This window comes from Purpureocillium lilacinum, assembly GCF_023168085.1.
Source record: "Purpureocillium lilacinum CBS 284.36 DNA, scaffold_7, whole genome shotgun sequence".
NCBI classification, from domain to species: domain Eukaryota; kingdom Fungi; phylum Ascomycota; class Sordariomycetes; order Hypocreales; family Ophiocordycipitaceae; genus Purpureocillium; species Purpureocillium lilacinum.
Genome location: NW_027072117.1, coordinates 968328 through 1502040, shown reverse-complemented (window position 1 = coordinate 1502040; position 533713 = coordinate 968328). Strand labels below are relative to the sequence as shown.

At 58.8% G+C, this 533713-nt stretch overlaps 155 protein-coding genes and 2 non-coding genes across 157 annotated transcripts in view; 82 read left to right on the top strand and 75 right to left on the bottom strand.

Moving 5' to 3' along the window:
• PLICBS_009352 (60S ribosomal protein uL4) overlaps positions 1 to 613 on the bottom strand; it is a gene marked incomplete at both ends in the record, with an annotated part of 1282 nt that extends 669 nt beyond the window's left edge. Inside the window, 3 exons of the mRNA XM_018324965.1 lie at positions 1 to 34; positions 99 to 249; positions 409 to 613. The exon at positions 1 to 34 is cut by the window's left edge and continues 669 nt beyond it. Of these exons, the coding sequence (XP_018176359.1) occupies positions 1 to 34; positions 99 to 249; positions 409 to 613 (390 nt within the window). The remainder of the gene's footprint in view (positions 35 to 98; positions 250 to 408) is intronic.
• Positions 614 to 1216: 603 nt separating this feature from the next.
• Positions 1217 to 3934, bottom strand: PLICBS_009351 (uncharacterized protein; the record flags this gene model as incomplete). Its single annotated transcript, XM_018324964.2, has 2 exons — positions 1217 to 3791; positions 3858 to 3934. 2 exons carry the CDS (start codon positions 3932 to 3934, stop codon positions 1217 to 1219), a joined length of 2652 nt encoding a protein of 883 aa, XP_018176358.2.
• A 1443-nt stretch (positions 3935 to 5377) lies between these two features.
• Positions 5378 to 5851, bottom strand: PLICBS_009350 (uncharacterized protein; the record flags this gene model as incomplete). Its single annotated transcript, XM_018324963.2, has 1 exon — positions 5378 to 5851. One exon carries the CDS (start codon positions 5849 to 5851, stop codon positions 5378 to 5380), a length of 474 nt encoding a protein of 157 aa, XP_018176357.2.
• A 1019-nt stretch (positions 5852 to 6870) lies between these two features.
• On the top strand, positions 6871 to 8310 carry PLICBS_009349 (translation elongation factor Tu; the record flags this gene model as incomplete). The annotated part of the gene is made up of 3 exons (XM_018324962.2): positions 6871 to 7039; positions 7096 to 7124; positions 7183 to 8310. The coding sequence occupies 3 exons, from the start codon at positions 6871 to 6873 to the stop codon at positions 8308 to 8310; spliced, it is 1326 nt and encodes a 441-aa protein (XP_018176356.1).
• A 785-nt stretch (positions 8311 to 9095) lies between these two features.
• PLICBS_009348 (40S ribosomal protein S29) lies at positions 9096 to 9525 on the bottom strand (the record flags this gene model as incomplete). The annotated part of the gene is made up of 2 exons (XM_065601613.1): positions 9096 to 9285; positions 9464 to 9525. 2 exons carry the CDS (start codon positions 9523 to 9525, stop codon positions 9096 to 9098), a joined length of 252 nt encoding a protein of 83 aa, XP_065457685.1.
• Positions 9526 to 10100: 575 nt separating this feature from the next.
• On the top strand, positions 10101 to 11273 carry PLICBS_009347 (protein disulfide-isomerase erp38; the record flags this gene model as incomplete). The annotated part of the gene is made up of 2 exons (XM_018324961.2): positions 10101 to 10614; positions 10669 to 11273. 2 exons carry the CDS (start codon positions 10101 to 10103, stop codon positions 11271 to 11273), a joined length of 1119 nt encoding a protein of 372 aa, XP_018176355.1.
• A 195-nt stretch (positions 11274 to 11468) lies between these two features.
• On the bottom strand, positions 11469 to 11838 carry PLICBS_009346 (uncharacterized protein; the record flags this gene model as incomplete). Its single annotated transcript, XM_018324960.1, has 3 exons — positions 11469 to 11557; positions 11625 to 11727; positions 11794 to 11838. The coding sequence occupies 3 exons, from the start codon at positions 11836 to 11838 to the stop codon at positions 11469 to 11471; spliced, it is 237 nt and encodes a 78-aa protein (XP_018176354.1).
• Positions 11839 to 12424: 586 nt separating this feature from the next.
• PLICBS_009345 (uncharacterized protein) lies at positions 12425 to 14992 on the top strand (the record flags this gene model as incomplete). Its single annotated transcript, XM_018324959.2, has 1 exon — positions 12425 to 14992. One exon carries the CDS (start codon positions 12425 to 12427, stop codon positions 14990 to 14992), a length of 2568 nt encoding a protein of 855 aa, XP_018176353.2.
• Positions 14993 to 15341: 349 nt separating this feature from the next.
• PLICBS_009344 (uncharacterized protein) lies at positions 15342 to 17337 on the bottom strand (the record flags this gene model as incomplete). The annotated part of the gene is made up of 2 exons (XM_018324958.2): positions 15342 to 17163; positions 17225 to 17337. 2 exons carry the CDS (start codon positions 17335 to 17337, stop codon positions 15342 to 15344), a joined length of 1935 nt encoding a protein of 644 aa, XP_018176352.2.
• A 2579-nt stretch (positions 17338 to 19916) lies between these two features.
• On the top strand, positions 19917 to 20492 carry PLICBS_009343 (uncharacterized protein; the record flags this gene model as incomplete). Its single annotated transcript, XM_018324957.2, has 1 exon — positions 19917 to 20492. One exon carries the CDS (start codon positions 19917 to 19919, stop codon positions 20490 to 20492), a length of 576 nt encoding a protein of 191 aa, XP_018176351.1.
• A 1554-nt stretch (positions 20493 to 22046) lies between these two features.
• PLICBS_009342 (uncharacterized protein) lies at positions 22047 to 23717 on the top strand (the record flags this gene model as incomplete). The annotated part of the gene is made up of 3 exons (XM_065601612.1): positions 22047 to 22623; positions 22678 to 23612; positions 23667 to 23717. The coding sequence occupies 3 exons, from the start codon at positions 22047 to 22049 to the stop codon at positions 23715 to 23717; spliced, it is 1563 nt and encodes a 520-aa protein (XP_065457684.1).
• Positions 23718 to 24550: 833 nt separating this feature from the next.
• On the top strand, positions 24551 to 27975 carry PLICBS_009341 (DNA-directed DNA polymerase delta; the record flags this gene model as incomplete). Its single annotated transcript, XM_018324955.2, has 3 exons — positions 24551 to 25312; positions 25363 to 27176; positions 27234 to 27975. 3 exons carry the CDS (start codon positions 24551 to 24553, stop codon positions 27973 to 27975), a joined length of 3318 nt encoding a protein of 1105 aa, XP_018176349.2.
• Positions 27976 to 30803: 2828 nt separating this feature from the next.
• On the top strand, positions 30804 to 32428 carry PLICBS_009340 (NAD-dependent glutamate dehydrogenase; the record flags this gene model as incomplete). Its single annotated transcript, XM_018324954.1, has 5 exons — positions 30804 to 30879; positions 30939 to 31164; positions 31227 to 31276; positions 31334 to 31594; positions 31656 to 32428. 5 exons carry the CDS (start codon positions 30804 to 30806, stop codon positions 32426 to 32428), a joined length of 1386 nt encoding a protein of 461 aa, XP_018176348.1.
• Positions 32429 to 34360: 1932 nt separating this feature from the next.
• Positions 34361 to 35763, top strand: PLICBS_009339 (subtilisin-like serine protease; the record flags this gene model as incomplete). The annotated part of the gene is made up of 4 exons (XM_018324953.2): positions 34361 to 34648; positions 34720 to 34905; positions 34967 to 35479; positions 35569 to 35763. The coding sequence occupies 4 exons, from the start codon at positions 34361 to 34363 to the stop codon at positions 35761 to 35763; spliced, it is 1182 nt and encodes a 393-aa protein (XP_018176347.2).
• A 494-nt stretch (positions 35764 to 36257) lies between these two features.
• On the top strand, positions 36258 to 37576 carry PLICBS_009338 (uncharacterized protein; the record flags this gene model as incomplete). The annotated part of the gene is made up of 2 exons (XM_018324952.1): positions 36258 to 36327; positions 36411 to 37576. The coding sequence occupies 2 exons, from the start codon at positions 36258 to 36260 to the stop codon at positions 37574 to 37576; spliced, it is 1236 nt and encodes a 411-aa protein (XP_018176346.1).
• Positions 37577 to 38031: 455 nt separating this feature from the next.
• On the bottom strand, positions 38032 to 40396 carry PLICBS_009337 (vacuolar protein sorting-associated protein 1; the record flags this gene model as incomplete). Its single annotated transcript, XM_018324951.1, has 6 exons — positions 38032 to 38200; positions 38253 to 38337; positions 38389 to 38659; positions 38710 to 40096; positions 40154 to 40288; positions 40344 to 40396. The coding sequence occupies 6 exons, from the start codon at positions 40394 to 40396 to the stop codon at positions 38032 to 38034; spliced, it is 2100 nt and encodes a 699-aa protein (XP_018176345.1).
• Positions 40397 to 43070: 2674 nt separating this feature from the next.
• On the top strand, positions 43071 to 45648 carry PLICBS_009336 (uncharacterized protein; the record flags this gene model as incomplete). The annotated part of the gene is made up of 5 exons (XM_065601611.1): positions 43071 to 43077; positions 43244 to 44338; positions 44401 to 44801; positions 44871 to 45496; positions 45558 to 45648. The coding sequence occupies 5 exons, from the start codon at positions 43071 to 43073 to the stop codon at positions 45646 to 45648; spliced, it is 2220 nt and encodes a 739-aa protein (XP_065457683.1).
• Positions 45649 to 52374: 6726 nt separating this feature from the next.
• On the top strand, positions 52375 to 54283 carry PLICBS_009335 (uncharacterized protein; the record flags this gene model as incomplete). The annotated part of the gene is made up of 4 exons (XM_018324949.2): positions 52375 to 52446; positions 52536 to 52703; positions 52767 to 54191; positions 54278 to 54283. 4 exons carry the CDS (start codon positions 52375 to 52377, stop codon positions 54281 to 54283), a joined length of 1671 nt encoding a protein of 556 aa, XP_018176343.2.
• A 1111-nt stretch (positions 54284 to 55394) lies between these two features.
• On the bottom strand, positions 55395 to 58647 carry PLICBS_009334 (importin-alpha export receptor; the record flags this gene model as incomplete). The annotated part of the gene is made up of 7 exons (XM_018324948.1): positions 55395 to 56022; positions 56082 to 56385; positions 56436 to 57831; positions 57894 to 58064; positions 58126 to 58293; positions 58347 to 58489; positions 58578 to 58647. 7 exons carry the CDS (start codon positions 58645 to 58647, stop codon positions 55395 to 55397), a joined length of 2880 nt encoding a protein of 959 aa, XP_018176342.1.
• A 2435-nt stretch (positions 58648 to 61082) lies between these two features.
• Positions 61083 to 65867, top strand: PLICBS_009333 (tuberous sclerosis 2-like protein; the record flags this gene model as incomplete). The annotated part of the gene is made up of 1 exon (XM_018324946.1): positions 61083 to 65867. One exon carries the CDS (start codon positions 61083 to 61085, stop codon positions 65865 to 65867), a length of 4785 nt encoding a protein of 1594 aa, XP_018176340.1.
• A 732-nt stretch (positions 65868 to 66599) lies between these two features.
• Positions 66600 to 69467, top strand: PLICBS_009332 (uncharacterized protein; the record flags this gene model as incomplete). Its single annotated transcript, XM_018324945.1, has 7 exons — positions 66600 to 66657; positions 66746 to 67142; positions 67247 to 67318; positions 67384 to 67480; positions 67582 to 67755; positions 67825 to 68206; positions 68302 to 69467. The coding sequence occupies 7 exons, from the start codon at positions 66600 to 66602 to the stop codon at positions 69465 to 69467; spliced, it is 2346 nt and encodes a 781-aa protein (XP_018176339.1).
• A 586-nt stretch (positions 69468 to 70053) lies between these two features.
• On the bottom strand, positions 70054 to 70929 carry PLICBS_009331 (CCR4-NOT regulatory complex component; the record flags this gene model as incomplete). Its single annotated transcript, XM_018324944.1, has 1 exon — positions 70054 to 70929. One exon carries the CDS (start codon positions 70927 to 70929, stop codon positions 70054 to 70056), a length of 876 nt encoding a protein of 291 aa, XP_018176338.1.
• A 795-nt stretch (positions 70930 to 71724) lies between these two features.
• Positions 71725 to 73408, top strand: PLICBS_009330 (uncharacterized protein; the record flags this gene model as incomplete). The annotated part of the gene is made up of 4 exons (XM_018324943.1): positions 71725 to 71771; positions 71825 to 72134; positions 72198 to 73131; positions 73185 to 73408. 4 exons carry the CDS (start codon positions 71725 to 71727, stop codon positions 73406 to 73408), a joined length of 1515 nt encoding a protein of 504 aa, XP_018176337.1.
• A 353-nt stretch (positions 73409 to 73761) lies between these two features.
• PLICBS_009329 (uncharacterized protein) lies at positions 73762 to 76191 on the bottom strand (the record flags this gene model as incomplete). The annotated part of the gene is made up of 1 exon (XM_018324942.2): positions 73762 to 76191. The coding sequence occupies one exon, from the start codon at positions 76189 to 76191 to the stop codon at positions 73762 to 73764; it is 2430 nt and encodes an 809-aa protein (XP_018176336.2).
• Positions 76192 to 82120: 5929 nt separating this feature from the next.
• Positions 82121 to 83194, top strand: PLICBS_009328 (uncharacterized protein; the record flags this gene model as incomplete). Its single annotated transcript, XM_018324941.2, has 2 exons — positions 82121 to 82206; positions 82261 to 83194. 2 exons carry the CDS (start codon positions 82121 to 82123, stop codon positions 83192 to 83194), a joined length of 1020 nt encoding a protein of 339 aa, XP_018176335.1.
• A 1353-nt stretch (positions 83195 to 84547) lies between these two features.
• On the bottom strand, positions 84548 to 85325 carry PLICBS_009327 (uncharacterized protein; the record flags this gene model as incomplete). Its single annotated transcript, XM_018324940.1, has 3 exons — positions 84548 to 84822; positions 85060 to 85183; positions 85293 to 85325. The coding sequence occupies 3 exons, from the start codon at positions 85323 to 85325 to the stop codon at positions 84548 to 84550; spliced, it is 432 nt and encodes a 143-aa protein (XP_018176334.1).
• Positions 85326 to 86264: 939 nt separating this feature from the next.
• PLICBS_009326 (uncharacterized protein) lies at positions 86265 to 88809 on the bottom strand (the record flags this gene model as incomplete). The annotated part of the gene is made up of 2 exons (XM_018324939.2): positions 86265 to 86851; positions 86907 to 88809. 2 exons carry the CDS (start codon positions 88807 to 88809, stop codon positions 86265 to 86267), a joined length of 2490 nt encoding a protein of 829 aa, XP_018176333.2.
• Positions 88810 to 92406: 3597 nt separating this feature from the next.
• On the top strand, positions 92407 to 93487 carry PLICBS_009325 (uncharacterized protein; the record flags this gene model as incomplete). The annotated part of the gene is made up of 2 exons (XM_018324938.1): positions 92407 to 92873; positions 92950 to 93487. The coding sequence occupies 2 exons, from the start codon at positions 92407 to 92409 to the stop codon at positions 93485 to 93487; spliced, it is 1005 nt and encodes a 334-aa protein (XP_018176332.1).
• A 432-nt stretch (positions 93488 to 93919) lies between these two features.
• PLICBS_009324 (uncharacterized protein) lies at positions 93920 to 97491 on the bottom strand (the record flags this gene model as incomplete). Its single annotated transcript, XM_018324937.1, has 7 exons — positions 93920 to 94766; positions 94819 to 94948; positions 95000 to 95309; positions 95362 to 96216; positions 96269 to 96357; positions 96430 to 96566; positions 96626 to 97491. 7 exons carry the CDS (start codon positions 97489 to 97491, stop codon positions 93920 to 93922), a joined length of 3234 nt encoding a protein of 1077 aa, XP_018176331.1.
• Positions 97492 to 98082: 591 nt separating this feature from the next.
• On the bottom strand, positions 98083 to 99024 carry PLICBS_009323 (uncharacterized protein; the record flags this gene model as incomplete). The annotated part of the gene is made up of 2 exons (XM_018324936.1): positions 98083 to 98935; positions 98999 to 99024. 2 exons carry the CDS (start codon positions 99022 to 99024, stop codon positions 98083 to 98085), a joined length of 879 nt encoding a protein of 292 aa, XP_018176330.1.
• A 1691-nt stretch (positions 99025 to 100715) lies between these two features.
• On the bottom strand, positions 100716 to 102635 carry PLICBS_009322 (uncharacterized protein; the record flags this gene model as incomplete). The annotated part of the gene is made up of 3 exons (XM_018324935.1): positions 100716 to 101436; positions 101492 to 101851; positions 101908 to 102635. 3 exons carry the CDS (start codon positions 102633 to 102635, stop codon positions 100716 to 100718), a joined length of 1809 nt encoding a protein of 602 aa, XP_018176329.1.
• A 13061-nt stretch (positions 102636 to 115696) lies between these two features.
• PLICBS_009321 (translation termination inhibitor protein itt1) lies at positions 115697 to 118067 on the bottom strand (the record flags this gene model as incomplete). Its single annotated transcript, XM_018324933.2, has 2 exons — positions 115697 to 117372; positions 117434 to 118067. The coding sequence occupies 2 exons, from the start codon at positions 118065 to 118067 to the stop codon at positions 115697 to 115699; spliced, it is 2310 nt and encodes a 769-aa protein (XP_018176327.2).
• Positions 118068 to 126225: 8158 nt separating this feature from the next.
• PLICBS_009320 (uncharacterized protein) lies at positions 126226 to 128783 on the top strand (the record flags this gene model as incomplete). The annotated part of the gene is made up of 4 exons (XM_065601610.1): positions 126226 to 126743; positions 126801 to 127213; positions 127322 to 127977; positions 128040 to 128783. The coding sequence occupies 4 exons, from the start codon at positions 126226 to 126228 to the stop codon at positions 128781 to 128783; spliced, it is 2331 nt and encodes a 776-aa protein (XP_065457682.1).
• A 687-nt stretch (positions 128784 to 129470) lies between these two features.
• On the top strand, positions 129471 to 130407 carry PLICBS_009319 (uncharacterized protein; the record flags this gene model as incomplete). Its single annotated transcript, XM_018324930.2, has 2 exons — positions 129471 to 129521; positions 129637 to 130407. 2 exons carry the CDS (start codon positions 129471 to 129473, stop codon positions 130405 to 130407), a joined length of 822 nt encoding a protein of 273 aa, XP_018176324.2.
• Positions 130408 to 131262: 855 nt separating this feature from the next.
• Positions 131263 to 133531, bottom strand: PLICBS_009318 (uncharacterized protein; the record flags this gene model as incomplete). Its single annotated transcript, XM_018324929.2, has 4 exons — positions 131263 to 132564; positions 132612 to 132988; positions 133047 to 133207; positions 133266 to 133531. 4 exons carry the CDS (start codon positions 133529 to 133531, stop codon positions 131263 to 131265), a joined length of 2106 nt encoding a protein of 701 aa, XP_018176323.2.
• A 4410-nt stretch (positions 133532 to 137941) lies between these two features.
• PLICBS_009317 (glucose-repressible protein) lies at positions 137942 to 138205 on the top strand (the record flags this gene model as incomplete). Its single annotated transcript, XM_018324928.1, has 2 exons — positions 137942 to 138063; positions 138118 to 138205. The coding sequence occupies 2 exons, from the start codon at positions 137942 to 137944 to the stop codon at positions 138203 to 138205; spliced, it is 210 nt and encodes a 69-aa protein (XP_018176322.1).
• A 270-nt stretch (positions 138206 to 138475) lies between these two features.
• Positions 138476 to 139324, bottom strand: PLICBS_009316 (uncharacterized protein; the record flags this gene model as incomplete). Its single annotated transcript, XM_018324927.2, has 2 exons — positions 138476 to 138802; positions 138911 to 139324. The coding sequence occupies 2 exons, from the start codon at positions 139322 to 139324 to the stop codon at positions 138476 to 138478; spliced, it is 741 nt and encodes a 246-aa protein (XP_018176321.1).
• Positions 139325 to 139708: 384 nt separating this feature from the next.
• On the bottom strand, positions 139709 to 139789 carry PLICBS_009315. The gene has a single exon. It is a non-coding gene; the product is annotated as a tRNA-Ser (tRNA).
• A 451-nt stretch (positions 139790 to 140240) lies between these two features.
• On the bottom strand, positions 140241 to 142149 carry PLICBS_009314 (uncharacterized protein; the record flags this gene model as incomplete). The annotated part of the gene is made up of 4 exons (XM_018324926.2): positions 140241 to 141489; positions 141568 to 141689; positions 141756 to 141803; positions 141991 to 142149. 4 exons carry the CDS (start codon positions 142147 to 142149, stop codon positions 140241 to 140243), a joined length of 1578 nt encoding a protein of 525 aa, XP_018176320.2.
• A 639-nt stretch (positions 142150 to 142788) lies between these two features.
• On the bottom strand, positions 142789 to 144623 carry PLICBS_009313 (uncharacterized protein; the record flags this gene model as incomplete). The annotated part of the gene is made up of 2 exons (XM_018324925.1): positions 142789 to 143234; positions 143291 to 144623. 2 exons carry the CDS (start codon positions 144621 to 144623, stop codon positions 142789 to 142791), a joined length of 1779 nt encoding a protein of 592 aa, XP_018176319.1.
• A 4796-nt stretch (positions 144624 to 149419) lies between these two features.
• On the bottom strand, positions 149420 to 150928 carry PLICBS_009312 (uncharacterized protein; the record flags this gene model as incomplete). Its single annotated transcript, XM_018324924.1, has 1 exon — positions 149420 to 150928. The coding sequence occupies one exon, from the start codon at positions 150926 to 150928 to the stop codon at positions 149420 to 149422; it is 1509 nt and encodes a 502-aa protein (XP_018176318.1).
• Positions 150929 to 151578: 650 nt separating this feature from the next.
• Positions 151579 to 151986, top strand: PLICBS_009311 (uncharacterized protein; the record flags this gene model as incomplete). Its single annotated transcript, XM_065601609.1, has 1 exon — positions 151579 to 151986. The coding sequence occupies one exon, from the start codon at positions 151579 to 151581 to the stop codon at positions 151984 to 151986; it is 408 nt and encodes a 135-aa protein (XP_065457681.1).
• Positions 151987 to 152069: 83 nt separating this feature from the next.
• PLICBS_009310 (uncharacterized protein) lies at positions 152070 to 153174 on the top strand (the record flags this gene model as incomplete). Its single annotated transcript, XM_065601608.1, has 2 exons — positions 152070 to 152382; positions 152474 to 153174. The coding sequence occupies 2 exons, from the start codon at positions 152070 to 152072 to the stop codon at positions 153172 to 153174; spliced, it is 1014 nt and encodes a 337-aa protein (XP_065457680.1).
• Positions 153175 to 153599: 425 nt separating this feature from the next.
• PLICBS_009309 (uncharacterized protein) lies at positions 153600 to 154371 on the top strand (the record flags this gene model as incomplete). The annotated part of the gene is made up of 3 exons (XM_065601607.1): positions 153600 to 153649; positions 153735 to 154131; positions 154201 to 154371. 3 exons carry the CDS (start codon positions 153600 to 153602, stop codon positions 154369 to 154371), a joined length of 618 nt encoding a protein of 205 aa, XP_065457679.1.
• A 12404-nt stretch (positions 154372 to 166775) lies between these two features.
• PLICBS_009308 (uncharacterized protein) lies at positions 166776 to 167879 on the top strand (the record flags this gene model as incomplete). Its single annotated transcript, XM_018324922.2, has 1 exon — positions 166776 to 167879. The coding sequence occupies one exon, from the start codon at positions 166776 to 166778 to the stop codon at positions 167877 to 167879; it is 1104 nt and encodes a 367-aa protein (XP_018176316.2).
• Positions 167880 to 169412: 1533 nt separating this feature from the next.
• Positions 169413 to 170508, top strand: PLICBS_009307 (rRNA-processing protein las1; the record flags this gene model as incomplete). The annotated part of the gene is made up of 2 exons (XM_018324921.2): positions 169413 to 169798; positions 169905 to 170508. The coding sequence occupies 2 exons, from the start codon at positions 169413 to 169415 to the stop codon at positions 170506 to 170508; spliced, it is 990 nt and encodes a 329-aa protein (XP_018176315.1).
• Positions 170509 to 170903: 395 nt separating this feature from the next.
• On the top strand, positions 170904 to 172318 carry PLICBS_009306 (cytoplasmic glyoxalase II; the record flags this gene model as incomplete). The annotated part of the gene is made up of 8 exons (XM_065601606.1): positions 170904 to 171100; positions 171162 to 171233; positions 171305 to 171338; positions 171408 to 171621; positions 171690 to 171781; positions 171861 to 172019; positions 172132 to 172158; positions 172232 to 172318. The coding sequence occupies 8 exons, from the start codon at positions 170904 to 170906 to the stop codon at positions 172316 to 172318; spliced, it is 882 nt and encodes a 293-aa protein (XP_065457678.1).
• A 1645-nt stretch (positions 172319 to 173963) lies between these two features.
• On the bottom strand, positions 173964 to 175325 carry PLICBS_009305 (uncharacterized protein; the record flags this gene model as incomplete). Its single annotated transcript, XM_018324919.2, has 1 exon — positions 173964 to 175325. The coding sequence occupies one exon, from the start codon at positions 175323 to 175325 to the stop codon at positions 173964 to 173966; it is 1362 nt and encodes a 453-aa protein (XP_018176313.2).
• Positions 175326 to 175845: 520 nt separating this feature from the next.
• On the top strand, positions 175846 to 176729 carry PLICBS_009304 (uncharacterized protein; the record flags this gene model as incomplete). The annotated part of the gene is made up of 3 exons (XM_018324917.2): positions 175846 to 175848; positions 175947 to 176152; positions 176348 to 176729. 3 exons carry the CDS (start codon positions 175846 to 175848, stop codon positions 176727 to 176729), a joined length of 591 nt encoding a protein of 196 aa, XP_018176311.2.
• Positions 176730 to 177129: 400 nt separating this feature from the next.
• On the bottom strand, positions 177130 to 178083 carry PLICBS_009303 (uncharacterized protein; the record flags this gene model as incomplete). The annotated part of the gene is made up of 2 exons (XM_018324916.2): positions 177130 to 177413; positions 177573 to 178083. The coding sequence occupies 2 exons, from the start codon at positions 178081 to 178083 to the stop codon at positions 177130 to 177132; spliced, it is 795 nt and encodes a 264-aa protein (XP_018176310.2).
• A 1193-nt stretch (positions 178084 to 179276) lies between these two features.
• Positions 179277 to 184312, top strand: PLICBS_009302 (uncharacterized protein; the record flags this gene model as incomplete). The annotated part of the gene is made up of 4 exons (XM_018323831.2): positions 179277 to 179688; positions 179741 to 179867; positions 179922 to 180233; positions 180322 to 184312. 4 exons carry the CDS (start codon positions 179277 to 179279, stop codon positions 184310 to 184312), a joined length of 4842 nt encoding a protein of 1613 aa, XP_018177010.2.
• A 1692-nt stretch (positions 184313 to 186004) lies between these two features.
• On the top strand, positions 186005 to 186703 carry PLICBS_009301 (uncharacterized protein; the record flags this gene model as incomplete). Its single annotated transcript, XM_065601605.1, has 1 exon — positions 186005 to 186703. One exon carries the CDS (start codon positions 186005 to 186007, stop codon positions 186701 to 186703), a length of 699 nt encoding a protein of 232 aa, XP_065457677.1.
• A 247-nt stretch (positions 186704 to 186950) lies between these two features.
• PLICBS_009300 (uncharacterized protein) lies at positions 186951 to 188669 on the bottom strand (the record flags this gene model as incomplete). Its single annotated transcript, XM_018323830.1, has 1 exon — positions 186951 to 188669. One exon carries the CDS (start codon positions 188667 to 188669, stop codon positions 186951 to 186953), a length of 1719 nt encoding a protein of 572 aa, XP_018177009.1.
• A 410-nt stretch (positions 188670 to 189079) lies between these two features.
• Positions 189080 to 189773, top strand: PLICBS_009299 (uncharacterized protein; the record flags this gene model as incomplete). The annotated part of the gene is made up of 3 exons (XM_018323829.1): positions 189080 to 189147; positions 189213 to 189426; positions 189492 to 189773. The coding sequence occupies 3 exons, from the start codon at positions 189080 to 189082 to the stop codon at positions 189771 to 189773; spliced, it is 564 nt and encodes a 187-aa protein (XP_018177008.1).
• Positions 189774 to 189814: 41 nt separating this feature from the next.
• On the bottom strand, positions 189815 to 190351 carry PLICBS_009298 (uncharacterized protein; the record flags this gene model as incomplete). The annotated part of the gene is made up of 1 exon (XM_065601604.1): positions 189815 to 190351. The coding sequence occupies one exon, from the start codon at positions 190349 to 190351 to the stop codon at positions 189815 to 189817; it is 537 nt and encodes a 178-aa protein (XP_065457676.1).
• Positions 190352 to 192609: 2258 nt separating this feature from the next.
• On the top strand, positions 192610 to 193982 carry PLICBS_009297 (ribose-phosphate pyrophosphokinase; the record flags this gene model as incomplete). The annotated part of the gene is made up of 2 exons (XM_018323827.2): positions 192610 to 193551; positions 193602 to 193982. 2 exons carry the CDS (start codon positions 192610 to 192612, stop codon positions 193980 to 193982), a joined length of 1323 nt encoding a protein of 440 aa, XP_018177006.1.
• A 1319-nt stretch (positions 193983 to 195301) lies between these two features.
• On the bottom strand, positions 195302 to 199036 carry PLICBS_009296 (uncharacterized protein; the record flags this gene model as incomplete). Its single annotated transcript, XM_018323826.2, has 3 exons — positions 195302 to 196450; positions 197508 to 198820; positions 198877 to 199036. The coding sequence occupies 3 exons, from the start codon at positions 199034 to 199036 to the stop codon at positions 195302 to 195304; spliced, it is 2622 nt and encodes an 873-aa protein (XP_018177005.2).
• A 1824-nt stretch (positions 199037 to 200860) lies between these two features.
• On the top strand, positions 200861 to 202762 carry PLICBS_009295 (uncharacterized protein; the record flags this gene model as incomplete). The annotated part of the gene is made up of 1 exon (XM_065601603.1): positions 200861 to 202762. The coding sequence occupies one exon, from the start codon at positions 200861 to 200863 to the stop codon at positions 202760 to 202762; it is 1902 nt and encodes a 633-aa protein (XP_065457675.1).
• A 349-nt stretch (positions 202763 to 203111) lies between these two features.
• On the bottom strand, positions 203112 to 204229 carry PLICBS_009294 (uncharacterized protein; the record flags this gene model as incomplete). Its single annotated transcript, XM_018323824.1, has 3 exons — positions 203112 to 203570; positions 203651 to 203719; positions 203972 to 204229. The coding sequence occupies 3 exons, from the start codon at positions 204227 to 204229 to the stop codon at positions 203112 to 203114; spliced, it is 786 nt and encodes a 261-aa protein (XP_018177003.1).
• A 3813-nt stretch (positions 204230 to 208042) lies between these two features.
• PLICBS_009293 (uncharacterized protein) lies at positions 208043 to 211172 on the top strand (the record flags this gene model as incomplete). Its single annotated transcript, XM_018323823.2, has 2 exons — positions 208043 to 208559; positions 208630 to 211172. The coding sequence occupies 2 exons, from the start codon at positions 208043 to 208045 to the stop codon at positions 211170 to 211172; spliced, it is 3060 nt and encodes a 1019-aa protein (XP_018177002.2).
• Positions 211173 to 212536: 1364 nt separating this feature from the next.
• On the bottom strand, positions 212537 to 213108 carry PLICBS_009292 (60S ribosomal protein uL24; the record flags this gene model as incomplete). Its single annotated transcript, XM_018323821.2, has 3 exons — positions 212537 to 212815; positions 212897 to 213009; positions 213090 to 213108. The coding sequence occupies 3 exons, from the start codon at positions 213106 to 213108 to the stop codon at positions 212537 to 212539; spliced, it is 411 nt and encodes a 136-aa protein (XP_018177000.1).
• A 596-nt stretch (positions 213109 to 213704) lies between these two features.
• Positions 213705 to 214719, bottom strand: PLICBS_009291 (cytochrome c oxidase assembly protein cox11, mitochondrial; the record flags this gene model as incomplete). Its single annotated transcript, XM_018323820.1, has 4 exons — positions 213705 to 213754; positions 213820 to 214264; positions 214340 to 214391; positions 214451 to 214719. The coding sequence occupies 4 exons, from the start codon at positions 214717 to 214719 to the stop codon at positions 213705 to 213707; spliced, it is 816 nt and encodes a 271-aa protein (XP_018176999.1).
• Positions 214720 to 215441: 722 nt separating this feature from the next.
• Positions 215442 to 217117, bottom strand: PLICBS_009290 (uncharacterized protein; the record flags this gene model as incomplete). The annotated part of the gene is made up of 3 exons (XM_018323819.1): positions 215442 to 216357; positions 216413 to 216830; positions 216892 to 217117. 3 exons carry the CDS (start codon positions 217115 to 217117, stop codon positions 215442 to 215444), a joined length of 1560 nt encoding a protein of 519 aa, XP_018176998.1.
• A 1443-nt stretch (positions 217118 to 218560) lies between these two features.
• PLICBS_009289 (uncharacterized protein) lies at positions 218561 to 219363 on the top strand (the record flags this gene model as incomplete). Its single annotated transcript, XM_065601602.1, has 3 exons — positions 218561 to 218740; positions 218799 to 219214; positions 219276 to 219363. 3 exons carry the CDS (start codon positions 218561 to 218563, stop codon positions 219361 to 219363), a joined length of 684 nt encoding a protein of 227 aa, XP_065457674.1.
• Positions 219364 to 220070: 707 nt separating this feature from the next.
• Positions 220071 to 222014, top strand: PLICBS_009288 (uncharacterized protein; the record flags this gene model as incomplete). The annotated part of the gene is made up of 4 exons (XM_018323818.2): positions 220071 to 220087; positions 220146 to 220181; positions 220242 to 220485; positions 220692 to 222014. The coding sequence occupies 4 exons, from the start codon at positions 220071 to 220073 to the stop codon at positions 222012 to 222014; spliced, it is 1620 nt and encodes a 539-aa protein (XP_018176997.2).
• A 1116-nt stretch (positions 222015 to 223130) lies between these two features.
• PLICBS_009287 (uncharacterized protein) lies at positions 223131 to 225479 on the top strand (the record flags this gene model as incomplete). Its single annotated transcript, XM_018323817.2, has 2 exons — positions 223131 to 224025; positions 224128 to 225479. 2 exons carry the CDS (start codon positions 223131 to 223133, stop codon positions 225477 to 225479), a joined length of 2247 nt encoding a protein of 748 aa, XP_018176996.2.
• Positions 225480 to 231131: 5652 nt separating this feature from the next.
• Positions 231132 to 233693, top strand: PLICBS_009286 (uncharacterized protein; the record flags this gene model as incomplete). Its single annotated transcript, XM_018323815.1, has 3 exons — positions 231132 to 231426; positions 231532 to 231875; positions 231936 to 233693. The coding sequence occupies 3 exons, from the start codon at positions 231132 to 231134 to the stop codon at positions 233691 to 233693; spliced, it is 2397 nt and encodes a 798-aa protein (XP_018176994.1).
• A 472-nt stretch (positions 233694 to 234165) lies between these two features.
• PLICBS_009285 (uncharacterized protein) lies at positions 234166 to 234885 on the bottom strand (the record flags this gene model as incomplete). The annotated part of the gene is made up of 1 exon (XM_018323814.1): positions 234166 to 234885. One exon carries the CDS (start codon positions 234883 to 234885, stop codon positions 234166 to 234168), a length of 720 nt encoding a protein of 239 aa, XP_018176993.1.
• A 1105-nt stretch (positions 234886 to 235990) lies between these two features.
• Positions 235991 to 237760, top strand: PLICBS_009284 (uncharacterized protein; the record flags this gene model as incomplete). The annotated part of the gene is made up of 1 exon (XM_018323813.1): positions 235991 to 237760. The coding sequence occupies one exon, from the start codon at positions 235991 to 235993 to the stop codon at positions 237758 to 237760; it is 1770 nt and encodes a 589-aa protein (XP_018176992.1).
• A 126-nt stretch (positions 237761 to 237886) lies between these two features.
• Positions 237887 to 241990, bottom strand: PLICBS_009283 (GTPase-activating protein; the record flags this gene model as incomplete). The annotated part of the gene is made up of 6 exons (XM_018323812.1): positions 237887 to 238136; positions 238206 to 238321; positions 238384 to 240336; positions 240396 to 241534; positions 241592 to 241700; positions 241763 to 241990. The coding sequence occupies 6 exons, from the start codon at positions 241988 to 241990 to the stop codon at positions 237887 to 237889; spliced, it is 3795 nt and encodes a 1264-aa protein (XP_018176991.1).
• Positions 241991 to 242550: 560 nt separating this feature from the next.
• PLICBS_009282 (uncharacterized protein) lies at positions 242551 to 244123 on the top strand (the record flags this gene model as incomplete). The annotated part of the gene is made up of 4 exons (XM_065601601.1): positions 242551 to 242707; positions 242871 to 243040; positions 243091 to 243796; positions 244086 to 244123. 4 exons carry the CDS (start codon positions 242551 to 242553, stop codon positions 244121 to 244123), a joined length of 1071 nt encoding a protein of 356 aa, XP_065457673.1.
• Positions 244124 to 244362: 239 nt separating this feature from the next.
• On the bottom strand, positions 244363 to 244482 carry PLICBS_r0022. Its single transcript, XR_010602353.1, has one exon. It is a non-coding gene; the product is annotated as a 5S ribosomal RNA (ribosomal RNA).
• A 432-nt stretch (positions 244483 to 244914) lies between these two features.
• Positions 244915 to 246453, bottom strand: PLICBS_009281 (uncharacterized protein; the record flags this gene model as incomplete). Its single annotated transcript, XM_018323810.1, has 1 exon — positions 244915 to 246453. One exon carries the CDS (start codon positions 246451 to 246453, stop codon positions 244915 to 244917), a length of 1539 nt encoding a protein of 512 aa, XP_018176989.1.
• Positions 246454 to 247426: 973 nt separating this feature from the next.
• On the top strand, positions 247427 to 247744 carry PLICBS_009280 (uncharacterized protein; the record flags this gene model as incomplete). The annotated part of the gene is made up of 1 exon (XM_018323809.1): positions 247427 to 247744. The coding sequence occupies one exon, from the start codon at positions 247427 to 247429 to the stop codon at positions 247742 to 247744; it is 318 nt and encodes a 105-aa protein (XP_018176988.1).
• A 39-nt stretch (positions 247745 to 247783) lies between these two features.
• On the bottom strand, positions 247784 to 249358 carry PLICBS_009279 (uncharacterized protein; the record flags this gene model as incomplete). Its single annotated transcript, XM_018323808.1, has 2 exons — positions 247784 to 248852; positions 248904 to 249358. 2 exons carry the CDS (start codon positions 249356 to 249358, stop codon positions 247784 to 247786), a joined length of 1524 nt encoding a protein of 507 aa, XP_018176987.1.
• A 1139-nt stretch (positions 249359 to 250497) lies between these two features.
• Positions 250498 to 251874, top strand: PLICBS_009278 (uncharacterized protein; the record flags this gene model as incomplete). Its single annotated transcript, XM_018323807.1, has 1 exon — positions 250498 to 251874. The coding sequence occupies one exon, from the start codon at positions 250498 to 250500 to the stop codon at positions 251872 to 251874; it is 1377 nt and encodes a 458-aa protein (XP_018176986.1).
• Positions 251875 to 252380: 506 nt separating this feature from the next.
• Positions 252381 to 253343, top strand: PLICBS_009277 (uncharacterized protein; the record flags this gene model as incomplete). The annotated part of the gene is made up of 1 exon (XM_018323806.1): positions 252381 to 253343. One exon carries the CDS (start codon positions 252381 to 252383, stop codon positions 253341 to 253343), a length of 963 nt encoding a protein of 320 aa, XP_018176985.1.
• Positions 253344 to 254477: 1134 nt separating this feature from the next.
• PLICBS_009276 (cytosolic copper metallochaperone) lies at positions 254478 to 254828 on the top strand (the record flags this gene model as incomplete). Its single annotated transcript, XM_018323805.1, has 2 exons — positions 254478 to 254568; positions 254665 to 254828. The coding sequence occupies 2 exons, from the start codon at positions 254478 to 254480 to the stop codon at positions 254826 to 254828; spliced, it is 255 nt and encodes an 84-aa protein (XP_018176984.1).
• Positions 254829 to 256734: 1906 nt separating this feature from the next.
• Positions 256735 to 257846, top strand: PLICBS_009275 (alcohol dehydrogenase; the record flags this gene model as incomplete). Its single annotated transcript, XM_018323804.1, has 2 exons — positions 256735 to 256795; positions 256846 to 257846. 2 exons carry the CDS (start codon positions 256735 to 256737, stop codon positions 257844 to 257846), a joined length of 1062 nt encoding a protein of 353 aa, XP_018176983.1.
• A 529-nt stretch (positions 257847 to 258375) lies between these two features.
• On the bottom strand, positions 258376 to 260076 carry PLICBS_009274 (Arp2/3 complex subunit, actin nucleation center; the record flags this gene model as incomplete). The annotated part of the gene is made up of 7 exons (XM_065601600.1): positions 258376 to 258441; positions 258500 to 259333; positions 259395 to 259481; positions 259534 to 259580; positions 259632 to 259862; positions 259921 to 259943; positions 260042 to 260076. 7 exons carry the CDS (start codon positions 260074 to 260076, stop codon positions 258376 to 258378), a joined length of 1323 nt encoding a protein of 440 aa, XP_065457672.1.
• Positions 260077 to 261348: 1272 nt separating this feature from the next.
• Positions 261349 to 263247, top strand: PLICBS_009273 (uncharacterized protein; the record flags this gene model as incomplete). Its single annotated transcript, XM_018323802.2, has 3 exons — positions 261349 to 261500; positions 261560 to 261759; positions 261821 to 263247. The coding sequence occupies 3 exons, from the start codon at positions 261349 to 261351 to the stop codon at positions 263245 to 263247; spliced, it is 1779 nt and encodes a 592-aa protein (XP_018176981.1).
• Positions 263248 to 263738: 491 nt separating this feature from the next.
• On the bottom strand, positions 263739 to 264821 carry PLICBS_009272 (RNA polymerase II transcription factor B subunit 4; the record flags this gene model as incomplete). The annotated part of the gene is made up of 1 exon (XM_018323801.1): positions 263739 to 264821. One exon carries the CDS (start codon positions 264819 to 264821, stop codon positions 263739 to 263741), a length of 1083 nt encoding a protein of 360 aa, XP_018176980.1.
• Positions 264822 to 265781: 960 nt separating this feature from the next.
• Positions 265782 to 267969, top strand: PLICBS_009271 (uncharacterized protein; the record flags this gene model as incomplete). The annotated part of the gene is made up of 2 exons (XM_018323800.1): positions 265782 to 266534; positions 266614 to 267969. 2 exons carry the CDS (start codon positions 265782 to 265784, stop codon positions 267967 to 267969), a joined length of 2109 nt encoding a protein of 702 aa, XP_018176979.1.
• Positions 267970 to 268156: 187 nt separating this feature from the next.
• Positions 268157 to 269926, bottom strand: PLICBS_009270 (tRNA(m5U54)methyltransferase; the record flags this gene model as incomplete). The annotated part of the gene is made up of 1 exon (XM_018323799.1): positions 268157 to 269926. The coding sequence occupies one exon, from the start codon at positions 269924 to 269926 to the stop codon at positions 268157 to 268159; it is 1770 nt and encodes a 589-aa protein (XP_018176978.1).
• A 1307-nt stretch (positions 269927 to 271233) lies between these two features.
• Positions 271234 to 273433, top strand: PLICBS_009269 (uncharacterized protein; the record flags this gene model as incomplete). The annotated part of the gene is made up of 9 exons (XM_065601599.1): positions 271234 to 271237; positions 271355 to 271473; positions 271542 to 271805; positions 271859 to 271919; positions 271988 to 272089; positions 272145 to 272193; positions 272246 to 272301; positions 272361 to 272898; positions 272962 to 273433. The coding sequence occupies 9 exons, from the start codon at positions 271234 to 271236 to the stop codon at positions 273431 to 273433; spliced, it is 1665 nt and encodes a 554-aa protein (XP_065457671.1).
• Positions 273434 to 273684: 251 nt separating this feature from the next.
• On the bottom strand, positions 273685 to 275524 carry PLICBS_009268 (asparagine-linked glycosylation protein; the record flags this gene model as incomplete). The annotated part of the gene is made up of 4 exons (XM_018323797.1): positions 273685 to 273866; positions 273920 to 274907; positions 274969 to 275104; positions 275163 to 275524. 4 exons carry the CDS (start codon positions 275522 to 275524, stop codon positions 273685 to 273687), a joined length of 1668 nt encoding a protein of 555 aa, XP_018176976.1.
• An 831-nt stretch (positions 275525 to 276355) lies between these two features.
• Positions 276356 to 277513, bottom strand: PLICBS_009267 (uncharacterized protein; the record flags this gene model as incomplete). The annotated part of the gene is made up of 1 exon (XM_018323796.1): positions 276356 to 277513. The coding sequence occupies one exon, from the start codon at positions 277511 to 277513 to the stop codon at positions 276356 to 276358; it is 1158 nt and encodes a 385-aa protein (XP_018176975.1).
• A 527-nt stretch (positions 277514 to 278040) lies between these two features.
• On the top strand, positions 278041 to 280352 carry PLICBS_009266 (uncharacterized protein; the record flags this gene model as incomplete). Its single annotated transcript, XM_018323795.2, has 2 exons — positions 278041 to 278526; positions 278586 to 280352. 2 exons carry the CDS (start codon positions 278041 to 278043, stop codon positions 280350 to 280352), a joined length of 2253 nt encoding a protein of 750 aa, XP_018176974.2.
• A 391-nt stretch (positions 280353 to 280743) lies between these two features.
• Positions 280744 to 281331, bottom strand: PLICBS_009265 (uncharacterized protein; the record flags this gene model as incomplete). The annotated part of the gene is made up of 1 exon (XM_065601598.1): positions 280744 to 281331. One exon carries the CDS (start codon positions 281329 to 281331, stop codon positions 280744 to 280746), a length of 588 nt encoding a protein of 195 aa, XP_065457670.1.
• Positions 281332 to 281951: 620 nt separating this feature from the next.
• On the bottom strand, positions 281952 to 283370 carry PLICBS_009264 (uncharacterized protein; the record flags this gene model as incomplete). The annotated part of the gene is made up of 2 exons (XM_065601597.1): positions 281952 to 283099; positions 283364 to 283370. 2 exons carry the CDS (start codon positions 283368 to 283370, stop codon positions 281952 to 281954), a joined length of 1155 nt encoding a protein of 384 aa, XP_065457669.1.
• Positions 283371 to 284006: 636 nt separating this feature from the next.
• Positions 284007 to 286978, top strand: PLICBS_009263 (uncharacterized protein; the record flags this gene model as incomplete). Its single annotated transcript, XM_018323794.2, has 3 exons — positions 284007 to 284704; positions 284817 to 285176; positions 286048 to 286978. The coding sequence occupies 3 exons, from the start codon at positions 284007 to 284009 to the stop codon at positions 286976 to 286978; spliced, it is 1989 nt and encodes a 662-aa protein (XP_018176973.2).
• A 163-nt stretch (positions 286979 to 287141) lies between these two features.
• On the bottom strand, positions 287142 to 288034 carry PLICBS_009262 (uncharacterized protein; the record flags this gene model as incomplete). Its single annotated transcript, XM_018323792.1, has 2 exons — positions 287142 to 287663; positions 287756 to 288034. 2 exons carry the CDS (start codon positions 288032 to 288034, stop codon positions 287142 to 287144), a joined length of 801 nt encoding a protein of 266 aa, XP_018176971.1.
• Positions 288035 to 288613: 579 nt separating this feature from the next.
• PLICBS_009261 (uncharacterized protein) lies at positions 288614 to 290731 on the top strand (the record flags this gene model as incomplete). Its single annotated transcript, XM_018323791.1, has 3 exons — positions 288614 to 288752; positions 288826 to 289679; positions 289721 to 290731. The coding sequence occupies 3 exons, from the start codon at positions 288614 to 288616 to the stop codon at positions 290729 to 290731; spliced, it is 2004 nt and encodes a 667-aa protein (XP_018176970.1).
• Positions 290732 to 291198: 467 nt separating this feature from the next.
• PLICBS_009260 (uncharacterized protein) lies at positions 291199 to 292566 on the top strand (the record flags this gene model as incomplete). Its single annotated transcript, XM_018323790.2, has 1 exon — positions 291199 to 292566. The coding sequence occupies one exon, from the start codon at positions 291199 to 291201 to the stop codon at positions 292564 to 292566; it is 1368 nt and encodes a 455-aa protein (XP_018176969.1).
• A 978-nt stretch (positions 292567 to 293544) lies between these two features.
• On the top strand, positions 293545 to 294264 carry PLICBS_009259 (uncharacterized protein; the record flags this gene model as incomplete). Its single annotated transcript, XM_018323789.1, has 1 exon — positions 293545 to 294264. The coding sequence occupies one exon, from the start codon at positions 293545 to 293547 to the stop codon at positions 294262 to 294264; it is 720 nt and encodes a 239-aa protein (XP_018176968.1).
• A 580-nt stretch (positions 294265 to 294844) lies between these two features.
• On the bottom strand, positions 294845 to 296700 carry PLICBS_009258 (uncharacterized protein; the record flags this gene model as incomplete). The annotated part of the gene is made up of 5 exons (XM_018323788.1): positions 294845 to 295656; positions 295707 to 296123; positions 296178 to 296245; positions 296302 to 296400; positions 296465 to 296700. The coding sequence occupies 5 exons, from the start codon at positions 296698 to 296700 to the stop codon at positions 294845 to 294847; spliced, it is 1632 nt and encodes a 543-aa protein (XP_018176967.1).
• A 4672-nt stretch (positions 296701 to 301372) lies between these two features.
• PLICBS_009257 (uncharacterized protein) lies at positions 301373 to 304002 on the bottom strand (the record flags this gene model as incomplete). Its single annotated transcript, XM_018323786.2, has 2 exons — positions 301373 to 302083; positions 302143 to 304002. 2 exons carry the CDS (start codon positions 304000 to 304002, stop codon positions 301373 to 301375), a joined length of 2571 nt encoding a protein of 856 aa, XP_018176965.2.
• Positions 304003 to 304419: 417 nt separating this feature from the next.
• On the top strand, positions 304420 to 305748 carry PLICBS_009256 (uncharacterized protein; the record flags this gene model as incomplete). The annotated part of the gene is made up of 3 exons (XM_018323785.1): positions 304420 to 304457; positions 304519 to 304687; positions 304753 to 305748. The coding sequence occupies 3 exons, from the start codon at positions 304420 to 304422 to the stop codon at positions 305746 to 305748; spliced, it is 1203 nt and encodes a 400-aa protein (XP_018176964.1).
• Positions 305749 to 311210: 5462 nt separating this feature from the next.
• Positions 311211 to 314207, top strand: PLICBS_009255 (uncharacterized protein; the record flags this gene model as incomplete). Its single annotated transcript, XM_018323782.1, has 2 exons — positions 311211 to 313252; positions 313325 to 314207. 2 exons carry the CDS (start codon positions 311211 to 311213, stop codon positions 314205 to 314207), a joined length of 2925 nt encoding a protein of 974 aa, XP_018176961.1.
• Positions 314208 to 315664: 1457 nt separating this feature from the next.
• PLICBS_009254 (GTP-binding protein of the rab) lies at positions 315665 to 316534 on the bottom strand (the record flags this gene model as incomplete). Its single annotated transcript, XM_018323781.1, has 4 exons — positions 315665 to 315862; positions 315962 to 316189; positions 316260 to 316307; positions 316364 to 316534. 4 exons carry the CDS (start codon positions 316532 to 316534, stop codon positions 315665 to 315667), a joined length of 645 nt encoding a protein of 214 aa, XP_018176960.1.
• Positions 316535 to 317915: 1381 nt separating this feature from the next.
• PLICBS_009253 (uncharacterized protein) lies at positions 317916 to 318991 on the top strand (the record flags this gene model as incomplete). Its single annotated transcript, XM_065601596.1, has 2 exons — positions 317916 to 318038; positions 318422 to 318991. 2 exons carry the CDS (start codon positions 317916 to 317918, stop codon positions 318989 to 318991), a joined length of 693 nt encoding a protein of 230 aa, XP_065457668.1.
• A 680-nt stretch (positions 318992 to 319671) lies between these two features.
• PLICBS_009252 (SM-like, degradation of cytoplasmic mRNAs and positively regulates transcription initiation) lies at positions 319672 to 320389 on the bottom strand (the record flags this gene model as incomplete). The annotated part of the gene is made up of 3 exons (XM_065601595.1): positions 319672 to 320000; positions 320101 to 320142; positions 320245 to 320389. 3 exons carry the CDS (start codon positions 320387 to 320389, stop codon positions 319672 to 319674), a joined length of 516 nt encoding a protein of 171 aa, XP_065457667.1.
• Positions 320390 to 321707: 1318 nt separating this feature from the next.
• Positions 321708 to 322340, bottom strand: PLICBS_009251 (uncharacterized protein; the record flags this gene model as incomplete). Its single annotated transcript, XM_018323778.2, has 2 exons — positions 321708 to 322126; positions 322310 to 322340. 2 exons carry the CDS (start codon positions 322338 to 322340, stop codon positions 321708 to 321710), a joined length of 450 nt encoding a protein of 149 aa, XP_018176957.2.
• Positions 322341 to 327484: 5144 nt separating this feature from the next.
• Positions 327485 to 328498, top strand: PLICBS_009250 (arginyl-tRNA--protein transferase 1; the record flags this gene model as incomplete). The annotated part of the gene is made up of 1 exon (XM_018323775.2): positions 327485 to 328498. The coding sequence occupies one exon, from the start codon at positions 327485 to 327487 to the stop codon at positions 328496 to 328498; it is 1014 nt and encodes a 337-aa protein (XP_018176954.2).
• A 386-nt stretch (positions 328499 to 328884) lies between these two features.
• PLICBS_009249 (uncharacterized protein) lies at positions 328885 to 330023 on the top strand (the record flags this gene model as incomplete). The annotated part of the gene is made up of 2 exons (XM_065601594.1): positions 328885 to 329355; positions 329412 to 330023. The coding sequence occupies 2 exons, from the start codon at positions 328885 to 328887 to the stop codon at positions 330021 to 330023; spliced, it is 1083 nt and encodes a 360-aa protein (XP_065457666.1).
• A 144-nt stretch (positions 330024 to 330167) lies between these two features.
• Positions 330168 to 330992, bottom strand: PLICBS_009248 (uncharacterized protein; the record flags this gene model as incomplete). The annotated part of the gene is made up of 1 exon (XM_018323774.1): positions 330168 to 330992. One exon carries the CDS (start codon positions 330990 to 330992, stop codon positions 330168 to 330170), a length of 825 nt encoding a protein of 274 aa, XP_018176953.1.
• Positions 330993 to 331645: 653 nt separating this feature from the next.
• Positions 331646 to 332534, top strand: PLICBS_009247 (iso-1-cytochrome c; the record flags this gene model as incomplete). Its single annotated transcript, XM_018323773.1, has 3 exons — positions 331646 to 331655; positions 332115 to 332400; positions 332510 to 332534. The coding sequence occupies 3 exons, from the start codon at positions 331646 to 331648 to the stop codon at positions 332532 to 332534; spliced, it is 321 nt and encodes a 106-aa protein (XP_018176952.1).
• A 710-nt stretch (positions 332535 to 333244) lies between these two features.
• PLICBS_009246 (uncharacterized protein) lies at positions 333245 to 335455 on the bottom strand (the record flags this gene model as incomplete). Its single annotated transcript, XM_018323772.1, has 1 exon — positions 333245 to 335455. The coding sequence occupies one exon, from the start codon at positions 335453 to 335455 to the stop codon at positions 333245 to 333247; it is 2211 nt and encodes a 736-aa protein (XP_018176951.1).
• Positions 335456 to 336216: 761 nt separating this feature from the next.
• On the top strand, positions 336217 to 337060 carry PLICBS_009245 (vacuolar protein sorting-associated protein 20; the record flags this gene model as incomplete). Its single annotated transcript, XM_018323771.2, has 3 exons — positions 336217 to 336254; positions 336382 to 336745; positions 336842 to 337060. The coding sequence occupies 3 exons, from the start codon at positions 336217 to 336219 to the stop codon at positions 337058 to 337060; spliced, it is 621 nt and encodes a 206-aa protein (XP_018176950.2).
• Positions 337061 to 337301: 241 nt separating this feature from the next.
• On the bottom strand, positions 337302 to 338486 carry PLICBS_009244 (uncharacterized protein; the record flags this gene model as incomplete). Its single annotated transcript, XM_018323770.1, has 3 exons — positions 337302 to 337401; positions 337501 to 338209; positions 338297 to 338486. 3 exons carry the CDS (start codon positions 338484 to 338486, stop codon positions 337302 to 337304), a joined length of 999 nt encoding a protein of 332 aa, XP_018176949.1.
• A 3989-nt stretch (positions 338487 to 342475) lies between these two features.
• On the bottom strand, positions 342476 to 344041 carry PLICBS_009243 (succinate--CoA ligase [ADP-forming] subunit beta, mitochondrial; the record flags this gene model as incomplete). The annotated part of the gene is made up of 4 exons (XM_065601593.1): positions 342476 to 342519; positions 342576 to 343725; positions 343811 to 343900; positions 343988 to 344041. 4 exons carry the CDS (start codon positions 344039 to 344041, stop codon positions 342476 to 342478), a joined length of 1338 nt encoding a protein of 445 aa, XP_065457665.1.
• Positions 344042 to 345328: 1287 nt separating this feature from the next.
• Positions 345329 to 346989, top strand: PLICBS_009242 (uncharacterized protein; the record flags this gene model as incomplete). Its single annotated transcript, XM_065601592.1, has 4 exons — positions 345329 to 345473; positions 345629 to 346103; positions 346160 to 346228; positions 346284 to 346989. 4 exons carry the CDS (start codon positions 345329 to 345331, stop codon positions 346987 to 346989), a joined length of 1395 nt encoding a protein of 464 aa, XP_065457664.1.
• Positions 346990 to 349361: 2372 nt separating this feature from the next.
• On the bottom strand, positions 349362 to 351200 carry PLICBS_009241 (amino-acid permease inda1; the record flags this gene model as incomplete). Its single annotated transcript, XM_018323766.1, has 3 exons — positions 349362 to 350743; positions 350805 to 350862; positions 350922 to 351200. The coding sequence occupies 3 exons, from the start codon at positions 351198 to 351200 to the stop codon at positions 349362 to 349364; spliced, it is 1719 nt and encodes a 572-aa protein (XP_018176945.1).
• An 8434-nt stretch (positions 351201 to 359634) lies between these two features.
• Positions 359635 to 360366, top strand: PLICBS_009240 (uncharacterized protein; the record flags this gene model as incomplete). The annotated part of the gene is made up of 1 exon (XM_018323765.1): positions 359635 to 360366. One exon carries the CDS (start codon positions 359635 to 359637, stop codon positions 360364 to 360366), a length of 732 nt encoding a protein of 243 aa, XP_018176944.1.
• Positions 360367 to 360768: 402 nt separating this feature from the next.
• PLICBS_009239 (uncharacterized protein) lies at positions 360769 to 361404 on the bottom strand (the record flags this gene model as incomplete). The annotated part of the gene is made up of 1 exon (XM_018323764.1): positions 360769 to 361404. The coding sequence occupies one exon, from the start codon at positions 361402 to 361404 to the stop codon at positions 360769 to 360771; it is 636 nt and encodes a 211-aa protein (XP_018176943.1).
• Positions 361405 to 362384: 980 nt separating this feature from the next.
• Positions 362385 to 363432, bottom strand: PLICBS_009238 (uncharacterized protein; the record flags this gene model as incomplete). Its single annotated transcript, XM_065601591.1, has 2 exons — positions 362385 to 362467; positions 362649 to 363432. 2 exons carry the CDS (start codon positions 363430 to 363432, stop codon positions 362385 to 362387), a joined length of 867 nt encoding a protein of 288 aa, XP_065457663.1.
• Positions 363433 to 364607: 1175 nt separating this feature from the next.
• Positions 364608 to 366887, top strand: PLICBS_009237 (uncharacterized protein; the record flags this gene model as incomplete). The annotated part of the gene is made up of 6 exons (XM_018323762.1): positions 364608 to 364691; positions 364836 to 365039; positions 365101 to 365254; positions 365322 to 365434; positions 365495 to 365832; positions 365882 to 366887. 6 exons carry the CDS (start codon positions 364608 to 364610, stop codon positions 366885 to 366887), a joined length of 1899 nt encoding a protein of 632 aa, XP_018176941.1.
• Positions 366888 to 380862: 13975 nt separating this feature from the next.
• On the top strand, positions 380863 to 384565 carry PLICBS_009236 (uncharacterized protein; the record flags this gene model as incomplete). The annotated part of the gene is made up of 2 exons (XM_018323760.2): positions 380863 to 381393; positions 381458 to 384565. 2 exons carry the CDS (start codon positions 380863 to 380865, stop codon positions 384563 to 384565), a joined length of 3639 nt encoding a protein of 1212 aa, XP_018176939.2.
• A 6018-nt stretch (positions 384566 to 390583) lies between these two features.
• Positions 390584 to 392181, top strand: PLICBS_009235 (uncharacterized protein; the record flags this gene model as incomplete). Its single annotated transcript, XM_018323759.1, has 2 exons — positions 390584 to 391797; positions 391887 to 392181. The coding sequence occupies 2 exons, from the start codon at positions 390584 to 390586 to the stop codon at positions 392179 to 392181; spliced, it is 1509 nt and encodes a 502-aa protein (XP_018176938.1).
• Positions 392182 to 393098: 917 nt separating this feature from the next.
• PLICBS_009234 (uncharacterized protein) lies at positions 393099 to 393731 on the bottom strand (the record flags this gene model as incomplete). Its single annotated transcript, XM_018323758.1, has 1 exon — positions 393099 to 393731. The coding sequence occupies one exon, from the start codon at positions 393729 to 393731 to the stop codon at positions 393099 to 393101; it is 633 nt and encodes a 210-aa protein (XP_018176937.1).
• A 521-nt stretch (positions 393732 to 394252) lies between these two features.
• PLICBS_009233 (uncharacterized protein) lies at positions 394253 to 394783 on the bottom strand (the record flags this gene model as incomplete). Its single annotated transcript, XM_018323757.1, has 1 exon — positions 394253 to 394783. One exon carries the CDS (start codon positions 394781 to 394783, stop codon positions 394253 to 394255), a length of 531 nt encoding a protein of 176 aa, XP_018176936.1.
• A 741-nt stretch (positions 394784 to 395524) lies between these two features.
• PLICBS_009232 (type I Iterative Polyketide synthase (PKS)) lies at positions 395525 to 404092 on the top strand (the record flags this gene model as incomplete). Its single annotated transcript, XM_065601590.1, has 12 exons — positions 395525 to 396036; positions 396089 to 396362; positions 396652 to 396775; positions 396836 to 396948; positions 397011 to 398133; positions 398176 to 400367; positions 400716 to 401576; positions 401703 to 401987; positions 402050 to 402124; positions 402198 to 402538; positions 402611 to 403088; positions 403148 to 404092. 12 exons carry the CDS (start codon positions 395525 to 395527, stop codon positions 404090 to 404092), a joined length of 7323 nt encoding a protein of 2440 aa, XP_065457662.1.
• Positions 404093 to 406814: 2722 nt separating this feature from the next.
• On the top strand, positions 406815 to 407301 carry PLICBS_009231 (uncharacterized protein; the record flags this gene model as incomplete). The annotated part of the gene is made up of 2 exons (XM_018323755.1): positions 406815 to 406902; positions 406967 to 407301. The coding sequence occupies 2 exons, from the start codon at positions 406815 to 406817 to the stop codon at positions 407299 to 407301; spliced, it is 423 nt and encodes a 140-aa protein (XP_018176934.1).
• A 1052-nt stretch (positions 407302 to 408353) lies between these two features.
• On the bottom strand, positions 408354 to 409749 carry PLICBS_009230 (uncharacterized protein; the record flags this gene model as incomplete). Its single annotated transcript, XM_018323754.2, has 3 exons — positions 408354 to 408552; positions 408626 to 409025; positions 409119 to 409749. The coding sequence occupies 3 exons, from the start codon at positions 409747 to 409749 to the stop codon at positions 408354 to 408356; spliced, it is 1230 nt and encodes a 409-aa protein (XP_018176933.1).
• Positions 409750 to 411432: 1683 nt separating this feature from the next.
• Positions 411433 to 413020, bottom strand: PLICBS_009229 (uncharacterized protein; the record flags this gene model as incomplete). The annotated part of the gene is made up of 2 exons (XM_065601589.1): positions 411433 to 412658; positions 412696 to 413020. 2 exons carry the CDS (start codon positions 413018 to 413020, stop codon positions 411433 to 411435), a joined length of 1551 nt encoding a protein of 516 aa, XP_065457661.1.
• A 2471-nt stretch (positions 413021 to 415491) lies between these two features.
• On the top strand, positions 415492 to 418899 carry PLICBS_009228 (uncharacterized protein; the record flags this gene model as incomplete). Its single annotated transcript, XM_018323751.1, has 1 exon — positions 415492 to 418899. One exon carries the CDS (start codon positions 415492 to 415494, stop codon positions 418897 to 418899), a length of 3408 nt encoding a protein of 1135 aa, XP_018176930.1.
• Positions 418900 to 420740: 1841 nt separating this feature from the next.
• Positions 420741 to 424674, top strand: PLICBS_009227 (uncharacterized protein; the record flags this gene model as incomplete). The annotated part of the gene is made up of 5 exons (XM_065601588.1): positions 420741 to 420965; positions 421058 to 421134; positions 421263 to 422105; positions 422175 to 422662; positions 423188 to 424674. 5 exons carry the CDS (start codon positions 420741 to 420743, stop codon positions 424672 to 424674), a joined length of 3120 nt encoding a protein of 1039 aa, XP_065457660.1.
• Positions 424675 to 426710: 2036 nt separating this feature from the next.
• Positions 426711 to 428655, top strand: PLICBS_009226 (uncharacterized protein; the record flags this gene model as incomplete). The annotated part of the gene is made up of 5 exons (XM_018323748.1): positions 426711 to 426978; positions 427038 to 427129; positions 427187 to 428223; positions 428289 to 428379; positions 428434 to 428655. The coding sequence occupies 5 exons, from the start codon at positions 426711 to 426713 to the stop codon at positions 428653 to 428655; spliced, it is 1710 nt and encodes a 569-aa protein (XP_018176927.1).
• An 868-nt stretch (positions 428656 to 429523) lies between these two features.
• On the top strand, positions 429524 to 431252 carry PLICBS_009225 (aspartate transaminase aat1; the record flags this gene model as incomplete). Its single annotated transcript, XM_018323747.1, has 6 exons — positions 429524 to 429643; positions 429714 to 429743; positions 429804 to 429813; positions 429915 to 429965; positions 430079 to 430728; positions 430803 to 431252. The coding sequence occupies 6 exons, from the start codon at positions 429524 to 429526 to the stop codon at positions 431250 to 431252; spliced, it is 1311 nt and encodes a 436-aa protein (XP_018176926.1).
• A 328-nt stretch (positions 431253 to 431580) lies between these two features.
• On the bottom strand, positions 431581 to 432698 carry PLICBS_009224 (uncharacterized protein; the record flags this gene model as incomplete). The annotated part of the gene is made up of 2 exons (XM_018323746.1): positions 431581 to 432474; positions 432555 to 432698. 2 exons carry the CDS (start codon positions 432696 to 432698, stop codon positions 431581 to 431583), a joined length of 1038 nt encoding a protein of 345 aa, XP_018176925.1.
• Positions 432699 to 433398: 700 nt separating this feature from the next.
• Positions 433399 to 434298, top strand: PLICBS_009223 (mitochondrial 54S ribosomal protein bL28m; the record flags this gene model as incomplete). The annotated part of the gene is made up of 1 exon (XM_018323745.1): positions 433399 to 434298. One exon carries the CDS (start codon positions 433399 to 433401, stop codon positions 434296 to 434298), a length of 900 nt encoding a protein of 299 aa, XP_018176924.1.
• A 398-nt stretch (positions 434299 to 434696) lies between these two features.
• Positions 434697 to 437285, bottom strand: PLICBS_009222 (tryptophan synthetase; the record flags this gene model as incomplete). Its single annotated transcript, XM_018323744.1, has 6 exons — positions 434697 to 435500; positions 435562 to 436483; positions 436545 to 436777; positions 436842 to 436912; positions 436987 to 437074; positions 437238 to 437285. The coding sequence occupies 6 exons, from the start codon at positions 437283 to 437285 to the stop codon at positions 434697 to 434699; spliced, it is 2166 nt and encodes a 721-aa protein (XP_018176923.1).
• An 853-nt stretch (positions 437286 to 438138) lies between these two features.
• PLICBS_009221 (plasma membrane fusion protein prm1) lies at positions 438139 to 440295 on the bottom strand (the record flags this gene model as incomplete). Its single annotated transcript, XM_018323743.1, has 1 exon — positions 438139 to 440295. The coding sequence occupies one exon, from the start codon at positions 440293 to 440295 to the stop codon at positions 438139 to 438141; it is 2157 nt and encodes a 718-aa protein (XP_018176922.1).
• Positions 440296 to 443083: 2788 nt separating this feature from the next.
• On the bottom strand, positions 443084 to 443570 carry PLICBS_009220 (ubiquitin-like protein atg8; the record flags this gene model as incomplete). The annotated part of the gene is made up of 3 exons (XM_018323742.1): positions 443084 to 443132; positions 443197 to 443414; positions 443481 to 443570. The coding sequence occupies 3 exons, from the start codon at positions 443568 to 443570 to the stop codon at positions 443084 to 443086; spliced, it is 357 nt and encodes a 118-aa protein (XP_018176921.1).
• A 1629-nt stretch (positions 443571 to 445199) lies between these two features.
• On the top strand, positions 445200 to 446512 carry PLICBS_009219 (coproporphyrinogen-III oxidase; the record flags this gene model as incomplete). Its single annotated transcript, XM_018323741.1, has 2 exons — positions 445200 to 445415; positions 445493 to 446512. 2 exons carry the CDS (start codon positions 445200 to 445202, stop codon positions 446510 to 446512), a joined length of 1236 nt encoding a protein of 411 aa, XP_018176920.1.
• A 1637-nt stretch (positions 446513 to 448149) lies between these two features.
• PLICBS_009218 (proteasome regulatory particle subunit) lies at positions 448150 to 449311 on the bottom strand (the record flags this gene model as incomplete). Its single annotated transcript, XM_018323739.1, has 3 exons — positions 448150 to 448725; positions 448788 to 449059; positions 449125 to 449311. The coding sequence occupies 3 exons, from the start codon at positions 449309 to 449311 to the stop codon at positions 448150 to 448152; spliced, it is 1035 nt and encodes a 344-aa protein (XP_018176918.1).
• Positions 449312 to 451065: 1754 nt separating this feature from the next.
• On the top strand, positions 451066 to 452111 carry PLICBS_009217 (adenylate kinase; the record flags this gene model as incomplete). Its single annotated transcript, XM_018323737.1, has 4 exons — positions 451066 to 451213; positions 451299 to 451351; positions 451431 to 451585; positions 451655 to 452111. The coding sequence occupies 4 exons, from the start codon at positions 451066 to 451068 to the stop codon at positions 452109 to 452111; spliced, it is 813 nt and encodes a 270-aa protein (XP_018176916.1).
• Positions 452112 to 452871: 760 nt separating this feature from the next.
• On the bottom strand, positions 452872 to 455621 carry PLICBS_009216 (uncharacterized protein; the record flags this gene model as incomplete). Its single annotated transcript, XM_018323736.1, has 7 exons — positions 452872 to 452888; positions 452942 to 453104; positions 453184 to 453270; positions 453364 to 453826; positions 453895 to 455138; positions 455221 to 455508; positions 455577 to 455621. 7 exons carry the CDS (start codon positions 455619 to 455621, stop codon positions 452872 to 452874), a joined length of 2307 nt encoding a protein of 768 aa, XP_018176915.1.
• A 1291-nt stretch (positions 455622 to 456912) lies between these two features.
• Positions 456913 to 457272, bottom strand: PLICBS_009215 (uncharacterized protein; the record flags this gene model as incomplete). Its single annotated transcript, XM_018323734.1, has 2 exons — positions 456913 to 457027; positions 457088 to 457272. 2 exons carry the CDS (start codon positions 457270 to 457272, stop codon positions 456913 to 456915), a joined length of 300 nt encoding a protein of 99 aa, XP_018176913.1.
• A 1403-nt stretch (positions 457273 to 458675) lies between these two features.
• PLICBS_009214 (uncharacterized protein) lies at positions 458676 to 459197 on the bottom strand (the record flags this gene model as incomplete). The annotated part of the gene is made up of 1 exon (XM_018323733.1): positions 458676 to 459197. The coding sequence occupies one exon, from the start codon at positions 459195 to 459197 to the stop codon at positions 458676 to 458678; it is 522 nt and encodes a 173-aa protein (XP_018176912.1).
• Positions 459198 to 460022: 825 nt separating this feature from the next.
• PLICBS_009213 (40S ribosomal protein uS12) lies at positions 460023 to 460519 on the top strand (the record flags this gene model as incomplete). Its single annotated transcript, XM_018323732.1, has 2 exons — positions 460023 to 460281; positions 460341 to 460519. 2 exons carry the CDS (start codon positions 460023 to 460025, stop codon positions 460517 to 460519), a joined length of 438 nt encoding a protein of 145 aa, XP_018176911.1.
• Positions 460520 to 460778: 259 nt separating this feature from the next.
• PLICBS_009212 (para-hydroxybenzoate--polyprenyltransferase, mitochondrial precursor (PHB:polyprenyltransferase)) lies at positions 460779 to 461870 on the bottom strand (the record flags this gene model as incomplete). The annotated part of the gene is made up of 1 exon (XM_018323731.1): positions 460779 to 461870. The coding sequence occupies one exon, from the start codon at positions 461868 to 461870 to the stop codon at positions 460779 to 460781; it is 1092 nt and encodes a 363-aa protein (XP_018176910.1).
• Positions 461871 to 462930: 1060 nt separating this feature from the next.
• On the top strand, positions 462931 to 467128 carry PLICBS_009211 (uncharacterized protein; the record flags this gene model as incomplete). The annotated part of the gene is made up of 2 exons (XM_065601587.1): positions 462931 to 463201; positions 463269 to 467128. The coding sequence occupies 2 exons, from the start codon at positions 462931 to 462933 to the stop codon at positions 467126 to 467128; spliced, it is 4131 nt and encodes a 1376-aa protein (XP_065457659.1).
• Positions 467129 to 468241: 1113 nt separating this feature from the next.
• Positions 468242 to 470135, top strand: PLICBS_009210 (uncharacterized protein; the record flags this gene model as incomplete). Its single annotated transcript, XM_065601586.1, has 3 exons — positions 468242 to 468592; positions 468653 to 469072; positions 469140 to 470135. The coding sequence occupies 3 exons, from the start codon at positions 468242 to 468244 to the stop codon at positions 470133 to 470135; spliced, it is 1767 nt and encodes a 588-aa protein (XP_065457658.1).
• A 107-nt stretch (positions 470136 to 470242) lies between these two features.
• Positions 470243 to 471584, bottom strand: PLICBS_009209 (Rab geranylgeranyltransferase; the record flags this gene model as incomplete). Its single annotated transcript, XM_018323729.2, has 4 exons — positions 470243 to 470628; positions 470681 to 471338; positions 471400 to 471507; positions 471576 to 471584. The coding sequence occupies 4 exons, from the start codon at positions 471582 to 471584 to the stop codon at positions 470243 to 470245; spliced, it is 1161 nt and encodes a 386-aa protein (XP_018176908.2).
• Positions 471585 to 473670: 2086 nt separating this feature from the next.
• PLICBS_009208 (chitinase 1) lies at positions 473671 to 475131 on the top strand (the record flags this gene model as incomplete). The annotated part of the gene is made up of 4 exons (XM_018323727.1): positions 473671 to 473813; positions 473879 to 473977; positions 474034 to 474083; positions 474152 to 475131. 4 exons carry the CDS (start codon positions 473671 to 473673, stop codon positions 475129 to 475131), a joined length of 1272 nt encoding a protein of 423 aa, XP_018176906.1.
• Positions 475132 to 479160: 4029 nt separating this feature from the next.
• PLICBS_009207 (uncharacterized protein) lies at positions 479161 to 480058 on the bottom strand (the record flags this gene model as incomplete). Its single annotated transcript, XM_018323725.1, has 2 exons — positions 479161 to 479770; positions 479862 to 480058. The coding sequence occupies 2 exons, from the start codon at positions 480056 to 480058 to the stop codon at positions 479161 to 479163; spliced, it is 807 nt and encodes a 268-aa protein (XP_018176904.1).
• A 1388-nt stretch (positions 480059 to 481446) lies between these two features.
• Positions 481447 to 482352, bottom strand: PLICBS_009206 (uncharacterized protein; the record flags this gene model as incomplete). Its single annotated transcript, XM_018323724.1, has 1 exon — positions 481447 to 482352. One exon carries the CDS (start codon positions 482350 to 482352, stop codon positions 481447 to 481449), a length of 906 nt encoding a protein of 301 aa, XP_018176903.1.
• Positions 482353 to 486498: 4146 nt separating this feature from the next.
• Positions 486499 to 488885, top strand: PLICBS_009205 (pkb-activating kinase-like protein; the record flags this gene model as incomplete). The annotated part of the gene is made up of 2 exons (XM_018323723.1): positions 486499 to 488472; positions 488535 to 488885. The coding sequence occupies 2 exons, from the start codon at positions 486499 to 486501 to the stop codon at positions 488883 to 488885; spliced, it is 2325 nt and encodes a 774-aa protein (XP_018176902.1).
• Positions 488886 to 490171: 1286 nt separating this feature from the next.
• Positions 490172 to 491726, top strand: PLICBS_009204 (SWI/SNF complex component snf12; the record flags this gene model as incomplete). The annotated part of the gene is made up of 3 exons (XM_065601585.1): positions 490172 to 490396; positions 490484 to 491140; positions 491214 to 491726. 3 exons carry the CDS (start codon positions 490172 to 490174, stop codon positions 491724 to 491726), a joined length of 1395 nt encoding a protein of 464 aa, XP_065457657.1.
• A 476-nt stretch (positions 491727 to 492202) lies between these two features.
• Positions 492203 to 493516, bottom strand: PLICBS_009203 (uncharacterized protein; the record flags this gene model as incomplete). Its single annotated transcript, XM_018323721.1, has 4 exons — positions 492203 to 492667; positions 492728 to 493209; positions 493284 to 493341; positions 493412 to 493516. 4 exons carry the CDS (start codon positions 493514 to 493516, stop codon positions 492203 to 492205), a joined length of 1110 nt encoding a protein of 369 aa, XP_018176900.1.
• A 1483-nt stretch (positions 493517 to 494999) lies between these two features.
• On the top strand, positions 495000 to 500970 carry PLICBS_009202 (isoleucine--tRNA ligase; the record flags this gene model as incomplete). Its single annotated transcript, XM_065601584.1, has 5 exons — positions 495000 to 495074; positions 495165 to 497277; positions 497336 to 498416; positions 500015 to 500305; positions 500886 to 500970. The coding sequence occupies 5 exons, from the start codon at positions 495000 to 495002 to the stop codon at positions 500968 to 500970; spliced, it is 3645 nt and encodes a 1214-aa protein (XP_065457656.1).
• Positions 500971 to 504149: 3179 nt separating this feature from the next.
• On the top strand, positions 504150 to 508540 carry PLICBS_009201 (regulator of (H+)-ATPase in vacuolar membrane; the record flags this gene model as incomplete). Its single annotated transcript, XM_065601583.1, has 7 exons — positions 504150 to 504230; positions 504306 to 504500; positions 504561 to 506852; positions 506910 to 507359; positions 507432 to 507929; positions 507994 to 508222; positions 508302 to 508540. 7 exons carry the CDS (start codon positions 504150 to 504152, stop codon positions 508538 to 508540), a joined length of 3984 nt encoding a protein of 1327 aa, XP_065457655.1.
• Positions 508541 to 509109: 569 nt separating this feature from the next.
• On the top strand, positions 509110 to 511750 carry PLICBS_009200 (uncharacterized protein; the record flags this gene model as incomplete). The annotated part of the gene is made up of 8 exons (XM_065601582.1): positions 509110 to 509463; positions 509526 to 509647; positions 509708 to 510845; positions 510914 to 510922; positions 510999 to 511144; positions 511225 to 511439; positions 511503 to 511615; positions 511676 to 511750. The coding sequence occupies 8 exons, from the start codon at positions 509110 to 509112 to the stop codon at positions 511748 to 511750; spliced, it is 2172 nt and encodes a 723-aa protein (XP_065457654.1).
• Positions 511751 to 511868: 118 nt separating this feature from the next.
• PLICBS_009199 (uncharacterized protein) lies at positions 511869 to 513637 on the bottom strand (the record flags this gene model as incomplete). Its single annotated transcript, XM_018323718.1, has 3 exons — positions 511869 to 512746; positions 512822 to 512938; positions 513007 to 513637. 3 exons carry the CDS (start codon positions 513635 to 513637, stop codon positions 511869 to 511871), a joined length of 1626 nt encoding a protein of 541 aa, XP_018176897.1.
• Positions 513638 to 514666: 1029 nt separating this feature from the next.
• On the bottom strand, positions 514667 to 517842 carry PLICBS_009198 (uncharacterized protein; the record flags this gene model as incomplete). Its single annotated transcript, XM_018323717.1, has 6 exons — positions 514667 to 514753; positions 514842 to 514952; positions 515004 to 515174; positions 515250 to 515469; positions 515549 to 516783; positions 516853 to 517842. The coding sequence occupies 6 exons, from the start codon at positions 517840 to 517842 to the stop codon at positions 514667 to 514669; spliced, it is 2814 nt and encodes a 937-aa protein (XP_018176896.1).
• A 729-nt stretch (positions 517843 to 518571) lies between these two features.
• PLICBS_009197 (5'-3' exoribonuclease 2) lies at positions 518572 to 521550 on the top strand (the record flags this gene model as incomplete). The annotated part of the gene is made up of 2 exons (XM_065601581.1): positions 518572 to 518881; positions 518942 to 521550. The coding sequence occupies 2 exons, from the start codon at positions 518572 to 518574 to the stop codon at positions 521548 to 521550; spliced, it is 2919 nt and encodes a 972-aa protein (XP_065457653.1).
• Positions 521551 to 533713: the final 12163 nt, after the last annotated feature.

Here is a 533713-nt window from a genome sequence, read left to right as displayed (position 1 = left end):
GGAGGCAGCCAGGGCGGAGCAGGTAGCGTAGCGCCTGGAAAGATATCGTTAGCATTTCTGTTCTGTGGCTGTGAGCCGGTCTTTGGGTTGCCGCTTACTTCTGGCCCTGGTTGACCTTGACGTGCCACTTGCGCCAGATCTTGGTAGGGGCGAACATGCGGCCGGAACGGCACATGTTACCGAAGGCAGCCTGACCGGCACGGTGAGTACCACCACCAGAGACACGGGGGATACGGGCGACAGCGCGACCTGTGTTTCCAAATGTCAGCCCCAAGCCCAATCGACTTATACCCAGAGGCGGCGGTGCAGAGAGAAATGCTTGAAAATGCTCTTCGAGGCAGTCGCCCAAGTAGCATTTTTGCAATCCTCCCTGCCCGCCCCTCCTTCTCAGATCCGGGTTTCACTAACCAGTTCCCCAGGACTCAGCAGAGGTCTGGTGACCGGCCTTCTCGCTCACGGAGTACGGCTGGCGCTTGTTCTTGGCCATGCCCTTGTGAACCTCCTGGACGATGTCCGGTCGGATAGGGCTGGTGAAGACGGCGGGGATGGCGTGGGTAGCCCCCGTGGGAGCACCATCTTTGCCGATGATGGAGACGGTAGGTCGCGAAGCCATTGTGAAGATGAGACTTGGACCTGCAAGTGGGAAGAGATGTTAGTATCGGTTCGAATTGGGTCGGGCAGTCTACGCTGCGGCGGGCGTGGGATGCTCACCTCGGTCGTCGGGCGGCGTCGAAATTTGGTGATGCAGATGGAGGTTGCAATCCGCGCGGCGATAAATTTCACCTGGGAATTTTTCCTTGCGAAAGGATTTGGTGGGCGGAGACCCTAAGCCTGAGGTACGTACCTTAAGCGAGGTGGGTCATGCACACGTGATTGAAGATGGGATCTTGGGGGCTGTTCGAACGGTGCGCCGACACAGTGCTCACGAAGCGTGACTGTGCTCAAGCAAGTTAGGAAAAGACCCCACCTTGCCAAACGGCTCACTCCACAACGAACCGCCCTACCATTTGAGGATGCGCTCTCGCCATGATACTGAGACGACCAGTGGTTTCGTAAGGTCAACAGGCGGCAGCTTGATTGTGCATAGAAACGATATCAAGATGGACTCTATCAATTCGTTTATCCCGTCATGTCGTTACGTCATTATGTAATATGCTACATGTCATCTCATGTCATGTCCGCAGCGTGGATGCGACTCGGCCGTTGAGGCCTGTCTCTACTCCCATCGCCGCCATTCCTTCACCAACTTTTCCACCTGCTCTTCCGTCCAGGCGTCGTTCCTCCTGGACCTATCAAGCTTGAGAAGCTTCTCATATATCTCCGTCTCGATGTCCCGCCTTTCTAGAACTCGATCTTTCAGGTATGCCGGGTCCTTTCGTCGACAAGCTTTAAAAAAGACTTCCCTCATCCGCGTCGAGTACAGCTGGCAGGTCGCAGAAGGCAGTTTCTGCGGCTTCATGTAAAAGTTTTGCGCGAGGCTGCTCCCTTCCTCGATCTTGGGCTGGACTGTATCGTTGAAGCAAGCGGTGCAGACTGTGAATTGCGGCAGGAACTGCATGATGTGCCAGTATCCGTCAACCACGGGGCTGTCTTCGCGGCAGTCTCCGCCAATGCTCAGCTGCTGCAGCTCCTTGGCCAGTCTGGCAACATCTGGAGCCTTGTCGTCCACGAATGCCTTGTCAGACGTTGTTTCGAGTGCGTCAAAATACAGCACAAATTGCTCCCTCTTTGGCATGAAGTGCAATGCGCAAAGGTCTCTCGAGGGCTCCGATCTGGGTTCCAAGGGAACAAACAAGCCAGTGAGGTTCGGTAAAAGGACCTCGACCGTTCTCGCGCACTCGTAACAGACTGCAAATTCAGGCACCGGATGCTTTGTGCTTGGGTCTATGACAGTGAGCCAGGTACGCGTCGCCTTGCGGTTGCCGGGGCAGGTCTCGTTGCGAATTGAAGTCGCGACATTTGCCACTTGATGCAGGAGTCGCAAGTCCGCAGTCTTGTGCTTCAAAGTCAGAAGCCAGGCGATTCTATACCAAGCAGACGACCCGAAATCGCAGGCGATCGCTTCGCTTGTAGGTCGGAGCATAGGCTGGAACTGAGTTCGGAACTCAGACCTGGCAAATACCGTCTCGTAGCATGTCGGACAAATGTTGAAGTTGGTCCGCGGTAAGGTGAGCCAATCCACTAGCCCAGCTATAGGCTTTGTCCGTGGGCACTCTGGCAGCCCTCCCGACTCAGCATGCTCCTTGCTCTCGGAAAACCTGCGATACGAACCCATTCGTCTGCCATTATCGACACGCAGGCCATCTTTGGCGGGGTCGAACGCGGGCGGCTGCCACGTCGGCTCCTTGGGGGTCGCCGCAGGTCCTACCGTCTTCGAAGGATCCATGGGTCGATCTGAAATGACTGAAGACGGCTCGGGCATCGATACAACGGGTATTGAGACCGGTGCAGCCATATGGTCCGGCGCGATCTCCCCGTCGTCAATGCCAAGGCCGTGATACGCTATATCATCGTCGGGATAGGGCAATGGCATCTTTGCCTCGGATGGGCGACTTCTCTCAGCTCCTGGCAGCGGAAAAGTGGCAGAACCGCGCGGTGTCATTGCGGCAGCGGTCGCGCCGGCGGCTGCTGTGGCGATTGCTGCTTGGCTCGGCGATGGGAACGGAAAAGTACCAGTCCGAGACGGTGGTCTGGCCCTGTCGCCCTCATCACCATTCCTTTCTGGTCGAGTGCCGACGGGCGGACGATCCTGCTGGACAATGACGGGCTTCTTTGGCGTGTACGGTGCCTGCGCATCTTTGCCGTTTACATCACTAGAACGGCTCTGTTCCCGTGACAGGATTGGCGACTTTGGTGGTCTGTCAATATCACCGCGGCTGTAAGACTGTGAGGTTTCCCTCCTGTCACCGCGGCTGGACGAGGTCTCCTTGCGATATCGCGAGTCGCTCACCCAGTCGTTCGATTGCCTCCTCGATGGCTTCCTATTCTCGAAGCTCGTCTCCGACCGCCTCGCCGATGGCGCGTCGCGACCGTTGTAGTAATAATACTTGTCGTCTCTCCTTCGCGCACTGCCCTCGTGGTAGCTTTGGCGACTGGTCGATCTGCCACCAGAGTTCGATGACTGCCCTAATCCTCGGTAGGTCTTTTCTCGCCCACCGGCCCCGCTTGATATGATATCCGGAGACAGCAGTTGGTCGCCGTATGGACGGGTCTGGCGGGGGAAAAAGTAGTCGGGACGACTGGCACTTGCAGAGGACTTGCTCCGATGATGCTCTGGTGCTCGGTCCGCACGAAGTTCCGTCTCGATGGGCGGCAGGTCCTGCCTGCTTCGGCGCCGCTCAAAGCCGGGTCTCTCACTGTTGGTGCGAAGGTGCTCCTTGGGGGCACCGGAGCCGTGCTGTCGATCAGGCTGCGGTTTGGTGGAACCATTCACCTCGGGGCTAGGTGACTTGGGGGCTCGGCCTTGGGGGGTCTTGGCTTCGGGGCTCGCCTCCGAAGCTTTGGGAGGATCGTTGAGAATCACAAAGCGCCGTTCAGGGTTGTACTCGTGCACTTCCATGATGATGGGGTTTTGGTCAATGTCACCCCGTGACTGGGGCTCCTCATCGGAGGACTCTCTGGCACCCGAGACGCCATACTCTCGGGCCAATGAGTCGGCCTCATCTTCTACGCTCGGGGCCGGTGGGTAGGAATGTCTCGAGCGAGGAGCAGAGCTGATTGACCGAGGAATGCGGTCCTCTCTGGCCGGGCCAGGTGAGGGGAAACGTACTGCCTCTGGTCTTGGCGAGGACCTGTCGGGCTGTCAGCAAGGGGCGCCGGATCCACGTTGAGGAGAGGAGCGCGGAGGGGTGACTGACGGGGCTGTGTTCTTGGCCCGCGAAGAGGTGAAGTACCCCGTCTGCAAGAGGTTTTGAATGTCGAGCGAGTCGCTCATACTGCTGTCTGCTTGTCTGCCCGGGTGCTATGCATCGCAGTATCGGAGAGGAGAAGGCAAGACGGGCGACGATGTTCGTGCGGTGGAGACCGAACGCTGGCGCTGCGGCGTATCTCGCTGTATGGCAGCTGGGCCAAGTCGTGGATGAAGTCGAAGACGTGTCGGCAACAGACCGGCAGGAGCTAGTGCGAGTGCAAGTCCAGGTGAGCCAGCGCCGTGAGACAGGTGACGATGTGGCGTCAAACGAGCTATGACTGGCGGTGGCCGCGAACAGGTTGCTGCTGATCGACGACGAGTCCCGGCAGACAAGAGGGAAAGCAAAGGTAAAAGGATAAAAGGACGGCCGGCGCGACGGAATGGACGAAACTCCGCGGGAGCAAGACGGGGCCAGACGGGAGACGGGACGAAGCGAGATGGTTGTTCAGTCGAAGATGCAGCCAACCGTGGGAGGCAATGACGATGCGGGTGGGCCGTGGCCCAGTTAAAGGGCCGCAAGCCACTCAAGCATAGGCTGACTGCACGGGCGGACATGCGATTCCTCACGGCGACCCCTCCATAGCCTCCAGGGCTCCGACGCTGAGCGGTGCCCGCTGCGGGCGGACGGCTGTCCCCGCTCCTGGGCGTTGACAGCGCCACGTTTGCCGGAGCTAGGCGGTGGTGCAGTGCCATCCTCTTGCCAGGTGGTCCACAATCTGGGCATTACCCTGCACAGTAGCTGAAGTGAATCAAGTGATGGCCTCTGTCAACCCTGCCGAGCATACCTATGTACATGATGGATGCCCACCGGCAACAACACCTGCAGTCGCCATGCGGCCAGCTTGCAGTCGGGACGGTTGGTTACACTGCATGCAGTCATCAGTCTGCGCAGAGAGGCGACGCGGCACGTGGCATCTTGGCTCCATAAGCTCTCAGGCGCGGCTCTTCGAACTGTTCTCGCACGACAGGTCTGTCTGAACTGGACATGTCAGGCAGAGAGGCTGGGCATGCGTTGTGGATGGTGATTGCTCGACCGTAGCCACGCGACATCACGCAACACCATGCAATTGAGCCTCAAGAGCCGGCACAAAATATTGATCGCGTTCCATCACGCGCTGGTGACGCTGTCGTCACACCGAGCCTTCACCCAAACACCTCGGGGAATAAATGCGCAGTGAGACGGCGCACTCGGGCAAAACCTTCTCTTACTCACCGTAGGCACCAGGTTGCTGACCAAGACGCATATTGCCTGTCAAGAAGCCGATAAAGGCGTCCATGTAGTGACGATTAAAACTGCTGCACGTACCCAAATCGCATGACACAAAGTCATGGCTCTCCCTGATGCCCAACATGGTTAATCGACTCCTCCAACCGATGTAAGCCTTGTCCTATCTCACATCACAGCGCAACCTTGCCTTAGCAGTACACGGATGATACACAAGTGAAGCCCTCAGAAATCAAGGCGCCTCAGTCCTCCAAAAACTCCTGAATGTCGGCGTCCTCGTTCTCCGCAGCCCGCCGCCTCTCCTCCTCCTCGAGCAGGTCCTTGAGCATCTGCCTTTGCCTCACGCGCGCCTTCTGGCCCCAGTCAGCGCCGGTGCCATCTCCCTCGTCCTCCTCGTCGTGGACCATGAGCTTCTCCTTGATGCCGCGGAATTCGTTGGGCGAAATCTCCGCCTGAGCCGCGTCCTTCTCACGCGACTTGGCGTCCTCCTCCTCCATCTTCTTGACGGCGCCCTTGGTGGCGAACTTCATGAGGTGCGGCCGCAGGAGCATGTACCCGCCGACGATGACGATGAGCCGGATCCATCCTTGCGTCGTCATGCTGGAGAAGCTGCTGGAGAGGTTGTTGGTGGCATTGTGCCCGTACTCGGCGAAGCGAGCCACGAGCTTGCCAAGAGCGTTGAGCTCCGGCTTGCCTGAGTCTGTTTGCTGGGACATGGCGGCAGTCTGTGGTAGGGAGGTATCGAGACAGTAGAGAGGTGACGATCTGGCGACCAAGGGTCCGACTGCAACTCTCAGGCGGTTATCGCGGTGACGCAAAAATGTTCGCGTCGAGTGGATCCCAGCCGGTGCCCTTGGGCGGCAGCAAGGGAGAGAGTAAGGAATTGAACTGTACAGCGCAACGGAGGAAGGCAGATAGGGCGGTGGCACAAGGAATGCGAGGCGCGAGGTGGACCGACTTTGTCGTGCCGTCAGTTGAGGTGCAAGATGAAGAGCGGTTGTGTCTCACAGAAAGCCTGTCCATGAGCGACGCCACGAGGACGGTTATATGTCGCAGGCGGACCCTTGAGGCGACTGTGGTGCCAGCTGGTTGTGCCCGCTAAAGCGCCACTCTGGCAATCTCTGAGCGGCTGCGCAGAACGCTCCCGACTGTCCCGGCAGTGCGCTAAACGCCCCGTCCAGCAGAGCCGTGGCAGCCGACGCAGCACAGGGGAGGACCACCCAGATTTCTAGAACGCTGCAGGGGTCCGCAGGCGCTCAATCGGTCCATGGACAGACAACCTGCAATTGCAGGCGCTCTGAGTGGCCCGGCCGGTGCGCGCTGGCCGCCTCGCGCTCCCAATCGTCTGGATGCCCGCATGCACTCGTGCGCCGTTTCCGTCGCTGGACTGTCGGACAGATAAAATAACGACGAGTATATACATTGAAAGCGAAAACCACACGAATCCCTTCTCGTTACTGAAAATGCCGTGCATGACGCGCAGAGTGGCTGCTGGCGCATCAACGGCTTACACCAAAGGCTTGCCCACGCGTGATCACGTGACGACCCTGCCAATTGAGTCGCCCCCCTGGCCTACCGTCGGCGCCGCCAGGCACGGGCAGCTCAAAAATTTTGGAGTTGGTGATTTCGCTCGGCCATCTCCAAGCTCAACCCCCCGAATACCTCCAACGTCTCCTCTCCGCTCCGTCCCGTTCTCTTCTTCCCGGTTCTCTTCGTTTAATACCTTCGGCTCAAAATGTCGGCCGCTTTCAGATCCGTCGCGCCGTTCCTGCGGACTGCGCGACACGGCCTCGGCCGAGTCAACCCCCTTCAGTCCGCCATCAAGAAGCAGAACGCCTCGGGCATCCTCAACATCTACCGCACATACGCCGTTTTCGAGCGATCAAAACCCCATGTCAACATTGGTACGGAGGCGCTGCGATTTGACCGTCATTTGACTGTGCGCTGACGATTTTGATAGGCACAATTGGCCATGTCGACCACGGCAAGGTGAGCTCGCGCGAATTGCCTCGCGACGGTGCGCCTCGGGCTAACTCAGTATATTCAGACCACTCTCTCCGCTGCCATCACCAAGCGCCAGGCCGAGAAGGGCTTCGCCAACTTCCTCGAGTATGGTGCCATCGACAAGGCCCCCGAGGAGCGCAAGCGTGGTATCACCATCTCGACCGCTCACATCGAGTACTCGACCGAGAACCGCCACTACTCCCACGTCGACTGCCCTGGCCACGCCGATTACATCAAGAACATGATTACCGGTGCCGCCAACATGGACGGCGCCATCATCGTGGTCGCCGCTTCCGATGGCCAGATGCCCCAGACCCGTGAGCACTTGCTGCTCGCCCGCCAGGTCGGCGTCCAGAAGATTGTGGTCTTCGTCAACAAGGTCGACGCCATTGATGACCCGGAAATGCTTGAGCTCGTCGAGATGGAGATGCGCGAGCTCCTCACCACCTACGGCTTTGAGGGCGACGAGACCCCCGTCATTATGGGCTCTGCCCTCATGGCTCTGAACAACCAGAAGCCCGAGATTGGCCAGCAGAAGATTGACGAGCTGCTCGAGGCTGTCGACTCTTGGATCCCTACCCCCGAGCGTGACCTCGACAAGCCCTTCCTCATGTCCGTCGAGGATGTCTTCTCCATCTCTGGTCGTGGCACCGTCGTCTCTGGCCGTGTCGAGCGTGGTGTGCTTAAGCGCGACGAGGAAGTTGAGCTGGTCGGCAAGGGCAAGGAGGTCATCAAGACCAAGGTTACCGACATTGAGACCTTCAAGAAGTCGTGCGAGCAGTCCCAGGCTGGTGACAACTCTGGTCTCCTCATCCGTGGTATTCGCCGCGAGGACGTCCGCCGCGGCATGGTCGTCTGCAAGCCCAACACCGTCAAGTCCCACACTCAGTTCATGGCCTCGCTCTACGTCCTCACCAAGGAGGAGGGTGGCCGCCACACCGGTTTCCACGAGCACTACCGCCCCCAGCTCTACCTCCGCACCTCGGATGAGTCGGTTGACCTGACCTTCCCTGAGGGCACTGAGCCCGGCAAGATGGTCATGCCCGGCGACAACGTCGAGATGATTGTCAGCATGACGCACCCCAACGCCATCGAGACCGGCCAGCGCTTCAACATCCGCGAGGGTGGCAAGACTGTGGCCACTGGCCTGGTCACTCGCATCCTGAAGTAAGAGGACAGGCGAGTTGACGTGCAGGAGGGGGTACCTTTAGGAAGTGTAAGAGGGCGGAAAACGAGAACCCATCGCGTGTTGACCTCGGATGGTCCGCGGCGCAACGGACGTCTACGACGGACCGAGTCCCATGTTTCGAGTCAGGCTTGGCTCTTGTATATCACCCCGAGATGGGACCTGAGGATCTCCACTCTGCTTCTTCCCATTGTCTTGATATGTGTACTTTAGACGGACAAGGGGGAAGGCAGTAATAGATGATGCAAATCTACACGCTCACCAATATTTCATCACGGGGTTGGCTGTGATTTCAAAATTCAAGTGTCCGAGACTGCAATCATGAGGTCACAGCGAAGAGCCAGGTTGAAGGTGGTGCGATATGGTCGTCAGCCTCGCATCAGCGGCAACCCGGCTCTCTCTCAGGCCTTGCGTGATCAAGAGGGCGCATTCGTCACGGCTTCGCATCAAAATGTCCGACAAGTGGTAGGTCCAATGTAATTGGTATTCGTCTATCCTCGGAGGACGTTCGTCAGACGCACGATCTTCCTCGAAAACCAAGCAAGCCATTAAACTCCGGTTCCAAGCGGCCGCCGCTCTCTGAGAGATGTTCGCGAGGCCATCATGACTGCTGTGCCGTCAAGCATGCATCATCCTCCACCCGTTCAATGCTTTCGATTCGCCCCTCCCCAAGCCGTTTTCGTTCCTCTCGGAATCGGGATGCGCTTATCGGTACTGCAAAAGGAGACGGACGCGGGTCAGTCCAGCCGTTCTCATTAAAGCGGGAAGATTCAAGGGGCTCGTAGATCGGTCGGCGTGTCGCGGCGTTGGTTGTCGACGTTCGGTGAGTGCGATCCAGAGGCAGGCATCTTTTTGCTCACCTTGTTGAAGCCAATGTCCTTGGACTTCTCGCGGAAGCACTGACGGCACAGGTTGAGGTCGTACTTTCGGATCAGACCGGCCTTGTGCTTGCAGACGCGGCTGTAGAAAAAAACAGCATGTTAGCACTTTATTCCTTCGACGCATGGTTCGTTTCTCGTGGTCGGCGCGCCGTGTCACCCATGCCGTCGGTGCGGCGACGGGCGACGGGCCAGCGTGGGGGATTGACGATGATGTTCGCTCGATGCGGGAGGGACGGGACGGATGTCAAATTTCGTACCAGCTGCGAGAGCCCTTGCCGTAGGTTCGCGGGCGCGAGTTCCAGACGCTTTCGTGAGACATGATTGTGGTGCTTTGGGTTGTGAGTTGGCCGAAAGCTGGGTGTCGTCGTGCTGGAGGGTTGGGAGGATTTCGCGGAGGGATGCGAGAATTGGCGGGCGGTAAATTTTGTGTGAATTTCTCGCGCCGCCCGGCCAGGCGATTGGAGGGTTGGCAGCCCCAGCCCGTGTGCCCGGCCAGGGCTCCACCGTGCTGGTCTCAGGTCACGTGCGAGGACAATCCCTGGCCTAGCGCCTGGCCAGGGCAGGGCGGCTGTTTGAGCGGCATGCGGCTGTGTCGGTGGCGCTTATCGTCACGTGCGGCACGCTTTGTTCTCGCCTTATCATGCAGGAGTCGAGACGGCAGGGCGAAGCTTGCGTGGGGCTGGTTTGGTCCCTGACAGCTAGTAACTCCGCTGAGCTCATCATTGCCAACTGGCATCTTGACGTCTATTTCAAAGCACCCGCGGGAGCCTGTACCTTCCGCACATTGCTTCTTTGAAAGACGCCGCCCAGGTACAACATTGCATCTGTATTTGTTCTCGAAAATCACCTCTGACATTGCCATCTCCAGCCAATTCATTACTGAACCTCGCCGTCATGGTTCTCATCAAGAGCTTCGTGCTCGCCGCCGTGGCCGGCCTGGCGGCCGCCAAGTCCGCCGTCATTGACCTGACGCCCTCCAACTTTGACAAGGTTGTCCTTAAGTCGGGCAAGCCCACTCTTGTCGAGTTCTTCGCGCCCTGGTGTGGCCATTGCAAGAAGCTCGCTCCCGTCTACGAGGAGCTCGCCCTCGCCTTTGAGCACGCAAAGGACAAGGTGCAGATCGCCAAGGTCGACGCCGACGCCGAGAGGTCTCTGGGCAAGCGGTTCAACATCCAGGGCTTCCCCACCCTGAAGTGGTTCGACGGAAAGTCGGACAAGCCTGAGGAGTACAACGAGGGCCGTGACCTGGAGAGCCTGTCTGCCTTCATCAGCGGCAAGGTCGGCGTCAAGAACAAGAAGAAGCTCGAGCTGCCCAGCAGCGTCGAGATGCTCACGGATGAGTCGTTTGCCAAGACGATTGGCGGGGACAAGAACGTGCTGGTCGCTTTCACTGCCCCGTGGTGCGGACGTGAGTGATTGTGATGTTTAATGCCCCAGAAAGGACGCTAACTGTGAGATCAAGACTGCAAGAACCTCGCCCCCACGTGGGAGACTCTTGCTCACGACTTTGACAACGATGAGAATGTCGTCATCGCCAAGGTTGATGCCGAGGCGCCCAACAGCAAGGCCGTCACCGAGAAGCAGGGCGTCAGCTCGTACCCGACCATCAAGTTCTTCGCGGCCGGCAGCAAGGACGGCGTTGCGTACGAGGGTGGCCGTTCCGAGGACGCCTTCATCGAGTACATCAACGAGAAGGCCGGCACCCACCGTGTCCCTGGCGGCGAGCTCGACACCGTCGCCGGCACGGTTGCTTCCCTCGACACTCTTGTCGCCAAGGTGCTCGGCGGTGATAAGATCGCCGACGTCGCTGCCGAGGTCAAGAAGGAGGCCGAGAAGCTCAAGAAGGATGCTCAGTACAAGTACGCCGAGTACTACGTGCGCGTCTTCGACAAGCTCAACAAGAGCGAGGGCTATGCCGCCAAGGAGCTTGCGCGCCTGGACGGTATCCTCTCCAAGGGCGGCCTTGCTCCCACTAAGCGTGACGAGATCAAGCGCAAGACCAATGTCCTGCGCAAGTTTGTCGAGAAGGTTGCTGAGAAGGCTGAGGATGCCAAGGAGGAGCTCTAAGCTTTCATAAAACTTTTCCGACAACTGTAACAGTACCTTGGCAATAGGGAGCTCAAGGATAGACACCTGTCTACGAGTATGCTGTGAAAACGATGAATGAGAATTCAAGCCTTGCAACAATATGGTTATGCTGGCTGTGCCAAATGGACCGTCTCCCTTGCGCTTCCGCCGTGACATTCTCTACGTGACAACACCTTACTGGGGCTTTGACGTGCCTCCTTCCTGGTTCTTGCTTTCTAATAATGCCGACTCAAGGTTGTCCAATCTGCGCGACATTTCGTCCACTTGTGGCGGTCGCACCGCTGTTAGCAAGGACTTCTTGGAGCGGTAGCCGGACGTGGCGATGCGTACTCTTGGCAAAGATCTCTGAGGAGACGCTGGCAAACTTGTTCGACAACGTGTTGAGCAGGTCCTCGACGGCAGCGGAAACATCTGCGTTGGCACCCTCGGGCGACTGGGGTTCCGTCGTCAGGGCTGTCTGCATCAAGGGTGAGAGGCTTCAGCGCGATGGGACACGTACAGTGGCCTTGTCGGCTGTCTTGGACTCGGTGTCGCTGGAGGACATGCTGGCGGCGCAGTGAGGAGATCTGGCCGTTGAGAAAGGTCGCTGATGAGTGGGAGCAGCCGTGACTCTGAAAATGAAGCCTGGCTGAACGCGATGCGGATGCAAACGAGAGAGAATGCTGAGCAGATTGAGGGTGATGGCACTATGTGTTGATGATAGTGAGGCATGAGCTGAGGTGGTGACGGGCGTTTGCTACAGGGCCTATAGCGCACTCCACCGACACACCAGGCCCCCTGTGTCTCAGTGGCAGCTGAGTGACATTGGCACTGGTGAGGGGCTCGTTCAAGGTCCCGTCCCGTCTGGTGGGGGAAGACACGGACGCTACTCCAACTCCGTCTCGTGGAGCTCCAGCCACTGCACTGGCCTTCGTCATCGTACCAGCCCGAGACACACCACCACCACCTCACACGAGCATCTCTACATCCATCTATCAACCCGGACACGTGCGACGCGAACCACGATCGGATGCCACAAATGGCGTCGTAGCAGCCGAAAGCCCCGACAGACAAGACATGACGCGATAAAGTCGCCGCGGTCCAGCCATATCGAATTGTATACGAGGAAGAACAGCGACGCCAACGGCGACATGCCGCAACAGCAGCCGCAGCACCAGGCTGCGGGACTGCTCCTGCTGCTCTTCCTCCTCTGGAACCTCTTCCCGGAGGGCGAGTACCAGAACCAGTCGCTGGCGCTCTCCGAGCTCGCATCGAAGCGTCTCGAGCGGTACCAGGATGCGCTCGAGGTGCTCAACCAGACTCGCTGGGGCGACTTCCGCCCGCGCCCCGACGGCGTCGAGGCCAACGCCGCTGCCGACGACGGCTCCTCCTACAGCTACGTCAATCTGACGGGCTTCCGCGAGCAAGACGGCTTCGCGTGGGATGACCTCGAGCTGTTCCGCGAAAAGGGCCTGCGGCTGAGCCGCCACGCGATCCCGCCCGTCGGCGGCAAGCAGCTCTGGGACGCGGCGCAGGGAGAGCCCGTATGGGCCAACGCCTCGGGCACGCTGCACGGCGACTGGGTGCGCCGTCCGGGCTCCTCGCCGCGCACCTACGACAGCTACAACCTCAGCCGGAGCGTTCCCGGTATGGACTGGGTCGGCGACAGGGCCGACTGGGCGCGCAACATCACAGGCGAGAGCGGGCGCATGATGCTCCGCCTCGAGGGCAACAGGACGGTGCAAAAGTACGACGAGGTCGCCGAGGGCAGCAACCCGCTCTCGGGCGGCATGATCCGCCACGTCAGGGGGTATGCTACCATCGAGGACACGATGGGCTCCGGGCTCAACTGGGAGATGCGCCTCTGGGGCCTGCAGTGGCCGCGGCAGGGCGTGGTCCTCATGACGACAACGAGCGAGAAGTTTGAGGGCATATTCGGCCTGCCGCACCTCGCGCCGAGTGCCGACTTCTTCCAGTCGGCGCAGATGATGCTGAAGCGCAAGCTGGCCCGCGTCGTCAGGCGCAAGAGGCGCAACCTATACGTCGACCAGAACATGCCGTGGAACTCGGACGTCGACAATGCCATGTACACGGCCTTTCCCTCGCCGCACTGCGAGTTTGTGCTGTACGGGCAGGTCCACCCGCCGCTTCAGCAGGACGCGGGCGTCGACGCCGAGCACGCCGAGGACGTGATCCGGGCCATCGAGTCGGAGCTGCAGAAGCCGCTGGGCGCGCCGATCCACTCCGTCTCCAAGCTCCAGATGTCGACCGTCATATACTCGCCCGACTGCGGCTTCTTCCTCGAGTCCAAGGGCCCGCCCGACTTCCCGCCCGGCGACTCGGACCACCTCGTCGGGATGAAGACGGAGGTGCACACCCACCAGGTCAAGACGTGGATGCTCGTGTACGCGCTCGTCGTGTTCGCCCAGGTCGGCTTGCTCAAGGACCAGATGCAGGAGTCGTTCACGCCGTCGACCATGGGCCGCGTGAGCTTCTGGACCGTCAGCGCCATGGTCATCGTCGACGGCATGACCTTTACCGCCGCCGCCACCTGGGTGTCGTCAGCCATGGCGACGTTTCTGCCCACGCTGGCGCTCATGTTCGCGTCCTTCCTGTCCATGACCATAGGTGGCAGCTTCTTGGCCAAGATCCATGAGGTGCAGCTGCCTGAGAGGAACCGGCGCCGCGACCAGCAGAGACAGACATCGAGCGGCACCTCGACGGAGACTACGAGCTCTGCCCCGTCGGCGCCCCTGACGCCAAACCCGACAGGCGCTCTCCTCCCCGCGCCAGTGACCGCACCGCGATCTACCCGCTTGCCCCCAGATCAGGGCCCCATCATCATCCCGTCCGATCAGGACATATCTGCCGAGATAGCCGCGGCAGCATCTGCCGTGCCCCGGCCCAACATGGTCAGCAACACCACCACGACTCCCCCGCCCGCCCCTCACCGCCCGGCGCAGACCTTCCAGGCCATCATCGGGCGCTTCATCCTCTTCAGCCTCTTCGTCTCCTTCCTCGCCATCTCGTCGGTGACGTGGTACTCGCGCCCGCGCGCCCTCCTCCTCAACGCCTGCGCCCTCGCCTACTTCTCCCTGTGGCTGCCCCAGATCTGCCGCAACACGCTGCGCAACTGCCGCCGCGCCCTCAGCTGGCGCTTCGTCCTCGGCCAGTCCGCCCTGCGCCTCCTCCCCTTCGCCTACTTCTGGGTCAAGCACGACAACTTCCTCTACGCCCGCACCGACCGCCGCGCCTTCGCCCTCCTCTGCGCCTGGGTCTGGCTCCAGATCTGCCTCCTCGCCGCGCAGGACGTCCTCGGCCCCCGCTTCGGCATCCCCGCCGGCTGGGCCCCCGACGCGTGGGACTACCACCCCGTCCTGCGCGAGGACAACGTCGAGGCCGGGGGCCTGCCCATAGGCCTCGTCGCCGACGACGCTGCTGTTGCTCGGAGCCCCACGACCGAGAAGCGTGGCAGCGTTAGCGGCGGTGCTGGTCCTGCTGGCGGTACCAGGGCCATCGACTGCGCCATCTGCAGGGAGGTCCTGGAGGTGCCCGTCCTCAGCGCCGGCGAGGAGGAGGGACGTGTGGCAAACGTCTTCGCGCGTAGGCTGTACATGGTGACGCCCTGTCGGCACATTTTCCACACGGCGTGCCTGGAGGGCTGGATGCGTTTCCGCCTTCAGTGCCCGATATGTAGGGAAGAGCTGCCGCCTATATGAGCAATCAGTGGCTTGTACAAGATTGAGAGGAAACAGTGGTATATGGTATTAGCAGGCGCAGGTTTTTGCATTCGAATTGAAGCGATCCTCATTTACGTGATGGCATTGCACTTGGAACATCAAGTTCTTAAATTGTTGGCTACTGACAGCCAAAGTCTTGGCCCGTAATCGCCACAAACGCTTTCCTGTAGCGTGGGCGGCGCTGCTAAATGCCCGTTTGATCTCCCCAGATCATGTCCAGATCCAAAGCATATATCGTGATTTGAAATGACCCCGGAATGGGCATTCCCAACGCCGGGTATCAAAGTCCCGCTTCTTGATCATCCACAGCGGGAGATCAGTACTGCCATTACCAAGTGATGCGCGTCTTCCTGAAGCGATCATCTGGGCATCCGTCATACAAGGCTCGCGTACCGACGCGCAGATCGGCAAATCGGGCTCTGAGGTCGAAGTCGACCGTCTTAACCATGACACGCTTTTCCTCAGGGATCGGCCGCGTGGGCATTGTACCCGGAGGCGTCGTCTCATCAAACTCCTCAACCTCCATGATCCACTGGCCGATGTTGGCGGCCAGTTCGCTGTCCCACATTCCCTCCCGTCTGGCACTGCTCCTCAGAAGCAGGATGGCTTGTCGACGAAGGCGCGGCTCGCGACATTTTGTAGCCACAACAAAGAGTGGCGGTACGATGCCCATGTCGGCCGAGAAGCTGGGCTTAATGTGATGCGTGGGCAATTTGCCAGCCCTGAATGCGCCCTTGGATAGGTTATGCTGATGGTGGCAGAGGTCAGGGTTGGGGCAACGTTTGGCGGCGGCTCGCTTCTCGTCCGCCCCAACAACCTCCCAACCAAGATCGACAATGGCCTTGAAGTGTGGCATAAAGCCATCAAACTGCACCTCGGTGTCACAAAACATCATCATGAACAAGATGTTCGTGTTGATCTGGAACATTTTCAAGGCAGAGATAGCCGAGCGCTCTAGGTGATCGAGGCCAGGGTCGTGGCGGATTCGAAAGATCGGCTCAAAGGCTTCGGACCAGGCATCCAGCTGATCCTTGAAGCTTAAGCCGTACTGTTTCCACGACGCCGGCAGCACGTTGCTAGGATTGTTTTTGGCAATTTGCAAGCGCTCAATGAAGCGGACGAGCTTCTCACAGAGCTTGTCGGACGCTAGTTTTGCCTCCAAGACCGAGTCAAATCGATATGGTAGGCATGCCTCTGGGGAAGAGCCCGGAGAGCTTGTTTCGGACGACCCCGTCGATCCCGCAGTAGATTGACCCTGCGGGGCAAGACGAATGACATAGGGCTGTGGGAAATGGAAGGCCATGTCGTAGGATTTGGCCTGGATTGCCATCCGGGTGAAGATGACGACGAGATCCTCCTCGATGCGGCCGTTGAGATTTGAAGATTGATGGTGAGGATGACAGCGCAATTGCTCCAACAAGCTGAGGCCGGTTTGGATCTGAACGATTGCTTGCTTGTGATCGCCGATGAAGGAGTCGAAACAGGCGAGCAAGACGCTCGCCATGAGCCGGGTTCTGTAGGACCGTAGATTGTCGCCGGTGAGTAAGAGCATGGCATTGCAAGACTCGGAATACTGTTTGACGGCAACCTGCCAGTGGGCCACGACAGACTCCATCCGGTTCATCTTGCCCGCATGTGTAGCAGGCGCGGGCTGAGACGATTGCTCAAGGGTCTTGTAAAGAGCGCCGAGTGCCACCACCGCGTGCCGGATGGCATTTTCTGCGTGGCATTCTTGCAAGACACGCTGCGCCCAAAACGTTGAGTTGAAGTAGCCCGACAGCTCTGCAGCAGTTTGGACGCGGAACAACTCGAAATAGAGAGCTTCGGCGTTGACGAACTGTAGACCTGAAGAGGGTTGGTAGACGCTGGGCGAGGCTCCTATGGCACCTGGGTGAAGAACCGGGACCACAGGTCGTTTCCGCCTGTTGGCACGACGCGGCGGCAGGACTGTCGGCGCCCGAAACACGATGCCAGGAGTGTGACCCTGCACCGCTAGGGGCTGCGCCGTGGCGAGTGGCTTGGGCGCAATGCGTACGTCGGTCAACGGCCGATCGCTGCGACTAGGAGGCGGATAGCCAGTGCAGAGCTTGTTGCTCCTTTCACATTGGGTACAGGAAGGCCGCCTCTCGTCGCATTTGATGCGCCGCTTCCTGGGTTGGGTGTCAGCGGGGTAAACGGAGCATGTGTAGGGGACCACGACGGATGGCATACTTGCAGTTGGCGCAACCCGTCTTTACCTTGGGATTGCTCCTCCGGTTTCGCTTCACGGGTGCTTGTGTCGAAGGACCATCGGCAGATTGGTTCGCGGCTGAAGGCGCCGACATGGACGTCGAGGGTGCCGCGGATGTTGAAGCATCGGGTGGAGGGGGATGAGATGCCATCGTTGGCGACGTCGCAAATGGCACCTGCGGCAGGTCCGCTTTGAATTTGCGAGAGAGGGAGAAAGGAGGCTGTAATGCATGCAAGCGAGAACGGTTTCTTCAAGTTAAACGAGGGCGGAAGCGCTGGGGAGTCGAGTGTCGTGGCGGCCAATTGCCGCAATGACAGATATGATGCCTTGAGGCACGAGCAGGCGGGGGCGGTTGTGCTACATCAAGCGGCGGAGGTTGAGGAAGCGGAGGCTGCAGCGGCGCCGGGAAGAAGAAAGGACAGGCGCATGAGAACGGCAGCCAAGACGACGAGGTTGAAACCCGGGTGAGGAGTGCGAGGCGAGAACAGACGCACAAGATTTGACTTTTGTCAGTGTGAGCCTGTCCGGGGGAGCTGCACGGTTCCCTTTCGGGATGCCACTTGGGCTCGAGGCAGGGCAGGGCAGGGCAGGTACTCCGTGAGGTACTCCGTCGTCCGCCGTCCGTCGTCTGTACTAGGGCGATCGTGCCTGCCGTGTTTGCTGCCGGCCCGGTTGAACCGCTTGCGCCTGGCGCTCGCTCGAGTGACCTCACTTACGTTCCTTCCGTCGCAACGGCGGTTGGCACTTGGAAGCGGGCAGGCTGGATCAACGGAACGGGTGGGGGAAGGGAGGCCCGACGGAAGAGCGGAAGGAAGCAACGGCAGGAGGAAGAGCGGCAGGAAGCGTCGTCCAACGATCCAGTCTCCAAGAGCAAGGCGGTTGCCTTTTTTGTAGTGGACGGAGTGCTGAGGTGGGCAGTGGGAAGCGCCCCATCACGATGAGATGACGGGTGGCCTTGGGGTCCAGGGTCTCTGGAAGTAACCCCTCGCCGACCGGGAGCGCGGAGCTACATGGGCAAGATGGGATCGGTCGGGGGGTGCTTGGACGTTGAATGCGTCCAGCGCTAGTGGCGTCGCCGAGGGTTGGGTGCTGCCATCCGCGGATGCCTGCAGCATGCCCTCAAGGTTTCTCAAGTGCCGGGGGACCGGACTGCCTGAGTGTGCAGCAAGCAGCTCTGAGGTTGGTGGACACCTTCGCAAAGGTACAAGGCGAGGTGGGAATTGCGGCACGGAACCCTGGCCGACACTAGGCGTGCCTGGGGCGACCAACTCGGACATCTGAACGACGCCACAGCGCCCCTCCGAGCGTTCACGCGCCCGCTGCACGTCCCAAGATGCCCTCGCGCAGAGGCACCACCTTGCCTCAACGGCCGGACCAACAGGCCCGGACGGGCTAGCTGGCGATGCGACCGCATACTGGCATGTCCCGATCAGGCCATCGAGGATGACGAGGCAATAGTGAGGATTGGCGCTGCCGGGCGCGTCTCGGGGCAGCTAGCATGGATAAATGCCCAGGCTGAATTGAATGGCGCGATGGGCAGCAGCGATAAGTAATTTAGATGCTTCGCATCGCAAAACTAGCAGCGAGTACTACGTCTGCGATTAAATCCTACCGTGCTTGGCTGGCCGATGCGCGTGGTCATGCTTGTAGCCGTTGCGATCGAGCCGTCCCAAGCCAAGACCCGATGGAGAGACGACTAGGACGGGGCATCGAACCTTGACCACCAGGCGCCCTTAGCCCAACGGCCGATTAGAGGTACGTTTTACGAAATGTGGACAGAGGTAAAATGGTATGGAAATAGCAACGTGCAGCAGCGTGCAAGTCTGTCTGCGAGGCCTAACCAGGCGCGTGCTGCTGCATCGCGCACGCCGTCCAACCACGGCGGCAATCGGAGCAGTCCCTGAGATGCCGCCTGACCCATGCTGGCGATCTGGGGTGGCATCTCCTCCCGCGTTCCTAGCCGTCCCGACGTGCGGTTATATCTCCACTCCTCCATCTGGCGTGCCAGAGTAGTGGCAGCTACTGAAGCCACTGGGAAGCGTTTACCCGAGGTGCTGGCCGGCCGGACGGTTACGTACGTGCTATCGCGATGCGTTCCGTCTCTGGCTCTGAATGGCAACGGTTGTCTTGAGCTTGCGCGGGGTTGCGTCGCCCTAATGCTCCAGTAGTAAATGGGGCAAGGCAGCGTTCGCAGCTTGTTGCCCTGTGTCCATCGTGTGCATGTGAAGTGCTGCTGTGAGCATTGAGGATTCACCCATGGGTCGTCGGCGAAGCTCCCCATGAGAGTGAGTAGAAGATTCCATCAACAACCCAAGAACGGACAGCAATGCGCATGTGTGCTTGCAAGGATAGGTCAAATAGTCCGATGTCAACGTGCATACCGCAGCTCAAGCTGCCACGCCAAGGGCAGTCGAGGCCTTCTGGAAGGCGGCGCGGAAGTTTGCCGGACCACCGACCGGGCAGGACCCACAATAAAAGTTGCGCTCCAGAGTCCAGAGTCTCGGCGGCGCCGCGTTTGACGGCGCGACTCTCCGACGACACGACCACGACGACAAACGATCCTGCGACTACTCACCGGCGGCCCGTCTCGGTACTCAATCGCCGAACCCCTCGCGACCCTCGCAACACCCCTCGCGTCGCTCCGAGAACGCGCACAGCGCTGCCGCCGTCGCCATGGCGCAGGCGCAGCCCGAGACACAACCGCCTCTGCCCCCGCGGAACCCCTTCATCCACAATGTCTGCATCGCGGGCGCCGTCATCACGCCGCTGGTGATGATCCTGCCGCCGCGGAAGATGGACGTCCGATTCTTCGTCCTCTTCGGAACCTTCTCCCTCTGCACGAACCAGCTCGCGTACGAGTACACGGGACAGTCCATCTACGGGCGGTTCGGCAACCGCGTCGGCTCCGTCTTCGACTCGGGCCTGCCCGAGGGCGCGAGGCGGACGCAGCAGCTTCTGCGCGAGCAGAGAGAGCGCGAGGCGGCTGAGAAGAAGCGACAAGCCGAACTGCAAGACAAGAAGGACGGGCTGATGAAGGACATTTGGATGGGTGGCGAGGACGAGGACTGGTCCAAGAAGCGCGCCGAGGAGCATCGCAAGAGCTTCGAGGAGGGCAAGGGGCTGAGTGACATCATCATGGAACAGGTCATGGATGTCTGGCACGGGAACTGGAGGGCGGGAGCAAAGAAGGGCGGCGAGGAGGGCGACAAGTCGACGGGGAGCAGCACGGACGAGGCCCAGAAGAAGTGAGAGGAGCCGGGCGCAAGCGGGTGCATTCACGACTCGATGACTGGCGGCAATGTACAAACTGTATCACTACTTGTATGCATACTGGGGATGGGACGAATATCGACATGTGCATCTCCTACTGTTTGTTCAGAGTCGAGTTTGGCGTAGATACCTCGATAACAAGTCACGGTTGAGCGCAACAGGCATGCCTTGTGACTGACGCACTCATCATGTGACGCCGGGCTGTAACGGCATGGGATGCCTCTGTCTGGTGATTCTTGGAACATCATGTCATTACTAGGACGCTGTCCTGGGCTGTGTTGCCATTGTGTAACGCTGCGCGGACGATGCAACAGGCCGGACGCACGGTCTGACGGTGCCCCTGCTCGACGGGAGGCTGCTATCGGGATAAGTCGCTGCATCCTCGGCTGTTGCTGGACGGGACAGGCCGTGCCTCGAATGCCCAAATGCCGTGGTAGTGGTGGATGCCCGTGCGTGGCTCGACTGCCGCATGCCATCCCATCCACCGGCGCATTGACGCTGCCTCAATGCTCTCTGACGACATCCTAGCGGCCGAGTCAGAGGGCTCCACCAGTCGACCTGGGGGGCCCGGTCGACGTTGCGTCGTCTGCATGAACAGAGCTTGCGACGAACTAACTAACGGCTGCTGCGCGGGCGGCGGGAGGGAAAACGCGCCTGGCTGGTGGGTTGGATGCCCCCAGGCGGAGAGCCATCACTGCAAAACCACGAAGTACAGCAGGCTGAACAAATCACGAGAATCGCCGTGCCATTCCCCTCGTAAAATGTACCAAAGTGCCTGTTCCAAAGTTAGAAGCACCCGCAGATGGCGAAACCTTGCTGACGCACACCCGTCAAGCCACAGGCCAAGGCCGTGTCCCGCCCCTCAGTTCACTGTGTCCGCCGCCCCAGCTTCGCCTCGCGATGGATCTGATCAACGCCCAGCACTGCCCTCCCCAGCCCGAACAGCTCCACCACCACTGTTGATCCCTGTAGTCAGCTGCGGCGGGCGGCGTCGTGTCGTCGTGTCGCCTGTGCTGCGCTGCGCTGAGCCAACACATTTTGGGACCTTTTCCTCGTTTCTTCTCCTTCCTCTCTTTTTTTTCCTAACCTTTGATCATCATTCACCGTCGCCGCAACATCGCCATCCTCATCGCGCGTCGCCGCCGCTGCCTTGCACGCTTCCGACACGCGCACACCCACCCGGCGACTGAAACGTCTTCCCGCGCCCTGGGGACCCTGGGCTTGTAATTTACAGCGGGCTTCCTCGAATCACCGTCTCCAGCGGGCCGCGGCACAGCCTGGACTCAGACGCCACTACGTAATTCACAGCCAGCGCAGCGTGCCATCCGACCCCTTTGCGCCCGTCCCTCCACCAGCGCCTCCGCAGACCAACCACCAACATCCTCCTCAGGCACCACCCCTGGCCCTGTGCGCTCACAACGGGCACCACCTCAGACCACCCGCTCCTCGGGCACCTTCGTTCTTCAATCTTTCTTTTTCCCCTGCCGCATCTGGTCACACCGCGCCGCATCTCGCAGACGTCGCGGCCCCGTCATGGCGTCCAACGAATACTACTACGGCACAGGCCAACAGCGTCCCCACGGCGGCACGGCTTCGCCAGCTCCCTACAACAACGCTCACTTTGCTCCCTCGCCGCAGTCGACGCCCGCGCCCTCGTATCACTCTGGCAATCCTGGCCACGCGCCCTTCGCTGCGCCGCAAGACCACCCGCCTCGCACCGGGCCCTCACCCTTCGACACCGTCTTCGACGACCATGCCTACCCGATGAACTCCCACTCGAGACCCTATGCCGCCGGCAGCAACAGCAGCATGTCGCAGCAGGGCCAATATCAGGATACCGGCTACTATGGCCAGGCCGGAGGGGCATCATCAACGCCGCATGGCCCCAACGACATCCCTTTGCAAGATCAGGCGGGTAAGGGGCCCGACTTCAACGATCACATTTACGACGCACCCGAAGGCGCGCAGAGACGTCCGCGCAGCAAAAAGGGCAAGGTCCGGATCGGAGAACTTGGCATGTTTGGCGCCGATAGGAAGAGGATACCGTGGATCACGTACATCTTCACGATCGCCCAGGTTGGCGTCTTCATTGGCGAGGTCATCAAGAACGGTACGTCTTCGTCCTCTCCGTGAGGTTTTCACTGTGGCTAACGACGGACTGCAGGCATCTTGACCGGCTCGCCCATCATGATCAAGCCTCAGTTCAACCCCATGATCGGACCCTCGACGCAAGTCATGATCAACATGGGCGCCCGATACACGCCTTGCATGCACAACATCAAGGAGATCCAGGGGTCGACCATCCCTGTTCTCTTCCTCTGCCCGAATGCGACGCAGAATGACCAGTTCTGCCCACTGTCCGAGGTCTGCGGCTTCGGTGGCGTCCCGAATCCCACCTTCAACAACGCCGACCAGTCTCCCCAGCCGAACCAGTGGTATCGCTTCATCATTCCCATCTTCATGCACGCCGGCCTCATCCACGTCGGTTTCAACATGCTTATGCAGCTCACCATTGGAAAGGAGATGGAGATGGCGATTGGGCCCATCCGCTACTTTCTCGTTTACATGAGCGCCGGAATCTTTGGTTTTGTTATGGGCGGAAACTTTGCGGCTCCCGGTATAGCTTCCACTGGAGCCTCTGGATCTCTGTTCGGCATCATCGCGCTCACGCTTCTGGATCTCCTGTATTCTTGGAAGGAACGCCGCAACCCGGTCAAGGACTTGATGTTCGTTATTCTCGACATGGTCATTTCCTTTGTGCTGGGGCTACTGCCGGGTCTGGACAACTTTTCCCATATCGGAGGGTTTCTCATGGGCTTGGGACTAGGTGTGTCTGTCCTTCACTCGCCCAACTCGCTCAGGCGAAGGATGGACAACGACATTCCCTACTCGGCCGTCAACGGAGAGGGCACGGCGACGTCTCCGTCATTTTTCAAGAGCCCGCTGGGCTTCTTTAAGGGCCGAAAGCCGCTGTGGTGGATTTGGTGGATCGTGCGCGCCGCCGCCCTCATCCTCGTCATTGTCGTCTTCATCGTCCTGCTGAACAACTTTTATACCGTCGGACACACCTGCAGCTGGTGCAAGTACTTGAGTTGTCTGGTAAGTAATACGGTGCTCTTGACGGCTGTAAGGATGATGCTAACTCGCATAAAGCCTGTCAGCAACTGGTGCGAGCTTGGAACGATTCAGGAGCAGAAATCATGAAAAATCTCATGACCTAGGCCTCGGAGACTTGCAGTCACGGACTGATTTGATTACCTTTATTAGAGACTGGCTTTAGTCTTGCATCGCACAGCGACGGCGTTCACGAGAGGACCATTCTGGTTGAGGGGCATACTGGAAAACATGGCCATCGACGACGCACTGATGAACGGGGAGCATCACGCAGTTATGTGGAAGATTCAAGAATGGTACCGTACAGCGAGAAATACATTGTATTCTGCTATCAACATGTGAAGGGATCATGGATGTTTGCAAGCCAGTGTGCGTCGGGTCTTGTGACTGATGCTTCCCATCAAGGACTCTGTGTGCAAGGCGGGCATATTTCCACAGCTTTTGTAGCTTTGAAGAGCGAAACTCGGCGCGCGAAGTCTCTGAGTATTGCAAAAGCACGAGCGAGACACCTCCTGTACAGAGTATAGGGCTCCCGGTCTCCTTCAAACGCGGGCAGCGTCCTGGAGTTGCCGGAGTCCGCCCGGGCTGATACGGGATTTGTACAGCGTCGTTAGCGGCCAGTTTCAGGGGGCCGTCCACTGAAGCGCTTGGCGCCTGCAATCCCAGGCAGCAAATCGCCAACTCACGTGCAGACCTGGGGGGCCATTAAACACCAGGTGGGTCCGTCACGTCACGCTCGAAAGGCGCGTTTCTCGCGGCGGGACACCCGTCTAGGTCGTGTCAGTTGCATCCGCACACTAACATCGTCCACACAACCCGTCCACCGTGGGGAGACTGACAAGCCGACTCCTAAATGACACCGCGCTCCTAGATCGTCGTCCCCCCACGCCCACGAGAGCAACACCCCCGGCACACAGCTCGCCATGGCCACTGCATTCCTGCCCCAGAAGCGGGTGCTGGGCGAGGCGGGCACCCGTCAGAACATACCCTCGACGCCGGCCTCGGCCAAGAAGCGCAAGACGGATGTCTTCTCGTCGTCGCCCGCGGCGGGCCGCTTCCTGGGCTCGCAGATGGACCCGCGCGCGAAGCTGGGCTCCAGCCAGCCCAAGACCGCCTTCGAGTCCGAGGTGCTGGAGAAGCTGAGCCAGGACATCTCGGACATGAAGCGCAACAACACGGAACGAGACCAGGTCTGGGAGCGGCCGCCCGTTGTTGACTTCGACCCCCGGCGCGATAATCTCTGCTTTCAGTCCATCGACGCCGAGGAGGGCACGCTGCATGGCGGCCGGGCTACGGTCAAGCTGTTCGGCGTGTCGGAGCAGGGCCACTCCATCATGCTGCACGTCACAGACTTCAAGCACTACCTCTACGTACCTGCGCCACCCATGTTCAAAGCGCAGGATGCAGCCGCATACAAGGCGTATCTTGAGACACAAATCGCCCAGCACCAACCTGTTATCCACTCCGTCACCATGTGCCCGAGAGAGAGTATATACGGCTTCCAGGGTAACAAGCAGAGCTACTTTCTCAAGGTCACCGTCACAGACCCCAAGTTCATCCCCAAGGTGCGCTTCACCATCGAAAAGGGCATGGCGGACTGGAAAGGCATGTGGGGGGCGAGAGAGAACGGCATCATGACGTACGACAACATCCAATACGTCTTGCGGTTCATGGTGGACTGTCATGTAAGTGTCCTGTGCCTCCTAATTGATGCGCGTGTGCTGACAAGATGCAGATCCAAGGCATGTCCTGGGTAGAAGCGCCCGCAACCAAGTATAAGCTCATCCCCGAGCAGAGCAAGCAGTCCAACTGCCAGATCGAGGCCGAAATATGCTATCTCGACCTCGTCGCCCACAAGCCGGACGGAGAATGGGCCAAGATGGCTCCCCTGCGAATAATGTCGTTTGATATCGAATGCGCTGGTCGGAAAGGAATCTTCCCCGAGGCAAACCATGACCCTGTCATTCAAATTGCCAACGTCGTTACCCGATACGGAGAGAAGAAGCCCTTTATCCGAAATGTATTCTGCCTCGACACAACGAGCTCAATCGTGGCCACGCATATCCTGGAGTTTGAGAAGGAGGAAAAGATGCTCAAATCTTGGCAGGAGTTTATGTTGAGCGTCGATCCCGACATCATCATCGGATACAATATTGCCAACTTTGACTTTCCGTACCTTCTGGACCGCGCGAAGCACCTCAAGGTCAACGGGTTCGAGTACTGGAGTCGTATCCCCAGCGAGCCTTCAAGGGTCAGGGAAACCAACTTTTCCAGCAAACAGATTGGCAACCGCGACACCAAGGAGACCAACACGAACGGACGACTGCAACTCGACCTGTTGCAACTGATTCAACGCGATCACCACCTCCGAAGCTACACGCTGAACTCGGTGTGCGCCCATTTCTTGGGTGAACAAAAAGAGGACGTGCACCACACCATGATCACAGAATTGTTCAACGGAACGCCAGAGTCGCGCCGTCGTCTGGCACTGTACTGTCTCAAGGACGCATACCTCCCGCAACGACTAATGGACAAGCTCTCCTGCCTCGAAAACTACACTGAGATGGCCAGAGTCACAGGCGTGCCGTTCAACTTTCTGCTGTCCCGCGGCCAGCAGATCAAGTTCATCAGCCAGCTGTTTCGAAAAGCGCTCGAACAGAAGCTCGTTATTCCGAATCTCAAGTCGCAGCAGTCGGACGAACAGTATGAAGGTGCCACCGTCATTGAGCCAACTCGCGGCTACTATGACGTGCCCATCGCCACACTCGATTTCGCCTCTCTGTATCCCAGTATCATTCAAGCGCACAATCTGTGTTACACAACCCTGTTGGACAAGAAGATGATTGAGCAGTTCAAGCTGGTGAAGGACGAAGACTACATCGTCACGCCGAATGGCGACATGTTTGTCACGACCAAGCAAAGAAAGGGGCTGCTGGCGCAGATTCTGGAGGAACTCCTCACTGCACGAAAGCAGGCCAAGCGCGAGCTGGCCAAGGAGACGGACCCCTTCAGGAAAGCCGTGCTCAACGGTCGACAGCTGGCTTTGAAAATCAGCGCCAACAGTGTGTACGGCTTGACGGGTGCGACCACCGGAAAGCTGCCGTGTCTGCAAATTGCCAGTAGCACGACTAGTTTTGGCCGTCAGATGATTGAGAAGACCAAAGAGGAGGTGGAGAAGAAGTACAACATTGCCAACGGCTACAGTCATGACGCCCAGGTCATCTACGGTGACACGGACTCGGTCATGGTCAAGTTTGGTACCAAGGACCTAGCAGAGGCGATGAAGCTGGGCGAGGAGGCGGCCAACTACGTGTCGTCCAAGTTCGTCAAGCCAATCAAGCTCGAGTTCGAGAAGGTGTACTTCCCGTACCTGCTCATCAACAAGAAGCGGTACGCCGGCCTGTACTGGACCAAGACGGAAAAGTACGACAAGATGGACACGAAGGGTATCGAGACTGTGCGGCGAGACAACTGCTTGCTGGTGCAGACGGTCATCGAGAAGGTGCTCAGGATGATTCTGATCGACCGTGACGTGCAAGGGGCACAAGAGTGAGTTTGTTTGTCGTGTAAAGATGGCGAGTGTAAGTTGCTAACGCGGGTGAACAGCTACGTCAAAGACACGATTGCCGACCTGCTGCAAAACAAGGTAGACATGTCGAAGCTAGTCATCACAAAGGCACTGACCAAGGACGACTACGCCGCCAAGCAAGCGCACGTGGAGCTGGCGCAGCGGATGAAGAAGCGCGACGCCGGATCGGCACCCGGGCTGGGCGACCGCGTCGCGTACGTCATGGTGAGAGGCGCGGCGGGGGCCAAGAACTTCGAGAAGTCGGAGGACCCGCTGTACGTGCTGGAGAACAACGTGCCCATCGACACCAAGTACTACCTGGACAACCAGCTGGCGAAGCCGCTGGGGCGCATCTTCGAGCCGATCCTGGGCGAGACCAAGGCGCGGCAGCTGCTCACGGGCGACCACACGCGGACCATCTCGGTGGCGGCGCCGACGGTGGGGGGGCTCATGAAGTTCGCCAAGAAGACGCAGACGTGCATGGGCTGCAAGAAGCCGCTGACGGGCAAGCAGGAGAGCCAGGGGGCCGTGTGCGCCGACTGCGCGCCGCGCGTGGGCGAGCTGTACAAGCGCACGCTGGACAAGGTGTCGGACCTCGAGGTGCGGTTCGGGCGCCTGTGGACGCAGTGCCAGCGCTGCCAGGGCAGCATGCACTGCGAGGTGATTTGCAGCAGCAAGGACTGCCCCATCTTCTACATGCGCATGAAGGCGAGGAAGGACCTCGAGGACGCGGGCAAGGAGCTGTCGCGGTTCGACGCGGACCAGGCGGCCATTTGGTGATGTTGTTTTGTTTACTTGCTGCTGTTGGAAGAGACGATGAAAAGCAGGCAGGCAGGCAAACAGGCAGGCAGAGAAGCAGGCAGGCGGGCGTACGACTTATTATTAGCATGTCGGATGTGGCGTTTTGGGCGTGGGCAAGTTTCTTGGCGGGTGGAACGGGCAGGCTGACGTATCGCGGTTATGTGTACGGCCGCCGTCTATTACATGGCATCTGCAGGGCCTATGTACCAAATTATGTGTGTGTACAGACATGTGCTGTGCTGAAGTGGATGTTGTAAACTCTACGAGATGTGATGTTGATGTTCCTGTGCGCCTGCTTCATGCACAATGACGAACGATGTATGAGAGCAAGCCAAGCAGGAAATTGGCAAGCGGCTATCCATGGCACCGAGCCGACAATAGCCACGTCAGTTGGAGAGCAAACAACAGGTCGGTGTCCGACGGCGCGGGCGCGGACGACAACGGAGGCAGACACGGAGTCGGAGACGACCAGGGCAAGGCTGCCAGCGAGCCTCGCGCGCCGCATTCCGCAACTGCACCGCAGCGGTCCCCCATCCAGGCACGAAAATGAACCGGCACGCCCGATATCGCAGGGGGGCACAGAGGCGGCGCAGGAGTGGTATTGCCTCACTCGGCCGGTACGGCGATACGAAGGAGGGCCATTGCTCCGAGTCCCGCCGCGCGCGCGGGAGGGGCGGAGGTGGGCAGTCCAAATCTCGGTGTGCAGTAGTCCGGACGAGGACGAGTAGTTGGCGCAGGAGAGGGGGAAGGGGAGCGGGAAAGAAATGTCGCGTATACCAGTTTTCGCGGGCTTGCCTTGGCACTGCGTGGCCGCCTGGGCGAGCGAGATGGCCCGATTTCCAATCTCGGCGCGGCAGTCCCGACGGATGGGGATCCGCACGTCGACTCGCACGCACTGGACACGCCTCATATGTGGGGGGCAGTGCGGGACGCTGCAGACAGACCAGTCTTTAGCGGTGATTTGCATCTCGAGTCGACGTGCGCATAGAGCGGGCTCTCAGCTGTGTGTAAGCGTCGGTGGCGGTCGAGGTGTGCAAGGAGCGGTTCCGGGGGGCCGGTAACGGCGCGCGGTGGGGGGCAACCCTCTCGGCGGGCGTGCGTCCACGAGCAGCGAGCGAGACAGACAAAAGTTGCAGCATGGCAGGAACTGTGTGTGCAGCAAGTACGCACGTAGGAGGACCCTAGATGCCTAGGCAAGGTAAGAAACGGGGCCGCCCACGCCGTCGAAACCCACCATCCGCCAAAACCCTCGGCCGGCGCATCGCAGGCTAAGACGGATGCGTGAGCGAGGGCCGGCGCTGATTCGCCGGGGCGAGATCTGGCGACGCAATCGAATCTGTCAACGGCAATGGGCAAGGCGGCCAATCTGGAGTGCAGGACGGGGGTTTGCAACGGTGCTGATAGGGGGCGGGCGGACGGGCGTCATCGTCATCGCCATGTCGTCTCGTCTTGTCGTCTCACATCTGGGAAGTGCGGTGCTCGCGACCGGCCGAAGGGAGATGGGCGGCTCGTTGGCGTGCGACGTTCCGTCTGATGATGGATGGATGGACGGACGGGTGGCGGTGGTGGCCGTCGAGACAGAGAGGGCAATGGAGGGAAGAAATGTCACCAAGCATTCTCCTTATGTGTTGTTTGTTCGTTTTGGAGGATTTGGGCCACGGTAACAGCGCTGGGGGTTGCGGTTGCCATTTGCAGCAAGCACGTGAAGAATACGTACCCGAATTGCCTCGCCGCCTCAGGTTCTGCGACAACAGCATCAGGAAGGCACGCGAGCGAACACTTTGCCCATCGAATTGATCTCTGATCCATCAATCCACCCACCCATCCATCTTTGCCCGGCGACGCCACTCGAACTCGCGCCCACACCCATCCTGGACGCCGTGCCGTGGCCTGCTGCCATCCCGTCTCCAACACGTCCGTGTCCAACTCCAACTCGATGGCGGGCGGCGGCGTCCGCAGCCACCGCGACGGCGCCCGGCGATGATGGCACTGCGTTCGCTCCCTACACTTCCCGCACCAGCGCGGCGCAGCTCAGCACCGCACAGCGCAGTAGCACCACTTCGACCCGATGCTTCATCTCGTTTCGCGCGACTGCCGGCCGGCGACTGGCTGCCCTGAATGGCTGTTACCCTTTTCTATTTGCTTTGCCCTTCGGTTCCGCCCCCGGCTGCCCGCCCCCCATGGCCCCAAGTCGCCAACTGATAAGGCTCCCGAGCGCTTGCCACCAATTAATGCCCTAGCTGCGGCTACCTATCTGCGCTCCCCACCGCGCCCACGCGACTTTTCCGCCCACGGCTGGCGGACCCCTGCCCGAGCGACTTTCGGAGCCGCCTCTCACACCTCGACTCGCCTGTCCACGGACAGTCGAGACACCAGGCGCCGGGAGATGAAGGAGGACGTAACGTCACGCCTCCCGCGCTGCCGCGTCCGCTGCCGCAACCGCCGAAGTACGGTCGGCGACGCTGCCAGTATGCGCTCATCCGTGGCCCAGCCACGACTCGGATGCCCGAGTCGCGGAGACGGAGACTCCCTCCCCCCCCTTCTCCAGAGCGCCGCTCTCGTCCCTAGGCCGTTTATATAAACTCTCGTCCGCGTCTCCCATGGGCAAACCTTATCTTTGCTCATCTATCGTCCACTCGCCTGCCCTGTCTCTTGCTGCAGTGCCACCTGTTTCCTTGCTTTGCTAGCCTGTGCCACCCCCCGCCAGCATCGACGTCTTTGACTCTGTCCCTGAATAAAACAGGAGCCTCTCCCGCCTGCCACAAAGCCACCCTTTCCCTCCGCTCTCACCGCCGCCCACCATCCCAATGCACATCAAGCTCCAGGTCGCCGACAACATGTCGCAACTCCCCGCCGAGCCTGAGTTCCAGCAGGCGTACAAAGGTTGGTCCCTGTTCTCGCGAACACCACTGACTGAACTTTGCTGACTCGCCCGCTTCCAGAGCTCGCCAGCACTCTCGAGGACAGCACCCTCTTCAAGGAGCACCCCGAGTACCGCACCGCTCTCGAGGTCTGCTCCATCCCGGAGCGCGTCATCCAGTTCCGCGTCGTCTGGGAGGACGACAAGGGCCACCTGCGCGTCAACCGCGGCTACCGCGTTCAGTTCAACTCGGCCCTGGGCCCTTACAAGGGCGGCCTGCGCCTTCACCCCACGGTCAACCTTTCCATGTACGTGTTTGCCGATCCTTCGAATGGTTATCACGGGACATGAATCTGACAACCGGAATTAGCCTCAAGTTCCTCGGCTTCGAGCAAATCTTCAAGAATGCCCTCACTGGCCGTAAGTCGGAATCTTCGGTTCACATGACCAAGGGTGTGTAAGCTGACTTGATCGCAGTGAACATGGGCGGTGGCAAGGGTGGTGCCGACTTCGACCCCAAGGGCAAGAGTGACGCCGAGATCCGTCGTTTCTGCCAGGCTTTCATGCGCGAGCTTTCCAAGCACATCGGTGCCGATACCGATGTTCCCGCTGGTGACATTGGCGTCTCCGGCCGCGAGATCGGCTACATGTTTGGTGCCTACCGCCAGGCCCGCAACCGCTGGGAGGGTGTCCTGACCGGCAAGGGCCTCACCTGGGGCGGCAGCCTGATCCGACCTGGTAAGTCCCGATGAGACAAAATGAAAAACCTGTTGGAGATTGCCGCTGACATCCCCCGCAGAGGCCACTGGCTACGGTGTCGTCTACTACGTTGAGCACATGCTCAAGCACGCTGGCCGCGGCAGCTTCGCCGGCAAGCGCGTCGCCATCTCGGGTTCCGGCAACGTCGCCCAGTACGCCGCCCTCAAGATCATCGAGCTCGGTGGCACCGTCGTCTCCCTGTCCGACTCCAAGGGCTCGCTCGTCGCCGAGAAGGACGCCTTCACCGCCGAGCACGTCGAGAAGATTGCCGCTCTCAAGGCCGACCGCCGCGCCCTGACCGACTTTGAGCACGTCGGCCAGTACAAGTACATCGAGGGTGCCCGCCCCTGGACCCACGTCGGCAAGGTCGATGTTGCGCTGCCCTGCGCCACCCAGAACGAGGTCAGCCGCGAGGAGGCCGTGGCGCTCGTCGAGGCGGGCGTCCTCGTCGTCGCCGAGGGCTCCAACATGGGCTGCACCCAGGACGCCATCGACATCTTCGAGGAGCAGCGCCGCCAGAAGGGCAACCAGTCCATCTGGTACGCCCCCGGAAAGGCCGCCAACTGCGGTGGCGTCGCCGTCTCGGGTCTCGAGATGGGCCAGAACAGCCAGCGCATCAACTGGACCGCCGAGGAGGTCGACGAGAGGCTCAAGGGCATCATGAAGAACGCCTTCACCGCGGGTCTCGAGACGGCACAGAAGTACGTCGAGGCCAAGGACGGCGAGCTTCCCAGCCTCGTCGCCGGCAGCAACATTGCTGGCTTCGTCAAGGTCGCGCAGGCCATGCACGACCAGGGCGACTGGTGGGCTTAGACGAAACTTGATGTCTCCTTTTGATCATGACGGATTCGGTTCACGGAGTTTTTGGAGTCGACTCGGCAACGGGCCTTGATATGCATTGCGACGATTTGTTTTTGATGCTGGGAGAGACACATAGAGGCGTTGTGGCATGCCAGGACGACGGAGATTCCCCCGCAGCGTGTGGATTGAAGGAGCCTGCTGGAACGGCCGCATTTCGTTTTGACACGATTTGGTACTGGGTTTTGGCTGGCAGGTAGTTGGACTAGATTGTCCCGCCGATGAGCAACACCAATTGACGAACATGATGATAATCAATGGCCTCTCAAAGTGCTCGCGTGAACAGAAGACTTCGAAGACGGATGAGGCCGCGGGGCCGACGAGCCTGATCGGATCGTCGGACAACTTTTGACAGGGACCAAGCGGCTCCACTTCCGGCCCCGGCCAGACCCCTGTCGGGTTGCCGAATCGAGACACTTTGTGGGTGGGCTTCGTGACTTCGTTGTAACACAGCGATGCGTGGCACATGAACTGCCTGCCTGCTGCCTGCCTGCCCGCCTCTGCGGCCAACAACAAACACTCAGCTCGCCCGACCCAACGGCGCGCCCACGCCAAGCCAAGCCCAACAAGCTTCCCGTTTCGCTCACCACCACCCCCCTTCTTCGCGCCGAGGTCCCAACGCGGGTAGAAGGCCAGCTGAAGGTGCGTTGGGAGGCGTTGGGGGTCACGTAACGCAGTATTGCACACGGCGTTCCTGAACCCTCGGGGGGGGGGATCTTGGCAGCAAAGGAACCCCCAAGGGCTAAGAGGTTGGAATCGGGAAGGAAGAAGTAACACCCCAAGGAGGATGGGGATAAAGCTTAACCAACGGGCTGGAATGATTGACGTTTTGTTTTTCTTCAGGAAGGATGAGCCTGCTGCGAAGTGGCCTTGAACAGAATCAGACGAGTGCGAGACGCGAGCTTACAGTGCTGAGGTGTGCCTGTACTGTATCGACTGTCGACCGTTGAGCGGGCACACCGAGGACGTCAAGAGAGAGGCGTGGGGACGGACGATCAGCTGGCCGCAGTGCCGACCCCTCTCTGCCCGGGAGTCGGGAGCCCAGGGGGTGGTGATTACTGAGGACGGTGCATGGCAAAGGTTCTCGTCGCCCTCGCCCGGCTGCAGGTACGGCACTACTGTACTATACTTTGTTCTGCACTTCGTTCTGCACTTCGTTCTGCATACAGTACTGTACAGTAACTGCCACAAGAAGCTTGGTTGTCGCGGGTGTATGTATGGAGAGAGCATGGAATCTGGGCGCGTCAAAGCTGTCTGCAGCATCTCGGCCAGACTGCACAGCGCCGGATCTGCAATGCCACGCACATGTCCTGCGCGGTGCTCCGAGCTCACAGATCTCACAACGTACGTACGCCTGCTTTTCCTTCGGTGGAACATTCCGTGCGTGCAGTACACGCTCCTTTGCGCGGGCAGTGCGCTCGGGAAAACGGGCCGTGACATCTCTCCATCTTCTACATCTACAAGGCCAAAAGTGATACATCACCGGGGCCGCACGCGGCACGGCCAACAACACTCCTCTTCTTCCTGCACCTCCTCCACCTTCGGCCTGCGTGCGGCGAGGCTTGGCGGCAATGCAGAGTCAGCCCGGCCACTCACCTCTAACAGGAAGGTCTGGCGACTTTTCTCCCGCGTCGCCGAACGCCTCGGGTTGTATCCTGGGCTTGGACGCCGTGGTAGTCCCAGGAGTGGATATAGAGCGAGAGAGAGAGAGAGAGAGGCCTTGCAGGGACAAAGTCGTATACAAGCGACCGTGATAAATAACGGGCCCCCCAAGCCGTACAGCTTCATTCCTTAAGTGAAGCCTGTCGAATCTCTTTCAAGCCGAAGAGGTGAAGCCATTGTCCAGTCCAGAGTCTCCGCGTGATATTCGTTGAGCCACAGGTGAAGATGAAGCTGTCTATTCTGCTCTCAGTACTGCCGCTGCAGGCGGCCGGGTTGGTCATGCCCTTCGCGAAGCGCGCCGAGCCTGCGCCTCTGCTCCTTGCGCGCGGCGACACAGCGCTCCCCAATAAGTACATCATCAAGCTGAAGAGCAGCGAAGGCGGCGCCTCCAACGCGGCCGACGTGCCGGCGTCTGTGGGCGTCGAGCCCAAGCACCTATACGACAGGTTGATCAAGGGCTTCAGCGCGACGCTCAACGCCGAGGAGTTGGCCGCACTGCGCGACCACCCAGAGGTTTGTCTGCACAAACAAGCTCCAGTGTCATTTTGCGCGCGTCTCTGACTTTGGTCTTCGTGGTACGTCAGGTCGAGTTCATCGAGCAGGACAGCGAGGTCAAGATTTCCGAGTTTGTGACGCAACCCAACGCCACCTGGGGCATATCGCGCATGTCGCACCGCAAGCCTCATGCCACCGATTACGTCTATGATTCGAGCGCAGGTGAGGGCACCTGCGCCTTCATTCTCGATACTGGCATCAACCCGGATCTTGCGGTACGCTCAAGGCCCCGTGAATATGCGTTTGAGGCTTCGCGGCAGCTAACACGCCGACAAGGAATTCGAGGGCCGCGCCAAGATGCTCAAGTCCTATGTAGACGGTGAGCCCACCGACGGCCACGGCCACGGGACGCACGTCGCCGGAACCATCGGCAGCAAGACGTTTGGCCTTGCCAAGAAGACCAAGCTCTACGGAGTCAAGGTCCTCAACAACGCGGGCACGGGGCCCTGGTCCGACGTCATCGCCGGTCTGGAGCTCGTCGGGCGGTATATAAACTGCACCAAGTGCCCCAAGGGCGTCGTCGTCAACATGAGCCTCGCCGGGAAGAAGATCGATACCGTGAACCAGGCCGCCAAGTCGCTGGTCGAGGCGGGTGCCTTCCTCGGGGTCGCTGCCGGCAACTTCGGCGACGACGCCGCCAACTGGTCTCCCGCGTCGGAGCCGAGCGTGTGCACCGTGGCTGCGTCGACGGCGGACGACACGATGCCATACTGGAGCAATTTCGGCGAGCTCGTCGATGTCTTTGCTCCTGGTGCGAGCATCAACTCGACGTGGTTCGATGGAACGACTGTAAGTGATAGACTTGCCTCAAATCCCAAGTCCCAAGCCACTTGATGAGGAACCGGGTCGGCTGATCAAAGGCTTGTTCGTTTGCGCAGCACCTCTCGTCCGGCACCTCCATGGCCAGCCCGCACGTCGTGGGCCTGGCTGCCTATTTCGGCGCGCTCGAGGGCATCAAGGGCGGCGCCATCTGCGACCGCATCAAGGAGCTCGCCACCAAGGATGTCATCACCGAGCTGTTGAGCCCGAACACGCCGAACCTACTGGCGTTTAACGGCAACCCGTCTGGCTAGAGCGGAGACATAAATGCTGGTTTGGACTTTGCACTGATCTGTTGTCGGAGCATGAAAGGATGTAGACGGAAGCTGATGTGAGAAGAGCGGCGTTAAAGAAGGAACAGGTGTACTGTACATTGGGGAGCGCTCACGTGAGGTAACCCTGGTGTTGAGGAAGGAGGCACGGAGTCGGGCGGCCGCTGTTTCCTCCGCACTCCGCACCCCGCGGTTCCCCCCACAGCGGGGCCGGCTCAGTGACAGGCTGCCCTGGAGCCGCGAAAGCTGCCAGGGACAGGGACCGGAGCCGAGGCCCGACGAAGTCGTACATAGCCTATTAGAGGTATTACTGTTACTTAGCTTGCTTGTATACACCAAATCACCACGCTTCTTCATGACCAGCTGCTCTCCTAACGAGCTCTTGTGCCGATGGCATGTAAACACTGAACGGCATTCAATTTCCATCGTCTTTCTCGAATAAAGCCAAAAGTGGTTCGTCAAGTCGCCGCAGCATCATGGCCACCGCTGCCGGACCGCCGCCTCTCACGGGCATCAAGGTCCTCGAGTTTGCCGGCCTCGCTCCAGGTAAATGCGCCACGTCCCTTGCGATCCTGTGGTGTCATATCCGCTCGAGGCCAGATGGCAGCTAACAGATAATCAAACCAAAGGGCCCTTCTGCGGCATGCTCCTCGCCGACGCCGGCGCCTCCGTCCTGCGCATCGACCGTGCACCCCGGGGCGGCCCCGGCGGCGGCTCCACGCCCGTCTCGCAGGACACGCTCACGCGGCACAAGGCCTCTCTGGCCGTGGACCTCAAGTCGCCGCGCGGGATCCGGCTCGTGCGCTCGCTCGTCGCGCGCGGCGCCGACGTGCTCATCGACCCGTTCCGCCCGGGCGTGCTGGAGCGCCTCGGCCTCGGGCCCGACGACCTGCTGCCGCTCAACCCGCGCCTCGTCTACGGCCGCCTGACCGGCTACCGCCGCGACGGCCGCTACCGCGACATGGCCGGCCACGACATCAACTACCTCGCCGTGTCGGGCGCCCTGGGCCTGCTCGGCCGCGACGGCGACACCCCGCACCCGCCCGTCAACCTGCTGGCCGACTTTGCCGGCGGCGGCGCCACCCTCTTCCAGGGCATCCTCCTCGCGCTGCTGTCGCGCGCCTCCACGGGCCGCGGCCAGGTCGTCGAGGCCAACATGGTCGACGGCGCGTCCTACCTGGCCACCTTTCCGCGCTTCATGCTCAAGAGCCCGCTCGGCGGGAGGGGTCGCGGCCGCAACCTCCTCGACGGCGGGTGCCCGTACTACGACACCTACGCCACCAAGGACGGGCGCTACGTCTCCGTCGGCGCCCTCGAGCCGCAGTTCTTCGACGCCCTGCTGCGCGGGCTGGGTCTCGAGGGCCAGGGCTGGGAGTCGCGCCGCTACGACCCGGATGAGTGGCCCGCCCTGCGCCGCGTCCTGACTGACGTCTTCGGCAGCAAGACGCGCACCGAGTGGGAGCGGGTCTTTGACGGCACAGACGCCTGCGTCGCCCCCGTCCTCGAGTACGCGGAGCTCGAGACGGATCCCGCGCGTGAGGGCGACCAGCGGCCCGCCGTCACCCTGCGCGCCACGCCCTGCCTTGCCGTCAAGCAGCAGGGTGACGCGCCCGGCGACCCTGCCACCTACGGCCAGGGACGCGGCGTTCCAGGCGACGGCTACGAGGGCGCCGCTCTGGCGCCTGGGGAGGGCGCTGAGGAGGTGCTCGGGGGCTGGTTTGGGTGGACCAAGGGCAAAGATTACGATGTCACGGATGGGGCATATGAGTTGGCCAGCTCAGACTCCAAGTTATAATTCGATGCCCATGTGGAGGGTTTAAAGCCCCTATTTTTGTATATAACCCCCTGGCAGGTCTGGGACATCACGCAACGTACAGAGAGCCGACAGCGCCTCGTGTCATTATCAAGGTCAAATAAAATAAATGCCTCTTCGTCTAGGTGATCTGCAGCACGACAAACACACAAGAGCCCTCCGCCGAGGCGCACCTCCTACACCGGCCTCGCCTTTCCGCGTCCCGCCCCGCCCACCCACTCGCTCGTGGCATCTCCCCTGCCCTGCTATCCACTGGCTCTCCCCGTGGGACTCATTACTCGTATGTCTACTCTAAGCCTGTGACCGCCCGTGGTATCGAAAAAGAAATGGGGAGAGTCCTCGCGTTCGTCAGGAGTGCGCTGGCGGCCCTCGACAGGACCCCATCATGCGTCGTGCCGAGCCGTCGCCGACGACGAGCCGGGAACGGTGTGATTCGATTACTGGACTTGGCTGACAATTTCACTGGCCTTGCCCAGCGACTCCACCATCTGCTGGCACTCTTTCCTCCGGCGGATGGTAAAGTCGCTCTCCTTGAGCAGATCGTCGAGCGTGTCGGTCCGATACATGTTCTCCAGCAACTCGCGCTGCATCTCGTCCTTGGTGAACCTAAGCCCTGTCAGCAAACCTGTCCTTCCTACAATGGCAGGATTGTACGTACTGAACCAGGGTGAGCATAATGGCCTTGGGGACCATGTCAATCATGGTGCGCTTAACAATGTTGTAGTACGACGAAATGAGAAGCTCTGCGCTCGTTATTAGTAAAAGCCACGCAGCTGCTTTGTCGATCAACGTACTGATGACTTCAACCTCAATGTTCTCACGCTCGGAGAGAGTGCCCGAGGCCTTGAGGGTTGGCGGGGGCGCCTCCATCGCAGCGGCCTTCTTCTTGTTCTTGGCGGCAAAGAAACTGCCAAAGAAGCCCGAGTTCGCGTTGCCGTCCACCTCGGGCACCGTCGGGCTGGCTGCTCTGTTCGGGGTGGAAGACTGTGGCAGCGGCTTGCCGGTCTTGGGGTCGACCTGGACGGGCTTGGTGGGGTTGTAGCGCTCGTTGACAATCGCCATGGCCTGGCAGTTGCATTAGCGTCAGCTCCTCAGCGCGAGATGACAATACCTACTCGGTGACCGTTCAAGAAGTCGGGATGGCCTGTGTTGATGTAGCACGCCTCCATGGAGACCAAATCCCGGACGAGCTTGTTCGTGGGCTCCATGGCCTTCTTGAAGAAGGCGATGACCACGCCGTGCATCTTCTCCTTCAGCCCTGGGTATCGCCGGTACAGCTGCTTCCCGAGAAGCTGTGACAATATCCGAACTAGTTCGTCGTACACCAGTGACACGCATTTCAGACTGGGGTCCTCCATTCGCTTGATCTGCTGCTTGACGATGAGCTCAAAGGCAGTCGTGCCGACGAAAAGTGCCGGCGAGGATCCGGAGGAGTTGTAGAGTATGGTGCGGATGTCGACATCCTTGACAACGTCGAAGGGATCGATGGCCTTGACGCCGTTGGAGTAAAGCTCGTGGAAGACAAAGCTGATACGGGCACCACCTGAGAGTTCCGTACTCGACAGCTCCGTGTTGTTGCCGTCGAGGACCGTGCGCCACTCATTGGTGAACTCGGTGATAATGTTGAGGACAATGTTGGCACTGTTGCCAAGCATGGAGGGCCCCAGGCTTTCCAACTCGCTCGTGTACTTTTGCAGGGAGCTTGAAATGCGCGCCTTGATGTCGGGAAGGGTCTGCTTGATGTGCATCATGAGAATCAGGTTCAGCTTGCGGGCCAGGTATGGAGTGCCGCAGTATGAGCTTTTGTTGCGGTAGGCCTTGTGGTTCTCGAAAAAGTTCTTCTCGGCTTCCAACGCCTGGTTGATAGCCTTCTTGTTGTCGATATCCCGCTGGCCGCGGTTGACCACGGGCACGTATCCTAGCCGCAGGGGGATGACGCGGTTGGACAGGATGTCAATGACGTCGGTTCCCTCGTCCATAAGGTCGACCTTGGTCAGGACACCGATGGTCCTCTGGCCCTCCGGGTCGACCTCGCGGGCGAGCTTCAAGCCGTCCGAGTTGGCCAAGTCAATGTTGGCAGCCGTCACGGCCAGGATGATGGCGTTGGACTTGCCAATGTACTTGAGCACCATCTCGCGGATCTGTCGCTCGATATCGCGGGGCTGATCGCCGACCGGGACCTTGGTCAGGCCGGGCAAGTCGACCAAGGTCAGGGTGAGAACGTTGGGAGAGTAGATGCGCAGGTTGATCGGGGCGGCCGAGATGCCGGCGTTCTTGCCGACCTTGGCCTCAGTCTCCCGAGCAATCTCTTCTCGGATCTTGGTGAAGTCGTAGTATTTTTGACCCGGGATATGGAGGAACTCTCCCCACTCGTCAGGGTTGGCGGCCTTATCGGTGGCGGTGGAGATGTCATCTTGCTTTACGCCGTTGGACTGCGCGGGGCGGTTGATGAGCTGAAGGACGAGGGGCCGCCGTGTCACGATACCGGAGCCTCGGGGAAGGCTAAAAACATTGGTATTAAAACTCGCCACGCGCGAGATGGGCTGCGGAGATACTCACAAGTCGCGGCCGACAATATTCTCGAGCACGGAACTCTTGCCGCTTGACTGACTGCCGACGACGGCGATTTGGGGGAGGTCGATGGGGTTGTTGACACCCACTGTCGCGAACACATCCTGGAGCTTATTTACGAGCCTAGGGGAGGCCACAGTCAGTTCACGTCGATGGCGCGGCGTGGGCGAGGACTCACTGGATGAGGGCGGGATCCGAGATGCCCCCCGGCGTGACGAGGCTGCCGCTCATGATCGCTTGTACGATGACTATTGTCTCGGTGGTGTTCGATCGGCGTCGGTTATCCCGTCAGGGTGAACGTGGCCAGTGTCGCGGCGCAGTTCGTCGGTCGCTGAGCGGGCGAATGTCGAAGGAGGGAGAGCGGTTCTCCTTAAAACGGTCGCGGGAGGGGCTAAACGTCGACGGTGGCGCGCCGTACTCGAGCAGCTGGGGTGCGCTGTCTCGCTGGTGGTGGAGCAACAGCAGCGCAGTGTGAGCCAAGACGGTGAGGCGAGGTGAGTCGAGGAAGAGCGAGGGCGGAGTGGTGATGATGTTTACAGTCCGTACGGGGTTGCTGGGATGGAGAGGACTCGCAACGCAACGCGGGACGACGACACATGTGGTTTGTAGAGCCCAATAGTGGAGCGCTGGGGAGGGCACTAAAGTTGCGTCGCGGCCCTGGCGGGCTGGCGCCTGCGATTTGTTGGCGACGCCACAGGTGGCGGAGTCGATGGATCCATCCCTGTGCTGCCAGCAGTCAGGCATTGGCAGTTGAGGACTCAGGCAGCGTTCAGCAGCAGCCCAGCAAGCTCGGCAATCAGCAGCAGCATCATCAGTCCTCAGGAGGGGCACGTGACCTTCCCCAAAACCTCCGAGTCTGACGGACCCCTGGCAACGACTCATGCGAGCACGCTGAGCTCTCCAGTGAAGGGGACTTTAATTTGGGAGCCTGGCAGGGGCAGACGTCACCATTTGATGATGCGGCCCGCTTGCTGTTGCCCTTCGTCTCGCTTCAGTGTGCTGGCTGCTGCTCATCAGTCCATCTCGCCGGACATGCGGGAGGCAAAGGAGGAAGCTTTGTCGTGGCTGGGGGGCCAGATGACGCGGATTATCAGCACGAATCCCGCATCGCCCGTCACATGGCGCTCAAGTCGCCTCACTAGCAGGTACCAACGGTGATCGCACACATAGAGCATCGAGCCGAGCCCGACCGTCTATGAGACATGGCAGGAAAATGCCAGACGGGCATGTTCGACGCCACGGAGCAAAGATGCAGACATATCCCAGCAGAAGATGCCAGTACTTCGTAGATAAGCAGCGGCACCGGCCTTTAAGGGCCCGGTCGCGGAGGAGCTGTCCGGCTAACACGCGAGTCGTCTCCCGCCAAGGCTTAGAGATCGTCGTGCATGCGGGTGTTGGGACATGCCTCTTTTATCCGATCCAAGTCACTTGACGAGCCCTTTTGGGGGTTGGTGCGGCGTCGGCACCAACGAAAGGCGAGCCTTTGCTCCTGTCCTGGGTATCTCGTGTCCTGGCGCCTTCGGGGTGCCCTGGAGTCGCTCCTTGGGCCGGGTTCTCTCTGCCAGGTCCATGCAGGCGGGGTCGAGCGACCATCTATCTCGTCCTTGCATAGCTCGCATTTCCTGGAGGGCGATCCGTCGGAGAGATGCGGGCACCCGAGTGGAGGGTTGGCTGCCATGCCCATGAACTGCTGGAGCGATGCCCATCGCCCGGGTTTACCCATCAGATTTGGGACTGCCCAGTCTCAGCCAGCAAGGCGCCATATGTCCCGAGGTTTGCGTGTCGGCCCCCCAGCCGGACTGGCCGGTTCTTTCGCGAAGCAGCGAGTGTCAGCGCCGCGGTGGGCGATAAGAGCGAGGGCGAGGGCGTCGGGCGGCGGCATGGAGACGTCATCGACGGCTGCCAGTGTGCTGTAGCTACAGGCGGACATCAACTGCTGCCGTGGACACTGCTGTAGTCATTAGGCTCCTCGTGTCGGTCAGAGCTCTGCCCAAGAAAGCACACCGGCGGCATCTGCTAATTAACGTCGCAGGTGTTCGAAACTTGGGGCCAAGTTACACTCGTGGACAACTGCCATCCATGGATGTCGCAATATTTCCGCCGCTGCCAAATGCAGCACATGAGGCGACGGTCTGGAGCTTCATCAGAAGACACCTTACAGTGGGGACTGGAATGGATGGTGAGGTGGATGCGCGGGGAGGCCCGCCAGCGCTGCATCAGTGCCCCCTCTCCCTCCATTCAGCGGGCTGCGACGCTGCCCAGGTGCACAGGTGGTGACGGGAGCTGCAGCTCGGGTGGCCATCCAGTGCCACAGGGCCCACCTGCACCACCTTGCACCAGACAGCAGGGCCTGCCACAGGCGGCCGTGCTATCGTCCATCCCCAGGGCAGCCCGAACAGGTTGCCCCCGCTGCAGCCGCTCCAGTGCGTGCGAGGCCTGCCCGTCCAGTGCCCGCCCTGCCTGCGCCCGCCCAGCCCAGCCCAGCCCAGCCCAGGCGCCTCCACCCAACCCGCGGCCATCCATCCCTTCCTCCACCTGGCCCAAGGAAGGCAACCTGGAGCACAGCTCCCGTGCCAGCTGCCAGCCGGTGCTAACCTTGCCTTACTCGTACGCACCTGGAGGCTAGCAGTGACCTGGGCCTAAGGCCGGCTTCGTCCCCCATCCGTCCTAGGTACCCTCGCCTCGCTCGACGACACCTCAACCCCTTCCACAACTCTGAACAAACCACTCCGCCGCTTCCACCTATGCCTCCTCAACGCACCGCCTAGTCACACCGTTCCTCCCACGACCGCCCGGCCGTCCACAGCTGCCGACACCGAGCTGCAGCAAGCAAGCCGACGCCCGGCGCCGCCCTGGGGCACCCAGCCGCCGCTGACAAAACGTCCGTCCGCTTCGTGGGCTTCACATGTGCCGTCCGCCTCTGGCTTCCTGGCACAGTCGACAAGGCCCGTGCCGGCTGCCCGCTGCTCGCTCACCTCACGACACAGATCTGACGGGCCAGGCCTCTACCTCTCCGACCTGCTACCGACACAGGCCCGAGTCCTCGCCGGCCTCCGTCGACCCTTGGCTGCTGGCCAGCTCCCTCCACCGGTCCCTCTGATCCCACCGCGGTTTCCATCCGCGGAGAGGTCGTCGTGGACCACATTCGCGACCCTCGTTCCCCCATCGACGCCTCCGACAACCCAGCCACCCCGCAACCCGCCCAGTCTTCCTCCAACACCGCCCTCTCAGCACCCATCCCCCCGAACCCGCCGCCTGACCACGATCGAGGCGCCTCTTCCCGGGCCACGGCTGCCGCGAATATAGAATCTTCGACGGCCAGAGACCCCGAGGACCTCAGCGCCCCGCCACAGATCCTGGGCCGACGACGGCGGTCCTCAACTCCGCAGACGCAGGGACACTCGGCCGTCCCATCAGCTGGGCTTGCCGCCGCTCCCGCCGCACCTGCTGGAGCCGCTGTCGAGCACCCCCCGAAGCGGAGACGACGTGATAGTATACATATGTTGGCCGACGGTACCCCGCAAGGCCAGTCCAACGGCGATGCCGCGACTCGGTCCAACGGCGATGCCGCTGCCGCGGACCTGCCGGGCGTCATGAACGGCAACCGCAAGGCGGCCCGCGCCACCAACGGCTCGTCGTCGAACGGGGCCGCCAAGTCCGCGGCAGAACCCCCCTCGACCTACTTTGGCCACAACCGCGAAGAGGTCACAAGGATATTGATACAGGCATTGTCAGACATGGGCTACCAGGCCGCCGCCGAGAGCGTCAGTCGGGATAGCGGCTACGACTTGGAGAGCAGTACAGTGGCGGCCTTTCGCTCGGCCGTGCTCGGCGGATACTGGGCCGAGGCAGAGAAGCTCCTGACTGGCGCCACCGTTGCGGACTCCGGTGGTGGACAAGGTAATGGATTGGTCCTCTCCGCCGGATCGGATCGAAACCTCATGAAATGCTGGCTTCGGCAGCAAAAGTTCCTGGAGCTCCTGGAGCAGCGAGACACCGGTCGCGCCCTCACGGTTCTGCGTGGGGAGCTGACACCGCTGTATCAAGACACCAGCAAGCTTCACTTCCTCTCCAGCCTGCTGATGTGCCGCTCAACAGAGGATCTCAAGGCCAAAGCCAGCTGGGACGGGGCCCAGGGACAGTCACGGAGACAGTTGCTCTCAGAGCTTTCGCGTAAGTACTCACCTCTGGTTAGGGCTGGGCTGTGACGATGTACTGACCGTATTCGCCATTAGGGTGCATCTCCCCGTCAGTCATGTTGCCCGAGAACCGCTTGGCCGTTCTCCTGGAGCAGGTGAAGCAGAAGCAGATTGATACCTGTTTGTATCATACAGCAGCGTCATCTCCCTCCCTCTATTCCGATCACTTCTGCGATAGACGCAATTTCCCCAGCGAAGTCGCCCTGGAGTTGAGTGACCTCGGCGAGATCTGGCAAGTACAGTTCTCTCATGACGGGACAAGATTGGCCACGGGTGGGAGCCGGGAGGGAGTCACGATCTGGGACACCAAGACTTTCGTCCAGGTTTTTGCTTTGTCTGACCACGAAAAGGGGGTGGGCAACGTATCGTGGAGCCCCAATGATGCTTTCATCGTGACTTGCTCGCAAGACAAACATGCGAGACTTTGGGACGCCAAGGTAAGTAATGCCACCACATCGTGAGGCACTCTCAGACAAATACAGTTTAACTGACTTCCTCCCGCTCAGACTGGTTCCCTTCTCAAGAAGATTAGGAAGTTTGATGAGCCGGTCAGCGGCTGCGTGTGGGCAGCGGACAGCGCCTCGTTCGTTCTGGGTACCCTCGACAAGAGCCACAGCATCTGCAGTTTCAACGTCCACGACGAGCAGATGCTTGACTGGGGCAAAAAGCATCGCGTCCAGGACATATGCGGCTCACCCGACGGTCGTTGGCTGGTGGCCGTGGACGATAACAACAGCATCCACGTTTACAACGCCGTGACGCGCGAGCTAGAGTATGACTTGGACCTCGGAGCGAGACCGACGTCGGTGAGTGTCAGCCAGGACTCTCGACACCTGCTCGTCAACAAGCAGGACAGCGAGGCACAGCTCATCGACCTGGTATCGAGGAACTCTGTCCAGAAGTTCCTGGGCCACACAGGAGGCGACTATCTGATTAGAAGTGCGTTCGGCGGCGCCAACGAGAGCTTTGTCGTCAGCGGCAGCGAGGATGGCAACATTCTGATATGGCACAAGATCATTGGTGCAGCTGTTGAGAGGCTGCCCGGGCATCTGCCGCGCTGCAACGCGGTGGCATGGAACCCGGCAGACCCGTGCATGCTGGCATCGTGCGGAGACGACGGCACAGTCAAGATGTGAGTGCTTGCGGCTCTTTGATCACACTGCGAGATTATTATACTGACTCGGCGACTGCAGCTGGACCAACAAGGTTAGGGCATTTGAGCTCCGATCACGGCATCCCAAGTCGTCGAACGGATGGCGGGGCTCGGTGGACGACATCTTCTAGAAGAACGGGGCTGTGAATTCCGTTCATCCTTAGCACTGTAGAGCACGGCTTCACAGCATCTAGCCTGGTCTCTACAGCACTGGCACCGGGGGCCGCGGAGGAGGGCCAGACAGCGCGGTGCACCCGAGTACGGCCGCTCGGGGGCTTGACCAAGCCTTTCCTCCCCAGCAGGGTTCTTCTGCCTGTCCGCTGTGCAGCTGTCCATGGTTTTACCAAGCATTTCGATTTAGGGTTATCCAGCTCTGGTCCCTTTCTGGCGTTACAGCGTTGGTACGGTCTAGGTCATGTTATTGGGTCTCGATGGGGGTAGAGCACGGGCTCACAGGGGTGAGAGGGTATTAGTATTGTATTGCGTGTGTAAGTAGAGGTTGGCTGGCCCTCTTTCCCTGGCCCGGGCAACAACAACACCCATTCGCAACGACGAAGACGCCAGCGAGCGCCTGTTTGACTGGCAACCAACTGGCCCCCGCAGGCACACTTGGGAGCTACTAGTATGTGCAATCGATGATGGTCGCGTGAGGTCCAGCCCAAAATGTGTGTACGTACGCCTGGTACGCGAGAGCCCAGGGGTATGCCGGTTGCCAAGCCTATTCCCCAGAAGCGGGGATGCCCAACTGTGGCTCCAGAGGATCGTGGGGATGGGACACTAACGTTAAGACGGCGGAAGGAAATCGCAAAGGTATCCGATCCGGTGAAAGCGCACGCGCCATTGACTCTGGACAGTGTGTCCCAAACAGGGTCGGTAGCACGTTGGGTCTGGCGCCGTTCAGCCTCGCCACCAGCCTGCTCACCGAGGGCTCAAAAGGGGAAGTCTTTGGGGCCCTCTTGGTACGCGCGCGCATGGATACTCGCGACAAGGACAGGGGGCCACGCGGGGGGGCAAAAAGGCATTGGGCGGTAGGATGCAATGGACGCAGTAGCTCCGAAAGTCAAATCAAGGGTGCGGCGTCGCTGGGCGCAGACAAGATGCCGCAGAACACACACACGAGCACCTGGCTTGGTGGTGAAAGGGGGCTTCCCCAGATCGACGATGGGGCCGGGGCACCAGGAGGAGTTCCAAAAGTCAAAATGGCGGGTGTGATTGCTGTTTGAAGTTTGGCTCGCTTTAGTCGGCATGTCATCTGGGCGGCGTGCAAGTTCAGATCTGACACAAACACGGACTTAGTACACAGCCATATCGAGCAGTAGTGCGTCGCAAGCACGACGATGGGGGCAAAAGATTCTCGACGTCCCGATGCTAGGGGCCGACCAGGATCGATGGAGGGAACCGCATATGGACGAGGCTTAGGGACGTTTGAACGAGGCGTCCATCTTTCGCGGCGTCGTCTTTGCCGCTCCTCGTCCGGAGGCGGCCGCATCAGCGCGAGATACCTGGCCACAAGCGGCGCATCCTCAGCGCAGTCGGCCCTGCTCATGACGCCGCGCGGAGGAACTTGTGCCTTGGTGGCCGGCAGACTATTTTGACGTCGGGCCACGGCTCACGAAGCCTGGCTAAAAGGCACGCGGGCCAGACCCACCGCCGTACCTTGCATCGCGGCGTCAGCGCCATGTTCAGACGATGAGACGTTCCTGCATTGGGCGGGCTCGAGCGCCTTGGCCTCTTGTCGTCGATATGTCTCTGCGTGCGAGGGACGGCCGTCGAGCTCGGCGCTTCCCCAAACCCAAATGCGGGCGGACCCAGGGCCAAAAGATCCATGTCGCGCCTGAGTCGTAGCAGGTGCCAAGCCAAGATCCGCCGCATGGACTGGCATTGTGCGTGAGAGAGTGCCATGGCCAGTGAGCACTGTCTGACGAGAGCAAGGACATGGTCGAAACGCTCGCTCGGGCAGTTCGTATCTCGGTCCAATGCATCTGCATGCACGTCGGCATTGGCGAGCAGCTGCGTTGCAGGGGCTTTTTGCCCGACCGAGCGGCTGCCCATGGTCGCTTCGGTGTGCCAGCAGTGACATCGTCCACGTACTGTACTGTATGCGAAGACAGCGTCTCATCCAGCTTGACGAGCCATCCATCTTCGAAGGGCAACACCCCAACACGGCTGCAAGGGCTAGACCTCGAGGAATTAGCACCGGAGCCTGCTTGCGACAGAATACCACCGACATGTACGACGTGTCGTGGCCAGCCGCGAGAGGCATGGTTGCAACGAAGCTTATCGTTTCATCGAGTTCTGGCGGACAGGTTTCCCGTGGCTCTCGTGCCATCTTGATGCCCAGCAGCATCACCAATGAGCGTCCCTCGACTGGCGATGATGGATAACGGAGGGTGAGTACCTGCCTCGAGCCGCGGGCCATGATGGCTGCACTCCCCAATGCCAACGCAACATGGCGGGCGACTGGCCAATCCTTGCAAGCGCAGCGTACCACTCGGATCCGACACCATGGCACAAGTCGCACCCCTTTTCCAGGATGACCACACCTCTGGGACCGGCTGTGGATTCGAGGCTTCTGCCAGCGCGACCCGACGCAGGCCGTTCCTGGCGCCGTCACATTTCAGCGTGAGCAGACAGACACCACCAAAGTACTAGCCTCACGGGCACCACGAGGAGGACATGCAAGCCTCATCCACGCGCCACACGGCGGGCGACCATGAATGGCGCGCCATCAAGCAAACCTCTTGTCGGGCACCACCTCCTTGGGGATAGCGGCGGAATTGCTTCGGACGACGCTTGCACACCATGCACTCGTCTCCTTTTTTTCCTTCACCGATCATCATGGTCCTCGACTTGTCAGTGATGCAGCACTTCCGCTAGTTTGCTTAACCATTGGGCGAGCTAGAGCCATCTTCAATGCCGCACCCGCGAAGGGTGGCATGAACGACTCATGGCCCAAGCCACGGCTGCTGCGCAGGATGCTGGGGTCGAAGACGTCAAGGCCTCGGACAGGTCTTCAGGCTGAAAGGAAGATGGCGGCCGTCGCAGGGTCTTGCGGTGGCGAAACAGCGTGCTGCAGCTGCAAGCATGTCTGGCGAGTGGTGGCTGCCGGCCAAGGAAAAACAAACGTCTTGCATTTCTCCAGGCACGCTGATGGCAGAAGTGGCCCAAGCGGGTGCTGATCCAGTTGGCGTCAGATGCAAACTTGCTTCTTATGCCCATCATTGGGCACGGCCCGGCGACAACGGCTTCCGGCGCTGGTCCGTTGAGCAACGGCAGTGGGCGTTGGTCGAGCCGGTCGGCAGACGCAATCCGAAGACGCTTGCGAGAGCATGTCTCTGGGGAGGCACAGTTGGCATCTGGTCCCCGCCATGCCTGCCATGGTTCGAGTTCGCGGCGTCAATAGAGCTGTCGAGACGAGAAATTGCCAGGCCCAATGCTGCCCCGTGCTCCAAGCACACTCTTGGGCTGGACTCAATGGGGTGCTGCCGCTGGAGTGGGCCCGTTCGAAGTGGCTTTGAGTGGTTGCTCTCAGGGCCTCGGCCACGCTGGGTCTGTGGCCGCCATTGCCTGCGTTGGCTATCCATTCTCAGTCTTGCTGCTCAGTGTCGACAATCCGTGGCTTGTCTTCGGATCCCGGCCTGTGGTCCTACCCAATGAGCTTGACCGTGCACGTGCAAATACAAGTACGCAGAGGCCAACAATGGTTGAGCGAGACCGCCTTGACCAAACGGTACTGTAGCCAAGCTGGGACAACTCGTCCGCCGTGGTGTCCGTCTCGGCCCGCAGATCTGCGATGTCCGCAATCACGACGCCGGGTGCGCATGCGGTTGTTGTGGACCTCGTCGTCGGCCACATGGACCCCCTTGCCTTGACCTGCCGTGCGGCCTTGGCACGCTGGAGGTCTGAATGGTTGACTGTCAGGAGCTCACTCCGCAATCCAAACGGCGCCAGCGGCGTGGTCATTGCTGCTCAAACTGTTGTTCCAGACCAAACGGATGTCGACTAGGCCTGGTGTGGAGCGGTGGGCCATGGTCTTCAGCGAGCCCGTCCGTCCGCGCTGGGGGAGGGAGTCTGGAAGGCTTCTTTTTACCCTTCCATGTGCCGCCACCACACGGCATCCGATGAGACCGGTCAGCGGCAACCCAAGGCCATGTCTCCTTCACGGAGAGACCGACCCAGGCCCATACCAGCACAAATCGTGCAGGTCGTGCAGTTGAAGAGCCCAGCAGCCGGGCTCGCACCCCTTCGCCAGCCCCCGAACTGAAGGCTTCAGCTCGACGCCCTGGACGCCGTCGCCGACTGGGTCTCTTGATCTGGAGGGTGTGCTGGCATGGCCTTTGTGTGGTCGCCGACACACTTGGTTGCCCGCCTGGTCCCTGGTCCCTGGCCCTTGGCCGGCCCGCCGGCCGTGGTCAGTGCGGACGGTAACAGAGTCTGCTATGTGCCGCTGCTTTTCGATGAAACCGCACTCTTTCCCGAGAGTGCGAGGTCGGGCCTGGCCGCAGCGTCGATGCGCGTGGTTCAAACCAACGACAAGCCTGGTCGGACAAAGAGGCCTGCCCCGAGTACGTAGCACCAGGGTATCAGTTGACCACTGGCGACACTGCGAGGCACCACTGCCGGGTGACCGTAACCGAACGAAAAACAGAAGCAAAAAAGTTCCTTGCAAAACGCGAAGCCATTCATTGACGTCGGCGTCGGCGCTGGAACGTTGTCTGAGGGGTGACGGGCAAGGCTCCCTCGCTGAGCCGAAGGCAGGTTGGGGAGGGATGTTTGGAGCTCCAAGATGGCGGCATTACAGAGCTTTGAAGGTGAGTGAGTACGGGGGTCCACTTGTGCGTGCACTCTATGTGCCGTCTGGGGGAGTTGCATGCAAGGTTGCTGTTGGATCGAGAGGCTCGCACGGGTTGTAGCACGTCGACGGTCCTTACTCATGATACCTGCTCAAGACAGGGTGCGCAGTGAAGACACCTGACGGGAGGTATCGAGGGACAACCGAAGCTGATCGATCCGCCCAGCAGGCGCTGCAGCAGGCGCAGCACGACCCTGCAGAGAAACGTATCTCGTCTTGCCATGTACATTTACCTTTCTGGCATAGGTGCGTCTCGCCGTCCTGGCGCCTGCAGCTGCCGCTGTCCTTCCGGGTCGGGTCCCGGCTGGAAAGGTGCATGTAGGCAGTCTGCGCTCCTGAGGTGTCGACAAACTGAAGAGGGGGAAGGAGGCAACGGCACTCGACCTACCTGCCTTTGATTGATGTAACGTGCGACGGCCACGGCAGGTGCAGCTACGCTTTGCCGCCATCGGGGACGGGTCGAATCCAGGCCAGGAAGGAGCGACGCGCTTGGCCGCCAAAGCGGCACCTTAAGCCTCTCACAATCCGGCACGGCTGTGAACATGACGATGCCCTGCCCGCAGCGTCAAAATGTCTTCAGCCCCTTAACTAGGTTTCTTGGACAGTATGGCCTGGCGCGACAACCGGCGAACAAGCTCTGCATACGCGTCGAGAAGAGCCGCCGCTGACGAAGGGGGTGCCTTCTGGTGATCGGACGGCAGGCACGATAGACTGGTGTAAGTGGACTGCAACCAACCTTTCCTTGCCGCGCAAGGTACCGAAGTAAAAGAAGGGGCAGGAACAACCTGCTAGGTAGGTACCGAGCACCTTGAATAGGCAAGGCACGCAAAGCAGCACCTTCCCCTCCATCAAGTACCACGGTACGAAGGCGAGGTAGCAATACACGCCTCACTCCTGGCAGTCCGTGGCAGCGGCAGGTCGCCGGATGCAGCGCCAAACGCTGTGCCGCCGGATGGAGCAAGATGCTGTACGGCAGAACTCAACGGGACTCCCTCTCCCCTTCTCTCATCAACACGCCGTTCCCCACCCGAATCGCTCAGCACGATACGAAGTGCTACTCGCACTCGTACCATGCCGTGGCCGCGCCGCGAGCGTGTCTGCGGCCCCGGTCGTGTCGTTCGTTGTCCGGCTGTTTTGTAATCTTGCAGCGATCCGTCATTTTTTGGAGCCCCCCTCGGTTGTGTGGTGGTCCATGTTTGATGTTAATTTCGCCTGCGGCCAAGCCTGGGTCGCCCGCCGGGGCCCTGGGCCTGGCTCGCTGCAGCGCACGCACAACAGCGAGCGCAAACGCGCCAAATGCCCCCCAAGTGCACCACGAATGCACCACGCCACAGCGGCGGCGCCCCTCCTCCACTCCACCCGCGCACCCACCATCCAGCTGTGCAAGTGTGAAGTGGTGCCCGCTAACCTTGCCATGCCACGCCTCCGTCTCTGGCTGCCCCCCATCCGGGCATCTTTGCCCATGCCACCCTCTCCCTCTCAAGCCCCCCCCGTTCTAATCGAACGCCTCCCGAGGGGCCTAATGCGGGATCGTCGCTGAGTTAGTTCAACATTATGCCGGGCCCGTCCATGGCACCCGTGCCCTCCGTTCTGCCCGCTGCTCTTCGCTCTGCTCCCTCTTCATTATCTTGCTGAAATCTCCCGTCTCGTTGCTCGTCGGTCCCGCGACTCCCGCACCTGGTGCCTCGACCCTCGACGCCGCTCATTGCCTCTGTTGTTGCGCGCGGCTGCCTGCTCGTCTGCCGCTTCGCCCGTTGGTCCACGGCCCTCCCGAGTCGCAGCACCAGCTACCAAGCACCCAGTAGGCAGCGAGACGGGGTGCCAGGCCGACGACCGCGCATTGCGACGCTTGAGACACGACGCAACGAGCACAACGCCCTCGCAAACCACCTCCACTCATAATGCGCCTATAACACAAGGCTACTTTCTCCTTCTTCCTTGGCCGCTCTTCTTCCTTTGCTTGTTTGGTCTTTGCCCCGGATCCCGCTCTTAGGGCGCCTCGGCCATGGACAATCTCGACGGCATCCTCCTGGTCCCCCCGGACCGGAGCCAGATCCTTGGCCGAGCTTCTTGGAAGGTTGGTCCCTGCCAGTGCCACCACCTCTGCAGACCCCCCTCGTGTTTCTTCCAGCCCGCTCGCCATTTCCTGACATGAATTCTATACAGTCTCGCTATGTCGTCGTCGGCAAACGGAACCGCAACGCCAGGGAGCGGCAGGGCAGCTCGACCTACGTCCAAGGCGTTACCACAGGGAGGATGCCGACGTCGATGCCCAAGCCCCTCCCCCAGATCCCGATAACAGACGAGTACTGTATACTGGTCTATAAAGCCAAGGTAATTCGTCCCAATTTCCTGCCGCCATGGGGCTAGGGACGCTGGTCTAACACGACGTGCCAGGACGACTCGGAGCCGATCCAACAATGGCCCACCAGCTGCGTCACCGACTGCCAAGTGCAGCTTGTTACCAACCGAAAGCAGAGCCCCGTTCAGCCGACCCTCGTCATCACCATCTCCGACAAGGAGCGCCGACGCAGATCGAGCCGGGCAGCTGGCTTCATAGCGAACAACAAGGAGACTGGCACCACGACGCTCTGGTTCCGTGTCCCGTCAGACGATCATCGCCCGAGTCTTCACGAGTGGGCGCGCTTTATCCAGGCCAAGAAGGACGCTCACGGCTCTGAAAGCCCTGCGTCACCCATCTTCACCAGCCCCTTTTCAACCAGGTCCCGCGACAACTCGGACCGCGGGCTTCAGCACAAAAGCTCGACAGCAACGTACTCAACAGGCCCTCGTGACTGTCCTCCCACTTTCAGTTCCGAGTCCCCGAGTTTGCGATCCAAGCGCAGCGACATTTCTTCCCCGTCAAGCAATGCCTACGGGCCGCAAAAGATTCCGTATGCCATTCCTGAGCAGCATTACACCACCGTCCTCCCTACAGACATTGGCCCGTCAACCCCGTTGGGTGATTATCGCGGCGAGTTAATCGAGGGTTGGACATCAGCCCAGGGAAGGACTTCGACCATGAGCTCACCGACACGAACTCGAGACAGCATGAGCTCGCAAGTTCACCACCCTCAGCTTTGTGATGCTTCAATGCCGCCTGCCCCGGGCGAGACTATTCTCGACCGGGCGTTCCAGCTGGGGCACATACCGGGCGCCGAGACGTATATCCCCGGTCAAGAAAAGCTCAGCTCCATCGCCAGATTCGACGCTCTCATGCGCGAAGCCGAACAGCGTCGAAAGCAAAAAGAGGCAGCTGCCAAGGCCGAGCAGACGGCAATGCGCAGCACATTTGAAGAGGACGACAGCGACGACGAGGTGGACCCGCACGAATCATCCGACTCGGACTCTGAGATCGACGGACCTTCCCACGACCTGGACCATTTCAACCAGGCACCTCTGATGTCACCTGGGGCGCAGCGAGCACTCGCTTACATCGCCGGTCGGCATGACCCGGTCCGCAACTCGACCTCGCACCGCCCAAGCATGTCGCGGGCCCATGTCAGCTTTCACGCTGACTCGGTGCGGTCATCCGCGGCCACCCCAGTTCCGCCCTCACGCCCTCACACCGCGCACGCCAAGTCGCGACCAAATGCCGGGCGCACCCAGAGCACGCCTCATCTAACCGCCCCTTCAACGGCGACAGGCAATGTCCCCCCGACAGCCACCAAAAGCCTGCCGACAGCAACCCCCGACCCGCACCAGGCCACCGGTGGAGACAGCCGTCTTTCCAGCTCCAGCACGAAAAGGTTGAGTTTCACCGAGTTCACAAAACGGCTCTCCAGCACCAGCAGCTTACTGCTCGTCCAGACGAACGCCAGCGTAGGAAGCAGCCGTGGCAGCAGCGAGATCGAGCCTCAGGCGTCCTCGGCAGGACGCACGAGTTTGACGATTCGCGGCGCGTCTAGCTCTAAACCGCTGCCACCGAGGCCGGACGGCCAGGATAGACGATGTGGCTGGCGAAGCAGCGTCGGCGTTGTAGCACCAGAGGGCGGGTTTTTATGAGGCCCTGTGCGTCGAGACTCATTTTGGATAACAGCGGTGGGGAAAGATTTGGCCATGCCGATACATTCTATGATACCACACGATTGACGAGGCGCATTATACACCGTTAAAACACCTTTACGGCATTTTTCATAGTACAGCCACATCATTCAAACGCCCACAATCGGCCACGCAGGCGGCCTGGGCTTATTTACGACGATTCGAACCAGCGGCCGGTGGCGAGCGACGGAGTGTTCCGACACCCAAGGACACAGAGTTGTGGTCGTCTCAGCCCTTTTTTTTGTCTGTTCAATGACGATACCTATCTACTTCTTTTGGTTCTGCGCGCTCTGCAAAGGCATTTTTCTTGTATATATACATAGACGCATACAGCTCTCAACTACTAGAGCCTCGAATACAGACGGTCCGGTCTGCCGGAGACTCGTTAGATTTGAAGATACGAAGGAGCAGAGGAGCAGGTCGATTGTCAACGTGTAACGTGACGTGCCGTGCGGCTTAATTCCCCTCTTAGGAGCAGGGTTGTTGGTGTGAAGTGAAGAGCAGGGTCTGACTATCATGGACACTGTGCACGGCTCCGATGCGTTCGTTCCAGGATCATCTGCCGGGCGCCGATATCAGTCTTCCTCCAAGGTGTTATATCAACTACGCGGATGTCAAAACTAATAGTGTGTTGCTCGGTCCCAGGCTGGCACAGCCACACAAGCAAGGTATGGTTGATCGTAATTTGACATTGTGTGGGCGTGCGTCGACGACTTGTCGAGGCGCAACGCGCGCTGCTTCTACCCCAACCAGGAAGCTAGCTTTTATAGACATGCCCTGCAATTCTGTCCCGGGGCCGCATACTCTCAAGTGGTATCTTCCATCATTCACCCTCCCATGTCCCTGCCTATATCCCAGGGACCCTGCCGCGCGGGAACCCTTGCTATAGTCCCACACGTTTTCCCCCCTGCCTGCACCGCCTAATGCGCTCGCCCCGTTTTGTATATCTGCAGCCGCCCGATTGCAGGTTCTCCCCTTTAATCAGCGAATGAACTGCGCAATGGCCGCCTGCTGATCGGCCGGCAACCGCTGGCCGATGAAACTCTCAATGGCTCCGCTGTGCCGTGCGTTGGCCGCCACCATGTAGTTCTTAACCCACTTGGTGACATCGACAACCTCTGGGAAGTCGTCCTGCGCCACGGGTCGGCACGTGTTCAACGCGGTGAAGGTCATGCCAAAGCCAATGTCGTCGACCGACGCTTCGGTGATGACCTCGTCGCCGAGGCCGCCCGAGACAGCCGGCGGGTTCGCCAGCAGGGAGAGCAGGATGCGGCAGCTGTTGGCCCAGCCCTTCATGAACTTCTGAGCAAACACTTGCGAGTCGCACAGCGTCTTTGTCAAGGACACGACAGCTGTCTTGCGATCCACGGGCTTGGCAAGCTTCTCCGTCTCCGCCAAGACGAAGGGCGGGTAGACTTGCGAAAAGGCTCTCTCGTCGAGCTGGTCCGACTTCTTGATGAAGTAATCCGCCCCATATCCTGCCTCAAGCTTGGCGCCGACAAGGTGGTAGAACCGCGCGAAGCGGATCTTGAACGTCTCCGAAGGTGATCCCTGCAGCTTGGTGTAGAGCAGCTGCACAATGGTTCCAAAGTACTGGTCAATTGTTGCCCTGTCAAGGTCATGTTAGCTCAGAGCTCGCAGATTGTGACACAGGTGGGAGGTACTCACGGCTCGAAAGAGTGGATGATCGCATCCAGGACATCAAACGCCATGAGCTCGGATTTTTTGCTGCTCAGCAGCTTCTGGAAAATTCCCAGCACGGGCTCCAGCTGATTCTCTGCAACGATAACCTTGGCGGCCTTGGGGATGACTGCCGACAACAGGCGGGTGCAGGCCGGGACGTTGCCGCGGACCTCCCACAGCGGCGCCGCAAGAAGAGGGCCGATGAGCATCTTGTACTCGTCGGACACATCCTGCGACGGGCAGGATTCGAGGAACTGAGCCAAAATTTGGAAAATGTAGGGCAGGAACTCTGGGCAGCGTGTTAGCAAACGAGCGATTCGGGTGAAAAATAGTACTGACCAGACACATCTTCCGCTAGAATCTTGTTGAACGGCTCCCACAGTTTTTGGTTGAACAAGGCGGCGCTGGTGCCCGAGCAGTACCGCACGAGAGCACCCATCGCTTCAAAATGGTAGTAGTAAAATCTCGGGTTGCTCGGGTTCTGCTTCATCACATTGGTAATGAGGATGAGGTGGGTCAAGACATTCTCCAGTACGTGCGTGGCGCCGTCCTTGATGACGATGAGGATACGCATCACGCATCGCATCAAGAACTCGTTCTCCTGCAGCTTAGCCGGACTCGTCTCCTTCTCGATCAGCTTGAAGAGATGCGTGAGGAGGTCCTTGGCGAAGGGCTCAATATCGACTCGGGGGAACATCTGGTTGCCGGCATCGTCGGCCAAGAAGAGCACCCGTTCCACTGCAATCGCAGCGTACGTGTACACGACGTAGTTGGACGAATTGAGGTTCTGGACCAGCGGTCCAAGCGCGAGCTTCCACTGCTCCTTGGAGAGCTGGCTTCGGAATGTGTAGAGGTACTTGATCGCATCGACCCTGGCGATGGGCGAGATACTCTCGCCACCCATCAGGTCGGCAGCGATGTTCTGCTCAAAGAACTCGACAACATTGACGAGCGGGTTGACAGTCTTGACACCCTGCGCGGCCGTTACGGCGCCCTTTGCCGCGATGGACAGATACAGATATACTGCTGTGTCCTTGGCCTTCCAGTCCGACTTGCCCAGCGTCAAGTAGTGGGTGATGTATCTTGTGACAGTGGTGGTCACCAGCGACTCAAAGTTTTCTTGGAGCTTGCGGAGGAAGTCGGTGGCTGATCTTCTCCGCGAGTCTGTGTCTGAGCCTTCCAGGTCACGACGGATGAATTCGATCGGCTCATCCTCAAACATCTCCAAGTCGGACTCTCTAAGGGCGACATTGGGCAGGATGACCTTCTCCACGATCTGTGTAAGAACGTTCTGGTCGTTGAACATGCCAGAGTGCTTCGGGTTCGAGGCAACGGCAGTGAGGAAGTGGAGAGCCTTGCTGACAACCGTGTCGTACTTGGTCTCCTGGCCAATCGTGGACAGCAAGTTCCAGGCGCTCGTGATGAACGGCTCGCAGTACTTGCCCCAGTCCTCGTCATACTTGGTCGTAAACAGCTCGAGCAGTTCGCAAATATCGGCCTTGACGGTGTCGGCTATGCTCGTCTCGATATCGTCGTCTGTTTGCAGGACAGGGTTCGTGTAGTCGAGATACTTGTGCAGGAGCGTGGCGATGCTCTTAAGATTCTCGTCGAAGATGGGCGGGATGTCGTGGCACGACATGTCGTACATGATCTTGATCTGGAGATCGAGAACCTCGAACCAGCCCTGCAGCACATCCTTGTTGTTTGAGTTTCGGTCGATTATGTCGTTTGTCGTCTGGAAAAGCGTTAGTCTGATTGCTCGAGTCACGAACGTTGGCAAACGCGGCATGTACGCACCACAAGGAGCTGGACAAAGGGCTCGCCAAACGTGTTGATGACGTGATTGATCTCGGTGTACAGTTCGTCGGTTCGGAGGAGCGGCCGCCATCGAGCGAAGATGGAATGCGCCACCTCGAGCACGCCAATGTTGATTTTGGGATCGGTGTTGGAGAAGCGGCTGACGAGTTCCTGGAAGTGTTGCAGTCAGTACGTGGAAAACCCTGGTGGCTGTGGCAAAGCTCGGGCATACCTGTGTGAGTGTGTCCCACCTCCGCCAAAAGTCCGAGTCGGCAATGATGCTGATAGCCTCGCCGAGCTGGCTCTGGACGGTAGGCGGCGACGAGATCATGAGGCCGATGAGGCGCTCCTTGATGGTGCCGACCTCATCTTGCGGCAGCTTGTAGTTGCCTTCTTCGTCCTGCAGGGGAAGTAATTAGCTCTGGGCCGGTCAAGGCGGGCTTGGTGACGTACCACGTAGTTGAATCGGATGAAGTTTTTGAAGGCGAGCGCGGCGGCGAGGCGGGTGTTGAGGGGTAGGGATTCGGAGTTGACGATGTTGAGCAGGCTGAGGGAGTAGTGAGGCTTGACTGCTTCTTGCTTGAGGGCGGACTCGGCTAAAGGGCGACAATCGTTGTCAGTAACGGATCACGACGAGGCTGCACGCGGCGGGGCAGAAGCGCAACGGCCAGCGGGAGAGCTCACCTTTGCGGTGCTGCGCGGGGTCGAGGGTCGCGTTGAGCAGCTGAGCAATGTGACCAATGTCGGCCGCCATCGTGAAGTCTCGCAGGGGGGCGTCGGTGAGAGAGCTGCGACACGAGGTGGAGGTGGTGATGCGGGAAGAAGTTTGGGGGTGAGGGTGTGGGAGGAGCTGGCTGAAGATGGCCGTGGTTTGGTTCGGTTCGGTTTGCTTTGCTTTGTTTGGGTACTTCGCCAAGTTTGTCAGGTCGGCTGTCCGGCCTTCACCAACAGCAACCAGGTGGCCCGCCAAGTGCCTGGAAATTTACCCACCCAGTGCGGCTTTCCGGGGCCAAACGGGCCGGGAGCGTTGGAGTGGCAGTGGGGACCTGAAGACACTGGAGAGCTCCATCGAAGCTTCCGTCTGGAGCATCCAATTGGGGAGCTCAGAGCTGTGGGACAAGCTCGTCCTGCCTACCCTGGAGCTGTGAGCTCCTTTCGTTGACTCTGTGAAGTGTGTTGACGAGATTGTGAATCCTTTTTTGCAGCGATGATGACGTCTACATGGCTTTTGGCGATTTTCCAAGAGTGTGGAGTTTGGTCCAGGCAGCTGTTCATTCCGCCGACTCGCGCGGACTTTGCGAAGCCTATCTAGGCGATTCCTGAGTGCACACTCCCGCACGTAGACATATGAATTAGTTCACAGGACTACTATCAAAGTGCCCAAGAGTCCAGCCACTTCAGCTTGGTGCATAATTTTCATACGTATGTGCATGGCCCCGGACGAGGCCAGCCTTTGGCCTCAGACAGAAGCAAGCAACCTCTTGAATGCCCTGACCGTTGCGGTGCACCTTGACTTCCCCCGGTGGGTAGGGGGCACCACACCTGGTGCGAGACAACGCCTCGCGTTTGCAGCATGCCCAAAAAAGCAAAAATGTGTAGCGAAAAAGGAAGCAGGAGGGATCGCCTGGAGCTTATGCCGGTGATTCTGCCCAGCATGTGCATGCAGACCAGGATAGTCCACGTATGTATACACAGAGCACCTCTGGCAGACCTGGAATCCACAGCACCTTGCCATCGGACGGCGTGGAAAAAATTGCACGCTCCAGCAGATCATACCCAGACGGGAGCCGTGCGACAGGAGGAAAGCTTGCAAGGTGACTTTTGACTTTTGTCCTTGCATCCCGTGCTTGGCGGGCATCGCGGGGAGGCTTGCGCTCGCGCTCGCGGGCGACGGGATGCAAGGCTTTCTCGCAGGTCGTGGCTCTCCGCGCCAGCAGCTTCCAGGTTTCCTCCCCATGATCGCATCAAGCGCATCCACCTCGATAGCCTCGGGCCAGGGAGGGTCAGCTGCAGCTCACTCATCGCATGGAGCTCCCCCTAGCGCTTGATGATGGACGCCACGGTTGCTGCCAGTGGGCGACACAGCGCAGGCAGGGGCTTCCCGAACCCCCCGGTCCCCACCTCCTTCCATGGGCGTTGACCATCCAAGCCATCCATGCTGGCCTGGCATGTGGGTGCAGAAAAACACCGCCGGTCTGATCAGCGAAACTTGAGTGTGTCGAGCGGCGGTGTTTTTCTGCACCCACATGCCTGGGCTGACGCGCGAGACGGACGGGGAGCTGTCTGCTAGCCCGTCCACCACTGCAGCCAGCGACAGGGTGGACATCCGACCCTGATGAGGTGCCCCGGGCCGTCCTCCATCCTGAGGCTCCCAAGGCCCCTCTAGTGCCCACCCGCCCGCTAACACCCACGGATCATCCACTATCAAGCCCCCTGCCAAACTGTGGCCAACCTTACCTTACAAGGCCCTTGCCCACTAAACCAAAGCCGTTCGCATCCAGCACGCCTTGGCAACCACCAAACCAAGCCAACCCAAATCTAACCTGAGCCCGGGTCGGGTCGCTTCGCTTCGCTCTACTTGTACCTCACCTTGCCTTCCTCAACTCTCTGCGCCCCTCGTCGATCCGCCTCGCCTCCTCTTGACCTCGACCCTCAAACCCGACCGATATCCTCTGCATGCCAAGCATCGAAATCCTGCAGCAGCGACGGCGTACCACGATCCTTCATCCTCGCGACCTGTCACATCAGGCCATCGCTGCCCCGGACCAACAGACTCGACTCCCGGCCAGAGCCATCGCGAAGCGCCCGCCCTCCCGGTCGCCGCGGTCCCAGAACAGCGCAGGCACCCTCCTGCTGTGCACATAAACGACGCCCCGCCTTCAGCCACAATATCCGCAAGATAGCCTCGCCGTTATCTCGTTGCGCGCAACGAATTCTGCCCCCCTTTGGCGACTCGCGGCCCCTGGCCGTGTCTTGACCCCACGGGACATATATGGTCTTGACGCTGCGTTAGCAACGTCGCTGCTTATATCGTGAGTCTCCCGGTCCGCCTCGTCGCCCCACCCGCAGCAGTGGTGCAAAGGTTTCCATGTTGGTGGGAGCTTAGGCCCGAGGCGAGCTGCTGACTCGACGAAAAAGGCAGCGCAGACACCAGCGAATGTTGCAACGAGAACGACGCCAGACGAGCACATGTCCCCTCGGCCTGACGATGACCCCTCCTCACACGACACCACACGCCCGAGTGGCCTCGCCCACGTCTTCCGCAACCTGACAAGCTCCAAGGCATCCCACAAGTCTCCGCCTCCGCTGTCCCTGCCCGTCACCGTCCTGCCCCGGGCCGACCTCGTCAATGCCACCTCGACCAGCTCCCGGGAGCTCTCATCCAACCACATGGACGCGTTCGAGCTCCTCAAGAGCGGCTCCACGAGCGAACGCATATCTGCCGCCAACACTCTAAAGTACGCCATCGCCGAGTACCCCGTCAACCCCGTCCTGGACATTTGGTACGCCGGCAAGGATCTCATTGATGCCGGCAATCCTTCGCCGATGCGCCTGGCGGGGTGGGAGCTACTGACCGAGTGCGCGAAGCACCCCTCGTCGACGGACTTGGAGCGCAAAGAGTATTTCCAAACGCTGTCTGCCCCGGCGCATCCCGAGGATTTCCATTTACAGCTCGCCGCTCTCGTCGATCTGACGAACCATGGCCGCCTGATCACGGGATTTGACTACGATCTGATCCCTCTCCTCACGAACTGGCTACACGAGGCATACAAGTCTGCCAGGAGAGCCCGGAAGAACGCACAGTCGACCAGGGGTCAGCGGAGCTCTTCTCGGGGCAGGGTGGCGGCTTCGGGTGAGGAGAAGAACCTGGCCCAGATCTTCCAATTCCTCCTCGATGTCATCAAATTCAGCTTCAACAACGCCAACGAGGCCTCGGTCTCCGGGCTCATCGACCGTCTCCTAGTCATTTGCATGAACACAAGTGTCGAGGATGACCTGAGATCTTGCATTGGCGTCATCGACGCGATCGTGACCTTTGGGTCCATTCCCCAAGAGAAGCTCAAGGAGTGTGTTCAGGTCCTCTCTTCCATTTTCTGCCTCGTGCCGACGCTGCAGAAGACATCGTGGCACACCCTTGCCAATCTCTGCAAGTCTCACAACGGTCAGGCCACCGTACGCATCCTGCTCGACATACTTCGCAACCTCCCGTCGGAAGGGGCCAAGGACAGGGACACAAGCAGCAGGGAAGTCAGAGGTGCCCTTGCGGTGCTTCAGAAGCTGCTCTCCAAAACGACAGAGAAGGGCTACCCCACCGTGCCGTACGCTCTCCTCGTGGATGGCCTGTCCAACGCCTTGCGGGCAACATCGTCCGTGCGGGTGTACTGCTCTCTACTGCAGCTCATCAATTCGCTGTTTGACGACGGGCACGGGCAGACGCACCGTCTAATTGTGGACGAGGACTGGTCAATTTGCTTGGACGTTGCTGCTGAATGCTGCCGCAGAGTTCACACGGACTTTGACCGGAGGCGCAGCAGTCAATCCAGAGACGAGCAGCCGGAGGTGGGAGTGGACCGTGAGCTGCTGGCGTTGGTCAGTCGGCTCGATGCCATCGCCAAGCAGAAGACGGGGGAGTTTGTCCCCCGAGATTCCATCATTAAGTTCTTCACCGAGGTCCACGCGATCCTTCCGGACTCAACGGCAAGGACAGTTTTGGACTACTTCCAGGAGTTCAGATGCTGCTCGCCGTCCGACCTACGCTGGGAAGAGAATTTGAGCTTGGTCCTGGATGCATTCTTCAGCGACCGAACGCGGAGCTCCGAGACGCGACTTAGGGCTCTGCAGACTACCATGGATGCGTACGAAATCGTCGATCTTGTCGGAGACGGGGCCGAGCAGAATCTGATTCCCCGTCTGGCCAAGAGCATTCTACAAAACGTTGTCGAGGAGACAGACGTACCGGTGCTCGAGGCCATCATGTCGCTGATGGTATCGGTTGTCACCTCATGTGATATGGAGCTCTTTGACTACATTATCGACACTCTCCGCGGCATCGTCGTCAACGACCGACTGAAATCCCCTATTACATCGCCAAACACGCCCGGGACCTTGTCGCCGACCAGCCCTGAGGCGCCAGGGTCTTCAATTGAGCAGTCTCCGTCCAACGTCGTTACGAGAGGCTATGTCAACATGTTCCTCCGTGTCATGAACTCGCATGGGGACAAGAGCGTTCGCCTATTCAACGCGCTCGTCGCAATAGCCAAGCTGAATCACTGCGAGGTTGATGCACGCCTCACCGCCATGAAGCTGCTGTTTCGCCTGCGCGCGGACTGGGCCAACCGGATCTTCGTCACCGACGACCTTGAGAACAGCTTCCTCGCCACAGCAATGTGCCGGACTGATGCCTCGTATGCTAAGAAGCAGGCGGAGGAGGCAGCCCAGTCGCTGCGCTTGTCGAGGAGCGACCACGGGGCGCAGTCACGCTCTTCGAGAGGCGTTTCCTTTGGACAAGGGACAGCCGAAAGGGGCATCCCGGTTCGAACCCCAAGCGGCACAAAGAGTGTCCGCCAGAGATACCGCCAGCTGTGGAGCTATCCGGACCCGGACGCACTGCCGGACGCGATACCGAAGCTGATCAGCCCTGTCCTCGTTTCGGAAGAGGTCGGCGAGGAACCGGCAGCCGACGGCGATGGGTCCACCAGCGGCAGTGAGGAATTGCACACAGTCGCCCTCAACATGTCGGCATGGCTCGAGGCCGTCTTAGGCATTCTGCAAGGAAGCGAGTGGGAGGTGTACAGCTTTGTCCTCGTCCACCTTCCTTCGCAGCTGAGCAATCATGCCGTCTTTAGGAACGCAATACCACAGATCCAGGAGCTTCGCCGCCTCATCTGCGAGCAGATCCGCACTAACGGCTTCTCGGAGGCGCCGCCCGCGTCGGGATTGCGTCGTGCTGACATTGCAATCTGCCTTTTTCACAGTCTGACAATGATATTGAGCTATCACGAGCATTTCCCGAAGACGGACGAGGACGAGATTGTCAGGACGTTTGTGCTCGGCATTGCCACCTGGGAACGCACGGCGAAATACTGCATCCACGCCCTGTCGATATGCTGCCATGAGCTCCCGTTGTCCACGAGCAAGTCCCTGATCCAGATGCTGAATCAGATGGCGGCAATCATCACACAGCCACACGTATCGGTGCACATTCTGGAGTTTCTCGCCTCCCTTAGCCGCCTGCACGACGTCTATGTCAACTTTAGGGAGGATGACTACAGGATTGTGTTTGGCATCTGCTTCCGCTACCTCGAGTATACCAGGGACAAGAGGCAATCGAATCGCGGCAGCCATGCCAGTGAAGCGTCGACGCCGCTGACTCCGAGCTCGAACCCTGCGGAGCTCATCCCGTCGAATCCGTCGGATGACCTGCCGCAATACGTACACGCACTGGCCTATCATGTCATTCTGTTCTGGTTCCTCGCTCTGAAGATTCAAGATCGCGCTCGCCACGTCGGCTGGATAGTCAAGAAGCTTTTTGCGGACGGCGACGGCACCGGACAGACGGCGGACGAACAGACACTCACGTCCATCGACTTTATGCAGAGAGTGGCGTATGCCGACGTGGACGAGTCTGCCGAGGACCCCTACTTTACCGAGGACCGCTTTGGGCCGATCGTCAAGAAGCAGTGGCTCGTCGGTAACAGTATCATCACCATCAAGCAGGCCACGCTGTCCGGGTGGGCTCAAATCATCAAAAGGCAGCCGTCGGGGACGTCGGCGTACGTCGTTCGTGAGACGTTCACCCCTCCACCAGCGCATCAGGCAGAAGCCTACGTCGACATCAGCAGGGAAGGGCAGGCGACGAGCAACACCGTCCTGCCCAGCCACTTGCTCATCCAGCTCATGTCTCCCGTGCCTCAGACGTACGAGTCGGCGCGACCCATCCCTCTCCCGGAAGACGAGGCCACGGACAGAGCCATTCGTGTGTTTGACAGGAGCTCCAGTCTGGACGGACACAAGGTCGGCGTCGTATACATTGGCGAGGGGCAAACTGACGAAGCGGACATACTGGCCAATGTATCGGGCAGTGGCGACTACATCGAATTCCTCAATAACCTGGGCACCCTTACGAAGCTAAAGGGAGCGACTTTCAACACCCAGGGCCTGGACCGCGAGTACGACACGGACGGCCAGTACACGTTCTGCTGGCGAGACAGGGTGACGGAAATCGTCTTCCATGTGACGACACAGATGCCGACGGACCTAGAGCGGGACGCCAACTGCACGCTGAAGAAGAGGCACATCGGAAACGACTTTGTCAACATCATCTTCAATGACTCGGGGCTGCCCTTCAAGTTCGACACCTTCCCAAGCCAGTTCAATTTTGTCAATATCGTCATCACGCCGGCATCGCGAGCGTCGTTCATCGCGGCACGCGAGGCCGAGTCGGAGAGGGCGCAGAGCCACAGGCAGCCTTTTTACAGGGTGCAGGTGATGAGCAAGCCGGGCTTCCCCGAGGTGTCGCCGGCGTCGGAGACGAAGATGATTTCGCTGAAGGCACTTCCAGGCTTTGTGCGGTTGCTGGCGCTCAACGCATCGATGTTTTCGGTGGTGTGGCACAACCGAGAGGGCGGAGAGCACATCAGCTCGTGGAGCGGTCGGCTCCGTGAGATTCGGCGCCTGCGCGAGAAGCACGGGCCGAAGCCCGCGGGTACGACGACGTCTCCGCCGTCGACGGCTTTTGGAGCGCAATCGCAGACGGCGCAAGCGGACTCTTCGAGGCCTAGCAGTAGCGTCAGGGACAGCTTCAACAGCCTTCGGCGGACGAGCGTGGCGACTTTCTTCACCAGCGCAAGTGAGCAGACGTCGCACAGGTCGTCGACGCTGTCTACGGTGGCAACGTCCAACGACACGGAGCTGCCCCCGACAAACGGCACCAGCTCGTTGGTAGAGTCGGTGGACTTTTCCAAGTGGGCTTGAGCTGAGGTATGGCGCGATGGCGGGCGTTTGCATGGAGTGTGAGACGAGAGTGGTGAAGCGGATGCATGCCGACGGCGTCAGGAGAAGCAGGGTGGACAACATGTGATGACGCGAACACACAAAAGTTTGGCGCATGCACTGCCGGGTACATTATTGTGGGCTTTGCAAGCCAGTCATTGCGATTTAGTTGGAAAGGGCATCCGCGTTGTGGCGGGTGAAGATACCCAGGGAGTCATCGAGACGGCAGGCATTCAGACAGCCTCTCAGACGGGGGCTGTATCGGGAAAAACGGCGCAGATTTTCATGTGTATGGAACGGATCGACGGACAGATGTAGTAAATACCAACAGACCTACCTACCCACTCGCAAGAGGTGGGAGGAGGGGCAAATACCTTGTTAATGCTTGTATTGCGCGGATCGATGAGCAGCACAGCCCGGGCCCGAATGCCGGGATGGAATTCCGTGTTGTCGGAGCGCCGGCGACCCCACTCCTCCCCGACGGTCCAGCGCCGCCCTAGAGCCACAGCCAGTCAGTCACTCACTCACTGTGGTCGACGCGCTCGCTAAACTCAACATGAACGCGTCTCATCTCACTGCCGTGTAATTCATCACCACCACCTCCAAGCTTGTTCATTCATCCACCGCATACAAACCGCGTATTTGCGACGGCACTGCAGCGTCAAGACCACTGACATTGCAGCGGTCGGACCCGTATCCGGCATACCATGCGTCATGGCCGCCGCCGCGGCAGACGAGGACATTGACCTCCTCATCCAGGACGTCCTCGACGGTGAGGCACCCATCGCATCCCCCCATCCAGGAACGACGACGACGACGGCAACGAGCCAGCGTGCTAACCCTCCATGGCCACCACCCAGCCTCCAGGATCCCGCCCAAGGCCCGCCCGACGAGCATCAAGCCCACGGTCGCGCGCCTCTGCTCCCTCGCCTACGAGCACGGCCTCGCACCCGCCTCGCTAACCCGGCTGGCGGGCGAGCTGCTCGCGGCGCCGCAGTCGCGCCAGCACCTCGACCAGGCGAGCCTGCAGGCACTCGCGCGCAACCTGTATCCGCGCGCGGGCGGCGTGTCGGCGGACGCGGCGCTGCAGGTGGTGGGCGCGCTGGGGCACGGCGCGGGGAGGGCGGCGCTGGGGGTGCAGGCCGCGCTGCTGCGCTGGCTGGTGCTTGTGTGGCATGTGCTCGAGGATGAGGGGAGGAGCGCGCTGAGTAGGGCGTATGGCGTGCTGTTTGGCGTGCTGGACACGGCGGCGATACGGTCGGTGATGCGTTGCCTCCCTCTCGCTCTGTCGTCCATGAGGGACTGACTTGCTTTCTGGTTGTTCTTCTGAGTGCTGACTGACAGTGCTGCTGCTGTTGCAGGCCGCAGGTTGCGCATGTGCTGGCGCTGCTGACGAGGAGGAAACACGTCCGTCCGTTTCGGATCCAGGCCCTGTGAGCAGCTCTCCGTGGGATACCCCGCGAGCAAGACGATCGTGTGCTAACTCGGGGTTCACCAGGCTCAACCTCTCGAGGCAGACGGGCAACGACCCGTGTCTCGTCGGCCTGCTGCGCGTCTACAAGGACTACTACCCGGAGATTATCGTCGGCGAGGCAGTGCGTGGCAAGGCGGCGGCGTTCAAGGCGAGTACCTCACGGAGGCGGCTGTGCCTTTGTGTTTGGAGCTGTTGTCTCCCTCAGCTGACACCTTGTATTAGCATCCGGATCCGATATGGCGCGCGAAGCTGGACGAGATTCGCGAGGCGCACGCCCAGCGGCATGCCGAGGCGCCGTCAGCGACCGCAAAAAGCGGCTTCAGGGTGAACCGGCCCGTCCAGCGGACGGCGCGTGGCAAGCTTGTGCCCATCGTCCACACATCCCACGCGACAGAGGTTCGTTTTCGCTCATCCGCGGTGCGCCCACACACCAGTCGCCATACTAACTGCTAACACGTCGCGCAGGACTCCGTCACGCTGGAAGAGGTCGAGGGCGTCGACGCCTTCGTCCGCAGCCTCGACCGGCTCGAGCTGCCCAACCAGCTCGTCGCGGTGCTCGCCGACCCCTTACTGCAGAAGCTGCTCGTGCTGCGGCCCAGCGCCGAGGCGGACCGCCGCGTGGCCAACTGGCTGGCCGGCGTGCTGCGCGAGGTGGCCGACGGGGACGCCGACGAGGAGACGCTGTGGGAGGTGCTCGAGGTGGTGAGGGAGTATGTCGCGCAGACGAAGGCGCTGCCGCCGGTGCTGCTGAGCTTCTTTGCGCGCTTCTTGGAGCTCTGGGGCGGCGAGGGGCGGCGCGACCTCGTCTTGGACATACTCGCCTACACGCCGCTTCTCGACTTTCAAGGTATACGGACGCCCCTGCTGATCGCTTCTCCTTGATGCCTACACGGTCGGGTGATGCTGCTGGACCCTGTATCGCTGACCTGTCAACTTACGCAGAGCTCTACCCGCACATCTTCCAGCCCCTCGAGGCCGCCGTGCAGGACAACTCGCCCGACACGCTCCTCGCGTTGCTACGCCTCTACACGAACCTCCTCCATCACTGGGTTACCATCCTGCACTCGGCGTCGCCCGTCCCCGCGCACGCCGACGCGGCCATCACGGCCCTCGTGCGGCACGTCAACACGCTCGCCCTCACGCTCCTCCAGACCGCTGGCACCAGCGGTGGAAACCACAACGACGATACCAACGATCAGAGCAGCAGAACCAACAGTGTCGCAATCGAGTCCGCCATCCTCACCTTCTACGAGCAGACGACGCCGCTCGTCACACACCCGACCCTCCGGCAGTACGTGCGCATCCAGCTGCCCCCCTCGACGCTCGTCTACGACCTCTTCTTCAGCGCCTCCCTCGCCTCCGTGTCGCGCCTCTGCCGCATCCTCGCCGCCTACAAGCGCGGCTTCGAGACGGCCATGACGACGCGCCCCGCGGGACGGCGCGACAGTTCCGCTCGCGACAGCCTTGGCGGCCCTGGTGGTGGTGCCGCCCGGCTCATCGACGCCTCCACGTACCCCAAGACCTACGTCAACGGCTACAACGGCTTCCTCATGGACATGTGCAACTGCCTGTGGCGCGCCCGCGCCTTCGGCCTCGCCGACGCCAACTCGCGCGGGTGCCTCGTCGCGCCCGCCGTGGTCGCCGCGCTGACGGCGTACGTCCCCGCCGTGGACCGCGCGTTTTCCCTCGCGTCGCTGCTGTCGCTGTCGCACGCGCCGCTGCTGGCGCGGCAGAGCATCCTGCGGGTGCGCGAGCTCGAGGACGAGGCGCTCGACCGTGGTGGTGGTGGTGGGAGGGGTGGTGACGACGACGAAGGGAGCATCCGCGCGCGCCACGCCGGGCCCGTCACGCAGGACAGCCTCGCCAAGCTGGCGGCCGCGGGCGGGCTGCGGCTCAGCTGGCAGGAGTACAGGATCGAGGTGCTCGAGGCGCTGAGCGCGCGGGGGCTGCCCGGCGTGACGGAGCTGCTCAAGAATACCATGACGGTGCTTAAGAATTCCATGGAGGGGCGGTCTGCGGTGTCGCAGGGCACCAGCTCGCAAGCTACGGCGGCGTCGCAGAGGACGGCGTCGCAAAGAACGGGAATGATGGGGACACCGTCGCAATAGCACTGGTAGTGAAGACACGATGGGAAAGCCGTTACCATGAAGTCAACCGGGCAGACACGATGAGAACGCAAAACGTAACAGCGTCAACAGGGCAGCAGCCGTGGCTGCCGCTGATTTGAAACTGTCATCTAGATCCGGCCCCGTCGAGTTGAAGACGGGGCCAACCCCTTGCACGCCTCCCAATGGTTGAATACAGGGTATCATGAGAATATAACCCGAGCGAGCCGCCGCCGCCGCCGCCGCCCTTTCTACCGTGTGCCCACATGTGCAGGGTTGAGGCCTGCCGCTTCCTCGTAAAATTCCAACAACGCCGCGCACCGTTGAATGATGTGCCCAGCCGTGTTAAACAAACCAAAAGATAACACCCATCTTTCGCGCCATGTATGCAGTTGAGTGCCGCCGTTATGCCCGCTTTCCCGATTTTTGTGACCCGCCGACCGCCGGCTGTGTTAAACAGACGCCAAGAAAGATGTAGTTGAGAGTGCCGACAGCCTACTAAGTCAGGCCGTCTAGCCGAGATGCAAAAGATGAAAGAGACAAAGAAGAAGAAAGAGAGGCCCGTCAGGACGTCAAAGGAGAAGGGGGTCTACACCTCGGACTGCTTCGACTCGTCGCCGTAGCCGCCAATCTTGATGCCGCCAAAGCCGTACGTCTTGCCCTCGGAGCCGAGGCCGGCCTGGCTGCGGGGCCCGCGCTCCTTGAGGTCGCGCTTGAGCCAGCCAAAGACGAGCTCGCCGAGACGGCTGTTGCCGGTGTGGCCGACGGTGCCGTCGATGGAGGAGAGCATCGTCTCGGCCTCGTCCCACTCCTTGACGGTGCCGAGGTGCATGTGGACGAGGTGGGTGGGCCAGCCGGCGAGGTTGTCGAGGATGTGCGTGGCGTAGACGATGGTGCACTCGCGGGACTCGGTCTCGCGCTTGAGCCACTCGAGGAAGCTGGCGCGGCTGAGGACGTCGAGGTCGACGGTGATCTCGTCGAGGAAGAGCACCGTCCAGGGGCGGAGCAGGCCCATGGCGAGCTGGACCCTGCGGCGCTCGCCGTCGGACACGGCGTGCATGCGCCAGTTGGTGTCGATGTCGAGCATCTCGACGAGCTCGTCGCGGCGCTGGGGGTAGGCGTCGCCGCCGACGGAGCGCAGCAGCTCGACGACGCCAATGTCGTTGCGGACGATGGGGTTGAGCACCCACTCGAGCCCCAGGTAGGTGACGCCCTCGAGGCTCTCCTTGAAGGGGTCGACGCCGCAGATGGAGATGGTGTTGCTGGGCGCGAGGCGCTTGCCCGCGAGGAGGCGCAGCAGCGTCGTCTTGCCCGCGCCGTTGGCGCCGATGAGCAGCGTGCGCGAGCGCGGCGGCAGGTCGAGCGTGATGTTGCGGACGCCCGTCGAGTAGTCGGGGAAGGTGTACGAGAGGTTGTTGACCTGCACGCGGGGGGGCTTTTGGGACGATGACGAGGAGGAAGCCATGGCGGGCGACGATACTGGAGGGGAGTCTGGCTCTTCGGGCGGGCGTGGGAAGGAGGAGTAGTTGGCGGAGGCGAGGAGGAGAGGCGGCAGCAGTGGAGTGGAAGTTGGGGTGGATGGGCCGAGAGTATCGAGACCGGCGGGAGGAGACAGCTCGCTATATATATATGAACACCGGCGGCAGCAATGGATCGTCTCGGTCCGGCGACCGGTTGACTGTCCAGGCTCAGAAACGGCGGGTAATTGACCTATTGCGGAGTCGCTGCTGAGCCAAAAGGACGACAAATTCTGGCGGTGGTGGTGGTGCTCGGGGTGGCCCCATGCCGTGTATGGATGGACTCGGGGTTCGGCATTGGGTCCTTTTTTCTTCTCCCAGAATCGACGGTTGCCTCAATTGGCTTTGGTCAAGAAAATGATTGACGCATCCATCGATTCCGTCCATTGATGAAGCACGCCCTCCGTGCAGCCGTGGGTAATGGCGGGGTAATTGATGGCCTGTCTGCAGTGCCCGCCTACCCAAGCAAGACACCTAGGTCAGCGTGCACACCGCCTGAGGACTCCCATCAAGCGCCCGTTGCCCGACGTCTAATACCAGCGGGGCCAGCGGCGGCCGACCCCTACAGTTAGTTCCAGGTCGCCCGCGGCCCCGCCACGCAACACCCGACCCGCAGTCGCGTTACGCGGGCTTGCGAGCCACCTCTTTACGCGTCTCACAACCTCAACCTCACCCTCGACCGGTGCCGCTGCCAGCTTCAACGACCCCAGCTCGGTACGGCCGCCACCGCACAGTCGCGCGCCATGGTCACCCTCGAAGATGTCTCTGGGAGGTTGCTTCAGAAGCCCGGGTATGCTTGGTCTCCCCCCTCTGCGCAGTCACCGTAACTGACCATGTCCGCAGCGACGTGCCGCACCAGGTCCCGCTGCGGGCGCCCTCGTCGTACAAGCCGCTCGACTCCTTTGCACTGAACAAGCAGCGCACCTACCAGCAGCAGTATGGCGACATGTACTTTCTACGCCTCACAAAGATCAAGCCCGCCGTCGATGAGGTCGCGGCGGCCACCTGGGATGGCACCGTCATTGGCGGCGAGGAGGCCAAGAAGGTGGACCGCGTCCTCGACGTGCGCCAGGGCGAGCTCTGCTGGGTCGCCGGCACCGTCTACATGGAGATGGCGCTCAAGCCCGACATTCTCGAGGACGTGTCCAAGGACGTAAGTAGCTTGCCTCTGCTGGACTCGGAAGACTGACTGACGGCTGTGCTGACACTCCGTTAGCGCTGGATATCGGCGCCCGTCTCGACGCAGCGCTACTACACCGACGAGGAATCCACGCAAATCATGTTGGAGGACGATTCGGGCCGCGTCAAGCTGGTCGGCGACATGCTCAAGACTGTGCCCCTCGTCACCGGCTGTATTGTGGCCGTCATGGGCACCGAGAACACCAGCGGCGAATTCGAAGTCATCGACATCAAGTTCCCCGACCTGCCTCCCCAGCCGGAGCGCTGGGCCGAAACGAAACCACCTGCCACGAACGGCCACTCCAAAGTCAAGGACGAGGATGAGGAAATGACGGAGGCGTCGCAAAAGCCCGGCAACAAAATCGCCATCGTGTCAGGGCTGTCCTTCTCAGGCGCGGACTCTTCCTACGCACTGGAACTGAACCTGCTGCTCGAGTACCTGCTGGGCGAGGCCCTTGGTCCTCCGGTGCAAGACCAGGTCTCCCAGATTAGCCGTCTCATCATCGCCGGCAACTCCATATCCACCGCCGCAGAGCCGAAGCTCGGCGACACGGCCCAGGAGAAGCGGGTCAACAAAAAGTACGGCTACGACGCCAGCTCGTACAACGCCCTGCCATCACAGCTCTTTGACGAATTCGTCTCTGAGATACTCCCCTCCATGCCCGTGACGCTGTTGCCGGGCTTGCACGATCCCGCCAACGCCAGCTACCCGCAACAGCCCATCCACATGGCCATGCTCTCCTCGGCAAAGGAGTACAGCCGGGATCCGTCAAAGCCCGGGGCCGAGCCGGGGTGGTTCGACTCCGTGACGAACCCCTTTGAGGCGGAGATTGACGGCTGGAGAGTCCTGGGCACCGGCGGACAAAACGTGGACGACGTGTTCAAGTACATTGACAGCGAGGACCGGTTAGGCATGATGGAGGCAATGTGCAGGTGGCGGTGCTGCGCCCCAACCGCACCAGACACGCTATGTGAGACTCACTCGTAGTCAACGTCTTTCATCTGGTTGCTGACAACGTTGCAGGGAGCTACCCATTCCAGGAAGACGACCCCTTCGTCATGAAGACGTGCCCGCACGTCTACTTTGTCGGCTGCCAGCCCGAGTTTGCGACCAAGGTGATCCACGGCCCCGACGGACAGACGGTCCGGCTCGTCACGGTGCCGTCGTTTTCGGAGACTAAGGAGATTGCGCTGCTGGACACGGAGACGCTGGAGGTGACCAAGGTCAAGATTGAGGCGGATATATGATGCAGATACATGCCGGGGAGGGGTGTATGCACTGCTGCGGCGTTAGGGCGGCATCTCGGCCAAAATACCCCATTTGGCTGAGAGGGAAAAAGTAAGAAAGGAAGCAAATTAGTGAGCTCGTTGTTAGTGAAAGATAGCAAAGCTATGATAAGGTATCGAGGCAAGGCCCCTCTTCTCACCGAATAGTCTCTCTGCCGTGCTTCGTTGCTTTGAAGCGCCCAAAATATGCATACTCCGTAGCCTTCCCCCCCCCCCCCCCCCCCCCCCTTTTCCCTTTCTGAGCTCCATAACGCGATAATCAGCATCGCATATCCCTCCCAAAGTCGCCTTCCTTACCTAACCCCCTCAAAAAGCTAGAATCCCGTTGCATCCACGTCCTCCGGCAGCTCCGTCCACTCCTCGCCAAAGCCCCAATCCCCGCCTGCCGTCGTGCGCCTGACGTGCCTCCTGCAGAACCGCGCGACGTGCAGCCACACCTCGTCCATCATGCGCCAGACGTGCCGGGTGCGCTCCCGGCGCGTCAGCAGCATGCATCGGTCGCGCGCCCAGGGGTCGCGGCGGCGCGGGTCCTCGCGCAGCCCCCGCAGGACCATCTCCACGGAGCGGTCGATGGTGAAGCTGCGGCCGGGCTGCCACGCTCTTACCCCGTGGGCGGCGGTTGCGGCGGAGGCGGCGGCGCGGTGGGGACACATGAGGTCGATGCGGAGGACGTTGCAGCGCAGGTTGTGGACGGCTTCCATGACGGGCGAGGCGGGCTTGAAGAAGGATACAAAGGTGTAGTGGCGCTCGTTGTCGAAGCTGGTGCCGCCGTTGTCGCCGTCGTCGGCGTCGCTGTCGTCGCTGTCGTTACTGCCGTCTTCATTATCACTGCCCTCATCGCCCTGGCCGTTGTCGTCGTCCAAGTCCGCGTCGTTACCGTCGTCGTTGCCGTCTCCGTCCTCGTCGGGCGGCATCTCCCGCAGGGGCGTGACGCGCAGCACCAGCCTGTTGATATTCGGCCGCGGACGGCCGTCACGCGGCGCAAACACGTTGATGGCCTCCGCCATGGCCGCCATGGTGCTGTCCGAGTACCGGTTCGGCTCCGCCTCGATCGCCAGGCTGCGGAAGAAGTAGTAGTACTTCTCGACGTTGATGTGTGCCTCTTCCCCTCGCGCGGCCGCGGCCGCCGCCCCCCTCCCGCCGTGGTAGATGAACTCTGCGTCGCCATCGTCGCTGTTCTCGTCGTCGACGTCCATGTGCATGGGAAAGGCGTCGTCGTCCATATCGAGGTCGTCGACGGCGTTGGGCAGCAAGAGGCGGTCGAGGTCGACGAGGGACGGGCGCGAGTCGCGCAGGCGGTAGCAGAATGTGTTTTCGCCGTAGAGCACTGCGACGCCTTCGACGAACAGGGCGCTGCAGGTGCGCAGGATGGCGATGCCGTAGAGGTCGGGGGTCTGGTCTGGCGCGGTTCTGCCGTTGCCGGCGCCGTTGCCTCGTTCCGTGATGCGATTGCTGCGGCGCTCGGGCTTGCGCCGGTATGTCATGGTCCAGTTGCGGTAGACGAGGATGGGCTTCGCGGACACGAAGAGGAGCCGCCAGATGCGGAGGCGTATTTCGGGGGGCAGCCTCATCAAGCTGCGGTTGTATGCCGCTTCTCTGGCCAGCCTCGCGACCTCTTCTTCGCGCTGCCGTTGCGCTTCGGCCGCGCGTGCCGCCTCCTCCTCCGCCCGCCGCCGACGGAGAGACCTCAAAGTTGCGTCTGTGGCTCGCTCTTCTGCATCATAGGCCTTCCACTCCATCCAAAGCTGAAGCTCCGCTCGGTCATTGGTGTCGTCAACGCCCTCGATGGCTGTATCGCACAGCGGATCGGGTATCCATGGATAAGGCGCGTGAAGCCTTGAAGTACTCACACCGTCGGTAGAGGGTGCATCCCAGTCGGGGTCGGAGGGTGTGGTAGGCGTCGGGAGGCCGTTGACGATGGCGGTGGCTTCGTGAGGATGAGCCGACGCGCTGGTGCTGGAACCGCTCTGGGCCGACGTTGTCGATATCTGCAGGCCAAGCAGGATGTTGCGCCGCGTAGCCCTTTCGCGCTTCTTCTGGCGCTTCTTCTCACGCCTCTTCTCACGCTTTTCCTTCTTCTTCTGCCGCTTCCTCTCCTTCTTGTCACGCTTCTCGTCGCGCTTCTTGGCTCGCTTGCGCTCCTCAGAGTCTTCGCTTTCGTTGCTCGTATCCCTGCGCCTCTTTCGCGACCGGCTGCTGCTTGAGGCCTCGCTGAGGATGTCAGGCGAAGGGGACTGTTCCTGCTTGATTCGCGGGCTGCTTGCAAAATCGAGGGTGCCTGCAGAAATGCTGCCTTCAGAGCTGCCGTCTCCAGAATCGCCGTCTTCAGGAACGCCATCGTCAGGGCCTTCATCTTCAGGGACATCCATGTCGCCTTCCGGAGCGCCCTCTGAAGGGAGCGGCTGCGCAGCTTCTTCGTTTGGGGTGCCATCCGCCGCATCGTTGCCGCTGCCGGCATTGCTGGCTGCACTGCTTTCGCCACTGGTGTCTGATCCGCCGCGAAGCCACTGAAACGCTTGCGTGCGTTGCGCTTCGGAAGCCCCATGAGGCTCGCCACCATCATCGCCGGCAGGAGTGGCCCGTTGAGTGTTTGATGCGCCCGAATCCGAAGAGCTAGGTTGCTCGCCTGACATGTGGGCTTGCAGATTCAAGAGATTCAACGCAGCGGCCTCTATTTCGGGCGTGATATTGCTGTTCTCCGGGTCATCGCCATTTCCCGTGCCGCCAGGGGGGGTAGTCGCCATGTTGAGGATGTGGCTATTGGGCGATTCGTATGCGAGCGTGAGAATTGAACCGTTGAGTTGTGAGACTGTTAGTTACTGATGAAGAGGTAAGAGGTATTGAGGAGGGCAAGTGACTCTTCACCGCGCCGCAGAGTTCGAGCAGGATAGTTGAATGATGCTTGAATGATGCCTCTGAGGAGCTGCTGCAAAGAGGCAGCTTGATTGAAGTAGGTTTGGAGCCGCCTGGAGCCCTTACGCTCCTCCCGGGAAAGGGATGATGAAGGTGGAATGAATGCTGGGCGAAAGGTATGAGAGGAGTCAAACGGCGCTCCTTTCTCACAACGAGAGCGTGTGATGTGTAGGTGTAGAGATTCAGCGCCCGGCTCTTTCTCAAGGCGCCAGGCGGCGACCCAAGGCAGAGAACCAGGCGAGCTGAGTAACTTGAGAGAGGGGAAATGAAGCCACGAGTGAGGCGAGAGAGATGTCAGAGGCAAGTGTGCGAGTCTCTGAAGAGGCGAGGAAACGTGCAACGAAAAGCGCAACCTTTACGCCGTGCGCAGCAGCAGGCCAGAGGCAGTCAATTGCATTGCCTTTGTTGAAGAGAGAGAATATGAGAAGGTTGCAGCAAACGGAGACACTGGTCTAAAGCGGATGTGGGAAGAAGAATGAAAACCGACACGGTCAATTGTGTGACTGTTTGCGGGCGCCCGGGCGAGTGTTGGGAGAGAGGTGGTTGCCATGCACCCAAGGGACTACGAGTCAATGTGCATGAGAGAACCGCCAAAACCTACTGCAATTCCTTCTCTTTGGGATGTTGATGTCATAACCGGAAGATGCCTCGATTTGGCGTGGAAATGCAGTGGCAGGTGTGAAGTTTTGAGGCTGTGGTGATGCAGCGTGTTAGTCCGAGTGGTGGTGCTGCATTGCGGTGTTGCCGCACCGTCTCTGCGACTCTGTGCGTCGCGCAACACCATGAGAGTAGTGTTGCTCGCACACATAGAAAAGCCTTAGCCGCGCAGATGTTCCGCATCCAACTTTTGTTCCAGTGCCGCCCAGCTCGCGACACACAAATAAGGTGCGAAGGCCTGGGCCGGCGGGGGAGCCCCCGCAATGGAACATATCAGATGGCAGCGACGACAGCAACGACAGCAACGACAGCAACGACAGCAACGACAGCACTTCATCAGGACATCACGATTGTCGTAAAAAGCTTCACATTGGGCAAGAGACGGCAGCCGCGCCGACACCACTACTTTATTGCTTAACGCAAAGCTACAAGTAGCTTTGCTTACTTATAGCGCAAGATATTACGATCAGGGCAACGCAGGTACGGGGAAAGCAGTAGGCCTTGTCGGCTATAGACTGTACATACTAGAGGCGTGGCGAACCATCTAGTCCGCGGGGGAGAGGGCAGCACCCTTTATACATGCCTCACGTATCTAACTCTTGAAGCTTTTACCCCGGCGGTTTTCTCGCCTTGGGCCTTGGCTCCAAATTCAGTCCCTCACCCCCCCGACAAAGCAGCCATAGTAGTAGCAGCAGCAGCAGCAGCAATAACAGCTGTCAGTTGGCCCATAGCCGGTCACATAGAGGCAGATACTGCTCAGATTAGCCTAGCCTAGCCATCGTCAATAACATCACACCAAGGACTGCGTGACTTCGTCCACTTCGTGCTATGAGCCCTATGCCATTTCCCCCCTCTTTCTTCGTTGCTCGCAAGACCTCACACCGGCAATACCAGAGGCACCAGCTATTAGGAGGTGACCATCAGCCGGTCAAGTAGAGGGAGGCATATAGAGGCGCCTCCTAGCACTGTCATATTAAGTTAGCCTAGCCACCATTAACGTCATATTAAGGACTGCTTGATTGCATCTATTCTATGCTATGAGCCCTGTGTCATTCTGCTCTCTGTTTCTCTCGTTGCTCGCAAGACCTCACTCCAGCAACACCAGTAACACCAGCGGCAGCAACACCAGCAGCAACAGCAACACCGGCAGCAGCAACAGCAACACCGGCAGTAACAGCAACATCGGCAGCAACACCAGCAACAGGCGACGCGCCGCTGCCGTCCCATGCCTGCACACCAAAATTGGCTGGCGCGGCCCTAGATAATTGACGAACATCTATGCAATCAGTCATTCTGCCTGTGCCAATAGCACTACGCCACCTCCATGCGCCATCCAACCGCCACGCCAGGAGTGCAAGTCGGACAAAAGTCGGTGGTGGCTCGGGGTGAATGAAGCGCGCGCCCGCGTCACGAGGACGGCGCGGCACATGTTTTCGTCCCTCCTCAATTCAAAGTTCTGGCACATGCATCCCGTGGCGCCTCGACCATTGGATCAGCCCGTGGGTTCCCGACTTGCATGCTGACGGACTTGGGATGACAGAGAGCCTGGGGTGAGCGACGGCCTCGGCAGTTGTCTGGCTCGTGGCCTTGCAACCACGGGGACTGCAACATGGACGCGGAGAGGGATGTTTACAGGGCAACTGGTGGTGTCGGAGCGGGCGCCGATGGCCCTCAAGAGTGCTAGACAGGAGCCGCTATATCGAATATAAACGCACCATAATCGCATTGTGTGTATGTGGAACGAAGCGCGGCGGCTGATTGTGCCTGGCACAAGAGCCACGAGAGCCACGAGAGGAGAGGAACGAGAGCCACGGACGGGACCAGAGGAGTGAGAGGTACGAAAACCATGAGAGGCATGAAAGGCACGAGAGGCACTTGCCACGGGTGACACAAACGTGGCCGCCGTCTATTGAAACAGGCTCTCTTGGCAAGCCTCCCCAACATGGAGCGCTGGGGAGAAAGACGGCGGGCTGCACGTCATGCTGAGGCCTTCCCCGGACCAGCCCGCGGTTCGAGGTGCGCCTCGTGGTGGCCGGCGGCGGCGCGGAAACGCGGAGCCGGGGGGCCTGCGTTTGTTGGGGTTGCAGCAGCGCCGCCATGACCGCTTGCTCCATGCCGGCGGCTGCCCGTGTCCCTGTGCTTGCGTGCATCGCGAGCGCGGTTGCGAGCAGCTCACCCGTGCGAGCGCGGGTTTCGGATTGTCTTGTGGCTTGCTGGCTTTTGTTTGCTTCCGCGATCGTCACAACGGAACGCAGGCTTATCAATGCCTCGAGTCCTGACCGCTGCTGCGTGGACGATTGCGGCAGTGCAGTAAAACTATCCTTGTGCGACGAGGCTAGATAGCGACGAGGCATGTTGGGCCAGGGTGTGACTCAAGACGTGGCGGCGCTCATGCCTTGTCAAGCTGCTGCATGCTCACCGACGGCTTACCGTGCGTTTCGGAGGGAGCTCTGGTCGGTATCAAACCACGGGCACGGATGGCGAGTGATAGCACGCCCATGGCTGCTGACCGGAAGCGGCTGTGTTGGAACACGGGGGAGAGATAAGGGCGAGACACGACACGGGGAGGCCGTAGATAAGCCGGCGACATGGCTGTGCTGTAGAAGGACAAAAATAAAACCAGATACCGTTGTCGAGACGGCAATGCCACAGGCGTCAACACGAGCGCGGCAGGGCGGTGGCCGTTCTCAGGATGGATGGATGGATGGATCGAGGGCTGGAAGGCTGGAGGAACGGAGGTGAGATTGGGAAAGGGAGGGTGGTGGTTGTAGCGCGGACCGCGGTGGACGACGACGATATGGGGGTACTTTGCAATGAGGGGAGCTTGGCTGCGGGCGGAAGGTACCTTCCCCCGTGCCTGGCATCCGTCAGTGGTGGACTGGTGGTCCGCGCAGCGCCAGGACCCGTGCCATGTGACCTGGCGGGCTGCCCAATGGCGCGGCCAGCAAACAAGCAGAGCCCAAGATTGCGAGATGCCGAGCCAGAGTCGCACAAGACAACAAGGTACCCGGTACCAGCCGGGGGAATGGTGCGGCAGCCGTGGCAGCAGAGAGACAGAGGCAGAGGCAGAGGCAGAGGCGGAGGAAGAAAAAAAAAAAACCTTTGTTGGCGTAGAGATACTCTTACCCTATAAGTTGGTCGGTGTTACCCCATAGGAAGCCATCTTTTACCCTATAGCAACGTAATCTGGCACAACAAGCTTCCCAACGCGGCAATCGAGGCAGGGTCGGGCCTGCCGCGCCTGCAGGGGTACGTACCGGTACCGCCCCGATGTACTCCGTGCTCCGTGCGCGCCGTGCTGCAAGAGACCCGATGGCATGTCTCCAAGACTTGTTGCCGCCAGTGATTTGATGGTTGGAGTCGGTACTGTGGACTTTTCGACCGCCTGCCCTGCCCCAGGCCCAAGGGCTGGGGGGCGTGCCTGCCTTGGCCTGCGAGAGCGCGCGCCTCCCCTTGCCATTGCCTTGCCTTGCCTTGCCTCGCATCGCATCGCGGCGCATCGCCGCTCCGCGCAGCCGGATCTGACCTCCAGCCTGGGAAGGCGCCATGATTGGCTTTGTCCTTGCCTCCGGCGTCGCCTCCAGCGCCGGGCTGGATGCCGGTTTGCTTTCGCGCCTCGTCCTCGTGTTGGCGACTCGTCGCCGCCTGCCATCCGTCATCTGCCTCGCCCCCCCCATCCGCTGTTTCTGCATGCCATGCCATGGCCACCATCCCCGTCTCCGGCTGAGCAGCCCTACCAATGCGCAAAGTACACACGCAGCCCCGTATCTCCCTGTCTCTCCCGCCCCTCCACTCGACGACAACGGCTTCTGGACGCTTGCTGGTGGGCGAGGCTGCCCGGGATCCACGGCGCCATGGCCGTGAATTTATCGTCATTGTCTCCATCCTTATCATCATCGCCAAACGCCTCCCTCCATCCGGCATGTACGATGGGCAATGTACTGTACCTCTCGTACCCTCGCTCTCTCCACACCACACTGACCGACCCCAGACCAACCCTCCCCCCGGATCCCAGGCCGGTGTCACAGCTGCCCGGCGATTTCGGAGCCGCCTGCTGTTGGCCGCTCGCCCGCCGTGACCGCCGTTCGTCTCGAGTGACACGCCACGATACGACGGGTCAAGAGGCAAGACAAGAGCCGAGCACTGCACAGTACTGTACAGCGCCGCTCCCTGCTCCCGTCTCCATTCTCGTAGCGACCGTGGACGCGCCGTTCCCACAAGAACCATTTCCGGGGCATACGGGAATCATCATACTTGCCCAACGCAGTCTAGCGGCTGCCGTGGCATCGCCGCTGGGGGGGCGTGGCCAAAATCTGGACACTGACTTGGAGCTTTGTTTGGCGTGCCAAAATAAGCAACCCCCAGGAACGGTCCAGAAGGGATGACCACCGCCTCTCACAGCACTCGACGGAATGGGCGACGAAGGATTTTTTTTCAACGGCGTTTGGCGATCCGTCCTTGGTTGCCGCCTTGCCACGCCCCGATAGTGCAGGCATCTGGCGACAGAGGCGAGTTGGCAAAGACTATGAGGAGCCAGGGCAAAGAGGACATGCTCGCGGCGTCAGAAGCAGACCATGAACCGCGCGTACGCGCAATGGGCGTCTTCCACGGCCCCGACGAGTACCTCTACTTGGGACCTCGACTGACTTTCGACGGCTGCGGGTCCACCGCCGACCCAGCGGGCGCTGGCGGCGCCGCAATTCTCGATCCATCTCCCCCATCCCCACACACCGTGAGCACCTTTGAGTCCTCACTTTCAAACGCCCCCCCTCCCGCGCCGCCAGGCCTGGAGGTCGGCTTGCGGCGGGCAGGTATCCAGGTACCCTCCCACGGCTGCCATCGCCGCTCTCCATCGTGTCCAGGTACCGGCGCCATGGCCCGCCCCGAAGGGGGCCGCAACATATATCAGTCCCTATCCGCCCGCTCCCGTTGCCCTCCCGTCTCCTTCCCGCCTTGAGTCCTGCCATATACCGTATCTTGCATCTGTCAGCGTGTGATTCAACAACACGAGTGACTTGCCTTCTCCAGTCTGTCGTCTTTAACAACAACTACACTCTTCTCCGCTGCCTGCCGTCCCCCTCGTTCGTCTCATTCAACGACAACATGGGCTCCCTCGGCTCCGACGCAAAGCTCCCCTGGAGCAAGACGCCCTGCGTCCAGAGCCCTCAGCTGTCCCGGATCGCGGGCTGGTAAGTGCAGGCACGAGATCTGAGCCAAGCCCGTCACGCTGACGGCTTCGACAGCAACATTTACATGAAGCTGGACAACCTCCAGCCCAGCGGCTCCTTCAAGTCGCGAGGAATCGGCAACCTCATGACCCGAGCCGCGGCCACAGCAACTGGAGATGTTCACTTTTACTGCTCCTCGGGCGGCAACGCTGGCCTTGCCTGCGCCACCTCGGCTGTCGCCCTCAACAAGCCCGCCACCATTGTCATCCCCATGACCACGTCCGATCTCATGAAGAACAAGCTCCTGGACCTTGGAGTCGAAGTGCACCAGACGGGAAAGAACCTGGCTGCCGCCGACGAGTACCTGCGAACCGAGCTGCTCAGCAAGGACCCCCAGGGCGTCTACGTCCCGCCCTTTGACCACCCCCACGTCTGGGACGGAGCGTCGACCATCATCCCTGAGCTGCGGGATCAGATGGACGTCCCCATGGACGCCATCGTGTGCAGCGTCGGCGGAGGTGGCCTCTTCAACGGCTTGATGCAGGGCATCGAGAGCTACCCCTGGTCCGGCTGCAAGCCCGACGTCGTCTGTGTCGAGACGGACGGCGCCGACAGCCTCAACGCCTCCCTTCGCGCCCAGTCCCACATCACCCTCCCAGAGATTACGTCCATCGCCACGTCCCTGGGTTGCTCCCGCGTCTCTGCCGAGACGTGGAAGTGGGCTCAGTACCCCAACACGCACAGCCTCGTCGTCTCGGACGCGGACGCCGCCATCAGCTGCGTCCGCTTCGCCGACGACGCCCGCCACCTCGTCGAGGTTTCGTGCGGTGCCGCGCTGGCCACGGTGTACCGCGGTGACCTGCGCGAGCGGCTGGGCCGGGGCATGAGCGACGACGAGTGGGCGCAGAAGAACATTGTTCTGATTGTCTGCGGCGGGTCTGGCGTCACCCTGGGCATCCTCGACCAGTACGTCAAGGAGTACGCACACCAGACGGCCATCAAGGTATAAGCGGAGCCCGGAGGCCCTGCCGATTTTTGATTTATCTACGAGCGTTGCGTTTTATGCATGGCACTTTCACAATTTCCCGGGATTTCTTGGATAAGAGATTAATAAGAAAGATTCACGACATGGAGCCCTTGGAAGTGTTCTCTGATGCCCAAGCCTGCCGAGGCTAGATGCTCCCACATGATGCTGCCACGCGGCGGCAAAGGCTGGGACGACGCAGATGACACTGCTGCAGATGCGTCCTCCGGCCCTGGCCGCGGGCTGAAGCATCATGCAGGTCCCCTACAGCTGCATCCAGTTGACCTCGTGACACGGGGGCGTCTACGGGAGGATCGGATCTGAAGGACCCCATGTCGGGCAGGAACGGAACTCGATGCAGAGGGGGAGGCATGCGACGAATCATGACAGGAGCGACATTCGACTTGCAGCGATATCATTATTGTTACGGCGCATATGGGGTTAATGGCGACTGGTAAAAGCGCCACGGATGGCACGACAACGTGCCCGGTCGATTTCGGAGAGATTTCCCGGCGGCCGCAGCAGATGCAAGGCTGCAGGCTTATACACGAGAGGGCAAAGACAACTGCTAGACACGAACTAGAATAGAATAGAATCATGCATCTATTGCCTCTTGGAGTCTACGTTCCCCGGATTATCAGCCGCTGGCGCCTCCGCATGGATCTGCCACGCCATCGGGGCCAACAGCCGTGGCGGGCAACTCCACGTCCGACGTCGGCAAGGCCGGGCACTCATACATGCGTAGTGCCAGACCGGGTCGGGAACATGGCATGGGCTGGAACCTGTCTGGGGGAGGGGGGAGGCTGTGACGGCATGTACTTTGTACCTCTGTGCCGTACCCGCGCGGCGCGATGCCTGGGCGACGATGAGGTGAGCTGGAGGGGCGAGGGCGAGGGCGAAGCGCGCCGCGGTCCGGGGCGGGGGGAGGAGGCGGCCCCACGGGGGGCTCCGAGGGGAGGGGGTGCGGTGCGGCGCCGGGGGCAGCGCGGCGGGGGCCGGGCATTTTGCATTTTTGATGGACAAGTGTTGATGAATTGATGGAATTGTTCGTTTGCTTTTTGGATAGTGGGATTATGTGGAAATGATCTGATGACAGGGATGAAAAGATGGGTTTGAATGTGGTGATTTCATTACTTCATTACTTTGGTGTCTCCGTTACCAGTGAGAGGATGAGGGAAGAGACAGACTTGTTGCCAGCATCACGCCAGGGCGGCGACTGCGCGCCTCTCCTTCTTCTCCGTTTCTCTCTCCCTCCCTTCCCTCTCCCCTCTTCCGCTTCCCCAGCATCCGTTCTCATCATCATCCCCTTGAGCCACCCACGCGACGCCCACGCCCGCGTCACCCGGCCCTCCCCTTCCCCCTGCCCCTTCCTCTCGCCGCGCCGCCGCCTCCGCCGCCTCCTCGTCCTCGTCCTCGTCCTCCTGCTGCAGCAGAGGCTCTGCCCGTTCGAGCGCCAGCGCCGCTGCCGCTGTCGGCCTTGAGCTGGTCGACGTACTCGCCCATGAGCTGCTGCAGGTCCGGGTTCTTGCGCGCGAGGAGCAGCACGTCGTCGGTGGTGACGGTGGAGCGGCCGGCGTGGCGGGAGAAGCTCTCGAGGTCGACGGCGACGTTTTCTGCCGTGATTCCCAGGGTCAGCGAGTGCTCCCCTCCCCTCTTGTCTCTCACTCAGTCTCTCTCTGCATCTATCCCACTCCCTCTCTCCCCCCCTTTTCTCTTTTCTCGTCACACATCTCGTTCTCCGCTACATGTATGTATGCACGTAGCCGCCGAGGATAAGTACCGTAGTAAAAGACATGACGATAATGATGATGGTGATGATGGCGGTGGTGGTGCCGACAAGGGAAACATACCGATCTGCGTCCAGACGAGTTCCGTCAGCGCGCCGATGAACTGCGGCGTGGCGTTGAGGTTGCGCCGCATGCTCTCCTCGTCGACCATTTGCCCGACGGCGAACCAGAGGGCCGACTTGAGGCGCTGCATTTTTTTTTTTTGTTTCTCAGCATCGAAGCACACAGCCAGTTGCTGTTTCTCCCGCGGGGAGCAGACCCGAGGGGGAGAGAGAGAAGGGGCCGCGCAAACATACCTCGCGGTCGTCCTCGGCCGTCGTGTCGGCCATGCTGGTCTGCGGCGTGCGCGGGGGCACTGGCGCTCGTGTGTGTGTGTGTGTGTGTGTGCGTGTGCTCGTGCGTGTGCGTTCGTGTGCTCGTATGGGTGTTTGTGATGATGAGGCTAGAGGGTGAGTGTGGCTGTGAGAGCAGTGAGGCGTGAAGTGTCGGATATGTGAGGTGAGGTGAGGTGAGGTGAGGTGCAGGTGAGTGACGGGCGAGACGCGTCTGCAGTGTGCCACTTTACGCGACGCGGGGCTCTAATGCTGTGGCGGTTGTGGTGTTGCGGTGGGGTGCCAACTTTCTCAGCAACCAAGCAACTCTCACTCATCACTCCTCGAGTCCTCACTCATGCACAAGCACGCACACATACCCCTCTCACGACTCCTCAACAGGCCTTCACAGTGGTATATGCCATGCAATGCCATGATGGTTTATTTACGTTGCTGTATAGTACGTTCTGCTCCTTCTGTGTAGACGCGAACACACCCCCGTCCCCAGAATTACCATCATCAACAACAACGTCCTTTCGTCAATCGTGAGAACACCCCCTTTCTCTCCCCCTGGCTATTCCGCGCAACCGGCTTTAAGTTTGATCACAAGAGGCCAGGGGATGGGGGTAATTATATATATATGCAGGAGAAGAAATGGCCCCTATGAAGTGAGGGTCGTCATCGTCCATCACCACCTATGCCTCCGTCGCCCTGCCGGCTGCGAAGGCGTTGGTGACGGCGACGCAGGCGGCGGCGGCACCTCCTTCTTGGTATACACGCTCAGGCGGTTCGCCGCGCCGCAAAACTGCTGCGCGCTCCCGCCGCACAGCATCCCGCACTCCTTCTGCGGCGCCTCCTTGCTCGACACGTCGAGCTTGTTCCCGCAGTAGCACTCGCGCCCGTACTCGGTCCCGAAGAACTTGTACGCCTTGCAAAAGTCGGCGCACTTGGCGTTGGTCATGTCGTCGGCGGCCGTCGCGGCGTCGGCCAGCGCGCGCGTGCCGTTGCCCTCGGTCTGGCACCCGACGAGCACGAAGTCGCCCACCGCGGCGGGCTGCTCGGGGGACCCCCGCCCGTCGCGTTGGGGTTCATGTACAGCTCGAGGCGGCTGCTGCCGCCGCAGTACTGGTACTTGTCGCCGGCGCAGGGCATGGCGCAGTCGGCGAGGGGTGCCGTCTGGCTCGTCTCGTCGAGGTAGCTGCCGCAGTAGCACTCGCTGCCGTACTCGGTGCCGAAGTACTTGAAGTCCTTGCAGAAGGTGCCGCATGCGTCGTTGGTCATGTCGTTGGCGGCCGTGGCCTTTTGCTCGAGCGCCCGCTTGCCATTGCCTTCGGTCCAGCAGCCGACGAGCGTGTAGGGCGAGACGGTGGGCTTGTGGATGAGCGTCGCCGTGGGGGTGGGCGTTACGGGCGCGCTCGTCGTTGAGTAGAGCTCCAGACGGCTGCCCGCGCCGCAGTACTGGCTGGCGTCGCCGCCGCATGGCATGTTGCAGTCTGCCAGAGGGGCCGCCTTGCTGGAACCGTCGAGAGAGTTGCCGCAGTAGCCTGTGCCGCGATCTGTCAGTCAATGTCAAGGGGGCCATGTCCTCTGTGTACTCACACTCGCGTCCGTACTCGGTACCCCAGTACACGTAGGCGCTGCAGTAGTTCATGCACTTTTCGAGAGTCATCGAGTCGTTGGCAAACGAGTTGCCCGTGAGAGCCCGCGCCCCCGTGCCTTCGGTCCAGCAAGACACCATCTTGTACCCGCCGACGGCGTCGCGGTGATGCAACGTCTCAGTCGGAGCCGCCGTGGTGCTCGTCGTGGTGGTCGAGCCGCCATCCGAGGTAGTGGTAGTCGTGGTTGTGGTATCAGTAGTCGTGGTAGTGGTGGTCGAGCTGACAGGCGGCTCCCCCCCGTCGCAGGGCGCCGGGTTGTCAAACGGTCGGCACGTCCCGCCGATGTCAGTGAGGCTCTTGAAGCCGTCGGTCTGCGTGCCGGCCGTGACGTCGACGTGCGACTGGTACGGCAGGCCGCCCTGGATGGTGTAGTCGGACGTGAACAGCGTGTACTTGCCGACGCAGTTTCCCTTCTTGAGCTGCACGGCGGCGCTCTTCTGCAGCGGCACGGGGCTGCCCGTCTGCGGCTCCTTGTAGTACACTGTCGCCTGCGCGCCGTTGCTGGCGGCAACGTCGTTGCGCACGGCGGCGACCAGGGTGACGGCGCCCGCGTTGCCCGTCACGCAGCTTTGAGGCGCCTGGAAGATGATGTCGTCCTGGAGCGGGTACCCCTTGCCGTTGTTGTCGTACGTCTTATCGTTGACCGTGACGGTAAAGGAAGAAATGCCTGACGCAGCGGGGATGGTGGCTGAGATGGGGAAGAAGGCAAACGTGTCGTCGAAGCCCTGTCCCACGCCCTGCAGGCTGCTGGTGATGGCGCAGGAGCTGGAGCCGCAGTCGGCCGAGCCCTTGCGGTCCTTGTAAGTGATGGTGATGCTCTTGACGCTCCCGTCGGGCAGGCCGGTGGTCTTGACGCGGATGTAGCCTGTCAGGGAGAGCATGGTGCCGCCCTGGGCGAGGGTGAGCTGCAGATTGACGGGCTTGACGGTGTAGGGCACGATGGGATCCGTGAGCGTGACACCCGGCGGCACAACATCAATCATCTTCTGGAGGACCACCTTGCAAATGTCCTTGAACTTGTCGTTGTCCGTCATGGTGGTCATGGTCTTGTTGCTGTCAGCGTTGAAGACCTTGAAGTCGGAGTTCTTGTTGATGGCGACCGAGGGGCCGACGACGAGCGGGTTGGTCGTGTTGCCCGACAGATACTCGGTGACGACCTTGTTGTCGAACACGGCGACGGTCGAGTCCAGGGGCACCTCGCCGTTGGCGGGCGCGTTGGGGGGCATCAGGTCGGGGAACTCGTCCTTGTGGACGCCGCCGATGGTGTGGCCGCAGGCCGTGACCTGGATCATCTCCTCGGTGGTGAAGCCCATGCGCTCAAACTGCTGCTGGAAGGTGACGACCGAGTTCTGCGGCTGCGGCACGCCCGTCGCGCCCTTCTCGGTGGCGTCCTTGCGGCCGGCGCGGAACGGCACGGCTGGCCCGCCGCAGGAGCGCACCGACGTGTAGACGCCGAGCGCGATGAGGTCCGACAAGCTCGACCGAGGCGAGACAAAGGGGGCCATGAACTGCAGCGTCGTCTTGTGGCCGGGCCCCGTGTTCTCGCCGTTGTCCAGCTCGTACTGCAGCGAGCCGTCCAGGCCGCCCGTCTTGAAGAAGGTGTTGGCCGTCGACATGTCGTGGAAGGCGGTCCGGAGCCACTCGGCCGCGTTCTGCCGGCCCGGGCCCGAGGCCTCGTTGGTACACGGGCTGACCGTGTCGGCGAACTTGCGCGCGCGGAACGACGTGAGCTGGAACATGATTTCCTCGAGCTCGTCGATGGGCGACGGCCAGGTCGGGTCGGCGAGCGCCCGGCCGGCGAGGCCGAGGGCCAGCACCAGCGACGCGGGCGATGACGACCGCATGATGGCTGAGAGAGAGAGAGAGAGAGATAGCGACTGTGACGACGATGACCAGAGACGCAGACTATCGAGCAAAAGCGACCGTGGTGAGCGCACTCTCCGTCGAGATGCCAACGGTCCGCCTCGTGTAAGTCACGACGCGCAAAGACGATACCGCGCTACGGACAAACAGAAAACGAGCGACGAGGGCGTGGACGACGACAGGACTTTAAGGAGGAACAAGCCAAGTCGACAACGCGGATAACTACAACACAACACCATGGTGGTCGCATGGGACTAGACTGGCGTGCAGCGCCCGGCCCGGTGAGGCGCATCGTCGGACGCTCGCCGGTTCGCTTACGGGCGGCCAAGATGCCGCCGTCCGCCACGGCTGCAGGGCATGGTGGAGCGCCCGAGTGGCCGATGACACGGCCCCTTGTGGTTGCGGGTTGCAACGTGCATGCATGCATGGAGCAGCGGCAGCCCAAGTCGGAGGGGAGGGCAAAGCAATTCTGCTGGCCCGGGTGCTGGCGCCATGTTGGGCTGGGGCCGCCGGTCTGGGCAGCTGATGAGGGAGCGGCGGATGGCGCATCTCTCCAATCTCTGACCTCTCTCCGCCAGTCTCTGGTGGCCTCGTATTTTTTTTTCTTTCCTTCGCTGGCAGTCGAGCGAGGCGTGCGTTAGCTTCCTTTCAGGGGTCAGGCTCGAAGTGCCTGGTTCCTCGCATCGCGCTCAGCCGCAGTCCCGAGGCGGGACCCCTGTCGAGCCGCCTTTGCCATGTCCGCCGCCTGGCGAGCTCGCTTCTGCGGGTTGCTGCATCGTCCTCGGCGTCGTCGTCGTCTGCATGCAACTGCGACGCGTCCGGTCCCGTGGGCGGATGGAACGACAGATTGGATGGCTCTCTCGTCGTCCTCTTCCACCCGGTCCTCCGTCTGCTTCCGCAGCGCGCATCAATAGTCCCGCCGAGACTCTGCACGCCAATTGCGGCCGAGATATTTGCAGCTTCTCGTTGCATCTCAGCGTTGTAACCGCCTGTCGGTCTACCGGGGGGCGATCTGGGCGCGCTGCCCTCTCCAGGTTGTCCTTGGTATTGGGACCGGGGCCCCGGGCCGTTCGAACTTCGCAGTCAAGAGAGTGATTGCCTGGTGTCTGTGCCCTTGGTGTTGTTGACTCGCGCTTCATTAATCAATTCGTGGCGCCCACCCATCTTGTCCCCAAGTTGTCTCCCCAACGTCTGGGCCCGATAAGCTTTCTCGTTGCAGACGGGCCACAAGCCGCCAGGACAACCACACCGTTGTCGTCGCCAAGCAGCTGACCTGAGGTCCCTGATGAAGGGGCTGCCGTCCACCACCCAGAGACGCCGCATTTGCAAACCCTTGCGGTCGCCCAATCATCAAGGGTCCTCGATAATGACCTGCAGGTCAGCCGCCGATACGAACCCCAAGACGGCAAGGATGGAGGCGCGAACGTCCAGGGCCTCGTCAGCCCGCTCATGCCACTTGCCAGAACCCATCAAAACCCATGTCACGCCCGGGCGCTTCGGCCGGGTGGCGGGTAAAGAAGAACCGGCCGGCTCATGCTTCCGAAGTCAACCACCCTCGACCTTTTGGATTCTGGCTGTCGTCGAGGAACGGCTGCCGTGCGATGTAACACCGACGCCGTTCTCGACTGGGCCGCGACATGGCAGAAGAGGCGATAGTTTGGCTTCCGGATGCATCGTGCCGCTCCCACCATGCAGGTGCCTGACCATGTTGCCCCTGTTGAAGCCATAGCCGAGGACTCGCAGAGAGGCATCAGCCTTGGCGCAGAGGTCGAGACGTGGCAGCACGGCTTCTCGGTCCTGCAATTGACCTGGTCATGCTGCCCTCGACGTAGCATCAAGCGTGCCATGGGTAGCGGAAATATTGAGGAACTTTTTAACGTTCCTATTCCGATGCGCACATACTCGCCTCCCCGCGTTCAGGGCCTGCGGCCTGCAAAAGCGAGTTTGTCGGCCGAGGGCCATCCCTCGCGTCGGCGATTTAACGATTCGCCCGCCGCCCGCAACGGGATGTCGGCTCCCGTTGATAGCCTTGCCTCAGGGACAGGTCCATCTGCGTCTCGCCACTTACACCTCTCCCGCAGGCGTTGTTGGCTCTCAGCGCTGCCTGCATTGCACGAGCCGCGGCGCCCGCCTGCGGGTTGGGCGAGTCGCACGAGCGAGCCACGTGTACCACGCGAACGGCTCTCCTGTCTTGTGCTGCCCTTGTGTGTCTGCAGAATGCCGCCGCCGCCGCCGCTGCAAGCCACTGGGGAAGGGGGAGCTTTGACCAACTCTCCTTTCTGCATCAACCCGGCCGGGCAACTGGGGCCTGGATGACGGACGACCACCTTCGAGGTGGCAGCTCCACCAACATTGACTCGCTGTGGAGCGGGCAGCGGAGCGAGGAAAGTCAATCGTGGAGCCGTGGCCCGCCGAGTGGACAGCATCGAAGACTGACTGTAGACTTGAACTGACATCATGCGGGTCGAGCTTCGTTTCGAAGTTGGTCGCCGGACCGTGACGCGACCTCCCTCGTCAAGCTCGGAGACGGAAAATCGTACTCGAATTGGTGGATTGGGCCGCCTCCGCCTGGTCCTGGTCCTGGCCGGGGCTCCAGAAAGAAACTCTGATCAGCAGATCAACGATCGGCATTGTGTTACGCTGCTGTGCGGCGTCGGTCAGGTCAGGGCAGGCCAAATCTGTCTGCAGGAGGAGGGGAGTGGCTGTCCAGCGAGCCGTGCAGTGCAGCAAGTGCCATAAATTCGAATCCGGGCCTTCTTTCCGTCCTCCTACTAAGCCCGCCCGCGCCACAATCCAGGCCCGCCCGACGGGAGCAACTGAGCCACTCACTGCTTCCAGGTTTCTCACATCAGCTGGCCTGGCCCGCGTCAAGCCACTCTGCGGACCGGCTTCTGGGGGCGCCGTGTGGCTGTGTCTCACTTGACAGGGTGGAGGTGGACCGCCGACTGCCCCCCTTTTGCCCAATCACGTGCGCCGTCGTGGGGTTGACGGACGAGTGACCTCATCGCCAACCCCACCAGCCACACACACACGCACCCACAGCGTGACCCTTCCTCGTCATCAACGCGCAAACTCTCTTTCTCGCTGCCCCGACGATGAAACGCCATGATTCCCACCTCTTGGCTGCGCTGCGCTGTCGACTGGCAAGCTGCCGTTGGCTGGGGGCGCCCCAGCTGAAGCGGGCATTTCTCGATTCGCACACCCGGAATAGGCGAACGTGAGGGGCCTCCCGAGCCCACGGGTCCCATCCGCCGCCCACCCACCCATGGACGACGTAATGCTTCCTGTCGGTAGTTGAATAGACTGACTGCAGGCAGGTGCACATCTGCCCTTGATCTTTTCTTCTTCTTGAAATCCCGGGACTGGCCCCTGACTTTGAACCTCTACATTCCTTGACCCTATAATCTCGAACTCGATTCGAGCCCCATCTCCGTCCCCAGTGACTGCTCCTCCGCCTTCATTGATATCGCACCCCCGCCGACTCGTCGTCACCTACTCTTTCGTACGCGGCGAAGTCAGGATCGCAAAAGGAAAGAACAAGAACAACAAAGGCAGTAGCAAAACAAATCCTCACCACCATGGGCGCCGGATCGGGCCTCGCCCTCAAGGGCATCCAGTGGTTCCTCCGCGGCGTGCAGTTCTGCTGCGCCGCCCTCGTCCTCGGCGTCTTCTCCTACTTCCTCGCCACCCTCTCCAACCACGACCTGCCCATCGCCACGTCGGTCAAGGCCGTCGAGGGCATCTCGGGCGCCGCCGTCCTCTACACCATCGCCGCCCTGCTGCTGCTCTGCTGCCTCGCCGGCTTCTTCCTCACCTCGCTCATCGCCATAATCCTCGACATCTGCTTCATCGGCGCTTTCATCTACGTTGCCGTCGCGAACCGCAATGGCGCCACCTCGTGCAATGGGTACCTCGACACGCCGTTTGGGCGTGGCGAGGCCGGTGCTATTGCGGAGGGCCGGACGGGTGGGTTCACTGCGCTGCCGAGTTTCCGCACCGCGTGTCGCCTGCAGACGGCGTGTCTAGCCGTCTCCATCATCATCATGTAAGTCGGACTCTCCTTCACTCCTCCAAGCCTCTTCCTCCGTGGAGATTTGCGTACTAATGCCCTCCCGCCCCAGCTTCTTCTTCGTCTTCTCCATCCTCATGGAAATCGCCCTCGTCCGTCACCACCGCAAGGAGAAGCGCTTCGGCCCCGGCCCGACCAACAACTACACCTCCGGCTACGGCACCAAGCGGACCGCCAGCACCGCCGGCGCGGGCGGCGGCTTCTTCGGCCGCTTCCGCCGCAACAAGAACGCGCCCGCCGCCGCCGACGACGCCAACGCCCTGCCCGAGCACACGCACCCGGGTCAGCTCGACCCCGCCGCGGCGCGCCAGAGCTACGGCACCGAGAACACGGCCTACTACGGGCACGACGGCCGCGGCGCGAGCGCCGACTACGCCAAGCAGGAGACGGGCTACGGGTACCCGAGCACCACGCCTTCCGCTGGCGGTTATGCTTCTGTCCCGCAGACGACGAGCTACTCGCCTGCCCCCCCGGCGCAGACGGGTGGCTACCAGCAGCAGCCCACGACGGGCGGTGCCTGGCACGCGCAGCCGCAGATCAACGAGCTGCCTGCCAACTATCGCTACGGAGATGGCGTGTATGACCGCTAGTAGACGCCGCCGCCGCTCCCCTCCCTGCGAGGCAGTCAGTCAGTTGTACGATAACGGTGCTGCGAGAAATGGAATGGCCCTGTGATACCCCTCGTCTTATACGGCGAGACGTGGCTGGCGATGAAGTCGCCCTGATGCCATCCGGGGTTGCTTTGGGGAACCCTGACCTGCGATTAGTGGACGACGTAAAAAAGCGGCGTTGCAGAGGCGCCCGTAATGCTAATAGTATATGTATGTATCATGCTCAAAGACTCTGAATAGCAATATCAAGAATTGGTCCCGGAAGAAGTTGGAAAACACGGTGCACCACTGTCATAGCCAGCTTTGTACTATTGGGAGCAGTTCTCATTGTTTCACTCATTCCACTCTATGCGCGCTTGTCTATTCGTAAGGATATATGCCATGCCCCCTCCCGGTTCACCCTCCACCCTCCTACGACGGCCACCCCTCGACGTGGTCCATCTCGCTCATGCCGTCGTTGCTGCCCATGTCGGGCCAGTTGACGTCGAGCCTCTCGAGCTCGCGCGTGAAAAAGTCCTGCTCCTCGCGCATGGCGACGCGTATCTCGGGCGCAATCTTGTCCGGGTAGCGGCGGACGTTGCGCCAGTGCGTGAGGCTGCGCAGGGCCTGCTCCTGCGGCAGCGCGCCCTCGACCTCGGCGTCGACGTCGCTGCCCGCGAGCCACTCGTCGCGCAGCTCCGGCCGGCAGTGCAGGTACACGGCCGTGATGACGCGCATGTTGCTCTGCCGCCACTTGCGCCCGCAGTACGGCACCTGGTTCTTGAAGAGCTTGAGCGTGTACAGCCGCAGCTCCTCCTGCGGCACGCGCAGCGACTTGCGCAGGATCGTCGACGACTTGTACTGCACCAGCAGCAGGTTGCGGTGCGCCTTGTTCTTGCACATCTTTTGCATCACCCGCAGGTAGTTGATGAGCGAGAAGAAGTTGCGCCGCGAAAAGTCGGTGATGGGCTCTGCCGGCAGCGGGTTGACGGGGTAGCCGAGCTCGTCCACCTCCGGCCTGGTCGAGGCTTGGTCATCGCTGCCGGCGCCTTCATCCTCCTCCTCCTCTTCTCCCGGCGCCTCTTTGTTCCCCTCTTCGGGGGATCGCCTCCGCTTGATAGGGGGCGGCGCTGCGCTATCATCGCTTTCCTCTCCGGGGCGCGGCTCGTTGCCCTCATGCTCTGCCTCTGCCTCTGCCTCTTCCTCATCTTCCTCGCCCTCGATGTCGCTCTCGACCTTATCCTTGAACTTGGATCGCAGGTTGCAGAATTGAAAGAAGCTATCAAAGTCAGCCACCGGCCACGGTCACGGAACAAATGTTGGACACCAACCTGTTTTCGACGCGGTCCATCTTGCTGTCGACAACCTGCTGAATGTCCTGGTGCGCAAATAACTTGAGCACTAGCGGGACATAGTTAGAGTCCAGCAGAAGCTGCGTTAGGTATTCGAACTTGAGTACATCTAGTTATCGTTAGCTCACGCACCGCCACTGCGGCACGATAGAACACTTACGAGACACCCTCAGCCACTTGAGCAACAACAAGAGAATTGCGGTCATCGCCTTGGACGTAATCTCTCTTGTCCTCGCCGCGTCAATCTCCTCGGGAGACGGCTCGGGCTCCTCGGCATGCGGGATCTGGCCAGCCGCCTCGGGAGACCTCTGCGCGGCGTGACCGCCGTTTAAGCCGGGGTTGGCTCCCCGACCAGCCATGCCGTTGGGTACTTGCGCCGACTGCTGCTGCGTCACAATGGCCGTGACGTTGACGAGGATTGGCCGCAAAAGTACAATCACGAGTGACTGAAGATGGGGGAGCGCTTCTTTCTGCAGCGGGCTGTCAGCCACCAGAAAGACGAACCACCAACGAGGAACTTACGTAGAACTTTTCGACGGCGACAAGTCTTTGCCTGTCCCTCTCACTCAGCCGATCCGGATGGGGGCCAAAGTCCACTTCCTCGTCTGGGGGATGCGCCCTCTCCTTCCTCTCCTCTTCCTTGAGTCCCTTGAGAACCTCCCTCTCTTCCAGCGACAGCTCGTCGAGGCTGAGGCCCTCGATCTCGTCATCATCGTCCTCAACCTCCCATCCGCGCTCGAATTTGAGGAATCGCTCGCGCTCGTCCCATAGCTGGCGGGTCGCACGGGTCATCCGAACGCGGGACGAAAAGAGCTCCCCAGCTTCCAGAATCGATGCTGGGATGTCGCTACCCTCCCAGCGTCGGCTCACGAGAGCCTCGTGAATGCCAATCATGCCCTTTCCGCCGGCACTATTACTAGTAGCGTCGAGCGGCGGGTACATGAATGGGAAGTTTTGGTTGGTTTGGTAGTTTTGCTTCTTGCCTCCCTTTCCGCCTACGCCAGGAGATGGCGGCGGCGAGGGCGCGGGCGTGGCAATGTGGACGGGCTGATGCAGGATGGAGGCCCCGCCACCTTGGGCGTGGGCTGGCGCTGGAAGTATGCCGTTCGAGGCGTTATTCCTGGCTGATTGGTGCGGCAGGGGTGGGAGGAGGGAGTTGTTATCTGCCTCGAGGGGTATCAACGGCTGTGGAGGGACGTAGGCTGGATACTTTGACGTAATTTCCTGGCGAAAGGCGTGGTAGTCTATGGGCGACGCTGTGATGGTCTCCTTGTCGCTGTTTTCGCTCGTCATCTCGCTGGTGGCCATCTTGACCTGCTCAAGCTCCTTGGTCCCGCCGAAGACGAGCAGGATGGATTTCCAAAACAGCAGGAAAATCTGTCTCCGTCAGCGGCGAAGTATAGATGGCTGTGAATGGGATGGTCATTACCTGCATGTGAGGCATCGTACTTTGCTCGTCCCATCGGAGCTTCGAGGTTGCGGTGAGCATGAAATCCACCAACGATGGGTTCAACTCGACTTTGTGACAGTTAGTGCAGTCCGCGCAAACCTGTCGAGAGGAGAGGGGGGGGGGGGGGATCCGAGACATACGGAGCTTGTTGTATGACGAAGACATGTCCTCTGGGTCGCTGAGAGCCTCCTGAATGGCAATGTACATGATGGTCATGAGGTTCATCAGCTCATCCTGCGCCTCCTGGGGGCTGGCCTGCTGCTGAATGTCCCCAGACCTGCACTAGTTAGCGAAAACTCCGTACACATCGAAGTTTGACGATTTCTTGATACTTACCAATGCATCTCGAAGCAGTTGCGAAGCGCCCCCCAAACGACGGGGAGCCCCTCAAGCGAGGCCAGGCACTCGACGCCCGCCTTGATGGCCTGCAGCTGCGATATGCTCGCAATAGAACGCCCCTCTCCCGCCGTCGCGTTTGGCGTCGCCGTGTCTCCCCACCGACCCAGCACGAGGTACACCAGCTTGCCGATGGACGCAGACCGGAGTGCCGCGTCGTTGGACTGCACGCCCGCAATGGCCGCCTGCACGAAGCGCGCGCGCGTCCCGTGGTCCGCGTCGTCCCACGCCAGCGTCTCCCTCGCGGCGCCTTCGCCGTCTCCGCCAGAGCCGCCGCCCCCATTGCTGTTGCCGTTCCCGCCGTCGCCCGCCTCGGTGCTGTTCCAGTGCCACTCAAACGCCTTTTGCGCGGCGTTGAGTCGTACCCACTGCCAGAACTGGTACACGAACCACTCGTCAATCTCCTCGGCGTGCGGGCCCATGTCCGAGTAGACAAAGTCGTACGCCACGGGCTCGGCGCGGTTCACCTCGGCGACGATGCGGCGCAGCTGCAGCAGGGACAGGGAGTCGGTCGGCTCGGGGCCTTGTTGCTGGCCTTGCTGTAGCTGCTGCTGTTGTTGCTGAGAGAGCTGGCCTCTGCCTCGCCCGGCGCCCTGCTGCGGCGGCAGGCTGGGCTGCATGGCATTCCGTGGCAGGCCGGGCCGTGTCGGCGGCGCGGGGACGGGCGGCTTGTCGACCTGCTGCTGCGGCTGCTGCTGCTGCTCGGCCACCACCTGGCCCGTATCGGCGACATCGCCGGTCGGCTTAGCGGGGTCCGCCGCACCGTCCTGGCCAGCTGCTGCCCTCGAGGGCCACAGGCTGTTCATCGTGCCGGTCGTTGTCGTTCCGTCGTCGTGGTGAAGGAGGAGGGGGAGGTGAGGCTGCGATGGTGGTGGTGGTGAGAGTAGCTTCGTCCCCCGTGGCACATCATGAGCGCGCCAGCTGGGACGATGGGTGCCGTCGATGTCGCTCTACTCCATTGACGGCCGCGCGTCTCGAGAATGTAGACGGAGTTCGGGGGTTCGTCGTGGTCGGTCCAACGCGGCGCGGCAGTTGTCGCGTGTCGTCGTCGCCTGGGTGTGGTGGAGGGGTCCGCGTTTCGGCGTCTGTGAGGTGCAGAGCTGGATGGACAGCCCTGGAGAGCTCCCAGGCCCGTTGGCGGTGGAGGTGGTAACGGCCGCCGCTAATTGGCTGGCGGTCCACCGCCAGCTGCTTGAGTGAACCTCAAACCCCCACTCGCAGCAATAGCCGCGCCATCCGTCAGGGGTCCAGGAGCCAGAGCTCGATCTACGAGAGCACGAGCAGGAAGGCGTTCGCGGCAAGAATGATAATCGTCATTGCAAATTCAAGTCCAATTGCTTCTAGAAACGCCCGCTTGCGTGAGAGAAAAGGAGCTCCGAAACCCTCTCATTACCATCTCACTCAGATCCATCATCCGAGTCCGACCCGTCGCCGCCGTCGGCCCCGCCAGCACCCTGCTTCTTCTCCTTCTCCTTGGCCCTCCTCCTCAGCTTCTTGAGCCTGTTGAGCCTCTTCTTCTTGTCCTTGAGGTGCTCCTCCTTGTCCGCCAGCTGCTTCTTCGCCGCCTCCTGCTTCTCCTTCTTCGCCCTCTCCTTCATCCTGTGGATGATGCGCGCCTTCTTTCCCGGTCGTTTCCTCCGCCTCTGCTCCTCGTCGTTGCCGTCGCCATCGTCGCCTATTTTGCGTGACTTGCCGGCTCCCGCCTTCGCGCTTTTGATGTCGCCAGCTTTGCGTGTCGTGACGATCCTGGTCACTTTCCAGGGCATCTCGAGACCCCACGATCTCTGTTGGGAGCGCGCAAGCACGTCCTCGCCACTCACAGCGGCGTACTCGTACTCTTTCCTGAGCTCTGGCGGGATGTCCGTGACGAGGTAGTACTGCGCTGTTCTCTTGCGGATGATGTCGCCGTCGCCCTGGTTGGCGGCCTGGTCCTCCAGCACGACCTTGGGCGCCGCGGCCGTCGATGTGCTGAAAAGCTTGAACTCGAACTCGCCCAGGTCGGCGTCCTCGTCCCCATCAACCTCATCGTGGGTCTCGGTTTGGCGGCCTTTCTCCTCTTTTTTTGAACCAGAGGATGGCGGTTTAGGGTCTGCGGCGGGCCGGTCTGCTGCGCTGGGTGCACCCACGTCGAGCCCGAGTGACCGCGCAATCTGGGCGTTCAGACGAGCCTGCAACTCGGCGTCAACCTCATCGCCGTCGCTGCCGCTCCAGTCCGAGTCTCCTGAGCCGTTGAGATCCTCCCGTCGGACTCTGTAGTCATGTCAGCGGCGAGTCGACGGATGGGTTGGCAGCACTCTCCGCTGGGTGTCGAACCTCTTGGCCTGAGGCACCTCGAACATGACTGCCTCACCGCCGCGAGGCAAGCTTCAAGAAACAATGCAATGCGTTTTGGCGCCCCGCGAAGTCAATGTGTCGGCCCGTGGAATCGTTTCACAGCCACGTTTGATATCGAAATGTGATGCGAGAAGAATGAGGCGATGAAGGCTCTCATCCAAGCGCTGTCCTTGTCCAAAGAATTTGGCTCCGCAACTGGCCTTATCTTATCGGGCGTGGACTTATGCGCGTGCGTGGGGAGGTACCTACCTCGACGCCAGACTTTGCGGGCCGTCCAGGTACCGAGCTCAGGCCCACCGGCTGTGGCCGCCAGCGAGCACGCTACCAGCCAACGAACCCCCTCCGGCAGCGGTACTGAGTGCGGGCTGTGACGGGAATGGACTCGATGCCACCGACGAACGTCACGGGCTTCACTTGCATGTGAATTCAAAAATCAAACATCACAGCAGTATGCACACCCGCCATTTAGGAAACAACTACAGTCAAATCAAAAGTGTATCCCAGAGCTAGAGAAAACAACCGGTATAACATGGATATCGCGTAACATAAACCACCCGCCCAAATGAAGGAGTACTAAGACAACAGGAGAAGAAACCGCCCAAGTCGACTCGCCTCGCCTACACTCCTAGTGGTCACCGTACAGGACAAATGCCCGCCCTCGAAAAGAAATCCTTCTTATCCAGGAAAAGAGGTTCGCGTCTCGCCCAAAGTGCCTGCGCCTGGAGGCCCGCTTTGGTCTGGCCGTCCATGTCATGCCAACGCCGAGTCCTGTCGACAGAAACTCAAAAACAAATCCCACCCCCCGGACCGTCGCTCGTTCGGGCCTGTCACAGGTCCGCCGGCAGCTCGCCTGCTCGAGACCATTCGTCTCAGCTAGAGAGACCGCGTTGACGTTGCGGGTCGTCCGGCTGCAGCACCTGCCAGAGCCCCATCTCATAATGCTGCCCTTTCGTCATCCATGCTCGTCCACATGTTACAGAGAGGCCACCCTCATACTTGTAACGACTGCTTGCATGCGCGTCATGCCAAGATGAAGGACTCACGTCCCCACGGCCCGCTCAATGCCGGGTATCGATGCTCGGCTTCCCCGGTCAGTCCAAGCTCGGGCACTTCGCTCGGCCTGGCCGTGACTCGTCACACGGCACACGACTGGCTGATTGCCGGCCATGGGCCATGCGGATGCGCGGACGACCAAGAAAGTGGGAAAGGTGGTCTCGGAGCCTGAAGCCTGCAGCAACCGGTTGCATCGTCCCACCCGTCTGCTCCAATCGACTCCGCCCCGTCCCGTCCATGACCAGGATGCCACACATTCATACGTTCCGCTGCTATTGGCCCTCCCGCCACATGCCGGGGCCCGGAGAGGAGCCTGGCATGCGGAATGCCTCGATACTGATCTGCTCCTTTGCCGGGACGTAAACGCTGCTGAGACCCATCGCCATCGTATGATTTGTCGCGCTCTCTTCCGCAAAAAGACGACGGGGTCCCGCCCGGGTGATTCCCAGACGCTCTTCTGCGTGGTCAAGAAAATCTCGTACGGGCTTATTTATCCCGCTGCAGAAGGGCAACCGAGCGAAGATGCGAGAAATGTTGTACAAGGATCGCACGGCCGCGATGGGAAATTCTAGGCCCGGGACATCCCGCGGCGCCCGGGCCGGCCTTGAGCGGCGAATGAACCCGCGGGGCCTAGAATCTCCCTCTACGCCGCACTCCACGAGTAGTTGCTCATGGAGTCAAAAGCGGCGCGAGGACCGCTGCCGTAAACGGCCGACGAGCCCACCTCATGCTTGAGAGGCGGGATAGTGGACGCTCCGCTCTTGTAAGGCTCGTGAGAAAAAGAGTACGATGACCGTGCGTCTGCGCCTGCGTATGCTAGGCTGGAACTGGGCTCCGCCGCTGTCGTTGTCCAGCTGTTCGACGAGGGATAATAATCTCTAGACGAAGGGTTGGTAGAGTTTGACGACTCGGATGTATAGCTAGGCGCATGTGAGGCGTCGCTTGTACTGGCCGCCGAGGTCCGGTAAGGGCCATAGCGGTAGTCGGACGAAGCGTCCGTGTTTGCGATGGAGCCAGAGCTGTGCACTGACTGATGACCCGCCTGGCGGGGGCTCTTAGACGGTCTGGGGTTTCCGTCTAGATATCGGGGCATGTTGAAGGCGCCGTCTGTCGCGCCCATGGTGACGCTGGGCGCTGAGCTGGTATAGGCGTACTGCGACCGGAGCGAGGACTGCGGCTGCTCTCCCGTCGTGAGGGACAACGAGGGTGCCAAGGAAGTCTGCAGCGGCAACTCCTGAGGCTCGCTGGCGAAGCTGGACGCGCCTGCGAGTGGCAGCTTCGGGTACGGTTCGCCTCCGATACTTGTTGACGGGTAGGCGCCTGGCCCTGACGTAGGAACCTGCTGGCTCCATGACGGATAGGAGCTGCGAGGCCAGTTCATTAGCAAAGGACGACAAGCGAGTCTGCAAATGGACCTACTTAGACCGCATCGAGCTCAGAGAGCTGGCTTGCGACTTAGGGGGGCTGAACGTAAACGAGGAACGCGGAACCTGCATATCGATGCTCCTTGCCTTGTCCTGCTTCAAGCTCATGGCGCTGGCTACAACACCAAGCCCGGTCTCGACCAAAGCTTGGCCCCGTGAGCCGGCGCTGGAACCTAGTAGAGGAATTTCCTTGCGTGCCTGGAAGTTGCGTGGGCTTCGTCCTCGCACGACGATAGGGGCGGTAGTCGATTCCGTGAGCACAACCTTGCTGCCGTCAGAAAGTGTCCCGTGGACCTTCAGGTGCAGTACAAAGTGTTGTTGAAGTTCCTTTCTGCGTCCGTTGTTCGCCGTGGCACTATACATTCGAGGGTCAGCGGCCGTCACTCACGGGCGAAGAGAAGCCTCGCCTACATTCTGAACTGGAGCCGACGCCACCCAACGGGATAGACGGCCAATTCTCCGTCGGCGTCCGCGCCGTCATCCTGGAATGGTATCAAAGGCACAGCAGGGGGTTCCTGATCCGGCGTTTGCGCGATCTCAGGGGTGTTTGGTGGCGGCGTCTTCCAAGGGATTACGATGAGGCGAACGCTGTTGCCGTCGACTGACTCGATGGCGGAAATGGAAACCTCCATGCTGGTAATGGGAAGCGTCTCGTTCGACTCGCTGAGCACGGAAAGCTGTCCTCGCGGCATCACCAGGGAGCCGCTGATCTGGAAGAGGTTGCGACGGTAGCAGGTCAGTTCGGGCTGCATCGTCGAGCCGTCGGTGGCGTTGGCGGGCATCTCCGACAGAAAGAACATGCCGTGCAGCTGTGCGGACAGATCCATCTGCTGCACGCGGCCGTGATGGTCAACCACGGTCGACTTGTCCTGGGCTCGTCTAAATGCCAACAGCTTGTGGTCCTGGTTGACAGTCAGGCGTGAGCCGTCGTCCCGGAGATCCTGGACGATCTCCTGGTAAGCGGGGGGCTCGGCTTGCGAAAAGGAACGCTTCAGGTTCGAGTAGCTCGGGTGTCGCTCGTAGGTGCTTGGCTCGTCCTGGGAGTAGCCCCCGTAGCGGTAGGCCTGATGATCCATGGGCGCGTGGCCGCTTCGAGGACGAGCGGCCGCCGACGACGAACTGTGGAAGGGGGAGTCCATGGCGCCTCCCAGCCGGCTCGGCAGATGGGACGAGCCGCCATAGTTGGGCCAAATGCTGGAGTGAGCGGGCTCTCCTCTCAACTCCGTCATCGTAGCCGGGTATGCTGCGGTGGTCATCATGAGATCATATCCTCGCGCCGAGGGTTTGGGCTTCTGTGCCAAGTTGGATCAAGGGGACGTCTGAGGCCCGCGCTGCTTCTTATGGGCACGAGAAAGGGGATGAGGACGTGCGTGGGTTGCTATATGTCGTCCCTGGACGGTGACACTGGTGGCTTTTAGCTTTCCACGGACCGAGTCGATGGAGCAGATGGCCTGAGCGGATGGCGATGCGAGTGATCCAGGTCCTGTACGGCGAGCGAGGCAAAAGCGGACGAGGTTGCGGGCGGGCGTATACTTGTATCCCGATGGAGCCCCAAGACGGCAGATGGTGGAGGGGCGTGTGTGGTAAAAGGCCCGGCACTGCTCCGGGGGCGGATACATCTGACTTTGGGACACGGCCGGTGTTAACATCCAGGAACGGGAACTAGGCTGGAGCAACGGGTCCCTTGGACAAGGGACAGTGGACAGGTCGCATCCTGGGCCCAGATGGCTAACACCGATTCACGACGACTAATCCTCGTGGTGAACCTCCGTTTGAGGCGCGAGCCGGCCCAGCCTGGGCGCACGCCGCTCGTCTTGGAAGGAGACAAGCGGACCCAGACCGAGCGAACGTCTCCGAGAGATCAACGTTAAACAGACAATCCACCCAGGTCCGCGTGGAGAGACTAGTCGCGGAAGAGCCCAGGACATTGCTTCGTACGTCGCAATGCCGGGCTCGAAACCCCAAGCCTGAACGTAACAGAGGCCCGCTGCCACACGCTGACGACGTCTCACTGATCTATGCATCGTGGCGCTGCGCATGTCTCTTCGTCTGCAGAAGAAGCGCCAGGGAAAACAAGCAGAATAGGCCCAGCCCTGCTGGATGGCAGGCAGGCCGGGGGGCAGTCTCGAGGTTGCGTTGGGGGCGAGATCAGCTCTGACGACACGGGAGAGACTGCCGTGGGATGGGTGATGTGCGAGACAATCGCAGGTGGCATACGAGATCGTTGGAGAGGCAAAAGGAAACAGGTGACTGACAAGGCAGGGCTCCTGGCGAGACATGCCTCCATGTCGCCCGTGTACACACACCCCTCCCCTCATCATCCATCCAGGCCGCCGTCTGCCGAGGACCTGATTTGACGTCTGCTGCTGGCCGCTGGGCTGCTAGCAGGCTGGCGGCCCTGGTGCTTCTGCATCAAGGTCCTTTGCGCGCCGAGTACCAGTGACGGGCCAGGGAGGGCCGGTCGGTTCTGCCGAGGCGGTGGCTTGGGCGGATGGCTGGAGGAAGCCAAAATAGACCCCAGGTAGCGTCTACCTGGGCTCGGCAAGGGCCACGGCCCACGGTCCCCATCGCTGTCGATTGGAGGACGGACGGGGACAAGAAGCAGGGGTCAGGCGTGAAGGTTGGCGAAGGCAGTGGAGCAGCGTGGGGATCCATCCTTCGTGGTGGGCCAGTTCACAAGCCGTCCCAAGGGCACATTCCGAACCCTGGCCACTGACGAACCCGGGACCCGCAGGGCAGCTGCTGCAGCGTCGAGGACGTGTGTGTGCTCCGTTCTTGCGACAGGCAGATTGCTCCGAGGCCAGCGGAGGGCCAAGATGAGGCGCGCGTGTTCTAGAAGATGGCACCGTTGGAGACGGCGGGCGTCAGGTTCAGCTGCGGGTGTGCGGCCGGCGCTGTCGCGGCGCCGAAGCAGCGCAAATGGCAGATCCCAGCCGATTGACGGAGAAGGGAAGCTCGAATTCCTGCACGAACGACGCGCCTCCCCACGGGACGCCTTCTTCGCTTGTCCGCGACGGCGGAAGCCGAGGCAGCGGACCACATCACGAGAGGGCGAGGCGGCATGTACGGCCCGCAAAATGCGGCGATGTGTGTGTGGGAGCGTCAGTGGCCGGTGGTGTGTGCGCGCGTCTTGCGTCCGTGTCCTGGTCTGTGAGTGCGAAGAGCGTTGTGTGAGCGTGCGTGCGTCCGGGTGTGTGTGAGTGTGCGCGTATGCAATGGCCCCAAGGCGCGATCGAGCGTGTTGTACTTCGTACGACCGAACCGTCGTCAATCAGGAAAGGACCCAAGCAGAGGCCAGCAAGAGGCCAGTGTCAAAGACCCAAGCCGAACCAGTCGGCCGAATTGTCGACACCGGGCAGCGCGCATGGAGGAGCATGAGGAGCTAGTTCTGTCCACGCGGACAATGACCGAGGGCTCTGGCGCACTCTGCTCGCCAGTGTCTCCGCGAGCGAGCCTTTGCGTCGGCGTCAGTGCACTCGGAGAGCGGCAACGCGCGAATGTGTCAGATGCGAATGAGAGACAGGCACTGGATGACGACGGGGGACGGCGGCGACTGACGACGGGGATTGGAACTCGAACTGGGCTCGGGCGGGCCCTCTCAGTCCTGGGCAGGGTGCGGGTGCGGGTGCGAGAGAGCCAAAAGAGCCCGGCCCAGCCCAGCCCAGCCCAGTCAGTCGCCCAGCGCAAGGCAGCAGCAATCAGAGATGGTCGAGATGGAGCCTCCCACTAGCGGCGGCACTGACTGGGCTGACGGGTGCGCCTCCATCGCCCCCATCTCCCCTATCGCCGACACGGAGCCAGAGATGGGTGGACGGAGCGGGCTGCCGTGGTTGGTCTGGCAGGGGGGGCATGGGGCGGCCGTCAGTGGGGGGGAGGGTGGTGGCGCCCCTCTTCTTCAGGGTTGGGGTGCGCTTCGTTGCGCTTGGGGCCATGCCCGGGGCTCGAGGGCCCATTTGCCGTTGTCGTCGTCGTTGCCCAGGCCCTGTCGACGACCTTTTTGAGTCGGGCCCACGATGTGATGCGATGCGATGCGATGGGTCCGCAGGGGACGGACGGATGGACGGGCGGACGGCGGGAGAGGCATCGCCGTCAGTGTTTGTGCTGTGCTGTGCTGTACTGTACTGTTCTGTTCTGTTCTGTGCACCGATTGTGCAGTGCTCTACCCCGTTGTGCCGTGCGTGCTCTGCACCGCGATGTGCTCCTGCGGTGGCTTGGTGCCTGTTCGTCGCCCGATCTGCCCGCGCTGGCGCCCGTCGTCGTCGTCGGTCTGGGCGCTCCTGGTCCTGGCGGGGAGTGGACTCTTGTCGCCGCTCGCCTCCCTCGTCTCGACGCTGGCCTGGCCGCAAGGCGATCCCGTCACCGTGACCGGCACCGGGGATCACCTCGCCTCTCGATCAAGGCTTGCCCCGTGCGCCGCCCCGTTTGACCCGAGAATTCGTGATTCGTGGCTGCGGCCCAGCCATGTCTTACCTTGCTCAGCGAAACGAGCAAAGGTCCTGTGGCGTCGTCGACCGTGGTCGGTCGAATGTGAGGTGCGGCGTTTGGGCTCGTTGGTGCGGTGCACTGCACTGCAGTCCAGTCCAGGCGGCGGGACGCGAGGGACCTCGCGCAATGTCCCGCCCGAGAGCTGGTGACAAATGCGGAGGGGGGACTGGCCACGCACTGCCGAAAGGGGAAGCTAGGCTGGGGGCGTGGGCTCGAATGGCTCGGCAGGATGAAGGTTGAGGACGGCAGGTCGCGAATGGGAGGCACGAGACGGGTACACACGCGGACAGAGAGGTGGTGGAGGTGGTGGAGGAGGTGGTGGTGGTGGCCTCGCGCCTCGCAGCCTTCACCTCGTTTCGCAGTGGCAGATGTAGACAAACAGGGGGAGGAAGGCGCCGGCGAGGGGAGGGGTGTTCCTGCTGCAGGGGTGTGAGGCACCACCTCATGGCACCTTAATGACTGCCCTGTGCCATGCGCTGACGAGGAAGCACGCACTGGAACCTGGAAGGGAAAGGGGGTGACGGGGCAAGCCGCCACCAGCCACCTCCACCATCTTTCTGTGAGGTACTCCGTGTGAAAGGCACTAATAGCATAAGGTATAAGCCATCTTGCCCGACTCGATACGTAGCAGTGGCATATGAGTTCTTAGCACAGCGAGTGATTCCCACGCGCCGAGATGGCGGCCGAAGGTGGTGGCCGATGGACGACGAGGGGGAGTGAGCGGTTGATGGTGATAGGTAGGTCCAGGCGGTAGGGGTATGGGACGATGTCCATGATGGGTGCTGGTATGGTGCCAGGCTTCTTGGCCTCGTCGTCTTTCGCAATCCCGGATTAAGCTTGCAGCGCCAAGGGTCGTCGGCCGATGCCTGGACCTGGACCTGGCGGCGGCCGCGACCTGCTACGACCGGTGCGCGGGGGCCAGCCAGGCACCGTACGATTCTGCGATATGGCGGCAGTTCCAGGATTCCTTGGTTCTGCTGCCGCTTCCAAGGCGAGCACCCCGTCTGATACTGGACGGAGCGAGGATCGATAAGGGAGCAGGGAGCAGGGAGCAGGGGAATGCGCCTCGCCTCAACGGCCAACGATGGATGGAGTGCAGATGTTGGCCACCTATCCAACGGCTTACAGCCCTGGGGAGAGGGCATGGGGCCTGTCGATGACGGACGTCGTTGCTTCTTCGTTACCGCCATTCTGGCACGCCGCGTTGGGCCTGCATGAGACGGGTTTCAAGCTTCGTCCTCCCGGGCTGCGCTGCGCTGCCGTTGTTGGGCGCACAGCTGAGGTGCCGGGAGGCGGGCAGTGACGGTAAGTCCGTTGTCCATGGATGGCCGATGGGCGGGGCCGGAGCCATGACGGCTGTGGTGCGCTCCAGCTGCACCAGGAGAGGACAGCGAAGGTAGGTTGGCGTCGGCGCCGGCGCTGGTGCTGGCGCTGGCGCTGAAGATGGCAATTGGAATGGAATGTATGCCCGCAGAAACGCAGCGGGTAGTGGCCGGCTGGATGTCGATGGAGCCTGGCGGGCACCGACAAAGGGGACAGACAGGCGGCGGCCGTGCCTTAGCCGCAGAGTTAGCGGTGCAGCGACGGGCGCTAGGGGGTTCCTGGCCTGCGCTGGCCTTCCATCGGGTATCTCGCAGCCGGGGGGTGCAACCTTGTGTTGGTGCCCTGGGCTTTACGGCGACCTGAACATGGTGGTGACCTGAGTTCGGCGTTGCCAACTGCCAGTTGGTTGGATCCTGGCTGCCGAATACCACCGCAAGAACCCGGTCGTCTGGTATCAGAGGCACAGGGCATGACGAGGGACTTGGATTAAGGTGTCGTCCGTACCTGAAGGAGCATGGAAACCATGGAAAGTCCCTCCAGTACTCCGTTCAAGGACAGCTGTGCGCGCGTCGTATTACTCGGAACTCCGTCATCCGTAGCCTGGACATCGTACGTTCCAACTTCTGAGCCAACGATAGTACGCCATGCCTGCTCGCACTTTTGTGGAAACGACTCGTCGCGGGCGCAACCAGGCGGGTTGACTCCCACGACGACTAATACACGCGGAGCTTCCAACGCGGCCAGGGCGGACGCGAATCAATGATGCTATATGCGGACGTCACATTCCGTCTCGGACCTTCACGCCTCATCTCGCCATCTACCTGCCCATTGAGCGGCGCTTCGCCGGAAAACGCCATTCATACTAACGTACTACTTGGTAGGTATTTCGTGCATGTGTTATTTCTTCTCGGAGGCGCCTGGTGGTGGGGGATCAAAGTACCCAAGCCAGCCAAGGTACCTCCTGCCCGTGGCGTTCACAGGGTGTCTCGCCCGGGGCAGAAACAGCGGGTCCGCATGGTATTCAGAGGACGACGACGGGAGGCGCCCAAAATAGACGCTCGAACTGGTCTCTCTCTGCGCACGCGGCCGACACATGCAAGCACTTTCCTTCAATGGATTTAGCACCGCACCTCACCGCAGCCGCCGCTCTGTGCTGTGAGGTCCTCTGGAGTGTGTACATAGTGTACAGCGGCCGCCTTCTCCCGTCGCCATCTACCGTCGACATCTGGCTGCGCCGGCTCGCCGGACCTCCGGCCCCCTCGAGCACTTTCAGGTAGGCGCGGCCGAATGCGAGCGCTTGGCCTTTTCCTGGAGCCATCGCGAGGGAAACGGACCGAGGAAGCCGGCGCCTCTGTGTCACTCCACGTTGGGCGGAGGCTGCAGAAAATCTCTGCGAGGCAGAAGCAGGCGAGCACTCACGGGGAAGCAAGCTGGTTACACGTACACAGGATTTTTCGGTCCCCGCCAATTGGTGATGCATCGCGCACGCCCCTGTGCTGTGCGTACCTACACTGGGTACTCCCGCCGCTCTTGGAGCTGGCGTGTTGGTGTGCTGCCCGTCTGCCCTGGCCCCTCGGCCCCGTAAGGTAGGCACGAGTAAGAGGTACAACACACTCCGCACTTGCTCAAACCAGAATGCCGTGTACTGAGTACCTTGCCGTGCGGAAGGCAGAGTTGGAGTACGTACCTTGTAGTACTGTAACTCAGGCGCTGCCCTGCGGCAAGGGGCAGCAGCAACCCCACGGGAAGTCGAGCATCAATCCCAGGCCGCACCTCGACCACCTTCGCGACGCTTTCCCTTGCCGCTCTCTTCATTCCATGCCTGCTCAGCCCACTCCGGCACTCTCCGGGTCTCGCCGCATTGTCCTTTTGTCTTTGTCTCCTTGATCTCGGCTGCCGCGAGTGCTGGGCGTCCGAGTCGACTCTCAAGGCTGCCTCTGCCCGACCCCTCCAACACTCGTCGTCATGGAACTCGCTGCTTGGCCAGAGCACATCGTCGAGACAGCCCGTCGACCGAACCAGGGGGGTCCCCGGACCTCACCTGATGTCACCGTCAAGCTAGCGACATTCTCGGCATGGAGCCTGGCCCGGCACGGCGATCCTGTTCCAGATTGGAAGTACCTGCTCGAACATGTGCCAACGTGCTCGCCCCGAACTCCTGTGCTTCCACCCAGCGTCTGCTCTTGCATGCGCCTAGCATGTACGAGCGTGCATGTATTGCATGGTACATGGTCAAGCGCAGTACTCGTACAGTATGCCCTGTCGACGGGATCACGTTGGCACTGCTTGGCTTCTGACTTTCCCCCAGGGTCCCAGGGGTGTGCGCCTCCCATCTGCCGTACCCTGGCCGTCATCGCGACCCCCAAACTTTATCGACTGCACAGCACAGTAGCATCCGGAAGCCTCGCCGTCCAGAGATCCACTGTAACCTCCAGTCGACGGCCTGAAGCCTGAAGCCACCGTCTCGAGGGCCGCGGCATGTACCATTGCTTGGCCATCTCCGACCACAAAGTGCGTCTGGACTAGGCACATCAGCACGCGGCAGGGTCCATTGAGAGATTGGACGGGCAGCTTTTGGCAAGTCCTCACGGGCCAGGCGCCGTCCGTCATTCTCGGCGGTACTTCGCACCCGTCTTATGAGTACCTGCGCCTGGGAGAGGGTACTCGTGTCTCTCGTTAGCTGCTCAGACCAGTGGCTCGTGCTTGACGCGGCTACTGGCGCGCACATGCACGGGCTCTTCCTGCTCGGTGGCAACGTCAACTTTCTTACACAGGGTTGGAGCCCGGACCAATCGCCGAGGCCACTTCTTCAACGGCAACGGGCACACGTCCCCTCCGTCGAAATCTGGGGGACCCTCATTTGGGAGCCCGAGGGAAATGGCGCGCACCACCTCGCTGGGCCCGAATTCACTGATCGCTCGCAAGGGCCCTGATGACAGTCGCTTCCATCCGGCCGCCATCTCTCTCTCGGCCGGGTGCTGGCATAACGGTTGCGCGCAACCACCGGCAGCTTGGGGGCGTCCATGCCACCAACCTTTGCGGTAGTTGCATTGCGCTCTCCAGCGTTCCCACACCGGGATATTTTTCCTTGGTCTACCTCGCGATGTAACCATCAGGGGCTAGGCAGGTAGCTAGCGCACTTGCGAGATCTCGCTGCAGGATGCCACCCAAGCTGCTCTCCGTCGTGGTCTGTCGCTCGACTGATGCTCCAAACAGATGGGTTACTTCCCGCCCGCCCCCGCACGTTTGGAAATGGCCATGATTATTCTTGGGGCTACCTTGCAAAGGTTCGCGTCGGGGGGGCAACGGGCGATGGGACGTCCCGTCGAGATGCTACTCCGAGGGTGGCTGGCTGGCTGGCTGGCAAGAGCCGCCGAGTCGAATCGCACCCGCCGCGTCGATCTGGCAGTCGAGCTTCCTCATTCCGTCAACACGGCGGCGAGCGGCCACGAAGGGGCCGCTCTGGTGCAAGCATCCCAGCTGCCGCAATGCAGGACGGGGCGCGCCCCGCAGCATCTAGTCGAGCCGACTAATAAACCTGCGTGCCGAGAGGGACTTTTTGACGGTTGAGGGGTTTGGGGCCGAGATTGCGTTTGTTGAGAGTACGAAGCCAGTACCAGTACCTGGCCAGGCACTCGTCGCCATCCGCCAGCCCGGCTTAGAAGGTCTCGAAGCAGACAATTATAGCAACCATGTCGATATACGGGCATTTTGCGCCGTTTGGTTTGTCCTTTGCACCAAGCACCCGCACCGCGGGCCGTCCTTCATCTCGCAGCGCAGCCAATCGTGCGACGCCCGACCAAGTCGATTCGCTCGGTCAGTCGCGGATCAGGAGGCTGGCATGGAGTCTGGAGATGGGCCCTGACGATGGCCAGGGGAGCCCGCCCGCCCGCTGCGCGCAGTGCCGGAGATGGCAGCCCGCCACCGAAACGCCCGTCTGGGGATGACGGCGCCGTCCCGTTGGTGGCCCCGAGCCAGCGGATGCCCACGCAGCCATCAACCGGCTCTCTGCCATGTCGCGCGTGTCCAGCTGCCCGCCATGTCGCCCTGCAGTGCCACAGTTCGTCTCGCGCGTCACTCCCTCCTCCGTCCCGACCACATGGCCGCCGACAAGGGCTCCTTCCCGTGGCCGAGCCGACGCATGCGCGCGGGTGGCGGGTGGCAGCGTGGCAGCATGGCATCATCTGGATATGGGGCCCCCTCCGCTTGGACGTTGTGCGCGAAACGTCAAGACGAGAGAGAAGCGAGAGCTGCTGGCCCTTTCGGGCGGCGAGGCATTTGGACGAACGCCAACGCTACACAGCCGTCGACAGAGTTCTGCGAGCGCGCCCAGCAACACAAAGGTACCCGAGGCACCCTTCAGATGCCCACGGATCAAGCCCACAATTCTCGTCGAACTGGTGGATTGGCGCCACCCGCGCCCAAGAGCCCTAGGCCGGATCCAGGGTCGTGCCTCCGGGCGGCCCACCCACGCTGGGCGATCATCTCCGCCCGGAGGCGCTTCTCGCCGAAGAGACTGGCTCCGTCAGTGAAGTCATACATACATGCGATACACGGGCGGGCGTTAGTTAGCCCTTTGGCGCTCGCGGTTCCTGGCTTCGCGCAGCCGGCGGCCGAAATCCTTAGAGCCGGCGTTAGACCACCAGACGTCGCGTGCCGCAGTTGGAGCCCGTTGTGTATACTGCATCTTTACTATTGTCGGGCCCGGAGGGAATGGTAATCCGTGCGCCTGACACGGGACCGCGTGGAGCCCTATGGTCGATGCGCCGCGAGCCACGCACAGGATCGCGGAGTCGCGGGACTGCGGGCAGCGCTAGCTGGTACGGCAACGACTTCAGAGGAAGCAACTCGTCTTCAAACGCGGCCAGCCAACAGCCGGCAGAACCAGCCTGTCGGGGACTCGATCTGCCTACAACGGCCAGAGGCATACATGCTTGTACACAGGTCCGTATGTGCGCAGCCACAGGTCGAGCCATGCTGGCTGGATTACTCTCATGTCTTTCACGCACACGCGCCCGGGGGGCTTGCTCGCACCCTTCGAGTGCAGCCAGTTGTGTAACAACTTGGCGCCCGCCGGCATGCACGCGCGACAGGAGGCAGCAGTTTCTCCTGCAAGGCTATGGAACCTGGCCTGCGCCACCCGCTCGGCTGCGGTCGCTGGCAGGGGACGGCGCAACTGGGTCGAGTCATTAGTCGACTTCAAGAAGTCGCAGACCACCTACATAATACGGCGCGCCTATGGACTGTGCACAGTCGAGGCGCAGGTTTATGCGTGCGGGAAATTCTCCCCTTTCACATTCTCGAGCGGGAGGATGCAGACGCAGACGTGCAATCATGCAAGGCCCCGGAAGCGTCCTCTTGCCGACACAGTCGATACTCCAACCAGGTTTGGGCAAACCTCCTGACCCTCGAGATTGCCTGCTTGGCAATTGATCCGCAGGCCATCCGTCGTCGCTAAGCACCCGAGAATAGTCGCCCCCAGGCGCTTGCGACCGAAACTGCATCGCGGAGAGCTCGCTCACGCCATGTCGTCCCCGCAGCACAAGGACGTCATCGTCGACGGTCCCTGCCGCGACAGCAGCGTTGCACTGTCACGTCGTCAGGCAAGCCCCGGGGTTCGGGAGAGGTCAGCATAGCGCCGGCACGCTGAGCAGGTTCGAGGAACAATGCGGACCGAGGAACGGACTCGCGCCACTGCGACACGGCCGTCACCATCGACAGGCTTGGGCCTGGGCTTGGAGGAGGGGACCGATCCTTGGTCCCACCCCGCCGACCGCGATCCGGCCCACCAACCCAGTGGCGGACAGGGAGTGTTTCGAGGTGGGGGTAATGCTATCGTCGGATGCGAAGCGCTATGAGTCGTCGGCATTGCCCAGCGTCTCCTTGGCGGAAGGAATGGGGGGGCGTCGAAGCGCGAGTGGTACGCCACAAGCGGGAGACTTTCCGGACGGTGTCGCGTCCCGTCTCGGGGTCGGTATCGGCTCCCTCGCGGCGGGAGTTCAGGGTCGAGCCCGTGGCTAGCCCACGAGCATGACAGGTTCGCCAGGCACTGACGTCTGGGGCCAAAGCGGCACTGGAGCGAATGCTGATGCCACTGGCGCCGTCCGTGTGTGTTCACGAGCACGCGGGCGAGACGCACTTCCACGCCCCCTTGCAAAGACGGGGCCCGGAACTCCCCCGACGACATCCATCACTGCTCGCCACCACCAGCAATCATGGCCTCCGGGTACGGTGGCCCCCAAACACGGCCAGCGTCTTGTGACCGAGGTCGTGAGTGCCCCAGGACACCACCAAGGGTCCATGGGAGAAATCTCGCGAAGGGGGTCTGGTTGCAGAGTCCCCCCGCAGCATGCGACTCCGGTGCGGGCCACGGTTCCACGGCCTCGACACCTGCGGCCGATTTCCCTTGCACGAAGCTGTGGTGGCAAGGAGTCAGGAGCTTGGTGCGTCTCGTTGAAAGCAGGATTCTGTGCCGGTGTCGTTCAGAGTCTGCGTGTGCGTGCTCGTCGACCCGCCCCGTCCGTAGTCATCAGACGCCCGTCGTCGGTCGACCCGTTTCCAAGCATGGCACACACTGCCGGCATGTGGTGGTGATGTCTGTGGCCACCCGGATCCGCACCAGACGGGCATCTTTCCTTGCTTCGGCAGAACGATGGGTCGCCGCAGATGTACACGTGATGGCCAACAAGCATCGATCGCGATAATTCGCATGGCTCGCGAGTCGTCCCTCGTGTGCACCAGTGCTAATGTATACAGTGTTCGACGGCAAGTAAGGGTCATGTACAGTCGGGGTCATGCCACCAGCGCTCTGCAGTCTCTGGTCTATGGGGGAACGCAACATCATCATTCCCGCAGGCTGCGGGTAGGACAGACGCCCCTGGGCCCGCAGGCGTTTTGACATCGAGGGCCAAAGCCGCAGCAATCCGCTTCGAACCTCCCGGATCCATACTGCCCCTTGGCCCCCCGTTACTGCTGCCTGACAAATTTCCTCCCAGGGTCTGCTTCGAGCAGTGGAACGCAAGCCCACGAAGCGCGTCGTCGGGACGTGCGAGCAAAGGGCTTTTGCTGACGACAACGGCCAGAACGAGCGTCTCGCATGGACGAGTCCAAGCAAGCACGAGATAGGTCGCCGGCGCTCGGTTGCGGCGCCAGTAGGGCCGTTATTGTTGGAGTTGTCGTGCGTGACTGGGTGCCGTTGCCCTCCATCTCGGTTGGTTGGGATGTGATGGGAGGGGCAGCTGTTCGAGCTGAGTCTTTTGGTGCATCACCGGGCGTCGGGCCTTCCACCCTGATGCAGGGCAATGTTGACGACTGCAATCAAGGGGCTGGTGCCGGACTGGGCACAGCCGCCCACCAGCGACTTGTCCACGACGTGGCTTCGCGGACGATGGGGGCCGCCAGCGGGCAGGGGCGTATATTATGCCGCCGCGACGTTGACGTCTTGTACGACCGTCTGATGCTGTCGACACCCTGCCTACGGTTTAGTCGACCCGTTCTTGGGTGCATGTGTGCGTGCTGCCTGTGGACTGGGCAAGGATCCTGTGACTGACGGATGGGCCTCTGTCGTCTCTTTCTTGTGATACGCGTTGCGTGATGCGCAGCCGGGTCCGCATGAGAGGAAGAGCCTGGGGCCAAGGGTGGTCGTTCGGCTGGCGGCCGTGGCGCCTAGGCGTTCGTGACCCCTTGGGGCCTGGGGCCTGGAGGGGGGGAAGGGGGGGCGTCCGCGTCAAAGGGCAACACTGCCGTCGTATCTACCGTCCCCGGTGGATGCCCGGGGTTGACTGCCTGACTGACTGCCTGACTGATGGCATCAGTCGACCACGGCGGCCGTGCGGCGGCAAGCTCGGGGGACGGGTGGATGGGTGGATGGATGGATGGATGCGAGCGGACGGCCGCGGCCCCTGGATATGGGGGCCGGCCTTTGGCGGCGGCGGTTGAGACGCGCATCAGGTAACTGGATGTGGATACGGATAGACGCACATACAGATTGGCATCGAGCATTCCTTGCAGGACGGCCTGGTATCGTGGCCGGTCGAAAGTATCATGCCATTATGACTTTACTTTACTTTCTTCTTTCTTGGTTCTATCTGTGTTGGGTGTTGGGAGGCCGTTGACGCGCCTCCGCCTACTGTCGGGTATCGGCGCCCCATCCATCAACAACTACTTCGTAAATGCTCGCTAATGCAAATGGGGCGTGCGAGGCAGATGGAGATATCCAGGGTAGCGTAGCAAAACCCCAAAGTGCCATGTCCTGTCTTCCTCTCCTGTCGCGGCCGCTTCTGTCTATCCTCAGCCGTAGTTGGTTATGTTTGCCCGCTACCGGTGTTCTCATTCTCCTCTCTGTCTGCCTGCCTGCCTGCCTGCCTGCTTGCCCGCGCGCAACCGCCCGTCATCACCGCAAAAACCAGTTCTCGTCGTCCGAGTCCGAGTCTCCGCCCTCGACCTGGTCCTCCTCGTCCAGGAGCGCCATCTGGACGAAGCGCCGGACCCATGCCTCCTGGGCGGGGTCGAGACCAGCGGCGATGTTGTTGCCTCCAGGTGGCGGCGGCTGTTGTTGCCCCTGTTGCTGTTGCTGCTGCTGTTGGTGATGATGCTGTTGCTGCGGCTGCTGTTGTTGTTGGTGACGACGATGCTCTGGCGCGGCGACGGCGGCGGCAGCGGCACCGCCCCCACGAGCTACTGCTGCCCGGCCGCCCGCGTTGGCGCCCCGGGCGGGTCGGCCTCCGCCCCTGACAGCACCGCCGCCGGCACGGCCACCGCGCTGGAGTGGCGCGCCTCGGCCGCCGGCGCGGGGGTCTGCGCCCCTGGCGGCTCCGCGATGGGGGCCATGGTGGTGCTGGTGCTGTTGGTGATGTTGGCCGCGGCCGCCTCGGCCCCTGGCGGCTGGAGGCGGAGGCTGCTGGGGCGCAGGCTGGGCGGCGCGTCGGGGTTGATTGTCCACGAGGCGCAGTACGAGAGGCGCCTCCCTGGCGACTGCGACGGCTGGCTGGCCGTTGGGCGCCTGGCCGGCCGGGGGCTCGTTGCCATCCTCGGTCTCGGTATCGCTCTCGTCGGCCGCCCCGAATTGCCAGGGAGCTCCTCCATCGATGTCGGCATCAAAATCGTCCTCAAGGTGATGGATCGCCCCGGCGGCGGCTGGTGCTGGTGCGGGCGCCGCGGCGGCGCCTCTCCCGCCGACGAAGCCGATGCCGACGTCGTTGCCGTCGCCGCCCTCGAGCTCCCATAGGCGCATGTAGCACGAGGTGACCTTACCGTCGCCCTGCTGGTTGTAGTGTTTGTAGGGGTTCCCGGGGTCGAGCCACGAGGAGCACAGGTAGCAGAAGTGCGTATCGCAGCGCGAGCAGATCATATGATTGCAGCCGTGTGTCTTCTGAGCGGGCGCGGCGCACGTCGGGCAGGGGCTCGTGTGTAGCTGGAGGTACTCGAGCGAGGCCTTCTCCTCCTCTGTGAGCTCGTCGGTAGTGCGTTTGGGCACACAGTGGACGAACTCGCCGTGCCAGGTCTGCAGGCAGCGGCTGCAGAAGGCGAAACCGCAGTCCTCGCATACGGAGAGGAGGTCGGCGGCGTTGAACTTGGCGGCGGCCTTGGCCTTGGCTTTCTTCTTCCTGTCGCGATGCTCCTCGGCGGCCTTTTCGTCGGTAGGGTCTTCTCCGCTGTCGTCGCTGTCATCGGCGTCAGAGTCAGGGGCCTCGCTGAACTGCAGGCCCTCGGGCTTCTTGTGCTTCTTGGAGCGCGCGGCGCCATTGCACCACTGGCGCGGGCAGTAGATGGTGTCCTTGTCCGACTCGAGCTCCGTCTTGTACTTGAGCGTGACGTAGCGCTTGACTGCATCCTCGGACAGTCCGATCTGGAGCAACTCGCTGGGACTGATGAAGGTCTTGGGCTTCCGGCGCGAGGCGTCTCCAGCTGTGGCGGCGGCCCGGTCCTTGGCGCAGTTGGGGGTGAGGCAGCGCACGGTGGACAGGTTGCCCTCGGTGATGGCGTCGTTGTAGAAATCCTGGAGGCACTGCAAGCAAAAGATGTGGCCGCAGTCGAGCATCTTGTGACACTTGGATCCCTTTTTGGGGTCTGCCGGGCGTCAGTATTACATGTGAAACGCAACTTTCGCACAGGAATATTTCAGACGTACCTAAGCAGATGCCGCATTCAAACGTCTCCTTCTCAAAAGCTGCCCGCTTTGCCTTGATGTCGTAGTCCAGGACGGCGAGCTTATGTTCTGGAGGGACCGCAAGGGTGCCTTCGGCGGTCACGGCTCCGAAGACGTCCTCGGCGGCGCGATGGACATGGTCAATGTAGGAATAGGCAACCATGTCACGGCCGGCCTCTTCCCACAGGCGTGGCCCATCGCCTTCAAGGCTGGCGAGGGTCTCGCGGGAGAGCCATTGCGGCGTGGTGGAGATGGAGACCTGAGGCGGCTTGTCGGCCGGGTAGCCGTCGGGGAGGACGATGCGCAGGGAGACTGGTGGGAGGTGGGAGACTAGAAGAGAGTCGACGGGCTCTGCGGCTGGCCCAGCCGGGGCCGGCGAGGTTGAGGAAGATGGCACGGCTGCTGATGATGCCGACGGCGCGGCAGGCTGCTTGCCGTCCGGGGCGGCCCCTTCGGCGGCGGGAAACAGAACCGTCACCGGCTCGGCAGGTCGCACAGGAAGCTCGAGTTCAAAGACAAAGCCGGGCACATCACTCGGTCGGCGTATCTCGGGAAAGATGGCCTCGAGGGTCTCGAGCTCCATAAAGCGGGCATCGTCGTCATCTGGGGTGGCCATGATCCGTCACTCGGTTGCTCAGCACGCGACGAAAGTGTCTCATTATTCGTCCGGGCCGCGCGCGGGATGATGGGCAGCCAAAGCGTGCGATGGGGGATATGAGATGGAGGGCGCTGGAAGAGAAAAGACGATGGAAAAACACACAAAGACGCGATGAGTTTAGTAGGCGACGCTGTGGCGAGGTTGACAATTGAGGTCGGGCCCGACGGCGGGGAGAGAGGATGGCGTCGTTGAATTTTAGTGGGGTTGGCTCGCACTTCGGGGATAAAATGGCCGGGTAGTTGACGAGCTTCGGGGTTCCTTCAGTTGCGCGCAGGTGCTTGGGGTCGCCCGCTAGGGATGGGATTTCACCGAGAGGAAATTCCTATTAAAAAAACACATGTGGCCCAAAGGGAGAAAAATTGCACAATAAATTGAAGATGCGTGGTGCTTCGAAGGCGGATTCCGGGTTTTGGAACGTGCCAGAACAGAGATGACTGGCCGGCATGACTCTTCTCTCTTTTTTTCTTTGGCCCAATGCTCACGCCGTCCTTCATTTGGCCACAATAGCCGCCCCCACCGCCTCGGACGACAACGATGCATTTGAGCGAGCACTCGCCGCCACGCGACGTCGCCAGAGCAAGCCTGCAAGGGCAGTCGAATATGGCCTAATGTCGAAGTTTATCAATCTTTGGCAGCTTTGCACACCAGGTCATGGCTGTTTGCTTGGTGGGCCTCTATGGAGGCATCATGGATCCGTGGCGATGGCGTTTGTTGGAACTGAGTCGATGCCGTGACTGACGGCGGTCAATGGGCATTCGGATTGCACTGACCAGAGCGGATTGGCTTGAGTCGAGTCCTCGGCGTATCTCCAACTCAAAACCGTGACTGCCATTCACACAATGGTGCCGACAAAGAGGCCAACCGGGTTGAAGCCCTCGCGGAGAACAATGTCAACGCCATTGTCGCGGCCAAACGTGACTGGCCCTACAAACACCCACACGTGTCTTCACTCGCTCGAAAGTCAAGCAAGCATAGTGATTCACCGCTCCGGATGGGCCGAGACATGCAGTGAACCGCGCGGGTCCGTGTACATACATCCGCATCCCTCAGCCGATGACGGAAACGGGACGAGGACGAGCAAACGCCCGGTGATTCACTCACACTCATTTCTCGCTATATATATATGCCAGCTCCACGCCACATCCTCAACTTGCCTTTCCTTCTTCCTTTCCTCAGGGCATCAACTTCCCCTCGTACCGGAGCTTCATTCTACACCCGGACCACGTAGTCCGCATTCTCCCTCACAACACATTCTACTTCCGCGTGGTCCCCATCATCACGACGGGGACACCTTCTCCCGCAGGAGACCAGCAACATTGGCGTTAATGCTCCCCACGCGAGCATTGCATCTGCCGACAGCTCCCGTCCGGTACGATCTCGCGAACCTCATCGCGACCAATCGGTCTGTCCCCTTGCTGACTCTGAACAGGACGTAACACGGCACTTGTATGCCAGTCCGGGGCCGTTCATTCTAAGAAGTGCCAGAGGCGGGAGGACATCGCACTGCCCTCTCTACACGGGCGTGCGCAATAACCGCAAAATAACTCAACCGGTGTCACGGACTCAACATCGCCGCCACATGCATGCCGGGAGAGCAATGGCATCTTTGCGGGTCCGACTTTCCCTTGTTCGATCTGGCGAGGCCATACCGGGCCCGAACCCCGGGATCTCGCACGAGCAAGGCCGCCTCCTCGTTCACGACCTCTGCATGAACCTTGTGGCAGAGATAATGCTGGCTGTCCAACCTGATTCACCCGAATCACATCCTGTTGCTGCTCCTGTGGACTGCGATGACGCACGATGCCAGCCTGCGCATCGCAGAGTCGTTGCACCGGTGGCTGGCAGACGCGCACACACCCACACGCACACGCATACTCGGAGGGTCGCAGGACGACTCGAACTTCGAGATGGCGACGTCAGCTGGCCGCGTTACCTTTCCTCCAAGCCTCTTCCTCAGCCGAGAGGCGCTCTTGTTCCTCATTAAGGAACTGCCAGCAAGAGCATCGCCGTCCTCGCCCTCTTCTATTTTCTGGCGCAGTTACGCCGGCAAAGGGGCTGACAACGGCCTTACCCAGAGCAGCAACACATCCGGGGCGCCAATGCCATGGACAACGAAAGGACAGGGCCATGATCGAGTGACGATAAGTCCTTGTCGAGCTGGCCCCCTTACGGGAGCGGCCGCCATCCAGGAGGCATCCCTGGTGACAACAACGTCTCTTCATACCTCTACGATGATCGTTCACTGTCCCTGGCATTTATTTCCTTTTCGAGCACACTCTCCTCCTCTTCGATGTCCACGCCAGCGCTCTGCTACTCTTCGACAGCCAGGGCGGCGGTGGAGGTGAGGAGGCACCAGGCGAAGGGGAAGAGCCAGCCTGCCTTCTCTATCTCCTACATCATTGCACGACTGCCCTCGGCTGCACCCCAGCATTATCACCACCAACATCCGTGGCCTGGTATACATCAACAATTTGTCGCACCTCACCTCCGTGCAGCGTACCGGCGTTCGCCACGAGTGCGGCAAAAACTCCAAGCCGCTGCTTCCCGACGTCGTCCCTGCCCACATCAATCAGAAGCTGGCGACGTTCAAGGGTCTCTGCATCCTCTGCTTCGACCAGAAGGTCCCGGACGTGGCAGACACACTGGGAGGCAGGGCTTCGGCGAGATTACATGTAGGGGCTCTGCAACAACACCCGACAGCGTCGTGGTCCGAGAGCCGTACGAAGACCTCGGCGCATACACATACGTGCGGGACCGACGGCCTCGACACTATGCACAGCGGTGCGCGAAGTAGTCCACGGCAACCACACTTCCAAGCCGACGTCGACTCAATACTATGCCCAGGTGGCGTCAATGGCCAGGCACACGGCATCTGTTCTCTGCAACTCTGCTTGAAGGTGCCATCATACACAGAACGCTTCCTGTGCTCGGCAGCAGGACTCTCTACGGAACGCAAGAGAGGCGGGGGCTAAATTAGCAGGCGGGACACGTCCAACTAGGCGCCGTGCCTGGCCTGTCCCCCTGACAAAGTCCTCCTCTGATTGCCTTCTCCCCTCGGCCGCCAGTGGTTTCAAGTTGTAGCAGGGATAGGCGGGGGGTCTGCCCAGCGACACAGACTAGATCCGCCACTCACGTTCTTCACGCGGCGAGGAAGGCGAAGACACTGGAGAGGCCAAGGAGAAGATGAACAAAGCATGGCCATCGGTATACCAACGCCATTCGTCCATGCCTTTTCCCTTTCCTACGTTGACGGCCCTGTCAAGTCGGCTCGGATAGGTGCACTACGTCTACTCGCCCTCGCTGCCTGCCCTCGGCGGGTTTTTCTCTCACAGACCAGGACCTCCACATCATGGTGGCTGCTGCGGCCGCACACGCGTCCTTGCTGGTCTAGTCGCGAGGCCGCGTGATTGAAGTGAGCCGAGGAGAAGTTCCTCTGGGAGCTACACGCACGCGCGACTCCTGCATCGAGAGCGGGAGACGACCCTTGTGTGGCTCCTATCGTCGGCATTGGGGCCTGGAGACGACGGCGACGCCAGTGATCATGGGATTGGCGAGATTGAGCTCCCAGATAGCCAGGACGAAAGCTCGGCGAGTGGCGCCCTCCTAGCCAGCGGTGTCGCTTGCCCAGTGTCAATATTCGGCGCCATGGACATCGGCTTCGCGCGATTGGTGACAATGACAATCACGATGAGCTGATATCCTGAGCCTCGACGAAGGATGCATGTGCCTGCGCCGGATGGTATTGGCGGAGGCGGAAATGGCAGTGCAGTCTGGGCCTCTACTCGCCATTGGAACGCTGTGCAAGATAGTGCACTGCACCGTCGACGCTGGCAGGTACCCAGGCAGCGGAAAGAAGCTGCTTGAGGCGGCCAAGGGCGAATCTGGCAAGCTATGCTCCTCCTTCCCGCCCTGTCCTACACCTTGAACTTTCAGTCGGAGCCGGGTCGTCGACCACCCCGGAGCGCTCGGCATCTTGTCCGGCAAGACCTTTACCCGTCACTCGTTAGCGCCTCAGAGAACAAGCAAGGCGAAGGGCGGCCAACGGGGACAGGCTGCCGCCTGACGCCGGCAGGCTTTGCTAGATAAGGGGAGCCACGCAGGCAGTCGCTAGTAACGACACCATGTACGGCCACGACAAGAACCTCGAGCATTGTGTTGAGCACGGCGGAAGTCCTGAACAATGTGTGGCTGCTCATATTCCCCGAACCCACGACAAGGAGGTCGATTAAAGTCCTCTTCTTCCTTCGCAGTCCGATGCCGACTTATGGGCGGCCTGGATGCTGGTTCTACATCCGATGGCACGGATACGGCTACCGAGAGAGCCGCTCAAAGAGGCGCTCAATGAGTTTCAGAAAATGGGCGTTGCCAGTTGGAGCCTTCGGCTAAGCGAATGGCAGACCGAAAGTGAGGAAGAGACGAGTATGAAAGGCGAGGGCCATACGGAGACACCTAGACACGGCAGACTTGAAGCCTGAAAACCTCGCGAGGCTGAAGTACGCTGATTAGGCAGACACGTCGGTTTGAGCTTCTGGGCGGGACTGTTACCACCGGCAACGACTTCCCGCAAGAGTAAGACAGGCTTGAGAAGGGAAACATGCACTGCAAGGCGCTACCGCCCCGTCAAGCCATGTCACACGGCCGCCGAGCGGAACTACTGTCCTGCCATCCACAAACACATGCTAGCCACCTCTTCCGGCATCTTCGACAGCCCCGAGGCAAGGACTCATCAATCTCCTGCCTGGGGAGGATCAGCGACTGCAGCGAAAAGTATGGCGCGACGTTCATCGTGGCCGCGCTGGCATGGTTGCTGGACAGGTCCATGAGGCCCAGCGGCGTGCCACCTTTCGGAGCACCAAACGGTGGTTCGGCGAACCGCCTGCCTAGCAGTGTCGACACTGCAGACATCGATAACGGGGTCCTTGAGGGCTGGCCCGAAGCTCACCTACTCGGCTCGCTTGACCATCCAAGCTTGGAAGCCATGATATGCTCTGGAAGCGGCCCAGGAGAGCGGTCCAGGAAGCTCTCAAGACGCTCTCGAGATCTGGGGCCTGTATTGACATCTTTCGGCACTTTGTCAAGATTGCAAGACGATCTGTCAACGCCGGACTCCGTTGGTACCACTTTCGCTGTGGTGATGGCTTTGAAGGTGTTGCTCTGAGCTGGCAATCAGAGCAGCGAGATCCTTGATCAACTTGAAGTCGATCCAGTATCATATAAAGAGTGAGGCAAGTGATGCGCGGAGCGGTTGTTATTTGCCTGGGCTTTTGCAGCCGGCGGGCTCCCTTGGATGCCCTCGTCGGCCATCCAAATGCCACCCAGAGTCCTGGAGACTTAGGGGCGCGGGAGTGGTCAATGTACACGCCCACGCTACTCGACGCACTGCATGAGGGCAGGCCGACGCTGCGATAGTTTGTCGGCCTGCACCTACGTCGAACTGACCGTCGCGGTCAGGAACGCGGTTGAGAACACCGCGCAGGCAGCTACCCAAGATGCCAACCTGCGCATCCTGGAGTGGCTGCACCAGGGCCACGCGAGATCGCTAGTACGCACTTTGACGTGAGACTGCTGAGCTGGCTGGCCCATTGAGTGAGGTGCATATCTGAAAGACCGCGACCCTCGCGCGTTCTGAGGAGGGGAGCAGCACTCCGGACGGGGCAGACGACGAACTCCGGCGCCATCGCCAGCCGAGTTTTCCACGCGGAACACACCTCAGTCCATCCAACAGGCCCGCAAGGTCCCTTCTCAGCTATGCTCGGTGCCTGTCAGCGAGCGAAAGAGTCTAGGCCAGAGACAAAAAACACATCACAACGGCGACGGCGGCGACACATGCCCACAAAGGCAACTGGCCCTGGCGGCGAAGGTGAACATCGCACCACATTGGGAGCAAGCACGCTGCTCTCCATCGACGACGAGCTACCAGGGATCCAGAGAATGGCCCGCTGTCAGGCCTGCCGCCCACTGACGGCCCAGCCGGGGTATAATCGGGTCGTCCAGCCCGCCCGCCCGCCAACAGCACGTCTCGACACACGATCTCACGTCGTGGAATTACCCGGGGCCGATATCCCCAGCCAAGAAGATGCAGTGCATCTGCAAGAGGGCGAGGAGGTGAACACGCCCCACGCCCCTGCCTCTCCGTTCATACGAGAGAGTATATATGACGGTTCCGGCATCGATCAACCATCCAACCAAAGGGGCAAGTCGCCGCAGTGCTCACTCATTGCTCAATAGATTTGTCAACACGGGTATCAACCTCCCATACTAGCGATGACAGGGCCCCATTCACGCCTCTTCCACATGGCGCTCCAGTCATTCATGCGTATTGAGCTATGAGTGAACACTGCAGCGATTTTCCTTTTGGTTCTGGTACTGCCCCGCGCGTCCCCATCGCAGAGTGATGCATGATGCGGGCTGGGGTTTGAGGCGTGCGCGAACTTGTGTCCCGGATCCGAACTCACGTGGTATCCCACCCGGCCTGCCGCCCGCCGCTGTCGACGCAACCCCGATATCACGTACAATACCTTTGTCAACACAAGCATCAACCTCACATACTAGCGGCATTAGACCCCATTCAGTTCGGAACTGCGGAACCCGGTGTACGGCCTCGCTATAAGCCCTGTTACAGTATAGCGGGGCCGTGTCACGGAGTGCAAGAGTGGGCGGGAAGTCATCAGAAACGGCCTCACAGGCAGCGTTGCATCGCAGGATACAGATACCGCGACCGACACCATGACCAGCATCACCAGCTGCCTCATGCACAGTCCCAAACCCAGAGCAGCAAGAAGGGGGCCCTACACCATTGCGCCCACATGTCCGGGAGGACCGCTGCCCTGGGGCCAAGAATGGCGCCGGCTGGCTATACATCCATGAGCCAATACTCTAGGCGGCCGATGCACCCAAACCATTCACACCATCACAAATGGAACGAAAGTCCTCAGTCCTCCCCTGTGGGCCCTCTGAGCCCGACTTCGTAGTCTGTGGTCTAGCTTTCCTTCACCCATCGCATCGGTTTTGGAGCCTCGTTCTCACACCTACAATATCGTCCTCCCTGGTAGGGGGGCTTTGACGGTCTCGAATTTGGGAGTGTATGTGACTGCTTATTGGAGTAACGGCACAGTCAAACTCCATACGGCGACATTGAGTCGCTCCAGGGTGGACCGACTTGCGCCAAGATATCTCCTGTCAATGAGTGAGGAAGGCCGATCATCAAACATATGGGAAAACATGTCATTAGAACTTTTGAAGAACGTCAAAAGATTCTTTCCTCATGAACCATCTCGCATAGTGTGAAATGAATATGGCAATTGCCTCTTGCCTGAGAGGCACGCCAGGCAAAGTCGATCTTGCAAGCAGACAGAACGCAACATAACTGCCCAACGCAGCCTCTGCGATCCCCTAAGTATTCCTCCGTCGATCATCCATTGTCGTGTATCTTTGAACAATGCAAGCCGAAAGTAAGCGAGGCCAACGCGGGCACCGCTGCGTGGTTATCTAGTATGTAGTGGTGATTGCAAAGCGAGCAGTGGGTACTCCCGAGCTCAGAAGGCTCGAGGATGCGATCGGCAGAGATGTAGAATATGTTTCATATTCCTAGCTGCGAGAACGGGCAATGTGGCCCAATCATGGTGGCCATGGCAGCTGGCGGCGGTCCGGCCACGCTCTAGTCGGGCTGGCACGTCTGTTGGACTAAATTAGTAAAGGCGTTAGGGCCGGAGGGAGTCACTTTCGGCGAAGGAGATGCGAAGCTTTTGGATATCTGATTGCTACGTATTTTGGGGCTGCAAGAGGTGTAGTCAGCTGAAGGTATTGTGGTGATAGAAAGTGGCCTGGTTGAGGCCTAAGAAGCTGAGGCACCACCGCTCCTCCTGAGTCCTCCAGCAGCACGACCGCCCATCGTCCCCAACTCACCCCCCTGTCCTGCATCCCATCCAGCCGCAGCTTGGACCAGACCCCAGGCCACCATCAATGCAGCAGCGTCCTCAGCGCCCTCTCGCCATGGCCTTGTCTTCGGGATCTGCATCCGCCCGACAGAGCGTGGGCGGGGTTTCCAGCCTCGACATCGCGGCCAGACGATGCAGGCGGAACCCTCAATTCACCTCGGTTCGCAGCCCGGAATGCCATGGCCGAAACTCTCGGGGCCGTCGTCGGCGTCGTCGCCTTTGGCCTGAACCTCGCGACCACGCTGCAGACATACACGGAGCTGACGCGCGAGGCAAACGACGCCCTGCACGATGTCGTGTTCGAGGTCAACGCCACTGCCTCCGCGCTCAGGCAGCTGCAGGCCATCGTGGACGCAGATAAAGCCGTTTCACACCTAGACGACAGTCCCGCAAGAGTCCTCAAGGACAGCGGCGTGCGCGAGATTGAGAGCCTGGCCGCAAAGTGCGAGGCCGTCTACAAGACCATCGTCAAGCTCGTCCAAAAGGCAAGCGGCTCCGAGTCTGACCCTCCGAATGCCACCGCTGCCTCGCAGCACGCACTGGACCCGGCCTCTTTGAAGCCGATGACCGTGCTCCAGCGGCTTAGGTGGCCATGGCTCACCCCTCGCATAGAGAGGTGCCAGCAGCAGCTGCGGTGGCTCAAGATCAGCCTCTTGGTCACGCTGCAGGTCGCAAACCTGGCTCTGCAGCAGATGAGGTGAATTCAGTTATAGGAGTCTCTAGGTTTTACGAGCTCGCTGACAACTGATCAAAGGCGTGACAACGATCCAATCTCAACGCAGGCTAACTCCTTGACTGATGTGGTCCAGACGCTTCAGGAACGCCAAGTTGAGTTGGCGAAGAAGTTGGCCGGCTTCTCGCAGACTTCTCTGGAGGATGCTGCGAATTTGCGGGCATGGAAAGCTGCATACGGAACAGAGACTGGTTTCAGCGAAGCATCGTCTATCCCAGGGAGGAAATCTCATCTGACAGCCGTGGGACATGTCACCGGCAAACCCAAGGATATCAACGGTGTCGAGCAGGCTGTCAAAACTGAGGCCAATCCCAAACCTGGGACCATCTCAGGGGTCGGAACAGCCCCCGTCCAGGCTACTGACGACCGCGATGCCCCCGTCGACGAATTGAAGAAGCCAGCCTCAACGCGTGACATGGGCATTGGCACCGGGAGTAAGACACTGGAGCCGATAAGAAATCCCTCGGTCTCAGAACAGGTCGGTGTTCATTCATCATACGCTCACGCTTTTCATGCGCCCGGGGTTGCCCTCACGAATGCAGTCGAACCAGAGAAAAGGGGCCTGCCGGAAGCTGGGGCTGCGGTCGCGACGAATCCGGAACCTCCCAGGGCAACCATGGCAACTACTTCTCAAGTCGCACATGAACCTGCGAGCCTGGGGATCCAGCGCATGGCCCCTGAGCCTCTTCCGAAGGCCGCTCACGTCAAGATGCACTCGAAAGCTTCGGAGCCTAGCAAGAAGAGACGCACGATCCCGCTCTTCCCTCGCTTTCGGAAAGTCCCCGATCTCCAGTCGCAGCTCTTTGGCGAGGACGACAAGTTCTCTCACGACTCGCCGAGCCGCACTTTGGGAGCCTTTGTCGCGGAGCTGGGCATGATCAGGACGGTCCCGTTTGGGCATGACAGGCTCGTGTACGGTCTCAATCAGGTGCACAAACATAGGTTAATAGCCACGTGGGCCAAGTACCTCAACTCGACCGCGGAGAAGCAAGCCCTGATCGGCAAAACCACAGACATGGCGAAGCGCATGAGCCACCGAGCCATGTCGCTTCTTACTTTCCACGAGATCGAGCGGCCGAACGGTTCGGAAGCCATTCTGGCCTTTTTTGCCCTGAACCAGTTGCAAGAGCCGGTGACGTTCATCGACTTCGCACAGCGCAGACATTCTATTCCCTTCGGGGCCTGTCAGAGTCATGATGTATGGACGAACGTCGCTCCATGTCTGCAACACCAACGTGCTAACGCTTGCCTGTCCCATAGAGCTTTCATGAATTCGTCTTGGAGATGCACAAGGACAAGGCTGACTTGCCAGAGTCATTGTCCAAAGGTGAATTTGAACGGCAAGCTCGTTACGGGTCTTTTGAGGCAGTACACCCTATGCTGTGGAGTGCTTCGGTGAACCCCGGGACTGTCCTTCGGATGGCCGGCCACGTCCCTGTTCCCCCCTACCCATATCAGTGGCCTCTGCATCCGCAAACAATTGCGCCAATTCCAGCCAACCCGAACTACGCCGGAGCATACAACCCTTCATCTTACGCAAACCCCTATTCAAGGGCACCGGGCCCGAATTCCTCGTCCCCTGGGCTTGTGCGGCATCCGGCCAACGCACCTCTACCGAGTAGGCCGTTGAGCACCATGCGACATGAAACAAAAGAAGGCGTCGATGTCAGTCTCTCAGAGATGACATCAGACGACGCCATCATTCAGGAGATAGAAACGGAGCTTGCCCCGCCAATGCGCTCTGAGGGGGCAGGACCAGGAAGGAGACGTGCCCCAATTGCGGAATTGCTCTCGCATTCGAGCCGCGTCGAGGGCGTCGCCAATTCCATCGCCATGGAGTTTTCGAGCGACGACGCCAGGTCAGCATCTTTGCTTGGCGACGAAGTCGACTCAGCCTCGGACGACGGAGTGGTCGTTGATTTCAGTGCCGAGGCCGCCAAGGGGGTCGTTTCTGTGACGGAGCTCCTCAGCCGGCTTACCAACGCACCGGGCCCAATTGGCTAGACAATATTCCTCATCAATAACTACTGTGAAACGTTTTGACTCGTTTTTGCTTGAACTTGACCGAGCCATCTTGACTCGCGAGCCGGATCCTGCCGTTCGCGGGGCCCAATTTCCATGCCGCCCGCGTGTCAAGGCGTTTTTTCACCAAACCCTGTGAAAATTGCCGAAACATGTTTCCGCCGAGATATTAATTCTGAATCCATGAACATGTTTGGGACCCGAAACGAGGTGCTGGGCATTTCATCTCTGTGAGACTTGTGTGTGGACGGGTCCGTGTAAGTCGACAAGGTGAATGAATAAGTGGCTGCCCCAAAACGGCAGGCGGTGGGCCTTCCCGCCGCCACCCACCAATCTGCCGCCTCTTCCCCTGGCACATGTGACGACGACTCACGACAGTTGCATCATCAGTTTCGAGAGTCACGGTTCAGCAGGACTCGCACGCTCGCACACACACGCCGAGAGCACGAATTCCGCGACAGCGCCGCCTGCGTCTTGTCCTTTTGCGGTCCTTCTTTCTCGGCGACAGCGTTCCGCGGGCCAGACCAGACAAGACCAGACCAGGGGCGCGGCAGCTGGAGGGCGCTCTGTGTCCCTGAAGCGACGTCACCTCCAGGGCCGGCATCACCACCACGGCGTATCACCACCACCAAGCACGATCGGGGGACACATCCCACCGCGCCGCCAGCCATGGCCGACTCCGCGCCGCTCGCCTCCCTCTCCCTCACGCACGTCTACTACGTACGCGCACCCACCCACCCACCTATCCATCCCCCCTCTCCACCAATGTAGCCATGCACGGCAACCATCTCCGCAAGACGTCTAACACTTTCTCGATCTCCTCCCCCCCTTTTAGGACCCCGACGACCTCCTCTCCCTCGTATGCGCCTACCTCGCGCTCGTCCCGCAGTCCCTCTGCATCGTCTACGCCACCCTCGTGCTCGCCACGCGCGAGGCCGAAATCGCCCTCGCCCTCGCAGGGCAGCTCGCCTGCGAGGCCCTCAACTTTGCCCTCAAGCGCCTCATCAAGGAGGAGCGCCCGCGCCGCATCCACGGCAAGGGCTACGGCATGCCCTCGTCGCACGCGCAGTTTGTCGCCTTTTGGAGCGTTTCGCTCGCGCTGTTCCTGCTCCTGCGGCATCGGCCTAGTGGCGTGGCGGCGACTACTCGCGCTCGTGCGAATGGCTCTGCGGCAAAGGGAGCGATGCGCAGACTGGGCGCGAGCGTGAGCGTCGACGGCCTGCACCGCCCCTGGTCCCTCCCCGAGCGCCTCGCCGTCAGCCTCGCCGCCGCGGGCGTCGCCGCCGCCGTCGCCTGCAGCCGCGTCTACCTCGACTACCACACCCCGCGGCAGGTCCTCGCGGGGGCCGCCGCGGGCGTCGCCTCCGCGCTGGGCTGGTTCGCCGCCACGGCCGTCCTGCGCCGCTCCGGCTGGCTCGCCTGGGCGCTCGACACGCCCCTCGCCCGCGCCCTGCGCGTCCGCGACCTCGCCGTCGAGGAGGACATGTGCCAGGCCGGCTGGGAGAAGTGGGAGGCCAAGCGCGCCGCCGCCGCCGCTGGTGCTGCTGCTGCTGATGGCGATGACGCTGCTCTTGCCAAGGTCGACGGCAAGACCAAGACGGGGTGAGGCAGCACGGCGGGCATTTCTGATTTAGAACCATTATTACGACGTATGATGAGGGGTCCTACTTGTAGCGTAGCATGGTGGTGGGCGATATACTCATATACACACACATACACACACATTCACATACGCAAACACAGGCTGGACTGGCCGACCACTGAAGTCTTGAGAAATAGTTCATGCGTGCTGGTACTGGTAGCCTCCCACCGGCCCACAAGACCGTAAATTCCTACGAAACGACATACAGCTATGGGAGCACAAACACATATACATACACACACTCAGGCACGCAGTCCAAGAACCAAGTCGTTCGATCATTCGCGCCCGTCCGCGCACAATTCATTGTTGAAATGGATGCAAGTCCATCTATAGTAGAAGAAGAAAATGTAGTCATACACGCACACACGCAGCTGCGCACGCCCGCTCGCCCGCCACCAATCAAGGGGGCTTACAAACATGAGAATCGTCAAAGAAAAGGCCGTGTGTAAGGCGCGCGGCGGCGAGGGGAAAGGGGAGGACTTTCGCAAAGAATCCAGCCCGCCTTCTCATGACTCCAATGTCAACAAGCTCGAAGAAAAGAAAATACTAGCGCGGCGTGACAGTCGCGAGGGCCGACAAGGCCCGAGTTTCTCAAGCATCCTTCCACAACGTCTTCAAGCCAGACCGATGCCAGCTGGTCTGTGGCTCTGTATGGTCCAAAACGCCGCAAGCAACAATCACCAACAAAATGGCAGAGGCGGGACCTTCCTCTCGGCCCTTTGGACGCCTCCGGCGGGACTGCTGGACCCTCGTTTCATGCAAAACAGAGACGGCCGTGCGGCGAAACGACGGCGGAAACAACCCGTGTTTAATGCCCGCTCAAATCCATTCCACCGACTTGACTCTCGTGCCGTCCACCGGGCTCCATTCCGGGACGGGCGGCGCGGGCGGCGGACGAGCGGGCGCACCCCGGGCAATTGCCTTCCCCTTGCCCTTGGCCACACCTCTTGGCGATCCCCTTGGTGAGCTTTTGGGCGAGCTGTTGGGCGAGCTTCTTGGTGAAGACTCGCCGGGAGTGTAAACAGACGGGCTTAGTGTAATCTCAGCCTCTTCCTTCGTCGGTGCGTCATTTATTGCGGCTCTTGTTGCGCTACTCTTCGCGTCCTTCTTTGCGATGCTCAGAGGCACGGGAGGTAATAACTTCTCCGGTCCCTCCTCACGCGTCGACTCAGCCCCGTCTACGGGGCCGGCAAGTGTGCTCATGTCTGTCTGAAGCCGAGGCAGGGCTGGCACCGGTGCAGGATTCGCGCCAACGTCTGTGGAGATGGCGAGCCCGAAGTTGCCATTGTATGCCGAGTCTCCTCGGTACGGCGAATGGTAGTAGGATGTGACGGGGGGAATGTCGTTGATGTTTGATACGCGCAGACCGATCTGCACCATTGCCGAGGAGCCGGCCGAAAGGTCTCGCAAGTGGCGTGAGGTACGAACACCGGGAGGCGGCAGCAGCACGTCGTCGGTGGAGGGGCCTCCCAGGCCGGTCATGGCCATAGGAGCCGTAGTTACCGGGCTCGCGGGGGCAGCGGGCGGCGTAGCCGGATCGTACGCCGCGGCCGGGAGGATATATGTAGACTTTAGGTCGGGGCCATCTTGTCTGCTGGAAGGGAATAAGGTGTATGTGTCTCTGGCCGCACTCGGCCGCCGCGGTCGAGCAACTGCCGGTTCTGGTTCTTTCACGGAAAAGGATGCAGGGGCCGCTGTGTCGGGGCCGCTGCCCACCCCCTCAGTATTGGCAGCCGTCGGCCGCGTCGGCGTCGAAGGGCGGCTCTCGGTCCTCTTTTCTTCCACATTCGCCTCGTCCACGCGGTCTCCCATCAGCGGCTTGCCGACCTTGCCCAGCCGGACTGGCGATACTGGAAGCTCTATTTGCTTGGTGTACGTGGCGCCGCCAGGGGTTGAGGGTCGTTTGGCTCCTGTCAGCGGCCTTTGTCGATCGAATTCGAAGTAGCCCTTGGGGCCAAATCTACCCAGCCTCGTCGATCGGAGGGCAATGTAAAGCCCGCCCGACGTCAGGCCAGAAAGATTGGCGGCGACAGTGGCCGCCATCCCCAGCTGCGCTCGATACCTCTGGACGTTGCTCGAGGTGTCAACGTGAAGGCTCCAGAAGAAAGGCGCCATTATGGCCTGTCCATGGTCAGCTTGTACATCCCACGCAGGCTCGGAGGACTTACTAAGGTGGCCGTAGCCAACAGCATGTAGCAGGCCATCCACGATGCCGCTATCCGCTGGGTCTCGTTGATGCCCGCGGTCCGATACAATCTGGCAAGCGTTATCACGCTGCCTATGAGCAGTATCGACGCGATTGTCGTCGTCAGAACGAAGCAGCCCAACGCCCATCGTCTGACAAACCAAAAAAGGCTCGCGAAGCAAAAGTCGGGCGGCAATACGAATCGCGTAAGAACGTAGGTTCCAATGAGCCCAACAACAACGATTGCCAGACACGCCGGGACGGTGTACTTCAATCTTTGGGGAAATGGGTAGCGCCGGAAAGCCCGCTGGATGGTCTCGACTCCAAATACGAGCTGTATGTAGGGAACGATGAATATCGCTAAACGCAAACTCGGTAAGCAGCCATGCATTTGAGCGGGATTAGGAAGCCTGCGCACCTGGGAGCAGCGTTTGAGAAATTGGCCGGCAGCCAAGGATCAAAAGCCCCTGAAGTCCGTTGGACTGGGAAACGGCGAAGATGATGCCCTGCACGACGATGCCGCATGCCAGCACAAATGGAAACGTCTCGGCCGGACCTATGATGCCGAGAAGCGATGGCCTGCATTCCGTCGTCAAAAGTCTATCCCCTCACGCTAGCAACCCGAAGGAAAGCTCACCTCAGCTTGAACCGCGGGTCGGCCCTCTTCGCTGCGCTGTAGCAGTCCCAAAATATCCCAAACGCCAGGGCCGCGCCGACGAGGGCGTTGAAGCTCGCGAGAATGATAAAGGACGTCCGAACCGACTTGGACGCGGCAAATCGGAGCTCGTTGATGACCGACGATGTCGTGTTGCCGCTAAACTCCCAACCGCCCGTCGCATTCCCCCGGGCTGGCCCAAGGCCGGCCTCTCGTATCAGCACGCCGTGAAGCGCGCGGACAAGCATTCGATCCCAGCCGTCTCCAGCCATCACCTCACTTGATCCGTGGCTGCTCCCGTCAGTGGTTTGTCGTAGCTGGTCCTCCGGGAGGTGTCGGCCGCAGTCTATGCAGGCATCAAGCCCCACGGCCAAGCCAGGTGGTTATATTCCGGCGTGGACCATCTATGCGATGCGACGTCAACGCCGGGTAGGGTTCACTCGGCGGTTCGATAGTATATGAAGGCGTTCCAGGGGAGGTAAACGGTTCTGAGGCTTGCAACGGATAGATTTCGTCTAGATGAAGGCGCAAAGTAAAAGAGAGCAGGGTTGCCACTTTCTGGGGAAGTTCAAGGTGGCGGGGGGGAGTAGGCATTGACTCAATGTCATGATCCCCGCCTCCATCAGCAGCTCCGGACGAAACAGGGTCTCTGCGCTCGGCCTTGATACCGCAACGGTGGCGACAGAGAGAGCCAGGAAGGCGCACTTGGACAAGAGCGAGACCAAGGAATTCAGAAACAACGCCGTCCAGGGGGCGATGATGGCAGGCGAGCTGGCAGCGAGCTTTGCTCGGTGCGGGCAAGCGGCGAGCGCCCACGGGGGCAGCGGTGATTGGCACGCAAGGACGGCGGCGCATAAGATTCAGAGGCAAAGGGCAACCTTGGCGATATGGAGAACGGGCGCGGGAGACGGAGCAGCCGGGCCATGGCCAAACGAGTCGAGCATCTGGGAGAGCCCGTGGCAAGGGTGTGGAGCGTCAGCGTCGTGCTCTGCCTCCTCCTTGCCCATCCGTGTGTCCCGGGAGAAACGAGCCAGCAAGGTTTCTCCGTCGACCTGAAGAGGCGTCTGACCGGCGATGGTGAGGTTTCCGCCAGGGGAGGCCGACGTGCAGGTGCGCGCCTCAGGGCAGCCTAGGGAGGGAGACTCGGGCGTTTCCACCGCAGCGCTACCACTGGGTAACCGCCTGAGGAGGACAAGCCGTTGTTAGCTACGTCCTATGTACGTCGATAAGAGAGCACACGAGCAGGTCTACTTCGTCGGCTGCCACGAGCCCTCGAATTGCCGTCGTTGGCACGCGGGCATCGACCATCGCGGCCGTCTTTCGTGGCCCGTGGACGCTGCCCGCTGTCGCGGCGACACCGATGAGGCCTCGCGGACTCAGCATCGCCTCCAGGAAACCCAAAGCGGCTGGCACGGGCCCTGAAGCGTGGCGTCGCGAGTTGAAGCAGTCATGCAACACGTTCGGGTTTCGAAATGCAGGAGGTGCAAGTCGAGAGACGGGCCGCGCTAGCCCAAAGGGGGGCGGCGCAACGCTATCGTGGGCGACTGGCGCCATCTTGAAACCGCAGTTTCCAGCGAACGTCTTGGGTTACCGTCGACGGTCGGCAGCGGCAAAAGCCGAAACGTCGTCGTCGAAATCTGGCAGAAGATGTCATCATCTCGCAGCCGCCTCAGCTTGCGCTTCTGTTTCGCACGGGCTGAAATGGTTGACGGTCCAGCCGCACCGCGTTTCTGGTCCAGTTGCGCTTTGATTGCGCGGAGTTAACGTCGAGGCTACTCTGCCGTGTTAGTTGCTCTTCGACGGAGATGTGCATGGACGTTCGCCGGCACGTTTCCGCTTTCGTCTACCTGCTACCCGCCTGTCACGACCTTTGTCGGTCGCATCGTTTCTTTGTATAGCGTTCTGAGCTGTACAGTGGTCGTAGTCGCACTCTGTGGCCGTTTTGGCATCGCGACCGCGCAGTGGCAAACATGCTCTTCCACTCGATTCAGATCTTGGTACGGGTCGCATCGTCTGTCAGTGCCGCTGCCACACGGACCTCTCGTGTCATGCACTGGCACGGCTCGATGCCCCTCAGACTCGGAGCATCGCCACCGGAATGGCAGGTATCACAAAGGGACGAATGCTGCATGCCACTGGGCAACACTGCAAGCGACAACACCAGTCGCAACCGACCCTCAGCCAGGGCGTTTCCCACTACGCCCAAGGCGACGCAACTCGGCCGATATTACGGGCTGTGGTCGGATGAACCTCATTCTAGTCGCAAGGGCCGCCGAGGCTTCCAGTGCAGGCCGGTCTAGGCCCCGTGTCAGTGTGTCACCATCCTTGGCCGGTCCACCGGGCCCGTCCCGGCTGTGTGGGTCTCTTCATGCGGCACCGAAACGGTCTCGGGGGGGCGCAGGTTCAGGATGGTTCAGGATGCTATACTAGCACAACCTTCGGGGTTGGCCCGTGAGCTGTCACAATACCGTGGGGAGCGTTCCGTGCAACGAGGCTACCGGCTCGCCTTCCGGACCAGACATGAGCCAAGGCAGTGTCCACGGAACCGCCACGGCAAAGGGAAATAAGTAACAACGCCTGCCGTGCATCCGAGTTGTCGTCATCCAAGGGTCGCCCGGGTTCCCGTCAGCCGCGGGCCAGTGAGAGCTTGCAAGCGAGGCCCCGAGGTCGCAGTGGCGGCGAGGACGCATTGCATCCCCCAGCCCATCAGCCCCTTGACGGAATTACGTGCTGCCTCTCCTGTCCGACCACAGGTCGCAGCCGAGGGTCACTATGGGCCACGGCTCCCGGCAAGCGCAACGGCTGCCACGAGCGATGCCGCGCAGATGGCGAGAGCTGATGGTCAACGGGGGCCGACGGCCCACGTGGCGGTCTTCAACGGTTGCCGGGTCTGCGTCTGCCGGTGGGCGAGACGCGGTTTGGACGGTTGAGGGACAACGGGAGCTAGTTTCCAAATCCAGCCCATAGCTCGGCCAGCGGAGGGAGCTCAAGAAACCTCGGGGCAAGGCATCGATCGCCAAGGACACATCTCTCAACTGTGCGTAGTCATCGTCAGCTCACGGCCAAACCCCCCAACACAGTCATCATCTCGCACCATCCCGAGGAGAGATGACAACGAGCCGATGAGAGGAGACCATCATCCAGCTGATGCCACGAGCCGCATCGACGTCATCCGCCCGCCGGGAACACGCGCGGAGCGGGCGTGTCCAACGTTCGACCGCGAACCCGCGTTTCCCCCCTCAGTGTAGTGTCCCGTCCGACGCGCAAGCCCCGCTACGTCACGATTGCAACGCGTCGGAGCGATGCGGGCGGGCAAAAGACGCAGCAGCAAAGAAAGGCGCAGGTAACCTCGGGAAAGTCGTGCTTTGCCCGTCTGCCATTCATCATGATTGATTTGATCGTGGGGGTGATGGCAGAACCGCATGTTGCCGGAGGCAAAGGTCCGCCCTGGCGTGCCGACGATCTCGATGGTGGAAGCACGGCGATGAGGCTGCGGCGTCGCTACTGGCTGGGCTGGGCTGGAGAGCGGGCACGGGTGACAGGCAAGCGGCAGAGGCGAGGCAAGGCAAGCAAGGCACCTTGCGCGGGCGGCGACTTCCTTCCTTCCTGCTCTCCCCCCCCCGCGCGAACCGGTGCGTCATCATTACTTGCCCGCAAATCCAGCAGCGTCCCTCCAGTAACCTGTGACAGCGCCCGAAGTGCCCCGCGCGTGCCCCGCGCCTGTGGCTGCAGCGCTGCCTGTGGCTGTGGCGACGATTTTCCCCTTTGGGCCTGGCGGACCAATGGCCATCGGCTTTTCGCCCGCCATCTGCGAATCGCTGGCTCCAACCTTTGGGGCCTCGAACGCCCGCGCGAGATTGGGGGGCCAAGGAAGCGTCCACGGGCACAGCGTGACATCTTCTTCTGCGTGGGCAAGGAAAGGGCCCGGCGCTCGTTGGGACTACCTATTGCGTGTCCGTCGGCCCTATCAATCCTCGTGTTGGGAAGCCTCGTGGAGATGTGTCCCTGACGTCAGAAGGTGTAAACTCGTTATCGATAGGCGGGGTGCTGGTGGAACCGGCAGACGGTACAAGTGCCATGGCGGGCGTTCGCTGCGATCGCACAGGTACCCCTGGGATATCCACCTCCATCCGCCGCCATCCGCCTCGATGCTGCTCTGCCCCCCCATGCCACCCAAGCCCACCTCCCGCCATCTCGGAAGACCCAGACATCCAGAGAGCCGCGTGAGCTTGTTTCTCGCCCCTGCCGACGAAGCAGCAGTAGCGTAGTTGGGACTTCTGCGGTGCGGCTCCACTACCTGCTGGCGAGTCACCCTGCCCACCCCCCGCCCGCGACGGAGCGATGCCCCTGGTACGCGACGCCTGCTAGTAGTACGTAGCAACTTAGTTGTCCAAGCTCCTCCGCAGCATGCGCAACTCGCGTCACGTCCAGGTCATTCCGTTCGATGACGACATGGCTTCTCGATCCAAGCAAGTTCACATGCCGTTTCGACTGGCAAACGCCGTGACGAGGCCCGCCCTTGGTGCCTGAGCCAGCGCTATATAAGACTCGAGCGCCATCTCCGTCACCGTCTCTTCTCCTCTCCTCCATCCCACATCAACTCATCCAACAACTTTACTTCACAACCAATCCAAACAACCCCCCAAACAACCATCATAATGGACTCCATCAAGCAGGGCGCCAACTACGTCTCCGAGACGGTCCAGAAGGCCACTCAGGGCACCTCCAAGGAGGCCAACAAGGAGGTCGCCAAGGACTCCAACGCCCCCATCGGCACTCGGTCCGTTCACCTCATGCCCTTCTAGATGAAATACTCTGTACTAACATGCACCAGTGCCTCTGCCGCCAAGGACGCCCTCGGCGACAAGGCCAGCGAGTCCAAGCACGACGCCAAGGCTGAGGCCCACAAGCAGCAGATCTAAGCAGCTCATGTCGACTCAATACGACAGAATGAGGTGACGGACATATCGTGTTGGCGTTGGACGGGAGGACGAAAGAGCAGTTGTAATGATTGCACCAAATACCCCTAAATAGCTCCCAATCCATTGGTATCGACAACTTGCACTCTACCTGTGCTCCGCTTCTGTTCTTCCGAGAATGTGTCGTGCTCTTGCATTTGTGACAGCTTATCATGTCACATGTTATGTCTGTAAAATTTATGCCCGCCCGGTTTGGCAAACCCGACGCTGGCTTTAAATGTTCTTCTTGGCCGCCCGCACGGCAAACGCGTTCGAGATGTCGCGGAAGCCATACCACGCGGCGTAGAGCGGGATAAACACCCACAGCATGTTGAAGAAGACGAGGTACACCCACATGTACATGAAGTTGCTGCCGTCGAGGTTGATGTTGCCGGTGAGCCACTCGGGGCAAAACGTCATGAAGCCGCCGTACAGCTCACAGGTGGCCAGCACAATCATCCAGACGCTCGCCTTGGGGTCGCGGCGCGCAATGAGGTAGCACACGTACACGGCGAGCGGCCCATCGAAGAAGACGGTCAGCAACTCGAGACTGATGACGCCCTACAAATGCAAACACCACAGTCAGCCACGCAAAAAGATCCTTGAGCCATGCGATCTGCCGCCAACGGCCGATCAAACACGGAGAGGGAAGGGGTTCATCCAACGCACAAGGTCTGCGCCGGCCCAGCGGCGGTCGGCTCGCGCATACACCATCCACAGCTGCGCAAAGGGGTTGGCCCCGCCGGCCTGGGGCCCGTAGATGCGGCGGTCCTCATGGCCGAGGAAGTTGTACGGCGTGGGGACGAGCGACGCGAGGTCGGGGATGGGGGAGGACGAGGAGGCGCCGGTCTCGAGGTAGGAGAAGAAGCAGTGGTAGAGGAAGCTGCCCTCGAGGATGAAGTGGCACAGCGCGTCGGCGAGGTGCCAGATGAAGAGGAAGCGCAGGGTGCCCGAGGTGGCGGGCGCGAGGACGGCGCGCGACGTCGCGTAGGCGGCGACGACGATGGCGACGGTGGAGAGGAGGGAGATGATGGTGGTGGTGTCGAACAGGTCGGGCGGGAGGGAGGACGTGTCGAAGGCCATGGCGGCGGTTGGTGGCGGCTATGGCCTGGCCGTCGTCGTGCGTAGGGTGTCGAGGTTGAAGCTCTCGAGAGTCGTCCTCAATTGCCCATTCCAGATGGACGGAGCGGAGGTAGGGGTGAGACTGGAATCCAGGAGCTCAATGGCTGTTGGCGACACCTCTGCGGCCAGGCGGCAGGGGTCGGTACCTGTCCAGCCCGTCAAGCCCTGCGCCGCAGTGGGGCGGCCTCATCTCTCTCTCTTCCTCAACACAGGCTCACCCTTCGTTCCTCAATTTTCCACCGAACCTGGCAGAGAATTATTCCGCCGCTGGCGCAGAAAAAAAAAGGAAAACCGAGAGAGTATCCAACCAAAAAGGAAGATTGCCCGACAAGGCAAAAAAAGAATCGACAGAGACAGGATTCGAACCTGTGAGGCCGAAGCCATATGATTTCTAGTCATACCCATTAACCACTCTGGCACTCTGCCTGAGAGAAGATGAGATCGCCTGTTGGCTGCTCGTCTTGTTGATGGAAAGAGGGGGCGCAATTTGTGACTATCAAGGTTTTCCCAACCGTCTAGTCCGGTTTTGGCGGTTCGGCCGGGCGGGACGGTGTGGGGCCGGTGGTCCGGGTGTCCAACATCGCGGAGCGGCGGCGGCGGCGGGACGGCTGTCCTTGGATAGCAGAGGCGTGGCACGCATTGAAAACTCGCGAACATCTTCGTCTTTCGGGGCCGTTCTTGGCTCGACTGTCTTTGACGTTTTCTTGCCATACCTCGTCAGGGCGCAACACTGACTATAGCGAACTACCCCCTTCGTAGGTACAGTTAGCATGTCCCCGACTTACACATCGCCAGAGCTCCAGTCGTCACCTCGCAGGCAACCGAAACCGCACCGCTCATCCCCGTCCACGCCACGCCCTCTAACACTCCCCTTTCCTCACCGCGACACGACCGCGTACCACAGCAGCCCCAAGACCGCGCCCGCCACAATCGCCACCGGCGGCCGCACGCCGAACCACGCGCCGCCGACATAGCTCCCCGCCGCGACGGCCACCCACCACGGCTCGTCCCCCAGCGCCGCCCCGGCCTGCGCCCCGGCATCTACCCTCCCCATCTGCCACAGCCGGTACACCGCCGTGAACACCAGCCCCACGGCCCCGGCGTTGACCCCGCGCAGCAGCGACCGCACCCACCGCCGCCCGCGCGCCGCGCCCCAGACCCCCGTCATGGCGTGCACCAGCACCAGCCCCGGGATGAAGATGCCCGCGAACCCAATCGCCGCGCCTGCCAGCCCGCTACCGCTTCCGCTACCACTGCCACCATTACCACTACCATCGCCGGCATGGTGGTGGTGCTGGTGCCGAGCCGCCAGCCCGCCCAGGTACACCGCAAAGTTAAAGTTGGGCCCCGGGAACGCCTGGATGAGCGCCAGGCCGATGAGGAAGTCGCGCGGGCTGACCCAGCCCTCGGCGACGATGTACTCGCGCAGCAGGGGCACCACGACGGGTCCGCCGCCGAAGATGATGGTTCCCGCGAGGTACATGTTGGCGAAGAGGCGGAAGAGGAGCGGCTGCGCAGATGCCGGCTTGAGGGCGCCGCGTGCAGCCATGACGGCCGCAAAGGATACGAAGAAACCCGCTGCGAGAGCCAGGCCTGTCTTCCAGCTCATGTTGAGGCGCCGGCCCGGGGGCACGACGCGGCGTGAGTCGTCTTCGTCTGGATGCCCCTCTCCTTCTCGACCTTGCTGCTGCTGCTGCTGCTCTTCGTCTACCGGTGGTTGTTGCTGCTGCTGTTGCCCCAGCTCGTTCTCCACGCTCCTCACGTCCACCTCCGTCCTCCGCACCGCACAGCCCCTCGCTCTCCTCCACACGCCCACCACCCACCTCACCGGCCGATGCACCCACCGATAATCATGCACCACCGCCGCCGCGCCCGCCACCGCCATCAGCAGCGGGAAATACCACAGCGCGTTGTATAGCATGCCCGCCGCGGCGGCGAGGTAGACGAGCGCGCGGCTGAGGCGGTCCGTGATGGCCTGCCCCGCGAGCTGCGTCGCCGCCAGCGCGATGATGCCCACCGTCGCAGCGTTGAGGCCAGATAGCAGCGCGTAGGCCGGCCCGGGGAGCGTCTCGCCGACGCTGGACACGCCCACGGATAGGGCGTACATGCCTGCCGCGCCGGGGAGGCTGTCGTTCTGCTGTCAGCTACGGACAAGACAATCGGCTTGGTATAGGGAGGTGAAGGCGCGCGGGAGCAGCACGTACCTCCAGATGAAGAAGCCGGCCACGGCGGGGATGAATCCCAGATGCAGCAGCAGCACGCAGTAGAGCATTTTAGTGCTCGCCGGCCCGGACAGGGCCTGGCACACGCTGAACAGCTCCTGGTACTGCGTACGACATCAGCCGCCGCATGTCAAACACTCCCCACTCACGCTCGTCAAGGTAGCACTCACCACCTGTTCGTCTACCCACCCAAGCCTGGTCACAAACTTGTCGTAAAACTGCACGTCCATCGTCAGCCCACGCCAAGTATTTCGCGTCCCTCTGCCGCTCCGTTCGTTTCGGCAGCAAGCGCCGGCTCCGGTCACTCGGCCCCACTCCGCGCTCCGTAAAGCCGGACCGGCATCGCTCCGGCCGGGAGTGTGCGCAGGGCCGGGCCGAGCAGAGCAGGAAAGCAGGGGAACTCACAAGCTTGAAATGCACGGGCGGTCCGCCAAATGCCGTGAAGCCCAGATGCCATGTCTCGCGCACCGTCGTCCACAGCCGCGGCCCCAGGTCCGCCCCCGGCCGCAGGTGCAAATCCAGGCGCAGCCACCGCGGCGCGCGGAACCGCTGTCCGACAGCCATATCTCCTTAGATGTCTCTCCCTCCCTTCCTCTATATCCTTGATTACGCACGATCTTATTTCGTCACTGTGAATCCAGCCTAGATCTCTATTGCTTTGCGTCGACAGTGTTGCGCGTACCTCAGTGGCGGCCCGACCGCGGGGATTGATTGCCAGTCTCGACCACCGGCGCGCGCCTTTGACCTGAGCGAGCGACGCAGAGCCGGGTTGCGAAAAGATGTCACGCCTTTATACTTCGAGATGCGCGCTCCCGGCGCCTTTTCTGGGCCGTCGCTTCGGCTCGTCGGGGCAAGCCATTTCAGGGCCCAATTGCGCCATCAGCAGTCCACACGGAGCCGGCGCTTGAACCTCTTGTGGCTTGGTGCCAAGTGCGCTACCTTGTCAGCGCCATGGGAGGGCAACAAACATCAACAGTTCTGATGTCGATATCACCGTCAGCTCGGTATAGGACTCAGCGATATCCACACACCTGCCTCCGGCTTGATAGTCTGAGAGTTACCGTGGCCGAATCTAGATAGATCTAGATATCATGGTCCCCATATATCAAAAACGCCTGGAACAGCAACCCCGGTACCAACGCCTCGAGTTATATGACATGCCTCTTCCATGTACAGCCTCCCGCGCGCGTCGGCACGCCGCGTCTACTTGTCCCACTCTTTGAACCCCTTTTGCTTCTGCCTCGTGTTCCAGCCCAGCTTGCCGCTGATGCTGTTAACCCAGTCCTCGCTCCTCCGGCCCTCGGCCTGCACCGACGCAAACGGGTATCTGCTGGCGCTGATGGTCACGTAATCGCCGCGCTGCAGTTCGACGCGCTCCCGGCCGTCGAAGCTCGCCCAGGATGCCGTCCGCGCGTCGTAGGGCACACCTACGCGCAGCACGATCGTGTCCGGCAGCACAATGGGTCGGAACGACAAGGTGTGCGGGCAAATCGACGTGACCAACATCACGGGATTCTCCGGATGGCATAGCGACCCGCCTGCCGCCAGGTTGTAGGCCGTTGAGCCCGTCGGCGTCGACACGCAAATGCCGTCGGCGAGCACCGAGGTGAAATGCTCGTCATCGCCAAAGATTTCCGTGTATGACATGGCTAGGCAGTCTCGTCAGTGTCGCCTCTCCCATCGCGCAGACGGCATCGTCACTTACTCGGATTGGGTCCCCGGTCCACCACAATCTCGTTGAGAATTTCAAACGTCCCGTCTGGCCGGTGCGTGTGCGCGTCTTCCCTCTCTTCTCCGATCAGCTCCTCCACGAGGTCCCTCCGACTATGGTGCTCCTCCTCGTCCTCATCGGAGCTCTCAGGTGATGGTTTCCTCTTTACGCTCCTCATCACGGTGCCCTCGAAGCGCAGCCGCAGGCTGACCGTCACGCCCTTGGTGAAGGCCGACGTCAGGATCGGCTTGTACTCGGCAAAGTCAAACTTGGTCAGGAAGCCGAGGCTGCCGAGCGAAAAGCTCAAAACGGGGGGGACAATGCGCTGGAACAGCCAGCTTGCGTAGAGCACGGTGCCGTCGCCACCGAGCGTGATGACAAAGTCAAAGGTGTGCGGCCTTGTCTTGCATATGTTCTCGTCCCAATAGCGCAGCCGGCGCGAAAGCGATGCGCGCGCAGCAGCAAGGTCATAGTCGCCGCCGCCGCCGCGACGCTCTGCGTGCTGGCGGGCAACGTCGTCGAGGAGGCCGGCGACGTCAAACTTTTTGTTGGTGCGGAGCTTGTCTTCGACGTAGACGACGTACTCGACGTCTCTGTCGGCGTCGAGGAGCCAGCGGGTCAGCTCGCGGGTCTTGGGGACGAGGTCCTGGTCGTAGATTTTGGTGATGAGGAAGATGGTCTTGACGTTGATTCGGATGCGCATGGTGCTCAGGCGTCTGCTCAGCTCGCGGACGCCCCACGCCATGTCGCTAAGCTGCTTCTTGGTGAGCATCCGGCTATGAACCTCGTCGCGGGACTGTGTAAGGTCGAGCTCGGACATGGTCTTGGTCATCTCGCGGGTCCAGGCCTGCTGATCGGGCTGGCCGGTGACGTCCTTCTCGAGGCTGGTTGGGTCGACCATGGCGCGGGACTGCCGGCGCTGGTGCTTGGGCTCCACGAGGGTGTTGAGGCCCCTCTCCTGGGCGAGCTTCGCGCTACCATTCTCCGTGGCATGGTCCTCGGCATTGGCAACTTTGGGGTGGGCGAGGAAGTGCTTCGCGTCAGCATCGCCGTCCTTGTCCTTTGCGCGGCGCTGCGAGGCGAGGAACTGGTGCACAATGCACTGGTCGCGGCGGTTGTTCGGGCGAACGGCGACGGGCACGGTGGCCTCGGAGGACACGAGGGAGCTCTTCCGGCGGTATGGGTTGCCCGGATCAAAGGTCACCTCAAGGGCGTTGGAATCCTCCTCGCCGCCGCAGTCGTCCGACGGCCCGTCGGGGTCGAGGACGAAAGTGGCGTGCTTTTCATGGCCGCGCGCCTTGGAGGGCTCGGCGTCTCGCCCATCCATTGCAGCGGGGCAATGGTATCTGTTCGTGTCGTTAATGTCGAGCTTTGCGCGGTCGCGGAATCTCGACGCAGAGATGTATCGTCGTGGCCCGCCTATGCGCGTCAAGGGCTGGTCACTCTGTGCGCAGGCAGGCACCTCTATGTCGAGTCGTCGTATCTCGCGCGGACCAACGCATTCGCAGAAGTAGGCGACAATTGTTTGATGACGGAGGTGGAAGTGGAGGTGCGGAACCCACGGCACAGGCGTCTGTCAACTTGTCGAGACAGCGGCTAGTACGAAGTTGTCAGTGCGCTGGATCACCCTACGGTGGGTGGCTTCTGAAGGTTAAATAAATCAGGACGCGGGGTGATGAGAAAGTGAGGAGCCTGGGGAGCTTGGAGGGGCAACAATAGGACACCACTGGCCGCATTGGGTCACTGGGATGATGTTGGCCGTCAGCGCCATCACCGACCACAGGCCCCTCCGTCAGCACACTCGCCGTGCTGCGCTTTAATGTCCACCACGGGTGCATCCTGTCGTCTGTACGTAGTCCCTTTCCAGGAAAAGGCTCGTGATGAGTTGGAAAGCTGGAACCTGTGCTCGAGTCCCATCGCGAGCAAGCACAGGTACCTGGCCGTACTCGATTGACGTCATGGGTCTTGCCCTACAAATTCTCAAGTACCGTGGCGGAGCTCGAAGTACCTTCCGCGGGGCGAGTTCATGCACCGCACCTTCCCATGGAAGACCACCACACTCCCTCCGTAAGGCCTCTACGGACTGCGGAGTATCATCTCTTCGTAGGGGTACGAAATTGATTTCTCTCACCCCTGAACTTGACCATTCTTTTCTTCCGTCAAATAAACACCCTAAATCGCCAGCCCGTCATGGCAACCCTCGCCGCGAGCACGCCCGTTGTGCCCGCGAGTAGAAACGCCCCCGCAAATGCCTTCAGCCCTACCAAACCATTAGGACCCTCTAGGATGGCCCCAGCAATCGGCGCGGCCGCGAGCCCGCCAACAGACTGTCCGAGGCTCGTGATTCCGTTCCGATACCCTATCTCGTCAAGAGGACACATATGACCCACGAGCGCCGGCGAGAGAGCAATATAGGCCCCGGAAAACAAGCCGAGCAGTACCGAAAAGGCAATCGTACTGCGCTCGCCTACACCCGGGATCCACATGGCAAGGACGAGGACACCACCCACGTACGACGCCGCGATGAAGACGTTGAACCGGCCCAGCCTGTCTGCAGCGAAACCAGACACGAGGCGACCGACGAGACTACGCCGACGGTCAGAGACAAAGAGTGTACTCCGCAGACAGGCAGCCCACCCACCTGGAGCCGTTAAAGAAAGCCACCAAATTGTTCGCCAGCGGGTTAGCGATGCCTGCTCTAATTGCTGCCGTGGGGAGAAAGTTGATGGGCGTGTAGTGGCCAAACGGTACCAGAGACAGACCCCCAAGCAGAAGCACGAACGGTGGCTCGTGAAAGGGCTTCACCATGAGTTTCTGACTGAGTTGACCTCTCCTCGGGATGCCTTGCCTACGCCGAATAAACACGTTCGCCACGGAAAGCAACGCCGCTATGAGGAACGCCCCGGCGCGCATCGCCCACGCATAACCAGCGCTGTCAATCAACTTGCTGAGCATGATGGGCAAGACAACGCCGCCGACACTGGAACCCGTCGCCAACCCGCCGAATGCGAGGCCTCGGCGACGGTCAAACCAACCGCTAACACATCCAATCGTGGAGAGAAAGACGGCGGCAACACCAAGTGCGCTGCAGACGCCCTGCGACAACATGAACTGGTAGTACTGGGACGAGATCGAAGCCATCATCAGCCCAAAAACGTGGAGAAACGAGCCCACCATCAGAAGCGGCTGTGGCCCGTGACGGTCAAAAAGAACACCGATGACGGGACCGAGGGCCGACATAAGAAAGATTTGCAACGCGGGAATCCATGCAATCTGACTCGGCGTGTAGTCGCTCAACGGTCCCGTCGCGTAATACTCTTGGAATACGCCGACACCTGCTCGCCATGCTGAGAAAAGCCCCCATCACGCAGCACCCGAGCCAAGGTACAGACTCACTATTGATCCAGCCGTAGCTGCAAAACGAGACGCACCAGGCACCCAGGACGACTAGCCAGGCACGCGTGCCCCCGTCGACCTGGGCAGTGGCCGAATGCTCCGCAGAGTCCTGGTCCGCACCCGTACATGAGCTCTCCTTAAGGTGTTGGACTGCCTTTTCATCACATTCGGCACCTGGCTCCCATTTTGCCTCAACATGACGGATATGTTGATGGACATGATCCGTGGAATTCTGCTCGGTGATGTCGCGGCAAACCGATGACGAATCGCCTTGGCCGGTGACCTGGTCGTCTCTCTCGTGAAGCTGCCGCTGGCGCGTCCCCATGGCTTCCGAGGCTGTATACTGGAAAGTCAAATACCCTTTTGGGTGGGAGTGGCGAGGCGATCAAGATTCGCATGGCCTGATGAACAAAGTCCAAAAGAATCATCTAGCCGCCTCCCCCTCTTCTTGAACTGATCACGTCTCGCTCTACCCTTCAACTCTCCCCTCTCGAAGCTTGACGCTCATATCTGATTGGTGCTCCCCGCTGTGTTGGGCTGTCGCACAAAAGCTGGCGGGAGAAACCGGCCAGCATGTCCTCCATTTGCAGCCAACGCAGCAGGCCAGGCCAGCACAACGCATCTCCCTCGCTTGCCGAGGCGGCGATAGCTACAGCTCACTCACACTGGCGGGTGATTGCCGGCACAGCCAGTGGGACTTCAGGCCATGGCTCGGGCACCAAACGGAAGTAACCCGAATACCACTCGACGTTGGGCGATGAACCTGATGGCACGTCGGCTACGCTTCATTCTGGAGCACAAAGCAAGCCCGTCGCTATCCGTGAGGATCTGCAGCTCACGGGGCCTAGGGATTGGATACCAACTCAGCGGTTCGGCCACCTCCTAAGCTTAAACAGCTGATATGCTATTGGTACCCCAAGCTGCGGTGTCACAGAGCAACCAACGGTGATGCAAGTCAGCGTCTCTATCTGCTTACAGATCGCGACATCGCATCCATCTGATGGAGGCTTCTCCATCTCCTGGAATCAGCTATGTTGAACCTCTGAACATAAATACCGTGGTCCTCTATCCTTCAAGATCCCCCATGCATTGTTTACCAAGTCACATACTCTCTGTGAAATCTCTTTAGTTTCCCGTCGTCTGCCTCGCTCAGGCTGTTCGAGCTGCGATGCCTCCTTCATCAGAAGACAAGGAGGACGACTGGACATGCATATCGGATCGCGTGTCGAGAAAAAGGGTCCAGAACCGCATTGCCCAACGAAACCGACGTGAGTACCAACTGAACAATGACCCAGAATCGTGTAAGCTGAACTCTTGCCGTGACCTGAAGGGAAGAACCTCAAGAAAAGGCTCGAGGAACTTGAGCAGACGGCGGGACAGGGACTAAGACCTTGCACCCCACGCGAGGAGGACCAGGAATCCAATGTGGCCATCTTACTCAAGCTTCTGGCGTGGTCTTTGGAAGTGAATGGCGGCAGTCCCACGGGCCCCGCGATTCGGCAAGTCGTTGCCAGTTCACCGCCGATGTCTCAGTCCACGGCGGCTCCGATATCGTCTTCGACATCCAGCGACGGACTCCTTTCCAAATTGTCAGCGAATTACGTTGGAGACACTACCTCGCCAGATGGGATCATGTCAAGCAGTCCACAGCCTACAACACCCACTGATCTGGAATTCTTGAGTCTTCTGGGACGGTCATGTGGCAGCGATGTATTGCAAGTCTCGCCGGCATGGAACCACGATCCTTCGACTGCCTTGAGCAAGGAAGCCTGGAGCAACTCGGTGCTTATTGAGCCGGTTGCCTTAGAAGAAGGGGAGATGCCGACGCTGGAAGTCAGTAATCTTGTAAGTCCGGCTTCCATCGCTGCTGGACCTGCGACCTTCCCAACAGGTCGACTTCGTCAACCAGAAACCCCCGAGCAATGCAGGCTGGACGTCTTGGAGAGAACCATGAGAGCTGTACGCGACTCGGAATTTGGCAGCCTCGACTGTCTTGTTGCCGAATATTATACTGCCAACATGGATGGCCGTCCTGAAATGGCCCTTATGCGGAGACTCGACCGCAATCGACGATTGCCGCACCTACTGGCAAGTCTTCAGAGAGACTTGCCCACGTGGACGCAATGGGAGGCACAAGCATATAAAGATGAGATACTCAGATCGACAGAGAGCATTATCGCAGCCGAGCGTGCCAGCCTGGGCAATGACACAGAGCTGGAGGCCATGTTGCGTTCCACCTTGACCACTGGCGCAAGTCTCCCAGCATTGACGCTGCTTAGCGATACTGTTCAAACCCTGGTGAGTGCAAGTCCAGGCCAAGGCGGGATTTCAAGCCGGTGGCTGACTTATGATGGACTCGACTAGGCACCAAACACGTGCAACCTGCTCTTAGCTCTCGTCGGGACTCATGCCTCCGATAGGGACAACCTCGCCGGGCTTGCCATGACGATTACATGTCTTGGTGTGTCCAGACGTATTACCGAAGCAGGTCTGACTGGCGTGTGCAAGCTCATGCTGCAGGGCCTTTGTTCTTGATAGGACTCTGCAGAATATGGGTTGGAGCGGTGCTTCCCATGTGCGCTGCGTCCCCTTCCGGCTGGTCTTCCGCAGCGTTTGGCGTCCGCAAGGGTAGCACTACGACGCAGGTCATTTCGGCAGCTTCAGGCAAGCTTTTACCGAGCCTTTATGAATCGCATGAGTCATTCTGCTTCTGCGCCGTTTCATTATTCACGTACCATTCAGCTCATTTGAGAGGCCGACCGTGACTATGGGGTTATCACCCCTGGTTCTTAGAATATGCGATGCGTATGCGGCACTCATGAGGTGGGTTGGCACACTGTGATCCTCCAGGTTGGAAACGAGCTGCTCTAACTTCTTTTCTCCCTGGAGGTAGTCAATGGCTTCCTGAATGATTCCCTTTTTAACGTTTTCGGTATATACTCCGGGCAACTTTGCGGTGCCCCGGCGATCCAACTCTTCCATTGAGTAGGACTTCAGGGGCTGGCTCTCGCCTAAAACACGGCAGTTGCGAAAGACGTAGACCTGAAAGTGGTTGTCAGTGCCGATTTCAGCCGTGCTGGGCTTCGACCGGTCATGTTTGTCGTTTGCCTGCCGCGACTCGAGGACAATCGTCTGGAACGGGCCGCTCCGGATCTCATGCGCTTCATGCTTGACTCGGCCAGAGCCCTTGTACCAGTCCGCACTGTTACCCATTGTCACCCAGCTCCGACGGCTAAACCCATTGTGCAGGAGATTCAACTGCACCAGGGTGACGGGCTCGTCGTCCTGGAGAAAGGTCATCTGTATGTTGGCGTCGTACTCTCCAAAGTCTGCCACGAGGCTCTCGACCTGTTGCGGGGTGTACTTGCAGGACCGCACGTACTCGTCCCCAAACAGGGCGACGTAGTCCCCGTGCGTCAAGGTCTTGAGCACCCCAGACGGGCTGATGAAGCTGCTTACGACCTGCACCTTGTCTGGTCGCTTCAGCTCGCTCCAACCTGCCTTGACAAACTGGTACGCCGTGTCCAGGAAATGGTACCCGCTGTGCGAGACCTTGCCGTGGCCGGCGTTGAAACCGTGGTATGCCTCGTCGACGAGTTCGTGTGGCAACCTCCACTGCCCGTCGCAGTGCGTGGACACAATGTTCGTCACGGGCGAACCTGTCTTTCTCGCAATATCTCTGAGCATCCTGGAGGTGCTCGTGTATGCGGGGTGATAGCGGCGATGGCTAGCGATAAGGAATATCGTCTGCCGGTGTCGCTGCAGCCGAGAATACGCCTCCATCAAGTCTTGGTAGTCTTGGGCAATGCCGAGGGCTTGCGTCATGTCTGTGGCAGCTCCCTTGCGTGTAGTCACGGGCTTGTCCATGATGACGTGCAAGCCTCGATCGAGAGCCCACAGGCCGTAGACTTTATGTGCCTGTGGTTCAGTGCTGATAATGACGCAGTCGACCCCGTGCACACTCAGTATTGTGTTCAGCTTGCGGGTCACATTGTGTGGCATTTCTGTCGTGAAAGTCGGGACGAATGCGAGCTCAACTCCTGGGAGATGGGCATCGCAGTAGGCCGTGAGCTCGCCCCTCTTCGATTCGACGTCGACGGCGCAAACTAGCTCCGCTGAGCAGTCTGTCTTTAGAGAGAGGAGATGTTTGGCATAAGTCCTTTTGGCGTGTGGCCCGAGGCCGACGATGAGGAAGCGCGCTGGCTTCTTCTGCGTGGTACTGGCGACCTTGGTCATGTTGATGATCACGCACTTGAAGGCACGACTGGATATGTCTCTTTGTTGTATATGCGCTTAGCATACGTATGACAGAGCTTTTTCTGTTTCAAGTGAAAAGGCAAGCAGGTCGACTAGAGCACGTAGCAATACACTGGTGCTCTCAGAATTTGTGCTCATACCCAGATCTTCGATTCGTGAAGACCAGGAAGGGCATTTGTACTCGAGAATGCCCAAGCGAGAGATTGTTAGCTGGGCATGCATACGGTCAACCAGGCTATCAGACTGCCGAAAGAATTGTCAGAAACGTCAGAAAAGGGTCACCCTCTGACTGTACCCGGGAGGCATATCGACTGACCGCAATCGCTCCGTTGCATCCTCTGTGTTACACTGACACTGGTTCTGACACTGACACTAGTTCTGACACTGACACTGGTTCTAAACAGCGTGACGACACTGACACTGGTTCTAAACAGCGTGACGACACTGACACTGGTTCTAAACAGCGTGACGACACTGACACTGGTTCTGACACTGACACTGGTCAGCCCCTGAACAGCGTGACGACGTTCCTCACTAGGCGGCTTAAATATGCCTTCAACAGGCGATAGATTGGCTTTCAGGCGATCGATACCAGAGAGAATATCTCTTCAACGAAAGGAAACGTGAAAATGACACCGCATCATACGAACGGAACAGAGGACGATCCCCTAGAGATCGATGGCACTCTTCTGCCTCCCAAGGCGTCGAGCGACAGCCACAGCAGCAAGGTCCTGCACTCATCCCGATACCAGATCCCTCCTCCGCGCGTCATCGCCGCTCAGGGAAGCTACCTGACCCTCGCCGACGGGCGCACCATCATCGAAGCCTGCGGCGGCCCGGGCGTCACCTGCATCGGCCACGGAAACGCAGAAGTCGCAGAGGCGGTGCGGGCGCAGATGGCCCGGCTCTCGTATTGCTTCGGTTTGTACTTTTCCAACGAGCCCGCGGAGGAGCTGGCGCGGGCTGTCGTCGCGACGACGGGCGGGGCGCTCGCCAAGGCGGCGACCATGAGCTCAGGCAAGTCTTCACATCACTGAACGCCTTTGACGACTACTAGGTGGGAGCTGACGCTGAGTGACGCCCCCTTCAAGGCTCGGAAGCGGTCGAGGCGGCCATGAAAATGGCAGTCAAGTACTTCGCCGAGACGGGCCAGCCCAGCAGGACGCACTTCATCGCCAGAAGGGGCGGCTTCCACGGGACCACGGCCGGAGCGCTGGCACTGACCGGCAAGGCGGCCTTTCGGCACCCCTTTGAGCCTCTGCTCAAGAGCGACACGGTCTCGCTCGTCAGCATGCCAAACACGTACCGCGGGATGCTCCCCGGGGAGACGGAACCTCAGTACGTAGCTCGTCTCGCGAAAGAGCTCGACGACGAGTTTCGGCGCGTGGGTCCGCGCAGGGTCTGCGCCTTTGTGGCCGAAACCATCACCGGAAGTGCAGGCCATCTCCCCATTTCCCCCCTCGATTCCATACTGAGTCTGTTCTTGTTTGGAGCTCTTTGTCTCTGACTGTCTCCCCCTTCCAGGCAACGGGAGTCCTCGTCCCCCCGCGGGGTACCTCCGCGCCGTGCGCCGCATCTGCGACGACCACGGCGCGCTGCTCATCTTGGACGAAGTCATGTGCGGCATGGGCCGGACAGGGACAAACTACTACCACGCCTGGCAGGCTGAAGGCGCAGACGCTCCGCCCGACATACAGACGGTAGCGAAGGGCGTTTCGGGGGGGTACGCGCCCGTGGCGATGGTGCTGGCGAGTCAGGCCGTGGTAGACGGCATCAACCACGCCTCAGGCATCTGGAACCACGGCCATACATTCACGTCGCACCCCGTGTCCTGCGCGGCCGCGCTCGCGGTGCAGACCGTAATCAAGCGGGAGAACCTGGTACGCTATGCCGCGGAGATGGGCAGCCTGCTTGGGGCGCAACTCAGGGGGGCACTGGGGCATCATCCGCACGTTGGAGATATTCGAGGGCGGGGATTGCTCTGGGCCGTCGAGTTCGTGGCAGACAGGACGACCAAGAGGCCGTTCGAGCCTGAGGATGGGATTGCCGCGCGTATCCACGCCGTGGGGATGTCGGACCCGTGGAATATATTCCTTTATCCTGGCACCGGCACGGCCGACGGCTTCAAGGGGATCACATCCTCATCGCGCCGGCGTATATCATCACGACGGAGGAGGTCGGCGATATTGTCAGACAGACCACAGGCGTCGTCTGCCAAGTCCTAGGATCAATTCCACTCCTCTGATGCTCTGAGCCCGAAAACCGCGGTGGCAGTGGAACCCCTGAACCCCTGCTCTTGTGATGGACAATGTCTGAACAGGTTCAAGACTATCGTTCGGAGGGACAGGGCTACCCACGACTCTGCCTGCGGTATTAAAATTGCTCAAATAGTTCTCCCGTCATTATTCTGGCATTGAATTCTCGAAGCAGCCGAGAAGAACGTCAGACATGCGTCCTCAACGCTTGTTCGCAGTCCCATCAACTGTATAGGGTAGCCTGGCCGCTCCACCGATGCCCGACTCCAACCCCATCCTCAATCCCGAGACCCGGGGCTCCGGAGCCGACCAACCCACATCAGACGTCACGACTCACTCACCACGTCCTGTCGCGCATCCTGACAGCTCGTCATTCGCCTGACGCGACAGACACAATGAAGCACCTCATCCTCGTCGGAGCGTGCTACCTCGATACCATTCTCAGGTAAGCCAGCACCTCAGGCTATGGGAATCGCTTGCTGCCATCAACATCATCTTCATCATGACCCAGCCGCTGACCACACTCCCAGCGTCCCTCACTACCCAGAGGAAGACTCCAAGCTTCGGGCAACCCGCATCAAGGTTCGCCGCGGCGGCAACTGCCCCAACTCGCTCGAGGTTCTCCAGCAGCTCCTTGAAGGTCGCGAGGACCTGCGCCTCTACCTCGTCTCCTGTCTGCCCGACCGCGCCTCTGCGGCCGCCGAGCGCGTCGCGGCGTCGTTTGGGGCCGACTCCAAGGTCGACTTCCGCCACTGTATATACCGTTCAGGTCATGCCGAGGCCGCAAGCAGCTACATTATCCGCAGCGATCAGTCTGGCAGCCGCACAGTTGTCAACTACAATGACCTTCCAGAGATGACGACGACCGAGTTCGCGCGCATCGTCGCCCAGTTCGCTCCAGAAGACGACACGTGGTGGCACTTCGAGGTGAGGTCGGCGACGCATGGATGGCCCTGAGCGCGCCTCCGCTGACAACGGCTCGTTCCTCGCCACCAGGGTCGCATCCCCGACACCGCCATCGAATGTGTACGCCTGTTGCGACGCTCCATGCCCTCAGCCACCGTCAGTGTCGAGGTCGAGAAGCCTGGCCGCCCTGGTCTGCCCGAACTAGCCGCCGAGGCCGACGTCGTCTTCTACTCCCGCACTTGGGCCGAGGTACGCGACTGAGGCCGTTGGCTCTCTTCCCCGGAAAGCGTCTGCTGAAAGCTCAATACTCGCAGAGCCGTGGCCACCACTCTGCAGAAGCATGTCTCACCAACGAGCGACGACGCCCAGGGTACGCTGCACGACTCCTTGACCCGACCCTGCGTCGGCGTTGCTTCTTCGCTGACTGGGACTGGACGCCCGCGCAGATCTCTGGGCTTATGCACCTGGGGTGCACAAGGCGCCGCCGCCTTGTCTGAATCATCCGGGGGATGCCTCCGATGCCCCGTCGATGCACAGCCGGGAGGGATTCAGGTCGTTGAGTGAGTTTCGGTTTCCCCATCCCGAGTTGAACATCCAGCCCCCCACCCACCCCAAATCGCCGTCCGTGGCACGAGCGGCGTCGCGGAAACGTCATTGACGGCGCGAATTCGTAGCTCAGAGCTGACGTATCTGCTTACTTCGGTGTAACAGCACAATCGGTGCTGGCGACACCTTCATTGCGGGGATACTGTATGCCTTGGTGTGTCGGACGACCTCACAGCACCTCTCGGAGAGCCTGACTTTTGCTGTAAGACTTGCCACGCTCAAGGTCCAGCGTGAAGGCTTCGACAGGCTAGCCGCAGACCTTGACGCAGACCATCGTGTTTTGTGAACCCCGCCCCGGCGAGGTAGGTCTTCCTCTTTCGCTCGTGCGGCGGCCTGCGAAACAATAGGCCTCGGCCGCCCGTGTTGCTCCTGCGGTGTCGCCTGGTTGTATCGAGAGGAGAGGGTTACATGGGGCCTGAGCCAAGGTCTTCTCGAACATCGGGTGCCTTGCTCTCCACGGGATTACTCCTCGTGCGGTCTCGGTGCTGGTGATGGGGCGGCGCCCGACTTCTGCGTTAATCGGAAACCATCACGAGCCATCGGGCGTCACAGTCACCAGGAACATCCCGTAGGTCGGGGATCAGACATGCGCCGAACCGTATCATTTGCTTCGCCCTGGAGCCGGTCCCCTCTGTCAGCCGCGCTGCGAAGCCTCCGGGACGGCCAACTTGGCGAGTAGGGTTGCAACTGGCGAGGGGGCCTTTTAGTGACTACACGCACTGTCCTGCAGTCACGGTGCAGGGCATGTTGAGTGGCCATGCACCTCTCCGTGCAGGCATTGCTGCATACGCACAGCACTTTAGCCGGGTGTTTTGCGACTTCGACGACTTGGACCACTTGCCGGAGGGGCTGTCACAGGCTCTCGGATCCCCGTGGGCGTAGCACTTGCGTGTGCCAGAGAAGCTGCACAGCAGTCACTTGAAGTCCTGCAGGACCGGCACGGACGGGCTTCCTCGGCCGCCAGTCTGTCTCGCTGCCAAGATATCCAGCGCTTGGGCTCTCGACCATCCTTCACCTCGGACTCGACGGCCTTGCTCTGGTGCTAGATAGCGAGTCAAGCTGATTCCTCTCTTCCGCCGACCCCCTTGACGGCAAGTGGGCACGGGGCTTGATGCTCGAAAGGCAGGGCGAGGAATCGCAAGTGTGGACAAGGACAAGTCAGGCGGTACAGACGGAGTCATGGTTCTTTGTCTGGGCTCTCTTTCCGGCCCGCGTCCGACATGCAGCATCGGCAATGGTTCGTGAGCGCTTGTCGCCGCGCCACTGTGCCGCAAATATCTTTCGGTTTCGGCCGCCCGGACTTTGCTGGACGGGCCTCTTTCGCCGCCCAATCGCAATGGAGGGGGTGTCGTTGTATGGACCGCCACAGCTCCGTGTGCCGTCCTCCTTCTATCAGAGAATCGTCAACCAGGGGCGGCGGGTCGTGACTCCTTTGGGGCGCCTGCGAACCTCCCGGTGTCCGGTCATGCCTGCTTGGCTGGACCCAGGTGATCAAGGCAGCGTTGCGCCTGGCACGAAGGACGAGAAACGGGCGGCTGGCGTTACTGGGGTTCCAGAGGTCGACACGACTTCCCACCCCCCAGCTGGGCCCGAGGTTGGGGCTTCATCTATCTCTCCCCACGCCTGAACGGACGAGGGCCACCTATTGCACGCGCGTCGACATGTGGGCGACCCGTAGCTTTCAGTTACGCCACTCGGGGGCGCCGTACAAGCAGAACTTGAGTTGAGCAAATGTAGAAAGTACAGTCCAGTACTCACAATAGTACTGTACAGTCCACAAGTAATTGCAGCAAGGAACGCTTCCATCGGGGGTGCCACGACACGACGACCCCGTAGAGAGGCTCGACGCATAGGTCCCCACACCCCAGACCATCATCCTGGTTGGACAGGATTCTGTCGAGCGCACCGTGACCGAGATGGCTCCTTGTCCGGTTGGGTTCAGCTCAGGTCAGCAGAAAGTGCAGCGACGCCCATGCCCATCAACATGAGCCCGGGTTTTGGCCGTGCGTGCCTCCTCTCCCTCAACGCGGAGAATCAGGTCCCAGCTCACGAAGCCCTGCGAGCGCTCTCCGCCAGGAACTTGGGCCCTGTTCAGCCAATGACAGTGAGAATCGTGCTGTCCGCGGCAGCAAGGAGGGGTGATGGAGGGAGGCGTGTGTCAAACGGGACCGCAGGGGCATGGGCGCCAAAGACGGCGCCCTACGAGAGCGGCCAGCCAGGTCCAGCTGCGTTTTGCAGCATTGCCGTCGTTGGCACAGCACAGCCTTGATGCCTGTTGGGCTTCGGCCGAGCCAAGGGCGACGACGCGGTTGCTCGTGCGCAATGCTGGACTGGACATTCGTACATGCAGCAGTGAAATGCCAGCTCTCGTCAAATCAAACCGCGCGTCTCAGACGCTGGCAGCCGAGAATTGATCTGATCCATGGCGCACATGTGAAGTTGCATGGACATTTGCCAAAGCTGGAGGGAGCAGTGGTTCCTGCCCGCCCACTCCATCACAGCATGTTGGTCCCAACGAGGGCGTGTTGATAGCGGGCGTCCCTCCGCACTTTGTCATGGCCAATGCTGTGTCATCCTTGCATCCGAGGAACGCAGACTTTGTTGCGGACCTCACTCACGTTTGACGCTTTGGGAACCCTCAGGGGGCGTGTGCCTGCGAAAACGGGGCAGCCCTTGGTGGTGGCACCCGTGGTGACCGCGTGCCCGGCCCAATCCCCTGGCGTCTGCTGGGGCGATGCAGATAATCAAATCGTTGCGTCAGAGTGTATGGCTGGCGGCGTGTGAGACTGCAACCACCACTGACTTGCGAAGCGATCAATTTTGAGGCGCCGCCCTGTGATATGGGTTTTGCTTTCTTCACCCTTGGCTCCCGTCGATCCAAAGTTCGCCTTGAGTACTTGCACTATCGTGTTGCGTCAGCAAGGGGCCACAGCTTGTGCCGCTGGGCACCGGGGGGGACCTCTTTCGCGCTGGCTCTGGTTCATCCTTGCATGTTTCACAGTCATCTCACAGATCAGCCTCCGCAACGGAAGCATGCTTGGCCAAGTCGCGCAGCAAACGTCGCGTTCCAAATAGCCCTCTGCCGCAAGACACAGCAGGAATCAACGGCAACGGAGCAGCCTCGGCGACAGCGCGAAATTTCGAATGCAGATTGTTTCTCGGCGCCTGGGCCATGCTGCGACATTGCGTCCGGCCCTGGCCTGCTTGTCGGCGGCATTGCACCGGGAACAAATGTCGCGCTCTATTTTTGCGAGAGGCAACAGCCGGAGCGGTACAAGCACGGTGGCTTGGGCCTTCACGGGTCACCCAGAATCACCCCCGCGTCGGCGGGTCTGTCTGCCATCGACTAACCGACTGCCTGAACTCGCAGCCCGAGTATTGACCTCCTGACTCGAGGCATGGGGCAAGCTGACGCCGGGTGCAAGGCAGGGAGGGGAGGCACGAAAGGCGCCGCCCGATGAGCCCAGAATGCAAAAGGAAGCCTGACTGGGATGTGAATGGCCTTGCATTCGTCCAGAGACGGCGACTGGGCCGGATGTGGACGTTGGGGGTTGTCATCGTTGGCCCGGGAGCTGCAGGATTGCTGACTGGAGGTCAGGACGACGACGCCGAGAAATGGGCTCGCGGGCACCTCGCGGGCACGTCTGGTCCGGGCAGCCGTGGGCGATCCAAGCCGAAAGTGAGGGCGGCAGGGAGAGACTGGCCGGGACTCCCGCAAGGGCTCCAGCCGTCGGTCCTACCGTTCCGCGCCGCTGGCTGTGACCCGCCGACATGACATGGCACGGCGGACCCGCCTTTCCCGGTAGCAGGCCAGGCTGATCTCTCGCGTCGTCCGGTGACCTGTGTTGGTTGGTGCGCCCCTTGGCTGCGGCACCGCAAAAGGTGCATGCGTGGCAGACGGGTTTGGGTGGTGGGGTGGTCGACGGGTTTCAGCACCGACAAGCCGCCACCCACGTACCTGACGAGGCGCGGGAGGAAGTGACACGGCGGTGGCCAAATGGGCAGGCTGTTTGCGACGATCACATGGCCAGAAGCCTCCTCGTCTCCCTCACCCAGCGTCAGTGATTTCTTGTGTGGCACACGGAGCGTCGTGCCCACAAGCCGCCAATTCCGCTGCATCCAGAGCTGGCGGCTGGCGTTGCGGCCGCGGCGAGCCCCGCCACGAGTTGGATGGGCGCCTATTTGTGGACGCGGAGGTGACATCAACGGCTCACCTCCCTCTGGCCGTGACGCGCCCTGCGGATGTTGTTGCTCTGCGGGCAGCTGGCGCCACCATCTGCCTGGTGGAGAGCATTCTTCCCAGACCAGAGGGCGTAACGGACCAGAGAATTCGGGAGCAGTCGAGCGCAGAACGCGGGGCGCCAGACCTCTTGGGTATACCTGTACAGGGCTGCGCGAAAGACGGGAATCGGCATCAATGCAGGTGTAAATGTGTCTCGCAGTGTCTGCTTGATCAGGACATTCCGTTGGAGGTTTAGGCGGTATCGAACCGACATCCCCACCCGGATTCCGGTACGGAGTCTCGACGGACGCCCCTCTGCCAGTGTCTGCTTGACTGTCGCGACACGGGGCAGTTGAAGACTCCAGATGCATGAGAGGCAGGTGGTGGGGACGTGTGCTACCGACCCTGGCATCCTAGGACCTTGCTGCTGGGCATGCGACATCGGGACAGAGGGTCGGTCAAGCAGTCGATGACGAGACAGGGTGAGCGGACGCGACACTTGCGCAGTGGCGCCTGGTGGAAGGCTGATGAGTTGCATGGCGCTCGCAGTGGAGCATCGAGTGTGGTCCAGACGGCAGCCGCTGGGCCTGCCGGAATGCCATGCCGGCACTGCTTTGATATTTTTACCCTCCGGCGAGGACGTGGGCTGCGGGTGCACAGCCATCCAGGCCAGCCCGGGGCCGAGCAGGGACGGGCGCCGCACCACGGAGTGCCTTCGCCCTTGAACGTTGCTGCGGGTGCGGTGCGGTGCTGTGCCCCATCGACACCGTCCGTACTGGGCTCAAGGCGGTAGGGACACGAAGTGAAAGACGCCGCCAGTGGCGCGCCAGCACTGGGGCCCAGGTTTGCGTCCGTGTGTGGTGGGTTCGGGGCGGGCGGCTGGGTGGGTGCTGCTGGGTGGGAACACCACCTGGTCTGTTGGCAAACCTGGTATGGTTCACGGAGCGCTTGGTGCGAGCGGCGCTGGAATGGCGGTTTGAGCTTGCTCGACGTGAGCGGACGGATCAGCGGATGGCTCGTCGGCGCGGCCATGGTGAGACCAGCTGTGAGAGGCGACGGAGGGGGTGAGCGGGCGCTGCGCTGAACCCAGGCTGCATCAGCGTGGCTCGTGGAGAGCTTGGAGGCGGCGGCCTGGGATGCCTGGACGCCTGGACGCCTTGACGTCTGGGCGCCGGCAGGATGGCTTGGACAGCGGCCGACGAGAGGGCCGCACCTGCCGGGTCTGTCCAGCGGTTTGAAAGGCTGCTCTGCCGCCCTGCGCCTGCCCTCTGCCCTCTGCCCTTGCTCGTGAGCGAGGCAGGTGTGGTCCGTCGCTTACAGCTTGGCCTCTCCGACAGGCCACGACGCAGCATTGCCCAGCGGCGTCCCGCGTCCTCCTGTCTCGCCTAACCACTGGCGCCGGAACCCATGCCTCCTCCTGCCAGGTCCACGTCCCTGACCAGTGGCCCAGAAGGTAGGTACCTAGGTAGTAGTCAGACGCGCAGAGGCATTGCATCCTCCATCCACCCAATCTCCCGTCGTCGACGAGCTGCTGCGAGTACGAGTACACGAGTACTACAGCTCGTACCCCCCGTGAGCCGCCTCATCCTCCACCGCCAATGCAAGTTGGGGCCGCAGCCGACAAGGGCCGGGCAGTCGCTCCTCAAAAAGCTCGACCCGTCATCAAAGCGACCGGGCCAGGTCACCGGCCAGGATGGGAGGGGGGGCTGGGCTTGCTGGGGCTCCAACCTTGCCTGGCACCTGGCCCTGGGCACCACGACACCAGCACCAGGTCGCAGTCCAGGCAGTGTGGATGGTTGGCAGGCTGCTGGATCCTCAGCGCCTCCTCCGACGGGGTGCCCAGCACACTCTGATAAGTTGGGCGGGGTGCAGTGGCCCGGTGCGGTCATTTCTGGCGAGACGACGAGAGTGCGCGCGTGTGAGCCCGCACGGCACGCACAGCCTGGAACGGGGTTGGTGCCAGTGGTGCGGTCGATCATGTCTGCTAGCTCAGGCAGGGCCTCGCCTGGCACACACCTGCTAACTTGGTGCATGTACTGTACAGGTCGGAGCAAATGTGCGGATACTTGGTGCGCGCTGCTGCGAGTCCCTCCTCCGTGCGCCAGCCAGGGTACCAAGCAGAGGCCGAGACGGGCAGTCCGCCGCCAGCGTGTGGCGCCCGGATGCATCGTGGCAGGGATGACACAACTTGTGGTGCCAAGAGACAGTTCGAGTACGTACAGTACGGCGTCCGTGACCGTGCTGTGCGGACGACATTGCCGTGGAGGGCCTTGCAGGGGGGCTTGGACGAGCAGGTTAACTTCGTTGGCGGCGCATTTTAGGCTGGCGGTGACTCTTTGACTCCATCCAGTTCGAACCAAGCACGTCGTCGGAGCCTAATAATGAGCGTTGGTTTTCCGCGACTCCCTCACCTCACCACCCTCCTTGGTGGAGCAGCACGCGTCGTCAGCCAAGGGTCGCCGTCGCGCGCTTTGCCCGTTGCTGCAACAATCATCCGGGGCCGCAGTCACAAAACGTCAAGGCACAGCAAAGAAGTCCTTTCCCTCCGTGCCCGCGCGCCTGCTTTGTGGTTCGAGAAGTGGAGGCGACTCATCGTATATCCGCCGGCCGCGTTGGGGCTCCGAGGCTGAGGCAGGACGACAATCAGTTCTGGATACGTCGTTTTGACCCCGTTGGAGACATGGAGCTCGAGTCCCGAGTCCACGGGCGATCTGCTTGGCGGTCACCATATCTTACGACACCAATCTTGCCCCTCAGCCATGGACTCGTGCACCTACGTGTCTGATCCAACCGTGGTGCCTCTCACAAGAGCCGGTACCTGGTTTCCCAGAGTGAACCAGGGGCTCAGTTGACTGGCAATGCGGTGGGGGTGCGAGTGCATACATGCGAGTACATGTCGTTTGCTCGTACCACCCTCGCCCCGGACTTGTCGTCTTGCCAGGCACGAGGCAGTCGGGCCAAAGTCGGACCCAGTCGACGTCGCAGCATACGCAGACATCCTGCTGGAACTTGCCCGGCAGGATCGCAGGCCTCCGCCAGCCGGGGTCAGCGGCTGACGGCTGCCAACCCGCCCACCCCTTCTTGGCCTTCGCCAAACTCCTCTGTGTTGGCCGTTTCGTCGGCCCTGCACCGCTAGGAGCATGCAAGCGTAACGTGTGTGAAGACTGAGGCAGGCAAGTGGGTGGCGGCAAGCGCCTCCTTGGGACAAGCCCATTTCGAGTCGCCGCGCATGCATTGCCGTCGTGGACGCAGGTAGCCATGGCTGCGACACATCAGACTTGGCCGATGCTTGGTCAGGTTGGACGCCGTCGGCTTTCAATGTTACTGGTACAGTAGTGTTGGGGCCGAACCGACAGCGCGACCGGACCTCGCCAGAAACCACAATTGTACGAGAACGGGCCTGCGGAGTGCACGAGTAAGAAACGCCGGTGGCGCGGTGGAGGACAGCCCTGGACACGCTCCACGTCGATGGTGATCTCGCGATCTGCTGTCTTGTGGCGAGCCAATGCCTCACGGAGGAGTAAGTGCTCCATCGTGAGCGAGCGCGAGAATTCTGTCTCGACGGTCTCATGACTGGGTCGCTCGTCCCTTGCTCCAGCCAGGCCTCAGCGGGGTGCCGTCCTTGTGCGGTTGGCTTCCCACCACGGGAGATACGTGAAGTAGTTTGTTGCGGGCATGGACAGGGGGGGGGGCATGCAGTCTGGCGGCACGCTGACGGGGGACGCAGACGTGTAAACGGCTAATCCGGGCAACCAACGTGCTGGATCGATACGGAGTCGAATTTGCGCTCGAGAACAAGCCCAGCCAGCGCCAGTCATGGGGCGGCGGCCGCGGCGGAGGGATGCCCGATGGATGGCTGCGACCAGGCGCGGACCAGGCCTTGTCGCACCGCAGACGGGAAGTGGATGGATGGAGGCATGGAGCGAGATGGGAGTTGGGGGCGCGGTGGGTGCCACTGTGTGGTGACTACGAGGCAGCCACCGAACCTGGAAGGACCGCCCAACCTGGAGCATCCAAGCCCCCAAGCCCCCAAAGCCCCAAGGAAGCCTCCTAAGCCCCTCTGGCGCAGTGGCCCAGGGCCCTCCCTGCGCTACCGCACGGCAATGAGGAGCGGACAGACGGATCGGCTTCCTCCAGTGCCCCGGTCTGAGCGGCGTGTGCCAACAGCGCCAGTGTGACCACGCCTTGCACACCTGGACGCCTGGACGCCTGCGCCTGGCAGGCAGGCGAGCCCGCAGATGGGTCGCGCCTCCGCTTTGTGGCGACTCATGCGACAGCGCAGGCAGGTGCGTGCGTGCCCACTAGCGGCAGGCGCAGGCGCAGGCAAAGCAGATGGCAGGGTAGGCACGACCAGGAGAAGCTACTGACGAGAGCAGCACAATGGGTTTGGCGGCCCTGTTGCAGATGAAGTGGGTGCCTGCCCGTCCGCACTAACGGGGAGCGAGCGAGCGAGGGCTTGAAGCGATGTACTCTATACCTCCTTGGACTATGTGTTCGCCGTGCGTCATCCGTACCCCATACTCCATGCCAGCCGCGAGAACTCCCGTCCGTACCGTAATATGGCCCTGCACTTTGCGCATCCGTGAACGACGGCTGGTCTGCGCCAGAGACGTACTGGCGCGTTTTGAGTTCCAAGTTCCCCGTTGTTCTCGCCGGTCTGGTGCAGCAGTCCCTCCCGAGCAGGGCTCCCTTCCATTGAAGCGGCTCCTGCTCTGCTCGCTCCTTGGCCATCCAGCCAGCCCGGCGTCATTCGACCCCCGCCAGCACTTCAAACGTGCATCCTCTGTCGCCGGTTGTTGCCATTCATCACGCGGTGGTACCGAATACTTGTTCCCGGGCCTGACGGATCCTCTGGCTCAACGCATCGGTAGCGGATATTCCATGTTCTTGGTTCCACCTGCCTTGCCTGCACAGTACTCGTGGTACCCGCAACGCGCCAACTGTGACGGGGTCGCAGACGCACCTGCATCTGTGACTTTTTTCGACCGAGCCTGATTTCCCGCCAGCCTCGCACCCACTTCCGCCTCCCATGCAACACCAATGCGGTGCGGTGCGTTCTGTGAACAGCCGTCTCCGCCAACAGCGAGGGCGAAAAAAAGCAATGCGCCGCCCTCTGCCCGTTGCCTCTGGCGCTCAACGCGACGGGTACAGAGGATGCGAGGTACTGTACAATACTCCATCAACACAGCTCCATGCTCCAGTAACGTGCCAGCCGCACGCCCTGTTTCACCTGCTTGAGAGCAGAGCCCTCCGTCGGGGAGAAACAAGGCGGAAACTCATCGAGCCAGCAGATTCTAAGACGAGACAGTATTCGCATCGGGTCGAGGGGCTTGTTCGTCAACCACCACAGCCAAAACCTTGGTTCGTGCAAGCTGGGTGGAGCCGTCCGCGCCGGTGCCCGCCGCCCCCGGCTCATGGAGACAGAGAGGGAGAAAATGCAAATTCTGACGCCAGGTCCCAAGTTGGACAGCGGAAACGATATTGATCGTCCGTTGCGAGACCAAAGGGCCCATGACGACGACGAGGACGATGAAGGGGTTGCCGTTTGGTGGGGTGTGGGCTTGGGCTGCGCAGCTGCAAATCCCGACCGCGCCAATCTCGAAGGCCCCTTTGCCCTTGCTGACGGGTGCTTGTTGGCTGGCCCGAGACCGCCTCAGCAACAACGAGCGAATGTGGATATGGGGACGCCAGGCGTGGCCGTCTCCTCCCGCCGGACCAGGGGCGGTGGAGATCAGATCACAGAGACGCCGGGGTCTTTGTAAGAGCCATGTCGAGGCTGCGGCACGACTCTGCGGACGAGTTAGCCTCTCCCGGCGCCATCACGTCCATCTCGCCGAGCCTGACGAGTGGCATCTCTGGGTGACGCACGCCTCGTCGGTGCGGCTAGACCAGCCAGGACGAGCAACAGGCTCGCAGCCATGCAGCCGGGTCCAAACTCTCGAGTCGACCTTTCTTCCCCCGCCGCCGCCGCCACCGCCGCCGCCTCGTCCTCCGTGTCTCGTGTGGGGCCATCCTCGAGCCGACAAGCCCCAAGCCCAAAGGACGGGCCCCGAGGGAAGGGACCCCGGCCGCTCACGACCTGTACTTGCAGCTTCCCGACCGACGTCCGCCCACGCCCCGTCAGGCGCACCACCCTCCAAATGGGTCCCTGTCGTCGGCATGCTCGGCCAAAGACTGGCTGGCCTTCTCGCCGGCCGTGATACAGAGACGCCAGCGTGTGCCCGATTCTTCTTCATCCCTTCCATCTTCCAACAGGGTTGCCTCATGGATGGGCTGATGGGGACCGACGCGCCAGGGTTGCTCTGCTGTGGACCCTATGCTTTTTCTTCTCCCCCTTCCTCCCCCCCACTATCACTGACGAGCAGCAGCAGCTGCTGCCCTTCCAAGCCTTCATGCCCTTGTCCCAGCCCGCGCTGGCGGAAGCGCCTTGGTCCCAGCGGTTCAGGCCGGGCCGGGATCGAGGCCCCTACCCCTTGTGCTGCTCCAGGTCCTCCCTGGGGCTTCCGCCGCTCGCTCGGCCTTGACTGCGGCCAGCCAACAGCGAGCATCCAAATTCGGGAACGGTGCATGACCAGCAAGACGCATGGCCTTGACCTCGGTACTCTGGGCCATCACATCCGGTCACCTGCAGCGCCTTTTCGACAGGCATGGGCAGGCATACACGGAGTACCGAGGCCGAATATCGCCAGGGAGATAGAAAAATTTGACTCCGGACTGTGCGCGGGTGCGAAGCAACGCGTGAATGATGATCGCAGAAATGACCGGGAACAGCGTCGGCCGGCAATGACCGCCACGAACTGTTGCGCCAGCGAGGCGTTTTGGGGAGCTCCACCGCGACCTTACCGCCGGCCACAGGAAACTAGACCGACGAGCAAGCAAGGCAAGCCGCCCTGGCGTCGAGCGGCGAGAATGCATGCGCGGCGACCATGTACATGCGTACTAAAACTGGAGGTACTCGTCAAGCATCTTTCTCCGAACCGCCTGCACGAAACGTGGTGCTGGCACTTTCTCGATCCCCAACGATGACACCCACCAACTTTTCCTGGCCCGCGCTATTGTCTCTCGGCACGGGGCCCCCTTGGAGGATGGGAGCCCACTGCTCCTTTCCAGGCTGGAATCCGTCCGATGAGACACCCCTGCCGTGACCCCGTACGGGCGTTTGTGCGTGGGGAACATGGTGCAGTCCGTATGCACGGAGGAGGATGACGCACCGCGTTCCGCGCCCACACCCCTTCTCCAGGCCCGGGATGCCACACGACACACTAAACACCGCACACCCTCCGCTGTCGCCAGCGGACGCTCAGTGTGCCACTCACCACCCTAGCCCGGTGGGCAGCTATGGGTCGCAGACGACAAACGCGATGCGGACGCTGGGCTCAGTACGGCACTGTACGTACCCCTTGATGCTTTGGGCTTACAGTAATGCAACCCGCACGTTTGGTCCAGCGCCAAAACCAAGTCTACCATGTCGCTTATTGCCCTGTGTCTTGCCGGCCCACACTCGAGTCCTGGGTGTGAAGCTCGACCTGGGACTACTGACACCACTGGCTCGACTTATCCTTCCATCTAAAGCCGTCCTTTGATGGATGGGGCTTGCGGCGTGTCCATCCTTCGAAGCCCACCTCTCTCCCTTGGTCGGGACCACGCAGCGCCTTAGTTTACATACCGCGATCTTCCTACATAACCCACGGCCATCCTCACCCATCCGCCCACTCACAACAACATGCTCGCCCAAGTGACATGATAACAAGACGAAGAGCACGGCCTTTGCTTTGATTCAGGGCATCGACGTCTGATCAACCATTTCTCTCGATAACACCTCGACTGGTACATCGCCATGATGTACCCGGCGTATGGGGTGCACACCCCGGAGATGCTGCCGCCATCCTACGGCCAGGCAGGCTTCCTCGACCACATATCAACACAGATGGCCATCTCCCAGGCGGCACGAAGATTCTCAAGGGGCTCGGGCGGCCAACGGCCGGGACCTGCCATGCGGGTCGTGAAGCCCAAAAGCGCCAGCAACAGCCCGGGATCTTCATCTGTGCAGAGCCGGAGGCGGACTATGATGGGAGACGGCTTTGCTCCGCGGCGGCAGCAGCAGCAACACCACAACAACGTCGACTATATCTCGATGCCCACGGACACCGAGATGGACTCGGCTCACCGGACGACAAGCCGCCCGCTCAGCTGGCACCCTTCGACATATATCCATCAGCGGCAGCAGCCGTATCAACAACCGACCAGCTATCCTTTCCCTGGTTCGAGCATCTATGCAGACAGCCACGACCTGTACTCGACGCATGCTCAGTTCTCGCCCACGATGGCCTCCTACTCCAACAACACATCACCCTCTTCGAGCTTCTCTCCCCTGCCGCTTTTCCCCGCCGCGGAGAATGGTGCCCAGTACCCTCGCAGCGACGGTTGGGAGCTGTCACAGCGGACGACGCCGTTCTATGGCCCGCCAACCGGCAATGCCGGCATGCCAGAGTCCCTCCCGGCCTTGGAACATGTGTCAACCCACCCAAAGACGACAGTCAACGGTGGGCTGGACTGGAACTCTTTCGTCTTGCAGGGTTTCAACAACACGTCTCCCCCCACGCCGGAGACCTTTCCTCAAGCCACACTGTCGCAGCCAGCGGTCTCTGAACGCCCGGAGACGTGCCAGGGCCTCGACGAGGACGAGGACGAAGGCGAGATACTGGTCGGCATGGGACTTTATGACACGCCAGAAAAGTTTGACGAGGACCCCCAGCTCAACAATTACCGGTCAACCGTCTCTTCGTTGCTGGGATCGACGTATCGACCTCAAGAGCCGCGAGGCAAGGGTTTGAAGCTGGAAGAGACGTGGGAGCCTCCCAAGTCTGACGACGGCGAGGACGAGGACGACGAGGACGAGGACGACGATGGCGAAGGGCAGAACCGCAAGGTCGCTGCCTGATGCAAGCCATCTGTACCCATATCTGGGGACCAGGGCCCTTTGCCCTTTGACAGCGTGGGACTGAGCAATCAGGGATGCATTGGGAGCGGGTTGTTTTTCCGTCATATTTACTACGAGACGAGTACCGGCCACAAGCTGGGAAAATCGGGGCGTTTGGACTTGTATCAAGGGTTTTGGAAGGGTACAGGCGTATCTCCCCGAGGACGACCACGAGGCAAAAGAGGAATACCCCGGCGAGCACGCTTTGTTGTATCATAGAGATGGTAGAGGTAGGCGAAGGACAGGGCTCTCAGCCCGCGATACACCGCATACCTGCTGCACACGGGAACTCGTACGTATGATGCCATCTTGAATTGCGGACAACGACGAGTGAAGATGCTCGGCTGCACCCCCCCTTTGGGAGTGTTGATGGTGGATGCACAAAGCGAGGGAGCAGAGCCTCCATCGGGGACCCCTGTCCGACATGTGTCGCCGGTGGGCCCGTGCAGGTCTTGGGGAGCGATGGAGAGTTTTGATTGGCCAGCGCCGGCGGCCCCTCCCCGCCCGTTCCTCCAGCGCTTCCAGCGAGGTTGGGCGGCTTGCAGGGCCCGGCGCCGCCCAAGGCCGCCCCACCAGGCGAGGTCGGGTGGGTGAGTTCCAGGCCTGGCTCAGCAGCAGCTCACGCTCACACGCCCACCTTACACTCCCGTCATGGCGGGCGGGCGGACGCACGGACCACCCTGCGCTTTTGAAGGGGAGGGCCCCCAAGCCGATGACTTGACTTTGCCGGCCAGACGTGGGGCGGCGCGGGTGCTCACCAGCCACCCGGTCGGTGGCTCAGCGCACAACCTACCGCGTACGCTCTCCACGGGAAAATGTTGTTCGCGCGGGTTGACGGGCCCTGCTGCGCCACAGGTCTCCTCGCCCCCACCACCGCTGCCCGCCGCCGCACGTCGCAATTATTCTTCCTCGACTGTTCCCAGCACCCACCTCCACCGCCGCGGCTGCCCGTCGTCCGAGGGAGGTACTTGATAGAGGCAAGAAAAAAGTTGCCTGGACCCTCCCAGCGCGTGGGCGGTGGACCGTGGCCCCGTGGCACCCGTGGGCCGGAGCATCACCGCCATCATCTTTTCATCTCCACCACAAGAGCTAAAAACGTGCTTGCACGTAATACTTGCACGCATCCGCCGTGCTGCTACGATTGTCCAGTACTGCCGCGGACGTTCGTTCTTACGACGGGGTCCCATGCCCGGGGTGTCGGCTCTTGACCAAGACCCCGAACCTGCCTGCGGACCTCGTTCATTTTTCTTCTTTTCCATCTTTCCTGCGCCGCCTTCCTTGCCCCCTCTCCACTTCGTTGGACGATCGTGCGGGCCTCGCAAAGTTTCTGCCGCCGTTCCGGAAGCCCGCTGGTCTTCCCTCCCCTGAGGGCATTGTGCCTGTTTTTTCGACGCCTTCTTCCACCCACACCCCACCTCGCAACCGCCGCCGCCCCCTGGGCCATTCTATTCCCAGGGACCAGCGGGGACCTGACCGACCTGGCGTGCCGCGCGGATGGTGCGGTACGTGTTCAACCCGTGGCGGGACCGCGAGGAGCTGTTGCTGGTGCGGCGTCAGTTTTACGGCGAGGAGGCGCAGTCAGGGGCAGCAGCACCAGCAGCACCGGCGACCAGCAGCGTCGAGGAGTCGGCGACGACGGAGGCCGGGACGACGAGCGACCAGCCGAGCCCGACGGCCGCGGCTCTCCGGCGAGATGAGCAGCAAAAGGCAGTGGCGCGCGTGTCCATGTGGATGGCGCGCCAGCACTGCCCGCACATGGTCGAGTCGACGGCGCTGCTCACAGCCGCCATGCTGAGTGACGAGGAGGTTGCCGGAGCCGAGGGCGCCAGCGGGTGGTCGACGTACGCCGTGCGGGCGACGTACGCGGCGGCGTTTAGCAGGTGAGTCGGAGGGCGAAGCAAAGCCTACATCCGGAGGGCCGTCCGTTACTCCGCGGCCCGAAGTGTGACGACCGAATTTCTGACCGCAGCGTGTTCGCGTTCGCAGATTCGTCACGGGGCTGCTTGACGGCCACCAGGACAAGCAGCGCAAGCAGAGCATGTATGCCATCGCCAAGAAGATTGGCCTGCCGGCGACATTCGTCGAGCTGCGGCACCAGTCTACGCACGAGCAGCTGCCGTCGCTGGCTAAGCTGCGGTCCATGGCCCGGAAGGCGCTGGCGTGGATATGGGACTACTTTTGGAAGAACCTGGCGGCCGAGGACGCCGCCGCTGGGAACGGCGCCCGCCGTGCTGATCCGTGTCGCGATGCTGTCATGGGGTACCTGCGCGGCGTCGGAGGGAACGACGGAGACGAGGAGGCTCGCACGGCGAGGGCAGTCAGGGAGCTGGGGAGATGGGACGCAGAGCGCGTGCTGGCGGCCATTGCTGACTTGCAACGGACGCTTCCAGGCAATCAGGTCTACTTGAGGTGCTTGAAGCTGTCCAAGGAGGTCAAGCGGGCACAAGAAGACAAGGCCGCTGCGGAGGAGAACACGGCCACCCCCGAGCCGGACACGGCGGGGGATGTGGAAGAGAATGCGGCTGAGATGGCGCTGGGGTGGTCCTTATACGAGGGCCCATGGAAGCCAAAGCCCATTGGCGTGGTGTAACGGCTTATCGGCCATGGTTTTGCTTATAGTCGCTCTCAAAGATACCCCTATTGTTGACGTTGCGACCTGTCGTTCGGTCTGCCTCTGGTTCCGATGACGTTGGGCGGCTTCTGCGAATCGGAGCGCCCTTGTTTACTGTTAGTAAGGCATCACGTGCGGGGCTCACTCGCCATAACGTCACGCCCTGGGGAAAGCTATTGGAGCTCTCGGTTTCCAATGCGACCGGAACCCCTCCCATCACGCACCACATGAACCGCCTCATACCCCGCCGGCCGCTTCTCAAGCAGATCCTCGGTATTCCACCAGCCGCGGTGAGCGTCCCTGAGCTGACGGCGTTGCCGACGGGTCCTTGCCGGTGCTGATGCTTTCAGTCACAGCTTATCACAGCTCGCGCCATGCATATCCAGTCGATCCCCATGTGTAAGCGCCAATTTTTGCAACTCTTCAAAGCGAAGCTCCCCTTCAAGTTCTTGGAGCGCTCTTCTGATACTGGGACCGTCACAGGGGTGGGGAGTAGCAACAACTACGCCTACCTGGTTGTTGATGACAAATCCAAGGATGCCGTGATCATTGATCCTGCGAATCCGCCAGAGTGCGTATCCCGGTGTGTGATGTTGAGCCATACGGGCAGTACTGACGAAGGGGCTGTGTAGGGTTGCGCCGGTTCTCAAGGATGCCATTCAGGCGGGCAAGATCAACCTGACTGCCATTGTCAACACCCACCAGTCAGTACTCGGCGCCGGTGGCGCGCGCGGGGATGAGCCAGGTGGCCGTGCTCTCTAACGACATGAGACAGTCATTGGGACCATGCAGGCGGAAACAAGAAGCTGGTAAGAATCATTTCGGGCAACATTGTCCGCTCGGACGAGGCGAGGGGCTGACGAGATGGGGCCAAACAGCTGGCTGAGCTGGGCACGCCCAAGCTCGACATCATCGGCGGCAAGGACTGCGAGGGCGTGACCAAGACGCCCAAGCACGGCGAGACGTTCAAGCTGGGCGGCATCTCGGTGAAGCCGGTGCACACGCCGTGCCACACGCAGGACAGCATCTGCTTCTTCATGGAGGACGAGACGGGCAAGGCTGTCTTTACCGGCGACACGCTCTTCATCAGCGGTATGCTTCCGACCGGGCGAGCTCACGGATATCTGTGCTGGTGCTAACAAAAGCCCCCCCTGGCACAGGCTGCGGCAAGTTCTTTGAAGGGTCGGCCGCGGAGATGCACGAGGCGCTGAACAAGCGTCTCGGCGCACTGCCGGATGACACGGTCGTATATGTGAGTCGGCCACCACGGCGGCGTTGACGGTCCCGTGTCTAGCACGTACTATGCGAGAGATGACAGCGACTGACGATAGCACGGTGGTGCCGCACACACGCAGCCGGGCCACGAGTACACAAAGTCCAACGTCAAGTTTGCGCTCTCGGTCGACCAGGGCGAGGCGGTGAAGAAGCTGCACGACTTTGCCGAGAGCAACAAGGAGACGACGGGCAAATTTACCATTGGCGACGAAAAGGTTCGGGTTACCACCCTGCACCCCTCATCCCTCTCATCTCATCTCTCATCACGGCACACGAGTGAGGTTACGCAGACAAAGACTGACAGGAGATGGCTACTGCCTTGCACAGAAACACAACTTGTTTATGCGCGTCGAGGTGAGTCGCCGCCACCCCCTGTGCTGCGTTGCTACTGCGGCCGTGCTATGGTGACTGACAGACAGTGCTGTAGGACCCTCATATCCAGAAGGCGACGGGCGCGACGGACCCGGTGGACGTCATGGGCAAGCTGCGGGAGATGAAGAACAACTTCAAGTGAGGCACCGGCCCTCGCGCGCACCCCCTCACTCGCGGCCGTTGACCGTGCTGTCTGCCGCAGGCCGCCGCTCGGGGCGCGAATGTAACGAGCCGAGGCGAGGCCGGGTGGCTGCGTCGGTGCAGAACAGGGAGGGACTTTGTACTCTGTCCTTTGTACTGTTAAGCACCCCTACGAAGTAGGAGTACGCTTCTTTGTACGAAGTTCAGCTCAACGAAGCACGGGTACAGCATCCCTCGGAGTGCAGCACAGCACGCCATCACAAATCGAAGAGAAGCAGGGCAAAGCTACGAAAAGCTATGTATCTACGGTGTAACGAATAGTGTGTGTGTGTGTGATATGTCTCCATGGGCCGCTAGGCACCCCGTCAGGTGTGACGAAGGCACCGCAAGCGTCCGCGCTGGAACAGACCAGAGCGCCTGGCGTTTTTTGAGCCGAGTGCGGGTAGCCTGCTGTGTGTTTTGCTATCGCTTCACTGTCCACACTTGCGCGCTGTGGGGGAAATTTTGAGGCGGCAAGCTCTAGCAAATTTTGAAGCGGGTTTGGGTGGTTTCCCCTGCGTGTCCCTCCTCCTCTTCCTCCATTCTTCTTTCCCCTCGTTTCACGCCATTGCGCGGCGATCCCATGGACCCGGCTCCCAGGCGTTGGACACTTGGCGTTGGAGGCCGGGGGGGAGGAGGGGGCGCGACGAGACGACAGGCGGTAGGTGACGGGCGGCTTGGGGGTGCTGATAGCAGCAGCAGCAGCAGCAGCGGCGGCGGCGGCGGCGACGGCGGCGGCGGCCGGGTAATGAAAACCTGGTACGCGAAGCGAACGCTCACATGCTGCGTGCGTGCGTGCGTGCGCCCTGACTTCAGGGGGCAGGCACACACAATACGTGCGCAGCTTGCGAGCGGGCGCGCGTGCGAACACACACAGACAGCCAACTGCGTGCTGAACTGCCGTAGCCGTAGCCGTCGCCGGCCGCCGTCCTCTAGATCAAAATCATGATCGTCGCCATTGCCCGAGCGCCCGTCATAGTGCACATGGTGGTGCACTGCAGGAGTCGTCGCCGTCGTCGTCGCCGCCCAATTTCAGGTACGTAGTCGTCCGTTGCAATCGCGCAGGCGAGGTTTGGAAGGGAAGATGGAACGGGGGTTGGAAGGGAGGGAATTGGGGAAATTTTGTGCGAGATGGGCTTGTCTTATGGGGGCCTGGGAATGAGCTACTGTGGGTCGAGTTTCTGGCTTGGGCCCGGGGACACTGTTTGTCCGGCCGCTTGGTGGGGGCTTCGGCACAGTGTGACTTGGGCTATGAGATCCAGGGACCGCCGTTGCAGGACAAGGAAGCTTGACCGGAGTGTACAGGAGCTTTCGTGGGCTTGAGTAGATGTCTTCTGGACAACTATCTCGTGGGCGGCAGAGCTGTGTGTTTATAAGAGCACAGCTTCCTCTTTTGTGCAGTCATGACTATACCAGCACCTGGGTCGAGGAATCGAATGCCAAAGTCTTGACACACACTGTCGTTTGACAGTCGTCTAACACGAGCAACTGTACCAGGACAGCTTCGTCATGTCGTGTATACACTCGCTCTAGACGCTGATATTGCTGTACATTTACATCGTGTCTTCATGCCCTCATGTCCTAGCCATCCGTCCGGTCCCCTCCCCTCATGACGACACCTCCCGCAGCAGCCACTCCCTCCACCCCTCGTCCGCGAGAATCGACCGCACCCGCGCCTGCAGCCACTCGGTGTTGCCCCAGAACCCCCACGACGCCTGGAACCGGCACCAGTCCACCAGCGCCGCCTCCCAGTGCCGCACAAACGTCTCCCACGGGTACTCGGGCGGCGAGAACGACGGCGACGAGCGCCGCGCCAGGAGCGTCCCGCGGTACTCCTCCAGCAGACGCCTCTCGCCCGCGCCCATGGCCAGCGGACCCCGCCGCGGTACTTTTATCCTCGCTGCGCGACCTTCCTCGTCGCCGGCCAGCAGCATGTCGAGCGGAACCGAGCACGTAAACAGCTTGGCCAGGTCGCAGACGCCGAGCCCGACGCCCGCGTACTGGAAGTCGAAAAAGGCGACGCGGTCGCCCGCGTCGGTGGCGAAGAGGTTCTCCGACTTGACGTCGCCGTGGATGTACGTCTCGAAGGGGCGGCCCCGCGGCGTGAGGAACTCGGCCACGAGCTCCGCGACGGACGACGGCGAGGATGAAGGCCACGAGGGGTCGCGGTTCAGGGGCTTGCATAGTGCCGCGCACCACTCGGAGCTGCCGTCGCGGGCGAGCGCGGCGTACTCGCTCCTCCGCGTGGCGAGGTACGTGTACCCGCCGTTGAGCCAGAGCTGCCCCTTGCTCGCGCGCCCGGGGTTCTGCTTCCGCCGTGACTCCTCCTCTAGCGGCGGGAGGAGGAGCGCGTCGTCGAGGCGGCGAGGCCCCGCCCCGAGCAGCTTCCACGAGCCGCCGTGGAACCGGGCGAGCCACTCCAGCGCGGCGTGAACCTGACGCGCATCAAGCGCAGCGCGCTTTTCGCCGGCGACGGGGTACTCGCCCCTCAGGTCCGTCATGACGGTGGCGATGAGGTCGTCGCCGAGGGGCTGCTCTGCCTCCGTCCCCGCCGCCGTCATCCGCCTCCTCGTCGACGCCAGGCACACCGCAACGGCCGGCCCGCCATCCTTCTCGCCCGCGGCCAGGGCCGGCGCAACCTCGTCGTAAAAGTACTGCTCCACCTGGTAGCTAAGCATCTTGCGCAGGTGGCCCTCGTCGCCGTGGCGCGTCGGCGGCGCGATGAGCTTGAGGACGAGGTGCAGCGTGCCGTCGCCGTCGGCCTCGCTGTCGATGCTGTCCCGCGGCTCGGAGGGGTTCCTCTCGTGGGTAGCGGCGCGCGGTGATGTAGGCGAGGGCCGCGCCTCGACGGCGCAGATGTGGCCGTAGCCGGCCCAAAGCGACTGCAGCTCCGTGCACGACACGACGTCGAGGCCGAGCTCCGAGAGCAGCACCTGCGCGACGTGCCGCGGATGTGTCGAGGACCCCATGCTGTGTGGTCGGTCGGGTATGCCTAGGTGAAGGGTTCGCGGGGAGGCATGTCGCGGGTCCCTGGGAGACTCGAGAGCGCAACGCTTTTTTTGAAGGGTCCAGGTTTGGGGGGATCGTGCGATTCGGAGGGTGGTGGGTCGTCCGTTCACGACGTCATGATGGCCGACGGGCGCTGCTTTCAAAACGACACCGCATAATGTTCATTTTTAGACGTTTCGGATGAGGAAGTCTCATGAATACCTAACAGCGATGGGTCTGACGAGTGTTTGATCTGAAAGGTCCTGTAGTCTAGGTGAACGTGTAGCATTCCGGATCGCTTCCTCGCACCCAACGAAGATGCATCGTCGAGTGAGAACATACAGTGCGAGGGAGTCCAGCTATGGCGAAGTAGGCACTGTACATCACCACCACCACCGGCTCAACGCGACAACCTCACTCACGTTCCGACCTCACGACCCGGTGACATCAACGCGCGCCCTCACCACTCCCCGACATCACCAGCCCGCTCACTCATCTCACATGGTGCGTTTATCCCCCGGGCGCGCAGCTCACCGTCGCATCACTCCTTTCCGATACGTTAAAATGAGAAAAGCATCAAAGTAGCTGACGCGTGAGAGCAGCCCCCCAAGCGCAAACCCGCCGCCGCCTCCGCCTCGGCGAGCGGCAGCGCCTCCAAGGCGCCGCGGCAGAGCAAGCTCGCCAAGGAGCACAACGTCTCGGCGCAGGAGGAGGGCGAGATTAAAGAGGCGTGGGGCCTGTTCGCGGAGCCCATGGACGGCGAGAAGAACGGCGTGCTGCCCATCGACGACGTCAAGTCGGCCCTCATGTGCGTTTTCCTCGATCGCCTTCCCCCCCTCTGCCCTTTTTATCCCATGGCCATGCCCGCTCCGTCCGCGTCGCCGCAGCTACGTATGTGCTACGCGACAAGACAAGAACCGCAAACCGGCTAAGCGACCAAGTGTCTGAGTGAGTGAGCTTGTGAGCGAGGAATTCGCTGACCGATACCGCCCCCCTCCCGCAGCGCCCTCGGCATCCCCCCCTCGTCGCGCGCCGAGCTCGCCGAGTTCCGCTCCATCCTCGACCCCTCGTCCGACGGCTACGCCACGTACGAGCCCTTCTTCGCCATCTGCGCGCTCAAGCTGCACGCGCGCAGCGACGCCGAGGACGACGACGCGCACCGCGCCGCCGTCGACGAGGCCTTCCGGCTCTTCACCAACGGCGACGCCGACGGCCTCATCACGCTCGCGCACCTGCGCCGCGTCGCCGCCGTGCTCAAGGAGGACGTCGACGAGGAGCTCCTCAAGGATATGATTCTCGAGGCCAACGGCGGGACCGGCGTCGCGCGCGGCGTCCGCGTCGACGAGTTTGACGAGGTGATGCGCAACGCCGGCGTGTGGAGGTGACGTGACACACTGGCACTGGTACTATGTGTGAGTGTGTGGGCGTTTAGGATTCTTTATTCGCTTCGGTTTAGCATGGCGTTGGGTGAGGGCTCAGTGACAGGTTATTCGAGTTTTCAGGCGTTATGGCACACCCTTTTGCATCTAGCTAAGCCGAGATACACGAGTTCTTCGACTCTCTGTCACAGTTATAAAGCAACGCGATCTCGGCGCGACACACGACCACCAGGCCGTTGCCGCCGCCGCCCAAGTAACAAATACTTCGTCTGTCTCCAACGCCGTAATCCCATGCAAAGGCCCAATAATCTTCAGGGGCCAAGTCGCAAAACCAAGAATGGGTCGAGAAGAAAGGACCCCAAACGCACACCCGTCATGACCGTCATTCATCGTCCTGCTGTCCCTTCTAGCGCGCCGACGGCGGCTCGACCGTCACTTCGGGCGCGGCCGTCGTCCCTGGTGCTGCGGGCGCGGGGGGTTGCGCGTCCGGAGGCGCCTTGAAGCCCGCGTGGTCGCGGTGGCGCTTGTAAAAGTAGTTGTCCGACTTGGGGCGCAGCTCGGCAGGCAGTTCTTCCATGACGCAGGCGAGCATGCCGTCGATGGAGGCCTGCTTGGACGAGTCGCGGTGCCAAATGGTGATGAGGTGCGAGTTGAAGCGGACCGAGAGGCCCACGCCGCAGAGCTGGTCGCCTGTGCGATATACGTGCTGGTTAGCGACCTCACTTACCTCCCGGAGAAGCATCCACGCCACGCCACTCTTTAGCAAGGACGTCCGTCCTGCGGCTAGAGGACGCACGTCGGGGATGAATGGGCCAGGGGGGGGCTAAGAGAGGGAGAGTAAATACGCACCGTCGGCGAGGGCGCTCTGCAGCTTCTCGCCTATGGCCAGCAGCTGGACCCGCGTCCAGAAGTCCGGGCCAATCGTCTTGGGCACGCGAAACGTCCAGCTCCCGCCGTCGCGGTTCCGGCGGTCCTCCCAGACGGGGCGGAACCCCGACTTGAAGAGGTAGATGCTCTCGCGCATCTTGATCTGCTCGACGGGGGTGTTGTTGTTGTAGCGCCAAAAGTCCTGCACCGACTCGATCTGCCCGCCGAGCTGCTCGAGCTGCACCTTGTACTCGCCGTCGTCGGGCTTCTGCTGCTGCTGCTGGTGGTCCCTGGACTGCGTCTGCGGCTGCGGCTGCTGCTGCTGCTGCTGCCTGTCAAAGTAGACGTTCCAGTAGTGCTGCGTCGGCAGGGGCCGCATCGTCTTGAGAAAGTTGCGCTTGGCGTCGTCGCGCTGCTCGGCGGGCGAGTTGGCCTCTGTGCTCTGCGACAGGCCCGAGAGGCCCCGCGTGAAGAGCTGCGGTCGCGCCGACATGGTCTTTTTGGTTTTATTGGAGATGTGAGTTCCTGCCTGGGCGTTGTATCTGGTGACGGCGACCGTTGCGGGCGGGAACAGGAGCGGGTGGGCGGTTGTTAGACGTTTAGAACGGGCCGTTATGTATTCGTCGACCGGGGGGGGTAGAGGGGAGGACCCTTGGGAGGTGTTATGTACAACAGGTCGGTCGGCGCGGCTGATCGAGAAGGGGCGGTGATGCGCAGCACACCGTTGTTGTGTCTCTCCGCCTGTGAGTCTGTGACCCCGTTGCCTCGTGTCCGTCTTGGTCCTTCTCACCCGCCTCGGCGCGCCTCGACTACCTCCTCTCCTGCCGTCCTCATTCTCATCCTCATTCTCATCCCCTTCCTCCGTTGTACTTCGTACCCATCCTCACCTCTCCCTCACCTTTTTGTGCCACCCGACGTCGCCCGCGGCTCCCAGGACGTCCTGTGGCATATACCTGGCTCCAGTCGACGGGCCTCGCATATTCCCTTTCCGCCTGCATCTGCATCTCGTCCGTGCAACCCCCAACCACGAGAAAGCCCCCAAGCGGCACGAAACAAGCGCCGACCCCGGCCCACTGCTCCTCCTCGTCGGGCCATCACAGTCAGGGCTCGTACTCCTCTTTCTGCGCCCCTTGGAATATTCCTGCAAAAAGCGCCAGGGCTCCCACCCGTGAGCCGTATTCCATCGACCCGTCTCCTCACCGCAATACGCATCGCAACCGAGACATACCTCGCCGGCGTCCGCCAGCCCTCGTCCTGCCCGCGTCTGTCACACCCGAGCCTCCATACAGCCCGACCAGCGTACGCCCGGCTTCCCTCCCCCACCGCCCAGTGTCCGCTCCGATACGAGCCGTTCTTGCGGTGTCCGAGGGGTCCCCAGCCTGTGCGAGGGTAGCCCAGTCCGCGCGCGGACAGTACCTGGCCTTCATGTGATGGTATAGAGCTGACGACAAAACCGCCACTTGCCGCTCGTTTTCCCGGTGCCTCTGCGCGATAACACGCAACCCGGACGGAGAGGCTCGGCTTCATCGACGCCGCCGTGGCACGGTGCGACTGCCGTTCCACGGGGACTGTCATCCCTAGCCTTTCAGGAGACCAACTCCTGCGGGGGTCTACCCGACGCATTGTTCAGGTAGCAACGTGGAGGCTGGGAGCGCATCCGCCATCCGATCTACTATTAAGCCGGCCATGTCCGCTTCGTCGTGGAACCGCACGGCCATGAGTTCCGGACGGTCGTCAACGGCGAGGGGCGCTCATCCTCAAGACGTGACGACCATGCCGTCAGTCAAAGATTTGAGGCTGTTGGATCCGTGTGCCGCCACGGCGTCCATGCTTCTATACGCACAGGGTCCCTCGATTGTATGCTGCCACCACGACTCACTCACCATTGAGAGGAGATTCTCGAGGCACGCCGAAGAAGTCCAGCTGCTCGCGGTAGACAACCAGAGCGATGTTGGCGGGGGCAGACTGGTTGTGAGCTACGACGCTGGCCAGACTGCCATTGTATGGGACTTGATGACGGGGGATGAGGTTGCGCGATTCGCCTCGTATGAGAACCTGACGGTGGCAGCATGGATGCGAAATGGAAATGTCGCTTTTGGTAGGTCCTCTCTCCTTTCTCTACTGCATGGTTACGGGCTAACGGTGAGTAGGTAATGCGCAAGGAAGCATCATTTTGTTTGAGCCAACGACTTCAGAGCACATTTCGTCTCGCACAATCGATCAGATCGCCGTCACCGCATTGGCGCCGTCATCTGATTGTCGCACCTTTGCGATCGGGTAAGCCTGGGAGCAACTCGGCACTTGGGACCTGGCTAACGTGTGTCATTTCAGATATCAAAATGGATCACTTCTGATTGCCACCCTTCAACCTCGTTTCACTATTCTGCACAACTTGACAACCTCGAGGGGCCCCTCGCCAATAGTCACGCTGGCATGGCATGCGTCTTCGTCGAAGCAAAAGTCTGACATGCTGGCGGTTCAGACACATGACGGCGACTTGCGGGTCTGGAGTGTGGCCAAGTCGTACAGCGCCGACGACCCAGCCAAGGTAGTCCGGATACTCCGACGGAGGGAGAGCTTCCTCGCGGGGCCAAATTGGATGGGCTGGTCAAAGAACGGGCGCATCATTCAATTCTCGGACTCGTACGTCACATATTTGCCACCCCTTATCCCCCAACCCTACGCGCGCGCTTAGGGCGAGGTGTGGCCAACCGCTAACGCACATGCACAGCGAGACACTCTCATGGGACGTAAGGACAAAGCACGTCACCTTTGATTCGATACCGACGCTGGAGCATGTCAAAGGCCTGGCGGTCTACGGTCCAGGCGCCACCTTGTTCACGATTGGGCCCAACTGTACCGTCCAGCAGTTTGACCTCAACTCGCCTTCCATCATGGTGGCCAACGTCCAACACCCTGCAAACCTCCTGCCGCCCTCACCACCCAACTCGATCGAGGGACCGGGGAGCAAGTCTGCTCACTCAGCCACCACCATCCACACTTCCGACTCTGATGCCACTTCTGCACCCGTGGAGATGAACATCTCGGAGAGCGACGAGGACCACTCATCGCCCTTTGCGCGGCTCGCGGCCAGGGGCGCTGACTCTGGCAATGACCGGTCTTACGACTCAGCAAGCCCGGTATCGAGCCGTAGTGGCTTGTCATCACTTTCCAAGTCGTCGGCCGGCTCACGCACGCCCGGTCGTAACAATGGCTCTCTGAGGTCGCGGGGCATGACCGAGAACACTTACATCTCGGCGGGGTCATCTCTGAAGTCGTCTACAAGTGGCAGACGAGAGGCGGACACATATTCCATGGGCTACTCTCTACCGACGACAAGTGTGCCGTCTATGGCGTCTTCACGATCCAGGCACCGGCCGTCCAGGTTAAGGCACGAGGTTCCGCGGAGCCCTGATGACAACAAGGTGCACGATCTGTTCAAGTTTACGCGCACGCGGCTTAGCGACATCCCTTATAAGCACCCTAGAGGCGCTGACAACTCACGGCTCACCAACGACGATCTTCGGCGCCAAATGCTTAGCACTATTTTCGGATGGAACAAGGACGTCGAGGATCTCGTCTTTGATGAGATGAGCCGCCACCAGCCTGGATCTGCCAGCCGCATCTTGCTGGCCAAGTGGCTCGGTGACATGGACTCTGACATCATGGCTGGCAGCTCTGCCAACATGTCTTCATCGGATTGGATGTTGTTGGCGCTGAGTGGTATCGGTGGTCAGCAGTCCCAGCACAAGCTTGGTCGAGCCTTTGTTCAGAGGTTGCTCGAGAGTGGTGACGTCCATGTCGCCGTGACCATTATGCTGGGCATGGGCGACGACAACGACGCCATCGAAGTCTACATCTCGCACAAGCGCTACATGGAAGCACTGATCTTAGCCAGTCTCACCTACCCCAGCGTCTGGGAGCGTCAAGCTGCCATCATCAGGAAATGGGGTGAGTGGGCTGTACAGCACGGGCAGCAGCAGCTTGCCATCCGGTGCTTCGCTTGCACCGACCAAGAATCCACAGAACCCTGGACCTCGCCCTCGGCAGCGCAACTCAACTTTCAGAGCATCACCCCCAGTATCCCAGAGGTGTTGAGCCCTCCTCTCTCGCCTCCAGGCCTCCAGCGCGGGCCGCAACGGAGCATCGCCAAGACTTCGGCACTGAAACTCATTACCTCGTTTGGAGACCAAAGCCAGAAGTCAAAATTCTACTCCCAAGGCGATGGGGGCCAGACACCAATTGCCGCTGGCGTGACGCCCATCGCAGAGTCGGCAATCTCTCCAGGTGGCTCCTACGAAGCTGCAACGGCCTTTCTCCGGCCCTCCAACAATAGCAGGTTCAACACACCTACCTCAGCACGCGCTGCAAGCTCTACCTTGAGTCGGGGCAGGCTTCCGTCAATCGGCGAAGTTCCTGCCGACCTCAACCGTGGCATGCTCTCAGCAGCTGCAGCTTCTCCTGCAGAGAAGAAAGAGGTACGCCCTGGACACAGCCGCATGTCCTCGTCGGAACAAGAGAACCTTGCTGCCGGGATTGCATTGCAGCGAGCTGCGACTGCCAGCCCCATGATGATGCGTGATCGGTTCAAGCGCGTCGTGGTGGGCAACGCGGCCATCACTGGTGAAAGGCCACCGTCCCCCAGCCAGGACGTCTTCGCTAAGATGCGGGAGGCAACTTCAACTCGCCGCAACGGTTCCCGGGATAGAATCCCGCAGGGTGTCAACCTCCAGGTACATACCGAGCAGCCCAGCACCGCGGAGGTGACATCGCCGGAGCAATCCGTCTCATCCTCGACCCGGTTCCACTGGCCCACGAGGCGCCGCGGACCTGGCTCGGTTGCGAGCTCCATTACTTCCAACTCAAGCGCCGGCCGTAGCCTACGAACCAACCCGCGTCACCGTGACGACTATATCCACAGCCTGGAGACCGCTCAGCATTACTCAAAGAGGAACCGGAGCCAGCATGGAAGCAAGGAACGGACGCGTGACTCATCGCGTGGACGCCATGGCAGCAGGGAAAGACGTGGCAAGTCGAGGGAAGCATCCGAGGAGCGAGGTCGCGCCTCTGCTCGAAGCTGGACGAAGCCCAAGAGATCTCCCACGTCGCCCGTCCCCATGTCGCCGGAGGATCTAGCCAACTTGACGACAAGCAAGCACCTCGACGATGCAGCGGAACCAAGCACAGTCAGGAAAGCGAGCGGGACAAAGTTCAAGACCGGCAGCCGGACTTCTAGCCGTGGCAGTGGCCGCCGAAGCCCCGATGGGCGACCTCGTCCTGCAGCCCTGGACATCCGAGGCAGGACGAACGATCGAGAAGGAGCCCATCAACGCTCGCCTTCTTCGCCTCTGCCGCTGTCTGCGAACGCCTTGCACTACCAAGGGTCCGAGGATGAGGAAGACTTGACCAAAGCCATGCTGGCTCGGGAGACGTTTCGCGCCAAGCACAGCCGCAGCGGAAGTCGTACCGTTAGCTCCCCGCTGGTGTCCAAGAGGGAGAGGTCAGAGAGCCGGCGCAAAGAAGCCGCTGAAGCCGTCGACACGCTCCCGGCCCTCGTCTCCCACGGCCGAGCAACCTCCACAGAGCACGCGGGCGACCTACGGCAGATGAAGGATGAGCGCCAGCGCAAGAAGGAGCAGGCGGCGCGGGAGCTCGAGGAGCGTCGAAAGTCGCTCGCCAAGAGACCGCAGGCACCACAGATTCCGCACCCGAATGACTTCAATCCGCCGATGGCGAGGATCGGGGTCGAGATGTCGGAGCCGAACGATGCAGCTCAAGATTTGCCGCCGCGAAGCGCGACGGAGCCGCCCAAGAGCATGTACGCGCGAAGCGGGCCTGCCATTGGCCTGCCAGCAACGCCCAAGGCAATGAGGCTCATAATCGAGGCCGAAAACAGCAAGAAAGTGGCCAATGACGCCCCCAAGATGCCTCCAGTGCCCGTCACGTTTGCTCAGAGCCTTTCTCCAAACACCTCGCCCAAGAAGGAGGCCACGCTGGAGCCGTTGACGCTCCTGCCGTCGACAGTGTACCAGCCGCCCCAGCGCCCGATGATTCCTCGAAGCATGTCGGCCCCGATCCCCGACGAGCCCGACCAGGGACGGTATTCCCGAAAGGCCAGCGTTGGAGAAGTTCGAGGCATTGACGAAGTGGTCGGGAACAGCAGACGCCGGTCAGGGGATGACTCGGTTCCGCCACCACCTCCGCCTCTGCCAGTGGCGCCCCCCATGCTGAAGGAGCTCCAGCATCTGGCTGTTCCTCCACCTCCTCCTCCGGCGCCGCTGCCGCATTCTCGGCGTACTCCGAGCCAGGGACCCATCGGTTCTGGGATGATCGAGATCGTCATGGACGAAGACGATAACGCACCGGTGGCGGCGGCGCCGAACGATGGCATGGTGCCCGTCATTCCACCACCTGCGCCTCCATCGCGGGGCCACAACCGGGGCCGCAGCATCGGTGATGGAGGAAGCATCTCGGGACGACTGTCCAAGGCCACGGAGCGACTCAGGTCGGCGAGCCGCGGGCGCAAAGACGCGGCGAGGCATGTGAGGTCGCCGTCGGTCGACCTCCCCAAGGATGCAGGTCTGATCCACGCCAGCCAGGTGAGATCGCCGGTGGCCGGAGTACCGCCTCCAGTCATGTATGACACGGATGTGGTCCGATCCCCCATTGACGGCAAGAGCAAGCACCTCTCCACCGGTCTGCACCGGAGCGAGATGATCTAAAGCACGCACACTTTCGTCGTCCCGCCATTGCTCAGCTCTACACTCTTTCGATATTTTTGTTTAAACTTCAATTCGTTCGGCCAGAGCATAGTTGGCCAGGCCCCTCGCCGTCGCGAACTGTTGTCAGCCGGCGAGAAGACACTCCAGGCCCAGAAAAGCAGACACAGCACCTAGACGCTACAGCACGATTCTTGGATTGATTTCTCTACTGCTCCTTTTGAACAAGCCTTCATGTTGCATCTTTGGGTTTTTGGGTACTTTGCCACACGCGTTGGCTGCATTACGACGGGTGTGGTTCTGCAGGCGAAGCACATTTGTAATGGGGGCCCTGCTGCATATGTACCAGTTTTTCTCTTCTCTATATCTCACGATTGATGACGCTTGGGCTCACGGGCGGGAAAAAAGGCCACGCGGGACGGCAGCAGAGGTGGAGGTGTATTCGTCTACACAGACGGCCGAGGAGCGGGCGAGGAGGCTTGCTTATACAATGCTGCCTCGCGGCACCATGTTGCGGGAAGGAGAGGGGTGTGTCGAGCAGATGAATGGAAAGGTGGCGGTTAATGCGCCAGTTCTGTGTGGCATTCACAATGCGACGCAAGAAGCGATTATTTTTTGGGTAGCAACGAGATGGTGCGCGGCACGTTTGGCGTGTGTTGTGTTTTGCGTGTCGTGATGCGTGTGTACGGTGCAAGTGTCTACTGTCATGGGTCGGCTCGCGAGTGGGAGTCTACAGCGAGACGGGACGGGAGGGGGGTTCGAATCCGGGAGCGGACGAGGAACACACGACCAGGAATACGTATTCAAGAGTCGGTAGCAAAAGCAACAAGACGCAAATGATGGAACAGGCCAATTGATCGAGACATCCGATGTTTGGAAAAAAAAAAATGAAGAGGTCCAAAAAAAAGAAGGCGTTGCATTCTCCATCTCGCCCCTCCAACCCAAACCCCCCGCGGTCGTGATCCAGCCCGCCACGCGACGGGGGAGAGGTCTCTGCAGAGTGAATCCTCCCTCAAGGGTCATCTCCAAGTGCTTAGGGCACGCACCGACGTCGCGAGTTGCCTGCGCGAGCGGGCGGCCACCGCGGCGTTCGGGCTGGGCGCCGACGGGGGGGATCTTACGGGGTCGGGTGGTGGAGGGCAAATGAATTGCGAAATAAGTGCGAGGTGCTTCGCCGTTGAGCCATTACAGCCGATAAATTTCCGCGCTTTTTTGACCTATATACCCTACTCGGCGAGAAGGCCCCACATGCTCCTCTGTCGGGGCGGCCACAGCGCCCCGGTGGGTGTTCCGGCAGTGGGTAGCCCGCCTGTAGCTGGACGGGACGGGAGCTCTGGAAGCTTGCCACAGGGGACGGTGCCTGTGCCTGGCAGCCTCCGCCATCCACTGCAATGGATCGAGCTCACAGACCTTCGTCTATCATCCCGTCCAGGGCCAACATCATTGACCAACCCACCACTCGTCTTCTTGAGCCTCGTACAATTCGGTACGACACACTACTCCACGCGAGCATCCAAGACTCTACTCCTGAGCCTGCGTCATCCGCAAGAGCATTGCCGTTGCGACATTCATCCCTCCCCCAGCGGGACCAGGCAATGGCTTGTCGCTAAGCATCCCATCACTCGCCTCGCCTCAACTTCCAGTCCACGATCAGCGAGCGAAGCCGACCGAACCCAACACCGCACGTCGCCCGCCATGATCACCACGGCGCCGCGCCTGCGCATCCGCCGGCCCTCCCCCACGGCCGCCGAATTCACCGTCACGACCCTACCCCCGCCGACGCTCCCCCTGCGGCTCCTCGGCGCGCTCCTCCTCGCGCTGCGCCTCGCCCTCGCCCTCGCGACGCTGCTCCTCCTGCGCGCCCGCTGGACGACGTGCCCCATCGCCGCGCCACGGGCCGAAACGCCGCCCTCCCGCCCCGCGTCCCTCCTCTCCGCCGAGGGGCTCTGGTACGCGCTCGACGCGTGGGACCGCGCGCCCGCGGGCGGCGTGGCCCTCGCGCGGCTCGCCTCCCGGGCCCCCCTCCCGTTGCTGCTGGCGGGCGCGGCGGCCGCGCTGTACCTGGTCGGGCTGCGCGCGCACCGGCACGAGTCGCTGCTGGTGCTGCGGGGGCTGGGCGTGCAGACGACCGAGTCGGCGGGGACGTGGTTCTCGGGCGCGGCGACGCGCTTCATCCCCACGGAGAAGATCCAGGACATTCTCGTCAACGAGGCGTTTCGCCGCTTCGAGGTCCGATATTACCTTATTGTGGTCGTCGAGGGCGAGGAGGACGTCGTTGTCGTGTTTCCGGGCCTGCTGCCGAAGCGGAGCATCGTCGAGGCCGTGTGGAGGGGCGCGAGGGAGTGCTTGTACGAGGGGCGCGCTGAAGATAGCAGCAAGGGGCCGTCGATATGAGGGGATTAGTATTAGGGCGTGGTGCGCTTTTGCGCGGGTAGACGTTGCGGATGGAGGACGGATACACATGTGATACCCCCTTTTTATGAGCGATCATGGGCTCTGCTTCGGTTCGTGAAGCCATCCTATTTACAAATAGATATTCAATGACGAATACAAAAGACGGCACCATTTTGGCTCTCAAGTAGCACGGAGTGGTATCAAGTTTGATTCTTTGCGTTCGTTGTATTGGTCTCTGCACGGCTGGCTACTCGTCAGATGCCGCCTCGTCTCGTGCCCTGCCCAAGGCCTTTTGCTCCCGCATGTCCTCGGCGCTGGCGTAGCCCTTGCGCTTGGCATACTTGTCGTTTTGCTCTTCAGGCGACTGCATCAGCTCCTTCTTCATGACGGGCACGTACTTGCCCGCCAGCCGGCCCGCGTTGGCCCCCTCGTAGACCCTCGCGCTGGCGGCGGCCTTTCCGCCGTGGCCTCCGGGCGCCGAGCCGGCCGGCACGCCCTGCTGGGAGAGGAGCTGCAGCAGCTGGCCGGCGAGGAGCTCGTCCATCTTGCGCTCGCGCCACAGCTCCCACAGGCCGTCGACGACGCCAAACTGCCCGTGCTTGTTGGGCGCGTACTCGTCGCCAACGAAGATCCACTGCAGCGCGTCGGTCCGCTCCGTCAGCACCCCGTCGGGCGCGGCGGCCACCCGACTCGCCTCGTCGTCGAGGTCCGGGAAGAGGCAGTCCCACAGCACGAGCGGCACCTCGTCAGCCATGACGTAGCTCGGCTTGCGCGGGTTGGCCGCCACGTCGAGCAGCTCCGAGATGAGCGACGGCTTCTCGAGGCCCTGGCCGACGAGGAAGAGCAGCGCCACCATGTGCCGGATCTGGTGCCACAAGAAGGCCGACCCGCGGACGTGGAAGTAGTAGACCTTGGGGTACGGCTCGCCGGTGGCCATGCCCGGCGCCGCGAAGCCCGCCTGCCGGAGGTACGGCAGCGCCGAGGCCACGTCCTTGACCTCGACCACGTCCGACTCGAAGATGCGCCGCCGGAAGTTGGTGATTTGCTTGGCCGGGTCGACCTTGCAGACGTTGCGGAAGTCGTGCTCGCCCTCGTAGCGCTTGGCCGCGTCGCGCATCGCCTCGATGTCCAGCCACCCGGTCTTTACGCCGCCGGTGGTGGTGCTGGCGGCGCCAGGTGATGACGGCTCCGGGGTGAAGGCGGGTTGGGTGAAGAAGTAGCGGTACTGCCGCTCGCGGCACGAGAAGCGGGCCGAGAAGTCGGCCGGCGGGGAGGGACACCAGGCGAGGATGCGAATGTCCTTGGGCAGCAGCCGGTTAAGTATCCGCGGATAGCAGAGCTCGTCCTTGGCGTCGTCAAACGGCTTCTCCTGTGCTTCCTCGGCCTCATCAACCTCGACCTCCATCTCGTCTGGCCTCTGCTCAACCGCCGCCGTAGCGTCCGCCGCGCCATCCCCTTCTAACCTTGCCCTCTTCTTCGGCAGCGGTCTGTTGCTCCTCACCCGCAGCCCGATGACTTGGCCAAAGGCGCTCACGCCGCGGTCCGTCCGCCCGCACTTGGAGTACTCGCAGCAGTCGAACTGGACGACCCTCTCATCCTCCGGGAAGATGAGACAAGCCTTGGTGAGGGCGTTCCACAGCTCCTCCTCGATGGACGGCTGGTTGCCCATGGCCTGGAACTCGAATCCGCCGTAGTTCTTTCCCAGGTACGCGAGCTTCAGGGCGATGAACCGCGTGGAATACCGCGACGGGTCCATCTTGCGCTTCCCCTTGGGCGGCTTGGCTTTCCGTTTGTCCGTAGGCGTGCCATTTTCGGCGCCGGCGGTGCTCGTAGCCTGCAATTCTGTTGACGCCGGCTCCGCTGGTACTGGAGCTGCCGGCCGGGCCTTGAGCTCAGCCTCGAGCTCCTTGACTCTCTGGATGAGGCCCGTCTTGGTCCAGGCGTTGTAGTTGCTCTCGCCGGCCATCTTCGCGTGGGGGCCCGCGCTGCGCGGGAGCCTCAAGCCTTTGGCGTCGGCGGGAGAAGATGACGCCTGGCGAGCCTGAGCGTACGACAACCTGCTGCCGGCTCTGTGAAGTGTGCCTGCAGAAACGCCGCGGCCAAGGTGTCCGCAAAAGGGACGCATGTAAGTTGGTGCAGATTTTACTGCATCACTGGCCGTCAGTGCTTGCGACCACGGGCTTGTAGTTGTGAGTGAAAAGCGGGTTACAGAGAGGTGTGGCTGGTGCTCTAAAGGAGTGTGGCGGGTCGGTCTTGCGCCACGGGCCGAGTGCGATTTACAGCATAGAATCGCTCATGCTATCACGCTCACTCAGTCACTACTCAACCTCATTCACAAGCCTCACTGATAAGCCTCACCACGAGGCGTTTCGCATCATGGACGCCGAGGTGGTCAAGCTGCTGCTTGTAGGGGACGAGAAGTGCGGCAAGACGACTTTTCTATCGTATGTATCTGTTTAATCGAGCCACGGACCCATCTCATCCACCCACGCTGACGTTCATGCGGCAGGCGGCTCAGCGCCGGCGAGCAGACGAATCCGATCCCGCTGCTTCGCGACATCGACCAGCCGTACATCTTCAACATCAACCTCGGCAGTAAGAAATACTGCCTAGAGTTTTACGACACATCATGTCCCGACAACTGGCGACTCCTGGACCCGGACGTCATTGTCATCTGCTATGACATTAGCCAGCGGCTGAGCCTCATCAACATGAGGCGATACGTGAGTCTCCGGCAAACCCCTTATCCGCGACATGGTTTGTCCTCAGCGCTGATTGAGGCGCGCAGTGGCTCGACGAGGTCAAGAGATCCTTCAAGCGGATAGACAGCTTGCCTGTGGTGATACTCGGGCTGAAACGAGACCTGAGGTCGGAGACGGATCCCAACGGCATCATCTATCCCCAAGAGGCGTACCAAGTCGCGCAGACGATGCGGGCGGATCGGTACGTCGAGTGTTCTGCCGTGACTGGTGAGCTGCTTAAGCCGGCGTTCGAGGATATTTGTAAAACGGCGACCAGTGCATCGTCGGAGGCGAGTGGTAAGAGCGAGGCTGGTTGCACGGTACTGTAAGGAGTCGAGCTCTGCATGGTAGAAAAGCAAGCGAACAAGTCTCATGCGGCGGCGTCGTCCATGTTCACATCTCCGCCCTCGGCGGCTTCATCGTGTCCCTCGTCGGGCTCGGCGGTCTCAAACTTGCCAAGGACATCGGCAATGATGTAGACCATCTCCAGCTGCTGTTCGTCGGTGAAGCGCTCGCTCATCTCCTCCACGACGGTGTTGAGGCCAATAACCGATGCCGGACGCACGTTGAGGATCATGACGACTTCGCCCTTGGAGAGGTCGAAAGGGCGCAGGCGCTCAAGGAGCTGCGCGATGGACTCGGGGGTGTATGTGGTGGGCTCCTGGCTCAGGGGTCCCGGCGCGGCCTGCAGGTATTGCAGCAGCTGCACGGATGGGTAGAAGCTGCGGTCAGCAAAGTCTACCAAATGAACAGTAAGTAATGAGAAGCCACCCACCTCCTGGACGACGTTTTCCAGGTTCGGCGGGCCGCGTCGCTTCTTGCTCTTGTAGCGCTGGCGCTGGTCCACGAGGTGCTGGTAGACCTCGTAATTGGACAGGACGGCGGTCTGGGACTCGATGACCTTCATGGCTGCTGACCGTGTCCCCTGTCTCCCTGTATGTGTATATGTATGATATGAGAAGGCTCGAGGTGCAGCAGCAGCAAGAGTATGGATGAGGCGTGTGTCTCGGGCTGCGACGCGTTTGGCGGGTGGGTGACGGCGGAGCCAGAAAAAAAAAAAGAGTCGGTCCACCGCCTGCCGTGCGGCGGCGTGCTCGCGGCGGTTGGACGGGAGAACCGGGGAAAAGCAAAGCTGACGCGGGATCGGAGGCTCTGCAGCTGGTGCGGGATCACAAACGGGAGGGCGAGTTTGTGACAGCGGACGTGCGTCTGCAACGGGCTGCAGTCAGACGGCCACGGGGTGCTCGATCGATGCGCCAATGATGATGGCGGCCGATTTTTCGTTGTCGCAGCTGGGTTGGAGCGGGAGGGGCCAATGGGCTCCATGGGACGGCACTGTGGATTGGGTTCAATGGGTGCCGTCAATTCCAGGTTGGACCCTGTACGACGCCTGGAGTGCTTGCCCGTAAGTTTGTGGCGGGTGCCGCTGGGCCAGCACGCTTACAACCTAGCGGTGGGACGCCTGGGTTGGGGACGGACACGACCTGCCTGCAGTGCAATGGAACGGATGGAATCCGACCCAGGCATGAGGTGCTGGCAAGCCAGGGCAGCCCCGCCAGCCCAGGTGAGGTGGGCGGGCCCCAGCTGCAACTGCAGCTGATGCTGCAGGGCTGGTCAAACCGCTGGAGCGGCGTCACCTGCGGGTCGTCGTGTCGGGGCGTGAGACAGCGTCGGGTCGCAGGGTGTTCGTGGGTTGGTAGAGGCACGTAATTACAGTACAGGCGGCGCTTGACGCTGGATGTCGGGCTGCCTTCCCAGGCGGTTCATGTCTCTCGTCGCAGCCGTCTCCCGTGCGCCACCGTGCTGCAGGCTGCCCGGTATTATGTATTTTCGGCGCCAACACCGCCTGCGCAACCTGATCGATGAGCTCCCCGGTCGGCATGTGAGGTGCGTCTGTAGGTGCTGGCTCCATGCCCGGGCCCTGGACTTCCAAGGTTCCAGTGTGGGCGAGTACCGGCGTGGTGGGGCCGAATCGTGTTCTCGCACTGTGTTGCGGCCACGGGCCGAGGGCATACGACCTCCAGGCTGGCAGTCGACGACTGCAGCTCGCTGCCAGAGCAGGTACTTCTACATTCTGAGAGTGAACGCCTGCATGACAAGCCAGTTCGCTTTTTTGTCTGTCTCGACATGCGCAAACATGGGGTATATCGTGGACGCCTACACACGTCAATTGGCTTCGCGCTTGCGCCATCCGTTTGGCCAGGTCTCGCCGCACAGGCTCACGGGCCATTGATGGCACATACCGAGGCCCGCCCGTGCCCTCTGCTTGCCCCCGGGCCTCTGGCTAAAGGCGCCCACACGGCGGCAAGCTTCGGGCGCTCCCAGCTGGTGTTGGCCGACGGGAGACGCCATAAGACACAGTACGAACATGGTTCCGCGCATACTGGCTGGCGCCATCGATACCCTCCCGTGCCAGGCGCAACAACCCCGCCATGCAGCCTGCGCCGGCGCCCTGCATGCTTTCGTCCCGGTTTATTTTGTCCGCCTCGCCGACGCGGTTCCTTGAGTCAGAGCGAGAAAAAAAAAAGTCTCGCCCCGGCCTGCGCCAGCTTCGGCTCCATCCATCCCTCCACCTCTGCTCTCCTCTCTCACCCACATTTTCCTCACAGCTTTCGCTCCGTCCTCCCTCCGGTATCCTCTTTCTTGCCTGTCCGTCACGATGCTGCTCTAACATCAATCCCCGGCATTTCGTTCGCTTCCGCCTCGCGCTGTTGTCGTTGCCGCCCGCACCCGTCACTGTCGCTCACCACCCTCCCCTCGTCTCGCACCGCCGCCGCCGCCTTTTTTTGCTCGCCGCAATCGGCCAACCGACGAGAATTCTCGGCTAGAGCCTCTGACGTCGGCCCCAAACTCCCCACTCTTCTCCGGCTCGACGGGTCTGGTCTGGCGGGGGACGAAAAAAAACCTGCGACGAACGCCTGCGCACGCCCAATCCTCTCCCATCCCCCAAGGGACCCAAAGGGAGCCAAACAGGTGACCCTCATTCGTAAGGCTTGCTCACGAGACCACGACTCCCTTCCTCGCGTCGGACGGGCGTTGCGATTTCGCTGAACTCGCCTCGGGCACCCATCACTCCCTCGGCGGCCGACTCCGATTCCTCCGCCAACCTCGCGGGCGCTCCGACTGCCTCAACGACCGAAGACGCACCGCACCTCACCTTCCGCCATGGTCCGCAACATCGTCCTCCTCGGCGGCAACTCGCACCCGCAGCTGACGGAAAATGTCTGCAACTTCCTCTGCATCCCGCCCTGCGACCGCATCCTCACAAAATTCTCGGGCGGCGAGAGCCGCTGCGAGATCAAGGACTCCGTCCGCGGCAAGGATGTCTACATCATCCAGTCCGGCTCCGGCAGCGTCAACGACAACCTCATCGACCTCTGCATTATGATCTCGGCCTGCAAGACGGGATCTGCGAAGCGAGTTACCGCCGTCATCCCGCTCTTCCCCTACTCCAGGCAACCCGATTGGCCCTACAACAAGGCTGGCGCGCCCCTGTCGCGCGCTGCCGAGTCGTCTGCCAAGCACGATTATACCTTTGAGAGCGTGCCGGCCACGCCTCGCCCCGGCGGCCCTCGCAGCAGCGGCCTCACCAATGGCGTGAACAGCCTCGCCGAGAAGCTCACCAAGAGCACCATTGCCGAGAGAGTTCCCCTCGAAGCCAATGGCAACGGGGACTACTTTCCTAAGCGGTCAGACACCCTCACCAGCCAAGGCTCCAACGGCCGCGGTCATCACCACGAGGGCTCCTTCTCATCCCAGCGCAGCTTCACCACCCACGATTATGAGAACCAGAGCGCCATCACCAACTTCCAGCCCAAGCCTGGATACAAGCAGTGGGTCGCCCAAGCCGGCACCCTCGTCGCCGACCTTCTCACTTGCGCTGGTGCCGACCACATCATCACCATGGACCTTCACGACCCGCAATACCAGGGCTTTTTCGACATCCCCGTAGACAACCTCTACGGCAAGCCCCTCATCCAGAACTACATCCAGAAGCACATCCCCGACTACAAAGAGGCCGTCATCGTCTCGCCCGATGCCGGCGGCGCCAAGCGAGCTACCGCTATTGCCGACAGCCTCAAGATGGACTTTGCTCTCATCCACAAGGTAAGAACCCCCGTTGTTCAGCTGGCTTGACGTCTCTCACAAGGTCACAGGAGCGCCGTCCTATCAAGTTCACCGAATCGCGCAACGCCAGCATGATGCTCGTCGGCGACATTTCCAACCGCGTCTGCATCCTTGTCGACGACCTTGGCGACACGGCCAACACCATCACCCGGGCCGCCAAGTTGCTTAAGCGCGAAGGCGCTCTCAAGGTCTACGCTCTCCTCACCCACGGCGTCTTCAGCGGTGATGCCATTCCGCGCCTCAATGCCTCTGCTATTGACAGGATCGTCGTCACCAATTCGGTCCCTCAAGAAGAGCATTGCCGTCTCTGCCCCAAGTTGGAGGTGCTGGACGTCTCGCCCATCTTTGCCGAGGCCATTCGCCGTGTTCACCATGGTGAATCTATCAGCAGGCTCTTTGAGCACGACTGAGGTAATCGGCAGTCTTGACCTCAAGGCGCCCCGCGCCAGGAATTGGACCGCAAGGGCGTGATGCCTCTTGTCGCGGACAAGCGCCCCGCATGACTCGGTTCTGGATCGACTAGTTTTCCTTTCCGTCGTTCACTGCTTTTGCGCGCGCATCTCGAGCGGTTCAACCCATCACGGCCAGAGGCCGACCAACCGTTTTTCACACTGGGACATTTTCTGGAGTTACATTAAGGAGCTTTCTCGCACAACTTTTTGCTGCTTGCTCCCGGGTTTGAAGCTTTTCAACTACCCCGTCGGGGCTTCCGCTCTACAGCGGCCCGACACAGGCGAAACTTACAAAAAAAGGGGGGAAGACCTGCACGGCTAGGTGGCTGCTGGTCCGGTGAGCGCGTGGCACGCAGGCCCAGCACTCTGCAGTTTGTCGTGGTGTTGGCGGTGGCTGCTGGTGCCGTCGTGGATGAGTTTCTTCTCTTTTTATTTTCCCATTGCTCTTTCCAACCCGTACGCGCCTCTTCGCTCCTTGGAGACGGCGACGAAAACAAAGGCACACGTGCGAACAGCGAGTGAGGCGTATAGTCCTCCCCATCTATAGAAAAACCAATGGACCGTAGAAAACTTGGACACTAGATCGAGCGCGCGCCCTCGTGCTGGCTTGTGTACCACCACCACCACCACCACCGCTATCATTACTTACTATATCATCATATTAGACTCACATGTCCCTCTGGTCCCTCACGAGGACCCGGGAAAGGGAGGGACGGGGAAATTGCATAGACTCTTGTCGTTGTGCCGGCTACGGCGGATGGGGACGTGGATGGCGTTTGTGCGAGGGCAACGCCGCGTGTGGCGAGCGAGGCTTCTGTTAACGTTATCAATGACATACACATGCATGAACACACATTTCCATTCCGTGCCTGTCTGTCTCGTGGGTGTATGTCAGTCAGTCAGCGGGTCAATCAGTCAGTCACCCACAGTCAGTCAGTCATACTCCCACACTGTCACACCACTTGACTCAGCCCTCAACGGTCATGAGAGTTCAAAGCATATTCATCGTTAACGGCCAACATATCCCGGTACACAGACGCTCGGCAAGCCTTGCCCCTCGGCACTGCCCTCCGTCTTCTAGTTTCTACAGGTATTGATGAATTGCCGTGAAAGCATCTCGCCTGCGTCATTGCCTGCAGGCATGAGTCTTTGCCAATGTCCACAGTGCCTGTCGCCCACTCGAGGGCATGCGGCCAGTCACTTCTTCTTCTCGACAGCAGCTACCTCATCCCTTTTGCATGCTCGCTTCCATACAACTCGCCCGAGCCATCGCCGTTTCAGTTGTGAGCAGGTGCCTCAAGCCAAGCCAGTGTCATCGCCTGGATCTCGGCCGGAACCCGCCACCCGTGCGCGGCGGCAGCCCGTTTGTACGCCTCGACAGCCTCAAAGATGTTATAGTCCCTGCCCTGCATCGTCGTGTCCAGCCTGGCCGCGGGGTCCAACTCACATAGTCCCAATCGGACTTGCAAAAGGACCTTCTCCATGCTCAAAGCTGGCGACCAGCCAGAGTTGGTTAGCAGCTCTGAACAGATGGCGCCGCCCATTGTGACGTGACCGCCACCGCCCTTGGAGAATGGCAAGAACCGAGGCCGAACAACTCGCACAAAAGGCGGCGACATGGGGAAGCCGGCGCCGAAGCGAATCTCCAAGACGATGCTGGAAACGCCCATGCGCATCATGTCTTGGCCCAGGGGCAGCGAAGTGTCGAAACTGTGCAGCTCAACAATCCAGTGGAAGATATTGTCAATCGCCTCCGTGTTTACACTCCAGCCCAGCTCGTCGAATGCGGTCTTTGACTGAATCCGATGTATGTCCTTGACCTCTCGATTCAAGACCTGGAGGGCTTGACGGGAGGAAGTAGCCCACGACGGCTCGGGCAGTTTGGGGATCGAGCTTAGATCGAGTGTGCCAGGGAAGTATGGCGTTACCTTTGTTTCTCTCGACGGAGTTCGGACCGGGCTTTGGGGTTCCGTCTCCCCTTTTCTCGGGCACTCGGTCGCAGAGTCGCAGCCCACCAGTAGCTCCAGGTCGTCGCCGCCCCATTCATTGCGGCCGTCATCTCCATAGCTGACCTCTTCCGCGTGCTCGGCGCCGCCGAATTTTCTGCGCAACTGGGAACGCCTCTCGGGCGGTATCGCTTGCCACGGCACCAGGACCGGCCTGGAAAGCATGTCGAACAATTGTGCTTCGGGCGCTTGTGGAACGGAATCGTCCAACTCCTGCTTCTTCAGGGCTGCCATCCACTCGCTGACGGCCGTGGATACAGCCTGGGTAAATGGAAAGAACAGATAGCGGCATTGGACCCAGTCGATTCGATTGATAACATAATGCGGCGTCGAGGAAACGAAGTCGCGTGGCCGGTTGATGACTTCGCAAAGGCTGATGGCTGACGTGAGCGGCAGCTCCGCGTTCGACCAATTCGGGGGCTAAATCGGGAAAAATCAAGGTTAGCGAATGGTTGCTCATGCTTTGGGGAAAAGATTGTTGACATACCACGGTATATAGTTGCGGCATGACCGCGTTAGCGACTCCGCAAGTATAGGCGTTGCTTGTGGCCAAGTGGCGGCTCAGGTAGATCCCGTGACCATGCGCTCGACCGTGCGTTACCGTCTTGAAATCAAGCCCGGTGCGGATTATGCTGTGCCAGTTACCCATTGGGCTCCCATGCCATGCAAATATCGTGGGAAATTTCACGTCGGCGGAAGTACCGACCTTCTCTACCTCTTGAGCAAACTGTCTCTCCTTGCCCGGCGCTCCTTGCAAGAAGCGAAATCGAAGGTAGCTAGGAAGTTGAACTCCCTTGTTGCCCTGCGTAGCGGTTGGTGTAGCTGATGTTTTTAGTTCCGTCCCAGAGAATTGAGACAGTTGGTCTGGGACGAGATGCGATCTGTTGGAGGCTATGATCCAGGTCAGGATGATGATGAGTGACCGATCAACACAATGCCATTCCGACAGTGCTCGCCCGGGATGTTCCACCAACCAGTCTCTCATCCCCCAGACAGACGGTATGCATGTCATCAGCAGGGCGAGAGACGCTCTTTGATCCTCCTTCGGAAGGCTCGGCAGGGCATCATCAAAAAGCAATGCCAGGCCTGAGTTCCAGCCGGGTTCTTTTGATAGGCCAGCCCCATTCACTCGGTTCTTGATGTTCGTTGTGGCAGCAAGGGCTGCTGTGAATGTCCCGGACAAGCGCGTCAATCTGATGACCCCCGTCGCCGTGTCGCTATCGGCGCGACAAACGGCGAGCTCAACAACTGCTTCAGCGTTAACGTCCCTCGTAGTCCAAACGCTCCGGTGTGTGTCGAACTCACGAGGGTGCTGCTGGAGCGAGGCGGGAGCGGACAACTGACTCTCACTCTTCTGAAAATTCGCGACCAAGAACCATTGTCCTGGTCTCACACTGGCACTCCAGACTTCGTTTCCTGGAGGTGCCTTCATGGAGGTGAACCCCTCATCAACCCTCACCACAGCGCCTTGAGATACCTTGTTGAGGTTCGGGACTGTTACAGAAAGCGCGAGAGGAAAGTCTCGGATTCTCCCAGATATGACCGCCGAGTAGGCTAGGGATACCAAAACGTCAACGACAAGAGGGTTGTTGATGATTTCGTGCTCAATGCTCGGACCGAAGCCAAGGGACAGGTACTGGTACAAGCAGAGAGGCTTCTCGCAAACGTATGGTTTCAGTGATCCCGACCCAAGGCCCTCGCCCATGGCCTCGTGGCACGCCATGCAAAGCTCAGTGCAACGAACAAGCTGCCGAAGTGCAAACTGCATTGCCACCAACGGGAGGCTCACCTGATCCTCATCGTCGAGCGCGTAGTCGACCTGCAGCGCCTCAGGAACCCGGTTGCTAATAATGGCCTCTTCGTCCAAGTCCATAGGCTGAAACTCAGCGCAGGAGTCATTTTGCGAGTGGGATAGCAACTTTTGAACCGCGCTCCACGACATGCGATGTCGTCTCCTTAGGCGCAGGAGCCCATGCAGGTCCTGATTCAGTTGCCTATTGATGGGTGCTGACATGTGGTTTACGAGGAAAGCGGACACCTGCGTGCTTTCATCTTCGTTGGGTTTAGGATCATTTGACGTAGTGGAACGACGCTGCGTCCCATCCGCGGTTCCGAAAAAGGCCTGAGTAGCAGCTTGTTGGGACGGCTTGGGGATGGCGCATTTGCCGAACCGAAACTGCACATCCAGTTGCTTTTCAGGGAGAGCCTCGTATTTGGCAAGCTCGGGATACCCGTTGGCAAAGTGAATCAAGAGGACCAAGTACTCGGTCGACTTAAGGCCCCAGGCTTCAAGGACATCTGAGGGTAGTCCGAGGGCCGAGACTCGAACAGCAAGTGATATGAACCGGGGAAACTGCCGGTGCTCGGCCGGCAGAAGTCCGACTATGAGCTTCGCTGTTTTTGCCTTGGAAAGCGCACGTTTGAGCTCTTGCCCGCCCACAGCCTTGATGCTTCCCAGCTTGGCGTTGTCAGGGATCTCAGCAAGATGAGTATTGGGCTTGCCAAATCCGTCCGTGGCCGCGTGCGGGTCGTCCCACTCATCGTGGTAGTCCTGATCCATGACAGAGGAATCGTCGAAGTCGGACGCTTGGCTGACGTCCATTTCGTCAAGTCGTGTCGTCAGTGCCGCCAAAAGAGAGTCGGACAGGAAAGCCAGAATTTCGCTAACGGTTCCATTGGCAGGAATATCGTTCGAGAGCGCCTGAAGATTCTTGGAGACGTCGGCCTCGCCGGGATTTTCGTAGGATGTGATGAGCATAAATGAGGCGCTCTTCGTGTACTCGGTGATGTCTGCCATCTAGTTAGCTCGACGAGTCGGCATGCTAGAGTGTGGATCGGCGGCGTACCTCGAATAACCAATTCCATGTTGACGGCAAGTTCCAGAGCCTCAACAGAAAACAAGAAAGATATTCCATCTTCCAGTTCGCCTCGACGGATGTTGGATACATGGCCGAAGGAGGCAGCCTTGGCCAAGGCCAAGTCGCTGTAGAATTTCTTCGATGACATTTGCGTGGCTCGGCGCCAGCGAGTGCTGGCCAACGCCTGCGGCGGTTGAGACTGGCCAGGCGGCGGGCAAACAGAAATGTGGACAGGCAGAGAGAGTAGGTATATGAGAGGCCCCGAACGAAATGCGCTTGGTCACCTCGTTCAGGCGATGGGAAGGGTGGTGGTTGGCTTGCTTGTCGGTGGGTGAGGTCGAATATCGCAGCAAAGAATCGAAGACGGGCGTTTGCAGGTTGCAAGAAGTGAGGTTGGGGCACGGGAGCCAGGTCAGGTGCCGTTCAGTTGACGCGGAAAGCAGAAGGAAACAGCCCGCTCGCCCCTGCAGCTGTTTATAACTGCTAGGCAGCTGGCGGGCAGTGAATGCACCGCCGGGAGTGAACAGGGCGCTGGAGCTTTGCCTTGTTCGGCGACGATTTACTGGGACAGCTTTCCTCGGTTGGGGCCTCGTCCGCACAATTGGATGCAGCCAGCCTTAGCCAGGTCACAAGCCCAGAATCTCAATGTCATTTGGGCGTGCTATTGACCTGAAGGACGATGATGACACAGGCGCAGCGGACAACTGCGAAAAATGTCGCTGCGCAAAGGCAGCACGCTCGGCTCCGAGGGCTTTGCGCGCTTCAAGATAGAGATCAGCAAAGCCCCGGAACGAAGTTAAATCTCCATGAAGAGTGCGTTAGAGGCGCGCTACTACCAACCCAGTAGTCAGGTAGATATGGGCCGAGTTGGGGAGAGTCGCAGCCGCCGCCTCGTCGCCGCCCAACGGCCAAACCTAGAAGAGCCGCGAGCAGTTCTTACTGAGGTGGGGTGAAGCTCCCTTGGGCTGATACAAACCGCCGACCGACCAAACGGCACAGTGAGTTCATCGCCAATTGTACTGCACGCATGCTATCACGGCGATTGTCCTTGTCTGCGGGAGTGTCTGTCACTGGGGTCTGGCGCCCAGGCCTTGAGACGCAGGGAAGCGTGACCGCGACAGGTGCAAGACGCATGGTGGAAGACTTCTGGCTTGCCCAGACACCTGCACAGCTGGGCTGTTTCGCGATGAGTCAACGTCGACTGTGCGCCTCGGCGTGTGGCGACGCGTTGGGCGCCCGTTTACCCTTGACATCATGCATCATGAGGGTGCACCGGGCGGCTGCACACCCTCCACAGTTCCTTTTCAAACGTCAAGATCCCAAGTCACGCGGCGACTGAAGCCGGCAAGCCACCAAGGCGGACGTCCACCTCGCAATTGTCGTCACTGGCTTCATGAACAACTTGGTGCACAGCGCACCCGTGCCTGAGTTGTAAGTTGGTCGTACGTATCTTGTGCGACGGGAAGTGCTCGTGTCCCTGCGCCCCACCCGAGTGCCGGCCGACATCCCCCCTGTGGCGATCACGGCTTTGGCTGTATCAGGCAAGGTCCGGGGCGCGCCATAGCCCCGTGCAGTGCGCCGGTGCCCCTGAGGCTCTGCCACCTGCTGCCGTCCAACAGGATTGGATGGGGCCGCTTTTTACCTCGAGCTCCACGCGTCTCCAACGTCGTGCGTGGTTCGACGATGGCATCTCTGCTTCTCGGGCGCACAGCCGTATCTCGCGCTTCACCCATTTTTCGTCGACACCGCGGCGTCGCAGACGCTCCCTTTCCTGCTTCGGGCCGCTTAATAATATGAAAGCTGCGCCCCCCCGCCAAGCGACGCCCCCATCAGTTGGCCACGCAGCTACAGGTAGCCTCGGCCCCTGCTCCTTGCCGCACCGGCTGCCGTGCACCCACACCATCGCACGTCTCGACAAGTACGAGTAGACGACGCATTCGCCAGCATCGCCCGCCATTGCGGCATTGCCGAGATGCCCAAGCAACACATGATTTTCGGTCGGCCGATACCCCGATTCACCGCCCGCCGACTGACCCTGCTGCTCCTCGGCCTCTCCATCCTCGCCATCACCCTCATCACCACGCTCATCTCGGCCGTCCCATCCTCCCCAAGCCTGTCCGCCTACGACACCAAGATCTCCGTTCCCCGAATTGGCGACCTCAGTGTCCCCCGCATCGGCGATTCCCTGTCCAAGAGCGCCCTGAACCCGTTCCGACAGCCCGCCCATCCCCCGCCGAGCCAGCAAAATGACAAGTACGCCGGATCGTGGTGGTGGGCCGACTGGAAGTGGCTGTCGGTTCCCTTTTCCAGCTCCGTCACGCTGAACGAGGATCGTGCGCTGCTTCCTCACCTTAAGCCGCGCCAGCCGATTTACTGTTACTACGACGCCACCGTCAAGAAGACGCGCGACGAAAAGGACGCCGAGAGCGAGCTGCTCCTGACTTGGCGGCGTGCCTGGTGGGCGCAGGGCTTTCAGCCTGTCATTCTGAGCGCCGCCGAGGCCATGATCAACCCCGCCTACGACAGCCTACAAAGGCTAGAGATTGAAGCCGAGGTCAAGGTGGATCTCATGCGCTGGCTGGCGTGGGAGACGATGGGCGGTGGGATACTCGCGCACTACACCCTGCTGCCGACGCTTGCCCGGGAGGACCCGATGCTTTCGTACCTGCGCCGTGGCGAGTACCCGCAGCTGACTCGCTGGAAGGACATGGACGACGCGCTCTTTGTAGGCCACAAGGACGCCGTCAGCAAGGCGATACAGAGCATGACGGAGCCCTCTGCGCTCAAGGTCCTAAAGAGCGGTCTGGTCGGCGCACCAGACGGTGTCTTCCAGCTGGACGAATCGCCCATGCCGCTGGCTGCCTACACCCAAGGAGTCATCGACAGAAAGTACAACAAGGTGGCTGACAAGTTTAAGCAGGACCGGGCTCACGGTCTCCGCAGCCTAAACAGCCTCATCAACACCCACCTGCATGTCGCCTGGCAGAACAGGTTTCCCGACGGCATCGACGTCCTCAAACCTCATCCGGAGCATACCACGACCATGGTAAATGCCGCCCTGAAGCTTGCCCGTGAGTTGGCGCTCTGCGCCGACGGCCCAATGCCGGCTTCCTGCCCACCGAACCTGCCTGACTGCACACCCTGCGTGGCCAGAGCACCGATGCGTGTCGGAACTCCAGCGAGATTCCACAACTCATCCCACATTTTCAGCATCGGCATAGTGCCTCATCCTTGGACATTGGCGCTTGTCTCGAACCTGCGCGAATCGTTGGACGTTTCATGGATCCGACGAGAGTCTCCACGCGACCCTTGGATCACTGACGTGACTCGGAACTTGCTAGGCACTGGGGTGTCTGGGCCGCGTCGCGTCATGACCCTGAAAGAGATTATTGCAAGCGAGCATGCAGTTGCGCACTCGCTCTGGCTCATCGCGGAGAACGACATGCCAACCGACATGAGCTGGTACTTTGGGTTTGCCATTCCTGAAAAGGCCCTCGACGACGGCAAAGCGCAGAGTCCGGTCCCTGCAGACCGATTGCCAAAGAAGGACGACAAGATGCCCGACCGCAGCAACGGGCCCGTGGCCACGGAAGAGGACCTTGCTCTCGAACCACCCCTGCTGGAAAAGGCGAGGAATGTCGTGGCACAGACCAAGTCGAGCAGCGAGACGAGGCTGCGTGCCTCGCTCGAGGCTTGGAATATGGGCGACACGGAAGTGTGGAAGTTTGTGCGAGCATTCCAGTCACGCAGGCTCATGGTGAGGTTGGCGTGGGAGAAGGAAGAGGCAAAGTACAGCAGTGGCTCTGGCACGGAAAAGGGCCGCAGCGCGTGGAACCGGTGGCAGGATCGCAAAGGCGATGGAAAGCAGGCTTAAGAGGACTCGTGCCAAAATTCCTTGCATTTGCACCGGCGTTGGAGGCAGTAGTAGTTTTCCGGGTGGTCGTGGCTTTCTGAGACGTCCCCCGTTGTGATTTCGCTTTATAGATGGAGGCAGCGATCGCCATATGTTGGCTAGATATGTGTATATTTATTTCTAACGTGGCCGTGGATCGGCCACTTATTCCCTCATGATAAAATGTAGGCGGCTCCTCGACAGGATGGAGCAATGTTGAATGCTCGACCGCAACGAACAATACTTCTCCATTGGGGTGTTCCCCGACATCCCACACAAGAGCAGTTGAAGTCCCTCGCGCAGAACCCGCACCCCCATTTGATGATTTCCCTTAGGCGACGACGGTATCGCCGCTCATCTCGCCGCTGAGCTCCCTCGACGTCGGGCCACGGCGGTTCAGCCCCGGAGCCTTGGACACGCCGCCGTTGAGCGCGGCGCCGTGATAGCCGTTGGAACCCCCGTTGGTAGCCGCACCGCCGGCCTCGACGTAGGTGCGCAGGGCGAGGCGCGCGGCCTCGACCACCTTCTCGGCCTGCGTGAGGGCGTCGCGCAGGGCGCGGGCCGTGGGGTCCGAGGCGTCACCGCCGACGACGACGCTCTGGTGCTCGCGGCCGTTCTGCTGCTGCTGCTGCTCGTCGAGGAGCTCGCGGATGTGGCCGTTGAGCCAGATGCCCTCAAGCTGCTTGGCAGACATGTCGCGGGCGCCGCTGATGGTGCCGCGGCAGGTGGGCGTGCCGCAGAGGCAGTCGAAGGGCTGGGCCATGCTCCATTCCGTGGAGGGGTAGAAGAACTATGGGCACGAAGACTTGGTTACACGACGGGTCTTTAAAGAAGTGGGAGGAGCTGGGAGGGAGACGGAGGACGACTGACTGTGAGCTCGTCGCCGGGGGCGAGGCCCTTGGGTCCGACCAAGACGTTCATGTTACCCGTGTCAAAGATCTAAGCGGGTGTTGCGCGTGTCAACAAATGAACCGTTTCGCAGAGCTGTCGTTATCTCATGACATCAAGGCAGGGCACTTCTACGCGCATCCGTCACGCATTTCTCGCACAACCTTGCACTAACTCTGACTTGCTTCTTCACATCACTACTGCCACTGCCACCACCGAGGGGAGAGGATGATAAGGGGGAAGAGGGAGAACATCGGCCAAAGGAGGGAGGGAGAAGGAGGCCTTCGCAGAGGTCAGACTGACGAGAGAGGGCTCGCAGGAGTGATTGATGTACAGCAGGTCGCTGTTGAGGTTGAGGTGGGTGTCGCGACCCGTCTGGACGGTGGCGTAGGTGGGCTCCTGGGCGGCGGTGCAGGGCGGCCAGGCGAGGCGGGCGAAGACGGCAAAGGGCGGGAGCGAGACGCGGGAGATGCTCTTGGTGGTGAACTCGGCCTCGTTGATGAGCACCTCTTGGATGGCCGGGTGGGAGGGCTGCTGCCAGGTGGGGGTGAGCGGCGCCATGGTATCTAGGTGAGAAGCGGTAGAGATGGAGGTCGTAGTAGAGGTCGAGGGAGACGACGTAGGATATCGGAGGGTGAGGTTGCTTCGGTAGTTAAAGTCGAGGAAGAGGTCAATTGGGTTTCTCGTGGTCAATTGGGGGGTCGTCGTGATTTCGTGATGAGGTGCGAATAGGAGCACTCGTGTGGCAGGTATCCGCGGGCAATTGGATAGGTAGGGTAAGGCAGTTGGTTAACTAATTAGAAGAAAGACCAGGAGAGAAAGAAACAGGATTTACTTGAGTTTAAAGGGCCCCAGAAATTAATTCCCGCTCCAGCGCAGACTCCAGACCATCCGCAGCGAACCCTTGCCAAGCGAGTCTGTCGAGCAGCGCGCCACTGGAACCTAACAAACAACCGCAAGTCCCGACTGCCGAGGAAGCAGGCGTCGGCGCCCACCCTGGGATCTGGAGGTTTCGCGTGCTGGCGGGACCCGCGAATTGCCTGTTGGAGACAGGCGGCCGTTGCCCTAAGGACCTAGGGGATGGGAGGGGCACGCGCGTCTGGCCTGTGATTGCGCGCGGCTCACTGCTGACAGGCCATTGATCCATCCAATCCATCCGTTCGTCCATGGACAGGGCCTGTTGCGGGCAGTGGCGTCGACGCCCCTACAGCGGCTACTTTGCAAGTTCGGGTGCAATCGTGTCCACTGACGACGCGTTCCAATCCAGGGCAGGGGCAAGGGCAAGGCAGGCCTGGCTCGTCCACGGCTGGCAGGTAACACCAGCAGCAAGGCGGCTTTGGCTGGCACTGGCACTGGCAGGGAGGGCTGCGTGGAGGGGCATGGCACCGACGCAGCCGCATGGAGCCCAAGCCAGGTGACGTAGTGGGCGCGCGCCAGGGCGCGGCCGCTCGCGCATCGCCGCCGAGCGACCCCTCTGCCATGGCGGGGTATGGCGGGAACGCGGAACCTTCAGCGCCAGAGGCCACCCCGCTGGAGATGGCGGGCGCCGCCTGGATGCGGGGCAGCCCTCCATGCGCGACTCACAGGCTGTCAGTGCCCCCCATCACCGAAGCGCAAGGATTCAGAATTCCAGACTCGTCCGGTTCAGGGGCAGGCCGGCTGTCCACTCCCACTAATTGCAATAGACTCCCGTAGTTTTGTAGGTGCGGCACGGGGTTGGGAACGTTGCGACCAACTTCAGAACCCCGGGCTCCTGCGAAGCGCCATGCGAGACGGCACCACCAAGCGTGCTGTGGTAAGCTTCCACTCGCCCGACAGCATGTACCTAGGTAATAAGGCCCACCATCCCTGAAACAGCTATCTATGCAGTGATGGCGGACAATGATGGGTTGCTGTGATGTGACCTTGAGTAGTGCGAGCCGCGGCAGGCAGATACGCACGACAGCCTGGGGTGGGAAAATAACATGATGGGTGCATCGCGGGGGGGAGCCGTGTCTCGGCACCTGTCGGTAATCGGTTCCACGTGCTGCAAGAACAAGACAGGGGACCCGTACTCGTATGTTCTCAAAGCACGACCGCCTCCGGTGCCTGGCGAGGTCGGCATCATCGCGGCATCAGCGACATGTGCAAGTCATTTCCGCATGGCTTCCGAGAAAAGAAGCCGTATCCGCAGGCCGCGTCCCTCCCGCAGCACAGGCACATGAGCTACCGCACCAATGCACGTCCGTGGTATTTGGTTACATACTGCACCCGACACGGCGGCAATGGCGGCTCGCTAATCTCTGCGACCTGAAAGCAGCATGGCTCTGGCGTCGTGTCACGGTGGCGGTGTGCGGCCCGGCCGGGGGCTAGATCCCGCGGCCGCAGTGGCAGTCCCGCACGTGCGAAGCACGCGCGAGGTGGTGCCCACCAACATCAAACGGTCCGGCCACCGCGCACACCATGCCGAGGGCTGTACTGCTTCGAGATTTAAATGGTCTTATCCATCGGTAATACATCTTCCCGCCGTTCAAAATCGGCCCCGGAAGCCTGGCCGGGCTCCATCTAGCATCTCAGATCCGATGCCAGACAAATATGCGTCTCGGGAGTTTCCGAAGGATTCCCAGATGGCCTGGCCACTGCACGCCAGTCGTCGTCTACTCGAGCAATGAATCACTCCGAATTACCACGTAAACCTCTCATGCTTCTGTCAGGGCATGGTTCATCACACTGGTGGACCATCCCAGCCAGCTGATGAGATTGGTCCAAGTACATCCATGGAGGCGGAGACAGAGGGTCGTGGAGGGAAAGTCATGTGGCGAAAGGGCTCCAGCGAGTCTTCATGGATGTTGAGGCCCATGCCTTTCTGGGTTGTTGTGGTCATTGCTGTCCCTCATCCAGGTCTTGTAGTGTGGTACCCAGTACCAAACCACATCGATAGATCGTGTTTGGCCATGGTGATCCTTGACTGGAAGCCCTCTTTCACAAATATGTAAAGCACATCAAAGCTTGTGCCTGAGGCAGTCCGGTCCACTCATTCGATCCTCGTCGTTGATAGCCCACTGGAGCATGAGAGAATTGGAAGGAGGTGCGCACCCTGTGGCTCCTGCCGCGAGTGCCATAGCCCGCCTGCTGCCAGCTGGCAGGTGGGACTGACGGCCCGGCAGACCGCCACGCACACCTAACAACTGCCCTGAACACTACCTACTTAGGTACCTGGCAACTGCCCGGCAGTGTGTCACGGTAGTGTTCAGTGCAGTCAGCCCAGTGTTCACGTTGCCCCAGGCCATGCTCTTTCGTGGCGTAGCTTACCTTGTGGCGTGTGGCCGCCGCCCCCGGACCTTCCTCGAAACGAAGCTCTTTGTTGTCGGTGCGCCGCTTCGTCCCTTATCCTTCCTCACCTTCCTCCCGCGCCGCGCTCCTCTGCTCTGCGCTCCCTCCCCCTTCGTTCGGCAACACTCGAGATCCTGCTTCGCGTCAGGCTTTCGCCATCATCGCTGCCAATCTCCGAGAAAGTGCGCCTTCTCTTCGCAAGGCTGACCCCTGCCGTCGCAACATCTCTCGCCAGGGAGTTGCACCTCTTGCTTCGCCGAGGGGATCGCTTGGGCCTGCTCTGCAGCAGCCGCGGACGAGGCCCTCTTCCCACGAGACAGCTTCGGCCGCCGAGTGCGACTGGGACACTTGCTGACCAGAGGCAGTGCGCTCCCGACGAAGACTTGCAGAGCGCTACTTTTCTTCTCGACGGTTTGCCGCTCTTCCTCTTGGGCATCGCGCGTCTTCGGTTCATCGTCGCTCACGCTACCTGACCTCTTCAGAGCTCGCGGCCGTCTTCGACCAGAAAAACAAGACTCGCCAGAGCTGCCCTACCGTCTCTCCCTCGTCCTCCGCCGTTTTCCTCGCCGAACTTCGAAATTGGAAGCCTTCTCAAGGCTGTTTATGCATACAGGTCGCTGATTGCTTGCCCTGGGAGCCCGCTTGGTAAGTTGCTCATCTGATGTTTCTCCATTTGCTCTCGATTCTCCTGCCCTTCCCCCCAATCGCCCCCCACCCGCAGCAGCCCAGCTTCCTCCACCACCCGAAAGCCATCTCCATCTCGATCTGCCACGCCCGCAAGGCCATGGGCACCCTGGTCTGCTGCATCTGATTCTTCTCTTCGCCGTTTGTCTTCAAGGCTGGTTCTGCACTCGGCCCGCTGTGCCACAGCGTCGGCGGCTAAGACCACCCCGTGGTCGACAAGAGGCGTGCCTCTTGCAGCCATCACTCGGCAAAACAAGCACATCTGGCTCTATCGCATCCAGCAGAATCTTTCCTCGCGTCCATTTGGAGTCCTGAGGACTCCGTCCGGGTCTCTGCCGATTTCCCCCTTACCCGTGTCGGTCATTCTTGCGTACCAGCATGGTCATGACTAGGTCGAAGCGGGCGAAACAAATCGTCCGCTCTCTGTCCCTGGCCCAGCACGAGGACCACGTTCTCAGTGCCTTCACTCCTCTTCTCATCAGATATAATTTGCTGCACAACTACCATCGCTGTATCCAGGTCTCCGTCGACCTCGGCCGGCCGTCGGATCGGTTCACAATCACATCACCCTATGACGCTCTGCCCAACTTTCTGAGATCGCAGCTGGACGCGCAAAAAATCACTGACGGCACCAGGCTTTGGTCACAGGTCGTTCCCATCTTGACATTCATTCAGTCAAACATTCGACGACTGGGAAAATCTCGCGGCTATCCTACCCTGTTTGTCTGGCACTCGAGAGAGAACCATCGTTCCTACTTCTTTTTTGCCTTTGTCGAGATCAAGATGGTCTCCAAAACATACTCGATTCGCGAACTTGTTCGCATGAAGAATTTCTCTGCCAGCAAGGAGTTCTACGATCGTCTGTACGACAAGCTTCAAAGAGACCCAAGCTTCGGTGAGTCCCGCCCGATACGTCAACCCCCTTGCAGTCCTTTCATGGCCGGCAGACTAATTTTGACTCACAGGTGACATCTTCAGAATGTCTTCGGATCGCTCTCTTCCCCTGATCCGAGAAGAGGATTTGGAAACTGTTGGCATCTCGGTTCGTTCTTCCACGAATCGCAACCCAGCAAAGGCTATTGCTGCCCGTCAGCTTGACGGCACCGATTACGAGTGGAAGTATCGCGGTCGAAGCGAGTCCGAAGAGGCCGTGCCGCGCCCAATTTGCAGCCCTGTTGGCTTCTCTGCTCAGAAGGATGAAGGCTTTCAGCGATTCTACAAGGCCGTTGTCTCGCCAACTCACGTGCGCGTTACAGCCGGCGGCCGCATTGTCCCGAACACTCGAGGCGTGCCGTCGCCCACAGCCAAACTGGCCAAAGAAAGGCTGAATGGCGATTCTCGGGCTTCCTCTCGGCCTGAAAGCCACGGCAACATGGAGAACACTCCCTACGCCATTCCGCAGCTCCCGTACGGTGCGTTCCCGCCGATGATGCATGGGATTCCCGCCCCCATGGCACCGGCCCTAGCTCCCGGAATGATGGCTGGGCACCCGCCGTATCCGATGATTCCGTGGCCTATGGCCCATGGCTACGGCATGATGGCTCATCCTCACATGGTCCCCGCTTCAGGTCAGCTATCCGGTGCTAACAATGCTGCCACTCCGCTTCAGAACGACAGGCAGAGCGATGCTGGCAAAACAGAGAACCCAAGCACCGTGCATCTCTCGCCCCCCGAGCAATTTGACCGCAGTCGCCCATTCTATTACAACGGCCAGTGGATGATGCCCCCCGGCGCTGTCTACTCCCCCGGTGCCATGCCACATGTCGCTGGCTTCCCCGTTGCAGTGCCTGGACAGCCTGCCATGGGCCACAAACCGCCAGTGTATCCTTGGATGCAATTTCATGGCATGCGAGCGGATCCTTCCATGGGCTCCCAAGCCCCGCCTCTGTCCGCCGCCCCTAGCTATGGCGGTGCGCTGCACATGCCACCATCGTCAATCCTCCAGAGCGAGATCACGAAGAAGCAGCTTGCTCACCTTCATCAGCACCTCAAGAATGCCGAAGACCAGCTTTTGTACAACAAGCACCAGATTGACGAAAGAGCCACGGAACAGTCGATCGAAAATCTCCGGCATCAGATCAAGCTGTTTGAACTCCACCTTGAGAATGCATTGGCCAAGGAGGAAAGCCTCAAGCCAAAAAGTGACGGCCCGACGGCACCAGCTGCCAATGCGCCCTCTCGTGATGACCATGGATCGAAATGGTCGACTTCTGGCGGTCCACGAGTGGGAATGGAGCCTCACAGTGAGTCGGTGTCGCACGATGACGTGCCTCATGCCCACAGCACCAAGAACCACAAAGGAAAGGAGCGCGTGTCGTCGCCGCTTCCATTGAGTTCAAGTGCGGTCCAGCCCGCCCCGCTCAAGAGCGCTCTTAGGAAGCCTCGTTCCACGGAGCCTGTCAGAAAAGGTTCGTCTCTTCCTGTAAACGCGGCTCTGGCTCCCCTCTTCCAGCCTCGCACAGATGGCACGACGTCAGCCGCAGCAACGGACACTTCGGTGGCGTCTGGAGAGAACTTGATGTTCGCGGATCCTGCATATCCGTCAATTAATGCACAAGGAATGACGTCCAAGCCCTATCTTGTTGGGGCCCTTCGGGCTGGCTGCGATCCCACTTTAGCCAGCGACGCAGACTATATCTACGAGCGCGAGCTGACTGAAGACGAGCTGAGAGCGCGTCATTTGTTTTGGGGAAACACTCCCCGCAGTCTGCAGAAAGGTTTGCCCAAGTTTGATGGTAAAGATTTCTACCCGCCATCTCCTGTCAGAGCAAATATGCCGGAGCCCAAATTGAGACGCCCGGTTCCGATCGACCATATTCAATATGGCCACGATCTGTCCAAGACCAAGGCAGACAGCGATCCTTTCGGATCAGTTGGTCGATACAGCCTCCGGCCTTCCCGCAATCTCACCCAGTCTGAGCAACTCACGGGCTTCCAGTCGCCTATGGTCGCATCTCCTGCTTCGAGCAATGTCAGCCCGGTTAAGGGGTACATGCAGCCTGGCCGCTACGATGACTTCCGCAAAGCACTGGGCGACGCGTTCCCAAGTTCTGCGAATGAGTTCAAGGAGAAGTCGTCTCCTGATTCTGGCGATGACTCCAGCATCTTGTTCAAGGGACGCAGGAACGCACCGACAAACAGGTTGGCGTCCCCCAACGCTTCGAGCTCCGATCTCAATTTGGAGACTGACCTTGCCTTCAGGGCCAAAAATTCCCACGAGATCTTAACGACTATGTTCAAGAAGGGCAAGTCGAGCGGCACCGCAGTGCCAGGCACGGTTTCCTCGACGACGGCACGCGGCGTTCTTCCGCACTACGCCGGGCACGCCACGGCATCGCTGACTCCGGCGATCGCCAACACTCCCACTGGGCGCAAGGAACCTGGTCGCAAGGCCATAGAGTCCGGTGACCTCGGCCATCGCGGGCCTGAAGAGTTGAACAAAGTGGAGAATCTGCCTCCGAACAGCAGCTCTCACCACAAGGGCCAAATCCCTCGCGGCAGTGGTTGAACGCGGATCATCACGCTCTCCTCCTGTGTCGGCCATCCAAGACCTACGGCTTGCACAAGGGGATGATACAAAAGCTCTAGCGAGAGCATGAATTATTGCTGTCATACTTACGACTTGTATGAGTATCACGACGGTCTCGCAACGGTATGAGCTTACGTCGGCCTTGTTTCGACGGTGTCGACGAGCATTTACGGACTCGGCCCCGCGAGGCCCATCATTTCGTGCATGTCTCGATTCGGCTTGGCCGTGCGAGATTGTTTGCCGTCATTCTCACAGCTACCATTGTTAAAGTATGGAATGTGTTACCAGTACAAGGTGAGAGGTTGTTCGCTTTCAGATCGTCGGCGTTGGCATTTCGAGGAGCATCAGGCCGGCGAGGGACTCGATTGTTCAGGAGGACCAGCTCAGTCCAGCAGAGACTGTCGGCTCATGGCATCATGACAAGCCTGTTTTCACTTCAATGTGCAATTAGTCATTTTGACACGAGACGTTGTAGGGCGAATACAATTGTGTATTATTAAAGTGCCGCTTTCAACGTGCAGATGTGTCTGGCGGACTGCGAACCACACCAAGTACACAACGTAGAAAGGGCGCCGGCGCTGGCGCGGCAATTACAGTATCCTCGAGGCAGGCCGAGGAGCATGTACCTCACCATCAAATTTCCATCGTCATGGGGCCTCGGTGAAAATCTTCGGGCGAGAGCAGAGAACTGGTGATAACTATTTGTCCCCCGCTGGTTCGCTCTTCGCCAGTCGTATACCTCGAAAACCATGGATCTAAGTGATCGACGAGGAGATATCCTAGCGGATTGGAAGACTACGTGGGGGGGAGGAGGGCTACGAGGCGCGCTGGACCAGCGCTGCCACATCGGCTTCGTTGCCAGAGACTTGAGCATTTACGAGGGAGACAAGGAGATAAGCCGAGACAGCGCATTGCCGACGAGACCAGTCGGGAGCGCACATCGGGTCACGACGAGCCTTTTTGTGTGTCTCGGCAAAGAGCAGAGAAGATGACTTCGGGAAACGCCTCCCATGGAGCATTTCACAAGTGAAGTGAAATGGCCATTGAGAACCATGGAAATTCTCAATTTCATCTACCTGCCGTAGAGTCCCGACCCGCCCGGGGGTGTTGGCGCGGGTGTCGCAAAAACGCCGGAGTATAAATGCCCATTCCGTTGTGTCCGAAAAAAAGAGGGATGCCTTTCTTTTCGTAATCCCTTGATCAATGCCTCCATTGGATTGATTGGAGGAGTGCGTGTGTGTATGTGTGTGGTTGTGTTGTCGTCATCTCGTCTCCCGTCTGGTCTGCCGTGTCGTCGCCGCACTCAAGAAGAGGGTCTTCAAGCCCTCGGCGTGAGGGCACGCTTAGGCGGTGACCTTGTTCTTGGCGCGCAGCTCGCGGCCGACCTTGGAGCGGGCCAGGATATCCTCGCGGTCCTTGTCGAGCTTGAGCTTGGTGATGACGACGTTGGAGGGGTGGAGGCCCAGAGGGACGCTCTGGCCGGAGGCCTTGTCGCGGGTGATGCGCTCAACGTGGATGACGTATTTGAGGCGGTAGACAGAGGTGACCTTGCCCTCACGGCCCTTGTTGGAGCCACGGACAATGGTGACCTCGTCGTCCTTGCGGATGGGGATGCTGCGGACCTGTTCGCGGCGCAAGTTAGTCAAGAGTTCTGAACTGAGAGGATGCGCCCATTATATACTGTGAGCGGGTTGCAAACGTACGTTGTACTTCTCGCGCAGCTCCTTGCTGAGGGGAGCGCTCATGATGACACGGCGCTGGCTGGAGGGAGCCTTGAAGTGGGCGGCGCGGCTCTTGCGGCGAGAAGCCGAGACGGCTGCGATTCCACAAGTCAGTCCGTTTGTTCGGTCATATTTCAGAAGCATGGAGCTTCAAGGGCGTCGGGCATGTACTCACTGTTGCTGACCTTGACCATTGTGACGGTGGGGGGGGGGGGAGGTTGACGACGAAAAAGGGTGTTGTCGGGGTGTCGGCGTTGGGTGATGAAGAGAAAAAAGTCGAGATCAGGCACGGCGGAGAGGGAATTTGGTGGTGTGCTTGGACGTTGTGGGCGAAATTTAGGCGAATTGGTGGGGTGCACGTGACCTCGTTACCCTACCTGTGGTTCCTCCCTCTCCAGGCTTGCTTGGATCTGGGTGGTCCTCAGACCAGTGCTGAAGGAATGACTAAGCATCCGTCAGGAGCAACCGATTTCCTATTTAGGAAACGCTCTAATTAGAATATGCCCTGTGTCGTCGATGAAAGCTTCAAGCAGGCCTACGGTGGTGGACAGCCTTTTGAGTTGCGTGGCAGAGGAGCAGGTCCCCTAGTTTCGTCAGGTGGCATCCGGGATGTATGCATCTTGAATAGTCGTACATGCACCTGAGCACAACGGCAGCGTGACGAAACGAATTATGCCCATAGTTGGATAATGTACATGGGTCTTGTCTAATGGCTCTCTTTTGATCTTACACGCCATGCTGTAATCAGGTATAGGTGGGATTGTTATACATAATACGCCTGTTGTGTGGTTTATATCATGGCTGGGGCCTTGAATCTGCCGTTGTTGTCGTATCGCGCCTCTGTAATTCGGGTCAGCACAGTCGTTCGTCGGCCTTGCAGAGGCAGCAAGCATGGGGGAACGTACTGAAAAATGTGTAATTCAACGTCACCGTCTCCACGCCCTTCATGTTCAAGTCGTTGAGCAGGTCTGGGTCAAGGTAGAAGAAGACGGGCATGTCGACCGTCTCGCCGGCGTTGAGGCGTTGCTCTTCGAAGCAAAAACACTGGATCTTGCTAAAGTATGGCGCGCACTGCGCGGGCGTGACGCTGTATGTGGCGACTCCGATGATGTCCTTGTCGCCGCGGTTCTCGGCCTTGTAGAAGGCGAGGGCCGTCTCGCCGGGGAGGACGCGCACCTCGCGCTGCTGCGGGACAAACTTCCACGGCAGCTCATCCGAGACGGAGGCGTTGAAAGTGACGCGGATTCGGTTCGCGGAGGTTACGGGCACGAGGCGGCTCGAGATTTCGCCCTCGTAGGAGCCGCCGTGGGCGCGGACGGGCTGGCCGCCCCAGCCGGTGGTTTGGCAGATCTGAGAGCCAAGTTAGCAACGGAAGTCTTGCAGCTTTCACAGAGCAGGGGGACGTGCCATCTTGTACAAGGGAACCGAGCCGTAAGACAGCGCCACCGTGCCGAGGATCAGGCTCATCGTGTAGTACCTAGAGATGTCGGGATCAGCAGAGCTCGACCCTGACAGCATCTGGGGGCGTGTGCATACGCCACCGTGCGGTTCTTCCGGCTATAATGCGCCCGGATCTGTTCCATCGATGGGGGCTGCGCGGCCTGCCCCTGCGTCTGCGGTCGCGGAGGAGGCGCCGCCGCCCTCCGCGGCGTCGAGCCGGAGATGTGTCTGCGGACGCTGGCTGCGAGCGGGAACCGGGGTCGCGACGGCTGCGCCTGCGGCCGCACGTGCTGGCAGAGGAAGCACGCCCATTGCGACGCGCCTGTGCGGGTCGCGCGCCGCGCGGCTCGCTCTGCGCTGTTCATGGCGTCGGTGGTTTCGGGCGGCGACGGGGTCGTTGCATTCGGGGAGGAAGATGGAGGCTGTCGTCCGACGCAAATGTGGATTCGAGGTGAGCTGACTGACCGGGATCGATGGTGGGGCGCAACGCACCCACTCACTGTTAGATGTGTGTTGGCGACATGGTCGCTCGGTCAGTCTCTACAGCTACCTACTCCGTAGACACGTAATTTTTGAAATTATAGTGCCTGTGATGATTCTGAGATACTGATTCAAATATGGGAAGTTGTTTTGCCCTTTCTTTCCCTTGGCGGATAGCCGCGAACGCGTCCCAAGGACACGGAAGTTCATAAGTCGCAGCCGCTCCGCGTCGTCACGAGTCACGAGTCCCAAGTTGCCAGCGTCAGGCGATTGAGCAATATGCGCAAGTAATGACATGGATTGCCTCATGTTCCCTATGCCTTCCATGCTACTTATACACCTTTCTGGGTGCCTCGATATTATCAACGAGATATTATCAACGCGATAAAAAAACCATACCGACAGCTCAGGTAAACAGCAGCATATGGATTGATACGCAGAACGCTAACGTTGGTGCAACGGATGAGACCTTCTATTCCACAACGCTTACCCCTCAGGGCTCAATGCCAAAGACGAGCTATGACAGAAATTCCATAATCATGCAATGTCGTATGCAAATCCACATGCCAAAACCTCACGCCTCTCGCCCGAAACACAGACAACCCGTTCACGCTTGCTTACCCTGCATCCGCTTCGGCTTGACCCCGTTGATGATCGGCGTAGTCCTTGACCTCCGGGATCCCGATAGCCTCTCCACAACCTGGACAACGAAAACTTGGATAATAAGGATAACGAGCCTGAGAAATAGGTCCGCGAGCCCCAACTTCGGTCTCTTGCCTCGGCTGTACGTCGAGTCTTTGAACTCAAACGGCAGCTTTGCCCCGAGGTGCTCCTGCGCAACCAATAGGCCACTGCTGAATCCATCCTCGTGAAAGCCATACTTGGTCCACGCGCCGGCGTAGCTTATGCCCCTCTTATTCTGAATGCTGCGCAAGAGCTTCTGGGCACGAATCGCAGTGGGAGTATATAGAGGGTGAGAGTAGAAATATCGACCCTGTGTCTGAGCTGGTCGTGGCCGATGCAACGGATTGAGTGTCACCAAGACATCGCCGAACGGCTCTTGCGGAATGTGTTGCAGTATGTTCATGTTATAAGTGAGGGACACTTGGTCGATGTTCGCGCGTGACGGTGAAGAGAGGGTCAGATAGTTCCAGCTGGACCAGGCCTTGCGTCTCTGGGGCATAAGCGTCAGGTCAGAATGCAGAAAGACTTCATTCTGGGACGTCTGGAAGCACGACAAAATTGAACGCTCCTGTTCCGTTGCTGAGGGCGCGATTATGGAAAGTGCCTGGTCGCCGTGAGTAGCGAGGATGACGTGGTCGAATACTTCCGTCTTGCCGCTCTCGAGATGAAGCAAGACGTGGCCACTCGCATCGTTGGACACGTGTCGTACAGGGGTGTTGAGGAAGAGGTGGTTCGGTGGGAAGCCCTTCATCACGGCGTCAATGTAGGACTGAGAACCGTTCTTAAGGGTGAGCCAGTCGGGGCGAGCGGCAACGGTAGACAGAAGGTGATGGTTCCATCTGCCAGTTAGGTCAGCTCCGGGCCATCAGAACGACATACGGTTTATGCGCATACAAGAACCGGACCAGCGTCACAGCTGGAAACTGCAGAGAGCACTTGTCGGGACTTGTGCTCCAGACGGCAGCCGTCATCGGAATCAGGTAATCATCTCGGAAAGCTTCAGAGTAGCCTTCCCGATCCAAGTACTCTCCAATCGTCTCCGTTGGAGAGACAGAGTTGAGCATGGTGTCGTCGGGCCGGGGTTGGTCCTCGTCATCGTGCATGAGCAGGTCTAGGGCGAATTGGTTGAAGCGCACGATGTCAAACACCATCCTCCACATGCGCGGGGAGAAGAAGTTTCGCCTCTGGCAAAAGACGGCGCCCAGGCTGGTGCCCGCCCATTCGAAAAGTCCCTGGTCCCGGGAGACACCGAATGTCATCTCCGTCCTCTCTGTGGGGACATTGATCTTGTTGAGGAAGTTGAGGAAGTTGGCTGCAACGGTTAGCAATCGGGCCGAGCCACGATGAGGGCGCGGTGCCGCGGATGGACTCACGATATGTCGCCGTGTTCAAGACTATGAAGCCCGTGTCGACAGCAGTCGTGTACTTGCCCGACTTCCACTGGACCGTGTTGGTGTGACCGCCCAGGCGGTCGGCAGCCTCGTAGAGGTAGACATCATGGTACGTCCTATTGAGAGCCCAAAGCGCTGCGATACCAGTGCACCCGCTGCCGACAATGGCGACCTTCTTCCTGGTAAAACGGTCAACCGGTCGGCTCATTGTGAATGGTGCTGGAGCGCACGCGAAGTCGGCACGAGGCCAGGGTACGAGAGCTGGGGGAACGATGTAGCACGAGTCTGGCGCCGACTCGAGGGCGGCAGGGAAGGTGAGGGTGTTGACGAGGGGAACGTCTCAGATGCATAGTTGGAGAGACTCATTAGAGTGAACACTGAGACAGGACGTCACGGCCACGGGCAAAGTCAATCGACGGATCCCGCCAGGAGGGGACGGATGCGTGGCGTTATCGACGGCCGCTGCAATGCAAGGCCGCTGTCTGATCTGATTCGATGGCGACCGGAACGGGACATGCACAACGGGACACGGCTGGCGCAACTTACACATGCTTTCGCTCGGCCATGGTTGGGGTCGGGCAATTCGACACGAGGCAGCGAGCGACTGGATCCTCGGTGGACGTACGGGCGCGGTGGGCTTGAAGAAGGCACACCGGTCTCCGCCGTTGAGGACGGTGATGATTTGCGTTGGGGGAGGTGCCGTCCGTCAGGAAGGAGTTGCCCGGTTTCAAGCGGTCCCGAGTCCCCGCGGTGCCTGGGAACACCACCACTCCACCACCACCAGCGGGAAGAAGGAGCGGCTCAAGCGGCTACGTAGTGTCGCTTCGTAAGACTATGATGACGCCAAGATCGGAAGCGGGAGGCTGCCGCGCCACCTGTGGCTGAGGCGCCAACGGCCTGTTCCCCCAACAAACTCGAGGGAGTCATCGAGTCTCAAGGTCCAGACGGAGCGATTTCAAACTGCCGCATGTCGCCAGACGAGCCTTCTCTCGTATGTCTACAAAGGTCGGCGCCGGAACCCGACGCATCACATAGATGCCTGCAAGTACCGCGACGGACACTGCCAACCAGACGTGCCAGGCGTCTGCAGCATGGCATCTGCGCGTGGTGGCATGTCGAGCACTCAACGGGATCGGTCGACGTGAGTACGAGTCGCCAATTCTTAGAAGCGCCGTGCAGGATAAACCCGCGTTGCTCTACCCGGTCAATTTCAACTATACGCCACGGACCGAGGTCGAGACGTCGAGCCGGTTTTCTTCACCATCCGGGGGTCAAATTTCAACTTTGAGGAGAAAAAAAAGGAAGAGAGCTTTGCTCGTCACGGCGCGGCGCCGATAATATTTGCGGCCGTGGGTCGTGCACGGACCAGCCGAGAGTTCGTCACGTGCGGGCTGCTGTGGCTGGGGTCGGCGTGTCCGCAGTCATCCTGTGACATAACGGTGCCGCATCACCCAGTCTGCGCTTACGAGGATCTCGCAGGCAGCAAGACAATCAACGGCTTCTCATTACGCACAGGCGCAACCGTTTGCCGGTCGGTGCATCTATCGTGGATTGTTTCCGGTCTTTTGTCTGTTGATAAAGCGGCCTTTTCTCCTTGCGACCGTCTTTGCTTCGCGCTCACGCCACCACAATCACCACCATAACCGCAGCCATGGCCAACCCGCTCGACACCGATGCTGGCTCCGAGCTGTTCGGCTCCTACGAGGCCGAGCTCAAGCTCGTCCAGGCAGACCTGGCACAGAAGCTGGATCAGATCCCCGAACTCTCGGGCGAGCCTCGCAAGGGTGCCATCAGCCAGGCTGAGCGCGCGCTCGAGGAGGCCGATGAGCTGGTACGATTCCCCGCCATGTTGGCAACAAACCACTTGCTGATCCTCTGCGTTGCTGTAGCTCGGACAAATGCGGCTCGAGAAACAAAACATTCCGACGTCCTCCCGCGCCAAGGTCAACCAGCGATTCCGTAATTACGAGGCAGATGTCGACGCTAGCCGTCGGAAACTGACCTCTCTCTCCTCCGATCGTTCCGCACTGTTCGGGTCGCGATACACGGACGAACCAGCTGGGGCTTCAGACATCCACCTTGAGCAGCGCCAGCAACTCCTCTCCGGCACGGACCGTCTGGACCGTAGCACCCAACGCCTTAAGGCCAGTCAGGCTCTCGCTAACGAGACCGAGGCCATCGGGGCGGACACCCTGGCGAATCTACACGGACAGCGGGAGATGATTCAGCACACGCACGACACGCTTCTCAATAGCGAGGGATACGTGGACAGGAGCGTCAAGACGCTGCGGGGGATGGCACGTAGGTAATGCGGATCCTGGATCAACCGGTGCTCCGACCGACATGGGCGACTGACATGACTGCAGGATGGCTACAAATCGGGTGATTACCATTTCCATCATCACAGTTTTGGTCCTGCTCATCGTGGCGGTCATTATCAGCAAGTTTCGATGAAGCGTATCTATAAGTTCGGAGTTCCGGCAGTGTATTGGGTTCTCTTATTTCTCTGATGCAAGGTCAGCAGACAGACGTACGCCGCTCCAGCTACTGCAACTGGAAGCTGGGTGGTGTCATTAATTTCGAGACGACGGTGGCATTATGAGCTGTATCATAGAAGCATTGGCGAGTAACTGGCATTTATCTCAACGGCCGCTGCGGCTTTGATGCATTCATGATAACCTCACCACACGATATTTACATTATCGTTATGGCTGCATTGAATTTCAGTTTGACGAAAGGCTGGATCAATTTTGTAGAGGCCGATGCAACCCGCAGCACTCATTTTGACCATGTACGCTCAAGCAGCATCGAGGTCGAAACTGCTCCGAGATATAGGGTAGACAAGTTTCTCGCCTCAGCCCGGGCCGGCTAGCCGAGGTTAGTCCGACAAACAGCCGCCGCCGCACACGATGGCTGGGCGAAGGGCTTCAGAAATGAGCTCCAGCCTCTTCGCACCAGGTCTCGCAAACCTTTCCCTCACACCACCACTTATCCCTCCCAACCCGCCACCACCCCCCGCCCTTCTGCCGCCGCAGTCGACAACATTCGACTTCTAGCCCATCACTGTGTGATTGTGGCATATTCATCCCAACTCCCCCTCGCGGCTTCTCCTATCCTTCCCCAACAGCTTGCTACGTGCTTGACGTGGCATCACGACCCAGATGTCAGAGTTTCTTGGGTACGGACAACAATTCCCCCAACGCATAGTTGGGCCAATTTAACACGATTTGCCGCAGGTCGCGCATCTCGCTCATCTCCAAGAGCGATATCCGGTACGTTGTCGCTATCTGCTCCGGCGCCGAGATCGATACTTATTCTAACACTTTCCACAGCTACGTAGGCACACTCCACGAGATCAATTCGGACGAATCCACAGTTTCTCTTGAAAATGTCCGATCGTTCGGAACGGAGGGTCGTCGAGGCCGGCCCGAAGAAGAGATCTCTCCGTCGGATCAGGTCTACGAGTACATCGTGTTCCGCGGCAGCGACGTGAAAGATCTTCGCATCGAGGAGCACCCCGGCATCAAGGAGAACAAGGCGCCTCCGGCCATGCCCGACGACCCTGCCATTGTTGGAGTAAGTCTACCTGCCGTATGGTCCCGTGCCCCTGCCCTTCACAATGATGAATTATTTCGGATGTAAAACATAATGTTGTCGGAATGCGCAAACATACCATGTCGAGATTTCCGTTGCCTTCCTTCTGATACCGAAGGGCATCGTATCGTCAAACAACCTGGTTTGAAGAGACTCCTGTGAGCCTTGTGCTAACGGATGCTCCAAAGGCACGCACTCGCGATGGCGGTCCGCCAAACCAAAACGCGCCTCCCGCTGGCTTTCAGCAGCCTTACCCGCCGAACAACTTCTACGGAGGCCCACCTCCCCCGGGCCCTCCGGGCTCCTGGGGTCGTGGAGGCGGGCCGGGTCCAATGCCTGGCCCTGCGTTCGGCAACATGCCGTATCCGCCACCGCCAGGCTGGTTCCCACCTGGCCAAGCCTTCCCCCCGGGCGGCCCTGGACCGTGGAACAACCATCACTTCCCGCCCGGCCCTGGAGGACCTCCAGGTCCCGAAGCCCTGAACCAGCGCCAAGGACCTCCTCCTGGCCCGGCTCAGGAACAGAAGGGCGGTCCTCAGGGTCCTGGGGCGGACCGATCTAAGCCAGCGGGTCAGCAGGGCCCGGCCATGCCTGCGACCGAGCCGAAGTCGCTGGCTCAGGCAGCTCGTCAGCCTGCCAACGCGCCGAGTCCACCCGTCGAGTCGAAACCGTCGGTTGCGGAAGTCAAGGCTGCTGCCAACTCGTTGAACGCGAACGGATCCACTGCCGGCGCAGAGGTGACCAAGCCTGTTCCTGCTGGCCCACGGAACAACCGCGTGAACCCGGTTCTACCCCTCTCGGGTACGGCTGTGAAGCCTTTCCAGCTTCCCACAGCTGGCAAACCAGCACCTACCACAGTGAAGACTACCGTGACGGGTGGACAGAATAGTGTCGAGGACGCTACCAGCGCGGCCCGAGCCGCCGTCGCTGTGGCGATGGCGCAGCTTGGCAACACCGGCGGAAACGCCATGGACAACTTGACGAACAAGGTCAACGAGATGAGGGTGAACGCTGGACGAGGAGCAGCGGCCCCGCATCCGCGACCCCGAGGCCGTGGAGGCCGTCAAGGCGCCCAAAAGGTCGATGTTCCTGACTCGGATTTCGACTTCGCGCAAGCCAACGCAAAGTTCAACAAGCAAGACGTTGCCAAGGAAGCAATCGCTGGATCTCCTCTGACGGAGCACCCCTCTGAGCCCGTGGTTGAGGCCCCCGAAGCCGAGCTCGCCGACGGTAGCGTCCCAGTGGCTTACAACAAGTCAAGGTCTTTCTTCGACAACATCTCGAGCGAAGCCAAGGATAGAGCCGAGAATGGCGGCCAGAAACCTGGCGGCCGGGAGTGGCGCGGCGAGGAGCAGCGGAAGAACATGGAGACTTTCGGCCAAGGCAGTGTTGACGGCGGCTATCGCAACTATCGCGGACGCGGTCGCGGGCGTGGTCGTGGCCGAGGATTTGGACGTGGCGGTCGTGGAGGAGGCCGACCGCAGTACCAATCCGCGGCGCCCGATCAGTAAATCTCATCGACTTATCGGCGTTGTGGGAGGCGATTCGGGCGGGGTAGGCTGGGCGACTACCGCCGCGAGCCGCAGTCGAGACTCACCATTGTCCCTCGGCGGCAGACATGCATTTTTTTGATCCCTTTACGACAATGTACCAACACTCCTTCTTTCGGGACGATTTGATTACTTCAAAATCTGCTCGCGGGAGCAGGGAACGGAGCTGCGTATACTCCTGCGATTTCAGCGGACTCAGCGGAACATCGGAGCGAAGGTTTTACCGGTTATGGAACGAAACCAAGGCTCAGGAGTTTGGATTACGAAGCAACCTGGAAGTGGAAGCTGGCTTTACGTGAAATATGATTACTCGGATGGCGGGCTCGCATCGGTGGCGGGCAGGTTCTCATGATTACCGGCGAATAGCGTGGGCAACGCGGGACGAGGCCTTAAAGGCCGAGCGAGGACTGAAAACCCAAAGGCCCTGCGGTTTTGGAAGGCCTAAAGTTTTGCTTGATGCCGGCGGCTACATGACTGCTCGGGCAAGAATACAAGTTTCATCAAGCGGTTAATCTCGGCTGATGCTGCGCCTGATGTGAACTTGTAAATCGTGATTCCGCACTGGAGCGCCAGCGCTTGTGGTCGTCGTTTGTTCGCTGGTGATTGAAAAGAGGCGTGAAAGAGAATTGACGCGGTGCCAAGATGCTACGTCGGTGACAGCCTACTTTCTAAATTTGTACGCTTGATTGCGAATAAAGGGCGATGATAGCTGGAGGCCATGAAAGGTGGCTGATGGTTGACGACAGCGGAGAAAAAGGATATTTTTTGGAAGCGGCGCCCCACTATACGTAGTGGCCGGATCGCCCCCCGGCGTGACGCAGAGCCTCAGTGCCTCAGCAACTTGGAAGCTCGGATTTACTACCACCTCCACAAACTCTCATCTCATATCATCACATATACATATCTCATCCCCGACCACAGTGCAGCTCTAGAGCGCGCATTCCCTCTTTACATCTTCGACGTGTACCACATTGTCATCAATCTCGCGGCGCTCAAAGGCCCGCACACTGAAGGCAGGCGCACCGTCCATCAATCATCGACCCAGATTTTGGGAGGCATATCCAGCACTGGGTCACCATGTCGAGCAGACAGCTGCGCAAGCTCCAGCAGCAGCGCGAGCTCGAGAAGGCGAGGGCGCTCGACATCCAGGAGGAGAGCTCAGACGAGGGCGAGGACATCGGACCCCCAGGGACCGCGGCGAAGCCCCGGCCAAACTTGTTCGCGGCGCTTGGTGGTGAGGACGAGGACCAGGATGATGAGGCAGCCGCAGAGGACGATGGCGGCGACGATGCGGATGAGAATCACGAAGCGCAGCAGGAGGAGGTGATTCAAACGCAGCCTCAGGCAAGCTCGAAGAAGAGCAAGAAGAAGAAAAAGAAGAAGAGCAAGGCCGCCGAAACAGTCCCTGCGGAGACCCCCGAAAACGACGAGGACGAGATCGACAAGGCCATGAAGGACCTGGGGCTTGCCACGGGCGACCCTTCCCAGGCGGCAACGCAGTCAGACGCTGTCGGGGGCCGTGGACCCGCGACGCGCCTCAATGAGCTGCTGGGCATCAATCTCTACCACCTGCGCCCCGTGAACGAGATGCGGAACCTCTTTGGCCGCGACGTCATCGAGTCAGCCAACGCTGAGGAGCAGCGACAGCAGCAGGAGAACCTTCGACGGAACAGGACGCGCGGGCCAGTGATTCGGGACGTTGACCTCGAAACGTACCTGCGGGGGCCGCCGGGCGCTCCCAAACTGCCCGAGGTTTCCCTGCGTCGCAACATCTTCGTCCAGGGGCGAGAGCACTGGCCGCGCCAGACCGCTGGCGGTTTGACCATGAAGCAGGTCGGCAGCGGTGACGCCGACGGGTCCACGGAGTATGCCTACGTCCACGAGAAGCAGTACGACGACATGCAGGCTCTCTTCTTCGCCTGCGTCCAGATTGGCGACCCGAATCGCATGATCCAGCTGCTCATGCAAGCGCGTGAGTCGGGCCCTGCCCCCCCATGTCTTCCTCAAACCTCCCCTTGAGAAGGCACGAGATTTCTCATGAGCATCATGCTGACTTGCCTTCTCCGCGAGCTAGCTTACCATGTGTCGACATTGCTGCAAGTAAGCAGCGTAGCCAAGCAGGACCAGAACATGGCCCTGGCAGGGGAGCTGTGCGAGCGCGCCCTCTTCACGTTCGGGAGGGTGACGACGTCGACGTTCCGGCAGGACGTCGAGCACGGCCGGGCTCGTCTCGACTTTCGCCGCCCCGAGAACCGGCAGTTCTGGCTCGCGGGCTACCACTTCCTCAAGAGCCTGATCCGCAAGGGCACGTACCGAACGGCGCTGGAATGGGCAAAGCTCCTCCACGCCATAGATCCGCAGGGCGATCCCTACGCCATGAAGCACTTTATACATTTTCTGGCCATACGCGCGTACGAATCTCGTTGGCTCATAGACTTCCTCGAGTCGCAATCCGGCAATGATGCCGACGGAGGCGCCGAGTATCTCCGCCAGACGCTGGTGTTGGCCAAGCTTCAGGCGGGTGATGTGGACGGCGCACGTCAGGATCTTGCACAAGGGATTCAGCGGCTGCCGTGGCTGTACTGCGCGCTGTTCCAGGACCTTAACCTGGACGCGCCGCCCTCCATCTGGGGCATCAGCGCAGACTCGAACGCGCGGTCGTTCTGGACAAAGCTGTACATATACCAGACGAAGGACCTGTGGAACAACACCCAGGCGACCTCGCTGCTCCAGGACGTTGCAAAGAGCCTCAACAAGGTCGACACGTCGAATCTACCGCAAGACGATGCTCCGCCGGGCCTCGGGCCGACCAGGCTGGCATACCTCGAAGGCCAGACATCCCTGCTCGCCGTCGCGCCGCGAGCGCTCCTGGAGAGCCAGCCAAACTACGAATTCGACCCCCTGCCACCGCCAGAGAAGGACAACATCTTCACCAGCGAAGGCACGCAGCTGCCGTGGCGCGATGACCAGCAGCGACGGCAGACCCACGGCCGGGACGCCGCGCTGCTCGCGCGGGTGCAGGACATGCTGGCGGCCCACGAAGCGCAGATCGGGGCCGGGGGCAACCAGGCAGGAAATGCATTCCTCGGCCAAGATGAGGACGAGGATGATGACGAGATACGAGCCCTGCGGGAAGCCGACGACGAAGAGCTACGGCATGACATTGAGGCTCACATGGGCCGTGGCGGTGAGCCGGGGATCCTGGCCACGCTGATGCAGATGCTCGGTGTAGGGCGGAGCGCGGGACACAGCGGCGACGAGACGGCCGTCAACGACGACGACAGGGGCGATGGCGAATCTGCCCCGAGACAGCCGCCGCGAAGTCAACAAAGCACTGAAAGCACTGAGGACCTCCCCGGGGCCTGGCCAACGGACGACGACGGCGACGCTGGCCCGACGGGCCAGGCCCGCGACGGGTCGACATGATCTCCCGCTGCGCCGTCGGCGTACAGGCGCAGGGAGGCGAAAGGCAGCAAGCGCAGCGCGCAAGGATGGAAGGGGTACCGGGTCGTCCGAGTGGCGGAGGAGCATGCGTGCGAATGTGATGGCTCAGCGAAGGGCTCAACGAGTTTGGCAGGTCTTTAAGTCCCTCTGGAGTCAAAACCTCTCCCTGCGCAGACTTGACGCCACGGATGGGCGGGCCGGAGGAGGTTACCTCTTGCAGGCACGTGGGACGCAAGACGCATGTAGGACCGACGAGGATGAGAGGCAGTGTGGAAACTCGACTGGCCAACGCTTCACCTGCAATACAAGACCGTACTGCATTTTACACTGTACTGTACTCTCGTGACCCGTCGAGATATCCGTCTGTGCAAAGGCACTTCTGGTGCGAAATTACGCCCCGTAGTGCTCGCGCCCAAGACCGTGAATGGCTTCAGGCAGGTGCGCGCCACGCCGCCGTTCTTAATCAATGCATCATCAAATGCAGTGGCCGTGGCTGGCCATGATCCATTGAGCGCACAGAGACCGACTGACATGTGCGGCGTAGTTAAACTCAATGCATGGATGCCCCTGTATAACAAGACCCTGACGTGCATCGGGCGACCTGGCAGCCCAGCTGTCCGTCCACGTCGGCCTCGCATATTGATGAGATGCTGCGGTGACCCCAGGCAGGGGGCATCGGTCAGGATCAAGAGGCTTGGCGTTCTCGTCCTTTTTGCCCTGCCTGCCTCCAGCCTTCCCTTGGTCATCGCCCCTTGGCTCGAAACGGTTCGTCGGCCACAACAGCCGGGAGCTCGGGACAAGGATGTCTACACTGACGAGATGAGGCGCCGGCACAGAGCCTCCACTGGCGCGGCAGATGGAGCAGCGAAGGGAAAGCAAGGCCTTCTGCTGCGATCCGCATGCCCCGATGTGGAATGTCGCACAGGCGGGCCGGTGCAACCTCTGGCCCCAGGGGAATGTCTGGCCTCCCGTCCCGCCGTTGACACACGGCATGCTACCTGTGCGCATGTGGATTTCGATCGATATTACGCACGTCCGTCGCAACTAGGCCGATGGCCCACGAGGGCTGTGACGTACGATACGTGCGTATAAGTCAACCTGCACGGCTGATCCGACCCAATGCCCGACGGCGAGGCGCAGGTTCCGTCGCGATTCGATGCCCTGTCGGTGCTAGCCAGCAGCGGCACGGTTAGACAAGGCAGGCCGTTGGCCCTGCAAGGCTGCCGCGGGCCATTGACCTACCTAGTCGGTACAAGCTGGGGATCCAGATTGGCGTGGTGCAGCATGGCTTGCGGCTGGACGTGGCTTTGCGACCGACTTCGGATCCGGCGTCGCTTTGGCGGCATCAACTACCCCCGGTCCAGCTGTGCAGATTGACCTCCCCCAATGCGCATCTGTCTGGCCTTGCCCGTCCAACAACAGCCGCGACGAAGCGTCGCTGCGCTGCCGTTGTGTGTCATGGATCCGGCGGCACATCCCTGTGCGGATCCTTTCTGGAGTTCTCCTCGGCCCCGATGCATGGGCCCCAAAGATCCAGGGACCATTGGATCTGCGAGGGAGTGACGGCTTGCAACTTGTCCACGACTCATGGGAGGGCGAGCCTGGGGCTGTTTCAGACCCGGCACCGCTTCCGCGGCGGCGGCGAGTAAGCCAGTACTAAGCAGACGTCTGGGGTTGTGAGTGACCGTCCTTTGGTCACTGTCCAATGACGCATGGTTGTGTCGGGCATAGCAATTCAACATTCGCGCTCAGTCCGGGGGAGAAGAAGCAGAGCAAACGCCCCTCGACACCATAGCAACGCTTAGGCTCGTGTGTAGAGGCGCAAGCTGGTGCCTCCGTCTTCCTGTCGAAGTTATGTCACTCAGCCGTCCTCGAATTGCCTGGTCGGGCGCATCCAACAGACAGTGGGGTTCCGCGTATGTCCGTCTGCGAGGGAATGTTGGCATCTCATTTTGCTCGGCAACCGAGCCCACCTGCACGGTGAAATCGCAGATCGACTGCGGGCGAGTTGTACAAGATGCAACGGGCCAACCGCCAGCCCATCTTCCAGGGAGCTGGAACATCTCTGTGCTCCTTGGACTTTGCTCATGTGGGACCGTAGAGGCTTGGATAGGCCCGTGTTCCCCATCTGCCCATTTTGCGCCGGGACCGGACCCAACCAACCGCCCTGACTCGTGGAGACGGCCATCGTCCACCCGTCGATTGCTCGACACGCGCGGCTTGACCATTGCTAGTCTGAGGCCACCGGGCGAAGCCGTCGCCTACTAGCAGTCGGTACCGAATGCTACGTCAGATTGGACGGGCCAGATGCGCGCTGCGCCTATCCGCTGCGACTCGATGCCCAGGAGTCGCAGAAAAGTCGTGGGTATCGGGTGTTGGTGCCAACAGAGGCTGAACGGCTGAGCAGGCGGCGGGCGGGCACACCTGAAATTCACAGCTGCTTGCACTGCACGAAGCGGACCCCGACCCCAATGCGACGCAACAAGTCGACGAGGACAACGACAGGTGTGGGTGTGACGAGATGACGGGGAGCGCTGGCTGGTCCATTGGCGGTTTCCTGTCCGCTTCGTGCGAACTTTGACCTGCGGGTCCGTCGATTCGAGGGTCGCGCACTCCGGACGGGGGTCGAACTTAGCGGCGCGACCAGAGAGAGTGGAGAGGAGAGGCACTCGCGGCACCGGACCTGCTGCTCTTGAATCAGGCATTCAGGGCAAGGTCGAGACGTGTGTGTCCCCATCTTGCCCGTGTGTCGTTCTTCAACCCTGCTCCGCCCGGTGCAGTGGATGCGTGGCTGGAGATGGACGAGACAAGGAAGCATGCCGACTGGGACGCCTCTGGTGTGCTGCGGCTCCTGGGCCGCTGGGCTGCTGGGCTGGGCAAGCCAGAAGCCAGGGCCAGGGCCCAGGATCATCATGGCGTGCGCAAGACTAGCAACGGAGCCCACATGGCTTGCCCTTCGCAGCGTGCTTGGGCCTAGCCCAGGATCGAAGGTGGCAAAGGTCGGCGGGCACGATACGTGCGTGTACGAGGCATGTCGCGATCAGATTGACAAGACGTCGAAGACGACGCGAGGGCGACGGGCGACTGCGGAGACAAGCCGAGTCCATTTCTTGCGAGGGCAGGCACATGCGAAGCGCATTGAAATGTACAATTTAGGACCTTCCCGAGACGACTCGGAGCAATTACTCTACGCAGCAGGCAGCTACGACGACGGCTCAAAGTAAATTATGAGTTAGGTAAGTAAGGGCACGGCGTGTGGAAGGCGGAGGACTTCGTGAGGATTTGCTCCTTCTCTTTCTCCTTCTCGCTGCTCGCGAGGGAAAGTGCGCCCGTCCCGGGCCACTGCATTTCGACGACTGACGAATTGGCACATGAAAGCGAAGGTAAGGAAGGTTAGTACGAAGTACGTACTTGACACGGTGTATGTGCTCCGTACTCGCCGGAACTCGTACGAGAACTGCGGAGCTTCGCAACTTGTGAATTTAGCATATTAAATCGGGGAGCCGAGGTTTCGGGGGATGGGATGATTGGCAAATTCTCTCAGCAAGTGTACCTGGGCTGTACCGGACTTGCGGGCATGTGCGGTGTCTGTGCTGCTGGGACGAGGCCGAGCACTCACCTCGCCTGATGCACATCATCCGCTGTGACATAAGTTGACATTTTGATGCCCCCATGCCCCCCATGCCGCTGGGCGTGGGCGTGGGCGTGGGTGCCATCGTTGATGAGTCGAACCCGGCCCAGGCTGCCCGCCTGTCCACTGCCCGGGCAGCTGCCACTGCCGGCTGTCGCCCGCCCTGCGAGGTACTCGTCCGGGTAGAGGTTCTCGTCCCGCCCCAGGTACCACCTCAAGCGCTGGTGGCATCCAAGCAGGGTGGGTGCCTCGCGCCAAAGTTTACTGAGCACCCGGGCATAGGCACCTTAGTCCTCTTTACGCAGGGCACCCGGCCGTCTCGTTTCATCTGCCAACGTGGGTTAGGTACCTTCCTGGGCGCGCGGGAGGTGCGTCCCGCCAGCTAAGGAACGTACCTACCAAGTACGAGTACAAGTATTATGTAGTTGCAGTACCTTGCCTTGCGCGGGACCGGGTACCTTTGCAAGTCCCCCTGTGCAGGTCACGGCACCCCGAGAGGCTCTTCACCATACCTTCCATAGAAATCTCACCACCACCTGGCTACCTCAAGCTCGTCAGGCTCGCGGCCGGCATGGACTCGTTCCAGCCGCGTCCAAGCTCCCGGGTCCGATGACACCAGACGACGACGGGTGGCCCTGCATCGACTCGAGACGCTTCTCCGGCCGCCCCCCTCCCCCTCCCTGCCTCCGCTCCGCTGTTGGCGACGATCGAGCCCGGGCCATCGGCAAGCAGTTGACTTTGCGAGCACAGAGCTGGCCCGTCGCGTTGCGCACACGCCAGCCCCAGCGGCACCGCCACCAACAGTCCGAGACCAACCCCGGGGCTCACCTCGCTCGAGGTGGGCTGGATGGATTGGATGGCGCCAGCACCGGCGCCAACACAAACACCAGCAAGAGCCGGCACCGCACCAGCACCACCACCGGCTCCTCTCCCAAGGAGGGAGGACCTGGGCCCGGGGACCAGCACCAGCACCACCACCCGCACCAGCACCAGCACCAGCACAAGCGCCAGCGCCGCTGCCGCCGCCGCCGCCATTTTCCCACCTCGAGCGCCGCCCTCGCCGATCGTCGACCACGACAACGTCTCCATCACTCTCCGCTCCAGCTTATGCCCCCTGTCGCACGTCCAGAGGGCACTCCTGCACCGTCCGCAGTCGACGTCTCAACTCTCGAGGCTCCCAAGGCCCAGTCCCACAAGTGACCGGGGTGCAAGGCTTGTCCGTCATTTTATCCACCGTCTTGACTAGCAGCTGCCAGTCGTGACCTCTTACCCGCACACCACTTGCGCTCTTCTCCTGCACCTCATACTGGCCCCGTCCCTCCCCTCGAGAACAGGACTCGGTATCCACGCAGACATACAAGTACTGGCCAGCCGTCTAGCATCCATCGGGCCCTCGTGCTGCTGCGCTCCTCAACCAACGCGGAACCGACCCTTCTTCCTACTCCGCCGCCCCGGCTCCACAGGTTCGCTCCGCCCAGCCGTCGAGTTCCAACCGGGCCATCACCATCCCAGTAAGGAAGAGTCAAAGACTCGAGCGCAACGGCAGACTCGAGAGCGCAAACTGAGCCTCCCCTGGCCCTGTCGCTCTAGCATCGGCGCCTGACCTCTTCATCTTGCCCCACGCCTCGTGGCCTTGAAGTTGTCGAGCATGCCTGACTTCATCGGCAGCGGACGGCTCGAGAGGTAGTGTCTCCCAAGGACACACGCGCGCGCTCTGGTTCACGCTTCACGGGACCTCGCTTGCGCGCGGCTTTGCCACGGCTACAACTTTACCCAACTGTTGTGACGCTCGTCGGTCACGTCGCAGTGCTTGCTGGCGGTGCCCGGTCCTGGCGTCATCATCGGCCGTGTCTGCTCCCCGAGAACGCCTGTGTGACGATGACATGCGAACCACCTACGGGCCTCTGATAATCGACCTTCTCCTGCCGCCTCCGCTGCTCAGCTTTCCCACCAACCCCCCCACTGCCGCATGAGGAGCATCGACTGAATCAGTACGGGTTACCATGAGCGCATTCACGCCCACCAACGAGACGGGGCCTGCTCCCGCGACCCTGTCCAACACGGATGGCCCCGGCGGCCCCTTTGACAATACGCCCACGTCACAACACTCGCCACCTCCACCGACACTTTCGGGCGCGAAACATCAGCATAATCACCATCACAACAACCACCAGCAACAACCACAACTTCCGCAGCAGCTGCAGCACGAGCCGCTCCCGTCGCATGCCCAGATCGTGCAGCATCAACCGCAATCACAGCAGTCCCGCAGCGTCAAGCGGCCCAGACCGGTCAAGTCTTGTACAGAGTGCCGGAAACGCAAGCTGCGATGCGATCGGCTGCTGCCTTGCTCGCAATGCCAGAAATCGAGTCGCATCTGCAGGTACGCTGCTGACCAAGACGCAGCAAACCTCTCGGACGGTTCAGACGTGGAGTCAACAGAAATGATCCGCCCCATGAAGCGAACCTGCCCGCCTGGCTCGTCAGGAGCGCCTGGCGCGACCTCCACGGATGTCGCTCACACCCCGGGCAAGGGCGCGGATTCACCAAGTCTGCCACTTCTCGAGGAACTATCCCTGCGTATGGAGCGCCTAGAGAAGCAGGTCCGGGTGCGCAGCCCGGGGACCGAGTTTAGCGGTGGGAGACTCATTGCTGCCTCCCAAAACACCATCAGAGGGGTTTCGGTCAAGCGCGGGGCCCAACGGACACGCTATTTTGGCCAGAATAGCCCTCGCGTTTTGGTGAACCTGGTAAGCTACTGCCACCCAGGTGGGATCTCTGTCCGCCAGGCATGGCTAATTGTGTCTCAGTTCGCCGACGCAAAATCCTACATGTCGAATCAACAGCACTCGTCAAACCATGCCGAGCTGTTCACCAGCTTCGGGGCGCTGCACAAGACGCTTCAAGATAACTTCCACAAGGCCATGATGCCAATCACCGTCTTTGTCGACTCCATGATGCCCGTCCAAAAGCGAATGACGGATATACTACCCAAGAAGACGGTCTGCGACCGCCTCGTCGCCTCTTATATTGATACATCGGAGACGATTTACAGGATCCTCCACCTACCTACCTTTTCGGAGCAATACGAGCTCTACTGGGAGGGCAAACTACAATCAGAATCGTTTCTCCCTAAGCTGCTGTCGGTGCTGTCAGTGGCATCACGGTTCGAGACAAAGTCCAAAGGCATGGGCCATGAGCGCGTGGAAGGCGTGCACATCCCCACCGCCTGTGCTCTTGTACGAACGTGGCTTGATAACCTCAAAGGCAAACAACTGGTCGATCTGTCGACCCTGCAAGTGGAGGTGCTGCTTTTGCACGCTCAAAGAATGATAACGCCGCGCGCACAAGATTCTTGGACGCAGCTGGGCTTCGTGGTCCGCCTCGCCATGACGATGGGGCTGCACCGAGACCCGTCAGAATGGGAACCCCGCATGCCGGTATTTCTGGGAGAGCTCAGAAGGAGGCTGTGGTTTACCATTGTCGACATGGACTTGCACATGTCCTTGGCGTGCAACCTGCCCTGCCTCGTGCGCGACGGGGACTTTTCATGCCGCCCGCCCCGCAATCTCAACGACTCGGAGTTGTTTCTGGATATGAAAGAACTCCCTCCGACCAAACCGATCGACCAGGTCACGGACAATCAAATGCAGGTGTATGCCGCAATGACGCTTGGGGTTCGCATGCGCGTAGCGCCGTTGATCAACCGGATCGATTCCATGCGCGACTATCAAGAAGTCATGGAGGTTGGAGCCAAGCTGGAGAGATTCTTGGACGATATCAACTACATATTTCCGCGCCACGGGATACTGAACGATACGCAAAGGAGTAAGCAGTGGCGGTGCCGCGTCATCCTGGACATGCACGTCAGGCGCCCCTTGCTAGCGCTCTACCGGCCCCTGGCCATGGGCGTACCAGAAGTGCCACCGCAAATATCAAGGGCGTATCTGAGGTCGTCTATGGTTATTCTGAAGTACCTGGACGAGTTGGACCCGCTCCTAGCACACTTCCAGGACATTGCCGAGATGTACCATCAGATCTTGAAAAGGGACATCATCCAGGCCGCCCTCAGCGTGTGCTTCTATATCCAGTCTGCCGTGCGACCCAATTCCGAAGGCCTCGTTCTAGGTCAACAGGCGCTACGAATGTCACCGGACTCTTCGGATGACTTTCCGTCGTACACAGCCGAGAACCTTGTCTTGTGGTCGCCCGCAAGGCTCGTCAACACTGTTCAGAAGACGCTCGCGCTGCTCATGAACAACATTAGCGGCAGTGACACCAAGGATATCCTTTGCGTGGCTATAGTGTTGGAGACTGTCAAGACTGCGGATCCGAAGGCCCACGACATCGCGCGGGAGCTGTATGGGGTTCTCGACACCTGTTTGAGGGCATCGAACCTAACGCGCGAGAAACTCCGCATGTCGTTGGACCATTTCCACCAGCCCAACGACTACATGCGCAGCCGAGCATCATACGGGTACCCAGGGAGCTCCGGCAGTGCAAACCCGGCAGTCTCGGGGCCCATGGGCGACATTGGCGGCTGGATACTGTGGGAAGGATGGGACTGATAGTTTGGAGATGGAGAGTGGAATTTGCGTTGCAATCAGCGAGTGCTTGGACAATCTATTTTGTCGCGTTTTGCCCAACTGATGGTGGATATGTCGCGGTTTAGGAAGGTGGTAATATGCGGCGCTTAGGGTGACGGCTTGAACGCGGAGGCGCATGGAAGCACGGCGTGATGGGTTTGCACGGCGCTTGGGGCTTGATGAGGGGGGCGATATACTGTGACGCAACGTGGCATGGCGAAGGCGGAAGTGACGGTAATGATTATGCGGAAAAGTTACCAGGTCTGGCACAGATGCAGAAGACTCGATACCCGCCAGGATGGAGCGAGACGTATTGGATTTTGAAGGCTATGCTATTCATCTATGGTGTGACTGTGGGCTTACAAGCGCGTCGGGCAAACACGACTAAGTGGATGGTTCGGACAGGGCTGAGAGTTTGAAATTCCAGGCCAGGGAAGGGGTAAGGCGGGCCGCCCTAATTGACAATGACAGGCGATGTGCCATCCCATGTGTCGGATTCTGCTGCTTGGACGAGCCACCTTGCCGCACTGTGACGTGTGATGACGGGGTTCCAGCCACAGCCGGCGCCGTCATCGGGAAGGGCCGTGACGCTCGACGGCGCGCCTTCGATCAGCCTCGCTGGGCGAGCCAGCACAAAAGGCAGGCCGCTACCTCGAACCAGCGCGTCCATGTCATTGTGTCCCCGCAGAGTGACGCTCATGGCGCCGTGGCTAAAGATGAGCTTCATGGGCCAAGTCATGGCCCGCCAGGAGGACCCGACGCCAAAGGACGAGTTGACGACGAGCTTCGGGGGTGGCGAGGCGGTAGCAGCACGTGCTGAGGAAGAGGGGAAGACACGGGCGATGGCGGCGAGGAGGATGCGCGCGGTTTCGGGGAGGAGGTCGGGCGGGGAATCGCCCCCGGGGCGCAGCGGCGAGAAGGGGCTGTCGGAGGTGCGGCGCGGGTTGAGGGCGGTGATGACGGCGTCGGGGCGGCGCGGGGTGGCGAGGGCGCGCTCGACGTCGGATTGCGACGTGGGGGTGCCGGCGACGACGGTGAGGCGCGGGTGCGAAAGTGGTAGCGAAGAGGATGAGGGGCTGCGGGCGAGGGCGGTGACGGTGTGGCCTCGCTCCAGGGCGTCGGCGAGGACGAGGCTGCCGTTGCGGCCGGTGGCGCCGGCGATGTAGATGTGCATTTTGGTAAAGCGTAGGTAGGGAATTGAAGGCGAAAACGGAATGCTTTTGGTGGTGGTGCTGGGGTGATGAGATGGTAGTCGGCGTGTGTAAGTGAAGTCGCTGAGACGGATCTGCTGAGCGCTGGTTGAGGCGGTACGACCACTGGCTCCGTGAGGCAAACAAGGAAAGGTATGATGCGTGAAATGTCTGTAGAATTATGCCACGCCATCAGTTTCGAAGCGCAGACTCGTCCTTTTAATACCTTTCGCCGACCGAGTTGTGCATTTGTCACGGTCGCGGAGCTGGAGTCGTCAATTGCTCCACTCGGCCGAGACGACCATCGGGCCCGCGCCCCGGCCAACCCCGCACCGCACCACTCGGCCGGGTGGTCGGACTCGGAGGAGTCGGTGTGTGTGTGGCCCGGCGGGCGACGCGACGGACCCGGCGGCCCAGCGCGGTTGTGGAACCCCTTGTCTAGGCGGGAAAAGGGAACCCTCCCGAACCACACAACTCAGACTCCAAAACATGCGCCAAGACTGCGGGAGGATCCGTGGGACGGGGTTGGCCGAGTCGTGCTGTCTCACGCACGCGCGGGTCGGGCGCTGACAAACCAAAGCCAAATTCTTTCTTCGACCTTGGGGAGGTCGTCAATCACATAGTTGAGGGAGGGTGTCGTCAGCTTAACAGAGTTGAGGAGGGCGTCTGACGCGGGCGAGAGGGATGAGACGCTTGTTTTTGCTGAGAGCGCGATCGGGCGATGCCGGGTCATCAGTTGCCCCGATTGGGACTCAGCTGGCTTTTTTTCCCAAGCCAGATACAGAGCATATAGGTATGTAAGGTTATTGAGGAGCCTTGCGCTGGCGTCTGAGTCTGTTGTGAAGTGTGGCATCGCGCAATGACCATCGCTCAATTCGACTCTTCAACACACGTGCCCGCCAACGAGAAGGATTCACTCAACCGACACCTCTCAGCCGCAAATATTGGAACACGTATTAAGAAGACCCAAGTGCTATGTTGCCCTTGTCGGCCTGCCGTTCAACTCGATAACCGCCTGCATTGGGACTCCGCGTAATCGCGGCACCCACTTACAGGTTGCAGCCTAGCCGGGCACTTGCGCAGCGTGTCATGGATTTGCCCTCCGACATTTGGTGCCAAATATGCGGCACGAGCACCAACATTAGTCGCATCCGTCAGTCCGACGAACCATTCGAAGCGTCCTGGTGTGCCGCCGACCTGGAATGGAGCGATGACCTCCTGCACGCGACCTATGCCCCAGCAATTGCGGATGAGGCAGAGGAGTGTCGTAATTGTTTGGCGGCGACTGTTGAAGACGGTTTCTACAGTGACTCAGGGTCTTACTATAGCGACGATGGCAGCTGTGAAGTTGAACCGTTTGAGTACGCGAAGCCACCAGACTCTGAGATCGATAGCCTAGATGGCGAGGATGAAGATTCCGGCCAGAACATCCCAGCAGGTGAACCCAGGTACACGACGGACAGGCCCGACAATGACCCTGTGAGGAGCCAGGACACATATCATCGCGTTCTGTCGTCTTTGCTTGGTCCCACCGCTCGCAGGTCGGAAGCCTTGCGCCCGCTTACGAGTCCTGAACAACAAAGCCACGGGGAACACGAGCACATCGCCGGTAAGGATTGCCGTTCCAACAGGGGGTACAATGGCCACCGAATCTCTGCAGAAGAAATGAAAGGATGCACAACCGTTCAGTTCCTGGTCCCTAAGACCGCTTCTTGGCGACCCGAAGCAGACGACGAGGGCTTTGAGCGCCGCGGCGACTTCCACCTAAGCGGGCTCACGGACCACTTGCGGCGAAGAGACGCCCGTCTTGGTAGTGTGTTCCCACCGCGGCACGGGTGTCGAGCCCCAGAGGCGGAGAACTGCCTCTGGTGGCCCGGTCAGGCGGGCGCCGCCGCGATGCCGTTTCACCCGTACTGCTTGGAGGTGTACAAGCGAGCGAGCTTGCTGCGCTGGGGTGCGGTAGACATCCAGGCGCTGATGGCGTGGTTTCGCCTCGACGGCAACCCCCTGCACTTTATGGAGCAGTTTCCGCGCCATGAGGCTGTTCATCGGGGTAGGCAGAAGCAATGGCGACATATTGCTGGGGACGAGTGGCTCGCGGCGAACCCTTGCTTTGTCCCGGATCTGGAGCCCATTCTATCTTCCGTTCAGACCAGGTGCAGCGCTAGACTCGGCATGCAGAGTGTTGAGAATGATGAGCCTCGGGTCGCCGATTGCTTCGCTCCACTTCCTACGGAACTCCGAATGGGAATACTGTCACATCTCAGTGGCAGAGACGTCGCGAGCACTTGCCTCGCTAGCAGAGCGTTCCGGCGGCTGCCGCAGACCTTCTTCCGCAAGCTGTTGCTGCGGGACATGCCGTGGCTATGGGAAGCCTGGTGTCCGCTGCCACTATCTTTTTGGGCCACCACGACTCGCTCGGAGCTCGAGACCAGACACGAGAGTTGGGACAGGCAGCAGCGTGATATAGAAGAGTGGCAAATCCCGGTCCTAGAGGAAGAAGGAGATCAAAATGGAGGAAACAAAGCGGCAATAGCGGCGCTGCGAACGAGACTTGCTGCCATCGAGGAAGAAAAGGCCGAGTTCCACCGCAGCAAGGGTACTTGTCTTTTGCCGATGGACGAAACGGACTGGCTTCGACTTTACGTGGAGATGGCCAGGCGATGTGACTCGCTGAAGGGTATTCGAAACAGGGCGAGGGTATGGGCCGATTGTGAGCACATCCTGGCGAGGATCGAGATCCATCGAGCGGAGGGGCGAACTGGTAGCGAAGGCGTCGTTGACCCGGACGAGATTTGTCGTGCGTTCTTTCGCGCTTACCCGGAGCTGGCCAGGCCAATTGTGCCTCGGATTGGGTGAGCTAAGGACGGAATTCTGTGCTGTCTTGTCTACCATAGCCGCGCCGCACTTGGGTTGTAAACGTTGATCAAGCATATGAGCCAAGTATACAAAGAGTGAAGACTATTACACCCGTGGCCGATTCCCTTACGTCGTATCAAGCGTCTGCATCCCCACGTAATCCCAATACCGCCCCTTCCTCGCGATGAGCTGAGCGTGAGTGCCTTGCTCAACGACGGTGCCCTGGTCAAACACGTAGATGCAGTCGGCGTTGGCGATGGAGCTAATTCGGTGAGCGACGGCGATTGTTGTCCTGCCCATGGCCGCTGCCGCGAGCGCCTCCTGGACGACCGCCTCGGAGTGGGCGTCGAGCGCTGATGTCGCTTCGTCAAGCAGGCTGTGCAAGTTAGAGTTGGGTACTGATGATTTTGGATGATGATGGCGGCTTGGCTCTCTGTGCACTCACAGTATCTTGGGTTTGCGGAGTAGCGCTCGGGCGAGAGCGAGGCGTTGCTTTTGCCCTCCGGATGCTTGAGTGCCTCGGGGGCCGATGGCGGTGTCGAGCCCATTTGGCAGGGAAGACTGGGTGGCAAGACATGTGAGCTGGATGAAGAGCCGTGCCGTAGGTACTGGTGAGCACTTACCACAAAGTCCCAGATATTCGCATCGCGACAGGCCTTCTCAATGTCTCCGTCGTCAAAGTCTCCATCGCTGATGATATTGTCGCGAATAGTTCCACTGTAAAGCACAGAGTCCTGCTCCACGATGGCCATCTGCTTGCGGAAGCTCTGCAAGCGGTATTGGCGTATGTCTTTCGCGTCCGCGACGATCTGGCCGGAGCAGGGGTCGTAAAGCCGCTCGACGAGGTTGAGGACAGAGCTCTTCCCGCTGCCACTTGCGCCGACGAGCGCGACGAAGCTCCCCGTTTTTGCCTTTAGCGAAACGTCACGCAATACAAGATGTCCTGGCCCTTCAGGTGATGGATACGCAAAGTCGACGTTGCAAGCGGCAACATCTCCGACCAGTGCCTCTGCATTGTCGCCGTCTTCGCTATCGACGTCGATTTGGGGGACGGTCTCGGTCAGCGTCTTCAGCCTGATGGCTGCGTCCTGCGCGCCCGCCACGTCTGGCGCGTGAGAGAAGATGCCACCTGCAGACTGGGCGCTGTACGTCGTGGCGACGAAGCATATCAGAAAGCTCTGGACAGTGTACTCGCCGGTCGGCAGCAGCTTGGAGCCGCCGTACCAGAAGATAAGGGCCGTGCAAAAGATGATGACCGACTGGCTCGTGCCGTAAAGAACCGAGAGCAACGCATTCTGTCCCGCGCTGCTGCGGATGTCGTCGCCCAGCTGGAGGCGGTAACGCTCCGCGATAGTGTCTTCGAGCCCCAGGGCGGCAATGGTGCGGATACCGCGAACTGCCTCGGAGACGACGGCCGCGGCCTTTGAGTCGCGCAGACTCTTCTTTTCGAGGTCCGCAAGCACCCTAAACCGTGCATAACCGGTCGTGAAGATCAGCGGCATGGTGGCCGTGGCAACGAGTCCGAGTTTCCACCCAAAAGACGTGGCAACGATGAAGCCGCCCACCACGGCAACGATGCTGTTGAGCAAGGCCCCGAGAATTGTCCCGCTGAGCCCGTTGAGCTGGCTCGCCTGCTGACTGAGGAACGCGGTCAGCGCGCCGGGGTCGTTGCCCGGCCTGGTGAAGAAGGCGGCGTCCTGCCTCAAGATGGCGGCGAAGGCGACGGCGCGGGCTCGAGCTATCAGGCGAGACGATGCGTGTGCAAAGGCCGTGCCTTGGCCGACATAGCCGAAGAGCACGACCCATGCCGTGAGCCACTGCATCCCGGCCCAGAAGCCGATACCATGACCGCCTAGGGTCATGCGGGGATCCCGGAGAGCAAGCACCATGTTTCCGAAGAAGATTGCCGTCAGCGGGTAGCCAAGGCCGGCGAAGGCACTTCCAATCATGCCGGCAAGGAGGTGCATCCTTTCGGCATGGTTCAGATGAAGGAGAAACTTGACGAGCGCGAGAGTAGTGGCCCGAGTCGACTCCTGCCGTTGCTCTCGACCCCAAGCAGCAACGCGACTCTTCTCCAGGGCTTTCCCAGAGCTACTGTGTTGTTCGTCGTCAGAGCCGTAACCCATCTCGCGAGGGCTATCGGTACCCTCTCGTAGCGCTTGAGCTTCAACCAACGACGAATACGCTCCTTGGCTCACCAGAAGCTGCTCGTGGGTTCCCTGCTCGATTACACGACCATGGTCCATCACCACAATGTTGTCGGCGCCGCGTACCGTTGACAGACGGTGCGAAATGACGATGGTTGTTCGGCCTGGTCCGCGAGTGCTGAGAGATGTCTGCACCAATGACTCTGATTTGGCATCGAGAGCGGCCGTTGCTTCGTCTAGGAGGAGTATTCTCGGGTCGGAGATGAGCGCCCGCGCGATCGCGACTCGTTGCCTCTGGCCGCCACTCAAGCGGCCTCCATTCTCGCCGACAACTGTCTGATAGCCGTGAGGAAGCTGGGAGATGAAATCGTGAGCGTTGGCTGCCCTAGCTGCTTGTTCAGCCATTGTTTGTTTCGTGTTCGAATCGGCCTTGGTGGTCAGCGTTAACATGAGATGCGGCGAAAAGACGGAGCAGACCGGGCGCAAACCTTTTCGAGTCTCGTCCCAACGAGGCCAAACGCAATATTTTCGAGTATCGTAGTGTTGAAGACGAATGGCTCTTGGTTCACAACTCGCATGTTGGAACGGATCCACTGCACGTCGATGTCCTCGATGTCGTGGCCGTCGATGCATACTCGCCCGCGGAGGGGAAGATAGAACCGCTGGAGGAGGTAAAGCAGGCTGGACTTTCCGGTCCCCGACGGGCCAACGATGGCGGTAGTCTTGCCGGCCGGTACGTCAAGCGTGAAGCCATCCATGACGAGCTGGTCAGGCCGAGAGGGGTATACCAGCTTTACATCGCAGAATTGGATATGGCCAAGTAACTTGTCTGGTCTCAAGCCTGTCGCTTTGTCTGAAGCTACTCCAGCAGGTGGACGGCGCTCAATGGCACCAAAAATGCGGTTCGCCGCGGCTCCAGCAGCTCCAAAGGCTTGCAGATGAGGCGCGACCTGTCCAAACGAGACGCCTGCAATCATGGACGCGAACAGGACGGTGACGACTTGCGACGTATCAACGTCGCCCGCGTCCATGAATCGGGAGCCTGCCCAGCACGCGAGTGCAAAGGCGCTGAGCATCGCGCCCATCAAGCCGCCGATGAACAGGCCCATCATGGCCTTTGCTCGCGCATCCGCTCTCGCGGCCGGCGCCAGAGACGCCTCGTACATTTCCACGAACCGCTTCTGCAGCCCGTACGCCGCGACGTTTCGCAGCGACGATATCGCCTCCTCGGCGAACGTGGCCGTTGAAGAGTAAAGGTCCGTGGACGTCAGCTGGGCTTTCTTCATGGACGTGCCGACGACGATCATCCAGGCCGTGACGGCGACGGGCAGACTGGTCATGACGAGGGCGAGGCGCCACGAGCGGACGTAGGCGACGACCATGCCTGCTGCAAAGGCAGCGAGCCCGCTAACGGCCAGGCCGACTTTTTGCGAGACGCCATCCTGGATGACGTTTAGGTCGGCCGTGATTCTCGACGCTGCTTCTCCGGCGCCGAGGGCGTCGAGAAAGGCCATGTTCTGCCTGAGGAGGGCCTCGAAGTACGCGGACCGGAGGCGCTTCGTGATGCGTTCGCCGGTCCACGTGAATCCAAAGACGAAGAGGCTGGTGAGCACGAGCGTGCCCACGGCTGTTTCGTTGCTTAGCGATATAAGTCAGTTTGTGGTATGGCTGCGGCTAGGCTCACCGATGTAGACAAAGTAGAGGACGAGGCGGTTGACGTTGTGGGCAAATGCACCCGAGTTTGTCGTGCTGGTCAAATCGGAAAAGTTTCCGACGAGCGAGCCCAGTATGACCTGTTGCCTTCTCGTCAATTCCTCAAAGCAAGGTTTTCAAGTGCCTTTGCAATTGTTCCTACCGTCATCAGAGGCATTGTGGCGCCCGCACCAACTGCCGCAACCGCACTGAGGCCCATGACAAGGCCATCGACGGTGTTAGCATAGCGAAAGATTTGCAGGTACCCCGAGTCGCTCTTTGGCATATCCAATTGCCGTGACAGGCAGTCGAGTTCGTCCTCATCGAGACCAAGGAGGTTCGCCTTGGGCGCATCCGACTTTTCACTCTCCATACCAGTTGCTGGTTTCATCGTAACGGCAGGGATGGCCTTGTTCGCATGTCCGCTCTCTGAGAAGAGAGGCAGAGCATGCCCAAAGACATGGAGAGTGCTTGCAACTTATACATTGACGCAGAGAATCGTGGAGTAATTGCGCCGCCTCCCCACGGGTAGGCAATGCCCGTGTGTACGTGGCCATGAGCGGTCATCTGCGACACTTCGCATCTATATCCATCCGGAATTCGGCTCATTACACGCAGGAGGTCGTTTCTAAACGAGACCCCAAAAGACGTTTCAATGCCCTATGAGGTGCGTCCGGGGGCCAGAACCGCCCGACCAGACGCGCTGCTGACGGACAAGCGGGCTTATGTAAATTGGGAAGCCTGCTCGCATTCCGCATTTGGGGAACGAGGGTGATGACGACTGACGAGGCCCGCTGAGCCACGGCCCAATGATCGAGCACATCGCCGCAAGCCACACCATCTTCTCAGCCGACACGCGCGGTGTGATTTATCAGTCGAAAGCCCGGACTTGTCTCGTCCCCCATGCATGACGACTTTCTCATCCTCGTTCCTGAACGAGAGGGGGCAAAAATGACCAGCGACTCGGACGTCGATGCAACCTTTGCCAACACGTTTGTCGTGCACGGGGATGCGGAGGGCAGCGCCGTCACACTGCAGACGCTGAGTGCGGCAGATCATCCGCGAAAGAAGCGGGCGCATCGCAAGAGCCGCCGTGGCTGTATGGCCTGTAAGAGGCGCCGAGTCAAGGTAAAGGTTCATTCCAGCCTATGGGCGTGAGTAAGAACACATCGACAAGGCCGTTGCTGACACCAGAAACAATAAGTGCGATGAGCGGGTTCCCTGTTCCCGATGTGTCAAGCGCAAGGAGAGGTGCTTGCGATCGCCTCCAGGCGAAGAAATCGCCCCAAGCCTCTCTCAACCCAGGGCCCATTTCGGGGCCTCTAATGACGAGCAAATCACCCTGCTTCATCTCGAGTTGTTCTACCACTGGCAGAAGGAAACGCGGCCGACGCTGGCGTTTCCCGAGGTGTGGCCCGCGGTGCTTCAGCGGGCCTTTGATGTAAGTCCAGCAAAGCATCAGTTCTGCAGGATTGGACTAACTGCCCGCAGGAGGAATTCGTCATGTCGACAGTGTTGTGCCTGGCGGCAACACATCTGACTGCCCTGCGACCACAGGATGTCAAGTACGCAAATGCCTCGACGCGGCTGTTGTCCAAGTCCTTGCGCCTCCTCAGGCAGAACCTGTCACGGCCCTTTACCAAGGACACGTGCGACTCCATAGTCGGAACCGCGATACTCGTCAACTACATCTCGTGGTGCCATCTCGACTTCCTAGACGGACAGCGTGATAACGACGCCGCGCTCGACCTGTCGCGGGACCAGCTCATCCTTCTCAGCCCGGGCGTCCTGCAAGTCTTTTTCCAGGCCCTGCCGATCTTCATGGCAGAGAAGAGCGACTTCCTAGCGATAGTCCACCAACACCCACGACTCAACATCGAAGAGGCTCTGCGGAAAAGAGGCGTGGACCCGGCTCGCTTCGTGCAGCCGTTCATGGCCATATACGACGATCCACAGTACCAGACTCGCGGAGTGACTCGACCAGACAAGGCCTCCGGAAATGAGCCGTCGCTTCATTCATGGCGATTTCTGTTGAGCCTGGAGACAGAGCTCTCGTCGAACGACTCGACGCCATCAACGCGGCACACTAACGCAGAACGGGTCGCTAAAAGTCTTAGAGTGGCCGCCGAGAATTTCGGATCCAAGAATGACCCAGTACTCGATGGCAAGGACCAAGATGTCGTTGCCAACGTAACCTGTCATGCGCGGACGTCAATCTTGCCTCCAGACGACTCTCTGCGAACAGCATACGAGCTAGTCTCGCGCCGACTCTCTACTCTGCTTTCATGTATACTACTCGAACCTGTAAGCGACAGCGATGTCCACCCAGCTGCCATGCCGTCACGGGCAGACGTACAGAGGTTCTTCTTTGCATTCCCCATTCTTTGCTCTGGCACTTTTGCTCAGATGGCCGTGGACGGCGACTCGCGGGCTTTGGTGCTGCTTTTTCACTTCTACCGCGCAGCCCGGAGACTGCTCACTGACAGTCATGGCTGGTGGGCTGCAGAACGCGCTCGCGTTCTAGAGGCCTTGCTGCTCAGGGAATTAAAGTCACGAGGCTTGAGTGCGTGCTTGAGGCAAGGCCGTGATGGGGAGCTCGGGAAGACATGTACTGCGAGCCACGGCCGGAACTAACATTGAAGACATCCAGGCGGGTCAGGATAAATACACCACTCTTAAGCCACACTAATGAAACCATTGCCAGCTCTTTCTTGCAAAAGGGACAGGCCAGAGAAGATTCAAAAGGAAGAGCAAAAAAGAATCAACATACAACAGCCGGTGTTCGCTGGTCGTCACCGACCCAACTACTAATCTGCCGGTCAGTGGCTTGACGCACGGAGAGCAAACGGGATCCAGTATTCTACACTGCCTGTGGTCGTATGTGCTAGACGAGCGACGATATTTGGCTCATATTGGTTCGTGCTTGTAGTTTCTGTTGTTGAAGCTGCGTCCCGCAACATGCAACTGGACCACAGACAAACGCCTGGAGACGGAAACCTCAGTCTAGGTAATATTGGACTTGGCAATAATTTTCAAGCACATATTGACCGTAATAGTAACGTGGTACCTACTTGAATTTTTTTGGCTACGAGTTCGTAGTCAAACATTCATCTTTCTCACTTGCGTACATGGCGATAGTGCCAGGTGGGGCTCGGGATGCGCGATGTCGCCGTTTGTCAAGGACGAGCGTGCTCTGTGCAAGCCTAAACAAACAAAAGCCACAGCAGCAAGAAAGGCAGAAGCGGACCAAAGCATGTATTTCAGATCAAACCAAAAAAAAAAAAAAAAAAAAAAGAAGTAGTGAATGAATGACCTCTATGCTGCACCTCTGCCCTGCCAGAGCACACGTGAGTATCTCAAGATGTCAGAGAACCCAGAAGTGTAGATGACCATGCGCACATGCCGAGGAGCTATGATGCATGCCTCGCCCCTTCTCTCTTCGGAGCTCCCCCTCCCAAATGACATCTGATCTGCTTGTCTTATCAGGTCCATCACGACGAACGCCACGAATCGCGCTATTCTCGTCAGGCACTCTCCGCTGAACGCTACAGTGTCTCCATCGGCTTGCCGTCTGATGAATGCCTCGACTCGGGCTGAGATGTCTTCGATATTCAGGGCTGGTGAGAGTGTCGGAGTGTCCATGAAGCTCTGGAGCAGATAATGATCAGGGTGGTGACGGCGGAAGCTACTGACTTGAGAAGAGTTGGGGAATAGAGCCGACCCGAGAGTGGATGAGCTGCTGTGAGAGCGTAGTGGGACAACGAAGCGCTTTAGGAAGCTCAGCATGAGCTCATTCATGAGGTCGTAGATTTCCTCCCGTAGACTCGCCGCGAAGACGCCCGTTGCGTTTTCTCTGCTCTGCCGGTTTATCGTCGCATCGTCAAAGCCTCGCGCGCGGAGCAATTCTTCTACCTGTGCTGAGATCGGTGGGATACTGTCTCGGAGGGTTTCGATGTCTCCAGGCGTGAGAATTTGATCGTCTCCAGTGTATGGCCCAAGAAGATCCGCCTCGCCGGGCGGGTGATTGCAGGCAGATCCTTCGAAGGGCGGGGGCGGCGAGTACATTTCTCGCAAATCCGCGATACCCGAGTAGTCTCTCCCCTCTCGCAGGCCTCGACGAACCCGCTCTAGTTCCGTTTCGTAAATCCTCAGGGGCCCTAACTCAGTCGGGAATCTAGCCTCGAAGAACGACGTGCGCTGAGTGAAGGAGAGAAAGGAGCGCGCATGTGTAAAGCCGTCGTTGAACCCCAAGCGCACCCACATGTATTCCGAGTCGGGAATATGCATCCAGACTCCATGCTTTGAGGCACGCCTCTGGCTCGACGATCTGCCTGCCCAGTTGCGGACCTGGGCCGCGGAGTAGGCGTAGTCCACGAGTCCGACGGTGTTGCGGTTGGGCATGAAGTCGCCGCCTTCATGCTCGATAATCTCAGATATGCCTCGCGTGGCAAACTCATCCTCCTTGTAAGGATCCCAGTCATAGCGATTAACGAGCAAGACTCCCTCTCTCCGTGAGGCATCACAGTTGAACTTATGACCGCAGTCGTATTCATATGGCGAGCCGGCTACGCGCACGAGCTTTCGCAGTTCCAATAGCGGATCAACAAGCTCATGGGCTGCAAACCAGGCGTCGACCCTCTCGGGCGTTTTCGTGCTGTGTAGCCGATACGCGTGCCATTTGCCATTTTGAGCCTGCACGTTATGCTCAAGAGCATGGTGTGCAACGGTGCCGCTTTTATGAGGGCGTGGACTTGGTGGCGGCTGGACAGGTAAGCCGGACGCGCGCTCAATGTCTTGCATCGGGCCAAAGCAGATGGCGTCGGATGAGACGGTGAACTCAATGAATTGCCCCATGATAAAGTGAATGAGCAAACGAACTTCGTCGCGGTATTGCATGAAGCAAGTCCGAGAAGAATTTCAAGCCCAAAAGTGGGCGACTTATATATCATTTGTCGCGGAAAGGCACCGATAACTAGATTGAGGCTAATGGTGCTGCTGCCTGTGGCCCCCTGCCCGTTTCTGCGCTGCCGAGCCTGGCCCAGTTGACTATTGACAGTCGACTAATACGGAGCCACGAAAGCCGAGGGATACGAGTACCGGTAAAAAGGGACGTCCATCCGAAGCCAAAGCTATTAATTGAAGTGCTTTTAAATGCAGCAATTTTCCCTGCCTGGTGCACAATAAGAGCGAACGCTGGGGGAGGGTTGAGTGAAGTTCAGGTCGCAAGACGCTTCAAGTAGAACATTATGGGCAGAAAAGGCTTCAAGTCTAGCCCCATATGCTAATGGAATGGCCATGCTGAACCGCCTCAGTTCATCAATCCCGGTGAGCTCGAGAAAATCGTTACACAGCAGCTACCAGGACATGCACATGCAAGGAATGATTAGAAACACCCGGGAGTGGACTCGATTGGATTGACGATGGCAACGGAGTGGCTCGGCACAAGGCTGCCGACCGCGACGTGGCTAGGCACACTGATATGGTGGGAGGTGGTGCAACGCAACGTCAACTTATGTTGCCAAACGCTGCCATTAGGTGGTGTTGGTTCCTTCCAACACCCGGTCGTCATAATGGGCCGCGGCTGCCTACCTCGACGCAAGGCGCATTAATCAAATACGTCCGGGCGCCCACCTCTCCGCTCCTTTGACTCTTCTTCCATACATACAAGGCTCAAAAAACATTAAAGGAAAGGCTCTGGCCGAAAGCGATCTTCGCTCTTACATTCAGCTCTATTCAGTCGTCATATCACCGCACCAAAAAGCCTTCACGCGACCATTCGGGTCTCGACTACACTGTGAACGGCAGCAGCCAAAAATACATCATCAGAATGGACTACACTGCTGAGGAGTTGGCAAACATCAAGAAGAGAATCAGCGAAAACATGGCGAGCCTGGCAGAAAAGCAACGAGAGCTTGACGACATCTTGGCATTCATCGCCAGGCTTGAGAGCGCGAGCCTTCGTCAGTTGGCTGAGAGCGCCTCTGGTTCAAGGAAGAAAAGGCACTTGGCAGAGCCAAAATCCGTGCTAGAACAGAAGGAGGAATATGAGCAGAAGCGGGTGGCAATGGAACAGAACATTGGGCGCATGTGGGAGAAGATTCATGATTTGCAGGAGCAGGAGCGGATGTTGGATGGGAGACAGTAAGGCTAGAAGGTCCTGGCTGTACTTCAGTCAACGGAGGTTCTAGCTCCAATTCCATTTTTCCTTCAACGCCTTTGACTCGGCAAGCAGCCTGTCCAACCTGGACCCGAAAAGATTGTGGTCCTTCAAGTACTGAGTGTAGCGCTCAGAGTGTCTGGCCCTGCGTTGCACCTCCAATGCAAGGGCATCATGCTCGTTGTAAAATTCCGATATCACCTCATCAAAGGGCTTGTTCGAGAGCTTTGGAGCAAAGGAATCCCAGAACACGTCAGTGACGTCGGTGGGACGGCGTATGACATGGGCAACATAGAAGGCCAAGTCCGCCCCGCTCATGCCCAGCTGGCCGACATCAGTTTGGCTATACCATTCCTCTTTGAGGTGGGCGCATGCTGTGCTGACTTTGCTCTTTTCGTCCAGAACGTTGCGAAATTCGGCATGCATCTGCTTGTTCGTCTTGATCGAGTCATGGCCCGTAATCCACGATGGAGGGGTGAACAGTTGTCGCGGGGTCGTGCCGGAGAATTCCCAGTCTATAACGCCATGGATATTCAGATCTTTATCCACGATGATGTTGGGCGCCCTTAGGTCTAAGTGATGTAGAACGAAAGGGCCTTTGTCTAGCCGGGGATCGATGACCTGTCGGAAAGGGCCTTCCATCCCATGCAGAGCACACAGCTCCTTCTGAATCTCGTGAACGGTGTGATCGGACACTGGCGGCACGAAAAAGTCCGATACTAGATTGAATTGGCGCTTCATATAATCTTTGGCGGAAGTGAACAGTGGCAGAGGCGGCTGTCGAAGTTGGGCAACCGACATGGAGATGACAGGGCCCAAAACAGGCTGGGTGCTGCCGTCAGGATTTGGCATCAGGGATCCAATTGACGGGAACTCGAGCTTTCTAAGCTCTGCTTGAATGTCGATTAGTTGGGAGTAGAAGTTTTTGCGGTGCTCCTCTTCGCCGTCGATCAAGAGCTTCTTGTCGAGTGGCTCGCCTAGGATGAGATCCGTGACGAGGAACATCTGCATCCCCGCGCCGGACTTGGTCAACTTGGCATCGCGCCCATAACCACGAATGTGAGGGACAGGAATCCGGGTGTTTTGCTTGAGATATCTGGACCTCAATGAGCGATAGCCAAGACATGGGAATCCAAGGAATGCTTACTGTATTGTGGTGACCTCACTGATCAATTTGTCCCAGGCATCGTCAAAAGCGGGCTCGATGGGGATCCTGACAACAAACTGCGATCCACCTTGGCCAAATTCGACGAAGAAACAAACGTTGAAGCTACCGCAACTCTTCTTCAACAGTTGACAGGGTTTGCCGTCGTTGTATTGTGAGGCAAGGGCACAGACCGAGTCCGTATCAATAGACGCAATAAATCCAAGGATGGCATCCTCGTACTGGTCCTCAGTGAGGACTGGAAAACCCTGGCTATCGAGTCCTGGGGTGACAGCCGGCGGTGCATTGGTTTTTGGGTCGCTGATCGCCAGAACGTCTGGCTCGGTGGGTGCGATCCATGTGGCGCCGAAGTGAAGCAGCCTTCCCCACAGCTTGGACAGAAACAGAACCACCGACGCCCATCGCGTGCGCACTAGACGGATGAGAGCGAGCAGCATGGCTGACCGGCCACCGGCGCGGGCATTGTCGATGACTTTCTATCGTTGGCTTCACGTTCGCGACGCTGTTCTTCCTCTGCTTCCAGGCAACAAAGGACGGAAAGGGGTCGGATGGCGGCCAATGGTAGTTCCGGCGTTTGCCCCTGAGCCACCCGCTGGGAAAAGGAATATAAGTGGGCCCTTTCACCAGATCTCAGATGTTGGGGGCAAAACAGCTTACCCTACAGAGCTGCGTCCCTGGGCGACGATGCAGCGATGTTGACGGAGGCATCGGAAGGTCAACAAGAATCAGGACGAGTTGAAGGTAGGCTGAGGGAAAGATTCAAGGATACGAACGAAGCTTGGCGGGAATTGTTCGCAGAGTTGCCCGTTTTTGATCGTGCATGTGCCAACAAGACACCCGGCCCGTACCGTCATGCTCGGCCGGGGTTCGATTCGTGAAATTGCGGGCAGAGCTGTCGACTTTTGGAGAGCTCCCGTGTTCCATCAAGCTCGTAGTCCATTACTTCGTAGCACGAGCAGTTGAGAAACTGGCACGCGCCCTTTCGTCAAACTTGATAAACTCCACGGCATCAGCTTACCTGCTCACTCCAGCCCTGAACCGATCACTAAACTCACGAACTCTCAGAATGTACAGGCGGTGCCTCGGCCTAACAAGACGACGCCCTTCCGACCAGCCTCCCCCACACCGCGCCGGTGCCAATCGCCACCCGCTGCAGGGCTCCCTCCAACACCTCAACCACCCCGCAGCTCCAGCGGACGGATACCGCCAGACAGCGGGGACGGAGCCGGGGCCGAGAGTCAGCCACCAACCCCGACCGCCCGTCACGCCCGTCTCTCCTTGTGACTGACCTCGGCATTTTAGACAGCTGGACAGCTGGTTCCCCGCATGCCCCGGATAGCCGCCGTCGGGGAAATAAATGCGTTGACTGACGTCTGGTCCGCCAGGCTTCGGTCCATGTTCCATTTTCTGACAGCAGACCCGTCGCACAAGCGTTCGATATCAGATTGACCATTGTGCCACCGCAGCGTCGTTGACTGCCCCCTTGATCCCCGTTCTCCCACATCACAATCGCGACTCCCCCTCCAACTTCTTTCACCTCGTCAACCACGCCCACATCCCGCATCCAGCAGCAACCATGGCTCGCAAGCAAAAGTCGCCCGTCTACGTCCTGGGCGTGGGCATGACCAAATTCATCAAGCCCCGCGGCAAGGTCGACTACACGGAGCTCGGCTTCGAGGCCGGCGTCAAGGCGCTGCTCGACGCGCAAATCACCTACGACGATGTCGACCAGGGCGTCGCGTGCTACTGCTACGGCGACAGCACCTGCGGGCAGCGCGTCTTCTACCAGTTCGGCATGACCAAGATCCCCATCTACAACGTCAACAACAACTGCTCCACCGGCAGCACGGGTCTGGCCATGGCCCGCACCTTCATCGCCAGCGGCGCCGCTGACTGCGTCATGGTCGTCGGCTTCGAGAAGATGATGCCCGGCAGCCTGCAGAGCTTCTTCAACGACCGCGAGAACCCCACCGGCACCACCGTCGCCATGATGATCGAGACCCGCGGCATCGAGCAGGCCCCCGGCGCCGCCCAGATGTTCGGCAACGCCGGCCGCGAGTACATCGAGAAGTACGGCGCGAAGCCCGAGGACTTTGCCGAGATCGCCCGCGTCAACCACGCTCACTCGCCCAAGAACCCGTACTCGCAGTTCCAGCAGGTCTACACCCGCGACGAGATCATGGCCGCCCCCAAGATCTTCGAGCCCCTCACCAAGTTGCAGTGCTGCCCGACCTCGGACGGCGGCGCGGCTGCCATCCTCGTCTCCCAGGAGTTCCTCGACGCGCGCCCGCACCTGAAGGAGCAGGCCGTCGAGATCGCCGGCCAGTGCCTCGCCACCGACGCCCCCAGCCTCTTCTCCCGCAGCTCCATCGACCTCATGGGCTATGAGATGACCCAGCACGCCGTCAAGACTGCCCTGGGCGAGGCCGGCATCACCACCAACGACGTCCAGGTCGTCGAGCTGCACGACTGCTTCAGCGCCAACGAGATGGTCGTCATCGACGCCCTCGGCCTCAGCGAAAAGGGCAAGGCCCACGAGCTCGTCCGACGCGGCGACATCACCTATGGCGGCAAGTACGTCATTAACCCTTCGGGCGGCCTCATATCCAAGGGCCACCCACTCGGCGCGACCGGCATCGCCCAGTGCGCCGAGCTCGTCTGGCACCTGCGCGGCTGGGCCAACAACCGCGCGACCCCCAACACCAAGCACTGCCTGCAGCACAACCTGGGCTTGGGCGGCGCCGTCGTCGTGACCGTCTACCGCCGCGCCGACGGTAAGGAGGCGCCCAGCCTCGACTCCGCCACCGTCGGCAAGAAGAACGGCCTGGGATACAACCCGGCCGTTGAGGCCAAGGGCTTCACGGCGAAGCAGGCCGCCGCCGCCCGCAGCCAGGTCGCAACGAGCGACTGGGCGCTGCAGGACACGCTGGAGAAGGTCGAGGCGCGGTTCTAGTTGGCTCTGTGCGTCGGGGACGGGAGATTTAGGATGTACTTATACCACTGTGCATGAGGCACGTCTTCTGTGTATTTACGTGTACGTAGCGATGAACATGACGCGAAAAAGTTGGGATTTGCTTTTCTGAGGCCAAGGTTTACGCGCTCGCCTATCATGGTTGGTTGTGGTTGTGTCAGGTACGAGGTGAATGTGGCAGCCCAGTTAGTGCGCCCCCTGCACAGGGCCACAGGCCTTGTCGTTTGGAGGCATCCACTAACACGGCGCATGTATATGCTGGGGGGTCGTTAGAATGTCCCCGGATTTCAATACAAAGTCCCCAGGCTTTCACGGCTTTCGTGACACGCGTCGCGGCCAACAACCCCTGAGACTCTTTCTCTCCTCTCCCTGCATACTGTGCTTTGATCTGTGAGAGACCTGTTCTTCACGCGACAGAGACATCGGATCATCTTGGCAGCGCAGTTACACGCCGCCCTGCCAATCGTCACCAACACGGGCGATTCACCATGACGAAAACAACCTCGGCGATGGGATTTGCCCTCTTTCAACGGCTGCCACCTGAGCTTCGGCGCGAAATATGGGCCGAAGGCCTTCGCGCTGCAGACCAGCCGACCATATACCTTTACAGCTGGCGGTGGGCATTGCCAGCTTTGGTGCCGGAGACGATGGATGAGGAAGCGGTGACGACGCGCTACGCGGCCATTGAGCAGCGGGAACGGCTTGTCGAGGCAGGCAGCGTGCCGCCCATCGCCTACGTGAACACCGAGGCGCGGGCCGTGGCCAAGGCGTGGATGAAGTCGAACCACATGGAGATACGGTCCAGCGGCGGCGCAAAGAAGGGCAAGCCAACGCTCGTCCGGCCGTGGGACCCGAGCCGCGACCACCTCTACGTCGGGCGCGACCAGTGGGAGGACTTTTGCTTGCTGCCCTTCGAGGACACGGAAGCCGGGGAGGCGCTGGCGGCGTCAATCCGGCACCTCGCGCTCCCGGCGTGGACGGCCTACTACAGCTACGAGCAGATCGGGATGTTGCTGGATTTCCTGCCGCGGTTGGAATCGCTGTCGGTCATCTGGGACAAGGTGCCGCAACTCCGGGCGGCCGAGGGACCCGCACCGCCGGGGTTCCGGGCGGGCGACGCGAACTGGGCCGACGAGGACGAGGACGAGGAAATGGCCTTCGCGGGCGACGACACGTATGGGCGCAATCGGGGTGACTTTTGGGCCGAAGTGCAACCCCGGTGGCGGCTGCTGCCAGTATCGGACACAGGATGGAAGCAGGGGGCACGCATGGCCATCGTTGATCCCATGGACGGGAAGGTCAGCATTGTCAGAGAGTCGGAGACGGTGGAGGACATGATGGACGAGGTGCTGGCTGCGCTGGGCTCGGTGGAGCTGCCAGAGTACCTGTGGGACCCGGAGACGGGGGACTTGACGTTGGCGGTGCGACCCGTGACGGCGGTGCGGTGCTGAGTTCTGACTGCTGTGCGTTGGCCATTGAGGCTTTCTTTCTGGGACTGCTGTTACTATTGTCGACGCGGCTGGTGCTGATATAGGCTTATGCTGACTACTAATTAATGACGCTTGTGCCAAAAGCTGATGCTGTGTCATGCGGGTGCCGAAGAAGGCCCCGGCGTCGAGCTGATGCGGTGCCGACGCCCTCGCCGCCGGGCGGGTCACACAACGCGCGTATCCGGCGGTTGCAGGAGCGTTTGAGACCCCAGGCGGCCCGTGCCGAGAGAACCGCGTCCGGATCGCAATCGGCATCACGCATGCAGGTACGGTTACGGGATGTGGACTGCACGTTGCGGGCGGCTTGACGTTGATCGTGGGGGGAAAACACGCGACTGGAGTTGTCCGGGGAGCATATGCAACCTTGATGGCTGGGCGAGGCGTGGCGTGGCTGGCCGTTCTCCGCGTGAGCAAGTTGCAACGTCGCGGGCGCCGATGACGCCATGCGCGCCTTGGAGTACGGAGTAAAATGTACCCAGACCCTTTGTGAGTACAACGCAGGAGGCGAACACGGGGAAGGGACTAACTGTACATAATGTACTCCGTATTTACGGTACCTTTACAACCGGCAGTGCCAGGTTCACAAACGAGCGGCGTACGTGTCACCTTTGCGCTCGTTGTTGCTCGAGGTCGGGCGCGGATTCCAGGGGCTGACCCTTTAGTCTGGCGAGGTGACAAAGCGGAGCGCGAGAGTGGTGAGTGACTATCTCTGTAACGACGTGGGTGAATGGGTGGTGGTGGCCATGACTTGAGCATGTTTCACACGGTCATCTCGGCTCCGGGTTGCGTGCTGGCTGGTGCCGCCGCCGCCGCCGCTTGCTTGCCTCTTTGGGGCGGCGCGCGAGCGACTTGTGCGGCCGTAGGTGCGTGCGTCTTTTTGGCGGGGTCCCCCGTTGTTCCTGCATCCTCCACGGCGCACTCTGACCATTATTAATATCGCCAACGGCCTCCTCGACCTGCTCGACCGCTTCCCTCGACATTATTCTACTCTCGACAGACTCATAAATAACCCCCTTCCAAGAACCCTTCGCATTTGCGCCCATAGCCTGCCACTCTTCCCGCCGCTCGAAGCAAAGCACGCATCCTACCCCCACCATGGCCGAAGTCCACACCTACGAGTTCAACGTCAGCATGAGCTGCGGCGGCTGCTCCGGCGCCATCGACCGCGTCCTCAAGAAGCTCGACGGTATGTTGCCCGCCCTTTGTCGTGCATGTCGCGGCATCCCCCCCGGTCCCCTCCTCCCAGGAACCATGCGCTGACAACGGAACCCCCCCGGCGCAGGAGTTGAGAGCTACGAAGTCTCCCTCGAGAACCAGAGCGCCAAGGTCGTCACCGGCCTACCCTACGAGACGGTCCTCGAGAAGATTGCCAAGACGGGCAAGAAGATCAACTCGGCCAAGGCCGACGGCGTCGACAAGCCGGTGGCCGTGCCCGCTGCTGCGTGAGGTTCCGGCCGAGGGTCGGGCGCGCCACGGTTGACTTGTTGATGGATGCATGATGCATGGATGGGCGAACGGTTGGAACTTCGGATCGTGTCTCGGGAGAGATGCTGTTCTTTCTGCGGACTGTGACTGAGCGTAAAAGCCTTTGAAATACCACCACTACCTTTGTTCTTACGCCTGTGCCTCGTTGCGCCGAGCTTCCCCTGCTGCCACTAGTGCGATGAAATCGGATTCCATGTGAAAGCCGGGCAAGTGCGTCTCAGACTGGCCACGTTCTTTCCGATCGGCTCTCGAATCTCGACTCTGCGACCACCCGCTCTTCTCATTATTGGTTGCCATTGCGACAGGGAAGGAGCATCCGGTTGGTGTTGCCACATACCGAATGGACACGGTGTACACACGTCGAGTCGCTTGGGGCTTGCTCCATGTTTGCGCCAAGTTCTCCTGCTCTGGAGTCCTCCGCCTCTAGGGCGATTGGAGCTATTGTTTCGCCCAGACCCCAGGATCTGGCGGCCACCGCCATCGATTCATACCGCTTCACTTCAACATACCCCGCGCATGATCGGGTACGTGGATGATTTCTCATCCCCGCAGAGGCGTTCACATGGCCAAGGGTGCAATGGCAGAGCGGCTAATATTTACGCACGCAGGGCACAGAAAGCCAGTTCGCTGCCCACATGCCGGTGTCGACGTTATACCCCAGATCGCGCTAGCGGTGACACCATCTATCGCCCCCTGTCGTACACAGTACTCGGAGCTTGAGCTCCCTTCGAGCGAGATGTATGCCTGCCGCCCGGCGAAAGGGGACCGTGGTGGGATACGAGTACATAGGCACGCGCGCGTGCAAGCATGACGCCGCAGAGAGTGGCCAGGGAGCGGGAGGGGTAGGGGTTGGTGGGTAGGGGCTTGGGACTGCACCGTCTGCTTCCGTCGACAGAGCAGATGGCACGATCGTACCAGTCGTGCCAGTCTTCCTTGGCATTTGGAGCAGGCCCGTGGCGCACCCTCGCCGATTGACCAGGTTGACCCTTCGTTCGAGGCTCTGCCCCGCACGAGTTGCAGGTTGCGTTCCTCCGCGTCGACTATCCGTACGAGCGAACGTACATTGCGTCCTCGCCGTGGCGCCGAATTCGACAGGGAACCGCTGTCAAAAGACGAGCGTCTCGCATTTCGGACGCACGGCGACGACATTTGAGGGCCCTCACTCGTTCGAGCTAGGCTGCCGGTTGATTCGCGCCGATGATCATCTGTCGGCGCTAGCGCAGCGGGATCTTCCCTTGCACCTAGCGTCACCACCTTTCGACAGACCACACCACGCGGCGCCGCCATGTTGCCTTTCTGAGTTCAGGTCTACACTGCGCTGGCATGGACCGGCGGAAGCTTATACCCGCCATGACGAGGAGGGGGCTCGGTGTGGGCTGTCGAACCGGGACGTGGCTGGCAAGATAGCGAGACTCTCGCCCCGAGGCTCCGAAGGCCCGGCGGAGCTCAGTGGCCCCACAGTATGCATCCGGCCGGGTGGTGTGACAATGAGAAGCACCCGATCAGTCAAGTTGCCCGTCCACCTTTTCGCCTTCGGTCTTCCGGCGTCGCACGCTTCTCGGCGTCACGATTGGGCTGGCAGGGCGTTCCCCCCTCCCTCGAGTCCCCTCCATCGGGTTACGAGTCCCATTGATCGGGTAACGAGTCCCATCCGTCGGGGCGCCACTTTTGGCAGCTCAGGCGACAAGCGGGCATGGCGTTTGACTCTCAACATTGGGGATGATGAGTATAAATCCGGCGCTCTCGCCTGCGTCTATGATGCGTCGCGTTCCTGGAGTTTTTGTTCATCAACATTCTGTTTAGACGTCCTTCGGGAAGACCCAACGAGTACACCCAGAAGCATTGACCGACGCATCACATCGCAATCATGGCTTCCGCTCAGATTCCCACGGAGCAATGGGCGCAGGTGGTGGAGAAGACTGGCGGCCGTACGTATACCTCCCTCTCACCCTTGAAACAGCAAGTCTGACTGTCGCAGCCGTCGTGTACAAGAAGATCCCCGTCCAGAAGCCCGGACCTGATGAGGTTCTCGTCAACGTCAAGTACTCTGGCGTCTGCCACACCGATCTCCACGCTATGATGGGCGACTGGCCCCTCGACACTAAGCTGCCCCTTGTTGGTGGCCACGAGGGTGCCGGTATTGTGGTGGCCCGCGGTGAGCTTGTCAGTGAGGTCCAGCTCGGCGAGCCTGTCGGCATCAAGTGGCTCAACGGCTCGTGCCTCAACTGCACTTACTGCAACCAATCGGACGAGCCTCTCTGCAACAAGCCCCTGCTCTCTGGATACACCGTCGATGGCTCGTTCCAGCAGTACGCCATCGCCAAGGCGGCGCACGTCGCTCACATCCCCAAGGAGTGCAGCCTCGAGGCCATTGCACCCATTCTGTGCGCCGGTATTACGGTGTACAAGGGCCTGAAGGAGTCCGGCGCCAAGCCTGGCCAGTCTGTGGCCATCGTCGGCGCTGGTGGCGGCCTGGGCAGCATTGCCATCCAGTATGCCAAGGCCATGGGTCTCGATCCCATCGCCATCGACGGAGGCAATGAGAAGCGCGATCTCTGCATGAGCCTCGGTGCCAGTGCCTACGTCGACTTCCAAACCACCAAGGACCTCGTCGCCGACGTCAGGGCCGCGACTGCCGACGGTCTGGGCCCCCATGCTGCTCTCCTCGTTGCCGTTCAGGAGAAACCCTTCCAGCAGGCCACCGAGTACGTCCGGTCACGCGGCGTCGTCGTCTGCATCGGCCTGCCGGCCAATGCCATGTTCCGCGCCCCAGTCTTCGACACCGTCATCCGTATGATCAACATCAAGGGCAGCTACGTCGGCAACCGCATCGACACGGCTGAGGCCATTGAGTTCTACCGCAAGGGCCTCATCAAGGTGCCCTACAAGACCATCGGCTTGAGCAAGCTGCAGGACATCTATAAGCTCATGGCCGAGGGCAAGGTCGTCGGCCGCTACGTCGTCGACACCAGCAAATAGACTTTCTATTGATGAAGCAAGGCGCTTTTTGATAAAGCAAGGGGGTTTTAAATAAAGCAAGAGGACTTTTTGATAACTTCTGTATACGCACGTTAAGTTTGGCGCAGTTTGCTTGGGAGATCGGAGGTTGTCTACGTGGTGTGAGTGAGACATGGCGGTGGCGTGAGGTGTCGAGAAGGGGTGGTTTATAGCCTGCCCTATCATGGGAAAATAAACATGAAACTCGGCTTTCCAATCAGTTGTCCAATCCATTGACCTCCGACAGAATGTTGCCATCTCGCGAACGACTTGCTGCGATGGCATGCAAATCTTCAAATCTTGATTGTAGTTGCATTGGCTATTCTTCGTCTCTAACTTATCAAAGGCGCCCCTGCCCCTGTCCCTACTCGGCCACTTTTCCACCTGCACGTCAACACCATCCGGGCCGAAAAAAGGCCTCATCGCCTGCCAGTTAACTGCCGCCGTCTGTCAAGGTTTCGTTCGATATTGCCGCGTGGCTCGACGAGCGCGTCATTTTCCTGTCAATCATTTACGAGCCGCCGGGCCCGCCCAGGAGAGCAAATCTCCGCACGATACTGGGTCCGTACTCTTGGTACTGCAGAAGGGTTAGCTCGCTATCGTCGGCCTCCAAAAGATAAAACACATTGACTCACCTCGGCCTTGGTGTGGCAGTACGAGCGGAACTCGGGCGTCTGGCCGAGCAGACTTCCGCCGAACCATGGACCGTGCCGTTGCCGCTTGTGCGTGATGACCTGGACCTCGAGACCGCCGCTGCGGGCGCCCCCACTGCGGACCTCGCTTGCCTTGATGCGGGCGTCCACCAGCTGCTTGATGTCGCGCTGTAACCGTCGGCCAAAGTCCTTATACAGCGTGCTTCCACCCGAGAGGACAATGTTCTTGTACAGGCCGCGGCGCACGTCGATGGGAGACTGCTGAATGACGCCGTCGACGACGGTCGGGAGGGGCGTCAGGAAGTCGGAGCTGTAGATCTCGGGGTTGAAGAAGATCTCGGGGGCGAGGAAGCGCTCGTAGCCGACGTCGACGGTGACCTGGCGGCCGCCCGGGTGCGTAACGACATGCTTGGCGAAACGCTCGCGGTCGCGGTCGTACTTGCTGAACTCCTTGACGATGTCTGGGCAGACATAGCAGTACTCCTCCTTGATCTCCTGCGCCGTCTTGAGCGACGAGTCGGGCTCGCCTCGGTCTCGCAGCAGAGACTGGACAAAGTACGTGATGTCGCGGCCTGCGATGGGGATCGACTTGATCGAGGAGCCGATGACGTATCCCTCCGCGACGGGGATGACGTGGGTGACACCGTCACCGGAGTCGATGACCGTTCCCGTCAACGACCGGTCCGTCACTTTGGAGGAAGTCCAGGACGCGGCAAGGGCGAGCACAGCCTGAACGGCAATGTACATGCCCGCGCAGTTGAAGGACTCGAAGAAGATTTCGGCCGTGTTTTCGCGGTTCTCGGGCGGGTTCAGGGGCTGTTTTGTGTCAGCGGGTGTCCGACGCGCCCACTCAAACGATCAAAGGGGGGACACTTGCCGGCTCAGTCAAGAGAAAGTAGTGGTCTTCAGGTTCTACTCGGAGGTACTTGAAGATGGAATTAGACCAGAACCGTTCCATGTGGTCCTAGAAATGGTTAGCACAAACCCGGCGCATAGTATAAGGATCGAGCGCATACCCAGTTCTCTATTTGGCCGTGGCGGATAGGATAATGAAGGCCATATCCTGTGAGGGGTCAGCTGGAGCTTCGTCGGGGAGGTTGGCAGGGCCACAGACCAGGTCCCGACGCGGCGCTCAGGGCAGCATCGCCAATGTAAAAGTCGAGGTCCTCTGTGCCTCGCTTGGAGCTCAGGTGGCTGCTGCTAGGCCCAGCGCCGCCGGTGAGGAAGGACGGCTTGTTGGCGACGGACGGGCGGCCGGAGCCGGAGCCGCCGCCTCCGCCAGCGCCGCTCTTGGTCGCGATGGCGGTCGGGAAGACGAAGGACGGGGAGTCATTTCCAGCGAAACCTGCGGGGATCGGGTCAATGGGGGCGCTCGGGGAAGGTCCAGTCGACTTTTAGCATACCGAGCTTGGAGAAACCCGTGCCGCTGCGTTGCGTCTCATCATTAGCAATCTGTCCACGGCTGTTGTCGTCGTCGCGTGCGTGCGTGTCCTTGTGCGGGGAGGGGGAGGCGAGCGAGCTTACTTGTCCATGACAACGGCGGGCGTTTGGTTCGCCATGGCGGGGAAGAGAGCTGCGTCTGGCGGCGCGCGCGCAAGCTGTTTGGGGTGACGGGCGGGCGAGTCGCGAGACAGAGGGAGCCGTTGCGTCGAGGCTGGCGGATGTCGTGGATGAGGCAGATGGACCGGGCCTGTCGTCACCTTGGGGGGTGAGGTGAGAAGTGGGGTGGTGCCTGGTGAGGCAAGGCGCGTGTACGAGGACGATTCCAGGCTGCTCAATTGTCAGTTCCGAGCTGCAGTGGGGACCTGACCCATCAGCAGGCTGAGGGACGCCGCGGATACACAGTGACAGTGGCTGTTTGCGCCTCGTAGCGGGGGGCTTCGTCAGCGCCCCTCGCCCCGGCCGCCGCAGGTAACGGCCAAGACAGGCTCCACAGCCGCGACAGCTGGAGAGCACCCCTCGCTGCTTGAGCTCTGCTCTCGGCGCCCAAGATGTTCCTGCCGACCTCATTCCAAAACTTGCCTACCCTAAAGCCAGCTGGGACTCTCCGAAGCACGACCTGACGCGACCTCCGTCGTTTCGCATCATTTCGGTATCGACCTACTGTTACCTCATGGTTCCAAACGCTTTCGCGTTTAGCTGAGTGGGACGGGGCGAGCTCTGCACTTGGCGCCTTAGCATGATGCGTTGTGCGCGGCGCCACAAGCGTAAAGGCAGCATGCTTGAGAAATCGATTCATCGCATACAGCATCACCAGTTCACAACCCATACAGCCTTATTGTCTCAAAAGCCCAAAGCGTGCGTGTCCCTGACCAACTAACCACACCGCTACCAACAAACAACCCCACCACAGGCTTCGGACAGCGTCCTGGGGCTAAAACACGCGCCTTCCGCGAAGGAAGACAGGAAGATCCTGGGGGCTCATTCACATTGGGAAGCTCCTGCCCTTCACGCCACTGCTGCGCCTGCACAAAGCCAGGCAATCGCCTCCCCTCTGCCCGCTCCGTTGGGACTTCTCTCCGACGTCCAAACGCACTTCAGGGCGGTGTCTCCAACGCAGCGGCAGAAAAGGCCTTAGCGAACACCAGCCTCCGAGGTTTGCCGTGCGTGACCTCATCCTAAACCTCGTTTCTCCTACCCGCCGCTCGGGTCTTGGGACACACGTCCCCTACCGCATCACTCCACAGCATTGTTCTCGGCCGCCAGTATTGTTTTCTATTATCGCTCTCTTGAAATCGTTAGCGCTTTTCATCACCTTCCCACCCCAGCCCATGACTTCCAGCTAAAGAAGCATGAGCACTCGCCGCAAACATGAGACCGCCTCCTCCATAATGGGCTCCAGCAAATACGGCACTGACGGTGCTATCGACCGCGTGCTTCGCCTTGGCCAGAAGCAAAAGCACGTTCCCGCTATCTTTATTCACGCCGGAGCAGGCTTCCACAGTCACCAAAACGAGCATGTCCATCTCGAAGCCTGTGTTTCGTATGCCGTCCCCATGGTAGTAGCTACCATCCCATCATGAGCTGACGCGGGTCCCCTAGCGCCGTTAAGATGGGCATGAAATTTCTCAAAGCCGGATGCAGTGCCACGGAAGCCGTTGAAGCCGCCTTGCGAATACTCGAGGACAAGGAGATCACAAACGCAGGTTACGGTTCCAACCTTTCCATCGACGGCACTGTCGAGTGCGATGCCACCATTGTCGACCATCTCGGACGCAGTGGCGCTTGTGGAGCGGTCCCGAGTACGTCGCATCCCAGCATCGATAGCAAGAATGGGACAAGCTAACGAGCCTCGATCTGCAGATATTCGAAATCCGATTTCGCTAGCCAAGCTCATCCTGGACACGAGCAACAGGCCCTTGAGCCTCCGCCGAGTGCCTCCTAATGCTCTCGTTGGAGAAGGGGCGAGGGTCTTTGCCGAAGAGCACGGCATGCTGACCTTTGCAAACGAGTATCTGGTGTCCAAAAACTCACGCGACCGCTTCTTCCGCTGGCAAGATGACTTGATGCGAGCCGAAGGCCCAACCGAGGAACAACCACAGCTGGCCTCACCTCCCGACTCTGGTACGACGGCATGTGTTCCCTGCCAGTACGACACGGCGGCGCCGGCAGAACCCCAACAAGCCTTTCCCAGGGAGCACACGGCGGCCATCATGGCCGGAACGTGGAACGAAGGTCAAATTGACTCACCATACGCTGGCACGCCCCTTGTAGAATCACCGAGTGCGCAGGCTCCTGAAATGCTCTCACCACCTGCCCACACCACGGGACTGTCGTTTGCCGCTGTCGCTCGCTCTCCGCCTCGCGCCAGTGGCCCTCGACTGACTCCCACCTCGGCTACTGCTCAGCTGTCTCCACGCGACGACAACAAAACGATCCGGCCTGCGCGAGCGGAAGCAAAGGGACCGCGGCCAGATATTGCCATGTCAGGCCGGAAAGATGGGCCGACCGATGGTTGTATGCCCGAGGATTCAACATTTAGGGCGTCTCAGAGAGACACCCGAGAATCGCCACTGCTCTCTGATTCAGAAGTGGCAGGCCAGCCCTGGACAGATGACAACACCGACGCTTATGATCTTAAGAGACCTTTCAAAGCGATAACGCCGGCCGTAGACCACAAGGCCCAGTCCCCGAAACGTGCCCGACACTCGATTGCTGAGCCAGAGGACCGCGTTACTGACACTATTGGTGCTATTGCAATCGACGAGCGTGGTCATATTGCCGCGGGATCATCGTCCGGTGGAATTGGCATGAAACACCGGGGGCGCCTGGGACCAGCCGCCCTGGTAGGCATTGGTACAGCTGTTGTGCCTTACGCTGAAGACGACGCTGAGGGACGTACTGTCGCAGCCGTGACAAGCGGCACTGGAGAGCACATGGCGACGACCATGGCTTCTCAGAGGTGCGCCGAGAGGATCTATCAAGGTACCCGCCGCGGCCCTCAAGGATACGACGTGAATGTGGACGATGACGACGAGATCATGGAATCATTCATTGCGGACGACTTTATGGACCACCCCGGCGTAAAGAACTGCCACTCGGCCGGCGCCATCGGAGTCATGGTTGTCAAGAAGTGCGCCACGGGTTACTACCTATACTTTGCGCACAATACCGACTCATTCGCATTGGCATCCATGGGCGGCGTTGAGAAGGAACCTCGCTGCACCATGTCTCGGCTTTCAGAGGGTGCTAAGATTGCCAAGGGTGGTCGCAAGATTCGAATCGGGTGACTGCTCGTTGCAGGCAGCTCCATGCATAGACGAGGAATGGCCGTAGGTTGTTGGTTCCGGACGTACCGTTGGCCCTTGCCCTATCAGAGGTTGGATGGAGAGCGGCCTGTTTTCTTCTACATTTTGAGCTCAGGAGGTGGGAGACCACGATACCTGCAAATCCTACGATGATTCTCTCATTGATCGTACGTGCTCCATCGTCGACTGAAAGGGGTGGATGGATTTGTAGTAATGGCGATGGTGATAGCTGCCAGGGCCGCAACACTCCCATCTCTTCGGTGCATCGGCAGACGTGGTATCGTTATAGTATACATGGCTTAATGCCGCTCATAACCGAGACGTGATCTATGTCTCGTTCAAAAGATGCTTCACCCAGGGGCTGCCTCCCTCTGTATCCTGAACGCCAGCCACCCAGTTGTGGCACACGGAGGATGCTATGCAGCTGATTCCTCAACGCAGGGAGGAAAACATCGCGCGACCGCCGGCCGCGCCTAGGGCCGTGGCGTACCTGTAGCGCTGCCCGTCTCCTCGCGGCCACCGCCGTTGACGATTCGCTTCTTCTTCTTCTTCTTTCGCGGCACCACCGCCGGCTTCGATCCATACTTACCGAGGGCGAGCTTGGTCCCGCACGTCAGGCATTCGGCATTCTCGGGCAGCTCGCAGAATATGCTGAGGCAGATGGAACAGACGAAGCCAATGTCGACCACTTTGCCGTGGCAGAAGCACGCAGCACGGAAGTCGATCTTATCATGTGTAGGCGTGATGAGAGACTTGCGAGCCTCGGTATCGGCAACGAGGCCGAACATGAGATAGGTGAGGAGACCTTGCGGGTTTGACGCAGCGAGAAACGTGCCGTCTGTATTAAAGCAGGCCTGCTGGAGAAACGTCGGGTCGCCGGCAAGGGCGAGTGTGTCGATGGCGACCTGGGCGTGTGCGGCCGCGAAGACGGCATTCATCGTGGGGATGTACTGGGCGGGTTCGGAATCGGAGACGGATATGACGACTATGCGGCCCTTCATGGGCGGAGCGGCGTTCGTGGCGGCCTGGGCATCGCCGCCAATACCACCAGTTGCTGTGCTGAGTGCTTGGGCCGCCTTGTTGATATGACAGAGTGCGAGCGTGAGGGCGCCGGAGAGCTGCGTGGTTGTCTCGGCGAGGTCCGCCTCGGTGGTCTCGCTCATGAGCTTCTGCACCGAGGACATGACCGTCGACTCGATCTGCGCGAACTGAGGGTACTTGTTGGCGGACGATGGGGGCACGGCAGCCAGTGGCGCGTCGTCCATGGAAACATCGCCGGATGCATCCTTCACGGGGGCAGCGCGCGGCGGAGGCGCAGGGTAGAGCCACACGGCGCGGTTGACGTGGGCGGCGATGACGGCGATCTGGTTGACGTTGCTGAAGGCGAGGTGTGCGTTGACAAAGACGAGGACGTTGGCGATGGCGCGGGCGAGGGGGAGGCGGTCCTCGAGGGCGGCCCAGGCGCGCGGGTTGGTGTCGAGGACGATGGAGAGGAGCGAGGGGGTGTCGTCGGTGGTTGTGACCTCGTAGTGCTCGGAGACGTCGACGGCATCCATGGCGGGCGTCGGGTGGGAGGGGAACGACGACGACGACGACGGATGCAGGAGCAGGCGGGAGCCGACGAGCGGCAGCTACGAGGTCGGGAAGAGCGTGGTCGCGATGCTTTTTATATCAACTTTGTAACGATTTGTGGTGGAGGGCCGATGCTATGAATGCTCGTGGCTGGCCCTGTCTGGGGGGACGGTGCAGGGAGCTGCGTGGTGGAGGATGTCGTTGCGGCCGGGCATGGGATCGTGAAGTTGAGACTTCACGAGTGTTGTAGTTTATGCTCGTGCTGCATCAAGAAGCTCGCCGATCGGCAGTGTTCCATTCCGTCACTGCGATTTGAGCCATGGCGCGCTGGTCGAGACGCCTGTACACGTGACCAGTGCCGTGCTACAGCAGCCTCTGGGGCAGAGTCCGGGCATGGCACCGCTGGAGATAGGTACCTCGCCGGCGGCGCCGTGCCGTGGCACCTGCTAAAAAGCCGTCGCGCTACGCGCAAGGGATTTGGAACTCTAAAAGTGGCGTCCGACCCGACCAGACGGCAGTCACTTCAGCGGGGCCCTTGCTCGCTAAACGGAAGGAACCCAGTGGAGGGGCAGCTGCATCTCCAGTGACGGAAGGAGGGGCAAGCCGGAAAGCCTCTTTGCTCCGCGCTGGCAGCATGAATCCGAGTCCAATCCATCCCCCGAACCCGTGTGTTACGCCCCAAGCAGCTGTTGGAGAAGCTGCATCGAATGCCTCCGCATAGCGTACCGCCAGCCGCCTGCCTTATCTCAGTGTGAAACCACCAATCGCTGATACTCATCGTCGCTCCTTCAACCACCAAGTTGCGTCATCTGCCGTGCGACTGCTACGGACACATGCATCCACGCACGCGGCAGCATCAACAACGTCAGCAGAAGCACGCACAGCAGCCCACCGCCTCAGCCCGTCCATAATTCACGTCCGTCCCTAAAGCCTCCATCCTCGCAATGGCGGCGTCAGTGGACGAGACGTCGCAGAGCGCGGGCCCGCCGGCGTCCGTCGAAGACCAGACGCTGCTCGTCTTTGCGCGCCTTATGGAAGGCGGCCAGGAGGACGAGGAGACGTGCAGGGAGCTCGACCAACTTACCAAGCTGCTCAACGACGACGCCATCGCACAGCAAAAGGACAAGAGTCACAAGTCCATATGCAGCGTCATCGACGGCGACTGCGTCGACACCGTGCTCTGTTATCTTGACATGAGGCAGCCGGACATTGTGCGCGGTCACGCCACCTTAACCACGTCGGCATATCTCAAGGCTGCTGGCGACGACGGCTCCAAGAAGCTTTCGGCCTTTTTCTTTGACCGCATCAAACGGGGCACATACGACGACTACATTGTGGCTTTCTGCGTCGCCTCAGCTTCCTTTCCCATAGTCCCCGATCTCACAGCTCAGCTGTTTCTAAGCGAGGGATTCCTCAGCTCCCTTGGTCCGCTCATGCGGCGCGAGTGGAAGAGCCGCAAGGTCGAGACGGCGTGTTTGGAGATGCTCAACGCCGCTTGCATGAACCCTCTCTGCCGCGAGGCCGTCGAAAAGTACTGTGTTGAGTGGCTGGAGGAGGTGGTCGACCAAGACCCGACGGGGGCAACCAAGGCCTCCAAGGGCGAACCAAAGGTCCAAGGTGAAGGTGGCTCCATATCGATGCGGAGACACTCGGAGCAGGTACAGCATTTGGCTGCAGTTATCCTCGCCAAGCTGCGAGTAGGTTATCCTCTTTCACCCCAGCATTGCTTGTGGAGCTGTACCGTCTTCTTATTGCGGCTGCTAACGCACACTCAAGGCAGTGCCGTCCAAGGCGGCCAATGACCCCAACAAGCCACGCATAGAGCCTGCAGTCACAAGCATCGAGGACCTGGCCTGCTTGTTCACTAAGATGATCCTGCGGGATGAGGACCACGGCAGACAGCACTCCATCGAGGGACTCGCGTACGCCTCTCTCCAACCCAAGGTAAAGGAGCACATCATCGGAGACCAGCCTCTTCTCAAGAAGCTCGTAAAGACTCTGACGGAGGCACCGCCTCGTTCGCCGACGACGTACGGGGCTCTGAGCATCTTTGTCAACCTGACGCGCTACCGTCCGGCACTCTCAGAGGAGGAGAAGAAAATGAGCCAACTGAAGGCCTACGCCAACGCGGCGGGCAAGTTGGCTGGACCAGACCCCCTGGATGATGAGGAGCACGTGGGAAAGCGATGTCAAGCAGTGTTCGACGTCGGACTCGTGCCTGTCCTGGTCACTCACAGCAAGAATGGCTCGCCGGCCTCGATGGGGCTCATCGTGTCCATCATCCATTCCATGGCGGTAACGAGAACTTTACGGGGTCCCCTGGCTCAGCAGGGCGCGGTGAAGCTGCTCCTGGTTGCATGGGTCACCATACGAGACACCGAGGACGCCGCCCGTCGCATGGCCGCGCAGGCTTTGGCGCGGATCCTCATCAGCACCAATCCTGCTTTGGTTTTCGGCGGTAATCGATCGAATCCCATCAATGCCGCGATCCGGCCGCTGGTGTCCATCGTTCCTCCGGACCCTGCCGCAGAAACCAGAGACCTGCTGCCCACGTTTGAAGCGCTCATGGCATTGACGAACCTTGCGTCTTTGGAGGATGATGACACGCGCCGCACAATTATTCGGACGGCATGGTCTCATGTCGAAGAGCAACTTTTGGCATCAAACCATCTCGTGTCCAAAGCAGCCGTCGAGCTGGTTTGCAACCTGGTGCAAGACCCTGAAGGCGCCGCCATGTATGCCGACGATAGCGCCAAAGCTCGGAACCGCCTGCATGTCCTGTTGGCTCTCGCGGACGCCGACGATGACGGCACCCGTAGCGCAGCTGGGGGAGCGCTGGCGTCTCTGACAGGCTATGAGACCGTCGTCCGTGGCATCGTGCATCGGGAGCGCGGCATCAAGGTGATCCTCACCATGTGCAACGACCAAGACGAGGGGCTGCGGCACCGCGGGATCGTCACCATTCACAACATGGCCCTGGCACCCGACGAAACGGGCAAGTTGGCCCGGGCGAAGATCAGGGAGGAGGGCGGCGTGGAGGCGCTCAAGGAGTGCCTCAAGCAGAGCAGGCGACCGGAAGTGGTACAAGCGACCGTGGAGGCTTTGAAGGCCGTGCTGGAGCACGAGGCCTAAGGCAGCGGAAAGCAACATACGTTTTGGGGGCTGTCAAAGAGGCGCAAGAGATGTCGCAGAGAGGCGGCTCAACGGCGGCGTCACTGAAGAGCTTGAGGGTCGGGGAACACGCATATGCACGGTCCGTGCGGCTGGGTATCTGTATTTAACTTGCGTTGATATCCTGATGTGGTATGTACTACATGAATCATGAATCTGTTTGCTCCACGGCCTCTTCTTGCGCCGGCTCTGCGTCGCCGTCGTGCCTATTCAGGATGGCGACGCCCTCGACGTGGCCCGTCTGCGGGAAAAAGTCAAAGCCGACGAGGCTTTCAATATCGTACCTCGCGCCGTCGCCCTCGCCGCGGACGAGGACTCCCACGTCCCTGGCCTGGGTGTGGACGTTGCAGCTCACGTACAGGACGCGCTTGGGGCCGAACCTGCGCAGCTGAGCGAGGAAGTCGGCGTCGCAGCCCTTGCGCGGTGGGTCGAGGACGACGACGGTCTCGTCGCGCGGGTAGGCGACATTCTTGAAGAGCTGGCCGGCGTCGGCAGCGATGAACTTGCAGCGGTCCTCGCCGAGGCCGTTGAGGGAGGCGTTGTTGCGGGCCGAGGCGATGGAGTCGGCGGCGATGTCGATGCCGGTCGAGTGCTGGAAGACGGAGGCGAGGGTGATGGTGAAGAGCCCGGAGCCGGAGTATGCGTCGATGAGGTACTTGATGGGCGAGGCGGCAGCGGCGGTGGAAGATGATGATGAGGAAGCGGGGGGCAGGATGCGCTCCTTGATATATGAGGTGAACTTGGGGAGGATAGAGTTGTTGTTCTGGAAGAAAGAGCCAGCGGGGTTGGTGAAGATGTGGTCGCCAATATACTCTGTTGTGGTGGCCTTGGAGTCTGTCTCGCAGGATTTGACGTCGACGAAACCCTCGCCTTCCGTGCGGACCGTGTAGGGAGGGAGCTGGCCCTGCTCGGGCGCCACCTCGTCGCCGCCGCTCGGATACCGGCGGGTGTTTTCGCGGAGCAGGATGGTTGCGCCGCGCTCGTACTTTTTGAATTCTTGCTGCATGCGCTCGCGCTCACGGGTCATGCCCTGGCGCACGGCGTCGGTGCCGATAGGGCAGTCTTCGATGTCCAGGACCTTTCGCTTGCCCTTTTGCATGAAGCCAATGTCCGGGCAAGACTCGAAGGGAATCTTGGGGTTCTTGGCGCGCTTGCTGGGGCGGAAGCCGGGCGGGCCGTCAAAGTGCGGCGTCAGCTTGGTGCGGTAGCCGTACTGCAGGGGGCTGCCGATGGTGTGCTGGATGGTGGGCACGAGCTCGGCGGGGAGGTTGGAGAAGTTGCGGTAGGCCTTTTCCACGATGCGGCGCTTGAGGCGGAGCTGCTCCGGGTACTCGAGCATCTGGAACTGGCAGCCGCCGCACGAGGCAAAGTACTTGCACTGGATGCGGGAGTCGTCGCGCAGCGGGGAGGGCTTGACGACGGAGAGGAAGTCTGCTACGGTCTGGTTCTCGCGGCGGATGTGGCGAAAGACCTTGACGCGGACAGTGTCTCCGGGGATGGCGAAGGGCACGACGTAGACTTGATTGGAGCCGGGGCGCATGGCTAGGCCGTCACCTGTAGAGGACAGCTCCAGAACTTCGACGTCCGCCTCGGTGCCTTCCTCGGGGAGAAGCTCATCGGTTGTTTCGCCGGTGTTGTCATCATTGGACGTGGGCTCTGAAGATTTCCGGGATTCCAAGAGGGCCTGGATGTCGTGGCGCAAGACATCCTCGGACGAGCCCTCGGTGATGTTCTTTTCCCGCTTCGTCTTCTTGTGCTTCCAATCCTTGGCCTTGCCGTGGCCACCGTTGCCAGGATTCGGCCGCTTGTGAGGCCTCTTGTTGTCTGTGCCGTTGGCATTGCCATTGCCATTGCCATTGGCCTGGGCAGGCGCAGAGGCTTCGACGGCCGCAGAGGGTGCGGGCTGGGCCGATGCCATCGTAGCAAGGGCCAGACGGCGCTGGAGCAAATGTGAGGGTCGTGGAATGAGAAAGCCAGATGGTCGTGAGATGAATTGTGACGAGACTCTCCAGACGATTCTCATCTGTCGGCTGACACAGCGTCCAGCTTGGAAGAGACAAGGGGAAATGGAAGGTGAAAGTCGCAACAGTGTGGATGAGTTGACGTTGGTGATGAATGAAGCTTTCACTGATATTTTTTGCCCCATCTGGGAACGAGACGGGCTGGAGCTGTCCAATGGCGATGCTGACTGGGGTCACCGAAAACGCCTTTGCCGTGATTGGCTGCTGGAGCGCGGGACGGCCTGTCGCGGGCAAGCGCAGCCGCGTCGTCCGCTCCTCCAGGTGTCAGCCCGAGCAGCAGCTGCTTCGCTCACCATATGCCGGCCCGCGGACCTTGAGTACCTCGCCCAACGCCGTCCTCAGCGCCGTCTCCCCGCCCGCCATGTCGGTGCAGTCCGAGAGCATCACCACGCGCACAAACGGAAAGCTGTCGTAGTGCCACGCTACGGCAGGCGCACTGCATTGAATTGTTCCGGGTTGCCTATTTAGGCTTGCCCGGTCAGCCCGTTCAAAACACACTGCATGCTGGGTACCTCTTCAGCAGGCGGACGCTGAGACACGCGCTGGCTCGCGTGGCCGCTCGCCTTGTGAAACCATCCGTCCTGTTGGGTCCGGTCCGGGTCCAATCGTGACCTCCCAGTGCGTGCCTGAAGGCCCCTAGAGGGGCAGGTACCTGGGGCCCCGCTGAAAGGAACCAGCTGGGCAGCCCTGGGCAGGGGTCACATGCCCTGTGCCTGCCAACCAGCCCGCCGGGCCAAACACCCCCAGCGAGCGCCCGCGAGTCACGATAACAGTCCAGCACGAGGTGAGGTTACCTGCAGTGCCACGGCATGTCCAGAGGGCGGGAGCTAAAATGTCACCAGGCCATCGTGTCCGCCGATTGCGCAGCTCCACATTGAATTTGGGGCCGTCGACGTCCACGGCCGTGTGTTTATGTAAACGGCCGGCATTGCCGCGCCGCCGTCGCTCACTCATTCAACCAACTTCTTGATTCTCACGATACTCGCCGGGCGCATCGTGAATTATTGATCAGGCGCACGCGGCCGCACCGGTTGTGTCAGTGTTTGTTTTTCGTTCTGTCTTGCGTGTACGGGCCGATCTTTGTTCTTATCTGCCCTTTCGTCGTGTTGATAGTGATACCCTCACCCCGAAGCCGAGCCTCCGAACCGTCGCCGACGGCCCGACACACGACAGACCGTGAGCCGTCCATGCCGGCCCCGACGATATGAGTAAGTCGATCACGTATGCCGTGTATGTCAATCACTCATCATGAATCGTAGGACTCTCTAGCAGCTGGCCTCATCTCCTGAGGCTGCTCCTGGCAATCTCACTCCATCATGTCGCAGTCACCGCTCGCGCTATCCCCGAGATCGTGCTCGGCCCGGATTCGCATGGATCCCTCGGTGCCGTGGCCAGCGAGGCTGCCGAGTGCAGCGCCATAGGAAGAGACTTGATCGCCAGAGGCGTACGTTCATGCCGCCCCGCCGCTCCCCTTCAGACCCAGTGGTTGCTCTTCCTGACCTCCTTCTGTAGGGCAATGCCGCCGACGCGCTAGTTGGCACGACGTTCTGCGTCGGCGTCATCGGCATGTATCACTCAGGCATCGGTGGCGGCGGTTTTGCCATAATCCGCGATGCCCACGGCAACTACGAAGCCGTGGACTTCCGCGAGACTGCCCCTGCCGCGGCCCATCAAGACATGTACCAGGGCAACGTGAACGGGAGCATCGTCGGCGGTTTGGCCGTCGGCGTGCCCAGCGAGGTCCGCGGCCTCGAGTATATCCATAAGAAATATGGTGTAAGTTTTGTGTGTGTCTCACATGGCAGCTTGAGGCTGACCACGAGCTGCAGGTACTCCCCTGGAAGATCGTCATGCGAGGCGCCATCCATGTCGCAAGAAACGGCTTCAAAGGTTCGTCAGCCGCATGTCTCTCAAACTTTGTCTCATCTACTTTGCTCAGCGCTTGCTAACCGATGCAGTGTCGAGCGACACGGTCAGCTACATGGAGAGAGGCGTCGCCGGGAGAGAGTTCAACTACCTGTCCCAGGACCCCAGCTTTGCGCAGGACTTTGCCCCCAACGGTGAGAGTCGACTTAGAGCCCTTTAGCATTGTCACGGTTGCTGACAATATTCCAGGAACGTTGCTGGGTGTTGGCGACATCATGACCCGAAAGCGATATGCCGAGTGCGTGACAGCAAGACCCAATCTATCATGCCGTTGACTGACTCCAAGCCAGCACTCTCGAAAAGATTGCGGAACAGGGAGGGGATGCCTTCTACACGGGCGAGATTGGTAAGGAAGCCCTTCAACGCCCGCGATTCGCAACTCTGAGTGCTGACTGGCAACCCCAGCCGAGGCCATGGTCAAGTACATCCAGCAGACAAACGGCAGCATGACGCTCGAAGACTTCTCGTCCTACAAGGTCCTGTCCCGTCCCGTCAAGTCGGTGCGCTACCGCGGCGTGGACCTGCACACGGTGGGCGCGCCCGCAAGCGGCGCCGTGTGCCTCAACATCCTCAAGACGATGGAGCAGTTCGACCTGTCCGACCGCGACAACGTCAACCTCACCGCGCACCGCTTCGCCGAGGCCATGCGCTTCGCGTACGGCTCGCGCGTCGAGCTCGGCGACCCGGACTATGTAAACGGCGTGCGCGCCTTCGAGGACCGCATGCTCAGCGAGGTCAACGCTCGACGCATCCGCGCCAACATCTCCGACGACCACACGCAGCCAGTGGAGGCGTACGATCCGTCTGACACGTACGCGCCCGACGGCCACGGCACGTCGCACATTGTCACGGCCGATGCGTCGGGCATGGCCACGTCGCTGACGACTACTATCAACCTCCTCTTTGGAGCACAGATCATGGATCCGACCTCGGGCGTCATCCTGTAAGACTTCCACAACCCCTAGCCTGCGCTACGTCACTGACCGCAGCCTCCTCTGTCTCACAGCAACAACGAGATGAACGACTTCTCCATCCCCGGTGTGCCCAACGAGTTCGGCTTCCAGCCCTCCGAGGCCAACTACATCCGCCCTGGCAAGCGGCCGCTCTCGTCGGTCACGCCCGTCATCGCCTCGGACCCGCGCCGCGACGGCGCCCTCATCGCCACCGTCGGGGCTGCGGGCGGCTCGCGCATCATCACCGCCACCGCCGCCGCCCTGTGGCACGTCTTCGAGCACGCCATGTCCATGCGCGAGGCCCTCGCCGAGCCCCGCATGCACGACCAGCTCATGCCCAACACCGTCCTGCTCGAGTACAAGTTCGACAACGGGACCGCTGCCTCCCTGGCGTCCAGGGGCCATAACCTGACCCGCGTGGCCGAGGGGCTCAGCGCTGTGCAGGGCATAATGATGCTGGATGACGGGGTCTTTGAGGCGGCGAGCGAGCCGAGGCAGCGCAACAGCGCCGGCTTCACAATTTAGACGACCCTCATGCGCAGACAGGGGGGCCACATACATTACATGTAGTAGAGACGTACACTCACGCGCATGGCTGGGCGTGAGAATCGAACAAGAGCGTTTGCATTAGTTCCCCGTGTACCCTGCCAGGCCTTCTATCTGCACTGTCCTGGCATGCCGAGCCATCAACTTGTCTATAAACACGATCCCGCTAAAGGAAAGATGGGGTATCTCCTGGGTCTACATCTATGCCGACGTGCCGCGCCGCCGCCCACCTATCTGCTCGACCGTAGAGCCACCAGCCGATCCATCTCAGCCAGCCACTTCTTGGCAAACTCCTCTTCGGTGAACCTCTTAGCTGAGGTGCGGGCTCGTTGGCGCACCTGCAGGGGGTTCGGATGGGAGAGGGCCTTTTCGTAGCCCGCCGCGAACTCTTCCGCAGACGTGGCGTGGTAGCCTATACAGTGTCAGTTATGGAGCTTCTCGCAAAGCTGGAGGCGTTGCGCTTACCCGTTGGCTCCCCGTCCACGTCAACGACAATGTCCAACTTGGGTCCGCCGCTATTGTGCACCACGGAAATGAGCCCTGCCGCTTGGTACTCGACCACGCCGATGCCAAAATGCTCATTCCACATGCCGTTGACGCCTACTGACGCCCGGCGCAACCATTCCAGAATCTCGGGCCACGATGCATCCAGATGAAACTCGACGCGATCCTTAATGCCAAGCTCGTTGACCAGCAAGCGTAGCTGATACACCTTCTTGGAGTCTTGGTCGTCCCGCACGCTGCCGATGAGGACCAGGCGGGCCGACTGCGCGGCCGTGGTCTTGGTCCTGAGGAACTCGGCAAAGGACTGCAGGATGAGCTGGTGGTTCTTCTCCGGGCGAAATTGCGCAATGTAGACAAGCACAGGCTCGCGCTTCTTTTCGCTCGCTTCCGACACCTCGACCTCGTTTTCGAGTTCGCTGACGGCGCACGGAGGGTAGACGACAGCAATTGGGTGCGTTGATTCCTTCTCCTCACGCCATGGGCCCCACAAGCTCTTGACGTGTGCCTGGGTCCATGTCGAGTTGGTCATGACGACATCGATGGAAGAGCCGACCCATGAGTATATCTTGGCGAAAAGCTCCCAGTAGGTCCTCTTGGCCATGCCGCGGGTGCCCGTGCCCTTGCCGGCGTTGACGCCCTGAGAGCCGACGGCAGACGTAGGGTCCAGGGAGGCGAGCATATCGGTGGAGATTGTCGGGTAGTGGACGTAGGCGCCGGTCGGCACACTCGGGAACAGAAACTTGGAGAGGCCGAGAGCGAAAGCGTACCCCATGGTGTCGATGAAGATGTCGGGGACGAGCAGCGAAAAGGCGTCCCAGGCGAGGACCATGGAGCCCAACGACTGGCCGAGGAGGGTGAAATGAGGCCATGTCGACGCCAAAACCCAATGCCTCTTGGACAGGTAGAGAAATGTAATGGTTGGGGGGTGGAGATGGATGTTAAATCGACTCTGAGGATGTCGGTTAGATTGTCAAGTTAAGACACTATAGCCGGTACAGGATCCGGCTCACCTCGACGCGGTGCAATATCGCATCTTTGTTCACGTCGTGATCGCCGGTATAGACGACACACTTGGCCTTGGGCCACCGGGTCTGTGTCGCACGGATGGCAGCCCAGAGAACGCGCTCGCCGCCTCCTCCAGCATTGCTATGATTCGTCAGCGAATGACCTGGTGTGGCAGGCCTGAAGCTATCCGATAACGTACCAAAACGGGTGGAAGAAGCCGACGATGCCGTCCCAGTCTTGCTGCTGTATGTCGACCCCACTGAGCGCCCCGGCACTGGCGTCTTGAGCTTGCTTCTTGTCTGCTTGGCCTTCGCTCCGCTCGCGGAACTTGCTATCATCGTCTTGCATGAGCGACAGGAGGAGAGCTCGCCGGCCATCCGTGCGCTTGCGGAGGGTCCAGCCGAGGGCCCGGCCGACGCGGGCAAGGATTCGGGGGAGGACGAAGACGAGGAGGAAGGGCGTCGAGGAGATGAGGACGACGACGAAGGCGAGGGTGCGGGGCTCGAGACCAAAGGAGAACGGCTTGGTGCCGTCAGGCGCGGTGCAGGTGTCGGCGGCCATGGCGGGAAATATGACGACGGCGCGATGCTCTCTGGCGCTGATGCGGTACGAAGTACGAAGGAACTACTTCCAGTGCCTCATATCAGGCACCCAGCGGACCCGAGAGCTGTGTCATTGCGGCCAGGAGGAGAAACGAGCAAACGATGACCGGCAGCAACGGGCTGCAAGGGCGGCGAAAGGAGGAATAAGGTTGCGAGTTGGAGGAGCTGCGTCGTGGTCGCGGGCTCGTGGTGGAGCTGACGGGACAGCTCTGGCCTTTGAAGGTTGCTGTCGAGCCTGAGGTGAGCTGTGCTAAAACGGGGGAGGGGGACCATCGGACAGGGGACCAGCCGGCTGAGGGTCTAGTGCAGTGCACCTTGTGGCTTGAGGCACCTGGCCAGCTGGGCTCCACCGTCCCAGGGCGCGTCACGTGGCGTGATGCACTGGGGTACGTATTGCCTGGGCTCGGTGTGTTACGGTGCGCATCTCCACTGCAGCAGGTGCCTGCACGCACTTGCACTTGTGTCCAACTGCAACCACCTCTATGCGGCCACATGAGAGTCAGGCCATGTGGCCGACTCTGCATGAATTTACCTGTTGGGTGTCCCCGTACTACCTCTTCTACTTATTATAGCTCTTCGTGCGTGGAGATTGGTCGATCTTGGTATCCAACCGGCATCGACATTTGACGCTGCGGGTGCCGCGGCGGTGAACCATGACAGCCATCCATGGATCAGGCAGACCAACAGCGCTAGGAGTGGGATCCGAACAAATCTCCATCACAGCTTTCCCGCCCACGTGTCCGACTTCAGCTCAAGCCCTCTCAATTCCCCGTGGTGGTCAAGCGCGCCTCTACATGGCCGCGTGCCTCAGCCGCGTCCCCCCGACGTACGCCTCGGCAGTGTCCACAAACAGCTTCCTGCCTTTGACCCAGGCAACCAGGAATCGCCAGAGCCTCCACCCGCCAATCTGGCCCGTTGCAAACTTTCTGCCCAGCGCCAAGAAGAGCATGGTCTTGCCCTGTGGCGAGTATGTCGCCGCCGGCCCGGATCCCGTCAGCGTTGCGTCCAGGGCCGCCGCCACGTGGATGACTTGGGCGTCCGTTACCGTGAGCTGCTTGGCATCGGTGTCGCCCACGTCGCCGAGCGCCCACACGTTGCGCGTGCCGGTGACACGCAGGCTCTGGTCCTGCTTGACGTTGCCGCGCTCGTCGAGCAGGTGTGGTGGGACAAACGACGTATTGACCCGTACGCCGTGAAGCGGCAGGTAGCAGTCTGTCCTGAGTGCCGAGCCGTCCGACAGAGTTAATATTCGGCGTTCCTTGTCGTTGGGGTCCGCCTCGTCCTTGTCGACGCGCGCATTGCGCACAAGCCTGACGCCGAGTTCCTGCAGATCGCTGTCGACGGTGGCGATGAGCGAAGGACTGAGGCCGTCGCTGCCGCCGTCCAAAGGCTTGCTTCCGCTGACAACGAGAGTGATGGGTTTTGCCGACCCGTACTTGGCGGCCAGCTCGCCGGCGACTTCAACCCCGGTCGGCCCAGCGCCGGCGACGACGACGGACTTGGCATCGCCCACGCGCCTCTGCAGGGCGTGCCACGCGTCAAGTGTAACCTGATCGTTGCCGATAGGCTTGAGCGGCAAACCGCTGCTGATCCTTGAACCTGTAGCGATGACAAGCTGTGTGTATGAGATGTCCTGTGCCTCCCCGGCGTTGGTAACGATCTTGACAGTGTTGGCCGACTCGTCGATACCCTCCGCGCGACCGAGCACGAGCTCAAAGGCCCCTGCCGGATACCTGTCGAAGCCTGGCGCAATGGGTCGGAAAAGCTGCTCGTCGGGAATCTCGCCGGGAATGAGGCCGCGTGTAGCGGCAACGTTCCAGAAGAAGTTACTGTTGGGCGTGATGAGGATGACCTTGAGGGCAGTCTTGGGCGCCGTGTACTTGAGCAGCTTGTGGGCGAGGGGCAAGCCGGCCCAACCCGCGCCGAGAATGACGACTGTTTGTGCCATGCTTTGCGACTGCCAGGTAAGCGGCCAAGTGTGCAGCATTAGATGTGCGCCGAGACGGTATGCGATCCCGGCCCGTCTTATACCGTGCAGAGTAAGCAGAAAAGCAAAGCTAAATAGTTGCTTTCTAGCGCTGTCTCGCCTCTCACGATCTCGATGTCTTTGTCCGAGGCCGTTGCGCGCGCGTTGGTCAGCATCACTCGGACGGCGGACGGTGGTGAGTCGGGGCCACGGGCTCGGTCGGATGTGGGCCGACAGGCCAGATCCAGGGCCGAACTCCGTGTCCGAGTCGCGCCCCACTCCGGCGCAGCTCATCGTCGCCAACGTCCGTCTCACTCGCAGAGTCCCAATGCCCAATCTAGCGCGACACTATCACATTTTCTTGGTGCCTCTCCAACGGCTACTTTACAGTGCAGAAAGTCGACCAGAAGACAACGTGATTCGCGAGTCAGCTTGGACGTGCACCCATCCAGCGCATCGGCCGTTGCCCAAATCGCACAGCGACCGCCAACTCGCGGCGTTGAGGCCATATGGAGTCGCTTCAACAAGGGCCCGCCGCCACCTCCCGAGACCAGGAAGGCCTCAAGATATGGAGCTGCGTCACCTGCCGCCGCCGCAAGGTCAAGTGTGACCGCCGCGACCCGTGCGCCAACTGCGTCCGCAACGGCATCGAGTGCCACTTCCCCGTCACCGGCCGCCTCCCGCGCCGCAGCCGGGACCCTACCGGTGCCTTTTCAGCCATAACGTCGTCTTCTAACCGACAGGTGGAGCTTCTCGGTCGCCTGCGACGCCTGGAGGACCTTGTGACGGAGCTGAGCGGCCAGCTCGAGGACGGGAGCCTGCCGCCGACGAGGCAGCTACAACTGGGGGCACTGTCTTCCGGGTCATCGGCATCGGCGGGCAAGACGCCTCTGACTGGAAACGAAGAAATGTATGAGGACTTTGGCAGGCTGGTGGTCGATCAGGGCGGGAGACCGCGCGTGGATAGGGGCTTCTGGTCCATCTTCTGTGACGAGGTGAGTGGGCAGAACATCGATTCAATGCACTGGCACGGCTCAACCACTAACTTGAGCAGGTGGAACACATATTCGAAGCCATCCAAGACGTATCGGACGAGCCCCAGCCAGCAGTGCGGCAGGCGAGTTCCGTGGACGATGGATCTACCCAGGACCATTGTCACGGATACCTGCTCGGCAACCCATGCGCTTCTACAGCCGAGGAGGACCTGTACCCCTTACCCTCACAAGTGCCATTTCTGTGGAACACGTTCGTGCAGAATGTCGATCCCTTCATCAAGGTACTCCACGTCCCGACCGTGGAGTCCGTCATCAGCCAGACCAAGGGCAAACTCGACTCTCTCGGCCCGGGCGTTGAGGCTCTCTTGTTCTCCATCTGCCTCGCCGCCATCGTCTCTTTGGACGGAGATGAAGTATCAGACGCCTTCCGAGTCTCGCGAGGCGAGATGATATCTCGCTTCCGGCTAGGCGCGGAGAGGACCCTCGGGCGCGCGCGGTTCGCAACGACGAGGGACGTGCAAGTCATTCAGGCTCTCGCCATCTATCTGTCCATCCTTCCGTATATCGACTCCGCGCAGCTGGCCTCCAACTTGACGGGAGTTCTTATGCGAATCGCCACCTCTATGGGATTGCACAAGGATGATCTGGATGGAGAGCAGCCGAACAAGGTCTCGGTGGTCGAGATGGAAACGAATCGGCGACTCTGGTGGCACATTTGCTTCATCGAGTCCCGGGGCGTGGATCTGGGCGTGCCCGGGATTGGTATTTCGGAAGCTGCATTCACCACTCGAACTCCGAGCAACATCGATGATCAAAAGATCCCCTACACCTCCGGTACTGCCTTTGCCGGGGGAGAGCTACGCCCATCACCAACGGCGCTGGCCGTCATCCGCTGTGAAATCTGGCAGCTTCGCAGCACCCTCCGCAGCCGACCCGACGATACACTAGCCCTACAGCTACAAATGGCTCATGACTCGAGGGCAAGAATCGCGGGCTTGTATCCGTTTACTCCCCGCTCGGACGATGCATTCGTGTCGTTTCTGCAGACCATCACGGGCCTATTCTTCGCCAAGGTAGAAATGGAGATTTACAGACAGCATCTTCTCAAGGGCCCCGCGGACGCAGGAGCCGCCGCAAGTACACGGAGCCAGTTTTTCACCTCGTCTGTGGCCGTCATCGACGCCACGCGAGAACTCGAGACAAACCCAGCCTGGCATAAGTGGCGGTGGCAGCTCCGGGGCCGCTTCCCGTGGCGAGCCGTAGGTTCTATCTTCATCCAGCTATGCCAGCTACCGTGGACGCCGGCCTCGGAGCGGGCGTGGGATCTGGCGCGGGGACTGTTCGAAGGCCTTCCTGAGGGGGCGAGGAGGGACGCGCAGTGGCGGCGCCTGAACGAGCTGGCGGCCAAGGCGGCGGCGCACCGTGAGAAACTGGTGGAGGACCGGGCGGCGGCGCGTGAGACTGGTCTGGATTGGAACTTGCTGCAGGTGGATGAGGCCGCCGCTTCGCAGCCAGAGGTCGAGCGCTTCGTTATCCAGGACGCGTTTGGACGACATCCCGTATCATCCGCAGCCGATGAAGCTGTGGCGAGGGTCATGAGCCCTGTGGACAATCGAGCCAACGCGGGCGAAGAGAGAGCCTTGCAGCAAGGATGGGAGGCTCAAGCCAAGGCTCCGCCGGGCTTCGAGACCCAGACGTCGTCGTTTATTCGGGGCGTGCTGGAGGAGACTGCGGCGGCTGACTGGGAGAGGGACGTGTACGCCATCGACGGTGCGCTGATTGACTGGCCCGACTGGGATGATGGGACCGACGTGGACATGTTTTGAGAAAGGAGACTCTCTAGGGCGGCTTCACACTGGGACTGGGCTTTTGTAGCAGACTCGAGGACATGGGCCTGAATCACGGCCAATGGCTGTGCTTCAGCCAAGGGAGAGGGGACTGGAGACAGCTATGTCTGTGCATCGATATATGTTATACAATCACCAGGCAATCACCTGCTCTCCAAAGGTTTCCAAGTCCAGGATCAAGACAAATAGACGCCCAGTATACCTGCAATATCCCACCCGATTCCAGGAGCCCCCGGCCCTGCCCCGCGGTACTGAGTCATAGACCATCAAGTATACCCGCCGTACCGCGATGTTCCAGAGTCAAGACGGATGACAAGTCATTCGAGCGACTCATGCCCACTGGCCAAAGCAAAAGCTGGGAACTCCCGCGTCAGAGGTAAAATTTGGTGGTCATCGCGCCATCAAAATCATCGTCGTCGTGAAGGTTCAATCTACAATCGTCGTACATCATCGAGCTCACCGGCGCGTCGCCGGGCCGAGGTTTCGACGCAAACGACACCTTGCTTTGTAATGACGGCGCCTTCGCTTCTGAGGACTCGCCGGGGGTGGACATAATCGTTGCCAGCCTCTTGCTTTCACGGTAGCGAGGCGACGCCTGCAAACTAATGGGCAATTCAGGCAAGTCGAGAGACAAGGGTGATGAAGTCATCCTTCCGGTTGCTTTCAGAATGTTGTATTGCGAAGCCAAGTCGGAGAAGCGCTTCTCGAGCACTGCGTAGTGAGCGGGCCATGCTTCGGTTTCATACTTCAAACGCTCCATGCCGTCTTCGAGCTTCAGAGTGCGCCCGCGCGCCTTGTAGGCGTCGTCACGGTGCTTGCTCGCCTCGGCCGAGATGTTTTCGTAGGCGGCCTGGGTCTGGGACAATTCAAGCGTAGCCTGTTTGTAGAGGTGCTCGTAGCGGTCGCGCTCAATCTTGGCTCTCGCGAGTTCGGTTTTCACGTGTACCAGGTCATTCATCGTCGTCTGGTTTTGGTCTGGCGCTGCATCAGATAGGTCAGCTTGCGGATGCGAAGAGATAATGCTGTTCTGCATGTGATGTGCCGCGGGCTAAACTGAGAATTACCGTAGATAGGGTGAGATGACAGACCTGAGGACGAATGGCCAGACGGCGACCCGTGGTGCGTCCGCTTCCCGACATTGGCCAGTAAAGGCTCCCTGGCCGCGGGCTGTGGCGAAGTGGCCAAGACGCTGTCGTCGGACAGCGGACTGAGCTCTCTCACTGCCTCGCTTATCCTTGCGAACTCGGTCGGGCCGCGAAAGGGACGGGGCCTATGCCCGTCGGATGCCATCGCGTCGTTGCTGGGATTTTCAGCTGCGCCTCGGTCCAGATTGAGCGCCATGACTTGATCTGTTGACGGCCTATTTGTTGCATGTCGAGTCTGTATCGTCGGCAGCCTCACGTGTGAGCAGTTGAAAGATGCTTTGATTTGTTCGATTGTGTGCACCAATGGGATAATATATGTCTGGCCGAGGCTATCCGACCCGACGACGTGTCCGTACACCTCCGAGGTCTCTTGATCGACCACAATCGAGCCGCATTCGCCGGGGACAAGGTCTTTCGCCCAAGTCAAGTCAAATTAGCGGGCTGGGGCGACAACCACCTCGACGGAGGCGCGGTCACGAAGGCGTAGGAGAGAGATCTTACCTCCGGGTGCGTCAAGAATCACAGTCCATACCTTACAGATGTCCTGTCCGGGGCTGGAGCCGAGGAAGCTGAAGCCGTCGAGCAATCGACCAGCTCTGGTGCCCCTGACGCCTGAGACCATATAAACGGGCGTGGCGTGAGAGCGCGGGACGTGAGCAATATCCCGAAGCTCCACGGGAGGTGCCGACTTTCCCTTAGGATAAATCATGTTGCCACGTCTGCTCTTCATGATGTCTGGGTCAAGGTGCATCAGTCCCCAGTCCAGATATGGGCTGGAAGGGCGAAGCGCGACATGGCCATTCAAGCGCCAGCCTTTTACGGGCGCATTCTCGGTAGTGCCTCGATTCTCGGGTTGGGTGTTCGGTGGAGGTGCGATGATGGGCAGCTCTAAAAGCGGTGTCTCGCCAGTGCAGGTTTCGGGGGTGTGAACTGATACTTCGTCATCCTCATCCTCATCCTCACAGTCATCCTCATCGATCCAAAGCTGGCTCAGACGAACTATCTCGGTCTCGTCCAACGCAGATTCTCTCCGGCCCGTGGTGTACGTAGAGGCGCCGTCCATCGAGCCAAGGAAACTCTGCTGGTCAGGCTTTTGGGCTCGTTCACGATTCCACAGGTGATCAACCGTGAGAAGTGCGTCCATTCCCCCCTCAAGTTCAAGCATGAGGCCCGCCGTCGCAATACGACCCTCGCATTGCAGCAGAGCTCCGCACAAAGTCTCGTCCGAAGAAAGGAAGACCGCGAGGTCCTCGTCAGCCGCCCACCGCTCGAGTGGACTCGCCGCAATGAAGACGAGCTTGAAAGGTGGAAACGGCGTTTCGCATCCCTTGAACAGTCGAAACCTTATGGAGTCAACTTGACAGTATAGCCTGTCCGCGGCACGGTCTTTGAACCGGTCCCTGAGCCGTTTCAAGATAGTCTTCTTGCACTTGACGATGATGGACGGCGTAGCCGTTTCTAGAGATGTGCCCACCATTCTCGGGTCGTAGCCGATAAATCGCCCTTCGTCCCGTATCTCATAGTCTTCTTCGACGGCTTTCTTCAGCTCTCCGATAACGAACGCAGCTCGCTCCTGGTACGCTTGGGGTGACCATGCCGGCGAAGCCACGGGGGCGTAGGGGTAAATTCATTTCCTTTGTCGGCTGCCCGGAATAGGGATGTATCGCTTGGCCAACTCCTCGACTACCATGGCCGAGGTAGCTGCTTGGTGATGTTGCTGTGCTGGGATCGTGGACTGCTCTGGTCTCACTGCCAGCGGCGGCTGCACGGAGGCTGATTCGGCTGTCGAAGGCTTCTGACGATTGCCTGACTGTAGCCGGAGTTTGCCTTTCTGTGGTAATTCACCCTCCATGTCCCCAAAGTTCCATGTCGGAGGCTCCAGTGTATATGTTGCAGCATCTTGAGAGGTCATTGTTGCGCGCCTCGTGGCATCCGCACTGCGACCGCGACCGATGGTGTCGCGTGCGACCGCCGTTTCCACTGGCAGCGATATCGTGAGGGTGTCCATCTCATTTGAACTTCGATGCATGGTAGTCATCGAAGAAACAATCGGCGGCCATGTGTAGTTGTAAATCACGGTGGATCAGATCGGGATTTCGGAGCCGTTGCAAAGAGGCACAGAATGAAGGCACGGCCGGTGAGGGGACAGCGCAACCGTTGGCGGGCGCGTGCAAGGAAGCCCTCTTCCCAAGGCCTAAAAACATAATCTGCACATGTACGCGACCGGTGTGGCGAAGCATCTGCACAACGCGGACCCCAAATGCCATTGGACAAAGTAGGTGACCTTTGAAGCAAGGCAGATTCGCCCGCTGAATGCAGAGAGGAGCTGACTGCCTATGATGGCAGGGTTCAGCCAGGCTATCAATCTCAGCTAGGTTTGCTTCGATCGACTGCAAAGTCGTGGCCTGCTCGAAAGTTTCAACGAAGCATTTCGGGGGGCTTATTATTGTTGACCACAGTACCCTTCAATCAAGTCTTCACGTCAAGCATGAGACCGACCACTCGAGTGGATAGAGCCGCAATCGCTCAGCATTTTCTAGGCAAGGACGGCGACTTCTATTCTTTTTTTGAAGTATACGATGATTTGGCGCAGAACGAGGACGACCTCGTCGTCACAATCGACCAACATGAGGGCATGTCATACAACATGAAGCCTCGGCCGCAGACGCACGAGGCCGTGCTCCGAGTCTCCAACATCCTCAAGGAACGCACGCAGGCGACGAAGGCGGAGATAACTGAATGTCTTCAAGATGACCATGGTGGCTCATCCTCGACCACTCAAAATGTGATCAACTTGGCTGTCCAAGCCATGGTCATGGTCGACGCCGGTGCCAAGGACTGGCATTCGACTGACTTCGTGCTAGGCGGTTATCGTCCAACCTCTTGGCTGCCGAATGAGTCCTTTCAGGCTTTCGTGGAACGGTCTTTCCCCCTTGGCCTCGAATCCTCGTCTGGGAGTGTTAGGCAGGCAATCGAACAGAGGGCGTCGATGAAAGCATGGAAACTTCAGAAGCGGCTGGGCGTGCGTTTTCGTCGCACGAACAACCTGGCGGAGCACTTGCTGTTTGATCCGAGGCGCAATTGCCTCTACCTGTTCCATCACGTCGCTTTCCTCAAGGCAAACCTGGAACGATTCCAGCACGAAACGAAGCCGCTATCAATTGGACTGAAGGAGAGTCTCAAGCGGTAAGTCGGTCTCTCCTGCCATCATACCTGTACTCGCCCAATTCCCCAACAATGGCCGCTGAAGCGGATCCTGGCAAGGGCGGCTAACTCATCACTTTGTTCTTCCTGCCAGCGGCGCTCTCCCGCCTCAGCTCCTCGTCGAAACTGTGCATTCGCTACAGGGCATACTGTTTCCTTCAGTAGATCCGAGCTCGGCGGCCATCCTGGACGAGCTCATCGCCAAACGGGGATTCGACCCCCATTGCGCCCTGTACGAGGGATACAAGCTCTTCCTCGAGCCGCCGGAAGACTTCGAGTACGTCTTCTGGGGTGAACGACTCGCCCACCTGCATCATATGTTGACGAGCCGGCCGCCGCGAAACATGCTGGAGCGCTGGTTTCAGCGCCAGAGCTCGGAGGGGAACGCCCTGTTCGTGGCGCTGCTTGCGCTCCTCATCGGCATCCTCGTGGGAATCGTCAGCATCATACTTGCGTGCGTTCAGGTTTGGATTGCCTGGATGGCGTGGAAGCACCCAGCGGCGCCACCGGGCTCTACATGAGGAAGATGAGCCTTTTTGCACCTTTGCTAGTGCTTCGAGGCGGGAGAGTTATGTATGGGACAGTCACGTATGGTCGCTGTTACCGCCAAGTATACCCTATATCGACCTTCAATTCCCGCATTGATACCCTCAAGTATATAGACAGGTTTCGAAAGAAAACTGATGTCAAGCTATAAGTAAATAGTCAAATCTTCTCAGGAAAGTACGAAGGCGTTGCTTTTTGCGAATGGTGGCCGCGACAGCAAAGACACAGCTCCGATCGTTTGTTTCAACGGTCCCATGAGGCTCTCCGCGGTCCCCAAAGACCAGTGTTCCGTTACGCTGCCAACCAGACATTGTTAAACACTCAAACATGTGGCTAATTACTTTCTCACAAACATACATATACCTTGCATTGTTTGCCTCACCTCAGTGAGGAATGCCATGCTGCCTCATCACCTACCGATGTATGCATTGGCTTGCCTGTCGGTCATCCACGGTTGGACCCACACTAGCTACTCACTCCCAAAACTTGACTTCACCTGGTCGACGACCTCTCGCTCATTCACATCTCATACGTTGACCCCATCCCACCGACGCACACCATCAATCGGCGCCCAACTCTCCCATTATCCTCCAAGGGAGGCGCGTGCACACCACAATGCCCCCACCACTCCGCGCAGCGATGCCCGCCGGCGCCGGGCTTGCAACAGCCGCCAGACGAGTCGCCCTGTCATCACCACCTGCACGCCCGCTCTGCCGCTCCTCCTCAACGCCAACGAGGACGACGAGTATCGCCGGCAGCCGGAGGCATGTCCACCTCAGCGCCCTCGGCGACGCCGTCATCTGGACCGCCGACGGCGTCAGCGCGCTGCACCACGCCGCCGGCCTCCCCTGGTACCTGGCCATCCCACTCGTTGCCGTCGGCGTCAATCTGTCGTTCCGCCTGCCCATCCAGCACTACACGCGCCGCCTCGTCGTCCGTCGCGCCGAGCTCAACCCCCTTGTCTCCGCCTGGGCCTCGCGCCACGCCGCCACCGTGCCTGCGCCCACAGCCCGCGCAGGCGACAGTATCGAGGCCGCCGAGCGCACGTGGAGGCTCCGCGTTGCGGGCCTGACAGAGCGTTCGCGCCGCCGCATCTACAAGGTCTGGGGTGTCCAGCGGTGGAAGACGCTCGCGCCCTTCCTCAGCATGGTGCCATTCATCGTCGTCTCCGAGGCCTTGCGTAGGCTGTGCGGTGCGCCGATGGGCTGGATCAGCCACCAGATGGGCCTCGCCAACGTCGAGCGCGTCTCCGCGGCCCTCTCTGACTCGACCGGCCTGTTTGACCAGTCTCTTGCCCAAGGCGGCTGCCTCTGGTTCGCTGACCTGACTGCCATGGACCCCTACTACGTACTCCCGCTGCTATGCTCGGCCCTGCTGGCGCGCACCTCATGGGGACGCCTGTCTAAGGAGCAGCTCCGCGCGCTGCTCACAGTGGACCGATCCGGTGCCCGGATCGCGCCTATCTCGAGAATACAGACCGCCATTGGCAGGACTCTTTTACTTGTTCCACTCTTCCCGATAGTATTCGCGGACCTGCCCAGCGCCATCTTCCTCTACTGGGCTACGACGTTCGGCCTGAACGACGTCAACGAGTCCATCATACAAAGGCTCGTACCGAAGAGGACACCCAAGCTCAAACTAGGACCGAAAGCAGCGCCGGCGCTGCCGTATCTACGGGGCATCAAGGCGAAAGGTGTATCAATAAAGTGAACAGGCTTGCATTGCGAAATGCGGATTAGTCGTCTCAACGGAGGGCCCGACCCTCGTGTACATACTCATCATGCTGTATACATGTAGAACTCCTGCAAACGCCCACGCGGTTTGTTGTAATGAAAATAGACAAAGAGGCTATGGCGGGAGCGGCGCTCCGCGCTCAACCAAGAACAATGGCCAAAATGACAATCGTGAGAATGACGGCGAGGATGAGGAGCAGGCAGCAGCTCTTGTTGCGTGCTGCCTTTTGATACCGAGCGGCTTGCCGGGTCTCGATGTCGGCCTGGCGGGTGTTGTCCTGCACGTTCTCGACGTTGTCGGCGATGGTGCGGATACCCACGTCTTGCTCGTCGACGATCTGCGCCACCTGCCGGAACAGCACGTTCAAGTCGCCGACGCCTTGCTCGATGTTGCGAATCTCCTCTTCCCGCTCGATGATAAGGCTCTCCTGGAAGTCGACCTCGTCCTGCGGGGCCATCTGCGACAACTGCTGCTGCTGCTGCAGCTGCTCAAGCGGCGCGCCCTGACCACCGGCATGACCCGCCTCTGCATCGTGCGCGGCGCGCGCAGCCGAGACGGACGCCTTTTCTTTCTCCAGAGCCTTGCGTTGGAGGCCTTGGAACTCTTGCAGGGCGGCCTGGAAGTCGCTCGAGACCTTTGTCTGTTCGTACTTTTGCTGCTTCTGTGAGGAGGGTTAGCAACCTGCTTCGCTCTATTGCAGCCTGCAATACTGCGCGAATGGCATTTGCTCTCAGGGCTGGGCCGTGTTCTTACAGATAGCTCGTCCCACGACTGCAGGCGCTTGACGCCCTCGCCGATCTCGCGGCACAGCTCGCGCGACTTCTCCATGCTGCTGTGCACGCGCTCGCGCAGGCGCGGCGTGTCCTTCTTGGTGCCCAGGACGTTGACGTCGTTGGCGAGCTTGCGGTTGCCGCTCAGCAGCGACTGCAGCTTGCCCTTGAGTTCGTACTGGAGGTCCTGAAAGGCCGGGTCGTCGGTGTAGCCGCCGCGGCGGCTGCCCGACTCGAGGCTGGAGAGCTGGTCGTACGACATGGCGGCGGGTCGCTGTCCGCGGTCTGGGTGGTTCTGGGAGGAGGTCTGATGGATACGTGCCTCAGGGTTGTCGAGGCGCGAGGGTCGAGGAGCCGCGCACGAAGGAGGATGTCGTATGCGGCGAGCGGGCGAGCGGTTGGGGAGGATGCATGAGATGGAACGACGCAAGGTTGGCGCAACCGCTGACGCCGATGGCGCCGCCTGTAACTGACCCGTGGTTGCCGTCGCAGGCACCACCGTTCCCAACCCCCACAGCGCATTGAGCAGTGACGGAACCCCTCTGCGCCCACCAATCATCAGCGGGGCGTCGTCACAGGGCCAACCTTTGGAGACTTGGAAGAGGTCGGGTTCCGTCTACTATTGCCACGTGATCACACGCCAGACAGAGACAGCTGCTGCCGACCCTTGCAATCGCAAAAGCGGCGACGCCCCGTCGCGTCCACCCCAAACCCGCCGTGCCGGTTGCTGCGCTGGTGATTTTTATTTACTGCCAGAGTCCTGCACCTGCCAATCGCCGAGCCTCGAACCGCTTCTCCCTCCACCCGCCAGCCAGCCCAGCATCACGAGGCGCCCGTGGACATGGCCGGCCCTCCAGCTCGACGGGCCTCCTACAAGGACACCCTGCAGCCGGCTTTGCACAGGCGCTTCTCCTCGACGGCCACGCTCCTCCTGGTTGTGTCGTACATTGAGGCCCTGCTACTCACCAGCTGGAGCTCTTGTGAGCTCCCCATCCTCACCCGAAGATGCGAACCCTAGATCGCCTGCTGACCATGGCTTCTTCGCTTTTGCAGACTTCTGGTCCTGGTTTCCCATCGGCCCTGCCGGCATCCGAACGTCCATCATCTTCGCGTGCGGGCTGGCGATCCTAGTCCTTCGCATCGCCCACTACCATGTCGGCCTCAGGACGACCGAGTCCGGCCTGCAGACGCTCGGTTCCGCGCTGCTGAGCTTGCAGACGTACGAGACGGGTCTCTGGTACGGCGTCTCGAGCTCCCTCTTCTGCCCCGTCTTCCTCTTCTCCATGTCCGACTCGGCCAACCTGCGCTGGATCACCTACTTTACTGGCGACCGAGCCCGGCTCAACGAGCGCCCGCTGTTCCTGGCCTGCTATCTCGGCGCCTGCGCGCTGGTGCAGACGATTGCCCACTACCGATACGACCTCGACCGCCTCGACTTGACCCTGCCGACCAAGCCTAAGCCGGGAGAATCGGGCAAGAAGCTGGGCGTCCTGCCCACGTCCTTCCAGACTGTGCTTCTGCAGCTCCCCGCTGTCCTCGGCCGCTCTTTTAGAAGGGCTGCCTTCTCTGTGGCCGCCGCGCTGTGCCTCTATCATGCCCTGCTGCGGTCGTTCGCCTGGAGCTGGACCTTGTCGCTGCTCCGCCCCTTCTACAATTTGCCCAGGACGAACATGCTTCCGCCGTCGTGGCCCATCGATCTCTATCTCCTCGCGCGCTGTGTGTACGCAGGCACTCTCCTCAACTTTCTGTGGGCTGTGGGGAACACCGCTTTTTCAATCTTCATGGTCAAGGAGCCCGTGAAGAACGGCAAGCCCCTGACGTCCGAGTCCAAGGATCCCAACGGGAGCTTGCTCAACGGGTTGAAGAGCAAAAAGCTATCCATCCAGGCAAGTGAAGCCTCACCATGCGTATTACCCTTGCCCAAGACAGCGAGCTAACGGAGAAATAGTCGTTTGCCATGTGGGAGTTGGCGCTTATTGCGCAAGATTTCGAAACCCGCAGGCAAGCCATCTACTGTGACATTGACCGCAAGGACGGACCAATGTGGGCGCAAGTGTATGCAATCTGCATGGGCCTGCTCAAGAGCATCGAGACGCGCATCGACGAGTACGGAAAGGCGCCGGCCGCCGTGTCTGCTGGCGAAGCATTGGCTGTGGCGCCGAAACAGCGATCCTCGGCCCCTCTACGAGAGGATCCCATATTCAACAAGAGAAGCCAACCCTCGGGACTGGTGGAGAAAGCTATTGATCAGATTGCGCGGGCCCCCGGGACGTCACCCGTGTCTGAACTCAGCCCTCTGGCCAAGAAGACGTGGAAGACGGCCAAGGACCGTGTGCTGACCAAGGAGCAACAAGAAGCGCTGTCACCAGAGCACTTGCGTGGCGAGCTGGATCAGTGGACGACGCGCCTGATGAAGCTCGATGGCGTCGGTGCGCTGTTGAGCCATAGCTTCCGCACTCGCTTCGCGGCAGCGGCGCTTGGCTCGCCGTTTGCAGAGCCGACGCTATACGTGCACGCGTCTCAGGCCTTGTGCCAACTTGCCGTACACAGCCTGGGGGAGGACCAGTTCGGCAACGTCCACCGTGACGTGGCGAGCATAGTGCGCACGCTGACGTCTGTAATCCGGAAGCTGGAGGTGCTGAAGGCGCAGTTCCCCGCGCACTGGACGGATACTGCGGGTGTCAAGGAGACGCCCGAGGTCGACCAGGTGCTGGACGCGCTGCGGACAGGGCTGGACCAGGTGGTGACCAAGTTTGAGCCTTACAGCAGCGACCTGAGGCTCTCGCTTGGTGACGTGCGGCTTGCCAAGGAGGCCGCCGCCCCGCCGAGGGCAGTCGTCGAGCCCAAGGCTAAGGAGGCGGTCAGCAGCAGCAAAGCTCCTGACGAAAAGAAGAAGCCAGAGGCAAGGAGACCGCAGAGAAGGGAGCAGACGCGGCCGGAGATGGAGCAAGTACGGTAGCTGCGCGACGTCATGCGTGGCCGCCTCCATATTGTACAACGTAATGTATCACGATACCAAGGATGGGACCAAAAGAGAATAGAATGCCTCGATGTTGTAAGGTTTAATAATTATCGCAATGGCACGAGAAAGGGGGCGATTGCACGTGCTTGTGTCTCGTAATACTACACAGAGAGGGAGTTTGCGCGCCAAGCTCAGCTGTAGCCTGTGACGTCCGCATTTGTTGGAGGTACTGCGCCTACCGAGGCTCCACCCTAGTTATGCGTCACGTCAATCTGGCTTGCTTTCCGCCCCAGTCCCTTTTTAAACTTCATCTCTCCATCTCTCCCATTCCCCGGCCACGCCGCTCGAGAGCGCGCAACAGTATGCCTCCCTATCCGTCATGACGGCCCAAGTGCGAGCGGCGAACTGCACGAACAATCGAGACTGCGACCGCTGAGCAGAGCGGCCATCCCCAAGCGACAACGATGCAGTCCCGAGGCCTCCTCTCGCGCCTCGTCTACGGGTCGATCTACCTGTTCCTCTATGTCGTGCTGCTCGGCCTGCTGCTCATAACCCCCGCCGACGCCATCGAGCGGTCCATCGATAACAACCAGCGATACAACGTGCTGATCGTCACCATCTCATACGTCGTGACCATCACCGTCGTCATCTTCGTTTACATCTTGCGACTCTACATCAACAAGCTCGCCCTCGCTGCGATCCCCAAGGGCTGGGTCCCTATAGACAAGGGCGATGTCAAGGATGCTGTGTACAAGATGATTGCGGCGGGCCTCAACCGCAGCGCCACGGTCGCCTACGGTGCGCGCCCTCGGGTCCAGGAGCGCGATGACGACGGACACATGCACGATCCGACATACCGTGAGAGCACCGACGCCTGGGGAGGGGAGGCAAATGGTTCTGCTGGAGGCAAGGGGGCCTCCGGCGAGACGGGCATTCCGCTACCGCCGCGCCGCCGCGCCGTTTGGGGCGAGATCGAGCACTACGGCTGGGCGTCCCCCAACTCACCCGACCTGCCAGACTTGCAGTATAGCACTGTGCTGTCCGAGTTGCCCAATCTGATCGAAGCCAAGGCCCTGACCATGGCGCCGACGGATCCAGAGTCCCAGACCGACCCGCCCATGCTGGACCCTGAGGCCACGATCCTCCTGCAGCGGCAGCCGTACATGAGCCTGCGAGACTACATGGAACACCTGGCCGGCCTTGGCGTGGTCGACATGGATCAGGTGGCTGCCGACTTTCTCTCCCAGTTTGAATACGCGCGCTTCTCAAACAGACCTATCTCAAACACACGATTCCGCGAGATCATGCACCTCTTTGCCGAGCTGCTGCGTGCCATGCAGCCGCTTGACCTTGACGCCCTAGGCTCGCTCAGTAGCAGCGCCGGTGGCGACGAATATGAGGATGATGAATGGGGCCCGAGGCCGTCAGAGAGTGACATCGACAACGACGCGCCCATGGACCCGACACCGCCCTCGCCGAGAAGCAGCGTCTCTCACGCACAAACCGTGAGCAGCCGAGGATCTGCGCCCAAGTCGGGCGGGGCCAACACGTCGACGTACGCGTGGAGCTTCCGCACGGCGCCGAACACGCCGGGGAGCAGGCGGACGGCGGGCCTGCGCTCGCTGTCGCGCAAGTCGAGCGGCAACAGCTTCGCGCAGACGAGGCGGCCCTATTCGCTCAACCACAGTCCGAGCTCGCCTAGTTTGCGATCCAAGGCGTCGAGCAGCGACTCCGGCTCCGTCATTCGCCTCGCCACGAGAGAGGACCCGGACGCGCTGCCGTATGTGCTGAACTTGCGGCCGACGGGAAATGGGGGGCACGATCATGGCTGAGGGTAAATTGACTCCCTGGGAACGCGCTTGGGAATAATGACGACACGATACCACACATTACATAGAGCAGGGGAGGTAAAAGGCGAGGCATGCCTAACGAACCGGCAAGGACATATCCGGTACAGCATGGGCCTAGAGTGAGGGCCGACTCTAGCTATTAATATCGGCCCAGTACGGATACATAAGTACATTTAATACAAAGCATCGAAAAAGCAGTCAAACCATTTTCGCGGGCAGAGGCACAACGCCTACCCTTCACAACCCACTCCACCATGAGATGCGCCAACTCCGTGGTAATGTACTTGCCAAGGCACGGGGCTATCAAGCTAGACGTCGATGTGGTGTTGCTTTTGCGCCTGAATGGACACGAAGGAGCTCGCCTCGACTACGTAGGTATAGTACATTATCTGTACATAAGTTACCTTGGTCAGTCACGCAGCATGGCCGTGCGTCGTCTTCTCCCGCCAGTGCCATGCACCGTAAATGTTGGCGTAGCTCAGGCCGTCCGGCAGCCAAGCCAAGCCGCGCCCGGCACGCCGACCAGATCCACCCCCACGTTTTTTTGGGTCTACGCCGCCGACTTCATGCCTGCGCATCGGCGCAACACCAAAAAAAAAGTTCACGTCCCTGCCAGCATCCTCTCGTCTGCATACTCTTCTGCCGGCGCTCCGTATGCGCAGCTCAGACAACACTCGTCACGGCTTAGGGACTTTGCGCGCAACTTACGGTAGGGTTACATGACTGAGTGCCGTCTCTATTGAGGAGCACCGCGACGAGAACGAATCCATCGAGGTCGCTGCGTCGGAGCTAAGGTCGCCCGTCCTGCCAGCTTCAGCGCACCTGTCCGCCGTCTTTGGCCCCTTCGCCAACTCGATCGCAACGGCTCCGCGACCTTCAGCCCGCTGACCTCGACGCACATACACCTCCGCCGCCCAGCCCTCCTTCTTCGTCAGCGCATCGCCCTCCCAACCATCCCTAATGGCCCCGTCAAAACCACCCCCGCCGGCGCCCCTCCCCGTCGCGCCCGACCACGCCGTCCTCTCCAACCGCCTCAACCTCCTCCTCGCCAAGCAGTCCACCCTGCGATCATCCCTCAACACGCACAAGCCCAAGCCCTCCTCCTCCGCCTCCTCCACGGCGGCGGGCACCGCGCCACAAGCGACGTCGCAGCGGCGCATCAACCCCGCCGTCAATGATGACGACGACGACGACGACAACGGCCGCCTCGTCGCGGGCGCCAACCCCAACGCCGGCGCCGGCTACGTCCCTGACAAGAAGGCCGCCGGCCCGGTAGTCCCTGGCAATAGCAAGGCGGATCGCCTGCTCAGGGGCAGGCTGCAGGGCAGGCAGGGCGCCGCCGCCGGGGGCCAGCGGCGCGCGGCGCGCGCTGAGAGCGAGAGCGACGAGGACGAGGGGCGGACCGCGCTCGGCAAGCGGAAACGTCCGCGGAGAGAAGCCCAGCCCGGCGAGGAGACTTCAGCGGTGCTGGACGGCGAGAAAGGGGAATACCAGGACGACATTGGGGATGAACCGCAGCGACAGCCCGCCAAGGAGGAGGAGCAGCAGGGCTCTGGCGGCTCCAATGCAGATCCCGGCGAGAGAATGGTCGCTGACACGCCAATGGCCCAAGGGCGCAAGAACAAAAAGAAGAAGAACAAGGGCAAGGGCAAAAACAAGGGTGGGCAGTTGGAGTCATGAATCAGAGATCCGAATGCAAAACGACGCTCTCGACATTGATCACATCGTACCCCGCAGATACGGTCAAATGCCCCCCCCTTACCAAAGCAGAGCAACGGGACTGCACTTGACGACCTTCAACACGATTCAATTTTGCGTCTTGCAACCTGAACCGCCCCGTACCCGGACCCGGCCGGCACATTAAGCGAGAGGCGATATCGAGCGCATCCAGGCGCCCCAACCGACAGATCGCCTCCTGTGACTCTTCTCTGCAGAACATCTACCGACCCAGGTTCCCCCATCTCTCCCCAAAGGCAGTAGCCAAGTCACTCAAGAGCGGCCTTTTCGTCGTCTGACTCCAGCCGACCTTGGCCCTTATGTGGGCATGTATGTGCCTGTAAATATATCCGTCTCAACGCATTCTCGTGCCGAGACAACGCCAAGGCATGTCTCGCGAATGGAGTATCCAAAAATTTGCAGCCGCTTCAAGCCATGACACCCATTGTCGACGCCTAGATCATCGTTATATAGTCAAAACCACCTCCCAGATATCTGCCTCACGTGCGCCTCCCTCACTCAGTGCCGTTTTCACAGTACAGCCTTATTGCATCCGTTTTCGTTTCCGATCGTCGTCTCCTCGGGGATCCTCATCCTCGTCAGATCGTTCAGCCGTGTCGCTAGGGTTCAAAATATGGGCCATGCTCCCCCTCCGAGTCGGGGGTGCCGATGAATCCTTCAGTCCTAACCCTTTGCCGTCTCTGTTGACGGCCGCCCCCCATGACCACGTGCCGAAGGTATCTGCTCCGTTGTTGCCTCCGCCATTTGTGACGTGTGGTGCCGGCGGTGGCGTGGTTGGACGAGAATGCGAGTGAGAATGCGACGCCGCCTGCAGTGAGTATGTGGACAAGGACTCGCGTAACCTTTGATCCTCTTGAGGCACGCGACTTGGGGATGATGGCCAAGGGGCTGACGGTGGGTTCGATGCTGAGAACGGAGAGGGACCGGGTTGCCAGCCATGTGCGCGGATGTCGGCAGCGGTATGCCGTCGCCCGAGGCTGGCGGGATGTGGTTCCACATTGGAAAGAGGGTGCGGTGCCGGGGGCGGCGGAGGCGCAGCGTTGCGCAGGGGCGACGACTGTGTTGTGCTCCCGCCGCCAATGGAGCCATAGCGTCGCGCGCCGATAGACAGGTTGGACGGCACCGTTGGCCGGTACATTGGCTGGCCTCGAGGTTGTGGCACCGTGAGACCACCCTGCCGCCTGGCATCATCCTGCGGCAATTGCCTCGGCGACACAGGCGCGTTTTCGACTGTGCCGAAGTACTGCTGTCTACTAGGATATGGCGTTTCATGCGACTCGTCAAATGTGCGCATTACGTCGGACTGTCTCTGCATCTCGCCTTGCAATGCAACAACTGCATCACGCGTTAGTCGCTGCACATCATGAGCATGGCTCGTAGCTTACCATCACGGTGTGCAGAGCTCTCAGCTGGCACGAGTGAGAGGACTGCTCGTGAAAGCTCCTGGTTGAAGTGGAGCAGCCGCGTGATAGTGTCCATCGCAGCTTGATTCTTGACATGCATATAGTGCGCGTTCTCTTCGCTGCGCTGAAGGCGATTGCTCAGGTCATAGAGGGAATGCTCGAGGTGGGCCAGCCTCGCCTCCGACCCTTCGGCTGGTGGGGGAGCTGGCTCGGCTGGCGTGCCGGGCTGAGAGGAAGACTGCTTGGGATAGTTGCTTTCCCGGTGCACGAGCGCGTGTCGACTGGCTCGGCGCTTGATCTCGCGCAGACCCATCAGGTCACCCCGCTTGAAGTTTCCGTTCCCATGCTTGAACTCCCACAGCGTTGTATCTGGATTTCCGGTGTGAAATACGTCGCGTTCTACAAATGACGGTTAGGTGGGACAGGCCACGGTTCGCGATTCCAACTACTCACCCTTGTGAAATCCATACATGTTCAGTTGGCGAACAAAGGATGAGATATTGGTGTGTTTGAAGTATTGTCTGTCAAAGATAGGTGAGAGGATGACTCGAGTTGTCGCAGGGTTGGGACAGCGTACGATAAGACCTTGGAAAAGTCGGCCGAAGGGGACATTACGAAGCTCTCGGCATTGGCAGACCATGATATCAAGTGCTGAATGCTATTATCCTCAAGCATACTGATCGGAGCCCATGTCAGCAATGCCAAATATCTCAACGCAAGAGCGACGGGGCCTTTCTCACTTATAGAGCTTATGGATGAAGGCGGTCTGGACGATCTTTGGCTGGTGCACGGCAGCAGCGGCAGGCGGAGGAGCTGGCATGCTGGAGGAGCTGGACGGAGCTTGTTCGGGGGGCGACGAGTTGCTGGCTTGCGCCTGTGCCGGGGGCTTGCCGTTGGTTTCGTTGTTCGTGGGAGAAGTCTTGCTGGATGGGGAGGTGATGTCCATGGCATCACCCCCGTGGCCGGACGAGGACATGTTGGCGGCTGGCGCGGAGACGGGTACGACGCGGGCACCCATTGACTCTGCGTGCCGAATGCGCAGCGGAGGGTTCGGGGTAGTGTAGGAAGCTTAGGCGTCGCAGCCGGGTGCGCTGCGGGTTGCCAATCACGTCAGTGTTCTGGCGACGCTGGGATTGTGACGAGATGGGAGGTTGGATGCGCCGGCGCGGCGATCGCGGTGGTGCGACGAGCGAGGGCTCACCTCATGTCCACTGTGCGCAGCTGCCGGTTCGGAGGCGACGAGGTGGGCGGGGGCGCGCAAAAGGCAGGCGGGCTGACGGGGAACCGTGCCGAGGCGTCGCAGATGAAGGAGACAATGGCGATGGCAAGAGGATGTCCAGACGGACGCCGAGACTGGAGCGCAGCGCAGCGTCAGGTCGTGGGCGCTCGCATGTGGTTCGCGGAAGGTTCGCTGGGGGTTCGGCTTCTAGAAGAGCTGGTGTTGCCCGCGCAAGTCGGCCGAGTCCGGGAGGAGGTGCGCGCGTGGAGGTGCTGTGTCAGCAACGAGCGGAGCCCAGGCGCTGGGAAGGTCGGTAAGGTAGCACTGCCAGCACAACGGGTGCAGGTGGCTGGGGCGATGACGATGTTCGACGATGGAGGTCGGGGGGAAAGTGTCGTTGTATTCGGGGCGAAATTAGGATGAAGATGGTGTTGCGAGTGCGTCGAGGCGTGGACCCCGTTTTTCTGCCGAGGACAGCGAGAGCGCTGGCAAATTCCCGGGGAGGCAACGGACGCAGCTGCGTAGGCACCGATTGCTGGATTGAATGTGTGGGCGGAAGCGGAGAGATTGAGGACGGGGGGTGGTGGACGGGAAGGTATGGGCCGGGCTGGGCTGGGCTGGGCTGGACGAGCTGGGCGGGCGGCGCACCCAAAAGGAGGGTTGGAGCTGTCGTCGCGCAGAGACGACGGGCAGAGAGCGGGAGAGTGTGTGTGGAGGGCGGAGACGACGGGGACAGCACAGTGGATGAGTGGTTGCTGCACCGAGCCGAAGCAGCAGAGAGAAAGAGAGGGGATGGCGGGAATGGGATGGTGGAGGAGCGACGAATGGAGGAGCAGCAGATTGCTACTTTCCCGTCCTAGTTTCGTCAAGATAAGCTCCAGCTGCAGCACCACTACGAGCACTGGAAGGACCAGCACGAGCCCGGCGCAAGCACAGCGCAGGCACCAAGCGGAGGAGGAAGGAGCGCTGGTTGGCGGCGAGCAGTTCCTGGAGCACACACACACGCCTTCCTTGACTTATTATCCTTATTATTATGGGGCCCGCGAGGTCTCTGGGCTGCGTTGAGCACGCGGTGGAGCCGGGGGGAAGGAGCTGCTCTGCATGTGGCCGGGAGCTGGACGGCTGGCCACTGACGAGAGCAGGAGCTACCTGCGAGAGGTTGGTGGTGGTACGTACGTTTCCACGGTGGCAGTTGGAGCTGGGAGCTGGAACGGGAGCTGGTGCCAGTGCAGGTGCGGAGGCGGGCAGGAGCAACGGTGCAGATTCAGACTAAATTGGGGTTTGGGAACCTTCCAATTGGAAGGTCTCACCGACTGACGGCGCCGTGCTAAGGAAGGAAACTGACCTCAGTGGCCATGGTCTGAATGACACGGTCTTGCTCGCTTGGCTGGCCGTGCTTCGAACGGCCATGAGCGGGGAAAGCGCACCCGAAGCACAGAAAAACTTTAACAGCGTGCGTTGTGCTTTGCCGACAAGTAAAAGTACTGTATCATATCAGTGTATAGTACAGTACAGTACCTATGGTGCTGTGCAATATCCCGCACCGACGAGACAAGAGTGAGTGAACTCTTACGCGTCAACCTCTGCCCGCTCACCAGACGCAATGGTCGCCGGGCGCGCATGCCGCCATTGATGAGCCCATAATACCCACGTAGCAGGAAGAGGTGCAAGGTCCGTAGCGCGTGCCCGGCGGACGCAGCCTTGTGCCCTGCAGGTGCGCTTCGACCGTGGCCGTGGCGCGAAACCCCAGAACCTGGAACAACCCCCGTCTGATCCAAAGCCAGCGATGCCCAGCTACGCGGACGAACGACGGAAACCTGGCCTCAGGGACAGTCGCAACCGCAGCCGCGGAGATTTGGTCGTAGGCCTTGCCCGCCAGCAGAGCAGCCCCCGACGCAGACGCAGATGCAGATGCAGACTCGCGGAAACGGCGCAAGTGCTTAGCCCAAGGCGGGGGCCCCTGCTCTGGCAGGTGATAGGGTGACGGGATGCTGGGAGCGCCGGCCCGGCGGCGCCAGACGGGGCCCTGCCCGCCCATCGCCCGGAAGGCCTGAACCTGGCAGCGCGCCCCATTGAGCAAACCGTCCCGTCGCTGCTTCTCGGAAGTCCCTTCCAGGTGATCCTTGCGTGGAAGCCTGGCCGCCCGGAGCCCTGGACGGCTCATCCGCCGGCGCCGGAGCTTCCCTTCTGGCACTTCCAGGTTGTAACATCCTCGACATACTGTGTCCAAAAGCACAGATGACGGGAGAGTCTCGCCCGACAAAAATGCAGGCCCCGGGCCCCTGTGCTGCCGCCATTGAAGATTGGATCATCAGCCAGGCGAACCGCAGTTGGCGATTCGGTCTGACGCGCCTGCTCGCCTGCCACACTCACACACGATCAAGGGTGCCTGGTCGGCTGAGTTGACCGTTTGGGCGCACCCTCCCCGGCCTGTGGCGCCGTGCCAGTCAGCGGCCACGGAGCACATGTCTTCGCTTGCTCCAACGACGAGCACGGCCCAGCATGTTGCGAGGCTTCTGGGCCCCTTCTCGGAGCTTTGGAAGCACAACGTCGAGCCCGTGTCTCACCATTACGCGTCGGCCGCACACGCACATACATATTGTCGGCGGCGTTGCATCAATGGGGTTCCATTCCGCCATCCGTAGACAGACTCCTGTCTGATACTGTATCTCTCTGCCGCGAGGGATGTGTACATAATACAGGAATACCAACTCAACCCGGCACACCACAGACGATCTGCTCCGAATCTATCCCCTGTACGTATGTAGCTTACCGGTGAGGCGGCACATCCCTTCGTGTCGAGCGTCGAGTAAGTATTTCAAATAAGTCGCCTTGCCGGCCTGACGTCTCGCGGCAACAGCCTCGTTCGCCCGTCAGGCCAGCCAGACGGAGGCTCGGGGACGACTCGGCAAGCCACTCGCATGCCACACGCAGCCACGACCATCCCTATCCGTCGTCGTCGGCGACCTCAATCGTCAGCGTTCCTGTTTCCTACACACGCGCCCGGGGGCCAGAACCTTTTGCCCAAGCCCAAGCTCGCAAGCCACCTGGCGGTGATTACTATCAACACCTGGGCTTGCGAGGTCGTACGAGCAAAGCAAAGCGTTTCCATGCTCCATGGCTGGGGTTAGTTCAGCCTCTGCTGCCAAACGCGGCAGTCCTCCGCGCGCCGGCGGCTTGCCGTTCCGGGCGCGGGGTGCCGCCACCCGGGTGACGCTATTATACGATGTCGTGGGCGTGGGCGTGTGTGCGCGCGCACGCGCGCGAGCGCTTACATGTGAGTGCATTATCTGCGCAACTGGCTGGCCACAAGGGTGCATCGGCTTTGTTACTCGACGCCCGTTGCAGCACCATGCACCTTCCCCAGGAAATGCCATCGTAAGCTTGCCGGTACCTGCGGTACGTCTGCAAGGGAAGATGGAAACGGTGCTCCCGAAGGCCGTTGAGTGGTCCGGTCGTGCGGGCCATGAGCACCGGACCACGGTCAATCCGTTCTTCTTCTTGCCACTTCCACTACACGGCACCAGCGGCAGAATGATTGATGCCACCTTATCCTGGGTACTCAGTACTAGGCACGGTAACCTGAACATCAAAGTATATCCGCAATAGGTGTCGGGGCGAGCCGACGATCTTGAGACATCAGGTCCTGGCACAGCTTTCGTCTGGCCGCAGGCACCTCCTCCCCGCAATCGACATGTCCGCAACAGGAAGCTAGGTACCTTATCTGGTACAGATCCGCGACCCTGGGGCTCTCTCTTGGATAGTAGCAAATGTTGGCTTTTCCTTCATACGTAGTCCGGGGTTGTTCGTACGAGATTAACCGTCGAGGACTGGCTCGGCTTCGGAGATCCGCTCGTCAGATCATGATAAAACCCCCCTTCATCTCACTTCCTCTCTCTCCCTTGACGCGGCCCTGCCTCCCTTCCCTTCCCCTCCTGCTCTCCGGCGGGCCGAGAGGGCCGCCAAATCGCGGTCGATATGCTACCCTCCGTCAGTGATTGGACCCCGAAATGAGGCACACAGTGGTCGTCGGTATGTCTGCTACACCGTTGCGTGTCAGGCCCATGGCTACTGCTGCACTTTTGATCCGACCGACCTTGAAATACTCGCCCACGGCATGCGGGGAAAGAGTTTGAAGTCGACACCTCGTGCCCGTCGCGCTGATCCCGGAACGAAAACTTCAGGTCACCCCGGAGAGTGAAACTACACTCGACACGAGGGTGTGCCTCCGAAAGGGACAAACGTAACAATCGTCGCATATTCCAGATGAGAACTGCTGCTCACGTCACAGCCAGGCATGTATGTACATACTACATCGCCAACCCTCCCCGCCTCATGTTGTGCCACCCCAAAACCATTCTTACTCCGGAACGCGACCCTAGTCCGTCCGTACATATCCGGGGACACTGGAAGGAGGGGGATGGGGAGCCTAGAAGTCGTCGTCGTCCATCCCGGCGACCCTCTTCTCGCCCAGCTCGCGAATCTTGTCGCCCAGCACCGATCGCCCGTACCGCTCGGCCACCTTGCCGGCCGCCTCCATCATGCGGCCCGTCCTGTCGCGCATCAGTCCCACCATCTCGAGCGCCCGCATGCCCCTGTCCTCGCCCTCGCGACACTCCACCGCCAGTAGCTGCAGCAGCGTCTTGTCGATCTCGAGCTCGACGCGCGAGAGCAGCGACCGTTGGCTGTGGCTGCCCGCCGTGGCCTCGACGCGGTCCCGCACTTGCGCGGCCAGTACGTCCTTGAGCATGAACTCCTGCTCGAGCCGCTTCCTCTCCTTCTCACCCTCGTCCTCGTCGCCGCTCTCGTCGCCGTCGTCTCTCATGCGGTCGTCGTCTCCGTCTGCGTCCTCGCCTTCCTTGCGCGTCTTTTGCTTTGGCAGAGATCCCAGCGGGACGGAGAACTCAAACTCGGAGAGCAGCGGCCGCGGGAAGTAGGGGTACTGGTCTCCACCCTTGAGGATGATGCAGTGAAATTTGCCGTCAGCAACAGCTATGGGGAAGTACGTCTCGAGCTTTCGCCCTGACGCGAGACGTGGCAACAGCTTTGTGTCCAGCAATGGCACCCATACTGCCCGAGATGGCTGCCGCCAATGAAGTAGCGTCAGTAATGTGCCTGTCGAGTCATATATGCAGGGATCCTGCGTTTAGATGTCAGTCACCGCCGCTTCCATGCGCCGTGTTCCCACGATACACTTACTCCTTGGTCAGAGAAGAAGACGCTCTTGAGCGTCGCCCCCTCTGGAAGCGCCACCGTGTCCTCGTTTTGGCAAATCTCGTCGCGCTTGACATTCTCAATGCTGTACAAGAGGCGTGTAATGCCATCCGCGCCGACGGGCCCGTTGCCGACTGTGAGGACGTAGTCCCTGAAGCTGGCGCACGTCACCATGGGCGCGCTCTTTGGGCGGTACACCCGATACGGCATGCCGAACAGTGTGAAGACTCGTACGTAGTTGGCGCTCGTGGTGACAGTCACAAAGGACTCGCTCAGAGACATTGCCGTCACAGCCTCGCCCTTGGGAAGTTCTGTCCTCCAGTCGGAACGCTGAGTCCAGCTCTCGTGAGGACGGTAGAACAGGTAGGCCGGGCTGTCGTCCTTTGGCGGGTTGGAGAACAGTGTGCCGTGCTCGTTGAGGCATGCCTTATCGTAGAGGAAGGTGTCTGTGAAATGGAAATCGCGCTGAAATTCGTGGTCATAGAACTCGACGGTGACGGTGTGGTGAGCGTCTTGGTCGACGGTCCAGACGAAGCCGATCAGGTTCAGACATAGGTACTTGCGGTTTCCACGCCACGGTGTCGACCCAGGCTGGAACGCTTCATGATGTCGCGGTTTCATGAGATGCATGCGCTTGCTCGAGTGCTCCCCAAAGAGCTCTTCGTCTTCCTCACGGCCACGCTTGGCACCCGTCGTGTACCCGGCACCGTCGTCATCAACGACGAAATCGTCCTCATCCTCATAGCCTTGCTCACCCAGGAAGGAGTCAAGGCTCCCCAGTGACTCACGTCGCGGTCGAGATGGCAATCCTGGGTCTTTTGAACCATTCTGCGGAACGGGCCTTCTGTTGCCAGAGATTTCAGACAGCGGGTCATGGATGAATGGCGCCGGCTGCTTGGATAGCTTGAGCATGGGTGAGAACTGGTCGGACAGGAAGTCGGGGTATATGTAAACCTCTCCGTCCGAGGTTGTGAACGAGAAAATGTTGCTCGTGGGATGCCACGCCAAGTCGAGGACGTTGGAGTAGTCGTATCGCTGAATAACGCTCTGAGATTTGGTTTCCCAGACGAGAACCTTGCCGTCCTTGCCCGCCGTGGCCAGCATGGCGCCATTGGGGGACCATGCGATGGATGTGACGTCGGCCAGGTGGCCGTCAGCGAAGCGCCGCTGCTTCTCCCAGTCGTTCTTGGAGATGACCTGAATGTCCTTGGTCGGCGTGGGCACGGCAAAGGCCCTCCCGTCAGGATGCCATATGGCTCTGGTGGACACCTCGGACTCGGCGTCTATGGCACCGATGACGCCGTCCACCTTGCGTATCAGCTCGGGCTCGTCCGCGGTCAGAGAGTAGACGTAGATGATGCCGTCGGTGCAAGATACGGTCGCGAGGGCGCCCTTGGGATCGAAGCTGACGTGTCTGGCGGCGCGGTTGTGCTCGCGCAGCGTCTTCACCTGCGTGATGTCGCTCGTGTTGACTATCTTGACGCTCAGCTCGTCGCTTGCCACGGCGCACCACCTGCCGTCGGCGGACAGCGCGACGTCTCGGATGGGCAGCGAGGTCCGCAGCAGGAAACGCTCAAAATTGGCCGTGGCGAGTGAGTAGAGGCTCACGGTGCCGTCCTCGGAGCCGACGACGAAGAACTCATCGCCGGCAGCCATGGCGACATTTTGCTCCTGGCAGTCGTCGATGTTGATGGGCTCACCATCGGAGCCCGTCTTGTACAGGCGGATCGTGTTGTTGGAGCCGACGGTGACGAGGCGCGAGCCGTCGGTCGTGTAGGCGCAGCGCGTCGTTCCCTGTGTGTGAGCCGGCCGTGGCCGTGGCCGCGCGGCCATCGTCGAGTCCATGGCAATTCTGTCGTTTCAACTTGTGATAAGAAAAAAAAAGTCGTCAAGTGCGTCGTCGTGGTTCCAGCGAGCTGGCCGTCGATCCTCGTGTGTGAACTGTGGAGGATGTGCCCTGCGATGCGCTGGGAGACGCGTCTGGACGCGTCGCTAAATTAATTAAGCTGGCTCAGGTAAGCACGGTGAACCCCGCGACTGAGCGCCAACCTCGTCTCAGCGTCTGCCCTGACGCTGTCCCGCGGCCACCAACCCATCCCCCCACTACCGTTTTCTCCTAAACGCCAACATCATCAGCCACCAGCCGCACCTCAGACTTGCCCCAGTGCCTGCTCTCAGACTCAGCCTTATTAAGGGCACGAACTTGCACCGTAAGGAGCTGTTGAACAGCTACAGACAATCCATCGTTGCAACTCCGCCACGATGCAGTCTACCGACAGGGACCACTTCTTCGAGACCGAGTGAGTGAGTCCACAACTTCAGGGGTAGGCATCGGCAGTTCTGACCAACATTCCTCTTCAGTGCGTCACAGGCACAGCGCGAGAGAAAGGCGGCCAAGGCGGGCAACAAGCATGGCAACCCCGTGGAAATGAAGTCCAAGATCCTGGCGGCCGTGTCGGATCCCGCCTCGCCCCTTACGTCTATATTCATTGCCGAGTCCGCAGGTTACGTTCGTCGGGTGAACCTTGAAGTATGTACCTGATGCAGACTCCTACGAAGCAACGCTCTAGAATCCCCCCTGACCCGGCAGCATAGTCTTCGGAAGTAACAAGCACATACCGTGGGCCTCGTGCGCCGGTCACATGTCTAGCCGTAGGGGGCGCCCAGAGCAAAACCATCTTTGCTGGATCATGGGACAAAGACATATGGTCCTGGGATATCGAGTCGACGCAGCCTAGGCGCAAGTACAGTGGCCATTCAGACTTTGTCAAGAGCGTCATTACCGCCCGCGTCTCGGGTAGGGATCTCCTCATAAGCGGCGGTGCGGACAAGAAAATCATGGTTTGGGATGTCGACACGGGTCGTCGGATACACACGATCCAAGACCCGGCGACAACAATGCTCGCCGTGCAGCATCTTGCGACGGACCCCGTCTTGAGCACGCCCGAACAGCTCGTCCTTGTCTGTGCGAGCAGCGATCCACACATCCGGCGATGGAAGGTTTCCGCCGATGGCTACGAACAGATGCCTGAGTCGTTTCATGATCGGCCCGACACGGAGCGCCTCACCATCGAGGAGCACGACACGAGCGTGTACAAGCTTTTATTTGAGACGAACGACGAGGGCGGCGACATGGACCTGTGGACGGCAAGCGCCGATGGCACAGCCAAGTGTCTCGCAAGGTCTCGGAACTTTCTGGCCGAGGACACCTTCTTGCATGGCGACTACGTCCGTGCCGTGCTGGTGACGGAGCAGTGGGTTGTGACGGCAGGACGTGACGAAAACGTCAAGGTCTGGGACAGAGCTACAGGAAAGCTGTATTGCACTCTCGATGGACATTTTGAGGAAGTCACGGACTTGGTATTGCTGCGGGATTCCCATGGGCGGCCGCAGAATATCTGCAGCGTCAGCATCGACCGCACCATTCGCACATGGCCTCTCGCAAAGGCTGAACTGGACGCCGTGGTCAAAGAGATGCAGGAGCCCCCGAAACCGAGCAGCGAAGAGAAGTCCAACGACGACAGTGGAGGTGGTCTGCTGACAGCGGAAGAGGAGGCTGAGCTGGCAGAGCTCATGGACGATGAAGATTAGACCATCCGATGAGAAGAGAAAAATGACTGGACCTGCCGGGACAGTGCCGGGCCTGAAGCCTCGAGATGAGATGCCCGACCGCTGTCATTTGCAAAGTTCAGCCACGAACGCGTGGAGCGGCGGGGGAGCGGCAGCAATGTCGAAGGTTCTTTCGCATGAGATGCCATGAGAAAGATTATGGGCCGCTTGTACCACCGCGAGAACAGGGCACTGGTGAGAGGTCTTGGTTTTTTTTTCGTGGTGGGACAGCGGCGGCACCCCGCGGAACGTGCATTCGGAGGTGTTTCAGGCCGCGTGGAGGCGACACGAGATGGAGCCTGACCCCCAGCTGCTCTTGGACGCACAGGTGGAAGCGTGAACCATGTCTCGGCTGCCCGCGTGCAGGACAGGCATTGCCTGGCCAGCCCAGGCCGCCGCCGAAACGCAAATACTGTACGCCGTTGATGGAGTACCTAGCGCTAAGACCATATTGTACGTAGTTGGCCGGCTGGCTCGTGATGCCAGCAAGACAGCAACTTCGCAGGCGCGCTCGCGCGGCCGGAAGATAACTCTCTGTCTCGGCATGAACGACACGCTATACTTGCACGACTATAGCGACAAGGCTGTTGCCACTCGGTGGCATTGACGGTGGCTTGACTCAAGACAAGTTGCCCGCTTAACATGGGCCTCCACGGTTCACAAGGTATTGATGAGAAGGTGGTTCCTGGGTCTGTGCTGGGCGGAGACACAGCAGTGGTGGACAAGGTCAGTCGTACCCGCAGAGCGGTGTGTTCCAGGCCCGAGGCGCTCTTGCCCGAGGTAGCGTTTGCGTTCAGTAACCTTCTCGTGGCCGTATGTAATGGTCTTAGCCGCCGGACTATTTGGGCGCTGTTTCGATCTCCCGCCCAGGATCCGCTGCGAGTGACACCTGGGTTCGGGTTCCCGCAAGTGGGCCGACTGTTGCGGGCTAGCGACTCGCCGTTTCGGACCTATCCGCGATACCCCGGGTTGAGAAGCATCGGGCGTTTGCGTTCCCGCGTGTCAGATACAGTGCAAGGGCACGTCGATACGAGTTCCAAATCACGAGCCCAGCTCGCACCAGTAGGGGATTCGGAGCCGGGGGCAATGATTGTGCACCCGCCTCCAGGCACTGTGCAGTATGCTGTACGAAAGAATGAACGCACCGAAGCGTATCTTCAAATTCCCTGGGCTATTGCTTCAGTAGTGGTCGTCGTTGTTTCGACGCTATACGTGTAGGGGCTCCAGTGCATGCGGGCATAGAGATAGATACATCGTACTTCATGCCGCTATCGCAACAGGGGTCTACCAACTCCCGAGCAGGTGCTCGAAGTACAACCTTGAGACTTTGTTGTCGTTGTCATCTCAAAACGGTTTTCGACATGCCAAGCCTCCCACAGCACTCTTGTCACGGCCATCAGATGCTGACAATTAATGCGCTCGAACTGAGGAATGTTGTATTGCGTGCTCCTCCTGTGATGCGAGCAATAGAGGGTCATAGCCGCATGATCGCCGAAGGGGGGGGGTTAATGGCCTCGGCAAATTCCCTAGCCACACTGCTATCCCGGTACAGCTCTGGTTAGAAACGGTACCCGCGAGTCCAGCTTGCACTGTTGTACGCCGGCCGGATTATTGGCTGCTCATTTCTCGTGTCGAGACGCCACACCTGGAGCAGGGCGTAGTCGCATACAGAGAACAGGCCCCGAGCCAGATACGCGACGGGCGACTCTAGGAGCTGAGCCTTCGGAGTGACAGTGCAAGGTTCTACACGTCCCGAAGTCTGACAACGGCCACCGCAAGATACGATCGCAGTCTATCCCGGCCCGGTGTTTCATGTCCAGCCCGCCAGGGCGATGAAGGCAACACTCGGCGCAAAATTCGTACTGTCAAGCATCGAACGCGATGGCATCAAGACAAACGGGTGCTTGGCATCTGGGCTGGTGGATGATGTGATAGAGCCGCAGACAACATCTGTCAACCGGATCAGCAGCGGCACTGCCGAATTGACGTGGCGTGATACTCTAATTGACTTCATGGCACCGCTGATTCGGTACCATAGTCCAGGCTTGGACGGCAGCCTTGTCTTGACGCAGGCCGGGAACAAAATAAGGTTCCTCTGGTCAGAGGGAATACCTACGAGAGCACACACGAACCATGCAGCTCCGTGTTGCATCGGGCCTGAATTGAAACCCCGGCTGCTGCTACTTGGCGCTTTGATCAAGGGGCAGAAGCGAACGGCTGGCAATTGTAACTGCCGTCCCCCATTCACACTCGTCTCCTCTGTGGAGCGTTGATAGTGTCTGGCGTTTCCCCCGCGCCCTGAGGCAATTATATCGAACCTTGAATGCATTGCCTGGATCGGCGTAAATAGTCGTGTCCGCGTCCGTTCGCCGCCACGGGCGACCAAGTTAGCAAGCCTCCACCCATGCATTTGTCACTTGGGGACAGGCGCACGGACGATCCCGATTCTCGTCTTGTGCCGGTTCTGTGCGGAACGGAAAGCTCGTTGGTAGTTCCGATCATTTGCGGGGCTGTTTCGGGGCCCCTCGTAGAGTTCCATTCAGGTCGACGCCGCGAAACAAATGCTTGTGGCCCCTAGGGGCGACTTGGTCCCAAACATGGCGGGAGGCTTGGGTGCACAGGGAACAGGATGGAGTTCGTAGGAACTTGGAAGTACAGGCCAACGAGAGGTAGGGGCCGACCGGGCAGCCGTCTGCACCTCTCCCGAGGTGGTCAGTCGAGCCACCCGCCGGACTCCACGGCTTGTCCTGCACGGCACAGCACAGGTGCTCGGCGTCATGCAGACCAATGGCCCGGTCCACGCCACTGTCGATTACAGCATTTAGGCGATGCTAATCTTGTGCCTCTGTCCATCGTGCCGCAAGTGGGAAATGATCGCCAGATGGGTTGCCGTTCACTTCTGCGCCGCGCCAAACGGCCAACGACCGTCTCTGACGCTTGCCCCCGGAGTCGTTCATCTGCGCCAGGGACCGGGCAGCATGTTCTCACGCGCCAAATGTTCGCTGTGGAGAGCGCTTAGCATCGTGCCGAGGTGAAGGCCCCTCACAAGGGTTAGCGAAGCGTGGTGCCGCCGATAGTCTGTGCAGATGGAGTATTCCTAGGCTTCAGAGCTGTTGGCTGGCGCCCTTCAAGCCGCGAGATCCGTTAGAGATTTGCGCCTCGCGGCAGTAGGAGCAAGCCCACGCTGCGATGCGAGGCTGCGGGCATTGTGGTGAGAGCTAGATTCGTTTTCGAGCGCCGACTGGCACCTCGCGTTTCACTCCCAGGCTCCCAAAGGGGCAGCGTGCTGGGAGGCCCAACCAATCAGGGGCGGTGAAGCTCCCTCTTTTGGATTCCTGGCCACGCTGGGTGAGGTGACGAGTCCTGGAGGGTTGTGTGCCAGAAAGGGCATGGTGGGCAGTGGGCAGCTTGAATTCGCGATCCCCTGACAACAGGGTTGTTGGGACGTGGGGTGCCCGCAGACAGGTGAAGCCGCGCAGCAGCGTTTGAGCCAGCGAGACAAGGGAACTGCTTGCAGCCCAGTCAGTACAGTCGTATGGAGCACAGGTTCCCAACTCGAGACTGCCACTTTCCGGCTAGTAGTAGTCGGCGAGTCGCCCATTGAGGCTAAAAGGAGAGAAAAGCTAGTTAGAGACTGGAGCAAAAGTCGGCGAAGCGGAAACGTTCGTCGTGGGCGTTGTGATGTGCGTTTGAGATTGCCGCAAACACCGTCGTCCTTGTGCAACATCGACAACTCTGGCCGGCGCGACTTGGCGATGACATGACCAGGGATGGGCACTCCGTAAGCCAGCATCAGCACCGGATACTTCGAAGCCAACCGCCTAGCAGGAGCCGGGCCGAAGGCCATTGGTGGTTTGGGGAGGACACGGTGACTGCAGCTCGCCTCGCCGTGCCAGACCAGGCGGCCGCAGAGCGCGCCGTGCGGGTTTCCAAACACGGCTTGCCCCCCAGCTGTGACCAGGCATCGCGAGACCAAATTTGCCTCGTCGCGCGTGCGGCTGGCTCCAGCCCGCCATGAGCATCGTAGGATCCTTGCGAGCAGAAGCTTCCCGGTCGCCCGCACACTCTCCCATCCCTGCCCCTGGCCGCAATGGGGCTTGGTGCCGAGCTCCATGAAGGGTGGAGGCACCACATCGGCGGCTTGCTTGGCCCGCCATCTGTCTGCCACGTCGATCGGGACCTGTGGGAGTCTGCCGCTGCTCCAACCAAATTTGGTGCGTATCCGTGCCCCTTCACGAGGAGGCCCATCGTATCGGGCGGCATTGAGCAGTCAAACGCGGCGGCCGGTCACCAACGCTTTCAAGTGTCATGGCGGCGGCTGACATTCGCGGCCGCAGATGGCTCGGCTCTGGCGCTGAAACTCCCCGATCCTGCACATCATATCAGCGTCAGCGCGACTCGGACGATGCATCGTGCTTGACAGCAGCCGTGCGCCGCATCTTCGACCCATCACACACCTTAAGGCAGCCCCCCCGGCAGGCGGCGGGTCGACGGGCCTGTTGTGTTTCGTGGGGCTCCTGGCGAAAAGGTCATTTCCAGTCGGTAATGATGGTGCCGTTTTCCTGGGGAGGGTGAAATAAGGCTGGTCTATCACAACCCAAATCCAGCAGCGGCTTGCGCCCGCCGCCGAGGGCCCCCTGGTCGGCCCCGCTGACTGGAGGCGGCCGGTTGTCGTTCGTGCGCGGGCGTTGTGCGAGTGAAGACGGTACCAAGTAGAGTGCGAGGAGGTACCTAGGTAGGTATGCTTGTAGCCGCCGTGCCTTGTGTTGTTTGCACTGCACAGTCGGACTCGCTGGCTGTGGATTTCGTGTTTCTGTCACAACGACGCCTCCTCGCCGCCTCTCTTCTTTTTTTTTCTGTAGACTTCTCTGGTCTTTCCTTCCCTTTTCTTTCCTATTTTCCAGGTGGGCAAGTCTACGCGATCGTTCCCTCATTTCTTTGGCAGTGGCGGTAGCCGTACGCGACTTCCTCAAATCAACTGATACAATCAGTCTTGTTGGCACTCGCTTTTCCTTCACCGCCGTTGTCTTCCGTCTTTCAACCAAGCATCCCGTTACCTCTCGCTTCGACGTCATTCTTATCTTTCTTCATATTCTTTGCAACGGGACAGTCCTTGTTCACTCGCGCTCAATAGACGCTGCCGTCGAGTTCGCTGTTGCCTTGCCGGCCTGTTAGTGTCGCTTCGCTGAGTATCAGCCGGACATCCGTCTTACTCGCGGCCTCCGCAGTGAATAGCTCACATCAGCCATGGTAAAAGTCCACGGCATCTAACGGCAGCCGAAACTCTCCATTACCTCCCCCGGGCATCGAGATCAGCAAGGACTTCCTCAACCGCTTTCATTTTGGTGGCGTACAAGACACACTAATATCGAGTCTCTGGTGCAACACACTGGCGGCAATCGCAACAATACCTGCGCTTGAACCTCGCGTTCGGCACCACGCAAATGGCTTCCAAGACGAGCGGCCCTCTGGGCAGCGTCGTAGCTTTCGAGGGTCGCCCGGATACCATTTCCACTCAGCTGCGACTTCTTCCGACATCGTCGCAGGTGCTAATTCTGCCGAGCGTGCGATGCTATCTGCCAGCAGAAAACCCTGAGCAACCGTTTGATGCTCGCGCGTACGTGCGACAAGTTCACGACGCCCTAGTGGCCCGCAATGACGCCGCAAGAGCCTTCCTACAAGGCTCTACGCCTTCCAACAAGCGGCTCGTCTTCATGAACGGTGGCACCCCAAGTGCCCAAGCGCTCTGCATCAGGACCATCATGACGCATGAGACTGGTGGCAACAAGGCAGAGGCTGGTGCAGTCTTCGACGACTTGATAAAGGATGGGTTGGCTGGACTTGAGCATAACAGAAATGCGAGTCATAAGAGAAACACCTTCGGATACAGCCAGTATGGCTCGGACCTCGGCGATCTCGAAGATCCCATAACAAGGGCGATGCGAGCCGCCGACGCACTCGACCGCCAGACTGCCAACTTGCAGCCCGCCGAGGGTCTCGACCTGGCCTTGTTCACGCGACAGCGCAGCTCAAGCTTGCCCATGTACGGATATTCAGACGAGTTTGGTGATGCCGCCCCATTTTTTGTTTTCGGAGCTCGGAGGGAGAGCCAGGCATCTGAGGCCGGCATGGCCCCTGCGACCCCCAAGACTCCCAGTCTCACTGTCGCGCAGCGCGAGGAGCCAATCCAACGGTTGAATCGCCTCGTCCGCCTCTCCACAACATCATACCCTAATTCCCCCAGCTGTGTCGGAGAGACTTACCAGCCGAAACCCTCTCAAGAACGATCCGAGGCCGATATCCCATCCCCAGTGTCTGATGTCTTCAGTATTCGCACGCAAGACAACGTCATCTATGGCGAGGCTTCGCTTCTAGACGTGCGCTCCTCTATATGTAGGGGCCCGGTGACGAGGGTGAAGTCTTTGGATAGGATTTACCCCTCGAGCCCCAAGTTTCGAGACCTCGGTATACCATCAGAATCCTGGCTTGCCGAGCCAGAAACTCCCAAGGCATCCCGCCCTCAGTCTTTGATGGTGATCGCCAGCGACAGAGATGGTACAATTGGCCGGCTAAGCACCATCGAGCAACCCAGGACGGTCATCGTGCGATCAAGGCTGCCCGTTGTGCAGATGGCCCCTGTTCCAGAGAACAAAAAAAGAGTCAAGAAGCCCAGCCGTGCTAGCTCAACATACATAGACCGTGGCACGGATGCCGTCACCAGCCCGACGCTACAGTTTCAACCGGTCTTTACCTGCACAGAGGATCTGGTTGTCTATTTGAAAGACGGCAGTCCGGATGGTGTGCTGGAAGCTGCAATCAACGCCTTCAAGGACGGACGCTACCCTTTGCTCTCGCACTCTCCGACAGCCTCAGAATGCGGCCATGCGGCCAAGTCTTTGCCTGGCACGCCCGACTTTGATTCACCGAGAGACCAAGAGACATCCTCTATCAGAGTGTCGGAGGAGAATACAGAGGGTCTCCAAACGGCACCAACGTCTGCGAGTGGAGAGGACTACGACCCATTCGCCTATATGCAGCCAACGTGGCAGCCCCGGAAATTGTCACTTGTTGCGCCGAAAGTAACGATTGTTCGCCCTCCCACGCCGATCCAGACGCCACCGCCGAACGTCACTGCCGTCGAGCAGGAGCAAAAGTTTCACGAGTTTACCGTTGCCGCGAACCAGACTGCCGTGGCAGTCCAGAACTCGTTGAGATCCATTCTTGGGGAGTATTTCCCTCCAGACACGGAAGGCTATCACCAATTCCAGTTTTCCCTGCTGCCCGAACTCGACGGCATGTGGAAACCAATATTCCGTACCTTTGACCCGGAGAGCCCGCAATTTGGTGATGGGAGAGTCCATCAGATACTCGCCATCGGGTCCCAGCAAGGCGTCAAGAAGGAATACTCGTCGGCGATCACGGGGCGACTGGAAAAGCTGGGCAGCAAGTCCAGTGATCTCGGTCGCGCTGACAGGCTTGACTTTCGGTATGTCCCACAGCACACTGGGCTAGCAACGCAATCGCGTGAGGCTCTACATGATACTGATTGCCAATGTAGTTATCTGCTGGCCAACGCCATGCAAGCCTTTACGGCTCAGCCACTTGCCAACCAGACGTCTGATAACCCCTTTACCAACCCTTATTTGCTGGCGACTCTCATAGTCCCTCACTTGGAAACATACCTGGCTCTGCATTCGGAGGTTCGGTACCTGTTGTTGCAGTACCCGCCTGAGCACTTCAAGACGGTCTTGGCGCTCCAAAAGCTGGTTGGAGTCGAGTTGATGAAGGTGGCGCAGATCGTTGACTCCGACAGCAAAGACAACTTACCCTTTACTCACATTCGAGGGGCCTCAATGGGCACAAAGACCGAAGCCAGCCCAGCCAAGCGGTCGTCGCCTTCGCCGAGATCGTCTTTCGACACTCCAGTGTCGAAGGCCAACTATCTCCTGACATCAACGGCTTCCGACAAAGATATTGCAACCTTTGTATCCACAGTTTGGAATATTTTAATGGACGACTCTTGCTCCGAAACCACCGAGCCAGTCGCAGAGAAGGTTTCAAAACGCAAAGCAAAACCATCACCCCTCCGACTCAAGGAGAACCTCAAAGCTTTCCCGGCGGTCGGGCCGCAGAGCCCACTGTCTCCGAGGACAGTGACGATTCTGCAGCCTGGCCCCGCTTCTGCTGCATCGACCTTGCGACCACCATCCGCATCGGGAACGGTCAAGACGTTTCGATCTATTCGGAGCCGGCAGAGTCGGAGGGCCAACGGCAATTATGCACCATCTCATACCGAGACCGCCTCAATCATGACATATGATCCCAACGAGGATAGCGACTACGACGTTGAGGAACGCAGACTCATGCCTCTGTTCATGAGGAAGAGCCCAACTCTGAAGCCAAGTAGTCGCAAGGCGCTCAAGTTCCTTGGCCTGGCTTGACGCTCTTAACTCGTCGCTTCGGTTGTCGGTGAGATGAGGACTGTGACTACAGAGGTCGTGCGGGTCAGTTTTCCATCAATCAAAAGAGTCGGGCGCCGTTGTTTCAATCATCAACACTCATTAACTATTTCCTATTTCATACGCTCCCCCTTTCTCGTGGAACCTTTCTCATGGCTATCCTTCGCCGTCTCGGGCGCGTGTGGAGCAATGTGTTTGTTTTTATCTGCCACTACCGTTGGCACGGGTCTCATTTTAGGGGATATAGAAGCGGGCGTATTGAATACCCAGGGTAAATGGCATCGGCAGGGAACGCCCGCTGAACGAGGCAAGCAAATACGAGCATTTTATGCGCAATGGACAATGTGGTACAGAATGCGCACACACCACTGTTTATTTCTGCGAAGCCAATGCTCTCTAAGCAAGACGTTGCCTAGAGCGCGATGTTCCAAGCTCCTCGTGTCGAGTACATGCACCCAGGTTAAGCCGTTGGGCATGTCCATGCTGCGGTGATCAAGTTCGTCCATTGGATAGACTCGTTGGTTGGGTCGGCAGGGAGGGAAGCCGAGTGGCGGCTACGATCCCGATGCGAAGGGACAAGACACGCGAGGCCAAAAACCGGCTTCCGCGGCAAACAGCCGCTCACCGCTGCATCAAGACAACAAATGTCGCGGATACCTACACTACATACACACACCGGCTTATGTACCAAGATACCAAGAGTGTGTGCGCGAGGAAGAAACACGGATACATGCACACGTTAATCACACGCACGTTGCGCACAGGGGCAAGCAGGGCCGCCGTCGACCCTTCACAGCAGCATAAGGAGAGATGTAAAGACAAAAAAGCAACCCTTTATTAATGCCCGTTTTCGCAGTGCAACAAAAAAGCAAAGCAAGCAAACAGAAAAGCCAACGACGGGGGGTCCGCGATCGCCCCCTTGGTCGACCCGCGCACAGTCCAGCAGAAGGCTCTCGCTGCAGAGCGGACGCACCGCGCTGACGTGCACACTAAAACAAGGAGAGAACCAGAGAAGAGAGAGCGTCGGGGGAACACAGACAGCGGGAAGTCGAAACATGCTACCATCCGTTGGCGGTTCTGCCAGCAAGCCAGCCCCCTTTGCACCCTGAGCCCGCAGGCGAGGTGCCCACGACCCCAAGAGACGCCCGCGCGCATGTCGTACTCGTCCGGATCCCCCACTTCATATGAACCACGTCCAGATCCCCTCACAACCCATCACTTGTGACCCGTCGAAGTCGTGTCGTACAAAGCATAGCGTGGCTTGTCATGGCGCGAGGCGGCGGGGGAAGAGCGAAATCCAAGTGGACATGATTCAGTCTATGCGCAGAAAGGGAGAGAACTGAAAATGGGAATAGAGAAAAACAGTCATAATGTGCCTGCCCAGTCATTTCCGTGCCCTTCCTCCGTCCATACTCCGACACCCGACCTCGGGAACGCGTTTAGCAGCAGCTGTTGTTGGACGAAGAGCCGACGCCCTGGCCCTGGCCGACTTGCACGCTCGGCTTGGTGTTGTTGGCAGTCGTCGTGCCCATCCGCTCCTTGATCTGGCGGGCCATGGTGAGGAAAGCCTGCTCAACGTTGCTCGCGTTCTTGGCCGAGGTCTCCAGGAAGGGAATGCCCAGGCTGTCGGCGAATTCCTGTATATGGCCGTCAGCCAGCGCGAAACAGAGCGCACCGCCGCATCGCTGCCTGGCGACAAGCATGCCACGCGACGAGACTGTTTCGCAATAACTCACCTTGGCAACCGTGTACTCAACAACCTTCTTGTCGGACATATCGCTCTTGTTGCCCACGAGCAGCTTGTTGACGCCCTCGGTGGCGTACCGATCGATCTCCTGGAGCCACTGCTTCACGTTGTTAAACGAGTCCATGTCGGTGACATCGTAGACGACGCAGATGCCGTGGGCACCGCGGTAGTAAGACGAGGTGATGGTTCGGAATCGCTCTTGACCGGCGGTGTCCCACTATCGGCGAGGCTCCGGGTTAGTGCTTAGGTCTCTTGAATTTGAGTCGTCTCGGATGGCTTCCACTTACGATCTGCAGCTTGACCGTCTTGCCGTCGAGCTCTATCGTTCGGATTTTCTGCAAGCGATATTAGCAGGTGGTGACAACGGACTGGGCGCGGGCCAGCGACATACGAAGTCGACACCGATCGTGGAGATGTAGGACTCAGTGTAGGTATCATCGGCGAAACGCAGCAGCAAGCAAGACTTGCCGACACCGGAATCACCGATGAGGAGCAGCTTGAAGAGATAGTCGTATCTGGAGAGGTGGACGGTCAGCAGCTGGTCCACGGCCACTTGAGGCATCGCGATGCCGCTCCGCCGGCGATGCGCAGAGACGAGCGGCAGGTACAGCGGTACACAGCGGGTTGGCGGCGGGTTGTACTCTGGCGAACTCTGTCAGCATGGTCCATTCGGGTCAGGACGCCCGTCGCAAGGGGACAGGAGGCGCAGCGTACCACTCGGGGTTCATATTGACGGCGGCGATGATTGCGACGTCGATGAAGCGTGCTGGATGGATGGGGAGCCAAGCGGACAGTAGGAGGTGGGAGAGCGATGGCGGGTTGCGGGATGTCGCGGATGTTGATGGTGGAGTGTCAAAGGAGCGTAGCGTACGGGGCAGGCAGGCCGCGGGAGATGGTGGTGGTGAGGTCGCGGGTACGTCAGAAAAGGCGAGCCTCTGAGGCGTGGTTGGGAGGCGGCGGTGGGTGAGTGACTGAGGGAGCAGCAGCCAGTCCGGGAGGGGGCAGCTGACAGGTCACGTGTTACGGTACCTTGCCTGCTCCCATGCGCCACAGTCTCCAGTGCTGGGAACCGCACCGCGAACAACCAGCGCATCTCAGCAACTGTGGCGACCTGCACCTAACCAGACAAATGCAGGTGAGGCGGCTCTCTGACACAACCGTCGGGGCATCCACCCGGCCATGACGCAGAATTCTTCCGAAGGGGTCAACTGATCTTGCCTCGCAAGGGACAGTGGTCACGATGCCCTGGCCTAGGTACCTTGCCTATAATACCCGGGCAGTGGTTCGCACTGCGACGCTAGGGGTCCCTCCTCAGCATGCAGCACTGTGGTGACATGTGACAGCTGACCCTCCTCTGCGCCCAGTGACCTCTCCTCTCCACCAGCGCTCTTCGTTCCTCTGCAGCACCTATTCAGGCTCTGCCTCGCTCTCGACGTCTGCCTTGATTGCTGTCTGCCTGGATATCGTAACAGGGTTTGCGAATGCAGCTGCCCAGTCTTGCCTTATCCCCTAGCTGTCGCAACCTCCAAGTGCCTACCAAAGGTTCCATCTCGGAGTGGTGGATGCCAACATACGGAAGCGCTGTCATCCCCTACCGTCCAGTGGCTGCTCCCCTGGAAGCCGCCTGGACGCGCCCCCAGAGTCCACCAAATGGCGGGCCTCCCCGATGGGCCACCCGGGGCGCTTTGGGTGCTCACGCTCAGCCGTCGCGACCCGCTGCCCCGGGAGAAAGTCACTGGGCTGCCGAGATAACCATGCCTGACTTTCTTAGGCCAAAAATCGCCCCTCCAGCTCGCCGGGGGATCATACATCGTCACTCACCTCCCTCCATGTCGCAATCCATATCTCTCTGCTGCAGCAGTAGCTCTCCTCCTACGGCACCACCTCACGAGTGTCAATGAGGCGCACCCGTCCGCTGCGCTGAAGCTCCCGCCCCGCCGCAAATGGCCGCGCCGCTGCTGCGCAATGCTCTCAAGGGCTCGTCCCTCATCATCGTCGCCGCGCCGGCCGCCGCCTCCCGGAGCTTGACTACGGCCTCGAGCTCTGAAGATGCGGGCGCGGCCAACGTGAGGGCGGCGCTGGCTCGCCCAACAGCCGGGAGCTCTGAGCTCTTAAGCACGACAACGACCACGACCACGACGACAACAACTACAACAACGTCACGAACTTCACAAACATCACCGCCGGAAGTGCTTCTGCGACCACCACCACCGCCTGCGCCTCAGCACCTTGCTAGACCATGCTTCTTTGATTCAACGGGAGTACGCTGGGTTGGCAGCAACCAAAAAGACGACGGCTCAGATCCTAACAGGGCGAAGCTGGGCAGGAGTGAGTCTTGAGCAATTGCCGACAAGCCACTGCAAGCAGTCGCTAACGCTTCCATTTTGTTCCAGCCCTGCGCATACTCCAAGAGCGCATGCCCACACTGCTCCAGTCGCCTCTCCCGCAGGATATACTCGCGCCCAACATCTCGCTACACCTCTTCCCGACGACGCACCCGCATCTCCCCACCGTCTCCGGCCGAGTCGCGTACAACGCCGCCCTCTGGACCTCCCCGATCGCCTGGAACCGAGTCCCCATTATTGGCAATGTCAAGCTCGAGATCCTCGCCGAACGCGTCACCTCGGAGCCCATGACCTTTGTGCCCCGGCGTCCTGGCGCCCGCCCCGAGCAGCTCGTCGTCCGTTGGTGTGAGAAGCGCCGCGGCTCCCCAACGACGGCATCGGGGTCGGAAACGGCCCGTCCCGAGTCCGGCGGCATCGCGCGCTCGCTCTGGCGCGGCCGCGCCGGCGTCGACCCCAACAAGGCTTTCACCGGCCTCTTCATCTTCGACTTCGACGCTGAGGGCAGGGTCCTGGCGCACACTATCGAGCAGGCCCAGGAGGGCGGGACCTGGGAAAGGGGCATGGGAGCCAAGTTTGTCGGCCTGACGGATTGGCTGCTCGGCGGCATGAAGAACCCCAACGACCCCCCTCCGTTGCCCATGTTTGAGGACGCGAGGAGGCGGCAATGTGACTGAGCCGGCCGCACGCCTGCTTGAACAAGCTCACCTTGAGGTAGGATAATCGCCGGAGATAGACCGAGACAGGGCTGCCATACCATTGTTTCAGGCGGTGGTGATTGGTGCAAGCTCTCTGTTCCCAACGGACTCGCGTGAAGCACAATGGCTCTCTCATCGGCAACTATATCTCTATCCACTCCGAGTAAGAGTGGTGTACACTATTGGGATGAGAAGATCTCCGCCCACTGTTTGGAATACTTGTACGTTAAAACATGCACGCCAGATAAGAGCAACAGGCGCAAGCGATCAAAATCCAAGCCCGAAAGATTGGCTTTTTCTCATTCATCGAGCATTCGCGTAAAAACAAGTGTCATGACATGGGTGACTGCTCAGCTACTCGTAGTTCATGCTGTGCCCCCGTCGCGGAGACTCGTTCCAGATTGTGTGAGAGCCATTCAAGTCGAAACCACCCTCGTCTGCGATGAGGGGATGGTTTCCCTGACCGGGGGAACATTTCACAATATTCTGTTCCCCCGCGCCAGTTCCGGCAACTTGCCAAGAGCAGCGCCGCCGCGGCTTTAAAATGCCCATGTCTGCTGCCGAAACAACGCCGTTCGATGTTGGCACCCGCCACCCATCGTTTCATGCTTCACTCAGCGCGTTTCGCAGGCGTCCAGATACCTGCAGCCCCTCCTCTCTCATCCAAGGACAATCTCTCCTTGGCTCTCGCCCTCAAAGCCCATCTTTGCGAGCTTCTTGAGGCGCGACTTATCCCGGGCCTTCTCAGCGGCCTTCTTCTCGTCCGCAAGCCTCTTGACGAGCTCCAGCTCTGCGGGCTCGTAGCCCGGGGGCGGATCGTCGTCCCTGTCGAGGTCGATCTCGCCCAGGAGGAGGACGTTCTCGCCGCGGACGAGAAAGATGCCGTGCGAAATGTCGGCGTAGAGGCCCCGCGGGGCGGCGTCAGAGATGGCGCTGTCCGGGTTGGTCGCGAAGATGCGTTCCGTCGTCGATTGTAGCACAATGTTAGCTGTCGAATACGTCAGCCCGGTTCAGTCGTCGACAAATTGATCAGGAATAGCATGAAGGGTGGTGGCCCGCACCAAATTGATCCCAGCTTCGCAACACACCGATAAGCTTCCTGCCATCGCGCAGAACGACCATGAGCTTCTCTGTAGTTCCCCAACCCGTCAGTTATCAAGCCCCGACGGTAAACATCGAAGGCCCCTCCCTCGAAGGGAGGATGGTGGGAAACGATGGGACGAGCAGCGTACTGTCTGTGAGATCCAAGAGCTGTGCGGCCGTCGTGAACATCTGCGGCGGAAGCTGGGGAGGCGGCTGGGACGGGCCGCCGGGCTGCGAAGGGCCCTGGGGCGGAGGAGCCGCCGGAGGGGCGTCGGAGATGGAGAGGTTTTCCATGTCTCTATATCATGGAGCAGTTGCCGTCGTATCGTCTAGGGAATTTCGCCGTGCCAGCCTGGTTCCATGAATCGGGTCCTTGCAAGCGCCTGCTTATAAGACCATGGTTGGGGGTGGCAGGCGCGCGGTGGTCGATGGGATTGGAGTCGGAGGGTTGAAGATGCGGGATCCAGCCCGGACGCGGCGTTCACCCATGCAAGCAAGCGGTGGTCGCCCCAGCTATCGATAAGCTCTGCCTCACGTGACGCTTGTACTGGTAACTCCAACAACTGCGAGCGAGGTGGAGGAGAAGATCCACCCCGCATCGACTCCAACCAGCCTGCCTACGTCAGCGCAGGAGGCCCAATTTCTGGCAGGAATTGAGCAGAATGCGACGCGGGGCAGCCGGAGGATCGAGGGGCAACGCCGCAACAGCGAAATGTCACCCCACCGCAGGCAATTTTTTCCACCCTCGACGGCCAGCTGCACGGTTGCGGAATCGAGCCATTGGCCACAGGAGATGTCTGGGAGTGAGCATCCGCAGGTATACAGCGGCTAGAGAATGGCCCCTAGTGATGGGGTGACTCCCAGTTCAACCCGAGAGAAGCGGCGACAGGCGGCCGGCTGTGGCCGAGCTCACACGAGCCCAGCATCTCGCCCCCTTCTTTTGCTCGTACACCCTGACGCAGAGTCGCCGAGTTGAGACGGGCCCTATGGACTCTACGTCACGCTCACAAGACCGCCTCCCATCTCACGTGAACGGCAGGGCATTGCCGCCTTGTCTATCGATGCTTGCTACCGAAGGTCTGCGTGTAGGATATGCTCACGTGCGCATGCCGACAACCAGTGCCTTGCTCGGTTTCTCTCCCCCGGCGAGTCTGCCGTCAAAAATGAGCCCGGTCTTCTCCTTGCCCTCGGTCCAAAGGAAGCCCGTCGCCCGCTGGTAATGCTATGCCGTGTGCCCGCCCCTCGTCTTTTTTTCGTCTCCCTTTGGTGTGTGCAAAACATGACGCATCAAGGGAAAATCTCTATCGTATCTCCAGCCTGCAACGCCTTGGTTTGGATGCATCATTGTCTTCCCCAGTCCCCGGAGTGATGATGAGCAGACGCGAACCTCAAATACCAGCAAATCAGTGAGGAAAAGGGATGAAAACAAAACAAATCGCCAAGATCGCCCTCCTCCTCCTATACCATGATGACTCAGTCGGCTCAACCATGATCAAGAGTGCAAAGAAAGCACCAGAACTCGTGCTCACGCCACGGGACCATGCCTTCGACGCCGCCGACTCCGGTTGTCGCTAGTCCAGCATCCACGTCGGCCGGCGGCACTGTCTTGAGGCTATACTTGGTTGATCGTGGACCGTTGTAGAGCCTCCTGTAATTCGGGCCTCGTAGCCAACTCCTGCCACGCCTGTGCGTATGTGAACCACTGGCGTTCGCGCTTGTGCTTCTCTGGCCAGTCGTCAACCTCGCTCAGAACAGTTGCCTGGTAGAAGGAGTAGCGGGCGCGGTCCTTGGTCGATTTAGGCGGCCGCTTCTCGTCAATGGTGCCCAGGTCATAGTCGATGTTGATGGTGATGCCGGCCTCCTCCCACGCCTCGCGGGTGGCGGCCTCCTGGCAAGACTCATCCGTCTCCCATCCGCCCTTGGGCAAGACCCAACCCTTGCGTCGAGTCGACTGTATTAAGAGGACGTAGTTCTGGTCCGGGCTTAGCGGGACGACGCCCGCAACAAGTCGCTCTCCCTTAGAGTTATACCCTATGTGCGCAGAACAGACTGAGGTCAGCGGGAGCCCTCGCGCTTCGGCAACGTGGTGGCAATGAGAAGCGCAGCGTGACATCCCGACGTGTTGAGGCGGCGCAGGCATTCGCCCAGAAACACAGGGATGGATGCGACAGCAAGTTGGGGGTTCTGCTGTCGCGGGGGGGAGGAAAAACTCACGTTGCTTGTTTCTGCCAACGCGAGACTGCATTGACCGTCCACCAGAGGCCCCCGAGCCTGGGCCCGACATATTCGATACCCAGGTTATGGTGTCGCGCAGGCAAGGAGCGAGACGGATCGACGAATTTGTCGAGGCGGGAGCTGAAGAACGAGGCGAAGCAGAGGGGCGGGCGACGCCGGAGCCTGCCAGCTGGTGCGCTGCTCGTGCTGTCGCTGCTGCTGCTGCTGCTTGCTGCTGCTGGTGTCGCTGCGCTGCTGGACCTCAGGTGCGCAAAATCTCACTGCCCGCTGCAGGGCAAGATTGGCGGCGTGTGCGAGGCCCAGTCGCGGGTTCTGCGGCGTTGCGGCGGGGCAGGTCAAAGAAATTGGAGATGCATTCTCGGGTATGTTTCCTGGTCCGTAGAGAGGTTGATGATGTGGAAAAGAGGAAGAGAAATGGCGAGATGGAAGCTGCAGAGCAGGCCTAGGCACCGCTCCCGGAGTGCCGGAGTTGAAGTTCAGTTTCCACGGGGGTGTAATTTTTGTGACAGAGGGGGGGAGGGGAGGGCGAGAGACCACTTCAAGCCAGGCCCGCCAGTGCACCACCACCACCTCAGGACCGCCCAGGTCGTCAGAACAGGGCGAGGGCGGGTGCTGGTGCTGGTGAGGTGCTGGTACAATCGGCGCCGGCGCTGGCGCTGGCGTGGTCTGCTGGTGCCACTGAGGTGAGCCTGGTCCTGGTACTTCGCGGTCGTGCTAGCAGTGCCCAGGTGGGCTGGAGGCGCCGTGTGTTGGAGGGGCGGCCGACCAAGTACTGCGACTTTGCAGTGGGAGGCGTCGGAGCCACGGGTGGAGGGGCAGTGGAGGCGGCCGGGCGCTGGCGAGGTGAGAGAGGTGTGCGTCCACTGGCGGTCCACTGGGTGGAGGTGAAGGACAAGCAGCCTCGCGGCCGATGGTGCAGGTACAGTGACCAGCGGCAGGTCTTCAGTTCCTGTTCCAGGCCCGCCCCGCCGGAAAAGTGGCAGCAGCTCGCGGCAAGCCCCTCGAGCGCTCCGAGTTGAGTTGAGTTGAGTTGAGTTGGGGCGAGGCACTTGCCGGACAGCTAATAGTGCTCGAGTCGTACTAACGCAAGAACAGGCACAGTAGACACCTGTCCCTACTTGGGTACCTTGCTTTCCCTCGAGACGCAGCCTTCAGCACCCTAATGGCGCCTAGTCCAATACTTTGCGAAGTTGTGGATGGACGTACGGGGGCGCGCGAGGCGTACGGGCAAAACCTCAGGCCGTCAGGAGTCGAGCACCTCTTCCTCAAGGCAGCCTTGTTGCACGTCTGTTGGTGGGCTCCGGCGAGCAGTTGGTGGAACCTCCAACGAGCCAGCAGCCCTGCTCAGCAGGTTGGCAGGCCTTGTCCCCTCGAGCAACTCAGCAGATTGGGGGCAAAGTTTGTCCGCCACGCCTGATCTGCTGATGATCAGTCAAGTTCGGTGAGATGGGTGCTTGGCGAATTTGCTTGAACACGGCGACACCGTGGGCCCTGGTCGCGGCGACGGCAGAAGAACGTGGATTTCGGTGCAACGGCGGGAACCGTCCAGCCGGACTTTTTTTTTTCTCGAGCCTTGCGCGCGCGACGGTCACGATGCGAGAGGCTTCCGGTGAGAGGGGTGTGGCTACACGCCCAGGGTCCGCCCTCACGCGCTTCAGTCGACTCGACGTCTCAAAGAAGCTCGGCCGATTCTGGTGGCGCCTAGGCACAACTTGTACAGTGTCGACCCCGTTGCAGGAGGTGGTAGTCGCGAGAGTGGAGGCAATGGTCCCTTTGTTTGCAGGTGAATAGTCACACCATCAACTCGACGCTTGCTGAAGCTGGAGTGTCTGTTGCCAGTGAAGACGAAGTTTCGGGGCACCCGTCTGTCAAGTTATGCAGGTGTATTGCCGGGCTGGAGGGAAGCAGCCTCACGTTCAGGTGGAGGAAACAGCCTTTTCCGATTTGGTACTTTCCAGCAAACGGCTTGTCCACAGTTTGGGGAGTCAATATGTCCTTTATACTCACGGCCAAGAGACCCTTCGCCTACTTTGCCTGTCGATCTGCACACCAACCTGGCAATTCTGTCTCTGCCGCCGCTCGCATGCCGTCGGGTACGCCCGCAGGTGTCCACCCAGAGGGTAACAAAAGGCGACACGTGCAGGGCGGCTAGCGATTCGAGCTTGAGGCTCGGTCATCGGATTGAGCCAAATCCAAGGTAATCGCCTGTCGTCCTTGTGTTGCCGTTCCTCTCGGACATGTTCGCTGGACGTCAAGCCTCTCCCAACAGCGGGAGGTCACTGTGTGTCCGTACTCCGTGGTCTCCTTCACCCCAACTTGACATGTACTTCGCTCCAGCGGCTTCGACTCACTTAGGCCTCAGAGTGTGATTTCGCTGAATCGTCGCCTGGAGCAAGGCATGTTCCAAGAACCATGCTGCCAACTCGAGCAGCATACGACCCAGTGTACAGTGGGTATGTAGACGCGACGGTCTCACATGGAGTTGGGCCTGCCATTCTGGTGAGAGAAGCAGGCAGCCGGGAGAGCTGCATGACAGGCGATGCAGAGAGGCTGCAATATGCACATTGAAATGGCTGCAGCAAGACTAGCTTTTCGTCAGATCTGCAACTTCTGTAACCAGCAAGCCGGAAGGACGCTAGCATCTTGTTGGCGACGGAGAGGCAGTGGGTGCCGTGGCCTATGCCACATGCCACACCCTCTTGACAACGTCGGCGGGACGGGGAACGGCTGAAGATTCCGACTCGTCCACGACATTCCATGTCCGGCATGGAGGTCGACTCATGTGAGCTGGTGCATAGGGCTCACGTCGTCAGCCGTTTGGGGGGCGAGTGCTAGGCAACCTCGGGCTGTGCGTCCATCGAGGAGGGAAACGGTTTCGACAGCTGGGGCGAGCAAGACAGAATTACTGCGCTCCTGGCTGGGCGGCCTGGATCCATCCTAGATGCGACGTGTCGGATCTTTAGCAGGTGAGTTCGCGACGTTCTGAACCTGAACGTGTCTAATCTACACTCTGCCGCTAGGTACGCCGGCGGGGCCATGCTGCAGTGGTGCCGGTCAAATGCATCAAGGAGCTCTGCGTCCGTCCACAACGATGCTGAGCTGGAGCACGTTGACACTGTTGGACACATGGCGTTGAAAGTTGCATGCAAGGCAAGCGGGCGCTGTGGGTTCTCCAAGAAGCAAATGTTCACGGCGCTGCATTGCAGGGCATGCCCTGCCCTGTAAAGACAGCGCCCCCAGTGGGTATTGACCGCAGCGCATCTCCAAAGCCGCTCTAGCCTGCGCGGCCCTCTTAACTCCAAGTCACTGAGGTATCACAGCGTTGCAGGATGGGTCGTCCGAAGTCAGAAATCACGTACAGTATCCTTACAGTCCTCCCTGCTCTGCGTATGTATTTTATGGAGCTGCAAGTGCCTTGCTTCGCTGGATCCGAGCTGTCAAGGCGTTGAGACAGATCCAACCTCGAGCTGAGGTTCGCCGCTGAAATGTTCGCGTAGGTACAGTACATCGCCCGAGGAACCACATCAACCCATTCTAGTGGCGGGGTACCCGGGGCACTTGCCTATCCGGACACTCTCTTGCACCCAACACAGCACTGTCTCTTGCCGTCGATGAGGTGAGAGGCAGGCGGCTCTGGTACGAATTTCACGCCACACACCCAACTGCCACGACAGCTCCGTGCTGCCTTGTCTTGCTCGGGCCATCACCATCACCGCAAGCTCGCTCGTCAACTTCGTTCACCTCCGCTCCGCGCCCGATCACGGCTCCCTCGCTCCCGACCCGCGTCTGGGATTGTGCTCGTCATCGCGACCTTCGGCAGGTTCTTTTTCCACGGGGACCGGCAGCACCCCGGTCGCTCGTCAGCACCCTGTCCATCGACGGCCGCGCTGTCCACGAGTCCACGACCGCGACATCAGCCTCTCAGGTCTGCCCACGGACGTCCTCTTCACGCGATCACCTTGCTCATCTCGCCACCCTCGTGTCTCGCACCTTGCCTGTTCTACCGCCTCGCCAACCTTCTGCCCACGCATCGGCTTGCCACTTCAGGAAGAAGACCGGCAGCCAACGACTTGGTACCCCTCCCAACCCGAGCGGGACGAAGAAGCTTGTCGAGCCTTCGCGCCCGGTGACGATGGAGCCTGGTAGCTCGCTGACCCCTGGAGACGCCTCCCCCAACTGTGAGCTTCTCGCTCCAATCGGTGAGTGCCAAACGGGCTGGATGCCGGGTCGTCCTTTCATCGCAGTTGAGCCCCGCCCCCCACGTGCTCGTTCCCGCTCCTGTCGTTGGCCCAGCTTGGCTGTACGACTGTGTAAGCGGCATTGCGTTGCGCTTCAACGGCGGTGATACTCAAGCCCCTGCCGTCCGCAACGCATCTCACCACGGTTCACCTAGCCAGCTTTTGGCTTGGTTGCTTCGCGCACCCCCTTTGCCCTTACCCCTCGGCGGCTCGGCTGGTGTCGCCTGTGTCGTGTGCCCCTTTGTTGGGTGTCCAGTGTGCACCAACCCATGCGCCAGCCAGCCTGTCCGGCCTGGTACTTGCTCTCTCCCTTCACCAAAAACCTGACGGAATGCAAACGTCGGATAGGGAAAGCTTTGCCTCACTTGGCCTGCACTGGGGTCCCTGCATCTGCCGCTGTTCCAACGTGTCCAACAAGTGTTGGCGATGTTGTACGGCAAATGGCCAGTGGAAGTGCCGCGCTCGTGACCGGCGCTTGTTCGATTTGTTCACAATGATCGCCCAACTGACTACTGCCATGTAGGCTATGCAAACTCCTCTAGATGCGGCTACTGTGGTACGTCGTCTCGTCAAACGAAGCGTAAGTATTGTCCTTGAAGATGGTGCACCTTGAATTGCACAGTGCCAGTCTCTACACAGCTGTTCCAGAGTGGACTCTATACTCAACAACGGATGACTGATTAAGGCTTCAGGCTACTCCTACTACGCGACGGCCACTTCTCTATCTCCTCAGTTTTATCAGAAGCTGATTGATAGGTGTTGGAGACGGTCCGGGACTCTCATGTATCGCCCAAATCAACGCCAAGCATGTTGTCCGCACTACACGATTCGTCTTGACTCATCACAGTTCAAGCCAGCTCGTGACCAACGGCAATCTGTCAATAGATTCAACAGGTATATCCTCGGAGAGCCATACATGAAAGAAGCTGCGCGACTGTACCCAAGGTCACGAGAAGAAACTAAGAAACGAGACAACGAGTTTTGCCTCACGGATCGCATTCATGAGGCTGAGTACTCTCACCTCAGAACACCGCCGGAGCCAGCCCACAAGCTTGTTGTCACTCTCGAAGAGGACTGCTTTACAGAAGAAAAGTATCGCGTATACGACAATTACCAGAAGGTTGTACACAAAGAGGAGCCAGAGGACCGTACGCGACGGTCATTCAAACGCTTTCTCTGTAATTCCCCCCTGAGGCAACAAACGATCACGGGGCCTGACGGGCGGAAGCGCCGCCTTGGTTCATTCCACCAATGCTACAGAATCGATGGCGATCTGGTGGCCATAGGAGTGCTCGATCTTCTGCCTGACTGCGTGAGCTCCGTGTACTTTTTGTACCACGAAAGCATCCACAGGCTCACGCCAGGCAAGATTGGGGCCCTCTACGAGATTTCCCTGGCCATTGAGGAGGGTTACCGTTGGTGGTATCCCGGCTTCTACATCCACAGCTGCCCCAAGATGAGGTACAAGATCGACTACACCCCGCAGTTCATCCTCGATCCTCAATCCTTGGCCTGGGACCCACTAGACGATGAGGTCCTCAGCTTGCTTGACAGGAAGTCTTTCGTCAGTCTATCTCTAGAGAGACGGGCGGCGTCGGAGGATCTCAAAGACGCGATGGACGTGGATGCCGAAAAAGGTGATTCCCCACCCGAATCCGAGGAAGGCGGAGAAGACGAAGAGGCAAATACCTCGCTCTTTCAGTCGGACATGCCAGGGATACCGTCCCTCGCAGACATGGAGAAGGTGGACCTGGACCACATCCCTCTGAAAATCTTCCCAAGCGGCCCGCTCTTTGAGACGTCAGACCTGGTCAGCTGGGACTCGAAGACAGTGAGAGACTGGCCGTCGGCCAAAGCTTCCATGGCTGAGCTGGCGGCAGCGCTTGGGCCGGATATCTTGCATTGCGTATGTGTGGATTCGTCCCGCTAACACCCGCCTCTGTGTTCCCCAGGGTCTAGAAGCTGCCTCACAACGCGGGGCCTCATAGTGAAGACATGAGATGTCAAAATATCTATTTGATTGGGTGCAAGAAATATTTGTTCATCCTTGTGAAGTATGGTATCAATTGAGTGTGATGGCATGGGGACAGCAACTCTGTCGCATTGTGTCCAGTCACTCCAGTGTCCACAGCAGCGCACCGTGCCCCACCACAGGTGGTCCCGCATCTTATCGCTCACCTCGGTGAGAGCTCAGCCTGGTTATCGCGTTCAAAACTTTCAACATCAGCTAAAGGTAGTGAACCGCGCTCAATTCCCACGCCCTTGCGAACGACTCCGAACGGGCACTGCGAGCAATTCGGCAGGAAGACCGCCATCATGGCCACTCAGCAAACTCTGCTGTCTCCAGCGGAGCTGGCCTACCTCCACAGTTCTCTTGCGCTGCACCCGCCAATCCGTCCCGACGGTCGGGCGCCGACACAGTTCCGTCCACTCACAGCAGAGACGGGCATCCTCCCCGGCACCAACGGCAGCGCGCGAGTATGCTTCTCGGACGGCACAGAGGCGATCGTGGGAGTGAAGGCGGAGATTGAGAAGACGGCCGGCGCGGTGACGAGCGACGACCTTGAGGGCGGGGACCTGCAGCGAGGAAGCGCCAGCGGTGACGAGGAGAAGGCAAAGGCCAGGGGCGACTGGCTGGAGATGACGGTTGAGATCCCGGGACAGCGCGACGACGACGCGGCGACGGTGTTTCTGGCAGAGATGCTGCGCGAGGCGCTCCTGGCAGACGGCGATTTTGCAAAGAAGCTGTGGATCAATAGGCGATTTCACTGGCGGTTATACCTCGACGTGAGTGCTCTCTTCAATGATGGAAACGGCCCGCTTGCTGACAGCTGTCGGGCCAGATCTTGCTGATATCGCCGCCACTATCCTACCCTCTTCCTCTCCTCTCGCTTACCACACACCTGGCCCTGCTGGCCACCAGACTGCCGCGATTAAAATCCGAAGGCGACGAAGACCCCATGTTCGACGACGACTGGGAGGCATCCACCTTCTTGTACCCTCGCGAAGGCGCCGCCGCGGGATCGCGGCCCCCCATCACGCTTCTGGTCGTGGCTGTAGGCGACAACGTCATCTTCGACCCGGCCAAGGAGGAGCTCGCCGTCGCGGAGTCGGCCCTCGCCGTGTCCGTGGCGGAGGTGCGAGGCGGGAAGAAGCAGGGCGACATGGACGTCGACGCGGGCCGCGAGCTGCGGCTGCTTTCCATGCGGACGGTCGACCCGCCATCCCGGCTGACGCCGCCGGGCGTGCCCAACTCGGCGAACGTGGCGACCAGCGGGGTGTCGCAGCCCAAGCCGCAGGCGAAGCTCGACGGACGGCCCGAGGAGGGGGTATGGAAGGCGCCGCTGGGCGGCACCAAGTTTGCGGTTTTGGACGGCATCATACGGGCGGTGCTGGAGAAGGGCGGTGTGGCACACGAGGTATTGGACGGCTTGGACGGCGTTGACCTGGCATAGAATCACAATGGACATACGGCGTTTGAGGGGGATTGTTTAAGCTCATAATTCGGGAGCATGCTGAGATCATTTTTACTATTATGATACAGATGGTCCTTGTTGGGTCATAGCTCGAGTACCGCACGTTGCTGCATGCAGGTACTCCTACAAAATACCAAACCACTTCTTCCTCTGCTCCGGCTTCGCCTCTCCTTCTTCCTTGGGCGGCAGCTCGCGGCCGAGGGCCGTGGCCTCAAGCTCCTCGACGGAGCGGTTGTCGTCCTTGCCGAACACCATGGTGACGGGGTCCTTGGCCTCGATGCCGTGCGTCTTCATGTAGTACTGGCGCTTGGCGACGTCGTCGAGGTGGCGGGTGCGGTGCTCGCTGGCCTTGAGGGCCTTGTCCTTTTCATGCATGGCGATGACGTTCTTCCACTGGGCGAAGAAGTAGGTGGGCTGAGCCCAGAGGTCCGAGATGGGCGGCACAAGGTCCTTAAAGGGCGAGTTGTAGGCGTAGTTGAGGAAGAAGGTGTAGAGGCCCATGGCCAGCAATGTGCCCTGCGAATCCAGATATGTCAGCACTTTGAGGCGATCCTTGAATGGGTTCTCCTCTTTGTCACGGAGAGGAAGTAGTACCATTGTGATGAACGTGTGGAGGAGCCGGCTGTGCCAGAACCAGTGCGCCCAGGAGCCCTGCGGCGCCATGAGGCCCGGGTAGTCCCTCTTGCCCTGGGCGGAGATCTCGCCAGGCGTGAGGTCGGGGCCGTAGTGCCGCGGCATCGAGTTGCGCTTGAGACGCGAGCCGTGCGAAGGCGGGTTGAACTTGGTCGGCTTCTCGAGCACAATGGGCTTGTGCGGCTTTCCGGCGCCGCCGTCCGAGGTCGAGACGAAGCGCACGAGAATGTTTTGCGAGAGCGGGATGGAAACGCCGCGCCAGAGCGGGCCCTGCAGCGGGAGCAGGAAGCGCGGGATGACGGCCCTCGAAGCCATGGTTGGCGCCTCTGCTCTCTGTCGATCGATTGAGGGGGGCTCGAGGGAGTGGGAGGGTTGGGTTGTGGCTGCTGTGTGCTGGTGCGGTGAAGCGCAGCACTTCGGAGGCGGTGGGCAAAACTGGTGATGGCCTCGCTCACACAGAGAGCTTCTTTTCTTCTCGAAGGCCTGGTTTCTGCCGACCCGCAGCCGTTGGGGTAACCAGCGGCAGCGGCAGCAGCAAGGGCGCGCTGCAGTTTGCCGAGCTTTGGCCGGCGACCACCCCGATGGGGAAAATCCGGCCTCAAGCGAGGCTCCACCCGTTGTATCCGAGTTCACCCGGACACGCGGCTGTGGCTCGCCACGAGACTGCGTAATTGACGGCCTGCGATTGGCCGACCGGAGCGCCACATGTGGCTCAGGCGCGGCGTCGCTCCAATTGTGCCGCGCCGGGGGTGCTGCGCTAGTTTCTCCATGCTGTCATAAACTCATCGGCATGCGCTCAGGATTTTTTTCCCTGATCTCCTTCCCTCTCTCTCCCTACCTACCAAGTCAAGACTCTCACCCCGTCCAAAGACTGTCTTTATCGACGCGCTCTTTGGCATTTCTCCGAACGACCTTTACGACCCTTTTGATATCCACGTTTTCGTTTTTCCAACCCACACCTAATCACAATGGCTGGCGGTAAGTTGTCATTCGTGCATCGCCCTCCCATGTGAGGACGAGAAAAACCCTTTCTCCGGAACAGCCGAGGTCGAACGGCGGTCGGTGTGGCAGCGCCCGCCATTGAGCTCGCGCGACGCCATGGGCAACGGCGGCGATGCAAGCGCTTTGGGGCTGGCGGACGGTGTTCTCGTCTTTCCTGGCCGGCGGACATGCGAGTTGTCATCGCCGGCGCGGCGCAGTGGTCGGATGTAGGAGAGGATTGCGCTGCGTCATTTTCAAAGACGGCGGTCAACTCCCACGCCACCCTGCCGCCCCCTGCGACGGCTCTCGATGCATCCGTCGCGGTGAATGGACATCTGTTCATTGTTGCGGCGTTTGCGCTCGCCGCCCGTGCGGCAGAAAGCTCGCGCCGTTCCGGGAATGGGCATCGACAAAATGACACCTTGAGTAACGTATGCTGACGTACGACGCCACCAGGTGACACCAAGAAGGGCGCCTCCCTCTTCAAGACGCGCTGCGCGCAGTGCCACACCGTCGAGTCTGGCGGCGGCAACAAGATCGGCCCTGCCCTGCACGGCCTGTTCGGCCGCAAGACCGGCTCCGTCGACGGCTACTCGTACACGGATGCCAACAAGCAGAAGGGCATCACCTGGGACGACGGCACCCTGTTCGAGTACCTCGAGAACCCCAAGAAGTACATTCCCGGCACCAAGATGGCCTTCGGCGGCCTGAAGAAGGAGAAGGACAGGAAGGACCTGATTGCGTACGTTTCCCCCGACATTGCCCCATCCCCCTCCATTTCCCCGGCCCCCTTTCATCTGCCGGCTTTCCAAGAAGTGCATCGACTGACATTGACTTTTCCACCCCTGCAGCTACCTGAAGGAGTCCACCGCTTAAGCGCTCCAGTGGCGGTGCGTGGCGGTGTGTATAACGATACGAACCATCTTTCCATTTTTGTGATAGACGGGGGACGCGGCGATTGTACTATAGAGCAACTAGAATAGTTGAGGGGCACCATCACTGCGTGCTTGTTGTACTACAGGATACAAAAACTCCTCTTTCGGCGGGATCCGCGCCAGCGTTCGAGTGCAGTGTTCGTTTGTGACCCACGGCTGTCCTGAAAACAAGCAGCCGGCGAATTTATTCTCGGCAACCCGAATCACGTTCTTGTAGTCGAATTCCTCAATTCCTCGATTTCCCCGAGTCCTGGGTGTGCGTAGCGTGGCGCCGGGCAAACCCTGTTCAGCCACTCCCGCGACGGGTGGCAACGGACTTTCCAGTTGCAACTCCATGGCGCCAAACGGTACAGCGGGCGGTGGCACACATGGCTTTGCTTGTTGGCTCCAAACGCTAAGAGCATTATTTGCAAGCCAGGCCTTGCGCTTCTGCTTCGTATAGAGCTACTTTACTACCACTTGTGCCTGCCGTCCCTCTCGTGTCTATCGCTCCCCTCGTTGCTTTCGTTACGTTTGTTGCGTTCGTTGCCAGTCTGGCCGGGATATTTGCAAAGAGAAGTCGTATGAAAGATAGTCGCATTGGGGGTATTTAATAGCTAAAAAGGCACCGTCTATCTATCCCTCGCTGGGCCATATATAAAAGCACAGATTCTAAGCGGCCCGCAGCCTATACGAATTGGGGTCCCTGACGCTCGCGCGCGTGTTTGCCAGGGCGTGCTGCCAGTCCGCAGCGTCGATGGTCTGCGGCCCGCCGGAGCTGGCCGCTTCGGTCCACCTATGGAGAGCGTTTTCGGCAGCTTTCGTGTGCAGTCCGGACAGGTCGGCGCCGCTAAAGTTGGCGCAGCGAGGGTCCAGGGCCACAGCGGCGAGGGCGTCGAGCTCTTCCTGCGTAGCGTCTTCGTGATTCGTACGATAAACGGCGCGCAAGATGTCGACACGTTCCGTGGGCGTCGGCAGATCGACGAGGAGTTGCACACTCAGGCGGCCGGGCCGAAGCATAGCTTCGTCGATCATCTCGGGACGGTTGGTCGTGCCGATGACGTAAATGCCCGTGCGGTCCTGAGCGCCGTCCAGCTCAGTGAGCAGGGCGTTGACAACACGCGCGCCAGAGTCGGTGGACGAGTTGTTGCGTGGGGGAACTATAGAATCCATCTCATCAAAGAAGAGGATGCAGGGCGCCGAAGAGCGCGCTCGCTGAAAGAGCTCTCGTACGGCGCGCTCTGACTCGCCCACGTACTTGTTGAGCAGCTCTGGACCGTTGATGAGAATGAAACTGGCTTGGGCCTCGTTGGCTACGGCTTGCGCCACCAGTGTCTTGCCGCACCCGGGAGGGCCCCAGAGAAGGACGCCGGCAGGCCGGCTAAGACCGAACTTGCGGTACAGGTCGGGGTTCTTGATGGGGCCGATGATGGACGTCTGAAGCTGTTTGCGAGCCGCCTCCATGGCACCGACTTGATCCCAGGTGACGCTCGGTATCACCGTGAATCCCTCTTTCCTCAGTGACGGGGTGAAGTTGGCGATGGCCGCCTTGAAGTCTTCCATGGTCACCGTGACCGGGCCTCGCGACATTTCGTCCACATAAAACTTTGTTTCGCTTTCCGAGGGTGCAAGGTCCCCGTTGGCAAGTTCAAGGTTGCTCCGTCCTTGGATTTGCGAGAACGCAGGCCACGGGATGCTTTGGGAAAGATGCCGGTCTGACGCCCTCAGCTCTGCAATCCTGGTGACGGCGGCGAGGTCAGCGCCTACATAGGCATGCGTAATGTTGGCGAGGGCTGCCAGGTCGACGTCATTTGCCACCGACAAGTGCCTAGTGCAAATCTCGAGGATGTCGCGCCGTGCCGCGCAGTCGGGTATCCGGATCTGGAACGTTTGCTCGAAGAGGCCGTACTCGCGTATAGCAGGATCAACATCCACGAGCCTGGAAGTCGTAGCCACGGCAAGAACCCGGGTCTGCTGTAGGCCCGATAGCCGTCTCATCTGGGCCGCAAGATACCTCCTCGCCTGACTGTGATGGTCACTGTGGGTCGACGCGCCAGGTCTTGATATATGCTGGTCGATGTCGTCGATAAAGACGATGCTTGGCGCGAGGCTTATGGCTGTGTCAAACGCTTCCGCAAGACTCTTCTCCATGCGCTCGGGATTGTCGAAGCAACCGTCGAGGACAACCAGCGCTGCATCGAGCCCTGACGCCAAGTTCTTGACGGCCGTCTTCTTTCCCATACCCGAAGGCCCAGATATGAGGAGACCAGACACACGTGATCCAGGGGACATCTCCAACGGAAGAAGTGCGTGCCAGGTCAGCTTGAAAAGTTGCCGCAACACATCGTCAAAACCGCCCACCGGACTACGGCTGTCGCCCTGCTCGACGGTGAACCGTGTCGGCTTTTGTGTCTTTTTCAGCGGCGCCTTGTCCTCTTTGGGCCCCGGGGTGGTCACTTCGCCGGCAGGAGTGTCGGGTCCGCTAGCACGATCATCCTTTCCGTCAACATCAGACTGAAGGCGACGCTTCTTAGTCGCCGGCTGGTCACCAGGCGTGTCGGCCGGCTTGGCGTTGGTCTTCCACAGCTTGGTCATCTGGCGGTTAAGCAGGAAGCGCTCGTCTTGGGGCTTCGCGGGTTCGGGAGCGTCGAGGGCGGCTTCGGAATCGTCCGACTCGTCGTCTTGGGCTTCCTGCTTGCGGATCTGCAGGACACGGTCGATGGCATCCTCGAGCGGGCGCTTTTTCAGCCTCGCGATGCTCGAATTGGACCGTTTTATAGCATCGTAGGCGGCAGATACTGTTGTAAAGTTCGTATCGAGCTTGTTTAGTATTTGGTAGACATCCCGCTCGAGGTTGTTGCGGAAGCCCACTCGAGACGGCATGACGGGCGCAAAAAAAAATAGAAAGTCGACGTTGCGAACCCCACGAGAAATTTGGTGGGGTCTGCCTACCTTATGTAGCGTGGTTGGCGCTAACCTCAGCACACTTGCATGCTGGGGACCGCCGATAAAACCTTGTGATATAGGGCACCGTCACAATTGCCGGAAGGGGTCACGGGTATAATCTTTGCCGTAATTGTCTAAAGAAAAAAGGACGTCTGTATTAAAATTGTACTGTCATGACTGCATTCTCCCCTTCGGTCGGTCCTGTTGTTGGCGCTTTTTCGAGTCTGGTGTCCCGTTGCTGGCTGTCATACCCGACATGTGCAGATTGGTGCAGTGACAAATTCAATGTCGTTCAAATCCGAGCCATGGCTCATCTTTGCGATGGACAATGAACGAAAATGGACAGTCGCTCTTTTGCGTTACTGACTTTCTTCTCCCGATGGTCTGCTTGAACTGGAGAAATAGATACTCTATTTCCGCTGTTAGAGGTAGGCTCTTGCTGCGACGGCTATGTAGGATCGTGGGCAGACAAAAAGATGAGTCGCTTGTCGCCAGTGTCTAGCGCTACATCTGCACCACGCATTTTGACGGCCCCCGCTAACGACACACCGACCGTGCTGCCGTCGCCGTTCCGCCGCGCGCCTCCAAAAGCGCCGCGATGACGATTGCCCACCGCCGCGCGACAACCCACCTCCGACACACCGCACGCCCGAACCACAGGTAACTCTGCGGCGGGACCGGCGCCGGCGCACGACACCATGGGCGGCAACTCGAGCAAAGTCACGGCCCAGGACAAGTACGTGAACTCCCTCACTCCGTTCGCCTGGCTGCGTGCGCATCCACAGACGGGGCGGGGGAGGCAGTCAAGTAGTCGCGTGCCTGCGGCCGAGAGCTTCAGCTGACGCGCGGAACCAAACTCACAGGGCCATTCTGGACCTCAAGATCCAGCGCGACCGGTTGCACCAGTATCAACGACGCATCACGGTGCTGACGGACAAGGAGACGGATATCGCGCGGCAGATGCTGGCGCGCGGCGACAAGAAGCGCGCACTACTAGCCCTGCGCCGCAAGAAGTACCAGGAGACGCTGCTGGCCAAGACGGACGCCCAGCTCGAGCAGCTCGAGCGGCTAACGTCGAGCGTCGAGTTCGCCCAGATCCAAAAGGACGTCGTTTTTGGCCTGCAACAGGGTACGAAAGTCCTGCAGGAAATTCACGCCGAGATGGGCGGTATCGACAAGGTCGAGAAGCTCATGGGCGAGACGGCCGACGGCATCGCCTACCAAAAGGTACGTGTGCCCTCCCTCCTGCTGCCCTGCCCTACACTTTTTTTGTCATGTCCCGTCTGGGTGATGTGAGAATGAAAAGGCTGACTGGTCGAACAGGACGTCAGCGAGATGCTCGGCGGCCGCATCTCCAACCAGGACGAAGAGGATGTCGAAGACGAGCTGGCCGCGCTGCAGGCCGAGGTCGCCGGCGAGGGCGTGGCTCAGCAGCTGCCGTCCGTCCCGAACGCGAACCTGCCTGAGGCGGAGCGGCGCGGCGAGGGCGAACCGGCAGCGGCAGCTGAGCGGCCCGAGAGGCAGGCGATGCTGGCGTCATGACATCCGCGACGAGATGATGGACGGGCGCACACACGCGCAGAGGCATCGCTGCCAGGCAAGGGTAGTGGTGATGCATGATAGAGGCGGGCGGGCAACGACGATGACACACACACTACAGCGAGCACACTCGATACACATGGCGTTGAGGCATTTATCCTTCAAATCTCTAGCTGCAACTTTTGGTTTTCTCTTTACTCTACGCATCTGATTGCCCGCGATATTGCGTCCGAGGTAATTAACATTAGCTGCCGCCGTACTCAGCCGTGAGCTTGCGCATAATGGACATGGCGCCCCCACGGTACCCGCCCCCAAACATGGCAAAGTGGTTGAGGTGATGGTATCTGCGCGACGGGCGTCAGTCAAGGTTGCATGTGTATATGCACACGTATATGTACGTGTGTGGATGAGTCGTCAGTTGTGCGGGTCTGATAAAGACTCACAGCTCGTACAGGGCGACGCGGTCTTCCCACTCCTCCCTGGGCTCGGCCTTGGGCACGAGCTCGTTGTACTCGTTCCAAAATGCGGCGCCGAAGCCGCCAAACATGCGCATGATGCCGAGCTCGTACTCTGCGTGGCCATACACGGCCGAGGGGTCAAAGACGACCTCCTCGACGCCACCCGCACCGGCGATGCGCCCGCGGCCATGGTTCCCGCTCCAGAGGTCGCCGTGCACGACGACGGGCACCGGCGCCGGGCGTAGCCTTTCGCCGCCGAGGAGCCGCGGCACGACGCGCGAGGCGACGGCCTCGACGGCGTCGGCGAGGGCAGAGTCGGGGCCCTGGTTGCGCATCCCCGCGCGCAGAATCGCGCGCAGCCGGTTGTCGGCGTAGAAGTCAGCCCATGAGTCGCGCCAGCTGTTGTCCTGCGCCGTCTCGCCACAGCAGGTCGGCACGGGGAAACCAAACATGGGCTTGTCGAAACCCTCTGGAACAGGCGCGGGTGTTGTGTGCAGCTTGGCGAGCTTCGCGGCGAGAGAGAGGCCAGAACCGCCGCCGCCGCTACGACCGGCCGATGAGGACGACCCCAGGTCGAGGAAGTCGGTGGCGAGGAAGAAGCCGCCTGAGCGGTTGGACAAGGCGCCGTGGGCATAAGACTTGGGGCAGAAGTTGGGGACGGTGTCATGTATGGCGTTGAGCGAGGCGTGCTCGCCTATCGGCAACATCAATATCATCATTCGTCAGCCACCACCATGGCGAGGGAGCAAGCCAGCGCGGGCAGCGGGAAGCATCGACGGACCACGGAACATGAGCTCGGCGTCCTTGCCGGTGCCTGTCTTAACAAAGTAGTGCCTCTGCTGGCCATCGACCGTCGTCGATAGCTTAAAGGTGGAGGCGAAGCCCGAGCCGCCATGTGAGGCAATGGTAGTGTGGGCGACATCGAGGCCCAGCGCCTCGAGGATGGCGGGGTCGACGGCGGGCGGTGCCATGGTGAGGTAAGCTATGCGGTCATGTGTGGTAAGCGGCGGCGCGTTACTTCGGGTGTTGTGCTGCGTAGTGTTTTTGTATTGTCGTTTGCGTTCTGTGTGAGAGTGAAGGTGAGGGTGAGGTTGAGGAATCAGTCGCAAGGGTGGGATGGGGTGACGTCAAGGAGGCATGATGCTGCCCCAGCATGTCATGCTGCGGTGTCAGTGACACATGGCAATGATGGCATGACGGATGCTGTATAGCTTTGTACATTGAGCACAGCGATAAGGCTACTTTGCAAGCAGTTTCAGCCATTGGGTATTATTAGTTTAGATATTCTATGCTATCCTTCCCCTGCTCATCACCGCCAGCCACAGCTGAGCAGCGCGCAGTGCCAGCTCGATTCGCAATGTCAGGCGCGTTCCCAGCCCCACAGTCCATGTGCTCGTCGGCGGTAGTAGTGGTCGACGCCGTAACGGCCGCTAACAAGGCGGGAGAGTTTTCCGGGCTTAGGTGGTTGGCAACCGACGATTCCAGCAGCCTCTTCAAGCCTCGACCCCCGGAGGCTCGCCCGGAATGCCGGCGGAGCCGCGCCGCCGCCCGCTGACCACCACCGCCGGCAGTGGGGAGGGCGGGCTCCACCGGCTTGGTCGCCGGGGTGGCCACCCGACCCCTGCTGCTCCAGGGCGCTACGGGGCACATGCAGTGCGATGCGCAAGCCCGCCGTCGTCACCGTCGTACTCGGGACAGAGCGTGCGGTGGTGGACAAGGGGTTGATATATGTTGTGGTCGTGTGTCTCGTCACAGTTGGAAAATGAACGAAGCCAAAATTCAAGAGTCCTTTTTTCTTGAGGAAAAAGGATGAAAAAGTCGCCCGCAGTAAAAACGCCGTGATGATAAAACAGGTCGAGAAGGCTAGCGCTTTAGAGAGGTATCACGCTTTGGCGCTCTGGGTGTGTGAAAGCACAGTGTGTGTGTGTGTGCATGTATGCATGTGTAAAAATGAGTTGGCAGACGGACGAACGGACGAGCGAACAGAGAGACCCAAGTGCCGCGTCTACTCTACTGCGGCGTCACGCGCTCAATGTGTGTCGTGGTCGTTATCGTCGTGCCGGGCTTGTCGGCGGCGCTGCTGACGGAGAGGGCATCGGAGTCTGCCGCCGTTGTAGTGCTGGACCTACGGCTCTCGTCGTCGAGGAGGCGGATGAACTGTTGCTGTTGTTGTTGCTGCTGCTGGTGCTGCTGGTGTTGCCGCTGCCTTTGTTGCTGGGCCACGACGTCGGTGCCAAGGTTGTAGCAGTTGGCGCAGGGGCATGTCGACGATGTGTTGAGAGGCGGCGGGGGCGTGCAGTGGCGCGCGAACCAGCTGGAGAGTTGAGAAGGCATGATGATGGCGGGTTGATGTGGTTTGTGAGATGGAAGTGCTTGTTGACCCTAGATGGGTATAAGTGTAGAGCAGATTCGAGTAGAGTGTAGACTGAGCAGAGAGCTTGTAGTTTGTGTGTGAGAAACGATGCTCTGATGAGTACAGATGTAGAACTGTGTTTAAGTGACGATGAGTCAACCCAAAAGCATTCATCACGACTTAGAGGGCACCGAGGGTATTTATATTTCCCCCCGTCTCATGCCAACACCCGCGACGACTCGCGAGGCGTCGCAGCTTTGCACACACACCGGCGCATCCCCGCTGGTCCCGTCCGGCATGGAGCTCCGCCGCGGCCGGCAAGGGAAGCAGGAAAAGCCATTCCCGGCGACGCACATTCTAGATGCATCAGGGTTGCAGGGAAAACGCCAAGACCGGGATGGTGGTGCCTGATTCAGACAAGAGCCCCCCAGGGAAACCCAACCAGGGGCGTCCCACTTTTTGGGGCTCTGAGAGCCTCTCTCTGACGTGCAAAAGCCAGGCCTGGGAAGCTACAGTTTGGGTGGTTGTTGCAGTGGGCAGGCAGCGTGCAATAACCGAGCATTGCCGAGCGCAGCTGGGTTTGCCCTGTTTTGATCCCCGTCCAGGTCCCTCATTGGCTGCGACAGGTACTAAGGTAGGTAGCTGTTTGCCTGCATCTCTCCCTTTGCAAGCTGGTACGTAGCTTCGTCGTCGACAACAACGACAATAAGGCCGCCCCTTTCGATGCTGCAAACTTGCAGGTTGGGACTCGTCGCCCTGCTTTGCCCAGCTCCCGGATTGCGTTGTAACACAAACCTGCAGTGGCGTTTTCTTTGCGGTTCCGGCACTGACATCGACAGTGGCACTCGGTCAGGACGCCACCCGCCGCCCGCTGGCGAGTCGTCGTTCGGGCTTGGGGTCCCCACTCGGGCGTTTGTCGGGATTCGCACATTCTCTCACTGGAGGTTCCAGGTCCCCACAGGGCTGCAGCATGCCTGCCCGCCTGCCTGCTTGCAACTTCTACAGGGCTCCAGGCTGCCAGCGCGGGCTGCTCCCGTAAGCTACGGCGCTCCGCCGCGCGACGACCCCCCCAGTCCCGGCGGACAATCGCCGGCCTGGCCTTCTAGAAGGCCAACAAGTTCCAGTTCCAGCGCACTACGACCGTGTAAGACCCGCAGTGCAATTGTCTGTTCCAACTTCTCCCGTCCGGCCCGCCTCGCCCGTGACGTCCATTGTTCGAATAATTCCGTTCTTTCTTTGCGTGCCATGCACACTGTTCCGTCTTGGGCAAAAGATCCGTCGTCGTCATTGTCCACGACGCCGTGCCGCGCCGAAGAGGCGCTCAGGCTCACATGCAAACCGGACGCCGGTCCGGTCTCCGAGCAAACGCCACACAATGCATGTTTGGGACGGCGAGAGCGGCAGGAGCTCTTGCACTCTCTCCCTCGCGCGCGCACACACATACTTGCCCCGATCTGTTGTTGGCAGTGCAAGACGAATTCAAGGGAAGAGTCATTTCCTTCACCGTAACGGGAAAGAGAGGCGAAAGAATGCGTACCCTTGGCTTGGGCCTGCCGCCACGTCACCAGGACATCTGCATTTCTCACTCCGGTGCCACCGTCCGCAAGACACCCGAGCGCAACGGAACCTGGACAACCAAGACAGCCTGCGCCTAGCCATGAACCGGGGGCCGTCCCACATCCCGGGAGGACCCCGAGAGAGCCCCCCGGTCGCCGCTCTGTTCGTGTGTGCTTCGTACGGGCAAGTGGCTGCATCCAGTCAGACGGTATCCATGCGAAGCTCGTTCCTCGTACGTCTTGTTTGCTCACCTTTTTTCGTTCATGCCGTGCGCTGTGACAAAGTCCCCTTTCGTCCGACCCGAGCTGTCCGACACGTCTTCCCTTGCGTTCCTCTCTGCAAACCCAGCAAATGCGCGCCTCCGTTTCCCGGAGGCTTCTTGTGCGACGCCAAACACAGCAGCCAGCGTTCTGGCCCATGTCATGTCTCTCTCGAGCCCCCTGGCCGGCACAAGATCCCATTCCACGTCCCACGACGAAGGAAAAAAAGCAAAGGAACTCACTTTCATTCTCCGTTCGTTCGTCGCACAATCTCGTTACCTACGGCCCCTCGTCCCGTTCGCTCCTCAACTGGAACGCCTGGGCAACGGCTCGTCGTCCGGATGCTCCGCCCCGATTCCCCGGTACGAGGGTCCTTGCAGCCTCGTCGCCGGGATGGCAGATCGAGGGATTGCGTCGCGCAGGCGAGACGGTGACGGACCAGGGGGCTGACGAGATTTTTCGCCTGACCATGGCCTTCACCGGGGACCTGTTGGGCGCCGAGACATCTTCCACTCACTCTCACGACAAATGTTCAGTCACAGCTTTTTCCTGAACAGCACCAGCAGACGCACAATCGACAGCCCTGTTCACGTCTATAAACAATAAGCATAGATGGCACTCAACACGTGTCCCCGACTCGTCCCATCGCGGAAAAGTTGATGCATGCTACAGCACAGTACACTCGCCACGCCCGACGCAGTCCTTGATCAAAGGACCTTTGCTTGCCCCCAATGAGATATTACACGCAGTGTCCACCATCCGTCCCGAGGCAGACATGCCCAACCAACCCTTAGATGCCCAGCGTGAACTCGACGCCGACATCAATGTCACGCGCTGCGGTCAATGGTTAGCAAACCATCACAGCTCGTACGCAGCAGAATCGTACTTACCCAGCTTGACAACCTTGGACAGCTGCACCGCCTTCTCGGCGGCGTTTTGCAGGTCGTCGATGGAGAAAATCTTCATGCCCGACTCGTTGATGAGCTTGTGTGCCTGCTCCACGTTGGTGCCCTGCAGACGAGCAATGATGGGGATCTTGAGGTTCAGCGACTCGGCCGTGTTGATCAGGCCCTGCGCGATGGCGTCGCACCGCACGATGCCGCCAAAGATGTTGACGAAGATGGCCGTCACCTTGGGGTCGCTCGTGATGAGCTCAAACGCCTCCTTGATGGCAGCGGGCGTGGCGCCGCCACCGACATCGAGGAAGTTCGCAGGCTGGCCGCCGTTGAGCTTGATGATGTCCATGGTGGCCATGGCGAGGCCGGCGCCGTTGACCAGGCAGCCAATGTCGCCATCCAGCTTGATGAAGTTGAGGTTCGACTGGGCCGCGCGCACCTCGTCGGGGTCCTCTTGCGTCGTGTCGCGCCACTCAAACACCTCCTTCTGGCGGAACTCGGCGTTGTCGTCGAAGCCGAACTTGGCGTCCATGCAGAGCACCTGGTGGTCCGAGGTCTCGGACAGGGGGTTGATCTCGATCTGCGTCATGTCGCGCTCGAGGAAGATCTTGTAGAGCTTCTGGATCGTATCCTTGGCTTCCTCGACGCACTGCTCGCTGAAGCCGAGGTTGGTGGCGATGGTGCGCGCCATGTCGTCCGTCACGCCCTTGTTGATGTCGACGTAGGTGGTGATAATGGCATCGGGGGTCTCCTTGGCGACCGTCTCAATGTCCATGCCGCCCTGAGACGAAGAGACGATGACGGGCGTCTGCGACCCACGGTCCATGAGGATGGCCAGGTAGAACTCGCGACGGGCAAATTTGCGCTCGCAAATGTAGACGGCGTTGCACAGGCGGCCACCGGCGCCCGTCTGCTTCGTGATGAGCTTGTGGCCGATCATCTGCTCGGCGAACATCTCCGCCTCGTGCGGCGAGTAGATGACGCGGACACCGCCCTTGAGGCCATTGTCGAAGGTGCCCTTGCCTCGACCACCGGCGAGGACCTGAGCCTTGATGACCATGTCCTCGGTGCCGATCTCCTTGGCTACATTCTTGGCCTCCTCGGCCGTCTTGGCCACCGAGCCCTTGGGCACACCAACCCCATACTGTGTAACGGATCAAGAGTCAGTATCTCGAATCGTTCGGAAGACGCGGCGTCGCCGGGCGGCCGGCGGGAGGTGCTCGATTTACCTTTCGCAGGAGGTCGGCCGACAGGTACTCGTGGATGCTCAGCGCGCGCCGTTGTTGCGCAACGCCGGGCAGCCTGACCGAGGGGGCAATCTGAAGCTATCGCGATGCCGTGTTAGGAGCTTGCAAGGGGCTTCACCGACGAGGTGAGAGAAAAAGACGGGCGGACTCCGGACGCACCTTGGTGGCATTCAGGGCCGACGCCAGGGCGCGGCTGCGACCGAACTTGAACATTCTGAGTGGAGAGGGGCGGTCGCCGTTGGAGACGTGGAGGGGTAGAGAAGGAAAGTTCGCGATGACCGCGACGAGGACAAAGAACAGAGGTTGCTTGCTCCGGCGATGAAGCAAACGAGCTCCATCAGAAACGATTCTGCCGCAAGCTCCAGCTGGACCCGAGTTTCGCCGGTGTGGCCCGGAAAAACATGGCTGCCGAGCCGCTAAAGCCGATGGAGCGCGCAGGTCTGTCGGTGAGCGCTCTGGGGGCAGGTGCTCCCTAGGCTACTTTCAGTGGAAGTCGGCAGCCGTAATAAGTCAGCCGTGGTAAGCGGGCAAGCTGTCAAGGAGCCAGTTGCACCAGAACGTGCCTGCCTGCTCTAGAAAGTCAATTCCAGACCTCGCGTTGATTAACCTGCAGGGGGGCAAGCAGCCGTCGCGCAGCGTCATTCGCCGCCCGCAGCTGCTCCTCACGCAACCCGTCTTCAATTGTCCTTCATCGCTTCGTTCATCCCCGTCATTGAACTCGGCTCTTGCGCCGATTTCCCGATCGACCCATTGCCGTCGTCGCGAGACGCCACATCTCCCACATCGCGGATCTCGTGCGACCCCGGCGCCTAGGCCCACCAGCAACTCGGACACTGCCCAATCCCAGAACTTGGTCGCTTTTATGCATCTCGTACAAGGACCACTCCCGACGCAGAGCCAGCTTCGTCACGGCTCGTAGCCACGCACAAGAAACCGACTGTAACCTGGCCCTTGTGCAGCAACGCCCGCTGTTCGACGATGCCATTCGCATCGAGTCCAGGTTCGCCGTCATGAGGTAGCTTCCTCAGGCGGTGCTTCAGCTCTAAGAAAGACAGTTCCCGACTCCCTGTGGCATGAAAGCCACTGCCGTGGTGGTCTTGGAGTCGCAAAGAAACGCCCCGCGCCTGCGCGGCTTGGGAACGCCGATTTTTCTGCAAGAATGAAATCCCTCGTTGTTCCTTGTTGGCAGTCTCAAGTTGTGTTAGTTGCACTTTTTTTCCTGCGGGGCTATGGCACCATGGATGAAGCGGTTGGTGGTCCAACTAGCCACAGGTCGGCAGGACGAATTATTAACGCGCGCAGAGCATCATGGTACTTCAAGTGAAGCAATGGGTCCGACGAGGCATGGACGATATGAAACCAGCTGCGGGCCCATGGTGCCCCCAGCTTGTTGGCTCTTGTCCTTCTCCTTCATCATCTGCCTTGCCCTCAATCCTGTACTCGCGTGTGGTCTCCTTCGTCACCGCTGGTGCTCACGGCTTTGTTGCCGGCTGCAACGCCATGCTCCTCCGACTCGATGTCTTCTTTGCTGGCTCCGTCTGTCTCTTCGCTGCACTTGTCTGGGCTCGACATCGGGCGGCCGATATCCGTATTCGACGCGCGGGAGGCACTCGCGCCCCAGTCTTGGCCGGCAATCTTTTCTCAGGTACCTTGCCTACCCCGCCGATGGTCACCCAGAGGTGTCCAGTGCTCCAAGGCTTTTAAATCGAGCTCGGGATTTCGAGGACGAGCTTTCATGAACTCTGTGACCTTAGTCCAAGCATCCTCGCAATAGCGCCCGTTGAGCTGACGAAGCGACAGCCTCGTGGTTCTATTTCAATGTAGGCAAGAATCAACTCAAAAACAACTTACCAAATTGGTGCAACAAAACCCTGGATGCCTTGCCGGGCAACCTGCACGCTGCCGAGTTCAGCTTAACAGGCAAGAAGAGGGTGCTCATCACGCGCGAACCCGAGCAGATCAAGGCCGTCCTTGCGACCAACTTCACCAGCTTCGGTCATGGTCCACAGTGGCACAAGCTCTGGGGGCCGTTCCTCGGCGATGGTATCTTTGCTATCGACGGACAGCAGTGGCATAACAGCCGTAGCATGATCCGCCCCATGTTTGCGAGAGACAGGCTTCGCAACCTGACGATATTCGACTACTGCACGAACAAGTTGCTCTCCAAACTGCCACGCAGCGGCGAGACGGTCGATCTCAAGGATCTGCTCTACAGGTGGTCTCTGGACGCCGCGACAGACTTTCTCTTGGGTGAAAATGTCGACAGCTTGGACAAGTTCGTGAAATACGGCCAGACGCCGCCGACAAGAGGCTAACATGTTCTCCTTGCAGCCCCGTTCACGACGTTGCCAACGCGATGACCGTTGCCCAGCGTATACAAATGTTGATATTCGTCCTCAAGTGCGCTGCCGGACAATATTCTGAAGCCTGTCGAAGGAGTGCTGACAGTGGAAAGCCCAATCGCGCCAATGATTCCCAAGGGGAAATACCTTGAGGCGATCCGATGCATCGAGTCATTCATCGAACCGATTATCGGCCGCGCCCTAAGCCTTACCGAGAGTGAACTGGACGAACTCTCCAAGTCGGACATGGATTTCACGTTTCTCCATAGCATCGCGCGATTCTCCAAGGAACCGAAAGTCCTCCGGGATGAGATTATGTCCGTGCTGCTGGCGGCAAGAGACACAACTGCAGCTACCATGTCGTGGGCAATGTACGAGCTGTCCAACTGCCCGGATGCGTGGGCGCAGTTGCGGCGAGAGGTCATCGACACGCTCGGGGTTGACCAACGGCCGACCTACGAGACTCTGAAGAACCTAAGATGCGTTAGAAACACCCTCAACGAAACGCTACGCATTCACCCAGTGGTTCCTCTCAATATGCGTCAAGCTCTAGAGACAACGACGATCCCTGGCGCACCGGGTGAGCCAAATGTCGTACTCCTCAAGGGGGACACCGTCACGATAAACACGTCTGGGCTACACGGGCGACAGGATCTGTACCCTCCCGCTTCAGAGACGTTTGTAGACCCCGCTATGTTCAGCCCGGACCGTTGGAATAACTGGACACCACGGCCATGGACGTACCTGCCGTTCAGTGGAGGCCCGAGAATATGCGTTGGCCAAAACTTTGCCCTCACCGAGATGGCTTATTGCCGTTGAGTGCTTCCCCGAGCGCAGAAATTGCGGGTGCGTTTGGCTAATCGATGATGCAGTGGTGCGCTTGGCTCAACGCTTTGAACGGGTTGAATATCGCGGGGACTGGGCCTCGCAAGCAACACGGGCTGACATTATTGCGACACCGGCGTTCGGGATTCCCGTGGCTCTATTTGAGCCTTCACTCACTCATCCGGACTATTAACTTTCTCGATCTCGAGCGAAGAGTTGGGCCTTGGACTAGTACGAAGTCATCCACAACCAGCCATTGCAGAGAGCGCAGAGCCAGGATAGGAGCGGTTTGCTAGCCACTGATGAGAATGTACATTACTACAGTTGTGTTCGACAGAGGCGCCAACAGAGCGGCGTGCATAGATTGAGGATGGCGACAATGAGCTGCTTGGGGCCGCTGGCTTGATCGTTTCTCTTCTCTGAGCGTCAAGATCCCCTTGCGACGGGCAGAGAAAGGCGAGGAGCAGATATTCACCGAGTCTGGCAAAGAGCAACTGCTCGCGTCCAGCAAGCGCGGTGCTACGAGAACCAGTACCCTCCAGCCGCCTTGGCCTCCTGAGCTGTGCTCGAGAGCTGTTGAGCATGATGAGCCGCTATGCAGCTCCGGTCATCCGACATCCGTCATCCGCCATCCGCCATCCGACTCGCCAAAGTCAAACTGCTTGGCGTCCACCAGCCAAGGTGCCTCCCCCGTGCCTGGCGTCGGCGCCCCTTTCGCGACTCCCTGCTGAAGAATCGTCCGCGACCACGGGGTACGCCATCGACGACATGAGTCGTTCGTGATGTGTTGTGCAGGGGGGGTATCTCGTACGTAACAGCGGACCCGTTCTTTGCCTCCTTGATCCTCGTCTGCCGGGTCTCCCCAGGTTTTGAGGCCATAGTGGACATTATCCGCCTGGTGGAGGTCCTTCCCCAGAGTCAAATGTCCACGCCTCGCCTCCATCCCGTGTCATCCAGCGATCCATTGTGAGCAGTGGAGTCTATGTCGCTTAGATGCGGGCCATGGGTCTCGCTGGGCCGGGACGTTTGCGGGGGCGGAGCTGTGGAGACCGCCGTCGCCGCCGCCGCCGTTTGTTCGTGAGACAGGCTCCATCCGCGGCCTCGATCTCAGGTTGCATCGATGACCCCGGATGCGGTTCCCACAACACGCGGTATTCGTCTCGTAATGCGGCTTTGTTCGCATTTCGTAGCTCGCTCCACCCCCAGATTCTTCCCCAGGAAATGGCTCATACAATGGAGTCGAGCCGTGCTAGATACACGCCTCAATGACTCGACGTTGTGATGCCTCGATGCCAAGCTGCGCCGGCTCCGGTGAGAAGAGACGAGCTTCCAGGCGGCCTCCCGGGACGGTGTCACCAGCCGAGGTGTGGGTGGCAATCAAGGAGCGATCAGCGAGACGTGCAGCCGCGAGGGGCGTTGCCGTTGCCGTTAGCGAGGTTCTGCGGCTGCACTGAAGCCTCCACCACAGGTTGAACGGCGGCCCTCCTCGGTGCATCCCATCACAGGCTTCATACTTTCTCACCACTGCTGTACATCATGGCACAGCTGGCCTCGTCTTTTTCTGATGACACTTTCGCATGAGCACGCAATATTGGATATCGACACGCAGTGCCCGCCGAGGTCAATAGGGCGTAGGTGCTGACTGATGGACATGCCCCACAGTCGACAGAGCTCCAGCTTAGGGCGCAGATGACACGAAGGGAGCAACCAGATAGCACTGTCAATGTCAAAAATTGCACGTGGTGTCAGCAGAAATGTCCACTTTGAAATGCTCTGTTTCCGAAAGTGAGGAGAGGTCTTTGTTTTCCGCGATGCATCTTCGGCTTCGAAGCGCGAAGAAAGTGCACAAACGCACCTTCCTGCTGCCGGTGGCAGGTGGCACCCTCCTGTCCCGCCAGGCTTTGACAGCACGCAACTGCGCAAACCGATGCAACCCCTCACAGAAAAGCCCCGGACCGAGACCACAGCATCTTTCATTCCACGAGCGGCAACATTGTCTCGCGCTCCCGCGACACAGGCGTCGCGCAGAGACAGATCTTCAGGGTCCAAGGCACAACGAAGCAAGACGGGTCACCAAAGTCAATAACGACATGTCCCGCCGAGTCACACTCCCTGGCGTGCAATCCGCCGCCGAGGCACTGCATCATCATTGTCACAGCTGAGGGTTCCGCAGAGTCAGAAGTGCAATTCTGGTCATTCATTCAAGCTAAAGGTACCTCCCACACTAAACCTCCCCTATATGGTATCTAGTAGTAAATGGTGTACAGCAGAAAACATGACGAAGGGAGTCATCTCTCAGGTGCGGTACGGCTCGACTCGTCGCCCAGCCAGCGCCATTCCCTACTCCCGTCCACGCACGCAACCTCCTAAAACGTGTGGTGGAGGATGCGCTTCCACGCCGGCATGGCGGCCAGCTTCTCGCGGTACGCGCGGATCTCGTCCCAGTCGAGCTCACGGCGGCCGGTGTCGACGTCCATCTGCGCAGTTCGCAGCCAGCCAGTGCGCTTCCACAGGTAGCCGCAGATCCAGAAGAAAATGACGACGGGGAAGGCGAGGTACTGCTTGAAGAAGCCCTCGACAGTGCCCATGCCCGACTTGCCGGGGGGAGCGGTGATGGCGGTGTAGAACTGGGCGATGAGGACCAGCACGCAGAGGATCAGGCCGAGCCACGAGCCGTAGACACCACCGATGGCCTTGAACGGGATCTCGTCAAGGGTGTGGCCGTGGTACTTCCACGCGTTGCGGAAGCGGATGTGCGCCAGGCAAATCGAGCCCCAGGTGAAGAGAGCAGCCAGGCCGGACAAGGCAAGCAGCCAGTCGAAGACGACAGGGCCCTGGGCGTTAAGGTTGACAAAGGCCAGCAGACCGAAAACGATGATGACGAGGACCGAGGGGAGGGGACGGCCCGACTTGTCAATGTAGGTGAAGAGCTTGGGCGCATAACCTTCCTGGGCAAGAGCCGTCAGGGTTCGCGAGCCGCCATAAACACCGGAGACGCCGATGGACAGCACGGACACCAGGATGACGAGGTTCATGAAGTGGTCGAAGCCCTTGAGGCCGGCGTACTTGCCAACCAGAACGAAAGGAGAGGCCTTGACATCGGCATAGGCGCTCTCGGACAGCAGCGCAGGGTCGTTGCTGTCGATGAGAAGGCCGACGAAGAAGAGACCGAGGATATAGAAGACGGTGATACGCCAGAAGACCTGCTTGATAGCACCAGGCATCGACTTGGCGGGGTTGCTCGTCTCGGCAGCTGCGAGACCGACCAGTTCGGTTCCGGAGAAGGAGAAGGCAGCCGTGACGAAGACGGAGCAGAAGCCCTTAAAGCCGTTCTTGAAGGCGCCGGGGTCATACCAGTAGCGGGCACCCCAGTACTCGTCATAACGGCCGCCCTTGGGGCCACCGCCGCAAACGAGAACGAGCGAGATGATCATGAAGATGACGGTCGCAGCCAGCTTGAAGACCGACGCCCAGAACTCCTCTTCGGCGTAGCCAAGAGCGCCAAAGATATTGATGACGAGAATAGCGAGGAGGAAGATTGCGATCCATACACCGACGGATATATCTTGGTTCCAGTATTCGATTGTCAGACCGCAAACTGTCAGTTCGAGTGGTAAAACAACGGCCCACTGGAAGACATAGTTCCAGCCCATGGCGAAGCCCCACGACGGGTCGATGAAGCGGGTCGAATAGGTATAGAAACCACCAGAGACGGGATACATGACAGCGAGTTCACCGAGAGCGTACACTAAGAGGACACGCGATTAGCCACATGCCAGCCAAGATTGAGGAGTGCCTCGCCAACTCACCGACGTTGAACATCATGATGCCGATGATCAAAAAGTCGACAAACAGAGTACCAGGGCCCTGGAAGTCGTGTCAGCTCGGAGAAACAAGAAACTCGAATGCGATCAAGGAAGACTTACACCCTTGCTCAGGGCACCACCGGAGCCGACGAAGAAACCAGCACCAATGGAACCGCCAATGGCGATCATGTGCAGATGGCGCGCCTTCATGGGGCGCTCCAGCTCAATGTGGCCGGTGCCATAGTGCTGCTTCTTGAAAGACTCGGCGTTGAGGCCATTGCGCGTGAACCAGTTGGGGTGGCGCTCGACGACGGTGTCCTTGGGAATGACGGTGCTGGTGCCTTCATAGGTGGCACCATTGCCACCCTTTTCGTTGGCGAAGCTCTCCTCCTTGGACATGGTGAAGTGCCTTTACAGCGACCACGCTGAAGGATCTCTGCGGTGTGTGACACGCAAGAGAAGGAGAGGAAGGGAAAGGAAAGAGAAAGGGTATTGAAGAGTGAAGAGTGGAATGCAGAGAACGGAAGGTCTCCCTGCAAGCTGAGGATGGGAAATCGACCCTTCTTAAGCCGGGGGGAAATGCTTCTGGAAGGACAGTGATGGCTTGCCTTCTCCTGGGAGAGGGGAGGAGGAACTGGGAAGGGTGGGTGGCCGAGAACTAGTGCATGGAGGAAGGGGGGGTGTGCGACGTTTGGCAGATCAAGGTCGGTTGCACCAACAGGAGTGCTTGCTGGCCAGATTGGATAGGATGGTCTGGGTCTGGGGTGGCTGAACGACGGCAACGGCGACGAGCGAGAGGGTGTGATTAGGAGGAGGGGGGGAGCGTGAAGGAGGTGCCCGGCGGAATCGAGGAACAACGGACGATGCCTCAGACACCGAGGAAGGTTTTCATCGAGGCGCACGAAGCAGCAAGATTCCGCATCACTTTCTCGAAAAGGTGCACATCGTGGCGAAAACAGGACGAGATCCCTTTCGCCTCCAATTTGCCATTGAGTAGATGGCTGACACCATACGAAACAGCACGCGCCTCTTGCGAAAGACACACGCGAACATGAGGACGAAGGCACCGCCACGATCGCCAGCAGCTTCCCCCGGCTGGCTCCTGGGATGGAGGCAACGCTGCTTGGCCTGGTCGCGCAACGATAGAGCGCAACAACACGCGAAGCTGGGACATGTGCGTGCGGCAAGGGGGTGCGTCAAGGAATAACCCGTCGACTGACTGACTTGCGTGACAGATGGCCAGACGCTCACGCTGCCAGACGGCCCCGGCACCAGGACTGGGTCCAGACAAGAAGGAAGCAAGGCCCCAAAAGCAAGCCCGGCGGGCATCATCCTGCACGACAGGGCTCGACCTCGACACACGGGTGTGCGGTGGATTAGCGCGGATGAGGGGAAGAGAGCCACCAGGGAGCCTGTGCGACAAGGTGAGTTGACTCGCGAAGGGTGCGTGTCGTTGGCCCAGACCAGGCCAGCGATAGAAACCCATGTGCCGCGAGCCCACCCGCATTGCCTTGCGTTAGGACGATAGCATTATCTGCCACTAAAAAAGGTTAATTAAAGAGCAGTCTGTGGGATCTTCATCGCCAGCGAGCCACTGGCGCAGCTGGCGGGCCCCTTGTCTGGAAACGGATCCGTCGCCCGCACTTGGGGGCGCCACGGGCACCCGAGCACCATCCCCACTCCCTTGCCAGGCCTGGTTGCCAGGCCCGCGGTGGCCCCGAGCTGCCTGTGTCTTGGGTGCCATCATCGTGGCTCGTGCTGGGGGGGACGATGACAGCGACGGCACCGTCACCGCGGCTGCCGAGTCGGTGAAGGCCCTGAAGGGGAGGAGGACGCTGCATGAGCCGATCCAGGCAGTCGTCGCGGCATGCGTCCACGCGGCGACGCCCAACAACAGATGACAGACAGGCAGGCAGGCAGGCAGCAAGCGGGCGGGAAGGGGTCCAGTTCACGCAACTGCATCGGGCAGTTGGCAGAGGCCGCGGCACGGCAACCTGGAAGTCAGGCCGGACAGGGCTGCGGACTGGTGCCAACAGCCTGGACGTGATGCTTGGGTCGCGACCAATAGCGGCCGCGCCGTATGCGGGCAAGTCGGGCAGTTGGAAGCCAAGCATCCAAGGTCACCTCAATGGGGATCTGGGGCCGTCCTTGGGGGACGTTCCCCCTCAGGATACCCCAATCAGCCACCGTAACGGCATCCAGGATCCATGGCATCCACGCCATCATGGGCTGGTCACCGGGGGCGAGACACAACAGAACAGGTGGGCACCGCGCGCGCAGCACGAGCCAAGCAGTATCAGCCCCGCCCCTCCTCCTCCACCACCGGAGCAGCCAGACAGCGCGATCCTGTGGTTCTTCCCCTCCCCCAGCCTGCCTCCACTAATCCGTTGATTTTAGTGCGTCTGGGCCAGCCCACCGTGCCCACCATATCCACTACGGGCAGTGGGAACAAAACCTCCAGGCGCAGGAGGCGCTCGGCGGCCAGAGGCAGCCCGTCGAACGTCAGAGCAGGGCAACCTCAGCGGGCGCGTCTACATTGTGTCTCGAGACGAGGCTGCGGACATCGTGGTTAACCGCCCCGCTGATGCCGTGTCCAGATGGCGTGCGGCTGTGCTGGGGAGTCCCATGATGACATGCGGCTGGCTGGTTTGAGGCCTGATAATCGTCACGCGTAGTGGACGGCAGCTGTCGCCAAGGCAGTGGAGCATCCTCTGGGGGCGTCAATTGTCTCTCGGCGCTGCCCATGTTTGTGGTCTCTGAGTAATCGCCGTCAGCGTCCATACAAGGAATGCATGCGCGAGGAGGTACTTGTAAGGTAGGCACCTCAGGTTGCAGCAGCACGCCTGATGGCGTACGGCCGGCTGCCTTGGCATCACTGGTGCTTACGGCTTCGCCATGGGAAGGATACAGAGCAGCTCGGGGCACGATGGTGCTCTTGTTGCTGCAGCGCCGGGACACTGTTGCAGGCCAGCACGTGTCGGGTCTTGCACTCCCGCAGCGTTGTGAGACAGCGGCACGGCTGGTTCCCGCCCCGGTGTCCGGGCCATCAATCGCTCGGCGCGGGGCATGAGTGATGCTACCTAGAATAACTCAACAGTGCAACATCGCAACTGCACTCAGTATCTCAGGGTGCGACGAGGGCAGTACCTAGCTAAAGGCGAGGCAGCTCTGCGTCAGTGCCAGACTTCAGCCGGCAGATGGCCCGTCGGGGGTCAGGGATGCGCTGGAATTAAGCTACGCGCGCAGGATGTAAGCGTGACGGGAGCTACCTGCCAGCGCTGTGCCTATCACTGGGGGCTCTGCATGTTGCGCCGCGCTGCTGCGCAGCAGTGCAGGAGCACCTGCCTGCTTTGCCGGCCTGCAGTCTTGGGCCTGGGCGCGCTTGCTCCGTCAATCCACGCTTCTGAACCGTAAACTTAATTCCTCAACCTGCATTGGGCCGGCCCCCAGCGCGCCTGCCTCGATAGCCCGGTAAATAATAACTACCTTGTAGCCCAACAGACGCGACAGCAGGGAAGGTACGTCCGCGCTGACCAGTCGTCGTCCACCGTCTCAGTCAAGTCGGGTTAGCACAGGCACTGCACCTGCCCTCAGGTTGAATATCCACCGTCTTACGAAGTAGTTCCTTCCCTCAGTTGAGCCTGCTGTGCGGCACAGCTCGCGATGAGGCAGGAGGACCCTGGCATTTGGCATGCGCGGGCTGGCAAGGGCTGGCATGGCTGCCGTCAGAAGCGAGCAAAGGTTCCCAGCCACTGCCAGCAAGGTTGCCGCCCAATGGAAGCCGTCAAGCTCCATCCATCCAGGCCCCGGGTGATGAGGACGATGGCAGCATCCCTGCGTCTGCGTCTGCGCGGGCGCGAATGCAGACACGGAGATCAATCCACCCATCCATCTGCGAACGTTGTGTCGCACTCCGTACGTGGGTGGTGCACCATACATGCGTACAGTACTTACACCCATTTCTTCCTCCAACTGGCACTTCCTCCCACAGCGGCAACGTCAACGATGCCGCCGCCTCCGCCGCCGCCTCGAACGACAGAAGCTCCAGAAGGTCGCCGACCGAGATGCCAGCCCGGACGTCACGTCGCGCCGTGTCGCCCGCCCAGGCGGTGCCGCCACCCCACGCAGCCACGGGGCGAAACGCAGGCGAAACGCAGATCGGGCCTCGCGCAAAGCGAATCTGCGAAACCCTTGGCGGCGCAAGGCGATTTGGAGGAAATTCCCGAGAACCTTGCCTCCTCCAGGATGCGGCGTTCTTGGTTCCGCCGTCAAGCCTCGCAAGCCTCCCAGAAGCAAGCAAGCCTCGCAAGCCTTCCCATGACCCCCGGACGCCGCCCCGCGCTCCAAGCCTGGCTTGTCCGGGGCTGCCCACGCTTCGATTTGCCTCCCTCGCGCGCACACTGGACGCCATCAAACGCCGCCGCCACCACAGCAAGGCCGCCCACCACCACCACCGTCGTCAGGTTTTGATCACTGCCGCACGCTTGGCTTGATGGCGCACGCTCTCCCTCGCCGCCCAACCTTCATCCGAGATGCGACGCCCTCTCGGCCGCGTCTATCCATCCTCGACCGTTCCGCTTCATGCGGAACCCGGACGCTGCCCTCCCGCGCGTCCTTTGCGCATCCAGTCGTGTGGTTCAGGCACACCTCAGTGACCTCACCCTTCAGCACTGGCCAGGTTCCCCCTGGCACACCGCCGCGCATGCCACGACACCATCTTGCGGCAGCGCGCTCTCGTAGCTTGCGGTCTGGGCCACTGTCGCAGTGCTGCTTCGTAGGCGCTACCAGCACGGCACGCTTGCGGGAAGCCGCTTGGCCTGGTCGGCTCCCTCACTTGCAGTGGCTCGATCGCATGTGAAAGGGAGGGTGCCAAGGTGAGGCTTGGCAAGCCTCCTGTCGTCAATGGAAGTCCAACGAGCCGCCCCCCCGTTGGTCGTCACTGGCCTGCGGCGTTTGGGTTGTTCGGGCGTGCTTCCATGCAGTTTTCCAGCGAGCTTCTTTGGCACACCTGCCCTTCCCGGCTGCCGCTTCTGCACCCTGGACCGCGGGTCATCTCGACGCCACCGTCCTTTGCTTGATTCTGCAAGTAGCCCCGGCGACCTTGACAAGGGGACGTCAAGCCACAAAGCCACTTCGTCGCAAACACGGTTTGGCTGCCACTGTCGCTACCAAAGTCGAACCACTGACGAAACAGGCTCACGCGAAGCTCCGGGGCGCACATACTGCTTGCCACATGTGCTCTGCTCACAGTTGACAGGTGGCACGACGTGAACCCTACCCTTGGAGCGCACAGATGCCCACGACACCGGATCATGACCCGTGGCCGGAATTTCGCCCACGGCAGCCACGGCAGCAGGAGCAACCACTCTCGTACGGCAGTCCTGCATGGACAGGGAGCTTGGACGTACTATTGTTCGCACGAGGACCACGTTCCGATGAGCCACCCAAGGCGGAAGCTGAGCGACCGAGCATGTGTCCATTACGAGCAGAATAGGTCCTTTCCCCTCCCTTTCCCAGGCCCTGGGACGCGGTCTGTAGTCGTAGTAAATGCAGTATCGCCTCACTCATCCCAACAACCCTATCTGGAAGCCAACGCAAATGATTTAACGCCGTGGCGCATCGAAAGCACCACGGGATCAAGAGTTCGGGCCACTGTATCCTATTTTTGCCTTCCGGGACGGGTGTGTCACGGCTGCCGGCTGATCAGCCTCGTCTACCGTTTCTCGATGGACGTGCGCTGGCACAGACCGAGGAAACTGACGAGGGTTGAGCGCCTCGCTGTACGCCGCCGGCCGTCCCGGTTAACCGAGGATGCCATGGGCAGCCAAGGATCCTGGCCCAAATCGTTTGGGCACGAGCAGCAACCACACCCCCAGGCTCCCGTCGCACCAGACTCCCACGGCAAGCGAACGCGCCGCCCCTGGCTGACTGACCACGCCCGGGTTTGTCCCGACCGTGATCCGAACTTCCGGTCGTTGGCGTCCTAGTTGCCTTTGAACAGACGCTCGTTGAAGACCATTGCCAGATATGTTGAGCGTTCGAGGCATTATCCTTGTCTGCATGCGCCACCGTTCCTCAGGTGTTGACGCTAGAATGTGATATTGACTTCCAGAAGCCGCGCGACCCGCATGAGACACTCGAGCCCGCGTAGTCCGGCTCTCATGCATGCTTGAACATCGCTGTACACATGATCGCATGGTCGAGCGAGGTGGCCTGTTGGCTGAACACGAGAAGCGTTATCTTGGGTCCAAGATGAGTGAAACTCCTTTCGCATGCTTTGTTCGACTCGGCTTTCTCATGCCAGTCGTGTACGTAGCAGCGTGTATTGTACTCCACTGTCAAGACTCGCAAAGGATTACTTCAAGCCACGACAGACAGCCGCCATGGTTGTCATGAGAGGGCGCAAGGTGCATCCTGATCCGCACAGCTGCGAGAGAATACAATATGCCAACGACTCAACCCTGCAAGTAGCGGAAGAGCATGGGGCGCTTTGAGGTCCGAGAACCTCCTTGCAACGGACCAGGATCCATATCCAGCCTCTTGCGATCCGCAGTGTTGGGGCAAATCATAGTGGTCTGACTGACGTTGTGAGTGGCGCCAGGATCGCCCGTATCAGCCCTGTGGATAAGTAATCTACGTGTGCGTGATGCGTTGGTAAGGTGAGTGAACTGGCCATCTCGGGCGCAGGTGTTGGTGGTGGTGCATCCTGAGCTGAGGCTGCGTGTTGCGGGTCGGGCGGTGCATCGCGCCTGGCGGCAAAGCTGTGCTGTGTCTGATAGGGACATGGCTGTTGTCCTTGACGGCACCTTCAGGATCCCTCGCCACGACGTGTTTCGCGCGCGGCTGATGCTGCGGGTGCCTTTACCCGGGGCGCATTGCACCTGTCTGTCATCCATGCGGAGCTGGTGGCTTCGGCAATCCGGCTACCCATGAATCAACCTTTGCACGTCAACCCCGCACAGAATCTGGGGAACGCGGAGGAGTCGGTGAGCAAGCCACGCCGACTCCAGCAACGAACTTCGTTGAGCTCAAAGGAAGTGGAAATGGTCGTGCCGGCAGACCGTTCACACCAGCGTTGTCAGGACACGGCCATCGGCCTCGGGCGACATCTTTGTACGTAACGTTCTAGAAGGTGGCTTCCACTGACGCCAGGTGGTGCGGGGAGCATGGCTCAACAATCTGGCACCATGCCGTATGCGTGTTAGGGGCGCGCCGACGTTCGCGGGGGCGGCAAAATCAAGCATGGGAGGCCCTTGGACCGTGGAGGGGGCAGGACGCAAGGGTCGAGAGCGGAACGACGGATGTGGAGATTGGGGGACGCCAGGAGACTCGGACTGGCCGACCGGGGGGGCGTGGCAAACGGCGACCAACCAGCCCAGCCCGGCGCTCGCAAACCCGTCCTGTAGTCGTACCCTTCTCGGGCGACAGAGGATGGGTCCAGGACAAGACGCCGGCTGCAGCTCTGGGGCACGAGACGCCTCAGCTCGACCCCCCGGTGGGCACGCGATGTCGTCCTTTCCCGCGCGTCGACGGGGGGGACATGAGTCGCGACAGCCGTGGAGCGGTTCAGCACTGGATGACACTACCACCATTACAGTTCACCGTACTGGACAGTACGGCATCGCCTCCAGCGCCAGCGGTCGACGAACGAGAGGAGCTTCAGCCGACAAGCAGTTGGGCCAGAGGGTCTTGGCACGCGACCCGAGGGGGGCTCATCTGCCGCTGGAGAAAACTGATGTGCATGCGAGCGAGCTGTGTTGACGCGATGCCCGACAGCTGATAGCCGAGATATTGCAGCGACGGCGGAGCCAGAATGCGGCCCCAGCGCTGGCCTCCCGCGTCGGATCGAGGCCGGCGGGAGGGGGCAGCCAGGCTGAGCGCGCTCACGGGACCTGACCATGTTGGTCACCGTGGTGAGGCTGGATCTTGTTGGGCACGGCGATGCCGGCAATCGCGGTTAGACGACGGCCGGCCTGGCATCTGAAGACATCCCGGACAGCAATGCAGCGCAATATCATGTGCGATACTCTGGGCTGCGACGAGCGTCAAGACTCGTGGCATCGGACGCGCCGTCTTCAAGCGCCCGTATCTCGACCCCATTGCCAAGCGACGCCTGCATACGTATCTGGGACCAGCACCGTTAGTGGGCCTGACGAAACTTGCTGCGTTTACCCGCGGCGAGGCAATCGCACCATATCTTGACAGTCGGGTGGTTGGTCGCTGCGAGTCACCGAGGGAAGCTGTTGTCAACTCAAGCGATCCTCGGGCACACCGACGGTCGCAACGATGGAGCGTGTTGGTGGTGAGATGCCAACGAGCGAGTGACAGGCGCAGCTGCGATGCTGACGGCTGGGCGTGATGCCCGATTCGGCCGAGCTGACGACAGCAACACGCACTGCGCACCCTCGGCGCATGTAACCGTGGCAGCCAGTCTGGTTCGCGGGGTCGGCATCATCGCCATCGTCAAGCAGTTGGTCCGCATTTTTGGACGTTGATTTCGGCAGCTCACTACAGACGCAGACAACTTGTCACCTCCTCGTTCTCGCTGCTGTAGGGATTGCATCATCGACGACCGTCTCAATTCGTGACGGGTATCCATTACCACTCTATCTGCCCGGCTATCTCGAACTGCTCCACCCGTCCGAATCTGGGCTCCGTCGCCGGAATTGAGACCCATCAACGGGTGCATCAGAAACCGCTCGCCACGATTAGCTCGCCTCCACTGCTATCTCGATTCTCGACGGGCCCGGTCCACAGATACAGCACCCGCGCGACGTTGACTCCCGAGCCTCTTCGTAAGGACACCCCTTGAAGGCTCCGCTTAGTCGCCATCATGGGCAACCCTGACCGGCCGGCCGAGGCATCAGGCAGCCATGCGGCGACCAAGGTCCCAGACATGCCGCAGAGGGCCATGTATCAGCAAACAGTGCCTATTGCCGTCGAAGGCGGCGACGGCGCAGGCGACCTCGGCGACATGCCGCCTTCGTACGAAGAGGCGGCGTCGGGCTCCGGCCGGACCGCCGGCGCAGGTGCCGGCTCCGGCTCGGGGCCAACGACCGTGCGCGCCGGGAGCACGGCGGCAGGATCCGACCACGGGCAGTGTAGCCAGCACCGAGCCGAGGCCCCGGCGAGCAGGGCCAGCAGCGTGGATGCCGACGCAGATGATGCCTTGCTCGGCAACTCGTCAGTTCCGGGCCAACGGCATCGGTCGCATGATCAGCAGCCGAAACCCACTGACGACGCGGCGGCCAGCGAGATCGATATCAGTGGGTACAAGCCCACCGATCCCATGAGATGGGACCTGCGCGAGCGCAACGGCGACTGGAACAAGATGGATGGCGTGCCCGGCTGCTGCGTGTCGTCTTCCGGCGGGTGTTGCTTCTCGTCGCGCGGCGGCTGCTGCTTCTCTGACCGGGGAGGCTGCTGCTTTTCCGACCGCGAGGGGTGCTTCTTCTCGGACCGCGGAGGCTGTTTCTTCTCCGACACGGCGGGTTGTTTCTTTAGCAGCGGCGGGGCGTGCTGCTGCAGTGATCACGTCGAAAGGGGGCCTGCGTCTTCCGCGTGAGCGATGGAGGTTGTGCACGACGGGACGATGGAGCTTTGGTCTTCAATAGTCCAATCATAGGGATGCTGGGACAGTGGCGTTGACGGCGAAATGCCGTTATTGCTTTAGCTATATATCAGGGACATTCCCAGCCAGGAAAGTGCTGGCGACCCATGGTTTGCCATAGTTCATCCTCATAATATTAACAGGTTCACGTACAGACTTGAAGTTGAATCGTGGACTTGTGTGCCTCGTGCAACACACCTCTGTGGCCCCTGAAAGCGTCCCAGCAACACATATATACACCAACTCCTTGAAAGGAACAAGTAATCTGCCAATAGAGTGCCCGTACAAGGCGGAGATCCACTAACCGCGACACATCATTCACTTCTCGTAAAAACCGCGCCCGTCCAACGTAGCCCCTCAGTCCCATCCGACCCAGGGCGTGCCGAGGACGCGGCCCTTGTCGTCGAAGCGGATGCCCTCGGCGCGAAGCAGGCGCCTCTTCTCGTCGAGGGTGATGCCCTCGCCGTCGCGCGGCCACTTGCCCTTGAAGCCGCCGAGGGACATGCCGGTGGCGACGACGCGGTGACAGGGCACCGCGGGGGCGAAGGGGTTGCGGCGAAGGGCGTTGCCGACGGCGCGGGGCGACGAGCCCAGGTGTGCGGATAGGTGGCCGTAGGTCGTGACGCGGCCGCGGGGGATGCCGCAGAGGGCGGCCCAGACGCGCTTCTCGAAGGGGGTGCGCGAGGAGGCGGCGATGAGGGCGAGTTGCGGCTGCATCTGCTGCTGCTGCTGCTCCAGTGTCGTCCCCGCGCCGGTGCCGGTGCCGGCGGCTGCTGACGACGGCTGCACGGGCTCTGGTGTGGCCGCGGTCGACGGAGGTGACGGGGGGATTGGGGGTGGCGCGGCCTTGCGCTTGGAGAGTCGAGGCGCCGACGGTGAAGTCGACGTTGAGGGGCGTTGTGTTGGTGATGTCTTGAGGGCTTTGCTGGGTGACGGGCCGGACGGCGCGGCGACGGCGGCGTCTTGGTGCTTGCGCTTTGTGCCGGCGGCCATGACGACGAGACGGCGGGGGACAGAGGGCAATACAGAGGTAAAGAGGGGGTTGCTTCCTGCCGCCTGGCCACTCAGTTTGACGTGTCGTCGAGAAGCCCGGGTACGTCGCGGAGGCTTTGATCGGGGTCCGGAGATGATAGTGTGGTTGGAAGTAGCAGATCTCTTCAGATCTACAAATACAAGCCAGAAAGGGGGTGATGCAAGGAACCGAACACGAAGTAATGGACAAAGGAGGCTTGGAATCGATACCGGACGGAGCTTTCGAAGATGGAGAGGGAAGTAAGTGGACGACGTGGGCAAGGGGAAGCGTGATATATATGCGTGAGTGCGCGCCCGTTTTTTTGGCTGTTGCGCGCAAAGTGGAAGAGAGCTCTTGCTCGTTTCCTCGGGCGTCCTGAATCTTTTCACGGTCGTCGCGCGGGGGGGCGGCAAAGGGCGCGTGTGACGCACGATTAAGTGAGACGCGCCCACATCGAGAGCAACACCCAAACGGCGGCCTGGCAGATTCGCCTGGCTGACGCCAGGTCACGTGCCTCCACGAGTCGCCACTTTGGTGCCGTGAGCGCAGTAACCACCTCAGGCAAGCTCTCGTCCACTCCCGTCGACACGCGCGAAAATGGAACGTAAGAGGTGAGTAATACTCTCAAAGAAAGAGAAGAGAAGGCAGTGCCTGGCTGCCTGGCTGCCTGGCTGGCCTGTGACTCGAATTGTCCGCTATCCATTCAAGGAAGCACCACGGCTAGATGCCTAGTAGGTAGGTGTATAGGTACACTATGCGTCGCGTTATGTACAAACGGAGTGGAAGGCCTAGCAGGCAAAGGGGACCAACGCCCGGATATGCGTCGCATCATGATGCCGCCATTGCTGTCGCCGGCTATCGTGTTTTCTTCTTTCCTTCGATGATCTTTGCTTTGCGAACGTCAGGCTGCAATGATCCCGTAACCCTCAATGTGTGAAATGCAGTACTTCGCTCTCGTCATTCAATACCCCTCGGGTGGGCTCCTTCGCATGCTCGACTGGTGGATCGTCCTGCCGGCGGCGGTGGCGTCCATGAGATGTTGCTCTTGAACTCAAAGCATCGTCAAGGAACTGCAGTCTATATCTCATACCATGAACGATTCGCCGCAACCGCATTGCTCCTCTGTGCCATGTACCGTCAGCATCTTCCTTTGTTTTACTTACCCCTCGCAATACCGGAGGCGACTGCCACGGGGTGGACCGATGAACGGGGGGGTGCAACGTACTTATGTTGGGGTTCCTAAAGACGAAGCGCTGGTTGAGCTTGTCCTCGGCCCAGTCCATCTCGCTGCCAATGATGCTGAAGAGGGCCTTGCTGTCGATGAGCACCTTGACGCCATCCTGCTCGACTGCCTCGTCAAAGGCGCCCGGCTTGTCCACGTATTCGAGGTGGTACGCCAGCCCGCTGCAGCCGCGGTTTCGCACCCCAACCTTGATGAGCTTGGGGTCCGGCTGGTCCAGCATCGTGCGCAGCTGCTCCACGGCCGCAGGCGTGAGCTTCATGGCGGCCTTGCGCGCCCGCAGCTTAGGCCGCGCCCGCGCCGGCTTGGGGGCCTTTGCCGGCTGTTGTGCTGTTGTGCTACTAGTGCTCGGGCTCGTGCTGGTGGTCTTTTCGCTGGAGGTACTCGGACTCGTGCTCGGACTTGCGCTTGCGCTTGAGGAAGCGGAGGCGGCGCTGACGTCGCCGGGCTGTGAGTTCTTGGGCGGCGCTGCGGGTTTGGCCGCGGCGGGGTGCGCCGCCGGAGAGGCGGCCTCCTCCTGCTGCTCGGGGATGCCGCTCGGCCGTGACGGCGGCGTCGTCGGCGGGCGCGTCTCGTGTACCCGCGGGAGGGGCTCGGGCTGTGTGATGGGCGTCTCGTGAATGTCGGCGCCGCGAGGCGAGGGCGAGGCGCCCGTCGGGAGCGAGTAGGAGTGGTAAGCGGCGACCAGTCTCGGCGCCGACAAGGACGACCGAAGCGCGCACCGGCTGTGGCGCAGGGCGGCTCGGGCCAGGCAGAGAGATGCGTTCATCGTGGTATCATGGGGAGGCGGCCAGTCGGAGTGTGATGTGATGCAGGAAAACAAGGCGCATCGCTGGGGAAAGAATTCGAGGTTGGCGACGGGGGGGGATGATGGATGCGTCAGGCGATTTCAAAGCCGGTTCGGGGCCCGGGAATTGGCAGTGGCGGGACGCGGCAAAATGGGGCCATCTGGAGTGAGAGGGTTCGGCTTTCCAGGCGGGAACTCGCCCTGTGCCGGTATTGGCCGGGCCAATCAGCGGCCTGGAATTGCTAAGCTGCGGGTAGCTGTGCTTCTGCTGTTGCTGCGGTTTCGGAGGGACATTCAAGTCTAGGACACCTGAGTGTTGAATCCGACAGTTGATTTTTCTCCTGACTACGGCTGCAGTGCACCGAGACAACGTCCAGCTCCCTACGTGGTCTGGTGCCTTGGTCGCGATGCTGGCGCTGGTGCCCCGAGCTGGCCTACCCTAGAGCGTGATCCTGCCCCCCGTGAACACGAGCCACGGATATTTATACCAGCGACAAATTAGACTTTCGGCTTCCGCAGACGACTCGGGAATTAAATGCCAATCGTTCTGCATGGAGACCACGCGAGACGGTTGTCGTGTTTCGTTCTGCCGATCAACATCTGACCTGAGGCATTGTGTGCAGGAGTCTTTGAACCCGATGTGTAACACTACCTATGCGCGCGCAAGAACCTTCTGTCAACCATGTCACCCAGGCTGCGCCCAGGAGAGTCAGTACATGCGAGTAATTAATCCCGGATTTGTGAAGGCCGCCTTCCTTTAGACTGGACTGCACTGATAAATGACGATTGGGCATCCTGGCTGCACAGTGGCCGCGCGATGCACACACTACTCACGTCAACAACGGGTCTCGAGTGAAACGAAGCTCCAGTATGTCCTTGCCACATTTGCAATTGAAATGTGCGCGGAAGTATAGCACCGTCTTTAGTCCCTGCATCCAACGGCAGCTTGCTTGAAGCCGTCAGAGACACAGTTCAGGGTATCAATACACACTGTGTGTTTGCTACCTTGCCAGGTCATACAGTGCCAATTACGCCATAATGGCACAGTTGGCCGCGACACCGTGGCCCGCCAGTGACAGACAGCCAGGCACCACACGACATCCCACATCGCCAGCGGTGCAGCCCAGGGTCCCGCGCGCGCCTCGCAACCTCATCCCATGGAGGCGTCACCGCTCACGCGTCAGCCTCCCCCCGAGGTCTTTACCCCGAAGATAGTCGAGCTGTACTCTTCTCTCCTCAAGGTTTGTCCACCACGGCCCCGCCCCGCCCTGCCCCTGAAACTCGCGAGCTAACACGACGACTCCCAAGGTGAGGCGCATTCTGACCACGGCCGGCAACACCACCCCGACCCCGAATCCGGAACGAGACGCTGAGTAACGGCCCAGGACGATGAATATGCAGAAAAGTCCGAGGGCTTCTGGAGGGAGTTTTTCCTCTTGCGGCCCGACCGCGCGACGCTCCGAACCATCCTCTCCGACTTATCACCCGCCGACGTCCTCCACCTAGAGCCCCAGACAAGGGACCTCTTCGCCCGAGCCATTGATGCCGTCAAGACCGGTCAGGGCCGCGCGCCCTTGCATGCCCTCGATGTGCGACCGTCACCTTCGCTGCGACCCCACACGAGGCAGACATGCCGCTGACACGGAGTAGACTCTGACCATTTACCTCTCCTGCCTCCTGTCCAAGAAATATCCGCACCCGAGCTCCGACATCATAAACGTCTTGGCGGGCCTCGACCACATCGACCCCATATTCTCCGACTTTGTAGGGACACTGGATGGGATCATACGAAATGAGAAAGACTGTGAGTGTCCGCGGGGCGGTGGCGAAGGTTGTTGGCATGTGATGCTAATCGCTTCTGGTACTGGCAGTGGATCTACGACATCGCGCAGTCGAGGTCATATTGGCCGTCACAGCGGGCGCGTATCAGACGACGCTGCTCACATACATGATTCAGAGAGACCTCTTCCCATCAGTTATGAAGGTAGTGCCCGCTACACGGAGGTTCCTCCATTTTGTTCCGGCTAGGCTGACTGCGACGCAGTTCGTTCAAGAGTCAGAAACCCCTGGCCAGGTCCTCGAACCCTTCACACTTCTCGGTCTGTTGGCAAATTACAATAAGTTTGAGTTTCAGAACCCGTATCAGCTGCGGCTAAACGACTTTGTCAACGAGTCGACCATCCAGAGGGTGATCGAGTGCGTCGGATACACGTGCCAGGCCCTGCGATCCGACTACATCGACATTCAAGATGATCTCCCGGAAGGCTGGACCTTCAGCAACACCCTCAACATGATTGGCCTCGGCGCAATCGTACCCGGGCCAAAACCAGAGCGAAAACCGGTTTATGATGCAGAAACCGCAAAGCACATGCTCGCCGCATTGTGAGTGAGCCTTTGGGCCTCCTGGCTGGCTGCCGCTGACAAGAATCAGACCAGGCGAGAATGCGGCCATCCTCTTGGCCACGTATGACTTTTGTCATGCAAACAAGCTGTTCTGCTTTAATCTCGTCACGATGCCGGGCGACAAGACAAAGGAGCGTCCGATTGCTAGCTTCCTCTCCCTCACGTCCTACCTGCTGCAACACGCCCACCTCTCGCATCGGGCAACCTACTACGCCCACCTGAACCTCATGGTGCTTCGGCTCGTCGTCGAGGACCCCGTCATTTGCAAGAGGATATGCAGCGACGAGTCCAAGGTCCCTGTGCGTCTGTGCCGGCAGCGACAGCCTTTCTTGCCGCTTGTCAAGGGGGAACGAGTCCTTGCTACGTGCCTCCTCGATACGATGATTGATGGCATCAACCACAACCTGAGGCGGCGCTTGGATGTCAGCCTCTACACCCTATGCGTGGGCATCATACTTCGATTGGTATCCTACCTGTCTCGTTCGAGGACGCGTCTCGTGTACCACTGGTCAGAGTTCTTCCGGTCATTGCTGTCGCTGATACGCTTCCTCACGACGTATACCGCTGATTTGAAGGACCTGCCGCACATCGAGATCCTCCTGGACCACATCGTCAACCTCGTCGCGTTGTCACTGTCCGCCGGCGAGGCGTTCCTACCCACGCCCGCAGCCTACGATGACCTCTTCTACAAGGTCGTGGAGTCGGGTGATGTGCTCACAAAGTTCAAAGAGAATTACGGGCTTAAGAACCGCAAGAGTAACTCTATTGACACGCTCATAAGCGTGAGCACGCACTACAAGCAGATGCTAACCGAGGGAGGGAGCTCCGCGAAGAGGAAGAAGCCCAGCAGCCTCACGACGCATGAGGTCACGGAGATTATCAAGCAGGGCTACGAGACGCTGAGCATTCAAGCCAAGGAGGGGCTTGACACCTGGGACAGGTTCCGAGAGGCGGATGAGAGGACGCTGCTCAAGAAGATGGCCAGGGCATCCGTCGCAGACGTTCGCGTCATGGTCGAACGGCAGATTCGATGACCAAGTTGACAGGAGCGAGTCTGCCGAGACTACGCGGTGGTCTGCTCGAGACCTTGGCGGTCTTCTCTGCACCTCAGCAGCCACGGCGCCGTGTTTTGTTGCTTCCGCGAATGACGATGCCATGTGTCGCTTTGACGGGCGGGCATGCTGGGCTGCTTTTCGGGAGGTGGCGACAACACACCCACGACTTTGCATCGGCTGGCACGCTTGACTCTCGACTTCCTCTTCATGGGAGACAAGATGGTCAGGATGGACGTAAGCCGCCATCACTTCCCGCTATTGCAAGGTCTGGCGTGGTTTATGCCATCGTCCGTTACCGCTCGTGGTGCATCCGACCAGGGAACGTGTGGGCGCTGGCAAGGATACGCGAAAGCATGTACTCGTACATACAGGCAGCCTGGCCGCGATACTAGACATCATGACCACACGCTGATGTCTCTTGGAAGGGATCCCCAGCCGAGGAAGCAGCCAGAGAGGCCGCGCTGCTTTCTGCATTGGGCCGCTGACTCTCGCTCGGCCCAACGCCACAATAGAGACAGAAACGGCCAGACGCAGAATACCGTATTCGAAACAACAATCCCGGATTGCTTGAGTGGCCCGTGGTGTGCTCACTTCTGCATAACATTGTCTCAGGTCTGAGGCTGGGAGTGAGAGCGTGCGTTGATGATGCCATGGCATGACATGTCGTTCCGTGCCGTCCCAATGCCGCCATGCGCTAGTACTAGCGACGACGGATGTGAGAGGCAACGGGAAGAGGGACCAAGGCGAGGCAAACGGGCAACAGCGGGCGTGTCCGCAGCACGTACTCGTAAGGTAGTTGGCCCAATTGCTCGGCCCAACTGCTGGACGGAGAAGAAGGGGGGAGAGGAGGGGCGTGTCATTCGCCTTCTCCCGCAGGAGAGGGATCTACAATGAGAGACACCGGCTGCCGCAACTTTGCGCCGCGGGCGTCACGTCAGAGAGGCCACGTGCCGGGCAGCGCCGGCGGCGGACGGGTCGCGCCCTTGAGATCTACAAACCGAATTCCCGCATGGAAGCGTCGCAGGAAGCTGAACGGAGTTTGAGGAACATGAGAACATTTCGTGCGTTGTGTCAACGGGCTACAGCGCGCCTACAGCGCCGGCTACGGCGTGATTGTTTGCTGCAGGCCGCAAACTGCAGCGGACTGTGCAGTGGAAGCTACCTAGGCCGAGGTCGGCTGGCTTGGCCAGGGCCTGCGGCTCCATGTACTTGTACGAGTATGTAGGTACGGGGTGCGTTGTGCGAGCTTCACATGACGAGAAGGAGCTGTCGGCTTCGTCAACGGCTGGTGGTGCTGGTGGAGGCGCCGAGTTGTCTGTTGGAACCGACAGTCGGCGTTCTGCCGTTTGGTGGACAGGGGTGACCGACCCTCAATGGTGACACACGCCAGGCGCATTGGCCTCCCCATAGCTTAGCTCCCCCCCGCGCGGCTGGGCGCTGAACATTGTGCAGACTCGGCGTCGGTGATGCGACTCCCTCTCCCTCTCTCGTGCTTTGGATCTTTGGCCGCGCCCTTGGCGATTGGATCTTCCGGGCTGGAAGCCCCCGGCAACGATATCGCCCGGAACCCTTGCCTCGGGTGTACATGCTGGATTTATGTTCGTCGTACCTCACGCTCAGTCGGGGATGCCCGGCACATGAGATGAGATGACGGGCACGCTCGGTGGTGTGTCAACCACCAGGATGGAGAGCATCCAAAGACCGCAGCCACGGGCCAACACCGACCGCACCCCTGGCCCGGGGAAGAGGGCCGGACCTGATGAGGCACTGCCGGGACATCCCCGCCACCAGTCGACGACGCCTTTTGCACGGCATACTCGATTCGCCTTTTGCGGCGGTGCCAATGGCGCACCGCAGGCGTGGTCGGAGGCGGCCCATGCAGCTGCGTTGGCTTGACCTGGAAATGCACGCCAGGTCAGGGTTCTGCGAGGGCAGTCTGCCACAGAACTTCTCTGCGGCTGCTCCTCGACGCGCATGCCGCGTTGGTACTGTTGAATGGCGACCAGCGCAAGGACGGCCCCGGTGGTTCCCCGAGGCGATCAAAGAGGCAGCGATAACGTACGAGTGCCTGACGGAGCATGACCACCGAGCCTCCCTTAGAGCTTGCATGGAGCTCCGGAGACGCAGTCTTGCCGGGACAGGGATTCACCTGGGCTCGGTTGTTAGCCTCTGTCTCTGCATGGCGCGATCGCCCAGGACCGTCGGCCAACTGTCGGGCAAGGTGGGCAGGCGACCAAATCCAGGGCTCGCCGTCACCAGATTGAATCGAGGACTGTGGCAGAGGAGTGCCAAATTTGGGACTTCATGGGCTTCGCGTTTGCTCCGCTGGCCGTCGTCTAACCAGACAACGGGGATAGCTCACGGGCAGGATTGCTCCTCTTCGTATTTCGGCACCCCCCGTAGTGCGCGCGCGCGTGTCTCAGACTGATCTTCTGCACCGGTTTCCGAAGACGAGACGACAACCGTTCGAAGTTGCTTTTTCCCGTTCTCTGACAAGTGACAGCCGCGTGCCACGCGCAACGGCTCGACTCCCGTATGGACCCTTCGCCGCCGCCTGGCACCAGGGAGGCCGCAGCTCTTTGCTCCATGCGGAGCGTCGCGGCCCCGTTGCGTCGGCGCCGCCACTCTTTCCCGGTGGGCTGGACAGCCCTGGCTGCATTAGACTGCATTGCCCGTTGCCGCGGAAGTCTTGCGCGCACTCTGCAGGATGGCCGACCAAGTGGGGAACTGGGGTTCTTTTAATGTTAATGCGCGCAGACTGCGAGTCGTCACATTTCAAATCGTCTTGGAACGTGCCACTCCGATCCTGGCCAAGTTGAACGATGTGCCCTGCCTGGAAAACAGGCTGAGTTGTGCGGCGGGCAAAGAGTTTCCTAGGCCGGGGAAGGTCTGAACCGGGAGGCTGGTGTCGCGTCCACCACCAACCCCAGAAAGACGCCCTGGGGCGCGTCGGGATTGCCAATGCTCACGTCTGTGCGGGCCAGAGCCGTCTAGCCGACCGACCAGGCGCGCCTGGTTCATCAGGGAAATGCTGGCTCCAGTGTGGTGTGACATCGTCAGGGAAAGTGCACCGAAGGGTCGGCGATTAAGGCTGTACTTAGTACTCCGTCTAGGCGTTGATGATACGTAGTGAACCCAATGGATGCCGAGGTGGCCGGCTGGTCAGGACTCAGCATCAAGCGGTAATGTCCGAAGCAATCGACTTCTTGAATGTCCACCGCAGGCCCCCCCGACATTCGTGCCCATGGAGCAGGGGCTATACAATAACAGCGACAGGCTTCACACTGTGAGGCGCAAGTTGTCCCGAAGCATGGGGAAGGTACAGCGTGACCGACCGCTCACCATCTGCAGTCAGGGCGCGATTGAAAGTCGAGGTGATCTCGCGGCCGACAAGTGTTTGATTCGCATCGTCCTCAAGCGCGAGGAGCGGGACAGGCTACCGCCTCTAACAGTCGCTCGAGATCGAAGCCAGATAGGGAATGCGATGCTACTCTCCTGCAGCGTAAAGCCATCACATGGACTCCTGAGTACCGGACCCGGTATTGATTGGCACAGATCTGGTCTGGACCGTCAACCAGACGCCGGGGTTGCTGGGAGTCGTGGGTGCTGAAGCCATGCATAGTTTGGCTCGTCAATGCATCGAGCACCCGATACGGTTCCGCGGCGGGAGGAAGGACGATACGCTTCCCCCATGGTCATCCCTGACCCCTGCTGGCTCGAAAGTTGCGTGTTTTCTTGTGTCCGTTGAAGAGATCAGCACGGACCTCGTCACCTCATCATCGGGGACCACCACCCTCGTGAAGACGGTCCCCTGTCGTCCTGTGAGGCCTAAAATTGGGAAAGCATGTGTGCACTCTGGTGATCCCAAGACAGCATTTCGTGGATGCTAGTACAGTTCGACTTACCGCCGGCACTGAATGGTAATAATGCGGGGCTGCAGGATACCGGAACACGATAAAATATGCCGGCCCGTGTCAGACGACAGAAGCGAAGGAACCTGACCCAGGAGCCCAGGACTTTCATCGCATGAGCGTCGGACTCCTTCCAACTAGCCGGCAGATGGCGTCCGCATTAGTGTCCAGGGTGTTCCACGGTGATCCCTGCCCTGGGCCAGCCACCAAGCCTAGCCAGGCACGCCCGTGTCGTGTACGCAGATGCAGGTACACGCCGTGATACCTACCAAACAGGCGCTCCGACCAAGCACTTCTGCCAACGGATCAGGAATCATCTGCCCGCCTTGTAAAGCAGCCAGCAGAGCTCTTGATGTGCCACCATCTGGGGAGACTACGACTATTCAAAGGTCAGTCATCCAGCGCGCCACCTGCTGACTGTTGACTTTGCAGGTTGCTCACCTTCGGTATTCGGCGTCTCATGAACCTGTACCGCCAGTCGGGCAAGTTACAACGGGCTTTCGCCACTGATGCTCGTGATCCGCGGTAAAACATGCGAGCCCTTGATCAGTGCTATGAAGTCACATGCCAAGGGCTATTTGTCATGCCGCGGCGGCGCAGTCGACGAGGCGATGTTGATGCAGGCATTTGCGAATATTTCCCCTTCCGAAAACTGTCGTGTTGACAAATCCGTTCCTGAAGCTGGCTTGCCCGGGCCAAGGTGGTCGCGTGACGTTGGCGGACAGAACAGCAGGTCGGTTCAAATGTCGGTAAGTAGTTGGCGGAATCGGCGATAATTCTGCTTGGTGCGGTGCCAGCCTGGAATACTCGACGCCAAGGAACGCCAGCAGCTTCAGTACAAGGATGATTACCGAACAGCCATCTCTCCAGACGGGTTAGCTGAGGACTAGTGATTGTAGGGGCAAGCGCTTTTCAAGATGAAGTCGGGGTAAACACACCATGGCCAGAACATTCTCTGGTCTCCTCATCGTCGACTCAGCCCAATTACCCATGGCCGTTCGCGCCTCTTCGGCTCGTATTCCTACTAGTTGGCAACTTCGCCGACGTTTGAGTAAGCTTACGTGGAGGGTCGATGGCTGACTGGCATCCGGGTGCATGTGTATTCGTGGCCAACGTCGTCGGCTGTCGCTAACCGGCGTTCTGGCTACCGCTCCATATTGGTGGCGCGGCTGCTGATACCTTCGGAAGAGTAGTCGACGTTCAGGATCGGACTGCCTTTCCAAACCTTATGAGAGCATATCGGCGGATCAGAGTGGATGTTTTGTTGTTCGTAACACGAACAACATTAGTAGAGCCATCCCAGAGCGGGTTAGTCTTGCCAGTCACGACTAACTCTGATCCGCTGGGCCGTTCGCTGTCCTTCATTGGACGTTTTCAGCGAGCATCTTTGACGCAGAGAAGTCTTACACAGACGCAGAAGTAGCACAAGATACCGTGATCGGGAGTACATGCGTCAAGACTATGATGGAAGAGGAGCCCATGCAGAATCGAACCAAATTAACAGCCCTTGCTTGACGCTGCGGCGTCTGACCGTTGGTGAATGCTGGACATGGTTTCGTAAGCCGAGTAAGGCAAGACTCGGACATTGTTCGCGGCGTTGCGCATCTCTCGTCCCTCATTGCTGCTACTTGCTACAACGGAGGAATGCTGGCAAGGGATCTTGTGATAATGTGATAGACTTCTTTGAAAGGCAATGGTGGCGGTGCTGCTTTCTTGCTGTGCTGTTCTGTCAAGATTCTTGTGGGTTGTGGTCTGTTACAGTAAGCCGGGGCGGATCGACCCATCCCATGTAGGCCCGCTCATCACTCGCTTCGAGGACCTCGGGAAAGGCTTTCCACCCTTGTGGTCGGCGGCCAATGGAATCGCACGCCGATAACATTGAAGGCATCATCGTGCCCAGATACGTAGTTCTTTGGCCACCCATTATAGTTATGGCTGCGACGAATCGGGACTGTTCGAGGGTCTGCGCCAGCAAGGCAAATCTTGCGACGGCTCGCAGCCGGAGAAGATCCCACCAAAGCCTGCATGGCCAAATGCGACTGGCCATCGGCGGAGTTCGTATTGGAGAAATCGCGCAGACATGGACTACTGATTCGACTCCGGAGAACCTTCAGCGGTGCGGCGACCGGCAACGCAGTTGCTCGGTTTCTTCGCCACCAACGTTGCCGGGGGTGGGGGTAGGCCGTAACGGCTTCAACGGGTAAACCTGTTGGGTCCTCGAAATACACGGAAGACGACGCCGCCGCCAGAAATTCTGGAAGCGGACTGACGAGGCCCAAATTGGGCATGATTGCAGCGCCAACGCAAGCTTTTGCGTACGACACTGACTATTCCTCGGTATCGATCCCGATGCTTGGCTCAGAAGCTCAGCTTGCAGATAAGACTTGGTACGGATTCGTCGTGTTGCTCCTCTGTGTGTCTTCAAGCGCGAGCATCGAGGACAAAATCGAAGAGCCCTGGGTCCTGCGTTACATGGGCGGTGCATTAGCTGGCGGCCGAGTCTCGTGTGATGCAGAGATTTCGTCCCCTCAATATTTGCCGTTGTCAGTGACACTTATTGTGCCAGGCTTCGGGAACTTGGGAAATGTGATGGCAGGGGCCAAACCAGCCTGCAATCTGTGCCGACCACCCAGCTGGCAGGGGGCGGGTGCCCCATGATGGCGGGGCATGACCCGTGCCGCAGCGAATTGCGGAGGGACGGGAGCTTCGGCCGCACCCGCTAAGGACGCCATGGTCCGCGCGGACCAGGGAACGAGCTGCAGCCGCGTGCGGGCTGGGGTCTAAGTCTGCGTTCCCGCATGGAACTTGGTACAGATCGAGAGAACCCGTTGCTGTGATGTAAGAGCTTGGCTCGACGAGGCGGGCGTTGGATGCGTATGAGCGAGAAGGGAAAAGAGTAAAGACGTGGAGGAGACAGGATCGGATTACCGTCGACGTCTGTGCCCCAATTGTCGGCGACACATGTTGCGGCAGCCGTGGCAGCACGATGGCGGCCATGCAATGGAGCTGAGGACGTGTGCGGTGCCACGATCGGCAGTGTCTGCGCGTGGCACAGCCGGGACACGGGCCAGGGCAATGGGCGATGAGAGGACAGGTCCTGATGGGAGGCGGCGATGGAAGCGACGAAGACGGTGATGCGATGGCGGGATGACGCGATGGGAAGATTGAATGATGGACGAGATCCGTCGATGGTGTGACGACGTGTGTGACGGTTGTTCCTTCCCCTGCCGCAGGCCACCAGCTCAGGTTCCTTTCGGCAGGCGCTACCTCAGAGTCGGAGGGACAAGGCACGGAGCCGATGTACAGGTACCCTGCGCTAAGGTAAGGTACCTTAGTAGCTGGATCTGCCTTGTCCACGCGGGTGCGTGTGTGACGGACCATGAGCCTGGATGATCACAGCGCCTTGGGAAGACGTGACAACACCTGCATGAACCAGGGCCATCTCTGGTTCTCCGGCCATGCTTGCGCGAAGAACACACGGTTCGTCCAGTGACGACGCGCATCCGACGCAATCCGTCAACGAAATATGGTACCGCCGGGCTACACGCATCCCCTGCCGGTCCGCAATCCGGGGCGTGGATTGGCACGACTTACGAGCCTGGGTTGACATCGTCAGATGTCCACATCGCACTGCTGCGAGAACACCACACTGCACGCCCTCGACCAAGCGTCGCAACGCGGCACGACGCCCTGCCTCTCAAACGACGCCCGACCGCGTTCCCTTCTTCGGACCTATCGGTCAAGGGGCGGCACAAGCGGCCCAAGGCGCCAAGGGCTGTAATGCTGCGAAAAATCATGTCACACACACACGCAAGCCCGATCAGCATGCCCGAGGTGATGCTCCGTGGGTTGTTACTAGTCACAGATATACCCGCCCCAGGGGCAGGGACACGTGTTCCTGCTACTATCCGAGGCCAGACAGGCACGCAAGAGGGAGGCAGCGTCAAAGCAAGGGATGCATCGCCCCGCGATCAGTCAAATCCGGGGCAATCCCGAAACGCGCTTGGCTTCCCGATTTGCTTCTTGCATGTTCGAGTATGCCGGAGCTTCGCGCCCTGTGCGGCTCCAATGGTACAACCCCGCCTCCTCGACCTCGAGAGCGTTTGGCTTGTCACGAAGCCAACGAGAAAAATCATGGTCCGCCACACGCACTTGTTCCGATGGGGATGCTGGTCCGCGTCGCAGGGCGTCGACGTGTCCAACAAAGAAAGGCCCGTTGTCTTGGAGAAGAGAATCGTAAGAAATCATTTTGGTGAGCTTCAGCCTCGGCCACAGCTTTTGCTTTTTAGCTCCACGCACCTCGTCCGGAGTAATAATAGCAGGCACCAAGCGTGTCTGAAGCTACGTAGGAGCTACTATGACGCCGCACGGAGACTGCACCGGAGCCGGTGCGCTCGGATGTCACTCTCGAGTTGGCTTGCCAAACAAACGGAATGGAGCCCTGGGCGGTAGGTGCTGTGCAACCACCACCGGAGAGATACCCCCATGTCACTTAGCCGCTTCTTGACACACCATAGGCGGACTGATGGAATTTCTTGGGGTACACAGCAGCGGCAGCTTGCTTACCTAGGTACCCAGCATGGCCGGCACGCTGCGTGGAAGAATGCCTGTCGACCTGAGCCCCGGCTGCGTCGCGGCTCGTCGGTGGCCCGTGTGCGGACCCTGCTTCTCTGCCGACAGTTCACGGGGAGTCGGAGGACTCGTGGAGACCCTGGGGTGCGCCGGTCCGCCTCCTCAAAGGGCAAGCTGGTCCGCTTTCAACCTTGCATCAGGAGAAGCGACACGCCGCACAACCCAATGCTGTGGCACGCGGGCAGGGCAGAGAGCTGATGTGGAACGTCGTCGTTCGTCGAGCTCGAGCAGCACCCGCTGCATGCATCGGCGCCTTGACCTCGGAAGAGCGGATGGCACTCCAGTGCGGCGTCGTCTCGTTGATTGGAGCGTCCAGCCCCCCCGTTGACCTTGTTGCTTCTGTTCAACACCAGATTCGCATTGGGTCAGCAGGATACATAATGTACAAGTGGTATTTTTACTCCTTCGCCACCAGTGGCTGGCCGAATATGACGGAGATGAGGACGCAGAGGGCTCCAACACCGTGCCCCGACATTTACCATGGCTGGGCTGCCACATTGGGAGCCGTGTTATTGATCCTGCGTCGCCCTGTCACGTCGCTCCGCACTCCGCTTGTGCACCTGAAGCCCTCGTTCCTGCATGTGCTGACTGACTGACGGAGCGTTCGCGGCCACATCAACCCTTGTGTTGCCCATGCGATGCTATTGAATGGTACAGTATTACTCGGTGCACGCCTGAGCAGCACGAAGTACTGCGTGGAGTACGCGCTGCAGGGCAGAATGGTGCAAGACGTACATAATGTAGAATTGAACACCCTCAATTGGGCATCGCCTGCAAATGAAGCTGGTCTCGCAGCAATGGGTCTTGGCGCGCTGGCCTTTATGAGGTACCCCCGTGTCGCGCGTCGTTTGGCTCGCTGGGTGGCCGTTCATCGAACAAGCTCAGGAGGACCGCGGTTTCCGAGTTCCGTGCGGATCTCCACAGAAGCATCCGGCGCGACCTTCCGGCGCCCAACCAGTTGGCAATCCACTTCATGACAGCACCACTGGCCAACAACGTTGCTTCTCTTTTGACGCACCCGAGCGCTGAATCGCATTGGAGCATGGTGTGGCTCCGAAACCGACTATGCTCACACTGACGCACATTGGACTTCTAAACCAGCACCGCCAGTTAGGTCGGGTCTCAGACCCCGAAGGTGGGCGAAAACCTCCCAATTGAAGCGTCATTCATCCGCTTGCTGTCACTGCAGCCATTCAAGCCACAGCGATTTTGGCTCTTTCACGCCGTAGCCGCTATGGCCCGATAATGTCAACAAGCCGCGGTGTTGCCTGGTTGCTTGCAAGGTGACCCTGTGTAGGCCAGACGCCACAGCTGGCGGCATGCGCGCTGCGTGTGGGTAATCCAGACAACACCAGTCCAGGGTACTGTAGAGACGGACAAGTGGTATTATCGACCCGCGAGCCCTTGGACTCAACGCTCCCAGTTCGCCACTCACCAGTCCCAGGGGCTTCAATCTTGGTTGCCAAGCGGTAAGGCCGATGGTGGTTTGATCCGTCTTCGACCAAGCTCGCAATTGCACAGAGCTTGCGCTCGTACGACCGGACCGGAGGCTTGAGGTGGTTGCCCGGGCCGGGAACCCACTCAGAGCGCTACATCTTCGGATCCCTGGTCAGTGGTGGAGTCACCGCCATCCAAGCCTGAGAAGGACGTACGAAGACGCCTTGGTGCTACAGGTGCGGACAGTAGGGCAGAGCTACTTCCAGCTGGCCAGTGGATCGGTGAATATAGGCAATCCAGGGCAGCGGTCGAGGAGTAGCCCATCTATTCCATCGTGCATCGCCAAGGGAGAGCGAGCCTCCTTCAAGACCCGGGTGGCCAGGGGAGAGTCAGTCGAGTCACGCACATCGTATGTAGTCCCGCGGGGCTCGACTTCGGCCAGGCCTTCAAGGATGTCGGCCGCAGCGGCGCCAAAGAACAGAACCGGCGGGGCGAGGGCAGCGCCTTGCCCAGGCGGTGGCGGCGCTTTGCCGGGGGCATGGCGAAGCCGCCTAGGAACGTTCCGCAGACGCCCGCCGGGAGCGTGGTTGTCAGCAACCACAAACAACCGGGTGGAGAGGACCAATGTTGGTCCCAGTCGTTCCGGGGGGCTCGTGCTCTTCTCTGCAGTGCGGCAGCATCGAAGGTGGCGGGCTTGATGGCCGGGTCGGGTGGCGTTGGCGCGTGGATGCGCACACCGGGATGCAGGATGGACTGCAGGCGGGCCCAGCTCCCATGCCATCCTGTCTGCGTTTGCGTCTGCGTCTGCGTCTACGCCTGCGTCTGCGTCTGTGCCTGAGGCTCTACCGGCTCTGGCGGCGGCTCCACTGCGATGGAGGCACGCGCGGTGCATGTGCATGTGCAGGCGCAGGCGCAGGCGTTGTCGCTGATGCTGGTGCTGGTGCTGGTGCTGCATTCATCGCATGAGCCTGGGCCATGGGAACCCGCCCCGGGCAGCGTCAATTGGCCTCGCTGCATGGGCAGGAACGCGGCGGTCCTCTCACTCGGGGCGGGCGGCGGCCGGGCGCGCTGTCTAGCCCACATCCCAAATACCAAGGAAGGGAGGCACTTTAGCCTGCAGCCGCCTCGCTGCGGCGCTGGGCCGGGCCCCTCGGCACTCTGCCGGCAGGAAGCGTCACGTCGCGCGGCGGCCTGCGGCCATCCGAGCGGCTGGGCTCGCAGACGGGACCTTCTCGTCGGTGCCAAGGTCCTCCCGGCCTGGGTGCCCTGCGCCTCACCACCTCAGTGCAGGCACTCGTACTCAGCAAGCTCAGGTGGGTACGTAGCTCACTAAGGAGGACACCTAAGCTACCCCTTTGGTGGGCGTCAAGGTTCATGTTCCCTGGCGGGCTTCCCTTGCGGGTGGGCACCCCATTCCATTGTGGGCTCCCTGCCCAGGTGAGCCCCTGGCACTGGGAGCATCCATCTACTGATGGCGCCTCGCAGGTGCTCCCTTCACCTCCCGTCGTTCTGCACCCCCTGTCTTGGCTGCATCCCCATCTCTCCCCACCCACCCAACCCAACCTTGCCAACCTCGCGTGCAGGCCCTGCCGCCCGGGTCCGTGTGGTGGAGTCGTTGACCTGAGGTGCAGCATCAGAGTTCATCATCGTCGCGAGCATCGGGTGCGCGCGGGCGGGCCGCGAAAGCCAGCCAGGCAGAATGACGCGGCATTGGGCGAACAGAACTCCCCTCAGGGACAGGGCATTCCTCCCGAAGAGGACACATCAAGCCCTTGCACGTCGAGAGGGGTCCGGACTGGGTTTTCGGAGGGGCGTGGGGGCAATATATGGACGGATGGCTGGATGGATGGATGGTCGGCCCTTGGGCAGATTGGAACCTCTCTTGACTGAGATGCTGCAGGCGCAGCGCCGCTGGATGGGATGGTTGACCCGGCCAGAGAAAAAAAGCCATCAGTCACTCGCGAGCCCACGGCAACACGCCCACCCCATCCCGCCACCCGCTCGGACGATCAGACCAGGGCCGACTGACACAAGCATTGGTCGGTACTCGAGCGTGTTACTGCACTGTGCAATGTTATCACGCCGTCCTCGCAGAGCACGGAGGAGAGCGAGTGCCTGCCTGCCTGCCTGCCTGCCTGCCTGCCTGTAGGTTAGCAGCAGTCCGCAGGAACTGGCTAACTCCCAAGTTGGCGTGTGCCTCCAACATGGTCAGGGACTCAGGGTCACGTCCAGGACGGGAAGACGTCTGGCTGTTGGCTGTCTTTCTCGTCGCCCCAAGGAAGGGTAGGGAGTCTTGGCTGCTCCGCAGAGACTTGTATTTGCATGGCCGCCATCCCGTCGGCGTCGTGTGTGGCATGGCACGGGTGCTGCTGCGTGCTTCGTTCGAATGGGGTCGATGATGCCCAATTCCTCGGGGATCCTCGTCGTGGTATATTACCTTACCTTTGCATCTACCTAATCGACGGCGGCGGCGCCAGGCAAATGGAAGCTGGCCGCCGGCAAGGTCACCGCCCACGGCACCCCTAATCGTCAATTACGACAGACGCCCGACCAACGACACCCACCTCTGTGGCCGGGGCTGCACACCCGAGTGTAGGTTCAAGGTTGATGTACAAACAGTACAGTACAGTACTGTACCTTGCGTACCTCACGGAGTACAGGCGAGGTACTGCAGCGCGTGCCTTCCTTGCCCGTGGCCGGACCGCGCCAACACCGACGAGTACCTGCCCCGTACTCCGTGGAGTGCTCCGCGCCGTGCCTTGCTTGCCTCGAGTACAAAGCCAGGGTACTTCCGTACATTGCCCCTCGACCTGGCCACCACCCAGACCCGCAAAAAAGACAACGACAAGACAACAGCGTCACCCTTCCCCTTGTCCGTGCTCCAGCAAGCCCGCTTGTCCTCGACCGGTGCTGTCTCGCCGTTCTCTCCTCCTGTCCCGGATCTCCCTCCTCCTCCTCCTCCTCCTCTCTCTTTCTCGCGCGCGCGCCTCGATACCATACCCTCTCTTTTCTACAATTGCACTCACTTTCCCCATCCGTCGGGGCTTTGCGTTTTTCGGCCCAGAATAGCCGTCGACGATACTGTGCGCCATTGCCAGAGAGCTTGCTCTGTTGTTGCGGCGCCAAACACCGAACGCTCTTTATACTTTCCCGCCCCTGCCTGCTCGGCCTGCCCTGCCTTCTCGCCTCGCCTCACCTCGTCTTACCGGCCCCGTCTGGCTGTGCCCCTTGACCTGAACGCAGTCGCAGCGTTCTCGCCCTTCGACCCCGGCATCGAGCTTGGAAACCGACAAGCAGCTCCCCCACAATCCTGGCCTGCCGCTTTCTCCGCATCGCCTCGTCCGCCTTTCGTAACAACTGCTTCGTCGCCCGCGTTCGACTCCGCCTGGCCTCGAACCTCGAAGCGCCTGCGTGTAAGTCAATCACCTTGCGTGCTTTGATCCTGCGGCTCAGCTGCAGCCCCCCCACCAGCAGTTTGCCCTTGCTTCAGGTCCTGCTGTCATGTCGTCCACGCTCTCAGCAGTTCTCTTGTACTTAGTTCACCCTGCATTCCTCGCCACGCCCGCCCCGTCCCCCTCTGGCCTGCATTCCAGACACGGGTCATTGGCTCTTGCCACAACATCCAGGTCGCGCTCCGGCCTTGCTAACATCCAATCTCGCCTCCAGACACACGAGCGTCGCGTACATCTCACAACTGCTGGTTGCGCCCACCTGCGTTGACCTGCGCCTCGGTGGTCGCGGCCGTCGTTGTCACATCCCTGGGTCCTCGCCAGCACCAGCATACCCCCCCTCAAAAAGAACGAACTGTCACGGAACCCCCCTGGGGCTCCTCCACTGCGCTCTTTGGATAACCAAAGCACTTACTTTGGAACCAGGGCGCGGCTGGCCGTCGCTCTGGGACGGGCCGTCGACGCTAGACCGCGAGGCCTCGACCAGATGATCTTGACACTCGTCTCTACCTTCCCACAGGCGCAATGCTGAGCGACCAACCGTCGCGAACTGCTTTACACGTGGCCCCGCTGGAGATACCCGCGTCGCAGCCACAGGACGGTGCCAATGGCTTGTGCCATCAAGAACATCAGACGAATCTCTACTCACAGACCCCTATGACTCCGCCGGAAACACCCAACGGCTCCCAGGAGGACCTGACGCCGGAGCCTCTCGCCCCGCCCGTCTTTCACAATTTCCTTAGGGCCTTCTACCCGTTTCACCCCGGCTACGCCTTGTCCGACTCGAGCGTCACGCTGCCACTGGACGAAGGCGATGTCGTACTTATACACTCTGTACACACCAATGGTTGGGCGGACGGTACTCTTTTGGCAACCGGCGCCAGGGGCTGGCTGCCAACTAACTACTGCGATGCCTACGAGCCCGAGGATATGCGGAGCCTTCTGAAGGCGCTTCTCAACTTTTGGGACCTCCTACGTAGCGCATCAGTAAACAATGAGATCTTCAGGAACCAAGAATTTATGAAGGGCGTCATAGCTGGAGTTCGGTTTCTCTTGGTAGGCTTGCGCTATCTTCTCCCCCACAAGGGCTCATTGTCTTTGCTAATGACAATGTGCTCAGGAACGCACAAACTGCTTAAACCGAGAATCGACCATCATTCAGCGCAGTGACAGTTTAAGGAGATGTCGCAAATCATTGCTCTCAGAACTCTCATCATTGGTCAAGACAGCGAAGAAAACGCAGGAGTGCCAAAAGGGGACACTCCACCCACCGCAGGATGTCAACGACATCATTGACGAGATGATACTCAAGGCATTCAAGATTGTCACCAAAGGCGTCCGGTTTCTCGATGTTCTCGAGGACGAACGGAGGGCTCGCGCACCAGCAGCTGTCACTGTCATGGCCACTGTCGCCGAGGAATCATACATTCCACCTACACCCCCTGCGGAGCGCTTGGCTTTCGACGATCAAAGTTTGAACAATGGCAGCGAGACGGCTTCCCGCGGAACGGCCGACAGTGTGGTTGGCAGCAGCGCCACTTCGGAACCCAGCGTTGCATCACTCAATCCATGGAACAGGCGCATGTCGTCTCTGGGCGGATCTCAAGGCACGGCGGCACAGAATCGATGGTCTCAAGGAAGTCTCCAACAAGTCAACCGTTTGTCCACAAGTATGGCGCACAGAGTCTCGCTGGCCGGCCCATCCCCGTTGTCGAGGCCTCAACATTTGGTATCGGAGCGCCTCAACCGCAGCCATGACAAATTCCTCTCGCACCTCGGATCTTTCATTGGGCGACTGCACTTGCAGTCACACTCGCAACCGGAACTGGCACTCGCGATCAAGCAATCTGCCACATCGGGCGGTGAATTACTGGCAGTCATCGACGGTGTCTGCGAGTACAACAGCTCTAGTGCCGCGGCGCTCGCTATTGTCCGAGATGCCATGTTTGAGCGCATTCAGATCTTGGTCCACTCTGCCAGAGATATTTTGGCCAATGCCGCTACTGAAGGGGCCGACATAATCCTGCCACAAGACAACGGGGTTTTGCTCATGGCAGCCACTGGTTGCGTGAAAGCCGCAGGAGAATGCGTCGCCAAGGCCAAGGCCGCCATTGAGAGGGCGGGGGACTTCGAGTTCGAGCTGGAAGAGAACACGCTCGGGATAGACCTGAGCATCTTGGACATTGTCGTGGACGAGCGGGCGAGAACGCCCTCGGTAACGGATCGATCGGACCATATGAGCAGCGTTGCAGAATCGTTCCAGACCCCCGAATCGACTGTTCAGCCTCAAAAGCGGCCGATCGCACCCGCCGTCGACAAGCCGCTTCCCCAAGTACCCAGAATCACCATCCCCGCAGACTCGCACAGTCGTCAAAGCAACTCCCCAGTGTCCTCTCGACCCCCGTCCCTCAACGAGGACAATGCTTCTAGCGTCGCGTCGTCTGTTTCGTCTATTCGCCCTGTTCTCCCGCCCCTCCCTGAGGTTTCCACAACACCGCAGCCTCTGGATCGCGATGGTTCCGACACGACAACAATCGAGTCGGACGCCCATACCTCGAGGTTCGACGCCTTGGCGGCCTCCAGCGCGGGCAGCAGTACCACTTACCTCAGCCGGGACTCTGAAACGAGCATGATGTCGCAGACGTCGACGCGAGCGACGACGCCGGATCACACCTTGGTGCCTCGCAGCCAGCCCTCGATGTCGGAGCTGAGTACGGCCGGCAGCTTCTCCCAGGCCGAAGAGGCGGATGACGTCGAAACAAGACTTATGGAGAGGACATACGCTCACGAGCTCATGTTCAATAAGGAAGGTCAAGTCACTGGCGGATCGCTCCAGGCTCTGGTCGAACGTCTCACCACTCACGAGTCGACTCCAGACGCGGCTTTTGTCTCGACTTTCTACCTCACATTCCGACTGTTTTGCTCACCGGTCAGGTTGACGGAAGCGCTCATCGAACGTTTCGATTACGTTGGAGAATCGCCTCACATGTCGGGCCCCGTGCGTTTGAGGGTATACAATGCTTTCAAAGGCTGGCTGGAATCCCACTGGAAGGAGCAGACTGATCGAGACGCACTACAGCTCATGATTCCCTTTGCGGAAGGAAAGCTGGCTTCGGTTCTGCCATCAGCGGGACGCCGCCTGTCCGAGCTGGCCAAGCGTGTCTCCGGAGAAGGGTCTCTGGTGCCGCGGCTTGTCTCGTCAATGGGAAAGACGAGCACGTCCATTGCTCAATTTGTCCCGGCTGATAGCCCCGTGCCGCAGCCTATCATTTCAAAAAGCCAGCAGAATTTGCTTACGTCCTTCAAAATTGGCAGTGGGATGCCAACCATCCTCGACTTTGACCCTCTCGAGCTGGCACGACAGATCACTCTGAGGCAGATGGGCATTTTCTGCTCCATCCAACCGGAAGAGCTGCTTGCATCGCAGTGGATGAAGAACGGTGGTGTAGATGCACCACACGTCAAGGCTATGTCAGCGCTGTCGACGGACTTGTCGAATCTGGTGGCAGAGACCATCCTTCAGTACACCGAGATCAAGAAGCGAGCCGCTGCCATCAAGCAGTGGATCAAGATCGCCCATAAATGCCACGAACTGCACAACTACGACGGGCTCATGGCCATAATTTGCAGCCTGAACAGCAGCACGATCAGCCGCCTTCGCAAAACCTGGGACGCGATTTCTGCAAAGCGAAAGGAGGTGTTACGCGCACTGCAGGAGATCGTGGAACCATCTCAGAACAACAAAGTTCTGCGGACGCGACTACACGATCACGTACCTCCTTGCCTGCCCTTCCTCGGCATGTACCTCACGGATCTCACCTTTGTGGACATTGGCAACCCCGCGACGAAGCAGATGTCCCTGGGCACCCAGTCGGAAGAGGACAGCACGGGCGGCTTGACGGTTGTCAACTTTGACAAGCACAGTCGCACTGCCAAAATCATTGGCGAGCTGCAACGTTTCCAAATCCCGTATCGGCTGGTGGAAGTGTCTGACATGCAGGACTGGCTGGCCGCTCAGGTGCGGCGTGTGCGCGAAGGTGACCAAGGCAACGTCCAGGTCACTTACTATCGCAAGAGCCTGCTCCTGGAACCCCGCGAGAGCGCTTCGCGACGCGAAGCCGAGCCGCCTACACCTGTTTCAACTGGTGTTGGCAGCTCTCGCACCGACTTGTTTGGCTGGATGTCCCGCGACCGAAGCGGACAAACCGCTACACCAGCACCCGTATAGCCTGAATAGGTGCTATCTTGCCATACCCAACAACCCCTTGGCTCTTTCTGCGATTGACTATCACCTCTCGACGCTGGATACAACCTCATCTAGCCTCACCTTACCTTTCTTTGGTGCACATATTCATAATCGGTACCTACCTTCGATTTGATACCCGGATTGTTATTCTCTCCCTTCATTTTCTTACACTGCGATGTGTTGTCACGCCGAGGCATTCTGGGCCTCATTAGTACATGGCGAGAAGCCAAATGACATGGGAACGAATCGGCGTTGGCCCTCGGATATAGGGTCTGTATATGGGTTGCTCAAAAATGACGGACGCGCAAGCACGCGTACATGCGGGGGGAAATATTCTGCTGTCACGAACCGACTTGAGATAAAGTTATTCTTATACCCAGGGCAGCACATGAGCTGCTCGACAGCGTTCGGCTTTGGAAGCGAGTCTATTTAGATGTTGGGGGTCCCGCACGTCTCGGAACGGCCCGGTCGGCATCGTGATACAAAAACAATTTCATTCACGGGGTTGGTCACATGCTGGATTTCTTCATGTCTTCAGGTTATTGGCTGGGATTGACGTATGGCGCTGTCAATTTTACACAAGCAGCCGGGTGAAAGCAAGGAGCGAACTTGGACCGCGAGTAACCACGACGAGCGTTTTGCTGCGACAGAGCAAGTCTAGACTTAGCACAAAGACAACAGGAAGAGTCTACGATGAACCAAGTGTTCTTTTTGAGTAGCGCGTGAATGACCGCTCACAATGCTCTTACCGGGAGCGGCGATCGAGGCCGGAGGCGTCTGGCCAGATTACTCGCCAGGGGATCGAGAAGGGATATCGAGTACTTAGCAGAGCAGGCACACCACGCCGGAGCCTCGGGGGTAGATCTCAATCGCTCCGGCGACTACATAGAACAAGAACGTGGTATCAGACCCCTGGGAGGGAGTAACATTAAACTTCTTATGCCTTGCAGTAGCGGCTACCCGCCCGAACCTGCAGCACTTAGGGAGGGGTGGTCAGCGGCTCAAACCGACCACACGGCAGAAGCCGGCAGACGGGCGGAGTCAGACCAGGGGGGGAGGGGTTGGGAGAGGCGGGAAGGGAGCGACGTGTTGACGATGTGGGCGTGCCTGTGTGCGCAGACGAAGGGGATGATGGTGTCGTGGACGGGCCAAGATTGGCCAACTCAGCAGAGAGAGGGGGGACGTTCCAACCACGACCACCCCTGGTCGTCGTGTTCTCCACCGGGCGACAGCCGATCCGAAGGGACAATTTTAACGTGTGATCGTTAAGGCTTGGGCAAAACTACTCGTTGGTGACGGTTCGGACGCTGCACTGTTGGTTAGAGAGGGGGGGGGCGTGGAAGTGCAGTCGACAGAGGCGACTTGGCGGCGATTCTTGCGTGGTGGATGCTGCGTCGAGGAGTTGTTGACTCGTCGCGACAAGAGGGCCGACATGCTGTGCTCGCTGGTCGGCTACGAAGTATATGGTGTCCTGGTACTTTTGTTGTACGAACAATGGAGCAAAGGCCGGACACGTTGAAGCTGTGCATGCGACCCAAGGCTGCGGGTCGTGTAACCAAGTCTTGACGATCGCTTACTGATAGACAAGGGCAAGTCCTCCGATAACGAACGAGTCTCAGACTCAGCCTGTGCATTCCTATGCAGCAATCTCACGGCAATACCAATCGAAGCCATCGAGAAGCCGGGTCCTTGCTACCGTCGACCCGACTGCCACCAATTCGGCACGAATGACTGACGTGGTGGCGCAAATAAGGTACAGCCTTGGACCTTCGCGCATGCACCTGGCACGAGGGTGCGCTATTACGAGTGGCTCAGTGCAGATCGTACCATCGCTCTTTTGGTTCAGCAGGCGAATGGATGCAGCACGTGAGCGACGTTCAGGCGTGCGATTGCAAGCTGAGGTGATTGCTGATCTGACGGGATGTAACCTGTCACTGTCACGGATGTCAAATATTCGTTGCCCCAGACTTACAAGCCAAGCCATATGCTGTGGAACAGCGGCGGTGGAACGAGCAAGTTTGACTGGGTACCATATCTAGGCAACAAATGTTCGGATGGAGGTGGGTTTGGTGGATCGCGAGGGGAAGACGCTTGGGGTTGCGGGGAGATGGAGAACTGGCACATGGCAGCTGGTTGGATGGAGCCCATGGGAGAACAGAAGTGTCATGAAGGCATGACATGGCAAAAGATTTGAAGATGTCGCAAAGACCGAGGAGACGCGGAGGAGTGTTGCATCGTTCCACCTCGTGTTTAGATGCAGCCGCATCGATGTCTCTGGACGCCGCCCGCAACTGTCCATCGTTGACCAGCTCATGGAAGGCGAACGGGGCCGAGAGCTTGTCGGTACCTTGGCAAGCCCATGAAGGGGCTAGAATCAGGCGTGGAGAAAGCGATTCCTCTGACAAGCTGCACATTGTGACCCAGACTCGCCTGAAGACTGGGAACGAGGCTTAAGACTAGCGGTTTGATCAGGCAAGCTAGTTTGTGGCTGCCGTCTGGAGAGCAGCGGTTTTGGAGCGATAACGAGGGCCCGCCGTAAAACTGATCATCAGTGAAGATGATTCGAAGTCAAGCTTGGGAACGAATATTCGACGTTACGTTACATGGGGCTTTCGGGGTTGTTGGATCATGGATGTGGCTTGCAGACTGCGGGCGGCGGCAGGTGGGGCCATCAAGGGCGCCCAACCAGGGCCAGTCCCCGACTCGGAAGGGGAAATCTGGGCCGCCAGGCTGGAGACACAAGCATGCATGCACGCAAGCATGCCAGGCAGGTAGGCTGGTGCTCGTCTTCTTGGTTGGCGGATGGATGGTTGGGGTGAGGTCAGCTGATCGAGCGGGCTGATGGTGACGATTTCGAGAGGCGCTGAGCGACAGGGAAGATGCAGAAGAAAAGAAGCGTGGCGAGTGGATGCTCCAGAACGAAACGAGAACAGGGGCTGTGGCGGACGGCAAGATTGGCAAGAGCCGAGGTGATGCGCAGCTGCCCGTGACTCGTAGGCCTCGTCTCGCCTCGCCTCGACTCGCTTCTCTGGAGGCAAGCGCGATCGATTGCACTGCCGCTGTCATTTGAAGCTTGCGGCACACGTGAAAGCACCCTGTACCATGCACAGAACCACGTAACTTGATGTGTATGCAAGCAAGTGCACAGCCAAGCTTGACAGGTTGACAACCATCACGATGCTGTCGATGCTGGCCCGACCGGCTGAGGAATCCAAAAACGCAGCACGCCGACGCGAGCTGGGTGCCTGCAGGCTTGGCAAGTCACGTTCACTTCTTCTCCCCATACTTACCCGTCAGATGGGCGCTTCTGGAGGCGTGCAGCCGCCGGTTCGACCACGCCCCCATGTCTCGGCCGTGTCCTGATTCCCACGCGACGCAGGCTTCACCTCCGGACGAAAATAAGCATTGCAGCACTCGCTGTGCCGGCCTCAACGGCCGGAGCGCGTATGCACACGATCATCCGGCCGTCGCCAAGCTGACGACCAACAGGCGGCGAGCTCGTCGACGGCGACAGCGACGGTGACAGACCCATGGCCGGTGCTAATCCTGCCTGGCATGTCAGTCAGGTTGTTGGCGGCCGCCCTCGTTGAGCCAAGCCGCGGGCGCTGGTTCCACTGCAGCCACCTCCGCTCGCGACCCCATGAGTGGGCGCACCAGTCTGCTCTACCTCTCTCTCTGTCAGTCTCTCCCTCTCCTGCTGGTGGTGGGTGGTTCTGGCTCACCGCGGCGACCAATTGCTGGCCTCTGCGGAGCAGGAGGCGCTCTCGTTCAGCGACAGGGGCCCAATCAACTGGCGAAGGATTCGGTCCTTTGACGCCCATGCAGCCTGACTGCCTGCCGCAGAGATGGGCAGAGATAAAGTGCACGGTACTTTGCCGGGATGCTGCACTAGCTGGTCACCACTTCGAAAAACGTGCTATCATTTTCGAGGAATTGTCGGTACCCAACGCGCGTCATCGTGGCTCTATTTCCATTCCCTTGCGCTTCTCTTTCCTATGCCTTCTTTGCCCCAGTATCAGCTGTCGAGCTGCCCCATCTGCAGGGCCGATATGGGGCCGTTGCCTTCCGCCTGGGCGCGAGGGAGGGGACTTGGGGGAGACCCGAGGGGCTTGAAGGTTCTGGCGAACCGCTGCTAGGGATCGGCCCCAGGGCCGGGCTGGGACCTGGGGCCCCCAAAAGTGCTTCCTGTTGTGGATGTGGATGCCGAATTAAAGAAGTACGGGACCCTGCGAGTCGTAGCTCGGGCCCTAGGTGGTCGGGCCCGCCGCCGGTGCTTCGTCCTTGTATTTGCATTTCGTAAACCGTACTCTGTACGAGGGGCGAGGCGAGCAAGCGAGCAGCTGACGCTCCACGCAGCCCTACAACAGGATGATGATCGCGCCTGACGAAGGGGCAACCGAGCTTCGATGCACGTTGGGCTCAAACAGAGCCAGAGACAGATCTCGGTGCCGGGTTCGCGCCGTTCAAATCATGCCAGCGCTCATGTAGGTACGCGGCGCCCGTGCCTCGATCGGTGAGTGATGCGCGGCAGTCCTACGAGTACAAACGTCGTATTATGTACAGCAGGGAACAGAAGAGAAGCTCGGGGCGCCGCGCCAGGGCCACCCCTCGAATTTCCGGATCGGGACGACGGGGCCCCACGACGGCTCGCGAGCCCACTGACTCCAGTCGTCGAACCCTGAGTCCAGTGTGTCTTTTTCTCTGGTGTCTCTCGCTCGCTCACTCACACGCGCAGTATGTATGCCAGGTTGCCGGGCTGCCAGGCCATGCCATGCCAGCGGCTTTCGCTCGTCCAGCACAGCAGCTGGAGCAGGGTTCGTTCGCCTGCATCGAGCAAGCACCGAGTGCGCCTGTCCCCCTGTGCCGAGACGACGGCCACTGCCACAGCATCGACGTCCCTCGTATGCCGTGCGGACACGAGGTGATGTTGACACTGCCCATCTCACGCAAACACACAATTTTTTTTTTTTTGTTTCTTTTTCCCAGCTGACAAGTGCTCGTTTGATCGTGTACCGTATGTACCATACTCCGTCGGTGAGTACAGCAGAGACCGCACCAGAAATGGACGAACAGTGCCACATGTAACCCGAGCCCCTTGCTGGCCCGACGCCGCGTCGCCTGCTCGGTTGGCCCTCCAGGTCTCGGCATTCTGGTCATCTCTCGAGCCAAGCTTCGCAACTGTCACGTAGCGTGGGCGCGGGTCAGACATGAGCCACGAGCCATGAGCCAGGCCAGCCCTGGAGCTGGGCTGGGCTGGGCTGGGCTGGGCGCTGCAAGCCACTTGTGCATGTTGCGACCACTCGCTCCTACCTATGTGCCGCCACCGCGCCCAGCCAACACATGAGCCAAGCAGACCGGCCGTCGTGGGCCCGTACGGCCCGTGTGATGGCCTTTTTCTCTCTCTCTTTCTGCCCCGTCCGATCTCTGTGCAGTGCAAGGATGAGGCGTTCCCTCCCCTGGTGGGCAGCCACGACGAGGCCACAAACCCCAAACGCCTCCGTGCCTCGTCCGTCCGTCCATCCATCCGTCCATCCATCCAATATGGATCCGATCCATGGATCCGACCTCCTGGGGAAGGGGGAGGTCCCACCGTCCCCTGCGCCGCGAAGCATCTGCGAGCCGAGTGACACCGCGGATACTACCCTCCCTCCGTTCGCCGCCCACATCACCTCCCACCGCCGCCGCCGCCGCCGCTGCATCCCGAATCCACGTCCCCACTGGCCCGTCTGCCGCACACCCCCCCCGGCCCAGCAGCACGCCTTGGAGAACCACGCGCGTGCCCAGACGGATCGCCGTCGTCGTGGGCAATTCAAATACACGTTGCGTCCGCCCTCAACACCGTCTCCCTTTCCCCCTCCACTGCCGCAAGTCTCGAGTGAGTTGCAAACAACAACCGTTCGAGGTCCGCCAACACGGTAGAATCGGTCCACCTCGCCCGCTTCTTCGACCTTCTTGGCCCACACCCATCTCGCCCAAACGTTCTAATTCGAATACATCATCATGTCCGCCGACGAGGCCAAGGCGGCCCAGGACGTCCCCCTCGACGACATGGCCCACAAGGAGCCTCATGAGGTTCAGTACGTCGACCGTCCGGCTGGCTGGATCTACAAGAACTTCCGCATCTTCGGCAGCGACCTCTGGTACGCCTCGCCCAAGATCCAGCTGCTCATGATCTCCATCGTCTGCTTCCTCTGCCCCGGCATGTACAACTCCCTCACTGGCCTCGGCGGCGGTGGCCAGGTCGATCCCACCGCTCAGGACCACGCCGGTGTCGCCCTCTACAGCACCTTTGCCGTCGTCGGCTTCTTCGCTGGAACCTTTGCCAACCGTCTCGGTCTCCGCCCGACCCTCGCCATCGGTGGCCTGGGCTACTGCATTTACGCCGCGTCCTTCCTCAGCTACTCGCACACCGAGAATGTCGGCTTCGTCATCTTCGCCGGCGCCTTCCTCGGTGTCTGCGCGGGTCTGCTCTGGACTGCCCAGGGAGCCATCATGATGTCGTACCCGCCCGAGAACAGCAAGGGCCGCTACATTTCGTGGTTCTGGATCATCTTCAACCTGGGCGCCGTCATTGGCTCCCTCATCCCGCTCGCCCAGAACGTCAACAAGAAGAAGGGAGCAGTCACTGACGGCACCTACATCGCCTTCATCATTCTCATGGTCATCGGCGCCGGCCTGTCCCTTTGCCTCGTCGAGGCTAACAAGGTCATCCGCGAGGACAACACCAAGGTCATCCTCATGAAGAACCCGTCGTGGAACAGCGAGATCCGCGGCCTCTGGGACACTCTCTTCCAGGAGCCCTGGATCCTGCTGCTGTTCCCCATGTTCTTCTCCTCCAACATCTTCTACACCTACCAGAACAACGACATGAACGCGGCGCACTTCAACACCCGCACCCGCACCCTCAACAACCTGCTCTACTGGCTTGCGCAGATCGTCGGTGCTGTTATTAACGGCTACTGCCTCGACATCCACTCCGTCCGCCGCAGTGTCCGGGCCAAGATCTCCTTCGTTGTCCTCTTCTCCCTGACCATGATCATCTGGGGTCTCGGCTGGTACTGGCAGAAGATGCAGGTCAGCCGTGAGGAGGCTTCTGACCCCAACTACGACGGCCTCGTCGACTGGACCGATGGTGGCCGCCTCTTCATTGGCCCCATGTTCCTGTACTTCTTCTACGGCTTTTTCGATGCTATCTGGCAAACCAACATCTACTGGTACGTATCCCCAAGGGCTCTTGAGTCGCCAATTCGAGGCCACTCAGCAACTCCAGTTTGGTGCAAGATTTCTGACAATTCATCCCTAGGTACATGGGTGCCCTTTCCAACTCTGGTCGCAAGGCGGCCAACCTTGCTGGCTTCTACAAGGGAATCCAGAGCGCCGGCGCTGCCATCTTCTGGCGCCTCGATGGCCTCAAGAAGCCTTACAACACCATCTTCGGCGCCACCTGGGGCTGCCTGGCCGCGTCCCTCGTCTTCGCCGCTCCCGTCATCTGGCTTAAGATCAAGGACTCCGTCTCCATCGAGGAGGATCTCAAGTTCAGTGACGAGACAGTTCAGGACGTCATCGTTACTGGCGAGGAGAAGAAGACTGTTGTGTAAAGCTGAGTCTGGGCGACAGACATGAGCAGCACTGGCTGGCGGATCTGGTGTCAGAACTCTGGCTGGAAAGTGGGCTTTTCATTGAGCTACAAATACCCTATCTTAAGTTAATAATGTGAGACTTCAACTTGCTGTCTATATTGCGCCCTCTCCAGGCTGGAGCAGTGGCATTGCTCCATTGCGCCGAATCAGCCTTGCCTTGCTCAGAAGCCCTTCTACCGTCCAGATGCTGCACAAGACGGCTTAACTCGACGTAATCAGACGCAGACAGGCAGTCCAACGCTCGTCTGATGTTTCGAATGCTGATGCTCGTGATACGCCTTCGACTACGGCCCTAGCCCAGATGGTATCGAAAATCCAAAGAAGCTTTCTCTCCCGCTATGCCAGATCATTCATGTTTTGCCAACAGGGTTCGCGCTCCCTTGTCAAGGAGCAGATTTGCAACCGAGATGCCAAGTTGCTCCGCATCGTCATCACACTCCACAGTGCCAGAGCTCTCGGCAAAGACCTCCGACGTTCCATCTACATGAAGAACGGTGGCTCGCAGGCGAAGGCTGCCGCCCTCGCGGCCCTGTTGTGTTTTTGTCGGCTCACTCTCTTTGAAGGGCTCGAGCGAAGACCAGACTCCAATTGGAGACGAGCACCCTCCTTGCAGAGTTCGAAGCATCGCCCTCTCGGCCATGCCGACCCACCTGGAGGACTTATGGTCGGCGTGACGGACAAGCTGAAGCAGGTCTTGACGATCTGCGCTAATCTCGAGGCCGAGCGCGCCCTGCCCAACTGCATATGGGAATACTCTAGGATCCAGGCGCTGTGTGATCCGATGGCCAAGCCCCAGGCGTACCAACCCAGCTGTGGCCAATAGAATACACGAAAAGGGTGAAGAAAGGGCGTCAAGCTTGGCAAGTCGGGTATCTCTAGATTCCGGACAGTTGTTTAGTCCAGCTGGCCCTAATTGATACGCCGGGGAGTAGCAGCAGGAAAAGTTGAAGCGATACGTACAAGTTGCCGCGACATTCCGCCACCTCTAAATGGGGCCAGTTTCGCCGAATCAAAGCCCTTCTTCGAGAAGAGCTCGATCCAACTACGGAGCCAGGAGGTAACTGATCGATGGACGTGAACTTGGAGTCGGATCTCATTATGACGGCATCGGAGGGGTCCTCGCGCTGCGGGATAGCCCCCAGGAGACAATTTGGCGGCAGGGTTGTCGGCATGTCCTTTAGGCAATGCACGAGGACTTGGAGCTTGCCGGCCAGCATGTCGGCCTCCAGGCCATTCGTCCACAGACTTTTGCCGATGTCTGATCCACCCGTCTGTTTCGAGAGGAGTGCAAAGGGCGAGTCCTTATCCGCATCGCCGGCAACACTGCGCGTGGCGATGTCAATGGCGAGGGACGGGCCGACGCTTTCGCCAAGCTTGGCTGCGATGTTCCGAGCTTGAACAAGTGCGAGCTCTGATTTGCGGCAGCCAAGGACGACCGTGAGAGGATGCTGAGCCGAGGCGTCTTGTGTCTGCGCCGGCGGCTCAGAGCTGCTCACCGTGAGGCTCATGTTGGCGGATTGTGAGTTCAATGGTGCTGCTTGCGATTTTCCAGCAGGAAGGAAGACGAGTTTCTCACGACATTGTGCTGATGCTGCTGAAGTTGGCGGCGCGCACGTGATAGTAGCGGCTTTGTGGATGAGTCGCCGCTCATTATTACGGGTACGAATACGGGTACTACCGAGTGAAAGGACGAGGCATGGACGGCTAGGCTGGTCGCGGCGCGGCTCGGCGGGACGGGATTGACGACCGCTTGAGTTGAGAGTTGACCCCACAAATTCACAATTACGGAGTACAGGCTAAGGTTGGCTTTCAACAGCCGCCAAGATGTGGACAGTCATGGAGAAGTGCATCTACCGGTACATAATATGGGCAATGACGACCACGGAAACCGCGAGTTTGCAAATACGCTTTTGAGATTTCCTTGGATTTGGCAATCAACACGATGGTGCGAAACAGTGCCAGTACAACTGGATTGAAACCCACCCTCCTCCTGCTTAGATCTCTTCCACGAGACGACAAAAGTAGACTGTCACTTCTTGAAAGCGGCCAGCCCTCTCTTGAACTCATCATCAAGCTGCTCAACAAGGGCCTGCGATTCATGCCGCCGACCTTCGCTTGCTTTTGGGCCAAACAAACCGCCCAAGTGAGACGCCGCCTGGTGCATATTCTTAAAGTATTGGAGGGCAATGCGCTTGCCGAGCAGAGGAATTCCGTCCAACAGGGGTTTCTTAGACATCGCGGTGTCAATGGCGGCATGGGTCTCTCGAACTAGGCTGTATGCGACGTCGAATCCTTCTTGCTCAAGTTGTTCGTCTTCCTCTGGAGTGAGTCGCTCGTGGAGAGATGCATTCGGATGAGCCCCTGCGGCCTTGAGGGTGTTGACGAGGTCTCCCGACTTTCTCCACAGGGAGATGCCTTTGGCGTAGGTGCCGTCGAATGCGGTCAGGCTCTCGTGGTAGGCAATCGTGCTCTCCATGAGATGCTTCAGGGTCAAGACAGTGTGGAGATCCGCGAAGACGGTGGTCGCGACCGCGACGGCGCCAAGTAGTCCGATCTTCATGTTGTCTGCGAGAACGACCGTGATCGCCCAAGTGTCGTCGGTTTGATTCTATTGTGGTGCGAAACTGTGTGGAACTCAGCACTTGCGCCGAGCATACAGGCAGCAGGACGTGGATATGAGGTGTTAGTCGCTCTAGTCTGAGCGGTGCTGTCTCATGGAGTTTTAAGCATATGGCAGGAATTTGCGAATCCCCGGTGGACGTCGAGCTGGAAACGGAGCATTCCCCCGCCTGAGCGAGCACATTCTCCTCGACCAACGCGCCCCTGTACGTAGCTAGGGAGGCGGCGACAAAGCCGAACGGGACGGCACGTTGAGACAACGATCTCAGTCTCACCTTGCTCCATCTCCAATGATGACCCCGGAATATCCAGGGAGTCTCCCCTTCTGGCGCTCTCTTGAGACGGTCATCTGATACAATAACATGTCTTTGTAGAAGCGGGCCTATCCCTCCTCCTCTGGCCAGGCGAGGCGATAGGACCGTTTTGCCATCGGCTATGTGGCCCTCTACAGCGCAAGTGGGAATATTGAAACACGGCCCGATTTCGGATTAGATGTCTCTTCCAAAGATCGCAATGTTGTCTAGAACCCCTGCGAGTAATGGGTGACTCGGCCCTTGAGCACCTTTGGAGCTTTGTTGTCATTCAATTAATAGCATTGACAGATTGATGAAATATACGTACCACTCCGCAGCCGACAACAGAACCGTATCGTTCAGCAATCACATTGTACCAGTCCGTAATCATGCCTCTGCAGCGCGATCCCGCCCCACCGCTTGCCATCATTGGCATGGGGATGAGGCTTCCTGGAGGGATATCAACGGCGGAAGAGTTCTGGAGCCTTCTCATCGGGAAGAAAGACGGAAGATGCCGAGTACCAAGCAGTCGCTACAATGTGGATGCGTTCTACGGCGACAAAACCCACCAGCAGAATATTGCGACCGACAACGGCTACTTCCTAGACGTTGACATCAAAGGTTTTGATACCACATTTTTCGGTGTCAAGCGAACAGAGTTGGATGTGACCGATCCCCAGCTCCGACTACTTCTCGAGGTTGTTTGGGAATGTTTCGAGAGCGCCGGTCAGTCGAATTTCCGCGGCACGAACACGGGTGTCTTCGTGGGCACCTTTGGAGAGGACTGGCACAATATGCTCCACAAAGACAGCCTGATGCGAAGCACCTACCGCGTTCTCAGCGCAGGCGACTATGCTCTCTCAAATATGCTGTCGTGGGAGTACGACTTGAGCGGGCCCAGGTAAGTGTCTACTCGTCCTGTTTCCATGATGACCGCTAACACTCGCAATTAGTATGACACTCCGCACCGCATGTTCGTCGTCTCTTTCGGCGCTTCACCTAGCCTGCCAAGCGATTTACAACGGCGACTGCCCCATGGCAATCGTGGCAGGGTCGAGTATCATACTGGACCCCGCGATGACGCTGGACATGTCAGAGGCAGGCGTACTCTCTCCAACCGGCTCCTGCAAGACCTTCGATGCAGCCGCGGATGGCTTCGCGCGCGGAGAGGCTATCAATGCCGTACTGATTAAACCGCTCGACGATGCGATGCGAGATGGTGACCCTGTGAGGGCGGTCATACGTTCAACAGCAGTCAATTCGGATGGGAGAACATCTCATATTGGATCCCCTAGCTCCGATTCACAGGTTACAATGATCCGTCGAGCATATGAACGAGCCGGTATTGAAGATCCGTCTCAGACGCCTTTTATCGAGTGCCACGGTACTGGTACGGTCCGCGGGGATCCAATCGAAGCAGCGGCTGTGGCAAGCGTGTTTGGAGAGCATGGAGCGTATATAGGCTCAGTAGGTCAACCATTCCAAGCAGGCGGCCCGCCGGTATTGACGTATGTAGGTGAAACCCAACCTCGGCCACGGTGAGGGTGCCGCTGCTCTGACGAGCATCATCAAAGCGATCCTAGCGCTGGAAAATGAGACAATCCCGCCGAACATCAACTTCATTACTCCAAACCCGAAGAGTACGGCCCCGGGAGCAGGAAGGCGTTGTAGGAATTCTTACTGACGTGCGACTCATGCAGTACCGTTCCAAGACTACAAGCTGGAGGTGCCCATAGAGCCGGTCCCCTGGCCCAAGAACAGGCCGGCCAGAATCAGCGTCAGCTCATTCGGTATTGGAGGTGCCAATGGACACGTAGGTTTCTCAGCTGTGCACTGAGAGAGAGCCGCCATGTGTATGCCATGCTAACTGCTCAGGTCATACTCGACTCGGCCGCTTCGTTTGCCGTTCACCGCCGTGCCGCTGTGGCCTCTGGAAAGAGCAGTGGAGAGTCGCATGCTCCATTGCAGATATCCGACTCGTCTTCTGACGAGTCTTCTGAGAAAGAATCTCTGTCTGATTCCACATCCATCGAGTCATCCGATGGGTTGCTCAACAATGCTACAGGACGCAGATGTGATGAAACGTTGGGAAAGCAAGACGTTGGTCATACCGGCGAGGCACTTTCTGATTCCCCAGCCAATGATGTCTCCGAGCTTCCCTTCCTATTCCCAATTTCAGCCGGGAGCGAACAGTCGCTAAGCGCCCGCGTGGATGATTTGAAGCGATATCTTGAGGCTCGGCCCGAGTCAATTGGGGACGTGGCTTTCACCCTCGGCACCCGCCGGGAGCACCTGCGGCATCGCACCTTCTGTATTGCAAGGCCTGGGACATCTGTCCCGCTGGACTTTGGCTCATTCGGCAAAGTTTCGGGCACAGCCAGAAAAGATTCTGCTATTGCGTTCGTCTTTACGGGACAAGGAGCCCAATGGCCAGGCATGGGAAAGTCACTCATCGAGAGCTTGTCGGGCCTCTTAGAGGACATGCAGGATATGGACCGAGTGCTCCAGCAACTGAAGCCGGCACCAGAGTGGACTCTGGAAGCGCTTTTACGCGGCACTGATAATGCTCGCAAAGACGCTCTGAACGATGCAGAGCTCGCCCAACCCCTCTGCACTGCGCTTCAGATCGGTCTGGTGAACTTTCTTCGACTGTGCGGCGTGACGCCCGGCGCCGTGATCGGGCACTCGAGTGGAGAAATTGCTGCAGCTTACACCGCTGGGGCGATCACGATGAACGAAGCGATTACGTGCGCCTACCTTCGAGGCCTCGCAGCAAAGAGCCAAAGTCGTGTCGGCGGCATGGCGGCTGTTGGCAAGGGAAGGAAGGCTGTTCTTCCCTTTCTTGTTGATGGCGTCCATATTGCCTGCGAGAATAGTCCGGAAAGTGTGACCATTTCTGGAGACCTGGACGCTCTGGAGAGGAGTCTAAAAGCGATCACGGACGAGGACCCCGAGGCATTCACCCGGAAGCTTGATGTGAACGTCGCCTATCACTCACGTAAGTGCATCCTGTGACTCTAATAGCTAAAATCCGCTAAAGTACTTCAACCAGACCACATGCAAGAGATTGGAGGTATCTACGAAGGCTCTTTGGAGGCTCACTTATCGCCTAAGCATCCGCTTTGCCCATTTTATTCTACCGTGACCGGTGGTCTCGTAACGAACGAGTTTCACTTCGGCGCAGAATACTGGAGGAGCAACCTTGAGTCCCCAGTACTCTTTCATACTGCCATGGATCAATTGTTGGATGACCTCCCCAACGTGACCGCCACACTGGAGATCGGTCCCCATTCTGCTTTGCGGGGACCATTGCGTCAGATCTTGCAGGTGCACAAAACGACACAACCCGTGGATTACATCGCTACTCTGCAAAGGAGCAAGGATTCCGCCATGTCCATACTCAATTCCGTCGGGCAATTATTTGTTCGCGGGTACAATGTGGACTTCGTCGCGATTTGTCCCGACGCATGCGTTCTGACCGATCTACCCTCGTACCCGTGGGACCACCAGCAAGAATTTTGGAGAGAAAGCCAGATGTCGCAGGCATGGAGACAAAGAAAATATGCGCACCACGAGCTGCTCGGAATCCGATGTGCGGAAGCGACAGAACATGAACCGATGTGGCGAAACTTGTTACACCAGTACGATGTTCCCTGGCTGGCTGATCACAAGGTAGGACCCGATGTCGTTTTCCCGGTTGCCGGCTTCATTGCGATGATGGGCGAAGCCATACGCCAATTCACGGACTCAGATGGCTATGTGCTACGTCATTTGATGGTGAAGTCCGCCCTGCTGATGCCCCAGACCGACCCCGTCGAACTCATGACAACTTTAAAACCCCTGAGGTTGACGGGTCTAACCAATTCGTCACGCTGGTATGAGCTTTCTGTATCTGCTTTCAACGGCATAACCTGGGTTGAGAGCTGCATCGCTCGGGGCAGGCCGGCAGAGGGAGGCGGAGGCGAAGACTTGGGGGACCGAACGACAGCGACGACTCTGCCATACCTACGCAAGGTGCCAGAGCGTTACTTCTATGATCGAGTACAAAGCCAAGGTCTCAGATACGGCCCGCGCTTTCAACTTCTGAAAGACATTTCGGCCGACGTCGAAAGTCATGCCGCCGTTGCGACTGTGCGAGATGACGAGAGCGAGTACGAGGCTCCCTATGCGGTTCACCCCACAACGATCGACTGCTGCCTTCAACTGGGCGTGCTTGCCAACTGCCAAGGCATCGCTCGCAAACTCACCGGCTTGGTTCTGCCCGTGGCGATTGAGGATATCTTTGTCCACCCGGGTGGGCCCGACCTCGCTCTGGAAGCCGCCGTGGACCCAAGCGCAAACACGGCCGAGGCGAGAGCTGTCGCGACGGAGAGCAACCGCACAGTGTTGGAGATCAAGAACGGGCGTTTCATGCCCTTCAATGCTGGAGACTCCGAGGCCGACGTCATACACGCATCCAGGGTCCAGTGGCTCCCGGACATTGACTGCCATGATCAGCGCGGGTTGATACGCCGGAACGACTCTAAGCGCGACATTCTCATTGCCAGTGAAAGGCTTGCGGCGGCATGCATACTTCAGTTATTTAAAGTACTACGATCTCTGGATGTGTCACCCTCTGGCCACCTCGCGAAATATGCCGCATGGGTGGAACGAGAGAGAGACCTCATAGCCCGAGGTCGGCGCGACAGTTTAGTACCTGAGTCACAGCGATGGACTTCGATGGACGAGGACTCTCTCCAGGGGGTCTTGGACACTCTGCTGGAAGATGTCCATGCCTTTGGCGACCCCGCTGCATCGGACGTTGCCGTAATGGTGAGACGATTAGCACTCCGGGAAAGAATCGAGCCACTCTTCAAAGAAACGTCGAACCCCTTGGAACTCTTTCTGGAGGACAGCGGGATGAAGTCGTTCTACGATTTCGCTCAGCAGAATGTCGACATCGATCCATTCATCTACTTGTGCGCTCACGCCAATCCAACACTGAAGGTCTTGGAGATTGGTGCTGGGACAGGCTCGGCTTCAGAGGCAGTCTTGCGTTCGCTAACTTCTGAAGGGGGTACCCGAATGTACTCTCAGTATGTATTCACGGACCTTTCTTCGGGATTCTTCGGCCTGGCCCAAGATCGCCTTCGCCAGTGGGGCGCAGTAGACTACAAGGTCCTGGATGTCGAAAAGGACCCCGAAGAACAGGGGTTTGAGCTTGGATCATTTGACCTCATTGTGGCATCTAACGTACGCTATCACCCCCTACAGGCCCAGGATCCACGAGGGGCTTTCGTTTTGTCCCCGTCTGTCTCCATATAGAGTTCAAATCACACTAACTAGCATCATATGTCTAGGTCCTGCATGCAACGCGGTCTTTGCAATGCTCACTGAAGCATGTGCGATCGCTTCTCCGCCCCGGCGGACGCCTATATTTAGAGGAGCTCATAGCCCGTATGTCTACTCCGGTCGAACCATCCGCCAAAAATTCGCTGACACTTTGCGACAGCCATGAATATCCGCCTTGTCAATCTTCTGACTGTGGGTTCATGGTAAAGTTCCCGTTGTTGCTCTATCGCTAACGCACAGTACTTGCAGGGCACTCTTCCTGGCTGGTGGATTGGGCAAGACGATGGCCGCGAAGACGTCCCATTCGTTTCCGTGGCTAGATGGGACGAGGAGCTCCGAAATGCGGGCTTCTCCGGCGTCGATTCCGTAATGATGGATGATGATGCTCCCCACTACATTTGCGGGCACATCATCAGCCATGCGCTGGTGCCAGTCATCGAGAGACATACGGTTCTTTTCTTATACGACAACAGGAAACACGAATTTGCTTGCAGTCTGGCAACCGAATTTGAACGCGAAGGTATCTGTGTACAATGGTCAAGAATCGGCGACCACGAAGAGCACGCCGAGGGTTTGGATGCCATTTCCACTATTGATCTCGAAGGACCATACTTTGATGATATCTCTCAGGAGGACTTTTCCACCTTCATGAACTACCTGTCTCGTCTGAAAGGTGGCTTGCTGTGGCTCACACGCTCGGCACAGCTCGGATGCAAGGATCCTCGCTATGGGATTGTGACTGGGCTTGCGCGGACCATCCGACCCGAGATTGGCGTGGACTTTTGGACGGCGGAGCTGGACAGCCTGGATTCAGCCACCACAGCTTCAGTGGCTGCTATATACCGCAAATTTCATGCACGCCCCGGGCTGGATGCGGAGAGCAAGCTGGACAGCGAGTATGCCGTCAAGGATGGAGTCGTTCACATCGGGCGCTACCACTGGAGCTCGACGGTGAAAGAGCTACAGTCTCAGTCGAGTCCGGATCCGAAGCAACTCATCATCGGCCGGTTTGGCTTGATTGGCTCCATGCACTGGGTCCAGCACCAGCCGAGCGATGTTGGGGATGACGAGGTAGAGATTGAAGTTCGTTGCGTGGGTCTCAACTTCAAGGTACGTCGTTGCCTCTCACGTTGCGCCGTTAAACCTGAGTAGTGCTATTTGCACAGCCAGAAAAGTCCAGTCGCACAGATATTTAGCACTCCTCTTACAATTCCCAGCGCTAACATGTACAACAAGGACATCATGGTTGCCATGGGATTTGTCCCTGAAAGCCAAGACACACTCGGCATAGAGGCCACGGGAGTGATTACCCGCGTGGGCGCAGCTGTCGGCTCCTTAAAAGTCGGGGCTCGCGTTTGCGTTCTTGCCAACGGCCTTTTGGCAACTCGAAAGGTGGTCCCCGCCAGGCTGGTGCTGCCCATACCACACAGCTTGAGCTTTGAAGAAGCTGTCACGTTGCCGGTGGCGTATGTGACTGTCTTACATGCCATCATGAACTTGGGGCAGCTTGCGAGAGGACAAGTGAGAAAGGCCCCTATATATGCTATGAGCGTGGAGATTTCCAAGCTAACGTCCTCTCAAAGTCCATCCTCATCCACTCTGCTGCTGGAGGAGTCGGCCAAGCTGCAATGCATGTCAGCCACATGCTGGGAGCCGAGGTATGTCCCCGAAATGCCGTGATGAGGCATTGCAAGAGCCATTCCTTGCTGACTTGCAATTCTACACCAAAAGATCTATGTCACAGTCGGAACCGAAGAAAAGATACAGTATCTCATCGACAACCACAGCATACCCCGAGAAAGAATATTCAATTCACGCGACACTTCATTCCTTGATGGGATCATGCAGATCACAAATGGGCGGGGCGTTGACATGGTGTTGAACTCCCTCTCGGGAGACTTGCTCCATGCGTCCTGGCAATGCGTTGCCAAGAACGGAAAGATGATGGAGATTGGTAAGAGAGACATTCTGGAACACGGCCACTTGGATCTAGACCTGTTTGGAGGTAACCGATCCTTCCACGGAATCGATCTTCGAGCTCTTTGGTCGGAGATGCCCGAGAATTTGCTCAGGTAAGAATTCATGCTGACACGCGTCGATTGGCTTTGGCGGATGAGCAACTGCTAACCACCTCGAGCACGCAGGCTGCTGGACCAGCTCTCCCGCCTGGGCATGGAGCAGCAGCTGAAGCCGATCCGACCAATCCACACGTTCCCAGTCGAGGAGATTTCTGACGCCTTCCGATTCATGAAGAAAGGCCAGCATATCGGAAAGATTGTCATCCAAATGCCGCGAGACACTGAATCCATCCCAGCCCGTGTGCCTCATGAGCCAGAGTTGCTTTCAAGTACCTCTACCTATCTCCTCATAGGCGGATTGGGTGGCCTAGGGAAAGAGGTGACGAGATGGATGGTGGAAAAGGGCGCCAGGAGTTTCTGCTTCTTGTCACGCTCAGCCGACGACTCTGGAAAGCATGGAGGCTTCTTCCAGGAACTGGAGTCGCAGGGTTGTCGAATAACCACTGTGTCTGGCAGTGTTGCTGAGATGTCTGACACCAAGAGGGCGATAGCCGCCGCCCCAACGCCTATCGTCGGCGTTGTTCAAATGTCGATGGTGCTCAGGGTGGGTTTCAAACTCTCGCGGTCGACCGCAATCACATGGCTGACTCCTTTCGCGAATAGGACCATAGTCTTCTCCAAATGAGCTACGATGACTGGAAAGCGGTGCAGGATCCCAAGGTCAAGGGCACATGGAACCTGCACGAGGCCCTGGCGGGAGTTGCGCTCGACTTTTTTATACTGTTCGGCTCAATTGTTGGCGTTGCCGGACAGCCGGGCCAAGGTAATTACGCCTCTGCCAACAGCTTCTTGGACTCCTTCATGCAGTACCGCCACGGCTTGGGGCTACCCTGCTCAGTCATTGACCTTGGCGGAATGGAGGGCATCGGCTTCCTCACCACCCGCCCAGACAAGATGAACCAGTATCGTAACTCTGGCCTGTACTTCCTACGGGAAGAGCAGTTGATGGAGGCAGTGCGCATCGCAATCAGCCGCTCTTCGCCGAGAGACGGCCTAGGACCGGTCGGCCCGCGTGGTGCTCTCAGCGCCATGTCCCAGCTCGCCGTTGGCATGAGGTCGAAGAGGTCGCTGTCTGATCCGCGAAACACCATCCTATTCACGAGGGATATCCGGTTTGGCCTGTACATCAATATGAATCCCGTCGACCAGCTCGACACCGTGTCCAGGGACGAGGAGATGCGAGAATTCCTGAAGGACGTCGAGGAGAACCCAGAGGTGCTGAACAAGCCCGACACCCTTCATCGCATTTCGATGGAGATTGGGCGCACGCTGTTCAAGTTTCTGGCGTTGCCGGAGGAGGATCTGGACATTGGAATGACGCTCGAATCTATCGGCGTGGACTCTCTCGTCAGCATCGAGATTCGGAACTGGTGGCGGCGGTCGATTGGACTTGAGGTTACGGTCTTGGAGATTTTGAACGCGGGGACTATAGAGGGACTCGGCAGGCTTGCTATTTCGTCGCTGGGGGAAAAGTATAAGCTCGAAAGAGGTGGAAGCGGAACGAGTCCTGGTGAAGCTGCGACGGCGGCGGCGGATACCAACTCTTGAACATACATTCAGTCCTTGGCAGCGGATATGCAACAGCTCTGTAGCGGCGATAACCCTCTGGATGCGCTCAGAGGAACGCGTTGAGGTTGACCGTGTTGCTAACGCCATTGACGGGACAGACATCAAGGAGACAAGGCGGCTGGCTCGTCCTCACTACCGCCTGGCGTGGCGCCGCCGGAGGCCGTCCCGGTCAGCGCCAGCGCATCAAATCTAATTCATCATCATACCCTCACTTCCATGTCGTGCTTCTCACCTCCCGGCGTCCGCATCTGCTACATGAACTGGACTCAAGGCTTGCCTGTACATTCTGCAGTCACAGGCTGTCGCCGCCCTCCGGTGGGCACGGCGCTACGGAGGTCTCAGCGTTGGCACAACTGCGACCGTGTGGTATACCGCACTAATGCTGGGCAGGTGGCGGCGGCATCGGGCGATGGAGTATATTGCACTCTGAAGAGACGAGATTCATGTCGCTTGCGTTGCGTCCCGAGTCGGAAACATAGTCGGAAGGTCAGGCCACCAAGACGTCACTCCCATCACGCCACACTTGCGCACGACTAAGGTAGGTAGTCAATCAATCCCATGACGAGCGACGACAGGAGCAGTTGCCAGCGTTGCAGCGGCAAAGGCGGCTGGCTGAGGAGGAGGTGGTGGTTGTGCTGGGCATCGAGAGAAGCATGTGCAAGACGGACGGATGGCTGGCTGGCTGGCTGGCTGGCTGGCTGGCTGGATGGATGGATGGATGCCGTGTTACGCCGCGGCGCCGGTGCATTTCATTGTTGACTGACCCCCCGGTTCCGAATTCGCCCGCGCATCCAAGACAAAGTGGCATCATGGACCGCCGGGAGCGTCGCGCGCGCGAGGGAGCGAAAGCGTCTGTCAATGTTGTTGTCTCCTGCGCTCATACTGCGCAGTGCAGTGCGGCGACGTGGCGCAACAGACAGACAATCGGGCCAGAGGACGACGCAAGGTGCGTACCTCGTACATAATGAGAATTCGTCGGCGGAGGACGGCATCGGAGGCTGATGGAGGAGCGGGAGCGCGGGACGGACCCCGCGGAGGCGGGCGAGGAGAGGCGCCGCTGGCGGGTGGCGGGCTGGAGCTCCGAGGTTCGGAATCCTAGGGTCGCCCTCGGGCTTCTGGTCAGGCAAGGTCAGGGCATGCGACCCCACAGTCCAGCCAGCGGGATGCGGTGGTGCGGCGATGCCCCCATCCCATCAGGCCCGTCTCCATGTCCATGCATTCGCGGCCGGGCGCCTGGCGCCCCTGGGGTCGGATCTGCGCGACCTGCATGCGGGAGGCGCGGATGGATGGGATGAAGAAGCGCCAGGGACGGAGGCGACTTCCAAGTTGTGTGAGTGGCCTGCCTGCGCCTGCCTTGCCTTCGCAGAGAGAGCCGAGCCGATGCGGGCTTCCATCCCACCCCGGCTTGCGGAGGAATGAGTGGCGTCTGTCGTCCATGGATCCTAGCAGGTAAGAAGAGATGGATGCTCCTCAAACACTGAAACTGTGGCTGCGCGTCCCTGGTGAAGAAGATGTTCAGCGCGTCCCCTCTACCGAACGCGGCGTCCATCGCGCCTGCACGCGCGCGGAGGGCGAGGTAAGGTAGTGAGTGGCCCGTGCGCGCTCCTCCGCACGACATCAGCAGGAGCGATGGATGGGCAGATGGATGGGCAGGCACTGGCGCGCTGGCGCTCTCCGCGTTGCACGCTTCGGCCTCGTCTCGCGACGGCGCTGACGTTATGGGGCATCAATTGACCAGGGCCCTGCCAGTGCCAGTGCCAGCTTGCCGGCCAAAGCCAAAAAGCCAAAGCCAAACCTCCGGCGCGGACGCGGCTCCTGCATCATCGCGCAGCGCCGAACCCAGCGGCCCCCGCGCCCGACGGATGCGCCATTGGCCTAACCCCGAATTCCCCCCCACTGGCGCCAGTGGAGGCCCCGCAAAAAAAATCAGAAGGCGTTCGCCCTCCTGCAAATTCCGTCGCTGGCCGGTCGCCGATACCGTGCTGTAATAGCCATTATACACGACAACTTGATTTTGGCGTGCACGACCCCAGATACGGCCTGCAGCGGTAGTGCCATGCCAAGTCGTGTCCCAGGTACGCGCGCCGCATTGCGCTGCGCTGCACTGCACTGCACCAAAATTCACTTGGATGGGACTCTCCGATTGATTGTTCAGCACACGCACACGCCGCACGCCGCACACGCTGCTCACCACCATAACCACCACACACCACCAACCCTCCCCGGGGAACTTACGCCTCAGGCAGGAAAGACGCAAAACACGCCACGGAATTAATTATTCTACCACCACCGGCCATCACCTCGACGCCTACCTCCGCGCCCACACACGTGCTAGCTAGCCCAGCCCACCACCTGCCTGCCTGCCTGCCTGCCTGCATGCCTCCACATCGGACCGCCGTCCATCCACAAACCTAACGCCGCATAACGTGCTTCCGTCCTCATCCAGACTACTTCACTTCCCGCCTCCCCCCTCCGCGGCTTCCTCCTTCCTCCACTTCCTCAACCCGCCCACCCTCACACAACTTGCCCGTCGTTGCCGTCGCCGTCGCCAGTGCTCTCCAAACCTCGCCTATCCTCATCCAACGTCAACGCACGAAACGTATATCCCAGCCGTGCCGCCGCCGCCCACGCTCCTCCGTTCGGCTACCTTCGCATTAACTCCGACTCCACCGCCCACAAACGCACATCCGTCACCGCAGACATGTTCACGACTCGGGCCCTCCGACAGGCTGCTGCTCACGCCGAGCGCACGCCATTGATCAAGTTCCTCGGCCCCCGAACCATTCCCTGTGAGCACACCTCCAACCCCGATGCCGTCCCGCCGCTGTGCTGAGGTGCTAACCCGCGCCGCAGCGTCCATTGACCACACTCCCAAGCCCCATCCGGCTTCTCCCTCGGGCTCGCTTCCCGAGTCTTTCTCCGCCTACGGCAACAGCTCTGCCGCCTCGCGCCACACCTCATTCAGCAGCTACCGCGACCACGCTCAGCAGCACGGTCCTCTTCAGAAGACGATTCGCAATGCCGAAGCTGGAATTGGTGGCTCCTCCGGCGCCCAGCTGGGCCCTGTCGAGGCCCCCAAGGGTGTCTATTTTGACGTCTCGGACTTGCCTGCCCGCTACCGTCGCCTGCCAATCGACATCAGCGAGATTGAGGCCGTCGAGTCGGGTGGCGCAGCTCTGATCGGCTAATCGGAACACTGTGACGTGGATGAACAGGGGACGACAAGAAAAGAGCTGGAGAAGCAAAACATAGGCGGATGAAGCACGGCAACGACGGCAACGTTGCACATACCCAACGCAATGCCCGACGAGAGTATCCCGCCGGGACAGCGGTCTACGACCCCGCCGTGTTGAGGGGCCAAAGGGTCCAGAGCGTCTCGGCGGTACGCGAAAAAGCCTCGATGTACCGGTTCCGGGATGGCGGAGCGGCTTGCTTTTTCGTCAGGGATTGATCAGAGCATCTCCACTTCGTATGGGCTTGCGGTGTGCTCATCGAGTTCCAGGGAGCTACGGGCGTTTTTTTTTTCCAGCGGTATTGGGCTACGGCGGTTGCGAGTTCACGACGGTATTGTTTCTGGCGCCAGGCTTCATTGTCTCGGGGAAGCCTTTGACTACCGGTTTCTCCCACCGGCTTTGTTTCAACAATTGGGATGTCAGCTGCACAGCTGCACCGGCCGGGGTTTCAAGACTGTACATAGAATTACTTGTTCGACGAATGGTGTATGACCACTTGTTAAACATCAACCCGCCTCTTGCGCACCGTGCCACCCATCCTGATGCATGCTCAGGCGAGATCTGATGGCATGTGCAGGTTGAAACAGCTCACCGCAGGCTACATGAGATGAGCCAGACACGCGTTGGTAAATTGCGGTCGGGAGACGGCTCAACGAAAACGGATTTGTTGGCAAGCTTGGCTGCGCGTGGTTGAGATCTGTTCGCAGTCGTCTCTCGTACAGTCACGTCCGCAATCGTGGCAATTGTTATGTCTGTTCAGGGCCGCAATTGTCGGTACATGAATCCAGATATGTTGGAAAGTATGAGACGGTAAGATGGTCGCTTGCGAATTCTATGACAACCAAAGGGCCATAACGACAGAACGTCGGGAAATCAGACCAGCCGCCCAAACGCCGCGTCGTCGTAAGTTCGTTCCTGCCCAGAATCGCCGGCGCCGTTTCAACGCAATCAAGAAACTTCCATACAATTTGACAGAATCTCCTCCTTTCCTTCCCAGCTGCTTACATTCATTTGTGCTTGAGCGTGTCCTTGATGATTTGGAGGCATTCGCTGGGGTCCTCGAAGACGTGCCAGGCCTCGCGCGGTATGTCCTTGAAGGCCTTTTCGAAGCGCTCGGGCTCGTTCTTCTCGTCGATGCCAAAGGACGCGACGTCTGTGGCTTTGCGGATGAGGATGAGCTTGATCCAGCCCGGTTTCGTCCGATAGCTGCGGGTTAAAGTCAGGACGCTGGGATGAAAAGGGGTAAATCAAGGGTTTGGCGGTGGGCCGTGCAACTTACACCTCACCGTACGCCTCGGGATCCGACTGGGTCGAGTCGCCAATGACAATCATCTTGCGCTCGGGCAGCCACGAGTTGATCTTGTTCATCCGGTCAACCTTGTACTCCTCGGTGTTGAGCGTCAGCGCCGACAGCAGGCCGGCGACCGTCTTCCAGCTCGAGTCGCGCAGGATGAGCGTGCCGGGCGGGTAGAACTGCTTGCGGAACTGCTTGAGGAAGGGGTAGAGGTTGTACGGCGACGCCGACAGGTAGAACCACGCCGTGTCCTTGGGCAGCAAGGACTTGGCCTTGGCGTAGAGCTCGGGCATGCCGGGGATGGGCGAGGGCTCCTCGACGAAGGTCTCGCGCAGGATGCCCACGGGGTCGCTCGTCTTTGTGATTTTGATAGTGTCATCGATGTCTGTTGGAGGGGTTTGTGATTAGCAGAAGTTGACCGCTGTGGTGAATGATACCCAAGAGAGCATCATCATCACCATGGGGTTTATATACGCACCTGAGATGATTCCCCAGCCGTCAGGCCCCGCATAGTACGTCTGCATGTCGACAATGGCCCCCTCCCCGCCGCCGACCTTGGTCGACGACTTGACGAGCGAGCCCCTGCTGCCGCTCGGCACCGCCAGCACGTTGGACGACAGGCCGTTGACGTTTGTCGGTCCCAGCTTGAGCTCGCCGCGGCGGTGGTGCTGCGTCACGGCGACGGTGCGCAGCGGCCGGATGTCCCACAGGAACGGTACGATGCGCTCCTCGACCGTCTTTCGCTCCGCCGCGTCGTCGGCCAGCCCAACGGCTCGCACGATTCCCGTCACCATGTCGACGACCTTGCCGCGCGGCTCGCGCTCAAACACGGCCGCCACGAACTCGGCCTGCCACGCCCCGCCCCCGGTCTTGAAGGCCGTGTTGTCCAGCAGCCATACCAGGTCGTCGTTGGTCACTGCCCTGCCGAACGGGTTGAGGCTGCCCAGCCGGTCGAGCCACCCGCGCACGCTGAGGAGCTGCGTCGTCTCGAGCTTGGGTTTGCGCGGGTCGGGGAGGTTGGACTCGACCTCGTCGAACTTTTTCTCCTTTCTCGTGCGCAGCTGCATCGCGCCCGCAAAGGATGATGGATTGAAGTCGTTTACTGTCATGGTGACAGAAGGGGGGCGCGCCTCTGGGCCGCCGGGATGGAATATAGGGTATAATAAACCACCTGTGTTCCGTATTGCGCGCGCACGCAACAGTCGCCGCCGACGCCTCGTTCAGGCTCGCGTCTGGATCAGATGCTCAAGGCTGTGACTCTCGCGGAAGCGGCTCGTGCCTGCGTATTCGGCGCCCGGGGGGGTTGCGTTTGAGGCAGCGAGCAAGTCACCAGGGACAATGGGGTGTGGGAGGAGGGGATGTTGCGCCTCTTGTCTTGCGTGCCTGATGTCCGGGGGCTCGTGAAGTAGAAGAAAGCGGCGAACGGCAAGGCGAACGGGGTGAGCGTGGGCTGTGTGTTTTGGAGCTAGGAAGCGAGCTGAAGGAGGAGATGTGAGGCAAGGCAGCCCCCCCCCCGGCGGGAGGGTGAGTGCGCTGGTGACGCGTGACTGTGACTGCATGACGACGATCACGAAGGGGCGGGCGCCAAACACCCACGCTTGACCAGATGTTACAAGGGGGCCAGCTGACGGCGAGGAACACCCCCAGGCTGCGTACAGTACGCTGGAAAAAGACTTTGCGAATGGGTGTCGTCGTCGCGTTGGGACGAGGCGCCAGTGAGACGCCACATTCGGTGAGGGCGAGCTGCACCCTGAGTGCAGCTGGTGATGGCTGCCTGCGGAGGGTTGGTCGGATGCCTCCCCCTCTGTCGCCCAGGCTGCGGCGCCATGAATATTGCCAGGTGCCCTGCTTTCGCGATGAGTTGATGGCTTTTCCCGGTGGCGACCGTTCCTGTCTTCCCTGTCGCCGCTCAGCTTGGCCTTGCGATGCCGGGCGGGTCTGCGGCGATGCGCGACCCGTGCGCCGCGCAGATGGGGCTGATCACCTGCAGCAACCAACGCCCCGGGACGTCATCGCCTGGGACCCCCCAGGTGCAAGGCTGGTCGGTTCGTCATGGTGGTGGTGGTGGTGGTGGTGGTGGTACCCTTCCAATCTTCAGCCGCTTCTGTCTGGCGGCCCAGGAACGAGGCGAGAGCGCAGCGGTGCATCGCACCCGCCATCGGGTCTGGTGCTAAGCGCAACGCGCCCGTCCCATGCCATCCCTTCCCTCGCCAATGTCTTTGGCTGGCTGGATGGCTGCCGGTTGCCGGTCCGTTGGGCGGTGCTGTAAATACCGGGCGCACAGCTCCGACAGTGTGGGGGCGGGGCGTACCTCGTCCGAACCCCGTCCCGCGCCGTAACCTTAATCTTGTTGCCCCGACTTGCGCCGCAATCGTCATCTCGTTGCGGCTGCCGTGGTATGTGATCGTACGAGCGACGGAAGTGCCGCATCTCACATTCGCGGGAGTATGGCCAGTCAAAGGGCCCGGCACATCATCTGCCTACGCGCTGCTCGCGGCTACAAAACTGCCCACGAGCGTATGACAATGCGGGTTTGTTTTCTTATAGATATGCTCGGCTGTATTGCTCCCCGGCATGAAAAGTATGGTATTCCCGCATGGTATCCAATGCCTCGCAGAGCTTTTGCCCAGTAACCATCTAGGAGCCAGGCCTCCCTCGACGAGGCTACCCAACACCGTAACACCGTACGCCCGCCCGTGTGTGCCATGTATCATATAACAAAGGGCACAGTATGCAAACAAACCCGTCTCTCAGCTTGCCTGTCTGACGCGACACGCTCTTTGACGGCCGCTCTACAAGGAAGCAAACAACTCATGAGAAATCTTGTCGGCCGCCAACCCTGCCAACTCTCGGATGGCTCGCTGGCCAAGAGTGAAGCCGTCATAGTACAGGTGATCGTCTGGCTTTTCGCACACCGCGCCGTCAGCCCCAGCATCCACGGCGATGACTCCGACCGCGGGTTTGGCCGTGCAAGGCGTCCAGGTGTCGACGAAATACAGCGAATCGTTGGCCGAAAGGGTGCCTCGACCCTTGCTGTCCTTCAGTCCGGATCGTCGCAACTCTTCATCCGTCATGGCATCGAGGATGTGTGCCGCCAGGTTGAGCTGCAACCCGGCGCGCCGCGGGTACGGTGCGTACACGACGCCATCTTCCGATGCAGTTTCCCGCCCCGGATCCTTTTCCGGCTGGAATTTCGACGGTAGGAATCCAAGCAAAGACTTTGCCTTTGGGAACTCCGTGACCTCCTTGACGTTTTCTTCCTCGATACCGTCGGGTCGGCGCCGCCCCTTGGCGTTCCACGATTCCAGCGCATTCTTAACCTGGGAATTCCAATGCCTGGTCAAAAAATCGGCGTTGCGCATCTGCTCAGCCTTTGAGTGGGGGTACGAGGGCACAGGCCGCTGCTGCCAACCAGGCGCAATGGTCATGTCGGCCAGGTGCGGAATGATGATTCGGAAACTCTCTAATTCGCGTCGGTCAACCTTGCTCGCCGTCTTTGGGTCCGCCAGTCGGTCGACATCGCTCTCGGTCGCGTTGGCCCAAAAGTCGGAGAAGGCGACTGAGGTGGGATTCAGCGCCTTCAAGTAAAGAAGTTCGATCTGCGCGAACAAATGTGAGACGAGGGCATCGACGAGGTGTTCGGCCGACACGCGAGGGAAGGCAGCCAGGTTCCAAACATCCCATGTGCCAAAAGTGAAGACCCAGAGCGTATTTCTCGGGGCGTTTTCGGGAGGAGGCAGGGCAAGGAACTGCTTGACCTGCGCCTCGAGGTCCGGAGAGTCCATGGGAACGGGGTACTGTTTCAGGAGAAACTCGTAATCCTTGGCAGGCGCGGAGAGGAAGTCGGTCGTCTTGATTTGTTCCTGAAGTGCGTGGAGCTCGTTGCCGTACAGCCCGTTGGACGTGAGGGCCGGCTTGGAGTTGCCATCGGGGACAAAAGACTGATACGAGGAACAATCCAGCTTGAAGATGGTCAGCCTTGTCGAGGTGTTGCCACGAGTCATTGGGCGCGCAAGGTCTTACCTCTGAGCATAGTTGCTCAGTCCAGGTCTTACCTGACCCTGCATAACTCGAGGAGCTGCCTGTAACATCCTGGGAGCCAAAGACGACGATGCGCAGAGCGCCCGTATCACGCGGCGGGCTGGTTGACCAGGACAGACGGTACCCTCCCGTCAAGCGCGTGGGCAGCAAGTGCAGGAGCAGCGGCACGATGAGGACGCAGGCCGCTAGTTGCAGGATCAGCCGCGGACCGCCTCGCCATATGCGATGGGTAAAGAAGACGAGGATGGCGGCGAGGCGATGTCTCAGCGACGAGGCCGGGCGGTCGTGTGGAAGCTGGTGATCCGCCGGTGGCCGGTCCGACCACGGAAAGACGGCCATGGCGGTGTCGGACGAAGCGGGAGAGAGTTTACGTAGGGTTTAGGCGTCCAAGAGGCGGCATTGAGCAGCACGGCGGTGACGTGAACGGCCAGGGACGGGTGGAAGTCGGCGGTTCGGCGGCGCCGGCTTCGACGGGCGGTCGCTCGGAGCCGACACGGACAAGGTGCGTGCGCTCGAGGTTTCGTCGGAGTGCCTGATGAGGAAGGGGGCTTCTGGCAGAGGGGGGGTGGAGGAGGAGTCTGCTCAGGAGAGAGGAGGGTGAGGAAGCAAAGGACACGAAGCCATCGACGGAGGAGGCTTGGGCGGTCGGCGTATTTGGCTGAGCGGGCGGCCCCTGTGTCGCATGGCGTGAGGGTTGCGCAAGCCAGCAAACCGGGAGGTGGGGGGCGGCTTGAGATACGAAATGCCTGCAGGCGCAAAACAAGAGCAATATGCACGTTACAGCGGGCCAAGGCCAAGGCCGGGTGCTGTTAAAAGTACCCTATAAGGCGGGCACAGGGTGGATGAGGTGCAGACGGGACGCGCGTTGCCGGCCCCGGGGCCGCTGCGGTGCCGAGTAACGGTGGCCAACATCCAACGGACAGCGGCATCGACGTTGGACAGTAGGTTCTCAGTAGGTTCACTAACGCCCGTCCATGACGCTTGGACAGACTGGCGGGCCCCTGCTGGGCACGGGCGGGCACCTTCGTACCTACGGGCATTCCATTGCCCTCAAGTGGACGACTGCACTCGGGCAAATGCAGCGCAGACGCGAGCGCTGCAGGCCAAGGCTTTGTTGCTTTTCATGCTCGCCTCAACCAGACTTGACGAGATGCCCACACGCTGACGCTGTTCCCCCCCAGAACGGCCTCCTTCAGGCAAGGGGGCACGCGACTCGGGCATCGTTGTCGACTGACTAGCGCCCGCTAGACGAACCTAACGGCGTGTTAGTGCCCTACCGGCGACAGAGTCCAGGGCGCCGCCGCCGCGCTCATAAGATTGTGCATCGCAGGCCCGGGGCTGAGTCGCGAGGACCATGAGATGCCAAGCCGGATCCAAGGCGGATGCGCCAGCCAGTCATTTCGCGATGCCTGGCCCGCGGCTGATGCTTTTATGCCCCGACTCGGCTTTGACGCATGTGCCGGGTCCGCTCCCATTGCGCGTCCCTGTTGTTTCACCGATTTGTCTCGTTGCGTCCCTCATTCAGCCTGAGTGCAGGCAGTGTCAAAAGGCCTGCGTGCTGCATCGCTTCAGACCGCATCGACGACGACGGCGCGACCTTTTTCTCGAGGTCGATGTGGGGTGGCAAGGGGTCGGTGGTTCATCAGGCGCGTGCCTCTCCACAGCGGCGGGCTTGCAGCCCATTGTTGATGTGCTTAATCCCAAGAGCCCAGCGACCGCATAATCCACGCCAATGCCATGCTAAGGGCCGTCTGTTACCCGTAAGTCGTCAATAAAACAGCGGCAGGCAACCCATGCTAACATGCCTCAGGCGAGAAAGAAGGTTCGAGGAGAGCGGCCGACGGCGGCGCGATGCCACTGGCGCACCCACGTGGGCTGGACCAGGGCACCAGTGCAGGGAGCCTGGCTGACGGAGAGTCCTACCTCTATTACACTGAGCCCTTGCCGAGCAGGACTGCCTCTCTGTCGATAGGCAGCGAGAGGCGGTGGGCCAGGCTTCAGCGGACGGCACGTCAATGGGGCACACCTGAACTCAGTCACTGCCCGAGGTGCTTGCGTGAATCTCACTGGCTGCTCGACTCCTCCAGGACCCTGCGGGGAGCACCGGGGCACCAACCTTGACAAGAGCGCCTCCAACAGGGCGACCCCAGGCCAACGTGGATGCGTGGTTGCTGATAATGTGGGCTTTGTTCAAGGTTTACCTTGGTCTCGATCCTTGGTTCCACGGAGCCGGCGCATCATGGAAGCAATGCAATCAAGGTCCTCCAAGGCCCCCTCCGCCTGTGGTACCCACAAATAAGTCGCCTCGACGAAGCATGAGGTCCCATCGCCCTTGCCGCTGTCAGCAGCCAGAGCTCGCCCTGGCTTGCCTGGTACCTAGCCGTGAGCACCGCACTGCGGGCAGTGAGTGGCAACCGCAACAACACCTGCCGTTCCCGTCGCCGCAACAATTGTCAGTCATCTCCAGCGCTCTCCATTTCCACCCACGTCCATTGTCAGAAACCGTTCCCGACGCGACCGGCCATTGCTCCCTCCATCACTGCCAGCAAATCCCTGCATCATCCAAGCTTGGCGTCCTCGTTGCATCCGACCAACAGACCCCAGAGCAAACCTCGTGACCCGACGCTCGCTGCCCCTCACGCTTGCCCGCTCGCCATCGACAATGGGGGCTTGACATCATCGCCTCCAGGCTCCTCAGCTGTCGAATTCCGCGTCTCATCTTTCCTGCCGCTCACGGGCCTTCTGTGGCCTGCATACGCGCCCCAGTGCAGTCGTCTTGAGCGTTCTGGCCCTGGCGCCGCCCGCGAGCCATGCTCTCCCACCTGCGCTTTCACCGTCGGGGCGCTTCCAATCCAGCCTCGCCCTTGACTGACCAGCCGCAGTCTCTCTCGCCCCTCAGCAGTCATGACTCTCCGCTGGCACCCGACTCGGCCTCGCCCTCCGATGCCCGCCCGCCCTCTTCGAGCTCTTCCGCATTTCCCCCGGTGCTGCCCCCGATTACCCGGGTGACCTCGGCCGACGCGGACCTGCAGCCCGAGCGACGACGAGGCGCCGACCCGCCGGCCGCGACGGACTCGCGCCCGCAGCAGGCCCTGCGGTCCCCGTACAATGGCGACTCGGGCTTCATCGGCGGCGTGGCCTTGCAAAATTATCGCCGAGATGTCGAGGCACATAAAAACGCCCGGTCCGGCTCTATCGATCTGTCCCACGGTGACGATCATGCACGGCGCCAGCGGCCCATGGCCGTGCCTACGGCTACAGACGGCGGCGCCTCCAAGTATTACGCAAAGTCCATGTCCACCTTTAGCACGCCCCTCGACTTGCAGAACTCGGCTCCGTCCGGCGTGGGCCGGCGACCGGCTGGAGCACGTCTACACAGTGACGCCCAGCTTGCGCCTCCGGCGGCGGCCATTCCAGAGCCGCAAAAGGGCAAAAAGGGGCTTCCGTTTCTCAAGAACCCCATGTCCACGTTGCTTATGCGCCGGAAGAACAATCAGAATGTTCCCGACGTCCGCCCTCTACCCTTGTCCGGCCGTCAGGAAGAGCCCATATACGACCCGCGAATTAAGGGCACCCGCGTCCATGACTTCAGCGCCCCGAGACGCAAACAAAATGCCCCTGGCCAGAGCCTCGTGGCCGTACGATCCGACTCGCAGACTGACCTGTCCGCAAATAGAAGCCAGCCCTCGGAGGGAAAGGAGAGCGGCCCCTTAGAATCTCGTCAACCTCGCCAGACGAGCAACGCTTCTGAGTCGACCCGCTCCGAGCCCGCCGCTGGCACGGCTTCGCAGTTGCTTTCCAGGTCGAGTATGTCTTCGCAGCCAACCCGAGCCCCCTCTGTAGAGCAAAACTTGGCTACGCCAGAAGGGAAATCCGCGCCACCAGTACCCCCCAAGGACAACATTCAAGCTCCATCACGGTCAGCTTCCTCGACATCACCACCAGTGCCGGATGAACATGATACACAGCAAACGCCAAAGCCTGCAATGTCCCAGCGGACCACTCGGTCCAGAAACATTTCGCTTTCAGAAATTTCTGCCGTTCCCCGCCATATGAAGAGTACCTCGTCCCGATTTAGCTTCGACATGGTAGGAGCGGCCAAACAGGAGAAACTGTTAGAAGAACGCCACCGCCAGCGCGAATTGGAGAGGAAGGCAACCGGTGCTGATGACCCTAGGGACTCAAGATTTGATGACTTTGACGAGGATGCTTTTGATTACGACGCCATGATGGATGACGATGGGCTAGAAGAGAGGATACCAGGCGTCAATGCCGACTTTGATGATGAGGAAGAAGCCTATGACGACTTTGACCCGGACAACGACCAAGAGAACTTCGCAGGCTTTGTATTTCAACGTTCGAACCCCACGTCTTCCCTGGGGAGCCCGCAGAGCAACGGGATGCTGAATACGCCGAGAGATGCTGAAGGCAGGGCTATTGGATTTGCCATGACCAAGGATACCCCAAGCCTCGCTACCTTCCCTTTGTCCCCTCACGCCCCCTCGCCACCTCTCGACCAGGCACCGGCATCTCAAGCTTCGGGCTTGGGTATCCAGGATGTCGTCGAGCCGGAGTCGACCGGCCCGCTTGAGCCGGTTCAAGAGGACGAGCTGTACTTCGACGATGGCATGATCGGGCTTGAAAATGAGTTCGCCGAGGATCTGGCCGCAACTCCCGAATATGATGCAGCGCCGTTTGACGAGTCGATATTTGACAACAACGATACAGACCAGTTCGGGAGGCCAGTTCCAGGCGCGTTTGCGCAGGCCCAGTCCCAGCGTTGCGCCGCTCCCCAGGGCCCTTCGGCGAAGCGAGAATCCGATATCACCTCGCGACTCTCTGCCCATTCGGGCACATCGCATTCTACTGCTCACACGTCTCTGAGCGTCGACCGCAAGGAAATGACAACTGCCGCCGAGTCGACGGGACAATGTCACGATGAACAAGACGCCGAAACGGCGCAAGAGCCCGGCCTGGACGGCGGACTACCACGGGATCCTGTCGCAGCTTACCAGGCGGAGCTTGCTGCGGCAGCCCACAAGGCTGCTGCCTCGGGCAAATTTCAACGCAGCGCATCGCCTCCCCAAGAAGACGACGAGTCAAGCCAAGTCTACCAAGACGACACGATGCACGAGGACATGTACGACGATGAGTATGATCAGGGCTTCGTCAACATGGACGATTTTGAACTCGACGATGACGGTATCATAGCCGAAGCAAACGCCAGCGCATTGGCGAACGATTCGGACGGCTGGTACGGGCAGGAATTCGGCTTCTACTCAGCACCTTCTAACCCGTCACATGGGTCGCAGGGCTCGAGTCTGTCCGAGCCGTCAGGCTATGAATATGCAAACGGCGGGTTCTTCGGGCCCAAGGGAATGGGGGGCCTGGATCGCAGCACGAGCGGCCGTATGGTATCGAGAGAGCCCAATCTGACGCCGATAACAGAGCGGTCCGAGTACTCCAACCGCAACTCCCTCATGAGCATGGGATTTCCGCCGCTCAGCTCATCCACTCCTGTCGTTCAAAGCCCCGGTCTCGCGCAGTTGGCGATGATGGCGGACAGCGGCGATGATCAGATGACGTTATCGGCGCTGCTCCGGCTGCGATCAAAGGCGTGGGGTGGCTCGCAGGCCAGCCTGGTGTCGAGCAGGGAGGGATCACCACGGTCTGACCGCGGAGACGTGCCCAGCTCGCCGTGGGGCCCGAACTCGGCAAGTGCAGTTCCAGGGCCGAGCGGGGGGCACATTCGCAAAAGCTCGACCTTTTCGACGCTGAGCCGCGACTCGGACGCCCCCAGCGGGTCGGCGAGCCCGACGCTCACCATGGCAAATGCGACATTTGCATCGCCTTTCCCCGCGCCTCAGGGGACAGAACGGCCGATCTCCGTCCCCGAGCCCGGCATGTCTTACCCCCCCGCAGCTTTTGATCTGGATGAGCCGGGGATGGGCATGGAGCGGAACGAGATGCCGTTGTCGCCTGTCTCGGAGAGGAACTCGATGGACGTGGGTCGGGGGCTCGATGGCAGAACCGCGAGCGTTTCGTCGAGGGTCTCGGGAAGAGGCCACCACCGGCACAAGAGCTCGGCGGACAGCGTGTCGTATCTCAAGGAGGAGGACAGCGGAGAGACGCGCTGGGTGATGGAGAGGCGGCGAACAGGCGAATCGGGCGAGGTGGAGATATTACAGCGAGAGATTGTTGAGGGCGGACGTATATGAAGTGTGCCTCTATCTCTTCTTGGACGTCAAGTGGCCAGGTTTTTGGCGAGACGCTGCAAGCGCGCCTGAGACGGGCGGGGGGCGGACGGATAAATACTTGGGCGGCTCCTACGTTTACGAGGTTCCTTACCATCCTCACTTATTGTCTACTATTTCGAGGGAAGGGAGAGCGCCTCGGGCTGGTCCGAGGCTTGGCAGTTAGCATGGCGTTTTGTGGCCGCCGCAGAGGCCGGTTTCATTGGCATTTTGGGACATGGCATATTACTTGTACGTATGTATGCATGGGTCGGCAGCGGCGGCCGTCGGCCCCAGGATAATATACAAAAGCGATTGTCGGCTGACGCACGGAAGAAAGAGGTTGGGCGACGGCCCGAGGCCACCCAGGCATGCCAGGCCAGGCCATCAGCATCACTCCGACAGGGAGTCGCGTGCGAGACCGAGGCATCGCCCCGCTCTAGTGACAGGTTGACGCAGGCTGGATGGCGGGCACAGCAGGCCGAGTGTTTAGCAAAGAGTGTCGTCGGACGCGGTCCCGGGCGACGTGCTGGAAGGGGCATGGCTCGGTCTGTGGGAGAGCGTGGGGGCTGGCGAGGATGTGCAATGACGACACCGAGGCAAGCCACGAGGCCGGGATTCGTTGGCGGCGGGAGCTTCTGCTGCACGTCACGATCGTGTTGGCCGGGCTGGCCGAGGGTGATGAAATGCAGAGTGCAGACGACGGCGGGCCATCGTGCCTCTCTTCTCTGCTCGAAGCCGAGACAAGACACGATGCAGGGCTCCCAAGACAGACTTGACGGGACGCATTTCTTTCCCCAGACGAGCGCGAGGGGTCCAAAGCAAGGGGAAGAGCAAGCGGAGCAAGCATAATACTCGTGGAGAAGAAGAACAGACGGCTCGTCGGCGGGCTGCTGCGGCCCACCTGCTGCATCGGGCTTAAGCCAGCAAGACGGTCAGAGAACTCAGAGGAGGATCGACTGTTGGCCGTGCTGGGGCGGTTGCTGGCGGGTCGTCTCAGCGCCTGGCGGTGGTCACTGGCCATAGGTGGCTAAACACGCCGTATCCACTGGTTCCCCCCGGCGCGAGGAGGAGCGACGGGAGGAAGGAACACGGCCTATCAGCGTCGCAACCCTGGTGCACGGGGGTGTTTAAACAGACTCCACCGCGAAGGTCTCGGGGCGCCCGCGCGGACGGCTTCTTGAGAGCAAGCAACCAAGCAAGCAACCAAGACCAAGGCACGCGCGCGCGGGCGCCGTCTGGTGTAGCCAGCCTCTAACTAACAACTACGCCAGCATGTGGTCTTTTAAAATGGCGCGGTGCTGCGCCAGTTGCTGCTGCTGCTGCTGCCGCCGTCCATCCGCCCGCCCTCGCGTGCTCTCCTCGTCGTCCTGTTTCTTCTCTCCCAGTCTGTCGGTTGGTCATCGTCTTCAAACGTTTTATAAGTCGACGGTCAAGTCTCCAACTACACCACCATCGCCACGGGCTCGGCGACGCCTAGCTCCACGCCTCGTTTCCGGGAAAGCCAGCGCTCGTGGCCTTGTCCGTGATCCTGCCTCGCCGACGGACGGGCAGTCTCTTCTGCATCGCGCGACTCTCAACCCGCCCCGCGATGCGCAGCGTGAACGCAAAAGGACCAACTCCGTACTGCTGCTGCTCGATCCCTGCCTCTGCCGCGATTGCCCGCATCCAACGAGTGTCACGCGACGTCCACGTGCCCTCACCGTCGCACAATTGAGAACCGTCCGTCGAAGAAATCACAAGCAGTGACCGAGCCAACAAGAGAGTGTATTGGTCTGTGTGTGTGTGTGTGTGTGTGACCGCGCGAGCGTCCGCCAAAACCGACAATGAATGCCTCGTCATCCTACTCCTCCGCCGCAAGCCCGGAACAGCCGCCACTCACCATGGACCCCGACAAGCTCGAGGCCAAGATTGGCCAGCCCGGTGATGATGATGGCAGCTTCCAACGCGCCCGCAACCCGGACGGCTCGTCGCTGCGCGGCGGCGAGGACATCCTCGGCCTGCAGGACCTGGATCCCGTGCTCAACATGAAGATGCACCTCGTCAACAACGTGAGTGACAGGTATAGCACGCGCTGCGTGACACCAGCCGGCTGTGGTGATTGATGATGATGAGAGTCTCGAGCCCAATTATGCTGACTTAGACTGCAAAAAACAAGGCGATAGATGAGATTGGTTGGACGCCGTACCATCTCAAGCTCTTCTTCCTCAACGGCTTTGGGTCAGCTCCGATGCGCCTCCCCCCTTTTGTCCCTCCCGGATATCCTCCCATCTTCTTCCCGGAGCTCACGCCCGTGACGACGCCCTGGCTGACTGACCGGCCCTCTGCTCGGGGCGCTTCCTATTTAGATATGCAGTCGACTCCATGATCCTGCTCTTCCAGTCCATCGTCTCCACGCAGGCGTACCGCGAGTTCGGCGAGAGCGGCTACAAGAACGCGCTGACTGTGTCCGTCTACTGCGGCATGCTCACGGGCGCCGTCTTCTGGGGCTGCACCGCCGACCTCATCGGGCGCAAGTACGCCTTCAACATCTCCCTCTTCATGTGCTCCGTGTGCTGCATCGTCGCCGGCGCCATGCCCAGCTGGGCCTCGCTCGGCCTCTTCATCGCCCTGCTCGGCTTCGGCGGCGGCGGCAACCTCATCATGGACACGACCGTCTTCCTCGAGTACCTGCCCAGCGACAAGCAGTGGCTGCTGACCTTCCTCGCCTGCTGGTGGGGATTCGGCCAGGCCATCACCGGCTTCATCGGCTGGGGCTTCCTCGTCCCCGCCAGGTGGAACTGCGCCGACGTCGCCTCGTGCACCCGCGACTCCAACTGGGGCTGGCGCTACACCCTCTTCACCGGCGGCGCCCTCGTCCTCGTCATGTCCATCCTCCGCGTCACCGTCGTGCGCCTGCGCGAGACCCCGAAGTACCAGCTCAGCATGGGCGAGGACGCCGAACTCGTCGAGACGTTCCAGTTCCTCGCCCAAAAGTACAACCGCCCCTGCTCCCTGACGCTCGAGAAGCTCGAGGCGTGCGGCACCATCCGCTCCGTCCAGAAGAAGAAGAAGGGCTTCTCCGTGGCCGGCACCTGGTCGCATTTCAGCGGCCTCTTCGCCACAAAGAAGATTGGCATCTCGACGGGCATGATATGGCTGTCATGGACCCTCATCGGCCTCGCGTACCCGCTCTTCTACGTCTTCCTGCCGTGAGTTGTCGCCCGTCCTTACTGTGTAGACTGAACGTGAGAGTGCCCGGCTAACCTCATCGTTTCTAGGACATACCTGGCCAACCGCGGGCTCGAGTTTCATCGCTCCCAGTTCGAGACGTGGCGCAACTACGCCATCACCAACATCTGCGGTATCCCCGGCCCCATCATTGCCGGCTTCATGTGCAACACCAAGCTCCTGGGCCGCAAGTACACGATGGTGATTGGCGCCCTAATCACCATGGCCTTCTTCTTTGCCTACACGGCCGTCAAAACGGCCGTGCAGGACTTGACCTTTACTTGCCTCATCGCCTGCTTCCTCAACATTTACTACGGCACGCTGTACGCGTACACGCCAGAGGTGCTCCCTAGCGCGCACCGCGGCACCGGCAATGGTATCGCCGTGGCGTGCAACCGCGTCATGGGCATCGTCTCGGCCATTGTCGCCACTTTTGCCGACACGTCCACCTCGGCGCCGCTGTACGTGTGCGCCACCATTTTCCTCGCCGCGGCGATCGTGGCCGCCCTGTTCCCATTTGAGCCCTACGGTCGGAGGAGTTCGTAATTGGTTGCTGGGAAGTCGGGCCAAGACCGCCGCGGTTCGTGGATCCGGGAGCAGTGCATCTGCTGGGGCGGAGACTTGGTGTCCCCTTCGTATTGGCAGGAGGGACCTGTAAAGATACCCGGAGACATACATGAGATGAATCTATACAAATAAGATGAAATATTCACAAAGGGCAAGCATTAGTGATTATGGTGTCGGTTGGTTGGCGAAATGCACACATGAAGTCGCCCGACTTACATGGGCCGTCTAGCTGACTAACCCAATTTCCACACCTCAGGGCCGAGTCGCCACAGCCATCGCTGCGTCTGCATCATCGTCGCATCTCACCACACGCTTCCTGGGAAGGTCTTTTTCGAGTCGCTGTGGCGGTTCGCATTTCTTGGTCTATCATTTCATCGCACAGATTGGACTATGGCGCCTTCTCTGCGTCGGGCACCTCGACTATGCTGCCGCTGTGCCCACTTGGCATCGATATCGCGTTCATACCCGGGCGCCGCCCGATTTTCATCCCAGACAGGCTCCGGCTCGCTTGCCGCGGCGAGCAAGTCTCCGTCTCATGAAGAGGAACCCGACTCAGGCAGCCGTGTCGCGTCCGAGAAGGCGGAGGACAAGCTCGTCGGCCCAATGGCGCGGAGGCTCGCTGAGGCAACAGAGGAAGCGCTCCTGACTGGCGGCGCCGCGGGGCGACGCGCAGTGGAAGATGCGGGCTTCTCAGAGGAGCTCAAGGAGAGGCTGCTGAACAAAATAGCCGACGCCAAGTTCCGCAAGCAGTACTCTGGCGCGTTCGCCGAGGCAGGCATCGGGTCCGCCGCCGGAGAGGGCACCAAGCACATCGCAGCCGCGCAACCCTGGACGGGCACGGAGGCGACCGAGGACGCGGTCCTCAGGATGCTTGACGATGGCCGGAAGCCGCTGAAGCCCCAAGACCGAGGAAAGTACCAGCCGCCGCCCGTCGACATGCGCCTCAAGCGGGGGCCCGTGCAGAGTCCCGGTCAGCGCGCCGCCAGCGCGCGGGAGAGGGCTTCCATGTACACAGGGCTGGGCATGAAAGGGTCCAAGGGACTGAGCGACGAGGAGCGAGAGGAGATGAAGCGCGAGTTCAGAGAGAGATTCCAGCCCGGTGCGAGGTCCATGCCAGTCTCGCCGTCTGGCCTGGCGGCCTTGGCGAATGAGCGCATCGAAAATGCCATCGCCAGGGGTCAGTTCAAAGACCTCCCGCGCGGCAAGAGCATGGAGCGAGATCCGCGTGCGGATAACCCGTTCATCGATACCACGGAATACATCATGAACAGGATGATACAGCGCCAGGATATCGCTCCCCCCTGGATCGAGAAGCAACAAGAGCTGTCCAAGGCGGCAAGGGTGTTCCGCGAGCGGCTGCGAAACGACTGGAAACGTCATGCGGCAAGGATGATTGCCTCCCACGGTGGCTCGCTGGAGCAGCAGATGAAGAGGGCGCAGGACCACGCCGCAGCGGAGCAGTTGCATAACCCGCGGCAGATGGCCGTCGAGCAAATCGCTGTGCCATCAAACTCGACAGATCACCCCGTCATGGCCAAACTACGGGAACGGGCCCCAGTGATAGGCGAGGAGCTGCAGATCGCGGAAGAGCATGTCCCGCGCGACGCGCCATTGCCGCCACCCTTTCGCGATGCTGATTGGGAGCGGGCCGAGGCGGGGTACATGAAGCTGTCCATCGACAACTTGAACAGCATTGCGAGGAGTTACAATCTGATGGCACCTGATCTCGCCAAAAAGCCATACTTCTCCTTGCAGCGCGAGCTGGCGGCGTGTTACGCAGATGTAGCTCCGCTGCTTGCTGAGGAGATCAAGCAGAGAGCAGTAGGGAGGTCGACGACTGCGACGACGAGGATTGCGACGTCTGGTGGAGGCGGCTTCATGGGCCAGCTGGCTGGGCGGGACGCGGTCAAGATTCACCTTGAGGCAGACGAGAAGGCGTACGGCTTGAAGGAATGGTGGCGGGACTTCTGGAAGAAAGAATAGGCAACCTGTCAAGGAACTGCCAGGGGTACGTTAGAATTCATGATGAGCTTCTTGACTCCATGTAGCAGCCACCGGAGACATGTATGCGCCAATCAACGATCGACGGTCAATAGCCGAAGACTCGCAAGTCAATATTGCGGCAAAGGCTTAGCTGGGAATGCTTGACTGCCTTCGGCTAACTGGGTGTTTATATCGCCAAAGCGCGAAGCAAAACGTGCCAGTGCCCATGACTCAAACCAGGGTGTCATCGCCTCGGGTGGTGCCGGAGACACTAGAGAGGGTTGCAGCCTAACATGTGTGCATAATGTCTAATGCTCCACGTGCGGCGTAGATATTACGCAGCATGTTCGTGGACGCCATCGTTGGACGGTAGCCAAGGACATGGCAAGCTGGGGTAGTGGGTAATGGGTATGCCTGTGTCAAAGAGCGGGCTTTGTTCCCCACGCGCGATGCCACGCCGGTGGAAGGGTTGCATGCGGGGAGCTGTTCATCACAAGGCTGCCAAGGTAGAAATTTCGATTGTTGTTTCGAGGTCCGGATTCCTTGCCGTCAACTGGGTCGTGGAGTACGTATAAGTTGGCGCACCCCGGGCCAGCCACGTTGCGAAGCGCCGTTGGTGTTGGCCAGATGCAGCCTGCAGAAGTCTCGACCGCCCCGGCAGTCGCTCGTTTGCCCGAGGCCATGGTCGGTTGTTCCAAGCTCACCGGCCAGGGTGGGCAGCCTCAATTCCTCATAACGGTAAACGGCGGCGGCGAGGTGGCTTGGGGGCTGACCTCGGACTGGTTAGCTCCGGCGAGCTTCCAGGCGAAACAGGGCCCTTTTGGGGCAGAGGAGCAATTGATTTTTCTGCAGTGCCTGGAGCATGACGCCGCAGAACCCCCAGAAGCGGGATGTTCTGTCACGGGGACGAGATCCTTCCATGCAGGTTGGATCCGGGGGAGCTGAGACACCTGGGGAACCCACGATGCGACGAAAGTCCGGGGTAAAGACTGGCTGCTCTCCACATGGGGACCGACGGCGAGACGCGGCGGGCCGACTGACGATGGGCTGGGGTCGTGGGCGCGCGGGGACGCGGCTTGTGTTCAGTCGCGGCTATTGAGACGGATTTGGAGATGGGAATGCCGAACATGTGGCAAGGGCTTGGGTAGAGACGTTTTTCTGCGATTGTCGAAGAACCAGACGGCAGGAGCATTGCGTGCTGCGCTCCTGCCCGGGTTCGCCCCGTCTTCATCCCGTGCGGATTTGCGCTGGACCACGCTCCTTCCTTCGGAAGACATGAGGCCAGTGACCAGCCGGAGTGTTGCTCCCCGCGTTCAGAACTCACACGCAAGTTTCCAATATTCTCCCATCCTTGAAGGTGTCGCGCATCACATGGCTTCCCCCGCTGCCTGTCGGCATTCAGGCAAGACGACCAACAGCCAGGCTTTCAATGCACACCTCGGTCTGGCGGCTCCAACGAGGCAAGCACCAGGCAGGTTGCAACCCCCCCCCCCCAAAAACGTGGCTTGCACCCCCACATGGTTCGTGGAGAAGGACGGCAAAAAAATCGTCAATCCCCAGAGTCGCGCAGACGCGCTAAGAAGTCGCCCGGCCCGTTAATTGGCAGCGCCGGGGGCCAAATTTTCAGTCGGTCGGGGGGAGGGTTGCTAATGCAGACGACAGGACGGGCCTCTCACTCTCCCATCTTGCTTCAACACGGACCCTGGCAGGGCGGCCCCGACGCTACCATTCATTGCGCGGCTCGCTGATTCCACGCCCTCGTCGTCTTTGCTTCCCCCTCCCCCGCCTGACATCGCGGCTCGTCACGGCTCCAGGCTCGTCAATAGCCGCACGCGACGGCTTAAATACGAACCACACCCCCGGACTTGTCGCCTCTCATCAGCTTCATTGTGTCTGACCGCCCGCTCACAATTTGGTCCTCCCCGTCAGCCGTGATGCGGTAGGGACCTGACCGTCGCAACCGCGTCTTCAAATTTCAAGTTCTGCTGTCCTCAGCCCTCCCTTCCCCTCAGCCAACCGCAGCCGGACCGGCCATCATGGCTCGCCGCAGTGATGACAGCCCTGGGGCCATTGATGCCGCCGGCGTCCAGCCTGTGGCAGACAATGCCACTCACGAACACTCGTCGGATCCCTCCAAGACGCACCGCACCATCATCGAGCATGCCCGCGCCGCCGCCTCCAAGGAGCAGTCCATGACTCTCTGGCAGGGCCTCAAGCTGTACCCCAAGGCCGTTGGCTGGAGTCTGCTCATTTCCACTTGCATCGCCATGGAAGGCTATGACATCAGTCTTGTCAACAACTTCTGTGCGTCCCTTCAGGGCTGTTTCACTGCGACTGCGAGTGAAACTAACTCTAGCCGATAGATGCTTTCCCTCAGTTCAACCGCAAGTACGGCGTCCAACTCGCCGACGGCACGTACGAGGTGCCGGCGCCGTGGCAGGCCGGCCTCAGTAATGTATGCTCGCTCACCGGTCCTTTGTCCCCCCGTGCTCGCTACTAACACCGCCGCCAGGGTGCCACCGTTGGCGAAATCATCGGCCTCTTCATCAACGGCTTCGTCTCGGAGCGCTTTGGCTATCGCTACACCGTCATGGCCTGCCTCGTCCTCGTTGCTGCCTTCACCACCATCTTCTTCACAGCGCCCAACGTTCAGACCCTCCTCGTTGCTGAGATCCTGTGCGGAATTCCGTGGGGAATTTTTCAAACTCTGACGGTCACGTACGCCTCCGAGGTCTGCCCCATTGCCCTCCGAGGCTACCTCACGACCTACGTCAACTTCTGCTGGGGTCTGGGCCAGGAGATTGGCATTGGGGTTATCCACGCCATGCTCGACCGCGAAGACGAGTGGGCATATCGCATCCCCTACGCTCTGCAGTGGATGTGGCCGCTGCCCCTGTTCATCGGCATCTACTTTGCCCCTGAGTCTCCCTGGTGGCTGGTCCGCAAAGGCAAGACCCAGGAGGCCAAGAAGTCGCTCCTTCGCCTGACGAGCCTCGACCGCGAGACCGATTTTGACGCAGACGAGACGGTGGCCATGATGGTCCACACGACAGCCTTGGAGGAGAAGATCACGGCCGGCTCTACCTATTGGGACTGTTTCAAGGGCGCCGACCTGCGCCGGACAGAAATTGTCTGCATGACTTGGGCGATACAGAACCTCAGCGGCAACTCCTTCTCCAACTACTCGACGTATTTCCTCAAGCAGGCCGGCCTTTCCGAAGACAAGTCATACTCTTTTGCGCTGGGACAGTACGCCATCAACATGGTCGGCGTGTTTGGCGCGTGGGGCCTCATGACGCTGGGTGTCGGTCGCCGATCCCTCTACCTGTATGGACTCTGCGGCCTATGTGCCATGCTTTTCATCTTGGGCTTCTTGGGCCTCGTCCCCGAGGAGCACAAGACACAGGCGTCGCTGGCAACGGGCAGCATCATGATCGTGTGGGCCCTATTCTACCAACTGACTGTGGGCACTGTCTGTTACTCGCTGGTGAGCGAGCTCTCTTCGCGCCGACTGCAGATCAAGACGGTAGTATTGGGACGAAACCTCTAGTATGTTCATCCCGTTCTCGCGCGCGTTCTGTCTTGGGCACAGCAAGCTGACCAACCATCCACAGCAACGTGGTTGGCATCATTACCAATGTCTTGACGCCGTACATGCTCAATCCCAGCGCATGGAACTGGCGCAACTACACGGGCTTCTTCTGGGTAAGACATGCCACTGCTCATGCCCGATGGCGAGGTGCTAACGGGTAAACATAGGCTGGAATCTGCTTCATGTGCATCATCTACACTTACTTCCGCCTGCCGGAGCCACGAGGCCGCACATTTGCGGAGCTCGACGTCCTGTTCGAGAAGGGTGTGAGCGCGCGGAAGTTTGCATCTACCGAGGTGGACGTCTTCCACGAGGTTGTCGAGGAGAAGGTGATGAACCAGTACGAGGACATTGTCGACTCGCCGGCCAAGGGCGCCAAGTTTGCATAGCGTGGGACACCGACGCTCACGTTGAAATTGTCAAGCCTGCACCGCACTGAACTGGATCAACGATTGTATGACAAAGACTGGAAATGTACATTGCGCAGGGGGTATTTAAGATCTAGGTATATAGGACGATCTCAAGCCAGCATGGCACTGTAATACAAAGTATGAAGTAAAGTGTGGGCATCATCGCATGAGAGGTGTGATTCAACGGCTAAACATGGGACGACGGCCAGGGCTTGACGGGGCTTCACATGCCATCCAATGCCGCGACTGGGCCGGATTCACCCGCATGAACAGGGTCTGGCGGTCACTCTGTGGAGCTTGCTAAGGTACCTAGGGGCGCCACCCTAGTAGCTGCCCAGGTGAGGTGCCGTGCGCTTCCACCAGAGGACAGCGCGGTGCGCGCGGTCTCGGTCTCCGTAGTCCCCGATCGCGCGGACAGTTGAGCGCGCCCCAGTGACAGGGCGAGCGGGCACCCAACCTCACCTGGGCATCTCAGGGCACCTCAGCTCTCCCTTACCGGGGACGGCGCTGTGCCCCATCCTTCAGGGGGGCCCCATTCCAGGGACCTCGTCACCTAGAGCTCCAGCCGCCGGGCGCTGCGGAGGGCAGCCCTGGAGCAGCCAGACGCCCTCCAGCTCCGGGCAGCTGCACCAGTCGGCGTGCACCGGCGTTTGGACCCACTGGCCGGTGCTTTTTTGGCCTCACAAGTCGCACCAGCCTACAAACAGGCCAGCGACGCCGCCTCGACTCACCTCGCCCGCCCTCTCCTCCACTTCCGCAAACGCATTCGTACCTCAACCGACCAGCAATTGAGTTTGCTGGCCTCCTCCGTCCCGTTCGTCCGCCAGGAACGCTTCAACTGCCGACCATGCTGTCCGCCCTCCGCGTCGCTGCCGCGAGGCAGCCCGTCCTGCGCCGCGCCGCCGGCTTCAACGCCGTTGCCGCTCGCGCCGCCTCGACCTGGGCCAACGTGCCCCAAGGCCCTCCTGTGAGTCCACCGCATCCGAGCGAGCTCGCCCAATTGATCGAACAGGCTGCTAACCGTCATTTGCGCGCAGGATGTGAGTCGAGTCGATATTCGCCCCTTTGTTCGTCCCGAAGGGAGCTCTTGGGCTGATGACAGCTTTCACCCTTGCGCCTTGATGTAGGCCATTCTTGGTATGTCGCCCAGCTTCGCCGCGCTTCGGGTCTTCAGCGACCCCCGGGGCACCCGGTGCGCCTTGCGTTGAGACTTTTACTGACCGACTCTTGCGCCGCAGGCATCACCGAAGCTTTCAAGGCCGACTCTTTTGACAAGAAGATCAACCTCGGTATGTACGCTCCCTCGCGCGGACCGTGCTGTGACGACTGTGACGACCCGGGCACCCGCTAGCAGCTCTGGCAGGCAAGACGCGGCAGACTAGGAAACTAACGAGCTCGACAGGCGTCGGCGCATACCGCGATGACAAGGGCAAGCCCTACGTGCTCCCCTCGGTGCGCGAGGCCGAGCGCAAGGTCGTTGACGAAAAGCTCAACAAGGAGTACGCCGGCATCACCGGTGTCCCCGAGTTCCCTGCCCTCGCCGCCAAGCTGGCCTACGGCGCCGACTCGCCCGTCCTCGACCGCGTCGCCATCACCCAGTCCATCTCGGGCACGGGCGCCCTGCGCCTCGGAGCCGCCTTCCTCGAGCGCTTCCACCCTGGCGACAAGAAGATCTACATTCCCACGCCCTCGTGGGCCAACCACAAGGCCGTCTTCACCGACGCCGGCCTCAACGTCCAGCAGTACCGCTACTACAACAAGGACACCATCGGCCTCGACTTTGAGGGCATGATTGCCGACATCGAGGCTGCGCCCAAGGGTAGCATCTTCCTCCTGCACGCCTGTGCCCACAACCCCACCGGCGTCGACCCGACCCCTGAGCAGTGGAAGGAGGTCTCCAAGGTCGTCAAGAAGCAGGGCCACTTTGCCTTCTTCGACATGGCCTACCAGGGCTTCGCCAGCGGCGACTGCGACAAGGACGCCTTTGCCGTCCGCCACTTTGTCGAGCAGGGCCACCAGATTGCCCTTTGCCAGTCCTTCGCCAAGAACATGGTATGTAGCCTTCTGCTGTACTGAATTTCTTTCTTCCTTTGTTTTCTAATGCGAAATCTCTCTCCTCTTTCCAGGGTCTCTATGGTGAGCGTGTTGGTGCCTTCTCTCTGGTCTGCGCCGATGCCGCCGAGAAGAAGCGCGTCGACTCCCAGCTCAAGATCCTCATCCGCCCCCTGTACTCGAACCCGCCCATCCACGGCGCCCGCATCGCCTCGGAGATCCTCAGCAACCCCAAGCTCTACCAGCAGTGGCTTGGCGAGGTCAAGGCCATGGCCGACCGCATCATCACCATGCGTGCCCTTCTCAAGGAGAACCTCGAGAAGCTCGGCTCCAAGCACGACTGGTCCCACATCACCAGCCAGATCGGCATGTTCGCCTACACCGGCATGACTGCCGAGGAGATGGACAGACTGGCCAAAGAGTTCTCCGTCTACGCCACCAAGGACGGCCGTATCTCTGTCGCCGGCATCACCTCTGACAACGTCGGCCGCCTGGCCGAGGCCATCTACAAGGTCAAGGGCTAAGTCCCGAACCCTGCAGCGCCAGGAACGGCGCTCGGAGTTGGATCTCTGCGTCGCTCTGCCATCTCTTTAAACCTCGACAACCAATCTTCTGTGTTTCTTGCTGGCGACATGATGTAGTCAACCATGACAGGGCGGTCAAGGAGGCTCGTGGGTTTGCTGTGGGATCCTGTACTTTCACAAAACCGGCGAGGTCATGAATGTAAGATTACCCGTGATAGATGATACGGTTTGCCTTGCAACGAGTTTCTATGTTCCCATGCACGCGGCTTCCCGTCGTCATTAAGTGATTGGCACACCTGAAATCCCAGAACTGTGCCTGTGTGCCATGCTAGCCGTCCTGCAGCCGCTCTAAGTCCTTCTTCACCTCCTCTATTTGCCGTGTCATTTCGCCATGCACTCTAGCCATCTCTCTCATCATCTTCTCCTTGCCCTCGCCGCCAGTGGCTCCAACGCCGTACTCGCCAAGCTCGGCCTGGAGGCTTCGCAAGCGGTCTGTCGCCCTCAATTTGGCATCCTGCACATGTGCGGCGTAGTTGCGCAACGCGGCGATCGCCTCGGGAGAGTACACCTCCTTCGCGAGGTTACGCAAAGCGCTTTGCGCGTCAGCGTCGACGCGCTGCGCCTGCAGGGCGACGTCGGTGGCGCGGAGCTCCAGGCTACGCGCAACGACGCCGTGCTTCGCCTCGAGAGACCGGACAAGATGGGCGAGGCACTTCGTGTACGTGTGCAACAGCTCGACGAGGGAAGCTAGCGTGCGCGCGCGCGCGACGGCCAAGTCCTGTCGCGCCTTCTCAACACTCGCGAGGAGGGCTGCGTGGTCTTGCGGGAGTGAGGCGACGTGCCTGTGGAGGTAGGACGCGTTGGTCGTGGGGTGTGTTAGACGGGCGAGACTGAGGGCTGAGGAGTGCAGGTTTGAGGAGACGAGGGCGGCGAGGTCCGGCATCATCGCGCCGAGCTCTGAGAGCGGGGGGCTGGAGAGCAGCAGCTCTATCGATTCTTGGGGGAGGCTCTTCTCGGCCTCGAGGAGCTGGGGGAGGACGAGGAGGAGGTCGAGCAGCAGCTCGGGCACTTCGGCGACAGCGCTCACCCCTTCTCGCAGGCGTTGCCCTGGCTCGGTGATGGATCTGGCTACGGATGCCCGCGACTCAGGCGGTGAGGCCGTAGCGATGGCATGTGTGAGGAGGCGTTGCTTGACATCCGCGAGGCGGTACTCATCGAGCTCCTTAACATGTGCATGTCAGAAACTGCCAAGTGAAACGCACGTACGGCCGGTCCCTCAAACCAGACATGTGGAAGGCTTACCTTACGGACGGCGGTGCGCTTCTTCTCCTCCTGATCATGCTTGGTCGTCCCGTCGAGGTTTAGCACGACGTTGGTGAGCGTCGAGTAGAGCCTGGCGAACTCGGGGTTGTCGCGCAGTACCTGGTCGTCCAAGGGCGGCAGCATTTCGTTGTGGTCACCGCCTTATTCACCAGGTGGCGGTGCAGGTATCCTCGCAAAAGGGGATACAGCTCATTGACGAGCCTCGGCGTCACGGCGCAGGTGGGTATGCTCTTACGAGAAACGGTACCGCATCGACATGACCAGCCAGTGAGAGCCTCAAGGTCTATTGGGGAAGAAAAAGGGGGGGGGGGGGGGGTGGGGTTGGTTCTGAAGAGAGCGATCAGACACCCATGCAAAGGTTGCTGAGAGTGTTGGTGCTCGAATATATCTGCGATATCAAAGCATCGAAATAACACCAGCGCAGTTTGTGAGGTCAATATTAGAAGGTCGCGGGTCGTATTCGTTTCGCATGAGCATGGGTGTGACCCCCGAGTCCTGAGCTAGTGGGGATGAAGGTCACTGTGGCTCTCGTGTATGGCTCGCCGTCCCCGTCACGAACAGCGCACGGGGTCACATGACAGCGATGTCGCCCAAGGGTCCTCAGAACCGGGGCGGAACATTTCTGGCCCCGGGGCCTTGAAGCTTCCCCAAGGTCTGGTAAAAATCTCAGGCGGCGGCCAACGACAAAACCACTGGCGCGCATCACGACAGACGACCCCGATTGCGAGCCAATGCCACTCATGTCCGCTTTATAACAGGCCCTGACACCTGCCACGTCTTCCCTGCGACTTTCCGCGCTGCATTCGACACATTCGACGGCGCAATGGGTGCCCGGCCGGCCTGGTCCTCGCTGCGGCGGGTGACGCACCTCATGCCCTCCCAGGTCGCTTCTACTTCCGCCGCTCCCTCATCATTACCCTTCCTCGCCAGCTCTAGGACCCTGACGAAAAATACGACGATGGCGACGAGTATATCTACGTCTCCAGGCTGTCTCGCCGCGCGAGCCTTCTCGACCACGACGCCCGTCCAGACCAAGACCATCAAGCCGCACCGCCTCCCCTCCAACCTCATCCCGCCGTACCCCTACGGCGAGCGCCGCATCTACAAGCAGTCCAACAAGGGTCTGTACGGCAGCGCGCGCATCCGCTTCGGCAACATCGTCGCGGAGAAGCACAAGAACAAGACGCGGCGTTACTGGCGGCCCAACGTGCACGTCAAGGCCTTTTATTCGCCCGCGCTAGACGCCCGCGTCAAGACGCGCCTGACCCTGCGTGTCCTCAAGACGATCCGCCGCGAGGGTGGCATCGACAACTACCTGCTCAAGAGCAAGCCCGCCCGCATCAAGGAGCTCGGCCCCGGCGGCTGGAACCTGCGCTGGCTGCTCATGCAGACCCAGGCCGTCCAGCGCCGCTTCAACGAGGAGCGCGTCGCCCTCGGCCTCGAGCCCAGGGAGATTGAGGACCGCGACGACATCATCCAGTATGCCCTCGATTTTGCCACCCCAGGGCCCTTGAGCGTGCGGAGTCGCGCCACCCTGGGCGAGATGAACGCCGCCATGGCCGATGCCTTCGTGCTCGGCGATGACGAGGCCGCCCTCGCCGATCTTGAGGGCATCGAGGAGCTGTCCGACGAGGCGGAGGAGCTGTTGCTGCGCGAGCTGGACGAAGCGGATCGTGCTGCCGAAGCCAAGGTGAAGACGGAGAAACAGGGGGTCGACGCATAGATGACCGCCTCTTGTACTTGTATATGAAGATTACCACTTGTACTTTTATGTGAGAATTGCCTCTTGTGGCAGGACACGGTATTTTCGCTTGCAGGCTACTGATTCGACTATCCTGGGCAGTGTTTGTAAATAACTACCGCCACCGACTGACGCAGGCACCAGCGGGGTGGACAATCTGGATTGCGGGAGTCACACGTATCTCAAGAGTTCATGAGCCAATTTCAGACTGTAAGGGTGTCCCAGGCACAACGGAGACATTACACCGTCCAAATACTAGTAACCAATTCTCTTGTCGCATTTTAGATCTGTGCGAAGCTTCCAATTCCAACCTCAAAACGCCCGCGCCATTGGGCGCCATGGTATATATCTAAGATAGCGAGACAACAAAACATCCTTCTCTAGAATCGCAGGTCCCAGCCGATCTGGGGCCCAATCTTCGGCAGCTCGTCCGCGACGCTTTGCACGTCCTTGTCACCACGGCCACTCAGGCAGATAACGATGTCCTCGCCCTTCTTCATCGTCTTGGCCAGCTCAATGGCACCGTAGATGCCGTGCGCCGACTCCAGGGCCGGGATGATGCCCTCAAGCTGGCTGATCAGCCTGAAGCCCTGGAAGGCCTGCGCGTCCGTGGCGGCGATGAACGTGGCTCTCTGGCTGTCCTTCCAGGAGCTCAGCTCAGGGCCAACGCCAGGGTAATCCAAACCGGCCGAGACCGAGTGCGTGTCCGAGATCTGGCCGTGCTTGTTCTGGAGAACGTAGGTCCTGACGCCATGGAGGACGCCCTTGGAGCCTCCCGACAGGGTGGCACTGTGGCGGTTCGTGTCGATGCCGTCGCCACCGGCTTCGACGCCGAGGAGCTTGACGCTGGGGTCGTTGGAGAAGGGGTAGAACATGCCCACGGCGTTGCTGCCGCCGCCGACGCAAGCGACCACTGCGTCGGGCAGCTTGCCACGCTTCTCCATCATCTGCTTCTTCGTCTCGTCGCCAATGACGGACTGGAAGGTTCGGACAATGGTCGGGAACGGGTGAGGGCCGATGGCGGAGCCAATGATGTAGTGTGTCGTCTCGAGCTCGACAACCCAAGCACGCAGCGCTTCGTTGACGGCGTCACGAAGAGTCTTGCTGCCGGCCTCGACAGCGACGACCTTGGCGCCCAAAAGTCTCATTCGGAACACGTTGAGAGCCTGGCGGCGAACATCCTCCTACAATTATTTTCAGCATCAATTCGAAAAAGGTCAGCACTCGGTAAAATAAGTCACTTACAGCACCCATGTAGACAGTGCACTCCATGCCAAACTTGGCGCAGACCGTGGCGGTAGCAACACCGTGCTGGCCGGCGCCAGTCTCGGCGATGATCTTGGTCTTGCCCAGCCTCTTGGCAAGCAGCAGCTGGCCGAGGGCGTTGTTGATCTTGTGGCTGCCCGTGTGGTTGAGGTCCTCTCGCTTAAGCCAGATGTTTGCGCCTCCGGCGTGCTCAGTCAGCCGCTCAGCCATGTGCAGGCGCGACGGCCGGCCCATGTAATCGTAGTATGACCGATACTCCTCCCAGAATGCCGGGTCGTCCTTGATCTTGTTGAAGCCCTCCTCGAGCTCGGACAGGCAGTCCATCAAGCTCTCGGGAACGTATTGGCCACCGAACTCTCCGAAGCGTTCCGGAATCTTGCCGTGGAGAGCGGCCAGCTGGGCAACCAGTGCGCTGTCCTGCTCGGCGGTGATGCGGCCGTCCTTGCCGACCACGGCGTTGACAGTGACATTCTCACCGCTCGGCTCTCGGGCTCCAGCCACGGCTTCTACCAGGCCGACTTCGCGCGTGGCGTTATCCTGAGGCAGCGAATCCCGACCGCACAGGTAGGCCAGGTACTTCTCGACCTCGGCGGCCTCCTGGCCAGCCGGGGCCTTCTGCAGCGTGGTCACCAGCTGGCTACCGACGACGACACCATCGGCGATGCTTCCAATGCTCTTGAAATGCTCGTTGGTGCTGACACCAAAGCCGACAGCTGCGGGCTTGTTGCCGCTGTACCGCTTGACTCGCTCGACCAACTCGGGTAGCTTTGCGTTGATCGTCCCGAGGGCGCCGGTGACACCTTGCCTGGACACGACGTAGATGAAGGAATCGGCGAGCTGGCAGAGAATCTTCATGCGAGCATCTGAGGTGGCCGGAGCGATAAGGGGCACATATGAGAGGCTGCGGGGCGATGGTGGTTAGCAAGAGACTCATCGGGGCACGTGATGGAAAGCAGACTCACTTTCCGCGCGTGCAGAGCTTGCGGAACGAAACGGCCTCTTCGGGGGGCAAGTCGACGACAATGAAGCCGTTGACTCCAGCAGCCTGGCAGTCCTGAAGCAGGCGCTCCTCGCCGTAGCTGAGCAGGGGGTTGTAGTAGCCCATGAGCAGCACGGGCGCCTTGAGGCCCTGACTCCTCGCGTCTTTGACCATCTGAAGGGAAGATTCAATGGTAACGCCGTTCTCCAGAGCAACCTAGTTCTGAGGTCAGCCGTTGCCCTTGTCTAGGTTCTCGGATTGGAGGATCGGGAAATCGTACGGTGTTGGCGGTCTGAATCGTGGGGCCGTCGGCAATGGGGTCGGTGAAGGGGACGCCGAGCTCAATCACGTCTGCCAAGCGTCAGCATAGTGTTCATGTCGCTCGCCGGGCGCCAGAACCCCGTCTTGTGGCATGTCAGACTCACCAGCGCCTCCCTTCTCCATGGCGAGCATGATGCTCGGCGTGTCCTCAGCCCGAGGAAAGCCGGCCGTGACATATGTAACGAGGGCGGCCTGTATTATTGAAGACCAATTGAGTCAGCAAGGGTCTTGTCCCGACGTCTTCAGTGCCATGTCGCACAGCCGCAGCAGTGGGCGATGCCGTGCCCCTCGGTAATCTGACCGTCCGAGGAGGGGCAGCCGAGGAGGGGCAGCAGGCGACAAGGGGCAAACCGACCTTGCTCTGCGCCTTGCAGCGTCTGAAAGTCTCCTTGATAGCCTCCATGATGGAATTCGGCAGCGTGGCGGAGCCTGGGTGCGGATTGGGTGCGATGTTGGTGAGCGGACAGCAACAAGGAGGAGGTCGAGCAGCGATGTCGGGATGGCGAGCAACTTTTTATGTGCGGTCGAGTCGGTGACGCACATCGTTGGGCCGTCGGAGGCGTTGCGGGCGCTGCTGTCGGGTCTGCAGGCGATGCACTCGGCCACCCACCAAAGGCGCTCCGCCATTGGGCGCAGCGGGAGCCACCATTATGCACGTTCCCGCTCCGCCTGCTGCACGTCGGCCCCACCCTGCCGGACTTGCCCAAAGCAGCACCGTCTCAAGAGTCTTTCCTCAACTTTGTTGCTAACGTCTCACTGACTTACTCGCACTCTCCGTCGCCACATCTGCAGTCGCTCCGGCGTGCGTCCGTCCCATGCAATGCACGTCAAGACTAGCCGCCTCCGCCCCCGGATATTCGTGCTGCATGCACTTGTACAAGGCGCGCTACGTCTGTCATGTCATGTCATGCTCATGTCAGTCACGTCAGTGCCGCAGTCAGCCGTGGACACCAAGGAAATCACACGATACAGCATCTGTGTAGCCAAGATGCGTATTGTATTACTGTGTTGCGGACATCAATCTGTAGAGCCATGTGCAAATGGGCAATCTGATGCTCCGGGCTACACCGAAATCCAGCCTGAATCAGCCGGAGAACATTGGCCCAGGATTGTCCCAAAGGGTCATGTTGCCCTGCCCATCGGTCTGCAGCCTCTCGGCGGGGTCCAGCCTGGCCAAGGCGACATCCGGTTCCCTGTGATTAATCCTTCTGCGTGCTTCCTATATGGGTATCGCCTGTTTCCGCTCTCCCGCGCTACTAGAACTCGTTTCTCGCCTCTGACGGGCCGCCAGACCAATCCCGGTCAGGCCGCGCATCGGTGAAACGGGTGCCTTGGCCGCCGGACATCAACGTCTTCTCATCCCGCGCCTCCCACGTTGACTCATTGGCGGGATTGGCGGCTCGGGGGCTCAGCGGCGGCCGGTTTTCGCCTGTGTAGTGCATGCCGCCGTTGCCGTGCGTCTTGTCTGGCATCGCCATGCCGGCGAGAGTTCTTGTTACGCCAATGAGGACCACGATGACATAGATGAGGAGGATGCCAGTGGAAATGAGCGCCTCCTGAACAAGGTTGTCGTGAAGCCAGTTCGTAACGTGCTGAACGGCTCCCGACACCTCGTCCGTGGTGACAGATGACGGCGACGCGAGAAACGTGTTCAGATCCGAGTCTCCCGAAATCGATTTGTTGGCGCCCATGCTGAAGGTGTTGTTGTCGAACATGGGGAAGTTGACGTGCGCATGATCGTGCACCCAAGTCAGCCCCTTTTGTACACTCTCAATCTTGATGCCGATGACGCAGTGCAGCACAGTCTTGATCGGGTCCAGGAGAATCGTCCCGTTGAAGACGGTCTCGAGTCCTTTCTCCATGGTGTCAAGGAACATATTGATGGTGTTGTTGACTGCGTCTGTGGCGTTGACGACATAGACGAGCACCTCCTTGTTGATATCGTCGTTGACCCCCTTGACGACGCCGTTGGCATCGGCAGCCCACTGGTCTGACACGTTCTCCAGTGTCTTGACCACCTGGCCTGCGAACTCCCCGACCTCGCCGGCGAGAGCGGGCACCTCCTTCTCCACAACCTTGAGGAGAATGAACTGGCAGAAGCACGAGAAGAAGCCAGCAAGGGCAAGCGACAGCACGAAGATGGCGGGCACCGACGTTGCATAAGCAACGCACCATCGCGTGAGAATCTGCCGGCGTCCGCTGAACCTCGATGCCAGCTTGATACCGCACGTGGCCGTGACGGGTCGCGATGCAATGTAGACGACGTCCATCTGGTCGTACTGGTTCTGCGCAATAAGCTTAGCATTCTTTTGCTGTCGTCGCCACCGCCGTATCTCAAACCAGGCCATTGGAACAATGGCGGCGACGGCCAGTATGGATAGCAACACCACAAAGGCAATCTTGGCTTTCTTGATGAGTTCAAACAAGTGCGTGAAGAAACTGTTCAGCGTGTCGTTATCAGAGCAGAACGTGAGCTTCTGTTTCTGCGCAAGAGGGAACACATCGCGGTCAAACTTGTACGCGCTGAAGCTCTCGTTGATGCCATCGCGGGCCATGTTGAACGGGATCGAGATGGCCTGCTTGGTGAGGTTCTGGACCTGTTCGAAATCGGGGAGATCCTTGTTCAGTTTGCGGATGTCCTGGACGAAGTCGTCCGAGCTGAGGTTGAAGGCCTTTAGTTTGTCTATGGGCTTGGAAAAGTCGATCTTGGGAATATCGGGTGTGAAGTGACCAATGATGGAGTTCTCGATGCCGTCGGTGATTTTGTTGATGGCTTTTGTGAGGTCGCCGGCGATGTCCTTGATTTCAGTTGTCGCCCCATCGATGACCTTGTTGAATGCCTTGGTCGCATCTTCGGTGACAGAGGCGACGACATCAAGACTTCCGTGGATGAGGGCGGTTATTAGGCAGACGTATGTGGCGGTGAGGAAGTTGATGTAGAAGACGATCATGGCCTCGACGCCCTCCAAAACAAGGTCTAGACCCTTGACCATGCCGTGAACGGCCTTTTCGATGCCGCCAGCAGCAAGGTCGTTGACGCCAACTGACAAGTAATGAGGCATCGAAGCCATGGCGCTACCGATATCCTCGACCTTGGTGCAGGCAGAGAGGGCCTTGGTCTTGGCGTTGCCAACATTGTCGTTGAGCTGGGTAATCAAGAGCACCACGCGGACGAGAACGAGTAACAGGAGGATCGTCCAGCGGTTGATCCAAATTTGAGAGAGCCTCGACGGGAGGTTCAGATAGGGCGTGATCGACGAGGAGGTTGCCGCTCGCGCCTGCAAAGTCTTTGGCATTTGGCTACTCTCCAACGAGTCCGAGTCTGAGCGAAGGGAAGTTGGGACATCTGGGTACGACGAGGCCGCCGGGGCGTTGCGCTTCCGCGAGGAAGCAAACATGCTGGATCTATCCATGGCTGGTAAGAAAAGAAAATCTCTATGCGCTGATGACGATTGCGAAAATTGGAGGAGGAGGAGAAGACGACGCAGTATCAGAAGGTCGGGGTACGGCGGTTAACGTTTACACCGGAGTTTGAGTGGCGGGGAAGAATAAAGAGCAGGGGAAAGGTGACGATCACACAAAGGAAAAGAACAATCTCTATTGTCATGAATTCATAGTGATTGTGTGGAGGAAGAGAGGATGCGATATGGAAGGGAACAAAAGAGGCAGCAAGACAATAGGCGACGAAGCAGTTTGAATGCCGCTACACATGGGCAAACAGTCGAACACGGGAGTAAGTGAATGAAAGGCTCAGCCGACTTACCTGAGTCACCGCCACTGCGGCAAGCACCAATAGACTCAGCTTGCGACTGCGCTGCGTTTGTGTTTGGAAACACCCTCGTGCTTATCACGGGGTTGTTGTCGGCGGCTGCTGGCGTTTAAGCGCCGCGATGATGTCGGGCAGCCAGTCAGCGCAGCCGCCGGCTCGCAGTCAGGACGAGGCTCTGACGACAACCAGTCGGTAAACGCCGATCTGGTGTCGGCGCTTGAAGAGTTAAGGCGCGCCGTATCGGTTCAATTTTAGATGCGGGCGACTGGTAGCTTGGGCAATGTTGGGAAAGTGAAGTGAAGTTTGTGGCTCCGTTTGTCGTTGAGCGCCTTGCTCGGAGTTCTTCCTGCCAGCAAACGAATGAGGCAGGATATAACTGGACAGGTGTGGCTAGATGTCCAGTTGTCTAGCGAACAAGCACCTCGGCTTTGTCTTTCGTCGCAAGGCGGGAGAAGCGCGTCGGAGCGAGACGGTTCCCGACCTCTCAAGGCATCGCCATGGAGGCGAGAGGCGACCTTGCCTGGCATTTTAATGGTCGTCGAGCGCTCGACGTCCGGTGCCAGAGACGCACGTTGACGACATGGCCGTGGCCCGGTGGCCAGTCGATAACCCGTTTCGGCATCGTGGGTGCAGGTCCGCAAGGGCTGTTCACGAAGAGCCATGTGTTGACGCTGGGGATTGGTGCGCCGAAGACTGGCTGTGGTCTGCGTTCCCGGTTTCTGCGGCGGCGGTCATGGGCGGACAGCAAAGAGTTGACGGAGTGGCGCGCCAAACAGCGACCGGGCCCCTGGCGGGACAGGGCAGCCACCAGCTAAGGTCAGGTGCTAATACCCGACCTAACAATGGCGGTCCACCCTGTGGAAGGGGTCCGGGGCCGTCTCCCTCGGGCCGCCACTCCACTGTGGCTCTCGTCTAGGCTTCTCCAGCCGTCACCACCTCACTTGCCTGGCTTTGCCTGGAACTCACTTCAGTCCACAGCCCTCCACCCAACTACACTGTACCTACCAGTCATCTAGTGTCTCCCCGCCTCCACGCCTGCAATAGTACCAAAGCAGTGCCGCAGCACAAGCGCCACCGTCACAGTGATCGTCGTCCCTGCAGCGCTTCTTTCGCGGCCACGAGGCGAACAGGCCCCCCAAAACCTGTTTTTCTCCACAGAAGCCAGAGCTGAATAGCCGCTTCTTGCCCTTGGTTTGTTGATCCAAGCCCTGTCGGCTTGAGGAATCAAGAGCTCGCTTTAGCCACGCCTTTTCCGCCGCAGGGGAGGTCCTGACTGTGGGCGTGTGACGTCAGCGCCCGAAAAGCCGCAACAGCTCCCACGATGCCATCCACGGCATCATGGGTGTGCTCGAGTTTGCAGCTGCGTTTCTCCCGCCAGCCATGCTGGGCTGGGCGGCCTCCATCGTGCATCAAATGCGAGCACAAGTGCCAGTCCCCACCAAACCTTGGACCGTCGACGTGGTTTGGAACGCCCTCGGCGGCTGCAAAATCATTGGCTGTCAGCGGTCGGCTTGTTAGCCCTGGCGTGATGCTCGCCCCCATCGCCGAGACCCCCAGGCCCAAATGTTACGCAGGATCCAGCGCGAAGGGACGGCTCCATGGCACCCACCTCGGGCTCTTGTCTAAAGTAAGTATTATGTGCACTCTTCAACAGCGGCGGTAAGACAGGCGGCATGTGTCACAGGTCCACGGTACGCAGAATGGAGCAGTATAAACAGGCGAAGCAGCCCTCCATCACACTGGCAAAAGGAGCCCTCACAGTCCTCCTGTCCATGTAATGCAAGCACGACCACGTGGAAGCGCCACCGAGACAGGTGTCTGTCATGCTCGGCCCTGCATCTGTCGGCAGCGTCAACATCCGTCGCGCCATCCCGTACCTCGCACGTCTTCGCCCACAGAGTCTGCGACGCACAACCGCTCCACGACAACATGGCCTGCAAACATTCACCGACATCTCGCACAGGTATATCAGGACGATATGTAAAATGAACGAATCTTCAATTTGATCTCACAACAACAGTGCTTGGGCGTGCGGCGTCCCAATCTCCTGACCGCGCTAGCTGCAGCATCCACGATGAGGGCATAGCAACTGAGCCTGCCGACACGTTCCATAAGGTCATGTTCAGCAGAAGGGTCCGGCGTTGCCCGCCCCAAACTAATTGTCATCAGCAAAAGTGCCTGCGTCGCTATCATCCGGATCGGTTGGCCGCATGTCCACGTCATTCGCCCTCCTCCCGGGAGCACATGGTGGCCACCTGGCGCGGAGGAGCGGCGTATGACTCTCTATCTCAACTTGAACGCTGCTGAGCGAAGGGCGAGTACGCATTCAAATCAGAGTCCCAAGTCTCGTCTGCCCGAAAAGATTCTCCACTGTGTATCCGGAACGCCAGCATCGTCATCATTCTTGCCGAAAAGTGGCGGGTTCGCATCGCCTAAGCCGAGCCGAACGTGTTCTCGCCCGAGTAGGTGATGTAGAGGAACCTGTGCGAAAGCGGTCAGCAGCCATGGCGAGTCCGAGTATGAGAAGAAATGTGGCGACACGTACCCGTCTTCGTCCTTGTGCTCCTCGTAGATGCTGCTCATCAAGGCAGCTGTCGGAGGGAGGACTTCATCGACGAAGATGAAGATGGCCTTCTCGGGAGACAGCTTGATCCTCTTGCGGATGACGTAGACGAACTGGCCAACCGTCAAGTCGGACGGCACCAGGTACTTCTTCTTGTCGATGGTGGCGATGTCGCTCTTCTCGACCTTTTCGCAGATGACCTATAGCGAGGCGATGGTCAGCTTCACGGTCAGGTTGAGACTCGAGGCACAGGCACGAGTACTTACTGGGATGCGGTCCGCATACTTCTGTCGAATGCGCTCGGCCTCAGCCTTGCGCTTCTCGAAAGGGTGCTCGTCCTTGAACTTGCTGCGCATGGTTGCGGTCTCGGAAAACGATGTAGTAGCTGTTGTGCGTGCGGAGATGAGGCTGTTCGCTGTCGGGCGGGCAGAGTGTGGATGCAGGAGGAAACTGGAGTCCCCCGAGAGATGATGCCGCGCCGGATGTGTTTGCTGCGTAATCAGAATCGGGCAGGGTTGAGGTGGGAAGCAGGAGAGAGAATGAGAGGGGCGGGCTCGGTCGGTGACGATGCAGAGTGACTGGGCGGGAGGCGGTGGGAGGGGGGAAGGCTGGGTGCTTGGGTGTGTCACCATGCGGCAGCAGGCACCACCACCCTCAGATTCACACCGCAGCCCAGGCCAGGCAGGCGCCGGCTCCGTCAGCGTCAGCGGCGACGGGACGCTTTTGAGCCAGCGCAGCACGAGCGCGAGGCGACCCTCGAGACGCACGGGGCGGCGAGCCAGGTACTTATTTGTGGGTGTGGATTGGCAGAGAATCCAAGTACCTGCCGTCCCGGCTTGCAGGTCCTCGCCCCGGCACGGGACCCGACGCGCGGGGTGGAGGGGACTCGCGCTAGACCGCCTTCGGCTGGAAGCTTCGCCGCGCAGAGGGTGGTGAATCACAAAGCTGCGGCAGGTGATGCAAGCGCAAAGGGTGCCTGACTTGCGCTGTGCGGTCACCGGCCGGGGCGGGTACGGTACCTGTTGACTGACGAGGCCACGGGATGCTCGGCCGTCTTCCATTGCCTTCGTCTTTCGCCATGGCGAGCGAGGAGCGCCCGAAGAAGCCGCCGCAGCAAGCTTTGCCCTTGCACCTGCGAGCGTCCATAGATCAGCATTTTACCCAAGGTGCACGACAGCGCAGGACGGGGTCGCCCGAGAAGGACAGCAAACTCTCTGGGCGCTCGCCGCACACGCTGTCCATCCCCGGCGGTAGTCGAACCCGCCTCCGTGAGGTTCCACGGGCAGATATGCGCACAAGGCACAGTACGCGCCGCGATTGAGTTCAAAACTCTTTCTTCCAAACAACAGGCAGGAACATGAGGCTGTCGGGACTCTAAAGTCACGACGAGGGGAGTTCTGGTGGAGGGGCAAGGGCATGTATACATTTTACGAAGGCACTTGGGCTCTTGCGACTTACCCTGTGCCTCGGCCCTCGAAAGACCGGCCAAGCTACAACTTCTCCGCCGTCCAGCATCATTGCCATGTAGCCCGTGCTCGGCATCTTCGCCGGCAGCTGGATTCCCAGTGCCGCTGTCCAGCCATCTCCATCGCGCGCGAGACACGCCCGCGGTGTTGCGGTGCGGCACGGCTCCCTGGCAGCGAAAAGAGACGCCGAGTCGGCGGCAACCACGCCACTTGGTGGAGCGCTTGACGGGCCCGGTTGCAGCCGCGACCTTTCGGCCGTCCGTCATGTCATCCCACTGCTGGTCTCGACAACATTCGACTGCCAGCTCCAGCATCCGCCATCACCACCCGACTCCGCCCGGCCGCGCAAGCTGTAGTCCGTGGTCGGCTCTGGCAGCCCCTTTTTGACTACCCTTTATAACGTAGCGGGTGCCCGTTGCGTCCGTCGTCCGCGATCCAGCTTTTGACGGCCTGCACCGGCACGGCAAACCTGCCTTCCATCCTTCCCTCGCTTGCGTTCAGCAACCACCGACCCCAATCATGGCCGCGGCAGGGCGACAGGCTCAGCGCGTTGCTGCACAGCTTACGCCTCGTCTCCCCATCGCGGCACCGCGACTTGCCAGGCGGCAATTGGGTTCGGCCCGCCGCGCCGCGTCGACCTCGACTGGGCGCACGACGAAAGGCCGTGCCTCAACTCTTCCGCTGTGGCTCGCGGCCGCGGCAGTGGGCTTTGCTGCTCCCCTGGCCCTGCAGTTGGTATGACACCCCAATGCGCTGGCCCGATAGCCTCGCCCTGGCTGACGCTGACCCGGACTTCCTCCTCCCCCGCGCAGACTTCCGCGGAAAGCGTCCGGCTCGATAATACCTCCCTCGCCGACAAGGATGCCCAGAAGAAGCGCGAGAGCGGCGTCACCGACGACTCGCCGATGCGGCTGCGCATGGAAAAGTTCATCAAGGAGCAGCAGCAGATCATCGTCAAGGAGCTGGAGAGGGTTGACGGCAAAAAGTTTCGCAAGGACGAGTGGAACCGTCCCAATGGCGGCGGCGGCATAACCTGCGTTCTGCAGGACGGTAATGTCTTTGAGAAGGCCGGCGTTGGTGTCAGCGTCGTTTACGGTGCCCTTCCCAAGCCCGCCATCCAGAAGATGCACGCCGACCACAAGACGCTCGACCCCAGCGTCGAGTCCCTCGACTTCTTCGCCGCGGGCCTGAGCATGGTGCTGCACCCCAAGAACCCCATGGCCCCGACCGTCCACCTCAACTACCGCTACTTTGAAACGGCCAACCCCGACGGCACCTCTCAGGCCTGGTGGTTCGGCGGCGGCAGCGACCTGACACCCTCGTACTTGTTCGACGAGGACGCCATCCATTTCCACAAGACGCTCAAGGAGGCTTGCGACGCACACGACAAGACCTACTACCCTCGCTTCAAGAAGTGGTGCGACAAGTACTTTTTCAACAAGCATCGCGGGGAGTGCCGTGGTATCGGTGGTATTTTCTTCGACGATCTCGACGAGTCGGAGCGCGACCGCGAGAACACCTTCGCCTTTATCCAGGACTGCCTCAAGTCCTTCCTGCCCTCGTACATCCCAATTATCGAGAAGCGCAAGGACATGCCGTTTACGGAGAAGGAAAAGGAGTGGCAGCAGATTCGCCGGGGTAAGTACGTCGAGTTCAATCTTGTCCACGACCGCGGCACAGCCTTTGGCCTCAACACCCCCGGATCTCGCGTCGAGAGCATCCTCATGAGCCTACCCCTGACGGCGAGCTGGAGGTACATGCACGAGCCGGAGCCCAAGAGCCGCGAACAGCGGTTGGTAGACGTGCTGAAGGACCCCAAGGAGTGGGTTTAAGGCGATTGTGGCCCATACCATGGTGTACGCGACTGGCCTGTGCCACGACATTGTCACCGGAGCATGCTTGTGTATCGATAAAAAAAGTCACCCAAAGAAGAAGGGACGGGGAAGCTAGATGTCTAAAAGTGTACAATTGGCTGGCAGCCTCATGCCCTTGGGTAGGAGCTGGCATGTGCGAATAATCCCCGAGGTTGCCGAAGCATGTATGAGTACTAGGTATCAATCGAACAACAGTGGTTTTACCTACGAAGTGTTGGATTTGGTCGCGCTCGTGTGTCACTTCTTTGAGCTCTGGGCTATTGGCGGACGGTTTGTAGGAGAAGGGCAAGTCGCGACCTCAACCTCTTGTTGAATCACGCTGCCGCCGAAAAGCAACTCCACAATTTATTTCACATCACTCACTCTCATCTACCACCACAACTCACGGCCGGTGCACTCTGGCAAAGCCACGTCTCAAGCCAGCCATGGCATAAATCAAACCATCTGGTCGTGAGGAATACCATGGGACTCTGATCGCGGCCAGTACGATTAGAGCATGTCGACGCAACGCCTCCCGGCTCAGCGCCAGCTCCTCGAATCCCTCGTCGTCTCCTTGTCGAGCGCGCCGCCTTCCTTGGCACCGTCACAGGCTGACAAGCACGTTGCCGATGCCAGCGATGCAGAGGAAGTCGACCGTCGCCGCCGTCTGCTTTTGACGCTCCACGTGCTGTTCCCAGACATGGTGCTGTCGGCCCTGGACCTCCTCGACCGCAAGTTGGTGACGCGCTTCGTCGCAGCCGTGGAGCCCGAGGCGTCGCGCGGTGTTGAGACCGAAGACCCAAGCGCGGGTCTTGCTGAACATGCGGAGAATGCTGGAGAGCCCGCTTCGCCCACAGGACGGTGCCAGGCTGCTGGACGACACTCGACGGGATGCGTGCAGGCTTACTTCGTCCGCTCACTTGCCTCTACCCTGAGTCGGCGCGGCGGCCGGGATCCCCCGTCCGCGCCGAGGACTTACGCCGTGCACCTAGACGCATGGAGCTGCTCATGCGCGGGCTTCGCCCTCGATGCGTTCGCCCACTACGACGGGGCGGCGGCGCAGGAGGGGCACGCGAGTACGCCTCCGGCAGCCTCTCCTCAACAACCCGGGCCGATGGAACAACAGCCCCAAAGGACGCAAGCGGCTGGACAAGGTTGGCTGTTTGGAGGTATGAGCTCGGATGGGCGCCCTGGCCATGGGGAGGACGTGCCTTGCTGCAAGCATCTCCTGGCCTGTCTCCTTGCGGAGACCTGGGGAAGTCTGCTTGGCACCCGAGTTGACGAGAAGAGGGCTACAAGGGAAGAAATGGCCGGAATGATGGCAATCGTCTAGCATAGAAACCAGCTGAAACAAACAGCGCGCAGACTCTGCAGCTTATGCCACGATCTTGGTCACACACACACACCAGGGAAGGCGAGCTTGCAAGTACGCAACGATGCCGCCGTTGCGCTTGTCTGTCTTTGGTTCTGCTCTACAAGGTTTCCGTGATAGCCCATGTACAATACATATGGACATAGTGCCAGGCATGGCCCTCCGTTCGCCCGCCACAGAGCGGATGTGGAACATGTCCAGGTTGTCCATCCTTTGCTTCATAAAGCACCCTCGGCAGCACTGCTTATTTCTTCTTGTCCTTCCCTTCCTTATCCTTGTCGCCGTCCTTGGTCTCACCATTGACCCCATTGGCGCCTGCCTCCTTCTTCTCATCCTTCCCGTTCCCTTCCTCCTTCTTGGCATCCTTGTCCTCTTGCTGCTGTCGGTTTTGGATCTTGTTTTCTATCAAGTCGTGGAAGGCAGTGATGGCGCGTATCAGGCTGCTGAGGTAGATGGCCATGAGCTGGTCGTTGGTCTTGATGCTCATGGCGTGTGCCAGTTCTCCACCACCAGTCTTGCCATCGCTCTCCGGCGTGGACAGGTTGGGGAGCAGGTTGAAGACGTCCTGAAGGTTGCCGAGAATGGCATGATTGACCGGGAGTTGTCCGTCAAGAACCTTTTGCAGGTAGGCACCGATGTCACGCAGCCGCAGGTGCAGACCCTGGAGCGACTGAAGCTGGTTGGTGACGCGAGTGGAAAGTGTGCCAACAGCGACGTCTCGAATATCTCGTAGCAAGTGCTCGACACCAATCTCCTCGGCTTCCTCGGCTTCGATGATGGACGGAGTGTGGACGAAGGTTCTCGAAGTAGTCGTACCGTCCTATGGAACAACGAATGTTAGCAGGCTGGCGCCGTCAGTCGAGGATGGTGGTTCCGGCTTACGTCTTTGATCTCCTCGACAGCAAAGTAGGCGTCTGTAGGGACGCCCGACTCCTTGGGCTGTACGTCGATGATGACAAGGAGAGGGTTCGGCGTGTAGCGCTTGAAAAGATCGTTTATCTCGAGGTCAGAGGCGCGAAGCTTGGGACCGGAATGGTACCAGCCTATCAGCTTCTCGCGGGCGTTGACTTTCTTGAACATGTCGTTCATGGACTCGACGTAGTTGTGGTCCAAGAACCAGACCGAGGGATCTTTCTCATCTTCCTCGAAGGGGACTGTTGAAGCAGTCGTGTCAGAGACGATGAATCACCAAAGGCGGGAGCACGAATGCGCGACGTACCAGCGAAGCTGTTGGACACTCTGACATTCTTGCCATCATTCTGACCGAGCAAAACACCGACAACTCGCCGTTTCGTTTTGTTCTGAACGGTTCGGTTGTAGTGGTCGACTGCGGAGAGGAGGACGAGGGGGGCGACGGTGACATTCCGGGTGACGAGGGAGAGCGTCTCAGCGGTCGTGGTAGGCATCCTGAGCACGGTTTGGCAATACCGTTGCCTGGTCGGATAGATGTGTGCGATGAAGGGTTACGGAAGCTTTGTGGGCGTCGGGACGCTCGATTCTATCGCGATAGAGGAGCCGTTGCCGTCGATGCGTATGCCCACGGTTGCCTTGCTGCAGAGATGCAAGTCTGGGATTTCAACCATGTGCAGTCGGCAGACCAGACACGAGATATGAAAAGAGTGGTTTCCGGCTGGTAGACGGGTGCGGAGCGTCCCCTGTGATGATGCGAATGGCGAGAAAGCTGGGAAGTCTGGAATTGAGAGGGTGATGCGATGGCCAGGCACACAGGTTGACGATAGCTTAGCTCACCCTCGTCAGTTGGTGGTGGTCGGTGGAGCCTGGGCTCTGCTCACCTAATGCGGTACGTACCGGGCATAACGGGAGAACTTTTTGGGGGGGGGGGTCACGTGCTTTGGTGGAAGAAGTGGCAGTCCGTCTGTCCCGACATGGCGTGCGTGGTCTTGGCCATGAGCCACTTGAGAATGGAACCTGAGGAGAAGGATGCCTCTAGCAGGCGTGCAGCGTACCCGACAAGATGGCCAAGCAAATCCCTTGGAGAGGCCGGCGGTTGCACGTCTTGCCCAAGACACGCTGACTACGAAGTACGAGTGCCTACGGAGTACATACGTACGACATCGCCAATGCAGGTGGGTTCACCCAACGGCGCTCTGGCCTGCGGTGCAGGGGCTGGAGGAGGCCTTGTTTATAGCTTTGAATGTGTCATTTGCCAGGTGCCTGGCTCGAATGAAAGGACGACAAATTATACCGTGAGACGTCAGGCCGGTAAGTGGTGCGTGCGAGGAGAGGTCGCCCGAGCTTGTGAGTGCGAGCATTTTTTATCTTCGCACAGCTACGCGCGGAGAAGGTTAAGCAAGACGATCAAACGCATGAGCGTCGCGTCTGGTGGACCTCCAGGGCGGCAGCCTTTTGTGAGATGCCGACCACGGAGCAAGGGAAGCGAATCGCCAGGCCGCCCACCGACACGCCAGCGCATGCGCCGGCCACAGCTGCCTTCGGCCCGGCGGCGTCGGCACCAGCACCTCAGCCAAGGCAGCTGGCAGAGGACAGCCGGCGCCAGGTGCGACAACGTTACCTTTCGGCCGGCTGGTGCTGGGCCTCTGATGAGAGCAACCGGACTTGAACGGCCCGCACAACCCAGCGTTTGCGAGACCAGAGTCCCCTATACTTGTCCCTGCCGCGGCGGCCCCGCCGTGGGCGCTGCTGGTAGCCGGTACTCGGTACCTTGGGTGGCAGCAGCCAGCGCGTGGTGCCCCGCAGATCTGTTGCCGCAACCTGGAACGTCGACAGATGCAGCCAATCAGCCCCCGGCCTCGGCTGGAGCTCTGGTTGTCTGGGCAGAAAAACACTGGGGAAGCATCGCGCTGGCGAGCCGAGTCCCCTGTGGCCGACAGAGCCATGGAAGCGGCGCTGATTGCTGGGCTCGCTCCCCAGTGTCCACCGAAAACTCTCCAGGATTCCTGTCCGGGCGTGTCCACCTTTTGCCGACAATTCCTCTTACTCTCTCTTCTCTCGTCCGCCTCGTCTTCATACCGCTTCGCTCTCCGCCCAGGCCCTCGCCTCTCTGCTCCCCCTCCTCGGCCTCCGCTCGCCTACCCACCGCGATCGAGCCCTGCGAGTTTCGCCTCCCAATTGGTCCCAGCTCACCGGCTCGTTGACACAAGCAAACAACCCTCCACGCACCACCCCCAAGACCGCAGCCATGGGTTTCGTCGAGGATGAGCTCAAGCAGCTCAAGGATGTCATCTCCAACCTTGACTCGCGGATCAAGAGCCTCGAGCAGCGCGCTACCGGGTCGGCCCCTACCACCCAGGAGATTCGCATGATTCTCATCGGCCCTCCTGGCGCAGGTGCGCATTCGCCCCTCCGGAGGCCCTTCCGCGCTCCCATCCCGCGAGCCACCCACCGGCTTGTGCTGACTACCTGAGTTTGTAGGCAAGGGAACCCAGGCGCCCAAGATCAAGGAGCGCTTCTCCTGCTGCCATCTGGTGAGTTCGCATAGCCCGCGAAAGCCGTTTCGCGGGCCCCCAAAGTCGCGCGATTTCGCTGACCCGGTAAACCGCGCAGGCCACCGGCGACATGCTGCGCTCCCAGGTCGCCAAGAAGACCCCTCTCGGTCGCGAGGCGAAGAAGATCATGGACCAGGGCGGCCTTGTCAGCGATGACATAGTCATCGGCATGATCAAGGAGGAGCTGGACAACAACAAGGAGTGCCAGGGCGGGTGCGTGCTAGGCCCATCTCGGACCTTGAATCCCCTTGCCCCGACTTACACGTGCTGATGCTGGCGCAGCTTTATCCTTGATGGCTTCCCCCGCACCGTCCCCCAGGCAGAGGGCCTCGACGCCATGCTCGGGGAGCGCAACAAGAAGCTCCAGCACGCCGTCGAGCTCCAGATCGACGACTCCCTGCTCGTCGCGCGCATTACCGGGCGTCTAATCCACCCGGCTTCGGGCCGCTCCTACCACAGCACCTTCAACCCTCCCAAGGAGCCCATGAAGGACGACATCACTGGCGAGCCTCTCATCCAGCGCAGCGACGACACCGCCGACGCGCTCAAGAAGCGCCTCGGCACCTACCACAAGCAGACCGCCCCGGTCGTTGACTACTACCGCAAGAACGGCATCTGGCAGGGCATTGACGCCAGCCAGCAGCCCGGCCAGGTTTGGAAGAACATGTTGGATATTCTTGAGGGCGACAAGAAGGGCCACGCCACGGGCATCCTTTCCCGGATTGCTGGCAAGAGCTGAAGCGCTACCCTGCCGACCGTTGGATGGATGAATGTATCACCATGACAAAAAAAAAAATGGGGAGCGGCTTGGGACAGACTCGACGGCCAGCTCAAGACGGGCCGTCGCAAGTTTTCCCACGGCCCTTATAACCCCGTGTAGACTTAGAAGCAGTCGAACGAATGTATGTATGTATCAATACATAACAGCCTTTCCGGCTCTCGCTGTAGCGAGCTGGTGGCAGAACCTACAACAGTCTTGGGATATTGCGTGACGATGGTGGGCATCCGCTGATATAAGAGTTTGTCTAAGCCAACTACCCTAGTAGTGGTCGGATATCTGTGGAGGGATGTGTATCTGCGTGTGCTGCTGTCTACCTTTTGCAGCTCATCTTCTCTGGTCGGCCTCACCGCCGCCATCTTCGCCCAACTGCTGCCGCTGTGTCCGGCCAATCTCCCAAGTTTAGACGAGGCAGGCGTGTGTTTCCGACGACGGCTACGGAGAAGAAGTTGAAGAAAAGCCAAGTGCGTCATCCAAAATAGCTCCTCGCAATGCTGGGTACAGTACTCGAGAAAAAAAAGGGAGGAAAAGGGCAAAACCACTTTGGGCTCGCAAGAAACCCCCGCCAGGAGAACACAGATCCATGAGGGCATACAAGGTATTAAAGGTGATGTACGTGTCGTGGGCACGCCTATGTACGTGCAGCCTGCTGCCCCCAGGCAGGATGCGCCATCTCGTCTGCCGGGTCGAGGCGGGACGGGGGAGCTCAACCCGTGAGATCCTATCTCCTCGGGGTAGCTGATCACAATCAGGTCAGTAGAGGTAGAGCAAGTCGCGTTGGCGCAACTGACCATTGACCATCTGCCTCTGCTTGTTCAGCCAGCTCCGCGGCGCATCGTGCCTTCGTTGCAGTACGACATGGTTGCTCTGCAGCCGGCTGGTGAGGTCATACCAAGCCGTAGCGATCAACGCGTTCTCTCTTTGGAGGTTCTTGATGACCTGATCGGTCGCAGCCTGTCCATGGATTGAGTCAGCGGCTAGCATGCATGGCGTATCGCAGGCGTGCTCTCTGATTCCGAAACGGCCTGCATACCTTTTGCGCGGCAGAAATCTGGCCCCCTTGAACTGCCTTGAGTTTGTTTTGCAGATCGAGCTTCTCTTGTTCCGATTGCTCGAGTTGCTGTGAAAGATCGAGTCAGACCCGGCAAAATAATGCATGACAGACGAGGCGCTGAGCAATAAGCCTGCTCAGCACGGCTCGACGGCAACTCACCTGCTTGCGCTCCTTGAGGCGGGCTCGGAGCTTCTCGATCTTCTCGCCAGACTTCTTAGCAGCCTCCGACATGTCCGCGTCGGCAGTTTCCGTCGGGACCGCGGACGTGTCGTGCAGCTCTTTGCCTTCTTCAATCTCCTTGCGAAGCTTGTCCTTGGCTAGGAGTGCTTCGATCAGCTGCGACTTTTGCGCATCCCTCTCGCTCACTACGAAGCTGAACTCGTCCCGCAGCCGGTCTAGCTCCGCCTTGAGCGACTCGGAGATCAGCTTGTCGGTGCTCTTCAGCTCGTCGATAGCCGCAGTGCCTCCCTTTTCGGCGGCCGACGCCTGAGCTCTTGCGCTGATGAGCTCCCGTTCCATGTCGGCAACTCTCGTTTGCAGGTCGGTGGAACGCTTAACTGTCTCTTCAAGGCTTGATTGAGACTGTACAAGCTGCGTCCGCAGGTTGATGAAAGCTTGCGAGCTATTGTGGCAACATGTCAGCACGTAAAGCTTCTACATCGAGCGACCTGGGACAAAGTCAGAACTTACCCTTCGCCTGTGGCATCGGCCATCAGCGCCTTGATTTGCTCCTGAGTTACAATGTGCTTCTCGAAAATTTCGTTGAAGTTTTGCTGAAGTCTGTCCCTTTGGCGTCTTTGGTCCTCCAACTCGCGTCGGAGCAACGCGGCATCTCCGGTCGAACCAAAAGTCTTGCGGAGCAACTCATTCTCAGCTTTGAGCCGTGACAACTCCAGTGGCACGTTCGTCTGCCCCTCGTCCCCGGCGGCGTTGTTGAGCTCGTCTTCCAGGTTGAATGTCCCTGACTCGGAGCCGAGGCCATCGCCTTGCGGAGCGCCGCCGCCACCTTGATGCAATTGCTCCTGCAAATCCTGGATGAAGTGCTCGTCGTGGGTTCGTTGTGCCTTCAATCGCACCAACTCTTCCTCAAGTGCCGCGACGTCTTTGATGAGCTGATTCTTCTGGTTCCGCTCATCCCACAGGTGTTGCTCTGACTGGGTGATCATCTTGGTGAGCTCGTCCTCGGCTTTCCTCGTACGGTCCCCCCGCTCTCTGTCGCTCACGAGAGACCGCAGCTGTTCCTGAAGCTCGGCTCGCTCATACTGGAGATTCTGCACCTCCTTCACCAGGCCCTGCTGCGCCTCCAGCTTTTGCTTGTAGCGCTCGGCGGTGTTGGCCTTCTTTTCAAGCTCGTCGGCCTTGTGCTTCCACTCGGTGACCTGGTCCCGGAGCTCGTCGGCCTGCATGCTCTTCTGGCTCAGGCGCTGCACCTCGGTCTCGAGCTGTGCCTTAATTCTGTCATGATTTCGTATGGTCTCCTCGTTTCTGGCGATAATTTCCATCTGCTCGTGCACTTGTGCTTCGAGAAGCTTGATGGCCTCCGCGCTGTTGGCTCCATCTTGAGTGGCCTTGCGGAGAATCTCGAGCTCGCGGTCATTCTTCTCCTTTTCGTACTTGAGCTCTTCGTGGCTCTGCTGAAGGTGCTCCAGCCGCGTGATGTAGTCGGACAGGGTCTTCTTGGCGCCATCGAGCTGTTGGCGGAGAGCCGCATTCTGCTCCTCGACGAGTAGGTCGATATCTCGGGCCTCCATGACAGCATCAATGGCCTCGTCGAGGTCGTCGTCATCCTTGTAATTGGCAATATCCTGCTGCATGGCGCGAATGATCTGCATAATTTCGGCCTGGTTCTCACGGTCTAAGCCGTTCTGTATCCTGGGCACGTACTTTGCATTGTCAGGCCCCATGGCGGCTGCCGAAACCATGACTGCGAGGAGCTATGGCCGAGAGGAAGTGTGTGTGTGAGCACGTGTCGAAAGTGATGTGGCCGCACATTTGCGTCGGAGGACCGAGACCTACCTGGCTGATGCCCTGTGCGTCGGGGTTCTCGGCCACCGCGTGGTAGTCGAATTTCTTTGCCTGACAGCCCAGTTCTGGGACCTGCCGGCGGATGAACCGAAACAGGCCCTTATACACGGCCTGGATGTTGCGCTTGTTGGTTAGGTACTTGGAAGCTCCCTGGCTAGATTCGAGGTGGGAAGGATCGAACTCCGTGTCGAGCTCATGGAGGATGTGTGCGAGCACGACGCCATTGTTGAGCTCGTCGAGGGACTCGGCCGTTCGGTCTAGGTCAAATACACGATTGACCTGAAGAGGGGTGTCATGAGTTAGCGAGGCTGCGCGAGGGTCAAGTCGTCATCAGTGGAGGGACGAACGGCCTTCAACAGCGCGGCCTGCGCGCGGTTGCTGTAGGCAGGCATCGTTCTGGACGCCGAAGGCGAGGCGGTCGGCGCCATGTGCGACGGAGGACAAGTGTCGAGGGCGAGGGAGCCGTCACGGTGCAGGGACTCGCTGTCGAGGGGCTTGCTGTCGAAGGAGAGATACCGCCGGCCGGTGCAGCATCATCGGTCGCGGGCGCATCGGCCTCGGTCTGAGGAGGGCGAGACAAGCCGAGCAGGAGTGCCGCAGAGGAGCAGGTAGGTAGGTAGGTGGTTAGGTAGGTGCCTTGACTGCTCAGGTAGGTCGGGCCGCCTCTCGCACGGCAGGTGTTGATTCGAGTCTTGGTCTCGGGTGAATCTAGAGTTTAATATTAAAACGCGTTGCCGAGGACAGCTCCATTTGCCTGTTTGGGTCGGGCTGGTGTCCCCTGTGTCCCCTGACCAGCAGCAGCACGGTCGTGTGTGGGGCGACGATTGGGCTGCCTGAATGACGGCGAGGGCCCAAGTACCTACCTACCTAGTAGTAATCGAACCTCGTACATAATGGTATGTACTGCTACCCACCATACTGCGTAAATGCGGAGTACATGAACGCCCGTCAGACAGCTTCACGCGCTCGTACCTGGTGATTAAGGGGGGGAAAGAACCTGAAACGAGCATGGCTCCCGCGACAATGCCGTCGTCGGCCTCCCGTTCGGCAGCTCTCCTGTCTCGCCGCAAAGACACAGGATGTCAACGCAAAGAACCCGACTCCGTATAAGCACGGCAGTACCCGCTTCAGCCGACAGATCCATTTGTTCTGAAGATCTTAATCCGTACGCGTGTCTTCAGCGACTCTATTGTCTTCGGCACCTCTTGTCCTGGATACATGCCCTCTGCCTGTTTGGCCGCGTCTCAGACTTCGGCCCAGTCCAGGGATCATGGGTCTGCGATTTAACGGCCACCATTTCCCGCTCGCCGCCGCCCCTTTCGTGTTTGGCTTTGCGCAAGACCATGTGCCATCCCATGCACTGGATGAGATGGCCTGTCGCCCGCGTGGCGACCCGACCTGCATCGACGCCCGCGCCATACTCTGGATCAGCATTTGTGTTGGGCAAGTGCCAGATCGTACACGCAGTCTATTTTTGTCTGGCTACTTCATAGAAGCGATGGTAATCGCCGTTCAATTGGCGGGTATCATTGATCGAAAGAGATAAAGAGAGGGGGACAAAAGACCCGGGAAAAGACAAAGCGATCGCTTCCTTCGACGTTTCGCGTTGATAAAGCGCATTTCATAACTCCCTGCCTGCATCGCCGCCCACGGCCACGCACTCCACCTTCCTCAGTATGGCTATCAGTCTTGGCTAGATACCATCTCATCATTGTCGACCCGCATCTTGTACTGGCTCTTGCTAGCCGTGACCTGTACGCTTTCCAGGACCTTTACGGGTGCAACGACGGCAAAGCCCCTACCATCATGTCAGTCTCGAGAAATTGGCAGCGTGACTGCCATCAATTCATCGACCTACTTGATGATTGTATAAACGTGAGTGATCTTGCCGCCGCCCTTGACTATCGATGCCTTGGCGTCGTTGACCACAGAGTCGGGCGTGTTCGGATCATCGAACCAAATAATTGCGGACCGCTTCTGGTCAACCGCCAGAGCTCCAGGGAGGATGGCGAGTGCGGCGACGAGCTGGGGGAACAGTCTCATAGTGAAGGCTGTAGGTGTAGCTGACGCAAGTTGAGTCTATCGGCGAGGAGCGGGCGGCTCGTTGGATGGCACGCGTGCCTTGTATTTCGGGTTCGAAGGTTCGAGGAGCAGGTTGCACAAGCGAGTATGACTGTATGCTGAACTCCGCTGCAAAAGCGAGATGCCTAGGCGAGTCGTCCGGGAGGGGTGGGATGGGAGGATATAAGGGCACGCCGTAGTGACGGTGCTGGTGGTGTCAAGGGAAGCGAAGGTGATGAAGGAGGCCAGGCGGAGGCGCTAGCCCAAGTCCCTCAGTGGCTCGGAGATCATTCCACCAAGTGTTCCATGCTGTGGCCTGCCTGCGCGGCTGGCTGAGGTACTCAGTACCTAATGTCACCGCGCCGCTCCGTCATACTCAAAGTTTATCTACTTCCCGGCGATCTGAGTCGCTGTGGGGGAGGAGCCTGTGGTGGGACCATTCCCGATTTGGGAGGTCATGAATGACGAGTCAATGAGACTCAATCAAGTTGAGTTTGTTCCACCAAAGCCCCGGCTTCACATCCCCCCTCTCACCTGAGGAAGCTGCCGCCAACTGGCTTCACAGATGCCACGGTGTGTTACAAGTCACCTTGCTCGGGGCACGCCGGTTACAAGTCACGAGCGACAAGATACGTTGTCCGCGACCGCAGCAAATGCCGGTCTTTTCTGCGACCGCATCTGGCTATAAATTGTACAGAGTATCCCATGGTGGTGCGTGGCTTGCCAAGCTTCCTGGACTGCCGAACTTGGACGCGCAAGGCAGGGACTGCAATAAACGCATGATGGCGGACCTACCCGATCGTCCATAGCGCCCTGGCCAAGTGTAACCCTCGTTGAGGAAGCTGCTTATTCAGTGGATCTTCTCGAATGAAGACTAAACACGTCCCTGTTTGGGCTCGTCGTGTTCGGGTGACAGCGATAGCCTCCAGGGCCCGGCCTGCGTTTCTTGCGCCTGTCATTCCAGGCAGCTGGGTCGGATGACGCAAACCCAAATCTGGAAGTGCAACTCTACAGCAGCACTGGTTGGGGGCGTCGTTGCAAGCGCTACTTACTTTGCTGCCTGATGTCTCCTCGTGCTGCTTCATCACGGAACGCGACCGACCCGCCATTGTAGACTCATGAATGGATTGCCAGCCTGCGACGACTCAGTTCGTGCACGGATCGAAATGCAGCTACAAACCCCTTCCCCCCTCTTGCGTCGTACAGTACTGTACGGTAAATGTATTGTGTTGGAAAACCGAGATATCCAACTTCCTCCCGAGCCGGCCAACACCGAAACACCGTGCTCCATGCCCAGCATAACGTCTTACGTGTTCCCTCGCTGAACCAAATATGCTTTGACCGCTCCGCGAATGGCGAGTACACCGTACACTGCTTGGCATTTCTCAGCTACCTGAGCCACTCTCATGCCAGACATCCTTGCTCTCTTGCTCAACTGCGCGCATGGCCACTGCAACGTCTTCCAGCTTGGCGACGACGTCTATGACGCCCTGGTTGACCCGTTGAAAGTATCGGTCGTTTGCTTCGCGCCGCTTCCGAGCCATGAGGATGTCAACTTCCGTCTCTTCCTCCAGCTTGGCTCCCAGGAGATCGGCACCTCCGCTACTGCTTTCAGGGCGACCACTAGTTGTCCCAACAGTGCTCTTTGCCGCATCAGTCCCGTCGGCGCCCGCCCGTGGCGCCTCCGTGAGATTGCCCATGATGTTGCGCAGGTCGTCGCCGGCAGGGGGCGCCGGGTTGCCGTCAGGGGTAGCCGCGATTGCATCGTCAGCCTCACTCCGAGCCCACGCCTGCGCAAGGGCTATCTGTGCCGTCCGCAATTCTGACAGCTTGTGATCGTGTTCACGCCCGAAGACGTGTGTACCCCCCGAGGCAGAGAGCTCCACCTCCTCTAGGGTCGCCTGCATCTCCGCCCATAACGCATCGGTTCTATCAGCGCTCCGAGTGCTCGCTGCGGTCAGCAATGCTCGTCCGGATCGCTGTTGGAGATCGGAGGGTGCTCCGGACCCGGAGCGCACCGAAGCACTGCGTTCGAGGGTGGGCTGATCCCGTCTTGTGCTCACAGGCCCAGGGATTGGATTCCCTGGAGCTAGGGCGCCGGGAAGAGACACATGGGAGGCGCCTGGGGATGGGTGCAGGAACAACACCGGCGGCGGTTCTCGTTGTTTGGCTCGAGTCTTCGGAGGAGCAGCGCCGAGATCCTCGTTAGCCTCCCCAGTTTTGGAGCTGGAACTGGCGCGAGCGGGTTTCCTCCTTGAAGCCATGTTGTCGAGGGCGCTCCATCGCTGAGCACGAAGGCTAGATGGAGGCTCTGCCGAACCGACGTTAGCAGGAGGCGTTCGACTTGTACCAAGAGCTGTAGACTGGAGTCATGCCGTAATTAGTACGAAGTACTTCGTACGTACATCCACTCAAGCATCTGGATTCCTGGAATGCAAGTGGGCCCGCGTGGCCGACCGGGCTTCCGGCATTGGTTTCTCCGGCACCCCTCCAAGTCACGTGGCCAGAAAGCCCGCTCCACACACGACTCTGCCCATGCTAGGGCGCAAAAACCCTACCTGGGATTTCTGCAGGTCCGCTCTCAACTTTTCGCAGCTCCGCCCGTCCCAATAACCATCCGTCGACGCGATACGCAGATAAATCGGTATGTGCCATCACCAACGCCGGCTGCCGACTCCCAATCATCCTCGTCGTCACTTTCGCATTGCTGACTTGAACGACCGTTAGCAATCATGGCTGGTGGCAAACCCCGTGGTCTCAACGCCGCACGCAAGCTGCGAACGAACCGAAAGGACCAGAAATGGGCCGACCTTCACTATAAGAAGCGTGCCCTGGGCACTGCTTTCAAGTCCTCGCCTTTCGGTGGCTCTTCCCACGCCAAGGGCATCGTCCTCGAGAAGGTCGGTGTCGAGGCCAAGCAGCCCAACTCCGCTATCCGAAAGTGCGTCCGTGTCCAGTTGATCAAGAACGGCAAGAAGGTCACGGCTTTCGGTAGGTCTCTCGATGCACTGCGCGGCGGCAGCTTTGTTGCGGCTAACATGTATTTTCAGTCCCCAATGACGGTTGCCTGAACTTCGTGGACGAGAACGACGAGGTCCTTCTGGCTGGTTTCGGTCGCAAGGGCAAGGCCAAGGGTGACATTCCCGGTGTTCGATTCAAGGTCGTCAAGGTCTCGGGTGTCGGTCTGCTCGCTCTGTGGAAGGAGAAGAAGGAGAAGCCTCGGTCTTAGAGCAGGAGATACTTGCGGAAAAGAGCGAAGTCACGTCATAATTTTGGCATGAGGAGTAACATTGGCTTGCTGGCATCGGCATACAGGTTGGGTTTTGTCATGCGAGACTAGGTTCCGAAGGTAGATCCAGGTCTCTCTCAAAACATTCGAGCATCATAACAGCACGTCGAATCCATTGTTTGTCGTGACCTTGTATTGTTGTACAGATATGGCTCTACTGTTACACGCCGGGACGGCGGTACCCTCGTTTGGGGAGGGTTCACTGGCCAGCTTCCATTGCGGCGGCGGCATCCTCCTCTGCCTTGCGTATCAGATAGTCGGCAGCCAGTCCCGCGCTAATGGTACCGCCGGTGATCCAGCAACCATTTCTGAACCACCACCAGCAGTCCTGGACGCTCTTGAGGTTGACACGTTTGATCATGACGCCCAGGCTGATCAAGGCCCCGCCGCAACTGCCGACAAAGAACGCTGGTCCTGCACCTGAAGCCACCCCCGCCGCCGCCAGCAGAGCCACCTGCGTGACGGCCAAACCCGTCAGCACCTTCTTGGTGTCGGCATCATGCTTGAGAGCAATGCTCTTGATCCCGGCCTTCGCATCGTCCTTGATGTCCATATGAGCATAAATCATGTCATAGAGGACCGTCCAGGCGACGTTGGATGCGTATAGAAACCCAGCGGCTGTCAAAACGGCCGAGTTTGACAATAGGTCCAAGCCGAGAGCAGGGAATCCCATGATGGCTCCCCAGGAGAACGTCAGCCCCAAGACGACCTGGGGATAGTATGTTACCCTCTTGGCCAGGGGGTAGGATGCGACCAGAGGCAAGCTCAAAGTGCCGTATAGAATGCACGGGAGGGGAAACTGAACCAACACCGCTAGCCCTGCGAGGAGCTGAAAACCGGTAAAGACGACACCTTTGAATGGTGTGACGGCGCCACGGGCGATTGGCCGTAGTCGCGTTCTGTGGACGTGAGGGTCGAGGTTCCTGTCCCAGAGATCGTTGATGGTGCATCCAGCTCCACGCATGATGACGGCACCGGCCAGGAACAGCAGGGAGAAGCTAGTTACAGACCCCAGGGACGCCGCGGGTGAGAGCATTGGCGCCGCCATCAGCGTTGAGAAGAGACACGGGAAGAAGAGATAATAGGTGCCCGCCGGCTTGTCAAGCCGCACGAGCTCTGCGTACGGCACCCACGATCGCGGGATCTTGGATAGAAGGCCAGACGTCGGCGAGGTGTATGGAAGCACCACCGGCGAGGCCTGTTCGTTGCGTCCCGCATCGATCACCGGCAGTGACCGCGACTTGGCCTGATGAAAGGCTTTGGCTATGGCTAGGCTTACGGGCTGCCGCATCGAGCTGCGCCTTGCCAGAGACGGATGATGGAAGGGCGAGAGTATTTTCGTAGAGGTCCTCAGGACTAAGCCACACGAACCTCGCGAGGCCAATAACGAGGCCTTGGACATGTTTGTGGACGCCATGGCTCACGAATGAGCCTTCAACAAGCGAGGGTGTGCAACCTTCCTGTATCGCGACTGACGGTTAGGGACTACGTTCCTCTTGAAATGGACGGGGCAGCGCCTCACTCACAATGTGCAGCTATCAGTCCTCACTGATAGACTCCCGTTTGATTGCCTCGAATCAAGTCAGCGCATTCCTTTGGAGGCTGTCATGTTCTCACGGCTCAGGCGCCGGCAACTGGCAGGATATGGATCTCAAGAAAGCGCCAGGGCTGAGAGACTTGAATTGGTGTTGCCGCTCTGGGTCCGGCGCCGGTGGCCGACACGGTGGGCCCTAGGCACCAAATTCCTTTCATGTCCGGTGGGTCGTTTCAAGCCGGAGACCGACTAGCCAGGATCAGGCGAAAATGGTGCAGCAGCTCAGTGTGATGAACATAACTGTTATCCAGGTAAATGCGGTTTCTTTGCGACTGCGATGCATGAGGCAATGTTGCGGGCCTCCGAAATCAAAGGTTGCATTTGGCAAAGTGATTGAGGCAAGGACGCAAGCCCGCGCTGGCCACCGTCGTTCCGCGCTGCCAGTGGAAATCACGTGCCCACGCATCCATGAATCCAGCGAGTACGTACCACGACGCGGTTGGCGGGCGGACACCCACGCTGAACACTCAACCTCCATCCCAGCCTACGGCTACGGCGCATTCGCGACGGCGCAGCAGCAAGCCACCCAAGGCCCCGTGCCACAACACTCGGGCTTCCCCAACATCGCTCGATTGGTGCGGTGCCATGTATAAACCCCTTGGCTAACGGCCTGGCACCTAACACGCCACTTGCCGCCAGCAACGCCCACGGAGCCCACGGCACAGCACGCCCAGGACGACACCAACAGGCTACCAGACTTGGGCGCATCCCACCACAGCCTGCAGACCCGTGCGCGTCCGCACGCAGCCTCGCAACCATGCCGACCTCGCTTCATCCCCAGGCCAAGTTCGACCCTATACCGCCGGATTTAGACCTTCACGCTTTGGTCGACCGCACCCCAAATTTCAAATGGGTACAAAGGGTATCTCGGACACAGATTCGAAACCTCGGGCAGCAGGAATTCGAAAAGCTCGTTCAGATTCACGTTATAGCTGGCGGGAAGCCGCTCGTCATTGATGGATGGGATTCTGTGCTGCCCACTCAGCTGTTCAGCGCTGAGTGGCTCGAGAAGACCTACGATAAGAAGCGTACGTTCCAGTTCCTCTCGTCGAGCCGCTGCCTGGCCTCTCCGTCAACTGACCCTCCTTTCTGCAGAGGAAAATGTTCGCGATATCCCTGCCTCCAGCGATATTCCCATGACGATGGGACACTATTTACGGTCCATGAAGCAGCTCACGAACCAGTGGACGCCACACACTTTTCGCGACGAGCGGCGGCAGAGACTCTATCTCAAAGACATCGACTGCCCACCCGAGTGGCACGACGCCTTGCAGAAAGCCATCCAGCCCAGCCTCTTCTACCTCAACGAGAATGTCACTACGTCGGGCGGAACCGAGCGCGAGGAGGATGATCTCTTCCGGGGCGAGACAACCGCTGCTCCGGCCGGAGATCTCATGTCAAGCCTCCCCGAAGAGATGCGCGCCCAGAATCTGATGTGCTACATTGGCCACGAAGGTACATACACTCCGGCTCATCGCGAGATGTGTGCTTCACTCGGTCAGAACATCATGGTCGAGGCGTCGAGAGATGGTGCTGGTGAGAAAGCTGGTAGCTCAATCTGGTTCATGACGGAGAGCAAGGACCGTGAAGTCGTCCGGGAGTACTTCCTCTCGATGCTCGGACACGACATTGAGATTGAGAAGCATTTCGCCCAGATCAATGCCTGGAAGAAGGCACCCTTTGATGTCGCCGTGGTCGAGCAACGGCCCGGAGACTTCATCCTCATCCCTCCGCTCGCGGCCCATCAGGTCTGGAACCGTGGAACGAGGACCATGAAGGTTGCTTGGAATCGTACGACCGCCGAAACCCTGGACATGGCTCTGCACGAGGCGCTGCCGAAGGCCAGACTGGTCTGCCGGGACGAGCAGTACAAGAACAAGGCCATTATCTACTTCACACTTCAGAAGTACTTTCAAGAATTGCAAGAGATGGAGGAGAAAGCAGAGATGGCTCAGCTGAGCTTCATGGGCATCGGCCACAACATTATCAGAAACTCGCCCCGCGCCAAGCACCTTGCCAGTGACTTCAAGAAGCTCTTCTCACTTTTCTCCGAGATTCTCGTGGACGAAGTCTTTGCCACCAAGGAGAAAGACGTCGAATTTCTACCGTTCGATTCTTGCGTCACATGTTCCTATTGCAGGTCGAACATCTTCAACCGGTTTCTGACCTGCAAACATTGTGTACGGACTCTGGCGAGCGGAGACGAAGATGCCTACGATATATGCATGGAGTGCTATGCCATGGGTCGGTCCTGTGCGTGCCTTTCTGGGCTGCAGTGGTGCGAACAGTGGTCCTGGTCCGACTTGATTGACAGTTATGAGAATTGGCGCGCCATGGTGATCATCAGCGACGGGTACGTTGACCTGCAGAACTCACCACCTCCCTTCGAGATTGCTCGCCAAAAATCTGGCAAGAAATCAGTCGCCCAGATCTGCCAAGAGGCATTGAGGCGACGCCCTTGGAAAGACATTACCAAGCCAGAGCGCGAAAAGACACCCAGCGACTCGGAGCAAGTGGACGACGATGACAAGTCGAGAAAGAAGCCGAAGCGGAAGAAGAAGAAGGGTGAACTGCGTCGATGCCACGTGTGCTGCCACAAAGACTACAGCTACAGAGTGCACCAATGCACCAACCCTGGATGCACCGAGGGCTACTGTTACGGCGTGCTCTACAGAGCGTTTGACATGATGCCACAGAAGGTGCTCGAGGATGAGTACTGGCAGTGTCCGAAGTGTCTAGGCATCTGCAGCTGTGGCGGCTGCCGCCGGTCTGGTAACACAAACGCCTATACTCCAAAGAGCACCCTTCTAGGCCACGACACTCGTCCAATTGCCGATGACCGGAGCGTAGAAGCGCTAGTCGATTTTCGAGTTCACAACCTGTCCTGGCTCAAGGCGGTCGGAGAAGAGGGTAGGAGCAAGGACAGCCGCAGAATGCAGCGCCTGAGAGAGCAGGCAGACAGTGCGAAGGCGCAAGATTTGACGCATCAAGTCGAGGCTGGACAGGCAATGCCGGGCGAAAGCGAAGCAGCAGACTCCGCCAACGTCGCTACCACCACTGCAACCGGTGTCAACGGCTACGGCGATCAGAGCGAAGTGTTTGGCACAGAAGGCCCCATGCTGGGCAGCTATACTCAGAACGCGGATTCCAGCCAAATCAACGGGATGCCAGCTGCCGTCGATGAGTTTACTGCAGGGCCAGGGGCCTCTGACATGGGCGACGCCGACAGGTCATCCTACCCGGATCCATCGGTGCTCGTTCGTCAGCGCATCGGAATGGGCTATTACGAGCAGGACGACACGCCGGACAAGATCTTGTTCGATCCTTATCAGGCACCGTCTGAAGACGCCATGAAGATGCGAGATTCTGAGGTGCCTGAATTTGTGAAGAAATCGATTCGGGCGGCAAAGAGAAAGGCGAGGCGGGAAAACGAGGATCCTGACTTCATTGTTGGGCGAAGCCATCACTCTAAGAAGCCGCGTCTCACTCAGCAGGCAGATTTCTTGGAGAGCATGGATCCTGCCCTCTTTGACAGCCCCGCTGCTCCCGCTGGCAACGACCGCGAGGCCGTAGGAGACGACAGCTCACGCCCTAGTCGGCAGTCAGAGGCACCGGCAACCCGGCCGGACGATGCTCCCCAACGACGGCAGGCAGCCCTACGTTTCGACGCAAACGAACCAGAGCTCCGGCACGCCAAGCCGTTAGCATCATACGTGGAAGTCGAGGATGCTGAACTTGACGATGCGGAGGAGGGCTCGTTGACAGCGCAATCGCCACGAGCACCCGAGAAGCCTGCTGGCTCTTCTCGGAGCAACGCCATTGACGCTGCCGCAGATGACATTCGGGGGATATTCGGCGCACCGACAGAGGCCACGGCCCACGGAGCCCCAGCTCCAGCGACGACACCAGGAGCGGCACCTAAGAGGCGCGGCCGGCCGCCAAAGAGGCTTGTGGTAACGGAGGCTGCAGGTGACGATGGAAGGGCCACAATTAGGCTTTCGTCGCCCGTCGTTGAGACTGAGATTGGGAAGAAAAAAAGAGGACGGCCACGAGGTTCAACCATGAGCGTCGGTGCAGCTACTCGCAGGCCCAACGACGACAAAGGCTCAGAAGGATTGCCAATGGGCAACGATACGGAAGCGCACTTGTCCGGCAAGGGTTTGCTCCGAGCGGACTCGGAAGCTGCACACGAGCAAGTACCTCCACGGCGTAGAGGCAGACGGTCTGGCGTTACGACTATTGCCGCTGCGAGCGCGGAGCTGGAAGCCGTCGAAGGTCCCGACAACGAAGCCTCTCAGCCATCGCCCTCCACTGTGCCCACGTCCACGCCTCGCCGCGGGACAGCAACGACGGGCAGACAGCGAGGCCGACCTAGACGTTCGGGAGCCGCAGCGCCCACACCGTCGTCACGCAGGGAGAGTTCACCTATAAGTAACCCCCAATTCATGTCCCTAGCTGAGCGCATGGCTCTGAAGGGCAAGAAATTTAAAATTGGAAAGCGGAAGACTGGAGACGGTGATGTGGCGACCAAAAGGGGCATTTCGCCCCCGGGAGATGCGGCAGAGGAACAGTCACCCGGCAATGGGGTGAGGTCAGAGGCCGTTTCGAGTCAGTCGGGGGGTGAACGTCCTTCCAGGGTACCCGACGGCGCCGAGAAGAAGGCCGCACGGTCGCGTGGTCTGCACGCATCGGAGGCCACAAGAGGGGCTCGGCAAAGCGATGGCGATCAACCTCCTGTGACGCAGACTGTTGTGCGTCTGGCGGATGTCGAGTCGGAAGACAACTCTTGGGATGGGTCATCATCCAGCTCTGCAATCGGATCTGGCGACGAGGACGACATCCCGTCTGGCCGACCCGAGCCATCCCCAATTATCAGGGCGGCGAGAAGGGGTGGTGCCCGCGGACGGGGAGGCTCCAGGGGTCGAGGAAGAGGACGAGGACGAGCCGTTGTATGAATGATCGAACGACGCCCACTGGATGCTAGGCTAGGCCGAGTTGATGCATCCAGAAACGGTTCCCTGTGTTGTAATATAGGTGCAAATATGCACGACGGCTGGCAAGGTTTGCATGCTCGTCCAGGCACAAGATTTCCAGACGCCCGGGAAGGGCTGGAGTGAGCCTGTGTGAGTATACAGATAAGTGAGGTATTTCTGCCGGCTCAGGCCAGATATTGGTAGCATCTCGTTCGCCCAAGTTGGAAGCATCGCCGGCCAAAGTTGACGGCGACAACCATGCAGGCAGCGAGCAAAGACGGTGACCGAACGGGCAGGCCCTTTCACCCGTTTACGCACGCTGTCTTGTTACAGGAAACATGTTTGCTGACGCCTTGGTCACTGCCGAGTTCGCAGCCGCGCATTTTCTGGGCCACGTGGGATCGGCTGGCGACGCCGAGCTTTTGTGGGTTTGACGACGAAGCGCCATCATGGTACGAACGCATTTTAGTCGTGGAAAGACGCATCTCGTCGCCCAAGGATCGTTCCAGGCGGCATGGGGGTATCGGACATCGCTTAGCGACTTTGCGGCCACGTGGGCGCATTCGCATCTGGTGTATGGTGCTGGCGGGCTGCCGTTTCGGCCCCCTCGCCCAAAAAAAAAACCCCCCGACTTACACACCGTGGAGTCTCCGCCCCCCTCCCGTATATATGACATGGATACAGGTTGGAGGGAGCTTCGCAGGAGTTTTCGGTAATTTACCGTCCTCGCTCGCGTTTCTCTTGAAATTTTCCGGGCACGCCTTCTGGTGGTTCCCGCGGCGGCTGCCGGGATCGGACTGTATGCGGGCTGCGAATCATCGTCGGACTGCAGCGCGGCTGTGGGTAGACGCCAACCCTCCGGCGCAGGCTGTCGCCATCGACACATAAGGTAGCCAGTATCCCGTATAAGAAGGGCGTCGTGAGCGGCACGTCACCGTTGCAGCTTTCCGTCTGTGCCAGTGCGGTACTAAAAGTGGCAGATCACTTCTCCCCGCCTCCCTCCCATTTACTCCTCCTTTTCTCCCACGGGACACTGCCCGTGCTCTTCCTCCTCCTCTAACCGCCACGCCTTCACCGGGCCACCCACGATCCCGCATGCTGGCCTTTGCCCTCTCCGCGGGCGTCGTCGCCACCACGGCGCTGCTCGCACACGTTGGCCCCGCGACTGCTGCGGATGCGGCGGCGGCCCCGCAGCGGCTGCAGGTGCAACTGCCCGTCGAGCGAGCCGCCGATGATGTCGACGCTGGCTGGCACGCGCCCAGGCAGACGAACCTCAACAACCTCACGGCGGTGCTGGGCGGCTCGGGCGTCTACGGCTTCATCTACAACTCGTCCTCGACGCCGGATGAGCGCTACGGCACGTACAACTGGTGCAACATGCCACACGTGAGGCGCACCGAGTACGTTCGGCCGCCGCCCGAGTATGAGCTTCAATATGTTGAGCTGGTGAGAACGTCATCTCCGGTGGGCCTGAGCTTCGGCAGTCCTGCTCACTGGTCCGTTTAGATTCATCGCCATCACAAGCGCACGCCGTACGCCTCTAATGCCTTCCCCGTGGAGTCGTACCAGTGGAACTGCGACGATGCCCACCTCTCCCTCTACGGCGACCCTCTCGACGGGCCTGACCCTGCCAAGGTATTCCGCAAGGGCTACATCTCCCCTGTGAACCCCTTCGTCCCGGCTGGCTGGATTGGCACCTGCAGCTTCCCCCAGATCACCGCCGAGGGCCTGGACGATTCGTGGCAGCACGGCGCCGATCTATACGGCGTCTACCATGACCTCCTCCGCTTCCTCCCAGCCCGCAGTGGAGATTACAAGTCTGCCGTTCGCTACCGAGTCACCAACAACGTCATTACTAGTCAGGTCGCTGGCATGGTCATCAATGGCATGTGGGGGGCCACCGACGCCTTTCCCCTCATGATTCAGGTACGTGACATCTGACCGCCGTCCTTCGACTTCGTCTTGTGCTGACGCGCCTCTTCCGCGGACCCAGGCCGACGGCGTCGACAGCCTAGAACCCCTGTACAGCTGCAAAACCGCCAGCAATTCCTTCAACAGCATCAAGTCAGACGCGAACCCAGCCTGGAGCAAGCACCTGGCAGACTCGGTCAACCTGTACCACGTCCTCGACGACATCTCAGGCGTCCCATCCGGCGATGGCGGATTCCACGCCTCCTTTGATCATTACTATGACAATCTCTCGGCTCGTCAGTGCCATGGGAAACCGCTCCCGTGCAAGCTCGTCAACGGTGCCAACAGCTCTACTTGCGTAAACCAGGAGCTCGCCGACGCCGTCTACCGCCTAGGCCACTGGGAATATAGCCAAATTTACCGCGACCATCCGTCATCTCTCCCGGCGAGCGCGGCATCCCTCGGCGTGTGGGTTGGGGAGCTGGCAACGCATCTGCGCGCCTTCATGAACGGGTCGACAGGCGTCATCTATTTCCACAACATTGCCCACGACGGTTCTGTCTCGCGGCTCCTGGCGGTCCTCCAGATTGACGAGATGGTGTGGCCCGGCATGGGATCCGAAGTGGTCTTCGAGCTGTACAAACGCAAATCTGTGCAACCACAGCCCACGCCGAACCCCGCTGCTTCCGGCTGCAGCCGCGACAACTGCCTCCGCCACTTGATACGATATCCGGCTACAGCGTCGGCAATTTGCGGTCTTGGCCACCCGACCTCTACCTCGGGGCCCGCCACGATTCCCACTCGGCCGTCTCAGTGTCGCGATTCCAAGGCGGTGACATCAGCATGCTCTTGCCTTCAAACTCCCACTGCGACCGGGACCTCCGCCCCTACACCGACGACGGTTCCACCCAGCAAGAGCGAACATTACGTGCGGGTGCTCTTTGGCGGCAAGGTCCTCAAGTCCTCTAACCCCTCACTGGGGTTGATGGACATGATTCCGGTGGAGACGTTGCTAGAGTACTTTGACAGTCTTGTCGGGCAAAGTGCCAGCCTGGTAAAGTCCAAGTGTCAAGGGTAGGTTCGTATGTAGCGAAATGTAGATGTTGCGCATATTCTGGTTCCTGAACCTGTCTTCGTGGCAATACGCGATGGTGTGTTGACCTAGTTTCACGGGCTTCGTGTAGCCTAGCCGTCGTTAAGGCCGAGCTGTCTCTCGAGGTCACCCCACCTGCCGTTGCGCTTCGGATCCAAAAGCCTCAACTTCTCGAGGCACACTTGCACGTCAACCCTTTCCTCCCCAAGCAATTGTCGATTTTCCAGGCGGCCAACGAGGACGGTGTATTCGACCAGTGCCTCGTATATTGTTTTCATGTCGCTGTAATCTTCTAGGAGATCGCGGACGTTGCCAATCTGTGAGATCAAATGAGACCTGCGATCAGCCAGGGAAAGATGGGGAGTGATAGCCGCCATGCCACTGGCCTCAGCCATGTTCGACACGAGATAGCCATGGTAGTACCAGAGAGACTGGTCCTCGGGACCAACGTTGAGCCCTTCATTTACAAGTTCGAGCTCTTTGGTTCGGGTCAGAGGGGCAAAGGCGCTACATTCGACAGAGCGACTTACCAGTCTCTAAAAAGGCTTCTCGGGCTTCATCATCCGCCTCACGTTCCTTGAGCAAGCGAGGTATCAACTGGCTGCGGTTATGCCAGGCAGAGAAATTTGACAGGTCCTTGGATATCATCTTGGTGGTGTACTCAAACTCGGACTCAACCATGGAGTGGCCTGCTGGTATCAGGCTCTCAAGTTGCGCAACGACGTGGCGCCGGTAGCCCCAGGCGTGGAAGTTTCTCCTGTCCTTGTCAAGCATCTTGGCGACGAGCCCCAGTTCGTCTTCCCAAATTGCCCGCGCAGCGTCGACAGGCAGTCTGTCAATGGCCTGGCTAAGAACCCACAGTCTGTACTTCCAGATCCAGTAGCATTTGGGGAACTCTATTAGCAAGGGGACCGTGAATAAAAGCTCGGCCCTGATGGAGTGGCTATCCGGACTCATCGTGGCTTCAGCGGGGCCGTCCGGCGACGGGGTCTGTGATGGCTGCGTACGGGTAGCAAGAGAAGCGGACGCCTGTGTGAGCGATGGTGTCGACGATGATGCGGATTGTGAAAGTATGGTGAGGTTCATGCAGCGCCTTCGGGCATTCCACACAGTATAGTATTCTGGATTCAGCCGGAGAAGCTGCGAGGTGAGTTGAAATGTCTCACGGTCGAACAAGCCATCCTTGACCTTGACACAAACTCTTGATTAGCGGCGCTGGAACAGACAGCACGGAGCCTGTGGGGCTTACCCGCTGTCGAAGTCCGTCCTCCAGATTCCGATACTTGGAGATCTTGAGCAGGTCCTGCTGGAGCTGCTCCTGGGTTCGAGGGCGGAAAGCAGTCCGAGCAACCCCGTGCTGGTTCCGATGCGTTAGTCAGGCCGATGCGGCACCGTTGATCTACACCCTCTAGAGCGAGCACATACACTGGTCATTTCGATGTCGGGCGGCAAGTGAATCAGTTGGCGGGGTCAAACCAGGCCTGGTGCGTCTGGACTTCGAAGCAGGTGAGTTTCCAGACGGCAGTTCGTGCTGGCGGGGGGCGGAGGGGGGGGGGGGGGGGGGGGGGCAGCCAACGACGACGGTCCAGGGCGCTTATCTAATCGGACCTACCTCGGCGACGTCGCCGTCCACGAGGCCGCGCAAGACGGCAACACTTCAGCAGTCCTCCGCCGAATGGTGCGTGGACCAGTTTCTGGCGTTCGAGGCTTCACCTTGCATTGCCCGATCGGTCGGCCAACTGAGCAACGGGTCCCCGTTGCCGTCTACAAGGCTCACGACGCGCCGACTCCTGCGTAACCCCTCAGCCGACTAGCAGCCGACAGTTGCCAGCGGCATGTCTGATGAGCCGTCCAAGACCCTGGAAGCCGGCCTTTTGCCCTGCCGCGCAAGCGAGCTGCCTCACGGCCATGGCGTCAGGGCTTTAGCGAGGTTGCGCCGTGTGTTGTGTCACTCACTGGTCGCTGCCGCCGACATCGTTCCATGCTGTCCGAAGCGATCAGTCTCGCACGAACCCGGAGGAGACACTGAGGTCCGCAAGGCACCGTGGCGTTGGACCCTGATGGAGTATCGTTGGCTCAGCCGTCGCGCGTAGCTTGCTTCTGTTGCATCCATCATGTTGTATCAGTTGCGGCGAACGGCTTCGAGGGCTAGTTCCATCCAAGCGCAGGGTGCACTATCGGGTCCGACGAGCCGGCGACTCCCTTCTGCGAAGCCACATCATCTTCTTGGGCATTTTCAGACGTCATCGGATGTCCACCTCGGGGAAGACAACCGACTGCAGCCACGGATCGATTGTGAACCGTCTCGGTGCCGAAATATGCCCGCACGAGCATCGCCTGTGCTGTGGACTCTGTGCTTCGTGCGCCGCGTCTGATCCTTGAGCCACAACACAACAAGGACACCTTGAGGCCACTTTCGCACACCTTCCCGTTCGGTGCCTGTTGTCTCTCGGCCATTGGACACCTCCCCTGGATGGTTGCCCTATTGTCGCCGACGACGTGGGCACGGCCACGGGATGGCGTCACACGGCTGTGTCAGCGTAGAAGCCTTCCCTCGTGTCCAGTTCCCCAGGCACACACGTGCGGCCGCGCGCTTTAGCCCGCCGTGCCACCGTTGCGTCAACTGGTACAATACTGTAGGTTCTGCATGCACGGCTGGGCTTTGTGAATTGGCGCGGGACGTGGACGCCGAGTGGTCATCTACTACGGTACTGGACAGTGTATCGTACCCAAGATACACCGACCGCATGTTGATCTGACACGGACGCGAATCCGTTGTCCTGCGTGACCGGACCTTGGGGGCTGTCATCGGCAGCCGCAATCCCCCACTTCTGGTGCAGCTCTTCTTGGAGGATTGGTGGGATAAGTCCCCCTATTGAGCAGTCCACATGTGCGCTGGCTGCTGTCTACCGTCTACCGTCTTGGCGCGCAGCACGCGTCTTGCGCTTCCGTCCTCCTACAATGTGCAATCTGAGGCGTGCAACGAAATGGCACAAGTATGCCTTGCATGCTCCAAACGCGTCCCAAGCACGTGGATGGACGCAGACGTCCAACGGCATGATCATGTCCGAGATAAGCCCCATCCCCGACAGCTCTCTTTCGCCCAAGGCGATGCCCTATCGGCCCGGGCACGGCCGCCGTTTTGGATCCGGCAGTTTCCGCTAACCAATACCGTGCCCATGGCCCTTATTCGCGTGATTGGGTTCCCCTCGGCCCGTCAATGATATGGCTCCCTATGTGTTTGGAGCTACTGTACATTACTGTACAGTACTGTACTGAGCAAGTAAACAAGGCGGCGGAAAGACAAACCCCAACAGCCTCCAGCCTCAAAGTCAACCCGGCCGGCCGTGGCTCGCAGCGCAAGTATAAGAATCTCAATTCTGCCACATTGTAGCCTAGAAAGTGCCATCATCCCTCGTCACAGTCCTTGCTCCTACTTCTTGGGCCCGGTGCTCGAAGCAAAAGACAGGCAACGCCTCCCGCCTGATCTCCTGACACAAGTCGAATATCCGTGGTAACGATGCTTTCTACTCTTGCCAAAACACTGGCAGTGCTGGTCTCCCTCCAGACCACACTAGGCCTCGCCACGCCAGTGGCTCCCTCCGACTCGGCTGTCGAAAAGCGAGCTAGCGGCTATGTCAACGCTGTCTACTTCACTAACTGGTATGCCCACGCGTACATCGAGAGAACGACTGCGATGACAATGGATGGTGCTGACCACTGGGTAGGGGCATTTATGGCCGTGGCTACCAGCCCGCGGACCTTCCTGCATCTCAGATCTCGCATGTTCTCTATTCATTCATGAATGTCCAAGCCGACGGCACCGTGTACGTACCACACGTCGATTCCAAGTGTGGTTGACTTAAACTTACCACCTCTCCAGCGTCTCTGGTGATACTTATGCCGACCTCGAGAAGCACTACCCAGGAGACTGTAAGCCACAGCAGCCCCTTCCCCCCTTTTCTGCAAGATTCAAGCTCTAACGATAATTCGTCTCCTAGCTTGGAATGACCAAGGCAAGAATGTCTACGGCTGCGTCAAGCAGCTTTATCTCCTGAAGAAGGCGAACCGGCACTTGAAGGTGATGCTTTCCATCGGCGGCTGGACCTGGTCTACCAACTTCCCGTCTGCCTCCTCCTCGGACTCGTCACGTTCCAACTTTGCCCGGACTGCAGTCAACTTCGTCAAGGATTGGGGCTTTGACGGCATTGACATTGATTGGGAGTACCCGGCCAACGACAACGAGGCTCGCAACATGGTCGCGCTGCTCCAAGCCGTGCGCAACGAACTCGATTCCTACGCCGCTCGGGCGGCCAATGGCCACCACTTTGAGCTCTCCATTGCCGCCCCCGCCGGGCCCAAGAACTACGAAAAGCTCTACTTCAAGGACATTGGCAATCTGGTCGACCACGTCAACCTCATGGCATATGATTATGCCGGCTCTTGGGACAACACTACCGGCCATGCGGCAAACATTTACGCCAACCCGCAGAACTCGGTCGCCACTAAATTCAACACGGATCAAGCTGTCAACGCCTACATTGGGGGCGGTGTCCCCGCGAGCAAGATGGTTCTCGGCATGCCCCTCTACGGCCGGTCATTCGAGTCGACTACTGGGCTCGGCGCGTCCTACAGCGGCGTCGGTGCTGGAAGCTTCGAGAACGGCATCTGGGACTATAAGGTGCTTCCCAAGGCGGGCGCCACTATGCAGTACGACAGCGTCGCCAAGGCCTCCTATAGCTACGACTCGGGCAGCCGCGAGCTCATCTCGTTTGACACTCCCGATATGATCAAGGAGAAGGTCTCGTACCTCAAGGACAAGGGCATGGGAGGCAGCATGTTCTGGGAGGCGTCGGGTGACCGCAAGGACGGCAGCTCGCTGATCGCCACCAGCATCAACGCCCTTGGCGGCCTCGATTCGACGGAGAACTGGCTCAGCTACCCTGAGTCGCAGTACGACAACATGAAGAAGGGCATGTAAGGTGGCGCGTAGTGAGCAGAACGCGAACAAAAGGCAAACGGCAGTTGCCGTTTGCCTTGCTCAAGTTCGGGTCTGGCAATATGTTGCTGGGTGATGACTCTTGACTGCCTGGTCGGCCTTGGCTGGGACCGCGCAAACCCAATATTCAATATTCGTGTACATACAGAGTTTGATTTAGACGTACATGACCTGGAAACCGTACATTGATACATGAGCCGCTGAGGCGAGACTGCACTTTCACCGGCGTCTCCACTCGTCCCCTACGTCTGTCAACTACCTGCCTCAGGAACATGCCTACCTAGATGAGGTACTGACTGCGAGGAGGGGATTGCCCGCCTAAGCATCGGAGTGCCCTCGAGCGTCGCAAAGTGACGGCTGGTCGCAGCTGCGGCACATCAATTGCAAGAAGCTGGATGCTTTTGTCCATCCCTTGGTACGTGCCATGGCGGTCTTTCCTGCCGAATCGAGTACCGTCAATCATGTGCAACTCTCCTTCCAGGTTTCGACACGGTGTCTCCCAGCGCAAGCCTCCTCCAGTCATCAACATGATTCTCCCATCTACCTTGCCACTTCTTCCACCTCAAGTAGGCGGCATGACTTGCTCACCTACCTGACCAATTTGGAGTCACCTACCCTGTCTATACTTACGGCCCTGCAACCTTCTCTAGCTTCGTGTACAGCTGCAATTTTGCAGCTGTACCTGACCGAAAGACCAACCCGCCCACCCTTTCCGGCATTCGACAGACCGCAAATTGTTCTCGGTGGTAACAAGACGTCGACCCCTCCCCCCCCCCCCCCCCCCCCCTCCGCCGTTCCCCTACTCCTACGTCTGGCTCTATTCGCAGCAGCAAATCACATGCATTTTATCAACAATTCATCTGCCGATTTCAATATCTTCCTCGCGGGCTGTTCGAACAGGCTGTATTCCCTATAGCTTGGTTGCGTCCGTTGCCATCCAGTGGAAGAGAGGAGACGTCGGCGCGTTCGTTGAACCCCTGGATCGCAACGCCTTCTCCCAATCCCTTCCACAAACCCCGAGACACCGTGGCGCGCCGGCCAGGCTCTCTAGGTGGTTTGGGCCCCCAAATCATCTTACCAAGCAGACGCAAGTCGATGGCCTCATTGGAATGCAGCAGTTCGGAGGCCAGAAGACTGCAGACTCGACGTCGTATCCGCCGCTTCGGCGCGCAGCTCGCAAACACAAGCGCCGCTGTCGCCCCTTCGAGTCCGCAAGACTCTGGCTACGGATCACTCGATGATGATCGCAGCCTACAGTGGGTGGTGAGCCGTCGTAGACGCCTTCTTTCCATCGATGGACTTTCCGTCGACGGCCCTGCATCTTAGGACGAGTCAGAGTTGGCTTCTGAGGCCGCACGATTTCAGAACTACCGAAATGCCCACCAGAAGCGCGCCATCCAGCGCCTCTCTGCGCGCAGTGGCCATATAGCTTGCTCTGACAGTGAGAAGAAGAAGGCCAGCGACGGCTGTAAGACTCCGTTTGGACCGCGACACTGTGAAAGTCCCCGCGCGCTCGACAGATTTGTCCCTCCTCGAGAGGTCACGGTCTCTACCGCGGAGCGGTATCGCACATCAAAACCGCCGCGTGCGCTCTCGCATCTCGAAAGGCTCGCAAGGCATGGGCCTGCAATAAACTATCCCTCCTCGCCGCGGGTACCTAGGTCTTCCCGCGCTCGTCCGCCTGTAGAGTCGCCAAGTACGCATCCTGCTGCCAGGCGGTTGGCAACTGGACCAGGTATGGTGCTTCTCCCATGCAATGCAAGCCGTGAAAAAGGTTGTTTTTTGACGGAAAGCCTACAGCTTTCGGGGCCATCAGTCTCCCCGTTCAGCGACTTCATCCGCATCCAGGTCATCAAACTAGCCAAGCTAATACATCGACGGGTGGCAACTTGGCCTTCAGCGCTTCGGCAACAGATGATGGCCGGGGCCACCTGACCCGCCGCGGGACCAATGCCCCATTCTTCACGATGTCATGCCTGGTAGGAAAACCAGGCGCACGGGATGTTTTGGAGCGCTACCAAAGCTGCGTTGCGTTGGCCCTCGACATTGACACAATTCAGAAAATCTTGGGCTTCCACTTGCACCTTCCAGCACCTTCGATACCGCCTGCGCTCTATCCGATCGGGGAGATCCTGTCTCAAACGAACTCGCGGACAAATCCGCCGTTACCAGATTCTCCTAGCACCCGCCGTACGCCATCTCCCTCGTCGAAGGACGTTCTGCTCACTAACCGAACGACAGACGTTGACAATACGTCCTCGAAAAGATCGATCCCGGTGGCGCCCTTCAAGTATTCCGCCTTACCTCTTTCTGCGCTACGGTTTTCCAATCCATGACTGACCACAGTTCAGGGTTCTAGATGCCCCGAACTTGCGCGACGATTACTATTGCTCCACCCTCGCTTACTCAAACACCTGTCGAACGCTTGCGGTCGGCCTTGGAAACCTCTTGTATACATGGTCTGAGGGATGTGGTGTTCGTACCGTGACTGGGACTCAGTTGGATCATGTCTGGTTGACTTCTGTTGGGTTCTCATCCCAGCCTGGGAACAAGAACATCCTGGCAGCCGGACGATCCGACGGATCTCTTGTCCTGAAGTCTGTTTATGACGGGCTGCCCCGCTTCGAAGTCCAGCAACCACACGCGGTGACTTGCTTGAGCTGGCGGCCTGTCGCCACGATCCGGCCATCACGGAATCCACTCAACCCCGATGTTGCAGTACAGACCGAAGACCTCATCGTTGGCGACGAGACCGGCACCCTGTACCACTACGTCATCGAATGGCCGATGACCTGGGAGGTCTCACGAGATACCTGGCCAGGTTCTATGTCGCTGGTGACCAAGGTCTCCCTCCACAGCCAGCAGGTATGCGGACTCGCCTGGTCTCTTGATGGTAGGATGCTGGCCTCTGGGGGAAACGACAACCAGTGTTATCTACTGGACGCGAGTGAACTATTCGGTCAGACCAGAACAGACCGTAGCGGCGTTCAGGGTTGTCGAAGTCGAACACTGAGGCCCACAGGCGTCTCTCGAGGCACTGGCGGCCAGGGCCAGCAGCCGGAACTTGTTTCTTTTACGAGAGACGCGAGATCAACAACTCTCGATACGGGAGCATTGGCCGTGCGAACATCAGCCAACAGCATACGGACCTTCGGGCGCGGATGTGAGAGGCAGCTTTGGATGCACAGAGCGGCAGTAAAGGCCATTGCCTTTTGTCCTTGGCGCGAGGGACTGGTCGCCACTGGGGGCGGCTCCAATGATAAATGTATTCACTTCTTCCACACATCATCCGGCTCCGCGCTTGCGACCATTTCTGTCGCTGCCCAGGTCACTTCACTGATTTGGTCAACAACGCGGCGCGAAATTGTCGCCACGTTTGGTTATGCTCAACCAGAGCATCCATATCGCGTCGCCGTGTTTAGCTGGCCGGACTGTCGACAGATTGCCGCAATCCCTTGGGATGGCGAGCTGCGAGCGCTATATGCGGTTCCGTATACGTGGCCGAAGAAGTCGCCGCCGAGGGCAGGCGGCTCAGGGACAGGATCCGAGGGATGCATCGTCGTTGCGTCGAGCGATAAAACCGTCAAATTCCATGAGGTGTGGCCGGCAGAGTCAAGGACAGCGGTGGCCGTGCCGGGCGTCTTGGGCGGCAGCGACATTCTCGAGGATCTCGATGGTATGACCAAGGACGGTGATGTGATTCGTTGATGATGGACCGCGCGATGCGGTACGGAGACGACGTCCCTTGGTGAGCCTCGCAGCACAGGTCAAGCCAGCACGACATGATGGTTGCAAAGGAAGTCACAACAGGCACCCTTTCGGCGCCTGATCGTGTTCGTTTCTATAGTAAGGAAAGAGCCACCCGAAGAGCAAAAAGCGAAAAAAAATTCCCTGGTGGCGCTGGTTTACTGAAGCTGTCTGACACTGTTGAGACTCCGGAGGCACTAGAGCAGTCGGGGGATGGGTCGGCTCTGTCGTACCGGCATGCACGCCGAATGCCAAGTAATCGTATTATTTCAAAATCGCAATCAAGAGGACAAGAATGATAATGAGGACGATGATGGCGGTCATCTGCTTATTCTCGCCGGCGCCCTTGGCCACCTTGCCCAGGGTCCTCTTGGCCCGGTCGAGCCGGCTTTGATGGCGGTCTGTGACTGCCTCGACCTCGTCCAGCATGGCAACATGGCTGTCTAGTTCGTCGCCAATCTGCATGCTCAGCTCGCGCTGGCGGCCAATAGATTCACCTAGTCGGTCGAGCTGCTCATCCTGTTGCTCTAGGATCTGCGAATGGTACTGGTGCAGCTGCTGGTTGGACATTTCCTCGGCTTGATCGCGGTAGCCAGCCGTGTCGTTTATTGCCGGGTCATCCCGATACGGACCAAACAAGTCGCTTGAAGGGTCCGACGGCGTATCACTGAAGCGCACCGATTTGGATTTCCGGGAGCCCGGCCCGGACGCTGATGTTGACGCCGCGTGGGCGAAGTCCTCGGCCAGCTCGTCCGAGTTGGCTTGGGTCAACGTCGCCTCCGTAGATGGTGACGAGAAGCCGTGGAACTGGGCCGTCAGGTCTTCAAACTGTTTCTGGAGCTCGGGCAGGGCATCGGTGATGGACTTCGCGGCACTGAGATGCCGGGGCGGCGACAGGGTCAGCCGTTCGGCTCGTGAGGGAGCGAGGCTCCGGGCAGGGAGGAGCCGACGAAGGAGGTTCTTACTTCTCGTCACCGGTCTGTTCTAAACGCGACTTCTCCTGCTGGAGGGATGTGAGCCCGGCGCGAAATTGCTCGAGCGACCGCGACAGGTGGCCATCCTGAGTGTCACTGTCGAGATTGAGACTCTTGGCGCGCTGGCGTTCCAGCAACGAGAGCTTGATGTGATCTGCGAGGAGATAGAGCTGGCTGGGTTTGGACATGACGGGCCGCGTGTGTGTCTATTGTCGTCGTTGTCGTCGTCGTCGTCGTGGCTGTCACCGTCTTCGTGGTTCGTTGCCGTGGCCGGAGTCGTCGTCACCGTCGATCCCCGCCCGAAACTGCTCCAGAACCAGCGAGCGCGGTTGCCGCGGCAGGTGCGTGGTCAAAGGCGCGGGATGCGGCGGCGGACAGAGCGGGAAGAATGTACGCGGTGCAATGAACGGGATTATCTCGGCGCTGGGTTGGGACAATCGGTTGTCAGGAGGATGCATCGACGGATTGGAGTGTGGCGGTTACATCAGGTGAGCCCAGTCGCTGGTCGCTGGCCGCTGGGGGTGGTGATGCGACTGTACCAGTGCTCGGAGCGACGTTGGAATGCCCGCGCTGGGGGTCAGTACCTGCGATAGTGGGGTACTCCGCTTGGAGGTACTAGAAGTTCAAGCAACCAAGGTTCCTTGGGACAATATTGATAGGTAGGGCATCATAAAGGTACCCAGTACCTTGCGTTCCCCATAGTCAATAATATTTTTCACCTCTCTGTCCCAAACTAGTGTCGCCGGGCCCTGAAAACACTGAAGTTCTCCCCGTGAAGTACCTTGCGTATAAGATGCACCTAAGGTCGTGTACTCGATAGTGAACCCTGCAGTCCCCACCATACCTACTTAGTACCTATGAGTAAGACTCTTGACCAAGACTCATCTAGGTACTAGATAGGTACATAATAGCATGCTACCTACCTTAGGTATCGATCAGTATGTATATACTTATGCATATCGGTACCTGCCTTGGTACAGAGGACTTCAGTACGTACGAATGTTTCTTGATAACCTACTAGGTGTGAGCCAGGCATCGACTGAGGCTCTGGGAAGCACGTGTTGTCGCAAATCAGTCTGAACTTTCCCTATTTTCCCTGGCTCGAAGGAGGCACATTTATAATGCTCTTGAGTGATATGTGTTGCATTGCGTGCCAACCAAGGTACGACAAGGTGGATCGACCAGCGAAGTGGGAGGGAGGGCAATCTACCTGTACCTAACTTGCTAGGTACCTTAAGTAGGACTGCGCAGCTCCAGCCTTCGAAGGCACCAAATGCTTTGGCTTTGTGACCTTTCGTGCTGCAAGCAGTCTGAGACAAAGATACGAGTTACAAGATGCACTAAGCGTTGGTTCTCAACATGTTGTGCTTATCCGAGCTTGACAGACGATGCTGTTAATATTATAAACCTAAAACCACGTGTGCAAACGCCCGAGTACCAGTCCCGAAAGGGATTCGATAATATACAGTACTTCCGCTTCACCTTCTTTTTTGTTCGCAAGTTTTCCGACATTCGCGTGCAGTCCATCGTGGGCAGGTGGAGCCTCATCAGGGCAGCCACGTTGGGAGGTGGACACCTAGTCTATCCTCATCTCGGTGTCAGTTGAGTGTGCGCTGGCTAGGCCACTGTGCGCCCCCATCTCGATTTCAGCGCCTTCAAAGACAGGCGGCGACTGTTGCAGGTTGCGAAGAGCACCAGTCACGGTCTTGCTGACCAAGCGCCCGCGCCGCAGGTCCTCGGCAAAGAGGAAATAGCCCTCCGATGACTCGACTAGATATGACTGCAGACCCTTGCTCTCGAGGCAAATGCGGACGTCGCGGAGCGCAAAGTGATTCTCGATGAAGCGCGCCCAGCCTCGCGCTGCTGCTTGGATATGCTCGTCGTCAATGATTCTCCTCCAGCCGATGCCGAGTTGCATGGTGCACTCATCAATGATGGGCCCGCCAGCAGTGCTTGCGGCCGTGGTCGCGGTGTCGCCATTGGACAGTGGTACGCCTGCCGGCTCTCCAAGAGCATCTGGTCGCCCGCCGACCTCGACGCTGGCATCGATGCGCTGGGACTTGTGGCTGCGGAGAATTGGTCGCTGTTCCACCTCTCGGCGCTGCCGCTCTCGCTCGTCGTTGGCCTTTTGTTCTTCCAGCCATGTCCCAGACTGACTGCTTGCGTCTGCAACATAGCCGACATTCGGCTTGATGAGCACCATGCCCTCTCCGTACACCCACTCTTCTTGTCGTTCTGGAGGGGTGGGGTTCGGCGCGTCTGGTTCGAGATTGGTTGCGGCTTCGTCACGGGATCGCTTCCTGCCGGCGGTGCGGCCCGAGGCCTGTGGCAAAGGCTGATCGGATGGCGTGGTGCTGAATGGCGCAACTGTCGTGTGCTGAGGCGAGAAGCCTGCGGTCGGCAGCGAGTGCTGATGAGAGACTTGCGGTTGCATGGCGAGGACTGGCGAAGCGGTGGAGAACTGGCGACTGAAGGATGCCATGTCGTCTGCCGTTCTTGGAGTGGGTGGGATATCACGTAAGATGCGAGAAGCGACAAGAGCTGCAGTGATGTGAAGCAACAAGAAAAAAGCAAGATCAGTACTAATGTTAGTGCGACCACAAACCGGAAGGTCAAGTTGGTAATCGTCAATGGAGCTGGCTGTGACGGTGAAGGGTGCTTGGGTGGGAAAGTGAGGCTGCAGGCGGATCGGCGACGGTTGGACGGCTACAGGAGTTGGGAGGAACGAGGAGGAGGCTGCTGGGGGGTTGAACACAATGCGAGAATGTCGGTGCTGGTTATGTGCGCGGTCGGTAAGACGAGTGGGACGTGCGTGGTGCTCGCAGGGTGAGATGGCAAAAATGAGTTCGCGAGGGGTCAGGGGAAGAGAGATCTGGACAAAGGGTGGTGCGACGAACAAGATTGACGAGATGCAACAGAGGGCGAACCGGCGAGTTAAATCGTTTGGCACGAGCGGGGAGTGCAGATGGGAAGTCGCAGATGCAGCCGCAATGCGCAGCATGATGCGGCCCGTTAGTGCAGCCGGTTGCGCTGTGCGACCGGCCGCGTGTGCAGGGGTATGCGAAGGGGCAGGGATACTGGCTTTCTACTTCCAGCCGCGAATACATTTGCCGTAGGGTTTGGTAGCCTCCAGTACCTGTCGTGGAAGAAGCTCTGCTGCCCCACCTGGCGAGCAAAGCCAGGGCTTAACAGTGGGCCAACGCTGGCAGCTCGATGAGGTGGGGCGCCCGGCTGGTGATGCGAGAGTTGCCGCAGAGTATCGGGTACTTTTCTACTCCGCCGGACACCGAAGAAACTGCAGGTACCTACCAGGGCAGCAGTACGAGGAAAGCCATGCTTGCCGCGCCTCCAGTCCGAAATTGTTCTGGCGGATCCCGGGGGTGGGGCGTCAGGGCAGATGGCTCCACGTCATTGGGCGCCTTGCCAGCCGGGCTGAAGACCCCGATTCCCCGAGTGCCACCAAGCAACCTCGTGGGCAGGCCCGGGGCTTTGAGCATCGACAGCCTTGGAAGTTGCTGTCCGTTAACTAGGTGTCCGTCCGCATGGCCATGCCTGTACGTGTAAAACCTCACCATGCTGCGGCGCCAGGTCGCTTTTGATCTACAAGCATAAACGCCCAGTGACCACCATAGTTCGCACTCGGTCCCGTTTCCCTCCCACTTCCGCCCACGACCCTGGACACTCCCAGGACCACAAAGCCGCATCGCAGCATGGACCATGGATTACAAATTCCACACACCAGCGTACACATAAGAGCTGCTATTTTAACTAATATTCCTACGACGAGTTCGGAGTGCTTTGAGTTACAAGACCCACGTGCCCACTCACCTCGTCCCCGGGCTCCGCAGGCGTTGCAGTATCTCCTCGTCCAAGTTCTCAACCCCCCCGTACAAGCCCTGGAAGCCAGGTGTTCTCATACCGGGCGACGACACTGGCCGTTCACCGCCAACAGGTGACAGTTGGCCCCCCACGGCTTGGGCCTGCGTCGCATCCGACAGTGGTGAACCGATTCGCAATCCTGCCAGTCGGCTTGTCTGCACCAGCACTGTCGCGTCGACCCTGCTTCGATGGCGTGACTCCGGCAGAGACGACGCGCTCCGTGGCTGCCACGTATGCGTCACGGAGTCATCATAGATGGAAAGTCTAGGCGTCAGGCTCGTCTCCAAATGACTCCAAGCCGTTGAATCCGCATGGCCCTCCTCCCTATCGAGGCCGTTCACCGCATCGCCATGTCCTCGGCTGCCGAGAGACCGGACACGGGATAAGAGCCGGCCAACTGTTGACTATATAGACCGCCCCGGGTAAGCACAGCTCTGTCTGTACGACAATCACACTGCGTCAAGAGTACGTACGCACATGAGCCGCGAGGACCTGGAGCGAGGTGATTCTGTGCCATCGCCCAGTGCTTGCTCCGGCGTCCGGGGCGAGTCTACTTCGCGAGAGTCCGTCAGCGAACTTCGGCTCTGGCCGTCAGTACCCTGGCTCAGACGGTTGAATGTGTCCTCCGATACAGGCGCATCGTCGACAAGAAGCTTCGCCCGTGCGTCGCGTTGTGCCTTAGGCGACGTCGACGATTTCGAGGGCTCGATAGTATCCGTCATAGTGTCTGCGCTGTGCAGGCTCCTGAACTGATCCTCGAGTTCTGCCGTGACCGGCGACGCACCATCGGCGCGACCAAGACCAGAAGTTAGCTGGACGGCTGTCGCCGTAGACTCAGCCATAGCCACGCGCAGTGGCTTTGCTTGGGGTCCAGATGGGCCAGGGCAACGGCGGTCGAGCGAGGCAGAGTTGTCATCGGTGGCCGACACGCCATCGACCGCTGGAAGAAGTGAGCCGCGACTCCGCAAGTGCTTCCTGTACCGGCAGCGGAGCTCAAACTCCCTAAGCTCAGTGGAGGTCAATGATATAGCTGTCGAACGTAGTCGAAGCATGGCGATGGCGTCTGGGTAAGCGTTGCAATGTTTGTCCGGCCAACGCATCTCGACACATTTCTACGGCACTAGCCCAGACGAGAAGCTTCAGACAGAAGTACGGGTTGCTCCTGCGCTGCCGAAGCCAGCCATGCAGGAAGTACCGTTGGAGGCGGCGCTGCATCCACTCAAGACACTCACGAGCAGGTGTTCTGGAATAAGCCTATTGTCAAGACCATGACACACAGAAGGTAATGGCCCGAGAAGCGTGGATCCTCGTACTATACCCATGCCCGAGAAGCGTTCGACTTGAGTTAGACGTAGAGGTAAGCACCGGGCGGGGGCGTGACCCGTCTACTCCTGGCCTTGTCTGGGAATACGACGGGGTTCGAGTAAGCTGAGGACCAGGCACTAGGCGTCTACTATTAATTTTAGGAAGAGAGTCGACCATATATGCGGGCTCCCCATAGGTCCAAACTTCGAAGCTTCCTTTCTTGATGGGAGCTTTACAAAATGGGCGGCCCCTGAATCGAACTTTACTCTGTGCCGTGCCACATGTGCCAGAGTTCCTGGCAATACCCGCCTTGCCAAGGTGGAGGAGGTACCTGCCGAGTTGCGGACAGCCCTGCAAGGTGTCTGAGGGGTGTAGGCTCGACGCGATCAAATCGCATTGACACCTTGGCCAAGGTCGTCTACCGGACTGCCGGATTCCCCGGAGTGCGCGCAAGTGCGTGAACCAAAGTAATTTGGCATGTCGATGCCTGATCGAAGTGTGTCAAATACTGATATTCTGGTGGCACTTGTACCTAATGTAGCCAAGGTACCACTAGGTACCTTAAGTACCTACTTAGGTATCCAGGAACTTTGCCTACTACTAAGGTCGCTTCTAAGAAGGTGAGCTCCCGGGATATCACACTGAGCTTGCCTACTACCTAGAAGATAGGTACTAGGTACTGAGTCGGTACCTTGGCACGAAGGCAAAGAGCCGACAGCCTGTCAGGGGCTTTGCTGGCGCTGAGGTACCAGATAGATCAGTACCTGGTAGCCATTGATACTAAGGAAGGTACTAAGGTACTGGAGCTGCCTGGCTCAGATGTTCGCACAGCAAGTGGGTGACTGCTGTCTGGGCTGATGAGGCCTGTCGTGCAGTGTACCTAGTGACACGGCCGCGACTTGGACACGACACGATTTCGCATGCACACTTGCTTCTGTCCGAAATCCGGAGCAGCTTTATTCGTACTTGGAGAACTTTGGCGATGCTCCGCGCGCAGCTTCGTCATTGCCAAAACCCATTGATGACTGGGTCGAGATGCGAACAACTTGGAACCCCGGCAGCGAGGAACAGAAGTCGGCGTGCGGGCATGAGGCACTCTGACGTACCGTACCTTAGGTACTTATGTACGAAGAGACTTTTTTAGGTAGTCCTGGAGGTACCGGTACCGCTGGGCCAGGCTGGCCCAGGGTGGATTCCACAGTCACTGACTGGCCCACCCCCTTCCCAATCAGTCGCTCCCTCGTTGCGGCGCGCCACCCCCGTCTTCCCGCACGTCTCCTCGTCTCCCACCCAGGACGTCGTGTCGCCCAGGAAGTCGTGTCGCCGCCGCCGTCGTCGTCGGCCGGTCGACGTCTCGCTGCATCATAACGTCGGGCCATTTCTGACAGCACGATCCCTAGAAGCCCGGGGACGGCCGCCATCGCGGCCCCTGGAGCACACCACCATGAATGGGGACCTGAGTCTCTCCCAAGCCCTTGGGGGCTTGCGAATCGCGAACCCCGACGACGCTGCCGAAGCATCCATCTCGCCGCCTCCAGCCGATGCGGACCCTCACACAATCCCCCAACCCGGCGTTGACCACGGCTCGAGCTCTTCCGCTACGCATACCCATCCTGATGCCCCCGATTCCCGCCGCCCCAGATCATCCTTCTACGACAACCTCGCCGCTACGACAGACCTCCCGGTCACAGCCCGTCCCAACCGAGAACACAGCCAGCGAGGCGCTCAGCGTCCATCTCAGCTTGCCCACCACGCAATTGGCGCCCCCGACGAACGAGCTTCCTCCGTTCCTTTGCGCCTGAGCTCCAGGGGTGTCGTGTCCGCTGGCGGCGCAATGGGAGGCTCCTCCGGAACCTATAGCGCGGCGTCCAACAGCGTCGATGTCGCTCCGTTCGCTGGAGACTCCTCGGTCCCTGCGACCACTGAAGAGTGGAAGGATCGCGGAGCCGCCGTCGGCGTACGCCGCGAGCTGGACTCCAACGGGAGACCCGTAGCCCGCCAAGTTAAAAAGGGTGTCAGGGACTTTTCCTTTGGCCGCGTCCTGGGCGAAGGCTCGTACAGCACCGTGTATCTGGCGACTGATCGCCAGACCCTCAAGGAATACGCCATTAAAGTGCTGGAGAAGAGACACATCATCAAGGAGAAGAAGATCAAGTATGTGAACATTGAGAAGAACACGCTGAACCGCCTCACCGAGCATCCCGGTATTGTCCGCCTCTACTACACTTTCCAGGACGAGACCTCTCTATATTACGTCTTGGACCTCTGCAACGGCGGTGAGCTGCTCGGCGTCCTCAAGAAAACTGGCACCTTCGATGTGGATTGCGTGAGATTCTATGGCGCTCAGATTCTCGATGCGATCGACTACATGCACTCGCGCGGTGTCATCCATCGGGATCTGAAGCCCGAGAATGTGCTTTTGGACAGCCAGATGCACGTCAAGATAACCGACTTTGGCACGGCCAAGCTTCTTCGAGACCCGCGGGATCCAAGAGACGGAGCCAGTAACGACCGCGGCCTCCCTGACACTGAGAGGAGGGATGGCGAAGACGACGCCCGGGCAGCCTCGTTCGTGGGAACGGCAGAGTACGTCAGCCCAGAGCTGCTTACGCACAAGAATGCGTGCAAGGCCAGCGACCTGTGGGCGTTTGGGTGCATCATCTACCAACTTTTGGCCGGACGGCCGCCCTTCAAAGCGGGCAGCGAATACTTGACGTTCCAGAAGATTGTCAACCTTGAATATGAATTTCCACCTGGATTCCCCCCTTCAGCCCGGGATCTTGTCGAGCGGTGCCTAGTTCTCGACCCGGCGAGGAGGCTCACAATTGAACATATCAAGAACCACGAGTTCTTCACGGGTCAGCAGTTTGGCAAGAGCCTGTGGCGAGCGAAAGCTCCAAGGTTGCGGCCATACGTCCCACCTGCGCAGGAGCCCAACATCATTCAACTCAATGGCTATTCCTCAGGATCCGCACCTGCTCCCGGTAACACGCCGACCTCTCGCCCACAGCTGCACACCCAAGGGAACACCCCCAGCGGTGCTCAGCGGCCTTCCCGCATCATTACAGAACTCCCGCCGCCGACTCAGCTCGACATAGAGTGGTCACCGGTTTTGACCAAGAACAATGAACGGATTCTCAAACTTGGCGACCTGATGGTGATACAGACGCCACTATCACACGGCAGCCACGGCAAAGGCTCGGAGGAGGGCCACAAAAAACTGTCGCGTTTCTTCGGGGGTAGCACCACGAAGAAGAGACAACGTCTGGTGATGATCACATCGAGTGGGCGGATTGTGCTTGCTCCTGCAGGGGGCGAAGAGAAGCGGACAAAGCACGAGCTCTCTCTCCTCTCTGCGGACTGCACCTGGAGAAGTCAACAGGATGCCAAGGGGCAGCTGGTATGGTGTGTAGATACGGTAAGTTCTTGCAATCCCCTAGCATGGCGTGCGTGCCTTGCCCCGCTCATCACCTTGAACAGAATGGCCAGCATTACACGTTCGAGGAAACCAAAGCATCGGTGAATGCGGAAGGGGGAGGCAGCACGGCGGAGGACTGGATTGAGTGCCTCGAGAGAGCAAGGGACCTGGCCATGTCCCAAAACGCAACAGCACACGGCGACGACAACCCTTTTTCAGAATTGCCCACCACGGCGTCAAGCCCGGCCAGCACCCTTGGTAGCAGGGCCAATCTGGCTGATGGCTACGGGCCAAGTGAGCGAAATACGAGAGGCCACCTCAGAAAGAACCACGGCGGTCACGACGATGTCGGCGCCAAGCGGAACCGCTTTAGCAAAAGGCAGTCCCGAAACGGGTTGGGGTCAGCATTCTAGATTATCTGCTCGTACAAGTAATGGTGGTCTTGTCGGAGAGCCTCTTCGCTTTTTTCGCGCCCGCTGTTTTCGAGTCGCATTTTGTCGTGGTTACTGGGCTCTCGGAGCAGTAGACTCGGTACGTTTTGCATGGAAATGGGCAGCGAGGCGTACTGACAGGGAGTCTCTTTTGTATTACTGGGCTAGTGGATTGATCTCGTGTCCGGCCGCTGTGTGCAATCTCTGGGCATCGCGAAGCAGTCGGCCGACCCAAGAGGACCAGGCAGCATTTTTTAGACCTTTTTTTGTTGGAATCTAGCGGGTCTGATAAAGTAGGTATGTCGATTGGTTGTGGTCTCAATCTGGGTCACTGGCTGGATAGTAGGTAGGCTCTGACCTAGGTACGTGGGCACATGACGCAGAGCGAGTTAGGTACTCCTCTGTTTGGCCAGACGACAGCATTCACGGAACCCGTCTCAAGGAAGCGGGTGCAGATGGAGAGTGTCGATTGCTTGCGTGCTTGACGCCACGGAACGGCTCTCGCAGGCTTCAACACGAGGGCGGCCAAGCCTCATTCAACCATGGGCAGATGGACAGCCATGTCTAGGCTACAAGTCGACAAACCATTTACATAGTACGCGGGATAGATACCTATCACTGTACCTATAATAGGAGCCTGGGTAGGGAGGTACTTAATATGCATTGTATGGTACGGATTGATCGACTCGTGGGCAGCCCAAGGCAGTGGATATCATGTATTATGTACTGAAGACTGAAATGATTTACGCAAGGTACCACGCATCGGAGGGCCGGGCAGCCCGCCCGCGTCTGGTACGAAACATGTTACTAAGGTACTTCGCACGCACCAAAGGTTAGGAATTGCGTGGTAGTAGCTGCGTCATCACGTGACCATCCGAAGTGCCGCGATTTTGCAGCGCCCGCTTCGGCCCCTGCGCCCGGGAAGTACCTCCGACAAGAAACACGCTCGCGACCGTTCCAACGTGATCCGCTCACCAGTGGGCTTCGACACGCTACCAACCAACCCCCTTCTCCGGGTTCCTACAACGCGAAATCCTTTACAATGCAACCTCAGTATCGCAACTTCGCGCAGCAGCAGGTGCCGCAGCGATCTCCGCATGCGCAAAATCAACGGCGCGGTGGTATAGGTAGGCCCAGATCCCCATCCCTCTGACGCGACGAACCTGGTGAAGCGAAACGAGCAGGCAACCCATGCTGACGCTGACCTTGTCGCAGGACCCATGATGTCCTCAGGCCCCCATCCTTCAGCCCCATTGTCCCAGGCACAGATGGCGCAGCAACAACAGGCGCAGGCGCACGCAAACGAGCTGGCGAAGCGCCGCAGCCGCAAGCCTACAGACAAGAACATGCCTGATGGGGTCGAGGACAGCATTGTGGATCCCGAGAGCGTCCAACGATACAAGGACCTTCGGGAGTTGGAGCGGTTGCTGGATGCGACGACGACGCGGAAGCGCCTAGACATTTCTGAGAGCGTGAACCGCAGCCACGGCAAGGTGCGCGCGCTTGCCTCCTTTCACTTGTCGTGCTCCCTGTTCATGTCTCGGGCTGCGCTAACACTCGGGGCTATTGCTGGGGCTCAGCTAAAGAAGACATTAAGAATATGGATCACCAACAGCGTCGAAGACCAGGTCTGGCAAGGCAATGGCCTCAACGTCGACGCGTTCGATTTTACTCCGAACATGGAGGCCTCCTACAGGGTCAAGGTTGAGGGCCGTCTGCTTCATGACAATGACGAAAACGAGGAGGGACGTGCTGCACAGGAATCGGACTCGACAGCCCAGGGCAGCACTGTTCAAATGGACCATGATTCGGACACGAAGAAACTGGACGGAGCGACCGCCAAAGAGGCCAAGCACCGATTTTCGCACTTCTTCAAGGCGATCACCGTCGACTTTGACCGCTCGAGGTTTCGAAACGGCGCCGAACAGACAGTCGAATGGAAGAAGCCGGAGAGCGGCCCGAAGTCACAAGCCGCCGGCGCTTCATCCGCCGTTACGGACTTCGATGAGCTCACTTTCAAGCGAAACGGGGATGAGAATACAAACATCACAATCAACCTCTTCCGGCAGGAATTCCCGGAGCGATTCCTGCTTAGTCCGGAGTTGGCAGAAGTAGTTGACATGTCTGAGGCAACGCAGCAGGAAGCAGTCATGGCCCTGTGGGAGTATATCAGGTTTTGGGGCCTCCAGGAAGATGAAGAGAAGCGCAACTTTCGCTGTGATGAGCCCTTGAAGAAGGTCAGTGGCTCTCCGGGCGAGCTTTCGGGAGACGTTTTCCCGTTACACCCCCAATGTGCTAAGCGCGCAATAGGTCGTCGGCCGAGGAGATGTCGGGTATATTCCCATGCTCAACGAATACGTCACCCAACACGTCCGACCGCTACCCCCCATCAGCCTGCCTTACACGATCAGGGTAGACGAGGACTTTCATCGAGATCCGCAGCCGACTGTTTACGACGTCCAAGTTCTTGTAGACGACCCGCTGCGAACCGAGCTCCAGCCGTTGATAAACAACGCGAAATACGCCTCCATGCTGAAAGATGTCAGCACTCTAGACGAGCAGCTAGCGAAGCTCATCCAGAACATCTCCGAGTCCAAGGCCAAGCACTCGTTCTTCACGTCCCTGAGTGACGACCCCGCGTCCTTCGTCAGGAATTGGCTCAGCTCCCAGAATCGCGACTTGGAGATCATCATGGGCGAGGCATCCCGAGTCGCAGGCGAAGGTGCTCAAGGAGACGAGTGGCGAAGGGGCGGTCCGGAGAGTGTGTGGGCGACCCCAAATGCGCGAGAGAGCGTCAATGTCTTGTTGGCGCGACAGCGCTAAGCCATGTCATGGTGTAGGCGGTTCATTCACGTCGGTCGGGCTTGACAAATCTTGTGGAAGCGTCGAGAAGGATAATGTCGAGGAGTTTCCCACGGATTGGCGCATTGGAATAGGATGGGGCGTTATTACTCGTAGAGCTGCACAGGGCACTTGATCCAGCCTATTAAGATGGCACCAGGGTATATTGAGGCACATGATGAATTTATACTGCAACTGGACCCAACGCTTCCATCTCGACCAGCGACTGATGCGATCCAGCCACCTTGGAGCGTACGAGTGCTCTGGCACGGCATGGTGTCTACGAGCTCGTAGAAGCAACAGGCAGTACGGAAAATGCTATATCCGGCGATTCGGAGGAATACTTGTTCGCTGTCGGGAGGCTGTTAACGAACGGTCGGCGCGGCGCGACGGGAGTCTCGTAGACTTGCCGCAGCTCGCGATCGCTCAAGTAGACACTGAAGACGTAACCCTATGAGTTATCGCTGCGGCGGTATGGGGCTGGGCGGCATGTTCCTGATCTGCTTGATCAAAAAGTCCCGCTCATCAATGAACTGCTCATCGTCGGTCCGGTCTTCGAGGAAGTGCGACAAGAAGGTCAGGAGCTTCTCGCGATTCATGAGGAGGATCTTCTGCACAGCAACCGACTTGTGAGGGTTGGCGACGAACACTTTGAATACGTGGAAGCCTTCGTACTGGACCATTTTCCTGTCGTCGCGCAGCAAGTTCATACATATCTTGAGGTGGTCGCCCTGGTCAACGTACGCCGTCATAACGCTGTAGTTGGACCGGTCTAGCAGGATCTCGCCGAGCAGTTTGATAGATTGCCTCTTGGTGACGTAGCTATTGGACTGGACCAAAATCTTGTTGTATTTGTCGAAGAAGAGGTCGAAGTTGACGGACAAGTAGCGTGGAACCAGATCCTTGTGCCGCGTCAGGAGCTCCTGAAGGCACCGTGTCAGTTGCCAGCACCAAATCTAACGAGCAGGGGGGCATTGACGAACTCGGAACGTGGTGAACGCATCGGCCGCAACCTCAAATGAGCTCTTGTCGATCCACTCAAAGAACTTCCAGAAGACGCCACGCCCGCTCTGTGGCCGATCACGATCAATTGCGTTGAGCCCCTTTGCACTTGATCCCGGCTCGTCGCCATCATCGTAGAGGATGACAGCGGCGGCAGCCTCGTTTTTGAGAAGCTCGCGGAGGACTGAGCCGGCGGGCGTGGCGCTCTCCTTGTGGTCGTATGCGCGGCACAGCTCCACGAGAACCTGCGGCCTGTTGCAGACGACGTATGAAAGGGCGATGGGGTCGCTCTTGGGGGCTGCCGCGGCGGGGCGAAAGCGAAAGACATACGAGAAAATAACCTGGGTATCCTTGCGTGACTCGAACGGCAGGCGGTATAGGTTGACAGCGAGGAGGTGCAGGAGGTCCTCGTCGATGAGGCCGGTGACGAGTTGGTAGATCTGCTCCGGAGAGCTATCGGTTTCTTGGAGACACAGCACTGTCAGTTTGAGCTGGTGAAGGGAGGGCACGCCACGAGTTTGCTTTGCCTCGACTCACCGTGTGTCCCTTGCAGTACCAGCTTCATTTGTGCCAGCACGCGGGCCAGCTCCTCAGCCTGTTCACATTAGCACTGCCGACAGTGAGTGTTGCCACCAGGCCGGGGCCTGGTGCTGGCGGCGGCGAACCTTTGCGGCTCCATTGGGACCATCCAACCGTGACACATGGTCTCGAGCCTGCCTGGGCAAGTCGGCGGTGGCACGCGATCGGGCTCTACCGAAGAGGAAAGACATGGCGTCGTCTGCGAACGAGTCGTCGAGGAGAGCCTGGACTGCAACCGCTGAGGGGGCCAGCGCGGGGCCAACGAGCGCAGGTCAACCGTCGCCGTCGGAGGATCCAGGTATAGTGGACTAGAAAGCCGTATGGTGTGAAGAGAGACCTTCAAGCGTTCATTCGACTACCGGGTCTTGGCCGCGACGGCGGCGCCTTGCAGTAAGCGAGTGACGGTACAAGCAAAGGGACGCGCCTCGGTCCGCGAATCGCGGTGGCTGCAAGTCGGGTATGCGCTGCTCAGCATGCCATGAACTCGGGAGCTGAAGGTTGGTGCTGCACGATAGGCAATTGGATGGGGGCAAGGCCAGTCAGGCGTAGGTTGAATTGCCCGGCTCGGAGCAGGTGCTGAGGGTGAGGTTGTTGTTTACTGCCACGGCCGGGGCCCGGGGTGCGGCACCGAGCATGGCACCAAACGGAAGGGGTTGACCTCAGTCAAGGCCGTCCAACCGTCCTGGCGCCCCAGTCGCCTGGCGACGGAGAGGCAGGGAGGCCCTGGAGGGGCGCCTGTCCGGAAGCAGGGTTGGGTGGGGGCAGTGCTCGGTATGTACATTGTATTGATCCATGGGCAAGATGATTCGTGAATATCTCTTTCGGCGCTACCTGTCGCTTTTGAGGTGTAAATCCACACTCGGCTACTACAGCATGGCCACTCGGCGCCTGCCTCACCCTTGATTTTGTTCGTCGGGCAGGTTGTGGTACAGCCTGGGACCACCGCTACCATAGGCTCTGATGCGATGGAGGGATGCCATAGCATCTCGCAGGTACTCCGAGCTGGTGTCGCGCAAGTAGGTACCTTACCTACTACTAGGTACTTAGGTATCTTACACCTAGGTACTCGTACCGTACACTGGGCCATTTGCGGTGCTGTGAGACCTTGAGAGCGGCAACCCATTTTCCACACAGAACATCGTGCTGTGTAGGCTCCCGGGCTTGCAGCTGGCCTGTTCTGCCCCAGAAAGGTTGCTTGCGACGGCTGTTCCTGTCCACGGGTGTCCGTCTCGTGGCCCAGTCCTCTAGGTACCGGGTAGGACCCTGGCGGGCGGGATGGAGGGGTCCCAGAGCCGCCGATAGGCAGGTGCGCAGTAACATGGTGGGCGGCCGAGGGGCACGCGTGCGTGTACCTGTCTGCCCAACAGCCACACAGAGGTACCCGAATGGCCACCGCCCGTTTGACCCCACCACAACGATTTGGTAGTGCCACCAGAATTGCGTTTCCGCACAACACAAAACCAGAACCCCGCCGACCGGACCTGATCGTTGCTGGTTGACTCACACTCTCGACTGACTTCGGGAAGAAGCACACCAAAGCCGTTTCCCACGGCCAGCGGCTGCTTCAACACGCCCAACACCCTTTTGCAGCACCACTGGGTCTCGCCGAGGACACCCACGACCGATCTGTTCCAAGCCTTCTGCAGACCCGAGAGCGGAGGCAGCCGAGGAACAATGTCCATCAACTTCCCCAAGGAGGAAGAGGCCACCATCGAGAGATGGCGCGCCATCAATGCCTTCCATCGCCAGGTTAGCTCGTCGACCCTCTGCTCTGTCGCTCAGAAGCTCCTTGGCGACGCTCGACCGAGCCCCCTTCACTAACAAACACGCCTCCCGCAGCTCGAGCTGTCTGAAGGCCGCCCGCGATATACCTTCTACGACGGACCTCCCTTTGCGACCGGTCTCCCACACTATGGCCACTTGCTGGCATCGACCATCAAGGATATCATCCCCAGGTACTGGTCCATGAAGGGCTATCACGTCGAGCGCCGCTTCGGCTGGGACACCCATGGCCTGCCAATCGAACACGAAATCGACAAGAAGTTGGGCATATCGGGCAAGGCTGCGGTCACCCAGTTCGGCATCGAAAAATACAACGAGGAGTGCCGTGCTATTGTCATGCGCTATGCCAGCGAGTGGCGCCTGACCATTGAACGACTTGGTCGCTGGATTGACTTTGACAATGACTACAAGGTGAGCAACCACAAGATCTCGAGGTGCGCTGCTCGGGGAGCTGACATTCTCTGTAAGACTATGGACCCCAAGTTCATGGAGACTCTGTGGTGGGTCTTCAAGCAACTCTTTGAGAAGGGACAGGTATATCAGGGGTATCGCGTGATGCCTTACTCGACCGTCCTTACGACTGCCCTGAGCAACTTCGAGGCCAATCAGAACTACCAGGACGTCACAGACCCAGCCGTTGTTGTCTCGTTCCCTCTCCTCGACGATCCCACCGTCAATCTCTTGGCCTGGACCACCACTCCTTGGACACTTCCATCGCATACTGGCCTTGCTGTTCACCCTGAGTTCGAGTATGTGAAGATCCTTGACGAAAAGTCCGGAAATACGTACATTTTGCTCGAGAAGCTCCTCAGCACACTTTACAAGGATCCCAAGAAAGCCAAGTTCAAGGTCCTGGGCAAGTACACTGGCAAGGACATGAAAGGATGGCGCTATAAGCCCTTGTTCGACTACTTCTATGAGGAGTTCAAGGACATCGGTTTCCGCGTCCTCAACGGTACCTATGTCACCGATGACAGCGGTACTGGAATCGTCCACCAATCTCCGGCCTTTGGTGAGGAAGATTACAACGTGGCCATGGAAGCCGGCATCATCAGTGAAAGCCGCCCTCCGCCCGACCCCGTCGACGATACCGGCCACTTCACCGACCGAGTACCAGACTTTGCAGGCATGCACGTCAAGGAAGCCGACAAGCACATCATCAAGTATCTGAAGAATACGGGCCGCCTCATCGTGGACTCGCAGATCCGTCACTCGTATCCAATGTGCCCTCGATCCGACACGCCTTTGATCTACCGCGCCGTCCCTTCATGGTTCATTCGCATACCCGAAATTGTCCCCGACATGCTGAAGAACATCGAAGGCTCTCACTGGGTTCCGTCCTTCGTTAAAGAGCGCCGATTTGCCAGCTGGATCGCCAACGCTCGGGACTGGAACGTGGGGAGAAACCGATATTGGGGCACGCCAATCCCTCTTTGGGTCAGCGACGATCTTGAGGAGCGAGTCTGCATTGGAAGCGTCGAAGAGCTACGCGAACTGAGTGGGTATAAGGGAGAGCTGGTCGATATCCATCGCGACAAGGTCGACCACATCACAATTCCGAGCAAGACAGGTAAGGGTGTGCTGAGGCGAGTCGAGGAGGTATTCGACTGCTGGTTCGAATCGGGCAGCATGCCGTACGCCAGTCAGCATTATCCCTTCGAGAACGCCGACAAATTCAAGCAGTCGTTTCCTGGAGACTTCATTGCGGAGGGTTTGGACCAGACACGAGGATGGTTCTACACGCTTCTTGTCCTGGGCACGCATCTTTTCGGATGCTCGCCGTTTCAAAACTGTGTCGTCAACGGCATCGTTCTTGCTGAAGACGGCAAGAAGATGTCGAAGAGGCTCAAGAATTACCCCGACCCGGGCATTGTGATGGACAAGTACGGGTCGGATGCCCTTCGCCTCTATCTGATCAACTCCCCCGTTGTGAGGGCCGAGCCTCTGCGCTTCAAAGAGAGCGGGGTCAAGGAGGTCGTGCAGAAAGTGCTGTTGCCGCTTTGGAACAGCTACAATTTCTTCGAGAACCAGACGGCGCTACTGAAGAAGGTCGAAGGCGTCGACTACATGTGGGACCCAAGTATGGAATCGAGCAACACCAACGTCATGGACCGCTGGATCTTGGCAAGCTGCCAGAGTCTCCTGCAGTTTGTTAATGATGAAATGCGAGGTAAGAATTTTGATTCAACTCGTCTGGTCCACGAAAGCTCTAACTAGCGTTAATGCAGGATACCGCCTTTACACGGTCGTGCCACGCCTGCTTGGGCTGATCGACAACACCACCAACTGGTACATCAGATTCAATCGCCGACGACTCAAGGGCGAGAACGGTCTGGACGATACGCTGCACGCCCTGAACGCGCTCTTCGAGGTTCTGTTCACGCTTTGCCGCGGCCTGGCGCCGTTCACGCCGTTCCTGTCAGACACGATCTACCTGAAACTCCTCAAGCACATCCCAAAGAAGTTGCAAGGGGAGGACCCTCGCAGCGTTCATTTCCTTCCCTTCCCGGAGGTGCGGGAGGAGCTTTTCGACGCCGAGGTTGAGCGGAGAGTGTCGAGAATGCAGCGCGTTATCGACCTTGCGAGAGTTTCGCGCGAGCGACGAGGAATCGGCCTGAAGACGCCACTCCGCACTTTGGTCGTAATCCACCACAACCAGCAATACCTGAATGATGTCGGGTCGTTGGAGAGCTATATCAAGGAAGAGTTGAATGTGCGAGATCTTGTCCTCTCTTCGGATGAGGCAAGCTACGACGTTCAATTCAGCGTTGTAGCCGATTGGCCAGTCCTGGGCAAGAAACTACGAAAGGACATGGCTCGTGTCAAGAAGGCGCTCCCAGACCTGACGAGCGAGCAAGTGCAGGGTTACCTGCGTGACAAGGAGATTCTCGTGGATGGCATTCGACTTGAAGAGGGAGACCTGGTCGTACGACGAGGCTTGCGCGAGGACACCGCTTCAAAGAACTTGGAAATTAACTCGGACAATGAGGTGCTGATCCTTCTCGACTCGGAGATCTATCCTGAATTGGCCCAAGAAGGTTTGGCCAGAGAGGTCATCAACCGTGTCCAGCGTCTGCGGAAGAAGGCAGGTCTGCAGACAACAGACGATATCAGGATGGAGTACAAGGTGCTGGCCGACCCTCAGGCCATCGGCCTGGGAGCAGTCCTCTCATCGCAGACTAGCGCCTACGAGAGAACCCTGCGACGCGGTCTGGATGAGATGCGGGAAAGCGTCGACCCCAAGGACATCATCGCCGAGGAAGAGCAGGAAGTGCAGCAGGCGACGTTCTTGCTGCGACTGATGAAACTGTGAGGCCCCCAATGCGGCTAGCTCTCCTTGCGAGCGAGGCCATCGACATTGTAGAGCGCCTTGCGCGGATAGACAGAAAGAGTTGTCCACCCTTGCGTGCGCTTTGCCCGGATCTGAGGGGCAGAAAAGCCCCAACATGTGAGCGCCTGGGTCCCGACTGATTGATGATATGTTTGCCCGGGGAGCCGCACTTGAACCAGAGCAGCGGGACGTGAACCTTCAACTTCATCTCTTGGCAGCCATCTTCTGTATCAAAGCTGGTTAGTTTGGTGGCCACGCCGAGTTTTGGGAGGTTGACATACCACACAGCAATCCTTTAGTCTCATGAACTCCTTGGCACACTTGTCTTTCTCGACGCTGTTATAATCCGTCACGATGCACTTTCCATAGGCAGAGGCCTAGAAAGAGCATTTAATTGACTGAACTCCATGGCAAACTTGATCCATGAGCTACAAACCTCGGCGGAGCAACGAGACACTGCCGTTGCAAACCTCTGGACTGGTCGGTTGGGTGGTTTCGTCATATCGCAATTGATTCGCTGACGGCAACGAGCACCACGCGCACGAACCAAAGGGGGGGAAGGCCACTGAAAGGATCAAAGTCGGTTGCGGAGCGTCGCTACCGGGAAAAAAAAATGCTTGTCACAAACGTACGTGAAGGTGCTCATGACGGTCTGTAAATCACGACGCCTAGTAACAGTGGCGTGGACCTGTCAGTGTTCGTTACTAAGGAATTACCTAAGGTGACCGACCGCCTGCGGGCACGCCGTTCCTGTCCACAAGCCTAATAAAACTCGCGAGGCGTTTCGGCTGGTCTAATCAAGTGCCGCCTCCTAAATGTATGTAGATTAGATTGAGCACCCAGCTTGGAGGGCCACTGCAGGTTTTCGTATTTCAGGGAGCTGGGGGCCTTTGTTGGGCGATCTGAAGGAGCCTGCGGAACCTGGCGTGCCTTTCGGGGTATCTCTGATCATGAGGGACCTAGCTCAGTCTGTATCACTACTGCCGAGACTGTACCCACTTCGTACCTTGGGCGAGGGGGGTGGGTAGCTACTAGCAGACGCGCAGTGCCAACCAAAACCTCCCGACACGCGCCCAGCCACCAGCGCTTTACGCGCCTCGGCGTCGCGCAAAGGGCATTGCCAACCAATCTTCTCTCAAACACCGCCATTCCCCACGAGCAGCACCGGGGCTTCCTCAACGCATACGAATCGGACGAAGCACGACGCCCATGGGAGCTTGCTCATTTCGTTCGGCTGGCCAGGTCAAGAACCTCTAGTGACCTTCGCTCTTGTTTTGGCAGAGGACTAGCCGCTGCGCATCCCGAGTCGTCAAGCCGAGCTGGCTCGCGCTCTATCCCAGGCATGGCTCGATGACATCCATGACTACCCGCCTCAAGTAAGCCACATTCCCCCGTGCACAATCTGCAAGAGACTGACAGTCGCAGTGGCATTCGTACAGAGCGCCTTACCTCCCGGCCGCGCCCGCTCACCAACCGGCACAGGGACCCAAACTGGCCATGATCCGTACTACTCTAATCAAGGTTTGAGCAACCCTCCGCGCATCTCCTCGGTTTCAATTCGGACCTGACACGATAGCGTCGCGATAGACATAACTATTCTGCACTCCATCGTTGCCGCTGCTCAAGATGAGCTTGACCATGCGCCGGAGCCCAAACCCCTTCCGGCGGCTGTGCTCTTCAAGGCTTACGACGAGATCCTACCAACCTTTGGCATCGACCCAGACTCTGACCACCACCTATCTGCTTTTATTTTCCGAATAGGTGGCGAGCAGGGCAATGGCAGTCTTTCGGACAAATTCCAGCTCATCCTCGGTCGCATGGGCATCGTCCTCGAGTTTGGCGACAATTCCACCGTCTCGGCTCCAACGTCATCCACGCTTTCAACATCACCCTCCCAATCGCACTCGAGTCGCCCCAATTCGGCCCCGAAGCCCCATATCGTTGGACCCTCTCAGGAGGCCCCGATCGCTGCAGAGGTGTCGTGGAAGGTTGCCGGTGCTCCTTTCCTCGCCAATCTGAGCGTACGCCGCCACGTTCCTCCGGATGCTCCAAACTCGGATGCACAAAACGCCCCTTTGCGCGCGTATCTCGGCCATTCCTTGGACAAGCCAGACGACCAAGGCTTGCATGGCTTTGTCGATAGGCCTTCGACACACCCCGAGAAACCAACCCCTGCAGCGCTCGAGGAGGCGTCTCACAACAAACCCGAAGAATCGCACCACTCAGGTCGATTTGGTCACATATATCCAGCGCATGCTAGCAACGAACCTACAACACGAGATCCGGGGGTGATGTCAGCCGGCGACCGCTGGCGAGACCTCGCGAGGGTTCTATCCAGCCAGAGAACGCGCGGAAAGGATGCCCTGGGCAAGCATCGAACTGCGGTCCTGAGCATGAGCACTCGCCCCGATGCCGACACTGTCGAATCAAGGTTGCCTCTGTTACAGGACCCACGCGGACTGCTGGCCCCAGTACTTGCAAGCTCAGGCCGGAGCCACGCAGAGATACTGGGGGAGCAAGACGGCCAAATGAGTATTGCATCACCCGATCGATTGCCGGAGGCCCCGGTAACCCCCCTGAACCTGATGCATGGTGAGAAGAGAACATTAAGTACGGCCATGGCCCGAGTGCGCGATCGTCATGCAGACCTGGAAGATATCCTTTTGCACCGCGCGGCGAGGGCACGCGAGATCTATCTTGCTAGCAAATTCTTTAACCGATGGGCAGATCGGACGGCGACCAAGCTCGAACGGGAAGCTGTGGCGCGAAGACATATGATACGGTTTCGGTGTTTCCAAGGCTGGAGTAGAGCGCCAACCCTCAAGGTTCCTGCGGCAGAGCACCTACGCGCCACCACTGCTGTACAGAAGTTGCGTCGAGCAATAGCCTACAATGAAGAGCAGCTCAGCCTGGCCGCAGCGGCGCTTGCACAAGCTTCTCAAGTCAGGATGGTGCAGGTGGCCCTGAGTCGGTGGACGTGTCAGGCAGCACAGTATACATTCCGCCGGAGACTTGCTTCAAAGTCACTTCGAGAAGGTATCAAGCGTTGGTCGGCACGGGCTCGGGAAAACGCGGTATTGGGGCGAGCGGCTTCGTCGATAGCTGCCCGCGGCGTCGAGCTCGGCGCCGTAAATAGGTGGACGAGTCATGTGCAAAGCAGCGGAGCTGAGTTCGCGGCAGCGCAACACCTTGCGGCAGCCTTCGGCTCAACCAGCTGTTTGCGTGAATGGGTATGCCAGGTAGAAGTATCGCGACGGGCAAGAGAATATCGTCAGCTTCGTCGGGAGGAGCAATTGCGCACGGCGCTCGATGCCTGGGGTTTGCGGGCGAGGGTACAAGCCTATAGATGGAGGCGAGAGTATCTATCCGTCACCGAGGCCTTTGACCGATGGATCGAAGGGACTCGCCGAGAGAAGGTAGCGGCAGATGCCGCTCAGCACCATCGTAAGCTGACCGGGGTAGCGAAAGCATACGACCGAACAGGGCGACTCGACAGGGATAGCTTGGAGCTCACACGCTTGCATACTCGAGCCCGCCTTTTCATCAGGTCGTCTCGCCTGTTGACAGTACTGGACGCAGCCGTGGACCGTCGCAAGCATCGCATGAGAAGCATGGTGCGTCGATATCTCATGGCGAGGTATACGCAGATGTCGTCTAAGCGCAGGAAACGCAACTTTTACGCGGCACTTGATCGATGGACGGCGGCGAGCCAGGACGGCGCCCTCGCAGCACAGTTAGCAGAGAGTCTGCATGCGGACCGTGCCGCAACTCTATGTCGCGGAGCAATGCTAGTATGGCAGAGGGGTGCCACCGACGATCAACAACTACAACTCGCGGCTCGTGGTCACTACAAGCAAGGGTGCATTGATGCATGGGCGACACTCATGGCGCAGCACGGCGCTGATGAAGCGTCGGCATGGGGCGTATGGGCTGCGGAACAACAGCGACATAGCCTCAAGGCATGGTCGATAGCTGCCCTACAGCGGAACGGCCAGGCACATTCGGCGACCGTCTTGCGGCAGAGACATGCTCGCGACAATCGGTTACGCGGCCTCCAACAATGGAAGAGGGCCCTGGTTGATGCTAGGCCGGGCGGGAATGGGCAACTTTCGCCGGCGGCGACGGAGAAATTCAGCACCAGGAGCACTAATCATGCCAGCTGGAGGTCAGTCCCGCCACGGCTGTCATATATCAGACGGGAACAGGACTTTTCCATCACTCCCATGCAGACGCCGACTCGCTGGACCGGGACTGCTCTGCCCATGACTAGCACGGATCGCGCGTCCAGGTTCATGGCCACGGTACAAGAAGCCGATGTTAAGTCGGCTGCTACGTCGAGCGCCGCAGGAGACGCGCCAACCTGGGGGCGAATCTCGCGAGAATCGGTCGAAGGTCTTGTGGCCAGCCATCTGCCATCGACGACACCGCAGGCCCCTGTGCCGACACATCTGGAGCGGCAGGGGCAGCTTTCTTTGCCCAGGGCCCGGCAGCTTAGCAGGAGTCTATTAGCAAGGTCCGCGCCAGTGCAGCCCATTTCAAGGCATGCCAGGTCCTACCAGCCATTGCCGGCGGCGGCGCTAGGTGGCGTCGGAACTCCTGGCCGCAGTCCGGACGCGGCTGGGCGTGCTGCGACTCTACGAGGATTCCGGCAGCGCCGTATGGCACAGGTGGCACCACGTAGTTCCAGGTAGGCGACTTAGCAGAATAGGGAAGATGAGGGACCTTGGGCCTGGGCCTGCCATGGTTGGTCCTCTGGCTCGATCGTCTTTGCATGAGAGCTCTGTCCAGTTTCCGTGGACATGGTACTTAAGGCGGAAAGCGAGGGCGTTCGCCAGCTGTTTGATATGGATGGCCGATGATGAAGTTGGACACAAGGCCCGTGATGTGCAGGTGCGTACAAGGGGGCATGGAAATGAAACTTACTGCTCGATACCCATTTGAATAGCTCGAATTGAGGCTCGCCCGGTTGGCCGGCGAGCGGTTGTTGGGCCCGAAACGGGGTCACGTCACTCCTGAGGTGGCGGGCGACCCCCTCAATCTGAACTGGCCGATACTGGCGATGGGAGTACGTCCTTCGTACCTTGACCAGGACGCGAGCAGCTTCAAATAAAAGTGCCCGGATGCTACAGCCTACCCGGCACTTTGACTGCTTTGTGAGGATGCACTCTGCGCACATGCTTGGTCGTTCCCGTGCTAAATAAAATGGTGCTTGAGGTCCTCTGATGGCATGTCACTGGCCGGGATTGGCATACATACTTCGTACGCATCGCCTCTGGGCACGCAACGCAGGTACGTTGGTGACCTGGCTGCTGCGCCAATTGCCGGGGTGTCGCTCAACTGCGTTCCAAGTTGGACCCGGGTACGGTTCACCGGCTCCGGGGGAGCTGCGTCAGTGGGGACCTCAGCTCCGCGCCACTTGCAACTCGTCTCCGGAGAGCTTCGTCACCATCACCCTTCACACAGCACCCACACGACGCACGCACCTGCCAAAGCGTCGCGAAGCTCATGCGCACGCCCATCCGCCCGTCGCATCGACATACTCCATACCACGCGCCCAGCACACGGCTCAGCATCTCGCGTGACAGCCATCGCCTCGTCCACCAGCGCACAGATCTCGTCTCGACGCGCCGGTGCGGCGTCGACCTGTTACCCATCTGGCTCGGCTCGACGCACGCATGCCGACATGCCCAATCTCTGGGCCTCCGAAAAGTATGGCTGCAGTCCTCCCAGGTAGGCCGCAAGCCAGCCTCCAAGGACTCGCGACTGGCTTCTGGAGAGACCGGCACCTTAATGTGAGTGGATACATCGCCGTGGCATTCCCATCGGAGCAGGTGGTTGTCTAACACGCGCGGGTCGATCTGCTGTAGGCATACATAAGCGGCAGCGCCTTTACCATTCTCGATGGCTCCCGCGCCATCCTGCAGACCATTTACGATGACGACGACGAACACGAGCTCCAAGCCATCGCGATCGACGAAGTATCCGGGAACATAGCTGTCAGCACGGCGAAACAAGTCCGCGTCTACAAGCCTCTTAAGCTCGCACGCGATGACAGCCCGAAGGTGCTGCCCCTCGCCTGGGCAACTTGACGCCGGCGCGATGCTGACCCTCCTCTCCCGCAGTGGGCTCAACAGGCCTCCTTCGACATTGCCCATGCGGCACCGGGGGCAGCGTTCTCCCTTTCCTGGGGGAGCTCCGAGGAGCTCCTCGTTGGCACCAGCGCCCTCTCTCTATTCGCCACCCGAACGCAACCTTCTTGTTGCTGGACGAAGGCCCTGCCAAGCCCAGTCAGCTCCGCGACTATATCGCACGACTCGGCCTATATTGCGAGCATTGGGCGCTACGATTGTCTGCCCAAGATATGGCGGCGCCTCACGTACGGAGCCGACGAGGTTCGTTTCGACATGACCTACTTGCGACACCCCGACGTCGTCACGTCGGTGAGATGGCGCAGACCATTTCACCCGGACCAGGCCGTCGAGAACGTCCTTTACACGGCCTGTCGGGACCTGCAAATTCGAATATGGACCCCGATTGATACCAGTGATGGGCGCCATTGGCAGCTGTGGGGGCAGGTCAGTCTCACAGAGACTCCCAGTCGAGTCCCCGACTCTCTCACGCCCCGCCTGGTCTGCATCATTGACGGCCGCGACTTCACCGCCGCGGTGGAATGCGCTGTCAAGGATCGCATGGCAGATGACCAGAGCACCGACGACGTGGCTCTTGACCACCTCGTAGCTGTCGCGAACCGGAGCCCGGAAATATGCCTTGCCATCAGCTCTCGAGGCACCATGTCGGCATGGGCCCTCGAGAACGTGGGCGATGTGCGCGGAAGCAAAGGTAGGATTTTCAATATTGCGCAGGTTCAGTCCCGCCAGTTTGAGAGCTTGGGGGGCTTTCTCAATCCCCAGGAAGACCCCCCCCATCTACAGGCCGAGGTGTATTGCGACAAGTCCGACGGGCGCTTGTGTATGATGGTACACGACCTTGACGGAAGGATCGGCATTCTCTCCAGCAACGTTGCGGATTTGCTTGACCCAACCACCAACGACAGGCGGCTCGCCCTGCAGACTATCTGGTCAGGCCACTCGTCGCCCATCAAGAAGATCGTGCGCAACTTCAGCGGCCGAGCCATTGTGTCGAGAACCGACAACAGCGAGTGCATCGTTTGGCACCACGCCTCGTCGAGCTCGCGTGACACGCCAGCCATTGAATTGTCCCGGCGCAGTGTTATCCCAGAAACTCGACGGATCCATCGCATCTCTCTCCTCCGCAAGGGTCGCTTCGTCATCCTCCTCTGCGACAATGAAATATCGCTCTGGGATTGCCGGACCGATCGGGCAACCCTCCTTTCCCGATGCTCTTTCCACCTGGACGGCAACCCTCTGTGTCTCATCATACTACCTCGCCCCGACGCCAGGCAGATTACGACTGCGCACGTTGCCACTGTCTCCTCAGGTCGCCACGGATTGGTATGGGAGGTCAACCTACCTCGGTATATGGACGACCCGTTGACCACGGAAGGGGCGGCCATCCAAGAGTTCTGCAGGTTCGAGCTGGCAGTTCCCGAGGACCTGAAGTACGTCCTTCCAGTCGACCCAGCGGGCTCTTCTCCCATGGCCTCGGGCTTCTTGGATGTGTTCGCACGTGACGTGGCTATTTCCTACACGCGCTCCGGCCGGGTGGACTTTTGGACAGCCCGTGTCGATCCTGCGCGGCGTTGCGTGGAGTGGCTGTCGACCTGCTTCACCGAGACCGGCATCGCAGATCCCGCACTGGCAAGCGGCAGTATGTTGAAGAAGGCCGCGCTGGTGGATTCTGCCCGGTCCCAGGTTACCATCTGGGACATAGGCGGCTGCCGTCTCGAGTTCGAGAAGGGCTATGTCATGGACAATGAGATACGGGATCTCGACTGGACATCTACCCCCGACAGCCAGTCGATACTGGCCGTAGGCTTCCAGCACCGCGTCGTACTGTTATCCCAGATGCGGTTCGACTATCTAAACAAGGGTCCTGCCTGGGCACCGATCCGGGAGATCAGTATCCGCACCCTCACTCCTCATCCAATTGGCGACTCGACGTGGCTCGGTGACGGCCATCTGGTGGTTGGTGCCGGCAATCAGCTCTTCGCCTACGACCGACGTGCCGGCAGCAACGAGTCGCTTCTGGCAGACGTCCGTCTGACTCACCACCGCAAGGACGGAACCTGGGATCTCTTCGAGGCCGTTCAGCGTTTCAATGGCCCGATTCCCGTCTTTCACCCACAATTTCTCAGCCAATGTATCCTTGCCGGGAAGAGCGTCCAGGTTCGACGGATCCTCGAAGCAATGCATAAGACGCTGAAATACCTCATCCCCGGCGAGGCCGTCGATGACTACCTCGGATTAGATCTGAAGGAATTCTACACATCTCCTGTAAGTGAAAACGCACGTGGAACATGCATGTTTAGTCGCTAACGAGAACCTACATAGGCCGATGAAACGCAACCCACCGAAAGGTCAGGTGCTTCTCTCTTGAATGGGTATAAGGGAGACGATGAAGAGGAGGATGAAGCAGGTTTCACTGAAAAGACGGCCGTGGCTATCAACGAGAAATTGCTGAGCATTGGCCTTCCTCAGCTCTCGGGCCACGAACAGATGCAGCTTGCTGATATGGTTGAGTGTGTCGCCTTGGCAGAGAAGCATCGGCGGTCCATGGACGAGAATGCGGCCCGGTTCATGGTCTTCTTCCGCCAGAACGCGTTGAGAAGAAGACGGTCGACCGACATGTACTTGTCTTGGAGAGAGTTCAGCTGGGCGTACCACTCTGGAAGCCAAGACCTCCTGCTCGACTTTGTATCGCGACAAGCCCACGGGCAGATGTTGTGGGACAATGCGCGGGAGAGCGGCATCTTCATGTGGCTCTCGGACATTGGCACAGTGGTAAGTTGACGAACCAAATTTAATAAGGGAAGATGGACTGACAAGACGGGCCGTTGCGTCGATCTGGTGTAGAGGGAGCAGTTTGAGACAATTGCTCGCAACGAGTACAATAAAGGCGACACCAAGAACCCTGTCGACTGCAGCCTCTTCTACCTGGCATTGCGAAAGAAGGCAGTACTGCAAGGTCTGTGGCGCATGGCCAGCTGGAACAAGGAGCAGGCCGCAACCCAGCGGTTGTTGGCGAACAACTTTGACGATCCGAAGTGGCGAACGGCCGCCCTGAAGAATGCTTACGCACTCCTCAGCAAGCGGCGCTTCGCATACGCGGCGGCCTTCTTTCTCCTAGCCGACCACTTGGAGGATGCTGTCGAGGTTTGCCTGCGGCAGCTTCACGACATGCAGCTGGCTGTTGCCGTTGCCCGAGTTCACGGAGGGGACAGCAGCCCGGTGTTGCGGAAGCTACTGCGAGACGAGGTGCTCCCACTTGCAGCACAGCAGGGGAACAGGTGGCTCGCGTCATGGGCATTCTGGATGCTGGGTCGCAAGGACATGGCAGTCAGGGCGCTGATTGTGAGTTTCATAAGCGTCCTTGGGGTGGGCTGCCCGCCAAGTTGTGCTAACTTTGGATCTCCAGACGCCAGTGTACACACTCTTGGAGACTCCCTGTTCGCCCGATATCCAATCACGCCTCTTTTTGACGGACGACCCGGCTCTTGTCGTGCTGTACTCGCAGCTTCGCCAGCAGACACTGCAGACGCTACGCGGAGCGTCCAAGGTGACGCCAAAGGTGGAGTGGGAGTTTGTTCTCCATAGCGCCAAACTGTACGACCGAATGGGCTGCGACCTTCTCGGCCTGGACTTGGGTGAGTCTGCGCTCGTTCTCGATGACGGTGGACGAGCTGGTATTCAGAGCTTCGCTGACCGAGTGTGCAACGGCGGCAGTCCGAAATTGGGAATTCCAACGACCGGTCATGGCCGGGTTCGGCGGAGAGGTGAATCCGCTGAAGCTGCTTCGGCGCCGAAGCTCCCTCGTCGTCGACGATCTACCGCCAATTCGTCGGAATCTCGGTTCGGGGCCAAAGATCGAGGCGGCGACAACGAGCAGGAAGCCGCTGGCCCCAGCGCCCCCAGCGTTCCAAGAGCCGGATGCCGCGTCGCTTCTGGACAGCTTCGGCCTATGATGATGATGATGTCGTCTGTCTTTGGTGGTACGAGTAGATCTGCAGGCTACAGCTACTGCGTACAGTATGGCCCTGTTCGAGATCCACGTATTGTACTACCATTGCCATGTAGCACCGTGTAAGATAGAGGGGAGCTTGCTGCAGTTAGGGGCGGTCGGCTGTGGCAATGAGATGGATTAGTCATGGCATGGAGGGTCATCCCAGCCTAACCTAACCTATAGTTGAGTAGTTTCCATGACCACGGGTAAAATAATCCGCCATCGTCATCATCGAGCCCTGTCTGTGGCCATTGATAATAGCGAGACAATCTCGAGCCGCCGCCTCGTGACTTGGTTCTGGGAAGTTACAGGTCTGCGTCCCTCTGACCGACGAAGCCCCTAAGCGGTCCGAGAGGTGACGACGTCGCGGCGTGTCTCACCCACCCGACTCGCGTTGTCTGCCATCCTCTGCACAAATAAGCGCGACCCCAGTCGATGATGCCCGAGTGCAAGCCGGCCATCCGACGGTCCGTGGAATTGAACTGAGCCACCCAGCGCCGACCAAGAACCGTCCATCGCCATATAGAGCACATGGAGCCGCCATCGCCACATCCCCCACCGGGAGAGCGGATGCGGGAGGACCAGCGCCTGCTTGCCCGGCCTCACACCAAGCCGCCGTTGCCACCAGGCCGCCACTTTACCGTCCGGAGCGTCGTCGTCGGCCTCGGAGTTGGCACCGTCATATGTGCCGCTAATGTCTACTTTGGCCTCCAGACCGGATGGGTGTCCATCATGTCCATGCCTGCCAGCCTCATGGGCTTCGGCATCTTCAGGCTCCTGCGCCCACACTTGCGTTTCCCCTTCACGCCCGTCGAGAATGTGTTACTCCAGAGCGTCGCCTGCGGCATGGCAATCATGCCCCTTGGCTGTGGCTTTGTTGGCGTGGTTGGTCACCACCCGCCCCAGGTGAAATGCCCATGGTACCGTCTGTTGACACTCGCCTACAGATTCCCGCCATGGACTACCTGCTAAACCCCGACGAGCAAGGTCCCCTGTCGCTGAGTGTCGGTCAGCTCATCATCTGGTCCCTGGGACTCTGCTACTTTGGCGTCGTCTTCGCCGTGCCTCTGTAAGCAGCGACTCCACGGGGGTACACAAATGCCGCTGGCTTACTGACGCTCGCCGACAGGCGCCATCAGGTCATCATCCGAGAGCGACTCAGGTTCCCCAGCGGCTTCAGCACCGCCGTCCTGATATCCGTTCTCCACGGCCAAGGAGGTCGTCCTTCGAGCAAGGAAGACTTGGACGCGGCAGCACAGGGGGGCTTCGCCAGCCTTGTACCTCGTGAGGAGCCTTCGCCCAGTCTGTCACCCATTGCCAATGATTCCGCGGCAATGGACGAATCAACATCGTCAGAGGAAGGAACAGACGACTCACAGGACTGGGTGTCCAACATGCGCCTCTTGCTCCTGTGCTTCCTCGTCTCGGGACTCTTCACGGTTACCACTTACTTTCTCCCGTTCCTGCGCAACATCCCAATCTTTGGGACTGTCGCAGCTCAAACGTGGCTCTGGACGCTGAACCCTAGTCTTGCATACGTTGGCCAAGGCATCATTATGGGGGCCGAGACCACGCTGCATATGGTCATCGGCGCCGTTGTCGGCTGGGGCTTGCTCAGTCCTTTCGCGAAAGCCAAAGGCTGGGCCCCTGGCCCCGTTGACGACTGGGAAAGTGGCAGCAAGGGCTGGATCGTCTGGGTCTCGCTGGCAATCATGCTTGTTGATGCCGTGGTCAGTCTCGGCTATATTGCCTTGCGGCCCTTACTTGGCCGAAGACTACTTGCGCTTGTCGAGTCAGTGCGGCGCCGGCTTCGCGCACGGGGAGGCATCACGGGATTGCTTCGCCGCTCCTCTCATCGCTACGCACCACTGCCGGATCGGGATCAAGACGGCCACCAGGTGTCTCGCCTGGCACCGTCTCTCGACTGGCCGGACCGTAGCAAAAGCCATGGAGACGATGACGACGACGACGACGCTCCGCCCGAACACCGCATCGGGGGGCGCCTTGTAGTCGTCGGGCTTGTGCTGTCCATACTTTTGTGCGTTCTGACCATCCATGTCGTATTTGGGGATCTCGTGCCCCTGTATGCGACCGTCACCGCCGTCCTCATGGCTCTCGTCCTCAGTATCATGGGGGTCCGCGCTCTGGGCGAGACCGACTTGAATCCCGTGTCCGGCATCAGCAAGCTTGCTCAGCTGTTCTTCGCCTTTATCGTGCCTCAGTCCAACAAAAATAGCGTACTCATTAACCTCGTTGCAGGTGCTGTGGTGAGCAATTCCCCCCCCACAACGCCCCTTTTTATCTCGCCATTGTGCTGACTCGAATACATGTATAGTCTGAAGCTGTACGTTCCATGCCCTCTCCCAAACGGCGCTCACCAAATTGCCAGTAGCTTACAACTAGGTATCATCGTCGACTAGGGCGCCTTGCAAGCTGGAGACCTTATGCAGGACCTCAAGACCGGCCATATCCTCGGAGCCGCTCCAAAGGCACAGTTTTGGGGACAAGTCATTGGCGCCACCGTCGGTGCCGTGCTCAGCGCCTTCATCTATCGCTTGTATACTTTGTGAGTTCCCTTGTCTGTCAGGCTGTGCGGCCTAGCCATCTGTATGGGTTTCGATGCTGACCAAGGATGAACCTGTACAGGGTCTACACAATTCCAGGAGAACTGTTTCAGGTCCCGACCGCCTACGTTTGGATCTTCACAGCGAGGCTGGTGACTGGGCAAGGCCTGCCGCCCAAGGTCAAGGAGTGGGCTATTGGCGCTGGTGCGCTCTTCGCCTGCACCACGATGGCGAGAACCTTGTCGGTAGGCAAGCGATGGCGATCGTGGGTTCCAGGGGGCATTGCGGTGGCTGTCGGTACGTGAAGTTACCGGGCATGTCGCGTCTGGGCCGTTGGTACGAGAAGCTAATTGCTCGTAGGCATGTATAACGTCCCATCCTTTACGCTTGCTCGCGCCATTGGAGGAGTATTTGGCTGGTACTGGGTTCAAATAATGCGGCGGTCCAACACGCCACTCATTATCATGGCATCGGTACGGGTCTCATCATTTGCCCGTATAAGCCGAGGTCTGTCTTTGCTGACCTGTAGGAAGGGCTTCATTCTCGGCGAGGGATTCTTGAGCATTGTGAACCTGCTTTTGCAAGGCTTCCAAGTTCCCCATTACTGACGCGTGTTTTGATGGATCGCCGTCGCAATTTGCATAGAGCTGGAGACGAAGACGGGCAGCTCGGCGCGCGTGACTTGCTCGCCCGGATTTTACACTATTTGCCTCACATCTAGAGCCTCTATTTGAGCTTCCATGACTGACTTCTCTCTGGCTGGCCCGCGACGCACCATGCGGCGTCAATGGTGAGGGCCCGAGCGTTCTCCTCGAGGGCTTTGAAGGTAATCTTTCCAGAGACACGTGTCGCCGGAGGACTCGTCACGGGCGGGTTTTGTGGTTCTGCAAGGAGCAATCCTTGCTTCCAGTGGGTTTCGACACCGTCAGGCCCCGTGGTGAAAGCGACGTTGCCGCTCTTCTTGGCCACCCAGGCATCGGGCGTGGTTGTCGGGGGCGGCATTGGTTCTTCACTCGAAGTGGCGAAGAAGTTGTCAAACCAAATAAGAAAGCCATCAATCCCGTCGACGGACCTGCTCAGGTCCGAGTGCCAGTCCGCCGTAAAGACCAGCTCTTCCGCTTTCACGCTTCCCAGATCGAGCGTCTTGAAAGGGAAGGGAGTGCCGCAGACTGAGCTACCGGGCATTGTCTCTATGCGGGCCTCCTCGTAGATGCCCTCCTGCATCGCCTTCATGTCAAAGCCGTAAACGTCTCGCCAGAACGACACGTGCTCCGCCACGTAACTCGGGTCCGCAATGGGCGCAACCCAGATCGTCGCTGAGCTCGGGACCAGCAGGCCGTCGGGCTTGAGGTACTTGTCGCGGGCGTAGAGCACACTCGGTAACATGGCCTCATACAAGAGGCAATAGCCCATCCACTCACTGACAATCATGTCCACCTGGTCGACGGGAAGAACCACGTCTTCGATGGCGCCGTGAAGACACGTGATGACGTCTGACAGCCCGTTGTTGAAGATATTTTCCCTCGCCTTGTCAATGATGTCCGACTTATCGACGGCGATGACGCGAGCTGCGCCAGCCTTGGCGCAAAACATGCTGAGAATGCCTATGATAGGTACCAGGAGTGTTAGAATTCAGGGTAGGACATGCGGGAGGCCGGTCGTGGACTCGATTCACGTACCTGTGCCGCAACCAATGTCGAGGACAACCTTGCCCTTGAGGAGATGCTTGTTGCTATAGATGAAGTCTCGGTACGCATCTGTGCGGACACGGTCCTTCAGCATAGTTTCGTGTATGTCTAACGATGTGAGGACCGAGTCAGCTTGCACGGAGCCGTGGTGACGTTGCAGACGCCGGCAAACGAACCATTGAACGCGTAGGACTCGAAGTAGTAAGCGGAGTTGTCGCGGGCCGGAGCGCTGCTGGCCTGGGCTGCGGGCTTCGTGGTGACGTCCTGGTCGTCGCCCCAGCGGCGGTCGAGCGTCTCCTGCACAGTGAGGCGATAGTTGGCGAAGCTAGACTGGATGGCCTCAAGCTCCGCCTCGAGTTCGGCATTGCGCTTCTGCAGGGTCACGGTCTGCTCGCCACCAGCCTCGGCGGCCTGCGCGCTCACTGCCTCGAGGACATCATCCAGAGAGAACAGGACGGCGTCGTTGTCCAAGACCGGCTTGAGGAAGTCGTCGCTGTCAATGTCCTGGGGTGTGATGGGAGACGGCAGGGGCCGGCCTTGGCGGACACTGTCGCGAACGAAATTGACAAGCTTGACGGCTCCGAGAAAGTCGAGACGAAGCCGGGCAAGGTTGTCCTTCAGATCGAAGCCATAGTGCTGCACACAGTAGGCGAGCATCTCATCAAGAGACGGGAAGGTCTTGGAGTCGAAAAACGACACCACGGTCACGGCCTCCTCATCGGGCTCAACATCGAGCCACTCGCCGTCGTCAGCCCCGGAAGACGACTCATCCGAAGATGTCACACGATCGTCGAGATTGACGGCCATTGCAACCGCGGGCTGCAGGGCGCCGGAGGTTGTGCGTGGTTGCGGGTGGGATTGAGTGAGCGCGACACTGGCGTGACGAAAATGTACAAGTGTGTGCTGCGATGAGATGAGACTTGCTCCAGGCGAAATGTCCACGACCTTTGTTGACAATTGGGGCTTGAGCCTGTGCCTTTGTTTTGTAAGTGAATTTGTCGTCGTCACTTGTGACTCTTGCTGAGGTCGGTGTAGGTTTTTTTCTGCCAGAGGTTTTTCTTTCGTCGGCCAACTATGCAGAGGTAGGCTGCACAGCGCACCGCAGCAGTGCCCGAGCAGCGCTAGCGGCCTGAAAGTAAGGATGGAACCTACTTGGACTTGTGGTGCAGTCCACTTTTTGCTGTCCCACTTCATTATCGTCTCGTTACCTCAACAAACTGTACATGATGGTGCACTACACATGGGCACGGAGGCAGCTTCATCTACGGGTAAATCACAATCTTACTGCTAGACGATACAGGGGACGGCTATTTGGTCGAGACGGCACGGGACGCAGGCGGATTCTGTCAGCGACAGGGCCCAGCGGTCGGAGGAAAGGGTCCTTTGAGCCCCTGGACTACAATTTATACAGAGGTAGTTATATCCCGAGTCCGGTCCAAGTTTGAGCTTGCCCGGTATTCAGAGTTCGTGGACGGCTTCGGGCCACTATTCAGCAACCAGCCGAGGCTCAATGGACGTCGTGAGGGGGGCACATCAGCCAGGCATGTTTGGAAACGCATGCCACGATCTGCTCGTGGCCGCCGCGCTGATCTCGCCGCGCAAGCATGAAAGCTACACACGGCAATGGTAGCGGAGCGGCTATCGGAGCGGGCATGGCCGACTGCAGTGACAAGTTGTTTGCAGTTTCATGTACGACTTCCTCGTGCCACCACGCCAAGGCCACCCGTGCTGACGACCGTGTGCGCCTCTATGCATTTCAGGTGGAATGCTCGAGGTATGTGTGTCCAGCCCTGGGGAAGAGAGAGAGCAGTCACAGGGCGAGTCGGCTGTGCTCTCTCAATCGACATCGTCATCGCCCTGGCTCTCATCGTCTCCATCGTCCTCCGCGTCTGAGACACTCTCACCAAGATCACGCAGGCGTGCCTTTGATCCAGCGTGGCTTTCTGTCAGCAGCATTCCTACATCGCAAGCCGGAATGTGGCTTCACGGCCGACTGTCGGAGGCCACCCACCTTGTATTTGCCCACCTTCTCCTCCAGGTCGCCAAACACCATCAGTAGGTCGTCAAGCTCGGACTGAACGGCATCTTTCGATTCATTGGCCGCCGACTTCAATGATTCCGCCTGCACCGAGTTAGCGAGGGGCAACTGACCGATCGATGTGATGGGGCGTACTGCTTGAAGTCTACTCTCCAGATCCACCTTTTCAGACTTGCTTTGCCCGAGTTGCGACTTCAGCTCGAGGCATTGTGCCTCTGCTGCTTTCAGCTGCAACGCGAGCTCTGCTTCTGCTTTAGAGCTCGCCTCTCGGAGAGCGTTCACCTCGTCCGCCTTGCCCTTGTTTGCCTAGTTTGGAGAGTGCCTCGGTTAGTATCACATGCGCCGGTAACGTCGCATGGAGAATATGGCGAGTTCTCCCACCTTCATCAAATCTACCTCTAGGCGGCTTATGCTGGCCCGAAGATCGGCGGCTTCGGCTTCTGAGCGCAGCTGCGCGCGTTCCATCTCAGCTTGTGCAACTTTGCGCGCTTGGGCAAGATTGGTCTCGTGGGTGGCCTCCCTCGATGTGAAATCGGCCTGCATTGACGAGACGCGCCGTTCCTGCTCAGCGACCTTTGCAGCTCCTTGGCTTTGTATCGCGCTGTGGCGGCATCGATTAGTTAGCACCACGGGCTAGGACGCGACGACAGCAAATTGGTCGATGCAAGGGCTTTGCGTACCGTATTTCGGCCTCATGTGACCGCTGCAGAGCCTCGTATGCATCACGCAGCTTGGTGAGCTCCAGAGCAGCTTCCTCCCTCGAATGCCTGCTCTCTGCCTTGCTCTGGTCTAGCTGCTCCTCCAGATGGACGGCTCGTGTTTTGGCTTCCTGTATCGCGTGGTTCTTGTCTTCCACTTGACATCGCAACGAGTCCACAAGCTCACGTGATATCCCCTTCTGAACGCCGTTTGTTATGACCGAAATTTCCAGCTCGGGAGCTCTGTCAATGGACCTCAGGATCCTGCTGTAGTTGTCCTTGAGGAACTCTACAAAAACGGCGTCAAAGAAAACGTCAGCCAGTCCGCTTGGTGACGAAGGGTCGCACTTCTGGGGTGTCACTTCAAAATCCCGGACAAAAGGGTGGCTACGCAGGTTAGTCAGGCTATCGCGATACACTTCGGATCCGAGTCGTGATGTCAATATCGAGTGGAGGGTTGACCGCGGGATGGGCGAGTCTTTGGTCGAGAACTCGTAGGCAACGCCGAGCAACATGGCCATCAGGCCTTGCACCAGGCCGTCCCACACAGGCTTGGGCTGTAGGATCGCCTGGATCAAGCTCTGTACATTGCTGCCCTCTGCAAGGAAGTCGTTGACGGCATCCATGTCCTCGAACATCCATCCTAGGAGAAGCATGAGGTAGCCGACGAGTGGGCGCGGGTCTTCGTCGCGGCCGATGCCCGATATAAGATGCGCGGCAATCGTCTGGATACTCGTCACGACCTCCTCGCCATTCTCTGCGTCACCCTCAGTGAGAGCGAGAGCCTTGGCCTTGGCCGTGTCATTGCCCTGCAGGAGGTGGAAGGTGATGACAGCAGCGAACCACTGGCGGTAGGGATCAACCGTATCGACGCCACCATCTGGTCGGAGGAGGACGGTCAAGACATTGGCAGACTCGTTTGGTCCATGCAGGTAGCCGTCAATGGCCCGTCCGAGGAAGTGAATCCTGACCTCTGCATGGTTGCAGAGGTAGGCCTTGAGACACTCGCAAGCGGCGAAGCGGAGGTCAAAAAGACGCTGATCCTGTGTGTTGAGGACAAGGTCTAGCAAACCGTCGATAACGTACACGGTGTGAGCGCCGTTTTGCGGTGGTGTGTTGGGGGTAGGGTCCGGCACGGGCGACGGCACAGTCAACTGCGCGAAGCTCTCCTGCAGCAGTGTGGAGTTTCGAATCATGTCGCCGCAGGTGACGAAGGCCTATGTACTCGGCAAGGTTATGAGACAGGGTTCTAATCGTAGTGGGAGACTCTGGACAAGATTGCACACCTCGGCTCGAATGGGGACGTGACCGATGTCGCGGCGAAATGCCAGCTGTAGCACATGATGGACGAGCCCCTGCTTCCACAGGGCGTTCTGGTTCTGCAGAAGGCCCGTCGCGCCTATGGGGAGGAAGAGCCTTATGATGGCGAGGAAGGCATATATATTCCTGTTGCGTTGAATTTCGGCCCATGCGGCCACGTCCTCGGCGGCGGGTAGCTGGGCCTCGAGCAGGCCCTGCAGCAGGCCGGCAAGGTCTCTCATGCAGCCCGACTCCCGGAAGAGGGACTGGTTGGACGCGTTGCGACGCAAGAGATTTGCCAAGAGAATAAGGCAATCTTCTACGGTACGGCCACCCTCGTACAAGGCGCCGTCTGCCTCGATAATGGCGAAGAGTTTCTCAAAGGCATTCTCGAAGGCAACTAGCTTCTGTATCTCGATCGACGTCGGGGTGAGGGCTGTGAGGAGGCTGATGGCTTCATTGCGAATGGCGTCGCGGCCGTCATTGAGAGCGGCGACGAGACGGGAAATGCCGAGGGGTGCGGTGAAGACGCACTCCTCGGTACGCTGCGTGCGAGCGGCGAGAATAGCGGTCAGGAGCTGGAGGGCATAGAGTCGCGAGTAAAAGTCTGGCGAGTCGACGAAGTCGAGCAGGAGAGTGATGTTGTCCTGACGCTGCGTGAACTCGTCGGCGAGCCAGAGCACAATTTCGTCAGAGGCTTCAGGGCTGTCCCGGTTGGGGTTGAAGAGCATCAGCAATGTCTCGAGCACGACCTTGACCGTGTCGACATCGTCGCCGTCTTTGCCGAGGCTCCCGATGAGGCTACGGAGGGCCCCCGAGGCCACCGAGGCAGGAAAGTCCTTGGCGAAGCTCCGAAGCCCCTGGATGGCAGCGCGACGATCCTCAAGAAGGGTTGCCGAGCTCAGGCGGCCGCTGAGGACGGTGATGGTCTCGCCCACAGACTGTTGCTTTGCCGGGGCAGTCGAAAGGGAGAACATGGTGAGGGTCGAAGGATACCCGCCATTGGGTGGGCGATGGACCGCACCTGGCTGGCAGGACAGAGTGTGACCGGAGGCGAGATTCTTGAGTGCCAAATGTCCAGTACGCGACGAAGCGAAAAGCGACGACGGGCAGCTCTCCAGGAACGGCTTGTTGGGTACAGCCGGGGGGAGCTGTTGCGCTGTCCTCAAGCGTTTTGCCTGTAGAGGTGAGGTACTGAGGTACCTATGTTACCTTTTGGACCTGCAGCGGAACAGGTTCCTAGGTCACTGCAGTGGTCTGGCGCCACGGTACGTACTACCTAGTAGGTACTGCTCAAGTGACAGTCCCCGTAGGAGGTACCTCGCACCTTCACATTAGTTCCTGCAGGGTCCAGGCCGGTGGAGAAAGCTTCGGGACCCGCGGCAGGTACCTTTCTGAGGTCGAGATGTTGTACTATGACTAAGCGAACCGAGTACCCAAGCACACAAGGTACCTCGCTGATAAGATAAGGAAGACTTAGTTTCGAGAGGCAGGCAGGCGAACTCAACCCATCAACGACCATCACTCCAAACCGCTGAACTGATCGCGCTCGGCTTCGCCCTCTCACTCGCTCGCACGCACGCACACACGTCCCTTTCTGTTAGAACGGCGAAGCAGCGCGAGAATCTGGATACCCTCTGTATTACGCCCTCCGGCCCCCTCGGCCGCCGCTGACTCAGGGCTCCTTGTCCCACCCTTCATCCATCATGGGTATTCCGGCTGCGTTCCGATGGCTCTCCAACAAGTATCCCAAGATTATCTCGCCTGTGGTCGAGGAGCAGCCTGTCACCATGGACGATGGGACCGTTGTTCCCGTCGACACGACGCGGCCCAACCCGAACGGCGAGGAATTCGACAACCTTTACCTCGACATGAACGGCATCGTGCACCCTTGTTCCCACCCCGAAGACAGGCCTGCGCCCAAAGATGAGGAGGAAATGATGCTGGAGGTTTTCAGGTACACAGATCGTGTCGTTAACATGGTGCGCCCGCGGAAGCTGCTCATGATCGCTGTCGGTACGATTACCAGCCCCCTAAACCCCGACCCTCAATCACCGCTAACCGCCAGTTTCGCAGACGGTGTTGCGCCGCGCGCCAAAATGAACCAGCAGAGGTCGCGCCGCTTCCGTTCCGCCCAGGAAGCCAAGGAGAAGGAGGCCGACAAGCAAGAACTCCTGAAGCTGGTTAAGCAGCAGAACGGAGGCGTCCTGCCACCGGAGCACGCCGAGACTGTCGCCAAAAGGGCCTTCGATACCAACTCCATCACCCCCGGCACCCCCTTCATGGACATACTCGCCTCCAGCCTGCGCTACTGGTGCCAGTACAAACTCAACACCGACCCGGCCTGGGCCAAGCTCAAGGTCATCATATCCGACGCGACTGTGCCTGGCGAGGGCGAGCACAAGATCATGTCGTACGTCAGGTCGCAGCGCGCCTCCCCAGACCACGACCCGAATACGAGGCACGTCATATACGGCCTGGACGCCGATCTCATCATGCTGGGCCTTGCCACACACGAGCCTTACTTCAGGGTCTTGCGCGAAGACGTCTTCTTCCAGGACAGCAAGGCCAGAACCTGCAAGCTGTGCGGCCAGAAAGGCCACGAGGCGCGCAACTGCCGTGGCGAGGCAAAGGAGAAGAACGGCGATTTTGACGAGAAGGACAACGCCTTAACACTGAAGCCGTTTATTTGGCTCCATGTCTCTGTGCTGAGAGAGTACCTTGCCGCCGAGTTGGCTGTTCCCGGGTTACCATTCCGCTTTGACCTGGAGCGTGCCATTGACGACTGGGTATTCATGTGTTGCTTTGTCGGCAACGACTTCCTGCCTCATCTCCCTGCCCTGGAGATTCGAGAGCATGGCATCGACACCTTGACAGCTATCTGGCGCGACAACCTTGCGTTCATGGGTGGGTACGTCACCAAGGATGGCCATATCGACTGGACTCGCGCTCAGTGTATCTTGGACGGACTGGCGAAACAAGAGGACGCCATATTCAAGCGGCGGAAAGAGCAAGAGGATCGACGCGAGGCCAGTTTCAAGCGAAGAAAGCTTCAGCACAACGGGCCTAGCGGCCCCCCCGTTGGGCGTCAGGGCCCCGGCGGACCGCGAATGGGCGGCCATCAAGACCCGTCTCGTGGTCTGCAGCTCCATCCCATTGCCTCGTTCCCCAAGGAGCCGCCGCAGGCTATCACGCATGACATGATCGTCAACCGCAGTACCAAGGACGCTACCATGGCCAACAAGAGCGCCGCAAGCGTCCTCAAGGATCAACTGCGCGGTGTACAACGACCTGCGGAGCCAGACGCCCAGGAACCACCACTGTCGCCGTCGAGTCTCGGAAAACGCAAGGCGTCTGGGCTGGACGACGCTACGAAGCAGCCGAGCAACGGGTCCGGGGCCGCTTCCTCATCTGAGCCCGGCGTTGAGCCAGTCGACACCGTCAGATTATGGGAGGATGGATATGCGGACAGGTACTATCAGCAAAAGTTCCACAAAAGCCCAGAGGACATTGCTTTCCGTCGCGAGGTGGCCCGGGCCTACGCCGAAGGGCTTGCCTGGGTGCTCCTGTACTATTTTCAGGGCTGCCCATCTTGGGACTGGTTTTATCCGTACCACTACGCACCGTTCGCCGCGGACTTCAAGGACCTCGCCAGCCTGGATATCTCTTTCGACCAAGGCTACACATCCAGACCGTTCGAACAGCTCATGAGTGTGCTTCCCGCCGCATCTCGCCATGCCCTGCCAGAGGTGTTTCACAGCCTCATGACCGACAAGGACAGCGAGATCATCGACTTTTACCCAGAGGAGTTTGAGGTCGACCTGAATGGCAAGAAGATGGCTTGGCAAGGCGTCGCTCTGTTACCCTTCATCGACATGAGCCGACTTCTCGCCGCTGTTCAGGGCAAATACCCGCTGCTGAGCCCGGCAGATGCAGCACGGAACGGCGTGGGCCGCGATGTTCTCATTTTCTCGGATGGCAACGAGGGTTTGTATGACGATGTCTTGACCAAGTTTTACTCCAAACGCCAAGCAGCGTCCAAGGCTAAGCTCAATCCGAAAACAAGCGATGGCATGGCAGGCAAAGTCGAGAAGCTCCCGGAATATGTGCCCCACGGAGCACTGCGATATCCTCTGGACAGGCGTGCGATGCCGGATCTGGATTATGATCGCTCTGTCAGGTACAAAGCCCCTCATGCCCGCCCCAGCGAATATGAAGCGAGTGATGCTAACCATGCCGCAGTGTGTACTATGACATCCCACAGTCTGCGCAGACGCACAAGTCCATGCTTCTCCGTGGGGCGGAATTGCCCCCTCCTGTCCTTTCGAGGAGCGACATTGAAGTCATCCAGGGTAAGGCGAGTCGGGCAGGTCGAAGCTATGGAGGCGCCCGCCTCGATCGTGGGAATGGCCCAGGTGGGCGACGGGAACCGATACATTACGGGCCGGGACACGCGAACTCTAGCGGTTACGGACGAGGGCCGCCGGGACCCTTCTCGCATCATCATCCGCTACCCCCTGGGGGAGCTGGTTTTGGCATGGGACTGCCGCCGCCGCCGCCGCCGCCAGCAGCTTATCAGCAAGGCCACCGATCGCAATATAGGGGTAGAGGTTATCCCCCTAGCCAGAGGCCTTATAGATAGAGTAGTCTTATTTTCACACACGCATTTCTCTATTTTCACATAACTCCGCTACTAAGGCCCGTATAGCCACTAAGAGCCCCTATTACGAGCGCTAAAAATAGGCCTGTCGGGGTGCTATAGTATTATTCTAGCGGCCTGCGTACGTAGCCCGCTATAGCAACTAAAGGCATAGCGGGCTGCCGGGCTATAGTAGATAATTAAGGCTATCGCGGGCTGCTAGGCTACGCGGGCTATAGTAGGCAATTAAGGCTATCGCGGGCTATTAAGCTATAGTGTAATTAAAGCTATCGCGGGCTATTAGGCTACGCGGGCTATAGTAGGCAATTAAGGCTATCGCGGGCTATTAGGCTATAGCGTAATTAAAGTTATCGCAGGCTACTAAGCTATAGTATAATTAAACCTATCGCGGGCTATTAAGCTATATAAGATATAATAAGTAATTAAGGCTATTATAAGCTATTAGGCTATAAGCTATAGGCTTAAGATAGTATAGTATTATAGCCTAGTCTTAATAATATAATATATATAAAAATAGAGAAATATATATATAAAAATAAAGATACTCTATATTAAACCTTAATTATAGCTATACCTTAACTTATTTAAAGTAATAAATATTTAAGGTTAAGAAGATTATTTTAAGTATTATTAATTATATTTAAGATATAAGCTTAATATATATATATTATTAACGCTATCTTTACTATCTATAATATTTCTTAACTTAATATAAAAGTATTTATAATAAAGCTATATAAATTAAAGAAAGGCTTTTAAGTAAATTAAGGTTTTAGCTTTAAAGTTAAGGGTTATATATATATATATAAAGGTCTTATTAATAATATAAATAAAGTAGTCCTATTTTCACACACGCATTTCTCTATTTCCATATATATCATATAGCTAAGACCGGGCTATAGTGCTATACTATTAGGCTCGCAGCCTAGCAGCCCGCAATAGCCTTAATTACTACTAGAGCCCATATAGCCCGCGATGCCTTTAAGTGCCTGCTATAGCCCGTATAGCCTAGCAGCTCGCGATAGCCTCAATTGTCTGCTATAGCCCGGCAGCCCGCCATGCCTTTAGTTACTACTACGGGCTATATACATAAGCCGCTAAAATAATACTATAGCACCCCGGCAGGCCTATTTTTAGCGCTTATAATAAGGGCTCTTAATAGCTATACGGGCCTTAATAATAGAGTTATATAAAAATAGAGAAATACCTATATAAAAATAAGACTACTCTATAAATAAAAGATATATAAAGATATAATTATAATTCTTAGGTTTTTTATTAAGCTTTTTTCTCTTTACTCTTAATTATTATAAAAGACTATAATTACTTTATTAAACCTTAATTATTTATTATTATATATTTTTTTACTTTAAGAATTACTATAATAACTCTTTTTATTAATATATTAAATATTAAAGTTATTAATTTTATTAAGATTCTTAAGTTATTAATCGATTTAATAAATATTCTTAACTTATTAACTTTAATAATTAATTTAATAAACCTTTTAAATATTTTAATAAACTTATTAATTAAAGATAAATTTCTTAATATTCTTAATATAATATATTAAAGTAAGAAATATATAGATATTTTATAAAAAAGTAATATTAATTAAAGACTTTCTTTTAATAATAGAATTACTTTAATTAATAAATTTATTATTAATAAGCCTTTCTTTAATAAAGAATTTATTTTTAAAGTATTTAATTTTAATAAAGAAATTACCTTTAAGATATTTAACTTTAATATATTTATATTTAATAAACTTATTTTTAATAAACTTACCTTTAATAAACTTATTTTTAATAAGCCTATCTTTAATAAGCTTACTTTTAATTAATTTACTTTTAATTAATTTACTTTTAGTTAACTTACCTTTAATTAACTTACTTTTAGCTAATTTATCTTTAATAAACTTACTTTTAATAAGATTATCTTTAATAAATTTATTTTTAATAAATTTATATTTAATAAATTTATATTTAATAAAAAATAAAGTCTTTTTTAAGCTTTTTTTTATATTCTTTTTAAAGCTTTTTTTTATATTCTTTTTTAAGTTCTTTCTTAAAGAAAAGATAAAATAAGTTATATTATAGCTAAGATTCTATTTTTATTACTTTTAGCCCTTTATAGATCCTTTAATAAGCTTTATATATATATATAAAAGTTTTATTATAAAATTAATATTAATATTATTTAATATTTAAATTTAAATAATTATAGCTTTAAAGGTAAGGTTTTATTAATATATATAATCTTTAAATATAACTATAATATAAAGAAAGCTTTAATAAATATTAATATAAAGAATATTACTTTTTAATAAATTAATTATTTTTATTTTTTAATTATAAAAATAAAAGTTAAAATAAATTAAAAATAATTATATTACTTAACTTATACTTAATATAATTATAGCTTATTTCTTTATCTATTAATATATAATATTTATTATTATTAAATTAATATTTAAAAAAGGATTTAAATTATAATCTTAAAAAATTAAATAATATAAACTTATAAAATAGATATATTACTTTAATAATAATTTAATTTAAATTAACGTTTCTTTTATATTAAAGATATATATAATAATTACTAAAGTATTAAAATTATTTTATTTAAGGGTTTAATATTAATATAAATATTTATTTAGATCTTTTATAATAATAACGTAAAGTATATCTTATTATTTAATAATAAGAATTATATTAAAAAGCTCTTTTAGATTTATCTTTAATATAAAGTTATATAAAAGAGGTTTCTAAAGGTTTTTAGTCTTAATAATATATATTAAATAAATAGATTTAATTATTAATATTAATATTATTTAATATATTTAATATATTATTAAGTTTAAAATATTTCTCTTTTAAGTAATTAAAGTTATTAATTAATAATTACTTTATAACTTTATATTTAGCTTAATTAATATAGAGAAAAAGGAAGGCTATAATTAACTCTATAAATAACTTAACTTTATTAAAGCTTAAATTAATACCTTAACTCTTAATATTATTATTATTAATAAAAAAGATACCTTAAAAATTATATTAAAGGCTTAATTTTTATATATTTAATAATAATTATATATCTTTTATATTAATATTAATATATAAACTAAGATTTACTTATAATAATTTAACTTAAAGGTAAATAATATTAATATTAATAATAAGCTTTTAATTAATATAGAAAATTTAGCTAAATAAAGATATTTTTTTACCTTTTTAATAAATAATATTAATTTTAATAATAATAACTTCTTAATATTATTAATATTAAAGATATTATTATAGTTAATAATTAATCTTAAATAAATATATAATAATATATTTAATACTTAAAAATATATTATTTTTATAAAAATAGAATTTAATTTTAAGAAAGCTTAATAAATAATAATTATTATATATTTATTATATTAATAATTAATCCTATAATATCTTATTAAAGAATAAAGTATCTTTATTTTTATATATATATTTCTTTATTTTTATATAACTTTATTATTAAGGCCTTTATAATTATTAAGAGCTTTTACTATAAGCGCTAAAAATAAGTATATTAAAGTATTATAATATTATTTTAATAGCTTATATATATAGCTTATAGCCCCTTATAGTACTTAAAGGTATTATAGCTTATAAGCTATATAAGCTATAATAATAATTAAAGGTATTATAGCTTATAGGCTATATAAGCTATAATAATAATTAAAGGTATTATAGCTTATAGGCTATATAAGCTATAATAAGTAATTAAAGGTATTATAGCTTATATAACTATATTAATAATTAAAGGTATTATAGCTTATAGGCTATATAAGCTATAATAAGTAATTAAAGGTATTATAATATATATAATTATAATAAGTAATTAAAGGTATTATAGCTTATATAGCTATATTGATAATTAAAGGTATTATAGCCTATAGGCTATATAAGCTATAATAAGTAATTAAAGGTATTATAATATATATAATTAAAGTAGTCTTATTTTTATATATATATTTCTCTATTTTTATATAACTTTATTATTAAGGCCTATATAGTTATTAAGAGCCTTTATTATAAGCGCTAAAAATAGGCTTATTAAGGTATTATAGTATTATTTTAGTAGCTTATATATATAGCCCGCTATAATAACTAAAGGTATTATAGGCTACCGGGCTATAATAAGTAATTAAAGCTATTATAGGTTACTAAGCTATAGTAAGCAATTAAAGCTATCGCGGGCTATTAAGCTATACGGGCTATAGCGTAATAAAAGCTATCGCGGGCTATTAGGCTATATAGGCTATAGTATAATTAAAGGTATCGCGGGCTATTAGGCTATAGTAGCGTAATTAAAGGTATCGTAGGCTATTAGGCTATAATAGCGTAATTAAAGGTATCGCAAGCTATTAGGCTATAATAAGTAATTAAAGCTATTATAGGCTATTAAGCTACGCGAGCTATAGCGTAATTAAAGGTATCGCGGGCTATATAAGCTATAGCGTAATTAAGGCTATCGCGGGCTATAGCGTAATTAAAGCTATTATAGGCTACCGGGCTAAGAGCCTAATAGTATAGTACTATAGCCTAGTCTTAGCTATATAACGTATATAAAAATAGAGAAATACGTATATAAAAATAAGACTACTCTTTATAAAAGTCTATAATTTATTTAATCTTTATTATAAATACTTTTATTCTTTACTTTAAAGTTATTTTATCGCTATTTATTATTTATAAAAGAATAAGAGTTAATATTATTAATTATAAATAGAAATTATATAAAGCGAAAAAAAGAGATATCTTAATAAAAATAGAAATCCTTAAGTTTAATATAAATTAAGCTATAAAGAGCTATTAATCTTAATTATCTTAATTATAATTAATATATACCTTAAAGTATATTTATACCTCTTAATTAATTTTCTTTATACCTTTATTTATTTAAGAATAATATATTATTTTAAGTTATTATTTTATATTAATTAATTTATATAAATATTATTAAAACTTATTTATTTAATTAAAGCCTTTATTTATTATTATTATTATTAATTATTTATAAAAATAAATATAATATTTTAAAAAGCGCTTTATATAAGCTTTTATATTTATAGATAATATAGGCTTAAAGATTATTTCTTTATTTAATTTATCTTTTATAACTTAAAGGAAGTAGCTTTTATATATTAAAAAAAGGTTTATAATAAAGTCTATATATATTTAACGATAGAATTATTTTAATATAAATAAAAGCTTAAATAGCTTTTTTTAATATTTTTATTAAATCTTAATATAATTATAAATATTATAGTTATAAAGGAACTTTTTAATATATTATTATAAAAAGAATTAATAAAACTCCTTTATTATTAAAGCTATAATACTTTCTTTATTTAAATATATAATTATAAATAAATTATAAATTTATTAAATAAGCCTCTTTTATAGCTTATTAAGTCTTTTTACTTTTATAAAAATAGCTTTTATTTTAGCCTTTAAAGTAAAAAAAGCCTTAAATATTTAAAAATAGTCTTAGAAAAAGAAATACTTTTTATTTATACTTTACTTTATTATTTATACCTTTAATTTAAGCTTTAAGTTTAATATATAAATATTATTCTTTATTAAATAATATATACTTTAATAAATAATATTTTATTATATTTTTTATTCTTATAAAAAATAAAGCTTAAAGTTTATTAATATATCTTTTAAGCTATTTATTTTTAATTATATCTTTTATATATAAATATAAAAGGTACTTTTTAAGAAAAGCTATAAATCTTAAGCTTTTTAGTCTTTTTTTATCTTTTAGTTTTAATTTTTTTTAATAATATATTAAAGATTATTATTAACCTTTTTAATTTATAAATTAAAAAAATAAAAATATAAAAATAATTATATTTAATATATTTATTACTTTAATAATTATTATTATATTATAAAGTATATAAAGTTCTTATAGTCTATAAAGATCGTAAAGCTTATATAATAATAAAGCTTTATATCTTATTATTTTAAATAATAAATTATTATTAATATCTCTTTATTATAAATAAAGTAATTTTATTTTATAAATAAAGGCTTTTATAAATAAAAAATAATTAAATTCTTTTTTTTTATTAATTTTTTATATAAATATATTATTAAATATAATATTATTATAATTTACTTTTAAGAAAGTAAATAAATTTAAATCTTATTAATTTAAAATTAATACTTAAATAATTACTTAAATACTTAAAAAGTAAATTAATATTTTTACTTTTATATAAATAAAGCTTTTTTTATTAAAGATTTTAAAAAAGTAATTATTTTTAAGAAATTAAATATAAATATTTAATATTAATTAATAAACTTTAAGAAACTTTATACTTTTTTTATATTATTAAAGTAAATTATTTAATTATTATATTTATTTTAATAAAATTTATTTTAATATTATATTTTATATAAATAATAAACTTAAGATATTTTATAGTCTTAACTTTAAACTTATATTTATTTAAGTTTAAATAAAGGCTAGATTCTTAAAGTTACTTTAAGATTTATTATATTTTTATATAATATTCTTTAAGTAACTTATTTATATAAATTAATATATTATTTATATAAATAAAATAAAAGTTATTAAATAATTTTTATAAAATATTATTAATATAATATTAAAAAGTAATAAATATATTATTTAAATTAAATAATATAATTATTTATTTAAAGAGCTTATATTTAATATAAAATATTATTTTCTATTTTTCTTTAAGTATAATTTATACTTTATAGAATATTTATATTATATTTAGCTTAATAAATTAATAAGCTTTTATTAAATTATAAAAAGTATTATTAATAAATAAAATTAAATAATAATTTACTTTTATAATTATATTAAAAGCTTTATAATTATAATAAAAATAAAGTTTATTTTTTAATTTTTATATAAATAAGACTAATATTATTCCTTTAAGTTATTTACTTAAATAAACCCTTTATTTAAAAAGTTATTAACTATTTTTTATAATATTAAGAGCTTTTTTTATAATATTCTATATAATACTTTATATAATATAAATAAGTCTTATTTATTAAGCCTTTTTTTAAAGGGGATTTAATAATTAATATTAAATTTATATAAATTAAGTTTATTTACTTTTTATTTTATAAAAAATAAAAATAAGTTATAAAAATATAAAAGAATTATATATAAAAGCTTTTATTTAAACTTAAATTACTTTAAGGATAAGGCTTTTTTAATATTTCTTAAATTAATAATAAAAATTATAGCCTTAATTATATTATAGCTTTCTTTTTTATAGATCTTTTTTATATAACCTATAAAAGTTATAATAATAATATATTATATATTCTTAATATCCTTTATAAAGCTATTTCTTAAATATAAGCTATATATATACTATATTTATATTTATAAAGGGCTATATTATAGCTTCTTTTTATATAAAATAAAGTATAACTTTATATATTAAAGTTAAAGTTTCTTTAAGATTAAAAAGAATTTAAACTTAAATATTATATAAATATATATTAACTAAAAGGTCTTATTAATATCTATAATTAATTATATTAAACCTTTAATCGCTATTTTTATTATAATATTAAAGACCCCCTTTACTTTATAAAAGTAAATCCTTTTTAATAATAATTTAAAGTCTTAAATAATCTCTTTACTTATTATTATATAATAGTAATACCCTTTATATATAAATATAATCTATAAAAGACCTTTATTAATTAAGATTAAAATTAATAATAAGTCTATTTTAAAGTATTTTTATAGCTTCTTTTTTTATAATAATACCTTTTATAGCTTTAAAGTATAACTTTACTTTAAAGTAATATATTTCTTTAAATAGACTTTATATTTTTAGTTTTACTCTCTATATTATAATTATCTTTAAGTTTTAATTCGAACTTTATATAATTTATTAAGATTATTTTATTTTTCTTTAATTAATAAGTAAAAATATAAAGATAATTATAAATTAAGTATTTACTCCTTTTATAATATAAATAATGCTTTTATTTATATTATTTATTCCTCTCTTTAGTAAATATTTATTTAATTTACTTATTTATATTTAAAGGAATATTCCTTTAAGTCCTTATTTTCTTAAGTCTAAAGCTATAGCTTATAATATAAATAAAGGTTATAAAGGTATCTTTTTTATAGTCTATAATAAGTATTATTTATAAAGCCTTTTTTTTACTTTTAGGCTTTATTTTCTTTATTTTATAGAAAATAGCTTATTAATTAATTAAATATTAATATTACTTTTTCTTAAATTCCTTAAATTAATTAATTACTTTAAAGTTAGCTATAATAATATATAGCTATTAAATAAAGTTATAAAAGTTAGGTTTTAATATAATTATAATAAGCTATTCCTTAAATATAAAAGAAAAAGAGTTTTATAGTTAAATATACTTTATAATATTATCTTAAGAAAAGCTATTTATAATTATAAAAATATTCTTAAAGTCTAAAATAAAGTCTTTAAACCTTTACTTATCTTTTTATATAAAGACTTATAGCCTATCTTATACTTTCTTTTTTTATATTATTAAAGATCTATTTAAAGTATAAAAGAAGTTCTTAAAGTCTCTTTTATTATTAATCCCTCTTTCTCTTTAAAATACCTCTATACTTTATATCTTAGGCTCTAAGAGGGTATATAAGACCTTAAATTAAACTATAGCGTCTAGCTTATTTAAGTCTTCTACTTTATTAATAATATATTTCTTAGTTTATATAAAATATTTAATATATAGCTATATAGACTATAGAGAAAGATATAAAAAATATTTTCCTATATAATATATATAAATATACTATATAATATATTATAAATATATATATATATAATATATATAAATATATATATATATAATATATATAAATATATATATATATAATATATATAAATATATATATATATATAATATATATAAATATACTATATAATATATTATATAAATATATATATATATAATATATATAAGTATACTATATAATATATTATATAAATATATATATATATATATTATATAGCTATTTATTTAGAAAACATTACTTCTAGGTATAATAAGAAGGTCTAAAAGAGCCTCTTATACTATTAAAATATAAAATATAGTAAGTATATAGCTATATAAGCTATATAGAAATAGATAAAAAATATACTATTATAAAGTCTATATAGATAAATATTTATCTAGTTTATCTAGAAACTTTATTATAGCGGATAGTCTATTAGACTAGCGGGGCAGTATATTATACTGCTAGATAGTCTATTAGACCGAATTTTACTATTTTTAGCTAGACTTAGGGTCTTTAGTCTAGTATAAGGTTAGCCACGCTATATAGAGCTATATTTAGCTATATTTAGCTATAGCTACACTAAATTAAGCTAAATATAGCTGAATTTAGCTATAGCTACGCTGAATATAGCTGAATTTAGCTATAGCCACGCTAAATAGAGCTGAATTCAGCCCTTTTCAGCTATATAGGCTAGTATTAGACCGACGGAGAGACTATTAGACTGAAGGCCGGGTCTTTTTAATTATATATAGGACCTTTCCCTCCTAGTCTAGAGAGGATAGAAGATAAGTATCCTTATTTTTATATACGCATTTCTCTATTTTTATATAAGTCTACTTCGACCCCTATTTACTACGGCTAGGCCCTATAACTAAAATTATATATAACGCTATAGACCCATTAAACAGTCTTAATACTATAATAAAGGGCCTATACTAACGGTAGTATAAGAGGTAATATAGATCGTAAAAGGAGGTCTATTATAGGTTTATATTAAATACTAGTAAAAGATAGGTATTATAGTCATTATAGCCAGAGCTATAAAAAGAGGTGCCTTTATAGGCGTTATAGCCAGTACTATAGAAAGAGGTGCCTTTATAGGCGTTATAGTTAGTGCTATAAAAAGAGGTACCTTTATAGGCGTTATAGCTAGTGCTATAGAAAGAGGTGCCTTTATAGGCATTATAGCTAGTACTATAGAAAGAGGTGCCTTTATAGGCGTTATAGCTAGTGCTATAAAAATAGAGGTATTTAAGCTCGTTATAGCTAGTGCTTTAGAAAGAGAGGTATTATAGTTATTATAGCCGGTGCTATAAAAAGAGAGGTATTATAGTCGTTATAGCTAGTACTATAAAAAGAGAGGTATTTAGGCTTATTATAGCTAGTGCCGTAAAAAGAGAGGTATTTAGGCTCGTTATAGCTAGTACTATAGAAAGAGGTACCTTTATAGGCGTTATAGCTAGTGCTATAAAAAGAGAGGTATTTATACTTATTATAGCTAGTGCTATAGAAAGAGGTGCCTTTATAAGCGTTATAATTAATACCGTAAAAAGAAAGGTATTTATTATAGCTAATGCCATAAAAAGAGAGATATTTATACTCGTTACGGCTAGTAATATAAAAAGAGAGGTATTATAGTTATTATAGTTAATACCGTAAAAAGAGAGGTATTTAGGCTCGTTATAGCTAGTACCATAAAAAGAGAGGTATTATAGTCGTTATAATTAATACTATAGAAAAAGAGGTATTTAAGCTCGTTATAGTTAATACTATAAAAAGAGAGGTATTATAGTCGTTATAGTTAATACTATAGAAAAAGAGATATTTAAGCTTATTATAGTTAATACTATAAAAAGAGAGGTATTATAGTTATTATAGCTAGTACTATAGAAAAAGAGGTATTTAAGCTCGTTATAGCTAATACTATAAAAAGAGAGGTATTATAGTTATTATAGCTAGTATTATAAAAAGAGAGGTATTGTAGTTATTATAATTAATACTATAGAAAGAGAAGTATTATAATTATTATACTTAATACTATAAAAAGAGTAAGAAAATAAGCTTAATTTATTACTTTATATCTTTAACTTTATATCTTTTACTTTATTTAAGTCTTTTATAACTATAACTAAATCCTTAATACTTATAACGCTCTTTATAGCTATTAAGTCCTCTATACTTAAAGTTAAAAAATTAGCTAATAATAATATATTAATAATAATCTTATTTTATATATTACCTTTAAATAAACGCTAAGCTATATTAAAAGTAATAAAGTCTAGTTAATAAGAAAAGCTATTAAGTAATATATTATATTAATTCTTAATCCTCTTAATTATTTATAGCTATAAAAGTCCTTTACTTATAGTTTTATATTAAAGCTTATTAATCTCTTATTAAAATAAATTATAATAAAAGCTAGTATTAAGTTAAGTAATACCTTAAAAAGTATTTCGACTTAATTACTTCCTTTAAAGTATTTTCTTTTATAATTAAGTTTAAAGTTATCAGCTATTTCTTTATAATTATTATTATTATTAAGTTTAATAAGCCTTTTTTTTATAGCTTAAAAGTCTATTTATAAAGCTAACTTTAATATTATTTCTTTTATTTCTTTTATATCTATCTTTTTATTTAAGGCTTTTAATACCTTAAATAAAGTTAGACTTAACTTAATTTATCTTATAGTATTTTAAGAATTAAAAAAAGAAGAATTATTTTATTTTAAGCTTATTAAAGCTAATTATATAAACTTTAAATTATTATTAGATTTTAAATATAAAGAAATAGCTCTTTTATATCTAAGGGTTTCTATAGCTATTAATAAAAGTAGTAATCTTTTTTATTTAATGCTTTTTTCTTAAAGAGATAGTAAAAGATAATATAATTATATAAAAAAGTATATTAATTAATAAAGTTTCTTATATAAAATAAAAATAAAAGTAAGTTTAGCTATTATATTATTAATAAAGATAATATAGTTAATTAATATTAATATAATAAAAGCTTAATAATTTAATATAAAATAATTAAATTAATATTATTAAATTAATCTTAAATAATATATTTCTCTTAAAGCTTTATTATTATTTTAATAACTTATTTAATATATTACTATTCTTAAGTATTAACTATCTCTTTAATAATATAATAAAAATAAAGTAGATCTTTTATATTAATTAAAAAATAAGATTTTAAGCTTTTATAAGAGCTTTCTATAAAGTTATTAATTTATTAATTATAATTATAATATTAATTAATAAAATATATAGCTTATTATTACTTAATAAATATATATTCTTTAATAAGATATTATAAAATTAATTATTAATATAATAAATAAATAATTA